The 475300-nt window shown below is 49.4% G+C and overlaps 157 protein-coding genes and 8 non-coding genes across 165 annotated transcripts; 68 read left to right on the top strand and 97 right to left on the bottom strand.

Annotated features, from left to right (window-relative positions):
* Positions 1-1576: 1576 nt before the first annotated feature.
* On the bottom strand, positions 1577-3000 carry Pdw03_6444 (Dynamin; the record flags this gene model as incomplete). The annotated part of the gene is made up of 2 exons (XM_014679995.2): positions 1577-2886; positions 2949-3000. 2 exons carry the CDS (start codon positions 2998-3000, stop codon positions 1577-1579), a joined length of 1362 nt encoding a protein of 453 aa, XP_014535481.2.
* A 1929-nt stretch (positions 3001-4929) lies between these two features.
* Pdw03_6443 (Lysyl-tRNA synthetase) lies at positions 4930-7070 on the top strand (the record flags this gene model as incomplete). Its single annotated transcript, XM_066101353.1, has 5 exons — positions 4930-5151; positions 5217-5950; positions 6003-6527; positions 6675-7000; positions 7060-7070. 5 exons carry the CDS (start codon positions 4930-4932, stop codon positions 7068-7070), a joined length of 1818 nt encoding a protein of 605 aa, XP_065956436.1.
* A 295-nt stretch (positions 7071-7365) lies between these two features.
* On the bottom strand, positions 7366-7677 carry Pdw03_6442 (uncharacterized protein; the record flags this gene model as incomplete). Its single annotated transcript, XM_066101352.1, has 1 exon — positions 7366-7677. One exon carries the CDS (start codon positions 7675-7677, stop codon positions 7366-7368), a length of 312 nt encoding a protein of 103 aa, XP_065956435.1.
* A 648-nt stretch (positions 7678-8325) lies between these two features.
* On the top strand, positions 8326-9654 carry Pdw03_6441 (Nucleic acid-binding, OB-fold; the record flags this gene model as incomplete). The annotated part of the gene is made up of 4 exons (XM_014679997.2): positions 8326-8553; positions 8605-8637; positions 8704-8746; positions 8813-9654. The coding sequence occupies 4 exons, from the start codon at positions 8326-8328 to the stop codon at positions 9652-9654; spliced, it is 1146 nt and encodes a 381-aa protein (XP_014535483.2).
* Positions 9655-10085: 431 nt separating this feature from the next.
* Pdw03_6440 (Cytochrome c oxidase assembly protein cox15) lies at positions 10086-11633 on the bottom strand (the record flags this gene model as incomplete). The annotated part of the gene is made up of 2 exons (XM_014679998.1): positions 10086-11199; positions 11257-11633. The coding sequence occupies 2 exons, from the start codon at positions 11631-11633 to the stop codon at positions 10086-10088; spliced, it is 1491 nt and encodes a 496-aa protein (XP_014535484.1).
* A 327-nt stretch (positions 11634-11960) lies between these two features.
* On the top strand, positions 11961-15667 carry Pdw03_6439 (mRNA capping enzyme-domain-containing protein; the record flags this gene model as incomplete). The annotated part of the gene is made up of 6 exons (XM_014679999.2): positions 11961-12474; positions 12542-12625; positions 12681-13372; positions 13829-15357; positions 15411-15577; positions 15633-15667. The coding sequence occupies 6 exons, from the start codon at positions 11961-11963 to the stop codon at positions 15665-15667; spliced, it is 3021 nt and encodes a 1006-aa protein (XP_014535485.2).
* Positions 15668-16896: 1229 nt separating this feature from the next.
* Pdw03_6438 (Chromosomal organization and DNA repair protein Mms21, putative) lies at positions 16897-18892 on the top strand (the record flags this gene model as incomplete). Its single annotated transcript, XM_014680000.1, has 2 exons — positions 16897-17621; positions 17695-18892. 2 exons carry the CDS (start codon positions 16897-16899, stop codon positions 18890-18892), a joined length of 1923 nt encoding a protein of 640 aa, XP_014535486.1.
* Positions 18893-19567: 675 nt separating this feature from the next.
* On the top strand, positions 19568-21311 carry Pdw03_6437 (Major facilitator superfamily domain, general substrate transporter; the record flags this gene model as incomplete). The annotated part of the gene is made up of 4 exons (XM_014680001.2): positions 19568-19798; positions 19913-20227; positions 20315-20943; positions 21002-21311. 4 exons carry the CDS (start codon positions 19568-19570, stop codon positions 21309-21311), a joined length of 1485 nt encoding a protein of 494 aa, XP_014535487.2.
* A 539-nt stretch (positions 21312-21850) lies between these two features.
* Positions 21851-23277, bottom strand: Pdw03_6436 (Phospholipase C PLC-B; the record flags this gene model as incomplete). Its single annotated transcript, XM_014680002.1, has 3 exons — positions 21851-22558; positions 22640-22666; positions 22717-23277. The coding sequence occupies 3 exons, from the start codon at positions 23275-23277 to the stop codon at positions 21851-21853; spliced, it is 1296 nt and encodes a 431-aa protein (XP_014535488.1).
* Positions 23278-23651: 374 nt separating this feature from the next.
* Positions 23652-24263, bottom strand: Pdw03_6435 (uncharacterized protein; the record flags this gene model as incomplete). Its single annotated transcript, XM_066101351.1, has 5 exons — positions 23652-23704; positions 23771-23856; positions 23928-23959; positions 24042-24071; positions 24192-24263. The coding sequence occupies 5 exons, from the start codon at positions 24261-24263 to the stop codon at positions 23652-23654; spliced, it is 273 nt and encodes a 90-aa protein (XP_065956434.1).
* A 1164-nt stretch (positions 24264-25427) lies between these two features.
* Pdw03_6434 (Mitochondrial dicarboxylate carrier protein, putative) lies at positions 25428-26477 on the bottom strand (the record flags this gene model as incomplete). The annotated part of the gene is made up of 2 exons (XM_014680003.1): positions 25428-25476; positions 25537-26477. 2 exons carry the CDS (start codon positions 26475-26477, stop codon positions 25428-25430), a joined length of 990 nt encoding a protein of 329 aa, XP_014535489.1.
* A 4850-nt stretch (positions 26478-31327) lies between these two features.
* Pdw03_6433 (Phosphoenolpyruvate carboxykinase AcuF) lies at positions 31328-33503 on the bottom strand (the record flags this gene model as incomplete). The annotated part of the gene is made up of 4 exons (XM_014680004.1): positions 31328-32668; positions 33036-33236; positions 33323-33398; positions 33454-33503. 4 exons carry the CDS (start codon positions 33501-33503, stop codon positions 31328-31330), a joined length of 1668 nt encoding a protein of 555 aa, XP_014535490.1.
* Positions 33504-36126: 2623 nt separating this feature from the next.
* On the bottom strand, positions 36127-36236 carry Pdw03_tRNA68. The gene has a single exon. It is a non-coding gene; the product is annotated as a tRNA-Met (tRNA).
* Positions 36237-38482: 2246 nt separating this feature from the next.
* On the top strand, positions 38483-39528 carry Pdw03_6432 (uncharacterized protein; the record flags this gene model as incomplete). The annotated part of the gene is made up of 6 exons (XM_066101350.1): positions 38483-38491; positions 38717-38770; positions 38849-38966; positions 39292-39297; positions 39363-39463; positions 39514-39528. 6 exons carry the CDS (start codon positions 38483-38485, stop codon positions 39526-39528), a joined length of 303 nt encoding a protein of 100 aa, XP_065956433.1.
* Positions 39529-39933: 405 nt separating this feature from the next.
* Positions 39934-40909, bottom strand: Pdw03_6431 (Peroxisomal biogenesis factor 11; the record flags this gene model as incomplete). The annotated part of the gene is made up of 3 exons (XM_066101349.1): positions 39934-40105; positions 40169-40646; positions 40843-40909. The coding sequence occupies 3 exons, from the start codon at positions 40907-40909 to the stop codon at positions 39934-39936; spliced, it is 717 nt and encodes a 238-aa protein (XP_065956432.1).
* Positions 40910-42354: 1445 nt separating this feature from the next.
* Pdw03_6430 (MFS phospholipid transporter (Git1), putative) lies at positions 42355-44264 on the bottom strand (the record flags this gene model as incomplete). Its single annotated transcript, XM_066101348.1, has 8 exons — positions 42355-42364; positions 42437-42546; positions 42600-42870; positions 42929-43085; positions 43152-43239; positions 43309-43327; positions 43378-43976; positions 44091-44264. 8 exons carry the CDS (start codon positions 44262-44264, stop codon positions 42355-42357), a joined length of 1428 nt encoding a protein of 475 aa, XP_065956431.1.
* Positions 44265-45792: 1528 nt separating this feature from the next.
* On the top strand, positions 45793-47402 carry Pdw03_6429 (Winged helix-turn-helix transcription repressor DNA-binding; the record flags this gene model as incomplete). The annotated part of the gene is made up of 3 exons (XM_014680008.2): positions 45793-46257; positions 46327-47153; positions 47210-47402. The coding sequence occupies 3 exons, from the start codon at positions 45793-45795 to the stop codon at positions 47400-47402; spliced, it is 1485 nt and encodes a 494-aa protein (XP_014535494.2).
* Positions 47403-47987: 585 nt separating this feature from the next.
* Pdw03_6428 (1-aminocyclopropane-1-carboxylate synthase) lies at positions 47988-49907 on the top strand (the record flags this gene model as incomplete). The annotated part of the gene is made up of 3 exons (XM_066101347.1): positions 47988-48117; positions 48346-49598; positions 49653-49907. 3 exons carry the CDS (start codon positions 47988-47990, stop codon positions 49905-49907), a joined length of 1638 nt encoding a protein of 545 aa, XP_065956430.1.
* Positions 49908-50502: 595 nt separating this feature from the next.
* Positions 50503-51117, bottom strand: Pdw03_6427 (Endonuclease/exonuclease/phosphatase; the record flags this gene model as incomplete). The annotated part of the gene is made up of 1 exon (XM_014680010.1): positions 50503-51117. One exon carries the CDS (start codon positions 51115-51117, stop codon positions 50503-50505), a length of 615 nt encoding a protein of 204 aa, XP_014535496.1.
* Positions 51118-52902: 1785 nt separating this feature from the next.
* Positions 52903-54232, bottom strand: Pdw03_6426 (uncharacterized protein; the record flags this gene model as incomplete). The annotated part of the gene is made up of 4 exons (XM_066101346.1): positions 52903-53353; positions 53437-53554; positions 53645-54011; positions 54083-54232. The coding sequence occupies 4 exons, from the start codon at positions 54230-54232 to the stop codon at positions 52903-52905; spliced, it is 1086 nt and encodes a 361-aa protein (XP_065956429.1).
* A 2631-nt stretch (positions 54233-56863) lies between these two features.
* Positions 56864-59303, bottom strand: Pdw03_6425 (Copper fist DNA-binding; the record flags this gene model as incomplete). Its single annotated transcript, XM_014680012.2, has 5 exons — positions 56864-58332; positions 58411-58499; positions 58583-58798; positions 58887-59057; positions 59293-59303. The coding sequence occupies 5 exons, from the start codon at positions 59301-59303 to the stop codon at positions 56864-56866; spliced, it is 1956 nt and encodes a 651-aa protein (XP_014535498.2).
* A 2000-nt stretch (positions 59304-61303) lies between these two features.
* On the top strand, positions 61304-63963 carry Pdw03_6424 (Fungal transcriptional regulatory protein, N-terminal; the record flags this gene model as incomplete). The annotated part of the gene is made up of 5 exons (XM_014680013.1): positions 61304-61702; positions 61769-61881; positions 61936-62379; positions 62438-63027; positions 63086-63963. 5 exons carry the CDS (start codon positions 61304-61306, stop codon positions 63961-63963), a joined length of 2424 nt encoding a protein of 807 aa, XP_014535499.1.
* A 1841-nt stretch (positions 63964-65804) lies between these two features.
* Positions 65805-66788, bottom strand: Pdw03_6423 (uncharacterized protein; the record flags this gene model as incomplete). Its single annotated transcript, XM_014680016.2, has 1 exon — positions 65805-66788. One exon carries the CDS (start codon positions 66786-66788, stop codon positions 65805-65807), a length of 984 nt encoding a protein of 327 aa, XP_014535502.2.
* A 448-nt stretch (positions 66789-67236) lies between these two features.
* Positions 67237-67691, top strand: Pdw03_6422 (uncharacterized protein; the record flags this gene model as incomplete). Its single annotated transcript, XM_066101345.1, has 4 exons — positions 67237-67261; positions 67345-67368; positions 67443-67554; positions 67616-67691. 4 exons carry the CDS (start codon positions 67237-67239, stop codon positions 67689-67691), a joined length of 237 nt encoding a protein of 78 aa, XP_065956428.1.
* A 1215-nt stretch (positions 67692-68906) lies between these two features.
* Positions 68907-70493, bottom strand: Pdw03_6421 (uncharacterized protein; the record flags this gene model as incomplete). The annotated part of the gene is made up of 5 exons (XM_066101344.1): positions 68907-69199; positions 69278-69691; positions 69752-70007; positions 70076-70210; positions 70278-70493. 5 exons carry the CDS (start codon positions 70491-70493, stop codon positions 68907-68909), a joined length of 1314 nt encoding a protein of 437 aa, XP_065956427.1.
* Positions 70494-71585: 1092 nt separating this feature from the next.
* Pdw03_6420 (Chromatin remodeling complex subunit (Rsc9), putative) lies at positions 71586-74067 on the top strand (the record flags this gene model as incomplete). Its single annotated transcript, XM_014680020.2, has 4 exons — positions 71586-71619; positions 71677-72015; positions 72075-73918; positions 74050-74067. The coding sequence occupies 4 exons, from the start codon at positions 71586-71588 to the stop codon at positions 74065-74067; spliced, it is 2235 nt and encodes a 744-aa protein (XP_014535506.2).
* A 1014-nt stretch (positions 74068-75081) lies between these two features.
* On the bottom strand, positions 75082-78244 carry Pdw03_6419 (Zn(2)-C6 fungal-type DNA-binding domain; the record flags this gene model as incomplete). The annotated part of the gene is made up of 8 exons (XM_066101343.1): positions 75082-75124; positions 75215-75352; positions 75593-75685; positions 75742-75755; positions 75940-76146; positions 76213-77139; positions 77211-77699; positions 77759-78244. The coding sequence occupies 8 exons, from the start codon at positions 78242-78244 to the stop codon at positions 75082-75084; spliced, it is 2397 nt and encodes a 798-aa protein (XP_065956426.1).
* Positions 78245-80186: 1942 nt separating this feature from the next.
* Pdw03_6418 (Integral membrane protein, putative) lies at positions 80187-81470 on the top strand (the record flags this gene model as incomplete). The annotated part of the gene is made up of 4 exons (XM_014680024.2): positions 80187-80447; positions 80516-80889; positions 80944-81011; positions 81073-81470. The coding sequence occupies 4 exons, from the start codon at positions 80187-80189 to the stop codon at positions 81468-81470; spliced, it is 1101 nt and encodes a 366-aa protein (XP_014535510.2).
* A 786-nt stretch (positions 81471-82256) lies between these two features.
* Positions 82257-84214, bottom strand: Pdw03_6417 (Stromal membrane-associated protein; the record flags this gene model as incomplete). Its single annotated transcript, XM_014680025.2, has 5 exons — positions 82257-83516; positions 83570-83681; positions 83742-83786; positions 83841-84009; positions 84106-84214. The coding sequence occupies 5 exons, from the start codon at positions 84212-84214 to the stop codon at positions 82257-82259; spliced, it is 1695 nt and encodes a 564-aa protein (XP_014535511.2).
* Positions 84215-84587: 373 nt separating this feature from the next.
* Pdw03_6416 (Mss4-like) lies at positions 84588-85311 on the bottom strand (the record flags this gene model as incomplete). Its single annotated transcript, XM_066101342.1, has 2 exons — positions 84588-84967; positions 85041-85311. The coding sequence occupies 2 exons, from the start codon at positions 85309-85311 to the stop codon at positions 84588-84590; spliced, it is 651 nt and encodes a 216-aa protein (XP_065956425.1).
* Positions 85312-85706: 395 nt separating this feature from the next.
* Pdw03_6415 (Smr protein/MutS2 C-terminal) lies at positions 85707-87458 on the bottom strand (the record flags this gene model as incomplete). Its single annotated transcript, XM_014680026.2, has 2 exons — positions 85707-87329; positions 87429-87458. 2 exons carry the CDS (start codon positions 87456-87458, stop codon positions 85707-85709), a joined length of 1653 nt encoding a protein of 550 aa, XP_014535512.2.
* Positions 87459-89532: 2074 nt separating this feature from the next.
* On the bottom strand, positions 89533-90163 carry Pdw03_6414 (phenylacetyl-CoA ligase; the record flags this gene model as incomplete). The annotated part of the gene is made up of 2 exons (XM_066101341.1): positions 89533-89824; positions 90015-90163. The coding sequence occupies 2 exons, from the start codon at positions 90161-90163 to the stop codon at positions 89533-89535; spliced, it is 441 nt and encodes a 146-aa protein (XP_065956424.1).
* Positions 90164-91513: 1350 nt separating this feature from the next.
* On the bottom strand, positions 91514-94356 carry Pdw03_6413 (Telomere silencing protein Zds1, putative; the record flags this gene model as incomplete). The annotated part of the gene is made up of 3 exons (XM_014680028.2): positions 91514-91732; positions 91791-94154; positions 94351-94356. 3 exons carry the CDS (start codon positions 94354-94356, stop codon positions 91514-91516), a joined length of 2589 nt encoding a protein of 862 aa, XP_014535514.2.
* Positions 94357-95763: 1407 nt separating this feature from the next.
* On the bottom strand, positions 95764-97187 carry Pdw03_6412 (Src homology-3 domain; the record flags this gene model as incomplete). Its single annotated transcript, XM_014680029.1, has 4 exons — positions 95764-95785; positions 95838-96898; positions 96959-97062; positions 97145-97187. 4 exons carry the CDS (start codon positions 97185-97187, stop codon positions 95764-95766), a joined length of 1230 nt encoding a protein of 409 aa, XP_014535515.1.
* A 637-nt stretch (positions 97188-97824) lies between these two features.
* Pdw03_6411 (Mitochondrial Rho GTPase 1) lies at positions 97825-99776 on the top strand (the record flags this gene model as incomplete). The annotated part of the gene is made up of 2 exons (XM_014680030.1): positions 97825-97834; positions 97888-99776. The coding sequence occupies 2 exons, from the start codon at positions 97825-97827 to the stop codon at positions 99774-99776; spliced, it is 1899 nt and encodes a 632-aa protein (XP_014535516.1).
* Positions 99777-100299: 523 nt separating this feature from the next.
* Positions 100300-102409, top strand: Pdw03_6410 (EF hand associated, type-1; the record flags this gene model as incomplete). Its single annotated transcript, XM_066101340.1, has 6 exons — positions 100300-100304; positions 100466-100608; positions 100696-101632; positions 101687-102173; positions 102230-102305; positions 102360-102409. The coding sequence occupies 6 exons, from the start codon at positions 100300-100302 to the stop codon at positions 102407-102409; spliced, it is 1698 nt and encodes a 565-aa protein (XP_065956423.1).
* Positions 102410-103124: 715 nt separating this feature from the next.
* On the bottom strand, positions 103125-104525 carry Pdw03_6409 (Cell wall beta-glucan synthesis; the record flags this gene model as incomplete). The annotated part of the gene is made up of 5 exons (XM_066101339.1): positions 103125-103327; positions 103826-104073; positions 104129-104269; positions 104344-104422; positions 104477-104525. The coding sequence occupies 5 exons, from the start codon at positions 104523-104525 to the stop codon at positions 103125-103127; spliced, it is 720 nt and encodes a 239-aa protein (XP_065956422.1).
* A 1725-nt stretch (positions 104526-106250) lies between these two features.
* Positions 106251-107985, bottom strand: Pdw03_6408 (Mannosyl-oligosaccharide alpha-1,2-mannosidase; the record flags this gene model as incomplete). The annotated part of the gene is made up of 3 exons (XM_014680033.1): positions 106251-106811; positions 106879-107253; positions 107311-107985. The coding sequence occupies 3 exons, from the start codon at positions 107983-107985 to the stop codon at positions 106251-106253; spliced, it is 1611 nt and encodes a 536-aa protein (XP_014535519.1).
* Positions 107986-108736: 751 nt separating this feature from the next.
* On the bottom strand, positions 108737-109045 carry Pdw03_6407 (RTA1 like protein; the record flags this gene model as incomplete). Its single annotated transcript, XM_014680034.2, has 1 exon — positions 108737-109045. The coding sequence occupies one exon, from the start codon at positions 109043-109045 to the stop codon at positions 108737-108739; it is 309 nt and encodes a 102-aa protein (XP_014535520.2).
* A 652-nt stretch (positions 109046-109697) lies between these two features.
* Positions 109698-111003, top strand: Pdw03_6406 (Zn(2)-C6 fungal-type DNA-binding domain; the record flags this gene model as incomplete). The annotated part of the gene is made up of 4 exons (XM_014680035.2): positions 109698-109754; positions 109805-110285; positions 110357-110457; positions 110515-111003. The coding sequence occupies 4 exons, from the start codon at positions 109698-109700 to the stop codon at positions 111001-111003; spliced, it is 1128 nt and encodes a 375-aa protein (XP_014535521.2).
* Positions 111004-112642: 1639 nt separating this feature from the next.
* Pdw03_6405 (Ankyrin repeat protein) lies at positions 112643-113764 on the top strand (the record flags this gene model as incomplete). The annotated part of the gene is made up of 1 exon (XM_014680036.2): positions 112643-113764. One exon carries the CDS (start codon positions 112643-112645, stop codon positions 113762-113764), a length of 1122 nt encoding a protein of 373 aa, XP_014535522.2.
* Positions 113765-116286: 2522 nt separating this feature from the next.
* Positions 116287-116938, bottom strand: Pdw03_6404 (Aminoglycoside phosphotransferase; the record flags this gene model as incomplete). Its single annotated transcript, XM_066101338.1, has 2 exons — positions 116287-116718; positions 116774-116938. 2 exons carry the CDS (start codon positions 116936-116938, stop codon positions 116287-116289), a joined length of 597 nt encoding a protein of 198 aa, XP_065956421.1.
* Positions 116939-117876: 938 nt separating this feature from the next.
* Pdw03_6403 (protein transport protein sft1) lies at positions 117877-118380 on the top strand (the record flags this gene model as incomplete). Its single annotated transcript, XM_014680038.1, has 3 exons — positions 117877-117902; positions 117990-118098; positions 118222-118380. 3 exons carry the CDS (start codon positions 117877-117879, stop codon positions 118378-118380), a joined length of 294 nt encoding a protein of 97 aa, XP_014535524.1.
* Positions 118381-123210: 4830 nt separating this feature from the next.
* Pdw03_6402 (HECT-type ubiquitin ligase-interacting protein creD) lies at positions 123211-125228 on the top strand (the record flags this gene model as incomplete). Its single annotated transcript, XM_066101337.1, has 7 exons — positions 123211-123272; positions 123325-123468; positions 123526-123844; positions 123900-124325; positions 124381-124519; positions 124580-125160; positions 125223-125228. The coding sequence occupies 7 exons, from the start codon at positions 123211-123213 to the stop codon at positions 125226-125228; spliced, it is 1677 nt and encodes a 558-aa protein (XP_065956420.1).
* Positions 125229-126655: 1427 nt separating this feature from the next.
* On the top strand, positions 126656-128287 carry Pdw03_6401 (Pleckstrin homology-type; the record flags this gene model as incomplete). Its single annotated transcript, XM_014680040.1, has 3 exons — positions 126656-126781; positions 126846-126971; positions 127028-128287. 3 exons carry the CDS (start codon positions 126656-126658, stop codon positions 128285-128287), a joined length of 1512 nt encoding a protein of 503 aa, XP_014535526.1.
* A 408-nt stretch (positions 128288-128695) lies between these two features.
* On the bottom strand, positions 128696-130526 carry Pdw03_6400 (uncharacterized protein; the record flags this gene model as incomplete). The annotated part of the gene is made up of 4 exons (XM_014680041.2): positions 128696-129320; positions 129379-129811; positions 130425-130429; positions 130489-130526. The coding sequence occupies 4 exons, from the start codon at positions 130524-130526 to the stop codon at positions 128696-128698; spliced, it is 1101 nt and encodes a 366-aa protein (XP_014535527.2).
* Positions 130527-130937: 411 nt separating this feature from the next.
* Pdw03_6399 (Lactoylglutathione lyase) lies at positions 130938-132136 on the top strand (the record flags this gene model as incomplete). The annotated part of the gene is made up of 4 exons (XM_014680042.2): positions 130938-130992; positions 131045-131092; positions 131151-131897; positions 131961-132136. The coding sequence occupies 4 exons, from the start codon at positions 130938-130940 to the stop codon at positions 132134-132136; spliced, it is 1026 nt and encodes a 341-aa protein (XP_014535528.2).
* Positions 132137-132526: 390 nt separating this feature from the next.
* Pdw03_6398 (Fungal specific transcription factor, putative) lies at positions 132527-135750 on the top strand (the record flags this gene model as incomplete). The annotated part of the gene is made up of 8 exons (XM_014680043.1): positions 132527-132613; positions 132686-132768; positions 132852-133844; positions 133897-134105; positions 134164-134296; positions 134344-134568; positions 134616-134771; positions 134829-135750. The coding sequence occupies 8 exons, from the start codon at positions 132527-132529 to the stop codon at positions 135748-135750; spliced, it is 2808 nt and encodes a 935-aa protein (XP_014535529.1).
* Positions 135751-135972: 222 nt separating this feature from the next.
* Pdw03_6397 (Alpha/beta hydrolase fold-3) lies at positions 135973-137593 on the bottom strand (the record flags this gene model as incomplete). Its single annotated transcript, XM_014680044.2, has 2 exons — positions 135973-137362; positions 137418-137593. 2 exons carry the CDS (start codon positions 137591-137593, stop codon positions 135973-135975), a joined length of 1566 nt encoding a protein of 521 aa, XP_014535530.2.
* A 434-nt stretch (positions 137594-138027) lies between these two features.
* On the bottom strand, positions 138028-140738 carry Pdw03_6396 (Calpain-like protein; the record flags this gene model as incomplete). The annotated part of the gene is made up of 6 exons (XM_014680046.1): positions 138028-139023; positions 139076-139267; positions 139317-139422; positions 139476-140001; positions 140055-140241; positions 140307-140738. 6 exons carry the CDS (start codon positions 140736-140738, stop codon positions 138028-138030), a joined length of 2439 nt encoding a protein of 812 aa, XP_014535532.1.
* An 879-nt stretch (positions 140739-141617) lies between these two features.
* Positions 141618-142759, bottom strand: Pdw03_6395 (Cyclin-dependent kinase; the record flags this gene model as incomplete). The annotated part of the gene is made up of 4 exons (XM_014680047.2): positions 141618-141876; positions 141928-142091; positions 142152-142660; positions 142723-142759. The coding sequence occupies 4 exons, from the start codon at positions 142757-142759 to the stop codon at positions 141618-141620; spliced, it is 969 nt and encodes a 322-aa protein (XP_014535533.2).
* A 375-nt stretch (positions 142760-143134) lies between these two features.
* Positions 143135-144287, top strand: Pdw03_6394 (Oxidoreductase, 2OG-Fe(II) oxygenase family; the record flags this gene model as incomplete). The annotated part of the gene is made up of 2 exons (XM_014680048.1): positions 143135-143429; positions 143500-144287. 2 exons carry the CDS (start codon positions 143135-143137, stop codon positions 144285-144287), a joined length of 1083 nt encoding a protein of 360 aa, XP_014535534.1.
* Positions 144288-145541: 1254 nt separating this feature from the next.
* Pdw03_6393 (MFS pantothenate transporter, putative) lies at positions 145542-147107 on the top strand (the record flags this gene model as incomplete). Its single annotated transcript, XM_014680049.2, has 3 exons — positions 145542-145764; positions 145826-146152; positions 146215-147107. The coding sequence occupies 3 exons, from the start codon at positions 145542-145544 to the stop codon at positions 147105-147107; spliced, it is 1443 nt and encodes a 480-aa protein (XP_014535535.2).
* A 1592-nt stretch (positions 147108-148699) lies between these two features.
* Pdw03_6392 (CDR ABC transporter) lies at positions 148700-150476 on the bottom strand (the record flags this gene model as incomplete). Its single annotated transcript, XM_066101336.1, has 2 exons — positions 148700-149852; positions 149908-150476. 2 exons carry the CDS (start codon positions 150474-150476, stop codon positions 148700-148702), a joined length of 1722 nt encoding a protein of 573 aa, XP_065956419.1.
* Positions 150477-151072: 596 nt separating this feature from the next.
* On the bottom strand, positions 151073-156334 carry Pdw03_6391 (CDR ABC transporter; the record flags this gene model as incomplete). Its single annotated transcript, XM_014680051.2, has 15 exons — positions 151073-151207; positions 151273-151317; positions 151409-151862; positions 151917-152206; positions 152267-152518; positions 152568-153129; positions 153179-153256; positions 153307-153973; positions 154029-154076; positions 154131-154255; positions 154305-154403; positions 154456-154578; positions 154634-155537; positions 155584-155755; positions 155807-156334. The coding sequence occupies 15 exons, from the start codon at positions 156332-156334 to the stop codon at positions 151073-151075; spliced, it is 4482 nt and encodes a 1493-aa protein (XP_014535537.2).
* A 1653-nt stretch (positions 156335-157987) lies between these two features.
* On the top strand, positions 157988-158725 carry Pdw03_6390 (uncharacterized protein; the record flags this gene model as incomplete). Its single annotated transcript, XM_014680053.1, has 1 exon — positions 157988-158725. The coding sequence occupies one exon, from the start codon at positions 157988-157990 to the stop codon at positions 158723-158725; it is 738 nt and encodes a 245-aa protein (XP_014535539.1).
* Positions 158726-159101: 376 nt separating this feature from the next.
* Positions 159102-159183, top strand: Pdw03_tRNA93. Its single transcript has one exon. It is a non-coding gene; the product is annotated as a tRNA-Ser (tRNA).
* A 245-nt stretch (positions 159184-159428) lies between these two features.
* On the bottom strand, positions 159429-160094 carry Pdw03_6389 (uncharacterized protein; the record flags this gene model as incomplete). The annotated part of the gene is made up of 3 exons (XM_014680054.2): positions 159429-159608; positions 159691-159877; positions 159949-160094. 3 exons carry the CDS (start codon positions 160092-160094, stop codon positions 159429-159431), a joined length of 513 nt encoding a protein of 170 aa, XP_014535540.2.
* Positions 160095-160695: 601 nt separating this feature from the next.
* Positions 160696-161454, bottom strand: Pdw03_6388 (ThiJ/PfpI family protein; the record flags this gene model as incomplete). The annotated part of the gene is made up of 1 exon (XM_014680055.1): positions 160696-161454. The coding sequence occupies one exon, from the start codon at positions 161452-161454 to the stop codon at positions 160696-160698; it is 759 nt and encodes a 252-aa protein (XP_014535541.1).
* Positions 161455-163318: 1864 nt separating this feature from the next.
* On the bottom strand, positions 163319-165574 carry Pdw03_6387 (ankyrin repeat-containing domain protein; the record flags this gene model as incomplete). Its single annotated transcript, XM_014680056.1, has 1 exon — positions 163319-165574. The coding sequence occupies one exon, from the start codon at positions 165572-165574 to the stop codon at positions 163319-163321; it is 2256 nt and encodes a 751-aa protein (XP_014535542.1).
* A 3778-nt stretch (positions 165575-169352) lies between these two features.
* Pdw03_6386 (DUF1993 domain-containing protein) lies at positions 169353-169721 on the bottom strand (the record flags this gene model as incomplete). Its single annotated transcript, XM_014680057.1, has 1 exon — positions 169353-169721. One exon carries the CDS (start codon positions 169719-169721, stop codon positions 169353-169355), a length of 369 nt encoding a protein of 122 aa, XP_014535543.1.
* A 2975-nt stretch (positions 169722-172696) lies between these two features.
* On the top strand, positions 172697-172820 carry Pdw03_tRNA94. Its single transcript has one exon. It is a non-coding gene; the product is annotated as a tRNA-Thr (tRNA).
* A 963-nt stretch (positions 172821-173783) lies between these two features.
* Positions 173784-174430, bottom strand: Pdw03_6385 (protein kinase; the record flags this gene model as incomplete). Its single annotated transcript, XM_066101335.1, has 5 exons — positions 173784-173825; positions 173874-173902; positions 173952-174020; positions 174084-174196; positions 174258-174430. 5 exons carry the CDS (start codon positions 174428-174430, stop codon positions 173784-173786), a joined length of 426 nt encoding a protein of 141 aa, XP_065956418.1.
* A 547-nt stretch (positions 174431-174977) lies between these two features.
* Pdw03_6384 (uncharacterized protein) lies at positions 174978-175308 on the top strand (the record flags this gene model as incomplete). The annotated part of the gene is made up of 2 exons (XM_066101334.1): positions 174978-175114; positions 175182-175308. 2 exons carry the CDS (start codon positions 174978-174980, stop codon positions 175306-175308), a joined length of 264 nt encoding a protein of 87 aa, XP_065956417.1.
* Positions 175309-177558: 2250 nt separating this feature from the next.
* Pdw03_6383 (reverse transcriptase) lies at positions 177559-179358 on the top strand (the record flags this gene model as incomplete). Its single annotated transcript, XM_014680060.2, has 1 exon — positions 177559-179358. The coding sequence occupies one exon, from the start codon at positions 177559-177561 to the stop codon at positions 179356-179358; it is 1800 nt and encodes a 599-aa protein (XP_014535546.2).
* Positions 179359-179540: 182 nt separating this feature from the next.
* Positions 179541-180158, top strand: Pdw03_6382 (AIG2-like; the record flags this gene model as incomplete). The annotated part of the gene is made up of 1 exon (XM_014680061.1): positions 179541-180158. One exon carries the CDS (start codon positions 179541-179543, stop codon positions 180156-180158), a length of 618 nt encoding a protein of 205 aa, XP_014535547.1.
* A 1257-nt stretch (positions 180159-181415) lies between these two features.
* Pdw03_tRNA95 lies at positions 181416-181487 on the top strand. Its single transcript has one exon. It is a non-coding gene; the product is annotated as a tRNA-Glu (tRNA).
* Positions 181488-181885: 398 nt separating this feature from the next.
* Positions 181886-182449, top strand: Pdw03_6381 (Pre-rRNA processing protein, putative; the record flags this gene model as incomplete). The annotated part of the gene is made up of 1 exon (XM_014680062.1): positions 181886-182449. One exon carries the CDS (start codon positions 181886-181888, stop codon positions 182447-182449), a length of 564 nt encoding a protein of 187 aa, XP_014535548.1.
* Positions 182450-182877: 428 nt separating this feature from the next.
* Positions 182878-185071, bottom strand: Pdw03_6380 (Translation release factor eRF3, putative; the record flags this gene model as incomplete). The annotated part of the gene is made up of 2 exons (XM_014680063.1): positions 182878-182940; positions 183002-185071. 2 exons carry the CDS (start codon positions 185069-185071, stop codon positions 182878-182880), a joined length of 2133 nt encoding a protein of 710 aa, XP_014535549.1.
* Positions 185072-185513: 442 nt separating this feature from the next.
* Pdw03_6379 (RanGTP-binding protein) lies at positions 185514-187604 on the top strand (the record flags this gene model as incomplete). Its single annotated transcript, XM_014680064.2, has 5 exons — positions 185514-185534; positions 185592-185623; positions 185681-185738; positions 185792-185892; positions 185945-187604. The coding sequence occupies 5 exons, from the start codon at positions 185514-185516 to the stop codon at positions 187602-187604; spliced, it is 1872 nt and encodes a 623-aa protein (XP_014535550.2).
* Positions 187605-188224: 620 nt separating this feature from the next.
* Pdw03_6378 (BSD) lies at positions 188225-189493 on the bottom strand (the record flags this gene model as incomplete). Its single annotated transcript, XM_066101333.1, has 3 exons — positions 188225-188508; positions 188572-188725; positions 188786-189493. The coding sequence occupies 3 exons, from the start codon at positions 189491-189493 to the stop codon at positions 188225-188227; spliced, it is 1146 nt and encodes a 381-aa protein (XP_065956416.1).
* Positions 189494-189745: 252 nt separating this feature from the next.
* Pdw03_6377 (DNA repair protein rhp41) lies at positions 189746-191731 on the bottom strand (the record flags this gene model as incomplete). The annotated part of the gene is made up of 3 exons (XM_066101332.1): positions 189746-191512; positions 191575-191596; positions 191664-191731. The coding sequence occupies 3 exons, from the start codon at positions 191729-191731 to the stop codon at positions 189746-189748; spliced, it is 1857 nt and encodes a 618-aa protein (XP_065956415.1).
* A 268-nt stretch (positions 191732-191999) lies between these two features.
* Pdw03_tRNA67 lies at positions 192000-192072 on the bottom strand. Its single transcript has one exon. It is a non-coding gene; the product is annotated as a tRNA-Lys (tRNA).
* A 526-nt stretch (positions 192073-192598) lies between these two features.
* On the bottom strand, positions 192599-195615 carry Pdw03_6376 (DNA repair protein Rad4; the record flags this gene model as incomplete). Its single annotated transcript, XM_066101331.1, has 5 exons — positions 192599-194301; positions 194351-194708; positions 194762-194965; positions 195018-195490; positions 195582-195615. 5 exons carry the CDS (start codon positions 195613-195615, stop codon positions 192599-192601), a joined length of 2772 nt encoding a protein of 923 aa, XP_065956414.1.
* A 4692-nt stretch (positions 195616-200307) lies between these two features.
* Pdw03_6375 (TAM domain methyltransferase) lies at positions 200308-204397 on the top strand (the record flags this gene model as incomplete). Its single annotated transcript, XM_066101330.1, has 9 exons — positions 200308-200325; positions 200406-200422; positions 200506-200585; positions 200647-200808; positions 200871-201475; positions 201659-201709; positions 201777-201795; positions 202135-202401; positions 202458-204397. 9 exons carry the CDS (start codon positions 200308-200310, stop codon positions 204395-204397), a joined length of 3159 nt encoding a protein of 1052 aa, XP_065956413.1.
* A 270-nt stretch (positions 204398-204667) lies between these two features.
* Pdw03_6374 (Proteasome beta subunit, C-terminal) lies at positions 204668-205687 on the bottom strand (the record flags this gene model as incomplete). Its single annotated transcript, XM_066101329.1, has 4 exons — positions 204668-204702; positions 204762-205374; positions 205442-205489; positions 205562-205687. The coding sequence occupies 4 exons, from the start codon at positions 205685-205687 to the stop codon at positions 204668-204670; spliced, it is 822 nt and encodes a 273-aa protein (XP_065956412.1).
* A 551-nt stretch (positions 205688-206238) lies between these two features.
* Positions 206239-211213, top strand: Pdw03_6373 (Nuclear pore complex subunit Nup159, putative; the record flags this gene model as incomplete). The annotated part of the gene is made up of 5 exons (XM_014680071.2): positions 206239-206325; positions 206383-207064; positions 207121-210905; positions 211037-211102; positions 211163-211213. 5 exons carry the CDS (start codon positions 206239-206241, stop codon positions 211211-211213), a joined length of 4671 nt encoding a protein of 1556 aa, XP_014535557.2.
* Positions 211214-213506: 2293 nt separating this feature from the next.
* On the top strand, positions 213507-214296 carry Pdw03_6372 (Isocitrate dehydrogenase kinase/phosphatase; the record flags this gene model as incomplete). The annotated part of the gene is made up of 2 exons (XM_066101328.1): positions 213507-213693; positions 213794-214296. The coding sequence occupies 2 exons, from the start codon at positions 213507-213509 to the stop codon at positions 214294-214296; spliced, it is 690 nt and encodes a 229-aa protein (XP_065956411.1).
* A 392-nt stretch (positions 214297-214688) lies between these two features.
* On the bottom strand, positions 214689-216241 carry Pdw03_6371 (2,3-cyclic-nucleotide 2-phosphodiesterase; the record flags this gene model as incomplete). The annotated part of the gene is made up of 3 exons (XM_066101327.1): positions 214689-214711; positions 214790-215675; positions 215738-216241. 3 exons carry the CDS (start codon positions 216239-216241, stop codon positions 214689-214691), a joined length of 1413 nt encoding a protein of 470 aa, XP_065956410.1.
* An 820-nt stretch (positions 216242-217061) lies between these two features.
* On the top strand, positions 217062-218147 carry Pdw03_6370 (Acetyltransferase (GNAT) family protein; the record flags this gene model as incomplete). The annotated part of the gene is made up of 2 exons (XM_066101326.1): positions 217062-217247; positions 217299-218147. 2 exons carry the CDS (start codon positions 217062-217064, stop codon positions 218145-218147), a joined length of 1035 nt encoding a protein of 344 aa, XP_065956409.1.
* A 243-nt stretch (positions 218148-218390) lies between these two features.
* Pdw03_6369 (RecQ family helicase MusN) lies at positions 218391-223076 on the bottom strand (the record flags this gene model as incomplete). The annotated part of the gene is made up of 6 exons (XM_066101325.1): positions 218391-218959; positions 219012-219090; positions 219145-220817; positions 220879-220894; positions 221098-222689; positions 222758-223076. 6 exons carry the CDS (start codon positions 223074-223076, stop codon positions 218391-218393), a joined length of 4248 nt encoding a protein of 1415 aa, XP_065956408.1.
* A 375-nt stretch (positions 223077-223451) lies between these two features.
* Positions 223452-225590, top strand: Pdw03_6368 (Kelch repeats protein, putative; the record flags this gene model as incomplete). The annotated part of the gene is made up of 3 exons (XM_014680077.1): positions 223452-223896; positions 223956-224101; positions 224157-225590. 3 exons carry the CDS (start codon positions 223452-223454, stop codon positions 225588-225590), a joined length of 2025 nt encoding a protein of 674 aa, XP_014535563.1.
* Positions 225591-225690: 100 nt separating this feature from the next.
* Positions 225691-227172, bottom strand: Pdw03_6367 (Tyrosine decarboxylase, putative; the record flags this gene model as incomplete). The annotated part of the gene is made up of 1 exon (XM_014680078.1): positions 225691-227172. The coding sequence occupies one exon, from the start codon at positions 227170-227172 to the stop codon at positions 225691-225693; it is 1482 nt and encodes a 493-aa protein (XP_014535564.1).
* A 1155-nt stretch (positions 227173-228327) lies between these two features.
* On the top strand, positions 228328-230444 carry Pdw03_6366 (Sucrose/H+ symporter, plant; the record flags this gene model as incomplete). The annotated part of the gene is made up of 7 exons (XM_066101324.1): positions 228328-228488; positions 228546-228679; positions 228819-228942; positions 228999-229205; positions 229258-229614; positions 229665-230032; positions 230110-230444. The coding sequence occupies 7 exons, from the start codon at positions 228328-228330 to the stop codon at positions 230442-230444; spliced, it is 1686 nt and encodes a 561-aa protein (XP_065956407.1).
* A 418-nt stretch (positions 230445-230862) lies between these two features.
* On the top strand, positions 230863-232694 carry Pdw03_6365 (Proline iminopeptidase; the record flags this gene model as incomplete). The annotated part of the gene is made up of 9 exons (XM_014680080.1): positions 230863-230905; positions 230978-231213; positions 231268-231512; positions 231583-231668; positions 231724-231888; positions 231939-231959; positions 232016-232154; positions 232219-232315; positions 232383-232694. 9 exons carry the CDS (start codon positions 230863-230865, stop codon positions 232692-232694), a joined length of 1344 nt encoding a protein of 447 aa, XP_014535566.1.
* Positions 232695-233773: 1079 nt separating this feature from the next.
* On the top strand, positions 233774-235291 carry Pdw03_6364 (Zinc finger, MYND-type; the record flags this gene model as incomplete). Its single annotated transcript, XM_066101323.1, has 5 exons — positions 233774-233881; positions 233941-234202; positions 234258-234831; positions 234884-235011; positions 235254-235291. 5 exons carry the CDS (start codon positions 233774-233776, stop codon positions 235289-235291), a joined length of 1110 nt encoding a protein of 369 aa, XP_065956406.1.
* A 188-nt stretch (positions 235292-235479) lies between these two features.
* Positions 235480-236609, bottom strand: Pdw03_6363 (Methyltransferase small; the record flags this gene model as incomplete). Its single annotated transcript, XM_066101322.1, has 5 exons — positions 235480-235500; positions 235568-235615; positions 235866-236365; positions 236451-236458; positions 236524-236609. 5 exons carry the CDS (start codon positions 236607-236609, stop codon positions 235480-235482), a joined length of 663 nt encoding a protein of 220 aa, XP_065956405.1.
* Positions 236610-236952: 343 nt separating this feature from the next.
* Positions 236953-237511, top strand: Pdw03_6362 (Complex 1 LYR protein; the record flags this gene model as incomplete). The annotated part of the gene is made up of 3 exons (XM_014680084.1): positions 236953-237168; positions 237271-237370; positions 237441-237511. The coding sequence occupies 3 exons, from the start codon at positions 236953-236955 to the stop codon at positions 237509-237511; spliced, it is 387 nt and encodes a 128-aa protein (XP_014535570.1).
* Positions 237512-238216: 705 nt separating this feature from the next.
* Positions 238217-239007, top strand: Pdw03_6361 (GNAT family acetyltransferase, putative; the record flags this gene model as incomplete). The annotated part of the gene is made up of 3 exons (XM_014680085.1): positions 238217-238598; positions 238655-238764; positions 238837-239007. The coding sequence occupies 3 exons, from the start codon at positions 238217-238219 to the stop codon at positions 239005-239007; spliced, it is 663 nt and encodes a 220-aa protein (XP_014535571.1).
* A 569-nt stretch (positions 239008-239576) lies between these two features.
* Pdw03_6360 (Karyogamy protein, KAR9) lies at positions 239577-242720 on the bottom strand (the record flags this gene model as incomplete). The annotated part of the gene is made up of 2 exons (XM_066101321.1): positions 239577-241331; positions 241398-242720. The coding sequence occupies 2 exons, from the start codon at positions 242718-242720 to the stop codon at positions 239577-239579; spliced, it is 3078 nt and encodes a 1025-aa protein (XP_065956404.1).
* Positions 242721-243642: 922 nt separating this feature from the next.
* On the bottom strand, positions 243643-245130 carry Pdw03_6359 (KAR9-domain-containing protein; the record flags this gene model as incomplete). Its single annotated transcript, XM_014680087.1, has 1 exon — positions 243643-245130. The coding sequence occupies one exon, from the start codon at positions 245128-245130 to the stop codon at positions 243643-243645; it is 1488 nt and encodes a 495-aa protein (XP_014535573.1).
* A 754-nt stretch (positions 245131-245884) lies between these two features.
* On the bottom strand, positions 245885-247086 carry Pdw03_6358 (Alternative oxidase; the record flags this gene model as incomplete). Its single annotated transcript, XM_014680088.1, has 3 exons — positions 245885-246422; positions 246486-246776; positions 246830-247086. The coding sequence occupies 3 exons, from the start codon at positions 247084-247086 to the stop codon at positions 245885-245887; spliced, it is 1086 nt and encodes a 361-aa protein (XP_014535574.1).
* Positions 247087-248480: 1394 nt separating this feature from the next.
* On the bottom strand, positions 248481-249104 carry Pdw03_6357 (Acylphosphatase; the record flags this gene model as incomplete). The annotated part of the gene is made up of 5 exons (XM_066101320.1): positions 248481-248660; positions 248721-248790; positions 248866-248878; positions 248953-248983; positions 249090-249104. The coding sequence occupies 5 exons, from the start codon at positions 249102-249104 to the stop codon at positions 248481-248483; spliced, it is 309 nt and encodes a 102-aa protein (XP_065956403.1).
* A 725-nt stretch (positions 249105-249829) lies between these two features.
* On the top strand, positions 249830-251942 carry Pdw03_6356 (Glycerol:H+ symporter (Gup1), putative; the record flags this gene model as incomplete). The annotated part of the gene is made up of 4 exons (XM_014680090.1): positions 249830-250070; positions 250132-250199; positions 250282-250863; positions 250932-251942. The coding sequence occupies 4 exons, from the start codon at positions 249830-249832 to the stop codon at positions 251940-251942; spliced, it is 1902 nt and encodes a 633-aa protein (XP_014535576.1).
* Positions 251943-252172: 230 nt separating this feature from the next.
* Pdw03_6355 (Zinc finger, HIT-type) lies at positions 252173-253033 on the bottom strand (the record flags this gene model as incomplete). Its single annotated transcript, XM_014680091.1, has 1 exon — positions 252173-253033. The coding sequence occupies one exon, from the start codon at positions 253031-253033 to the stop codon at positions 252173-252175; it is 861 nt and encodes a 286-aa protein (XP_014535577.1).
* Positions 253034-253409: 376 nt separating this feature from the next.
* On the bottom strand, positions 253410-253912 carry Pdw03_6354 (zinc finger HIT domain-containing protein 1; the record flags this gene model as incomplete). Its single annotated transcript, XM_014680092.1, has 3 exons — positions 253410-253493; positions 253592-253697; positions 253779-253912. The coding sequence occupies 3 exons, from the start codon at positions 253910-253912 to the stop codon at positions 253410-253412; spliced, it is 324 nt and encodes a 107-aa protein (XP_014535578.1).
* A 253-nt stretch (positions 253913-254165) lies between these two features.
* Pdw03_6353 (Cellular morphogenesis regulator DopA) lies at positions 254166-260056 on the bottom strand (the record flags this gene model as incomplete). The annotated part of the gene is made up of 7 exons (XM_014680093.1): positions 254166-255434; positions 255487-256952; positions 257008-257234; positions 257286-259510; positions 259571-259720; positions 259779-259903; positions 259966-260056. 7 exons carry the CDS (start codon positions 260054-260056, stop codon positions 254166-254168), a joined length of 5553 nt encoding a protein of 1850 aa, XP_014535579.1.
* Positions 260057-260159: 103 nt separating this feature from the next.
* On the top strand, positions 260160-262469 carry Pdw03_6352 (Vacuolar fusion protein MON1; the record flags this gene model as incomplete). The annotated part of the gene is made up of 6 exons (XM_066101319.1): positions 260160-260281; positions 260340-260950; positions 261001-261857; positions 261916-262097; positions 262166-262400; positions 262461-262469. 6 exons carry the CDS (start codon positions 260160-260162, stop codon positions 262467-262469), a joined length of 2016 nt encoding a protein of 671 aa, XP_065956402.1.
* A 173-nt stretch (positions 262470-262642) lies between these two features.
* Pdw03_tRNA66 lies at positions 262643-262795 on the bottom strand. Its single transcript has one exon. It is a non-coding gene; the product is annotated as a tRNA-Thr (tRNA).
* Positions 262796-264018: 1223 nt separating this feature from the next.
* Positions 264019-265445, top strand: Pdw03_6351 (RNA-processing, Lsm domain; the record flags this gene model as incomplete). Its single annotated transcript, XM_014680095.2, has 6 exons — positions 264019-264021; positions 264336-264405; positions 264463-264549; positions 264601-264703; positions 264768-265278; positions 265332-265445. 6 exons carry the CDS (start codon positions 264019-264021, stop codon positions 265443-265445), a joined length of 888 nt encoding a protein of 295 aa, XP_014535581.2.
* Positions 265446-265900: 455 nt separating this feature from the next.
* Pdw03_6350 (Protein synthesis factor, GTP-binding) lies at positions 265901-268717 on the bottom strand (the record flags this gene model as incomplete). Its single annotated transcript, XM_066101318.1, has 9 exons — positions 265901-265941; positions 265994-266001; positions 266175-266896; positions 266948-267073; positions 267122-267392; positions 267449-267593; positions 267682-268173; positions 268232-268253; positions 268322-268717. The coding sequence occupies 9 exons, from the start codon at positions 268715-268717 to the stop codon at positions 265901-265903; spliced, it is 2223 nt and encodes a 740-aa protein (XP_065956401.1).
* Positions 268718-269407: 690 nt separating this feature from the next.
* Positions 269408-271176, bottom strand: Pdw03_6349 (uncharacterized protein; the record flags this gene model as incomplete). Its single annotated transcript, XM_014680097.2, has 9 exons — positions 269408-269738; positions 269797-269856; positions 269931-270005; positions 270063-270285; positions 270338-270417; positions 270486-270697; positions 270765-270830; positions 270993-271055; positions 271132-271176. 9 exons carry the CDS (start codon positions 271174-271176, stop codon positions 269408-269410), a joined length of 1155 nt encoding a protein of 384 aa, XP_014535583.2.
* Positions 271177-273736: 2560 nt separating this feature from the next.
* Pdw03_6348 (Small nuclear ribonucleoprotein SmD1, putative) lies at positions 273737-274327 on the top strand (the record flags this gene model as incomplete). Its single annotated transcript, XM_014680098.1, has 3 exons — positions 273737-273750; positions 273851-273900; positions 274014-274327. 3 exons carry the CDS (start codon positions 273737-273739, stop codon positions 274325-274327), a joined length of 378 nt encoding a protein of 125 aa, XP_014535584.1.
* A 3819-nt stretch (positions 274328-278146) lies between these two features.
* On the bottom strand, positions 278147-278260 carry Pdw03_tRNA65. The gene has a single exon. It is a non-coding gene; the product is annotated as a tRNA-Leu (tRNA).
* Positions 278261-280280: 2020 nt separating this feature from the next.
* Positions 280281-280394, top strand: Pdw03_tRNA96. The gene has a single exon. It is a non-coding gene; the product is annotated as a tRNA-Leu (tRNA).
* Positions 280395-280667: 273 nt separating this feature from the next.
* Positions 280668-282360, top strand: Pdw03_6347 (DRAP deaminase (Rib2), putative; the record flags this gene model as incomplete). The annotated part of the gene is made up of 2 exons (XM_014680099.1): positions 280668-280913; positions 280981-282360. 2 exons carry the CDS (start codon positions 280668-280670, stop codon positions 282358-282360), a joined length of 1626 nt encoding a protein of 541 aa, XP_014535585.1.
* Positions 282361-283240: 880 nt separating this feature from the next.
* Positions 283241-284742, bottom strand: Pdw03_6346 (Fringe-like; the record flags this gene model as incomplete). The annotated part of the gene is made up of 2 exons (XM_014680100.1): positions 283241-283588; positions 283705-284742. The coding sequence occupies 2 exons, from the start codon at positions 284740-284742 to the stop codon at positions 283241-283243; spliced, it is 1386 nt and encodes a 461-aa protein (XP_014535586.1).
* An 867-nt stretch (positions 284743-285609) lies between these two features.
* Pdw03_6345 (Oxidoreductase family, NAD-binding Rossmann fold protein) lies at positions 285610-288019 on the bottom strand (the record flags this gene model as incomplete). Its single annotated transcript, XM_014680101.1, has 9 exons — positions 285610-285718; positions 285802-286048; positions 286321-286360; positions 286415-286522; positions 286775-287253; positions 287320-287603; positions 287671-287849; positions 287913-287938; positions 287989-288019. The coding sequence occupies 9 exons, from the start codon at positions 288017-288019 to the stop codon at positions 285610-285612; spliced, it is 1503 nt and encodes a 500-aa protein (XP_014535587.1).
* Positions 288020-288476: 457 nt separating this feature from the next.
* Pdw03_6344 (GDPGTP exchange factor Sec2p) lies at positions 288477-289453 on the bottom strand (the record flags this gene model as incomplete). Its single annotated transcript, XM_066101317.1, has 2 exons — positions 288477-289111; positions 289264-289453. 2 exons carry the CDS (start codon positions 289451-289453, stop codon positions 288477-288479), a joined length of 825 nt encoding a protein of 274 aa, XP_065956400.1.
* A 1683-nt stretch (positions 289454-291136) lies between these two features.
* Positions 291137-293017, bottom strand: Pdw03_6343 (Translation initiation factor 4B; the record flags this gene model as incomplete). The annotated part of the gene is made up of 7 exons (XM_066101316.1): positions 291137-292152; positions 292212-292502; positions 292560-292640; positions 292699-292710; positions 292769-292813; positions 292872-292925; positions 293014-293017. 7 exons carry the CDS (start codon positions 293015-293017, stop codon positions 291137-291139), a joined length of 1503 nt encoding a protein of 500 aa, XP_065956399.1.
* Positions 293018-294624: 1607 nt separating this feature from the next.
* Pdw03_6342 (NADH-cytochrome B5 reductase) lies at positions 294625-295431 on the top strand (the record flags this gene model as incomplete). The annotated part of the gene is made up of 4 exons (XM_066101315.1): positions 294625-294703; positions 294784-294897; positions 294955-295071; positions 295139-295431. 4 exons carry the CDS (start codon positions 294625-294627, stop codon positions 295429-295431), a joined length of 603 nt encoding a protein of 200 aa, XP_065956398.1.
* Positions 295432-296075: 644 nt separating this feature from the next.
* Pdw03_6341 (UPF0648 protein) lies at positions 296076-304926 on the top strand (the record flags this gene model as incomplete). The annotated part of the gene is made up of 3 exons (XM_014680105.2): positions 296076-304649; positions 304713-304813; positions 304875-304926. 3 exons carry the CDS (start codon positions 296076-296078, stop codon positions 304924-304926), a joined length of 8727 nt encoding a protein of 2908 aa, XP_014535591.2.
* A 1474-nt stretch (positions 304927-306400) lies between these two features.
* On the bottom strand, positions 306401-307828 carry Pdw03_6340 (metal ion binding; the record flags this gene model as incomplete). The annotated part of the gene is made up of 6 exons (XM_014680106.1): positions 306401-306817; positions 306872-307221; positions 307280-307305; positions 307363-307424; positions 307482-307600; positions 307654-307828. 6 exons carry the CDS (start codon positions 307826-307828, stop codon positions 306401-306403), a joined length of 1149 nt encoding a protein of 382 aa, XP_014535592.1.
* Positions 307829-308857: 1029 nt separating this feature from the next.
* On the top strand, positions 308858-314922 carry Pdw03_6339 (TFIIIC transcription initiation factor complex subunits Tfc3, putative; the record flags this gene model as incomplete). Its single annotated transcript, XM_014680107.1, has 4 exons — positions 308858-308921; positions 309213-310318; positions 310373-310817; positions 310886-314922. 4 exons carry the CDS (start codon positions 308858-308860, stop codon positions 314920-314922), a joined length of 5652 nt encoding a protein of 1883 aa, XP_014535593.1.
* A 274-nt stretch (positions 314923-315196) lies between these two features.
* Positions 315197-316147, bottom strand: Pdw03_6338 (Ubiquitin conjugating enzyme (UbcF), putative; the record flags this gene model as incomplete). Its single annotated transcript, XM_014680108.1, has 1 exon — positions 315197-316147. The coding sequence occupies one exon, from the start codon at positions 316145-316147 to the stop codon at positions 315197-315199; it is 951 nt and encodes a 316-aa protein (XP_014535594.1).
* A 363-nt stretch (positions 316148-316510) lies between these two features.
* Pdw03_6337 (Palmitoyltransferase pfa3) lies at positions 316511-318148 on the bottom strand (the record flags this gene model as incomplete). Its single annotated transcript, XM_066101314.1, has 4 exons — positions 316511-317136; positions 317199-317233; positions 317310-317877; positions 317950-318148. 4 exons carry the CDS (start codon positions 318146-318148, stop codon positions 316511-316513), a joined length of 1428 nt encoding a protein of 475 aa, XP_065956397.1.
* A 460-nt stretch (positions 318149-318608) lies between these two features.
* On the bottom strand, positions 318609-320201 carry Pdw03_6336 (Rhomboid family membrane protein; the record flags this gene model as incomplete). The annotated part of the gene is made up of 2 exons (XM_014680110.1): positions 318609-319675; positions 319745-320201. 2 exons carry the CDS (start codon positions 320199-320201, stop codon positions 318609-318611), a joined length of 1524 nt encoding a protein of 507 aa, XP_014535596.1.
* Positions 320202-322076: 1875 nt separating this feature from the next.
* On the top strand, positions 322077-324088 carry Pdw03_6335 (YAP-binding/Alf4/Glomulin; the record flags this gene model as incomplete). The annotated part of the gene is made up of 2 exons (XM_014680111.1): positions 322077-322919; positions 322994-324088. 2 exons carry the CDS (start codon positions 322077-322079, stop codon positions 324086-324088), a joined length of 1938 nt encoding a protein of 645 aa, XP_014535597.1.
* A 794-nt stretch (positions 324089-324882) lies between these two features.
* On the bottom strand, positions 324883-325242 carry Pdw03_6334 (uncharacterized protein; the record flags this gene model as incomplete). Its single annotated transcript, XM_014680112.2, has 3 exons — positions 324883-324896; positions 324953-325138; positions 325215-325242. 3 exons carry the CDS (start codon positions 325240-325242, stop codon positions 324883-324885), a joined length of 228 nt encoding a protein of 75 aa, XP_014535598.2.
* Positions 325243-326180: 938 nt separating this feature from the next.
* Pdw03_6333 (Phospholipase D (PLD), putative) lies at positions 326181-329773 on the bottom strand (the record flags this gene model as incomplete). The annotated part of the gene is made up of 5 exons (XM_014680113.1): positions 326181-326867; positions 326921-328983; positions 329036-329179; positions 329232-329544; positions 329603-329773. 5 exons carry the CDS (start codon positions 329771-329773, stop codon positions 326181-326183), a joined length of 3378 nt encoding a protein of 1125 aa, XP_014535599.1.
* A 610-nt stretch (positions 329774-330383) lies between these two features.
* On the top strand, positions 330384-331726 carry Pdw03_6332 (bZIP transcription factor, bZIP-1; the record flags this gene model as incomplete). The annotated part of the gene is made up of 4 exons (XM_014680114.2): positions 330384-330449; positions 330518-331113; positions 331234-331535; positions 331605-331726. 4 exons carry the CDS (start codon positions 330384-330386, stop codon positions 331724-331726), a joined length of 1086 nt encoding a protein of 361 aa, XP_014535600.2.
* A 225-nt stretch (positions 331727-331951) lies between these two features.
* Positions 331952-334602, bottom strand: Pdw03_6331 (Monooxygenase, FAD-binding; the record flags this gene model as incomplete). Its single annotated transcript, XM_066101313.1, has 5 exons — positions 331952-333478; positions 333540-333910; positions 333964-334062; positions 334120-334235; positions 334301-334602. The coding sequence occupies 5 exons, from the start codon at positions 334600-334602 to the stop codon at positions 331952-331954; spliced, it is 2415 nt and encodes an 804-aa protein (XP_065956396.1).
* Positions 334603-336390: 1788 nt separating this feature from the next.
* On the top strand, positions 336391-336971 carry Pdw03_6330 (Cyanate lyase, C-terminal; the record flags this gene model as incomplete). Its single annotated transcript, XM_014680117.2, has 3 exons — positions 336391-336411; positions 336459-336898; positions 336950-336971. 3 exons carry the CDS (start codon positions 336391-336393, stop codon positions 336969-336971), a joined length of 483 nt encoding a protein of 160 aa, XP_014535603.2.
* A 1368-nt stretch (positions 336972-338339) lies between these two features.
* Pdw03_6329 (Zinc finger, C2H2-like) lies at positions 338340-339904 on the top strand (the record flags this gene model as incomplete). The annotated part of the gene is made up of 3 exons (XM_014680118.2): positions 338340-338588; positions 338663-339378; positions 339445-339904. The coding sequence occupies 3 exons, from the start codon at positions 338340-338342 to the stop codon at positions 339902-339904; spliced, it is 1425 nt and encodes a 474-aa protein (XP_014535604.2).
* A 572-nt stretch (positions 339905-340476) lies between these two features.
* On the bottom strand, positions 340477-340864 carry Pdw03_6328 (uncharacterized protein; the record flags this gene model as incomplete). Its single annotated transcript, XM_066101312.1, has 3 exons — positions 340477-340531; positions 340596-340657; positions 340724-340864. 3 exons carry the CDS (start codon positions 340862-340864, stop codon positions 340477-340479), a joined length of 258 nt encoding a protein of 85 aa, XP_065956395.1.
* A 596-nt stretch (positions 340865-341460) lies between these two features.
* Positions 341461-342117, top strand: Pdw03_6327 (Ankyrin repeats (3 copies) family protein; the record flags this gene model as incomplete). The annotated part of the gene is made up of 1 exon (XM_014680120.1): positions 341461-342117. One exon carries the CDS (start codon positions 341461-341463, stop codon positions 342115-342117), a length of 657 nt encoding a protein of 218 aa, XP_014535606.1.
* Positions 342118-343357: 1240 nt separating this feature from the next.
* On the bottom strand, positions 343358-344440 carry Pdw03_6326 (uncharacterized protein; the record flags this gene model as incomplete). The annotated part of the gene is made up of 5 exons (XM_014680121.1): positions 343358-343414; positions 343609-343653; positions 343711-343752; positions 343811-343945; positions 344015-344440. 5 exons carry the CDS (start codon positions 344438-344440, stop codon positions 343358-343360), a joined length of 705 nt encoding a protein of 234 aa, XP_014535607.1.
* Positions 344441-348338: 3898 nt separating this feature from the next.
* Pdw03_6325 (uncharacterized protein) lies at positions 348339-349337 on the bottom strand (the record flags this gene model as incomplete). Its single annotated transcript, XM_066101311.1, has 3 exons — positions 348339-348808; positions 348967-349135; positions 349221-349337. 3 exons carry the CDS (start codon positions 349335-349337, stop codon positions 348339-348341), a joined length of 756 nt encoding a protein of 251 aa, XP_065956394.1.
* A 404-nt stretch (positions 349338-349741) lies between these two features.
* Positions 349742-353160, bottom strand: Pdw03_6324 (DNA polymerase; the record flags this gene model as incomplete). Its single annotated transcript, XM_014680123.1, has 3 exons — positions 349742-350486; positions 350541-352720; positions 352771-353160. 3 exons carry the CDS (start codon positions 353158-353160, stop codon positions 349742-349744), a joined length of 3315 nt encoding a protein of 1104 aa, XP_014535609.1.
* A 961-nt stretch (positions 353161-354121) lies between these two features.
* On the top strand, positions 354122-356482 carry Pdw03_6323 (Acyl-CoA dehydrogenase/oxidase; the record flags this gene model as incomplete). Its single annotated transcript, XM_014680124.2, has 1 exon — positions 354122-356482. The coding sequence occupies one exon, from the start codon at positions 354122-354124 to the stop codon at positions 356480-356482; it is 2361 nt and encodes a 786-aa protein (XP_014535610.2).
* A 1237-nt stretch (positions 356483-357719) lies between these two features.
* Pdw03_6322 (Six-hairpin glycosidase) lies at positions 357720-358364 on the bottom strand (the record flags this gene model as incomplete). The annotated part of the gene is made up of 1 exon (XM_014680125.1): positions 357720-358364. The coding sequence occupies one exon, from the start codon at positions 358362-358364 to the stop codon at positions 357720-357722; it is 645 nt and encodes a 214-aa protein (XP_014535611.1).
* Positions 358365-359353: 989 nt separating this feature from the next.
* On the bottom strand, positions 359354-361019 carry Pdw03_6321 (Six-hairpin glycosidase; the record flags this gene model as incomplete). The annotated part of the gene is made up of 2 exons (XM_066101310.1): positions 359354-360827; positions 360892-361019. The coding sequence occupies 2 exons, from the start codon at positions 361017-361019 to the stop codon at positions 359354-359356; spliced, it is 1602 nt and encodes a 533-aa protein (XP_065956393.1).
* A 424-nt stretch (positions 361020-361443) lies between these two features.
* Positions 361444-363216, bottom strand: Pdw03_6320 (DNA polymerase subunit Cdc27; the record flags this gene model as incomplete). The annotated part of the gene is made up of 9 exons (XM_066101309.1): positions 361444-361586; positions 361643-361816; positions 361872-362021; positions 362069-362090; positions 362161-362466; positions 362523-362701; positions 362753-362994; positions 363060-363115; positions 363166-363216. 9 exons carry the CDS (start codon positions 363214-363216, stop codon positions 361444-361446), a joined length of 1323 nt encoding a protein of 440 aa, XP_065956392.1.
* A 196-nt stretch (positions 363217-363412) lies between these two features.
* Pdw03_6319 (DNA repair protein (RadR), putative) lies at positions 363413-364747 on the top strand (the record flags this gene model as incomplete). Its single annotated transcript, XM_014680127.1, has 3 exons — positions 363413-363947; positions 363998-364127; positions 364186-364747. 3 exons carry the CDS (start codon positions 363413-363415, stop codon positions 364745-364747), a joined length of 1227 nt encoding a protein of 408 aa, XP_014535613.1.
* Positions 364748-364845: 98 nt separating this feature from the next.
* On the bottom strand, positions 364846-366519 carry Pdw03_6318 (Vacuolar sorting protein SNF7 family protein, putative; the record flags this gene model as incomplete). The annotated part of the gene is made up of 4 exons (XM_014680128.2): positions 364846-365544; positions 365604-366026; positions 366088-366382; positions 366470-366519. 4 exons carry the CDS (start codon positions 366517-366519, stop codon positions 364846-364848), a joined length of 1467 nt encoding a protein of 488 aa, XP_014535614.2.
* A 578-nt stretch (positions 366520-367097) lies between these two features.
* On the top strand, positions 367098-368089 carry Pdw03_6317 (Allantoate permease; the record flags this gene model as incomplete). Its single annotated transcript, XM_066101308.1, has 2 exons — positions 367098-367104; positions 367368-368089. 2 exons carry the CDS (start codon positions 367098-367100, stop codon positions 368087-368089), a joined length of 729 nt encoding a protein of 242 aa, XP_065956391.1.
* A 5264-nt stretch (positions 368090-373353) lies between these two features.
* On the top strand, positions 373354-374593 carry Pdw03_6316 (Retrotransposon polyprotein, putative; the record flags this gene model as incomplete). Its single annotated transcript, XM_066101307.1, has 2 exons — positions 373354-374517; positions 374570-374593. The coding sequence occupies 2 exons, from the start codon at positions 373354-373356 to the stop codon at positions 374591-374593; spliced, it is 1188 nt and encodes a 395-aa protein (XP_065956390.1).
* Positions 374594-381039: 6446 nt separating this feature from the next.
* Pdw03_6315 (Retrotransposon polyprotein, putative) lies at positions 381040-382279 on the bottom strand (the record flags this gene model as incomplete). The annotated part of the gene is made up of 2 exons (XM_066101306.1): positions 381040-381063; positions 381116-382279. The coding sequence occupies 2 exons, from the start codon at positions 382277-382279 to the stop codon at positions 381040-381042; spliced, it is 1188 nt and encodes a 395-aa protein (XP_065956389.1).
* Positions 382280-387027: 4748 nt separating this feature from the next.
* Positions 387028-389310, bottom strand: Pdw03_6314 (TRAPP III complex, Trs85; the record flags this gene model as incomplete). The annotated part of the gene is made up of 2 exons (XM_066101305.1): positions 387028-388190; positions 388239-389310. 2 exons carry the CDS (start codon positions 389308-389310, stop codon positions 387028-387030), a joined length of 2235 nt encoding a protein of 744 aa, XP_065956388.1.
* Positions 389311-389867: 557 nt separating this feature from the next.
* Pdw03_6313 (TRNA nucleotidyltransferase) lies at positions 389868-391656 on the top strand (the record flags this gene model as incomplete). Its single annotated transcript, XM_066101304.1, has 3 exons — positions 389868-390756; positions 390812-391369; positions 391418-391656. The coding sequence occupies 3 exons, from the start codon at positions 389868-389870 to the stop codon at positions 391654-391656; spliced, it is 1686 nt and encodes a 561-aa protein (XP_065956387.1).
* A 112-nt stretch (positions 391657-391768) lies between these two features.
* Pdw03_6312 (Armadillo-type fold) lies at positions 391769-393579 on the top strand (the record flags this gene model as incomplete). Its single annotated transcript, XM_014680134.2, has 3 exons — positions 391769-391921; positions 391970-392165; positions 392216-393579. 3 exons carry the CDS (start codon positions 391769-391771, stop codon positions 393577-393579), a joined length of 1713 nt encoding a protein of 570 aa, XP_014535620.2.
* A 231-nt stretch (positions 393580-393810) lies between these two features.
* On the bottom strand, positions 393811-396837 carry Pdw03_6311 (Polyphosphoinositide phosphatase Fig4; the record flags this gene model as incomplete). Its single annotated transcript, XM_014680135.1, has 1 exon — positions 393811-396837. The coding sequence occupies one exon, from the start codon at positions 396835-396837 to the stop codon at positions 393811-393813; it is 3027 nt and encodes a 1008-aa protein (XP_014535621.1).
* Positions 396838-398340: 1503 nt separating this feature from the next.
* Pdw03_6310 (Peroxin 12) lies at positions 398341-400106 on the bottom strand (the record flags this gene model as incomplete). Its single annotated transcript, XM_014680136.2, has 3 exons — positions 398341-398495; positions 398585-399943; positions 400049-400106. 3 exons carry the CDS (start codon positions 400104-400106, stop codon positions 398341-398343), a joined length of 1572 nt encoding a protein of 523 aa, XP_014535622.2.
* Positions 400107-401005: 899 nt separating this feature from the next.
* Positions 401006-402456, bottom strand: Pdw03_6309 (ATPase synthesis protein 25, mitochondrial; the record flags this gene model as incomplete). Its single annotated transcript, XM_066101303.1, has 2 exons — positions 401006-401030; positions 401093-402456. 2 exons carry the CDS (start codon positions 402454-402456, stop codon positions 401006-401008), a joined length of 1389 nt encoding a protein of 462 aa, XP_065956386.1.
* Positions 402457-402684: 228 nt separating this feature from the next.
* Pdw03_6308 (NMD3) lies at positions 402685-404687 on the top strand (the record flags this gene model as incomplete). The annotated part of the gene is made up of 6 exons (XM_014680138.2): positions 402685-402743; positions 402850-402949; positions 403044-403257; positions 403351-403426; positions 403495-403707; positions 403763-404687. The coding sequence occupies 6 exons, from the start codon at positions 402685-402687 to the stop codon at positions 404685-404687; spliced, it is 1587 nt and encodes a 528-aa protein (XP_014535624.2).
* A 785-nt stretch (positions 404688-405472) lies between these two features.
* On the bottom strand, positions 405473-406541 carry Pdw03_6307 (Nucleotide-binding, alpha-beta plait; the record flags this gene model as incomplete). The annotated part of the gene is made up of 2 exons (XM_014680139.1): positions 405473-405849; positions 405929-406541. The coding sequence occupies 2 exons, from the start codon at positions 406539-406541 to the stop codon at positions 405473-405475; spliced, it is 990 nt and encodes a 329-aa protein (XP_014535625.1).
* Positions 406542-406924: 383 nt separating this feature from the next.
* On the bottom strand, positions 406925-408210 carry Pdw03_6306 (Mitochondrial carrier protein; the record flags this gene model as incomplete). Its single annotated transcript, XM_014680140.1, has 2 exons — positions 406925-407902; positions 407968-408210. 2 exons carry the CDS (start codon positions 408208-408210, stop codon positions 406925-406927), a joined length of 1221 nt encoding a protein of 406 aa, XP_014535626.1.
* A 661-nt stretch (positions 408211-408871) lies between these two features.
* On the bottom strand, positions 408872-412850 carry Pdw03_6305 (WSTF/Acf1/Cbp146; the record flags this gene model as incomplete). Its single annotated transcript, XM_014680141.2, has 10 exons — positions 408872-409955; positions 410007-411586; positions 411641-411657; positions 411713-411815; positions 411868-412011; positions 412072-412137; positions 412237-412320; positions 412569-412584; positions 412637-412721; positions 412805-412850. The coding sequence occupies 10 exons, from the start codon at positions 412848-412850 to the stop codon at positions 408872-408874; spliced, it is 3225 nt and encodes a 1074-aa protein (XP_014535627.2).
* Positions 412851-414120: 1270 nt separating this feature from the next.
* Pdw03_6304 (Glucosyltransferase) lies at positions 414121-416041 on the bottom strand (the record flags this gene model as incomplete). The annotated part of the gene is made up of 6 exons (XM_014680142.1): positions 414121-414648; positions 414698-414837; positions 414900-415393; positions 415456-415649; positions 415714-415792; positions 415965-416041. 6 exons carry the CDS (start codon positions 416039-416041, stop codon positions 414121-414123), a joined length of 1512 nt encoding a protein of 503 aa, XP_014535628.1.
* Positions 416042-416550: 509 nt separating this feature from the next.
* Positions 416551-418186, top strand: Pdw03_6303 (Concanavalin A-like lectin/glucanase, subgroup; the record flags this gene model as incomplete). The annotated part of the gene is made up of 7 exons (XM_014680143.1): positions 416551-416639; positions 416696-416762; positions 416813-416883; positions 416940-417120; positions 417189-417383; positions 417453-417987; positions 418059-418186. The coding sequence occupies 7 exons, from the start codon at positions 416551-416553 to the stop codon at positions 418184-418186; spliced, it is 1266 nt and encodes a 421-aa protein (XP_014535629.1).
* Positions 418187-418718: 532 nt separating this feature from the next.
* Positions 418719-422337, bottom strand: Pdw03_6302 (Zinc finger, PHD-finger; the record flags this gene model as incomplete). Its single annotated transcript, XM_066101302.1, has 4 exons — positions 418719-420072; positions 420131-421582; positions 421637-421685; positions 422280-422337. 4 exons carry the CDS (start codon positions 422335-422337, stop codon positions 418719-418721), a joined length of 2913 nt encoding a protein of 970 aa, XP_065956385.1.
* A 1269-nt stretch (positions 422338-423606) lies between these two features.
* On the bottom strand, positions 423607-425145 carry Pdw03_6301 (Winged helix-turn-helix transcription repressor DNA-binding; the record flags this gene model as incomplete). The annotated part of the gene is made up of 5 exons (XM_014680145.1): positions 423607-423794; positions 423855-424667; positions 424741-424845; positions 424898-424981; positions 425118-425145. 5 exons carry the CDS (start codon positions 425143-425145, stop codon positions 423607-423609), a joined length of 1218 nt encoding a protein of 405 aa, XP_014535631.1.
* A 2282-nt stretch (positions 425146-427427) lies between these two features.
* Pdw03_6300 (SWI-SNF complex subunit (Snf5), putative) lies at positions 427428-430602 on the top strand (the record flags this gene model as incomplete). The annotated part of the gene is made up of 6 exons (XM_066101301.1): positions 427428-427438; positions 427644-427748; positions 427994-428014; positions 428107-430111; positions 430167-430508; positions 430567-430602. The coding sequence occupies 6 exons, from the start codon at positions 427428-427430 to the stop codon at positions 430600-430602; spliced, it is 2520 nt and encodes an 839-aa protein (XP_065956384.1).
* A 1554-nt stretch (positions 430603-432156) lies between these two features.
* On the bottom strand, positions 432157-436707 carry Pdw03_6299 (Sister chromatid cohesion and DNA repair protein (BimD), putative; the record flags this gene model as incomplete). The annotated part of the gene is made up of 2 exons (XM_014680148.1): positions 432157-436296; positions 436372-436707. 2 exons carry the CDS (start codon positions 436705-436707, stop codon positions 432157-432159), a joined length of 4476 nt encoding a protein of 1491 aa, XP_014535634.1.
* Positions 436708-437604: 897 nt separating this feature from the next.
* Pdw03_6298 (MFS multidrug transporter, putative) lies at positions 437605-439243 on the bottom strand (the record flags this gene model as incomplete). Its single annotated transcript, XM_014680149.2, has 2 exons — positions 437605-438502; positions 438582-439243. 2 exons carry the CDS (start codon positions 439241-439243, stop codon positions 437605-437607), a joined length of 1560 nt encoding a protein of 519 aa, XP_014535635.2.
* Positions 439244-440447: 1204 nt separating this feature from the next.
* On the bottom strand, positions 440448-443197 carry Pdw03_6297 (Cdc48p; the record flags this gene model as incomplete). Its single annotated transcript, XM_014680150.1, has 6 exons — positions 440448-441031; positions 441090-442581; positions 442647-442896; positions 442954-443009; positions 443067-443094; positions 443148-443197. 6 exons carry the CDS (start codon positions 443195-443197, stop codon positions 440448-440450), a joined length of 2460 nt encoding a protein of 819 aa, XP_014535636.1.
* An 872-nt stretch (positions 443198-444069) lies between these two features.
* Positions 444070-445068, bottom strand: Pdw03_6296 (Peroxin 11C; the record flags this gene model as incomplete). The annotated part of the gene is made up of 2 exons (XM_014680151.1): positions 444070-444847; positions 444932-445068. The coding sequence occupies 2 exons, from the start codon at positions 445066-445068 to the stop codon at positions 444070-444072; spliced, it is 915 nt and encodes a 304-aa protein (XP_014535637.1).
* A 1005-nt stretch (positions 445069-446073) lies between these two features.
* Pdw03_6295 (uncharacterized protein) lies at positions 446074-447684 on the bottom strand (the record flags this gene model as incomplete). The annotated part of the gene is made up of 1 exon (XM_014680152.1): positions 446074-447684. The coding sequence occupies one exon, from the start codon at positions 447682-447684 to the stop codon at positions 446074-446076; it is 1611 nt and encodes a 536-aa protein (XP_014535638.1).
* Positions 447685-449420: 1736 nt separating this feature from the next.
* Positions 449421-450339, top strand: Pdw03_6294 (Peroxisomal membrane protein A; the record flags this gene model as incomplete). Its single annotated transcript, XM_014680153.1, has 4 exons — positions 449421-449543; positions 449624-449899; positions 449963-450229; positions 450289-450339. The coding sequence occupies 4 exons, from the start codon at positions 449421-449423 to the stop codon at positions 450337-450339; spliced, it is 717 nt and encodes a 238-aa protein (XP_014535639.1).
* A 617-nt stretch (positions 450340-450956) lies between these two features.
* Positions 450957-452377, bottom strand: Pdw03_6293 (Defective-in-cullin neddylation protein; the record flags this gene model as incomplete). Its single annotated transcript, XM_014680154.1, has 5 exons — positions 450957-451389; positions 451483-451657; positions 451714-451787; positions 452139-452182; positions 452294-452377. 5 exons carry the CDS (start codon positions 452375-452377, stop codon positions 450957-450959), a joined length of 810 nt encoding a protein of 269 aa, XP_014535640.1.
* Positions 452378-452925: 548 nt separating this feature from the next.
* On the bottom strand, positions 452926-453810 carry Pdw03_6292 (Nip7p; the record flags this gene model as incomplete). The annotated part of the gene is made up of 7 exons (XM_014680155.1): positions 452926-452949; positions 453006-453032; positions 453087-453269; positions 453321-453347; positions 453410-453472; positions 453524-453736; positions 453793-453810. The coding sequence occupies 7 exons, from the start codon at positions 453808-453810 to the stop codon at positions 452926-452928; spliced, it is 555 nt and encodes a 184-aa protein (XP_014535641.1).
* Positions 453811-454090: 280 nt separating this feature from the next.
* On the top strand, positions 454091-456172 carry Pdw03_6291 (Nucleolar complex-associated protein 3; the record flags this gene model as incomplete). Its single annotated transcript, XM_014680156.1, has 1 exon — positions 454091-456172. One exon carries the CDS (start codon positions 454091-454093, stop codon positions 456170-456172), a length of 2082 nt encoding a protein of 693 aa, XP_014535642.1.
* Positions 456173-456445: 273 nt separating this feature from the next.
* On the bottom strand, positions 456446-458158 carry Pdw03_6290 (uncharacterized protein; the record flags this gene model as incomplete). The annotated part of the gene is made up of 1 exon (XM_014680157.1): positions 456446-458158. One exon carries the CDS (start codon positions 458156-458158, stop codon positions 456446-456448), a length of 1713 nt encoding a protein of 570 aa, XP_014535643.1.
* A 1662-nt stretch (positions 458159-459820) lies between these two features.
* On the bottom strand, positions 459821-466431 carry Pdw03_6289 (uncharacterized protein; the record flags this gene model as incomplete). Its single annotated transcript, XM_066101300.1, has 3 exons — positions 459821-459887; positions 460154-460367; positions 460440-466431. The coding sequence occupies 3 exons, from the start codon at positions 466429-466431 to the stop codon at positions 459821-459823; spliced, it is 6273 nt and encodes a 2090-aa protein (XP_065956383.1).
* A 4480-nt stretch (positions 466432-470911) lies between these two features.
* On the top strand, positions 470912-473470 carry Pdw03_6288 (SutA; the record flags this gene model as incomplete). Its single annotated transcript, XM_066101299.1, has 4 exons — positions 470912-471170; positions 471229-471374; positions 471425-472706; positions 472767-473470. 4 exons carry the CDS (start codon positions 470912-470914, stop codon positions 473468-473470), a joined length of 2391 nt encoding a protein of 796 aa, XP_065956382.1.
* Between the last annotated feature and the right edge of the window lie 1830 nt (positions 473471-475300).

Below are 475300 nucleotides of genomic sequence, written 5' to 3'. Positions count from 1 at the left end.
AGGGCTCGCATCTGCCTGTCCATTGTTCCCATTGCTAGAAGGAGGAATTAACACTCGCACGAAAGATACTTCCTGTCTGGTTGGTTCGTGATTACCAAGTTCGACGAAGGGAGTAAAGCACGTTGTAAAGATAGACCAGCTCGTAACAGGACGGAATTGTCGTTGGTCTTTTTTTAAATCAGGACAAATTTCATGTTTGGTTATTTTTCTCTGATTCTCAATTGTTTTACATTGATTCGGTTGAACCATTTCTCTCGATCACACCACCGCATTCAACACAGCATTCAAATTCAAAGTCTCTCCCCAACTACAGCCATTTCAAGCACGCACTCGGCTCAATCAACATCAGTGCAAGTGGTAAAAGCCCCGAAGACCACAGAGTACGACAAACTCTGAAATTACCAATCCTCTTTGATCTCTGCGAGAGCATTTTGGTCGGAATCTTCCATTTCAACATCCGAATCTCGGACAGAGTCCAGCCATTCTTGGGCTTTGCTGAACTTCTCCCGCTCTTTCAATAACTGAGTACGACGATGCTGACGCTCAGGATCCTCTGCCATGAGATCAAGACAACGGGCACGGCCTAAGCGAACTATTAGCAACAATTTCCAACCTCATAGTGGACACATGGAGTGTGTATCCTAACCGTTGTCACCGAAGATCTCCAGGTCGTCACGAAGAGTATTAACGAGACTTGCACGGCAAGTCCGGAACAACTTCATGTGAGTGGACTGGCACAAGACATCTAGGAAGCGAGAAGATGCAATTTCGTAATAGGCCAACGAGCTCTATGACTGTAATTAGCAAATGTCACAAAATCCCCCCCCCCCTCCTCCCCCGAGAAGGCTTACCGCCATCATCTCAATTTCTTGAGCATTTCTATCAGGACCTAATTGCTTTGGTTGAATCTTCTTGATCTCGTCGGAAATTCTTTCGTCACTCATGTCGTGGCCACGAATTTTTCAACCAGCACGCGGCGCGAGCAATGTGTCGACGAGCTCTTAAAGAGTTTGAAGCCTGTTGCATCAAGACCTGATGTTGACCTTGGGCCCTTGTGAATGGCATTTCTCGCTCGGATTTGCAATAATCCTGAGCAATTTGCAAATGAGCATGGCGGAGCTTGCTCAAGAATTCTTTCAAAATTCTGCTGAGTTCCTGATATAGCCCAGTCTGATGGTACTGCGCAAACTCTTCTTCAAGAGCTTCAATCAACATGCCGAGTACAAGGCTATGTAGCCTTCAGGAAAATCTCCATCAGCTTTCCCCAATGTTCCACGCTTCTTTTGTTCAGATTTTCAATTGCCCGGGGATCGAGCTGGTTTGGTACACCAACTGTATTGGAGCGAATTTTGAGCTATGTAAGCTGTTGCAGACTGATTCTGGTCGACTTCGACCCTTCGAAGTGGGAGGTATTATACACGGTCCTTCTCGGAGTTGCGGGTTCAGATGGAGAAGCAATGCTTGTAGGCGACTTTCGCTTCTTTGGTGTGGACATGTTAACGCCCACGATCTTCATCGCGCAATCGGAATCAACAACTTCAGCCAAGTCTTCGTTGTCCTTTTGCGCAGCAACGTCTTAGATAGGCCGCGTCTTTGCGAGTGCGGTCTGGAGATCCATACCAATTTTGTTCCACTGCTCTTGTAGTGGCCTTCTTTGAGAGGAACCGTGCTCAATACTGGGGGTCCCATCAAACAGTTCATGAATCTTCCGTTCAGGGTCCGAGGTCTTGCCACAAGGAATCCGCTGAACATCCTCAGTAGGAGGATTGGGCAAAGTTTGGAGTTCATCGTCAATATATTTCGACTTTTCATCAATCTGGGCTATGATCGATGGCAAAGATCTTAAGATCTGACGCATCAAAAGGTCAGACAGCGCTGTTTGAAGCTGTCGAGTACCAAAACGTTCCTTGAATACGGCGAGATCTCCTGTCCACAGAGAGGAACCGAAGAACATCTCTTCTTCCATCCTAGCCTGGGCATGACTGACAAGGGGGTCATTGTTGTTCCTAATGACATAATAACCGTGACCGAGCTTGAACTTGCTGCCATCCAAAATCTCATGCCACTGATCAAATGCTTCAACAGAGGGCCGCAGATCTGGCTTAGTCAGGACTCCAAGGGTACGTTCTTTTGCGCCCTTGATATCCCGGACGAGACGAGCAGCACTGGAGTTTGTCGCATCGCCTGTCATTGGCAGTGTGAGGAGGACAACACAATGCTCTTGAAAAACATAATTTTTCACCAGGTTCTCGACTAGGTTTACGAGGTATCGTTCATTATCCTGTTCGATCTGGCTAATCACTCCAGGCAGATCATAAAACGAGAGATTGGGAAGACCCGAGCCGAAGATGTCCAAGCGGACGGCATTCGGAGAAAACTTAACCTGAGGTGCCTGTGCTATGTCGGTGGATTCGGGAACAAAATCATGCGAATCTGTGCTAGGGTTCAAAATTGCTAGCTGGGCGCACCTGATAGCCCTTTCGACTTCCTGTTTATCATACAAGGTGATAAAATGATCATCAACTTGACCACCAAGGGCAATCCATGGCCCTAGTGGCTCTGACTTCTTCGGCATTTTCATCCGCTTCGATGGATCGAAGATGTAGCGGCGTGATAGGTGGATCACGCATTTCCAGTTGTTAGCGCTTTCGGAAAGGTTGATCTCGGAAATCCCCTCTATGAGGGAGCTTTTACCGGTGCTCTGATCACCGACAACACATATCTTGGGAAGCATGATCTTGCTGTCCTCAATTCCCAGATGACTGAGATCTTGAATCTTTTTGACTAGGTTCTTCATGTCCATCGTCAGATTGTCAAGAGAAGAACTGGGAATTGGGTGGGCGGCAGGTAGCCCTTGAGATGTCGGCATTGAAGCAGCTAAGCCAGCTAGAAGAATGAAGATGCTAGTCAGCGAGAAAACCTTCTTAATTGGGGGAGACTGAACTCACAAACTGCTGGACTGGATTCTGACTTCGGAACTCGGTCATACAGGCCTGACATAGTGGAGGATCACGTCTGGAAGATCGGTGGTTAGCCAGAAGAGCGGAATGATAGGAGACAGAAGGTGGTGCCCAGGGTTTCTGACTATCGGAAAAGACAAAATGAGACACACCAAACAGAATAGACAAAGAAGACAGAGGATATGAGGGCGGATTCAAATTCGAGACACGCGTGATTCTCAATACCAAGTTAGCCGAAAGAGTGAAAGCAACTGCAAGTAATGAGGGGTATCGGGGGCGAAATAGACAGCTCAGAGGCAAACGTAGCATACAGAAATAGACTGGGGTTGGTTAATGAAGGAGACGCATGGGATCGAGTTTGAGGGGATGGGTGAATGAAGGAAGATGGCGAAGAACAAAGATTGGCCCTTGAGAATGGCAGCTAGAGAAGGATCAAAGAAGAAAAAGTAAGCAAATTGATTGAGACGGCTCGAAAATGATAAACGACACCATAAAGAAAGGACGTAAGAAGTTCTCGCCTATCCGTAAAAGAAGAGACGGAAGATAGTCGACACCACGTGGTGGCTATCAGGTGCTACTGACAAGAGTGGCCTTGCTTCTGCAGGCGCACATCACTCATCTCCCCGCTCCGGATTTCTACAATTTGAATTTATACAAGTCTGGTGACCGAGTTTGTCGCGAAGTAGCACTGGCTCGTAAGTTGTTTGTTCTCTCCAACTTTGTTCAGATCGAAAATCGCTCAAGGTTCTTCAAGTTATCTTGCTACAATTGCAGGATCTATGAGCTGCGGTCATCTTTAATGGAGGTCAGTAAAATGAGTGGATTGCCTGGTTGCTGAGCTAGCCCTTATATGATAATTCTCACAAACCTGTTCTGTAAAACACCCCACGGGCCAGCGAGTCTGTTATATCGGCAACGTCCTAAGCACTCGGGTTGCTACTTAAGGATCGGTATACTCCCAGGTAGAAGTAACGACTAGCTCTATCAACTCTGGCCACAGTAGTCATCTCAGGTCTTCAACACTATGCATTTCATGCTGTGTCTCTTTATCTTTCACTTTTTCCTTTCGGTACAGCCTTTATCCTCTTTTTCAACTTCGTGAAACTTTGTCTCAAGAGATATAACACCTGGGTATCAGTCATTCACTGTCTCTCACTCCTTGGACCTTTCGTCCTACGTATTTCCAACAAACAGTGAGTCTCATGTGCTGATCCGATAGTGCTAGGGATGTGTGCCCAGCGATTCAACAAGGCAACTCTAAACTAACTAGTGGTTTCGACTGATTGTATCAAGGTACTCTGCCACTTTGCGCCACGGTGCAGTGTACGCTTGGCCATTGAGCAAGCCACACTAATCCAACTTGTTTAACTGATGGCCTAAGAAATCAAATATCAAAACAAATTTCCAGTTTACTGCAATCAGCCACCACAAGGAAAACCACGATAAAGCAGGCCTGTGTTGCTGTTGGTGGTTCGATCATGGATAGCGGCAGCGTACCTAGCAGAAATGCTACAGCGACTACTTTGATTTGTAGCGAGGATGTTCCTATAGTGTTGGTGTTGAAATGTCTGTGGGCGATGATATCTACCTACTTCCGGGCTCACCTATACTGTGACTGGAGGAGCATTTGCAACTATTGGGGAAAGACATCGATGTATAATCCCGTGCCCTAAGCCCTAAATCCTACTTATGCATCCAGGCCCTGTACTCGAGAATGAGAGACGAAGCATATTCCAGGCAGTAGAATAGTTTTTGAATCTAAAAACGGTATTAAAATTTGGTTTTAACAGGCAGTTATCTCAATGCCTTCATGAACGAGTTCTTGGGTTAAATTCAGAGTGAGTCATGAAAGTGGAAGACCCCCGCGAACTGGAGGTCCAATCAGATTCTACGCCGATCCCGCCCAAAAATTCCAGTCCATATCCCACTATCCCACCATCCCACTTTTTGTTCTCTGTAACCAAACGTTATGGCGGATTCCAACCCTGTTCAAGAGGCCACGGCCTCCATTGCTAACCTCCTTCTCGATGATGTCACTGGTGAGAAAGTCTCCAAGTCCGAATTGAAGAGACGTCAGAAGCAGCGTGAGAAGGACGCCAAGAAGAAGGAGAAGGAGGCCGCTGCTCCCCCCAAGCCCAAGGCTGAAAAGAAATCATCCGCCGAGGACGACGAGGCCAATTTGACTCCTAACGTTAGTTCTATTGCTCCTGAGCCAATTCCCCTTTTTCTGCGAAGGTAATTAATGTGTCGTTCCAGCAATACTTCGAGATCCGCAGCAAGAAAATCAACACGCTGCGTCAGACCAAGCAGCCGGAGCCATACCCGCACAAGTTCCATGTCGATACCGACCTCCGTAAATTCCTCAAGGACTATGAGAGTCTCCAGAAAGGCGAACAGAAGCCCGATGTCACCGTTCGCATTGCTGGCCGTATCTACACTAAGCGTACCTCCGGCAACAAGCTGAATTTCTACGATATCCGCGCAGAGGGTGTTAAGGTCCAAGTGATGTGCCAAGCTCAATTTTCGACAGGAAAACCCTTTGAAGAACAGCACGAGCTACTTCGCAGAGGTGATATCGTGGGTATCGTCGGTTTTCCCGGTCGAACCAGCCCTAAGAACCGTGACGACGGTGAACTTTCTATCTTCGCTACTGAGGTCATTCTCCTGTCGCCCTGTTTGCATGCCATTCCTTCCGAACACTATGGCTTCCAGGATAAAGAGCTGCGTTTCCGCCAGCGCTACTTAGATCTCATCATGAATGACCGATCACGTGAAATTTTCCGGACTCGGGCCAAGATTGTCTCCTACATCCGCCAGTACTTCGATAGCCGTGACTTCACCGAGGTTGAAACTCCCATGATGAACGCTATTGCCGGTGGTGCTACTGCTAAGCCCTTTGTAACCCATCACAATGAACACAACATGGACCTTTTCATGCGTGTCGCTCCTGAGCTCTACCTTAAGATGCTTATTGTAGGTGGAATGGAACGGTACGTCAAGTTCTCGAATTTTGCCCTTTGCATACCCACTAATTCACGATAGCGTATACGAGATAGGTAAATCTTTCCGTAATGAGGGAATTGACCTTACTCACAACCCCGAGTTCACCTCCTGCGAGTTTTACCAGGCTTATGCGGATGTGTACGACCTGATGGACCTGACCGAGGACCTCGTTTCCGGTCTGGTTAAGCATGTCACTGGTGGCTATGAGACAGTCTTCCATACTCAGTCTGGCGAAACCTACAACGTGAACTGGAAGGCGCCATGGCGGCGAGTGGAGATGATGCCTGCTCTGGAGGAGGCCTGTGGCGAGAAGTTCCCTGCCGGTGACCAGCTCCACACTCAGGAGACCAACGAATTCCTCAAGCGCATTTTGAAGAAGATGAAGGTGGAGTGCTCTGCTCCTCAGACCAATGCTCGCATGCTTGACAAGCTGGTTGGCGAGTTCATCGAGAACACTTGCATCAACCCCACTTTTATCACTGGTCATCCCCAAATGATGTCGCCATTGGCTAAGAAACACCGCGAGCACGTTGGTCTTTGCGAGCGTTTCGAGGCCTTTGTTTGGTAAGTGCTCATTCAACTTATGGTTGCCCACAACCATCTCTCTTTCCAAATTTGCCCAATTTCAAAAACTGGCCTAAATTTGCTTCCCCCCCCCGAATTGACCAATCAGATTCCTGGAATTCTTTATTAATTTAATTTCACCTACAGCACCAAGGAGATCACAAATGCTTACACCGAGTTGAACGATCCCTTTGACCAGCGTATGCGCTTTGAGGAGCAGGCCAACCAGAAGAGTCAGGGTGATGACGAAGCCCAGATGGTTGATGAGACTTTCTGTCAATCTCTCGAGTACGGTCTGCCCCCGACTGGTGGCTGGGGTATGGGCATTGACCGCTTGGTTATGTTCCTTACCGACAACTACAGCATCAAGGAGGTCATGACCTTCCCCATGATGAAGGACGACAAGACTGCTGCCGACCCCAAGACTGCCGCCGAAGTCGCTGGCATCGAGCCTAGCCCAGAGGAAGGAATTCGTATGTTATTAGTATCAGCAAATCTCCACGAGCCGATATCGCTGACGATGAACATACAGCCCACAAATGAATAAAATGACATGATTGCCCGAGCAGAGAAGATTGATACTCTTGATGTGTGATGCGTCTTGGGGGTTGCACGCAATTCTCTGTTTCTTGATAAAAGCAGCAAATCAAATAGGTTCTCAAGAAATCAAGGCGATGTAGCCAATTTCCAAACGTTGTTTTATGCAGGGATCGCGAAGGCTCTGTATAGGCCTTGATACATGACGAGAGAATTCAAAGCGCTCTTCACGTCGGGTTTGAGACACTGAATTGTAGTAGCGAGAAGGTACGGAAGAAGGTGGCAAGAGTTACCAGTTCACTTAGTGAACGATGGATTCTTGGAGCGCTTTGCCGATGAGAATCTCGAAAAAGTGAGGCTCCCGAGTGTCGAGAGCGCATATGATTACGGTTAGCCACGACACGAAGTTGGATTCGCTGGTAAGGATTGGGAGGAGGCCCGAGAGCTTGAGCTCTGCGATGCTAGAGGCCGAAGTAGTCATTTTGGAGAGGCGTGCGTGAAGTAGTACTGATGAGGGATGACTTTCGTCGAAAGAGAGGTACTGTGGGATCATAGCACGTGGTAAGTGAAAGCTCTGCACATCCAAGTTGACCGTCGAGAAAGAGAGGGGCATGGTTTTGAGACCGTTTGCTATTGTAAAAACTGCGTAGATGACACCGTTGGTAGATGAGTTGCTGAGCCGGTTGGCTCGTCGTAGAGTGGCACTTGGAGTCCATCGACGGCTTCGATGGAGAGGTCGGGGAGGCGCAAAGAGACCGTTCGAATGGAAAGAGCTTCCGAAATCCAGTCCTGTTAGAAGAGACCTAGATCAAGATGTATGTTGAGGGTGAGAAAAGTCCAGACTATGAGTTTGACAGTATATCCAATGCAAGATTCGTTGATACTGAGATCTTGCTGATCTCAGGTATCTCTTCGCCAGAAAGCAGGCCAATGGACCCACGAGTAGGTTGTCCTCACCAGATTAACCAGGGGCTTAGTTTTCGAGGGTTCTGATCTGTTTGCTTGCCCTTAAGTGGCCCTCTCCTCACACCAGCAGGCATCATCCGATCCCAAGAGACTGTGTATATAACAATGCCCAGTACCACTTACATCTGAGACCCTTCATCAACCCCAAGCCTTTTATCTACACATCCATTTTGATTTTCATTTTTGTACCCTCCCCCCCCCCCTTCTCTGTTTTCCGTTAGCTCAAAGTATTTTTGATCTTCAAACATCAAGTACCATCGAGTACAGCTCTTTTGAAATCATGGGTCATCCTACCATGCCTCTCCCTCGCATCCCAGACCTAAGTCTCCCATCTTTTCGAGAGCTCGATGAGTCTGTCGAAGCCAACAGGCGCAACCAACCGAGCTCACATCCTTCTGAAAATGTGTGCGATGGAACAGGTTACAGTTCCTCGTCTTCGCCGCAGAAGATAAATCCCATTCCCAACCCGTACCCACCCTATCCAGCTAATGGATGGCATATCCCACCTGACCCCAGTCAGAATGTTTGTGTCCATCCGTCTCTCACTTGAGATATTGTGCTAAAGTCTAGTCAGGCGTTTCGAGGGCCCGGATTTACCTCCCATGATGTGCGTGCAGAGCAATAGATACACGAGACAGTGAATGCCATTCACAGCTGACTTTCCAGAAAACAGGTCTTTGCCGGGGTGGTTCAACGCAATAGGAATGTGGACAGAGGTATGAAAGAAAGATCAAAAGCCCACCTCTCAGGGTAAAGGCATAGCTTATAAGCCCATCCTTCAGAGAGAAACTGCACCCCTCAACTCCCTCAACGGTTGAAGGAAACATTGCCATTCAAGGTATCCCCAACCCCCACGCTGTCGACTCTTAGCTCCACGCAGTCGACAGTCCGCGAGCCGCTATCTCCAGACACCCCGGTGTCATCAACCCCGGAGAGAAATCCCTCTAACGCGCCTCGAGAAACCCTGATAAATCGAGCCCCGGCAAGAGATCAGGTCCACCGCCAAAGGGTCAACCACGATGCAGTCGCAGCCCACCGAGCCCAGAGAAGGCGAGTCGGCGTCCGCTTCTCAGAGGTGGCAGCCCACACCGCAAAGTGCGATGTATGCAACAAGCGCAACAAGAACGGTATGTCTCGCTGCCAGAACTGCGGCTGGCAAATCTGCCGCAAGTGTCTGACAGACCGAAATGGAGACCGAACTCACGCTTCCTTTGGGGCTACTCATGTCCCCGAGGGTGGTGGCGATATGCCTATGTTGTTGCCAGGTGTCGATGGAAATCAAGACCACCGCTCCTCTGAGTCGATTGCTGAAGTTAGGGCTGCGCAAACCCTGCTGGATCTTGGATCTGTTGGCAACGGAGTCGGAACTACTACCCTCACCCGCGATATGAAAGGCACTGCAGGTGGACAGAAAGTGGTTCCTGCACGTGGCCGAGTCTTGCAGCAGCAGGTAAATGCTTTGTCTACTGGTTCTGATGTGACTTTGTCGGTTGTCGGAGATGCGGAGTGGCCTCAGAATGAGTCTGATATCCCGATTGGTGAAGATGGTCTGCCTGTTGGATACATCATTACACGGCGCAACCCTGCGCGTGCTGCAAGACCGTCTACGAAATTGGCGGAGTAAGTTGGTCTGGATTTACTGGGCAGACAAGAGCAAGAAAATTTCACCGAGAACTGAAAATGAATGCAAAAAAAAAGGCGAAAGAAATGTGCGGAGACAGGGAAGATGAGGACAAAGAAGTATGGAGAGCGAGAACGAAGAAGCGAGAACGAAGAACAAGGGAGGGCAAGGAAAAAAGAAAAAAAAAGAAAAAAAAGAAACCGTTTAGCGTGCTGTTAAAAACCAACTTTGGACTTTTAGTGGATCAACCAATAACTTTCGATTTAGTTCAAATTTTGTTTTTACAATAAGTGCGTAGTTGTGCTAGTTATACAGTAAGACTCGAGCATCGCTAGAATCAACAGATGAATGGAGATGGTATCAAGTGCCAAGGCGATTGATTGACACAATCAACCCTGGCCGACATATTCATACAGTCAAGAGCCAGAGTGGTTTTATACTCTCTTCACAGCGGAGGCAGCAGTGCTAGAAAGCTGCTGGGAGCGAGCCTTCACAGCCATCTGCAACAGCTTGGCTGTCCGCGAGGGATGCCAGATTCTGCTGCCTAAGATCATGACCCAGGTCAGAAGGAACAAGCTGCCAGCCTGGTGGGCGGAGGCAAGTGGAGTAGGAACGAGATAGAGAAGAGTAGTAATGCCGAGTCCGACTTGGCAACAGGCGAATCCGAACACACCGTGGACACCCTTTCTAGCAGGCGCCGGCAGGAAGCGCTTCATGGTGGGCGAGGCACGGGAGTAAGCCATCAAGGCACAGATAGCAGTGAAGGTGGTCATGGCGAGGACGCGGTGGTCAAGCTGAACAAGAGAAGGATTCTCAAGCATGTTGCGCCACCAGAGATCGGAGCGGTCTTCGTGGCGGGAGTAGCGGGCATCGAACAGCTCCTCCTTGGGAGGCGCTAGTCCCTTACCCATCCATGGGAATTCGTTGTAGATAAGTCCAGCATCAAGACCGGCGACGAGACCACCGGAAATGACAGTTGTGAAGACCAAGAGAGCAATACCAGCAACTGAGCGGCGGAACAAGGCCAGCTTCGGGTCTCGCAGCGCATTCAGCTGGTTGATTCCAGCGGCTGGATCGGCCATCAACCGGTGAGATCGCAAAATAGCAAGACCGTTCCACAACATCGAGACGTAGCACACGAAAGCAGCACCCAGGTGAGCTGTCAGACGGTATTGGCTCACTCGCGGGTGACTGCCCGGAGCAAAGAGGTCATCCTTCAAGCCAGATTTAACCATCCACCAGCCAAGGAAACCCTGGAAACCTATAAGACCGGCAATGCCAAAGACACGCAACGCCATGGGCTTGGAAACCTTCTTCCGGGCGACGAAGTAGACTGCAGGCAGCACAAACGAGATTCCGACAAACCGGCCCCAGAGCCGATGAATCCATTCCATATAGTAGATCGACTTGAATTCGGAAAGAGTCATATTCGGGTTAAGCAATTGAAATTCGGGAGAGGCGCGGTACTTTGAAAATTCATCCTCCCAGTGTTCCGCGTTCATTGGGGGGAGGGAGCCGGTAACAGGTCGCCATTCGGTGATACTCAATCTGTGCCAAAATTCGTGCCGTCAGCATTCGAAATTCGCTTTTTGTGAATACACGAACCCTGATTCTGTCAACCGTGTCAGACCACCGAATACTACAATTCCAAAAACACTAGCCGCGCTGCCTAGAAGCCAGTAGGCAACGGCCTTGTCACTAATTTTCGGGAAGCTCGACTTGGCTTTCGTGGCACCCTCTTCGATCGCCTCTACAACGGCTGGCGCGGCATTTGGACGCTTGAGACTTGAGGTGAAGAATCTCTTATTGTTCAGAAGGTTCGATTGAATCTTGCTGGGTTGACGGAACTGAATGGCACCGAACTGGCGGATTGATTTGGCTGCGTAGCCCTGACTTGGGAGGCATTGGGATGTGAAAAAATCCTTGGCCAAACGAGGGGCAACACCCCGCCATAGCGACAGAGAGCTCCCCAGAGAAGCCATGGTTGAGGCAGATGAGTGAAGGAAGAAAGTTAGTCATGTTCGGGAATTGCACGATGTCACGGAATGCGTTGGCCAATCAGCAGTGGAGCATTTGTCGGCGTGGAATGGCACCGTCAACAGTACACAACCGCTGACAGTGTAATTAGATTAGTAATTCACATCTACACTGTTCGATTTAGAACTGACCGTGGCTATCTATGTACGGGCCCAATATAGATGTTGATGCCTCAGGCGGACACACCTCGGGCGTTGTGATCGCCGCCGCTCCAAATCCTCCGCGTTAGATTGATCCGCATCACTTGACTTGCTTCCCAACTCGGCGCCAATATGTCCTACGCTCTAGAATCAAAGAAGCGCAAATTTCACCGTGTCCTTGAATCAATATCCAAGCCTCTTACGCCCGATAGCGCGCCCAAACCAGCCCCTGCGACGCCCACGACGGTGCAAGACCGTATCTCCGCCAACTTATCGATCAAGAAAGTACGCTTGGCCAGTACCGACCGTTCAGATCTCACGGCGGTACGCAAATCAATCCACCAGATATCCCGACCAGCGCACCGAGTAGCCTCCGCAAATTCAAACAACCGCCCAACCTTTGTCCCTTGGGACCGCGAACGTTTTCTCGAGCGGTTAGAAACCTTCCGCCGTGTCGACCGATGGACGTCAAAGCCGTCTCCGATAAATGAAGTACAATGGGCGAAACGTGGGTGGATATGTACGGATGTCATGCGCGTCACCTGCGTGAGTGTATGCGGTGGCGCAGTTGTTGTAAAGCTCCCTGATGAAATCGATGAGCTTGATGGCTTCAACATTGAGAAGGTGGAGGAGCGGAAGGAAGTCCGTGAGTGATTGAACAGATTGCTGGCCCAGCTGAATGGGGAAATAAACGTCAACTTACACACCTGCAGGCGCGAGGCTGGTGGATGAGTATGCGAAAATGCTAAGCAGTGCTCATGGCGAAAACTGTCCCTGGCGAAACAAGAGCTGCGATGGTGAGTCTGAATAAGACACTGCGAAAATTTGATCTTATTACTTACATCGAATTAGCTACTATCCAACATCTCCCTTTGACCAATTGTGATGCTGCACTATCGGGACTTCACGAGCGATACACAAACATCTCGAAAATAGGCGATAAACTACCAGCTGAGGATATTATTCAGACTCCAGAAGGACTTGACATTGATGTGCTTATCAAAGGACTTCCTGAAGAATGGTTCAAAGAGGCCGAGAAAGCTGCTATATCCACCAGCGGAGAGACTCAACCTACAAACATCAACAATCAAGATTCAATAGAAACTTCGAAGGTTGTCAATCGAGCTGCCCTGGCACTATCATTGTTAGGCTGGGATACTGCCTCTGATGGAGCCGCGGGGTTAGTCGGGTGTGGTGCGTGTTTCCGTCGGCTGGGGTTATGGATGTACAAACCCAAAGATGATGGAGATGCTACCGTCTACACTTCCCTGGATGTGGCTGATGAGCATATGGAGTATTGTCCCTGGATCGATAAAGTGGCCCAGAGCGGAACTGGGCGGCCCAACGAGAAGTTGACGGAGCTACGTGCTGGGTGGCAGATCGTTGCGGAGGCCGTAAAGGTCAAACACCGCCGCAGAGTTCGCACTATGGCCTCCACCGATACATTGCGGACGGAGTCAGGCACATCGATAGAGCCTGCAGGCGAAGAAAATGCGGATGCGAAAAAGAAAGCAGACCGCGAGTGGTGGGCAAAAATTCGACGAGTAAGGCAGGTTTTGACGGCCAAGTCGCCTAAACGGAAAGCTGTCTTGCCCCAATGATCTTGCATTCTGATCCTCATTTCTATTCAATATTACATTAACTGGGAGCGCGGGTTCTATGAAGAGCCTCAAAGTGCATTTTTTAGCGGCTGGTGTTTTTCAGATAGCTTCGATTTGTGGTCATTGTGAGACACGACACTTCGCAACGATCATAATCAGGTGTATCTCATCTGCATTTCTACACGCTGTAATCTTAAGAATCCATGAAAAGTTGTAGACAGATCAATGGGAACTAGGGTTGGGTTGGGACACTCTGATTGGCCGAGATCCGGAGCTCATTGGACTTTCTTCGGACCCCCAGCTACCCATTGCTCTGATATAACCCCGATTTCCACAACCCTAGAGGGGATTTTTCTGTGGTTTCTGTGAAATTGAACTGAAATTCTCTATTTCTTCCAGTGTGGTGATCTCCGCATACCCCTTTCGTTCTTTGCTCGACAGATTCTCTCGACCGCTGTTCTCCCGAATCGCTTCTTTGAACGGTCGACAATTCCTACCTACGTCGCCATGGATTATTCCAATGGAGATGGAGCTCATGACAGAGCACCTGGGCGGACTACCCCCCGTTCTCCTTCCCGCACGAATACCACATACCATTCAACGGATCCCGGCAGACACAGGAGCATCGAAGGAGACGGTGCGGCAGACGGATCGAACCAGTTATCAAGCGCGGCGTCCAAGCGTAAGAGACTTCAGGAGAGACATCAAGCCCTCCGAAAACGAGGCCGGACTCCGCCGTCAGTATTCTCACGACGCAACCGCTCCCGCAGCCCAGGCGGCGCGCCACCACGCGAAGACCGACGCTCTCGATCGCCACTACAGCCGCGCCGCTCTCCCTCCCCCGACGCACCACGTCAACGCAAGAGACCTGGTGGCGGGGCGCGGCAGGGAATCTTAGACCGTGAAACACTCCGACGCAAGCAGGAGGAACGTGAACGTGCGGAGCAGGATGAGGCTATACGCAACTCCCAGCAGCGCGGTGTCGCGGACGTGGTTCGACAACACTACAATGCAGTTCCCGAGAGAGGCCGTGAGTGGCGGAAGACAGAGAGCAAGATCAAGGGGCTACGAAGCTTCAACAACTGGGTGAAGAGTACCTTGATTCAGAAGTTCTCTCCTGATGAGACATTTGTCGCACGATTCGAGGATAGCAAGAACTGGGCGGACGATAGCCAAGGACCGCCGCCCCCCGCTGATCAAAAGCTTCTCGTACTGGATCTTGGTTGTGGTAAAGGCGGCGACCTGGGCAAGTGGCAGCTGGCGCCACAGCCGGTCGACCTCTATGTCGGTCTTGACCCTGCCAACATCTCCATCGAGCAGGCGCGGGGCCGGTATGATCAAATGCGCACAGGCCGCGGTCAGCGAGGCCGCCGACCTCCCCAGCCGATTTTCCATGCCGAGTTCTATCCGAAAGACTGCTTTGGTGAGTGGCTGGGCGATGTTGACATCGTCCAGAGAGTTGGCATTGATGCTAATGCCGGCCCGGGTGGGTCTATCATGGCCTCCCGCTATGGCGGTGGTGGCTTTGACGTCGTCACGTCCATGTTTGCCATTCATTACGCCTTTGAGTCCGAGGAGAAGACGCGCCAAATGCTCAGCAATGTCGCTGGCTGTCTGAAGAAAGGCGGTCGTTTCCTTGGCGTTTGCCCCAATTCAGACGTCGTTACCAGCCGTGTATCTACTTTCCACAAGGAGCGTAAGGAGCGCGAGGCTGCCAAACCTGCTGAGCCAGAAGGCCCCGAGGATGGTGAAGTCGAGGAGGATGAACGGGCCCAGTGGGGCAACGATATCTACCGCGTTCAGTTCCCGGGCGCAACCCCTGAGGATGGAATCTTCCGTCCGCCTTTCGGGTGGAAGTACAGTTACTTTCTGAAGGAGGCAGTGGAAGAGGTTCCCGAATACGTTGTTCCATGGGAGGCTTTCCGAGCGTGAGTATCGGCCATTATCACGTTCTGGCAGGCAAAACTAACCTTTTGCCCAGCTTAACCGAGGACTACAATCTAGAACTACAATACCGCAAACCGTTTTTGGATATTTGGGAGGATGAGAAGAATCACCCCGAGCTGGGTCCGCTCAGTGAGCGGATGGGCGTAAGAGACCGCGCGACTGGTGCTTTGAATATGACAGAGGAAGAGAAGGAGGCCGCCAGTGAGTAGTCCCCCTATATATGTATTGTTTTTCTCGACTTCTCACAGATGACTAGGCTTCTACCATGCATACTGCTTCTACAAGGTATAGGCCATCCCGGGTGCTCTGAGTATTCCATTCGTCACGTGTGTAACCTCTTCATGGCTCAGCGCTTATATCTTCAATTTCCACAAAAAAATCAACTTGATTAAAACAACCAGACTTTCTAACAATACCTGAATGACATGAGTCACCATTGCAATCCGCAAATCAATTCCCGTCTACAGAGATAACCATTCCCTTCAATCAAACCCCCAGTTCGCTTTCTCAACAAACGAGCCTACTATGCCCAAATCCCTCTCACTCCTCTCTATGAATCCTGCTGCTGAATCTCTACCACGTTCGTGACCTTCAAAAACATCATAAACCTAACTAATCCCTACGCCTCAATACGCGCCATCTTAGCCGCAAGAAAGTAAGCTTGCGAACCCCCCCCCCAGTCCCCATCGGATTAGGCACGGGCCCAGTAAGATCCTCCACAGCCTCCCCAATTTTCTAAGAAATCGCCACCTCTTACGCTTGAAGGTACATCTACATGTATACGGACGCCAAGCCACCGCATCTTTGACGTGGCAGTTGGATCGGGCGTGATGGTTTTTGCGGCTATCGTCCGATTTGGATGAGTTTCAGTACAAATACGAAATTAGGCAGCCCAACAAAGCAAGAAACCCTTATCGCTCGTTGGTCGTTGAGTATGATTGAGGCGTGCCATTCTGACTTGGTCGTTCCAGGTAGAGTTCACAACGTCGTTCATCGGGCAAGATCGAGGCACATGGCGAGGGTCTTGTAGTCCATGATAAATGAAATTGACGTTCATTTTATTTTCTGATTCTTTTGCACCTTTACTTTGTAGATCCCTTGTGTTCGAGGAAAAAGGAAACTGTGTCATCTAGATCTAGAACATAAAAGCATGGAATGGTGATGATAGGGATGATGTAGCCACATCTTCATCTATTGGGTAACTGGTTGGTCATATAATTTCTAAAAACAGAGGAATACGGATGTAGACGATGCAGAAGAGAACAATTTCAGAGTGCCTCGCAGAGCAATGCTCGTCATGCTTCTAGTTACGAGGCCCACTGATAAGGCTTATCGCTAGTCATGTAACCCTAAACAGGACTAGTGTCATCGCGTCTCGCGCCGGGATTTCGAGATGCGTTTTGATGCTTGGACTTTCTTTGTCAACGGCTTGAGAACCCTGCGTTCGAAGCAAAGCATAAAGCCCCCAAAAATCCGGGTCTTCTTAACCTTCCCACTACCATATTTCACTCCTCACCATCATGTCGGCAACGCCCAGCCGACGGCCTTCAGCGTTATCTCAGCCACAATCAACACAATCACGCAGACGAAACGCCCACACTTCACAATCAGAAGCACCACCCCTGCCAGAATATGAAATCCCCGAAGCTCCTCTCACAGCTGAAAGCCAGCGTCAAATCGCGGCCCTCCTCGCATCACAGCACCTCCGCACCCTCCGCACCCACCTCCAACATGCCGCCGAGAAACTTACACACTCGGGTGGTGAAGTTAACGAGCGCCTAAGCGATGCCAGGACCCGGTATGAGAAAATGAAGGAAGCGCGCCGGCGTCAGGGCGACAAGAATGTCGACGACGACGAGGCCAATGAGGAGTACCAGCGGCTTGCCGAGGAAGAGACCCGAGTCAATGCTATTACTGCGAAGTTGGAGGAGAAGACTCGACTGATTGTCGATTCAGAAATCAAGCTCCAGGGGTTGACGGATGCGATGGGTGAAATCGAAAGGGAGGAGGGCGAGACGGTCGCTGCTGCTTTGGGAGTGAGACAGACCCGTCAACGGCGGGCAAGACAGAGAGCCCGGGGTGGCGATGATGCCGATGGGACTGAGGATCCGACTGATGGTGACTACGAAGACGAGCAGGAGAAGGAGATGCGGGAGCGCAATGCACAGAACCCGCCTAGTCGCAAACTGGTGGATAAGTTGACGAAGGGTGTTCAGAAATGGAATGAGCTTTCTTTGACAGAGAGGTATGAGAACTACTGCTGGTCATACTTGCGACCGTGACACTCGAAGGCACAGAAATTAATGAAGACAATGAAGGTATGCCAGCAATAACTCCTACATCGGCTTCTACCGCATGGTACACGACTCCAAATTCCCCGGCGACGACGTCCCGCCACTGCCTCATTCATCTACATGGTTCGACCACATGGACGCTACGAATACGCGATCAGGGGCCGCTGCACGTACACGCAACCAGAACCGTCGCGCCTCGCCCACCGGTTCCGACGACGACATTGCCATTGAGCGCGAGCGCATCTCCCTCAAATGCCCGTTGACGCTCACACCGTACCAGGATCCCGTGACGAGCACCAAATGTCCGCACAGTTTCGAGCGGGAGGCTATTATGGATATGATCAATCGCAGCCCGACGACTATTGCGCCCCCGGCCTCTCGTCGGGGCCAGCGCCGCGTGCATGTGGTCAAGTGTCCTGTTTGTTCTATTCCGTTGACCGCGGACGATCTGCGGCCAGATCCAGTTCTCCTCCGACGTGTGCGCCGTGCCCAAGAGCTCCAGGAGCGCGAGGAAGAAGATGATCACTTGGAAGGGGATGGGAGAAAGCAGAAGGATCGCAGTACCGGCATTGCCTTGGATAGTGACGTGGAAAGTGATGATGATGCTATGGATGTTGATGGCCCCCCTCCCTCACAGCATATCAAACTGGAGCCGCTTAGTCAGGCTGCTCGGGCCGTTCAATCTGAGGAGTCGAGCGACGATGCGGAGAGTGAAGATGCTGAGGTTGAGGATGTGGAGATTGTGGAGAATGCGGAAGGGGAGAGTGCAGAGGGGGGGAGTGCAGCAGTGGAGACTGACGAAGTGGAGATTGAACAAGAACAGAACGAACAGGTGGAAATTGAAGAACCGCACAACGAACCAGCGGAGAATGAAGTGGAGAATGAAGTGGAGATTGAGGAACCGGACAACGAAGAAGTGGAGACTCGAGTTGAGACTGACGAGCTGCATGAAGAGGTGGAAACCGACGAATCCGGGAACGAAGTCAGTCAAGATGAAGAAATGTACGAGGAAGTGCCCAATGAAAGGCCGAACGAAGAAAGACCCCGTGAAGATGCGGAGAGTGACGCGCAGGATCCAGGTGTGGAGTCTCAGGATATACCACCCGCGGATTTGCAGAGTGAGAAGGGGGAAGATAACAGTGAGGACAGTGAAGACACTGACAGTAGTGATCTTGAACCCAAAGTCGAGAATGAGTCCGAGGAAGAAAGCGAGAGCGATTGAGCATACCTTTCGAGTGTGAAGTTGAAAGTCCATTGAATTGCAAAAGCATCTCTCCCTCCAACATTTGTGATAGATCTACGATCTGCAGATGTCACATGTTTTTATTTCCGAAAAAGACATCTCCCCGCAGTCTCGTGGGGCTTTCTGACTGTTTGGTCTCACCTCTATCGCCTTTTTTTTTTTTTTTTTCTTCTTCTTCTTCTTCTCTTCTGTCTCCTCTGTCTGACTTACCCAGATCCCCTCTACTAGCCCAGTCTAATCATGATGGAGTACATCTTCAAGATTCTCTCCTCAGAAGATACAGTACCATCAGGGTGTAACACTACCATCAAAGCGTTCCCGGCCCCCAATCATCTAGACCCCGCAATTAACGACCCCTGACTGTATCTGCCACCAATTACTGTCTTGTCCAAGTCCACTTTAAACTACTCGTGACTGAATGCAACCCTGCAACACTGATTACTCCGTTTAATCTTGTAATCACAACTCGGTCTATATCTCCAGGAAGTGGTAGTACATTGGTTATGTCAATTTGTTTGCTTTAAAGATCTCATGTCTCCTTGATCTTCTTCTTCCTCTTCCTCCTTCTCCTCCTCCTCCCGATATCTCTTTATTCTTCTCTACATCTTTGATCGTCTATTCGTCTATTCATCTATGACTACCCCTTCATTTAGAATGGATGAACGGAAGACTCCCGATTGTTCTTTCGAACCTGACATACCCCGACCCGCAGGATGGAGGTACAAGTCCAGAAAGATCGGCAACTTCTCAACGAGCTGGTATGCCTCACCACGCATCCAGCTGGGCATGGTCGCCTTTGTCTGCTTCCTCTGTCCAGGCATGTTTAACGCCCTGAGCGGAATGGGCGGTGGTGGAAAATCCGACCCCAGCTTGGCGGACAAAATGGTACGATTTGACGGGACTTTTTTTGGGATTTTCTTTTCGTGTCCCCACTTTTCACATCTACTCCGAACCCCCCGATTTGGTTATCTTGATGGATCCACTCTCTAACAACAACAGAACATCGCTCTGAACAGTACCTTCGCGGTGGTGGGTTTCTTCGCCGGAACTGTCGTCAACCGTGTGGGCGTTCGGATTTCCCTCTCCTTTGGTGGAATCGGGTACTGCATTTACTCCATTAGTCTTCTCGTCTCCGAACATGCATATGTCCCCGGGTTCAACATCTTCGCCGGTGCCTTCCTCGGTGTCTGCGCCGGTCTGCTCTGGGCCGCTCAGGGTACCATCATGATGTCCTACCCGATCGAGCAGCAGAAGGGTCGCTACTTCGCCTGGTTCTGGGGTATCTTCAACGTCGGCGCCTGTATTGGTAGTTTGGTAAGACAAGCTCATCCTCCCCTTATCTAGCCCTGCAGTTCCCATTGGCTACATCATACAGCAGCCACTAACCAATCAATTCCAAAGATCCCCCTGGGCCAAAACATCCATGTCACAGAGAATAAGACCGTCGGCGACGGGACCTACATCGCCTTTATCGTACTCATGTTCGCAGGCGCCTGTCTGGCCCTGTGTCTCTGCGATGCAGACAAAGTCGTCCGTCGCGATGGCTCACGCGTCATCCTGATGAAGCACCCCTCGTGGAAGTCCGAGATCATCGGGTTGTGGGATACAGTTCGCTCGGAACCGTGGATCGTCCTCCTCTTCCCCATGTTCTGGTCCTCCAACTGGTTCTACACATATCAGCAGAACGCCATTAACGGTGCTTACTTCAACACGCGCACTAAGGCGCTGAACGGCTTCCTGTACTGGTTTGCGCAGATCGTGGCCGCTATCATCATGGGTCCGCTGCTTGATACGGAGCGCGTTCGTCGTTCCGTGCGTGCCAAGGCAGCCTTGGTTAGCCTTTTCATCCTCACGGTCGTGATTTGGGGCGGTGGCTACGCTTGGCAGGCAAGGTACACCCGTGCAGATGTGGATCCCAAGACCACGGGTTTCATGGGCTGGGATTGGACTACCAAGGGCTACGTTGGTCCTATGTTCCTCTACTTCTTCTACGGCATGTACGATGCTGCCTGGCAGGGTACTGTCTACTGGTAAGATCTCTTCGCTTTCGTCCACTGCCATCCTTCACTGACATTGTTTTCTTCTCAGGATCATGGGCGCCCTCGGTAACTCCGGTCGCAAGCTCGCCAACTTGGCGGGCTTCTACAAGGGGTTGCAATCCGCCGGCGCAGCCGTTATGTGGTCGTTGGATGAAAAGAAGATACCCTTCATGAACGAGTACGCCTCGAACTTCGGGTTGCTGTGCGGCTCGATCCTGATCGCTGTTCCGGTCGTCTTTTTCAAGATTAAGGACTCTGTTCCTGTGGAGGAGGAACTTCAGGGCACGGGCGAGACGCTTGAGGATGTGCTGCCACCTGGCGCTATTGAGCCCAAGCGTGTTGGTGATGACAACATCTAATCAGAACTAATATGAACTCAACGGGAATTGGAAGGAATGGGGATCTTCGTCTTTTTCGTTTTCGCCAGGGGCGTCTTGTTTCTTTGTGGATCCGTAAATGCGCCTTGAGATTGTCGACTTGCGATCTTATGGTTAATGATTTTGATTTAAAACCTGGCCCCTTGTAGTCCTCCCCCACCTATCTAGCTCCCAGGCTAGTGCACTTTGGGTGTCTATTTTACGAAATCGGGTTTAATGGTGAATAGTCATGATGGCATGTCTGTCTTTTCTCAGTTTGTGCTCCTATTCTACAGGGCCTGCTTTCTGCTTTGCCATTTGGAATGTAAGACATTCATCAAAAACGGAAAGACTCTACCTAGATATGCCTTTATCCCATTCGTACCTAGGGGGTAGGACCCACGGGTATCCTCGATCTTTCAAATTTGTGCGACAGTCAACACGAGAGCTCGTCTTGCTTTAGTGCTCGAAGAAACCATGACTCAAGACGGTTATTAGAAGCGCGAGTCCTGAATTCAGCATGAGGTTGATCCTCGAAGCATTCACAAAGTGAACGACGCAGGATCCGGCAGGGTCGACGGAGCATTCGTGCGAGGCTTAGACCGAATCAGATGCTCAAAGGAAGCCGAATCCCCAACGCGGGGGTTGAACGGCTCGAAATCCCACAGGTAGCCTAGGGTCCGGAGAATCGAAGACGCCGAGTAAGAAACAGTCCGACCCTCGGCATCCGTCCCCTTCTGCTCGATGAATCCCTTGCTAACCCAGGGCGAGATCAAAAGGGTGGGAATCCGGCCACCCAGACGGTTGAATTCATAGGTATACTCTTCCCCGTTGGCGGTCTTTTCCGTGTACGTCAGGTTATCGGGACGAGTTGCCAGCGGGGGCGGGACGTGGTCGTGGAAACCACCCGTCTCATCGAAGGTGAGAATGAAGAGAGATTCCCCCCACTGGGGACTAGCACGGAGAGCCTCGTACACCCTCTTGATGAAGGCCTCGCCGTCGGAGATCAAGCCGCTGTCGTGCATGGAATTCGTGCCGACGCCACAGCACGAGGGGTTGAGGTAGGAGAACTCGGGTAGAGTGCCTTTCGCGGCGTCGGCGTAGAAGTTCGTGATCGGTACGACCTTCTCGGTGTTGCCGGAGGTTTTGGTCCACTCGAACCAGTGGGACTCGGGACCGGTCCCGCCCGCGGGGTCCCAGTAATTGAGCCACGTGTGGTTTGTTTCGCCGAGCTGCTGGAAGATGGACCGCTGGGTGAATGATTAGGAGCCCCCGACGTCGTCACCGAAGGATTGGTCGTTGGCTCCGTGGCCGGCGGAGGTGCCGGATACCAGTGCGACGCGGTTAGGATCGGTGGGCTGTCGAGCGTTTAGTTAGATCCCCGTGCTGGACTTGTCGCTGTGCTTACCCCGGCAAGATCGGAGTGCCAGTGGTTGAAGGTCACGAAGTGGTTGACCAGAGCTGTCAAAACGGGGACCTGGTCTTCGGTGTAGTAGTTCATGACCTCGGTGGCCAGCACAGACTGATTGACAGAGGAACCGTAATTGTGAATCTGTTCGTGGATAAATCCATTGTTATTCGGGACTAGCTTGCCCTCTGCAATCAGTGTGTTATCAGGTGTCCATTCACCGTAGAACTCCATGGTGTTGCCAGTGACAGCATGGCTGGGATCACTGGTGACAGAGTTATAGTCCCTCGGAGCGGTACAATGAAACCCCTGCGAAGGATCGGTTACATTGTATGGGTTGCAATAAGGCCCATTGTTGATAGGGTTTTCCAGACCTTTGATGGTCTGCCCTCCGAGGATGTTGTCAATCGATCGGTTTTCCATGCACAAGACGACAACATTCTTAATTCTGGACTTCAAGTTCTTGATGGAGGAGGCGGAATGAGCCTGTTTTGAATTTGCAGGGATAGCCAAGGCAGCACTGGCAAGGGCCAAAAGGCCGAGAAGGGCGCTGGGGTGCATCTTGTGTCGAATTGCTTAGTTCGGGGGCTGCTTGTTGACCAGAAGATACCGGTGCTTTATAGCTGGCCCTTGAAAAACGATCAGTACTGCGGTTGCAGGATCCGTTCCCCCGTGGGACTCGTGGCATCTCAATCGAACCATCCTTTTTGAGAAACCGCGTTAAGCGAGATGACTCTCTGCGGCATAGTCATCAGTGAGGCCTTGATTGGAAGCAGTAACATCACGAAAACAACAATCCGGGAAGATTATAGTCCTTTGCGAAAGATCTGAAACATCACAGCATAGCTATTGTCTCCAATAACATTTGCACAAGCGGGCACGAGATACTGGACTGGAAGTTGAAAAGGACTTGGGAATTGCGCGGGGGTTCAACGCTACTGGCACTCGGGGAGAAATAGGACGACCTCAATCAAGCAATGCAACCAACCTGCAACCAACCTGCAACCAACCTGCAACCAACCTGCAACCAACCTGCAACCAACCTGCAACCAACCTGCAACCAACCCGGTCTGGATGCATACGGGACATAGTCTCCACTCAGGGACAGATGTTAGAGATCCTGCGTGTGTTGTCATTTCACTAACCGACTCGAGAAATGGCTAAGCTTTCTCTTCGGCCATCCCATCGGATAGCATCCCGTGCTTACTGACAAGTTCATGATTGGATAAAAAATGACTTGGATCTGTTCGCACTTGTGGTAAAAATGGGGTCTAACATGCCTTTGTCGCCATCGTGTGATCTCCCGATGGATGTTGGCAACTTACGACTGCATAATAAACCCCGCTGCGTTTTAGCTACAGAGAGAATCTGCGAGCTGGCTGCTGGAGTACGACAAGAAAACATCGCAGCTATCAATCTGCAAAGTCGCTATGGTGTCCGTGCTGTTCTGACTACGCAATGCAGTGTTAGCCAACCCACCAAAACGCTCTTGGAAAATAGCACGTAGGCCGTCGGCACTCGTATGTCTCCTTGGGTGCTTCCTCCATGTTTGCGGTCAATGAGACCATTTCTTGTTCAGACCTCTCTTTCAGATCCTCACTTCCCTAAACCGCTCGACCCCTCGTGGCTTTTAACAAAGATTGTTGACGCCGGTTGGAGCTGATGATAGTGATGGGAGTGGGATCACTGAGTACCGAAGCGTAGCTCAGGAATCAAGAGATCGAAGCATTCGCACGTGATGCCAAGATGACTAGGATCCACGGTGATCCAACGCCCATTTCTCAAACAAGGTCTTTCTTCTGCCTTCTATTCCTAAGGGAAACATGCTCTTGGTGACAATCACATCTAGAAAGACGAGCCAAAACAACGTCACAAGGCCGTAAATGCGACCAACTGGTCTTATTCTAGTGCATAGGCGGCTTGAACCGGCGTCCAAAGGAGCCAATTTCGGCTGCCGATTTCCCATCAATTAACATGCGGGTGAAGAAAGACACTTATCCATCTTGAAGAATATGAGCCTACATAAATCAAAGAGAGACGAAACTGTTGGACTAGTGATAGGAAAAAGAAGAAGGAGGCAAGTCAGCTATCTTTCCCCTGCGGATCCTACATAACTAGCATATCTAACCCAAGCAGACAGTGTAGGTAAGACCATGACGTAGAGTATGGCAGAGGCCAAGAACAGCAAGACAAGGGGGTATTCGCTTGTCAAAAACACAGCAAAGGCAAAGCACAAGTAGAACAAGAGAGTGAGCAAGAACTTGACAAAGACGATGTGTTGTCATGTTGGCTTTCCGCGGAGACTGATCCCCCGCGTATTCTCTCTGACAGATTTTTCATCTTCTCTTCCACGGGAATGAAATCGAAATTGCCAGTAGGAATGACCCTTCGCCGGTATCAAGTTCTCCGAATGTCCGGGAACAAAGGCCATCATGTGTAACTTGTGGTTGTAGGGACGGTGAGTTTGCACGATCCACACAGACCAGACGGAGCATAAGTTGTCTCAGGGTTGGATTGGCTGTCTTCCTCCGGATGCTGCGCTTCCCAGGGATGTGAAAAATAGCAGATAGCGTCTAGTGGCAGACTTGGTGGCGTGCTGAGAATATTAAATCGTGTAACTGAGCAACGGATCGATGCGATGTCGTGTAGTCGGAGAGCAAGGTAAAAGAATGAATCTCAAAAATTCAGGCTTTCAAACTAGCAAAACACGTTTACTTGGTGAGGAGGTTGAGGTAATCAGCCACGATGAGAGTGACCATTCTATATAGAGTCAGTGGGGAAAAAAGGCGCGGTAAAAAAAAATCGGTAGGGGAAACTAACGCATGAGGAGCGATCCGGACGTAGTAAGTTCCGAAGCCACGGTAGAAGCGCAGCCAGCCCTCTTCCTTGGCGACCTTGCGCGCACAATCCAACAGGCCCTTGTAAGGAACCAAACCAGTCTTGGGGTCCTTCTGTTGTTTCTGAAGACGGGTCTTGATGAAATCGAAAGGCAGAGACAAGAAACTAGCAAAGAAGCCAGCAATGCCAGAAGCAGCGAAAGTCTGATTCTGAGCGGAGAGAGAAGTATGCTGCTTGAGCTGCTGCTTAGCCTCAGCGAAGAAGGTCAATTGACCCATGTTGAGGGCCATGGCACGGACAACCGTGGGCGAAGCACCAGCCCACAGGGCGGCGAGTCCCTCAGTGCGGGTGATACGACCGAGAGCATCAAAGACGGAACGGTAGTTGGCGCGAGCCTCGGGGGCCTTCAGGCCATCCGACTGCATGCGCACGAGGACCAAGTCGGCCGGATTTCCAATCATGGCGGCGATTCCACCGGCAGTCAGTCCTGCCGCAGCACGCTCGGCGAAGGTTACCTTGCGACCTGCGGCTTCAGCGCGGGTATTCAGCTTCTTGATGAACGTCTCAAAGAATCCCAGGCGGGCAGTAGTGTAGACGGCTTGGCGGAGGATTCCTGCGGACAAACCAGTGTAGAGATCGAGGACTTTGCCGGAGGCGATGATGTCGCGAGTGATCCCCAGTGCGGATGGACGAGGACCGGTGCGGGCTCCTTCGCCGGCGAGCTGCAGACGCACTTTAACCATGTCGACAGGTTGAATCACGGCTGTGGCGGTCATACCGGCCAGTCCGCCATTGAAGAAGGGCAGGGCGGCGCGGATGTATGGGTGGTGCAGGAAGTCGGTAGGAGTCTCAATAGCGGTCTTGGTTGCGTTTTGTGCAGAGACAGCAGCAGGGCTGGCACTGTCCTTGATAGTGGATGCCATGGTGAAGTATTGAGATCCTAGTTGCAGGTCAATACAATGCACGGTGTATAAGCGTGGAATGTCCAGAAATACGGAGATGCACTGACAAGAAGACAATCCTTTCAAAAGGTTAGCAGGATCTCCTTGGTGGATTTAGAAGCCACGGGGATGGGGTGTGGACCATGGTACTTACCGATGACGTAGTTACTTTGATAATGGAAGATTCAGTCAACAGAACAGCGGAAGAGGAACAGCGGAAAGCAGAGAGAATATGAGGGGAGACACAAGAAATGTCACCGGACAGAGAGGGTGCGGGGTGTTATATGTAGAGTCAAGCAGTCTGGTACAACTATACACGGTTAACCCGAGGACAATGGGGGCCTGAGCTTGTATAATATACTGAAACATCATCTACACAATCGCGACCTCAGTCCGAATCGGAGATTATTCCCCTATAGCCGACCCTCAACCGATGGCTACCCGGGTTTCCCGCCCAGGTGTATGGAGATGGGGGCACCGGGGAGGCGGGAATAACGCCTGGCTCTTGCCCGGACAGCTATGGAGCGAAAGTCGCCAGAACCAGGCCTCTCCACCAAGGTTTAAGTGTCGGGCCAATGATATCTACATCATTTTGATTATCCATGCACGAACATGGACACGTCTGCACGCTATGGAGCTTGTCAAATTGCGGGGGGATAGCTTAACACTCCTGCATTCCATGAACTTGCGCTTTAAGACATACATATATCTAGGTCGAAAGGGAACATGATTAACCCTCAGCTGTCCCTGATACTATGCAATACAAAACAGACAGCAAACTGCCATTCCCTTGATCCCTCCAGGGCCACAACTACATACACGCGGCAGATATATTTTAGTGCCACGAGCTAAAATTGGGATTCCCCACCAGAGCTAACCCCTTTTGGGATTCCCCACGAGAACTTCTCGGGATCCCGTTCATGTTGAGATACCCGACACCGCATATACAGTATCTCCGGGCATCTCTCGGAACTCAATTACTAACTGCACTGGCTGCTGCAGGTGTCCAGTGCATAGCCTGTTCAAAAACACAGGCCTCGAGCTATTACCAGCACAATGTCCCCGGGGGATCAATGCTACGTTGGGCATCAAATCCCTACAAGCGCACGGATTAGCCGTATATCGGACTGTGATTAAATTGTTGGGGGCCCTGCCACAGTGGCTAGAATTCAATAGACTGGACTAGGATATCCGCGGGGTGAATGAGTCTGAACGGCTATTCCAACTCCGTGATTTTCTTCCGCTTCCCTCGGGCCAAGATCCGAACTTCCTCGGGTGGCATTCCAATCATCAGCCAGGCATCACGTAGCTGACGCTGCGGTGGACCCGCCCTTGCACCATCCCCTGGTTGCTAACCAATCTCATACACTGAGATTCTAACTGATCCCCCTTTCTTGGTGTGGAGCTGCGGCTCGCGCTCGCCGACAGAGCTAGCCTACACACATTCCTCCCGTTCGGGCTTGCTTCTGGCTTCCTTCCGCCGATGACCGGCAATAATGATATCAGGTAAGCTTCTAGGGCGGATCCTCCCCCTGGATCTGGTACTGCATCTGCTTCATGGTATTGGCCATTTGTGACGATTACGGATATAGGTTGTTGAGTTTCAACATCATCTCAAGAGGACCGGGCAAGTCGGTAAGAGCTGGCGGAGGATTGTTCTCCGGACACCATCGTCATTTGGTTGTTCGGGGCTGCGAGCCCCTGAATTGTTGTCCTGAATCTGGCACGGGAACTGACGGATTTGATTGGGATGGGCTTGGGGTTTGAATTGGTAGGGTGAGAAGGCCAGCAAAGTGCCGTGAGACTAGGCTGTGAACAGTGAACACCTAGCAAAGATCTAAAAGATTGGATCTCACTGTTCGGTAATAGTGTATGACCCGCTACGTCCATGTTCGAGTCGTCGTTGCTCTCAGAGTCCGAGGTCCCCCGTATAATCCAAGCCCAGGACTTCACAGTACATCTAAGACGAGATGCACAACTGCACAGCCCAAGCGCATAGCCACGGACCTCTCTAATGCGCACGACCATTTTATTCTCCAATAAAAAAAGAACTCACACCGGCCTCGGAAACCGCCGTCCAAACCAACCCTGATTCTTTCTTGTAAACAACCCCACCTAGTACAATCACGACTCCAACTCAACCAATTGTGAAAGTCCAAGTGCCGAACATCCTCTGAAGTATCTCCCGCGGAATCCACTCCGTGCCTAGCTCGACCCTGAAGAGTTCCCACGTGGACTGTGTCATCCAAACTCAAAGCGCATCATCACTCTCACTTCCCTCCGCGGAAAGGGCTCTCGGCAAGTCGGGAACTCCACCGGTCTTAAGCCTCGATTTGTCCACGGTTCGGCATGGGAGCTCGGGAACGTTTCTTATGTAAGATCTTTCACTGCCGAGTGGTCCACACGACCGAGTGGTCCAGCGCAAAACATGATATGATGGTAAAGATAAATTAAAATTTGGCATGTCAACAACTATGGTCTACAGGGACTTCTTCTTGTAGGCTACGACTTTCTAGATGATCTTTTGTTTCTTTGGGGAGATTGAAGAAGGTTTATAACAACAAGATTCCGACAAGTATATTTCTACCTTTTGCCGGGTAACTTTCAGCGGATTTCGAAAAGATGATCACGTAACCTTCTACTCTTTGAGACTGATCTACGGGGCTCATGAGTGTTACCCATGACGATCGAAAAAAGGAGCTAGATCAATATCATGGCTGGGAGAGATAAATATAGAACATACCACTGTTACACATGCTGTCTCGGTGGTGAAATATGTCATGGCTTTCCGGGATAGGTGATATCACATCGAGGAGCCGAGGACGTTAGGATTGATTTTATTTGCAAGGTCTAGATACCTCCTACCTCCATTTGACCCTGACCTCTGACCTCGTGGCATATTCGAGCAGTTCCTTTCTAGTAGCATCTTTCAAGGGTGAGATGTAGCCTCGAAGTCTACTTCTAATTTCTTCGATAACATCCATCCTCACTCTATCATGCACCCAGATATCAACCTACATAGTACTTGGTCTTCTCCATTGTCGATGAATTCAACTCATAGTGGTAAATTACTGACACGTTGTTAATTACGATTTACATCAAAAATAGCTCTCCATGTCCTTCATGATCAAGCAATTAAATCATGCAAAATCAGATGAGTCGCAACTATTTTAGAGTCCAATCACTGTAGGTACAGAGTGCTCCGAAACAGAAAAGATTCACACTGTCCTTGAGCCTCCTAGCTCTCCACATAATACTTCCAGCGTCGTTCTGTTCACATGTCGTTTCCACGGCCTCCTTGTAGGAAAGAACTTGAGAAAGTTCCGAAGCTAAATCAACCATAAAGTCCCTAGTTTCGTTGTGGAAGTGCACAAATTGAAACATGAACTTCTCATGGGAAGTGGCAACGAAATCGCGTAGCGCTTGGCGGGCAGGATCCATCGGGAATGTGTTCGACCAGCTCGTGACCACCAAGGAGACGCCACATTCTCAAGTCGCATTGTAGCCTCACCCCTGACAGCCAGTCTTGAGGTGCAGGTGATTAAATACACTACGAAGTCATCTGGCATTTCCTACACAGCATATCCTCAGTCTAGTAGCTAGTTAATATCTAGGAATTACCTTCTGTCTCCTGGTACCTGAAGTATGCCCGATCGCGAAAAATTGGTCAAAGCCACAGCTCCCAACCTAAAGATATGTTGTGGGAGTTGAACTTTCATACTCCAGAATCTGTTGGTGAGTAGCACATCTAAATCCTCATCCTCGCAGGTTGGCATAGGTATTTATATTCTCTTCCCTCCGCTGGCACTCTCGATCGAGGTGTCGACTGTGCGGTGGAACTCTGTGTGCCATTGCTCCCAGCGTCGTTCGTCTAAGTAATGTAATCGGTTCGAAACACGATAGATATCCAAAGTCGTCAAATCCTCCCCTTTCAACTACCTCCACAATTGGATCGTCGTTCTTTTCAAAAAGTGGCTCCCCGGGAGCAGGTGGCAGACCTCGCTCTACGCGGAATTTTCAGTGGGGGTTCGTTGTGAATTGCACGGTTGACCACTAAGTGGACTGGGACAGTCTCGATGGGAATTTGAAATTTGCCATTATCTCATGGAATCTCTAGATGATGTGATGGATCATGAGCAAAAATTCAAAAATTTCCACTTGTTTTTGATAGAGGAAATATCAAAGCTTCAATCGCACGACTTACTTGTCTGGTGTTTGGTGTAGATCATCGACTACTGCGGTTTGTAGTCACTCTAGGGTCCACACAGTAGATTTGACATTTGGGGTGCTTCTGTGGGGTTGAGAATTGGAGAGCTCCAAAAACGGAAAGACCATTCTTTCAAAGGAAACACAAAGTCTGTGCGAAGAAGGTTGTGAGAAATGGAAGTCAAGGCCAAAGAAGTGCCAAGGCAGAAGAGATAGGGATGGTCACGGGTCTTCAGATAGTCTAAGAAGCATCTGGGCAGTATTATCAATATCTGCTTCCAATGGCTGTAGTTAATGGAGAAAGTTGCCATGAGGAAGTCAAGTCAGTCTGGAAACTTATGATTGCATTGACTATCAAGTAAGAAACTGCTTCGTTTAAATATTACGACAAAAACTCCAGTCGGCCAGTCAAATTGATGGCAAAAAATTAATGAAAAGCACCCAAATCGGGGGGAGATCAAAGCATATCCATCGCTCGTCCCGATACAAGCGGCAGACGTCGGCGAGAGGATCCAGAGATCATCGCCAAGAAAAAGCAGCACGCCATGCAAATGACTTATTCATCTTGTTTGGGAGAACAAGAAACAAGGAGAAAAAAAGAAATCTTGAACCGTCGCACAAACCCGCTAAACCTGGGGAGCAGCGGCGATGACATCGGGAGTAGCCTCGTCGGAGTACTTCTTGAAGTTTTCGTTGAAGAGGACAGCAAGCTTGGTGACCTCATCCTTGAAGGAAGTGGAGGCGGTCCAGCTCTTCTCGGGGTTGAGGAGCTCGCTGGGGACGCCGGCGCAAGAGGTGGGGACGGGCAGGTTGAAGGTAGCGTAGGTCTCGTACTCGGCCTTGGCGAGCTCGCCGCTGTGGATGGAGTCGAGGATGGCACGGGTGTACTTGAGAGGGCAACGCTTGCCGCCAGTGGTGGCACCAGCACCAACCCAGCCAGTGTTCAGGAGCCAGGCGTTGACCTTGTGCTGCTTCATCTTCTCGGCCAACATGCGGGCGTAGCGCATGGGGTGGAGAGCCAGGAAGGGCTGAGCGAAGCAAGTCGAGAAAGTAGCCTGGGGCTCGGTGATACCGTCCTCAGTACCGGCCATCTTGGAGGTGTAGCCGGAGATGAAGTGGAACATGGTCTGCTCCGGAGTGAGCTTGGAGATAGGGGGCAGGACACCGCGGGCATCACAGGTGAGCAAAATGATGTTGGTGGGGTGGCTGTCAGTCATGCAGGGAATCTTGGCGTTCTCAATGTACTCAATGGGGTAGGCGCAACGGGTGTTCTCGGTAAGGGTGGCGTCGTCGTAGTCCACAACACGGGAGACGGGGTCGAAAACAGTGTTTTCGAGGACGGAACCGAAGCGGATGGCGTTGAAAATATCGGGCTCCTTCTCGGCGGAGAGACCGATGCACTTGGCGTAGCAGCCACCCTCGATGTTGAAGACACCGGTGTCGGTCCAGCAGTGCTCGTCATCACCAATCAGCTTGCGCTTGGGGTCGGCGGACAAGGTGGTCTTGCCAGTACCGGACAGACCGAAGAAGACGGTAACATCACCGCTCTCACCCTCATTGGCAGAGGAGTGAAGAGTCAGGACGTTGTGCTTGACCGGCATCTCATAGTAGAGGACGGTGAAAACGCCCTTCTTCATCTCACCTGCGTACTCGGTACCAAGGATAACCATCTCCTTGTCGGCGAAGTTGATAGCCACGGAGGTAGCGGAGGTCATACCCTCAGTGAAGCGGTTGGCAGGGAAAGAGCCAGCGTTGTAGATGACATAGTCGGGGTGGAAGTGGTCGAGCTCCTCACGCTTGGGGCGGATCAACATGTTGCGCATGAAGAGGGCGTGGTACGCACGAGCGCAGACGACGCGAACGCTGATGCGGTAGCGCTCATCCCAGCCAGCGTAGCCATCGATGACATAGATGCGGTTGCGGGTGTTCAGGTAGTCGACAGCACGCTCACGGTTGATACGCCAGACCTATAAGGAGCTTGTTAGTCACTAGCCCTATGATTGACGTTATGCACGTGATAGTCTCGGGCCAAAGGCAGGGGTTGCGGAGCCTCAACCGAAAGCCGAGGGGCAAAAAAAGGCAAGGAAACGGGCAGATGGAAAGAGCATCAAGATGAGAGGGAATGAGGTATTTTTCGGCAGAGACGGCATTCTAGTGGGTTGCACGAAGTCCTGCGCCGAAAAGCTTGACCTTCCGATGCATATGCAAGGGATCCAAGTGGATCTCACCGGAGCCATCTGCAAGGGTGTATGCCCCAAAATCGACAAAGAAAGATCAAGTAAATCGCGCATAACGAAAAAAAAAAACGAAACAAAGAAAAAACTGACGACTTACATCAAGTGTCATGGGCTTGTTGACGGGTCCCCACCAGATATCGCCTTCTGAGGAAGCTTCTTGTACGATACGCTTGTCGGAGGGGGAACGGCCAGTCTTTGCACCAGAGTATGCGCTCAAAGCACCGCTTGATGTGACAGCAGTACCAGTCTCATAGACAAGAGCATCCTCGTAGAGGGCAGGAACAGAGGGGTTGGCAATCTAAATCATGTTAGGCAATGAAGCAAGACCAAAGGAGGCATCGACATTGTGATCAAATGTCAACGGCAAGAGTGGCAAGTTCTTACAATGGAGACTCGGTCGTAGTCAATGTGAGCAGTCTCGTGAAGCTCCTCCTCAAGCTCGGTGTGACCCTTGCTAGGCCTGAAGGGAAAACAGTCAGAAACGACGAGGTTTAGATAGTGAGGTGGGAACATACTGAACACCGGCAGGGTGCAGCGCAGTGCGATTGACAGATGTGGCCACCATTGTTCTGAGTGAAGTAGAGTGATAGTTGTTGTTTCGTTGCTTTGCGATTTGTTGTTGAGAGAAATCTAAAGCCAGAGGACCAGGAGAATCGGAGCGGTCGAGGGGTATATATTCTTTTCCAGCAGAGGCCATAGTCACAATCGGTCTTGGTATGAAGGAGGTTCTCGTGCACTTTCGGTAGTGTTTCTCCACAGTTCCACGGGTGATGTCGGGGCTGAACGCCGAGCTGAAGTGGACACGCGATTGGTGATGGGAATGGGATGAAGCGCTGTGGGTTGCAAATACCTGGACGCGTAGTCCGACTTGACCCGAATGGTTCAAATTGACACGAACTTGATTCGGAACGAGGGGGCTCTATGACCGAGAAGGCGAAGAGCGGGAATTAAAAGGAGAAGTCTAAAATCAAAAATAGCTTATTGAAAAAAAAAGAAAATTTTCAGTAGTTTACACGCAGAAGTTGTGGAATCCATTTTATAGGTTCTTTTGATGCTCTGCCGGTTGCGGCAAACACCTACTTAGGTTGACTTTACAAATTCGTCAATCACCTCAAAATCAGACTTTGATCTTATGAAATGAGTTACATCTCTCTCAATCTCTCTCAAAATCCAGGATGTCTTTCATGGACAATGGGAATGACGCACAATGACTTCATGAAGTCGATGTAGTTCTAAAAAGGTCATAGTCTGGCCCAGAATCGCGGGGAGCTGACATAAGCTTGTCGATCAACCCCTTGACCCTTTTCAGATCTCTCCTGTTTTTGGCTTGCATCAACCCAAAATGATATCAAATATGTGGTGGGAAAAGAGAATGAAAATCTCCCTTTGAACCCGGATGACAACAGGTTCGGCTGCAAAGTCGGAATGATTTGTTTGGGAGCAGGATACAGGAGCAAATAACGGCGTTTAACCAACCGAGGAAGATGCACATGCATCCATCGATCGCGGCGGCGGGGGCCAATCAGGATCCCTGCATATCCACTTTCTAGGATGGTCGGGTGGGGAGAAGCTATTGCCGCTGGGTCCTAGGCCCTATTTTTACTGGTTTTTGCTGGACAACGATAATCGCTCGTTGTGGTTGTGCAATAGGATCAATGACAGGCTCCGAGTAGGACCTGGGTCTCCATACGACAAGTCCAAGCCCTAGGAAAGAAATCCATGTATATTACGTCCCAACGCCGAAATCTATGGCCTAGACCACGGACTTGGAAGAATGACTCCCAAATAATATCGCAAATGAGCGGTCTACCGTAATTGTATGAGTTTCTAGCGGTCGCTATCGCCGTCGCCTTTCGGGGTGTGCAATTTGCAGGTGTGGCTGTGCGATGCAGTCAACCCCAGATCCTTCTCTCCGTTAGCGGTGGATCCCGAACCGGCTACGGCCTCGGGAACTTGAGGTTTTTTTTTTTTTTTTTCTATTCTTTTTTTCGTCGAATTCCACCCGAAGTCATTCTTCCTGAAACTATCGGTCATTTTTTGCGCGAATTGTTTCAGCTTGCGAAGTGACATCTCTGATTTCACCCTGCTGATCCATCTCGGTTTTTCCTTGCGTGTGACACGGATGCCAGCTGGAACTATAGAGTATGTACGGAGTAACAAATCTGAGGCTTTTTTCTTCACACCCTGGAGCAAGGGCTGGTGGAGAAAGGGGTTTCCCCCTGTCTCCTCCGCAAAACGGAGTTTGTATAGACACAGCTATAATCTCCAATCATTGAACCTATTCACGCATTCCGGGATCTTGCTTTGCCCTTTTTCGTCCACACCCGTCGCATTTTCTTCCTTAGGTCCAATATCCGGATCATATTCACCAACTTGACTAGCACGTAACTAGTAGTTTCTCGGTCCTTGATATCAATCACAGCCAATCATTTCTGAAACCTAGCTTCCTAATTTACCCGTGATGATATGGTCCTTGTCGTTCTATCGAGTTCATCTGTCTAAATAATCTGCCCAACCAGCACCGGCTGTTTGAAAATGGCCTGGGCCGAATTGAAGGGGGGACAAAGATTAACTTATCTCCTATGTTCTCCTAATTTCCCCGAGACTGACTCTAGCGGCTGGCACGTCATTGTTGATGTTATCATTTTATTTCAGATACAAGAAGAAGTTCAACTGGCATATGAGACAAGCCTAGTAAATCATGGTATCTAGTCTCATTTCTAATCCCATGACTTGTGTCACATTGGGCAATACTGCTGTGGCCTCTATATATTTCGGTCGACACGCACTTCTTGGCGTCTTGGCTTTAATCTGGGGAAATGGTCGCGTGGTCTCATCTTAGCTCGAATGGCGGATGCGGGGTATAGTTTATGGAGCTTCCAGTGAAAAGGCACAGAGAATTTAACCCGTGATCTGCCGCGGCGATTTTTATCGAATCCTTTATTTGAAAATCTGAATTTCAATCTAGTCCGCCTTGACTGTGGATTAACAGTTGCCACGTCCTAGTCCGGTTTTCCGAAGCTACTAGCATTGGAAATGGAAACTGTCGGGAATGATGAATTAGAAAGGGAGATACCACTGCATGTACTGGTAGTGTATCATCAAACTCTACAACAGGGTAGATCTGTTGTGGTTGTATGTAGATTCTCACGTCTAGTGAAAAATCTACGGGGCGCCAAAAAAAAAGATGCCCTCGTCCAGGATCGAACTGGAGACCTTCGGATGTCAATCTTGTTACCAAGAATGTCATATGAAAGGATATGAGACCGACGTCATGACCAAACTAGACCACGAAGGCTGTCGACCAAGTTGTCGAATAGACCACTTGAACCGAATATATGTTGATGTGCAAAAAACTGTGTTATAGACAAAACGAAATCACGGGCCACCTCAAATCCCAAATTATTGTTAAAATAAAATTCCCTCGGGTTTTGGAGTTGACCTTCCACTTGCCACTGATTAATAATCCCCTGAATGTTGGAGTCGTCTCCCATCCACCATGACTCGAGCTTTTCCAGAAACAGACGCAAACTCTATTAATCCTGGTCGCATCGCCTTAAGAAATCAGATGTGTAGCTAGGAGCGTATTACTGTGACATTTTGCGGGTTCATGAAATATCCTCTGGTAGTAGCAAATCCCAAGGATTTGTATTGTAATTGATGCAATGTCCGATGAACTCTGTCGCCGCGTCGAGGGACCTATTTCCGTCTGTAAGGATAACTTGCCCTACACATAACATCTTATGAGGAATCTGCTCTCGCAATATGCAAGGGAATAGTCTACGCCATTGTAGCGTTTTCGGTGTCTCTCTAAGTTGCGCAGCAACGCATTGGTCAAAAGGGCGTTAGCAACAACATGGGGCTTTTCGGCATGCTTTTTAGGCGGTCGAGCTGGGGACCCCCCCGGTCTCTGCCCTCGTGATTTTGAAGTACCAGGAAATTGACTTAACTATAGTTTGTATCGACGTTATGATGTAGAGGTTGACTTAAATTAATTAAGTAAAATATATAGCCAAGATGATTGCACAGAAAGACTAGCTGTAGTCTTTCAAGACGATCTCGCTGACCGAGAGGAGTTTCGGACGATGCGCTAAGAGGCTTTGGATGAGCTTCGGATGAGATGGGTCACTAGTGGGTATTAAAAGGTCTGCTCTGGGATAGTATAGATCTTATCAAATCAAGAAATAATATGTGCTTTACTATCCTTCAAACCCGAGGTTGAGGAGCCCGGAGACCGGCTTGCCGAGCCCAAAGTCTAGGTCATAGATGACGGCTGGGAGAGGCTGGGACATTTTGAAGGTGAGTTAGGGGTGGAATGATCTATATTTCCTTTCTGATGAGAAGGAAATTCGAGTTGGGAAACTTATAAAGCGGGCTGGTATCCCCCGTCTCTATCTTGAAACTAGGAATCCGACATACTAGATGCGACTCGGGAACGGAGACTGAAGAGTCCTCACAATGTGAATTTTGGGCCTAGCGGCATCCGGATTATGGCACATACCTTTGCACTGTTGGAATCATTTGGCAGAAGTTGTAGATAGCTTAAATCCAGGAGATTCAAGATGACTGGACGCAGAGAGATCAAGTTATGTTTTGCTCCACATGCCCGAATTGGCCAAACGATTCCTCTCGAGGTCGGATTGTGGCTCTCCAGACAAATTCCGCCTATAGGATGTGTTTCCTTCTGTTAGGCATAGGAAGCCTAAACAAGGTGACCGCATAGTCTCTGATGAGTTCTTCTAGAAGCGGATCGCTGCTGCAAACAACGGTGCTCGCTTCTGAGACTGATCGAGCTTGTAGTATACACATACAGTTTCGTCAAACCCCAATCTGGATTCCACCTTCTGTCCCATTCTTGGGAGGCACGTTTAATGGACAATCCGTGCCATGTCTTTGACCCGCCTGTAGACAACATTTTCTATCGTCTCGGCAAACAAATCTTCAACGCCACTAGTGCTTGCGGTTTTTATATTCGTGGAAGGTAGGGTTATCTGGGTGTGTAATTTCAGAGGTGCTCTCGCTCTATTAGCCAGCACTCTTCGCTTCTGTCAGGAGCTCGTCTATCATTCTCGCAGAGGTAACACAATCATAGGCGAGAGCTCATCGATATCCGACCGAGGATGTCCCAAATGTCCCATCCCTGGAGTTTACGGAAATGGCCAATAATGCATCTGATTCGTTGCTTTTAAATAATCAATAAAAAATCGAACTCAATGTGTCATCGAGATGGGGAACTGTCCCTTTTCCTTGATTACAATGGTCCGTATATCTCGACAAGCTTCGCGGGTTCCACGTCTGCCGTATCAGTCCTTTGAACCAATCGTCGAAAGCGTATAATATCGAGATACAATACACATCATCCTTTGGGTTGCCCGTGAAGAGGGTAGGGTGGGTGGCTGCGAGTCTGATTGTGCTTTCATGGAAGACGGACACTGTTGAGGAGATGAACAGGGAAGACATCTAGATGAGCAAGGCCTGCCTAGATAAAGAGAACACGATGTATATGAGCTGTTTAAGTCGAAAGTGAAGGAGACTCCGAGGGAAATGAAAGAGGTAAGAAATCGACCTTACTGCTGGATCTGTTGGGGAAAGAGCGGTGCAAGAGTAGTTGACCGCCCTTGCGGCCTTGGGTCTTCTTCGACCTCTTTCTTGACCTCTGTTGAGCACATCTCCATCTTTCGCTCATTCTTCACAGGTGCTTGCTATTTTTCCTTGACACCGTGTCCTAGCTCACTCATTTGCCCACATCCCTTCAGAGAATCTATGCGAAATAACTAGCTTTGGATCCGTCGTTATCAGGTGTACCTTGGCCAAGAAGACAGGGCTTTGAGGGTAACTTTTGCCATCGTCGCCGCCGACCATCTACTTGACAAGGGATACAAGTCTAATTCTATTTTGTTGGAAGCTCAGATCGATAACAAGGGGCTGGAGATTCGATACCTCTACCATGAGATTGTTTTCCAGGCGTTTCTCTACGTTTTTTCCATGTTGAATTTGCTCCCATCTTTTTGCATTCTCGAGGGCATAGGTCTCAATTTTTTGATCCACGCGCTATAAATATCTACCACGCAGCTATTTGCTGTTGTTGGATTACCTCACATCACTAGATAATTAGAGCCATGAAACAAATGCACGCATGCAGATTTGACTCCATCTTCAAGATCTCTATTAATTAACTCCTTTTGCCGTGTTAGACTGTGTAACATTCCAGGGCGATCAAATCATAAGTTGTAGCAAAATGACTCTTAGCGGGTCAGGCGGGGTAGAAAAGGCTGCAATTTTTTTGCCCAACGAGGTTTTCTTCACTTCTCCCACATCTCCAAAGATTATTTCGTGAACAATAACCTACTTAGATCAAGGTATGCAGGGGTTGTATCTTTGATATCTATGGTGAGGACCTTGGTGGTTACTAACGCGCTGTCAGATCTATTTTATCTACTATCAATAATGAACGGACACGCTGCCTGCCCCAAGTGCGGTGCCGCCGCTGACGGCGCTGGCAAGAGCTGTGGCGCTTGCGGTGCTGTATGTAGATTCTTCTTTACTTTTGTGCGAGCGAATAATAACCGAATTAGACCTGTCCCGTTTAAGGCATGAAGAGGTATCGGAGTTGGGGGTGTTTGTGGTGTAGTGAGGGCATCAGGATAAACCGAGGCAGGACTTGGGATATCAATCTGTTTATAGCAATGATATGGCGACAACGATGAGAGTGAACTGAACACAAGTCTATCCGAAACCAAGTGCGATTGTTATGTTGTGTTATGTACAAAAAACAAAAGAAACGACGTGAAGACATTTCGCTGGAATGAAAAAAAGGAGAAAAAGAAGACTGTTCACAGGCAAGAAAAAGCCACCAGGATATAGGGTGCGCAATAAGAAGATCTCCTCGTCTCGTTCTTCCCTTTCTCAGGCCACCAGCTAGGCCCGAGACCCCAAAATCATCGAAGTAGAGGGTCACCAACCTCCCGTTGCATTGTGGATCAACTACACACCGCTCAAACAGGTCCGGCGGTTTTGCGCCACTGGGACCAAACACCGATCAAACTGCTGACGGTACCCCCAATACCGACGAGGCCGTCATCGAGGTTAACGATCCCAACGGCAGACAAGGGCGTGGCCAAATCACAAATATCGGAGAGAAGCTGTATCCGAGCAGCAGAGCGCTCCCTGATTAAAACATTAGCATACCAACCATATATCTCATTCGGGTAATAGACAAAGAGCCCGTACTTTTCAATTTTCTTGGCCTCAACAACACCCTCCCCTTCCTTACGGTCAATAGTCTTCTCCTTCTCCCGAAGACGGACAAGAGTATAGACACCCGCCACAGTGCTGAAAATCAGACCCGCTGCCCAGGAGCGGTAAGCGGACTCCTGCACCCGCTTAGCGGAAGACAATTTTCGAATACCAATCACATCGATAATTGTGATGGCGTCGAGAGTCAGGTACCCCGCATAACCGAGCTGGCGACCGATGGCCAGGTAACGCAAGATGGGGTCAACGGGGTTCTTGTTATCGAAAGCGACGGCAGCGGCCTTGAGATGCTCGAGGAATTTGCCGATACGCATTATCTTTCGGGTTGTGCCGAATTGCTTCTTCACCGCATTATACGGGTCGATCGCCGACTGCGGCTTGTTCGTCCGGTATAGGTACCACGCGTAGAACCGGGAGAAATATTGGATTGTGCGGAGGAGCTTATCGCGGCCGACTATAGGTTGCGCGGATGGTTAGCTTGAGTACTCGGGTGGGAGCTCCGATGGGCTTCTCGGTCGGGTTCCCGACGTGTAGGGGGTTTGCTTTGTGGGGGTTTCTGCGGTTGCGATGCCAAATAGAGGGGCCCTTTTTCGTGGACTCATGGGAGTACCAGAATTTTGTTTTTGAGACCATGGGGATGTACCACGTACCAGTTGTCGCGACGAAGCGCAGCCAGTGCGCCAGCGCAGGGTGGTAGATGAGAGTGTTGGCGACCATTGTTTTTATCTGTTGCCAGTGGATATGAAGTAAAATGCACTTCGAACACCTGAAGATGGAGGATGTCAATATTCAAACGTGATAGTTCATAAGGAAAGAGGGAGTCGGTAATTGACCGGCGTCTGGAGCCGGAGGGCCGACCTCGGCTGATCTCGTGTGGGGAAAGATCCAGAGGTCACACTGTAATGGTATTTACTATTATTACAATTTTCATGGTATTTGAGCCCTTGTTCCACTGAAATCCCTTGAAATCCCTTGAAATGCTTAATTTCCATTTCCGCTCTCCACTCGGCTTGTAGATTTTTCACGTGAGTCTGCGTCATCTCCTTCTCCCGACATGACGTCTTCGAAGATTTAATCTCATTTAATTCGCAATCTTTTGCTGGGCGTTGTTATAATCATTTAGTGGGACCTTCCATAGACAATTCATCCATTTCCAATTTGATCCGGGCACACCGTCAGCAGTACCCACAATGAACAGCATCGATGTTGAATCAAACACCCTTGTCAGCCACGACGTAATTATGGTTTATCAGATCCCGCTCTTTGCCAAGCAAATAAATACCTTCTCACGTGCTCTCCCAGATACCGTACTCACAATCCCCCCAGCAGACCTCCTTAATACCAAATAGTCCAGACTAGTTTTGGCCAGACAGTATTTACCCAGCCAGTGTCATTGTTACGAGACCAAATCCAACACTTCTCGGACTACACTGTGTGAATCAATCCGGGAAACATTCACGTGGGGTTCGGCGAGATGTTGAAGGGTGCTTGGTCCGCATCAGCTGAACATATCTCTTTAATAACATTGTGGCTTTGGCAATGGTTGTTGGTAGCATTACTCTCTCACTGGATTGGGAGTGGAAGAGGTTATCCCTTGTTGTTTTGATTTGTTACAACCGTGGTCTGAGAGGCGATAGGCATTCAAGATTGGATGTAGTGTACATGCTTGGGAGTGGATCGTGCAGAAATCATGGATTAGTAAAACGCCGGGACAAGAAGAACGATATCCAGGTGTGCTCATAGGCATTTGAAAAGACAAGAGGGTGCTAAAAACCGGGAGGCAGTCTCTAAGATGACTGAAATTTGCTTGACTAGTCGGGGTCTGGGCCTCCACAAGTACAAAGATTAAGTAATGGACCATTCATATCATTGGAAGGATTGATTAGATGATTTGTGGGAAAGCATTGCAAGTTCCCACTCGAATTAGATTGTTTCTCAAACATGTCAGGAGTTCAGTTTCTGTCCTGCCAAATTAATTACCAGCAGAGCATTTAGGGTATTCCCGCGATCCTCTCATAAATTCATGGGTCATGTCGCAGGGGCAAGGGCAGGGGGTGGGATATCTCAAATCGCAAGGGCCGGGTGGTCGCTGTCTCATCAATTGGATCTCCTCGTTTGTTTTACTGAACGTGCATTGTCGCGTATGGATGGAGTCCGTGGGTTTAGGCAAGGCTGGTAGGAACACAACAGCCCAAATGGGTAAGCAAGGATGTGCCAGGCGCAGTAGGGCTGTGGTCAAATTACTCTTGTTCGCGGGTGTCGCCCTGGCGTTTATGGGTGCCCATGTCCGTGGTATCGTAGCCATTAGCCTCGAGGTAGTTGCGGAATCTGGTATCCTCTAAAGTAATGGTGTCCTAAGAAAAAGTGAGCACGTCAACGGATGTTTCATCGGCAACAACATTCATACCTGGTCAATCTGCGGCATCATGAAGAGGGCCAAGAATGCGGCCAAGATACACAGTGAGCTAGATACGAAAAATGGGTCCTGACCTGCGCGTGTCGGGTTGGGCGCGTTCTTTTGGATGACTGGAATCACGTAGGTGCCAACAAAAGCTCCGATCTTCCCCATGGCGGCGGCATACGAGTAGTACTGACCGCGGATAGCAGTCGCACTAGTCTTGGCGGCGCAGAGACCGATGTTATCGCCGGGTCCCATTTCACCAAGAGCCGAGAAGATTCTGTTGCCACAAAGTTAGCGTTGGCAATCACTATAGACCCCAACAAAATTTAACTTACCCAAAGACGACAACAAAGGCTGCCACATTTTCGGAGGTCGCAAGCCACTTGTAGCATCCAGCCATGATGAATCCGATGACGCCCTGGAGCGCAACACCAAGCGCAAGGGTGTAGCGAGGACCAATCCAATCACTCATGAAGGCACCAAGAGCAGAACCTGGAATGTAGAAAGAATTGACCAGAGTGCTCCAGCCAAAGCTCTTCCACAAGGGAGCATTGTCACCTAGGATGATCTGTAGCCAGGCCGAAGAATAAATACCGAAGCTGTAGGAAGAGAAGTCGTAGAGGAACCAGATAGTCGAAACAACTATCTAAAAATCACAACCAGTCAGTCATTGAGTTCATGCCTGCAAGGGCAACCTGTAGGCAGGGGTTGTTACCAAGCGTTTCCAATAGAATCTAGAACCTGTTAGTTAATGAGTTCGCGAACTGGGACAAATCGTGCTTACTTGATAATCAACCAGATTGGGAACTTGTGCATGCGCTCCCGGGTGAACTCCTCAGGCTCGTTCATCTTCAGTCGGAGATACATAAGACTCAAGGGGGGGATTACTCCCAGCCCCAGAGCCACACGCCAGCAAGCGTGCAGATGCTTCTCGGTGAAGATCAAGACGAGAATCATGGACACTAAAGCAGCAACCACGAAACCGAAATCGATTTGGAAGTTGGTGAACATGATAAACCAGCGATTGCGATGGCCACTCTTGAGCTCTCCGGTATTCTCTGCGGCGCCGACTGACCCAGCAGGGTATTCTCCACCAATTCCAATTCCTAAGAAGAAACGGTAGGCCGTCAAAGCAGCAAGCATGCCCCCCAGGCTGCCGCCAGCTCCATAAGATCCAGCACCGAGGGCTGCAAAGACAAACAGGATAACGGTGGAGATCATCAAAGACCACTTGCGTGACCAGTGATCACTAGTGTATCCGAAGATCAACATACCCACCACAGTGCCCGCGAAAACAATCGAAGAGACATTCTGTTGGGCCGTCGACTTGGTGTATGCATCCCCGTAGATCTGTTTTAGCATGGTACCGACGGGACCAATGATCTAGATCCAAGTGGGTGAGTAAAAGGTTAAAAATAAAAACGTTCACCCAGCTGCACACCCATGGGGAACATTGTGGCTGCCGGGCTGGACACGCAGGGACGAAACACAACATACCTGATTCAAGTAACCGTCAGAAAATAGACCGGCCCCACAGGCAATCGTAGGCCAACTACGTTCCCAGCGACTCTTTTGAATCTCACCAAGAGGCGGTAGCTCGATAGGCTGCTCCTCGAGGGGGCTAGCACCCTTCTCCGACATTTGCTTGGAGTAGGACTGAGGCGCGGCCATTACGATCGTGTTTGGGAATAGCAAGAAGAGCTTTGGCTGTGTTTAATCACGCGGCGAGGTCGAGCCTCTCTGAAGGTCAAGAATGATAGCGAAGTTGGCACGAGACCACTGAGAGATACTGTGTCACCCGATCACAATAACTAGAGTCGTGTCGATCGACTAGAGGGGTCTCTGTAAACCGAAAAGAAAAGAAGGGATTTGAATCGGAGAGAAAAGATGAGTGAGACTCAATTGGGGGGAAACCCGACAATTAAATAAGACTATATTTCAACAGAATTATATTTAAAAGAAAAAAAACCCCCCCCCAAGTGGGAATCACATCACTCTAAGCTGGGGGAGAGGTATCGGGTAGCCTATCACTTGAGTGACAGAGGCCCGTGTTTGGCCAAGTATCGGAATTTGGTGGGACCCCCGGCGCCCCCCCATGCTTGATTATTCTAAGCAATTCTAAGCATTTGGCTTTGAGAATTTCAGCCTAATGCTTTTATGGACCAATGATATCACCATAAGTATCAAGATCCATCTTTTAGCCAATGGTGTACCTGTGTAGATAGGGTCGGTCGGGGTAGGTTTCACTTCTACAACATACAACTTCCAACAGACATTCGGGCTACTCCATTCTCGAGAGATGGGTTGATGTAATCCCAGTGAACACGCGGTGGATCAAACGATATGGAAATCCGTTCGAAGTGTCCAGGGTGTGGATGGTAGAGGAAGCGTATATCCCTATGGGTCTTGCACGTGCGCTGCTAGTTCCCCGTTGAGATTAGGGGCTGTGGAAGCACCTACCTGTTTCCAGAGTAGCCGATGGAAAAGTTTTTGTGGAAAAGTTTTTGAAGGATCAAGTACGGAGGACGGAGGACGGATCAACCGGACTTGGGCTCCAATTTCCTGAAAATGTGCAAGTTTGACACATATGTTGTAACTCTTCTCACATTGGATTCGCTCAAGCCCTATACTAAAAAAAAATTATTGACTTTGAAAGGCATGCCTAGATCGGTTCAGCCCTATGTCTCATGAATATCACCGTTCGGCCCGTAGATCCTTGGGGTTGAGTCTCGTTGTAACTATACCACAGGCCATCGGAATTGATTGACAGAAAGTTTTCTTTTCCGCAAGCCAACAAGTGAAATTCTTAAAATGTCTTCCGTTTGCACCTTGATCCGGCGTCATTACTGTGACATAGAGTAGATAAGCCAAAGGGGTTGCAAATTTGGTTCTTTCTCGAGAGCCATCAAAAAAAGAAAATCTTAAATTTTTTTTTCACAAAACACACAGATATTTTTAAACCCTGTCAATGCGACCGGAATCTCGTGCAGGATGGTATATCTGGACGTTCGAAGGGAGAAGGCTAGAGAAATCTCGGCACGGAGAAACATTCCGCCAGCTGAGCTCGGGCTACGGTGATGCACCTGGCTTGATCTCATTTCCCAGGCATCGCCAGCTCCCATCTTCTTCCTGCTCTAGTACATCGTTTTTTTAGAAGTCGTGTCAGCTCTGTCAGCATATCCAGCTTCCCATCGTCACCATGGGGTCTGATCCGCAGTACATCAAGTTCCCCAACCTCTCTATCGCCCAACATGTCTTCAACCTCTCCAATCCAGCATGCGCGCCAGCCATCCAACAGAGCTCATTGAAGACGCTCCAAGATGTTATCCTGGAGCACAAGATGGCACCTTTCTACCGGCACCTAGCGCATCCCACTGAAGGCATCCTGAACAACTCCGGCGAAGGCGTTACACAGCACCCACAAAATGGAGGGAATTCAACGAAGCCTCTCATCACGTCTAATCTTCTTGCATCTCGCAAAACACCTCTAAAGTTCGATTTCCCTTGGGACGAGAAGCTCTACCAGTCTCTCCTGGAGGATAACAAGAAAGAACTGGAAACCTTCCAGAAAGAGGAAGATGAGGCGGAAGAGGCTGCTGGGGAGACTGAGGTACAAGCTGCGCGCGGAAAGCGAGCTGAGTTCTGGGCCCGTGTGGGAGATAAGGTGAGAATTCATGATCTTTGATTTTGTCAAGCTTCTGAGTTCGCTAGCTGACACCGGTATTTCCAAAAGGACAAAGCTGTCGAATCCCACGAAGCTCTCCTCGAAAAAACAGGATTCCTGGGCACCAAGATTGATCTGGTGATGGCTATGCTCCGCATCGGACTCTTCTTCGGCGACCTTTTGTTTGTGAACAAGACCATTGAACGAGCAGAGACCTTGGTCGAGAGTGGTGGGGACTGGGACCGGAGAAATCGTCTCAAGGCATACAAGGGATTGCATTTGCTCACCATTCGTTCTTATAGCCTTGCCGCTCCTCTCCTTCTCGACAGTCTGTCTACCTTCACAAGCTACGAACTTTGCAGCTATTCTTCCCTGGTGATTTACTCGGTGCTTGCGGGATCCTTGTCCCTCAAGCGTGTGGACTTCAAGGCGAAGGTAGTGGACGCACCAGAGATCAAGGCCATCCTTGGCTCTGCGGAAGACCAACTGGCTGCGCTGAGTGGTGAAATCTCCTCAGGCCCCGGTGCCCGGGATGAGGAGATGCAGGATGCAATGGCATCGTTACCCACGCCCGCGGGTGCCAAGACCGCGGTCAACATCTCGTCTTTTTCAACCGGCTCCGGTGCGCCAGTAGAGGCTGAAGTGCCCGTCGATTTCGCACCACTCGCAAACCTGGTCAACAGTCTCTACAATGGTAACTACCGCTCGTTCTTTGTGGCACTCGCAGCTGTGGAAGACCATTTCCTGACACAAGACCGGTACCTGCATGAGCACCGGGCTTGGTTTGTTCGTGAAATGCGATTGCGTGCCTACCAGCAGCTTCTTCAGAGCTACCGTGTGGTCGGGCTGAGTGGCATGGCCAACGATTTTGGTGTGACGGTAGACTACTTGGACCGGTACGTGCTGTCTGGACCTTGTCGAAAATCAACTCATTCGCTAACCATAACCACAGGGACCTTGCCAAGTTCATTTCAAACAACCGCATTGCGTGCACTATCGACCGTGTCAATGGTATAATCGAGACGAATCGGCCAGATGACAAGAACAAGCAGTATGCGGATGTGGTGAAACATGGCGATTCTCTGATCACCAAGATTCAGAAGTATGGCCAAGCTGTGCGTCTTCGGGGAAGTGAGCGAAGCTAAACTGGTGTATCTACGAACTTGGAGGTATTCTGAGCCTCACAACCACAATCTATGATCAACTATGTATGCCTTGAATGGATAATCTTACTTACCGCGTGTTCCTAACCCCGGGATTTACCCCGTAGTTTGTATGACATGCCACCCATGACATGATCAATGTTTTGACTAAAAGTAGATCTTTCCAAGGTCCCCCCGCACCGGGCACCCCCGGAAAATGGGTCGACATCGGGCAACCGTCTTAAATTTTCCTCGGAAAAAACCCATCGCCGTTCATGTTATCATACATGAACTGTGGTGATCCACAATCCAAGAGATGAATACGCATCATCATCGACCAAATCTCCGCCGTAGCCATATCGCCTGTCTGCATGACTCTGATCTCACAATGTCCTTATCGCAATCGGCTGCCGTTCCGAACCTTGTGGGGGAATGCTGACTCACAGGTTCACCGCCCAATGGTCAAGTCCTATTCGTTTTTCCCCCTTCTTCTCCCGAGTGCAATCGGACAATCACGACAGGGGTTTGCGCCAAAAGGACCTTTTTTTCAAATTGATCAGTCTGATTCTTGATTGACCATTGGCTAGAATGTCCTGGCAATATAAGCTCGTATCCAGCGTGCGGGCCTCTCCGCTTCGGGCGCTGACTAGCCGGCCAAATGGCCTCCTACATCGCCCGGCCGCACGTGGCGCTGCGGGGTGTCTCTCCGCAAGATCAGGTACGTGGGACACCAAGTTACCCCGGCTTACATATCATGGGGGCGCAATTTCTCCGTGTTGGGCATTTCTCTATATAAATATGGTGTGACTACGTGCCTTCACCAAAATCCGCCTTTGCTGGTTGCAATAGCGACTCCACAACCTTAATATACTTGATTCTCCTCCCAGTTTCGGGGATACTAGTCTCATTATTCTGAACCTCACTAATCTCTTTCCGGTTAATCCAGAGCCCATCATGTCTCAAACCACCGTCTCATATACCGCCAAGCGCACCCTATCGGTCGTCCAGACCCGCAAATGTCTAAACATCGACAACATCAACCAGTATGTTAGAGATGCCAAGTACGCCGTGCGTGGTGAATTGGCCGTCAAGGCCGACACATACCGCCAGCGTCTGATTGATGGAGACAAGTCCCTGCCCTTTGATAGCGTCATTTTTGCCAACATCGGTAACCCCCAACAGCTCGATCAGAAGCCCATCACCTTCTTCCGCCAGGTCCTGAGTCTTGTCGAGAACCCCTTGTTATTGGAAAATACCGAGGTCCTCAAGAAGTCATTTGGATACAAGCAGGATGTGATTGACCGCGCCCAGGCTCTTTTGGCCAATGTGCAAAGTGTTGGTGCCTACAGTCACAGCCAGGGTGCACCGGGCATCCGGGACAGCGTCGCCAAGTTCATTGAGAAACGGGATGGCTTCCCTGCCAACCCTCAAGACCTGTTCCTGACCGGCGGTGCCTCGTCGGGTGTGAGCACTATTTTGAACGTCATCTGCAACGATCCCAGTGCCGGTGTCCTCGTCCCCATTCCTCAGTACCCTCTTTACACCGCAAGCTTGACGCTATTGAATGCCCGCTGCGTACCTTACCTCCTCGAGGAGGAGAAGGCCTGGGGTACTAACGTCAGCGCGATCCTCAAGTCCATTGAGGATGCCAAGGCCGCCGGCACCAATGTGCGCGCCATTGTCGTGATCAACCCGGGCAACCCAACCGGTGCCTCTCTGAGCGCTGACGACATCAAGAAGGTCCTTGATGTCGCTGCCGAGGAGAATTTGGTGGTCATCGCTGACGAGGTGTACCAAACCAATGTATTCAAGGGCGAGTTTGTCTCCTTCAAGAAGCGTCTGCGCCAGCTCCAAAAGGAACAACCCGGCAAGTACGATGACGTCGAGCTGGTCTCGTTGCACAGTATCTCCAAGGGTATGGTTGGTGAGTGCGGCCACCGCGGTGGCTACTTCGAGCTTGCTGGCTTCGACCCCCTGGTCCAAGAGCAGATCTACAAGCTCGTCAGCATTGGCCTGTGCCCGCCGGTCGTCGCACAGTGCCTCCTCGAGTGCATGGTCAACCCTCCCATTGAGGGTGACCCAAGCTTCGAGCTCTACCAGAAGGAGTACACTGGTATATCAGAAGGTCTGCACAAGCGTGCCCTCTCCTTGTTCAGCGCCTTCCAGCGCATGGAGGGTGTTGAGCTCCAGGAGCCCCAGGTACGTAATATGGACTCTTCCGAATTGTTGCACATTTACTAATCGTCTCGTCAGGGTGCCATGTACCTCTTCCCTACTATCCACATCCCCGTCAAGGCCGTCGAGGCTGCCAACGCCGAGGGCCGTCCCGCCGACGAGTTCTACTGCTTGGCCCTGCTGGACGCCACGGGTGTCTGCGTCGTACCTGGATCGGGCTTCGGCCAGAAAGAGAACACTTTCCACTTCCGCACAACCTTCCTCGCCCCTGGCACCGACTGGGTTGAGCGCATCGTCAAGTTCCACGCCGAGTTCATGGACAAGTACCGATGAACTTGTACGAAGGTACACAAGGCCATGTAAATGTGAACTGCCCACCCATCGCCGACTGCTCTTCAAGCGATCGGCTACCGCCCTCAAACGTTTTTGGTTCTGGTTCGATTTTCACGTCTATATCAAAATGGGCTATTTGCACACATCTGTGTGTGGCCTATCCAACACACTATTTTGAACATCTGAATTTGGATATGGATCTATAATGGCTTTGCCCTCGATACCTCGCAGACTACTGACTCTACTTGGCTTGCTACTTTCGATTCTCATTTTTGGGTCCTCTTTGCAGGCACTTATTTATGCATCGCATTTTGAATAGTGTTTTACAATTCTTTCGGGTCACATTTACATCTTTCATTCTACTTGGTACAGGTACTGCGTACCTTGAATCTTCCTTTAATAGAAAAAAAGAATTTTCCTTGCTTGATCTCGATTCATTTCTCGTATTTCGTCCTTCTGTTCCTGTTCCTGTCAATGCTTTCGAGTTTTGCTGCGGGTAACGACTGAGAGGAGAGGAAATGGCTAGTGGGTATTGGGGGTTAAAGAGAGACAAATATAAAGGGTCGAGTTCCATCTGCTAGTGATCATGCAAATGTTACTGCTCACCCCCCAAGGGCAAAAGGGCAAAGCAGCCCGTGGTGATCGCTCCAGAGCGTAACTGTAGTCCGAGTCTGCTGGGATTGGGTAACTGACTTTCAATGTCCTGCTCCACTCGCCGAGCCTCAAGCATTTCGATCCCACAAGCTTTCAGACCAAGCAACGCGACTCTGTCCATCCGATTTGGCGGAAACCGCTGCTTCCCATCCGCCCCCATGTAACCCCAGGTTCCTCGGGATGCAGAGCTGCCCAGGGCATCTGTAAGACCATTCGTGTCTACCAGGACAGCATCTTCGTCAAGATTCGGGTTGAAATCACCAGCAACAAGCCCACAGCCTGCACTCTGCAAAAAAGAGGATACAATGGAAAGTTGTTGAGGCCGGTGGGAAGGGTTGATAGCTAGGGAATCCAGATGAACGTTTGCCAGCCGTACTCGTGTCGTAGACGCAGCATCCGTAGACGAGAGAATGAAGAGGTCACAAACGAGTCCATCTCTCTGAAAGCGACTAGGGAAGGCGATCCTCCAGACGGGGCCCAGGGCAAATCTAGTTGGGAGAAGTGTGTCTTTTTTCCAGGACATCATGCTTGTCCTGGCAGGTGCGTTATTGTCCATTGTGAGGATGAGGTTGATCGTGGAGGGTTTTAGTTGGCCTTGAGATTAGTTAAAGCATTCAGCCTCGGGGTGACCCAAAAGTGACGATTGTATCTATGTAGTGACAAGATGTATTGATTAGAGATCATCTTCATTCCAAGGCTCATTAGTCTAGGCACTTGATAGTAGCAATACCTCAATATTCAGGGAGAGGCTCGAGTGGGCACTAGTGATCCCCACACGAGCCTTCTAGGTACTATTGGGCATGTTGAAAAATTTCAATAGGGTGATAGGGATTATCACCCAAAACAGATTCCTGCATACGCTTTATTGGTGAAACAATCCTATCTTGTGACATTCGACATTATAAGTCCCGAAACTGAGCAAGATATTTAAAAAAAAGGACGGTTGGCGATTCATCTGCGGACCCATCACAACCCTAAGAGAAGCGAACCACAGACAACCAGGCAAGCAACGAGTAACTTCAATTTGATGACAAAACCTGATGCACGGAGTAATTCAAATCGACGTATTTAATAACTTTAAGAATATGCAGGGTCGGTAATTCTTTTGCTTGGTAAATGCTTAGTTCAAATAGTGAGCCAAGACTGAACTTGAATCCTTTCACGGAGTGTGGTCTAGGTAATACTATGATCCCAACAAAGATTTTGTCCAAATAGTATGCCCTATCATACACATTACATCTCAATCTGACACGTACTGTGAGACATTTATATATATATATACAAAAGAAGCGGTGAGCATTAAATATAGACAGAAACACAACAATGGACACGAACTTCAACACTGGCTGAGTTCTTGGAATCGATGACCTCAAAAGCAATCTAAATCTATCCCACCAGGTTGATATTGGGGGGGGTTTTTTTTCAAGATTCCAACATCTAAATCTCCGACCCAAGACTCATATACACATGCAAGGCGCATGCACAGATCCACCAACTCAGGTGCAGCATACAGTAGTCATGCCGCAGACCGCATTCTCGAACGAATACCGCACTTACCTCGCGCCCCAAGCAGTGCGTGGTCTTGGCTAATGCTTAGCTACGGGTTGGCGCTGCGACAGGGCGGTTCCATGCTGTTCGGTATTTACCATCTGTATTCTGTATGTATATGCATGCTCGCGTTGGGATACACAGCCAGACGGGTAGGAGTATATATGGAAGTTGAGTACTTGCAAAGTAGCTGGCACAGAGTAGCGTAGAGCTGCCTGGTTCTGGAGCATTGTGATACATCGTGGACCATACGTGTAGATTTCCTTTCTTGTTGGGATTGTTAAGGGAGGACATGAATACTCTTCATGAGACTGCACCTCGCGTATTTTTGATTGCTGCCTTCTTGTCCATGTCGTTTCAAGGTTTGCGCATGTGAAATGAGATTCTTTAAGGGTCGGATGGTTTCTAGTTAAGAGTACTAGTTACCAGTTGTCTGCAGAATCTCTGCAAGAGCCTTGGATAATATATAAAGGCATCCATAACTGGAGCACGGCCTGCCAACCGGGTAAGATACGACGAAGCGGGGCGAATACAAGGTATTGTCTGAAAGTGCTACGCAAAATCCTCACTATAGTCAAAAGGGATTCCAGGGGAGTCTAGACTGTAGGGAAGAAATCTACTGATGCTACTTGTCTGCTATATCTTTTGAACCCCTCTCGGATTGCCATGGACAAGTTACCAATCAATTTCTCGCGTCAGAGAGCTTGATAGCATAATGAATTGGCTATAACGACAATATGCAGATTGCTCTAGAATTCCAGTCTGTTCATGTATACATCTATGGTACACCGTACTAGGGAGTACGGTCTCTGCCATGTCCTTGCTCCCAAGTAATACTGATATCCACCGTCTTTCCAATTCCATCCGGCGCTCCCTCCCTTCCATCCTCGCTGCCATTGGCATTTACAGAAGCCCTAGTCGTCCCCATCTCAATGTCCTCACCACGTGCTCCCGAGAAGATGTTCTGTCTACTCCCAGAGGCCTCGAAATTTGTCATGCGTTGATGGGTGGCTGTTTTCTTCCTGTAAGATGAGGTGAAGGGGAACGTGGTAGACTTGTCGCTGGCGAACATCTGACGCACGGAAGAAACCACCAGCGAACGAAGACAGGGAACCGATGCGGTGATAATGACGAGATAGCATTCGATCATAGCCCAGCAGGTAAGCTTAATTGCGTTGGCGGTACCATCCCAGGTTAAGATCTCTTGGAGATATACAGCCTTCATGATGGCACCGATGGTTGCGCTATACAGGGGTAAAGACGTCCTTGTTAGTAAATTGGGGCTAGACAAGGATGCCATCGCAACTATGCGAGGGAAGGTCCTTACACGACACCCAAGCTCGTGAGAACCATGAGGCTGAACTTGATCATCGGCTTTAACTTGAGATCCCAGAAGATATAGCATGGAAAGACTGCCAGCAGCAAGTCTGCAGAAGAGTTGCAGACTATGAAGAGGTTGATATTGTTAGTTAGAAATCCCGCAAATTGGGGTTTACACAGCTGCAAATGAGGGGTTGGCCATTGGATGGACCTACAGCAGAGGAAGTAACCAAAACGGAGCTGAATATAGTCTTCCGTGCAGTTGGTGGCGTATTTGGGATCCCAAACGCCACGGATGTCGTGGCATTGAGATAATATCAGGATGACCATTACAGAATTGGCCGTTATTTGCAACGCAAACAGTACCCATAGGCTGATCTTGAAGACTTTCCTCGTTGAAAGGACCGGCAAGAGGTAAAGGATGAATGCGACTCGGCCTAGGCAGGTGCTTGTGACACTGCAAACCTCCTCTATGGTATAGTACATGATAGCGGTGGCCTCGTCAACCCCAGGACGACCGGATGCAAAGCCATAGTCAACGACTGCGATTGTGAGGCTTATTGATGCAGCGAGGGCGAAACTCTGTAACAAACAACTTATGGGTTAGAAGAGATAGGACTCACATCACCATTTCCCCTCAATTCAAAACTTGCCAGAGATACAATCATGATAAGATCGTCTAATCCGAAATGACGAAGCCTGGCTTTTGCAAATACCCGGAGCACTACCACGATGATTGCGACGCCCCCAAGCGCCCATATGGCCTCTAAGACTGTCTTCCGATCACCACTGAGAGCAACCATCTTGCATGGATGATAAATCAGTTAGCGTTACATTCCCCCCCCCCCCCCCGGGAAAGTAACGAGATCCGATAGCTGTGAAGTTGCCACGGTCAAGGTAGCAGAGCGAGGAAAAATCCAACCAGGATCTGAGTTACAAACTCGTTATGAAAATTTTTCCGCGTATTGATCCAAAAGTCAGCCAAGTAGGCTCATAACAATCTAGAACAAGCAGTGGTTTTGACCTAGCTGTCTCCTGAAGGAGCATTTCGGTTTGTGCTATGGTTCACGAATGGAATCATAGCTTGAAGCGGAGTACACTCCCTTCCGGTCCGCTTTTAATATGAGACATGGACTTGGACCCCTTCGGGTTGAGCTTCAAAAGGGGCGATTAGTGCCTTGGCGAGCGGACATTAGCATGGTAGAGTCGTGTCTTAGCCAGTAGGGAGGTCTCCGTGACAACGATCTAGAAGATGCCGAACATACCGGCATTTCTCCCTTTGAATAGCAAACCTTCCGTGGGTCCAATTCGAAGTATTCTGTAGTCAGTGCGCAGTCTTCTGGTATTTTTTTTTTTTGTTTATTTTTTCAATTTTTTTTTTCTGTTGTAGGACTCAAATGCTCTGAAGCTTCTTGGTTCCTCTGCCCTTCCCATATAAGATAGGGCTAAAACCAGTTTCCCTATCTCGTCATCTGGGATGGGAATTTTCCACAGTTCCTCATTGAACACTCCCAAATTACCAGATCCTTTTGAGTAGCACATCAGGGAGACCCTCACCATTGCGTCCCGCCTCGTATTCCCTGTCCCGTTCCTGTCAATTCCACAGCGGAGCCAAACTTAAATTTTCGGAGATCATCATCCCACTGGCGTTTCTCCCGCTTATCGATGCCTCATTCAAACTACTGTGGCGATCTCTGCCACGGAACTGGAGTAGAATTCGGTAGAATAGCCTTGGGAATTCTTGGCGCCCAGCTTTTGGCGTAGCGCAGTGCAGAAGCAAATTGGGCTTTAATATGCACCACCATCAGTGAAGTCCTCTTTGAATTTCATTTTGATCAATTTTTGTTTTTAATGTTTTTTCAGCAATTCTTGGCAAGTGCATCAGATCATGATATAGTGTTTGATGTATATTATCACGATCAGGGGATCTGTCATGGGATAAGCTTAGATTAGCGTCAGCTAGTCTCACCGGCAAAGGGGGGGGAACAGCGAGGAATTGCCGAAGAAACACCTTTGATTGGGTCGAGGCTGTTTTAAGATTTTACCTACGGTGGTTTACCCCTAGGGTTCCTCGAATCGCACGAGATTTCGTTACGTCTTTCACAATCTTATGATCTTTTCCCCCAAGAACTCTTCAGACGACCCCTTGCTACCTTGAATTCGTACATTTTAAAGGAAAGTAATGGGAACAAGCAAGGCACACGTGAGCTCTTGGGTAGGGGCAGGAGGCAGTGTACCTCACCGAGAGCTCGGGTACAACCCCCGGGTCTGCCTCCTCCGGTAAACCTCACAGAAGCGCGCGTCCCTCATCTGCCATGTGTTACACGTGACCTGACTTGTCGGTCCATATGCTGGAGTTGTGTCCCTTTCGTAGTCTCTCGAGCTTCTTGGGGGATAGAAGTGTCGGGGAGGAGATCGAGTGCTTGGTAGTTAGAAGGATACCCTGCAGCAGCACACGCTCGACCAACTTGATCGTGCATCAAGGGGTTCTCGTTATACTGGCTCTTGGATGCAAGACCTGGGATTCCAGCTCGCGTGTTCGGGTGGAAAAGCGCTCTGGCCTCGAACGAGTTTATTTTCGCCGTCGGTTCCACAGGTTCTCAGATTCTAACCGGATTTACAGACCTGGTTGAGAATCTCAAACCGCAAGAGGGCAACCTCTGCGAAGAATTCACGAGCCAATCTGCCGATGTACGGCAGGTGTTGGAGCCAACCTGGCCGGCAGATGAGCACTAGTTACTATGACTGGAAGCTTGCAATATCCAGAAGAAGTAGAATAGGAGATATTATCCGATCGGCTTCAGGTGACTGTTTACTAGTATTCTTGATAGAGTACACGTAACATTTTGTTTTGGTATCAAATTACTTGACCTGATGGATAGGAAATCGGTGAGTAGCAAATCATGAGGTTTGGGGCATATCAACTAGGGTTCTGTGCTGCCCTGTGCAAGAAATAAAAGTTAGGGCGTGTGGTGATGGACATTCAAAGACAAATCTCGGGGTAGCGATCCGCACTGTGCAAGCATGGGGGTATCGTTGTTTGGAAGCGAGTGTGCGGAGAAGCAAGAGTCATGGTACATGAAAAAAAAAAACACCGAGCAAAGAAAAGAACTCAGTCTATCCATTAGCGAGAATGCAAAGTAAAAGCAAAAAAAAAAACTAGCGCATGTACGGAAGCCAAAGCAAAGGTACGCCCAGGCACGTGTAGGTGTCCGAATCGTAAAACCCCTCTAGATTGAACGACTATCAAGGAAGGAATCTAGACTGCTAATGGAACAAGGCAAATCAGGCATTTATCATCATCTCTCATCATGGTCATGAAGACGGTGTGGAGGTGGTGGTGTGTTGCCGCAAGAGAGCAAGCCCCAGGACATAAGAAGTATAGGAGGAAGAGAAGATACAAGGATGGAAGAATCGAGCACCACTGTTTCTTACTAGGCCCAGGATGGTTGGAAGAAGTTGTCGTCCATGGGCGGGGTGGAATCAGCATCAAACAAACTGCCAGGCCAGGTAGGAAGGGAGTCAGTCGGTGGCGAGGGAGCGCTGGTGATCGGGACAGACGTCATGGGTTTGTACACTGGAATCTGCGACATGGTGTAGATATCCTGCGCAGGGATCGATTTGGGCTCTATGCTCATCCCGGCTTGCAGCCGGTGCTCGAGCGCAGCGGTGGACTCATTGGTCGATTTGAGGAAGTCATCGATGTTGATCGAGTCTAGGTCATTGGATGACAGAAGACGCATCTGAGGGAGACCGACCAATGAGGATGCAGAGCTGACGCGGAGATGGTCCATGTCCGATGTCTCGCTCACGCTGTGCAGATCATGCATGTCATTGTTGGAATGACCCAACCCTGGAAGAGGTCCAAACTCGTCAGCCTCGGAGATTTCTCCGGATGACGAAGGCGCTGGAAGACCTGAGGGATATCCGGTGAAATCAAAGCTAGCATATGAAGGGGCTTGCGTGCTAGTCGCTGTGGGGACGTCGGAGTATAGAGGAAAACTTGACCAGTCAACTGAGGGAGCACCGATGCCAGCAGACCCCAGGGGCATGTCGGAGTCTGAAGAGGAGAAATAACATTCTTGGAAAGGTTCTTGGAATGCTACGCAGGTGATCGGAGAATTAGTGCTCGTGGTCGGGAAGGAGGCGAAAGAGGAGACGTCAAGCGGAGGAACATTGGGGACAATCCGTTCCAGAGGGAATTTTTCCATGGTTGCAGGGGCAGAAATCGGGTTTGACAGCATGTCATGGGATCGGTCTAATGATGGAGCGGGAGGTGCTGGCGTGACAAAATTGTCGAGATACGAGTGATCGAAAGGAGCAGGGTGGAAATCTTCTTCGGCGCCCGAAACATGCGCGCTGTTCGGAGAACCGTTTTGCGACGTTTGTTGTGATGTAGGAAATTCGGATAGGGTAAGAGGTTCCTTGATGAAGTTGGACTGGCCTGGCGGCAAATGATCCACCGATCGACGGGGTAAGTCGGTTGGGTGGTGGATGGTATGCGATCGCGGGATCGTATAAGGTAATCCACATTTGTGAGCCATATCATTATGCTTGTGAGCGGGTTTATGATGGCCGTCGCGGAAAATCGTGAGCGTCGATTCAGATTTGGTGGACGTAAGAGGAGGTTTCCGTGGAGTTTCAATTGTAAGCGGGGGCGGAGAGAAGGGAAGACCGGTCTCAGGCACAGTATCTAGATGTTCCTTTTTCAGTGCGCAAATGCAGCGCTGGCCATGACAGCAACCACAGCGACCATGGGAAATGCCGGTATGGCAGTCTTCCTTCTTTTTCTTTTCACCACAGTCACACTGGGTGTGGGTTGTCCGAGACTTGCGTAGGCCGCGGCAGTGAGTACATTGAGAGACTGGGCGGCCTTTTTTGTTGATGTGGGTCAATTGGCGGTCTGAGGGGAATTAGCAGACTTGTTCTTTGTTTAAAGAGCGTGAATATTCTTTGTTGGCAGAGTGCAGGGTTAGCATACCATTGTGGTGACAGCTGCTGACTCGGTGACCCCGGACGCAAGCCTCGCAAGCATACTTTTCACCATCGATGAGCATCGCTGCGGTGTTACTGGGAGGTACACATGCGATGATTCGCAAGGGATAGCAAAGAAAATTGAAGTATTGAAATAAAAAGAGATCCGTTGAAGAGACCGAGGTATCAAGCCGTCAAGGCGATTGGCAGCGGATCCTTCGAAGGGTCGGGCCAAGTAGAACAAAATGAACAAAAGGGTATAACCGTATAGTCGAAGGTCCCAATGCGAGGAGTTCGTGGAACGCCGGACTAGCAGAATAAGAAGCCGTTGAGAGCCACCGCACTGGCTTCGATTGGGACAGAACGCAGAAAGAAATCGAAAATTCAAAGGGTATCTAAGGCGCGAGGTAGAGGAGGGGGTTGTGGTCAGGGATCGGAGAGTAAGAGAGATGGAGAGGGGAGAGGGGGACCAAGCCTACGCACCGTTTGGCGCCGGCCGTTAGACAGGACACCAAGTACCGGTAGTGGCGGCCAAGATAAAAAGCGTTCGATGGAAGAAGACGTTGGACACGCAATGACGAAGAAAAAGAGAAGAGGAAGGAGGGCGGGTAGTCGTTAATAATGGGGTATGGAACGAGGATTTTCGTTGCGCCACTGGTCTTTGTGAGTGGCCGTATTGATAGGTATAGGGACAAGTGTGTATTGTACTTTTGGGGGGGTTTACTCCTTTCGCTGCTTTTATTTACTGAATTTGATGTACTGAGTTTACGTGCATTCAAAGCCACTGGCTAGAAGCAAATAACTGTACTATTACCGGTGTAAGATATAGTCAATATGGTTTGACGATAGCCAAAAAAACCCTTGAATTCCTGTGCCTTTTGGACCCCACAGGGAACCCATGTTGCTTAGGGTTTTACCTTTCAACGCACATCGAGAGACATTAGATGTGGTTTTTGCTATGGAGTTGTGATCGACTTATTTTGTCTCCTTCTTCACCCCTCCTTTTCGCCTTTTTAAACTTTGACTTTGGTTAATGCCCATACTGGCAGCCCTAACCATGATGTATAGTATGTATAGTATGTATAGTATGTATAGTATGTATAGTACATGGAACAAAACATGTGGTGGCCAAAGTCGTGGCCACTGCATGGACATTCCCTTGTAAAACATCTGGCAAGTCTAGCCTTCCCATACGAACTCACCCCACTAGCAAAATATGGATCTAGAATCTGGGGACGCACATCCCGACCTTGATACTTCTACGATGCTCCATGTACGGAGTATTCCATATACACTTATCGAAAGATGTTCTTTGTGCTACGACACCCTGGTTGCTGGGGCTGAATCTATTCTGAGAATGTTTCAGGGGGTGTTAGCGCTGGATCTACGGGCATTGGCAAAGAACATTCCATAATCCCTGCAAGACTTCCCAAATGATCCTCAAGTTCAAATTACCTGATGGAGCGATTAATGGTAAGTCCTTGGCGTAGACAGATCGAAATTGAAAAAAAAAAGAAGAAAAAAAAAAGAGTAAGATCAAAAACGAAATCAAAGGGGAAAGCACCCAGTGGAAGGAGTCCACGTAGGTGTGCATCAAATGCTAATAGTCTGTGTTACCAATACATACAAGTACAATACCAAATGCATGCCATTGCGCCAAAGTGGGCCGATGGCGTCAGTGTTCCTGCTTCGAGTGGCCTGCAGAGGGAGAACATAAGGCCCCGATCTACATCTTCTTTACCCGCCAATCGCTATCTTTGCAGTGGATTCTGTAGGATTGCCTTCTTCATGTTGTACGCACGGAGTACTATCTACCTCGATGATCTTGGATTAAATCAAGGAGTCTTCGGCATTCCCATTTACGGCAGTACCAAAGGGGTCACATGCTCCTTCCCATATGTCTATCTGTAGTATCGAGGATGCTTTGGATGAAGTGCTTGCTTGATGCATTTGAGTAAACAGGAGGCTTGTAGGTGATACCTCTGCGTAGATAAGATGTCGGTGGGAGCCAAATCGTCATGAACGTTGGACTGTTCTGGGGTTGGATTGAATTGACATTGCGGTCTACTCCGTTCATTTGAATAGATGTAAACAGTATTGACATAAAAGACTTAAGTGCACGGAGATGTATATATAGTCACACAGGGACTAAAGGTTTGCACTGAAACGGTGAATGCGTAGACTAACAATAGACCAGTCCTACTGCATTCTCACCAGTAACACAATGGGGGAACATCATCTGCGACGAGAGGTCAGGTGATCTCGAGAAGGATATATTACTGGCATGGAAAAACTTTCGAAACGTTCACTGCATAGTTCGATGTCATTCGCCAGCTTGTAAGCATGGCTGATACTCAGTTTAGTAGCGACAAGGACGTTGATTGTTGAGCGCCCTCATACCTATCCCAATATCGATGGTGTAGTAAACCGTTGCATCGGTACTCTCTGTCAGAATTGACACAGCCCAGTCACATCCGTTTAAATTGAGTCACCATGCTTGAATATGGCATGAACACCAAGTCTGTTAAGGGATCCGTGGTGAAAGTCTAAGTGTGCGCTGGTAGTTCATCCGAAGCCGAAGGGGAAATAGTATTAATCCGTTCGACGCAGAAACGAAAGGCCGTCCTCCGTGCGATCATCCAAAAAAGACTCGGGGAAGTAAACAACTGTATATAGATTCAAAATAATATTTAATCCCATTGAATCCTCCGTACAGATGTTGTTGCTCAATGCGGCGCTCTCGGCGCTAGCCCCCTTGAAACCCCCCCCCCCCACGAAATTTTAGATAAAACTTCACCTCTTGCATTTCGCGTCCTGCACCATCTTCCCTCCATCCCCCGGAGGCCCGCTTTGCCCACTACCCATCATTTCTCGTGCAGTTTTCAGTTTAATCTCGTGCAATGAACTCTCGTGAGCAGTCTGACATGCCTCCGGCGCCCTCTTACCCGTCTCCCAACGGGGCGCAGATGGCCCAGGGCGTGCCCTCGTATTATGGTAACCGCCAAATGACCACCGACGAACTACTGTCCGCGGAACTTTCGCGTGATGCCTCTGGTCCAGGTCTTGGCGAAACCAATAACGGTGTTCATCATGGCCAGTCTATGGTGTTGGGTTCCTCCAATGCTGCCGACATGGGTCGAACCTCTTCGGAGGACCAACACCAGCACCAGCACATGCTCCAGTTCCCTCCGAGTCAACAGGTCGGCGTCGACCCCAACCACGACTTGAGCTATGGCGAACAAAGTGCGCGCAAACGGTCGAAGATCTCCAGGGCTTGCGACGAGTGCCGGCGAAAGAAAGTACGGCAATAATTCCCCTCGAATGCGATTGTGGACATCTAAGCTAAGACGCGGTTTCTTTTACAGGTTCGATGCGATGCGAGCTCGGAAACTGGCCTTGAAACGTGCTCCAACTGCAGACGCCTCGGCGTTGTATGCCAGTTTAGTCGCGTCCCGATGAAACGCGGCCCCAGCAAAGGGTGAGAAAAACAAGCGCGCCACTACAAGTATCGCCAGCGCTGACAGAGACAAAGATATATCAAAGAACTCGCCGAGCGACTCCACACCCTGGAGAACCAGATGCAACCAGGGATCGTTCAGCCTGACGTGCCATACCAGTCTATGAACGAGGTGTCTTTACCGAGAGGGTACCAGGATTTCGCATCGCCGGTTGAATCGACCTCGGGAAATCGCAAGAGAACTTACTCGGTCTTTGAAGGTCTCCCTAGTTCTTCGTTTGCACAGCCTTCTTTCAACGTCCGCGTATCGCAAAATGCCTTTGACGCCTCTGAGACAGTGGCAGACCCGTACAATCCAGTCGTTGCCAGCGGTAGCGCACCAAAACCTGGCAATCTGTTCTGGAACCCGACGGGCAATGAGAATGATCTCCCAAACGGCCTTGAGATGTCGGATTTGCCAAAGCATGAAGGTGATGACGACATGTCACCAGTGACTCTGGATGAAGGAGCTCTTGATGCGTGCGTGCAATGTGTAACCCTCGTAATTCTGAGAAAACCGCCTAACATAGGACTGCAGTTATTACCAGAAGATCCACACTCTTCTGCCAATTCTTCCTCATACCAAGGAGCGAACATTGGAGCTTTTGCACCAATGCAACCGCGAGGCACAGGAGATTTTCTGCCATGCGTTATACAGTGTGACTAGAACTGACCTGTCTCGCGTGGCTGGAAATTTCGAGAAGATCAATGGCTTTGAAAATGCTCAGGACCTCCTCCTGTTCCACACCCGCCAGCCTTTAATTGTCCACACGACCCCTGTGAACCTAGTCTGGCTTCAGTCTCTTTTGCTGATGATCATCGATTGTGACACTCGTGGGCCGGATAATTTCGTTATGAAAGATGGTATCCCCAAGGGCACCCTTGTCCAAGCAGCTAACAAGCTCGGATATGATTTGGCCAAGAGCCAAGGCCAGCTGAAGAACAAGCGATCTGTAGATCCCGATGTCGACTCAGATGCCAATCTCATCCGGCGCAACTGGGTGTCTTTGGTCATCTTGGCCCGGTGGTACGCCATCAGTGTGGCAGATGCCACCGTTCTAGGCGGCCATGAGATTGGCGGCCGAGAAGACGAAAGGGTTGTTGGTCAAATCACAACCGGAATCGCCTGTAGGTTTACCCTCTTTGTTTTTCAATTGTGCTGTTTTACTGACTCCTTCCACGACAGCTTACTCAACATTCCTCTCGGAGATGGTCACTTTGGCTAACGTCGACCACAACATTTGCCAGACTAACTCCGGGCTGGGTCGTATCATCGGCGCGAACCTAGTCTCGTCTCTGGAGCGTCTGGCGGAGATGGAGGAAATATTCCGGATCCACGAGCTACCCGAGAACTCTACCACTCGCCCGCTCTATGAGAGTCTCCAAGCACAACTCTACTGGACCGTCCGTTTGCTCATCAAACGCCACGTCTTCGTGTATAGCCCCTACGAGATTATCTTCTGCGCGCAGGAGGTAATTAACGAGATGCACAAGTCAACCATGCAATCCCGTCTCCCGTCTCCCTTTGATTTGCATAGTCTCGCCCTCGCCTCAATGACTCTTCTCGAGGCAACCGTTCTCCCAGAACACGCAAACGAATGCTGGGCTACTCTTGAAAAAGTCGAGGAGATACTCGACCGCCGCTCCAAGCGCGCGGCTGAGGGTTCCGAGTTCGACAACATCTTCAGCACCCCGGAATGGGACGCCAAGATCCGCATCTTCCTTGAGTGGCGTCGTATCAAGTCCCAGGAGAGCCAGCTACAGGAGGCTGAGATTAGCGGTCTTGCCAAATCCCAGCAGCCCGTGATGGGTCCCAATGAGCAGCGTTCTCTCCAGCACCTTGCGGATCTTGCTGTCGGAGCTGAGGGCTCTGTTGGTCAGAATGCGCCGTCTACGCCCCCTCCTGGTCTTTCTAATGAGCAGGGCGAACCGGATCAGAATCTTGCTCCCCAGTTGACACAGTCGAACGGCGGTTCAGGTCGTGTTGTTGTTGATTTTACCATGCTTACTAAGGAGGGCTATCTGAACGTCTTCTCTGGTTTGATCTACCGCCGCACACGTTGAGTCTGCTTCGCAATCAGGCCCCGTCGTCTCCGTTGACCTTTGTCTGAGTACAATAGGCACATCAAAATTGCATTCCCCCCCCCCCCCCCTCCCCCTCTTTTCATTATGTATGTAATATTTGCGTTGGTTGGGCTTCCTTACGGTCAAATTTCTCTCTTGTATATGTTGTAGTTATGCCTTGGTTCGGCAGAGGGGATTTAGCTCTTGAATGAAACGTAGTTTACATCTGACAGACACCTAGTTTGAAATCGCAAGAGATCGCTGGCTCCGGGGAGCATCGTTGGGTAGCATTGAAAGGCCAGGCGTCACCCCCTGGTCTGTAATTTGCCTTCAGATATTTATCACAGCATCACCTAGATGCTCACCATGATTTTAGAAAATGGTATACCTGATAGTAGCATTCTTCAACAGCTTTGGACTGATTGTGTCAGGAAAAGACCCCACATCAAGTCCTCCTCAAGAATCGAACAGAGGAAACGGCCCCCTTACGCCATTATCTCGGTCTTCACTGCCGTGAAGACAAATTCGAGAAATGTCAAGACTACCATGTCTGTCATTCTCTATTTTACCTCTCTAATGATGGCGAAACGATAGATCATAATCGCACACATATCGGCTTTCTCGCCGACTTTCCGGACTATATGGAGATGTCTTCTTTATCCGCTACGGGTCGCAGTACCTAACTCAAGACGGGCAGTGGGCGGACCACGTTCATGATGCCGTCAATTTCCAATCCCGTTGTTGATCCGGGCAATCCTATCTCCGTTGACGCACTTGATCTCTACCATCCCGATAAATGGATCTCCCTATATTCCATCAACGGTGACAGAATCGGGACAGGCGCTGCGGAGGAGTCCGAAAGCTAGCTGTACTTCGGTGGCAACCCGCACAGTGATGGGATATGCGTTTGTAGTGCTTTCAGCACTACAAACATGACGGGAAGACACGAATTCGTTCCTATCATGGTAAATATCTGGTCGTTATGATGGTACCCAATGTTGCTGCATATCTGGACGAAGACTCGATGTCCCCGTTGCATGCCCCATCACACTCTTGGACATAGTTCCGAGCCACATGAGGGTCTTGTTTTGATCCCGAAGGGTCTTCCCAGCATGTTTGCGTTGAATGATGGTCTTTGTCCCCTTTTAAATCAGTGCTCTTACAGGTAGTTGTGTAGAGTTAGAGCGTGTTGAAGACATTGATGATGCGACACCTTTCTAGTACGTCGCGTGATCTTCCCTTTCCGTTGGGTGCATGCAGCGCAGCCTTCGTGTACCTCTGCTAGTCACCACACTTGTAGCAGGGTCTTTTTGTTGTCCTCAGTACTACACATTTCAATCCACTCGAAAAACGGATCACTACAAAAGTCTAGTTTATAGAAGTCTCATGGCTTTTTTTCTGGCATGTGCAACTACCCCCAAAGGCTTCATTATATGTATTTAATGATCTGTGAAACAAAAGATGGACTATAAGATTTGATGCCAAATGCTTTACAATATGGAGCAAGTGGTAAAATTAGTGTATTTCTAAACCAGCAAGTGCTCACCTATTTAACCAGCCCAGCTACCAAAGCAGTACAAAGTGGATCCTACTACTACAGACGCACCGGAACGGAAGATGGTATTTCCAGCTGACATGATCCATTCCTTGATGCTTCTTTCTACTGACCTAATTAACTCACTGTAGAGGGGTAATCTCAAATTAAATGTCAAGCGCTTTATTGAGAATTTCTCTAATTGTCTATGACGTCAGCCTGCAGACCGTGACTGCCGACCTTTGACAAGAACATTGAGCATATAGTTGAAGGCTCCCGCACTTGGAGAAACTGAGCGGTGGCGCAATCAAGTCCAGGTGGTGTCAGACAAGTCATCCCTAGCCCGGTCGCAGTTGGCCTTTCCGGTGTGAGTATAGCAAAGACCTGCCACCCCAGCCCCCCTCATTGCGCCGCATTCCCACATGACTATGGTAAGGTCCCATAACTCCATGATCTCCTGTCCCTGGGGGTAAGTCAGTGCGGCAGCGAGGATGGCCCCCACGTACTCACTCTCAGAGGGTAGGGTTTCAGCCCCTTTGACGTAATCAAGGACAGGGTTGACCAAGACCTCGATAACCGCTCGAGTTTCGGGCAGAGGGTCAGCAGAAAGGACTGATTGGAGCCGTGCCTCGGCGTTGGCGAGGGGACGCTCGCCACGTTCAATTTGAGTGCCGCACGCTCGGAAATGCTCCAACGAGGGCCTCTCGTCCGGTAAGGTGGCGGCGATGGCCGCGCTGATACCGAGATCTGTCCTGCCGAGAAGGGAGATGGGTCTGTGTCGGCAGTTGGAGAGCTGCCACCAATGCGTGACAAGTATGCTTAGGGCTGCCGGGTTATAGGGATCGTTATCCCGACACCAGACAAGAGCACCAATCAAGCGCGAGTAAACTTCTGCGAGTGCTTCCTCTTCCAGAGACCCCCCAGTCAGGGACGGAATGACGTTGCTTACTTCTCCACATGCCACATCTGCTCCTAAATCGATCCAGTCGTGTGCAACGCAGCCAAGGCCGGCGATAGCAGCCATCTTTTCGCCGCCACCCGCATCGTAATAGACGTGACAGAAGACAGCGTCCGCTTGCTTGAAACGGGCAAGCCGGGCGAGATCGTCCCATACAACGACACACGGGCGAGAGGAATCAGAGTAGGCATCCTCGATTTTGGTCTTCTGGCGTATACATCCATAATTGCAGCCCAGGATGATCCGTACATCGGTGATATGCGGGCCAGCGGAGGCGGATACTTCAGCCACAGCAGCTACATCCGAGAAAGCAGAAGCAAATATCTCTGCCATCGCGTCGTTGCTAGTGATTATGGAGTAGTCTAGGACAAAACTGGAGTCCATGAGTGCCCACAAGCCACTGATTGAGCCGCCATAGGTGCCCCGGTTGTAGGTTACGCTCAAGGAAAAAAATGCTGGTGTTGAGCATAGGGCCCTCGCAATTCTGTGATTTGATAACGTCTATGGTGGCCTGGTCGGGCGAAAATGCCACTCCGCTCAGTTTAGGCGGGAGGGGCTTCCGAGCAGAACACCACGAGGGCATTTCGACCCCTCTCACCTCCGCAAATGGAAGGTGCTCCGTCTTTCCAGTCGAGAAAACCTTATCACGGGCTGCCAAAATAACTGCGACGTCGGCTAAAGACCCAATTGCACAATCGACAGTATCTGCAACGCGCGTATTGCGCATCCAAGAGATACTTGAGGCGGCCGCAATAATTCCCCCAGTCTGAGCGGTATCAAGATGACGAGCCAAGTTGACCGTTGTAGTTAGCGTGTCAGTCTCAGGATGGTATTCCTGAGAGAATTTACTTGACCCAGCTTCGACCGGCCTGATGCCGTGAGTCTTGAGTGACCAACAGGGGGCTCCAAGAGGGCAAGCCATAGTAGTTCCTTCTCCGATGAGATGGGTGGTGCCCCAGGTTGAGGCAAGGCTGACGGTGGCATTAGGGTCCTCTGCCGAAGTCTCGCCGGTTCGATCACCCCAGTGGGAGACGACAGGCAGACAATCGAAAGCCGGCGATCGACTGAGACCACCACAGGTAATTAATCCTGGCACAAGGTCAGATAGCGGCTGGTCTGAACTCTTCTTTCTCGAACTCAGGCCAATCTTTCTCGAACAGGACAGGATCTTGTCGAATTTGGCCTGGTACTCGGTCCCTGGCTTACGGCGCGGCATACTCCGAGTATTGGGACTAGTGCCAACCATTTCGTTTTTCGATTTCAAAGGCGAAATTTCGGGGTTGGAGATGAGGTCGGTGATATCCTGGCAGTTCATTCGTTTGTCGAAATGGGACTGTTCACCGGCTCGGGGGTCAATGAGTCCACCACTGAGAGCTAGCCCAGAAAGGGGACTTGTCCGCGCGATATAAGGCATATGTGATTTCACTTGCGAGGATGTATGATCGAGGGGTGTGGTTTCTCTATCGACTGGGAGATCCCAGGGGAAATTGATATCAAACGTACGATGAGCCTTGGAGCCTAACAATAACAAATCGGGGTTGTTGCCTGAATGCCCCTCGATATTTGCGATTCGTCGAAACTCCGTATGGAGCAACCTGCAGTCCAACATACATCTCGGTTGCTGTTGGTCACATCTTCTACTATCTTCTTCTCTAAATCACTTCATCCTATCTCATCATTCTCGTAATTCTAGATAATTGTATTGTGGTTGTTGCAAAATGACTGTCTCGACCATCCGTAGCAGGAAAACCATATAGAACACGAAGGCTCTTGCAACCTCTGCACTTCAGCAAATACCTGGATAGTCTGCAACAGACAGGGGCCAAAGCGTACATTTTTCCCAATCCGGAAAGTAACGCGCATGACACGAAGTTCCCTGTAGACATTGAACATCCTCAAGAGGTAGGGTTGTGATACATCAGCGAACTGCATTCTTCGAGATCTTAGGACTGCAGATTTCGTGTTATGCTGTGTGTCCCCCTGTTGGCACTGGTCTCTGCTTTTGCCAAGCCAAGTTTAGTAAAACTGCGATGATCCCCGTCTCGGCTAGATTGGTATAGAGAAACCCCTTATGTTGTATATCCTAATTCTTACTTGCATCTGTGGCGTGGTTGATGATATCACTATCACATGCACAAGTACTCCGTACAATTTGAGCCATTTACTTCTCACATTGGCATGGCCCCTGAATTATACGAGAGACTTGAGCAGACAAGTGACCAAGTGGCCCTATGCTACGTGATGTTATGTCTATGGCTATGCTAGGTTCCGTGGACATTCAGGTGGAACGTGGGAGGGGTTTTTTTACTCTCCCATAAAAATGTCTGAAAAAGGATCGTCTATACGACACGAGTAACGCAGTGCCGAAGAGCCGAAAATCACCTTGTTGACAGGAGCAAATTAAGATGCAGCATTATGGAGAAAAAGCAAATGGCAGTTCCTCATCTCTCACTACTTTCGGCCGAATGCAAACCGCCTCCATGTTCCATCGACATCCTCACACAGAGCCATGAAACCATCATCGTCGATCAACTCGCACATCCAATTCTCAAGAAAGATGATTCGCTCAGCCACTGGTGAAGATAGATACTGTGCAAGTTGATCTTCTGTCTGGGCTGGAGCTTTATCGCTTGGCTTGCTGGCCGGGTGGTGGTGAGAGTTCGAGTTTATTAGATGATTGTGGGGAGATGTCTGTTCGGCGGGTTCGCAGGTCGGAGGGGTGTTTTGCGAAGCCGAAGGATATTCTGGAAGCAATAATGACTGGCTCGCCTCGGGGAAAGGATTTGGTTGGGATAAGAGTTGGGAATTGGAATCAGACAAACCAGAATTAGTGTTAGGCGTGACCACGAGACGAAGTGGATGAAGTTCTGCATCTTTGACTGGTTCAGTGGGTTGAGGGATTTGCGGCGGAGCTGACTGGGGATTTCTCTGTATTGTTCGAGTCAAGCTTGCAGCGCGATGTCTCCTTGCGGTTAGCTTTGGGAAGGGCAGGTCTCGCTTGGGAGGGAGCATCTGATTTAACTGGTCGACGTCATGGATTCCAGATACAGTGGAAAGCTGAGAGCTTGGTAGCTCGTGTTCTTTGGTTGACGTGTGTGAGAGAGCAGATTCATATAGTGGCTGAGACAAACCAGCCGGGTCCATGCTTTGAGATGGAGGGTGGAAAGCCGGTACAAGGCCCAATCTAGACGTAGGGTGTGAAACGGTGCTCGCAGGAGATGATGCCCTAATTGGTGCTACAAAAATAAAAGTGTGAGATCCCTGCTCGAGGAGTGGTCAGAGACGTCGTTACATACTTGTCCTTCCAGACCCTAACGCTCCTGCGGGGTAAAAGTGGACTCCGTTGTTGCCAAATGGAGTTGCCGCCGTGTTTATAGCCCTAGTAGCAACTGAAGATGGCTGTCCGGACGTCCATGACGAGGCCGAAGGAAATCGTTGTAGGGCTGGAACTGGTATCTTGCCTTCTGTCAATGGACAGTTGATTTCGCCCAGAAGAGTCAAGGCCGCGAAGTATTCACGCTCTGTAGTAAACTTGATCTGAAAACGGCGAATCTGGGGAGCCAGAAGACAGTCATGTTAGGAATCAATGCCCCATGTCATGCAGTGCAGAAGATACACACATGTGTCTCACTATGAGGATACTTGACAGCAAGACAAGGCGACTTTACAACGACAGCAAAGTGTGACCTTGGCGGTGGAATCAGCTGGGCTTGAATCTCTGCCATGCGAATGAAGAACACGAGATCGAGTTGCTCCTAAATCGGTCGATCCAGACGTTTAGCATTCCTGACTGCAAGGCTTAGTGCGTGAGTGGGAGTGTACCAGGATGCTATCACCTCGAACCACTTTCTGAATCATTTTCGATGGCACCGACTCGAGATTGAGGAACTTCTCAAAGATACAAACAAGGTCTACCTTTCCTGGGACATGATTCCAGGTCAGTGGACCGACATGATCAATAGCAGTGGTGGTATGGGAGAACTTGGCGATGGCTAGACGAATGACCTGGGGAGGGGTGGAGGGTTGCAGATGCTGCATCTCATAGACCGATAGCAATCAACAAAATGTAAAAGCTCAGAAGATCTCCATGGATGTAATATAAATGACAAATGAGCGTGGTGGTTATTGGAGTGTTGTTTGTGGGGAAGACAAAGTTGAGAGAACTCTCGGCCCAGCAATCCCACTGCTCATTAGCATAGCTCCCTTTTTCACTGCCATTGAATCACTACATAGTAAGTTGAATCTTATACTTCAAAATTTGAAACTCTCAAACGTCATATCAAGGATCTAATGAGCTATGCGACTGAGTGCTCTTAGGAACACTCTACCTGACCAGTCTATCGGAATTTTCATCTTCCCTAATTAAATCTTTTCAAATTGGAAAATGAGGGTAAGGTCAATATGGACCCGGAGACTGATCATTGTCTCTTCTCTATTGTCCCCATCGTCTGAATGTACAGTTTATTCAGGGTTGTGAATGCCTGGGGCATCAATAATTACCACCTTGGTGTTCCTTTGTCATCAATAGGGAACAACTAATAATCCGACAACGCGCTCTGGAGAAGCGCGGACTTTTGGCTGATCAGTGCCGTTGATCGCAAGCCCAGCTCTAGCCCTCCAGGGCCGCAAGGCATTGACGATTATTTTACTTTTGAAAAAGATCGCTGATTTCGATCGCCTACGCACAAATTTACTACTCCCTTAGAACTGCCGTTGCTGCTGAGCACTTTACACTTTTCACCGTCGCATCCAGTGCTCCAATATTCGAACGCGCGAAACCTGCGACGCAAGTCGTCTCACCCACTGACTCTCGTGGTCACCTCTTTCGGTCTGAATCAAAGTTGTATCGCACTTGCACTCCCACTCTTCAGAAGCCGCATGAAGTCGCGAATTTGACACGCTTACAATCTCTCCTGCTCGACTCGTTTTCAAACAAGGACGTATCGAGGGCATCATCTCTCGAGCCCTCTCTGCAGAGTCTTAGATCTTGAGACCAGAAGATCTTGTCCTCGATTGCCCATCGAGTCCTCGAGGTCAAGTTTGTTGGTCTTCTCCGTTGCAACGACGGAACCATCCCGTACGTCTGAAAAAGTGAACGGCGCAACGCTGTCGCGTTCCTCCAACAGCACCATGTCTGCCTCTACCCCTCGTACCTCGCTGCGACGTAAGACTACCATCTCTCAGCCGACAGGTGTGGTGCCCATACTAACTCCACCCACAGAGGGCTTACGCCATGCTCCGAAAATCAACCAACCCTTCATCCCCGATACAACCCCTGCCCGTCGATCACACATCAATCATGGGTTCACATCACCACAACCGCAAACCAGCCCTCATCATGTAAACGTCAACCCGGCCGCCAATCCCCAAAGTGCGCAGTTCGTGGTCGATAGCTGGGAAGGAAAAGACAATCGACAGGTTCCTATGTCGACAAGGGAAGTTCCGACACCAGGAAACCGACCTGTCATCTTTTCCCATTTGCGTGACCCTTCAAAAATGCCCCGGCAATTGGATTATCACGACCCGTATTTCCCACTTAGATACCTCGAGGTTCCAAGGAGTCGGTCTCCCCTGTATCCCATGAATTGACTAGAAATACTGACAGTCTTGTCTCCTTAGCGGATCACATCTACAAGCGTGCTCACTACGGTTTGCAGTCAGGCATTCCAGACGAAGTCGACTTTGCGCTGTACCACTTGGTACAAATTTCAAATCAACGATGGGATAAATTCAAATTTGAAGGATTTCCCTTGCTCGCGGAAACTTTGATGCAGAAAGCACTTGACATCACACAACTCTGCACGGGGGTGAAGTGGGAATTCCAGTATGATCCTCGAACGCCGATTGACCGCATTAACGTGCTCAATTCGTTACATGGCACCCGGGATATTCTGGACAAAATTAGCAAAATCCCAGTGAACCTTCCGGACGACAGCCTTGAGACCTACGACTTCAATCATCGACTGAGAAACATAAAAGAGGCCACTTTAGTGTTGCGAAACATGGTGCTTTTGAAGGAGAACGCTTTTTATGTGTCGCGTTATGCAAACGGTCTTTTACGGGACTTTTTGATTATCTTGATCAATGCTCCCAATCAACCTCGACTGAACGAAATCAAAAATGATGCACTAGATATCGCCGAAGAGGTCACCAAGTTCTTGCGAACTGACCCTGAGGACCCGTTGTGGATTTCTTTGGTGAATTGCCTTGACTCCCCAGATCGAGCCCACGTCGTGCGGTCCCTGTGGGCCTTGACACACTTCGGCACTGAGCTGGACGATGCGGATGCAAACCGGGCCATGGAAACCCTGACCAGACCGACTCTTCAGCAGATGTACTACCACACGCTTCTCGACCTCGACAAGGATATTCTGAGTGGTGCACTAGACTTTTGGTATCAATACACCCTCAGTCATGATAATATCGAGACATTGATGGATGTCCTCAACTTCCCAATCGTCTTCGTCCCTCGCATGGTCGCACTGCTGACCTATGAAGCACGGCCTACCAAAAAAGAAACTGTTCTTCAGGAAGAAAAAGTCGCCCCTCCACCCACTGATATCCCTCGTGTATCCCCCGAGCTTTTGGAAAAGCTCATGGACCTTTCCGAGCCGGAGCGAAGCTCCCAATGGCTGCGTTGCTGCTTCATTGAGGATTCAGAATGCGAGATTACCCAGATCGCTTTATGGCAAGCCTACCAAAGCCGCTTCGCAGATCCGCGTGTCACAGGAGGGGGCGTTCTTCCCGCTGCAGAGTTCATCAAGAATGTCAGCAATACATTCACAAACGCTCAAGCACAGGTCATCAATGGCCCCGGCACTGCCACCAAATTCATTATCAAGGGCATCCGACCTTTAGAAACGGCCCACACATTCGAGGGCTTCCCTTATTCTTATTGCAGATGGGCGGACAACTCCAAGCCTTCAAAAATGTGTCAGCGTGCATTCACATCTCCGACAGATCTCCGGAATCACGTTTTCGGCGACCACATGAACCTAGAACCCACTGATTCTCTCGGCCAGTACAAGCTTGATCCCGCAGATTCCCCCATCCATACCTGTCAATGGGACAACTGTTCACGATTCCGAGCATCTGGGCCCAGCGCCATTACCTCCATGGTTGCCGGCCACGTTTCGTCGCATTTGCCCGAAGATCGCCCCGTCGACGCACAGCCCACGACCGCCAAGCGCGTGGTTCTCCAAGAGCGAATAGTCCGTAAATGGTACTACATGGATACTCCGATCAACGAAAAGGGCGAACCATTCGGCGTGGCCTACAAAGCTGCCTTGGTGCTGCGCAACATCGCCCGAGGCCTGCCGAATCGGACCACGTCTAAATACGGCGGTCTTCCCTGGAAGAAGGCCTGCTTCACGAGCCAGCGCCCCAAGATCGTTGAAGTCTGGGACCGAAACCGTGCGCTGCGCAAGGAGCTTACCGAGTTAATCATGGTGATCGAGAAAGAGGTAGACTATTAAATTTCCCATTACATGTTCTCCGGTGTCGCCGCTGCCTCTTTTTCTTTTCTCCTGAATCACTATCTCTGTACGATTAATACCCTGATTATTCATGTTCTCACTGTCTTTCTGGTTCCCAGGTCCTCCGTCTTGTCTAAATGTACAATATCCAAGAGCCAGGGCCACATTGGCGGTGTTCTCTTGTTTCTGCTATGTCTTTAATGGCTTGTCGCTTTTGACCTAAGCCCAAGTTCGCCAAAAAAAAAGGCCCCCGAAGAGTGGAGTTGTATTACTACCTAGGTATAGGTATGGGGTGGGTTGATGTCTGATCTTTTTCCGGCGTCTCTTGAGATAGAAACTCGAGATTCATTAGTTAGTATATTGAGGTTCGGGGTTTAATTCACGCTTTCTTGGTTTCACTGTTTGCTTGTTTAACTGAGCATGTCTCTTTAGGACAAACAAACCTAGACACTCTTAGCGTTCGTTTGTGAACTTGTTGAGCACGTGCACTGACAACTCCCCTCATCCCCTCGCCGCAGCAGCAACGTCCTCCAACACTCGCATCGCATCCTCCGCCCTTGCAACGGGTACATAGATATGATCATGGAAATACCCGCTGGCAACATTGGGACTGATACCGTGGTCCTTCAGCCGGTTAGTAATAGCAGCGATCAAGCCGACCGCTTCCAGGCTGAAGTGGATAGTAAGAGAGATCTTCTTGCATGGAAACGTTGCCTCGTCAAAGCCATGTGACGTGGCGAGGGTTTTCTGTCGTCACGATCGGTATGCCCTCTTCTTCTTGCACAATCAGTTGCGGCTGGAGTTTCGAGAGGGGTAGTGAATGGAGGGGGTGATTTGGTTGTGAGGAAGATGTAGGTTGTGGGGTCTAGGCTTGGTCGCATTGTTGCTAAAAGAATTGAAATATCTTTTTCGCCTGGAGGTGCCATTTTGGGAGTTGAGGTGGAAAGACTTGCCTCAGCGAATGATATAAAGAGTCACCTCCGTTCCTTTTGCGGCTCTACTTTCAGCCGAGGTCGTCTCATCTCCCACCACTCTCGATAAGAGATATGTCACCTCGTCATGTCACCTTCGTCATGTGTGCTGACAGAAGTGCCCAAAAATATGAGACGGAGGCATAAGAAATTGTGCAAGGCCCATGTAGACAGCAGCTATTAAACCCCCCGAGTCGGAGCGCGGTGGGAAACGTAACCGTGCCTGTGATAGTTTCGTCAGTCTAAGGAAAGTCTGCAATGGCGATACGCCTTGTGCACAATGCACTCAAAGGGAAAGACAGTGGGTACTTACCAATGGCTTCTCGGTGACGAGCTTCCCTTGCCATCTATATCGCAGGCTTTACCGGAGACCCCAGACTCTGAAAGTTCAGGTGCGAACGATAATATCGGCAAGGTTTCCGAGTCAAGCTGGGAACTTGGCCCTGCAACGCTTAATCCATCTTATTGGAAAGATGATGTCAGATGCCAGATCTTTCCTTCTGGTTGATTAGAAAGACTGGTGGTCAACTGAGTCCAACCAGAATGCAAAACTAAGCCTCTGGTTACTGCTCATTTGCGGGCTTAGTGGCATAGACACTGGATGGTACTTGGTTATTGGCTGTATGACACGTTCTGAACGCGATGTACAGAAATCGTGAACAGGTCAGCTCGAGTTCCTCCGAAAGCTTACTTCCCGCCCAGAGAATGGGAATTTGAAGTATTGAAGTGCTCCATGCTCTCTCGCCGTTCGCGGGCTATCCAGGGAGAATTATTTATGCCGAGTCTGTATTAAATTTGAACATGGGTGCGAGGTAGTACCATCTGAGTTGGGGGACTCACCCACAGCGGTAATTCTTTGTTTAGTCAGATTATATGGAACTCATGTCAAGTGTCTATGTGGTGATGATGACACAAGTGGAGATTAAACTATGTATATCAATGCTGGAAACGGTATTTGGGCATTGCTGTGCCATCTAGGTTGGCCTTTTCTGGATCTCCGATGTATGATTTTCACCGTGGCAAGAAAATGGAATCAACGCTATCGTGAAAATTCTCAATGAAGTTTTCGTAACTCAACCAGGCCGTGTCATCGGAGCCACTTTGCAAGGTCGGGTCACTCAAATCCATCGCATCCCACACATTGGGCCAGGGAACCGGCTCGAAGGAAGTCGGCACTTCTGCGACATGCGAATCCCGCGGTGCATCGAGGGCCTCTCTCAAATCGAGCGAAAAGTCCGTGGGGTCCTGTGGACGTTGGGGATGTTTCGAATGAAGCTCAGAAGAAAGGACGTCGAAGGAAGATGGACACACCGCTTGGTGAGAAAGATCAGCATCAACACCGAGAAGCTCATGTCTCCGCGTTTTTGCCTGGGACATGAGCCTCTCTAAAGGTTTCCAGAGCATCCCGTGCTGAGAGTCTGCGATTATAAGCCGTGAGCGCTGGTAGACGTCGTCAACAACGGTCCAGTACTTTGACATCACCGCGGGATTTTTGCAAACGCAGAGTTCGGCAAGGGCGACAGCCAATGCGTGCCACGGAACCCACATCGAGACGTACCACCGCCAAGACCTGGCGCCTGGGTAGTTGTATGCCTCCTGAGACCACTGCAGATTATCAGCTGCGATTTTGAGGAGGGCGTTCTCTTGGATTTTCGGGGGGATAAAGTTATAGCTTCGTTGTAGCGGCCGGAGAGAGGCTAGTTGCAGCCAGCTGCCCATAACACCCGCTATCTTTTGTGCGTACCACTGGAAGTCCGACAGATCGGGCCTGCAGCCTCTCAGAAGGTCTGATGTCTTTTGTTGGAAATCGTAGACAACTTGCTGTCGCAAACTCATGATAGTCACAGCTGGCTCGATAAGGTCTGAAAATGCAAGGGTTCGGGTCACAGACGTCGCCGCTGCAATAACCAAGGTGTGTGTCATTTCGGTAAATGTGCCATCGGTGTGTTTGGGGATTGGCCCTGGCATATTAAACCATAAGTCCTCGTCGTTGATGTTTGACGGCGGGTTGTAATCGAGCCATGCGGATTGCATCATCGGCTCGGATGCCCTGTCTAGAGAGACTGCTACATCGAGAAGGCCGATCCCTAGCCAGGCTCGTTTGCGCATCTCGTGCTCAAAAGGACGCACCGTGAATGGTGGCTGGGGGATGTGGAGAGATAATGCCTGGCCTACCCGGAGTGCCATGCTCAACATGGTCCAGACTCTTCGGCTTTGGTCTTGAGATCGGGCAGCGAGCTAGAATGGTTTAGATTACTTCCGGAAAGAAGAAGGGGCGCAAAGGGCGAAGAGCTTGTGGTCGTACTTACCAGAGAGAGAACGTAAGCTTGCAGGACAGTTAAATCATTCGTCGTGACAAAGTCTGCACTTGCAAGCGCAAATTCAGTTTCTTTCTGGAATTCTGCGAACACCACTCTTTTTCTCGTGTTGAACATTGCCTGACATTCCACTTCGTCAAGAGTACACACAGCGCAAAGGTAAATGGCCGAAGCTAGGGTGGCTGGCGCTTGGTGATCCTGCTCATAATCAAGATACGGCTTGCCCTCCTTGATATATGCTTGTAGCGACGGTCGATGTAATATTTTGAAGAGAGGATCGACATTACGGAAGAAAATGTCACATAGCCTATGCCGGATTTGGGGTTGCAGATTTAATCTTCTGTTGGCTTGTGGCGAGTTTGATGAGCTTTCAGGGCTTTCAGAGCTCACAAGGGATGCACAAACGCCAGACACTGAATCTTTGACAGCGCGGTCTTCATTGTCTAGACGACCTTCCAGGACACTGCGCAATTCTTGGGTCTGGTAATTATGTCCTGAGTCAAATCGCATCCGCACATTGAAAGTTTTAATAAGCTCACCTGCTGCATGATATCCTCCCAAAATGAACCGCCAACATATGCCGTTGAAGGGCGCGGAAGATGTGGCTGAGCTGCACCTGGCACGTTGTCATTCTGATCCTGCCCAGTATCAGGACTGACGTTGCTAGCCTCTGCTATCGACTGCTGCTGTGTGTACGGAGATGCAGGCGCAGTGACAGTAGAGGCCATCTCTAAGAAATCTCCTCGCTCATTAGCGACTTTTTTCAGAAGTTTCTCAAGTCTCGCTACCCGCTCGGATAGTTCCTTGTCCGAGCCTACTATGCGCTCGGGTTTTCGTGTGCGACCGCGCGGAAGACGTGCGCGTTCCACGGGGACACAAACGAGGCCAAGTCGCTGGCAGCTTGTACAGGGACTTGACTTGTCACATTTCACTTTGCGCTGGCGACATGCTTCGCAGGTGAGGCGGACCCGTGGTGCGGAGGACCGTGAGTGGGTTGTCCCGGCTTGCCCCACGGGATCGGCCATTGCTGGGACCCAACTGCTCTCAAGATGAGATGAATAGACCTAAAGTGGATCGGATACTTCGTATCATTTACACCCTTGTCGTGTGCTTCCTTGTCGAAGATCTCGGTGCTTTGCATGGGAGTTTCTGCACCAACCCCGTGGCGATTTGATCCACATTAGATGTTTCGGGCCAATCAGAGGTTGAATTAGAGCACTCTGTCTTTCCAATCTACGCAATTCAAAGGCATCTGAAAAGAGAACGTGGTTTTAGTTAATCACTATCGTCTTGAGGATCTAGATGTGGGATTTAATAGGGTCTCAAGAGTCTTAAACACCAGACCGTCAAACTGTCGAGATAGATCTTGGACCCACTGATAATCAACTCCTGGCAGATGCCTACATGAGTAAATATACTTGAAACAATTCAGATATAATTGCGTGTGGTGATAGAGATAGAGACCATCTACTCCATGCTATGCATCTTGTCTTTCCAGCTCCAAGAAAAACACCCCAGAATAGACGACGCCCAAAGCCATCAAGTTCACACCTCGATATTACAGATGGGAAGCACTAAGAGTGGCCGACTGAGATCAATGCGGGAACACTGCACAGTCGCCGACCCATGACCCAAAGACTTGTACTCGAAAAGAACTGTGAATGGCACGCCTGCAGCTTTAGGAAGTGCTCCTTAGTGATAGTTATGGATCTTGGGAACTAGATCCACGTTCAGCCTTCTGTTCTTTCGATCTCACCGACAGACGAAGCTTTTGCCGGGATCCTTGGGTTGTGATTAGGGCAGTAAATAGTGAAAGGTTTGAATCATCAACAAGATCCCCGAACTCTCCCCGAAATTGAAGTTTATCGGGCTCTAGGATGGTGCAGGTACCAAATGGGCTGCAGAGGAGAGTGCAGATCGTAGGAGCAATAAGATTGATTGACCCGCCCCGTCTTCCCTTGAAGCAAAGAAACACAAGTCTTTATGGGATCTTGATGGGTGTTAGTTGCCGCTATTGATCTAATCTTTAACCCTGGATCAATCAAGCACGAACAAATAATAAACGAGGGGGAAACTAGATGAATAACTGGTTTGTGAAGATTCTGGTCATAAAAAGTGGCTTGCCTATACACGGTATACACGGTATGCCCCTACTAATGTACTAATGTAATCCGATTCATAAGGGTAAAATGACCTCGGTTTGGTTTGACCAGAATTATTTTCCTTCTAACAAAAACATTCCCCACGTTGTGGGGGGGGGTAAGCGTATCCCGAGGTCTATCTGCAGTGCCATTTCAAACTTCGGCGGGGCAGAGCTTTCTATTATGAATTCATGCTCTTTGACCACGCGAGTATCATGGATCAAGTAACACTTTAGTCGAGTCAGAAGAGAGTGCTTTTACCGAAAAAAGACAGTTCATGCCGACTTTGTACTATCATTTTGAATCCCACACTATGTGCACAACTTATGCACCTTTTCCAACGAACCTACTGTCCCTTCTACTGAACAAGCAAAACTACTAATCATCACAAAGTCCCAGGTTTCGACCGAGTACTCATTGCGATATGAGACTGGAGCCCCCTACTGGGACGAATGTGAATTGATCAAAATTAACTAGCGTAGAAAGTATTGCCCCGTCTCTAGGTAATCTTCAAATCAGGTGGGAGAAGATCTCGTGTTCCTGTTGTCTTTCTAGTGATTTTTTTTTATTTTTTGGTACACAATACTTCACAGACCTATATTCCTCTTTTTGTAGATTTGAATTGAGAAGCGGGCCATCTCCTCGTAACCCCGGGAAACTTCATCTCGAGCATGGAGATAGTGGCGTTCACCTCTGCTATAAGTCAATCGAGGAGCTTTGAGATCTCGTTTTCAATGCATTGGATATCATACTGGTCACAAGAACAAAATCTACACCAAGCTTGATCCGAACTCATTTATATACGTCTCGAGGGCTTCATGACAGGATGACTACTTTATCAACATCCCGCGGCCGTCAGGCCCTCGCTGTCAGCATTGTATTCACGACTATAGCGACATTCATTACTGCCGTCCGTGTATTCACACGAGCGTTTCTCGTCAAGCAGATGGGAGCTGACGACTATGTCATCCTACTCTCTCTGGCCTTCTCATGGATCTTCTTCGGCCTGATGGTAGGAGAAGTCTACCATGGCATGGGCGAGCACTATACCTCTATCCCCGCCCCAATCTTCAAGGCCCAAATGATCGTATGCCTCACCTCAGTAGAGCCTTTCTTCAACGGCAATGCACGTCCACTGACACGATTCTCTTACAGTGTTTCTGGGCTTCAGTTCCCATATACCAAACAAGCCTCATCAGCACAAAGATGTCAATCCTTCTCCAATACAAACGAGTGTTCTCCACATCACGCATGCGTCTGGCATGTTGGATCATGATTAGTGTTCTAGGTCTCTATGGAACCTGGACTATCATTAGCGCTTGGGCAAATTGTGTTCCTCTCGCCAAATTCTGGGATCCAACTATCCCCGGCTTTTGTTTAAACAAGAAAGCCTTGTGGTTTTCCAACTCGGCCATCCACATTCTGACCGATCTTTTCATTCTCGTATACCCAATGCCGGTCCTGAAATCGCTGCAATTACCCCAGAAGCAAAAGTTCGCTCTCATGGCTATCTTCGCGCTAGGCGGATTGTGAGTCCGGATCTATCTGACGACAAAAATCGATCAATCTAACAACCCTTCCAGCGTCTTGATCACAAGTATCCTCCGTCTCAAGTCTCTCCTCGTCATCTCCAACTCAGACGACCCAACCTGTAAGTTATCACAACACCCAATGACCCTTACTCATGAACAGAGTCTAACAAGCGACTCCAGACGATAACGTCGGGGCAGCAACCTGGTCCGCCATCGAGTGTAACGTGGCAATTATCTGCGCCTGTTTACCAGGTACACGCGCCTTTCTCTCCAAGATCCTGCCGCACATCTTCTCCACCCGAAGTAACGGCTACCGCAGCATCACGACTCGACCTTCGCAAAATGGCCGCAATCCCTCCGCAGGCAACGGTAACATGCAGGTCCTTGCCTCTATCGTCGGCGGGCCTGATCACAGCTCGGGCTATATCCACGATCTGGAAGAGCTGTCGCCGTCCGGCTCGTTCAAGAGCTACACTATGAAGACTACAAGGGAAGCCTTTGCGGGCATTAAGGTTACGACAAATGTTACGCAGGAGCGGACCTCGCACTCCAAGATAGCTTTTGTTGATGATGCGTGAAGTACGAAGGAACTGGTGAAGAAGCATAGCTTCTGATCTACAATGTTTTGGGTTGGTTTAACGTGTTCGTTCTTTGGACCTGCTTCTTTTAATTTTGGGCTGTTAGTCTTCTCTCTTCTCTTAGGTACCTGTGGCTTTCATGTGGCGGTCTTTGGCTCATGGTCAGTGATTTTACGCGATGATATACCCAAAATATGGCAGGCTAGGCTTTGTCTCTCAAACGGTTACAATGCTACTACTGTCGAAGATTACAGGATGCCCTAGCTTAAGAATTCGAGGGGTGAGAGTTGGCTAGTGATTCGTTAGACTGCGGATTAGAGGTGGTCGAACCTGTTGTGTGGAACACCCCAAAGCAAAGTTGCATCATTGGACACGGCTGGAATTACGAAACTAATCTCTTCAAACTGGAATCGTTCCTAACCTCAAGGCTACCTACAAAGTCTCTAAACACGAGCTCTAGGGTATTATAAATGCATTATTAAAAACAAGTGTACAGATGCCAGAGCGAACAAAACGAGCTATTCTTTCAGTGTGCATGAGACCCGCCCATCGTACATTTGGAAGCCGCCCACGTTTCAGAGACCAAGGGGTCGTGACAAGGAAGATGCATGAAGAACAAAATAGAAAAGAATCCTAGGCAAGGATCTCGAAAGTGAAGAACATCGGTATGTGCAATGTGCAATGTGCAACGTGAAGTTGTGCTTGCAGACATGCAGATGTCATCATGCAAATCTTAAAGACTCAAGAGATGTGTGAATTATGGACCAGTTGCAAAGAAGATAGAGTCTACTCCCAAACGTTAGAGAAGAGGTCGTCAGATCCACCAAATCCACCAGATTTGGTGCTATTCGTTGTGTTGGAAACTGGGGCAGCGCTAGTCCAACCACCAAAGTCCTCGTCCGCTGCCACTGCGGGTGCGGGCTTAGAAGATGCACTGGGCGCGCCCCAACCGTGGCCCACGTCATTTGGGGTCAATGTGTCAGGGACCTTCATCATGGATGCAGGCGAGAATGCGGCAGGGCCAGGCGATGAAGCCGGATCGGGCGTACTCCATGCGTTCCCACCCCATGGATCAAGGCTTCCAGACATCATGCTGGCTGCTGCTGCGTTTGCAGCGCTGGTGACTGGCGCCTTGAGAGGGGCAGAAGGCTGCATCGGGGGAGCAGAAATATTAAATGCAGATGTCATTTCCTGCTGAGAGGTTGCAGTAGACTTTGGGGGCGAGATCGTTGAGGTGGATGCAGGACGGGGCGAAGAAAACCCGAACAGGTCATTTGACAGGGACGAGGATGGAGGGTTGGGCTTGACAGCCGGGGAAGTAAATCCACCGAATCCGAAATCCTGCCCAGTAGAGGAGACGGACGTCGTTCGGGACTGGGACCTCGGGGCCGATAAGTTCGGTGAGGTGAAGTTATCAAAGAAGCCGCCGCCCGCAGACCCCGATGGCGATGTGATCTTCGGGGCAGCAGGGGTCGATTTGGCGCCACCGAAAGATGAGAGATTGGAGAATGCCGTTGACTTCTCAGCCGGTTTGGGGAGCGGAGGGGAAGTGGTGGTTGGGAAGCTCAGTCCACTGAAGGCGTCCGTCAGACCCCCCATATGAGACGAAGCGGAGGGGGCAGGGGGCGAGGCCATGTCACCGAAGGAGTTGACCCGCTGGTGCTGCACGAGCTGTGTCGGCTGGGGCTTCGAATACAATGATAATATCGATTGTTTGAGGTCTGGCCGAGACATTCCAGCTGGTGCTGCCGGTGTGGATGCTGTGCTAGACGGGCGACTGCCAGTTGAAGGCTGGGTACTACCGAAGAAGTCGAGACCTAACAATGAATCATTGGGCTTGTGAGTCTTGACCGGTGCAGGTTGTGCTTGTCGCGGTGGCGCACGAGGAGGAGGTTCGGTCGTGCTAGGGCGATTTGGGGGAGAGATTTCGTCGCCGAACAGATCAATCGAGGCTTGTTGACGGTGTACCGGGGGCTGATTGGCAGTGGTGACTCTTTTCGAAGCAGAACGTTCAATCTTTGCTTTCTCCTGTACAACAGCAAGAGGCTATCAAGTCAGTGGTTGCTGCGAAATGGCTGGTCAGTCTTCCGATCACTTACCACATCGTCATCGCCGTCATCGCTGTCATCCAGGGCCGAGGGGTCCGGCATCTCACCGTCCATTACCCACCGCTTGCTCTCGTACTTCGTCCGAATGAAGTTCTCGATCTTTCTATTTGCTGACTGTTAGAAACTACGACCCCCCCAGCGATTGCCATTCGAATACACTTACGCATCGGAGGGAACATGGCCGGGTGCCAGTTTCGCTTCCCAGTATCTGTATCCTATCAGTCCATGCTCCAACATAGCCGGTCATTTGGCTAGGACGAACTTGTTGGCTCTGCCATTGCCCCATCTCACAACACTCTGAAGTTGTTCATCGGTCCACGCATCGAGATCCACGGACTTGACTCGGCTGATATGCGTGCCCATACCGCGGTGAATGCCAGAGCACCGAATACAAACAAAGACACCGAGATTCCAGGAAGCCCATCGCGGATCTATTTATAAATCAATTCAGTAAATCAACGCCATCAAATTAGCCTGGGAGATGAAGCCAGCGTGGGCGCCTCTTAAGGGGACCGGGGACCACTTACGCTTGTTCCGTTTACAGTCGGCACATATCTTGTTGTGCTCAAGTTTCAGCAGAGTCTTGATAGTCTGCGAGTTTTTGGCAGCTTGACCTGGAGTAGGGCGTCGAGACATAATAGCAGCAACTCGAGTACTGATGGTGAAAGGGATGGGAATTAATGAAAGCGACCTAATTATTCTTAGGTGGCGGTCGGCACACGTTTGCGGCCTAAGGCTGCGACGTATGTACGGATGGGGGAAACTGCCAGTCACGCAGATTGATGTAAAGCAACATAGGGTTATTGACCAATTACTTTGGAATTTTGAAAAGATAAACTACCTTGTAGAATAACTTTGGTTTTTAATAAGGGATTTTCTTTAAGTTGAAATCTACAAAATGTGGTTGGCCACTCAATCGACGCCTCTCCCTCTCCGTTTCATGCATGTCGGCCTTTCTGCAGCCTTGGTCCCCGCAAAACATATGATGATTGAATGTCATGAAGATACTTCAAGCTTTCGCTTGAGAATCCTTAGCAGCGTTGACATCCTCTGCAAAACGCAGACTGACACTATTCACACAGTGACGCTCGTCTGTGGGAGTCTGATACCCTTCACCCTCGAACACATGGCCGAGGTGACCCCCACAGTTGGTGCATACGATCTCTGTCCGCTTCATGCCAAACGTATTATCGACATGTCTAGTCACAGCACCAGGAATTGAATCAAAGTAGGCCGGCCATCCACAGCCAGATTTGAACTTGTGGTCAGCAGTGTAAAGCGGTGCATCACAACCAGCGCAGTTGTAGACGCCTTTTGATGGGTAGTGGGTATCATATTCACCGGTGCCAGGGCGCTCAGTGCCCTTTTCACGGAGAATTCGGAACTGCTCTGTAGCCATTTTTGTAAGTATAGATTAATCACGTATCGTCTAGGAGTTGAAAAGCCTCCACGGTGTGCAAACCTGGGTTCAAAACAGCCCTCCACTCATCTTCGCTTCTCTGGTTTGGGGGAGACATGGCGTCAGTTGATTGCTCGGGGATACGGTTAGAGCTGAAGAAGGCACCGAAAAACGGAATGGCCGTTGCAGCTCTAAGAGCCTGGGTGCTTGTCTTGGAGTGGGAAGGCTTGCGCGTTGAGGACAAAAATCGGGAGCAAAATGTCGGTGGAAATCGGATAGGGAAGGTTTGTTGTCTGAGGGGCGAAAGAATTTTGCTTGATAGTTGGGATCGCATAGAGACAGAGTGGATAGGAAAATCAGAAAAGAAATTAGGTGACCAGCAACTGAAGCAGAGATGAAAGTGGGGTGAGGCTAATCCAATATAGGCACCACCAGTGAGCTTAGGAGCTTTACGTCATCATGCGGGGAGACACCTTTAGGCCTAGACTGACATCGCTGGCTCCCAAGATTTCTACAGCATGAGGAGGTTTACATACTTCATGAGCTATAGTGTTCTGAAAATGCTTGGGAGGCTTTTTATTTTTTTTTTGAAAAACGTTTGATTTTTCAAAACTGCTGCATGGGAAAACTCCGGCAGTGCAGGGGGTATCAACAGTAAAATCTGGTAAATGAAAAACCATTGAAAGAGATAGAAAAGAAGAAGAAGAGGCAAGAGAAAACAAGACTAAATCAACGGCGATTCACACCAGTTACTAACATGGAGCCCCGATTGAGCTCCACACGCCACCCCTCCTTCAACAACATGTTCCACACGGCGGGTCCAATATGTGACTTGCGGTCGAGGGAATGGTGACCAACGCCACACACAATGTTGAACCCGCCGTGGGAGCTCTGTCCACCGCCGCGAACATACTTCTGATCCCCCAGTCCGTCCCACCACGCCTGGACCCTCTCGCGGGCGATTCTGATTGCGTTGGCGACCGTAACACCATGCAGATCTAGGTCATATTGGGACGACTGGCGGGCCACTAGCCGGTCAGAAGCTGTGGCCAAATGCCGCATTGCAAGCTGACGTTGTTCGTTTCCGACGTCCCGGTAATAGGCAGAGGCGCCGCCGTAGAGGGGGTTGGAGCGTGCGCGGCGGGCGGCCTGGGCGGCCTGGGCAAGGGCAGCTGATCGGGCTGCGAAGTGAGAGTTGGCAGCCGCAGCCGCTTCGTTGAAATCCATGAAATCTGAAGTACTCTCTGTCTGCTGAATTGGTGCCACATTCTCTTCTTCTTCTTCGTTGTCGAGAGCAACCGGAGACGACACGAAACTGATGATATTTGAAACAGAAGTCAGATCAGGGCGGCGGGCCAATGTGTCAGCCAAGTCATCTGCGGCTGGTATTTCATTGTTTGCAATTTGAATCAAGCCACTTAAGGTCATAGGATTTATTTCGGGGTACTTGTGACTGAGCTCCCCTACTTGCGTGACTAGTCTAGGATCGTCTTCAATCTCATGAATGTCCTTAGGTGCATGAGCCTGTGCCAAGACTCTTATTGTTGCACAGAGCGACATTGAATTTTCGTGATAAGTCGACGCAATTTTCTCCCTCTGTAAAGCGGAGGCCCGCGTGGAAAGAAATTCGATGTCCTTCTTTCCTGCCTCCCACCTATTTGTTGTGTTATTCATAGCCTGAGAGACCAGGTCGACACGACGTTGTTTCTGCTTTTTCCTCTTTCGGGAGTTTTTGCCGCCGCCGTTCTGGTTCTCTTTGGCCTGGAAACCATCAATTGACTTGGAGATGGAGGTTTGAACGTCTTTAGCAACCTCTTTGGGGGTTTCTTGGGGAGTATCTCTGGCGATTTGTGTCTCTTCGATGAAAGCAAGATTGAGCAATACATCCATCGAGCGACTGAGATTGTCATGGCAATCTTCGAGGATGCGCTCAGCTTCCAGACGAGGAATAGTCGGGAACATGCTAATCAAGTTCTGTGCCTTGTCAGCAGTCGTCATACCCAGAAAGGTGTATGCAAGCTTAGAGCTTTTGAGCCTTTCAGCTTCCCTGCTGGTGCTAGTAGAGTTGCTATTATCTCGTTCATGATTTTCAAGCGATGGCCAGCTTGTAAAATCCGAGGTTGCATCGTCAGACGATCCGCCAATCAAAGAGCCTGAGACGTCGGAGTTTCGAAGGTTGGTTGTACCTGTGGGATCAAATGGCAAGTTTTCTTGCTCAACGGCGGATGCGTTTAACACGTCCAGAGTTTCGCGCAACTGTTTGACCTGAGTGGGGATCGCCAGGTCAAAGTCTGATACGATCGCAACGAACAAGGCAGGGTCAATTGGTGGACAGTAGGTGCTTTCAAGCTCCTAGGAAACCGCGCATACATCAGAAAAGAGCATGACAAGCAAGTGATGTAGCAACAAGCTATGCCTACACTGTTTGTGAGTCTGAGGGACACGACGTACCTTAAGGAGCTCATCACCACAGTCCCCCATGGCTATGATTATGGATTTGGTTGCAGTTGTATTGGAGATTTCTGTATATTTCCCTGTAAAGGACTGTGAGGTTGGACAAGTGCAAAGGACGTTAGGGGGAATGACAAGGTGAAAATTGGCTTTTTTTTCGTGATGATCTTGATAGCTCTGCGATAAGATAGGGATAGAGATCAATGCAGCACCGGTAATGATGATGGGGGAACCAATCAAAATGCCATAAATGGGTCACGTTACTTGATCACGTGAGTGGGGTAGCCAAGGTATGAAGTGGCACGTGTGCTGAGATAACGTGTTAGGGCGCTGGTTTAAAAATAGTGTAGCTGAGCCTCATTCCAAATCTGATCTGATACTATGACTTAGTTTGCTTTTCTTATGATATAGAGTCCACTGACAAGAATATGAAAACCCAAATTTGCTTATCCTATCTAACCCGCGAGAATCCAAACTTAGATCTATATCCCTACATCTGCTTCCGTAAGCCATGGCAGTGTCTATGGAAGCTAAGGCTTCTGATAATTCATGAGTTTTGATTTGTATGCAGTGTGCGTTCTCCATTGGCTTCTCGGAATTATTTGAGCCGTGGAGCATAAATGATCATCCTCTAACTCCAGATGACTGACTCGGTTACCATCTTGCCGGGGCCCTAGATATGGAGATCTCCCAGAGGCACAACAGAAGAGTGTGTGTTCTATATGCTGTACTTCTTACTTCAGACAGTGGTACTTTTCTGTAAGATTCCAATCAGAAAATAGTTGGCACCATTTATACTGCCTCATGATAGCTGTATGGCTTTCTCATGATTAAGACCCCCGGTGGCTCTACGAGCCAGTGGAGTGCACAAACTCCAGTGCTGTGTAATGATCATTGAGCTGGGCGGTTCCTACCTAATTTTTGAGCCGTTTAAAAGGCACTCAATTGAATGTGCAATCTGCCAATACCCACAGTAACACCTGACCGAGTCGGTTCCTAATTTCATGTCTGTGGAATTTGGCAGTGGTGTTGTGCTTGCAGAGAATGATGTGGTGATATCAATCACTAGATGATCCCTCGTTATCCATCAAATGGCCTTCCGAATTTAGGAATTCGGATTCTTTATCCTAACTTTAATTTTATATACACTATTATGACATAGGCAAAGTGGTCTCAGAGGGTCTATGACCTTAACCAAAAAAATGCAAGGGGCGGTTTCTATCCACTGGATTTTCCCAGCTTCGATCGTGGCGGGGAGAACCTGCAAGCCTATGATAGGTGGGAAACGTATGAGCTTGGACTCGTGGTAGGATGGAACGGGACGGCCAAACCTTAACCTTAATCATGTCCTTGAAGCGTTCAACAACTACTAGATGTTCATCGCTCTGAGGCCTCTAGCACATCTTTCCTACGTTTCCCATAAATAGCCATCATCGATAGCCTTCTGCATGGCCGTAGTATTGCCCATGTAGCCAGGAAACAGTCAAGGGGACTGTAGTTGGATTTCTCCCGCCCGATTGTACTCACGAATGGCATCACTAGTAGAATGGACCAGCCGCAGACGGAACTAGGGAAGAGTGCATCCAGAAGAGCCTGATCAGATGTTGTCAACACTAGTGCAGGACGCCATGATAAGATTCTCGGTCAGGCCTGATTTCCCTTGCGAGAGTCGGTCAGTCAACCGGATCCGAGCGCAAAAACGTGAGACGTAAGGGGCATGGATTACTGTACAACATAGGCCTGTAAAAGCTTCGAGGTGGGGCACAATTGCCCCACTTACGGATGCAGATCCCGAGAGGGAGGGAGCAGCTGCCGTTAATACGGTTCGCACCGAGGAGAGGTTATACTCACCCAGCAAGGTCTGATTCGCCACCATGGCTGCCATAATAGGAGTCACTAAATACAGACGAGTGACGCGGTATTCAGGGACAGCCACAAGCATGCGTAACATGCCGAAATAAGAAAAGACTATCATGCAGTCCCCGCGCAAGAGGATGACATGACTGGTCAAAATCACGCACGAATGACAGAAGGAAGGCGACCCTGTCAATATTTCTGGATCAGCCAGCGGCCTAGCTGTTCAAAGGCGCTCATTTGTATTAGATTAGTAATCGGCCCATAATGCATTCGCCGACGAGAGGAATGCTACCTGCCATCGGCCCTGCACGGGCTGCCATTCTTTTGTCCGAATGGGCTCGAGTAGGGTACCATAGGCGATCAGCTGCTGATCCGAGAGCAAGAACTGCTTGTCGTTGCCTATCTGGGGTAGAGAAGCGTTTCCTAGCAAGTAGACCCCGCTGGACGGGATACCGCATTCGTACGCTAAGCTCAAGACAAAGGGAAGTGAGGTGGGGCAAGTGAATATGGTGCGACAACGGCAGGTCTCCAGATCATGTCTGAAGGGTTTGCTGTTGGTCATTGAAGGGGTGGGCAAGCAGATGTCATCGAAGCGATGGACAGCCTAGCACAGAACCAGGAAATCGACTGTGTTGGGGCTGTAGATCGCGACCACCTTGTCCCACAGAGATTCATCATTGGACCTCCAGCCTTATCACGCGAACAAGAGCACGAATTGGGTAATCAAACCTTTGCTGGAGATAGCCAATGGGGTAAGACTGGCCAATGAGTTCATCCACCGGGGGAGGAGGTGGGCGTGCATCGCCGGCCTTGAGTGGGCGCAAAGCCCCCAAATATGAATGGTATTCGGAATTTCTCCTAGCTGACAGGGCAGCCATGATGGGGCTCAAAAATCATGGCATTTGGCACAGAGGCAGGCGAAGTGGACAAAAAGATGTGAGGTTGTCGCGGCGACCCCAAGTTGGCTACTTGAGAAGATGTCTTGAGCCACCATGACACACGAGGCATTAGTGCGATCGAAGTTGCAGGAACATGACTCGGAGATGCAAGAGGTTTGTGAAGTGTCATATTTTGGTCAACTGAATCTCTAGCTTGGATATACTGCATACTGGGACAAGACTGGGGTCTAGCACTGGGCGGCGCTGCAGTCGCAATGCGAGCCCACATTCGCGAACGTGGTCTTGTTGTGATAATATCACGGGACCATCGCGGGGGAATTGAGGTGCAGTTGCCGGGTGAGCCTGAGATGCTGGACCGATTGCGTGGCGACTATGGTTTCGCCCAGTATGCACAGTTTCGCTGTTGATGGAATTTCCTTTAAGATACCTTTAAGCTATTCATGAGGCGTTCTTAGCAATACCCTATATATAATACTCTAGAACGTTTTTTTTTTTTGAGGGGAAAGTGGGACTATAAGATCATGCACAAGAGATGGGAGCATGGTGAGTAGTGAGGGCCATTTAAAAAAGCGATCGCAAATCTAAACAATGTGGGGCAACGAGCTCTTTTGAGTATCGAGGTCCCGAAGTTAGTAGATCCGCCGAGTTATCACAGTGAGCTTCACTGATATATCACAGAATGGCTCCATGCCCGGACTGAAATTTGCTCGGCCTAACCCTAAGCGCCCCTATGAAAACGATCGAGATGGGAATAGTGGTAGAGTGACCTACATAGGTATGTAGACTTCGAAATTCAAGATGAGGATTGACATAGCATATCAACGAGTCTGTGATTCATTCACTGTTTCCATTCGTGTGGGAATGAAAAAAAAGACATTGAAAAACAGACAAGGTGTAAGATTCGCGGTGTACCAAGTAGGGAGAGAAGAGGAAAAGGAAAACCCCAGACGCTATGCGAAGAGATAAATCAGGGCCTTTGCCCCAACACAACACTCTTTAGTGTGCCGAACATGAAAAAGAAACACGGGAATCAGACAAACAGGAAAGCCCCAACCAATGCCGTATTTCACCTTCCCTGGTGCTAGATGCCAATGAGTGCATAATAATATGAGTCCCCTTTGAGAATTGGGACACGGGGAATTATCAAGAAACATTTGAAAGGATATGGGTAATGCATGAAAACGGCAGAACGTGGCTAGAGTGTACATGTTCTAAGAACATCCTGAACCAACAAAAAGCATGGGTATTTCCGTGCGCTGCTAAAAACGAGGAAGCAGAAGTGAAGGAAGGGAAATAGATATGAAACGAGTGAGGATGCCAGCCCCAGATTTACCACATATCATCGTCATCGTCGTCATCGAGTTGGATGTCGTCGCCAAAGGACGAATGTTCGGGCGGCTGGTGGCCGGGGCCGTAAGCTTGGCCATTTTCGTAGCCCTGCTTGCCGCTCCTCGAATGGCTACCATGGCGATCATGCGGATCGTCATCATAGTCGTACATGGAAGAATCGTCATAGGCACTTTCTCCATAGTGTTGTTGCTCTTGAGACTGTGGGAGACTGTTAGTAATCTTGCTCTCTCTCGGGGCAAGAGGCATCTTTGCTGACCTGTTGGTACCGCTGATATTGCACATACTCAGCTTGCTGATCCCTTGATTTCGATGATCTCTGGGATGATCCAGATGAAGCAACCGACATCTGCGGGTGCATCTGCTGTACCATGGCTAGGTATGAGTACATGAAGTTGCTCAGCAATACTTGAGAATGCAGAGCTCTTCGGGGGTTCGCAAGCTTGATGTGGGCCATCCGGTAAATAGCTCGCTCCTCCAAAATTGAGAAGCGAGACCATGGATAATCAACGTCGGCGCGAAGTACTCGCATTGGGGGATCAGGAGAAAGGTTTCGTGATGAGTGTTTTCGGTGGTGGCCTTCAACACTGTGCTTCTTTCGTCCACCGCCAAAAATCGAAGAGAAAATGCCATCCTTTTCTTTCTTTGAGTCTCCCGATGCCCTCCTGACGCCGTCTTTGCGTCGTTCTTCTTCGAGCTTCGGATCAAGGCGGTCCACAACAAGACCTTCACGTCCCCGCGAAGTGCTCTCATTAGATGATTGTAAAACGTCTAGACGTGTGTTGTCATGGGATTTGTCGACAATCTTTGACTTAATCTTTTTCGAGTCGTTATCCTTGTCCTTCTTCTTGTCTTTTTCTTCGCTGCCCAGCAACCAGTGCCAACTAGACTTGCGACTACCATCGGAGTCCTTTTTGTCTTTTGGTTTCTTGGTCTCAGATTTTCGTTCTTCAGGTTTGCGTTCTTCTGAAATGGTAGGGATGGGTGGAAGACTGTCGGTGCGGTTACTGTTTTTAGGTATCATCTGAGGGTTATTGGCTAAGTCATTGGGTGAGGATTCAGGTTCGTGAGGAGGCTGGCGAGGATTCTTGGGACGTTTTGGTGCCAGGTCATGCGAAGGCGTGGGTTTTGACGACGGTGTAGATGCCGCGGCATGATCTGGTGACACTTTACCCTGCGAAGGCGGACTGGGTACGCGGTTGGGTTCAGTGGTGGGAGGTGTTTCAATTATTGCAGGAATCTTCGGGTCACCTGGGGCTGCATTCGAGGTAGATCGGCCATTCGAGCTGACACGAGAGTGCCATTTCCGTGGATTAATCGTGTCTCCTGAATCGGATTGATCAAAAGTTGCATCCGGTTGCCCACCAGAGGTGGGCAAGCCTTCCTGCTCGGCCTCAGGCTGATCGATGATTGAATCGAAAGTCGAACTCACGGGTGAACTTGGGGAGTAAGCTGGGCCATGAGATGACGGTTTAGGGGAAGGATCAGTCGAAACACCAGTGAGCCCCGAAATTGTAGGATCCTGAGATATAAAAACCGGTTTTCCTGTATCACTCCCTCCGGGTTCAGATGTCCCCCGTCCAATTCGTTTAGAATAGGGCAACTTTTCACCCTTTTTCAAACTACCAGCTTTCTTATATTGTGTCCGCGTTGACCGGCGTAGGCTGTTTCCCAGAGGTGCGGGTGGCAGTATCGGCATGTCCTCGTTTCCTGCGATGTCGATGTTATGCATGCCGTGCACAAGTAGTTCTTTGTCCACCGTGTTCGAATCATCAACCAAGCTCTCCAACTGTTGCAGGTTGGGACTTAACATGCCAGCTCGCCTAGTTGATTGGGAGCGTTGACGTTCCAACCGATCCGCGCCATCTGTATAACCCGATGGACTGTCGATTTGTCTCGATAACATCGATCGTTTGCGATTAAGACCACTCCCCGACCCCTGACGTTCGGAACCCGGAGTCGAATAGTCACTGGATCTGCGCTTGATTTGGTCGGCTTTGCTATCGAGAAACGACTTGAATTCTTTCGGTGCCAGTTCAGGGTGCAGTCGCGCAGGAACCCAAAATAACCGGGAGGCGTCATTTTCGTCGGCCGAGGGCGAGGGTGGTGCGAAGCCTGGGAGGTCAGGGTCACCGGCGGCTGCCACATCCATCGACATGCGCCGAATCGCGGCGAGATTGTTCAATTCCTGAGCGACAGCTGCAGGGTTCGATTCGTAGTCGATATCATTGAGAGGAAAAGAGGACGTTGCAGTGTCCGATGGCAGTCGAGAGCTATCGGCATTACCCGGATCACTTTCCAAGTCAAACGACCGATTTGCAACAAGCGGCGGCCGCTGGTTTCCATGTGTCTGCTTCGCTTGGACGCCTGTCGAGGATGGATGCAGTGGCGAGGACGGAGAAAGAGAGGATTCAGATCCTTCGGCGGCGAGCGGGATGGTTGTTATTGACTCGTTGAGAGAGGAGGTTATATAACTCAAGCGTCTCGGATCATTACGATCGTAGTCGTCGTACATGTGTCCGATGGCTTCCGTCACATGGTGGCTTGGATCACTAATCGATAGATGGGCGGCATGACCTCTCCGCGTCGCGTGTCCGCCTGCCTCGTGGGCACTCGTGGAAGCCTGAATGCGCACAGAATATCATTAGAATCAACAATGCGTCAGTTTAAAGTCGATCTGCTGTTCTCAGGATCCATGGAAAGGGGTCCAATTCCACTGGAATGTGGTGTGTCTGAGGGGTTCGAGGTCGAGGAGGGGAGTTCGACGACAATTCACGCCCACGGGAACCATAGAACAGGAACCGGGAGAATCGACGCACCTGCATGGAAAGCCACTTGTACAGGAACCAAAAGACGTCAAAGACGGAGCCCGAAAGGCAGAAGCTTAAGAGGAGGGGGCAGTGTCAACCACGTTGGACAGCGAGGAGGAACGGGTCATCGAAGCGGGGAAAGAGGAATGAAGACAAAGAGCCGATAGCAGCGTGCTAGACATTCGGATGCTACCGAGTCCAAATGAGCGTCATGGGCCGAGAAGTTTTGAGAGAGAGGAAATAAGAAAGGAATGGAGGATGGGAGTTTAGCGGGCGGAGAGCAGATGAGAGAGTGAGAGTACACAACTTCCGCAGCACCTGACTATCTTGATCTCTTCCAAAAGAAATTCCTTAATATTCAGTGTTTATATCTAGAAGTTCGTTTTTCATCTTGAATTTATGGTCTTTCCAATCTATTAGGTCCTTTAGATCTTTATTCATTTAGAACTGTTGGCTCCACTCACATTATAAACGGGGGGGGAAAATGGTGGACCTACATTGTACACGTTCTCCTTTTCTTTCTTGCCCTTCCTTTTTTTTCGACGTCAATTTTGCTTCAGTGGTACATTCTTTTAGTTCGGATTCTAACATCGCACTCCAAATAAGTAGGTACTACCTACCTTTCAGAACTGACTTGCAACATATTTCTTCGATTCGTGACACCACATCCATGTGTCTCGAGGGCTGAAATGATCACCTCCCTCGTACTCATTACACTCATCCTTGACCGGGGTTGAAAGCAAATTAGAAATGCAAACTACCCATTGCCAAAGCCGCTAGGCATCATCGTTTGTCCAAATAACCCTTTATGGATGGGCTAGATGGGGTCGGACCTGAGATTCCATACGACGCCGTGTTACTTGATTCAACCTTCTCCGGGGACCGAAGAAAATAGTTGGATATGCCATGCAAGTGTTCGTACAAGTCATCAACACAAGAAGGTCCAGCCCAGAATGCAAACGATTTCGACCAGTGAGACCTGAGTACATAGGATTATAATGTTCAATGTTGGAACCATGGTATCAAGCTCAAAATGTGAAGTTGAAAGGCGTATTCAACCTTAGAGACCGAGAAGAGACGCATGAGACATGGGTGGAATAAGAAGCTCTAGGAAATCACAATCAGATGAGATATGCTTTGCATAAAAATCGAAAAGATCCAAGATGACAGTATCTCTGAGCTCCGCCCCACCGAACGAGAAAGAAAAGCATGAGAACGAGAAACTCCACGCTGAAGAATGGCAACAACTTGGACCTGAAAAAAAAAAGAAAAGGACGGAAAAGAGTTTGACGAATCCGTATACGCCAGGATATATGTATGGCAAGGGTTGGGAGGACACATGTTCATCAAGTCTCGGAGAAATGTGCATCAAGGGTTCATCACCGTGTGTGCTACATGGATCAGCATTGGACGCGCGTAAAATTAGGTAGCCTCAACATAGTTGCTACGGATGAATTAGCTGTCAATTGTAGATAGTAGAAGGAGCAAGTTCTTACCTGGGGAAAATGCCCACACGATCACCAATGCGACCAGTCCACCAATCTTCCGCCTTCTCCGTCCGCTTTATTATGGTAACAATTTCACCCTTCTTGAATCCGAGGTCACCTTCCTGATCCGCATCGAATGTGAAAAGCGCAACAGCTTGGTCTGATCGCAATTGGGCTGCACCAGTCTTTTGCTGGAAGACTGGTTTAGGGGCAGTTGGACGGGTAGGTTTGCGATCCGAATAGACATAATCCTCCTCAAATGGCGCAGTGTTTCTTCGGTTGCGCCCATAGCCATCAAATGAATCGCCGGCAGGGGCCCGGGTTGTCGCGGAACGACCAAGCCCTGAGGCAGGCCGATCATATACATCATCAGCCCAATTGTTCGTACGGCGGGGCTTATCACGATAGTCGTAGTCATTTAGGTTGGTGTTAGATCGACCACGCTGGGAACCTTGACCGTAGGCATCGCCCTTGCGTCCCTCCCAGACCACATCATCATGGCTGCTGTCATAAACAGGAATGTCATTGTACATGGAATCGCCATAGGTCCGCGCATTTCCTTGGAATGCACGGGAGTTTAGCACGCGCATCAGAGCATCGGCGGCTGGTGGGGGGCGCACGGTGCCTGTGAGAAGTTGACTCGCGGAGACACGACTGCGGTACAATTTCTCGTTGGCGTCCTTGCGCTCCACCAGCATACTACCTTCAAGACTGACACCGGCAAAAAGACCCTTGGTTTTTGAGTAGGAGAAGACGGCCGCAACGCCCTTCGTACTGGCTGCGCCAGCCGCCTCGGCATTTCTGCCAATCGGTCCAGCAGCGAGTGATACATTACCACCCAGGGTTAGTGTTCCTACTTGAGAGAATGTACGGACAGCAGCAGCATCATTGAGTATGAAGACAAAGTCGGTCAACTCAAATCCAATCTGTCCTCCAATTCCAGCACCTGCAGTCGCTATGGCTGAAGGAGCCGACCAGGACCCATCACCAAGACGAGCGACAACGATACCAGAGCCAAACCGACCGGAGCCAAGGAAACCGGCCTTCAGAACCGTGAGAACAGCGAGACCCTGAAGGAAAAGGTCTGTTAGTCATGGATGTTCCCAACCGCGGCATAATGAGTTTCTTACCTTTGCATTGGCCAAAATCTCTGGGGGAATGACCTTGTCGGGGCCAAATGATTGCTTTGGATCAACGAATGATGTCAATATCTTTGCAGCCTTCTTGCATTCGCCTGTTAAGAGAGAATCCACTGTCAGCCGGATGTACAGCACACGACTGCGGGGAAGTGGGCTTTGGGCATTGATGAAACCTACTGGCCATAGACGCCGGCAGCGGATTGTTAATCCCGAAGCCCATCCTGTCTGGTGACTATCGAGGTAAATGAACGAAAAGTCAACTGGGGAAGTAGAAACGGGGAGAGATGAAGAGCTGTTAGTGTCTCGAGGGTAACGGTTAGTCAGTGTGGATCCCAGCTGATGACGGCAACTCCGGTTCGTGCGAGGCTCAAGAGGTACCTCGCAGAACGAGACTGGATCAATACTAGGTACAGTACATTGTTGGAGATACCTTCAAGAAGTTATATCGACAGTGAACTGAAGATCAAAAATCCTTAATAATTTCTAGACCTTGATATCTCACTTTTTTGAGCAGGACATTTGTGTCGGTGTTTAAAAGTGGCCGAGCGAGACGAGTTTTGCTTGATAAATTGGGAGTTTCTATTAAACGTAATAGAAAAAAGGGAAATCGAGAGAAAAGAGATTTTTAAGCAAAGCAACTATCTCCGGATGCGCATAGAAATTGCATGGACACTGGAAAGAAATTTTGTAGAACGTGTAGTTGCCCTCCAGAGCTAGGCGCCAAGACTGTCCAAGTGTTATCGTATCGCGATTGTCTCATCCAACCTCGGAACCTTGGAACTTGTCCACCCCATACACTTCTTGAGTGCAAGGTCATGCTTGGGTTATGATCATTACGTGACTCGCTAGACGCGAAAATGGCACCAGGTATGTTCAATATCTCACTCCTCGAAACGCCGCTGACAGGCCAATTCACCAAGTCCGCATTTGCGTTTGCGGTGACGAGGGTACTGGCAAGTCCAGTCTCATCACCTCACTCGTCAAGGGTGTGTTTGTTACAAACAAAATACAACCCGTTCTTCCCCAAATCACCATCCCTCCGACTCTTGGGACCCCCGAGAACGTCACCACCACGACCGTCGTCGATACCTCGGCCCTTCCCCAAGAACGGAATAACCTCGCGCGAGAGATACGGAAATGTAACGTGATTCTCCTTGTGTATTCCGATCACTACAGCTATGAACGGGTAGCTCTGTTTTGGCTGCCATACTTTCGCTCGTTGGGTGTCAATGTCCCAGTGGTTTTGTGTGCCAACAAGTCGGACCTGGCGACTGGTCATAGTGAGACGCGAGTGGTTGAGGAAGAGATGCTTCCTTTGATGGCAGAGTTTAAAGAAATTGACTCTTGTATACGTACGAGTGCTCGGGAGCATCGAAATGTCAATGAAGCCTTCTTCGTTTGCCAAAAGGCTGTCACGCACCCAATTGCGCCGTTGTTCGACTCCAAGGAGGCAGCTTTGAAACCTGCTGCGGTAGCAGCCTTACAAAGAATTTTCTATCTCTGCGACAAAGATCGCGATGGATATCTTTCCGATAAGGAGCTGAAAGATTTCCAAGTCCGGTGCTTTTCCAAACCACTGAACGACGCGGATCTCAATCACATCAAGGAAACCATTCAAAAAGCCTATCCGGACTCGGTTACGGAGTCAGGCATTGACTGCCAAGGATTCCTCCATCTGAACAGATTATACTCGGAGAAAGGGCGACATGAAACAGTTTGGATCATCTTGCGAGCGTTCCAGTACACAGATAACCTCTCTCTGCAGGAGAAATTCTTACACCCGAAGTTCGAAGTGCCGCCATTCGCCTCTGCTGAACTCTCACCCGAAGGCTACCGATTCTTTGTGAATCTCTTTCTTCTGTCGGACAAGGACAATGATGGGGGCTTGAATGAGGCTGAACTTGCATCCTTGTTTGCTCCTACCCCGGGCTTGCCTGCATCATGGGCCGACGGCTCGTTCCCATCCTCCACAGTCCGCAATGAGGCAGGGCATGTGACACTACAAGGCTGGCTTGCTCAGTGGAGCATGACTACCTTTTTGTCTCCTAAAACCACCCTCGAATACTTGGCATACCTGGGCTTTGAGCCCTCTGATCAAAACGACCAATCTACTACTGCGGCGCTGAAAGTCACACGGCCACGAAGAAAACGTAGGCGGCCAGGCCGTGTGGGACGAAACGTTGTCCAATGCCATGTTCTAGGGGCTCCTGGATCCGGAAAATCGGCCCTGCTCGATGCACTTCTTTCACGTGGATTCAGCGCCACCTACCACCCTACCATCCAACCACGCACTGCAGTGAACACTGTGGAGCTTCCGGGCGGGAAACAGTGCTACCTGATTTTGGATGAACTAGGTGAGCTGGAACCTGCTTTGCTGGAAAATCAGTCCAAACTGCTGGATCAGTGCGACGTAATCGCCTACGCGTATGATTCCTCGGATCCGGACTCATTTTCCTACATTCCTGCACTGTTGGCAAAATATCCTCATCTGGAGGAGCTCCCCAGTGTATTTGTTGCTCTCAAGGCCGACCTGGATCGGACGACCCAGCGAGCCGAGCACCAACCTCATGAATACACAGCTATGCTGAACATGCCTAGTCCGCCGCTCCACGTGAGTGTTACGTGGAGTTCTATCCAGGAAGTATTTGTTCATATTGCCGAGGCTGCCATGGAGCCAAGCACCGCTTTCCCGCGTAGCGAAGAGGATGTGGAGGGCAAATGGATGTCGTGGGGAATTGCCCTAGGAGCGGTCGTTTGTGCAGGCGCTGCGGCGGTGATGATCTGGCGACGAGTTGGTAGCGGCAACTAGGGTCTCCGTTCATGTTCTATAATAGCATAATGTCCAAAGAAATGTAAACATGATCTAAAATTCTTCCCTCTCAGCCATGACTATCGGTCAAGCGCATAGCCGGCTGCGGAGTTAAGCCGGTCATCCGCCAGGCACGCGGTTTCTTCTCCGCTCGAAAGTTACCCCGGACATCATTAACCCTTGCTGATCCTCCCCCTCTCGTGCTTCGACTTGTACTTTCGACACCTTCAACCTCCGAACCTCGAACCCTGCTATCATTATACACATCTCATCGAGTGCATATATATTTCTGTGATTCTTGGGCTTATTGCGCACCTTGTCTTGCTGTCGCCCCCTGCGCAATTCGTCCATCACTCATTTTCAAAACATATAAGCTTGCAAACATCGATTTACAAGATTGAAAGAGGAAAGCTTGGACAAATTGGATCTCAGAATTGGCAGAGTTTGCGCATTTGCCTTATCTGATCCAAGGTTGCGCCGGTGGTCACACCATATCTCAGGCTTGTGCGAGTGACGTCTAATCATGTTGTGAGCACCCTCTTTCTTTACTCGCCCACATCTTCCAATCCCCTACAGCTTTCAATCTGTAAGCCCGAGGCTTATTTTCTCACCACTACCAACCTAATTTGAGAGAATTGCATTACTCTCAGGTATCAGACAATCACTTCACTTGCTGATACTAGCAGCAGCGTCCTTCCCCCTCCCCCTCCACGCTATACCATCCCTGTCGCCTATGCGGCGGGGGCAGCAAATGGTATGGCCGTCCCTGTTGTGGAAACGAACAATACCATTACCCGCCCGGAACGTGGATGTTCATTGCAAGTTGGTGAGGGTATGAGTGCTTAGCGATCGCTGATATTCCAAATTGTCCCAATTCCTTCAAAATTTCCGAGATAGCTTACCTTTCGTATTACGACAGGAACCTACATCCTCCAGGATGACCTTCTCCTCGCAACACCGCCTCCCCACCCATCTGAAGCTCCTATAATCAACCCGAATCCTCTTGCGACGCTACCCACACCCCCTACCACTGGCGTAAAGCTATCTCTTGTTACCCTCGACCCTCGAAAGAAGCCCCCAACTTTCTTGAAGTCAGCTGTTACGGCTCCCCAATTTGGAGATGGAAACCCCGCGCTTGCGACGCCACCGGTGGCAGCGAAGGACGCATCGAAGCGAAGGAAGCCCAAGAACAACATAATCAAAAGCAGTTCTTCCTTTGTTTCGCGAGTCATCACCCACGAGACATCTGCCAAGCGACTGGGTGACCGTGACTCCAATGGTATCTTTGCCTTTGCGAATATCAACCGAGCCTTCCAGTGGCTCGACCTCAGTTCGCCTACAAAAGAGGAGCATCTTACCAAAGTTCTCTTCACGAAGGCCCACATGCTCTGTCACGATATCAACGAAGTTACCAAGACATCATCACATTTGGACATTGTGATGGGGTCTTCTGCGGGCGATATAATTTGGTATGAGCCCATGTCGCAGAAGTACGCTCGGATCAACAAGAACGGAGTGATCAATAACTCCCCCGTCACCCATATTAAATGGCTGCCTGGGTCTGAGAACCTGTTCACCGCGTCCCACGCCAACGGCGTTCTGGTCGTGTACGACAAGGAGAAAGAGGATGCCCTTTTCACCCCCGAGGTGAACGCCAACTTTGAACAAGAGGTTGGCCGATTACCATTGGAAATCCTCAAGTCTGTGAACTCCAAGAATCAGAAGACCAATCCGGTTTCATTTTGGAAAATGGCAAACCAGAAAATCTCAAGCTTCTCCTTCTCGCCGGATCAAAGGCATCTGGCCGTGGTTCTCGAAGATGGATCGCTGCGGCTCATGGATTACTTGAAAGAGGAGTTCGTTTGCCCTATTTTTAGAGACCAGAATGATTTCCAACTAACGCGATCTAGGGTACTCGATATATTCCGCAGCTACTATGGCGGCCTGATCTGTGTCTGCTGGTCCCCGGATGGCAAATACATCTTAACTGGAGGCCAGGATGATTTACTGACAATATGGTCTTTCCCCGAGCGTAAGGTTGTTGCCAGATGCCAGGGACACAACTCCTGGGTTTCGTCGGTAGCATTCGACCCTTGGCGCTGCGACCAGAAGACATACCGGTTCGGCAGCGTCGGCGACGACTGCCGCCTTCTCCTGTGGGATTTCAGCGTCGGAATGCTCCACCGTCCCCGGGCACATCAATCCTCAACTCGAACTCGATCCAGTGTCGTCGTGCCAAACTCACAAACTGCCAACCGCCACCGTGCAGACAGTGGCGACAACCGTATGCGCTCGAACTCTAATCAAACCGAAAATAAGTTCACCGAAGGCATCGATCAGACAGCGAGTCACCCAGTCGAGCCCCGGTCTCGAGTAGCTCTTCTGCCCCCGATCATGGTAAGCATGGGTCGACATCCAAATTTCCCAGCCTTAAAAAACTAACTGGTCCATAGTCCAAAATTGTCGGCGAAGATCCTATTTGCTGGCTTGGCTTCCAAAAAGATTGCATCTTGACCTCCTCTCTTGAAGGTTTGTGTATGGTGAGGTTGCTCGGTACCGAACAATACTAACCTTCTAACACAGGCCATATTCGCACTTGGGATCGACCCAGTGACAGCGTTGTCAAATCATGATGCTCCATTTGCGGCTCACTGCCCATTTCTCGGTTCAGGATGTCTTGAACCCCCTGCAAAATACCTCATGTAATCGAAGAAGGTTCAACGATCTTGGAAGCCATGGAGGTTACCATTGGGGAGGGGGTTAGTCTTTTAGCGTGGCTTTTTCTCTTCTGACACCTATGATATCTTTTCATGTCTATATTACCCATTTCAATCTATAGATTTTCATTATGTGTAAGGGCTATTCTCCATGTCCTTCTATGAATCAATCGACGGTAAGCCCGATCAACAAAACCACACTCGAGGATCTCAGCTTTCCTACATACTGATGGCCCCTGAACTTCGAGTCCATTTCTTTTCCTCTTTCCCTCCCCCTAATTAGCAACATAATTAAATTCATAGGGAGAAATGACCAACTCGAAAAGGTGATCGACAATCCAATTCCAAAATCTTAAGAAACAAGGCGTAGAATTCTCGCATTTCTCATTAATGTAAAGGGCATTTCATAGGTCCATAGACCAAATCATCAACATCAACATCATCAAGCAAATAAATCATCACTGGTAAGATACCCCCGACTTCCACATTTCTTCCACCAAATAATCGACTTTGTCCAAAGGAACTACCACAGATCCCCCCAAACTATCTCCTCCACTTCATGTATCTAAGCTCCCGGGCATCCAGCTGGCCAGCTGCCTAGAGCCGGATCACCCATCACCGACATCGGGATTTAAAGGACCAGAGCGACCAGACCCAGAAGCAGACCACCAGCAGGGGGCATGACGATGGCAGCAGCGTTCGAGGTGGTAGTGGCCGACTCGGTAGCAGTGGAGGTTGTGGTCGAAGTTGTCTTGCGAGTGGTGGTGGACGTAGTGCTCGAATGGGTTGCGGTGGATAAGCTAGTCGAGGAAATTGTTGAAACCGAGGTCGATCCTGAAGATACAGTTAATCTTTGTCTTCTCAATGTAGTGGGTGAAGAGCAAAATGCTGTCTCGGAAGCTACGCTTTCCGCCTTTTACTAACCAGGGGTAGTGGAAATGGGTGTAGAATGGGATATGGAAGAAAGAGTGCTTGATTTGAAAGTCGAGGTAGGAAGATGTGGGGATTTCGTAGGGGATATGGAAGACGTGGTAATGGAAGAAGAAGTGGTCGGGGTAGCAGAGGTGGATATAGTAGAGGAAGTTGGTGTAGTGAAAGAAGACGCTGAAGGTGTAGATATAGAAGAGACTGAGGAGGAAGTAGAAAGGGTAAGCTTCAAGGTAGATGTCAAGGTAAACGTGTACGAAGTTGAGGATTCTTCCGGAGAGGAAGGAGAGAAAATGGAAGAGGTAGACGCACTTGCGGAAGAACTGGTCATAAAAGAAGATGTTGTAGGGGTAGAAATTGAAGAGGAAGCAGTAGAATAATAGGACGAGGTAGGGGTAGACGCACTGATGGAGGAGTGAGTAGCAGTCGAAGACAGGTAAGATGAAGTAGTCGAGGAAGCAAGAGCCGAAGAGGTTATATCACTAGTCGACGCGAAAGAAATCAAGGCAGACGAAGTTTCAAGCGCAGTACTGGTTTCCTTACCAGAGCTACTAGCACTACTAGCAATTTCACCAGGCTCAGTGACTCGAAATTGCTGAGATTGGGCCAGAATGCCACTGGTCGGAGAGACAAAGTTGATCTGATACCCCTTTCTATATGGACTATTAGGTCAGTGGCTCAAAGACAATGCAATCCAATTGGACCTACCCATCGTCGACATCTGTGAATGTTTTGGCTTTCACAGTGTAGGAGCCCTTGGAAGTGTCTATATCTTCTGCGACAACGGTTGTTGTCGGAGGGTAAACATTTTGATTGACCAGTTCGATGCTAAAGGTCTCTGGGTCCGTTCTGTTGATATTGTCCTTTGAGTTAGCAAATCGCCAGTGCAAGAGGCTGTTGGGCGTCTCGAGTAATTAGCTTACGTGACAGCTTGCCACTTGATGGTCAAGGGCATATCAGGGTCGATCTTCTCCCCCATTCGTGGGGAGGTGACAGTGAGACCTGTTTTAACAGTTATTAGGGTTCTTTGTATGTCCGACAGACAAGTTGCCATACCGGCAGCTGCAGCAGCCAGAACCACCAAAGAAATCACGTGAATCCGCATTTTGATTGGCTAAAGTGATAACCAATATCAAGGGAAGTAAGTAATTTGAGGAAATAGTTGCCAATCTTGGAAGGTCGGGCCACAATATCAAATTCGTGGGGTGGAAGGAAATCAAAGCCAGGGGCAACATAAGATGCGAGCGTGATACTTTTATAGTCTCTATAACAGCCGTAGAAGGTTGTATCTCTCACAGGGTCTTCTCAAATTTCAATGGTACTCTTTTATTTTTTGGGCTGATTTGTTGTGGTGCCTTGATCCATCACCCCCTTGTGCTCCCAAAAGAGAATCGGAGCACAAAACAATCTGGCAAAGACCTCATTTTCTTGTTCCTGTGATGTAAATACACTACTGGGTTGCAGTCAAAGGGATCTAGAGGAGGAACTGCTGATTCTGTAGCTTGCAATTTCAATTTCGGCCAAGATGGGAATCTCTCGTCGATTCCACCCATGATGTACAACATCTTCGATTTTGACCGGCCGCGCGTCATGGTTCCTGTCCGTATTGCAAGGGAAAGGATTTTAAATACCCATGAATAGATTCATTGCAATCATAGTCATTGGTTGGGGGCACGGGACCCTGGGATGGCTGCTGCGGCCCGTTTGGATTCGTTGCCGAATGTCAGGGATTCATGGGTTAAATAGCTCTTTGGGGGCATTTTGATTGCGGATCATGCATTGAAAACTCCTATGGTTATGGGAATATCCTGAAGCTTACAATTTTATATCAAGTCTCCTAACTCAGGTGTCTGATTTTGGCCCTTTGGTGTATCCATGCAGCCACGCCTAGATAGGATGCCGAAAGCTGATTCGATAACTACTTTCTAATCACTGACTTCTATTACACCCGTCAACTGACTAAATGTGGGACAATGGCTCCGAAAGGTCTCAACACACCGGAAGCATTGGGTTTTGTGTACTCTTGGTCGTTGTGAGTGTAGGTAGGACAAAGTCCTGGGAAGAGGTGTTTCAAATATTCAACCTAGTTCCTGGTCCACGGCACGAGAATGAGATGATGGTAAATATCCAACTCCCTTTGTCGTTTAGACAAATTGGTCCAAAGGAAATTTCGCCTTCAGCAAGACTTTGGGGATTCCAAATGGTTGCCTAGGAGGGGGTTCTTGGAGTACACAAGTTGCACGAAGAATGAACACAAGGTCAGAACAGCACTCATTGGACAACTGCCGGGAGAGATTCAAATAGTCCCTTTGGTATCCAGGTTACTTGTCGGGACCGATTCTTGTCTTGACTGTCGTAATCAAAGGTTCTCGATCGGTCTCGAGCATCGGGTTGTGCTTTCCGACACTTCCACGGTCAGGCCACGCTGCGTTTGGCTTCGCGGTGCATCTTGTCTAACCCACTGATGTTAGTAGTCTCTTTTTGGGGTTTCTGGAATTAAAAGTCGTCGTCAGCATTCTACCAAGCCTCAAATATGACGTGGAATGTGCAAGGGAATCTAAATGGAAAGACTGGGGTAGAGTCAAGATAGGTTATTCGTCTAACAAATGAAACGTGAATCAGTAAGATTTCGATTTTAAACAAGGACAGAATGCAGAAACACATCTGCATACAAGAAAAATTAGGACAGAATTTCAAGCACCGTATTGATCACCTGTCACTTTTAGGTAGCACACAATATCCACCACCTAGATACTAGCTCATCCCAGAGCGGGGGACTCTCATGCACGGTAAATGAAACTGGCATCCCCATTTCAACCTAAGGGACACCTTAACGCTGAAGCATGCTGCGACCACCGTCAACGGTGATCCTATTCCGAACTCGAATGTGCGCATATGCCGTTCCGAGCCGAATGACCCCATGGAAAGTAGGCTCATCTTGAGATTCTGAGTCCGTCGATGTAATCTGAGCGCTATCTACAGAGACCGGGTCATCTGGAGTATCTGGCCGACTGGAAGAGGTAACACTTGAGAGTTCCTCATTCTCCTGGTCGCTTTGCTTCACACTGTCTAGCAGGGCTGTTGGACAGAACACCAAAGCCTCGCCAGTCGGCAAACGAACAATCTTTTGAAAGATGGCCGACGAGGCAGTGGTGTTTCGGCCATGCTCTTCAATTCCAGCTCCCGCGATGTGTGACTTGATCGCCGTGAACCAAGCCGGGGACGAGAACCTATGAATAATTGTCACGTTGCAAAGCTCAAGGAGGGACGGCGCTAGAGTTGGCTCCTGCGTTGCTATCATCACTCGCGCGGCCAGATGTCGCTGCTGGCGGACGACAGATAGCAGTGTCTCCGTCAAGTCTGCGGCTTCAGGTGAAGTTGAAGTCATGAACTGCAGTTAAAATGAGGTGTTAGTATCGACCAACGTGAAGGATTCCAGATATCGGAGGTCCGCGAACCTTATGGGCCTCATCGAGAGCAATGATACGACCCGTGTCCTGGCGGTTCTTCAAAAACAAGGAAACCGAGATGTTGAACAGAGCGCACGCATCCTCTTGGCCAACAAACGGGCAGCTCAAATCGATGATGGTCAAAGTGCCGGGGGGGAACTTCCAGGCATCACCAGCATCATTTGGCTTCGATGCATTGGGAATTGCACCAGGCACAGATCCAGGCTCAAAAAATGATTCTAGGACTTCCAAGCGCATATTGAGAGGCATAAGTTGGCCTTTCAAGAACTTTTCCCGCTGCAGAAGAAGCTTGAATGCGGTGTAGTCAAATCCGGATTTGCCCTGGTTAGCGATGGCCATATCCCGAAGAATCTTCATGACAACCTATTTGTGTGGTGTGTTAGTGCATTGTCAGCAATGATGTCAGGTGTGTTGATATACTTCTATGTAGAGAGGCTGCTCAGTTCTGTTGCTAATGCCCATCAGGGTCTTCATCATGGCAATGTTCAGATCCTTCTGGGGCAGATACAGTGGCTGAACCTTCAGCATTTTCGAACCACCTGCCAGTGTTCTATATGCCTTTTTCATAGCAAGGTAATTTGTTGGCGACACGAGAACTCGGACAGGAATTTCGGAAGAACACAGATAGGCCGCCTCGCACAGCTGGGTGCTGGAAAAGGCTGTGAAGTTGTCATAGTGAAGGACAAGTCCAGCCAGAGGTGACGACAATCTACCAGCGGGGGAGGATGCGATCAATGCATTCTCCAACAGGCAGGACAAAGTGTGACTCTTGCCACTTCCTTGACTGCCGCAGATGAACGCAGACCATGGCGCTGAGACGTTGGCGTACACAAGATCCTCTTGTGTCAGTGCGTTGCTGGAAGATCGATTGCGCATACCAAGCAATCCATATTGTGGGTACAATGTTCTGTTGATAGTGTGCTCGGTATCCAGGGTTTCACAAGCGGAGAGTGAGAATAGAGGTGCCGTTATGAGCTCCTCCTCCAAGCGGGTGTTTTCGCTTCTCGATGTTTTGGAAGCATCAGTGTCATATTTGACAAGATTCATGTGCTCCCATACCTCTGATGTGTTCCTACGAAGATGGTGAGATGCCATAGCGTCAAGTCGTCACGCAAGAAAAGTTCTTGCTGGGGGTTCTTTGAGAATTGAGGGGTTATGTAGTAGAAGGGTTTGATGAGAGAGATGATGAGGGTTGGGGAAATTGGAAAGAGGACAGAAATTTATTGGTCGTCATTGGGCAAAGCAGAGCAAACTGCGTTAGGATCAGGTGTTCAGGCATACAATTCAACATCAAACAACTAAGTGGTTTCCTGCCTCTATTTCTCCACGGCCAAGCCTTCGATTTTTCCAGGATTGCAGTATCATGACTCCAAAATGGCTCAACTCTTAAGTAAGCTAGTTTTCCTAAGTAGTATATGGACTCTTTCGTATTCTTCTAAGGGATTGGAAAGTGCTTGTGGTATTAATTAGACACCTCCAGGGCTGATAAAATGGCCACATTCGTTGTTTTGTACGCTTGGTAAAACACGAAACAACACAGATCTCATGTCCAGGTGAGATCTCATGGGTCCACAATTTCTGAACTGCGTCTGCTTCCTGAGTCGACATGGCAATTGAAACGGCCATGTTTCCTACAAGTGCCTCTGGCATTGTTTCAACTAAATCATGCGATGGCCATTGGAAAAGCAATCGAAAAAATAGATCTTGCCACGGTGTCACGAAAGTCATGACTACCCCTTCAAAATTGGCGATGTATCTAAAGACCGGTACCGGGTTATTGCAAAGCTGGAAGGCAGCGAGCATGCACGGTTGCAACGATTCCAACCACGAAGCAATCGACCACTGCTCAGAGAACAAGGCCCGCAGCGATGAAAGTCCCGCTGGCCTTGTGTTCGTCCATTTCGGACCCGGCTGAGGCATTCTTGGCTGCTCCTGCTTCTGTGATTGCATTCATGCCAGCATCGACGTAGATGATGAAGATGAGGACATGGTTGGGTTTGAAGGCAGCGTGCATTGGCAGGTAGTTCATGAGGCTTTCGATGAGATTATATGCAGCGGCTGAGCAAACTGGTAGGCCGATATAGATGATTAAGCTTGCTGGATGGTAGCTCGATATGCAGTGGAGATTCCTGGTTCGTGGTGAATAGGGCTCCATCCCAGCAGATGAAGAAGGTGACGTGCCAGAATCGGTAGCGGCTGAAGATGTTGGAACAAGCTTGATGGGTTCAAACTTTGCATTTCAAACGCTTAGTAGGTTTGGACAAAGATGCGGAAATAGAGACGCACTAAGGAAGGCGGCAAAAAGAGATAGTAAAATGTGCTTTGGATTATACAAGTAGAGGTTTGCCTCAGCATCCGAGTTGTATGAGGTCACAATGAAGTCCAATGGACATGTCGATTTGATCTAAAAAATGCTCAGTGCCTATATGTTCAAATACCCTCTCAGCAGTGTGCCAATCTACACAATTTGTATCGCCGAAGAGGTCATTTTCATTTGAGATCGCACTGTGCTGGTGGTATTGGATTCAGCCCAATTGATGTCCGTGTCATATAGTTGTGAACAGACCAATCAGCGACGCCCAACTCAGCCTCAGAGAGCGGTGCGTTTGACCCGAAACGGTTAGACTACGCAGCCAAACAACCTCAACGTACTCCGTAGTTGCAGCTTGGCCTTGCCCTTTTCCGGTTTGTGACTTGGTAGCCTTCTACAGCGAACTCGGGACTAGATAGGCACGTCCCTGAAATCCTGAAGTGTGCGTTTGGAGAGATTCACACTCCGCTTTCCCCATTCAGGTCTTTACCCCGCCATGCCGGGTGTCCCAACTGGTCGGGCTTGTGACGGCTGTCGTAAGCAGAAGAAAAAGGTACGTGCCAAATGTTATGGCAAAGCATTTTATACTTACAAGTAATCTAGTGCGATGAGAAACAGCCTACTTGTGGACGATGTCTGCGTCTGAAAGTGAGCTGTGTGGGGTCCGGTCAGCAACGATTCAAGTTCAAACAGCATCAATTTCCCCCCAAACCAACTCAAAGCAGCCAAATAACTTTCATCCTGAAATCAAGATTAATAGAAGAAGAAAACGATTTCTTTGCAATGCCACAGGCATTTCCTAGCAATAATATGACATCGTTGACCAATTCGTTTGTCAGCGCCATAAATCGATCCACGGACCTCCGGTACAATATGTGGTGGTCTTTTGGCCTTTTCCTAGAAGATGTTCCCCGACGACTTGGCAGTAATGAAGCCCTTGACCGTGCAGTTGATGCTTTGACCACTGCACACGCAGGCTTCTGCACCCGCCAACCAGTTCCGGCGGCGGCACTAGTTAAGTTTTCACATGCACTCAAGATCCTGGGAGTCTATCTAGATGACCCGATCCAGGCAAGTACTTCAAGTACACTATGTGCCGTGATAATTCTTTTGATATGCCAAACGTTCACGGAAACAGCGGGCAAATGATTTCAGGAGATGCGCAAGGGGCCGCCAGCATTCTGCACGCGCGAAAGAACTTCGGGCCACGCGACGACTTCGAGCGTAAACTGTTCCTCTCATTGCGAGACAGCGTGGTAAATCACGTCACAACTTCTGTTGCTTTCCGAACCTAAGCTGATCACACCCCCCAGTTATTCGAGGGCTTATACAATGATGCCATCGACCTGAGCCCCGAGGAGTGGGATACCTTGGTCAAGAATGAGTTTGATCAAGATCAACCCGAAGGCCAGATTTTGCGATGCCTAGCACGAGCCCCCGGCCTACTTAAACGCGGCAAACGAGCTGTACGCGTTGGCGAAGATTTAACACTTTTGGCATTGGAAGTTCGACCAATATATAAAAAATGCAAATTACTCCTGGGCGAATTGAAAGCGCGGACGGTCGAATTTGAAACAACGGAGCTCGGTACCATGACTGATACTTTTTTGGGTCGGATCTTGCGAGCGCATTATCTCCGCACTTATGGAATTGGTCTCGCAATAACGACAGCTTTCAATTGCATCCTTCAGACACTGGATCCTAGTGACTACATCTGCAGGGTAGAATCAAGATCTCTTGTTAACGATACTCTTGGACATGCCCAGGAGTCCAATCTGTACAGACCTGTTGGGGCAGGATAAGTGATAATGTGTCTGTCGGCAGTATGGGCCATTACTGCTGACCCCCAGCTGCGGTCAATCGTGGAAGTCGCCTTGAATGACTACTATGGTGACCATTTGATCAACGACGATGTGAATATACACCGAGAGCTGGAACGGGCGAGGGAGAAATTGCGGCTCGGATCGAACACTTCGATTGGAGGAACCCCCCCCCCCCCCCCCGGAGAATCTGAGAATATAAAGCTGTGCAATACACCCAAGTTTTATCTCTAACCTTTGTTCTATGGTTACTGGTACTAGAATGAGTTGGCGGCAGTAAAGAATGAGCGCAAAAATATTACAGAACGCCAGTTCAAGTTCAATGGCGTAGGCCGCAATCTGCCCCAAATATCACGAAAAATGCGGGGGTGTCGGGCCCTGCCCCCGGCGTCAGCCGTTGCATGTGCCATTGCTCAAAATCTCGGATTATGGGTCCGAATAGGATTTTATAGGAGTTTTGAGAAAAATGTGGGTTGCACATCTTTGTGTCGCTGCTTTCCTCTATATCAATATCTCGTTCTACACCAAAATGCTCAAATCTGGCCGTGCTATTCCTCAAGTCCGTTCATGCGGCGGCCAAAATCACTTTCCAGGAACGCATGTTAATGAGGTCAGATTACCTTCGCTCACTTGGATCGGGACTATGAGGAGTTAACAGCCTGTTGATTGGATTTTGAAGTCATTGCGTTGGTAAATTGAGCCCCCCAGGCCAGGAATCGTATCTACGAAGGGAAGAACGCCCCAAATAGTCCATAACATTAAGAAAGTAGAAGAAGAAACTGCTAAGACAATCTACTTTCATTCGTTGTATCTCTAGAATTAATAAGCCCTTGGACTAAATGTTAGGTTTTCATTCAAAGCAGATTATAAACGTCGACATGGTTGTTTGCCAAAATCACGACGGTCAATTAAGACGATTGCAAATGGAGACCACAGCACAGCCAAGGCAGCTTCAAGGATGAGAAGGATATAGTCTGAAGCCCTGGGTATCACGAGGCTAGAGCTCTTGTTGTATTTTCAATGGGAATAATAGGTATCAATCACTTATGTAGAACTAGCATACAAGACAACTTGGGCAGTGTTGTAGGATGCATTTCTTTTGTTCAATTGGTCTATTGCTCTATTCACCGTTATCCTCTTGACAGCCATAATGAAAGGAAGTTGATTTTTGGCTAGAATATAGATTCTGGCTAATTCATCCTCGAGAACAATTGAAAAGTGTATGCAAAGTGAGAGAGACGCCTGACAAACAAGGCCACCTGGTTGTCCGAACAATCCTCAATTGCCATTGTCTACCTTCATCTCCTTCCTTACTTTCAAGTATCACTGCTCTATCACTCGGGATTCATCTGCTCAGCTTTCTTCTATCTTCCTGAACCTCAACTGCGTCCATTCTCTCTCATGTCGCGCATTAAATTTCTTTCTCTGCTTTTCGTGATCACTTTTACAAATCGCTACATTCGAAAGCTAGCGAAAGGTCAAGCCATAGCTGCTTAATCTTAACCTCCATCTAACGGTCTTTTTTTATGGTTGCGACTACCTCTCCCTTTCGATCATCTTTCCCCTGAATCTCACATTCTCAGTCCTCAGTACTTTGACATTGGCTCTGGCGGGAGCAAGCATGGCACTTGTTCACCTACCCACAGAGCTCATTCTCATGATTGAGAGTAATCTGAATTCTCAACAAGACCGGAATGCCTTCATTTGCACGAGCCCACATTTTGCCCTCATGTTCGACGACAAACTCTACAAACACAATTCGCCTCACGAACACGCTTACGTTGTCCTCTGGGCAGCTCAACGTGGCCTCGCCGGCACAATTCGCAAGTGCCTGAAGGCCGGTGCCAAGATTCCACGGCGAGATAGATTCAGATCTCATTTGGCCGATCGTGATGCCCCCGAGTCTTTGAAAGTCATTCCACGACACCCAAAATCACACCCCTTGACCGCAGCAGCTGCAATTGGTTCGAATTCTTGCGTTTGTCTTCTCCTTAAACAAGGCGTCAGCCCCAACTTGTTGGACGAACACTACGAAACCCCGATGAGACAAGCTGCGGGAAATGGCCATGTGCACATTGTAAAGCGGTTGCTTTTTCACGATCCATCCCTATTCGAAGGCGCGTTCAAGCTGCGACGACCTCTCAAGCTTGCTGCAGCTCGTGGTCATTTGCCCGTGCTCAAAGTCCTCTTCTCTTTCCTCAAGTATGGCGATCAAAGTCTCACCGTCAAAGATGCTGCACAAATCATCCTGTACGAAGGACTCTGGCACTGCAAGGAAAGTGTCGTCAGATATGCGCTCGAGAAGGGTGCCGACGTTAATGACGATAATTCAGAGTTTTCGTTGCGCTTTGCTCCCGATTTGCGACCAGAGGATTCATCTGAGATGGTATCTCGAAAGAGGCTAATCCAATCCAGCAAAGCCAGAGAGATCATTCGAGGGACCAGCACACCTGGCTGGTCATACGAAGTACCCAATACACTTCATGCTGCCCTCATTGGTGGTGATGCGGATCTAATTCAGTTGATCATTGCCCACGATTTTGAAATTGCTCGGGTTAAGCAAATCATACGAGACGCATGCTTTCGGGCAAATACCGAACTGATCTCCCGGATGACAAAATTCGGGATCACGCTCACCTCTAAGATGTTCCATGAGTTTCTCAACGGTGCAGATCCGCTTTGGAAGAATTTCATGAAGACCAACATTGACAAAATCGAGGAAGAACTTTGTCTCAAGCCTTGACCCGTCTGGTGCATCTGAGATCATCACGGCACATCTTGATCCTGCATTTTCCCCCGATTTCTGTGTTGCTGCTCTCTTTCTGTCTTCTATCTGAAATGTGAAGGACCCTAGTGACAGACTACAAGAAGAAGAATACCCCACAAAGGCATTTGAAGTATGAAACGCATCTGTTGAAAAATTCAAGATCTCATCTATATTTCTACCTCTAAGTAGGTCGCTTAAACCACATTTAGCAAGTACACGGTGAAAACGCAAACTCGATCTTGGCAGGCCTCAAAACTCCCGTAATCTGTTCTTGTAACTATTTACTTTGCATGGATTTATGCGCAGTGATATTGAATTGATAGTCAACATAGTGCTTTGGCCGAGAGATGGCGGTGGCTAAAACCATCCCAATTTTACTACATCTTCCTAGTTTTCATTCAATACCTGGATTGACACAGCCGTCAGATGATACAAGCAGCTTCTTTACTCGGATCCTTAACGGAAATGCCATGAGTGAGAAGGCTGATATATTCCTTCACTAACCTGATTTCATGACCAATTTGAATTCAACAGATGAGGGTATTTTACCTCATGAACAGGGGTGGCAGAGGATACTATAGCCGGGGCCTTCTACTTCAAGTATACAGACCATAATCGCAGCCAATTAGGGCGAGTGTCGAAGTTAATGAGCGCGGAACAAATAGATTGGCGCTATGGCCTGAAATCTCAGCTAGCTTAAGTGAAATTTTGGGTAATTCCGTTCGTGCGTCTGCCAAGGAATTTTTTTGGAAATGTCGTGGATTAATCGACAAGCAGCTTGGCATCGTTGCACAAGACCCGGGGGGCGGGAGTAGATGGGAGGGAAACTCCTCATCCTCAAAATCCTTTCTTTCAATTTCCATTGCAGAAAATATCTGAATATTGGCTGTTACTGTCATGCTGGCAGATTTACTTTGGGATATGTGGAAAAGCGGACGACTGTGGGAGACTGTGGATGGATGTGAGCTGGTGTATATAAAATGTGAGGCGAGGGCCGATTTCCGTAGAGACGCGTGGGCGTGTACTGGATTGATAGGGGACAAGTTCACCACGTAGCAAATAAACAGACATAGATGGGTGCCTTGCCAACGAATTGCACGGCCACGCTAATGCTTAATGCGCCTTGAAGGCTGAAACCTCTCAATCTTCGGTCAATCATGACAGTCCTCGAGAGAAAGATGCACGTCCATACAAGGTCCCCCGCTCCATTGATGCATTATGTCGGAAGCAACCAAGTGTCTCCTCCTTTGGCTCTTGGAATAACTATCGCTGGGCCAGAAGTCCCAGATTTCTCACGTGCTTTAAGCATGAAATCTAGACCTCTAGATCCCTATTGTAGAGAAGTCTTGTGGCCAGTGATGTGCTAGGGGCTCTGCATCGATACTTTTGATAAGCACGGGGCCTCTCCGTTCTCGATTGTAATTGTGATGTATTTTCCCTAATGCCCAGAGCCGGTGAACGCCATTCTGTGCCCGAATTTATTTCACCTGAAAGGGAAACATTACTTCGGATCATTGTTCTAATCATATTACATAAAGGTCCTGGCGGAGGTCTCAAATAATACTCCCACCTACAGGCTATCTACAAGATGGGCGATCGACTCTCTGATTCAAGTTTTGATGGCAAGAAAGAAGAAGCCACAGTTGCCATGAAGATGGACGCCAAAACTCTGAATCAGCTTTCCTCGTCGGGAAAAGCAGCGCAGCAGAATCGGGGTTTAAAAGCTACTATGAATCTCCAATATGCGATAGAGGACTTTGAAAAAAAAAGGAGCAGGGCGAGAAGGCCAAGGAGAAAGAGACGGGCTAGAACGGGTGATGAGTTTGAAAAAATATCTGTACCGAGGTTATTGATCAACGTCGAAATGCCTCTTGCAAAGAGAGATCATATACGTGCTTTGCTCTGACTTTTTGCTCGGTGAAAGTGAACGTATCGAATGTCCAATAGAGCATAGTGATCCGCCAAAATGCCGGTTCGTCATGAGTTTTGGAGAATCTGGGTTGAATGTAGTCATAAAAAATTTGGAACAAGGCTGTGGGACTTGTGAGAGCCAGTGAATACCAGAATGTCCCATTCTCCAGTCCTTTCTTCACTATAGGATGAAGATCAGAAGGCGCTTCAATCAAATTTTGCTTCCTCGGCGAAAGCATCCATAAACTCAGCGTGGAGAACACCAAGTTGATCTAAGCTGATCAGATCAATAGCTTGGTTTACTAGCCAGTGTGGGGAGTGGATCATCTCCAATGGGTGAGAGCAAGCCCTTCAAGGTCCACAAGACACTTAATCTTCCAATCTTTGTCGACAAAAATGTTGGTCTGATTGAGATCGGTTAGAGTTAGAAAAAAAGGGCCACGGAAACGATCTCGATGGAAAAAGCAAGACCAAATGCTTCTCATCACCATTAATGCGGACTTCTGGTAGAATCCATCCTCAATGCTATTGACTGCATTAGGTTGATGACGAAGACGACGGTCATGTAGTGCAAGAAGATCGTGAATTTATGACCCAACACCGAGATAAGTCGAGTCTCTGTGGATGTCCACTGGGATATGTTCCATTTCAAGCTGCTGGATCTCAAGAGAAAGAGGTCGGTTACTCAAGCTTGACTGCCCATTGTCATCTAGAATGAAAGATCCAATCTTCGGCAACGGAGTAGGCATCAGAGTGGGCATAATTCTGGATAGGCCGTGGAAGATGTTCGTCCGCAACTTGGGATCCATACTACCCTCACCCCATATTTCAGAGAGCATTCTGCCTCTTGACGGATTTAGATATTCAATGACCATATAGGGTGTGCCCAGTCTAGCATAGTCTTTGATACGATTCTCGACATAGAAAGAAGGAACCGGGTAGCAAAATACCCACAAAAGCCACCGGCGCAGACGCTGAAAATTTCGTGCGAAGAAAGGGAGATTGTCAAGATATGTGAACTAGGGAGCAAAGTGAGCATATGGCAATGCACAAGAGAGATGATATCCGACTAGCCTCTTTGCCAGCAGTAAATCCGTATCCATACAGATGGGGAATAGGAACACTCGGACATTTTTCTTGCAGCCAGGCATAGGTTCCAACTTCACAACGTATCTTCTCATCTGCATTCCCCGGGCCGGAATCTTCTCCAATCCGATAGGGCAAGGGAAGTCGAGCCATGACCTGTCTTCCGCTATTTCTCTCGAGTTCATCAATATCTACCCGAATGCACACATTGAAGCTTCCATGTATCCATTCGTCTAAGTCAACAATGCTGCATACATCTGCAGTACCTAAGCCAAGATGGCAGGCGACAACGACTTTTATCAACTCTCGGTTGCGGTGCAAATGGGTGAAAAATCGGATTTTCAGTTGAGCTGGTGTAGTATATTAGCGTCTTGCTCCTTCGCAACCGCGTATGTGATCTCGCCACGAAGCAGGCGACGTGGCTTCAATGTGCATTTAATGTGCATTTGAAGTCGTGTTCATGTTCCTGGGACTCCTGAGAATTTCGAAGATCCGATGTGCCCAGTTCATCGTCGGTTATTCTTTCAGGTAAGCCAGCCATTTGAACTCATGGAAACAAAGGACCAGACATTATCCTCTAATTGACGAAAATCCACGGTAGATTTGGGAGATTCAACAAATAGGTGTCCCAGCCCATGTCGCATACACTAAACAGGGGATAAGACGGGCGTTTTCGGGAAATACTTCTCCCGTTCTCCAACGCCACTCCAAAGATTTCCATGCCACCCGTTCCTCTATAAAAGTAGGAGAGTCCCAGTAGGCTTTTAAAAATAGTGTCAGCCGGAAATACCCTTCTCCCGTTCCGTCGATGCCAGTATCTATGTTGTACTATTCCGTAGTTTAGGTCCACTTCGTACTGCTTTGGAAGTCCACAAGCAGGTCGTGCAAAGCAGAAAAGTGTACGGAGGAGATTTCCCCATGAAGATCGACGATCATGTGATCTGCCTCCGGGCTGACGTCGGCACCGATTGCTTATAGCCACTCACCTCCGCCTCAATCATTTCTGTGACAAATCTCTAATCTCTGCGTGCTTTGCATCACTCCTCATAAAAACACGGAAACCCACCGAGCTAAACTTTGAACTATCCAAAATGAGTGACGCCTACGAACGCGAGCAGTACGTTCCCTTTTCTCCATCCTGTCCCGACTGATGCCCCTATGCTAAGAGTTATGTTTCGATTCAAGTGCTGATGCTTTGTAACAGGCAGAATAATGCGCTTCTCAATTCCCTCTCCTCGAAGGTCTCAGCCCTCCGGTCCGTGACGATTGATATTCATGACCATGCGCGAGACCAGGACACTCTCGACCACACGGTATGTCTTGATCATTCTTTCGCTGATCCAACAGTGTGTCAGGACATTTGCTTGTCATTTGAAGATGCTCGTGACTGGCGCCTCAATTGGATTAACGTGCGACTGACAATTCTGCCTTCTTAGAGCGATGTCTTCTCCTCCTTCTCCACAAACCTCAAAGGCAGCGCCACTCGACTCACACGGATGGCGAAACAAGGCGATTCCGTTGCTGTGCTGAAGATTGCGGGCATGTGTATTGCCGCCGGAACCGTCCTCTATATCATTATTGGGTGGATTTTCTGAAGGACCTTTTACATCCTCGCAACCTGCTGCTTCCTAGCGCCCTTTTACCTACGTCCCGCCTCGACATTCGATAGCCTTGCTGGACCGAGACTCGTATCGAACGTTTATGGCTGATCCTGTCATTTAATTCCATGGTGGTGGGTTGTGTTCGTCTGATGGGCCGCATCTGGGCTTCGCTCGGTCTCAGCATGGCAGAACGGCAGAACCCCTTGGTCTGCCGTGTATGATGTGCCTTAAACTTCCCCATCGTTCTCGATATAATCGTTGTTCTGTCTCCAGGCTGTGCCTGTCATCTAGATTGTTGCCCAAGAGCGTCGGCGACACGACTCCAACCACCTCCTTCGATTACCTTCGGTTATCCCTCAAACTCTAAGTTCTCTTGGTTGATGTCTTCATGATTTGCAAATAGGCCCAAGTTGTGTTGATCTGTTCGTTGGACCAACCAGCTCCAGACCTCATTGCGACGTGATATCTTTGCGTATTCCCACTTTCCATGTTAATAATACCGTGGTTACTCGTGAACATAACGAACACTTGGCCACAGGCCCATTGAATCTGTTCAGTGACACTTTAGCATCTACCATCTGCATGATTTCAAGGACACAAACGGATCGGGTGGATCTGTGTTCCAGGTAGTCAACGCCATTCTGTGATACCCGTCGCTTCTTCCCACAGCTTTACCGACATCCCCAAGCGATCCGTTGCCCAAGCATGGCATATTTAGATCAACAGCCGGAATCTCTGTTCCAGCAAACTCTAATCGCCGATCGTGAGTTTAAGCTCAAGCTCGCTAAGGTCGTGGCTAAAAACTCTAACCAAAAACGGAAACTAAGTGGTATAGATACAATGAGAGTTCAATTCAGAAGTTGTTCCTCCAGTTTTTCTTGCCATGAATGCAGATATAGGTGTTGACTGACTGGGGAAACTAATTAAGCATGCTGGCCGCATGTTCTGTTATGTCATGTGCCATTTCTCCCGTCGAATCACAATGCCGCATTCGGCGAACATGCCTTGCAACGCCAACCTACGCTTGGGGTAACCAGTCTCACCAAAAGATTACCAGGTTTACAGAATGCCCACATTTGATCAAGGCTACATACCACATTAGATTCCATTGACTTCATTGCCAGGACCCGACCCAGAGTGTACTGTCACCTGGCGCAGAGGTTCAAGATCGCACCAGCAGAAGCTACAACAACAGCACCTCTCCAGCTGTGAAGTCGTTCCTCAAGATCGGGAGAGGCGGTCCTAAGATGCAAAATTTAAAAAAAATTTGCATTCTTAAATTATGTGTTTGGCAAGTTGCACTTTCACGTATCCGGCCTGCGTAGACGCAACATGTATACTCGTTGCCGAGTGGCAGTGTGATTCTGGCTTCGAAGTCGACTACACTGGACACGGTCAAGTTCCGACAGCCGAGACTACATAATCATGACGGTGTTCAAAGCCTGCGAAGTGGAACAGAGAACAACTTCACGTCGTCTGCTAAATAACTGGGCGTAATCAAAGGTCTCACTGGCTTCGATCAGCCCTTGTGAGCAGCTTTTGTGAGCAGCTGCAACATGGCCGATTATGTAAAATTATGGGACTTTCTCTGTTGTAAGTGGGGGTAGGGGGGGGGGAGGGTTCAAATTCGACCTGCAATTGTAGGAATTTGAAATAAGTCGAAATTTTAAAATTTCAAAAGCATTGAGAGCGAAGTCCGATCTGTATGTGGACGATGAAATCCCTCGCCAGATCTAGATCACGGGAAACCCCGAACCAAAAAGGCCCGAAACAACCTTGGAAGACCCTGACAGGGCAAGCATGTGGACTGATTCCTGCATACAATTGGCCCAATCGAGACCCTCGCATGTGCAAAATTCTTTTTGGTCAATCTTGGCAGTCGATCCACGCGATCTGTTTTAGTGCCCGCTCTATGTAGAGACACTGCAACTGATCGGAGAAAACCTGACAGATCCTAAAGTCAGCAGGGGAACTATCCAAAGAGAAAAAAAAAGGGATTTCGAGCATTGCCGTGCTTAAATTTCCGCATTAATTATTTTGTTACCCCTCCAGTTATGAGGTGTTTTTTTTAATCGTGCTTTTCTGACTGGTTTCTTTCAGGGTTTTTTGAGGTGGGTCAGATCCCTCATGATATCCGGGCCTAACTAACTAGCCATTATCATTGGTATATGTGCATGAAGATGCAAATACCCTCAAGGTGCTTCTTATCTGACAATCTCGAAAAAAAAAAAAAAAACCATTAGCCGAACTGATAAGCTGGGTTAGAGGCGTTTAGTGGTGTTTGGTTATTGGCTGCACTTGCTCGTTGATGTGTGATAACGGAAAATGGCTTGATCAAGTGTACATGTGTGTTTCAAGTGTGTTTTACCTGTAAATTGTACAGTGCGTTGAGCAGTGTAAAATGGCTACCACGAGTAGTTAAAAAGTTGGGAAAAGGACGGATATGAGTCAGTCACGATGACGACATGTCATGAGTAATAACACGATTTCTACTCCGTACTTCGTACATATTACTCCGTATATAACTCACGATTTTTCGTCATCTAAGTGAACATTGCCGCGTAAACAAAGAGTCCCACATTATTGGCTTTTCTTCGGCATGATGCAGTCCGAGTGGGCATGAAGTTCTGGATCTCACCGAGAATTTCTTAGTGGAGAGTCTGCAAAAGCTCACCGTCGATCTGCTTAACGGAGTGGGGTCGAGGATTCTTGAAAAAAAAAAAAAAAAAGTAGATTGTAGCTTTGACCTTGGGCTATTTTGATTTCTACATGGTAGACCTTGACCGCCGTGATGGAGTTCTTCCTAAAGTGGTGACTTGTGGCTTCCCTCTAGACCACGAAATGAGGAATCTAAAGCTGTCCACCAAAAAAGCTGCCCAGGTGTCCAGATGTAAGCTTCCAAGGTTGGTCAAGTTGGATTAAATAATTAGATTAGCGCGGGTTGTACACCAATAGATGGTGTGGCTAAAAAGAGAGAAAAAAAGAGAAACCCAAAAAACAACAAGTTTCAGCCTAAATTTTCACACCGAGCAGCCTGGTATAAGGGGACAAGGCGAATATTAGCACGTCCACTCAGGTATACTCCGTACTAAATCGGCACGCAATCGGGATTCCGATCCGGTGAAGCGGAAATGCCCGAGTTCCATTTGAGGCCTCCCGACTGGGCCCGTGGTCGGCTAGTGCAATCACCGGAAGCAAGCCGAGGGCTGGCATTCATGCAACCAGTACGGAGTATATGTTATTACCCGAAACAAGCCCTCCAAAGTGGACCGAGTCAGGCATAAGGCACCGTAATTAACAGTCTGTGTGTTGTTTGCCCGAGACCTTATCTTTGTTTGGTTTCCCCTTTTCAAGGTTAAGTGAAATGCCTCACAATCTCTCTGACCCGCTTTGCACCTATCACAACGCCACGGGCGTTGACGGGTCTGATAATCAAAAGTGGTTCCCGCTCTTACCGCAATACTCATCAGGGACTTTAGAAAGTGTTGGGTTACTACAGGCGGTTAGATCACGGATCGTTCTGAAAATTCCCGGCGAGATTAAGACGGGCTAAGCTTGCCAAATTGAAGACAAAAGGGAAGATTCCAAACATCACTACGGAGTACGAAGTACAGAGTCTGCATTTGGGATGCTCAGGCACGGCACCCGCAGGAATAAATGGCCCCATTTGAGAGTTGCATTGGTCAGTGTATCTGAGTAATATCGAAGTTCCTACTTCGGAACCCGTGGCGCGAACGGGCGGCACTTAGATAAAAAGATTCAACATGGCCGAAGGTCCAAGCCCAAGGCCTCATTTATTTTTTTTTTAATTATTCAGTGGCGCGATCCCAAGCCTGGTGCAACATGGGAGGTGAGCACTACGGAGTTTATGCGCTGCCACTGGCTAAAGACACGTCTATGGAATCTAGGCTGAGCTTAATGGAGTATAGATCTATTTTATCATGAGAGCGGGGTTGAATTTGAGCTCAAATTTCAGTTTGAAAGATCACAGATTGTATGACCCCAGAGGTATGTTGTATGTACGTTGACGTGGTGCATCCTCAGGGATCTTAAAGAGCATGCGGGACGGGCGATCCCGAGGTATGTACAACATCGCATGGCGTGATGGATAAAATGGGTAAATGACCTCGGTCTTCAGAGTTGAGGGATTTTCCTGTTATGAAAACTTTATTCTGTATACGGATTGACTTGCATTCAATAGTAAAGACCAAATAGTGATCTAAACGTATCTTCAACAGACGCGTACGCCTTGGTTCTGTAGAGGTCTTACATTCATATGACAACGTTGACGTAAAAGACCAGACACTTATTTTGATGTGAAGAACCGGTTAAGACGGTTCTACGGTTCTATTTATAAATTTCTCAAATACCCAAATCCCACTGTTTCTCCTATTCTTATATAGTACTCCGTACTCCTCCGTATTCCGTATATGAATTCTCTTCAACCGATGCCAAGCCAGCCTTCTGACTTGTGAATCCATTTCCAGTTAAGATTGGTCATTTTCATACCATTGCCACTGTACCCCAAAGATATCGAAAAAGAAAGAAAAAGAATAAGGAAAAGGAAAAAGAGAAAAACCGAGAGGAAAAAAAAAAAAAAAAAAAAACCCCCGAATCGCCGGAAACGGCATAACTCCACTGGGGACCCGTGAGTCGGACCAGACTTGCGTATCTGGCTATGTTCCGGTAGATCAGCGATAGAGGAAAAACGGAAAAATTACCGGTACACTTACCAGTGATCTCTTTACTCTTCCTTCTCTTTCCTCTTCATCTTTTTACTACCAAATTTTGACATCTTCACGCATTGCTGCGGGCAAATTTCAAATGGCTCTCAGCTTCTTTAGTAGCAGCGGGAGCGCCAGCAGCGCTAAGTACTTCGACATTAGGTGAGTGCGGGACCTGCAGCTCATGTTGAACGGCATATCTGACTTTATACAGGTTGAATGATGAGTATATCGTATTTCGCGGTGGTGAACATGAGGCCGCCAGTGCGCATCTGCGAGGCACTCTGATCCTCTGTTTGTCGGAGCCGCTTACCATTAAACATATCCGTCTCCAGCTTACGGGCATGTCGCGAGTCTGGTATGTGTCACAGTTTCCAATCTCAAACTTAACATCACCAGCTCATCTTTTCCACAGCTGGCACCTTCCCTCCAGTGCAGCCGCCGGAGGCCGTAAGCCATGGCGTGAACGTGTGTTTTACGAGAAGACTTGGGGGTTCCGAGACCCAGGCAAAGGAAAAACCGAGCTCCTTCCCGCAGGCAACTATGAGTACCCTTTTGATGTGGTACTTGAGGGCTCCATGCCCGAGAGTGTGGAAGGTCTTGCCGATACATGGGTAATGTACCGCTTCAAGGCCGAGATCGGGCGCAAATATGTCAAGGACATTGTTGCGCGCAAACCGCTCAGGATTATTCGAACTCTGGATCCCAGCGCTCTGGAACTCTCACATGCGATGGTAAGTGGTCATGGGCCAAACGGCTTGATGGATCTACAACTGATAAATCTCCTAGTCCGTGGACAACATCTGGCCCAACAAGATTGAATACTCCATTAGCACTCCGACGAAAGCCATCGTCTTCGGAACCGCCATCAATGTTGACTTCAAACTGATCCCGCTTCTCAAGGGTCTTCGAATCGGTCAAATTACATCACAGTTGATCGAAACTCACGACCTTACCCTCAATCCGGAAGACCCCGATTCCATTCGCAACACATACAAGGTTACGAGGACGATTTTGACCGACGAGCATGAATTGGATGAAGACAAAATTGAGATCATCGATGAAGAGGCGGAAGGATACCAATGCACGCGCATCCTAGACATGCCTCAGACATTGACTCGCTGTCTGCAGGATACAGACACCAAAGGGATCAAAGTCCGCCACAAGTTGAAGTTCCGTATTCAGCTGCACAACCCCGATGGTCATATCAGCGAGGTGAGTCATATTAGATCTACTACCGGTTCTCTGTCGGGCTAACGTCTCAATGCAGCTTCGTGCTACGCTTCCGGTTTCAATCTTCATTTCGCCACACCTTACCATCGACGATAACAACAACCTGACTGGACAGACCCCTCAATCCACCCGGATCGCCGTGGATGATTTCGCACACCAGGCGCCCCCCCTTTACGGTGAGCACACGTTTGACCAGCTGTATAGCGAGCTGGATCCCAGCGGATATCGCACACCAGGCCCCGGCAGTGGTCCGGGCTCGCCATTCACCCCTCTCAGTCGCAACATCTCGTCCGAAAACCTTGCCTCTATGAACGCCCTGACCAATACCAATATCTCGGCTTCGGCCTTGCACTATCGTCTCATAAACCTGAACGCAAACCCGCGCAACTATCCCATCAATACCGGTACATCTGCTCCTAACGAGGGGCTGATTGGATCTCAATCCCCGACAGAAGGACACAACATTCACCGCCAATTGGGTGTCCCTAATGACTACTTCGGAGCTGTTTCCGGATCAAACCCACACAGCCGTGGCAGTCCAGAACTCTCTCGTCGGCCATCCGACGAAGTGGAGCCTGAAGTCCTTCCCTCGGGCATGGCAACTCCCTTCCATCCCCAGTACGACGAGGTGGAGACACTCAGCCGGGTTCCTAGCTACTCGACTGCAGTGCGCTGCGCCGTTCGCCCGCGTGATTCCGATCTTCCCGACTACAACGCCGTGATTGCGAGCAGCCTTCCCACGATGCCAGTCCCGCAGTCTCCCCAGCAAGCTTATATCCGCAGCGGCCGTGCAAGCGGGGCTGCAACTCCCTTAGAGGTGGCTAATCGCTCCGGTTATTTCAATTCTCACGGCACCAATGCTGATGACGAGGAACGCAGACTTAGACTTGTGCAAGCTCGTGCCAGAGCATGAGGTGTGGTCATGATCTTTCGATCCCGGCACAATCTCCGGCCTTCAATTTCCACCAAAAGTTCTCCTTCCGCACCGGTGCTGGACACTGAGACCCCCGCGAACCGCCCTAGCCTTCAACCTTTATTCCGCCCTTTTTTTCCCCCATCCTTCTCCCTCTTGCGCTCATGTCCATTTCCACGAACGATGAAGGTCCCTGGCATTTACTACCCTTTTCTAGCCTCAATCTCCGTCAGTCTGGAACTTCTCACGCAGCATTGTTCTCACTCTTTCTACGGTCCACCACCCGCAACCTTCCACCTTTTCATCTTTCTCCTTGCCTCTCTTCAATCATTGTTTTTCCCCTCTGGCGTTCAATTTTAGACAGGGGATATTTTCATAGATGGTCACGGGTGTTTTGATTTTTCCTCCGCTTTTTCTCTCCTCATGAATGGGATCCGATATGAGCTGTATGACATCCAAGTATGCCCATCAGCACGAATCATGCATATGAGCCTTTGTTGCATGTACTTAATTCTGTTTGGTCGATTAGACCACGTTCTTCAATGCTCAACTCATTTGACATCTTCACTGATGACATCATGGCCCAACTAGGAAATCAGCTGTTGATTGAATTAGGTAATCGATGAATTTGCTCCCGGTGGCCTCGGGGGACTCTACTTCATCCGGCATCAGTGGTATTGTTCGTTTTCAATATATGCAACGTTAGGGCCCATTGGCACATGGTTTTTGCTACTCTCGGCTACCATTTCTCCATGGTGTATGCAATTCAAGTTGTCCCTGCGCTCTAACCTGATCAAAGTTGAACCTTGTACATGGTTTGCCCAGTCCTTGACCATAAAGATACCCTACGGCCCCGAATACTGCGATGCGTAGAGCCAAGTGGTTGTTTATACTTACCAGTTTGTCATAAAAGGTTGGAATCAAAGTGAAAATTGGATAGTTATTAAACCACAGCATGTGGTCCAACAAGGATACCAATGGCCTCATCCGATGCGCGAGGGGCACTGTGACCTCATTGGCATTTATCAATCGGTTCAGAATGGACTCTCTCGCCTTGATCACTTTACCAAAAAAACCCTCCCCTTAGAATATCTCACAGTGTCAAAACTGTTAGTTTACCAGCTCTATCGTGCAAGTCTACGCGTCCTCATTTATGGATGTCTGTGTGCTAACTAGTCTGGCCATAGGGTATAGACTAGCGCTCCCCACCATCGGCATTGCCCTTCCACAGCCCCCGATGCTAACAACCCCCCCAATTATTCACTTGAGCCACACCATCGCTCTTCAGCCCCGGCTTTGGCACAAATAACATAATTTCAACTTCAACTGTTGATTACTGGCGCCTGTAATTGGATCCCGTACTCACCGATCGACCTTACCACGCCGTTTCTCTGCGATCATGTCCACCACAGCGGGGCCCGCTGATGTGAAGCTGCCCCAGCGGTCTGGTACCGTGAGCAGCAGCTTCACTCGTCGTACCTCCATGAGTGACGATGAGGTCATCCCTGCCACGGATAGTAGTGAGGTTTGTATCCATGAAATTCTTGAAGAAAAGGAGTGCCTTGAACTAACGGTGTTTTTGTTGACAGACTACCAATCTCCTGCTTGAGCGTCTTCAAGCCTGGAAGCACATGTGCGGATATCTCGAGGAGTACTTCTCTGCTACCGCCAAAGTGCAGAAGTCCCAGTCGAAGGATTTCGAGAAGATCTTGAAGGTGAGTGTGCATTCGTATGGGTCAGGGCCACCGGGATTGACGAATGATGGGAATAGGCCGTGAACGAACCTCTCAAGGAGGGCCACCACTTCAGTTCCAGCGCAGGCGGTGTGGCTGGTATGTTTGAGAGCATCCGCAGCAATACCCAGGGTATGGTTACTATGTACATGGAAGGCGAAAAGAGCTTGAAGACCGCCGTCCTCCCCACCCTCGAGCGTCTCCACAAAGAGATCAAAAATAAATCCAAGGAGCTGAGCGCCGGTGCCAGCAAGGGTGCCAAAGCCGTTGAAAAGGCGCGCGGTCTAACCCAGAAGCATATCGAACTTCTCGGCCAGAACTCTGCCTGCTTCGACGCCTCCGGCAAGATCGAGCAGCACCATGACCCCTATCTCCTCAAGCGTGGCATCAACCACCGTCTGAACAACCAAGTGAACGAAGAGAACAACCACCGCCAGGACGTCCTTGCCGTACAAAACTCCTTCCAGCAGTTCGAAGCACACGTCCTGCAGACCGTGCAAGGCACCATGGATCAATTCCACCAGCACATGGGCGGCCAACTCGAGCGCCAGCGAGCCATGTACGCAGAAATACTCGGTACCGTGCAACGTATCCCACCAGACTTCGAATGGGTTAACTTCTGCGTCCGCAATGACGCAGCCCTCGTCAATCCAGACTCGCCACCACGCTCCTTGTCCAGCATCACCTTCCCGAACATGGAGCACCGCTCCACACAACCGCTCATCGAGGGCTCTCTCGAGCGTCGCTCGCGCGCTGTCATCAAGGGCTACAGCAGTGGCTACTACGTCGTCACCCCAGCACGGTACTTGCACGAGTTCAAGGACAACGACGACTTCCGCCGCGACCCCGCTCCCGAGCTCTCGCTGTACCTGCCAGACTGCGTTGTCGGCGCCATTGACGGCGTGAAGTTCAACGTGAAGGGCAAGGATGTCTCCAGCGGTAAAATCGGCAACGCTTTCCACACAAACACCGAGCTCAGCTTCAAAGCCCACAACTCCAGTGACGCGGAGAAATGGTGGTCCGTTATCAAGGATGCTACCCGTGCTCCGGCGCTGGCTGTTGCTGCGGCCACGTCGCCCGCCGCCATCTCGCCTGCTGACTCTGCTAGTCCCTCCCGCAGCGTGTCCGGCCAGGGCCAGCCGCCCACCTATGCTGAGAATGAGATAGGGAAGGTCCAGGCTACTGCTGCTGCGCCTGTAGCTGCCAGCCCTGCTCCTACTCCAGGAATTAGCCGCACGGCGAGCACAGCTAGCCACTTCCACACCTCGCCCGGTGGCTCCGCTGTGGAGAAGCCGTGAGAGGGGATAAATTTTCTCGTTTTCGTTTAGATATATATATATTTGTAGTTCTTTTGGCTCTTTGGACTTATGTTGCCCCCCCCCCCCCCCCCCCCCCATACTTGAATCATACATGTGCGTCTCTTCCGTTGACAAGGATATAGCGTTCATCGATCCGCTTGGAGAGTGAAGTATGGCTTGTTCAACTTGATTTATACCTCTTAATGGATCTCTTTTCACATCAAAAATGCAAGAATAAAAAGATATCAACGCTAATCAGATTGAAGATCCTTGAACTATCATATGCTCAAAGTTGGTAGAGTTGTGTCGTTGAATCATATCATAGCCTATGCTGGAAGATAACACACGGGTATGGGCTAGCCAGGTAATCCCAGCATAAGAAGTTGCAAACAGTCTCATTTCCCGACATCAGAAATCCTCAGGACTTTCCAAATCATCTAGTTTCTCCCCGAGGAAGCGTCCTAGCGCAGCGCATTTAGATTCCAAGGCGAGCAGGACGGCTGGCGAGGCGGAGAGGTTCAAGCTAGCCAGACGCGCAAGATCGGCACTGCGGTCGATCTCAAATTGGGGATCTCGGCGGCCGTTGTGGGGTGGGTTCGGAGACGCAGGCGCGGCAGCTAGTGTGCGCGAGATATCACCCTGTGAGCCCTCGGATATAGAAGTTCCACTACCAGCATCAATGATGCTGATCTCAGTCGTGAGAGAGTCGGTGTTAGTGGCGCCGTTTGGCTCTGTTGCGTCTAGGCTGGATGGGCCGACGGCGGCGACGAGGAATTTGTCCGCGATTCGAGTTACCACGGCGACGGACTCGTCAAGTTCGAAGACGATCGAGCCTACGTCGCCCAGCGACATCGACTTGGCGGTCACGTAGGATGAGGGGTTACTGGCTGGGTTGACGCCCGTCAGGTTGCCGGTCGAGGCCGTCTTGGCGTAGCATGTGTAGGCGGCGCCGTAGGTTGCGCTGAGGTTGCGTAGCTGGCGGGAGGAGAGGGAGGAGCCGTGGGCGAAAACGGCGCCGTTTGTTGCGAAGACACTATTTGGAGATGCGGGGTCATTACGTGTTTTTTGTGATGAAAACGCAGCGGGCATACATGATCGTTGTGATCTCCGGTGGGGATAGGTTATCTTCCAAGAGATCGCTTAGCGCCTCCGCGTCTAGCATCTTGATATCGGGGAGACCGGGAATCATGTTGTCGGTGTCGGTGTCCTGGCCTACCGAAGGCGTGTGTTCCTCCACCTGGATCTCGGGTTCCTCCTGCAGTGATCTGCAGTCTGTCTCCGCAATGCAATCTTTTGGCGGTGTCCACGAGCAATCTTCCGGGAAGAAGAAGCAGTTGTCGCGATAGTCCTCGTCGTCGTGATCGTATTCGATTGGCTCGTCGGAGTAGTCTAATAGGTTCTGGGCAAACTTTGTCTCGTAACGGGCCCAGTAAGGCAGGAAGATCGGTTCGAAGGGAGGTGGGGTGGTAGGTATGGATAGAGTTGTCGAAGAACAGTCGGATATAGAATCAGAGAAACTAGGAACTGGAGGAGGTTCGCATTCAGCCATCTTCACACCCATGGATATGGACTTGGCACGCCGCGATTGTGACGCAGCGTTTCTTGATTCCCCGCAAAAGGGTCAAATCGACGAACAGAGAGTACGAGGGAAGATAATGATCTCACAACGGGGGCTTAGCCAGGTAGGTGACAGGAAATGAGGGAAACACGCAGCGGTTCAAAACTGTTGACTCAATGCGCATCCAGGCTATCTGGTCCAAATGAAAAGTCACGATAATTCCAATCGCATCCGGTGGTACACAGCAAATCCCAAGAAAACAGCGCTTTATGAGGCCCAGTACGACCAGCAAGTGTCATGAGATGTGTGAGGCGGCTCCGCAATGGGAGCACCCCGATCGAGGGGATGAAGCGTGCACATGAGCAGAGACTTGATTGGGAGAGGAAGAGGGGGGCATATGAAAACGAGAGCTAAGCGCGGCAGTATAACAAAGTCCAAAATAGGAAGTTCAAAATTTAAAGAGACGAGGCGGGATGCGACACGACGCTGGGGCGAGAGTGGAGGCCAATAGGTATGAAAGGGATCAACGGAGAGAGCGGGGGGAAGAGTTTGGAGAACCATGCAAGAAGAATAACGAACCTGATCTATGCACAAATGGGCGGGATAATCTCGAGGGTGTTTGGAGGTTGAGGAGAAAGAGGACTTGGAGATAATCGGCCCGTTGATGTGGAGTTCCTGCATGACGTTTTGACACGCCGCTACATTAGGTGCCTACACAGTGGGATCCGGAGCCTATGTTGTAATCATTATTTTTTTATAGATCCAGATCAGGCAATTCCTACATCTCTACATTCGTATGTTCTACTCTGTTTTGTCTATTATCTCTCGTTTCTAAGATACCGATTCGTGGCCATTCGGCTTCAGATGAACCCTACATACCAGGCACAGGTTAAAAGGATCGTGAGGATAGACTAAAGTATAGACCCCAAATCCCAGCGCTATAAAAGATGCAATATATGCGATCATACTAAATAGTTACATCCCTCCGTGCTCAATAACTCCGTTTCTAAATTAGAGAACTGGATAGCGTCATGTGCCCCACACTATCTCCCGGCTGACAAAACGCTCACTTTTTGCCCCCTCTCATCCTCCATGTTCGCTCGTCTTTCCGCCAGGGTCCTCCAACAAAGACTCTTTCTACCAATCAGTAGGCTTAATTTCAGATTTAGCTGATCGTCCCATTGTTGACAAGTGACCAGGATCCATAGCAACCATGGCTTCCGATACCTCCACCTATAAGCTCAACCGTTCGTGCATACTTCAATCTCTTGCGACACACTCACTAACACAATGGGGACATTCTAGACACGATGATTCGTGTCAAAGATCCGCAGCGATCGGTGGAGTTCTACAAGTTCCTTGGGCTGAGCTTGGTCAATAAGATTGACATGCCTGAATGGAAGTTCTGCAACTACTTCCTGGCGTATAACGGCCCTGCCTCTCTCCAGGGTGTCCGGCACTGGACCGATCGCAATGCCGTTCTGGAATTGACGCATAACTACGGCACTGAGAACGACCCCAACTACAGCGTAGTGAACGGAAACACTGACCCGCACCGTGGCTTCGGTCACATTGCCATCTCGGTTGACAACATCGAAGCCGCCTGCAAGCGGATCGAAGATGCCGGCTATCCCTTCCAGAAGAAACTGACTGACGGTCGCATGCGACACATTGCCTTCGTTAAGGATCCCGATGGATACTGGGTTGAGATCATTCGTCGTGCCGATGAGGATCTCAGCACCACCACCGACCCAGGTAGCTACCGACTGAACCACACCATGCTGCGTGTGAAGGATGCCGAAGCCAGCTTGAAGTTCTACCAGGAATCTCTGGGCATGACTTTGGTCCGCACCATTGAGATGCCAGAGAACAAATTCAACCTGTATTTCTTGGGTTACCCTTCATCCAATCCAGAGATTAAGGAAGGTTGCAGGAATGGAGTGGCGGAGTGGGAAGGTCTGCTAGAGTTGACCTGGAACTACGGCACCGAGAAGCAGGAGGGCCCAGTCTACCACAACGGCAACACTGAGCCCCAAGGTTTCGGTCATATCTGTAAGTGGATGACTTGGATGATTGGACTTCTAATTATTTCCCAAGGTTCCTAATTTGAAATAGGTATCACTGTTGATGACCTCCCGGCTGCGTGCGAACGCTTCGAGTCTCTAAAGGTGAACTTTAAGAAGCGCTTGACTGACGGGCGGATGAACAAGATCGCATTTATTACAGATCCCGATGGATATTGGATTGAGGTGGTGCAGAACGAGGGCATTAAGCGCACTACAGACTGGTAGTAGATAGCAAATACTGTACCTAGCCAAGACATGTACATACTCCGAATTTGAAAATGCAGAGCATCACTTGACCTCAGTCTTGCTTATTCCCCCCATTTCATAGGCCAACGGTGGTGGATCCTCCCCCCGCCCCCAGAAACATTTTGATCTCGGGGCAAGATCTCCCTTTTGCGATTTATAAACTTCATCTTTTTCCCCTTGCGAAAAAGAGGATGATGAGAATGTCGAAAATTGACGGAATTTCGTGAATTCAGCCTTTGATGCGGGATGGATTAATGTGATATCCCCCATTTCCTCTGATTTGGCGGGGATTCGTCGCTCCAGCTCAAGCTATCTCAAGCTTCAACAGTTGGAAGAATCGTCCAAGACGTAGTCTTGAGCCTCTCAACCATGTCTCTCGACCCAGAGAAACCCAAAAAGGCACCCCGCAAACATGTCACCACCGCCTGTGTTCCATGTCGGGAGAGCAAAATCAGGGTAGGTGCTCTGAACTTGGAGGCAAAAAAAGCTAAATGGCTTCAAATCAACTAATGTATCACTTGGTGCCAGTGTGATGGGGCCACTCCGCACTGCCAGAATTGTCAGCGCAAGGGGAAAGAATGCAAATACCAACTTGGAGACGACAAGCGCAAGTAAGTACGACCTTCGTGTCGAAGTGATAAAGCGGCACTCCTAGGCATACATCACTGAATATTCAAACGCTTATATGAATTAGAGTGTCTCTTCGTGCATCGACCGAGTTGTTCTCGGCCCGAATTGACCAACTTTGCTATTTCATCAAGGCGCAGGGGCTAGAGCCACCGATGATGAACCCAGAGGATGAGGCTGGCATGAACAGGGTTTTGGATACCCTCAAGATCCCACGCGGATTCCCTCGAGTCTCGGCAGTGACCGACGAAAAGAGACCACCGAGTGAGCTAGCGGCTTCCAGGATCTCAAGCAAATCCCCGTCCCAAGATCCGCCTGCTGTGAATCCCAAGGGACAAATACCGATCACCAATTTGGATACTTCCGGTGCATCTCCAGCGCATGAAACTGCCTGTAGTGGAAAGGCCCCGTCGCCTGAAGGTTGGAATCCTTTCGGGGCAGTATCAGGTACTTCAGACAATCAAAGCTTCGTCCATTGGGGCTTCACTTTGCCAACAGCCGAAAGTCTGGACACGATTTACGCCAATCTCAACGGAGCGCCAAGAGCCCCTGTAACGCCTAAAATGGTCGTCAATGCAGATTTGAGTCCAGATAGCTACCATCTTGGCCCGGACATGGTCCAACAGCCGGGGGCTTTGCTAGGTCAGCTACCCCATGACGGAGAGAACGATTCGGACAGCGGCGAAGAAGACGAGGCTGAAAATGATGTGATTGAGCAATTATCGAACAGAATTGGTACTTTGAAAATTGCGGGCGATGGCCATCTGCGATTCTTCGGTGCCACGTCCAACCTCAATCTGGTGGACGTGTCTGCCACACAGCAGCGGCAGCGACCAGACGCGCGGACTGTGCGCCACGACGGTCAGGACATTCTGAACCACCTCCGGGTTGGTCAACCTGTTGATCAAGTCCTGGAAGATCATCTTGTAGAGCTATTTTTCACCTGGCAAAACCCCAGTACATACATTGTCGACAAAGGGATGTTCATATCGGCACGAGATAAATGGCGCAACGAATTGGACGATACTCCGTTCTACTCCGAGGTTTTAACGAATGCAATGTGAGCTCGCCCTCGTTTCCGTTGCTGAGGGGTATTTTCTGACTTGTTGTAGGTGTGCGATCGGAAGTGCCTTTGAGGCACGCTATCACCCCACATTCATCACTTTTCCCAAGTCTCTCTCCGAATTCTTCGCAGATCGTGCTAAAGCCCTTCTGGAAATTGAACTGGATTCTCCTTGTGTTGCTACTGTCCAGGCCCTTGTCATTTTGAGCAGCCATGAAGGCGCATCAAATCGGGATGCTCGAGGTTGGCTGTATAGCGGTGAGCACATGTCTTGGAAATAGACATGATCAAGGCTCATTACCTAACCGTGCTGTAGGAATGTCTATGCGGCTCGCTTTCGATCTTGGTTTACACCTAGACATGACGACATACATCAAGAAGGGCGAAATCACCCAGCTTGAGGCTGATGTACGCCGTGCAACCTTTTGGGGAAGCTATGTCGCAGACCAGTGAGTTTTGCACTTTTGACATTGTGAATATCTCTAATAGTATCTAGTTTCTGGGGCTTCTACTTGGGCCGCCCCTTTCGCATGAACGCTGGAGACATAGGTGTTTCAAAGCCTGGCTCAGCTCTTTGTCCCGAAACGGAAGAAAACTGGCATCCATACGGCCATCCAGCTGCTCATGTGCGATATCAAAACGGTTTGCGGAATCCCATGGAGCTTATATGCAGGCAATTCGTCGTTCTCTGGGAGATGATCTCCCCAGTTGGTCATATTCTGTATGTGGCTTTTGCACGTTGTTCAGTCAATGCTAACATGCTTATAGGTATGGATGTTCCGACATCTCTCGACACGACTTGCAAAGGATCACTTATCAAGTGACGGAAGACTTGTTCGCCTGGAAGGCAAATCTTCCTTCCAGCCTTCAAATTGATTTGGACGACGATACATCACCCATATTGCCTCATTTGATGATGCTCCAGTAAGTTTGTATTCAATCCAAAACACGCGCAGAATAAACCCTAAAATTTTCTTGCAGCATGCAATACCATCAAATCATCATATTCTTCCACCGTCCATGGCTCTCCAAGAGCTATATCCAGCCCCGCAGCCCTCGTCAAGGTCCCGGGTATCACCATGCGCGCCGAATGTGCGTGGAGTCAGCCACCGCCGTCGCACGGCTACTCCAACTCTTCGAGAAACACTATACCTTCCGCCGGATGAACAACCAAGTGGTAGCGATCATTTTCAGCGCAGCTCTCATGCTTCTTTTCGTGACAGTATCCAGCTCTCCAATGAGTCCAGGCAAGCAGGATGGCAGCCCCACACACCCTCGCAGCACGGAAATGGTTGCATACCTCAATCTGTGCTTCCGCGCTCTCGATGAACTGGGCCAATCATTTGACAATGCAAAGCGCACCAGAGACTACCTTGTCACCCTCCAGCGACGTTGGCAGGCAAATATGCGCCGATCAGGCTCCGCAACGAAACGCCAGAACAGCAGTGTTAACTTAGCGTCACTGGGCTCGCAGAAGCCATTCATACAGCATCCCCGGGCTAACAATGCTCACGGTGTAGATGGCTCGCGAAAAAAATCCCGCTTGTCTGCTTCTGGGATCCCTCTCAATATGCAATCGGCACCTGTGACGACGAACCAATATTCCCACCTCTCTTACAACACCCTACCTCCTCATCATCAATATCACCAGCAAAGCTCTTATCAACAACAAGCCTCCATTTCAGTCCCAGCTCCTGATTTGCAGCTAAATGATCTAGACTGGATGCCCAACTCAGACATGCCTCTTTTGTCTGAGACTCAAAATGGCAACGCACTGAATGGCATAGGCCAGATTCCTTCTCCTCCCTTTCCCGAGGACCCCAGCATGCTTTCAGATCTTACGGACATTGATGGATGGTGGGCATCGGGAAATTACACTAGGACCTCACTATCAGGTGCCTAGTCGCACTGTTGGTAATTCTTTTTTGTCTGAATGCTCATAGAACTAGAGTCCTCAAAATGTTGCACCATGCTACCTGGAGGGAACAAAACGAACTTCCTAAAACAAAATGATACACATCACTCCAGTCAGAGGAGGGCATTCACATAAATGGACCATTTCTTCCACATGTGTGCCATTCAAGATTGGGACCTATGTGGTTTTCCCATTCCCAATTCCATAATTTTAGTCTACATCCACCATCGTTCCTTCGAAAACGTCCTTGAACCAGTCACCCACTTCCTCTCCCGCATTGACATCAGTTCTCTGAACCTGATACAGAGTAACCCTCCGCTCCCCAAACCCCTTCTCCCGTCCCCAAAAGCAAGCCCTCCGCATAGCAGAGACCATCTCATCAGCCTGTCTAGCAAGCACCGTAGACCCATGACCCAACTCTCTAGTCTTCCTCTTCAGCTCTATTGACGAAGAGAGAGAATCAGAGCCCAATCCAACGTTATCCTCTGTTAAGAACACCCGGACCCAAGGCAAAGCCATCTCCAACCGCCCAATCCCATCTCCAGGCCCAGACCACGTTTTCCCACAAAGCCCGTAATCCAGACCATACGGGGGCCAGCGCGAAAGCGCCTTCCGGCGCCGGGTAACAGTGGCACTTCTATCATCGACGTCATCGCCATCCATATCGGGATGCAAATCATGATCCCAAATCGACCCGTCTGCCGCTGCGTGTTGTTCCCCGGTTGTCATGCTCCGCGCCTTCTCTTTCAGCACGGGGACGGGATACTCCGGTCCCGTGAGATACTGTGGGAACGTGCGCGGCACGTCCCGGCCTGCGGAGCGGAGGAAGAGGATTGGCGAGGCGAAGGAGTCGAAGCAGCGCTCTGGGGTTGGGAAGAACTTTGAGCGCGCTTGGAGGAGGGGGATTAGGTCTGGCGGTGCTGGAGACTTTTTTCGTGGTTGGCGTTTGTGTTTAGATGGTATTGTTGAACATGGAGTCATGCTGCTATCATCACCTGCTCCTTTTTGGTGAGTTGGTGTGACAGTGCTCTCGCGCGTGCAGTACTCATCTAAGCCAGGCCAGTCGCAAACAGGGTCTACGGCGGCGACGCCTTGGATGGATTGCGCTTCTGTTAGAGCTAGCATGAGAGCTAGAGAGCCTCCGACGTGTGTACCGAAGATAGCTAGTCGGGCTGGTCGGAGGTGGGTTTGTATCCAGTCGAATCCGGCCAGTGAATCGTGGACAGGGGTTGGGTATTTGTAAGAGGTGAGTTGGGGATTGCTTGGTCCTAGGATCTGGTCCGAGGACCTCTGCTCTTGCGAGGTCGAGCTTCTATCTGAAGGTGGGGAAACTGGTGTTTGTATCTCCCCGAGGCGGTAGTTGATTGTGACCACCAATGCAGATGCAGTAGATGCTAAGACGTGCTGGAGTGAAAATGCTGAGGGTAAGGTGTTGGTATCGCAAACCCTTTGATGATCAATTTCATCGTATTCCTGTGTCTTAAATGCGCTCGTGCTATTTTCCCCAAACAAGGGTCCAGGTGGAAGATAGAGTATTACATTTGGGCCTTCGGGAGACAGCTCCTGGTGAGACCGACTCAACTGGCTCGGTCGCGTAATCCTGGGGACAAATTTAGCATGTATGGCTAGGACTCAAACGGATTGTTATCTGTAACCTGAGAGAGATAGCTCCATTGTTTCCAACTGGAAGGGAAATTGTCTCATCTGTGCAGTCGGGTGAAACGGTCGAATATTGCGAGCTTCGGAAACACGCGATGGAAATACGGGTAGCTCCTCTGCTGCGATGCAGGAAGAGGGCTATGCCACGGGATGAGCAGTTGGTCTTTCGCATAGCAATATTAGAGCATACCCTTGATGTTTGGCAAAACTTGTCAAGAATCGGGCTGTTGGCCTTGCTAGGTAGTTAACTATCCGAAAGAAGTTTGATGCCTGAATAATCTGGTTGCCATTGTGCAGGCTCGGTCAAAATGATGTACAACACATTTATTTAAAAGAAGTTATCAACAATATAACAATGGCAATTATGATGCCTTCAAGCACTGGTAGGTTTCATCTTCATAAGGTTCATTCCAGTCTGGAGCGTTAAGGAGTATCGTCTCTGCATCCTTCTTCAACTCAATAGCTAAGGGCTGAGCCAGTCATGGACGAATGGCAGTTTCTTATCGCTCTATAATTTCAATTAAACCCAAAATACACTATGACCGTGCAAAAAATAGGAAAAATAGGAAAATGACTGTGTTAAGAGTCCCTCCACCAATGAGTACTTCACTGAGAGGTAGTCGCCGACGCCGCAGGGTCGTCTCGATCCAGAGGAGCTTCAGTGTCATCCTCGGGGATAGGACACACAACCTGCAAGGTCAACATGGGATCCTTAGAATAGACCCGTAGTCCAACCACACACACAGCATTCCAAGGGTCAAGAGGAGGCTCATCACCGCCCATCGATGGAGCGTCATTCTTCAAATCGCCCTCGTCAGGAGGCATATCGAGATCGCTGTCAAATTCGAACCCTTCTAGTAACTCAAGGTCGCTCCGGTCCAGCGCATCTGTATCAATGCGGAAATCTAGACTAGAACGTGGGGAGTCGGCTTCATGTAGCTGGCCACGGCTTGCACGTTCCGCATGCAGGCCCTGGCCGCCGTTGGCGTGGATGGTCGGGACGGAACCGTTGATACGGCAATAACCGCTTTCGCTCGAGATAGTTGTTGCCTCGATGGGAGATTCTTTCACTGGTTTCTCTCCCATAATTTGGCTGGGGACATAATCACGCTTGGGGTTGTGATCGTAGGAGCTGCCGCTAGGAGTGCACCTTGCTTTCATGCGCTCTTGTCGAGCTACTAGCTTCTGATTGCGGATCCAATCCTTCTGCATATTTTTCTTAATCTTGTTGCGAAGCTTTCTCCGCTCGGCTGCCTTGAAACTTTCCTGGGCCTGCTTTTCTTGTTCTGTCTCGCCAACCAGTCCCTTCGCATGCGCGAGGTCGTATGAAAGACCGACTTGAACCAGTTTCTCTCTTCTCGTCGAGGCAAACTGGCAGACAACTTCTTCGGTGGAGTCTGCATCTTCATGGCGGAAGGCTGTTAGTTTCATCAGAACATAATAGCGACCCGGGTCCAGATCGATCTCGGCGTTAACAGATCGGCCCATGAAATGGCTGCTGTGGCTGCGCACGAAATAATCGTGTTCTCCGTCCTTTTGCAGGCGGAACTTGAGCACGAAACTGTACTCGCCGGCTAGTCCTTTGAAATAACGTGCATCAAGCTTTGTTTGTCAGCCGCTGTACAAAATCAAGAGCAAAGGGAGCAAAACAAACCTGGGATAGGACAATGACTACCGGACCACTGGCGGTCACATCCATCATGAATTTAGTGCTGTGATAATCAGCGGACCAGGGAACATTCAAGGTAGTCCATTGCTGGGTAATTGTCCATTCAAGTCCGAAAAGGCGAGTCCGGTCGAAGTGCTGGTATTTCCTGAGGAGGTCTTTATAAGAGATCCAGAAGAACTGAGCTAGGTCAGTGTACTTAATGAAAGCGAAATGAAAAATAACCTACACCATCATTGCCAAATTTATGGCCAAGCTTTCCCATCCAGTCTGGTGTCCACTCTTTGGATCCATCACCCCAGGCACCGTGCCATTCTTTGCGACCCCATGGGTTCCTAGACATTGTGAGCTTTTGCTTCGCCTTTGACTAGCGCATCCATGCACATACCTCAGTCGTACTAGTCGATGTCCGTCAATCTCCCGGGCATCCATGATGGAATAGGAGTGGCCCTCGGCGATGCCCTTTCGATCTCTCGGTGGGCCCTGGTACGAGGGCTCTAACCAGTTTGAAAACAGGCCTGTCCCGCAACCAAACAGGAATTCCTTGTTGACCTTCATGATTTCCTCGGTCCAAAAGCGGTCTTTATTCAGGATATTACTGGATAGGACCTCAGACGTTACACCTCCGGTGAGATCCTCGAGTGCTTCACCAACAAACCCACCCTCGATCGCAGAATAGTCTCCGTGAGCCTTTGCGAAGGCTTTCTCTAGAAGAGGTAGCCAAGTCTCGTTTTCATCGACACACTGCGCGAAGTATAGGGCGCGCGAGTCTGTTTGCCAGACTCGCCGGTACTCTTCCTCCGTGTCATTCCGATTTATGTCGTCCCACAGGGGTCGTTCAACCACAGACTCATCATAGTCAGCAGCGCGGAGATAGAGCTTATCATCTACAATGCACTGCTGCCACTCGCCGTCTGATGATCGAAGTCAGCATGATTCCATATCAAACGGGAGAGCACACGATTACCTCGATAGAAAACAAACCCATAAATCCCAACCTCTTCATTGCGAGCAACACAAATCTTCTGGATCAGCTCCGCCTTATTTCCCATAGTACAAAGCGCAGCCATGAGCCAGCAATCCCCATCATATCCCTGTCGTACATCTGACGCGCTTGGTCCATTGACAAAGAACTGCGGATTCTCAAATATTTCCTAAGTCAAAAACAATCAGCAACCCATAATCCGATCCCTCCAAGGCATGTGAATTTCAAACTAACGGACACTCTCTTAACTCCCTGGGGTCTGAACTCGTTATTGGATTTATCCAATCCATCGAGATAGTGTCTCCGACCACACTTCAGGTCTAGCTCGATATCGAAATGGGGGTCTGTATATTTCTGATTCACGCGCTCGCATTCCTTGACAATACGGTCGACGGACTTTTGGCATTCCTGGCGCGCCTGCTCGTAAGATTTGACGGCCTCGTCGCCCTGGATACAGCCGCTTGGTACGTGCTTGGCCCGCGTGCGTGCATACGGATTGTCCGGCAATACCGTGTACACTTTGCCCGGGTACTTGGTGTTGAACTGTTCCCAGAACTGCTTCACAGATTCCTGGGGTGCTTGACAGCGTGAGCGGGGTGGTCGGCGGCTTGAGCGCGAGGAGCCTGGTCCTGCTATATCATAACCCATTTCGTCGTCGAACTCCATGATTGAGGTCTGGGGTCTCTGGGTTGACGTTCGTTGTTTGCTTGAGGATCTTTTTGTTTCCTTGTTCATGCTGTTTTGTCTCAAGGAGGAAGCGCTGCGGTGGAGATGCATGGGCGGCTATTTCTCTTATAGAGTACTAATCACCTCCAGAAATGGTGACGATCACTGATGAAAATGGAGACGAGACCAGGTATCTCTTCTAAGTAAGAGGTTGGGAATACATTTCCCAATTTTCCCCTCACACGGCCACCCCGAGCCGAGAACATAGCCTCAGCTTTCATTCCCTCGGATTGATTTGCTGGGCTTGGGCCTGTTCTTCATAGAAGCGCTGATCGCAAGGCTGCAGTTGCATTGGACTAGCGGGCGAACGAGCGAATCTGACTACAAAATGGTGCTTTCGGCCCCACCTCAAGTCTCAGCCCCCCCTCCTGAAACGGGCTCAAAACGAATATGCAGGAAATCCGATTTAAGTCTCGACTGAATCAGACACGGCAGTCTCGAGCAAGTCAAGAGGAGAGAAAGCCGCGAGAAAGCAAGGAATGGAAGAACTAAACTCGAATGAGATGCAAAGTTCTGTGGGAGCGAAGTTCAGCTGACATAGGGGCCGATGACGATTGACCTGCATATGGCTCACGGTTGATATTAACCTGAGGCTGAAGAAGCTGAATACAATGGTACCGTAACATCATTTTCCAGATCAGATTACAGGGTAGAAAGGGTATGTACGCCTGTTATTCAAGACTAAAGCACATTCGTATCCAGTAAGCCCGCCCTCCATAACACTCCCCATTGAACGCCGAAAGAGGAGAAAGAAAACATGCCCCGAAATCATTCCCCGGGGTGAATAAGACTACACAGAAAAGGCGTGGAGTCGTCACACTACTGGAAGCTGTTACTTGCACCACGTCCGGAGTAGAAGGCGGTACCGTTGCGGAAGTACGGGTGGAGACAGGCCTGCTTAGCCGATAGTCGGTGTGCAGGGTCAAACTCAAGCAGAGACTCCAAGAGCTGACATCCGGCCTCCTCTAGCCCGGGAACAATTTCAGCATCAGGGCGCTTCCACTTGGGGAAAGTGGATTTGTAATCGGGGAACGAGGTTACGCCGGGCCAGACGTCCTCACCAGGCGTACCAAGGATGCTGCACTTCGTTAATATCAATGAATACAGAACAGAACAGGACCACTCTTACCGGAAGATCTTGAAGATCTCGTCAATTTCAGAGTCACCGGGGAAGAGAGGCTTGCGTGTACACATCTCTGCGAAAATGGCACCCACGGACCACATATCAACCCCCGTAGAGTACTGACGTCCACCCAGCAGAATCTCTGGAGAACGGTACCACAATGTGACAACCTGTGAATCATGTCAGTAAACAGAGAATTCAATCAACGGAATCAAAAAAGCGAAGTATACCTCATGAGTGTAGGTGCGAAGGGGAACACCGAACGCTCTTGCAAGACCGAAATCAGCCAATTTCAAATTGCCTTCGCGGTTGATCAACAGATTTTGGGGCTTCAAGTCACGGTGCAAAATTCGGTGGCTATGGCAGTATCGGATTCCCTCAACAAGCTGGGCCATGAATTTTTTGACAATTGCATCCCCCAGGCCCAGCGTTGTACCCGCCTTGAACCCATCGGGTAAAGGCTTCCCTCGTCCACCGTCGCTGACAGGTAAAGCCTCCATATATTTCTTAAGGTCGAGATCGAGGAATTCAAAAACAAGGTAGAGCTTGTGGCCATCGGCGTGGACAATATTCAGCAGCTGGACAATGTTGGGGTCCTGCATCTCCTTGAGGAGGGAAATCTCGCGAATTGCAGTGCTGGGAACACCCTCATCTTCAGCTTCGAGGCGAATTTTCTTCAGTGCAACGATACGGTTAGGGTGATTGAGTTCACGGGCCTTGTAGACCACACCGTAAGTGCCTACGAGACGTCAACGCGTGAGTTGGGCTGTGGGTGACGACAGTCACGTCGAGAGTACACACCTTCGCCAATTTTCTCAATTTTCTGATAGTTTTCCATGGTAGCCGACATTCGATCCTTTTCTGCTGTAAATGAGATTAACAATTTCAAGACAGAAAGGCCAGAATGAAGATTTGACACAAATTGGAGAGACGTTGCCAAGAAGAATTTGTAGGGGAAGCAAGGAGAGGAGATAGCCACTACTTACATCCTAGGATGTTGATATCCGAGAACAGCAGGAGCAGCACGCTATCTATATTCCACCTGGAGATCGTAAAAAATGTTACTTGTTGAAGAGAAATTGGCGAAAGACAGTATTTCAATAGTGGGGAGAGAAAGACACAAAACAAACAACCCCCGCGCCCATCCTAGGGCGGTGAAGTGCGTGCCTTTCCTTTCTTTATCCAACTTTCTCTCGGACTTCATCTCTTCGCAATGGCCCAAATTAAGGGTCTTAGTGCTTATGATCGCCCTCCTGATCCAGTGAGACTTTGCTATAAGAAATACTCTAGGATTGCCTTGTCCGAAGTTGACAACGATCCGGGGATCCTCGACCTACAACGGATCGATCCTGATCAACTTCCCGATGGAGTGACGATCATGCAGTATATGTCCAGCCAAAATCTACGATTAGCATTTGATGATTTCATTCTTGGAAGCTATGCTGCAACAGAAGAGCATGCTCCTCTGGCTGAGAACATCCCAGTATTCGCTCACAACTCGATTTCCGGTTAGCATTGTATCGCCTCAATTTGGAACTGACCCAGCAGGACAAAGAGCTATGCCTGACCTCCTGACAGGTCTCATGATGATCCCCGCCTTGTTTCCTCCTACTGTACAGATCGAATTGCTCTCTCGCCTCTTTCACCGAGACTTACCCAATCCAGAGCATCGGACAAACCTCCACCTGCACTACGATGTTACGTACCCTGAAAAATCAGAAGAAGACCACTTGCCCAAGTCGTTCTTTGCAGACGAACCCACTCGGTCTTTCCAGCCCAAGGATCCTCAGTTGCACAAGCCTTTGACAGTTCAACATCTCTTGGAGAAAAAGCTGCGCTGGGTGACATTAGGTGGACAGTACGACTGGACTGCCAAAGTGTACCCACCTGGAACACCACCGGAGTTCCCGCCGGATATTGCAAAGGTGCTACGTGCAGCTTTCCCAACCACTTTAGCCCAGGCTGCCATTTTGAACCTTTACTCCGCGGGAGATACCCTGAGCGTGCACCGGGACGTGAGTGAGGAGTGTGACGTAGGCTTGATCAGCGTGAGTTTTGGATGTGATGGATTGTTCTTGGCTAGCCACGATGACGGGAACGGTTGCGAGATTATTCGTCTCCGCTCCGGTGATACGGTTTACATGAACGGTCAATCGCGGTTTGCCTGGCACGGAGTCCCAAAAATCCTGCCCTTGACCTGTCCAAAATGGCTGGCCGACTGGCCATCCTCTGGGGGGTCTGCTCCGGGAATGCCGCCTGGTCCATACGAGATGTGGAAGGGTTGGATGTCTAGCAAACGGGTCAACCTGAACGTTCGACAAATGACGACCACTCAGACTTCTGAAGAGAAAGTAGATCATGTTTGAGGTTGGAAAATCTAGATGTCAGCGATGTCCTCGGATTCTTTCCCTGGCCCAAACGTGGACAACATTCTACCCAGGCCTATCCAAGCACAGAAACGGTCGTGCTGTTTCAATGTGTCCGGTCAAGTTTCACACCCCAATGTTCAAAAATTCCCATGGTTTCTACTCGATCCCTACAGCAAAGGTACCTTTAATACATTGCCATTAGCCGCACAAGACGGTAGTTTTTCTTGGGAGTTACACCCCCTACGCTTTCTAAGTTCTAGCAATGAAGATTTGTATCGGACCGGTCAAAGTTACACCATGACTTTCTAAGGGAGCGCCACCTTCGGTCGTAGGTTCTACAAGGTGGGCCTCACTGGCCCTGGATGTATGCCGCTACAAGACCCTTGCCCACGGTTCATATCTCCAACTGGTGTACATTGTCTAGTAACTGTAAGTAACACCAGTAGGGACATCGATCCCACAAGATCTCCGTAGGCTGAGCCTTGAAGATGACAGACTATCTTTCATGTGCACCGAGTACTGAATCACCAGCATGGGCAAGCAAGGCATTTAGCCTGCTCCATTTCTCATAAATCTGTGTGAAGACGGTAGCCTGATCGTCATAGTTGCAGATGTCGAGTTAGAAAGAGATAACATTTTCCCTCGGCTGTGCTGCACCGGCCTTTCCAGCCTCTTGCTGGATATCCCAACAAGCTACTCGCTAGCCTTCACTTGTTAAGCAAGTGGCAAGCGTCTTTGCTATTCCCGAGGTACCTCCTGCGAGGCTAATCTGTAGTATCTTAAAGGGCTCTTTTGGCGAAAACCAGCGTGTTAGACGTCGACTCATCTCTCGGTGGATTTCTATGACTGTGGTGTCAATTTTTTTTTTGGTTCCTACTATAATTTTATTTTTTAAAATTGTAACAATCATTGGACATTGAATTTAACTTGATTCTTCCAGATCGTGTGCAAGTCTCTAGGATGTAGATGTGATAATAAATTTCTGGGAAGGAAAGATGTTAATCCGCCGAGAACGTAAGAACACTGATCTCCGACCTTCGCATATCAATGCCAATTCTCTCATCTACTGAAGTTTGAAAGCAGTGATCCCGACATTCGGACCTATTTTCTAGAGATCATGAGAAAGAGGGCGTGGAGATAGTGGAGATAGGGAGTATTGTTAAGAGATTTTTTGGGCAGTCTTCAGGACCCATAGGTATCGACCCTCATCAGTTCTGCACAAGCAAAGAGCTGAGCGACGAGAGATCTACAATGTTCATTCTCTCCAAACTTCGAGAGGTTGTTTGGGGTAAGCCCGCAGCCACCGAGGCAGAACGAAAGCTGTTGGTCAAGCTTGACTTGGTTATTCTATCTTTTTGCTGTCTGATGTATTGGGTCAATTATCTTGATCGAATGAACCTGAACAATGCATATGTGAGTGGAATGAAAGATGACTTGCGCTTTCACGGCAACCAATTGAACATTGCCAACACAAGTAAGTAAGCGTGCTGGGCCTGGGATCGAAAATTTCCAACTTTGCGCCTAACCAATGATAGTTTTTTACGGTGGCTACGTTTTGGGACAAATCCCGAACAACATCGCGCTACAAAAGCTCCCTCCGCGCATTTATTTCCCGGCGTGTATGGTATCCTGGGGCTTGCTCACTTTGGGAACTGGGTTGGCGCACCATCCATGGCAGGTCATGGTCATTAGGTTTTTCCAAGCCATCTTTGAGTCGTCTACATTTGTTGGCTGCCAGTATATTCTCGGAAGTTGGTATAAGCCGAACGAGCTCGGCAAAAGAACTGCGATCTTCACTAGCAGTGGTTTGGCTGGAACCATGTTCTCTGGATTTATGCAAGGGGGTATTCACAAGAGTCTTGGTAAGATTTGCCCGCTTCTGCTAGACCCTGACATCTTTGGACTAATTTTTGATGCTCCTCAGATGGTGTTAGGGGTCTTCCTGGTTGGAGGTGGTTATTCATCTTGGACTTCTGCATCACAATTCCAGTGGCCATTTTTGGGTTTCTCGCATTCCCGGATACCCCAACTTCGACAACCGCATGGTGGCTCAGTGCAGAGGAGAGGAAACTTGCTATTGAGCGACTTCCTGAAGTTAAGAAACATCGTGGTGTTCTGGGCTGGAATCTGATATCGCGGATCCTGCGGACGTGGCATTGGGTAGGTTTCATCCTGCTTTGGATATTCGCCAGCAACACCGAAATGTTCTCAAGCAATGCTATCATGAGTCTTTGGCTCTCATCAACAGGGCAATACACCGTGTCACAAGTCAATTACATCCCGACCGGCATAGCGGGCGTAGGAATTCTCACCACCATTTTGCTTGGCTGGTATTCGGACTTCACCAGACGCCCATGGCATGTGGGGGTTTTCTTATCCTGCACTGCCATTCTGTCTGGAGCGATCATGCTGCGACCCCCATCCACTGGAGCTAAGTTCTTCGCATTATTCTTGAATGGTTCCCAGTACGCCGGCCAGACTGTGCTTTTTGCCTGGGCAAATGCGGCCACTGGAGAAGACGACGCGAAGCGCGGAGTAATTCTCGGTGCTATGAATACCTTTGCCACTGCGGTCTATATGTTCTGGTCACTGCTATTTTACAGCACAACTCAGGGCCCAGATTGGAGAGAGGGTAGCATTGCAATGATCTGTATGGGGTTGGCTCTGTTTATCACCACCATTGGAATTTGCTACTTGGAGAAGCGAAACGCCCAGCGGGTGGAAGTCTGTGGTCGCATTCAAACAACTGTCACTATTGGTACCTCCGAGGTGAAAGATAATACCGACACTGAGAGGTCTCAAGACTATAGGAAGTAGGCATGCTCGTGCAGTCTCTACATCGGAGCATTGCAGCCCCATGATAAGAACAGAACAACTGGACCATGGCCTTTTGGCATGGCATTCTACCGATTTATAGTGATTGCTTTCAGAAATAGCCGGTGGCCCGTACTAGTTCGTGCTCCCCTTCAGGGCCGACCAGAATCCGCCAATCTCCTCCCCTGGAGATTAAACACATGGCTTCCCGACCAACACCAATTTTAGCTGCATACTATCGAGATATCGGTTGCCATCGACTCTCATTGACCATTCATAGTCGTGCAAGACCAAGTCCACCTATCTTTTTACCCGCTTTCGGGCTGACCATGCGAACAAACCCTCGGAACTATGCGAACTGCAAACAGCATTCAAAACTTAGACCACGTTGAGAGATACTAAATCTTAAGAATTCAGAACAGCGTAGTTAATACAATCTTTTGGTTAATCTTTGAGGTGCACCCTTCCTAATTAGGACTGTGCGTCTTCGTTGCGCCTGATGTTCTGCCCACTTCGTTAGTTCTCGATGATTGTAGTCCCTATCGCACGTCTATCTTCGCCGTCCACCCCTTACTCTACAATCGTTGCTACAGTTCACAGGGTCCTGAACTCTTTTGTTGGAGAGCACGGCACGCGGTCTGCGTTTCCGCGATATCCACCCCGGTGGGAATAACGCTGTTCCCGGTGAACTACTTGTATGGACCAGTGGGCTATGCACGCTTGGGTGGGAATTACAATGGTGGTAATATCTGGTAGGGAAAAGTATCAAAAAGAAACGGTGGCGCATACTTGCAATATCTTCTCAGTTTGTCTAGATAATCTTGAGCCCCGCAAGCACTTGGTAGGGAGAATGGTATTCAAATGAGAGCATCTGAGATTCCGGCGCTCAAAGTCGCAAAGCGAGAGTGTCAGAAACAGTACGTGAACTACTGGCATAGCACAGCTGAGCGAGGCGCCCTGTTGATGCGCTCTTTTGTCCTTTGGCGCCTTATGCGGCAGTCATTCCCAACGAGGGTGAGTTTGTGGGATATACTGGATTTGTGAATATGCTTGAGTACACGAGTCTTGCGACCCCGGTCTCATTGGCCGATAAGAAAGTTGATTTGCGATCGGCTCACTAGTCTTTGAGGGACTTCGAACACATGCATTCGGATTCTGGGTCTGCCCTTGCCGTCCCTCTCATGGTTCCATGGTGATCGCTGTGCAGATGATCCTGATACCTATGACAGGGCCCCTGTGAGAGTGTAATTGGTGGACAGGAGGCTGCAGGACGAGAAAATCTTGACTCTAGCCCAATATCTGGGCAAAGAGAGAGCAAAAATCCAAGATACCAGACATTATCTAGGGCGTAGTGTTGTTGTATTGTCAACATGACCTCACAACAGAGCACCTAGGAATCAGTTGCGACTTAGATGGAGCTTTGGGACATTCGCATTGGTATTAATGATAGTGCTATTCTCTCTTAATAAGGATAGATCCAGGAGCAGACGGAGCAGACCAAGCCATCTACTATGCCAAGCCAGTGCAAAGTATAGATGATAGCCTCAAGACGCCTTTTCCGGTGCTTTTCTACAAATATTATAATCCAAACCCAGTCAATTCCTGGACGACAAAGACGGAGGCGTTTGTCCCGAGGGTGCGGCAAGGTTGGATAAATGGGGCGTGGAGGACCCCCACGGTTTGCCAGCTGCAGAAGGCTGAGGATGACCAGACTCGGACGAAGGACCAGATGTGTCTTCTGAGCCATTCATGAGACGTTGTCGCTTAGCTGACGGTAGCACGCCCACCTGGGGCATGCCACTGGGTAGGACACCGGTGGGCGGGCTGCGTGAATCTGCAAAGGAGTGGGGTGAAGCGTAGTGGGTAGATGAAGCGGGGGTAGAGGTAGCCACAGCGTCTGGGCTCAAAACCGTGGCAGATTGCAAGGGGCGCAAGCGATTGGGATGAGAGGTAGTGTCTTCGCCTGGGCGTGGAGGTCGGATGTCAGGGCTTGGTTGAGACTGACTTTGGTCTGGATCTCCCAGCGGACTGGGGTTTCCATAACCAACCCCGATCCGACCCATGCCCTTGTCGTGCATAACAACACGTTTCCATTTGGCGACCACGCTGTCATAGTCCCATCGCGTAGAGTTGGCACTGATATGGCTATCCAGTGCGTCTAATTGCCGAGCTACCTCCCGTGGTAGGGGGAGTGTATCTGGGGGAAATAATGCGAACTCGCGAGGCCACTGGCATGAGCCCAGGCGCTCGACCTGTGCACGGAGTTGGTTCGCTTCCTGTTGTACTCGGGCGAGTTGCTCGTCTGAGGACTTGCGCTTCTCCGCCTCCCGTGCAAATGCACGTGTGATCTCCAATTGCCACGTGTCGCGACGGGTCTCGTGGGATAGAGAGTTCCAATGATTGAAGGCCAATTCTAAGTGTCGAAAACTGATATCCTCGTGCTGCTGTGCGCTCCGATATATCATGTTCGGATCCACCCCGCTATTGCTGTGTCTCATGTGAGGCGCAGCGGCCGAGTCTACCGCGAGTTGATCGGCCTGCCATTGTGCGACCTTGGAGCGAAGGGCTTGGCGGACGATGTCGAGGTGCTCTGCGCCGGGGGGCTGCAGGGGAAACGAGGTAGAGGAGGAAAACGGATGTGTCGCAAACAGGCTTGGCGGTGAAGGGAGCAACTGTAGACACATGGAGGGGAAGGTCTGAGCTTGCATGTCGAAGTCGAACGGAGACAGCCGAGGCCGGACACGAGAGCTAATATTTCGTGAGCTGGTGGGTTAGGTTTAACGATTGAAATGAGTCGACAGACCTCGCAGCTTTGATGTTGTCAAGCACCTCGCGCAGTGCGAGCTCCAGCGCTCGCATTGTATCCGGGTTGCTGGAGCTAGCACCTCGACCCGTGTAATCTGGCAGCTGTAGCGACCCTGTCCGAGATTGTGATGGCGCAATTCGAGGTCCATCCGGCACACGATTAGGGTTGGGGATATCGTTGATTACCCCCGTCGCGTGCCAGGTGGGTGTGTTGAACATCATGCGCACCGGAGCCTCACGCGACTTCGATCCCGAGTCTGCGGCTGTAAACGGCTCAGATGTCCTTTTTTTCTGGCTTCGTTCAGGACTACCCTCGGTCTTTCCTGTGGATGTTCGGGCCTGACGCCTGGTGATTCCACTGCGAATTCGTCGGATTTCTTCGACATCGTGGATTCCGTCGGGTTTCTTTTTGAAGAGAAATTGGTCGAGGTGTCGACCCAATGATGAGGATGTAAACGCCTGCTGGCAGTATTGGCATTTCCGATCCTTGGAAGCAAGACTGGCCTTCGATTCGTCACCAGCAGCCGAGCCTTCGGGGGTATCTCTTGGTTCTGTTTCTTCCTTCATGGTTGGGGAAATAAAAAAAGGAGGTAGTTAAAATAGCTAGAAGTATCTTGAGCTTAAGCAGACATAGTATATAATATAATGCCCAGAAGCACCAAGTGGTACAGGTAAAATTCAACGCGCAAGATGAGAGGGAGGTTGAGAAGATGAACGGAAAAATGCCAAGCTTTTGGGCGTGGAGTTGCGCGTTGAGCAGTTTTGCGGGTCAAGGCACATGGAGATTTATCTAGAACGAATTGATCTCTAATGAATTATTTATCGTATGTAACCGTTTCAATGCTACATATGCATGTATTAGGTGGTCTCTGCAATGTAACTAGGCCCCTCAGCTAATTGACTAAGCAAAACCCATGTGACCATGTTCATTTAGTACTTTGAGCAAATCAAGATCAAGGAAATAGTTTAGTTTTTCGGAAAGAACGATGATCTGAGATTCGTTCGAGTATAGGGCCTAAGTATCCTGTACCTCATCAATCAGACATTATGTTGGGTCAATAACACATGCGGAGAGAAGGAGGATACGAGTGAACACTTGGCGCTGGAGAGATTAGCACATAAATACACTCATGCGCAGCATAGAAGACACGATGTAACCACGTTCAAGAATAATTTCCGCTCTTTCTCGTCTTACGCGCACTGAACCAACGCTTGAAGTTGCTCACACCGTGCAAATACAGCCAGGAAAAGACGAAAACAAGAGCAAAGTTGAAGATGATATATCCCCAGAAGATTCCCTAATAGATGTTAGATCAGTCCAACCTCCCAAAATTAGCCAAAGGGTACAAAGCACGATACTCACATAATCTCTCCACTTGTGTGAGTAAAACACATTGAGGCTCTTCGCCTAGAAAGTGTCACAAAGTTCTAGTTAGCCATCCTTCAAGCCTAGGACTCAAGAAATACAGGGAAAGGGATCGTGATTCTGGGCAACTTACATATTGATCACCGGTCGAGTATTGACAGAATGAGCACATTCCATTCCCAACGTCTCGAACATACCCACCGGCTTTTTCGGCATAAGACCCAGCATATTCTTGGCAGTTCATGCCAGCTGGCGTGCTAAAGCGGGCTTCTTCACGCTCAATACAGCGCATGGGGACGTTATGAGTGATGACTCCAACAAATCCCTCAAGTAGATAGTGAAAAGGCGTAAGCCAGTACATCCAGGACTGCCAAAAATGCGGCAACGCGACGTATGGAACAACAACACCGCAAAAAGAAGCGATAAAGGTAAAGAAAGTTGGCACTAGCAGGCTTGCGAAGAGCTCATTGGGTGCAAGCGCGGCTATAAATTGGCCAAGTCCAACATAGTATAGCTCAAAGAGCATTAGCAACATCCAAACATAGCCGGAACTGAACGAGTCGCGCGGGAACCAAGTGCCCCAGTACCTATTGAGTTCCTGTCAGAGTTGAATCATAACCCAATTCTCAAGAAAAACTTACCAGCAGTTAAAGTAAACTGATCCGGCAACAATTGAGTATGGCAGCTCTGGGACAATTGTGCTCGTTACAAAGGCTGCCCAAGAGTAAATCTTGGAATTAGCTTCACGAGATTTATACAAACCTCGGAAATGGAGATACCGCGGTTGGAGTTGCTGGATTAGCGGTGGAGCAATAGTCAATGTCATGAAGACAGAGAAGAGTCGTGATTGCATGTCGATGGAGCTGTTCCCCAGATGCCAGAATGTGAAGGTGTTGAAAAGACCGGTAAAAATGTGGAGCATAAATTTACCCTTAATCGCAGTTAGTCAAGTCATTCAACTTTAGCATTTGAAGCCAAGTAAGTAGCTTACAAGGACGTAGTCTGGGGTTCTCCAGTAAGCCACAAACGCGCGCTTGGTGACTGTGACCACTTGAACAGAGAGAGGCATTGCGTACTCGCGACCGTCTTCAGTCTTCTCGTCACTTTGAGCATTGCAACGGGAAGCAATGATCCCCTCAAGATCCTCAGAAAGCTGCTTGGATTCTGGCGAATTGGTCCACACATCGCCCCAGTCCTGCCCCTTATAATCAGGGTTTCCGGCTCCAATGACTTCCAACATATACTAGAGAGAACATCAGTGGGAACTATATCACCAGTTTCAGATTACACACCTCTGCCGGATTTTCATGCGGTGAGCAACTCCTCCCGCCATTTTTTTCAAAGTAATTAATCAGCGTCTTGGAGTCATTGCCAAGGGGGCCATTATAAACAATGCTTCCACCGCTTTTCAGCAACAATAGTTCATCGAAATTCTCAAACAACACGGCAGAGGGTTGATGGATTGTACAGAGAACGGCCTGACCAGCATCTGCAAGTCGGCGAAGGAAGCGTACAATGTTGAACGCGGCCAGAGAATCGAGGCCGGATGTGGGCTCGTCCAGAAAAAGCAACAGCTCTGGCTTACTTGCCAGCTCCACTGCAATGGTGAGTCGTTTGCGCTGCTCTTGGTTGAGGCCCGATCCCGCAGATCCGACGGTTGCGCCGGCGATGGAGCGCATTTCTAACAAATCAATGATTGTCTCACAATAATCATACTTTTCCTGTAATGGGACTTCTTTTGGTTGACGTAAAAGAGCAGAAAACCGAAGCGATTCCCGTACAGTAGCCGTGGGTTCGTGGATATCCATCTGCTCGGCGAATCCTGTCGCTCTCTGGAAGCTCTTTGGTAGAGGCCTGAAAATGTTAGAGTACAAAGTGAACGAGATCCCTGAAGATTCCTCACCTTCCGTCAACTAAAAAGTGACCAGTGACCACACCAAAATTGATTCGCTGTGCTAGCGCGTTGAGCAAAGTGGTTTTTCTGGTCAGACATTAGCATCAAGGACGGAGTGAACTTGGATGTTATCTTACCCTGCACCAGAAGCGCCCATCAATGCAGTCAGCCGACCAGGCTTGACATACCCTTGAACATTTCGTAGTAGTTGTCTCTGCCCACCCTTATATGGGATGGTGTAGTTGACATCTTGCCATGTAAAAATTGCCGTGTTTTGAGCGATGTCCTGAACCTTGTCGCTGGAGTCACCCGAATCGCTGTCATTTTTGTGTGAGGTCATGCCATTTTTCTCCGCGATTTCCTCATCTTCTCGGGGGGCAGATCGTTTTATGATGTCCTGAACTGCTTTTGGAGCTTCGCTTCTTTTGAACACCGTGACTGAGCTGCCACCCTTATTAGGTCTCTGCAATTCCATTCCAAGCATTGTCAAACAGACGAAAAGGATCAACCATCCAATTATGATGCCAAAATTCCGCCACAGATGAGCTCTGCTGTAAGTGTATGCCGTTTGGATGTACTTGGGGCCATGAACAATCAACTGGTCTGGATCACTGCCTTGAATCGTACAGGCTTGGTGACCAGGCACTGCATTTGGCCCATCAGGCACAATGTAAGGTGGTTCACATTTTATCTGGAGATTATGGAACTCATTGGCCATTAATGCCTCAAATGCATATTGGACGGGGTTTATCCAAATGAGCCACTTTAACCAAGGGTGCATTTTCCACGGAGGAATGAGATATCCTGATTTAGGTTGGCAATTCAATTCGATCAATAGATTCGATTGTACTGAGCTCACCTGTGTATACAACCAAAGCCTGTATGGCGACCCCAGTGAGACGTGTAGCTATGTGGTGTTGTTAGAGACTACTTCTTGAAGGCGAGGGTTTGTTTCACGTACCAACATCCAATGAGGCACATAAAGCCCCAAGAGCACGAAAGAATGAATACATGGTCATCGTCATAATGAATATGAACAGCAAATTTATGAAGAACTGGGAAGGTGTTCGTGCAAGGTTTGCCATGCTAAATAAGTCATCAGCTTGATCAAGATGAAGCATCCAATAACACTCACAAGTATACTACGAGATCAAATAGAACGACTTGTATGAACACAAGAGGCACATCAACCACAACTTGGGCAAGTGCATATGCCGCAGGGCGATAGAACGAGCTACAGAAAATTAGTACCACAATTTCCTTTTTTTCTTCTTTGAATTCCTCACAAGCTTTTGTGTTTCAACAAGATAGGTCGACTTTGAAATGCTGTTGTCAGCTCTGCCATGGCAAGCAATGCATTGAAAAGTAGTATGAAGAACATCACACCACCCCTCGTGAAAACACCATTGCTTGAAACAGTAAGTCATACGGAGTTTCGTCAAATTTGGAGAGGCAAATCCTCACCTTGTATCTGGTAGATTGTAAAACAAGCTGCCAATGATGAGGGCTTGAAAAGTTATCACACTCCATTTTCCAATCAATGATTCTCTATCACCAAACATCACCAGAAATTGACGATGTGTGAGAATCATGACCTGTTTGTAAAATGAGATCGTGAAGTTTTTCCGTTTTGTGGTGCTTCTTGCAGCCTCTCTTTCCTGCCTTTGTGCTTCAATCTCGCTCTCAAAGCTTTCAATGTCCGCCAAATTGCCTTGGTAAGTATCACTATTGCGATATGCAGCTTGGAATTCAGCTGCATTCCGAGGGATTCGGTCATCCCAGCCTTCTTTGACACGTCTGGCATGAGGGTCACTGACCGAAGTCAAAAAGTCGGGGGTTGTCCAACGCGGGGGACATTCAAAGCCGAGTCCTTCGAAGTAGGTTTTCGCATCCTGGCTAGGTCCGAAGAACGAGCATCTTCCGTCATCAATCAGAATCACCTTGTCAAAAAGATCAAACAAATTCTCCGAAGCCTGGTAAAGAGCTACCACCGTTGAAACGTTGGCGGTGTTTGTTAGACTTCGCAAGCTTTGAACATACTCCAGTGCCGTACTAGCGTCCAGGCCCTTGGTAGAGTTGTCCCAGCACTGAGTGCTAGCCTTGGTAACCATAGCCTCAGCAATGGACGTTCTTTTCTTCTCGCCCCCAGAAACTCCACGTATCAATTCGTTGCCAACTCTGGTTCCCAAGGCATGTTCAATCCAGAACAGCTTAGCAATAGCGGACAGGAAGGTCTCCTGATATTCCTTTCGGCTTTCTCCCGGAATCCTTGAGGCTTTACCTGGAGTTCGGGATTTCAGGGCAAAAAGAAGTGTATCTCGCACAGTCAAAGTTGCATAATGAAGATCATCCTCGGGGTTGTACAAGACTGATGGTTTTAGTTCAGAACCATCGTGACAGAGAGAAACACACACCTTCAGACCTATACTGCTTTGCCATCTTCTTCGAATCGGTGCCGCCGTACCGCACATCGCCTTCAATGCTTTCGTAGCCCGCTCGTTGATTACCAAGCACTTTCAAGAAAGTGGAACAGCCAGAGCCAGGGCGGCCTAGAACAAGAAGCATCTCCCCCGGACGAACACAGCCCTTATCTAAGGGTGAGTCAAGCTGACTTCTGGCGATGAGGAATCGACTTACAGTAAAATCATCTAAGATGGTTCGTATCGAGGTTTTTCCCGTCCCAACCCCTTGGCTGCCCCGAGTGAATAGTTGCTTGATCAGCCGCGGCAACCCGAGAAAAATATCCCCGTTGGTGGGTTGGAGAGCAGCACCAAGGCCAACACCCTTCACGGTGAGATTTTTCCAGACAACTCCAATATGACGGGTTTTCTCTTCTTCGGAATTTGCTTTGCGCTCAGAACCGAACATCCGTGAGATCAGTTTCTCTATTTGAGCCCATTCCTCTCCTTTTGGATCATAACCGGAGGCATAGCTGCGTCGGCGAGATGCAGTACGTGCGATATCATCATCATCATCATCCAACTTTGCCCCTGCGGGATATTCCTGGGAGTATGATGGGTTGGTGCGGATTGGCGCGAATTCTTCGGGTACACACGAGTCAACTGGCGAAGATGGACGATCATGAGAAGAAACAGAATTTGCAGGAATTTGTTCTGTGTTTGAAGCAAATGGGGACTCGCATTCCCCAGAGTGGTTGGTCGCCATCTTTGTGATTTTCAGGTTGAGCTGAGATCTTTTGAGATGCAGATACTTAACCTAGATAGTAGTGGTACGAAACAAGGTGACACTAGATGACCATGGGTACATATGCAGCTGGACACCTCGGTTTGGTGACAAGACATCCAACCCAGATCACACCCTATGGATATAATGGATATGAAAGATGTCCAAAATGAAAATTGAACCACATTAAGGAATGTAGGCATTACGTCAAGCATCTTTGCGAAAACGAGATCTCGGGGGCTCGGAACAGGAACGAACCGAATGAACATCCAGACGTGTTCTTATTTGCTCGTTCTCATAGCTGAAGAGGCCTTGAAACGGGTATAACCCTGTCTAGTGAGGTCATCACATCCAGCTCCGTTATCCCGGTTATTTCCTCTCAAGTCTTGAAGTAATCATCTCAACTAGGACCGTCTAATAATTTCGAACAATTAATGACTGGAATTTTTGCATTTAGTCCAGTTGCGGGTTTTCATAGACATGCGATGCAGACAAATCCCCCTGCATTGCAGTTCTGTCACCGATCATGAAGTCATCGATTGTGCATGGATATATTGTATGGTCGATCTAGGGGCCTCTGGTTCTAAACCTGCTATCCCTACCTTTAACATTCTTTTGCTTCTTGCTTTTAAATTATTTTGGGTACAACTGCACTTTCTGATTTGAATCAAATTCAATCGCTTCGGCTCTCTGTTGAACAAAAGGCTTCAATTCAAGTCAAATTCATTCCTTTTTTTCTGGTACGCGTTTCCCTCTTTTTCGTATTCCAGTCCGTCTGGTTTATTCAATCCTAAAGAATTATTTAATGAAGCATTTTCACGCTCTAACACTTAGGCAATGATGTTCAAGTTGATGCACGTTGGAGGTCAGCCGCTTTCGATCAACGAAGGTAAATCTCGACTTTTACTTAGTTTGCAGAGTTGTACACGTCTTCTAGTTTTTTCTAATTTGGGTCAAAGTGGTTGATATCCGGAGACATAGTGAATAGTGCTGTCAGCATTACCTACCGACCTTTTATAGGAACGTGTGATCATCCCCGGAATTTGTTCCCGACAACATTTACCAACTCCTTTGGATACGGCACAAGAAACTCTAGTCAAGCTAGTTTACCAAACAGGTGTGATAAGAGTAATTTTACTATCATGGTCTCGTCATTTGGAAATCCAAGTTGAGAATTTCAGACAAATATTGACTACAGCGATTGACGTTTTATGTAAAGTTGAACAAACTGTTCACAGATGAAATACTCCACAAAAGGTCCAAGTAGTTTTTAAACGAAGTCAATAAAAGATCTCATCAGCTTGCACTCATTGGATAGCTTACAGGGGTTCATTCAGTTGAGCATTAAGGAAGAACGGACCATCGTTCCCTGATCAGAAGTGAGACAGCACGCCATGATTACAACATGCGACTGTCGTTCTTAGCAGTGATAAGGCTCTAGAACCCAACCTGAGAATGGGCAGATGTACTGAACAATTTAGAAGTCAGTTGGACTTCTTCAGCAGTACGCTTTTTGAAACCCTGAGAGCAATGAAGCCCCACCGCACTCACAGATTCCTCCGGAGGATAATGGAGTTTTTCCACTTATCTTTTTCTTCCTCCAAATGTGAAGTCAAAGCCCGCAATAGGTGGGTCATGGAATTTGTGCAGTATTCATTGCCGAGAATTAACGAGCGGTTCAGTGCCAAGCTGCGGTGTATTGCTTCTATCCCACCTCCACTTCAGAGCCTTTGCGCTGGCCAAGGATGTGACCAGGTTGAAACTGATGGTCAAGTTGATGATCCTCCTCAGTATCCCTTTAGCGGTGGTGCCTTTGAAAAGCCAGTTTCGACCCGCAGCCAACTGGAGTCTCGCATCGTGAAACTCTGGAAGAAGGTCTGGCTAGGCCTTTACCAGATCGATGACGACGAGGATCGATACCACGTTGAGCGACTCGAGGCACTTTCCCTTGGAGCTGGCTTAACTCGCACATATCGAGTTGGCGAGCTTCAAGTTCTCAGGCGACATTTTCTCCGCAGCGAGACTAACAACGCTGTTGCTTCGCTGAAGCTTTTCCAGGGTCTGTCTCTTTCGACCCTCCTATCTGTGGTCCATATTTTGGAGGCATATGAAAGCGAAATTGACAACATGAGGCTACTCTATATCATTTTGCGAAGTGGTCAGCTTGCACTGCATGAGACTGCTGACCTTGCTCAAACTGCTGTTGTCAGGGCTGAGTATATGGAAATTGCGGAGCCGATGGAGAAACGTATCAGACAGTACGATATTCGAATGAATGTGGTGAACATGGACATCTGTGATGAGGCAATGGGCTTCTATCGACGACAAAAGGGAGAATATGTTTATTACAAGGCATTCCCAAATGCGTGGTAAGAACAGGAGCTTTTGGATAGGTCTGTGCCCCCGTCCACTGTGACTCCTAGTGGGGAATCTCTGAGTACAATTCGTATTGTTTGGACTAAATCTTAGTTTTATTGCCTTGTTGAATTATAAATTGTGTCCACGAAGACTATCATCGTCCTGCAAGGCAAAAATCTATGATGATAGAGCCCTCTCCGCATGCTCTTGTGAAATGCGGTGCGGATCATTTCCATATTTGATTCCATCGGCGTTAAAGCATCAAGACACCGTTGATGGGGGAGCTCTTTGCCAGAATTTCGGCCTGAGAAATTGGAAATTTCAAGTCCACCCAGTTATCTGCAGCAAATACAAGAAAGTTTATTTTTGTGTCGAAATCTTCATCAAAAAAGGCGGTTTGGCCGAGTGGTCTAAGGCGATTGACTAGAAATCAATTCCGTTCGCGGGCGCATGTTCGAATCATGCAGCCGTCGTTTCATTTTTTTTTCCTTGCATTGATTATTGTCATATTTTTTAAATAGAAATCTCTCAGTCTAATTTTTTCTTTTTGATCCAAAAGGTGGAAAGATTTGTTCAACCAGATCCAGTGTTTTCAAGTATCTTTCATTCCAGGACTCAACAGTTGATTAACATGGCGGGGCATTCCGATATATACTTGTCGTTACAGATCTACCTGATTTGAAAAGAAAAGATAGAAAAAAAAGAATGTTTTCATGGCTCAGACCTGGGGTCGATCCGGCCTAACGGTCCCTTTTACTTTTACGCTGTCTGTTTCACCCTCGCCCTTTTTGCTCTTGCCAGGTTCGTTCACATATGGGTTCATGGCATCCCCATTATCGAGGCCTTCCTGCTTGAGTGAAATGCTTCCAGGTCCATCCGGTGGACCCATGCCTCGAGGCTATATGAAAATTTAGAGATTGTCAAATGACGGTAATGGCCCGAGCCATTTAAAATTCAAAATAAGAGAAGGAAGTACAAACCTCATCCCGATCAGACAATCCTGAGTTAATATTCTGCCCGACGTCTTGATCGCCCTCTGCTCTTTGACTATACTCTGAACTTGCTCCACGTGGTTGGGTAGAAGGCTTTGTGCTAGGCTTCTTTATATCGCTGCTCTGCCATAGGTAGATGGAAATTGGTAGCCCAAGGCCAACTGATACCAGTATCCTATCAAAAGGATTGAAGTGTAAGTCGAATGCGACTAGTGTGTAAAAAAAAGGTTCAAAAGGGAGACTAACCAACGGAGGTTCTTTGCCTGGCTACTCAGTTTTCCGGTGGCAAAACACCTTCGACTGGAGGTCGGCCGAGGCGATGGAAATCTCACAGATGGGCAGATATGCTGTCTCACTGTTGCATGTGGAAATGGACGGTGAATAAAACTCATGTTCAAAGGTTCGATGAAACTCGAAGATAGTGAGTACTGCTATCAGGACAACCAATTCGTGTAATTTAGTAGTGAGAATACAGGAAAGCTAGTGAGATAGAGCTGCGTATTAACACCGAAGGTGTGCTTTCATTGTTACATCATGCGACATCTCGGACTTGTTTCCAAACAATTGTACCAAGCTCACCCTCGCGCTTCCAATGGGACTTGAGAAACCTGATTATGGGCCTAGTCTTAATGATGACGCATCCGGAGAAGTTGCAGGTGTGCATCGTAATAGGTAGCCCTCTAGCAGGCTGATGTTACTTACACCCCAGGATGTCCCCGATAATCGGACCCTTCACTCTTTGCAGCTCGGTGAACTTGGCCCAAACTGTGCATTGAATAAAGATTTATTTATGGTAAGAATTATCACCCAGTGATCCTCCGTCTATTCACGGGAATCAAGCATCTCTATTAGTTTGTGTCTGAATTTACAGCCCGTAATGAAGTTCACGACTGTTAAAGTTGTTCGCCGACTCCTGCAAGCCTGCAAGGAGTAAATGAAGACATTGTAGTTGTTTCGAAATTGGAATCTTATTCAGATTAAAAAAAGAATATACTATACACTGATCATTCTCACAAATCGATCACCAAGGGCGTTTGCCGCCATCGGATTACCCGCAGAGACCAGCTCCCGATGCAGCGTGGTACCTCCAGTCTTTTCACGGACACCCTCAACCATGACTGCACCTTCGTTTCTCAACGTCGACTCTACTTTCTCGACCTGCCCACCCCACAATGTTTCCATAAGATTCTCTTCCATATCGCTCCACGACGTAATTTTGTATCCATTGTAAACAAATGACCCATCTCCCGCCTTCTTCGTACTCAACAGGGCGTAAGGGCCATGACAGATCACTGCTGTAGGCTTGTTCTCCCGATTGAAATAACGCAGGATCCGTCCCAGTTCTGCATTCCCCCCGAGATCTTGAAGCGGCGAATGTCCACCGGGGATGAAAACAGCCGCAAAAGTAGTCAACTCATCGTCACGAATAGTACTGAATGGTCGCGGGCTACGGAACCCGTTCTCGCGCTTCATTCGTTCGATAAGATCCCATTCGCGTTGACGTTCGAAGATATTCCCTGCATTTGCAACAAGTGATTCGCTGCTTGGGTCTGGCGCTGGTTCAAGACCTTTGGGGGAGGCGAATGTGACCTTGTGGCCTGCGTTGAGTATTTTGCGCAATGGCTTTGCGAGCTCTTGTAGGAAAAACCCGGAAGGCTGATCGACAACCTTGCCAGCATCGTGTCCGCTGTTCCGTTTTAGGGAGAAGGAGTGCGCATCGCTGAGGATTATGAGAACTTTCTTAGAATGCATGGCGATGGGATGTAGGATGGATCGGAGACTGAGTCGTCCCAGTTTATCGAAAGTGAAGAATACATTCTTGGTGGTCTTTTCTATTTCGAATTCAAATAGCAGAAGTTGCCCTACAATTACATCGGAATGACGTATCAAATCCTCACATATCGTGGCCACCACTCAGTACACGGTTAGATGACTGGATGAGCGGATGCATCATCAACCGAAGGCATACTGGTCGAGACGTACATAGATGCTTAGAGTAAAGCTAAAAAGTAGCAGTGGCGACATCCAATCCACAGAGACGGGCAAATAAACTATGAGCTCCAACACTCTGCAGTAGGTTGGTCTCATGAAGAATTTCGAAGAAAAGTGCAGTACTTTAAGCCGCAATCTTAATGTCGGAGGCAGATCAGATGCTTTGAATGCCAAATTGAATGTAACTTTTGATGCTCGCGAACCAGAAATTGTTGGTCGACCAACTGTTCGTTGTTTTACCCGTGGTGGCTGGAGGTCTTCATCATTGCCTGATGAAGTCACCAATCGAAAAAAAAAACTGAGGTGTGGTTATGTGCAGGGTGCCAAGATATCTAATGTTTCAAATCCTGCGCTCATGCCCAAAATTATATTACAGTAAACTCTGGCTACGCGGCAGCCTGTGCGGTGATCGCCGCAGGATTCTCGTCCGGGCGACAACCTAACAGTTGGCTGTGCATAAGCCACACGTCGATGTGATTACAACATAGTAGTTAGGTGGACCACCAAATAATCCACACTGTTGTACGGGGTACAACTATGTTTCTTTGTCATGTCTTCTTTTTGGATCGAAACTCTCTTGTTGCCCCTACACTTCAGCTCCTTCAGTCTATTTAGCTGAATGCCCTAAACACCGCCGTTTTGCACCCGAACATTCGGTGTTCTCTGAACTGCTGACGTGTCCATCCTCTCCTATGCAGATTTTCTTTTTCTTGCAGGTATGTTATTTTGATCACAATAGGCCACTTTTCGAAACGGACACGTCACAAATTCTGTTAAGAGATTGTGTTTTAACTACTCCGTACTCCGTAGTCACCATCCTATCATACACGTTGAGACTTGAACCTTAACGGCACTTCTATCAATCTAGATCTTTAAAGCAAAAGAATGCGATTTGTCAAAAAAAAAGCTATCCAAGAATGTATCAAGGGCAGAGGAGAAAGATAGAAAGACAATTGGTTGGGATAAGCGTATTTATGGGTCCCAATTTGCTGGATCTCTGAAAAAATTTTCAAGTTGTGTGGAGAAGAGAAGAAGCAGTTACTCCGTACAAGCAAACTAGGTAGCTCACATGGCTTACTAGGCCCGATCCTAGTAGCTTAATCTCTGGCCAAGGAGGGTTTACAGAAGACTCGATCCTATCAGCTCTTGATAACCAAAAAAAAAGAGCAAATCATTTCTGAGTACTCTAAATATTAATTTATAACATAGATTCACAAATAGAATAATTCTAAAAAAGATAGAATGTCGATTCTAAGAAGTCAAGGCAGCTATAGGGAAAACGAAGGAATTAGAAGCATACAACATAGTGACGAGCTGAAGGAATTTAGCAGAGGCTGTGCGTAAAAGATTTAATAGGGGCCACAGAGTTCTTGAGGAAATTGACAATTCTGGTGGTTAAAATTATTATTTTTTTCATGGGTAAATAAACCGAAATTAAGTATTTAGTGGGGATCACTAAAACCAGGTACGGTGTTTCATTTATACAGGCGCTTGGAACGGTTACTGCGAATAAGAATGGTAATTCAAATAAATTATTGCGACTCTAGGAAATTGCCTTGGAAGGTATACAAAAGAGGGATATCAAAAAAAAACAAAAATAAAAAATAAAAAAGGAAACAAAACATCACTGACGAGCATTCTTCAACAAAACGTCAGCGCCTTCTAGCCAACCAAAAGAGTTAGCCATGTCTAAAACCGTGGTGCCGGTCTCATCTTTCTGAGTAAGATCAACCAATCCACCCTTCTCAATCAAAAGCCGCAACAGCCGAAGATCGCGGTCCTCAATGGCCTGCATGATCGCGTTCCAGTCGCGGTAGCATTTGTTGGGATCGGCGCCTCGCTCAAGAAGCAACTCAATCATGGCAAAATCACCATCGTCGCATCTCCGAATCGCCTTGACGAGTGGCAAATGCTCACCAGGAGCATTGGGGTCGGCACCAGCCTGGTCCAGGAGATAGCGCACAAGAGCACAGTAGTTCTCGCGCAGTGCTGTTGTAAGCGGTGAGAACACACCGCCGTTCTTCCACTCGACATTAGCACCGGCTGCGATGAGTAATTTGACGCTTTCTAGTTGATTTGCTTGAACTGCTTTTTCCACGACACCCTTGTGCGCAGAGAGATCGGTTATTTTGGGGAGAATAAGTCGTAGCATGTTGGGCGATTGAGTTGCCATGTATACGGGCCAGTCTTTGCCGCGTAGGTTGGGGTCGGCTCCATTTGCCAATAACATTTCCAGAATTTCTAACCGGTTCTTCCGAATGGCAGTGGTTATGGCTGTGTGACCATGCTCGTTGCGGTCGTTTGGATTGGCGCCTCCTTGATTCACCAGCCAGAGTAGGGCCTCCGCGTAGTTTTCCTGCACGGCGCACTCCACAATGCCTGGTGGGTCACGGAGATTCGCACCGGCTGTCACCAAGTCTGGAAGGAGATTGATGCGTTTGTGGGTGATGCACTTCCACGCTGGGTACTCAGATGCCATCAAATTAGGGTCGGCTCCGTGATGGAGTAGCAAAGCCAAAATATCTGGGCGGTCATCGCGGATGGCGGTGCAGAGTGATGTGTAGATTCCATCCTTTTTGGAATTTGGGTCCATACCAGCCTGCAACAGGATGCGCACGGCATCGATATTGTTGATACTTGTCGCTTGCTCCATAAGACCGGGGGTCTTTTTGATGTCGGCGCCGCGTGCGAGCAGGATGCGCAGGCAGCCTGGACGGTGGATGGCGGACCAGAGGACGTGCTCGGGTCCTGGAAGGTTTGGATTCGCATCTTTATTTAATAAGGCTGTCACGATAGATGGCTGGTCGCTTTGCACAGCTTCGCATAGCGCTGTCTTGCCGTGGTCGTCTTTGCGATTGGGGTCGCAGCCGGAATTGAGCAAGGTTTCAATGGCTTGCTGCGTTGCCCGCTTGCGAATGGCTTCGATAAGTATCGTTGTGCCATCGCGCGTTTCATCCTTGAGATTGATGCTGTGCGCGAAGATAGACTGCGCTAACTTGGCACTGGCGGCATCGTGATCTGAATAGCTGTCATTGCGGATGCTGATCTCCTCGGCAGAAGTCGTTGAATTTGGTTTGTCCAGTCGGCGCGGCAGTGCTAGGTGGTCGAAATAGGGCATTTTCTCAGCCTCGCGAGGCTGGTAGTCCAGGAAGCCGTTCAAAGACAGGATGGAGGACATGTCATCCGCGATGCTTTGATTATCTGGGCGAATGCTTTGATTAAATCGGGATGCAGTAAATGATTCTTTTGGGGGTCCGGATGGCGTCGAGCGCCTTGAATCATGCGCTTGGCTTTGGGTCGATGCAGATCGCTCAGGCTCGAACGACTTGGCCTTGTTGATGCCCATGACTGAGCGGCCTTTAGAGACGCGATCGAGCGCAGCCGCTAAGCCAGCGTAGCCAATTCCCACAGACTCCTCCGGGTGTGCGTCTCCAAGAGACCAGTGGAAGGCCATGCCACTAATCTGAAGGGTTTCGGTGGTCTTCTTCAACGACTCGTGAATGCGATGGAGCTCATGACTTGGCCGATGCCACCCTCGTTGAATCTTTCCCAGGGTGCCGCGATGTTCATACTGAACAAGCTTCAGAATGATCTTGTCTAGTTGTTGGAAGTCACGATATGTGGAGACAAATTTCTTTTCCACCTCTTCAATTATAACATCAGGTAGGGAGCGATTGGCGGCGGCTAGTTCGGTCACTCCGGCTTCAATGGCCCATAACATGCGACAGGTGTCGAGGAAGGTATGAGAAAGTTCGCGAAATCCGTCAGGGAGATCTTTGGTGGTGCTGAGGTAATTGAGCATGTGCACCGAGATTTGATTGCCTAGTTGCGTGGCTAGAGCTGAGATACTGCAGATGGTTTCCTCTGGCTTGGGCGGCATGATTACGTGAGAGGTTCACCTAGACAGAGAGAAGGAGAAGTATGAAGGATTAGGGAGAGACCGAACAGGGCGGAATGCCCAGATAAAACATGCTGGCAATCTAGCCAACCCGGTGAAACTTGGGGCAAAAACCTCTATAAAGTGGGGCTTGTTTTCCAGACCTTTCGGTAGAAATTGTCGACAATTCTAATCTGGGGTGTAAACCAGGGGTTTGTCTTCATTAGTGTCTGCTGGACCCATGGTTCAACTGGATCATTGTATCTGAATCTGGGCTCGGAATTGCAGGTTCGGTATCAATAGCCTATAATCACCCAAATGTTTGCACTGTTATAGCCTTTGTCCATGCATTTGAGACGGTTCAAACATCAGAGAAGCAGGGAATAAAGGTATTCCATCTCTTCGTAGACACCGAAAAAGAGACTTTGGCTTCCAGTGCGAGAATAGAATGTGGGTCCGGAGATGTGACCACATGCACGTGACTGCTACGGCTGAAGAACATAAATGTGCAAATCGGAAGAACAATACATTCAAACCCACTTGAAATTTCGACAGCTGGCCTGGACACGTGGAATAAATACCATCTTTGGCATCAATTGTATCTTCACATTCCACTCCCATGAAGCCATATCCCACCCACGTAACCCTATTAGGTTTGGCGCGATGCTGCGCCCCGCTTAGCTTCCCAGTGAGTTTCGGAAATTTTGGAAGCCTCGGCAGCAAGATGTTTCACAATTGTTCCCTATATTTTACCATCCCTGGATGGTTTCGAATCCGAGTCTGGATCTTGAATGTAGCTTCGCCGCAGAACTTATGACACATGATTCGCAGTCGCTTTTGAATTTGTTTATTTCACAGGGTATCGCATTATCAAGCTCACTGTTCTCAACAAGCCAGAAATGTGGAGTCGGGTACCCAGTGCACGGAGGTCTTATGTAATATTGAGCCGGGGTACGCACTGAACCTGGCTACGGTGACCTCCGTCAGGCAATATACATGAGAGAGGCTACCACGGGTGGCCCCTTTGATTATATAATATTGGAAATTTCAACAATTGATTTCATCTTTTTAAGTTCAATTTGTGCCCCCCCTTTTAATCGGTCCGTCTAGTCTTCTAAGGCTGTATCGCTTACTAGTTTACAACTGCAATATTAAGTATCCTTATAATACACGAATCTAGATATGTTTTCTTACCACGAGAATCTAACAAATCAAACGTTAAACATCAGATGAAAAAGAACGTTATTATTAGTGTACTTAGTACGGAGTATAGAGTAGTGACACGACCCCCGTTAATTGGATCCCGCGTGGAGTCCACGTGGCTAGATCACGATTCTGAGACACGATGCATTTTGAGTTTCGACAATAGATTAACCGATACCCCACCCATCTCCAGTTAATCATCAAGAACGCATGATGTGTGAAGTGCTAAAATCCTGACGCGCTTCACCTTTCTTAGTCGCACGAAGAAAAAAGTTTGCAGGATTTGGGTCTTATCCGGAGGTCATGATGGGAATCAGCATCTTTTGTTATTGTGCGGCACGTCTTCTGTAATTGCTGGAAACCATGAACCTAATATCCCAGCTTTAATTAGTGGCAAAACTGGTGGCAATGGCTTGGTGTGGCACCTAGCACCTAGCCATTGGAGACTCTCAATTGGATTTAAGGATACCACAGCTGGATCACGGGATCAACATGTAACATGGCTCGTGATTGATAATGTATTGGGATGGTAGTAGAAGTAGTTGTCTATCGACCGTTCTAGAGCTTGGGCCAAATTACTATGGCTAAAAAGGCCAGTACAAGAGACAAGGCTTCTGTCAAGTGATCTGGTAACCACTTGACGGTTAAATATGAAGGTCTGGGCCTTGAGGACCGGATTTCAAAGGACTGTCTATTGTGCATGCAAATTGCTCCAATAGCAATTGAATTCATTGGCACAAATCGGTCACTTGGGGCCGAGAAACAATCAAATGTTTGTAGCCGGTAATTCAAGGAATTAAATACATGCATGAACCATAGATTTTGGCTGGCATCGACAGTTCCTGTGATCGTTTCCCCAAACATCGCACGCTAATCTGCCTCTTCAGGTCCTAATCTATTCAAGCACCGCCCAAACAGACCCCGAGCGCGGCAGTCACGGGCGGCTTATCTGCAGCTGATCCCTAGCCCGAGTCTCTATATTTGCTATCTTGGCATCCTCAAAACTTTGCAGCATTTGACATTTCTTCGTCTCATCCACATCGAATCTACTATCTAAAGCTGAAGGACGTATCTTCCATTACAGATATCGATTTCCGGGCCTAAGTTGAATTTGAATTACTCTGTGTCTGGCTTTTCCTTACCGCATCCCGAAACTATCGGTCAAAATTGCTGGGTTCAAAGTGGTCTAATCTTCTACCAGGATCTCACTATTGCAAAGTTATCACCTAGAGTAGTCGTTGAGTTTCGTGGTTTTGTCAATTTCACGAGGCGAAAAACTTTATAAAGCGCAAAATACATGTAATCCATGCTCTAAGGTTTCGTACACTGTACGTACGGTCTAATTGATCGTAATATTGATGATCACGAAAGCCTATACGATATCTCTATCTTTGTAAAAGTCTATTACCGGCGAAACACTCCACATAATCTAGGACTCTTTTATTGTCTCTACAAAGCTTAAATTACAAGGTAAATTACGAGCTATGTCAATAAGATCCGTGAGATGGAGAGCGATGGCTATACTAGCTCTATGGAACATGGTCCTATTAGTGACCCTAGTTTATTGAAATTTCCTACTAGGGGGATGAAACCTAGTCTATATGAATGAAACAGGTGTAGTCGCCATTGTACGAGAATTTTGAAACGGCCATTCGATTCGGAGAGAGACTATAATACCTCTCTTCTTAACGCCTATTGAAAGAGGGTACTAAAACGCCATATCAAATGTTTTTCTAGTGGAATGCTTCTAGACTTCCACCACAACTTGATTTTACATAGTGATTTCCGGCCTCAGAGTGTGAAAGATAAATTTATGGCCCCTATCATAGACCAGGAGAGAAATAGTCAGCATCCGGGGTACTAGAATTCGTTAAGGCTCTACTTATAGAGCTAGTAGAGTGATTGAACGGACTACATAATGTAGATCCTCTAACCGTTCCACGCTAGATTATTCATACGCTCCTTTCTCATGGAGAAGCTATTGATTCAGCTAGCCGGTATTCTAGGCTGGTCTAGATTCTATTTAGCTCATTAATATACGGGAATCTGGGCATACGGCAATTTATGGTATAGAATAGCAGATAAATTTGACTATAACCAAAATGACCCTTGAAGACGAGAAACATTGAAGAATTCTGCTGGAGTATGGTAAGTAGGGACCTTCAGTCCATGAACAAGAAATTGTGCATTCCATAGTAATAGAGTTAATACCCATTCCAGGCATAAAAAAAATTCACGTCTCAGTGTGCGAAGATATCAAATATAGACTTCGAACGAGTGACTTATTGATTGACTCTTCTTTAACAACGATCGTAAGGGTTGAGCTTATCATTTTCTATATCTGTGCACAACGCACTCTCCACAATTTGAGGTTTCAATAAAAGAGAATCATCGGCGATTGTGTCAAAGAACCAGGTCTCAGCTATGTTTTCGTTCAAACCTTTTAACCGAAAAAAACATATCATACCGAAACAGCAGATATACTTTTGTGAATGCACTCTGGAACCATTTTTCTCGAACTCCCTATACAGGCAGCTTTATTTATTCTATGTAATCATATGCGGCTAAATCGATTTGATTAGGCCACAAATTCTTCCAGATAATCCAACTTCCCTATCTGCACCCCTTTCACTCTCAGAATTTCATACACCGTCACCACAAGAAAGTAGAGATTCGGGATGGCAAATCGCACTGAATAATCCTCTAGCGTAAAATCGAACTTGATGGTTCCAATCAGAGCTTTGAAGGCTTGTCCTTCTTTGATAACGATCCTAGCTAGATCGACCTTATCAAGCTCAGCGAATGTCTTGTCAAGGCGCTTGCAAAGGTCTTTGTGTCTCCCGTCAGGCTCTTGCTGTGTTGAGGTTTCGACAAAAGCTGCGCGGGCGAGGGCCTTAGAGACGATGTTTGTTGCCGTCACAACAACTTGGAACGAGAGAGGCTTCATATCCTCGACAAGGCGGGCATTGAGAAGTTCATCGAGAGGGATTGTTTTCTCTTAGGCGTATCCGTCGGCCTTTTAAGGAGGGAGAATAAGGGTTTGAGACCCCTGGTAAAAGTGGCGATAGTGTAAGTGTAGAATGCGGAGGCCTTTTTGATTTTTGCTTGAACTCCGATAAATGGCAGAGCTCGAGTGAATTCGGTGGAGTTCTTGACGGTCAACTACGATATCTTATAGAAGGAAATAGATGAGGGCTTATAGACAATATCTCCCCAATAAAAGAACTCCTCACTTTCACGCCCGCTAGGATCTCTGATTTGTAATTACAAATTGACCTCTTGCCTTACCTGGCCATGCGCTGCAGGGAGGAAGATCAGATCTAGCAAAAATCTTCATGGTTCCTAAGCTAGATCGGGATCTATCCATTGGATTTCGGGGTAGGGCAACATAGCTCGGAGTTCCAACTCAATTGTCATGTTCTATTCTCATGTGGTCAGAGGCAACGACTGTGTACTAGATCGGCCAAATTTATTCACAGCTCGTAACTTTGGAACTATAAGAGGCATATAGATTTCTAATTTAGAGTTCTCATCATCAGAATTACCACAATCTCTCTCGGCGTCATCTATACCTGCGAAGGCCCAAGTCGTACGACCATCCCAGATCAACCAAGTCACACTCTGTCAAAGTCTGACACCGAGTAACCACCAAAACGATGTCAGCAACTATATCCAATTACGAGCTCATCAGAATTGCAATTGCAAAATTTGCGGTTACATTTGATACGAATGCCTTCCCAGAGCTTCGAAGTTCGTTTACAAAGGATTGTGTCGTTGACCAGACCGGGTCACTTGGCCTCATGAATAGTATCGATACAATTATTGAGAGACTACAGAGTACTATCGGTCATATCGCCACCTTCCATGGATTAAGCACACAAGTTATACGGCTCACGGGTAAGAACACGACCGAGGCTACAACCTAATGCTCTGCAAACAATTACGTAGGCGACAAGTCGTTCTTTGTCGACTGTAACTATTTCGCTAAACTCATCAAAGTGAGTGAGGAAAGCACTGCAGAGCGGTTGACCAACTATCGCTTGACCACGATGATGAGTGTTCCACGAGGCATTGTCTCCATTCTGAACATGTAATCCATCAGGAGTAGCGGCCTGATTTGTCTTCGGGATTACAATCCCAGTACTAGTCTAGCAAGTGCCCGTAGATAGTTTTTCTCTCTCTCCACGCATTCAGCGATTTCCCAGTTACATCTACAACTTCCTTTTTTTAGCCTGTACACCATTTCTATCAATGGTCTTAGAAGAATGGGTTCACACCTTGAAGGCGTGAGAAAACTCCGACTTTCATGAGCGAAGCATGCATCTGTTCATGTAAGGTTCTTCTTTGGGGCCCGTGGCTGACATTAATAAACATCACACGTCGATAGTGAAACTATTAGTCTTCTCCGGCTTCTGTCTACCAGCTTATAGAGCGGAATTGTAGGAGAAAAATTGGACGAATGGAGTCACGTTGCAATCAGGAATTATGTGACTGTCCATTCCCAAATAATTGTGTACCGATTATGTTGACGTATTTTTTCTTTTACTTGTGGACTTAATATACAACTGTAGACTAGAAAATTCAAAAATCAATTAAAGGAAATCCTATTCGAATTGATCGGGTAGAAAACCATTCTACACAATAAGTTGACCCCGAGTCCTAGCGCCCCGGTACACGAGTCATGAGCTACAAAGTGGGAGTGAATAGTACCTATGTGATCACTTTCTTGTTAAATATGGAATTTGCAGGTCAGAGAGTGTTTTTTTGTTGTGCCATCCCATATATACTTATTTGCTGGCAGACTGAGATTTTTATGATGATTTTTCCAGGTAAAAAAAACCCCGGGATTTGCTAATTTGAATAGATCCTGATTCTTCATTCTTCTCTTAGCACCAGTAAGCAAAATAAGGATTAGGCTGTGTAAGTGCAAGTCTCAGGGGTCTTGGCGCTGACGGGAAAGTGTCGTTGGTCCTAATTAGCTGGATTAACTTATTGCTATTGGGGTCCTATAAAGGGTTTGAAGCACAGTAATAACTCACCAAGCAGTAGAAGAGGGGGCAGTCTCAAGAGCCTCACTGCTGGCTCCTGGAAGTAAAGTAGAATGACAAGTTTCAGGTGTCGCCCTCGATAGTGTGCTTGAGGGAAAAGTCACCAATGCTGCAAGGGTAGACTCGGGACCCAGCGGCAGGAGCAGCGAAGGCGGCACCAGCGCGAGAGATAGAGGGAGAGAGAGCAGGTTTAACGAAATGAAGTCTCTATTTTGATGCATTGTTATGATGCTTTGTGTCAAAAAAGACGAAGCTGGGTTTTAGTGTTTGGAATTGTTGATCCTTGGGCTAAAGTCAATAGCTATAACATGATGAAATACAGATAGTAAGGCCTTTATACCTTGGACATCCGAAATAACTCATGTCGATGTGATTAGTACGCTTTGCGAAAAAATAGAAGTGTCCCAGCCAGGTTCAGCTCACTCGGTCGATCTTCTGCATTGGATAGCCAGGAAGGGAGTAAGATGATGACACACGGCGCACCGTTTCTCACCCGTTCTTGATGACAATTTCTTAGCAACTCCTAGCATAACTTCTTTATGGATTACATATACATAGCTTGGAATGCCGGGGTAGTAATCTACATGAGCCTGTATTATATCGAATCAGCCGCTTGTGCATAGAGCTTACAGAATACTTGGCGCGCTAATTTTTCCACTCTACGACGCCTGGTTTCATAAACAGAATTGTCCCTCCTAGGACTGGCAGGAATCTACATTGTTATAATGGACTGCGCTAAACCAAAAAAAAAAGCCAGACAGAACAGCAATAATGACAAGGCACAAGTATTTTGGCCAACAACTTAAAAAAAAAAGTACCACGATTCCATGATTTCCTTCATAGATCGCTTTTGCAGAAATTCATCTACCAGATCGCCTCTGTGGCGCAATTGGTTAGCGCATACGACTTGTACGTACCAAAGGAACCCCGTTTTAAGAGTCAAAACTAACAGCCAACAGCTAATCGTAAGGCTGCGGTTTCGACTACCGCCAGAGGTTTTCTTTTTTTTTTTCTTTTTTCTTTTTTTTCTTCTGAGGCATTCTAGGTTTGATAAAAACTACCCAGGTAGCAAGCACTACTATAACAAAGGGAACAACCCGCATCCTGACACTACGTAGCTCCTACCCCTAAAAGTTGACTGTCTGAAAATGTCTGAACCAGCCCCCGCGGCCGCTTTACCCGTCCCCGCTCGTTATCTCCAAGACTCGTTAAAAGGAGTCAGCCTGGCCTAAGCCGCGACCAGGCCTTGCAACCGCGCGTTATCCGTTTATCCGCCGCCGCTATGAACGGCCTCTCCGTTGAAGAGGAGACCCGCCGTTCTGATCTGATGATACTACCTGTTACACTGTACCGAAAAGAAGAAGATTTTCCGAGCTATGCTATGCTAGATTCTGGAGCTGAAGGGAAGAGATTCGTCGACCAAGAATGGGCTCGAGAGAATAGTCTTACCCTTATACCACTGACGAAACCTATCCAACTGGAAGGATTCGATGGACAAGAAGCTGAGTGTGGGCCGATCACCCACTATATCCAAATGCACATCCGCATCAGCGATCACCGAGAGAAGAAAGCCTGTTTCCTGGCCACCCAGTTGGCACACTACCCGATCGTGTTAGGCCTTCCGTGGCTGAAAGTACACGACCCCTATGTCCGTTTCGCTGAACACAGCATCGAATTTAACAGCGACTACTGCCGAAGGAACTGCAACATACCCTTGCTGAGCGCGAAGATCCAGGATAGAGGGGTATGCAGTGTTTCAGGGGGAGCAGTGTGTAAGAATGACTCTCCGAAGTCGATTATTTTGACATCCTGAGCCAGGTTCCAAGAGTGATTCCCGTACAAGGCAGGTTTCACAATAAATTCGGGCACGCCGGCTTCTAGGCATTTCCCATCGCGTTTTTGGATATAGCCAACTTCTGGTTTTCCTAGCATCTCAATAAACCTTTCTTCTGTCAAATCGTCTATGTAAGGCATAGCGAAGGCCAAATTGCGGGTATGTAGATCTATACTAGGTGAGCACTGTCCAAAGTATTTCTAAGAAAGTAATTTACCTCCATGGCCAATCTTTCGTTGGTGCAAACTATCGAGTCCGATCAAACATTGCTTTGCAATGGTTTTAGCGAGCTTACCAGGAAGTCTCCCATCTGGAAAGTTTGCATCAATTATGTCTGGAACGTTGGGGCCTAGAAGCTCATAAACTAGGCATTTGTGAGATCCATTTGGGCCCTTTAGATCGAAGTTATCGAGCATATGCACCGTACGTTTCGGACGAGGATGATGAGATGCAAGCACTTTCAAAGTTTGGAGCTCTCGCGTGTCCCCATTATATTCAGTTTCTGCAACAGAAATTTTGACAGCAACATACGTCCGTTCCCTAATAACAAGCAGCTTTTCAGTTAGCTAGAACTACCGCGAGTCACACCAGCTTGTATAACCTCTGATCTCTTGCCGCCCAAACTGTCGAGTAGCCTCCCCACCCTAGTTTATGTAACACCTTATACCTTCCAGCTTTCAAGCATTCCCCCAAAGTGACTGGGTGGTAACCGCCTTGTCGATAGCGATGAAGTGGCTCGGCGTCAATGGTAGAAATATAGAGGTGCTGGTCCATCTGGACCCTGTTTGGATGGGTAGACAATGTCCTGGAGGTAATGCGAAGCGGTGAGATGCTCCTCAAGGGGATAGTACGGGTCAATATTATGCAATGGATAGCCATTAGATAATACCGCAGCTTTCCGTGCGCATTGTGTTGGGCATTGTGGTTAATCAGTCCAGATTATGTGATCGGATGTCCTACGCGCCCGGGAAAATGATGATGTGGCAACAACCTGCATACAACAGCCAATAACATGGTCTAAAAAAAGCCCAGTAACTTCCCGGCGGCAAATGATTGGTCGCTGGTACACGACCAAAATATTTATCGGGCGCTTATGCATCCTCACAAGATCACACCACTGATTGGAGCACAATGTCAGATCTAAAAAAACCTCATGCAACATGGCTGTCCAAATGCAGAGTTACACAATCCCAAGAAGAACATATAAATGAACATCCTGCTTGTCTCCTAAGCTGTGTCTACGTCTAGAAAAATAACTACTCGTTGCTATTCTCTTGAAACTACGCTTATCTACACGAAACTTGGAGCCCACTAGTTGACTATGTCTCCTATTCCTCGGCATGCTGTCAAGCTCACACAGAGAATCCGCAGTCCTACTATGCGTAATCTCACCCTGAGCCTCATCGAAGAGGCTACTCAGAAGCCTGATCTAGCCCACTTCACTATCGCCATCCTCAAGTAAGCCCACTCTATATAAATTATGTGCAACAGAAGTTGCTATCTTCCAAAAATCTTACCACTGCAGGAATCCATCGCACACAAGCCATACCGATCTCACTCCGCGTGCTACAGCTTTGTTTGCAACGGAGGAACATTTCAAAAACAACAAGGCTCAAACAGCTCATATCTACCACGATGAACAGGGACAGTAAGATAGGTGCTGCCTCAATTCTCTCCTGATGACAATACACCGCCAAAATGCCAATTTACTCCTGGTACTGTAGCTCAACTATACGCGATTCCTGGAAGTCTTTCGTTGAAGGCACGTCCTGATGGAAGCAGCCAGAAGATATAATGCGAGATCACGTGGCCATATTCAGAATACCTCATGTCCGAGCGGGAACTAACCCCGGACCGACGATGGACCCACCTACGGGAGGGCCCGAACCCCCTCCCACAAACACCCAAGAAACCCCCACCAGCTTCTCGGTGGAAGATTTCCAGCCCAGAGTCAACATCGGATCCCCCGAATCGCCTACCGAAAGCCGTAAGCGAACACGGAGCGGTGATGCGTTTGCACCATCGGAAAACTCGGGTCGAGTCACCACCAAGGAAGTGTGGAAACTCATCGGAACCCTGAAAGACATTATCCGCCATCAAACTGCGGTCATCGAATCCACTCAGAACGAGCTACAGGAGATTAAACACAATCAAAATGTCCTGCAAGAACAGAACGAGAAGCTCCATGAGGAAGTGAAAGCGTTACGAGCACAGGTTGAAAGCGCCCCTGCAGTAACCGCGACTAGGACTTGGGCAGCAGTCGCAGCCGCTGGCGATAATGCCACACCCTCGCTGAGCCACCAGAAACCCGAGAAAGAGCAAAACTGCGTCCGAATCAGCACCCAGAGAGCCTTTGTAGACCCAAGAGATAATGACAACAACGACGGAAACGTTTTTGGGCGATATCTCCCCACAGATACCGTCAACACCCACATCCGCACTGCACTGCAGAGCGACGCTGCAACACAAGACGCCCAAGTGGTAGGAATTGGCACCACCAAAACCGGCTATCTCATCCGATTCAAGAACGTGGAGTCGGCTCAGGTGGCTCGCAACAACACTGAGTGGCTACATGAATTGGGCAACAGCACGAAGCTGGTTAAACCACGGTTCGGCATTGTAGTGCACCGCACTCCAACCAACGAATTCGACTTGGAAACTGGTACCGCCCAAGCAGCGGAAAAAATCATCCATGAGAACGACCTGGCAGAACACGGTTTCCACATCGAAGAACTGGCCTGGATGAAATCGAAAGACAAGGCCCTAGGGAAATTCGCATCGCTAGGAATCTGGTTTGACTCCGTAGAAGGAGCAGAACATATGCTCCGCAGCGGTTTCGTTAGTCAACACTACATCCCTCAGGTAGAGCGATGCGAGATCAAGAAAAAGAGATGTTTCCGGTGTCAACGGTTTGGACACCTGGCATGGTCATGCAAGGAAACCCCGCGGTGCGGACACTGTGCAGGTCAACACGAGCGGCAGCGCTGCCCACCAGGAATCAGGGCCCGCTGCCTCGACTGTGGGGGTGAGCACGCTACCGGAGATCGACGATGTCTAACCCCCGCGACCTCTCACCCCAACCGATGTTAGAGAGCAACCTACGCATCCTTCAGTTGAATATCATGAAATCAGGACCAAGAATGGAAGCACTCATCAATGACCACCAAAGCCAAGACCTGGATATCCTTCTGATCCAGGAGCCATCGATCACAACCTACCGCACACATGTCAACCATAGCGCCTGGCGACTTTATCGACCCACTACACAGACCGACGCAGTTCGGTTTCGCAGCCTCATCTACGTGAACAGACGGATCTCCACCTCCTCACACCGTCAAATTCCCTGCAACCACCCAGATGTCGTAGCCATCAAGACCTGGACGACCGCTTCTCAAACTCTTTTCTTTTCTGTCTACATACCTCCAGTACCGCTCTTTACGGCCGATGACGAGTCAGCAATGCCGGCGCTCACCGCAATAGCAAACACCATCACAGCCGCCGTACAGAACGAGCAACGCTCTACAAGCGTCATCATCACGGGCGACTTCAACCGACATCATCCGATGTGGGGTGGCAATCATATCCCCCCCAGATTTCTTGAAGATGCCAGCGATCTGATCACCTTCTTCCAAACTTACAATCTCTCCAGTTGCCTCCCTCGGGGAACGGTGACTTACTGGGCTCTAAATAATCCAGGACAGAACTCGACCATCGACCAGACAGTGACAGACAACCCAGGCTTGCTCGTCAAATGTCATTTGTATCACGAGAACTACGGATCAGACCACCGTGCCACCTACTCGGAATGGAGCCTACAACCTCAGAGCAAGCCAAGCACAAAAACCAGGAAGGCGTACGAGCGCGCGGACTGGGCGAGAATCGGCGAAGAAGTCGTCTGACAGATGAACCCATGGAAGCAGATCAAGACCCGGCCAACACTCGACCGGGTAGTGGAGACCCTTTTAGCGGCCACGGCCCAGGCGGTCGACCGCTTCACACCCGACACACGCCCCACGCCATACTCTAAGCGATGGTTCACGCCAGATCTCAAAATCCAACAAGTCGAAGTCAACCAACTGCGTAGGAGGTGGCAGGCAAACTGCGCCGAGTTGGGAAGAGAGCACGCTCACACCACGGCTGCCTTTGAAGCTATGCAGCAAAAACGACGAGCGTGGACGAGGACCATCGAGAAAGCCAACTCCTCGCACTGGAAGCAGTTTCTAGACGAAGCTGGTGAAGGGAAGCTCTGGAAGGCCGCGACATACATGAAGCCCCGAGAGACATGGGGTTGTGTCCCAACATTGCGAGTGGGCTCGGATGAATGCACCCAAAATGAAGACAAAGCGAGGGCATTCATGGATGCGTTCTTCCCCGCCATGAACAAACCCGAAGTCCGCCCACCCATCGCATCGGAGACGGAACTTCAGTGGCATCCGATTACTGAAGTGGAGATCGAGCGATCACTGAAAGCAGCTAAAGGGAATACTGCACCCGGGGAAGATCACTTACCGATGCTGGTCTGGAAGAAGCTTTGGAAGCATCTAAAGGCCATTATTGTGAGCATCTTCGCAGTGTGTATAGAGCTAGGACACCACCCGAGACAGTGGAGGAGCGCAAAAATCATCGTCTTACGGAAACCAGGCAAGCCGGATTACTCGGCCCCTGGTGCTTATCGCCCAATCTCACTTTTGAACACACTTGGCAAACTCCTGGAGGCAGTGATGGCCCGACGGTTGTCCTTTCTGGCGGAGAAACACGGCCTACTGCCAAACAGCCAGTTTGGCGGACGGCCGGGTAGGACCACCGAGCAAGCCCTACTAGTGCTGTCCAGTGCGATCGACAAAGCCTGGTACAAGCACAAGGTGGTGACCCTAATTGCCTTCGACCTTAAAGGTGCCTTCAATGGAGTCAATAAGACAAGCCTGGATGCGTCGCTCCAGACAAGACGGATCCCGCTGGTGGCCAGAAAATGGATTGCAAGCTTCATGAGCGACCGGCACGCCAACATTGGGTTTGACGACTTCCGCACTGAGACTGCTCCGCTGGTGAACGCTGGGCTAGCTCAAGGATCACCACTTTCCCCCATTTTGTTTGCATTCTTCAACGCCGACCTAGTCGACCAGCCCGTCGACTCCCAGGGAGGTGCGTCGGCATTCATTGACGACTACTTCCGATGGAGAGTGGGGGGTTCAGTTCAAGAAAATTTGTCCAAGATACAGTCTGAAGATGTCCCTCGTATCGAAGAGTGGGCGCGGCGAACTGGATCCTGCTTTGCAGCGGAGAAGACCGAGCTTATCCACCTCACCCGAAAGAAGGGAGAGCACAGAGAAGGACAAATCATCTTCGATGGGACCGACGTCAAGCCATCGCCTACAGCAAAATTACTGGGGGTGGTGTTCGACCAGCAACTTCGCTGGAAGGAGCATGTCCAGCAGGTTATCAAGCGCGCCACCAAAACGGCAATCGCCTTAAGTGGACTACGACTCTTGCGCCCTGAGCAGATGCGACAGCTCTACCAGGCATGTGTCGCGCCTATAGTGGACTACGCATCGACGGTCTGGCATGACCCGCTTAGAGACAAAGTTCACATCCGACACTTGAACACAGTTCAGAGAAACGTGCTGATCAGAATCCTGTCGGCGTTCAGGACGGTAGCAACCGCGACCCTAGAGTGGGGACATTTGGGTGTGCACTACTGCTAGCGCGTGCGCGTAATGGGCCCAGAACCCGCAGTGATTATATAACACTAGGTTGTTACAATGGCCCATTGGAACTTCGCTCTCAGACCTACACTCAATACATAAACCTTTCTTTCTTGTGTGCCACTTATACCCTTCTATTTCTCTATTTGGGCTTTTATAATTGTTTCCACTCAACTCCGATCATGTCGGATAGTGCAAGAGAGCAGATAAGTCTCAACAGTCCCCCTCCACCACCACCACCACCACCACCCGAAATTCCTGGCTCGAAAATCTCCAGTTACGTCTTGAAACTCAGAACCGCTCCTTCGGATTACTTTTTTCAAGCACCAAACCCACCCAAGTACGTGGACTTGTTCGACGCGCCTACTGGGCCCTATTTCTTCTATGGCACGTTGACCGACCCGTCCATGATTCGTGAAATTTTGGGGCTGGAAACTGAGCCGGAACTGCGCCCAGCACGCCTATCGGGCTATAAGTGCAAGTTGTGGGGGCAATACCCTGCACTGCTGGATGCTCCAGACTCCGTGGTCGAGGGCGCAGTGTATCATGTTCAAACGGTTGAACATGGGGAGAGGCTTGCGGCATATGAAACAAAAAATTACAAAGTCGGCCCTTGTCGCATTCGCTATAGTGATGGAAAGGAGCCTGCGGACAATGTCGGATATACATTCAAGTTCAAGGGGGATCGGACTGATTTGAGCGATGGAATATTCGATCTCAGGGTCTGGTTGGAAAGAATGGGAAGACTTGCTGCGGTAAAAAAACTCGATGCCAAGAATAGCATATTGCAGGATACATAGTACACAAAAGTCTTTTGAGATGGCAAGATTGCCCCTGTAGAACAGCTACTCACCTGTGGAGCTTTTAGGCACTTTAAATGAGACTGTAGTTAGTCTATTTTCGTTTATAATAGTTATGCTTCAAACACAATCTAGATAAGTCGCAGATCCGCAGATCCGTTTGGGGCTTATCATTCGCTGGCAGCTCAGCAGAGAAACCGAAATCACTCCGCGACCGATGCGCCCAGCCAGCGGCGGCGACTAATCTGCTTAGGCGGAATCCTTCGTCCAAGACTCGACCTCAGATGGCAAGAGCTCCGGCAGGATCACATTCTAACGAGGCTTGCCTGCCAATCGTCTTCATATCCGATGCACAGACCAGGGGAATACCGCACAAATTATTGGTCTGCTCATCCACACGCCCCCTCCATTTCCAGCCCGCATGATCTGTTCCTTGTCCTTCTGTCTCTTTCTCTATTTTATCTGATTTTCGTGAAGCCAGCGAGGATTTCGGTCACAAGGCACCTTGATGATACGAGTCAGGACAGCATGGATCTCCGGAACCGGCCGCAATGTTGACTAGTTTATATCGAGGGAATGGATGTTAGCGCGCAGAACAACGGCATCTCTCACGGCTTTATAGACCCGAAAGCCATTTTGCGGTCATTGTAAAATAGAATTAAAAAAAAACCGTCTCAGTGTTAGTCGTATAAACCTGCGCTGATTAAGTACCGGCTAACACGAGTCGTCACAGAGTCAATCTGATCTCAGTCATCTTCGGTTCCGAAACGCAGCTAGCGCCCTCAGCCAAGGTTGAGAAGACTCTGGCGCAGCAAGTCTGCCCCGCTGCACGGGGACGAGTGTCCTGAAATAGTAGGGGAAAAGCGCCCGCATGCGCAAAGGCCAACGATAGAACAGATTCATTGCTGCGGACCAGAGAAAAAGGCGTCATCTCGAACGCAGTGATCGGAGTTTAAGGGAAAACAGGGCAGGACGAGGGAGGACGGCGTGGGTTGCCATCACGGGATCGCAGGAAAGTCGACGAGTCACACGGGAAAGGGGTGGCGGAGCTCAGGAGCTCGGTGATCCGGATCAATAGCAGAAATGCCTCACCTGCGAGGTGAAGAGAGAAGAAAGGCGAAAAAGAAAATCTGAGCTGTAGGATAGGAAGGGAGAAGCAGGGATCTATATACAACCACGCACGGGCACGCACAGCGACCGATGACGCTAAACCTAAGGGGTCAAGGCTAAACCTAAGAGGGTAACTCATTGTCCCTCTCCGATATGGTGTAGTGGCTAACATCGCCGTCTCTCACACGGCAGCCGGGGGTTCGATTCCCCCTATCGGAGTTTTCTTTTTTTGCCGCATTCATTGCAAATGAAAATGTACCCAATGATTCGGTTAGCCCTAGAGGGCGGGGACCTTGGAAATAGCGGCCGACCTTGGAGGAGTCATCACCTGACCTCATCATATCTGATCAGGATCTTTTTTTGTCATTTTAAAAAAATTTCAAGACACATAACATAGTGTTAAGATATCTCAATTGCAATACAGTACACCAATCGCACAGAGGCTCAAAGGAAGACGACATTGAGGTATTCCATCATTACCATCCAAACCAAACTTGCCCACTCCATCAGCAACTGTCTTTCCCTCCACCCAGACCGCGGGGTACTATCAGTCTTCCCAAAAAAAGAATCGCAAATCAACCTCAGAATCAACAACCATATAAACCTAGCCCTCCAAAATGGCGACAATTTTAACAGCTCAACCGGCCACAGATGCTGCCTCTTACCTTGACCTCGCCATCACCCTCACAATCAACAACTGGCCGGCCCTCTCACTAGCCGTGCAGTCAAACTGGGGCGGTCCCAACTCAAGCGAGAAGCGGGACTGGCTTTGCGGCGCTATCTCCGATATGCTGGCTGACCGACCCGAGACCGACGCCGAGGACCTGGAGGAAGTGCTCATTCAGGTGATGAGTGACGAATTTGAAGTGGCGGTGGACGACGAGAGCGCTGCGGACGTTGCGGACATGATCATGGAGCTGAAGGCGCAGACGGATCGCGGCGAGTTCGGCACTATCCAACAGATGTTGGAGAAATTCCAGAAGAAAAGCCAAAATCGCTCTGCTGCGGCCCAGTTCCAGAAGGTTGAGGTTGCGGATGAGGATCAGGAGACGGATGGTGAGAGTGAAGAAGGGGATGTTGAGATGGGTGAAGCGCCTAGGTTGGTGCGGGCTCCAAGAGAGAGGGCTGAGCCCGAGATTGATGATGACGGGTTTACAAAGGTTGTTGGAAAGAAAAGGTAGATGTGGACTTTCGTCGAATATGTTTGTTTTATTTCCGTTTAGCCTTGGTGACAATAGGACCCCTACGATAGGTATCCTTTTCTAGTTACATAGTTGCATTTTCACCAACGATTGATCTTTTATCAGATCTGGCTTGCGTGGGCTAGCCCCTATGTGGTTGGAGATAACCTAAGAATTCATAGACGGTTCAACCGCTTGGATTCATAGATGGAGCAAAGTCTATGGAAGAAAGAATGTGGAAAAAGAGACGTTTCATCATCGTCAGTTGTGGACTGTCTGTGGTATCATTACGCGACCTCTGTCCACCCCCACCGCCCTGTTCAGAGTTTTTCGCAAGCATATCTTTGGCGTTGGAGTCACTTTTCAATAGCGGTTTATCGCACTTTTGAGAGGGTGAACATTCAGGTAGCCTTGGTGGCCAAAGCACTTCACTGGGCCTCGGTCTCGGAAGTGATGAGCTTGGTAATCATACCAATGGCAATGGTTTGACCCTACAATCCTCTTGTTAGCCATGAGAGAAAAATAAATGGGAAGAGGGTGAAAAAAACATACCTGGTCACGCAGGGTGAAACGACCTAATTGGTTGTACTCTTCGTAAGTCTCGACACAGACCGCACCAGCGGTGCTAGTAACCTCGAGACGGGCAATAATGGTCTGGCCCTTACTGGCGAACTGGGGAGGGCGCTTGCTCTTGCGGCCGGTGCCGGGCTCGAGCTTGTGAAGAAGAGCGGCGAAAGTAACTTCCTCAACAGCGGAGTGGACGTGCAGGACACAGTTGAAACCGGCTGTCAGAATGTTCTTCAGATCCAAGATACGAATCTTAGCCTCGAAAGCAGATACACAGTGAACGGGGCGCTTAGGCGAGCAGAGCACGAAACCAGGGAAGAAGTCTTCTTCCTCAATGCCACGGATACGCAGGCGAACTTGGTCACCAACCTTGGCGGTCGAAATCTCTTCTTCTGTTTCACCGTACATAGCAGAGATTTGAATCTCCTCGCGGTTAGGCATCATGAGATAGGTACCACTCTTCTTAATGATACCGGACTCAATGCGACCCTCTGCCATGGTACCCATGTCACGGTACTTGGCACTGATCGGCATCATGAACGGCGCGTTGACCTTACGCTCGGGGAGCTCGAATGCAGTCAGGAATTCGAGCAGCGACGGACCGTCGTACCAATCGCACAATTCTTTGGGGACTCGGTCTTTGATACCGATGGTACGCTGGGCAGAGATAGGCATGCAGAAAATGTCCGACTTCTTATACCCCAGGGCTTCCAAGAATTTGATGACTTTGACGGTGCATTCTTCGAAACGGGCCTTGTCCCACTCGACAGTAGGGTCATCCATCTTATTCACCGCTATGATAAGTTTGGAAACGCCAGTGTTTCTTGCAAGTAACGCGTGTTCGCGGGTCTGGCCACCCTTCTCGAATCCAGTCTCGTACTCACCCTTACGGGCAGAGATCACCAAACAACCGAGATCAGCCTGAGACGCACCACCAATCATATGAGGAACATAGGACTTGTGACCAGGCGCATCCAAGATCGAGAATTGACGCTCGATATCACCCTCCGGGTGCGGGATGGTGACCTTGAAGAAAGCACGGCCAACCTCGACTGTCTTACCCTTGGAGCGTTCCTCCTGGGTCAGATCAAGAGCCCACGAGAGGTACCAGGTCTCTCGACCAGCTTCCTTGGCCTCCTTCTTGTATTTGTCCAGTGTACGCTCGTCGACCATGCCGGTGGCATGCAAGAGAGAACCTCCCAGGGTGGACTTGCCAGCGTCGACGTGGCCGATGAAGACAACGTTAACGTGCTCTCTGCGCTCACCGTAGATTTCCTTTAGAGTTGCGTCATCAACATCAGCTAGCTGAGACTTTGCGACGGCATTGGCATCGCGAGCTTGCTTGGCCATCTCACCGCGGGCTGGGCTAGAGCGGTCAGATGATGGCGTGGGAGAAGATTTGCCAGCGACAGCGGCCTTATCTGTCTTGTCAAGGCCCTTGGTGGCCGCCACCTTTGAGCCTGCCTCAGCAGCTGCGGCGCCCTTGGTATCACCATTGGCCTCCTTGGGGGTAGTGTCAACAGGCTTGGCTGCCGGCGTAGGAGTGCCGATCGAAAGGACCTTGGTCTTGGGGGCAGCGCTGGAGGAGGGGGCACCGATGGACAGAACCTTGGCCTTGGGCGCAGCATTTGATGCAGTCTTGGGAGCAGACTGAGCCGGTGCTGCAGCCTGGGGTTGCTGCTGTGCTGCTACAGGCGCATTATGGCGAGGCTGCTGGGTATAACCACCGTATTGCTGCTGTTGCTGTCCATTGTTGTACTGGTTGAAGCCACCAGGCTGTTGGGCATAGGCGTTGTACTGGCCGTAGGCTTGATGCTGCTGGTAGCCACCGTAGGCCTGTTGTTGGCCGTACTGAGAATATCCCTGCTGGGGGTAACCAGCATACTGTTGGTACTGTTGTCCGGGGACGAAGGAAGAGGCTCCAGGTGTGAAAGAGGCGGCGCCAGGTTGGAATGAGGGTGCTTGGGCCTGAGGGCGAGATTGTGCGTTCAGATTAACGCCCTCAGCCTGGCGGGAGAGCTCATCCTCCCAGGATTCAGGTGTTTGGTTTGACATCGTGAAATAAGATTCAAGGTCAAATTATCACGAAAATGCTAAACCAAGACGGATTTGGACAAGTATAGGTTGGGTCAATAAGAGGGGGCCCCAGTGCCTTTTGATTTTGCACAGGTGTATGACTAAGACCCCGCGATTATTTTTTTTCACGTGATATTATACTGAATGGGTTTCTTCCATTGTGCGTGACAAGAAGGAGTTCTAGGAAACTAATCTGTTTGCTTATGCTTCTGGCTTTTTCAATCGTCTAACCTTACTGCACTATCTCTTTTCAAATATTAAAGGCACAAGTGTCTGGGAGTTGGGCTGACCGTTGAGCTTTCATTCTCTTATCGATAAGCACCCCTCCATGCAGTTTGTTGCTCAGGGGCCTTTTATATCGCCTGTCAATAAGATTTGCCCAAGAAATTTTAAAGGCCGTTGGCCTTTAAAGTGAACCAAAATGGATACTTTTCTAACTGGGGTTTGTATTGTATATCATTGGTCAAGGACTAGCAGCTAATTCGTGGATTGCACACAGCTCACCCGGCAGGCTATGAATTATGCCATTCGGTATGCTTCAAAATAATTGAGGAACGACACCCTTCAATGCTAACAGCTGTTATTCAGCTCGGGGATTGCAATAACTGCCAGTTATGCAATGCGCCAGTCATCGCGCTTGCTCAGAGTAAGTATTCTTTTCGGCTGCGGAAAGAAGTCAGTGCTGATTAGTTCCCCCAGAATGTCAAGAGCGAGGACCGAGATGAGCTGATCTCCTTGCAACAACGCCTGGAGAGCAAGATACAAGTTATCGCCCCCGCTATTGACATGATTGAGTTGATGTAAATCACCCGATAGTGAGTGGGATTGTCAGAAAGCTAACAATTGGTCTAGCGCTGCTCGAGGAAACACGTCCTTGGAATCTGCTGTCGACCTCACGAAGTCTCTGAGATGGGAAATTCAAGCCCTGGGACAGCGGCTGGGAAAAGCCGCAGCATCTGAAGAACTGAGACGCAAAGGAGCAAGATCGTCCAAAGATCAGACGAACGGCGAGAAAGAAATCAAGCTTATTATCAAAGATATCAAGAAGCTTTTGGCTCGGATTGAAGACGCAGTGCCACTGATGAACCTGGCCATCACCACCTCAGGGGCCAAGTTATCCACTAACTTGCCCGCGACGGTATCACCATCCCGGCTCCTCCAAGCAAGCACGTTTCTCACGGCAGGTGATACACAATATTCAATGTCCCCATCTCAGGCAGTGCAAGTAGGGCCGACGTTTACTTTATCGATGTACATGCTATTTGCCAGCCACCTGCGACCCCAGGATGAGGAATCTGTCCGCGAGGCTACATGGAAGGAGGTCATGCATAAGGCACGTTTGAAGCTACGTCGCGTTCCCATAGCCTCATTGCAGGATCCAGACGAACGCCTACGAAAGAATCTTCCAGGACCAGCTGGGTCCGATGAATACGCTTATCAAGTCCTGATCATTGAAGACTTGGATGATAGCCGACTCCATACAATCGACGAGAATGATCCGCAGCCCCAAAACTATGAAGGCGTTTCCACGGCAGGGATAAGGGAGATTCTTCCTATTCATCAAATTTCAAAAATTTTTTACGCAGACACCGGGAGGATCCTCAACATCAGCACAGAGGGCGAAACAAACAATCCGGTGCTGCTGTTGAAACGGGACTTGAATGCTCTCCCGCCACGACGCATGATGGAACGCGACGAGGTAGAGGAGGACTTCCCTCAAACAGAACCTGAGGAGGAACCAGAGGACGAGGAGCAAGCTCAACTCGACGCACAGCTGAAAGGAGGCGAAAATCCAGATAAAAACAGCTTCAATTATCTGCATGAAGACTCCATACCCGAAGAATGGCGTCTGCCTCCTGGACTGGACCCAGAATGGATTGCATTTGAAGTCTACAACGAAGATGAAACCTCCGATAGCGAGTCCGAAGCCGAAAACCCCGACTCATCCACTGACGAACCCTCAATCGACCCAAATATTATGGCCAGGCTGTCACTGAATGAGAAGAGTCTTTCATCACACTCCCCGTCTCCATCAAATCTGTCATTCTCATCTGCCACTGCCACAAGAACAGTCTTCAACCCTCACTTTGAGAATATCCGCACCTCCCTTTCCCTCCTCGAAACTCTCCTCCGCCTAACATCCCTCCAGCAATTCCAGCAACAATCTCACCTCTCCATCAGCGATGAGCTCCTCAACTTCTTCCTGGAAGAATCCTCCACCACTGGCGCTGGTGGTGACGAACAGCACCGCCAGCGGCTGCGCTCCGAGGCCCGTCGTCGCGTTGGCTGGGACCCCTACAATGAAAGCCCGGTCAAACACCGCGGTGAGGACTACCAGTACGGCTGGGAGTCCGGTACCGATCCCCACCAATATGCTGGCGATCCTTACTCGCCTAGTGGCCGGTCGCAGGGCTTCCATCTTCGTTCCAGGGAGAGCACACCGGAGACCCCGGTGCGCAAAAGCTCGTCGAATTTCCGTCCAAGTAGTCACCGTGGTGTGAGGCCTGTGTAGGCTGAGTCGCTCCTTTCAAAAAGATATGGGTAGGTCTCTAAACGATGGAGATATAGGCTCTGGCACTACAGATTGGATGGGAAATGAATGGGAAATCCATAGACTATGATGCTTGTACATGTATTATGATCATGATTATGAGATAGCAAGCGCATTGCAAGGTTGATATTTTTTATCATGCCCTTGGGACGAATTCTCCGTTGGATGTTAGATTGTTCTGGCGAAAGCCAACATCTGTAGCGGCCATTAAATATCGGCTACTAGTATACGTGAGAGCTTAGATGGTCAGAGCCCCAAAGTAAGATGCTATGTAGATAAAAGGAATGACTATTCAGATATCAACCACATAGACAGATAAAATCGCTCACTGAAAGCAAGTTGCAGGAAACGAAGCCGGGAATTAAAGGAGAGGGAGAAAAAAAAGCCTGAAACGCCAAAGACAAGAGACCCAATATTCCTAAACTCCAACCAAAGCAGATTTCCAGGAGGCAACTGACCGTGTTTAAGCTGGCGCACGCAGTAGTGTAAGACCACAATCTCGGGGGTATATGGTATAGACAAGCGCCCTCGTAACCAACTAAGATCCTCTTGCCGATGTGTCCTTGTAATGGAATAAGGAATTACTCCCAATCTTCGTCGCTCTCATCCGCCTTCGCAGCGGAGGAGACCTTTTCCTTGGGACTACCAGGTGTGCGGCTAGCAGTGCCGCTCACAACATCGTAGCTAGATTCGCTGTCGGCTTGGGAATGCTGGTCGTGTGAACGGCGAGGCTCGGCTTTCTCTGTTTCTTTGGTGGGAGCGAGGGTCTGAGCACCGGAGCGGACCTGTGGAGTAGAGGGAGACTGAGACTCAGAGTCAGAGTCGTCATCCCAGCCGACTTCTTCTTCGTCCTCAGCGGAGGCACCTATAGAGTAGAAGTGGTTAGAGCTGAAAATCAAAGATCACCAGATTGATGGACTCAACATACCCTTCAAAAGCTCCTTGCGCTTCTTCTCCTCGGTCTCCACGACGAGACGCAGGAAGTAGTAACGAGTCCAGAAGTCGACGTATTCAACCTGCTCCGGCACGAGCTTTTCCATGGCCGAACGGAGCTCGGGGTACTTCTCCAAATCGGCGGCGATCTCACCCGTCTTGGTCTCAACATTGAACTCCTTTTTGAAAGAAGGCCACTCATCACTGACCGGGTCCTTGGTGAAGCTTTCCAAGTTTGAATGAATAACATGCAGTTGTGCCTCGAACCGTGTGGCATGAATGACCCGCTTTCCCTCGGCATCCTTGCTCTCGAAAAGAAGCTTGCCGGACTCGTCGGTATCCGGGGGCAAAATGCTAACGGCCTCACGCAGCTTCTGGCTGATATTCATTCCGAATCGCAGGATCGCTTCATCAGCTGCTTCCTCTGCCTTCTCGATCTCCTTCAGCCGCCGAGCGGCTTCCGCCTTCAACCGGGTAATAAAGCTTTCTCCTCCACTGGCGCCAGCGCCTCCGAGTTCCCTCTTGTCGCTAAGTTGTCCTACTTCTGCGGCAGCCTTAGGTGTGACAGTCTCGTCAATTTGTCTCTCGCCACTGCTTGTCAAAGCAGCAGTGCTGAGAGACAGCCCCTTTGTCCGGTCGGCGAGTGTGTCCCTCAGATCTGAAAATCCTTTCACAGCTTCCTCACTAGCAGCTGCATACTCCTGGCGAGCACCCTCGTAGTATGATTCTCCCTGCTTGCGTACATTGTTCCATAGTCCTCCGATTCGGGAGCCCCAGGGACTGGCTGAGAATGCGCGGAAGGTCTCTTGTAGCTCATCGTTGAGGTTGGCGCTGGACTCCTGCGGATTGGAGTCGGAAGGGGCTCCCTCCTTGTTGGAAAAAGCCTCCTCCTGGATGTGATCGTAAGCGATATCCATGATTGGGAAGTTGCAAAAGGGAAAAGAGGGTCAAAGACTTGGACGCACAAGGTTGCAGTACCTCCGCGTTCGTCCACGGCCCGACCGCCCCGCTTGCGACGATCTTCAAACCCACCTATATCATATATACACATTGGTCATCTATTCAAGGTGATAACTATATTCATAGTAACCTCCATTTAATAGTGTTTTGTCATTTCTTGTATGTTCATAAATCATGGTGTCTCTTGAATAATGACGTCCAAAACAATGTCATGCTTCAGGTAAGCTATAAGGCTCTCCTACACTATCCTGACTCCCGTTCCAAAAATTCGGAAGCGGAACGCTCTCCATGACGCTCGATGTAAGAAGCTGGCTCCGAGAGAGGACCCGACCCTTCCATTGAGGATCTCGATCTACCGCCTGCGAGGACTCAACTTGTACCACTGAGCCAGGAACTCGAGGTCGCTGGAACGAACCGTCGCCCGACTCTATTCCACATACTCGTTCCTGGATGGGCGATGACTCGGGGACCATTTCAGTAGACTCTTTGTCGCCTTCCTGGCTCTTTGTCTGGGTTTGCGAGAATGGCCCCCGTACTTGTTTTTGAAAGTAAGGCCTCCAGGCACCCAAATTTGTGTACTGGCTACTGCCTTCGTGGGGGAAAAGCTCAGACATCTTCTGCGTATTCAGCGTTGGTATTGGCTCGTGCGGGAATTGTGTAGCTGCGTGCATTCGTTGGTAGCAAATTGAGGCATCAGACATTGGACCTTCGGATGGAGGTGCATCATCTAATCCAGGGCTCGATTGCACAGCTGGCAGAGGAAGTTCTTGGGAATCATCCTTGGGTGACTCTGGGCTGTGTTGGGTCACCTGTGAGCTGTCCGGCGGACCAAATGCTCGACGGTTTTTCTTTAGAGATGGCGTCACGGAACGTCTATCAAGGTTGTCCTCGGAGTCTCCGTATTCTGAGTCCGCATCCGTTTCGTAGACGACTGTCCTCTCCCTCTTGGTGGTTTCATTTCTCGAGTTCCCATTTGCTTCGATGGGGAGCTTCTGGGAAATTGACTCTGTTGCAGGTGCAGATGAGGTGAATTCCTCAGTAGTGGTTAGATCGGAATGGATCAAATTTTTATAGCTGCTTAGAGAATCGAGTGTTGTTGGTCGTGGTAAGGATTCACCTCCAGGGACTTGTGAATTTTCGGCCACTCGCCGAGCTTCCAGGAATTCTTCTTTAATCGGTTGCAAGGGGTGATCCGTGAGGTTTAACAGTTTCCATTTTGAAGGAGAGCGAGTAGCACTGCGAAATTGAGACGAGGTTATGATGGCGAGGCCAGGGCTTTCGGGTGTCTGTGAAGAAGGAATCTCGCGCGTCCCATACTTCCGCGGTGTAACAGGGATTGTAGATGCATGCTCTCCTTCAACTCGACTTCCGGTATTTGATTCTTGCGCTTCTTTTGGTTGAGATATAGGTTCCCCGGTTGAGAGATCCAGCTCTTCTTCAAAAGCTCTGCGCTTTCGTTTGGCAGGAGTCGCACGCTTCATAGGCTGTGGTTGGTTCACTTTGCGCGCATGTTCTGTCTTTTCATATTGTATGTTTTTCTTCTGCGGTATCGGTTGGATATATCCCATGTTCACGTCGTCGTCATCATCATCGATGGTAATGTAACGTCGTACAAAGTCCATCTGAGTTAAAGTCTTATCCCGCTTTCCAACTGACTTCTCCAAAAATTTTCGACCGCCCTTAAGACGAACACTTGCTCTCGGTGTCTCGCTCTTTCGTGCTCCGTGACTTCGGTTTGCATCTTGACTGACGATTCCAGAGCTCCTCCGCTTCTGCGGGCGTTGATTCGAATCGCGCTCTCGTTCACTCATCTTGAATTTCGAGACACATTCTGACCGAACTGGTGGGACGGGTAGATAATCTGAATCTTTGTCAGACCCGTCATCTACATTTGGCCGCTGATGTGTTTCTTGGGTATCGTCGTGACGCTTGTGTTCGTCAATGTAGCCAAGCTGGTCATCATTCGAAGGTGTGGGCTGTGTCACGAAATCAATTTGCGTGAGAGTGGATTGAACTCGTGGCAACGATGTTCGCTTACGAGTGCTTGCTGATGTCGATAACTGTGGTGATCGGTTCCGTGCGCTGATGGTTTTCGTGGCAGTTGATAGAAGATCTGGTGGACTAGACCTTCTCGGGTTGCGGGGCTGATTTCGAGGGGTCTCTGGCAGCTTTCGAGACTCGTGCGGTTCTTTCATCGCAATGACGATGGTTCAAGGCTTGAAGCATCGGACAGGGGCCTACTGATTAAAGGTATGACGTTAGGGGAGAGATGCCTCAGGCCGTTCGCGTCGACGCGTCGCTAATATCGACGTGGTCCGTGCGTTGTGGTTTCGACCTCCATTCACAACAGTCCAAAGATGACAAAACAAACAGCATCATGTATTTTTTTTTCCACTCTGGACTGAGTAGAAAAGTAAAAAGAAAACGGGAAAAAAAAGAAATCTCAGGTTTGGTTTTAGGAATAGCCGAACGCGGGGGTCGAACCCGCAGCCTTAAGATTAAGAGTCTTACGCTCTACCGATTGAGCTAGCCCGGCTGGGCTGTTGGAAGTTGTTCCACTTAATGCCGAATAATCCAATGAAGATTGTCTTCCCTGCAGCTCACACGAGAGCGACATTACATTCCTGTGGTTCACCTCCAAAATCTCAGTTAATGCAAATTATAACTTCATATGGCAAAACGATAGTCTATATGGAGTTATGCTAAGCGTTCAACTCCATATGTGATATCCAGCCTCCCCAGGGAGTTAACACGCTGTTTACGACAATGTGGAATTAGTTGTATATTTCTGGCTTGACACTATGTAATTCCCAACCCGACGGTGATGTAGCCTTTCGATTTCCCTGAAATTGACATGAGGCTTCCAGAATACCTGTCAGTAGCCATCGACTGACAACTTAAACCAAAGGACAGCGTGTCTGTTAACACCTGGAGATATAAGGTTATAAAATATAGTCCTACCACGTGTTTCAAGATGGACCGCTCGCCTGTGGAAAATGGACAATTTTCTTTTCACCTTGCATCTACATACAGGTAACATATAATGGTCTGGTTGTCAAAAATTAGTCCTCATCAGACATCAGCCACTCGGGAATAGCATCCTCATCTTCAGGGTCCTCAGAAAGCAAAGATCCCTTCTCGATCTCGCTGTCAGAATTAGAACTGGGCACTGGTGACGGTGGCCGGGAGACATTAACCACACTTGCTGATTTGGATCCACCATATGTCGATAGATCTATGGCGGTAGGAGCCTTGTCGGATGATCCTGCGAGAACCTGGGGTACGGATATCGAGTTTGAGCTGTGGTTTGGTACAACTACCAGTGAGTAGCGAGGCGTTTTTGATGCTTTGTTCCTGGCAATACTCTTGGGAATCGATGCCCGGGTTATGGTCAATGGCGCAGGCCTTTGAGGTTCCACCGGGTCTGGGGCTAGAGGATTATCGGGCAGGAACCCCCCTCCAAGAGTATGAACCTCTTGGAAGGGCGGTTCTATTTCATTTTCCACGTATTCGTCGGGAAAATGCTGATCATGCACCACTCTCCCCTTTCCAAGAGCTTCCAGAAACGGGCCAACAGCTGGTTGGTCTGGTTCAGGGAAGAAACCACCACCAGCATCTTCAACATCCATTTCATCCTCGATGTCCTCGACCTGTTCTTCGTCATCGCCAGCATATTCCTTGACCCTCTCTGCAATCCTAAGCTTTATCAAAAACAGCCGCCAGAACCTCAGAGCCTCCGCAGCTCTTGCTTCCAGTGCAGCATGCCGCCTCTCATCCTCGAGACCCCTCATAACTTCCTCAAGCGCCTCTTGGTACTCAATAGCAATAACAACCCCCCCGAGTATAGCCGTGCCTCGACGGCCTCTAAATTCAAACCCAGTGACTGCGTCGGCATAGTCAATGCCAAGGATTCGAGCTGCTCGAACTGCCTCCGGCCGCTTGATGTGAACTCCGCCAGGCGGAACCATGCTGGGCACATAGACATCGAGATTTCCATATGTGTTCTTCGGGATTCTTCCCTGAACCACCGGTGGTGGAACGTAGATTTCTGTCTGGAACTCGGCGTATAGTGTAGTCTCCTGGGGCTCATTTTCATCTTCATCATCACTCAAGCCCCCGCCCTTGTTTCGACTTGCAGAAACACGCTTAAGAGGCTGCTCGCCAACTCTAACATCCCGCCCAAGGCGATACCATTTATCGGAGCTTCGCACAATATGCAGGTCAGATCGACGATAAACGGGTTCTGATGTCTCACTCCGTGCTGTGCTTTTCCCCAACCCCACGTGTCCAATGATTCGCTTGGGGTAAATCACTTCATTGCGACGGACATGACGCTCAAGCGCATAGACAGGATGGTCCTTAAAGTCCTGGATATTGCGTGGCATGGGCTCAGCTGCTGATTTGGATGTTAATTCACTAATTTCTGCCTCATCACGATCCTCGAAGAAGGGTTTTTCATAGGCCTTTAGAGCCCTATCCCACCATTCCTCGCCATTCCGTGTGGACTCCACGCGCAGTTTCCGCGTCTTTGCATTAAAGGCTTTAACATAGCGACGAGTGAGGTCTCTCGCGGATGCGTCATCCTCGAATCCAACCACATAGTTCATCACATTTAAAGAGTCACTCGCAGGCGGTTCAAATTTCGAAGGTTTTGCAAGGGATTTTGTTACGATAGGGTCAATTGAAACCCATTTATGTGCAGCTTCGTTGAACGCTTCCACCCAAAACACTGGAAATGATGAGTCTCGCAATATCGGAACCGGGCCTATGGATGTTAGTTAAGCGTACACTAACAATCACTAAATGTCACATACCCGAGTGGAATTTTGGTTGAGGGGGGCGAGAGGGGGCGAATTTAGGCTGTCCAATCCGTCGAGGCCTTGGAGCTGCAGGTGATTTTTCGCTCTTGCTGCGTTCATCTGTTGAGGATCCAGGATCGTCTGAGGATATCACAATATGTTGATGCTTTGGTTTAGACGGCGTTATGTCTTTCACAGTGCCAGACAATGGCAGCGGTTGTAATGAGCAAACAAGTCTCGCCTCTACGGCTACAGACCGTAAAAGGGCACAGAATAGCTGAGCCCCGAAGTCCCGGGAACCTTGCATTGTCTTAGCTTGGGTACGGAAATCCCCTTTGGACAAAAAGACTTCGGCATTTGGCATGATTGACTCCTACACACCCGTGTCAGCGAATAATTATCGATAGAAAAAACAGCGAATAATACCAATTTCTGCTTTAATTGCGATTCATCTTCCGCCCAATGAGCCCGTTTCATTCCTGGTTTGGTGACCTGAAATCTGCGTGTGAAAGTATCTGCAGCCTGGTTGAGACCATCCATAAACGTGGTGGATCTGCTATAATGCGGTTTATCCTCATCTGGATGCAGAAGAGCGATTACTTTCCTAGAGAGTGTCTTCTTCAGGAATTCCTATGATATTGTTAAACCCCCAATCGATGTACCCAAGCAGGCCAATTCTCACCTGTAAACCCTCGTCATTGCACCACATGTTGCGTAACTGAACGTGGCCAAGGAGGCAAAGAAGATGACATTTATGCACATCAAGTCTAGCTTTTCTCTCAGCTCCATTTAAGGGCTTCCTTCTTTGGCCTGCTCTTTTGTGCTTCTCGGGTTCTTGCTCTAGTGTGATCTGGAGCATCTCATTGTCGCCTTCAGACGCCAAGCGTCTATTCAACAGGGACAGGGGCGGTTGCTGCAATTCAACATCTTCCCAGTCAACATCTGATTCTTCCGATGTCGATGAATCATAAACAGTTTGCACTGATTGGGTGCTATGTTTGTTTGCTTCTGTGTCCTGATCTGTTTGTTCCGAGGCCCCTAGCCCCACGGGGATAGCTTTCATATCTCCGGCCTTGCGTCTCTTAATTGGTCTGTTCAAAGCAAATTGCTCGGGATCTTTAGCTTCAGCCTCCTCCAACAGTTCTTGATAGACATCTGGAGTATGGTCATCTGTCTGTCTCTGGCGTTTAGGTTGACGGGAGGGCGTCGCCCGGCTCCTTGCGGAGTGAGGTGGTGTTTGTCGCACCATTTAAAACCAATGGTTTGAAATGTAGAGTCATGTAGCAAATTTCCAGGTTTTTGGTCCGATGATGTTCAACGCGTCGCGCGTCAGCACTCAAAGTGGCGTTCAGTACCCCGCCCTGCAATGAGACAAAACATCAAGGAATACAAAATGTAAAATGTTCAATGTTACTTCGAAACGATATTCTCAGAAGGAAAAAATGTCCTCGCTCAAGCCATGTTGATGCATTGCACTTCGGGTACTTTCAAATCACAAGGTGCGTCATATCGGACTTTGATTAATCCGTACCGACACCAATATAACCTGATTAGGAAGCAAGCTGTCTGCGTGTTGTCCTGTATCAACAGGTTTAAATCGTTTACTCGTTGATGCCTTGTTTTTCCAGATACTGACTGTGATTGTTTAACTTATTGATGCCTCACTTGGATTTAATGTAATATGAAAAAAATACGCGAACGCTAATGTACACACCCAATCGAGGATATTCTCTATCGTCCTCTTTCGACCGCGACTCGGCCAAAACATTTCCTTTCCTGATCAAAATAAGCTTAAGCACCGGAAAAAGACAAGCGAAGGATAGTACTATATCCAAAGAAGATGATGGTTTACCTTTGTATATAGTTGGACAGTGAGTCCTAATGGACCAAGGATATATCAAAACGGGAGCGCAACTGTACGAGCTTTCTGATAATAAGTTGTCTTCCAAAGTAGTACATGTCGAGCAGGTAAGATGTATATAGGAAATCCAGGACGCTAATCAAAAGCGACTCGTATAACTAAACTGTCATCTACCACACTGCGTCTAGCACACATCCCAGCCGTTCTTTGTTTCTCCCTCGCAGAGTTCCATGAGCTCCAAGGAGGGATACATTTTAGGCAATAAAACCCACACCAGGAGAGATAACTCGCCTGCCAATTGATCAGTTAGGTTGTCCCAAAGAGTTGACAAGGGCCCTTCTAGAGGGAGGTCTGCAACACAGAAAACTTTCTGAATGAGACCGGGCTAAAAAAAAGGTAGGTTAACAATGACAATGCTAGCGTCGACATTTTGACACTAACTCCTCATTGTTGAAGTGTTGAAGGGATGATTCCCCTCTCCAGACCTACTCTAGACGTGCATGATCTACATTTCGCTTGCATCTGTCAGTTGCGTGGTGCTCACACCTTTTTGTCCTGAGCCATGCCGATTGGTCGTGTGTTTTACCTCCACCCAGGCTCGGCCGTATCCGAATTTTAGCAAAGGCCTTGCAATTCCAATTCCAAAGATTTTTTAACTTTTGTTAAGCGATAGATCCATCTAAAATTTCCTCTCACTTCCAATGTACAACATACATTGTAAAGAGTTGGGAACGTGTTGAAGTTTTCGCCGAGGCTGTGAATTGAACTTTGTGGATCTCTAGCCGATCATTTCTGTGAATATTCACCCGCCCCTACATGCACAGTAGGGTTAATGGTTAATTTGTTGGACCTTGGCTATAAATTTAGAGGACATGACAAGGGGGGGTTTTATTTCTTCTCTTTTTTTGCTCTTTTAGTTCCGTTTTTGTATTGCCGTGCGTCCCTAGTGCAATCCCTAAGCTGCTGGAAAGGTCGCCCCGTGAAGTGAGAATCCTTGCGGATAGACAGTTTTATCTTACCCCCGATAAAATCTAGTGGCATTCTTTGTGGGAAATAAGTATCAGTAAAAATTGCTCAAGTGGTCTACCCTTTCGCCAGTAGGTAGTAATTTTGTATACATGACACGTATTATCAATAACTACGTTTAGCGAAAGCCCCGAGACGATGGGCCGACATGCATGTTGTCAAGGAGAATAGGCTGCATGTCTTACTTTGCTCTGAAATACTTCCAATAGAGTTTCAATATTTTAGAACTAGATGAGTTGTCAACAATGGAGCCAGGCACGTACTTGTAGGCGCATGTAGCTGTTATGCTGCCTGTGGGAGCAAGGTGCAGCTAAGGGGTGATTCTCGCTGGACACATTTTCTTAGCACACCTGTCACTTGCTTTTCTGCTTCCTAGAGTTCAACACGGATTATCCAGCTGGAGTGTCCAATACACTGCTCTACAGACTAGGTACTAGATACATGCAGAGTAGCCCAGAAAATTGAGTAAAGCGAGTATATGTTCTCTCCTCTTGGACTCGGATCTGATAGGCCATCCTCTTTTTTAACGCAGTCTTGAAATCTTGTGCAGCATGTGTCTCGACTTGGGCGTATGTATTCGGAGTTGTTCGGTTGAGAATATTTAACAGACCCAGCAGTTTCCAATACCCTATCTATCTCTCCACATCAAAGAAAGCACGGTACATCCTCCGTACAAGTCCCACATGTAGTGGATACTCCTGGATACCAGTGACCAAAGCAAGGAACTCAAAAGAGATAAAACGCCAAGGGCTGTCTCCACTAGCGAGGTGCTCCGCTGCGGAATGACGACTTCGTAGTTCATTGATTATGGTTCGACGGACGCCAAACCACGCATCTACTGTGGCACTATTGTGTCACGAGACATCCCCAATTCAACGCCAAAAAACCGGGTCGATATACCTTGGTGATTAGGGAAGAAATGCCGACTGAAAAGCTCATTAAGGAAGGTTTGTACATAGCTCCCGTCTTGAAAATCGGCGCTGGGGCCGGCGTTACCGACACGTTGGAACCCGAACAACTTTCCCAGTCGTCGGGACCGGTGAATTTCAATTCCAACAAACTCCCGGGTTGTTCCTTTTGGATGGGAACCCGGCTCCATGGCAGGGATATTATTATTTTTGGGACGGCTGCAGGGATCCTACACTTGGGATTCTATCTGCAAGGTCACCGTGTTTTGTATTTTTCCCGTCTTTCTGTCGTATACAATAAAAACAATTAACCGCTTATTGACTCGTGGGTACTCCGAGTACAGAACATTGGTTCCATTTGAATCGTAAGTTTTTGTTAAAGTTCACCTGGGCACTTTAGTCATTTCCATCTAGAGCATATGTCACACGTTATAATCACACCTTTGTCTGATCGATATTCGCACGAGAGCAATGAAGGAAGATTCCTAGGACCAGAAATTCGGGATAGAAACTTCAACAAGTACTCTTAAGCCTATACTCCCTGTACGGACATTAGAAAATAAAACCAAATCTTTTTTCTAGAAATTAGTTGACCCGGAGTGACGGAGACTAGTGTGCATGTTCCGTGATGCACTTCTAGATCCCACGTGCCCCTCCTTTTGGAGCAGTTTGGGGAAAAAGAAAGCCCAGGCTTTAAGCGCCCCGACGCTTTGTTTCTGATGGGTCACTTTCTTCCCACCGCCAGACCTAAATACGGTAGGGGTCCGAGTTGCCACAAGAAGAAAAAGAATAACAGAGGAAACTTTCGTTTCTAGACACGTAAATCTTCTAGAATCATTCCGACACACTTTGATCTTCCCGACCTCGGGAGTCCGTGCAACGACTAATAAGCCTTGGCGTAAATTGAGAAATGTACGGGTGATTGTTATTGAAGGAATTTCCTGTCGAGGAAAATCCCAACCACTCCACATCTCTATGGGGCCGAGAGTGCCCCAGTCTAGAACCCATTAATATCACAACTTTCCGTTAGGTTTTGTGGATTTTGATTCGAAGTCAATATTCAATGTGTTCATCTACGAAAAGAATAATCGCCTCGGGGCATGACGGCGTTCCAATCTCACTATCTCTAGGGGAGCCCTGCAAGATTCCGCATAGGTGTCCTTGGAACTCATTTCTGATCGGCCGAATCTAAATGGCAAATCCCAGCAGAAAGGTTGAAGGCGGCCCGTGGCTGGGCGGGTTGCATGTTCCCAGCTAGATGGAATCGACCTCCATTGGTTCATCGAGCCCAACCAGCCAGGAGCCTTCGATCGCGAGGATCGAGATTCATGCCCTGGATAAATGCCAGACTAAATTTTGAAATGGATACATAATATGTACCATCCAGGGTCCCACGTCAGGGAACAGGAGGATCACTGGGAGATCACCGGAAAATGAGTCCTCGGTTTTCACCACACCAACATTCCGATTTTGAATGTAGTGAGTCTGCCGATTAAGATTGAATTTAAGATTTTTGTACGTAGTCTTTGAGGAGAAAAAAAAGGAGAGAGAAGAGAAACGACAATATGTTACTGGTAATAAAAAGAATTGAAGTAAGAAACCGTCAAAGTACACATTAATTCCGTCCAATCAATTTCAATAAAAACCCAAGAAACTTTTTCCCCAGCAAAAACAGGGACACTACGGAGTACATGGGCAAGTCCTATTTCGGGTTATTTTTTTTTTTTAAAAAAAAATTCACGCCTGAAGCGCCTGGGCATATTGGTGCTCTTTAATGTGCTTTTTTACTCTACTTTACCAATTTACCCAGCTTTTTTACACGGAATCGAGCTCCACTTACCGGTGTTTGCTTTTGCTTTTGCTCTTTGCCTTTCAAACATTTCAAATGTCGATCCTACACGCTGAATTATAGTTGTCGGGATTGTCCTCCCGCCCTGCCAGATTATACCTTAACCCAAGTAGTCGGGCTCTTCTTTCCCCCATCCTTCTCTTTCAAAAATGTCTGGATTCGTGTCCGTCTGACTCTTTCTTTGGTATTCATTGTGGGACGTGGATTGGGGCATCGCGAGATCAATTCCTGATTCTAACTCATGAAGAAATAGCCCACTTACCGTCCATTTCGCAGAGCACCTAGATACCTGCTACTATTGAATTCGCTGGATAAGAATAAGATGACCATGGGTACTAGACGCCTGGTAAGTTTGTTTTCTGTGTCAATATTGATATTCTGGTGACTATTTGACTATAAATTTCTTGCTAACGCTGAAACATACAGGCACTTCATGCTGACTGGTAATACTACCTCCATTGGCCCCTCCTCACCTCTTAATTCTTTACCAAACCAATGACTGGCGTGACTGACTATACAACAACAGTGACACACAGTCGTTGACTGCCAGTGTAACAGATTATCCTGTCGAGAATGGAAGAACGTATCATAGGTACCACGAGGGAGGTAGGCATACAATTCCGGCTCTGTCGGATCTCGCACAGCATTTGCTAATTTCAATATTTAGCTTATGTGTATCCCAATGATGAACAGGAAATAGATCGCCTAGACATGCAACATCACATGTTTAAAATGGCAATGGACGGAAAGCTATTCCAGGTTCCCCTCCAAGACCCAAAGCATATTCTTGACATTGGCACTGGCTCGGGAATATGGCCAATAGAAATGGGTATGATCACCCGTCCCAGCTCTGAGGTCCTTGTCTCACCATCTTCAATTGTCTCCATGCAGCGGCGTTGTTTCCAAACACCGAAATTATAGGGACAGATCTATCCCCAGTGCAGCCAACAGAAGTTCCTCCAAATGTCCATTTTTTAATTGATGATGCCACTGTAGAAGAGTGGCTATGGAACAAGAACTATTTTGATTTCATTCATACCGGGCACATGACTGGGGCTATGCCGTCATTCAAACGTGTACTACGGCAGGCATTCAAACATCTCATACCGGGAGCCTACATGGAATGTCACGAGCTTGACCCAAAGCCGAAATGCGACGATGGAACTATGCCCCCTGAAAACCCTGACGGAGGATACAGCGCATACGCCATGCATGATTGGGTAGATCTTAATGTACGCTCGAGTCGTGATTCAGACCCACCAAGACAATTCAGAATCGCCCACCGGATTGCACAATGGATGGAAGAAATAGGATTCATTGACATTGAACAACGACTCTCCAAAATCCCCATAAATACCTGGCCCGAGGATGAGAAGCTGAGGACAATCGGTGCTTGGAGTGAGAACAATTGGCTTGATGCTTTGTCCGGGTGGTCATATAAGCCCTTTCTTGCCCTCGGCTGGTCAAAACCCGAAATCGAGGTCTTCCTCGTCGATGTGAGGAAGAGTATACAGGATCGGAGTGTCCATGCTTATATGGACTTTTATGTGGTGACAGGGCGGAAACCCCTTCCAAGTGAAAGTAAACCTGCTCCATAAGTTCTCATCTCCCCGCTTTCTCGTCATGATTGTCTTGCGTTTTATCACACCGTTCCATAATGTCATCTCTGAGATGATTAGCATGTGCTACCATTGGTAGGCAAAAGTTTACATGCATTGCATTGGCGTTGTGTACGTGATTTCTATTTCTTTCTTTTTATCCTCTACATCAACAAATTATTAATACCTACACATATAGTTAGTTATGCGAACGTTTGGTATATAACGTGCCTGGCGTGGCTTCGAACAACAAAACGAATCATCATATGACATAAAGCGTGAAACATAGAAATAAATTAAATGAACCAAAAAAGTACCACAACCCAAATTTAATACATACAAACACAGAGGTGACAATGGAAGTCCAAATACTGGCCTGTTGACTCGCCGTGGAGCCTGGAGCGATGGAGAAATTAGTCATCGCGCCAAGAATCGGAAAGCGAAAGTTGATTCCGAGCACTTGCGCCACGCCTAAGACAGCAATCGGCCTGCACATGCCATAGCCAATCCCATGTCTTTCGGCAGACATGCCTATCGGCATGCTCTAAAGCCACCAGCTACTGCGACACTTGACCATCCCTGGATCAGCGATGACCTACTCGCAGCCACGTTTCGTCACTTTGCCAACGGTCAACGGCGCCATGGGAGCTGTGTTCCCGGACCACTGGAAGCACGACGGCGCCTAGCAAAGCGAAGAAATACTGTCCTAGCAAGCATAGGGGGAGGTCCGGCTGAAGATATCGCGTGTCTGTTTGGCCGCAATGGGAGGGAACACATAAAATGGTCCGACCATCCGTGGCAGAGAGCGCCATTCGAAACCCAGAGTATGTGTGACAAGGCACGCCAAATCTTTCGAGAATCTGCTAATTGTTCTTCGAAGGCTTCGCTGATCATTCTTTGTGTCCTCCTGAAGTAGGGTTTTCTTTCTACAACCAGAACCCGGAGGCTGGACCCGAACACAGTGAAGTTCATACTACTCATGCTCCTCCTTCCTTCCTCTCCAAGGCGAACCAAGTCACACGTGAGAAAATTCTAGAGGAGTTCTTGGATGGAAACAATTGGGGTATTGAAGATGCAAGGGACTTCACTCGTCGGTTGAGAATTGACCTCCACCGGGAACCGCGATACAGCCGGCAGATATTCGAGCGGTTACTTGCTCGTTCAGACCCAGATCTCATAGAAGCAATTGCGTTCTTGGACGACCCATTCCTGAATACCCGGGGATCGGGAAATTACGCTGCTGCTGTCGAAGTCTTTGTTCGAAGAAAAACAAAACGCGGCAAACGAACCGCTGTTTTGAATGCGATTAATCGGGCATTGGAGCTGGGGTTGATTTCAACTGATGAGATCTGTCTGATCATTACCGCTTTACCGAACATTCTCGTCGAACGAAACAAGACTCTGGGATCATGGGACCACAAGGCTTTGTTGAAGCACTACCGGGCAATGTGGAAAGCTATTGGGTGCTGTCACATTCTCGGATATCACGATCTGGATAAAAGCATTCTTGACGCTTGGCTTGGAGAGCTCCTGCGCCTCCGCAGCTTTCGTTTTGCAGAGGAACTCATCATCGAAACCCATAATGCAGATAGTCGCAGCCAGTGGCCTTCCACCTTGGTTCAAGCCTGGCTAGAAACTATGGAAGCCGATTTGGAGACAAGCTTGCCGTTTCCCGATAAAATCTTCAGCCAGCTTGATGTTGACAGTGCGGCGGACTGTGTCATTCGTGTAACAGAGGCATTGGCATCGTCTTCAGCAGACAGGGTCTCCAGAAACCAATTGCTTGAAAGATGGCGGGATTGCCTCTCAAATGCGGAAGTCATTTCGACCGTTGCAAAGTCGCAGGTTTGGTTCGATTTTCCTCTCCCGTGCGTTCAAACACAGATCAAGCATGCCCCTCTAAGCCATTCGACTCAACGCCAAATCATTTTGCGACTCTGGCTTCTACGAACGCTTGGTCGATCGACTGGGCCCATGTACAACCAGAAGGCAAGAGTAACAGATCGACCGATTTACTCGCTGCTTAATCTCTACGAAACGGTGATCCAATATACCAGTGGAGCTTTCTTTCCGGACTTCATGCGGGAAATCCATGGCCTCGATCTTCCATACAACAGCCTTCTGCTCTTAGCCGTCAACAAAAAGGGCAAAACTTCCATTACCAAAACAACCCGCAAAACACTTGAACAACTGGAAACCTCCAAGCTCTCCCTAGCAGAAGTGTGGACAAACCCATCCATATACAAGGGAATACGAAGACTTTTCCACACCACATTCGACCAAATGTTTCATCGCATGAACCTCACCAGCCCAGACACAGTTGAACAAATCTTGAACGTTGTTCGATCAGGGGACTCAAAGAACATCTGGCCCATCCTCAGACTTCTGAACAACAACACCCCTTTCAAGATCAGCCTCCACAAAGCCTGGCAGCCCATTCCACACCCCAATGAGAAAGTCCTTGTGCGATACCACCCGGGCTTGCGGACCAGCCAATGCCCCGATCCCCATGCTGCGGTCGACCTCATAAACCAGCTGGCTGTTGCTCTGTCCTGCTGCAAGCACTTGACTCCGTGCCAGTCTTTCCATATGGTTCACTGGCTTTACGGGTATCTTCGCAGACACGGCGGGCCCGTGGATCCGGAGTTCGTGCGGGCCATGTATCATGCTGGTGTTGTCCGGTACCGTCGTGACGGTCGCCGTATATCACCCACTCAGTATGAGTATATCCTTTGGATCGTTGGCAAATTTGAAAGTTCCGAGGTTATTGAAGAGCTCACTGCCCTGCCTCAGATTGGTGAGACGAGGCTTGACCGGTAGTAGATGTGGTTCGTGAATCAAGTTTTACACAAAATTTCTAAGAAATAGAGCGACACGATACCCTGCTTCAATATTACCTTGCCCAGAGGGTGCTGAGATGAGCATATAATCTACATGAGACATACAGAGTTCTTGGAAACACCGATTTCCTGTCCTGGCCATACCTGCTCAAAACCTTGTGGCACATCTCCACGAACAAGTATGTCCGCGATCTTGTCTGAAGTAAGATCGTACGAAAACGTAGCGAGACAGAAGAAACCCATGCGTGCATTAAATCAATCCAAGAAGACCACTGGCCAGTGCATCTCCAAGAGAATCTAAGTATCAACTTCCATGCTGTCTCCAGTAGCAAGGTTATCATTACCCGACAGAGTTTCGATCGTGACATATTTCTTCATATCTTCCTTGCTGATAACCCTCTGGTCCAAATAAGCAGTAGTACCACGGGGGAAGCGGTAGTTGCGCTCCTTCTGCGGACGCTCGTTGGGCTTCATGTAGTTGCGGAGCAACTGGGTGGGCTGGTCCTTCTCGATCACACACACGTCGACATTGCTACCAGAGCCCAGATCGTTAAAGATACCAGCCTTGATTGCCTCCGCGCAGATATCGATGGCGCCCTGTCGGTCCAGGTTTGGTTGCCAGGTCGACTCAAACACAGACATCGCAGCCAGAGATCCGGATCCCATCGTCACATACGGCAGCTTGTCCGTCGATCCGTGTGCGTGCACAGTGTACAGTCCCGTGCCGGTCGGGTCCACGCCTGCAACAACAAGGTACGCTCCGATGTGGCCCTGGTACCGGAAGAGGTGCTGCTTGAGCATTGTCATACAGGTGATCACACGGGGGTCGCGACCCGTTGATAGCGAGTGAAGTTCGACGTTGGAGCTGATGAGTGCTGTGGTGAATTCGGTATCGGCGGCGGTACCGGCTCCAGCACACCAGATCTTCGGTGAGATGTAGTGAAGCTTCTCGCAGTTCTAGAGACAAAGAATGTCAAATACCTTCTAGCAGAAAAATGCACATAATCTGATCAGTGTGTTTTACCTTGTCTGCTACTATGGGACCGCTGGTAGCTCGGGTATCTGCTGCAATCTGTATTGGTGGTTCGAGTCAGCTCCTAGGTCACGGCTCATATAAATCTCCTCGCATCGCTGGGTACCGTACCACAACACCCTTATCGTAGATACAGCCCACAATTGTTGTACCGGTACTTGTGGCCTTGGGAAGGGGAACACCCCTAGCGTGAAGCGCCGCATTGCGGTTGTAGTTTGTGAAGTCGAAGCCCGGCATCGTGAAAACGCTGGTGTTCGCGACCAGCTAAACTAAAAATCGAGATAGAAAGCAGGTGTAGGAAGACAACAGAGCGATTTTCGAAGGTGGGGGGAGATCTAGAAGGATGGATGGACGAATGAGGTAGCAAGCTGGAGATGGAAGTGAAGAGGAAGTGAGCTGTTTGGAGTGACGAAGCTCCCGCAGCCTAAATTGGCGCCTTAATTACCAGGCAGAAACAAGGTGTTTTTGCCCGGGCATTATTTTCGAATTCAATACTCTCTCTATGTAGTCTTTCTTGACTTCTCTCTCTTCAACATTTTGCGCGTCGGCGATACCCGTTTCTTCAATTTTTTCCCGTTGCTTGTCTTCTAATTCTTGGGAAGCCGCGCAGCCTCAAAGATTTTCGCGCATATTCTTGACCTCTTCTCCCAGAGCCCTCAGTCACTCCATCGACACATCGCTCTTCACACCTCCAAACTCACCTTTACCTAATGCTCTCAGATATAGCTCTCCTCTAAGCGAAAGCACACGTTCTCCTTTTGGGAATTTTAATTCTGAAAAGCTCAGGAATGGCTTTCAACTTCGGTGCGTCCAACCCCGCTGGGGAAAGCACCTCTGCGGAGCTTGGTTCAGAGCTTCCCGATGTCTTTACCGATGTATGTCTAAGCCACCACAACTCTCACTCAGCATGAGCCTCTCTAACGTATGTGTAGGAAGTCGGTTTCAAAGGCGTCTCCGGGGACGCAAATATCCGCTTCCTCCCAACTGCATGGCCCGACAACGCGCTTCCTGCTCCTACTTCCTCACTTCTGGCTGTCGCACACATCAAAGGCCTCGTTGTTGGCGCTGGCCCAGATACGCTGGTAATCAGTACAACAGATGTCGTCAGAAAGTCCATCGAGGCGCCGGCTGGAGAAGATATGGAGAAAACGAAGCCATTCAAACCCATCGCCACAATTCCCCTTCCTTCTCGTCCCACTCATGTGGCATTCACACCGGGCGAAGACGGGTTGATCCTCGCCACGGAGAATGGCCCTGGGATCTCGGTTTTTGATACAAACGCTCTCACACAAGGAAATGCGCAGCCAGCCATTTCAATTCCTACAAATGGCGTGTCGCTGCGAGCATTGGCACCAAACCCTGACCCTTCCTCGACACTTGTCGCGCTGGTAACCATGAACGGCGATCTTCTTATCGCTGATCTTAAGGCTGGGAGCCTACTTCCTGGACCGAATGGCCCAGTTCTCAAGGATGGTGTCAGCTGTGCTTCGTGGAGCAACAAAGGAAAGCAGCTTATTGCTGGATTGGCTGATGGCACTGGATACCAGATGACTCCAGATGGAACGAAAAAGGCTGAAGTTCCTCGGCCGTCCGATTTGGAGGGAGATTGCCACAGTAAGTTTCAAATAATTGTCTGAGCCAACGATGTACTTTTACTTACGATTGTACAGTCTCATCCATCGCATGGCTTGAAAACGATGTTTTCTTCGTCACGTACACACCAAATGTTTCGGAGGACGATATGGGAATGAACCCACCTTCTTCATACTATATCATAACCCGTCGCAAGCAGGCACCGTTCCTCATCCAGAAATTGCCAGAAGTCTGCTCTACTATGGGCTTTATGCTGAAGCGTGGCCCCGCATACCAATTTATCACCAGAATTAGAGAATACAAGCCTCACTTGAGAGATGTCTTGATCGTGGCGTCAACTGCGTCTACTGATCTCGGACTTATCACGCGATCCGACCAACCTCTGGCGAATGATGATCGAACAAAATCTCATGTTGGTCAGTTCATGACCACAGAAGTAAGCGACGACACCAAACGTGCCAGTGTGCCGTTGAAAGACTCTGGAGATGAGACATCAGTCATTGGCCTAGCACAAAACCTGTCAGCTACGGAAAATGTTGTTGCGCCCCTTCCGGGTTCTGATATCTTGGAGAGCTCGACGCCCCTTCCCGGGGTGCTTCTTTTGAATAATGATGGTATTCTTTCGTCTTGGTGGTTCGTTTACGCTGATTCCATTCGCCAAAACATCCCGTACTCGGGGTTGATTTCGTCTGATCAGGCAATGCAAGCTCACTCTCAGCCACAGGCAGTAGCTTCAACCCCGGCCCCAACCTCTGCACAGAAAACTACGCTTTGCCAGCCATCGTTTGGATCTCTACAGTCATTTGGCCAGTCAGCTTTCAGCAACTCTGCGGGAGCTTCTCCCTTTGGTAGCCCATCGGCCCCAGGAGCTTCGACTATGGGCGCGACTGGGCTTGGGAAACAAAGTGCTCCAGCATTTAGCAGTCTCTCCCAGCTTGGTGGAAGCACTTCCCCCTTTGGAAAGACGTCGTCCCCGGCCCCTGCTCACGCTTTTGGGACCCCCTCTCAGCCTGGCGTATCATTCGGCACCCTCGGTACCCCTGCACAGCCAAAGTTCGGGCAGTCTGGCTTTGGTACTAAGGGACCTGGCTTTGGACAGTCTAGCTCCCCGGCAAACCCATTCGGGGCCAAATTTGCAGCATCCGGTGGTGGTTTCAGCCCCTTCTCCGGTGGAGATGGCTTCAGTAGCTTTGCAACCGTGAAGGCGGGCGAGTCACCATTTGCGGTAACGCAATCGAAAGGGTCGCCATTCGCAAACGCTTCTGCTGGTCAAAGTGCTTTCGCCAACAGCTCTGCTTCGCCCTTTGGATCCAAGCCTCAAGTCCCGACTTCGTTCCCACCTCCAGCGTCCAGCAAGGTCAAGAATCCCTTTGGCGCCGCGCAAGGTGGCTTTGAACTCAAGTCTACCTTCAAGGGCGATGGTTCGGCTGCCAATGATTTGCCAAAAGCAAACAAAACTTCTTCCGGATCGCTCTCATTTGGTGGCTCCTTCGACGAGATGGTTTCAACGCCCCGCAAGGGAAGCTCGTCGCCGAGTGAATCAATGGATGACGCTGAAGAGATCGAACCTGTGAATAAGGAGACTTTTTCAATTTTCGGCGGGGCAAGCAAGCCTGCTTCACAGACTCCCACATCCATGTTCAGTTCAAAGACGCAGTTCTCAAAGGCAATGACTCCGGCCGAAAACCCGAAGCCAGCATTCTCGATGTTTGGCACTACTGCTGACCAAAAGCGCGTGACCAGCTCATTGTCAGCACTATCTGATAAGACAGAGACGCCCAAGAAGACTTGGTCTAACACATCGAGCATCAATGTGGAGACGCCATTGCCACCAGATCCTATCACCCCGGCTAGTTATGCGGCTGAGGATGCCCCGCTTCCTCCTGATTTCACCAAGGCGAAGAAGTCTTCACCGAAAGCTGATGATGACGCCCCTCTACCGCCTGATTTCCTTTCAAAGAAGAAGATTGCACCTAAGACGGACGACGCCCCTCTTCCCCCCGATTTCCTCACCAAAAAGCCTGTTCCGAAGACGGACGACGCTCCTCTTCCCCCCGACTTCCTCACTCGGAAGCAGTCTGCACCCAAGATTGACGACGCTCCCCTTCCTCCAGACTTCCTAACAAAGCCCAGAAAGTCCGAGGCTGCGGTTGTCCCCGAGGACGCACCTCTCCCGCCCAACTTTACCGCAAAGCCAAAGACTAAATTCTTCGAGGAGGCAACTCCAATCCCCGATGAATCTGACGAATCTGGCATCTCCGATGGAGATTCCGAGGCCGCAGATGAGTCGGATTTTAGTGACAGCGGCGAAGAAATCACACACGATGAAGCAATAATCTCCAAATCCAAGCAATCGACCCACAGCTCGTTTGGCGCTGTTTCTGAGCAAAGCTCCACCAGAGGTTTCTTTAGCAGCCCTGCTCGTAATGCAGATGATCAAGCCCGTCTTCCCCGGCAGCTATTCGGGGAGATTCCCAAGCAGCCACTGCTTCCTCCACCGGGCCCCATTGCCCAAAGTAATCGTGAACCCTACCGGTCACCGAGTCCGGTTCGGGCCGCGCCGAAAAAGAACGTGCTATTCTCTGAGAAATCACATGGCCGTAAAGGGTCTACAGGCGCGTTACACTCGCGCAAGGCATCCCTTACCCAAATTGCCCAGCGTGATGGCCATCTGAGAAAGGCTAGCGATGTTGCTCGCGAGGAGCAAGAGAAGCAAGCACGCGCACATGCAGCAGCTCAGCTTCAAGAAGATGATGTTCTATCTTTGTCTGATGATGATGAGGACGATAGACTCCGTGATGAACTGGCTCAGCCTGTCGAGCCTGTTGATACCCTGGATCCATTCTTGCCCCACCAAAACTACATGTGCGAGACTGCAAAGCCAGGTATCGCCGGCCAGGTCGAACGGCTCTATCGTGACATTAACTCCATGGTAGATACATTGGGAATAAACGCTAGGTCAATGGTGGGATTCCTTCTGCACCAACAGCCCAAGAAACCCTGCGATATCGATGAGTGGGTAATGGTTCTCAACAGCGACCAACCTGCTGAAATTCTCGACACGAATATGACCTTTAAGGATATCGAGAGATTTGAAGAGCTGATTGCTTCAATCGCGCAATCACTGAACAACCAGCGGGTACAAGGAGTGGATGAAAAACTCGACGCATGCCGCGACCTGCTCACAAAGCAGGTCGTCACCCTGCGAAGCCAGTTTGCAAGCATCCGCAAGACTCTTGACGCACACACCGACGTCGGCACTATTCTCGAAGCTCCCCTTTCTGCCGAGCAAGGTGCACTCCAGCAAGATGTACGCACCACATTCACAAATATCCAGGTCAAGATAACCGCCCTTGAACAGGCAGTCTCCCTCCTGCGTGCCAAAATCGCCGACGTTTCGCAGGCAAATGGCACAGGCAGGAACAGACCAACCGTCGAGGCTGTTACCAAGACCATTGCTACAATGATGAGCATGGCCGAGGGAAAGAGCACAGACATCGATGTTCTCGAGGCACAGATGCGCAAGCTCGGGGTGGACATTGCTCCCACAGGACCCCCAAGCCGCGAAGCCTCCCCCTTCTCTACCCCTCACAAGAACACTGCTGGCCGTATTCCCATGACTCCTGGGTCGCGAGGCTCGATTGACGGTAGCGCCTATCACACTCCTGATTCCGTTTCGCGCGGTCTCAACTTCCGGGCTAGCATCAATGGCTCCGTGAGACAGAGCCGTCTCCGCAACGTGGAGGGGGCTGGCGAGCCTGCCCTCCCACAAGAAGATATCGTCCAATACAAGGCCAGGAAGTTGCGTCGCCAACACTTGAAAGCAAACTTGAAGAAGGCCTTGGAGGACAAGCAGGCGAAGGTGCTCGATGTGCAAGCTCCAAATCCCCTAGCGACATGAAAACTCCAGACAAACGTCATATAGTTAACTCTATATGGTATCATGAATGCTGTCGGCCTAACCAAATGTCGGATTTTTTCCATGATTACTAGTCCCAGCAATTGATCCACACTGCGTCAGAAACTTTGCCTCATTCAAATGCCTTCAACACGCACCAGGTATATCACAATTCAATCTACATCAACCTTGACCAGACTGTATTGACTGACAAAAAATAGCTTTATGCCCAGATTAAGCTACCTCCTAGTATGGGGGCGACGAAATTTTGACACGGTTTTTCTTGGTATGCAATGTCACTGGAAGCAATATCCTTGCTTTCTTCCTGTCTGATCTCCTGGCACTTGAATTCGATATGGTACTTCATGGTGCAATTGTGCAAAGCACATCGCCAATCAAAATCGCTGGTGGTCCGGTGTTACAGCCTCTGATAGTTGTTGATACGTAGATGGTCACATCTGCCTTTATGACACTTACCTCGTGATTTGAGGAGATTGCCACTGTGAAACCAGATAGCTCAGGAGATGCATGCCTCCCAGGGGATGCTGTGCGTAATCATTCATTTTTTTGCAACTGCGCCTGAAAAAGCCAATCTGTATTTTTGCGCAAAGAAAGGCTGCATTCGTGATCTTCCTGTCTGAGTTCTTTTAATTTTTTTTTAATTTTTTTTCGCTTGCCTAGCAAATGACTACCTCTCATTTGCCTTTCTGTAAGAGTTAACCCCCTGGCGCTTCACAAAGAATGGAATTCGGTCAATGATATAGTCGGGACAAAAGTAGCAGAAGGGAGAATGCACATCTTGACGCATCAAGATAGAATGAGACTGGTTTCAAGGGTTGTTCATCAAAGACCAACTACAAAAAGCCATTGTAACAATGAATGGCACAACTCCTTTGTCCTAGCCTACGACGCAGAACCTATAGAAAAGGCCGATGCCCTCGAGTTTTTCTCCATTTAAACACCACTAGCTCGGAGATCCTACAAATAACTTCCCAACGACACCCACTTCCTTCACATCTATACTATTTATTAGCCAGAGAAATGGTGGGACACGCGAGTTATATGTGTCCTTTCATGGTGGGCTCCGAGCATCTGGTGGACCCCCAAGATGATGTGGCTCTTTGGATTACAGTAGATTTTCCCGAAGCAACGAGGTTTACCCATAGTGACGAACAGCTGATGGAGTTTGTGGTTCAGCAGGTTCAAACCCACAATATCAATATTTCCGCTCACGCCCAGCATTACCTGCGACACTGGTGTATCTCGCTACCAGTTGTCGGAGTGCCTAGGGATGAGGAACACAATGATGCAGTCATGGCTCAGGCTAAGGCTCTGGCGCTCTGGTGGCTCAAAGCAATTCGTGCACAGAGGGTCCATCTTGACCGGAGTGTGATTTTCCCTTGATCTGATGAGAAAACAGTTATATCATGGCAATCATAGAGGGAATATCGAATCGTTGATAGTTCGCAAGTATTGGATTAAGGTGAGAGGTATGAGGCGTGCAATCGACGGGGTTATACCAGAGTATTTGATAGATGAGTAGAGCAGCTACGTTGAAAATAAGGAAAAATGAACCAGACTCTCATGGAAAGGCATCCAGTTTCACAAGTGGCAAGTAGCACCTAAACCGTAAGTCCCGATTTCTGGGATGAATACCGAATGCCACAGTCTATCATTTAAGTGGTTCGATGACGTTGAACCGCCACCAAAAGTCATGAAATGCCATTTTGTTTTGAAAGGCAACCGAATCTACAATTCGACAGGAGCACTGTAGCAGATACATTAACCAAAAAGCACGAAATGCCCAAGGATCTAGTGTATCAAAGAAGGAGAGATCAGATATCACAAAGAACACAATCTGCATCCCTTTACCCTAAATCATGTTGTGAGAACAAAGTCGTAATCCGCATTATATCAAACGTGTCGAGCATATTCCCGCTGAAGGCGCATAGCCGACTCTCAAGACAAGGGGTTGATTTCACCGATGAGCCAGATTCACCCGGAAGACATGCTCAAGCGAGGAAGCAGCGATATGGGAGCCGTTTGATTTGGAAGCTCACCAGTTTCCGTAACCAACGGTAAGAGAAATAATGGATGACAGGAGCCATTATTTCGGTTTCGGACAAGATAAGCTGCCGCAAGATCAAGATTGCAAGAGCTCTGCAGGTAATTGTACCAGCACCAGGACACACATGAGTTACCAGAACATCACCCATCTCCTTAGCTCATTTGTGTAGGGTGTAGGATATAGCGTGAAAATGTAGCCAAGAAGAACAAGTCGAGTTCCTTTTTCTCTCGGAACAGAGTGGATAAACCAGTAAATTAGAATGTATGGTTGATGCCAAAGAGGAGACAAAAAAAAAGTCGGAGATAGAAGAGAAGTGGAGAGAAGATCCAACGACTATGGCTTTACTGGGGAAGGTCGTCAGAACACAAAATAGGAAGGAAGGTGCCAGTGCTCCGTTTCCGTTTCCTATTTGGGATTCTAAGGGTGACATCATAACCTCGTCAGCCACTCGATATTTTGATTTCTCTTCCCACATAAGAGGAACAAACCAACCCAATATGTCTCAAACCGTTAGTCAGATCATCTTCTTCCGCGTCAAATCCTCCGTCAAGCCTGAAGACCCGGTCAGCGAAGAAGGCGAGGCTTTACTGAAGATCTTCCGGACAACCCAACAGCAAAGCGGTCATAAGCACTCATCCTGGGGACGCACAGTCGAAGACAAAGATACCATCGTCTGGGTGATAGGTGAGTTCAGCAACCCACTGAAACATCCAACTACGATCAACTTCAGATACATCCAACCCCCCTACGAACCTACGACCTATGGGTCTAATCAAACCAACAGACTGGACCGACCCTCGTAGCACAATAAATATCCACCTCCTCGAACCATTCCTGGCCCCAGAAAATCCCCAGCCACCGTCATCGCTCCACGTCACATTCAGCCCACCACTCTCTTGCACAGAAACCCTAACCAAAAATCCCGTGACTGAGCTGTGCACGCTGTCATTCCCAAGCGACCTCGACGTGCTAGCAACAAGGCAGATCAACGCGGATTTGATCAGCTTCCGCACCACACTGGTCGAGCAGCTACCGCAGTCAGCGGGGCCACGGTCGTGGTCGATGGGACATGTCGACCGGCCGAGTAAGCTAACGCACGAGAAGAGCCCGAGTGGGCAAGCTTTTGCGCACGTCCTCGCCGTTGGCTGGGAAAATGGAGAGGCACATCTCAAGGCCAAGGAGACAGAGAAGTTTGTTCAGGGTATTGCGCCTCTGAGGGAGAAGATGCTGCCGCCTATTCCTGGGTTGGAGATTAAACATATTAGTTTTCAAAAGATTGAGGGTTAGGGACACGAAGGCAAGAGGAACAAGAGCGGAAAGGAGGGAGAGAAATGAACGCAGAAGAGCGAGGTGCCATGTATTAGTGTTGGGGGCGCTTGAATGGTAATTTGAGCGGTGTTGCGCGGATCATAGGATATGGCGGTGGTAATTAGAGCAGGTATTGGAAAGGGAAACGGGCTACTTGATTCAAGGGATAATTGTGGGAATTGTTATTAGAAAGGCAGAAAATCAAATCACACGCCTTGGAATAAGATACAACAAGAAAAAAAAAGGAAAAAGGAATAACACCCAGAGAAAATCGAAGGCAAAGAAAAAGAGACTTCATTAACCACCGTAGACTTTTGGGCATAACCCTGCAATAAGACTCTTGTAGCAAGTGTGGGTTGCGCTGCTCAGGCTTAGATTCGGTGTTTTTCACTCTCTGTCCAATCCATTAGAACCTGGGCACCAAACGTTTTTCCTGGAAGACTTGGGAAATCTGGGAAAGGGGGGGACCAACCAAGTCGGGAATAGAGCATGTACAGAGCCATCTGGTTGCACTCCGCGGTACCAGTGATGGTGACCAAGCGCTCATTGCTGCTCTCCTGGGGCTCGTTGATCTTGATCACACTGCCGCTGAGGTGACGTATCTCGTTAATTTTAGCACCACCCTTGCCGATGATGGCGCCAACCATATCGTTGGGGATGTAGATCTGCTGAGTCAGTGGCTGACCGGGCATGGAAGCGCCTACAGGAGCGGGGGCTGTTGGGGGTCCACGGCCAGGAGTTGGCTGCTGGGGACCCCCGACGAACGGGGCGGGTTGGTGGGGGCCTGCGCCGCCGTAAGGAGCCTGGGGAGCGGCAGGGAAGTGCATTGGGGTCTGGGGAACAGGGGCAGGAGCTGGCTGGCCGTGCAAGTAGGGAACACCGTATGCACCACCACCGGCACGGTTGGGGTGAGGGTGGTGACGCTTGAAAGTCTCGGGGTGGCCGTATTGGCCGCCGGCGGGCTGAGGAACGTATGGGACGACCTGCATGCCACCGGGGACAGCACCGGCAGGACCACCGCTGCGAGTGGCATATGCCGAAGCCGCGGGACCGCCGTAACGTTCAGACAGCTGCTCGACCAACGTGACTGCGACATAGTAGGTAGCAATGTGGACGGCATCTGCAACACCGAGAATGACAAGAGAGCGCTCCGTGGACAGGGGGAGGCAAGCATCCGAGGCGTTCAGGCGGGCGCCGGAAGCCTCCTGAATCTCACGAATGCGGCTGCCACCCTTGCCGATGATGGAGCCAATTAGAATGTGAGGAATTAGCAAACGCAGAGGGTACGTCTTGGATTGTGCGGTGGATGCAGCCTCCAGAGGTTCATTGTTCAGGGTACGGATAATTAAACCAAAAGCCTGATGGTTGTCATTAGCGATCGAATATTCGTAACCAACATATTGAATCGAAAAGAACCTACCTTGGCAGCAGCATCCTGAGGACCGCTAACGGTCAGGATACGCTCCACTGCACCTCGAGAATAATCACTGACAGTGCACTTGGCACCAGACAGACGACGAATCTGGGACACGTTCTCACCTCCCTTTCCAATCACGGTGGCTGCCTCTGGGCTAGAGATCACCGCACGAATATGAACCCAGCTCGACTCGTCTTGGGGGGGTTGATCAGAGCCTGTTCGGTCGGCCTGGGAAGCTGTCGATTGGATGGGTTGGGTGTCGACAGGGAGACCCTTGCCATTGGGCGCATCGGGGACCACGGTATCGCCCTGGGTATCCTTGGCACCCTCAACAGTAGGAACCTGGCTACTGGATACATCTGTTTCCGCTTCGGCATCGGCATCGCTCTTGACTACTTTGTCCAGCGCCGGGCGCTTGGCCTCAGGCTGGTCATTGGGGCCGGACGGGGACGAAGGATCCTCAAGAGGACGCTTGGTCGACTGAAGGTTGGATGGAGAAGCCGACATCTTGGATAGTCTGTGCTGCTGTTTGTGTTCACTTACAAGTGAAAGCGGAAGATGTCAAGAATGGAATCTGCGTTCTTCTTTTTATGATCGTTTTTATGTACACCAGAATTTCCCACGAAAGGTGCTGGTGCTGGCGATCGGAAGGGGAAATTGGTGCTTTGAAAAAAAGATTGGAGAGGCTGTGAAGGAAGGGTGTTTCTGAGGGAGTGCCGATGTAAGACGAAGGAAGTGCAAGTTCAAATGTGAGAGGGCTTTGCAGTCACAGCCGGGGAAGCTTCACGGGGTCTGCCGAGATGCTCAAAATGAATGAGGAAGCGGAAAGGGTGGAGATGGGATCCTTGAGTGAACGCGACGGGAAATTTGAAATGAGGAAAGTAAGATATCAAGCGCCAGAAACCGTTGCCTGCTGTGCCACACTGTAGCCTCCGATAACGTCTGAATCTGAGGTCAAGGGTGTGGACTAAACTCGCAATCGACAAGATAATAGCTGTTTCTGACAAGAACGTAGTAGATTTTCGAGAAAAGGCGGGGATAAGGGGATTTATGAAGACGATGAAACGAACTCCCGGTGAGTAAGGAGAAGAGGTTCAGTTGACGATGAGGGAGGGAAGTCGAGGGTGAAGCTTGGTCACATGATGTCGACGCGAATGTTGCATGGGCGTGATGCATCTCGTCTCGCGTCTAAGATTTTGATTGCCTCTAAGGCTTCGGTCAAACATTTTACACCAAGTCTAAATGGCAATCGAGTTCTAATTAAAAGTCTTTTTTGTTACATCTAGAAGGAGATATTTGCATCTCGCGTCACTCCGCCGAAATAAGCATGGATATCACCGACCAAACAGTGCAGAAGATCCGGAAATTCGCAGAGAAACGCCAAGAAGCAGAGTACGAGTCTGCAAAAGAACCTCTTAGTGGAACTGCATTGCACGTGTACACGCGGCGTTTGGATGCAACCCTGCAAGGGCTTCAAGAGCAAGTCAAACGTCAGCAAGATGAACTGAACAAGGCATGTTACGAGGTTCTCATAATAGAATGCCTTGCCTGACATACGTTACAGCTACGGGAGCTCCATTCCCTTGATTTAATAGAAACGGGCACCGCTTCCTGGGCCCGCATCTCCCAAGCCCGACGGGCCAAGAATGCATACGACTCGCTTCTCAAGTCCGATGATAAGCTCCCAGCGACAGACTCAGTGTTGCCATCACTTCTAGCCATAGAAGAAACTGCACGACTCGTTCAAGAAACTAAGGTCTCTGTCATTATGACCACCGAACAGCTGTCCGTCGATCGCGAACGTCTACGAGTTGAAGAGGCCAATCTACGCGACTCTCAATCAATCGCAAGCGGACTACGAGAGCGGATTCAGAGAATCCATAATGCGAACACGAGAAAGAAAGAGCAGACTCCGTCCCAAGTAGCACGCGAGCAGCTCTCCCTGCAGAATAAGCAAATTAAAGAACTGGACCGCACGTCCGCGAGCCTCAAGGTCTCGTTGGATAACTTCATCGATGAGACACTTGCTCCAATGCTTGCGGCTGAGGATCTGGGTGGCCCGACTGTGGGCGATACTTTTGAGGTGTCAGATGCTACGCTGAAGGCGGGTTATACGGCGCACGGCAAGCCCAAGAAGCAGAAAGAGCCGGCAGAAACGGAGGATGCATCACAGCAGCGGATTGACAAGTTCATGAAACGCAACGCGGACGAGGCTTCCACAAACAAGAGAGAGACCGCTGCGAAGGAGATGCATGGCCTTCTCGATGCTATGTTGGAGGCTGACTCCTACATTGATTTGGAGCGCGACTCGGCGTCTTCAAGGTTCCTCGTTAGAGCCAAGGTCGCGCAATTTCACCCTCGAGATGCACGGCGACTTCGACTGATAGATTTTGGTCGCTCACTAGCGAATTAAATGTGGAGAGCTTCCACGATTGAGTGGAAAAAAGTTGTTGTTGACTCTTTAATGTGTATCTTCTTATTTTTGGTCCTCTGTAAACAAGTCAAATACTACCTACCTAATCCCGCACCCGTGGAATACCTCCGAATGATTCCGTACAAATCGCGAGAAGAAAAAACACCTAGACATGCTTGTGCGTACGCCAAATCAATCATATAACATCGTCACAAAAGGCTGGGAAAGAACAATAAAAGAACCTCAAATGGGCATCATTCCAATCATAGATTTAGATGCTTTGGCACGCGCATTCTTTCGCGAGGCAGATGATTGGCTTGTGGCACGGTCGGCCGGTTTGGCCTTTCCTGTTCGTGCGCCGACGCCTTTTCCCTTCCAACCGCCAGTGGAGCCATACTTCCGACGTGATGGTCGTTTCCCACTGGCAGGTTGCCGCTTGCGACCTTTGGAGCCCGAAGGCGCAGTGTTGGATTCCCAGTCGTCACCAGAATCATACCCCGGAGATGCTGCCGGAGGGAAGTAGCGGCTTGTGATATTTTCAGCTGCATTGCTGGGTGCGGGCGAGACAGGATTGTCGAGATTGAAGGTGGAAGCCTCGTCCATAAACAAGTCCTCGTCACTATACTCATCGCTGCTGCTGAGATTGATGACATTATGATGGTTGGGATCCGGAACAACGCCGCTGGTCTCTGCTTCCTGTGTCATTTCCAGATAGCGCCGCTTTGCATTGTCAACCAGTCCCAGGATTTGCCGGCCGTAGCGCTTAACCTTATCTTGGTCGATGCCAGGGATCGCGGAAAGCTCAGCAAGATCTACTTCGTTGTCAGCCTGGTGTTCCAGTTTCATCGAATAGTGCCTATTTACTTGAGGGGAAGGATATGCCCATATCACGTAGCACCTGATCAGAGAACGGTTGGCATCGAAGGCCCTTCTTAACGACAAGCTGTTACAACCGTCAGTTTCTTGATGGCGTACCACAAGTGTGGCGATTACTCACGTCTTGAAGCATGATTTTGGCATGCTCTTGGAAATCCTCCACAACTACACGATGCATTTGATTAAGTCGATCCAACTTCTGATCGCTGGTGATTGGAGGGCCCATCTCGTATGTGTTTGCGCGGCGAGATTTGCCGGTAATTCGAATGGGCTCAAAGCCATCACTATCCTCATCGACCGAGGTACGTGCGGCTGGAGCACTGGTATATTGATAACGGTCAAGGCGGCGGTCTTGGGCAGCTTGCACTGGAGAAGAGACCATGGTGGACTGAGGATCACTGCCTGAATTGCCAGACTTTTTCTTCTGAACGGCACCCGCGGGTTTGCTCTTGGCTTTAGCCTTGCTATTCGGCGAGGCGCGAACTTGTAGTTTCATTTTTCGCTGGCCACTCTCATACTCTGCTGCGCGACGGCCGAGAATGAGGTACTGAACAGCAAAATCACTTTTATTGATCACGTTGTCTTCAGCCAACGCGTCTTCACCCAGCAGCCGGTAAAATAGACGTTCGGCTGCTCCACGGTCGAGATTAGATCCCTTGCCATACCCCGGCATCTTGCGATGCTCTGGAGCTTTAGGCCGTTTGCAGTCTCCACGGAGTATGTCACAACAGTAGAGCACAGTCACCTTCTCCTTTGTGTTCTGGAATTGTCGCACAATCTTGATGGCCCAAGATGCCTCTTCAGTAAAGTCATGGAGCTCAAACACCAAACCGGACTTGCAGTTATCACAAGTATTGTTGCAGTCCTCCTGGCGGAAGTATTCCGCAAAATAGGCGAGGACTTGCACTCGTCTGCAATCGCTGCGGTTTTCACAGAATTGAACAACATTTCGCAACATCTGCTTCTGGCGACCTTTTTGCTGACCATTGCCATCTCCTGCATCAATCATCCGCTTCAAGGTTGCTGTGTCTTTGTAGCCGAAGTAAAGATAGCAGCCAGAACGCTTGCCATCTCGACCAGCACGACCGGTTTCTTGATAATACCCCTCAAGACTCTTTGGGATACTGTGGTGCATGACAAATCGCACATCGGCTTTGTCGATTCCCATTCCGAATGCAATGGTGGCAACAATGATATGTACTCGACCCATCTGCCAGTTCCTCTGAGCTTCTGTTTTTGCAGTTGCTGACATACCTGCATGATAAGCCTGTGCCTTGAGGCGGTACTTTGTCCGTAGATCCTCTGCAGTCTTCTCGCACGTCTTTCGCGAGAGGCAGTAGATAATTCCGCACTGATTGCGGTATGAGCTTGAAATGGTTTCCGCCATGCTGGCCAAAACTTCATCGTTCTTTCCCTTCGACCGTACCTCGTAGGTGAGATTAGGACGATTGAAACTCTGCAAGAACACTTCACAATCAGTGATTTTGAGATTGTGCATCACATCAACCTTGACATTTTCAGTGGCGGTGGCTGTCAAGGCCATGACTGGTACACCAGGGAACCTGGCTCGAACCTCTCCTAGTTCTTTGTAGTCAGGCCGGAAGTCGTGTCCCCATTGACTAACACAGTGGGCCTCGTCGATGACGAGGCGTGCTAGTCTGTTTCTTCCATGAAGCTTCTCAAGGGCTCTGATTAAGGCTTGGCTTTTGCTGAGCATCTCAGGGGTGATGTACAGGACCTCCATCCCCTCGCCACCTGCATTTGTAAGCTGGCTCATGATCCAGGACTTTTCCTCTGGGTTGGTGTCACCGTTAATCATAAATGCCTTTACTTTCAATTTTTGCAGGTGTGATACCTGATCCTCCATAAGACTTAGCAATGGAGATATCACGATCGTCACTCCCGTGGTGCTTCCGCCCGTTACCACAGAAGGTAATTGATAGCATAGCGACTTTCCTCCTCCAGTAGGCATGAGGATGAAAGTATCCTTGCCAGCAAGTGTTGCATCAATAGCTTCAAGCTGATTGGGTCGGAACCCGCGGAGGTGGAATCGATCTTTCAACACTTTCCTTACTTCTTGAGACCATGGATGGTTAGACCAGAAGGCACTATGACCGGGTGACTTCTTCGGGACAGGGGCCTTCGAAATGTTACCAGACGTCTCTGCGAAAACTTGGCGGTTTTGGCTGGCTTGCTCGCGAACGGGCATCTGATGAGCACCATCGAAGCCCTCTGCCGCCTCCAAAATCTCATCGTCACTGACATTCCAGTCGAACTCATCGAGATCCATCGAATCCAACGGCGGGGAGCCCATATTCCGAGCAAAAGAGGCTTCATAGTCATCCGGCAGATGTGTCTCTTTGGCTTCTCTGGGGCTTGTGGGGGGCAACCGCTGTTGGCCACGGGACTCTGTGTTTAAGTCGGCACGCGAAGAAGAGAATAGAGGGGGCGTCCGCGTGACTGCGTGGCCTTCGAAGGTGGGCCGAGAATTTTTCAGGTGAGGAGGGTCGGATGGACAATCGTGTGCCAACTCGAGGATTTTGGCTTTAGATAGAAGCCGAAAGATTTCTGTTTCGGTTTGTTCTAACTCAGCCTCAACTGCCCGACTCCGTGCAAGCTCTTTTGGCATGGTTGTTGGGTCTAGACCTTGTGAGATCACACGTATCAGGTTTTGCTTCAGGTCTTGTTTGCGAGAAATACTGCCCTTGTGCCTGTTTTGATGCTTTTGCAACAATTCAATTGCCTCAATTTGGGCGACAAGAGTCTTGTTCTCAGCGATCAATTCCGGGACTGGCTGACCCTCCATGGCCTGTTGATAAACAATCTCAGAATTCTTTTGTAGAGTAGATCTCAATTTTGAAATTGCATGCCCGAAGGCAATTTTCCCGAGCGCCAAAAACTTCAGAAGATCGGGATCCTTTTCCTGTGGATTGGACGGCTTCGACCAAGGGGTCGACGGGATAGGGTCTTTGGCAACTGCCCTTTTTTTTGGCTGAGTCGATGGTTGCGCATTTGGATGCGGTGCTTTGGGCGTACATTCCAATCGCGAAATCTTGGTCTCGATCTTTTCCTCATCCGCCACCGGACTCGTCTCGGGGAGTATTGGGTACAACCTCTCCTCGGCATCCAAGATCATCTTATCGGCGGCGTCTTCATTATCAGCCCAATCGTCAAAGAGATCGTCGTCATCGTCTGAATCCGCAATCACTCGTTTCCTGTGGCTCAGTTGGGCAACGGGTGAATGGTATTCAGGTCTCTTTGCGGCGCTTTGGAGATTTCTTTGAGTTCTTTGAGTTGTCTGATGCGGGATCATGGGCTGTTCCGACACAATGCTTCTGGGGGCGGGGGGTAGAGCCGCTTTCGAGGGAGTTCGCACTTTCGTCGCATGTTTCGATGGGGAAAGAAGGTCGGATGTATACTCGTCACTCTTGCGCTTCTTGCCGCGTTTCTCACGAGTTCCGCATGGGGTGCTTTCTTCTGCCCATGACCCGCGCGGCTCAACAGCCGGAATGGTATCCGAGGATAGTCTAGAAATATCAAGATCGCCCGTCAAATCAATTGATTCAATGTCATTAGGTGCAGGTGAATGGAAACTGTCTGATCGCAATGGAGTCGACTTTTGCCGGGAAAGTTTGAATGATGATAATAGTGGTTCTCGGATGGACTCTGTTCATCGTGCAGGTTGTGTCAGTGTATTAGTTTCAAATTAAAATTTGTCTGATTCGGTCAAATACCTCGAGCTATGCTTGACTGTTTTGGCGAAGCCCGTCTCTTCGCAGTTGACGGAGTACTTGTGGGGACCGTGTCATGTCGGCTTAGCATTCGAGGCTTATTCGCCGATTGGGGTAGTAATCTAGCCATTGATTCATCCGTCTCATTCTCCACGTCTTCAATGATACCATCGAGGGCCGCGAATTCGTCGGTGGGGGAAATCGATTGGTGTGATACGTAATTGTTGCGTTCAGGCAAGCTGGTTTGTGCCAGAGGGAGGTGGGGAGGTTTCCCTTGGGTTATCAGCCATTTGAGATGAGTCGCTAAGTTATTTTTCGTCATGGGGGCCTGTTGCTGTCATGGCCGTCGATCGTGATGTTTGGAGCGATGGGCAGGCACAATCGCGAAATCGATAGACGCGTCGGCACGTGAGCGGTCAAACAAAATTGATCTATCCCAGGCAAGTACGTTCAACTTAGAATTGCTCGGTAAAATTGGACTAAGAACATCAAGTTTGTATAGGAATCATCAATTTAATTTTATTTTATTATATTTACTGATCCTATATGTCAGCAAAACCCCAGTGGTGCAAGCAACACACATAGAGACGTGGAGCTGATCTGGAGGGGGGCAATCCAGTGTGGGGAAGGGCATAATTTCTGCCCCACGAAAAGAAGATAGCGAAAATTCACCTTCTGTATCCAACATTGAGCCAAAATGGCCAAAAAGAATAAGAAGTCCGCCGAGCACAAGGATCGTGTAGCGGCGAAGCAGTCAAAGAAGTCTGCGCAGAAAGAAAAGAAATCCAAAGCCAAGGGCAAGGACGCAGACAGCGATGCTGAAGACGCAGATTTAGATGCCATTTTGGCCCAGTACGCCGAAGAACAGGCCAAATTCTTGAAGGTCACCGAGGTTCATTCCGAGCCGCCGGTCCCGCGCTCGTCTTCAACCGTGCTAGCATCTCCATCGAATCGAAATGAGCTGTTGCTTTTCGGTGGAGAGTACTTTGACGGGACGCATGCCACTTTCTTCAATAACCTTTTCGTCTATTTGATTGATCGCGGCGAATGGAGGGAGGTGACTAGTCCCAACAGTCCTCTTCCTCGAAGTGGTCATGCATGGTGTCGGGGAGGAAACTCTGGGGGCATTTATATGTTTGGAGGTAATCTTGTCCTGCTAGATAAATCGCAAATTCTTTGTGTGGAGACTTACTATTAGCAGGAGAGTTCTCGTCGCCGAAGCAAGGCACTTTCTACCACTACAACGATTTTTGGCACTTAGACACAGCTACAAGAGAATGGTCCCGTCTCGAGGTCAAAGGCAAAGGTCCTCCTGCTAGAAGTGGTCACCGTATGACCTATTTCAAGGTATGTGTTTCGATTTCACCATCTGTCTTTTGAATCATAGCTCATATCGAGACAGAACTACATCATCCTCTTTGGTGGATTCCAAGACACCTCTCAACAGACTAAGTACCTGCAGGACCTGTGGATCTATGATTGCAATCAGTATACCTGGTCCAACCCCACGTTGACCATTGCGTCTCAAAAGCCCGATCCTCGCTCGTCGTTCTCCCTGTTACCGCACGAAACCGGTGCTGTTCTTTACGGAGGTTACTCTCGAGTGAAGGCAGCTGCGGGTGGTGGTAAGCAAGGCAAAGGCGGTGGTCCTCAGAAGATGGCTCTCCGGCCCATGGTGCACCAGGATACTTGGTTCTTGAGGATCACACCCCCTGCAGCTGAGGCCCCATCATCAACAGCACCCACAGTCCGATGGGAGCGACGAAAGAAGCCAGCTAATACGCCCAATCCGCCTCGTGTTGGCACTACCATGGCATATCACAAAGGCCGAGGAATTATGTTTGGTGGTGTCCATGACGTGGAACTAACTGAGGAGGGCATTGACAGCGAGTTCTTCGACACTCTCTTTGCTTGGACCACTGACAGGAACCGTTTCTTCCCTTTGAGTCTGCGACGTCCCCGCGCGCCTGGTAAAAAACAGCAGGCAAATCAAAACGCAAAGTCTAAAAATAGGGGCAAGGCGGACGAGGAAGAGCTCTTGGCAAATCTTAAAGCCCTCGAAGCTAAAGTTGGAATTCGGGACAATGACGACGATGATATAGAAACAAGCACGCCCCAACCAGAGGAGCCTGTGGAACCTGCAAAGCCCTCAGTTGTGCGCTTCGAAATGCCCCACCGGCGATTCAACGCCCAGCTGGCAGTGCAAGATGATACCTTATTCATCTTTGGTGGCACGTTTGAAAAGGGTGACCGAGAATTCACTTTTGACGATATGTATTCAATCGATCTAGTGAAACTAGACGGCGTCAAAGAGATATTCTATAGGGAGCCCGAGAATTGGAACCTCTTGAACGAAGCCGAAGACAGTGATGAGGATATGGATGACGAAGATGACGACGACGAATTGGATGAAGACGATGAGGCTGACACCGAAGCGATGTCTCTTGATGCTCCTTCGCCTGCCCCAACAGATGTAGCGGTGCCATCTATTGCGAAGGACATGGAACAACTCGAAGTTGAGGAGCCAGAAGAGCAAAATGTCAATGACAGCCGACCTTTGCCTCGGCCGTTCGAGAGCTTGCGAGAGTTCTTCAGCCGCACTTCTGAAGAATGGCAGAATATCATGATGGAAGTTGTCAAGGAGAGGGAACAGTCCGGTGAGAAGTCAATCAAGGAACTGCGCAAGGCAGCTTTCTCTATGGCCGAAGAAAAGTGGTGGGATAGCCGAGAGGAGATCATGGCTCTGGAAGATGAGCAAGAAGCCGCGGGCATTGGAGAGGTTGTTAGCATGTCGGACCGTACTGAGAACGTGGGAGGAGCTGGTCGTCGCCGCTGATACCCTCTATATATTTGCACAAAAAAATATCAAAGTGTTGAATGCTCAATTGTTTGAGATTCTAAATCTGCCTTATTAATGTTCACATGATGTTATTGCCTTAGCCCTGGGCAACCTTTGCCAACACGTCAGTTACCAGCACAAAGTCTCGCTCCACGTCGACTCGCCAATTCGAGATTGCAATACGGCAAGCAGGGGCTCCATCCCAGCTGGTACCCGAGACGAACATTCGCGAACTCTCATTGATCTTGCTTCCTAGCTCGCGGTTCAAGACCTCATCATTTGCACGAAACAAAACAGTCATAAATGTCCGATCGAGCAGTTCCGATTTGGACAATGCTTCTGGCAAGGCCGTGTACCCAGGATGCTCGAAGACCCATCCGTAGATTTTCCGGGCAAGCCTTATCTGACGCTCCAGCATTTCTTGATATCCAGATTTGCCATATGACAACAGCGATGCATAGACCGGCAACGCTCTGAATCGACGAGAATTTTCAATTCCGATGTTTAAAGGCGATGGGATGGAAGGACCCTCGGAGTTTCCAGCAGCTAGATAGGCAGCATTCGCATTTTGGAATACGTGCGATGCCACATTCGGGTGTCGAGTAAAGAAAAAGCCACAGTCGTAGGGAACGTTGAGAAGCTTGTGGCCGTCACCGGTAATCGAGTCGACCAGATCTATTCCTTCGCAGCCCTGCTTAATAGTTGAAAACTCCGGGCTATCACCAAGCACACGAGCAAAGATTCCAAATGCTCCATCGGCATGCATCCAGGCTCCGTACTTGTCGCATAGCTGGCGTATTTCTCTCAAATCCGCACCACTTGTTGCAAAACGACCGGTATTAACCTCTCCACAAGATAATACAACGATGCTGACCTTGTCTGTTCTCGCAAGTTCTTTTTGGAGCTTATCAATATCAAATCGGAGCGGGTCGTCGGCTCGGCAGATGTTGTGTACGTTGGAACGACCGATGCCTAGCACACCAGCAGCCTTCACGAGGGACGAGTGTGGCAGCGTGGATAACACTTGAACCCCAGAAAATTCCAGTGCATTCAATACCTCGAACAAGCCCTCTTCACCAACACTCTGAAGATGACAGCCCTTTCTTTGCGCCGCCTTCTGCAAAATAAACTCGCGCCCACATGCTAGGCCGAGGATGTTGCTCCCCGTGGCACCGGTAGTGAAAGTTCCATTATGCCAGATAGACCGATCTAGTTGGAAGAGGTCTAGAAGGAGACCGAGTGCGTTGTACTCCACATCGGTGACAATCGAGTGATTTGGGAGATGCACCTGGACGTTCTGGTCGTAAGCAGACACAACGTTGTCCGCGAAGAGCGCTGCCGGGGTAGTTCCGCCAGTGATGAAGCCATAGTAGTTAGCACTTAAGCTTGCTCCGTTGAATGCCGGGACAATATCATCGACAATGTGTTGCTGGACAGATTCGAGACTGGATCCTGTGTCCGGAAGTGCCAAGGGAAGAGAAGCCCTAGCTCGGACCAGGCTCTCAGTGCTAGGGAGAATGCTTGAGTCCCACCGTCCCTGAGTAGCCTTCCAAATGTCTTGATGGAATTGGTTCTGCATGGCTGAATTGTGTGTCTTGGGGGAAATCAGGCAGTCGTGCCAATTTATATCAACGCCGGGATCTCGGGGCTTGGAAAGTTAATGAGGCTCCCTCCAAGGTTCAGCTGCACCTTCAAAGAAAAGTCCTGGGTTCCTTCTAATCTAACATATAACGCAGGCGGGTCTAAATGTATGTCTTTGGATGACATCTCCAGAGAGAACGTTGAAAGCCTGGAGGGCGGGATGAGTGGGGCAAAGTTGGGGCCCGATGTTCCAACAGTTTCTGGTGACCTTGCATCCTTTGAAAGTCTTGGAAAAGATAGATGATATCGGAGCTGGGATGCCTAAAATCCGCAGGAATCCCCATTCATGGATAGAGTGGTGACTCTTGCTTGGCTGCCTTAGGTGCCGACCGAGTCAACTTGCCTCTGCCTCGGCACGGAGTACTGTCGAGGTAATCTCCAGTGCTGGTTTTGCACAGATTTTCCATCTTCCGCATGACCCCCGGTATCGCGTTGGATGTTAACTGCGCCTAATCAAACCGTACAAGTTCGGGGAGAAGGTACCGAGCAGAGAATTTATCTTGACTTCGTCTACTTGTTGCTCAGTCAACTACAAGCTCACTTTACTCTCCGAATTTACCTTGGCAATGCACAAGTTCTCCTTACTTGACCACATTGAAACACCTTATCTATGTTTTATGTCATGCTTGAATATTCCAGGGGTGCATAGCTAGCCCCGAGCAAGGAGACTCTGTCTCCTACAATGAGAACAAAACGCGTGAGACCAGTGCCTGGGATTGAGACCTTCGCTCTATTTCAATTTCAGACCAAGTCGCAGCCAGGAAGACGGAAAATTATCCACAGAACTTGACAAAGCAGTCACAAATATTACAAATTCAGTCGTGCATGTCTCAAACCAAATGTGTGCCAAGCCACATCCAATTGAGCGTATCTAAGTTCAATGATCGACGCAGATCACCCTTCTTCTGCTTGTAAATATTCCACATTCTGTCATCGCGCGTCTCCTGCGTTCCACATGAAGCCCCTGGGGTGAAGATACGCGGGGCTTGGTCCTACATCGACCGTGGTCACGTTCAAAACTTTCCTGCAACAATGGCTGCCACTTCAGTCTTCACCTACTCCGGAAGCACTCATCGTTGAGAGGGCGACAGCCATGTCTAGTCACATCAAGTTCGCAGAGGCGACCTTCGAAAAAGCTAGCAAAGACCGCATTAGGGGGCTCGGCCAGGAAAATGGGTCGGCACAGAGAGCGTCTTCTCCAGGAAGTGAAATTGTTTACCCGACAGGATGGAGGCTGATGTTTACCGCCACGGGGTATGTGCTTTGTCAAGTGTGATCAGGCTTTGGATGACGAATATTGACGATCGACAGACTCTTGATTGGATTCTTTCTATCTAATTTGGACGTCACAATTGTAAGCTCGGCTCTCACGGGCATCACCGATGATCTGGAAGGCTTCGAGAAGAGAAGCTGGATAATTACTGGATATCTGGCCACTTACACAGGTATGGTTCAAAAAAATGCAATTTAACTGTGACTCACTTTTTTTTTTTTTTAATTGGTTTCTCCCAACCCATATATCTATCTTGACATAGCTTCCCACGGTCTCTGTCTCTCTCATTGCTGATGTCGCATTACTCCCAGGGTCTATGGCAATATGGACGAAAGTGAGCGATATAGTCGGCAGGAAACAAACCACAATCGCTGCCCTTGTAATTCTCCTCGCATTTTCTATCGGGTGTGGGTTTGCTCAGACAGTTAACCAGCTGTAGGTCCAATGTAGCTCTGCCCCCTTATATGTTCAAAGGCTAACTACTGAGGCAGCATAACATTCCGAGCACTCCAAGGAATTGGGGGTGCTGGTACATACGCCTTGACAATCCTATGTGTCTACGAGATAGCTCCTAAAACGAAGCTTCCCATTTACAGCAGTCTCATGTCATTTTGTCTTGTTTTTGCATCTTTGATAGGCCCGATCATTGGGGGTGCTCTTGCAGAAGACTCGACGTGGCGATGGACTTTTTTCGTCAAGTATGTGAATGCTCAGCATCTGTGTCGAAAGACATGCTAACAAACTCACTAGTGCACCGTTGTGCGTCATTGCGATGGTTGTCATCATCGTTGCGATGCCCAAGCACTTCGGTCTTGATCAGCACACTCCTTCATTTCGAACACGAGCCTCCTATCGCTCATTTGCTAATCTCGATATACTGGGATCACTTTTGATGATGGCTGGCTCATTTTTGATAGTCGCCGTCTTGAACGAAACCAATCTGGCATTCTCATGGTCCTCGAGGGACGCAATTGCGCTCCTCGTGCTCACGGGCGTTTCCTGGATTGCTTTCTTTGCTTGGGAATGGCATATCTCAGGCATCCCGGGTAAAGACCCCATATTTCCCAAGCGTTGGCTTTTCGATCGTCCGTGGCTGGGAATACTTCTGTGAGTTCGTTTGACGTTACGATATGACTTCTTCTGATGACCACTTTTAGTTCTTCTTTTGTCATTGGCGCACCATACAACGTCGTTCTAGTATATGTTCCCCAGCAAGCCCAGCTTCTGTTGGACAAAACGCCCTTGGATGCCGGTATCTATTTGATTGGGTATTCCGCTATTGCGGCTTTTGCAGCGGCTGTTGTCAACATCGCCAGCTCTAGGGGACGTATCCCGTTTATTTATACTCTGTTCGTGGGCTGCACAGTTCACACTGTCGGAATTGGGCTTCTTTCAACCATTGCCACTTCTAGAGGCTTTCACGCAGCCGATATTGGCTACCTAGTCATTGCTGGGACAGGAATGGGTCTGACAATGGGCATCCTCGTGCTATCGACGCCATACATAGTCGAAGATAGAGACCTGGGTATGTGCTCTCCCAAGATTTCTTGAAATTTAGGTGATTGATGCGTTGACTAATTGGCCCGTCGTATTTCGTTACAGCAATTGCCACTGGTACTGTAGTCCAGATTCGCTTCCTTGGCGGTGCCATTGGTCTTGCCATTGCATCTAATATACTGAATGGCCGTCTAGCGAAGCGTTTGCGCGGTGTCATGACGTCGCATGAACTGCACCTCTTTCTTGAGAATGTGAGATTGAAAAACACTCTTTCTCCCGAAATCCAGGAGGAGGTGAAAAGTGTTCTAGCTAGTAGTTTCAATACGCAGCTGCTTGTCATGGTCGGATTTGCGGCTGCTCAGCTACCGGCGACTCTACTACTGCTAAAGGCAGGCCGGCAGCTTGCAGCCCATAAATACTCGGGGAAGAACTCAGGGTGATAACTCGTTTTGTCTTTTCACTTTTGGGAATGATTCTTTGTTTGGAACAGAATGCCAGATTTGTAAAAATGCTTTTCAGCTCCATGTTTACTCTGCCCTAGGTCAATTTGCTACATTGTATCCGTCTCAGGACATCCTATGGTCCAAACCAAGCACATCGAAATTTTGATGAGGATAGAGAGAGCATACCGTCCAGCACAAACGTAACAATAGGCGTAGCCATACACCTGGTAGTGTAGCTAATTTTAAGGCCTTCCTATTCATCCATACAACTGGGATCGATGAAAAAAACCATAACTCTCTTTATACTGGGAGTGATTGCAGGTGAACAGTGGACAAAAAAATTTGGTGCGGTTCTCCGCAAAGTGGCTTGTTACCAACGCGCTATCTGTTTTTAGTCCACATCAACATCGCAATCATGGCCGCAAAACTGATTGATCGACGATTCCATAACGTTTCAGGTCTGTAATGTCTTATTAATCGTCACTTATTAGCCCACTGGGTTCGAAACTGATCAATTTGACCTTATCTAGGCAAATTTCGGGTTTCCGAGCTGTTCTTCGATGTCCCTGTAGACTACAGCAAGCCTGCCGGGGACAAGCTGAGGCTTTTTGCACGGAGTATTAGTCGCTTGAACAAACCAATTGAGCCTGCCAAAGAAGAGGGCAAGCTTCCTTGGTTGGTCTATCTGCAAGGTGGCCCTGGCTTTGGATGTGGTGCCCCGCAGTCGTACCCCTGGGTCGAATTCATGCTCAACAAGGGATATCAAGTGTGTCAAGCCTTTTGCTTATTGACTATAGATCGATGCTCATTCATTCTCTAGGTGCTTTTTCTGGACCAACGAGGCACTGGCCTCAGTTCGACTCTCACAGCGGGGACCCTTGCCCGCCAGGGTGATGCAATCAAGCAGGCCGAGTATCTGAAGAATTTCCGTGCAGACAGCATTGTCCGTGATTGTGAAGCCATTCGCGATGTCTTGACGCAGGATTATCCGCCTGACCAGCGCCGGTGGAGTATCCTTGGACAAAGTTTCGGTGGTTTCTGTGCCGTGACTTATCTATCAAAGTTGTAAGTTCTGAAAGACATTGATTTCCAGGTCTGGAGGCTGAACAACCCGCTAATTTTCCCTAACTTTCAGCCCTGAAGGCTTAAGAGAAGCTTTTCTTACCGGTGGCCTTCCCCCTCTTACCAACGGACCGGATCCTGTCTATGCGAAGACCTATGGTGTGCTCCCCTGATCACTTGGAGTGATTTATTCGTAATGTTAACACAAAAACAGAGAAGGTCAAGGAGCGAAATGAGGCATACTACCAGAAGTTCCCCGAGGACGTGGATCGTGTCAAGAATATCATGCAATACCTGACCCAAAACAAGGTTGCCTTGCCATCCGGAGTGCTCACTCCTTCTCGCTTCCAGCAGCTGGGCATTATGTTCGGCTTCCATGGTAAGAGCCTTGACTCTGACAATAACTCTATCGAAGCTAACACAATCTAGGTGGTTTCGATAGTCTGCACGGTAAATTTTGCCTTTTCCCGTGAAGGTTGCAATCAAGAATACTAACCCGAGACTAGATATCGTCCTCAGAGTCTCTAACGATTTAGAGATGTTCGGATTCCTTACCCTGCCGACTCTTTCGGTGATTGACAATAATGGCGGCATGGACAAAAACATCATTTATGCCATTCTGCATGAATCAATCTACTGCCAAGGGTAAGGAGAAGCTTTCGGTGCCGTTCACTCTCAATGACATATCTGTGTCTAACAGTGAATATAGAAAGCCGTCACTCTGGGCTGCAGACAGGCTGCGCGCTAGCAACCCGCAATTCCAGATCAACGACTCGCTGCCTGAGATTTATTTCACCGGCGAGATGGTAAATAGCCCAACTCAGTCTAGAAAGGTGTAAACAGAAAGATCTAACACTAAATCTTACCTTCTAGGTCTACAAGGATATGTTTGAGTCCTATTCGGAGCTCGCCAAGCTCAAGGAAGCTGCTGAAATCCTGGCTACGACAGATGAATGGCCGGCCCTGTACGACGAGGCTCAACTAGCCAAGAACAAGGTGCCAGTCTATGCTGCAACTTACATCGATGATATGTATGTTCACTTTGATCTGGCCGCAGCCACTGCTGCCAAGATCAAGAGCTCCAAGCAGTTTATCACCAACACCATGTACCACGATGCGCTGCGCAGCAAGTCTGGTGAGGTCATGCGCCAGCTCTTTAACTTGAGGGAGGATACATTAGATTGATCCACATGTGCGATGTTTCATTTGATACATAGTATGGATTTTCTAGCAACACGATGAACTTGGAGCATCTGACAGTACATTCTACGGCAGTCTTTTGGAGTGTAGAGGTAAGCTTAGTCTTTCTAAATAGGTCAAAGATTGATAATAATCATAATGTCATTTCGGTATTTGATGTCTTGAAAGGTTGTTTTTTATTTCTCGTTCCTTATCCAACTACTATACTTCTAACACGAATAAGAATGCTAGGCCACTTGTGCGGCTTTGTGATGTCTTTTCAGATGAATGTAAAAAAAGCGGAAAAAAAAAGACCACACTTTATGTCAGAGGCTTGTCTATGTATTAGGTACTATCAACACGTTCTCATAGAGAAACATCCAGCGCGCCTTACCTATCACTCCTACCATGAAGCTGTTCAACGCTGGACCCAGAAAACTAAGGAGCAATCAAAAAGAGAGCCTCAAGAGGGCCTCGCGAGGCCAACTATGGGTTTCAAAAGCCTGTCAAACCCTGAAAAGATGGGAACAGGCAGCAGAGGCAAAGATACAATCTAACTAAATCCTGCACGCCAGTCAGTTGCATGGACAACACAGCGTCCATGAGGGGAGATGCGTATGATCTTTGGCATTTCAATCATCTCTAGAGAAAGATTTGTTCCTGCAGCAAGCTGATCGTTGTCTTAAACGAAGTGATCAGTTTAATCTTGTTGTCCATACTCGGTTGAAGGTACAAACCACCGTGTGAGAGGTGCCTTGAGCCGATGGTTGCATTTAAATAGGCACAGAAGCAAATTAGAGATCCTGTGTAGTTTTAAGGGCGATGTTTTGATGTGATGATCTCCCTGGCGGTGACCATGCCACCAATTTAGACAGGACAGTGGTTGAGCATTATTTAGGGCAATCCACGATGTGTCGAACCCATTCCGTGCTGAGACTTTTCTGGTTCTTTCTTTCGCTTATCTTTCTTCCTCCGTCGTCTGTCTGGCTTGTTCCTTCGTTCATCCTTCTTGAGCTGCTTCCGCATCTCATTCCTCAATTGTGGTCTTCAAGTTCCTTCAGCCTTGCTGACGTCCCTGCTTCATCATGTCAAGCTTTGGGAAGTTTCTCAATCCCGCATTCTGTGCGAATAACCAAAACTTGCCATGTCCCAATCAGGCCAACAGTGCATGTGGCCGCTGCTACCTAGTTGTGGTAAGTCTCCAATTGATCTCTTCAAATCCCCGCATCGTGTCCTAACCAAGTCAACGCAGTACTGCTGCAAAGACTGCCAAAAAGAACACTGGCCCACGCACAAAGAGGATTGTAACAACGCTCTAGCGAGGGAGACATGGAAGCCAGACTGGCACACCGAAGATCGAAATCCAACTTTCTTCGAAAACCGAGACCCTTCTGATCTGGATTCAAATGCTGGCAAAATATCGTGGTGGGGAAGCATGCCGGCATTGGATTTGCTGAAACTGGATGCAAATGAAGGCCAGGATGCATCCCCCAACATGCGTGTTCTTCTCATATGTAAGAGACAGTCCGCTCTCTAACATGTTCTTTCAACTGACACAGCTCGTAATAGCATCACATGATATTCGAAACATCGTTGAAACAATCGCTCGTTTGCCAGATACGTATTCGGGCCAGTGTGAGATGGTGATGAGTGGCATCCAACCCGGGATGTTCGAACAGAATATCATTCTTCTTTTGACAGCTTTCCATTTCCCGCCAGAAGACGCCGCTCCTATCATAATTCACTTATGGTATTCAGCTTTGATACCCTTGTCGATTCTCTCAGCGCTTCGAATAAAGCTCCTGCCGCTGATTGAAGAAGTCTGCTCCGAAGCTGTACGGAAACGTCGCCGTCGGATTTTTAAACGGGTCTTGAAAAAGAACAAAGCATCCTTACATTTAGCGCTTCTGAGGGATGAGTGGGAGCGTCTTCGAACTTCTCTTCAGTGTCCTGAACGGTTTTCCCCTACCGAGGCTACCCGCAGTCGACAAAGCGTCACGTTGGCAAACAAGAAAGTAGATGAACTCCATAGGGGTTTGTACGCCCAGCCTCGGCATTGGCGTCTTGCCACGATGAAGTTCCGCCGCGATGGAATATTGTTGCCGTTCGGGTGTTCACGCAAAGAATTTGATACTCCTAACCCGTAGGTTCTTCCAGCCCCTCGTTGAAATCCCCAGTCCACTGATTACAACTAGGGCGATTTTCTGTGCTGGTCGTTCTTGGCCTATGCCAGACTCTGCAGATCCACGCATCAGCTGGAACCTCCTGGAGGTTTGCACTGGACCGTTTACAGCGAATTATCCTGCGAAAAATGATCTGTACGGTAGGCTATTCATCTACCTCCGAGAGACTCTCTTGGGTTTCTGCCGTCAACTTTCGAAGCAGGAGGTTAAAATTCGAGTTCTGTCTATCGACCCACTGAGTCTACCGGGATATCTCAAACGGCAACCCGGAGATCCAGGGTTCGATAGAATTGAGTTAATCTCATCATCTGAGCCTCTCCCCTCCCCTACTTTCTACTTTCGAGTTCAAGTGTGTTTTGAAGACAATGCTAATTCGACATAGACCTACATCACTGCAGAAAAAGACGTGCTTGGGATTGACGCCACCCTCGCCATATTTAGCCCGCTGCTGAAGCCGAAGATTCTAAACCCAAAGGCCATGCTTCTTGTCCTCTTTGTCTGTGATATTGAGGACATGTGGAGTAGGGACACACTGGACCAGGACGTCGCCCGTGCAACAAAATACCTCTCTGAACCCGAGACAACTGATGACAATGACGCCGACCTAATTAGAAATAGGAGAGCAAGCTCTTTTTTCAGCAACGTCAGCAAATCGTTCGATTTATACAAAAAGTCCACAGGGTTTGGCACACTCACAAGAAAATATGGGTTGAAGATGAGAGGCAACAACACAATTGTGGCCCACTGGCCAATGCGACCTGGAAAGAACGCACCTCAAGAGGTATTTGATATCCTGGAGGCATCCGGCGCCTCTGGCTATGAGCGGTACGTCGAGTGGGAATGGGCATGATACCTTGCAAATGCCTGTGAACTACCCAGCATTCAGCTAGCAGGTGTGCATGTATCTAATTTCTTGTCCGTCGATTCACAAATAGTATCATCATTGTTCAACTATGTGTTCATCAAGCGAGCTATCCTCTCTCCATATCCTTACAATAACCAATTTCTCCCACCCAGCCTGCATCCCACTCGACCCCGCCGTCTCAACCTGCCAACCACCCCATCCACGGATGCGATCCATGACCTGCTCGGGCCGATTCTGTTTGCAGAGCAAGACGTACGCCACGCCACGCACCGACAGCACACCGGGAATAGCATCAAGCAGCCTATCCGTGGTTTCCATACCGTCCGCTCCACCCGCATACGTCAAGGACAAAAAGTAGGAGTCATTATCGAACTTGGCAGAGCGAGACATGGCCTCTGAAACAGCAGGATCATTTTCCGCCGCAGAAGGCAGACGCGGTAGATCCTCAGTCGGGACATAAGGTGGATTGAAGAGGAGAACATCCACACTGCCGGGGCGAAGAGGTGCACACAGATCGGCTGTCAATGAAGCGATGTGAACCGATCGAGGAGATGGCTGTTGCTCTGCCTGGATGGCTGTCATAGCGGTCTTCCGTGTTGCGATGCAAGCATTGCGGTTCACATCAGTGCCTAGTGTGAGAAGATCGCGTCGGCCAAAGATATGTTGAGACTGTGCAGCTGTGAAAGCTAGCACAACGCCAGAACCTGTACCTACTTCGACGACTAGTGGTGATGTCTGGTTCTTTGGGAATCGTTCAGAGAGCCATTTTGATTCCGATGCTGATGACAATGTATCTAGAAAGAGATATGAGTCCTCCGATGGCTCGTAGATGGTGTCAAAAGACACATGTGAAGTATCTGGCGTGGGAAGCATGGAGTATATGTTTCAAGCGTTGCTTCTCGGAAATTCAAGGTTTATCGACTCTGTTTTGGAGACAGTGGGGTTATCTCGAGATTGTATGTTGAATGCGCGACTTTTCGGTTTGAGTCGACCACCAAATTCAGGAAAAAATCAAGCTCCAATCCAAATGCAATATCCAATGGGAAGCAATATCAAAAAGATCCGCAACTGGCAGAGAAGGGAAATCCAGAATCTTCAATGCCGAGACATCCCGACCCGTTGATTCGCGCGTTCTCCTCGCCGCCTTTGCCTCGAAAATCCCCGGAAATTATGTCATTTCCCCATCTTCCCTTCCCTAAAACCACAAAGATCCAACATGCGCATCGCTCAGCGTTTACTCATGGCCACGCCGGCCTCAATCGGCTCAAAGTCCAGCCTCAGCGAGGCTCTTGCTCTCCTGCCGCCGCTACAGCTTTACCGGCGTATTCTACGCGTCCATCGCAAACTCGATCCCGAGATGCGCGTCTTGGGCGATTCTTACGTGAAGAATGAGTTCCGTGCGCATCGGGGTGTGGAGAATCCGTTGCATATTGTATGTTGATTCTTGTCCTTGGTGTGGTTATCCCATATCGAAGAGAAGTGGAAGAGAAGAGGAAAGCCTTCTAGATGCAGTCGCTAACACGAGCAATGATAGATCGGGTTCTTGACTGAGTGGCAGCTATATGCGCAGAAGTTGGAGGGTGATCAGTGGGCAGGAGATAAGCTGGACCAGGCCAAGTTGGATAAGATGAGTGGTATGTTCTTGAGTGCTGGTTGAACTCTGGCTCGGGTGATCAAATTGCTAAACGTTGGGTTTCATTGCAGATCAGCAACTTGGACAACTACTCGAGCTTATGCAGGCCCTGAAGAAGGAGGGAGAAGGAGAGAGTCAATGAGTTCTCGATTGATCGTATTGGACCGAGGCTGACGCCATCACCCCGAGAGTTGGTGATGTGAACCTTCAAAATGAGGTCTCGGCTGCCAAATCAGTCTAAAATGACCCTCGAATGCAGAGCATTTTGGTCTCAAGACAGTCAGAAGTGCTTGGGAGGCTCCCGCCGGGAGATGCAGGCATCTCCCATCCTCCCACCAGCCCATATGTACATACTAGGTGTAGGAATAGAAGAGACGAAGTTTTTACTTGGTTTAACACAGTTAACGATTCAGGTCCGCGCCCAATTCATGCACTGTTATGGAGTGCGGTCTTTCCATGACCATGCCTGGGAACATTGTGAAGTGCGGAGCAACTCAGACACCTATGTTTCGCATGTCCGGGGCCATGGACGAGAACATTTCCACGCACCAAAAGCAATTCAGCCCTAGATCTATTTATCATGTGATAGCACATAACAGAGGAACAATCAATGACAAGCCAACTGTGTACTTTAGCTTCAGTGGAGAACGCCCTACCAATGACAAGCTGACTCATATAAAATCGGCTGCCGATGCCGAAATGGAGATGGAGAAGAGGACATATCAATCGTCAAATTCCCTTTTAACCACTCTCCAATTTTTCCTAGTGACATTTTTTATCACACTTCATCCATATCCTCATTCTTCTATCAACCTACAAATCTCCAAAAACCCCTCTTCCATCCACCATGCCCTCCATTCTGGAAGACCCCTCGACCCGCAATCCCCCACCAAGAGCACACACAGATGCAGCGCCGACCCTAACAGCAAGGAAAATCACCCTGCCCAAGTTCTCCTCGGCGCCAATGACACTTTATCCCATCACAGGCGGACCTCAAACTGTCCCCAAGGACCTGATCAGATTCCTACACGAGGAATTCACCACGGAGATTCTCCGCGGCGGGACATACCCGATGGAGCAGCCGATGGCACTGGACCAATTCGCAGATTATTGGTTCGGGACGTTTGCGGCTTTGGCGATATTGGACGACGAGGGTGAGGGTTTAAGGGAGGGGAGGGATTGGGAGAGGGTTTGTTTGGGCACCTTTTATATCAAGCCTAATTATCCCGGTATGGGGCTTCAAACCAACCTCCATGGGCAGCAGAAACCACACTAACTCAGATAGGCCGCTGCTCCCACATCTGCAATGCAGGCTTTCTCGCTACCACCTCTGCACGTGGCAAGGGCGTTGGACAGGCTATGGGCGAAACGTATCTGGAATATGCACCGAGACTAGTACGATCCTTCGCACTTGGCAGCCGTTGCCTCTATCGGGTATAGGACACGCGTGACTAACTCCTTTGATAGGGATACACATATTCAGTCTTCAACTTGGTCTTCGCCAATAACCCGGCCTCTATCCGCATATGGGAGAAGCTAGGGTTTAGCGTTATTGGACGGGTTCCCAAAGCCGCGCGGTTGGCGAATAGCGAGGACTTGGTGGATGCATTGATATTCGGACGTGAGCTGGGAAATTAAAATGACATGTCTCAGTTATAGTTTGAGACATCCATCTATGTTTCATATAAGGATCGCCGTTTGGAGTATATAGGATCATGTTGTTCCGAATGACATACGGCCAAGAACATATGACATGTGGCAATAATTTGCCTGAAAATGAGTCATCTCATTTACAGGACCAAAGCATGACTACATGAAACTCCCTACTCCATACAAGGAGCAAAATCCACATGGAGAAGAAACGGATGGTAATCAAAGAGACTCAAAAGAGAAAACAACTGGGAAATGAAATGACCCCCACGCTAAGACCATACCATGCAAACAATAGGGATATCACGCAAAACATGACTTGTCAAGATGATGGCTCCGCTTCACACTGACTAAAAACCGATTTGGAAACCGAGATCGAACCGATGGGGAAGAGGGGAAAATGAACAAGTGAAAAACAAACAAACAAACAAACCGAACAGGGTCGTAGAAATGTAGAAGTCGAGGGATAAGGAGGATAGAGTGAGAGAGAGGTAGAGAAGGTGATGAGGGCCATAGGCGACATAGGAGGGCGAAGGAAACGGTGCAAACTATACAACTTAGTTGTGGCGCCACCGTGGACGCGAATCCACCGGCTTTGCCTGCTCCTTCTCCGTTCGCTTAGGAAGCGGGAGTAGACTGGCTCGCCGGCCGCTAGAATGGCCTAGCGATGTACCTGGCCGTGAGGATTTTCTTGGGCTCTCCATCCCACCTGGGGCTCCTGACACACTGCGACTGAAAGTTGTGGACGGGCCCGCAAAGCTCTGCCGACTGCGAGGTGTGCTTGACATCCCTGCTGGTCGATGGAGCCCGCTGTACGGAGGTGGGTCGAGGAGCGAGGACCGCGATGGTGTGGGAGATAGCATGTTCCGATGGGGACTCCGAGAACCAAAGCGGCTCGAGACGCGACTGGCTGATCGAAAACCGCCGGAAATCGGAGATGCAGATGTCTCTCGTCGGAGAGAATTGGAGAAGGACATTGTAGATGATGGCCGGGATGTGCGGGCGACTGGTGCGGAGGACTTCCGCAAGCTCGAGTTGTAAAGGTCATTCAAGTTCGTACTGGCGTTCCAGCGCGGGCGATTAGAAATTGTAGATGGCGGCGCTGGGGTACGAGAACGAGCAGGGGTCGGTGTGAAAAAGCTTGAGGACCTGTGGGATGGGGTTGGAGACACCAAGCCCGTGGGTTGGGGAATGGAGGACTTTCGACCGGTGTGAGTCGCTGTAGCCTGCGGCAAGCTAGAATAACGACGGTTTGGGGGCATAGTCGAGCGGGCTGTGGAACTGCTGACTGAACTGTCGCGACGGCCGGAGTTGCCCATGGGGGTTGAGGCGCGCTTGCATCCGTTGCCGGCCATGACGACGGACGACGCAGGCGAGCTTCCTGGGGTCTCGATGGCACTGCCTGTGGCTGGACTGTCCACTGTGAGGATGCTGGAGATCGAGTCGCGTAGCTGGTGGCCCTTGGTAATGTGCAGGTCTTCGAGTGATGTATCCATTACCTTGGTGCTGGCCTTGAGGGCATCCGTTCGGGATGTCATGTCAGATAGCAGACGAAGAATCTCCCCGTTGACAGTCAATCGGTCGTTAATACCCTTTTGAATGATGGAGACCACACGCTCAATAGCAGGAACATAATGCATTTTCTTCGCCTCGTAGTTTTCAATGAGCTTGGTTAGAGATGAAGGGTTGTGCACCTGCATGCCAGTTTCCAGACCGTCTTGAAGCTTTCCGATGCTACGTTCAACCGATAGAAACATCTTTTGTGCCTGAGCTCCGGCATTGCGGAAAACCAGGATCCACTTGTCTTCTGCCAACTCTTTCAGGAGAGCTTCAGCATCGGTCTCAAGAACTTTGTAGCTCTTCTCCAACTGATTTCGCCGGTCCTCAATCTCCTCACATGCGCTCGGGAAAATGTTTTCAGCACGTCCTTGGAACATTGATAGTCGCATGGGCAAAAACTCCAAGGATGCCTTCAAGGGCTGCATACGAGCAAAGATAGCCATGAGGTTAGAGTGACTGGTGTCATCCTGCGGTGTTTTGATAACGGGGGTGCCAGATGTCGAGGTCAAGAGAGGCCCAATACTCAGACGGTTTTGCGTATGTCCACGGGCCTTCGCAGGAGACTCTTCCACGATCGTCTCCAGCTCATTGATGTCAAGGCCACCGCTGGTATCGCTCGTGTCCATTAACGCCTGATGTCGCTTTTCTTCCATCTCAAATATCAGCCCGCTCAAGTTGTCAATTTCCACACCCACATCGCCCAACACGTTCGACCAAAGCTCTTCCCACTCCATTGCCAATTCAACCTGTTCCTTAATGCCTTTCAGCTTTGTCTTGATCTGAGTCCAGTTTTGCAGAATGCTTTCCATCTGGCTCACAATAGTCTTTAAGTTGTCCACGTCCACGGTGGCGATGTCGTCTCGAAGTTGGACATTCTCAATAGCCCTAACGTACACATTGACCAGGCACTCGAACCGCGTGATGGCTTTATCGACTTCGTCTAGCCCTTCCCGGCCACCAGCCGCAGCCCATTCCACGTCGTCTTCAGAATCTAAGCCGTTCAGCACATCTGAGGCCTTCTTGATCCAGATTTGAATTTGCTCTGCAGCGCCGTTCAAGGCCCGCACTGCAGACAACGCCGTGGCAATGTTTTCAATGCTGGCCTCGAGCGAGGCTGGTTGTGGGAGAGGAATGGAGGTCAGCTGCGAGAGCTGGTTACTGAAGGATGCACGGGAGAAAGAGTAAATTGAGTCTGCGCGCTGCAAACCCATTGGGTTGAAATATGATTGCGAGTTGGAATTGGATGAAGAGCGCGAGCGCACGGCGTCGGCGGGAGGTGAGTCTTTAGGAGGTGGTTTCAGAGTCGACTGCTCTTCAGCGGACTGCTCTTCAGTGGACCGCTCTTCAGTGGACCGTTCCTCTCTCCGTGCGGTATCGTCGACATATTTTTCGAAGTCGGTCCGGGCATCTTGAGTATTATTGGCGGGTTGGAGGTTGGGCATGGGGGCTGCGCGCAACTGCGCAAGAACCGGCTCTGCAACAGACATGGACGTGGGTGGGCTGATCTGTTCCATGGGCTGGGCGGTCTCCGGAACCACAATGGTGGGCGGAGTGGGCAGTTCAGGACCGTCCACAACTGCTTCGGATGACTCCAGGCCTTTTCTTTGCACGTCTACGATCTCTCGGGGGGTATCTTGCTGGGGTAGCTTGACCCGTTTCAATGTGCCCCGCTTGTACTCTTTGGTTTGTCTGGGTGATATGTTCATTCGATTCCACGCCTGGCCTTTCCTCTTTACCTTGATCGAAAGGTCTTGGTGAAGATTGTCAAGCTCCTTTAGGTGCTCTTCGGGGATCCGACCGACTGCATTGGCATTCCGGTTCTGCGCTGCGGATCTATTACTGCCGTCCAGCAGCTTGACGCGAGCCGCGAGGGCGGGAGAGAGTCGGCGGAGGATCGATGTTCGGCCAGCGCCGGTCGGCTCAGCAGGGACAGATTCTTCTTCGTTGTTGTTGTTGCTGCTCCCCAAGCTCCACAGGGATGATTTGGACTTTAGGCGTCGGGAAACGGAGGCGCCGGAGTCATTTGGAGACACAGATAGCGCGGGGGTGAGCGACGGCGGCGATGTTGATGTTGTGGACGTGTCGGGGGAAGGCGTCGCGAGGTTGGTCGCAAGAGTTGAACTGTCGGCTGTGGCATGCATGGAGACAGACCCTGGGGGAGGGGGGGGGGATTAAAATAATCAAAGGACCAAAGGATATGGTTCAGACAGGGATACAAGGAATGTTTCGTCTTGTTCGGCACTCGGGAACAGGGATTGCCGTTCTCGCAGATTAGTGGCTTTTTTTGGCTGTTCAAGGGTCGGAGAAAAATGCTGCTACATGACCCAGAAACAATTGAGATTCTAAATGCAGAGTCTCATGAACTTGAGGGGGTTATCGGGCAGCAAGTGTTGAAACAGATGAAAAGAGGGATACAGTGGCCAGTATGGGCCGGTTTACTTTGCAGAATGGGGTACCTCCAACGTCATACTGCTAACTATGGGGACCGATGTACCTCTGGTATGTAATTCAAGGGGATCAGATGAAATCTTTTTCACATTTTGGATTGATTTCTTTTTTTGGCTTCATTTGGTTTCAGTTGACTTTTGCTGTTTCTACAATTCTCCGTCGGTGTGTATGTATATCAACCCAACTCCTGAACGGTTCTCTAACAATGATTACAACTGTATCCTGCACATCCAGCACAAAAAAAACTATTGCCGAAGGGAGCTAGTCCCTTCGCTGTACATTTGGATCAGCAACCGTATCGCCTAACGCGGACTGAACAACACAGCAGTAAGACACCAGGGGATGAATGTTCAAGGCTTCAGCCGGATGATGCATGTATGCGTCTATAGAATGAAACAAGAATGAAATGCATGATAAATACAATTCTCAAAGAGACCGGCAATCAAGAATCAAAAAATTACTAAAAATTAGATAGAGGCGGGCAGAATAGTCGGCGACAATTCAGGGGTATCGTATCAAGTGCCCAGAAGGATATTAAAAGGAATATAAAAAAAAAAGAAGGAAATCGAGATGCAAACATGAACTTCCAACACTTCAATGCTTCAAACGTTGTCCTCAAATCAAGCCAGCACTCGGCGGTCGCCCAGGGTTAGCCGCCTGCCAATCGCGCACCAGCTCTTCCCGAACGGTTTTGCACCAAGCCAGCAGTGCAGTATCGAATTTCTCCCAAGCTGGAGGGCCACTATTTTGTACAACCCCCGTAACATCAACATCCAGCCGGAGTTCCCATCGGAGTTGGGCAGCTTTTAACCAGAACTGAAGATTCTCAGTCTGCCGATATGGCTTGGCAATGTCGAGGTGGTAAGCCGTGATCTCACCGAATGGGCGTTTTGACCTCTTGATCGCAAGGTTGTGTAACTGAACCAGGGCACGTCCGTCCCGGAACCGATCAAGAAACGCCGTGGGAAGGGAGTCACTGGCAGCCTCCTCAACCGGTTCCCAAGTCGGCAAGGAGTCACCACCAGGCAACAAACTGCGCAGGAAGGACTCCTCGCGTAAGCGCTCTCGGCCTCTCCAATCACCGGTAGCCCAGTCCCAGTTCTGCCGCTCTTGGGCTTCAAGGTCTTCTAGCTCTTTCTCGCGGGCTATCATGGCTCGCGCAGACACGAACCACCCCTGAATCCGTCCACGTTCCTCATCTCGTAGACCGCTGGCAAAATGCCGTGCAGCCCATCGTTTCAGAACTTCCAGAACATCTAACAGTTCCGAGCGGATCTCCCGTTCACTCTTTATTGATGCTAAGCGCTCTGGGTTCTCGTGGGTGGTGTAGTAGATCTTGGCTGCGCGGATTGCATTGGTAACATCATCCAGGATGCACATGCCTTGCGCTTCCTCCTTATTCATCGGGACCACCACCTGCCGGGTTTGAAGGTCGTCGGTTGTCTCGGGGACATCATCCGGAGAAAGACTAGCCCGGATGATGGGGCGAGGAGGAGGCTCTGCGCCATTTTTAATTGCCTCGATATTAGTCTCCGCCTTGTCCAGCGCGGCTGTAAGTTGTCGGCGCAAGAACATCAGATCTGGCGGAGGGGGGATGTGGTGCGTTTTGACGCTGTAGGTGCTGACTGTAGGCGGCAGCATTACCTCTGGGTCCTCGTCCTCGCATTCACCCTCCACCAGGGCCTCATCCACGTGTCGTTGATTGGGGGTGATTAGGACTTGGGGCACGTTATTCTTGTTCTTCATGTCCTTTTTCCACTCGCGGCTTCTCCCGGTCTTTCCATCCAGTAAGCCCGTTCGGGCAAAGTAGTATTGTAGGTGGGCGATACTGCCAAGACTCATGACACTATCGCGGTGGCGGGCTGATTCTGCGAACTCGGCACCAAATGCACGGGTATATCCATGGCGAGAGGATGTTACTGACACGGATGATCTGGCATCAGCGGAGGTGCTGGAGGAGGTGGAGCGGGAGGACCCGGAGGAAAATGTGCGGCCTGGAGAGGAATACGAGGAGATAGCTGCTGTTGCTGGAATAGATGGTGACGGCGAGGAGGCCCGGAAGGGTGCCACCTTAAAATCCATGGACCGTCGGGGCGTGTCCATCTTGTTTGAAGTTGAAATTTTCGGTGTGTGCCGTTTCACCGGGCCAAAATTTGTATCTGGGTTGCGTGAAGATCAATCACCACGTTCACAGTGATAAGGATTCTGCAGGAGAGTGATATGACATTAACTGTGAGGTGTGGGTGATCCACAGACGAGAAACGGCTTTTATGTACAAAGTGAATAGATTCATGAAAGGACAAATTTAATGGGACCTGCAGAACCGACGGGTGAGAAACTGCTTTTAGGGGGGGGGGGTGTGGGCTTCGACTAACCGGGGACTAAAAGGGGAAGCGGGTCAACTGCCCACATGGAAGTTGAAAGAGATGAGTGTTCCATTTCCCCCCGAAATAGACCAATAAGGCCCGTGAGGCCCCTATTTTTTGCGATTTTCAATTGGAAGATGAAGCTATACGGAGTTGACACAACTTCTGTATACTTCCAGGGCCTCGAACCTGGTCCACGGTGTTCCTGACTTGCCTGGTTGGGTTTAGCTTGTGCCCCACATTCCACGGTATGATGGTTGTCTGACAGCCGTGGAACGTTGGAACCTTCCTTGGAAGAGTGGCAAATCGTAATTCGAATGTAATTTGCATGTAAATCGTAATTTGCAAGTAAAAAGTAAATCTTATGTACATGAGTCTAGTTACAACTTCAATGTTGCAAAAGAGAAGAGATGATATGCAACAACCAGTAACCCTTTGTTACCCCATTTTTCACCCGTGAAAAAAAAAAATTTTTTTTCGTTGTGAATACCTCAAGGATTTACCTTTCCCCATTCAATGGTAAATATTTCTTTGCGATCCCAACCCTCTGGCTTCAGGTTATCAATGCCCTTCGTCGGGTGGCTTATACTCGGATCGATGTACTCAATCTGATAGGGATTGGGGTCGTGAGTTTGCTTGAGGTTGGCGAGGGTGTGATTAACCTCGCGGTGCTTGGCTTCGTCGGCGCGGACAAACAACAGCAGATCCCTCATTTGGCGCTGCCCCTCTGGCATTTGCCAGTACTTGATCGCAATCTCGGGTGCATCGAGATCCTTCCACTCCGGGAGCTTGCCGGTCTCTAATTCCTCAATTGCACGGCTGTAGGTAATGACAGCCTCCTCCTCAAGGTATCCGACAAATCTGTGGCAGATACGTGGGGAGATCAGGTATGCCAGGAAGAATCCATTGAAGAAGACACCCTGTGCCCCGATAACCATCAACCGCATGAACCAGCCTGGCTCGGCCAGTTTCAGGAAGGTAAGGAGGTGCATGCGTTCGTTGAACGCTTCTTCAAGCAGGGTTTCAATCCTAGATCCAAGGACGTGGGTTAGCATTGAAGGTGACGATTTCGGCTTGTGCAAGTGACTTTACCATCCATTATCCCGCTTCATCTTGCGAAGACTACGGAGATGTCGCAGCATGCCGCCCACCATCCCGGGAACACCGGCCACACTTTCCAAGAAGATAAACCGATTGAGCCATTTGTGCTCGGTCATTTGGAAGATACCCGAGAGTTCCTGGCCCGGCTTGGGATGCCTGTATCCTGTCGCCGTGTCCATGCCCCATCGGAACATCCGTACAGTTCCTAGGGCAACCCAGTCGGCCCAATTTGAAGCTTGTCTGTGGGCGACGCGAATTTTTCGCATTTGCGATTCGGTGTACCTGGCATACAGTCAAATTTTGGCTGAGATCGAGGGGCTTTGAAGAGAACGTACACTGGATGCACCCATGCCGTTTGCACCTCTTTGACATTTGGAGTCTTTGGTGGTGGGAAATAGTCTGTGATCTGGTTCTGGGGTGTTGACGAAATAAGGCGTTTGGATATAAGGCTGAATGTCGATGTGCGCTTGCTCTCGCCGAATGCAGGAGTGATAGTTGTTGCTGCAATGCCCGAGTAAGTTCGGACCGCAAGGTGCAGGTACTGCGGCTTTGCTGCAGCCCGCCAGGGAGCTCTCGCTGATCGAGTATTCATGGTGTAGCCTACGAGAGTGAATTAAGGAGTGGTCACGATTGAAGGTGATAAAGATATTAAAGATGTTGACGGGATTGAAGGTGATAAAGATGATGAGGTCAAGAAGAATCTGAAAGTAATTTAGAAGTTTAGATGAAGTGTTGGCTGTAATTGTCGAGAGATGGTGACTCCCATATTTAAGGCTTTCCAATCCACGCCATCCTTTGGACCCGACTAAGACCAGGGACAGTTGACAAGAAGAAAAAAAAGCCGTCGAAGAAAAAGCCCCGGAAAAGATTTGGTTGAACTCTTGGAGATTGAAATTGATGACATTCCGTATACTTCATTTCCCAGGCACCTAGATGACTTCCATCAACCTTTCATAAGATCGCCGACCCCTCAAGATCATATCACTATTGTGTTGCTGGAACAAGAAGCGACTACACCAGCCTTCCCATTATCATTGTACAATATTCACCTGTTCTACATCCCCAACACAACTCTTGCCTCCCAAAACGGTCAAGCCCTTGCTGGCAGGTGATTTCGGGAGGAACCGGGAACTTCTGACTCAGCCTGTCGCCGTTTGTATTGAATCCCGAGAAATCTTCTCAACAGAGTCAGGTTGAGGTCGTTTTCCTGCTCTCGGGATCTTTGAATATCTCTATTTCTATCTCGGTGAGCAGCTTGGTAATCCGAAAAAGAAGATTTGTCCGTTTCCTGCCGATCAAGGCACATCGCAATTGCGTACCTTACGCTTATTCTCGGCAAGATCTATAATTTCAGATTGATGTATATACAAAGAGCCTATCAAGTGTCAGTGCCCGTGAATATCTGCCAGCCGTAGAAAAATCTTTGTCATACTCCTTTACTGTGTTTGGTATCCATCGGTTACCTATCCTCTGTCTACCTATACTCTCTTTCAAGGTAAGAACCGAGAAAAAGACATGGGGCTGAAAGCTGATAGCTCGGATGTTTCTCCTCTATCATCAACTCTCCTCTCTGCATCGCTAATCCATGAATCTCTCTCACTTCCATCTTTCTTCACCTTCCATAATTTTACTTTTCATTGTTGTCCCAATGCTTTGCGTGATTCTGGCGCCGTTGGTCCTTGCTACAGTAGCCAAACTACTCAACTCCAGCTGTCTGATATGGCAGGACATCTGTTTTCAGGAACCATGGTGCCACATGGTCGAAAGTCTGAGTGCCCTCCAGGGCTGGCTGGCAGTGACTTGTGAATTAGAATATTGGCCGAGGTATTTCACACATTACTCTCTATGCAGCTAGGGAATAATCCCGCTCTACGGTGAATCACAAAGGACGAAGCTTTCTTGGCGCAATGAGGTAGAAGAATCTGGCTTGCGATGACCTCGACTTGGGTTCTGATTGACTGAGATCGAGCGAAAAGAAGTCAACTCCTAGTTCCCCGGCTTAAACATGGACTCTGCTGTTCGCATCACGGCAAACCCTTCCTCGTCATCCCGCACATCCAGGTTGCACTTCTCCAGCTTCACTACATGAGCCATGGAAGGACCTTTGTCGATGCATTGAAGGAACTTCTGCACTTTTTCGTTACTTCCCTGGGCCTCGCCTTCGACCTGATAAGATCCAAAGATCCAGTAAGCGCCACGTCTGAAGACACGACAGAGATCACTCACCCTTCCGCAAGTAGTATTCCTGACCCAGCCCTTGAGCTCACCAACCTTGGCACATTTTTGGGTGAAGTCTCTGTAGTGCGCGACAGGTAGGCCCTGGTTAATCGACAATGATGTCATCTGTTGAGAAGGGGGAGATGTTTCCTACCGGAAGCCGACACCTAGGAGTTTATATCAGTGACAGAGTGAATGGTAGTAGTTGAAGATTCTGAACGCGTCATGAGGTTTTACCCACCTTGAACGGTGCCATGGACTTTGAACGCAACCTGGAGCAGATAGAATATCAGCAGAGAACTTGTGGTTGTTGCCGAGCTATGGGTTGGTGATATGCATAGCAAAAAGACTGAACAGGATATACAGCAAAGAACCTACTCGTATGTTTGACATTGGGTATGAAAAATGGTGTTTTCGTTGAAGAGTTGGAAGAGGTAGAGTTGAAGTGTACACAAGGCTGATGTCAAGCCCCGAACACACTGCGGGTGCAACAAAACGGTTTACAATCCTTCTTTTTGAGAGAGAGGCAAGGTTCGAAAGATGCACCCTCAATTTAGATCGATTGTTATTCTATAGCTCTTCTCTACTTGATGTTTCAAGTCGATTTTGAAGACATGCATGTCATTTGTAAATCTCGTGGACTCAATTCCTCATCACCTACACGGTATTGCTTGGGGGCTAGCCCCCCCCCCCCCCCCCCCCCCCCCCGGAAATGTGATGCTCACCCTCAAGGGTCCCCATTAATATCGTTTAAGCAAGATTTAGTACTCAATATCGAAAACGGGATCTCCGTTTATTAGCTAGGAGAGGGAGAAGTGAGCCTTGCCAGGTTGGCTGTACCCAATGTGAGATGGGCGAGTGCTGATTGGGCCTAATCATCTACAACCTTGCAAGGGTACGGAGTAGACCATTCTTCATTAATTTTGAGGTCAAATGAAATTTTTTTTCTTAATTTGGGTTTAATCTTGTAAACTAAATAGTTCCGTGTCGAGATAGGGCACACATCTGTATGTAGATGTGGCCACGCGGTCCCTTGGCCCCTGAATACAACATGGAATCTCAACGGTCTGCCAACTTCAACTTCTCCAAACCTGCGCCGGACATGCCAGCGTTATAAAATGCCCTCCATTCTCGCCTGGCTTCGGCGGGTCTACTCGCTAGACACCCTTGACACTCGCTTTACCTCCTCCGCAACCCCTGCCCACACCAACACGCGACCTTCCGCCAAAGATGCCCGCAATGCAACCGCTCAGGGCGCGTCATCTTCACTTTGGCGCACCCCGGAATTTTTGGTTTACTACTTGTTCTTTATTATCCTTGTCCCTTTGATGTTCAAGACGATCATCAATGTCTCAAAAGGTGAGTACAAACCAGAGAAAAACCTGGAACTTGAAACTCTGACTCGAGATCAACGTCACAGAAAGCCACCCAACCTACTCCACATACTCTCACCTTTTATCACCCGGTTGGATCCCTGGCCGTCAGGTCGTAAGTGCGAAAACACGCAGCGTTCACCTATCCACGGCCATGAGGCCAGTTCCGACTGACATGATTGCTCCTATGCCCTCAGGACAACTCCGATGCGCAATATGAAAGCTTTCGCAACAATATTCCTGCCCTCCTACTCCTCCTAATCGCCCATCCGTTGGCTCGCCGTGTTTATCGGTTGTACATGAACCGCGCGAACGTTGAAACAAAGCGATCGAGCCATTCCGTGATCGGTGCGGGCGAGGCGCAACTTGAACAGCGAATGCGCTTCGACTTTTGGTTTGGACTGATCTTCATTATAGGGCTTCATGGAGTGTCCGCCTTGAAAGTGTTGTTGATTCTACTTTTCAACTTCCGAATCGGCAAGGATGTTCCTCGTGCCTACGTGCCTGCCGCTACATGGATCTTCAACATCGGCATCTTGTTTGCCAACGAACTCAGCGGCGGTTACTCCCTTGAGCGAATTGCGAAGGCGTTCGCTTCAGGCTCTGGGGCCTCAGAAGATGGCGCCGACGTGCTAGTCCAATGGGGTCAGACTCTAGATAGTCTAGGGGGACTGATGCCGCGATGGGAGGTCCTTTTCAAGGTCGCGGTGTTGCGCCTCATCAGTTTCAACATGGACAAATATTGGAGTATAGACTACCTTGCGGCAAGCCCGATTGAAGTAAGCCTTTCCATGTTCGATGAGCCACTCATCCCCACATGGCAATCAGACTGACCGAGTTCCACAAGAAGAAGCAACTAGATCCTACGACCCTATCCGATCGTGACCGGGTCAGAATCCCCGCAGAACCAACCGCTTTTACATTCCGCAACTACATCGCCTATATGCTCTACTCACCGTTGTATCTGGCTGGTCCGATCTTGACATTCAATGACTACGTATCCCAACAGCGATACACTGCGGCGTCAGTCACTCGAGCTCGCATCACGATGTACGCCGTTCGTTTTGGACTCACTCTGCTCTGCATGGAGCTTATTCTTCACTACATTTATGCGGTAGCAATCTCCAAAGCTAACCCAGACTGGTCCGCCTTCACTCCGGGGCAACTGAGTATGCTCGCCTTCTTCAACTTGCACATAATCTGGCTGAAACTCCTCATCCCCTGGCGATTCTTCCGTCTCTGGGCCCTCATAGACGGGATTGACCCACCAGAGAACATGGTCCGCTGCATGTCCAACAACTACTCTGCTTTGGCCTTTTGGCGTGGCTGGCACCGTTCATACAACCGCTGGATCGTCCGCTACATCTACATCCCACTGGGCGGTGGTGGTGGACGGCGGCCCCCCGGAGCACCCAAACCAGTCTCACCCCCCCGGTCCATCTTCGTGGGCAAGTTCCTACAAATCCGCAACTTCCTGCTAGTCTTCACCTTCGTCGCCTTGTGGCACGATATCAACCTCCGCTTGCTCATGTGGGGTTGGCTCATTACTCTCTTCGTTCTACCAGAAGTCTTGGGCGGCATGCTTTTCCCAGCCCACCGCTGGCGCTCGCATCCCACTGCGTACCGTGTTTTGTGTGGCGTTGGCTCTGTTGGAAACGTCCTCATGATGATTATCGCAAACTTGGTCGGCTTTGCATTGGGTTTAGATGGATTAAAGGATCTGCTTGCCAACCTAACAGGCTCCTACTCTGGGCTAGCGTACATGATTTCCTGTTGCGTGGTACTTTTTGTCGGCGTACAGGTTATGTTTGAGGTGCGCGAAGACGAGCTTCGCGCAGGCATCAACCTGAAATGTTGAGCCGTTCTCCATTTTTTCACCTCTATAAACCGCAGAGTTTACAGCACTGAATTCGTCTAAAAGAGCTCTTGGCTGTAAGGAACAATGTACACATCTTTAATTTGAGATGTCACATGAACATTTGTATTGATGATTGTACAGTTTTTGGTATCAATTCATAAAAGTCATCAGTAGAACAAGGCCAGACCAAGCTTCTTAGGAGTACACATACACTAGCACACACCAATCCCCTAGAAGAAAGCACCACACCTCGAATCCTCATGAACCTTGTAGCAATCCAAGCCACAAGTCCTCAAATGACAACTCTTGCACCGAATCTTCCCCCAGTATCCACACATGCAACAAAAGTGCCGTCCCGGCCGCCCCGACGCCAGCGGTTTCGCCCGCGACGCATGGTAAGAAAGCGGCGGCTCCGCCAGCAGCCTCTGCATAAGCCGATCAGAAGGCACAGGCGGCGCATACGAGCGCAGCAAGGGATCATTATCATATTCCGACTTGATAAGTTTCGGCTTCCGCAGCGGCTCATCATCAACATCCGTTTCCGCATCCGTAGTCTCCTGCGCAGGCGTCGACGCACCAGTCGGCGTACCCGCCATAGCCGCCGACGGACGTTTGATGCCTGCCGTGCTGGCCGGTGTCGCGCTGCGGCGCGCAGCAGCCTTGCCTCCCTTGGCCGCAACGAGGTTCGCGCCTCCTGCGCCCTGCATACCTGCTATACCCCCGCTGCCAGATGCTATTGCCGCTTCTTCGTCGTCGAGGTGGTTCCGGAAGGTCTTTTGGGATTGGAGGATGCGGCGGACGTTCGAGGTGGTCTTTGCTCTTGTGCCGCGTGCGCCGGCTTCGCGGGCTTGTTTCACTGGTGCGGGGATGGTGACGTCGCGCTGGTTCTCGCGGTCTAGTTCGGCAATGTGGCGGGCGATTGCGTTCGCTTGTCGTGAGGAAATATCGCCGCCTTTGCCGGCGTCGCGGATGCCGCGTTTGCGGCCTAGGGTTGGGGCCATCGCTTGGGTGGGGTCGAAGCCCCGGGCTGGGGCGTAGGACCAGCCTGGTGTGGCTGTTGATGTGTCGGAGACGAGTTCGACGCGGAACATTTTGAAGTTGCAGGTTGCGTGGTGTTTTGGTGATGATGCGGAAGTGGATGATGGCCTCGGGGAGTTTGTTGGAGATCATAGAATGTTTGTCTTGTTTGCAGCGAATCGGGGGTGTAGAGAGCACTATGTACATTGTATAGAGCTGAAAAGTTTAGTTGGTGAACTATTTGGGAAAAGAAAGGCTGAAATTCCAAAAAAGCTGGAACTAATTTCATGCAAAAAAAACAAAACAAAAAACTAATAGCCATGCCCTGGCCATCAGAGAGTGAGGATGAGCATCATGTCCAGGGTTGACAAGCTTCACGCACAGAAAACAAATGCACCCAACACCTCAAAGCCATAATAAATACACAGATGAAACATCCTGAAAAGCCACTTATTTCTTTTTGTTCAGCTGATCAACTCTGGACTCCAGTTCTGTAATATACGACTGGAGCTTAATGGTAGCCTTTTGAAGTGCCTGTGAAGGGGACAAATAGTTCAGCAAAGGTCAAAATCCGAAGAAGAAATAGGGAGTTTCCTCTTCGAGACTCGGTATTTGAGAAGCTATCAACATACCGAAATGTCATCAGACAACATCTCATTGGCCAGTCGGTACTCAGATAGGATGTAATAGTACACCGACGCGCCGGCGGCAACAGATCCAGTCAAGAACCCAAAGACACTATCGGATGTTAGCAAGAGTACCTAGAAACTCGTGGCCACTTGACATTGAGTGTCATCGAAATAGGGGGATTCCTCGTACCCTCCGCGGAAAGCTCCCACGGGCTTGCTTGATGGTAGCGGCATGGCGGACTCCCAGTGGGCACGGGAGGATGAGAAGGACCGGATGCCGAGGCGTCCGCGCAAAGGGAGAAAGATCCTTGTGCCAATAGGCATATTGACAATTTAATTTCAAAATTTAGAGGGGAGATTTAGGGATTGTTTGGTGGAAGACGGTGGCAAAGGAAGTTCGTTGGAAGTGACGTTGATGAAATGCGGAGGCCCGGGCGGCTCGGAACTTGGAGACCTGAGGCCTTTTATGTATAAAGGGAGAATAAAAGGGAGACTACAGCCATACAGAAAGATCCTTGGAATCGCTTGAATGTAACATCTAGTAAGAATGCTAAAAGTACATAATTTATCGCGTCTCTTAATTGGCCATTGTACTCTCGTTGAAGAGATCCGCCAACAGGTCGTCTCGGCACACTGTCAAATCTACGCTGCCCATGCCGTACGTACTCTCAAACACATAGATACTCAACCGAGCGAAGAATGGTCGTAGGACCCGCTCAACTATATCATCCTTGGCTGTCTCTCGGATCCAGTCTGAGATGAGCCATGGCCGCTTAAGACCACTGTGGGTCTGGGCCTCGTTGGTCTCTGTGGGGATAGTGGGTGAGCCTGCACCGCGTGGACCAAAAGTCTGAGAAATTTCATCTGCCAGAGCAATGGGCTCCCAGCGGTCAGGCGGATAGACCGCATCAATCGTGTCGGTTACGAAAAGCCATTCAAGGAGCTGGAAGTCGTCTGGGGTGAGGACAAGCAGTACGTCGAGCAGCTTGCATGCTTGAAGCAGCGAATAAGAGTTGTAGACTTCCGGCTGGGAGCCTTGGGGTACTGCAGAGATGGCTTCTTGCAGTTCTGTGTTGATCAGGGGCCAGAATGGCGCCATGGCAGAGGCAGAAGACTTGAGCGCGACTGCTCGAAGAACCATGAACACTTCCGCTCGAGTGGCAGAAGATGGCGACGAGGCGCTAGTTGCCGCAAGAAGATCTTCCAGTTTCTGAAGCAATGCTGGCAATTCACCAACAAAGTAATCATCACTAGCGGAAAGCAGGAGTAGCGCGATTCGCCGGAGGTTGAGCTGCGCTTTGCGATCAGCTTCTAACCGAGCTGCAGAGGCTCCTACGCCGAACATAATGCCCGCTGAGCTTGGTGGTGGAAGGCGGACAAGAAATTCGGATAGCCTTTCCTTGTCGGCGAGAACCCACTGGCGCAGCAGGTCTATCCAACTGTCCTTCACCAATTCCAAATGCAATCCAAAGAATCGGGCATCATGGAATGCGTCGGATATGTCCTTCTTCCACAGTTTCGCCGCAGCTGGTACTTTAGCCATTTGCTGTAGAAGAACCATGACATTACGGTTGAGATTGTTAGGGAACAGACGTGACCGAATGAGAGGGCCAACCACATTAGTCGAGACACTGGTAATGGCGGTATTGATCCGATCTGAATCACCTAGTGTCGTGATGAACGACGGCATAGAAACCGCTAGAATGCTCAGCATATCATCGGGTCCAGTATGAGTGACCGAGGTACGATCATGATCCACCGAAGATCTTGCCATAGGCCCAGTGTCATGACTGAGGCCCAGGGGCTTGCTGGTAAAGACCGCAGTAAGGAGTCGTAGAAGGACATCCTGCGGTAGAATTGTTAGTGACAATGATAAATCCAGCAGTGAATACACATACTCCAAGTTCCTTTCGCATACGGCGGTCTTCACCGAAGGTTGTATTCTCCAATTTCACCCCTAAAATAGCCGCGAATTCAATCAGACGTGGAAGAATCTGCCGGTGCGGGAATGGGTTGCTAAGAACATCGCGCAAGAAAGTTGTGCAGTCTGTCCAAATCTCGTCAAGGACATCGTCGTCCAGTGAGCGGGCATAAGTAACCAAAAAGCTAGCAAGCTCGGACTCAGAAAGATTGGATGTCAACGAAGACTTCCGGCTAGGATCCAGGGCACTAGGATTAGTGCGAGTGTAGATCGCATTGAAAATGGCAGGAATTGTGATTTTTGGGCTTGACCCATCGAGTGTATGAAGGAGATTAAAAATTAGTGACGCTATCTCCTTGTCAGCCTTGGTCCACATTTCCACCAAGGTTTCAAGGCACTCAAGTGCCTCTGCGGTGAAAAAGTGCTCTAAGATCCGCCGTGAGCGGTTTCTCATCCGCAAAGAGGTGTACTGAAATGAGGCTAGAGATTCGCAATCGGGGAGAGAGTTGCTGTGATCTCCTGCACCCCACGCCCAGATAGAGAAGCACAAACGAACGGCATCTTGGAAACAGAGAAGAACAGTCAAGCGGTCGTTGGCGGTATTTGGGCGACCTTGTCCGCCTTCCGAATTGAATACCCCGGACACCATGTTTCCGAAGAAGCCCTGGGCTTGGTCAGGGGTCTTGACTGTTGGAACATTGGATTCTTCCACAATGAGACGTTCGTGGGCATTTGCGATGCAGGTCTCGAGACCAGTCAGAAGGGCAATGGTGACATGCTCAGAACGGTCCTGCGGCCAATCCTCTGTTTGCTGGAAAGACAGCTGAAGTCTACCATATGATGCTCGGATTTCCCTGCATAAACATTCCACGAGCATCAATAGGATCTGGAATATGGAGCCTGAGTAAAGAGGGAGCACCTCACATAGCAAGACTATCCACTTGTCCACAATTCCTCGGGATTTAGTCGAGCTAATGCCCTTTATAAGACAATCAAGAAGCCGCTCTGGCGGCTGCGGTAGCTGCGTTAGCAGTTGTCTCAGGTCCCCCTTTTCACTGGTGAACGACAAGATCGAAGGACTGGTCAGCCTATCTTGGGAGGCAGCTCGTAAATGTTTCGGCCGAGGTGGCGGTGGTGGTAGATACACTTGCGCAAATCGCACCTTCAATGCAGCAAGGAGTGTGTCGATCAGTGCACCCTGAACCGCGATACTACCTCCCTCAGAGGATACAAGAAGGCGCTCGACCAAAAAATCATCAATGCCAGACTCCACTAGTTCCTCCGCTCTGGGTCCAAGAAGAAGTTGCCGCATGAGCTGGAGTGCGTCCTTGTGTAGTCGTTCTCCATCTAGACTAACTTCCATAGGAGCTGGGGATAGTGCGCTGGCGATTCGAAGAGTTGCATCAAACATGGCGGAATGGAGGCTTTTGAAGTCTGCAGTTTCTATTCAAGGATCCATATCAGCAACAATTTTTTCGTGGGAAAACAAATCACCTACCTTCGGGTTTGGACGTTTCAAGGCGCTTCTCGTTGCCCAGCACATGTGTAAGAAGTGCGATCCATCCATTGTGCGAGAGCGCGGATATTATGTTTGAGGCTGTCTGTAACAGATAGTCACACTCCTTATAGTCATCCGGGGAAATTGAATATATTTCTTTATTCTTCTCGCCGATTTCATCAGGTTCAGAAAGCTCATCAAGATTCGAGATGACAACATGGAAAACCCTGGTAAAATATTAGATGTAGATAATAGTTTGGGATGAGGAGCCGACTTACTTGTGGATAGATGGTAAGTCTTGCAGCCATAGTTGAACGCTCTGCGAACTGTCACTTGACTCTTGGGAGAGAAGATCGAGGACAATGAAAAGAGGGCGCTCGAGCATAGAGCATTGATAAGAGAACAGGGTCCCTCCAACCTCAAGCACTTGCTTTGGCGGCTGCTCGTGTGTGTTATGATGACTGTGGTTCCACAAGACATAGAATCGCTCAGCTTGTTGCTCTGACGAAAGGTGGCGGGATGCTGCATTTGACACATTGACCATTAAAGCTGCCAAAGACGCCTCGACGAGGTGATCAATCCAAGAGACCGAGTGCAGGAGCCATAAGCAGCGGACGGCTTCCACGTGAAACTTTGGACTAAGGGGTGATAGGTACCACCAAAGCTGGTTGACAAGAGGGGCAATTAGATCACAAGCATCCTCATAGCTGATATAGAACCCAGGAGTCTGGATGAAAAACAGGCTCGTCACTGTCGAAGCAATAGTCGATATGACACAGAAGGAGGCGGTTGTTGGCTTGTCCTTCCCTAAGCATAGTCGCCGAGAGAGCGCTCCATACAGTCTTCGGTCTCGTAGAACGCGGGACTTTGGAAGCTTCTTCAGCAAAGTCACAAGAATATCGAGTGGTTCATGAATAGATGAGTTCCCATCGCGGCTTTCTAGAGCGGCGATAGCTAGTTCATGAGCTTCTCGAATGATCATTTCGCCAAGATTCTTAGGGGTATAGGGAAGAGGCGGAAGCTCCAGACTAGTTCTGCTCTGTTCATAGAAACTGTGGACGGTTTTCAAAATATCCGTACCACGGCCCTTTGTGTCGTTGCCAGCAGTCTTTTCAGAGCCTGTTTTTTTGAAGAACGCCCGCTCTGTGAGTAAAGCAGTCAACGGTTTGAGGACTTTGTTCAATGCGGAGGTCACAGCCTGTTTGCTGGCAGTGTTCTTCTTGGATGAAATATCTCTCAGCTTCACAAGCACAGACAATGCCAGCAGAGGCACATGAATCTGAACCATGTCTTCCTCACGCACATTGAAATTCTCAATGATAAATTGTGCAAGATCCAAGTCACGCAAAACCCGGTCGCCATCAACATCTGCGTCAAAAGACCGATAATCAACCAGACCCATAAGCTCGGAGAATATCACACCACTTTCAACGCCATCAAAGAAGGCGCTTGCACTGCGGAAAACCTCTTCAAAGTGGCTCTCGGGGGCTGTGGATTCAAATGCCTGAACACTGCGTATAGTGGGCAAGAAAACTGCAGGGACAATGTATCCACCAATTTCCCAGCGATCCATTAGCGATAAAGCTATGCGAAATGGCTTGGTTCTATCGGAAGGAATGCATGGCGCCTGTTTGATCATGTCCAGTAGACCAGTGACCAATGGCTGTAAGCCTACCCGGCTGAAGTATTGTGATTGTGTGAGTTCCTTTCCATCAACAGAGACAGATCGAGTGGTTTCCGATGAGAATTTTCGATCATCCATTGAAGAGCTATCGTTTGGAGAGTCTGGTCCTAAGAACCAAGCCCAGAGTCGGCGGTTCAAGCTCATGTCTCGCCGAATGACCACCCCAACAGCTGCAATTACCAAGGTTCGAAGATCACTACCCGCAATTTTATTTTGCAAAATCGGAGAGCTAAGTGGAAGGTGGGTGACAAGAAGATCGAGGAAGTTACGTTGAACAAGGAGCTGGTCGTCAGATAAGCCTGATGCAACACATCGAATCAAGAGGCCAGGCTCCGGTAAAATAACAGAGTCTGCTGCGGCCAGTATCTCTGGTGGTATATTCTGCGGATCGTTCTCACCAGCCGTGCTCAGTCGACGATCTGCGATACCTAGCTTCGGGAGGTAGCGGTTCAAGTAGGCGAGGACGCCAAGACGTCGACTGGGGTTCGTGATAGATGCGAGAAAGAGGCATTGCCAGAAATACTGCCCAGATGCCCCAGCCTCAGACGTCCTTTGAGTTTCAAGTTGTCTAGCGGCATCTCGCAGTTTATTAATTGTGCGTAGCGTTAGCTCAAAATCATCACTCGTCTCCTCTTCAAGACCAGGAAGTAGGGCTAAGATGATTGCTTTCAAGGCGGGACGGATAGCCCATGGTTCCAGATCAACGATATATCCCTCTATCAAAGATAGAAACAAGGGGCGGACAGTAAGAGATGCGAAAGTCAACGTTGGCGCAAGGCCAGGGAGATACAAAGGCAGGTCGTGCGATAATCCCTCGAGCTAGTTGTAAATAGATGCATCAGCACGCACATTGCTAGCCTTTCAGGTGGCCACCCATACCTTGATCAATCCAAAGATGTATGCGTAGACTTCGAGGGTCTTTTGGTGCACGCCTGATGGCAACGATGGGTTCAAGCACTGGGCGAGTCGCTTTGACACTAACACTTTGTGAGGGACGACAGGTTGATCGGGAGGGTGGGTTTGGAGTGCCTAAAGATTTAAAATCAGCAATTCTGGAGGGCAGCGAAACTAATTCGGGCGAGCTCACTTTTAACAGCCGACCGAGAAATGAGATATAGTCAGCCCATTCTTGGAGAGCGTTGTCGAAGAGCGAAAGCGCTCGTTCAACACTAGACGCATATCGGCGATAGTTCTTGTCTTTTTTCAGAGAACCTAAAACCATCAGATACAATCGGACACAGTCCTCTCGTACAATTCTTAGGGTGGGCACAAACCTTCTCTGCCTTGTAGACGGGTGCGCGTCAAGGAGCTCTCGGAGCTTGCGGGGGAGTTCGACCTCGGAAAGGCACTGGGATCAAGGCTCATGATGCCAACGACGAACGTAAATTTGGGTTGAAAGCTTTGAACTACCCTCCGTCATATTTAGGACATCAAAGATGACCCTGTCGGAAATGGAGTTGGCGGTTGAATGTTGGCCAGAAGCCACGCAGCGCAGGCGGCCACGTTCAATTGTTTTGTTCCGCCTTGGGGTAGCTCCGACTCGCCGTCAACGTCCAGCAACTGTCAAATCGACAATCACCACTCAACAAGGTATCCATATATTTGCAATGAACTATGAGCATTAAATGAGCTGAAGACCCGCGACGAGTGACCGCGTCAAAAAGCGCATGCCTGCAGCGGGGATGAATACACAGGGAGACCCAAATACCGATGGCGAACAGCCTGTCGAAACCTCCAAGCAACCGTATCTTTCTAGCTCTACAACCCCAGATCACGATGAGAACAGTGACAGCTCAGAGGGAGAGCGGCCACCTTTACCCCCGCGACCAAATAAATTGAGTCTATTGAACGATGAAACGGGCCCCCGGGCAGCTCTGCAGGCAGAGGCAACGACGGCTATCTCAAGAACCGATACCGAGACACAATTACTGGAAGCTGTCGACAGCCCATACTCTGCCCTGGCTGTTCGCAGTCTGACCCGGGGTCCAAAGGCCAGGGCGAGCCTCAGCCAATTGGCGAGCCCGCGGGGTAGCGAAGCTGGTGACTCCGCTAGCATTAGAAGCTCAATCCCAAATGGTGATTTCGGGGATGTTGAAGCGCTTTTCGTGGATTTTGCTGCCACAGTGCCTGTTAGTCAAAGACAAGGTGCTACCGGTCTACTTGACTTCCCTGAATTTGCGGCCGACGATATAGATGATGATGGAATTCAAAGCGAGTTTGAAGCAGTTGGTGAACTCAACGAGGAAGGTGATAACGAAGGTTAGTGTCAATTATTTTTTTCCTTGTTCCAAACTAATGACGCATAACAGAACTGCTACTCCAGCGGTGGAAAGCAAAGCGCAAGCACTATGTGATCCTATCTGCCGCCGGTAAGCCGATTTGGACAAGGCATGGCGACAGCGGCCTAATATCTGGCTATGTCGGGGTTATTCAAACCATTATTTCATTTTATGAAGAAGCAAATGATCATCTACGAGGTTTCTCTGCTGGTGACACTAGGTTTGTTGTATTGACACGGGGATCTTTACACCTTGTTGCAATCAGCCGTATGATGGAGAGTGACAATCAGCTTCGGCTTCAACTGGAAGCATTGTATATGCAGATCTTATCTACATTAACACTACCGTCTTTGACTCATCTCTTCTCTGTGCGGCCTTCTACTGATCTATCACGGCCCTTGCAGGGTTCGGAGTCCCTTCTATCATCTCTGGCAGACAGTTTCACGCGAGGGTCTCCATCGACGTTGTTATCGGCTTTGGAGTGTCTAAAAATCCGCAAAAAACACCGACAAGCCATCAACAATGCACTTCTTAAAACTAAAGCTAGCACTCTTCTATATGGTTTGCTTGTGGCCGGTGGACGACTCGTCAGTGTTGTCCGACCGAAGAAGCACTCCTTACATCCAGGCGATCTACAGCTCTTATTCAACATGATTTTCGAAGCCGACGGAGTTAAAGCTGGCGGTGGAGAATGTTGGATTCCCGTCTGCTTGCCTGGCTTCAACAGCAGCGGCTATCTCTACATGTATGTGAGCTTTCTCGACATTCGTGGCGAGATCGAACATAGTGCAGAGATCACCAAAGACGAGTCTGTTGCCATCGTTCTTATCAGTCCCGACAAAGAGGCTTTCTTTGAGATGCAAGGAATGCGTGATGCTCTTTTGGAGGTGGGATTGAACAATTCTGCTCGATTGAATATAGTATGTGGTACTAACGAGGCAATAGCAAATGGAAAAAAACGGCAGTCTGAAGGAGATCAAAACGGCAATTGACAATGGCCGACCCGCAACTACTGATATAGTTCCTGGGACTGTCCTCCATCATTTCCTTTACAAATCGCGCGCCAACGTACAATTCACCATGTCATCGTATGCCCCTGAGTTCTCCTCTGTGACGCGGCGACGAAGGTGAGCAATACCCCCCTCCGCTATTTGGGAATGCTTGTAATAAGAAATGATTCTGATTGTGCCTGTAGATTGATGTCGATGTACAACAACTTGCACGCGAGCATCCACGCCAAGAATACCCACGTCAAAGTCCATCACTGTGTTTCACGGTCAGCCACTTCATTTGGATGGGTAACCCCTGTGTTCGAATTCTATTGTATCGCTGAGCCAAACACTAATCGAAATGCACTTGCCCAAAGCGCTAGCAAGATAGCTCAGTGGGTGCAACGTGAAGAAGAGAGGTTATTCATTATTGGCGGCGCGGTACGTACTTTTTATCTCTGTGGTTATTCTACCAAAAGAGGCCAAACTGATCTTATCAAGGTTTTCTAATGTCTTCCGATCTTTTCGCACTCAGGCAACGAAGAAAGTTCTCTGTATATACCATCTCGTGATTTATTATACCCCAATGCTACGTCCACCCCAACCCCACCTACTCGTTTCAACGAATCTTAGCCTACCTCTCTCCCATAGGATGGGAAAGAAAAAGGGAAAAAAAAAGATGATGGTGACAGTGGGGTTCGAACCCACGCCTCTTTCGAGACCTGAAGTCTCACTAGTTAAAGTGACTTAAGTCTGTCTACGATTAGTATAAATTCCAAAACGTGCACGAAGATGCTAACTAACCAGGCGCCTTAGACCCACTCGGCCATATCACCGCATATTCAAATATTCTGAAGGAGATTTAATTAGTTCCAAAATGGGGAGGAAAAGGCACGATTTGCTATATGCTGTATTGAGTGGTTTTTGCACTGTTTACACTATTTGCGCTGCGGAGTTTGCTCTGTAAGCCTTGTCTTTTAGCAGAAATCTAAGGGTCCGGCAAAGAAAGTCTTGGACTCAGAGGCCATCTGGCAACTCGCTAAACAGCACGGGGCGCGACTGGACGCCGCCCGTCCGGCAGGAGTTGAGCGGAGCGATCATCTCGGACGCTCCTTCCTCAAGAGGGGGAGCTAGCTGAGTCAGCGGAACCCCGCTCTCCGAAGAAGTATAAGACAACGAAGCTTCCGCACCATCAGGAGGAACGCTCTCGGAGGAACGCTCTCGGAAGAAAGGACCGTCGCCATCGGATCATCTTCGGCTCCAAGAAGAAATCGACAATTGCTCAGGAAAAGACTCTGACGACGTCAGCATGTCTACCTCGTTTCGAGTCAAGGCCGTCTAGGGTCTCCAGGATGGGTTTGAGGATCCTGTGGATTTCTTTGACGATATCAAGACTGCAGTTGAAAGGGAATACAACCGGGAGTCCGCAGCACTGAAGGCTGCCGGAAGGCTGGTAGAAGCGAATGGGATGGAAGCTCATGCAGCCGAAGAAAAGGCTCTTTAAGACAAAAAGAATCGGGATTGTCGCTTATTATTCCGTTGGGCACCTTTCTTGTTTTTCTGATCTTCGAACTTGTTTTGGACTTTTACTTGGTTTCGTTGATTTCAGCCTGGACTGGCTTGTAAAACACGCATCCAATGTGCACAGTTGAAACTCTCTCGTTCGGTGGTTTTTCTGAACCAATTTTTTTATTGTGGTAATATGTACTTGAGAGATGTTCTTCTGTTCTCATGAAATTTATGAAATTTCTAATTTCCAAAGGCAGTACATATCTTTGATTGGAGTCAGCTTTCAAGGTTATCGCTCCTTCTATTGACCTATTTTGTACATGCGCTACTTTCTTGCCGATATACAATTGGGGCATGGTGATCCTTTTATGCGACTAGCTTTTCTTCCGGGGCTTGCATCTAAAAAAGAAGTAGATCGATGTTATTTGTGTAGTAACTATGATTCTTTCCGTGGACTAGAGGGGTAATGTCCACCCATCTGAGAGACATCAGCAACCCATTTTGACAATGCATGGATATGCACCGGGATTTGATCCAACCAGTACTACATATGGTTCATCCTTCCAATCCCGTGCCATGAAATCGTTTGCTTCCACTCCCTATTGATGATAGAAATATTCGAGGATGTCGCGATCCATGTTGTTTTAGATTGATTGTTGCCTGAGGCGACGATGAAGTAATCGAATGTTAGCACTAAACCCAAAAGGGCATTCGTGCAACGTCGACCCTGCCATCTAATCGCAAGCCCTCAAGCCCATTGTTCTCTCATAAATTCCTGGTTTGGGTGTGGTGCTTGTTTTCTGTTCTCTTCCTTTGGGGTTGTGCCAATTTGTCTGCTCCACCTGAGCCACGCTCATTTGTCAACAGAGGAGTCGATTTACAGCGCCGTCCAGCCCACCCTTGACCAACAAGACGGGGTGCAATAGCTCCTCACAGGGCAAGCCGACTTCAAATTGTGCCGATCTACTTCCAATGTCCTGACCCCGTCGTATAGGACTTGACTACTGCGCTACCAACAGTCAACGGGATTCTCTGTCGTCTGGAGGGGATCATCATACCCTGGTCGCCGAGCAGCTCTCACGTGGAGGCTAGAGCTATAGGTCTATGGCGGAGAACAAGCGCCAGGTTTCAGTAAAGGCCTCTGCGCAGAAACAATCTGGTAACGCAGTAGGCCCCGGGATGGCGACACCCACAGTGCCCCTGGAGGCCGCACTGAGCGGGGCGATCGGTGCCCGGTGAGTCTTATCTGCCAGCGATGGTGTATACAAAGTCGCAGAATGCTGACATTTCCCGGTCTAGCGTTCGTATCACGACCGCGCAGCCTATTCAATCCACTTTCGAAGGTACACTCTTCACAGCATGCCCAATCACCAACCTCGTGGCCATCAACACGGCCCCCGCACCCAACTCCGGCGACGCCAAACAGGCGCAGAACGGCGACTACCGCGTGATCCCCATCTCGCGCATTCAAAACTTCCAGCTCCTTGCCCTTGCCCCACCCTCGAACTCCAGCTCGTCCTCGTTCACAGACGCACATCCCACAATCCAGGCACTCGATACCCGTGCGCTCAGGGCTCGCGAGGCAAAGGCTATCGGCGAGGCGCTTGACCGTGAAGCGCGTCGTGGTAAGGGCGTTACTACACAGGCCCAGGATCTATTTGATGCTTTCAGCCGCACTATGCCCGCGCGATGGAACGGCCACAACATAATCGTCGCCGATGCTGTGACAATTGCTCCTCCTTACCGCGTTGATGATTGTCGTTCGATCGTGGAAGGTGATACGGCTGCTCTTGCGCGAGTGCGCAAGGTGGTAAGTTGTTTAATCATCCATGCCAACAAAACGGAGCTAACTTCTGGAACTAGCTCGAGATGGAGCGAAAGAAGATTGAGCTTCGCAATGCCAGCGCCACCATCGGCTCGACTAGCACCTTCTCTCGCATCCCGAATCTTCCTAATGACCAGCGTAAAGGTGGATAATGTGCCTGATCTCGCAAATTCCGGAAACGCAGTCCTCCGATGAAGTTGTGGATAGGTCTGACGTCAGTCTGAGCGTCTTGGTGGCGCTTGATCAACAAGGTTGATGGAAATTACCCAAGCGAAAAAAACACGTTATTGCAATGGGATAAAGAGAATTCGAAAGCGGATCCGACGGGACACTGCGCGTTCTTGACCGCTTGTGTTTGGGGGGGGGGGGGGGGGGGGGGGGGGGGGGGGGGAGATGGCCTGCCTTATGAAGAAACTATACGCCGAGGACGAGCTTTCCGCGGGCTCTGTTTGCCATCAAGTTGGACCGTTTGTGTTGTTACCAACCGATTTGCCTTGTATCTTGCTTTGGGCGGGTCGGTGCGCTCAAGTCGAGAATACGAGACAATCCAAAGTAACTCTGTCAACTGCTACGACAAAAATTTCTTAGGACAATGACATTGCACCCTTCATCTATTGAGATTTCCGTAGATATGTCCTACTTTGACAGCTAGTGAGGACTCAGTATATTGACAAAAGTGAGGGGGAAAAAACAAACCCACCATGAACACTGAAAGCAGACACCAAGATGGCTAGTGCTGAGCCGAACGGCTCAAAAAGACGCCCAAAAATAGTTGAAAAGAAGCGTGCCATCAATTGCCGTTAAAGATTGGCCAGACTTCAGACTAGCTCTCTACAATCGGAACTCTCCCAGGGACAACCTCGCAGACAGTCCCCACAAACCCTTCTAACCCTGACATGAACGCTGCCCCAGAAACAGAGCTAGAGCCAGGTGTAGATGCTGCCGTAGCCCCGGGTTGGGACACAACAGACGCTGCAGAGACACCAGGCATAACGAGAACCTGAGACCCAAGTTCCACCCATTCAACAGACGATACCAGTGCAAAAGTAATCTTGACGTTCTCTTTCAGGGCTTCTGCAGAAGAAGCAGCCCCGGTAATGGATGTAGAGGAAACGCCAGACACTACTTTGCTGATATCCGTGGTCGAGGAACGGCGGCGAACAACATCACCTGCGCCATCTACGGTATTATTTGTTGTTGGGTTGCCGTTTGATTTTTCACTGGGAGAATGAGAATCGCCGTCAAAGCTGAAGAGTTCAGGTTCCAATGGAGAAGGTGGCTCGGAAGATAGTTGCTCGCTAGTCCCAATCAACGCCATGCAAATGACACGGACAGCAGCTCGAATGTTGGCGATGTATGCAGTAGCGTTACCGCCAAGCAAGAGTGGAGGAGAATTTGGAGCCGAAAATTCGGTAGATCGGAAGGTGGCGGTGAATCCTGTGTGGAATGGTAGCGCTAATAACGAGGAGCCAGGCGAAAGGCCAGTCAAGCAGGAGAGTGGGGCGTGGAAGTTTGAAAGAATCATGCCCTTGCGAATTCGACTGAAACGCGGTAGACGACCATCATCTGAAGCCCCGATGGGTTCGATTCCGATAGTTCCAACCTGGTCTCTAATTAGACGGCGGACAGGAAGTCGCAGGTCTCTTACACTGACAACGCGGATACGCTGCCATCTTGCTTGAAAATCTTTGCCGGGCAGTGAGCTCTGCGAGAAAGATGCCGGGCAATCACTCGGCGGGCCGGGCCCACCACAGGATAGTGACCCTCCCGGGGGTTGGGGCTCATTGCTTTGGTCAGTTGGTACGTCCACTAAAATGGGGCCAATTACCATTTCGTCGCCGATGGAAACATTCCCGCGACGGACTAAGCCGCAGAGAACCATACCGCGGTTTTCTTGGCCGCCTTTCTCCGAGTCCAGTGAATAGACTTTGGAGGGAGGGATTGCAAACACTTCATCCACGTCAAAGATATTGGCGGAGTTATGAGAGGGCATTGGCAGCCCTTTAGGGACGTGAAGATTTCTCTGAGATGGTCGTGTGGGAATTGGAAGAGATCGAAGGAAAGCATGAAGTTTTCCAATGCCAGAGCCATCCACAGCACTGGTAAGCATGATAGGTACGGTGTGTGCCCATTTCCCATCAGCTGCCGTACACACTTTCTGTACTTGGTTGCTGTCCAGCATGCTGACTTGCTGAAGGTCGAGTGGTTTGTCACCCGCAGGCGATGCAGGTAGCATCGCCGGTTGTTGGCCGGCTGTTTTAAGCGCAGATAGAACTCTTCCAAGATTGTCCCGTAGTCCGCTGCGGGACGCAACGTCCAATTTGGTAATGACAATCAACACAGGAACCTCTAACTTCAGGCACAGTTCTAGATATGACAAGCACGTACCGATTTCTGATTGTTCAGTACCTGCCTGTTCGCTGGGTGTCTCGGTGCCACAATTAGCTGGAATGCAAAGTATCACATAATGTGGAGCCCAGCTGACAAGTCCTCGCAGGGTAGATTTCAAATATCGAATAGAGCCGGGTAGATCGGACACAAAAGCCAAGCGACCTCCATTCGAAGCGGCATGGATATCATCCCAGCCGGCAACATTACCGGAAGCGTAGTTCATTACGGTTGGTGGCCTCTCGTCTGTGTACCCTATCAGTTCTTGGGCAACTGAACTGGTGATGCCCGATGTGATTTCGTGCCGATGCTTGAGCAGACTTAACCTGCTTTTGCCTCTTCCATTGTCAAGCGCAGACGAAGTCAATGTGCCCAGCAAAGAAGTTTTCCCTGCAGTGCTTGGACCTGCAAGAGAAATGCGAATCTGCTCTGTGTGGGAGTAATCCTCGTCCAAGGCCGACGTGTTGCCAAATCCTGGGTGTGCGGCGGCCTCTGTATCATTCTTAGATTTGATCGGAGAGATATTGTAAAAGTCCAGATCGGGACTAACCAGAGCCTCCGCGACCCAGAGACTTTCAGTGTTTTTGGTTTCGTTAGCATTTTTTGATGGCAAAAATTCGGCCCATTCACAATTCCCAACCACAACTCGGCGAAGGATCTCAACCTTACACCCAAGACTGGCAGCCATAGCCTGTAGATTTGTCATACTCTCATCCAGCTCGTCTTGCGTGAGGCCTACGAAGGTGCCATCATCGCTGACGCCAATCTCATACAAGGCACCTTGACTCTCTTCAAGGCCGGGAAGCAAGCGGGCAGGTTTAGAGGGCACACCCAACTCTAGGGCTGCCTCGGGAAGAACAGGCACCACGAGGTTAGAGGTAGTTGATGAGTGAAAAGGCGAGGATTGTTGCAAACGCCACAATAGCTGGGTAGTCAACCCTTGTAGTCGTTGATGGCGGCTCTGGCTAGATTTGGTTTGCATGGGTCTTGGGGCTGGTTCCAAACTCGAAGAAACAGAGGTCGACATGCTTGGCATGGTGCGGTAATGGTGATGGTGATGGTACGAACCAGCTATCACATGCCCTGTTGACATTGAGAGATAGGGGCGCCTGGGTCGAAGCAGAAGGTGCAGTTTGTACTCAGTGGGACCCTCTTGGGGTTCTGGTTCCAATTTGGATATTCCATAATTGGCTAACAAATCAGGGTCGACGCGTAGTGGAGTGGTGCTGGGACGCGTGCGGATGGCTAAACCCCGATTACCCGATGCACTGATTTGGGGAGTTGATGCTCCCGACGTTGACCACGGGGATGACACCCGAGGTGGGTCTGGATCATATGTGAAGATGGATGCCATGGGCACTGTTACAATTTAAACGGATAACAAGGGTATTGGTAAGAGGCACGAATACGGAGATAGATAGAGCAGTTCTGGGAAGACTTGAGAAACATAAGGCATTCTTGCAATATAATTGAATTGATTTGTGATGCAGAGTGCAGCTTAACTGACTCACAAATGGCACGGGCCGAATCATCACGTGGCCCCTATTTATCCGATGCCAAGAAATTGTATGCGCGAGAAATTCTATCAAGACATCAAGCCTTTTTTCTCAGAGGATTCTTTGGCTCCCCCAAATACACATACACATGTATAACAAACCGATCCAGTCCCATCAATGCCGAGCCCCTTTGCTTTAACGCCGAAATCAAAATTGAGTGTGTGCGCCATCTAATCAGCGGATGATTCTCTGCCTGGGCTTTTACACTTGCCCTGCGCAACATGGATATTGCGTGCTGTTGTACGTGTAAATGCCGCGCCACATATGGGGCATTCAGCCTTGGCCACCACTCCTGACTTTTCTCGCTGGTGACGGAGGAGATTGCTGAATGTTGAGAACTCACGACCATTGCAGCCATGGTCCCAGCATTGCGGTCGCGGGCGCAAGTTGAGTGCTCGGACTGAATGTTCGGGATCTGAAGCAGCGCCTGATTTAGGCGATGAGTAAATAGGATCGGCAGCCATCGATGGTGGCTGAGAGCTGATCGAGGAAGGGTGTGGTCTAGTTTTGGTTTCCGGTTAGTATGCTGTACTCTTTCGGGCTCATTGATTCAACTCACGGAATAGCTGATGTGTCAGGGAAGTAGTAGGAAGGTTGGTTTATTATATAAGGGGGAGGACTATCACTGGATGTTAGCAACTATATCACTGGAAATTTTTTTTCCCAACACTTCGAGCGGTAATTTCCACATACGACGTAATGAGAGGCTGCTCTGACTGAGGAGTGCCCGAAGCCGATTGAGAGTGGTAGGAGCGACTGATGGGCGGACTGGATAGGATGTGTCAGTCTCTCAAGGCCATGTAATCAATCGGTTTTCAATGTTACCTTCTAGGCTGACTGTGACGAGAAGGATTGCCAGGTCCTGCAAAATAAGACGCTGGTAACTGATGTTCTTGCTGTTGATATCCATGCAACGGTCCATTTGGGTGACCGGGATAACCCATCGAATAGCTCGATGAAGGATACGACGGATGAGAAGATAGAAATGGTGGGCTCATCTGTGCTGGTGGTTGCGAAGGCTGATAAGGTCGGTTTGTCCAGGCATATTCTGAAAGCGTCAGTTAAATTCTCTTAGAACCATGTCTGGATAAGTTTCGTACGGTGGTTATTGTGCTGCATTGGGCCAGCGAAATATTTGTCTGATACTACCGACATGGGGTATGATGAGATGCCAAGGCCGCTGTTGAGGGGAAGCCCTAGTCAGCACAGAACCTAGGTCGTATCTTATAGCGATTTAGCTTGACATACCGTGAATCTTCCAATGCAATTTCTTCTTTAATGGGATTTGGGTCCTCGATAGAAGACTGCGCTGTTGACTTGATTGGTGGATAGTTCGAGCCGGGCAAAGAGTGAGGCTGACTGGTGCTGGTATTCGTTGTTGAGTGATGCGAGGGAAGTGACAGCGCAAATGCTCGTGATTGAGAGCAACCTTGCACGGCAGCAATAGAGCTTTGTATGTGCTGAATGGGCCAGTGAGAGTCTGATCCAGGGTGAACGCTTGATGAAAAGTTGGGAGTTCCCACTGACTGGACTAGTGGAGACGAAAGCCCAGTGTTGGATTGCGAGTCTGAGACCGGCAGATTTATATGATTCCTGCGGGAAGAAAATGGTTCCTGTGAGCCAGATCCTCCGGGAAACATTAGGAACTATATAGGTCTCAGACCTGTAAGATTGCAAGCACTGTGGTAGGGGGTAGGAGGGGCCAAGGTTGAGTATAAGGGGAAAAGCGGCACTAGTAAAAGGAAGTCAACATACAGTTTGGTATTCCGATCTGAGTATTCCCTCACTATGGCAAATCAAAGGCTTTTGTTTTGAGTGCTTAAATTGGAGACACAGAACGGGCACGGTGAAGTATTTAAAAGCCCATATCCAGCAGCGGGCGTTTACTAGTGACCCCCGCAATCGTTTTATGATCTAAAATATCCCGGTTGGGTAGCATTACTGGCCCACAAGTTCAGAAACCAACACCAACTTCTAGATTTCTTGTGCGCCACTGGCGTGCATCGATCAGTGCCGGGTCTACTAAAACCTACTCTTGCGCCTACTACCCGCTTGTTCACTGTCTAAATTACATCTATGATAGCGAGTAGTTGGGTTTCGGCTCCATAAGAAGCTCAGCTAGAAAAAAAAAGGAAAACGAAAAAGAAAAAAAAAGAAAAAAGAAAGAAAGAAAAGAAATCTCAGGATCTTCATATGAGGTGGGTCGATGGGAACTATCACGAGCAGAGTTGGACTTTCGACCCCCACAAATAACGGGTAAAACAGAGGATTAGTGGGAAAAAAAAAAGATTCGGGACTGATTGCGACTGGGGCTATATTCTGTACAGTAATGATCCTCCTAAGGGGAGATGACAATCTTGGCCTGGGCATTGAATTCTAGCCCCCATTATAGTAAATGGGGGCGGATTGGGGGCCACGCTCTCTGTAGTCTAGCGCGTGGCTAGAAACTCCGAAACTCCCTTATGTAAATCGAAAATGAAATGTAAAATTGGAAATACGAAAAAAAAACTGCTCAATAACTCGGTTGAAGTCGTGAATTCCACCATCCCCGGCCCGATGCTTGTCCCCCTATCACTTCTTGGCCCCCACATAGGCGCCGTTGGAAAAACAAAAAGAGTTTACATTACGAACCATACCTTTCTAGGAGAAATCATATCCATAGTTATATTGAGGGACTAAATGCAGTAATTTGGTCTTGATTTTTTTTTGATTTTTTTTAAAAAAAGGGAAAGAATTCAAAAAGTGTAAAATGTTCCCACATAAGTAAATGATCCCTAGTAATAATTAAATACCCTAAATAAATGCTACGAGTCAGGCCCCAGTTCATCCCGTTCTAGTAGGGATCATATGTAGTAATGCCTGGCTCCCGAATTTAGTTCCCAAGTACTCCGTACTTCCACTGAACTGATCTTTTAGGTCTTAGATCGACGAATAAGCGAGAATGCTGGGGGTCGTGGTAGTTGTAGGCAACCATGTATTAAAATGGCAAAACTGTAAGCAATAGTGGAGCTTGTCATAGAGAAACGGAGAGAATACAGCCAAGACCAAAAATTTAATTTGTTAGGGTCATATTATGGTCTACTTTAATTTAGCGCCCTAGGATTTGTCACCCGAAGCTAAATATTTCCAGGCGTGGGTGTCCAAAATCCAATCGCCCCTACAACATAGGCTCAGGCACGGTCATGATCGGCTCACTCCACAGGGGATCCGCAGCTGTATCACTTTGATTCAAGACATGTGCGGTTTCGACTCCGTACTAATGCACGGTTGATCATTGCCTCGTGGCCGATGACGGAGTACGGAGAACGGAGTAGGAAATAAGGCCATCTTCCGAACCCTTTTTTTAAAGTTGGGATATACGACGATCTTCAGTTTCTTGGGTCTGGGACTAACTCTGTTATATGTGATGACAAACCTGACCAGGGCTGGCCCTGTCAACCCCTTAACTGCTGCCCTAGTTTTCACTGAGTCGGTTTCATTTGCTGCATCCTTCGGGGTCTGGAAGCTATTTGCATTTGTAACGTCTCAGCTTACTTTTACACAGTTGTACTATTCAATACGCCTTGCTTATATATTTCGGTAATATGTAGATTAGAGATGTCGGATTGAGTCTGTGCTATTGAAAGACATAATTGGCCATTCCTCTCTCGTTCTGCTAGCATAGATTGCAAGTCTGCCGAAATGCTGTTGATCAGTTGGTCAACAAGAAAGAATTGATTTGAAATCAAACATGCACCGAGCCTTGGCGCTTCATTTAGGTTGTGAGTTCCTAGGATTTGTTGTTTATAACAAAGTTGACAAAAGGCGAAGTAATAGGGACAGTCAGGGCTGCAGGCATACTTCACTGTACATATCACTGCGCCAAAAGTCAGGTCCATAACTAAGGTAAATTGGGTAAGAGTTGAACATAGCATTCATGTTGATCCTGCATCGATTCTATGAGATACCATACAATGTGGGCACACTACTCACCTACACATCAATTGTGAGTGCATGAAAGCCATTGAAGCTCATTTAAATCACCAGGTACGAGAAACTAGTTACAGCACTTGCTTGGATGGATCAATGCTCGGGTTAACTTTGCTTAAGTAGCCTAGGAACGCGATTTTTTCTCGCCACTCAGACTAATGGAAGATTGGGTTGAGCATGCCACAAACGATCAGAACTAGTTCCGTTGAAAGTTATGCGGGGGTGTCTACTGTTGCAGCATTTTCTCTCTCTCTCTCTCTCTCTCTCTCTTTTGATAAACGTATGTATCATGAAATTGCCCTATTGTAGAGAAAGTTGAAAGCGCGGAGAGTGAACCTCGCAACTTCAAGGCTATGTGAAGTGCAGATCACGTGACCAAGCTCACCTGATCAGTTCTTCTCTGATTCTGTGGTCCAACAGCATCATCAAAATCAACACGTTTTTTGTCCCCCAAATTTTTAGCTCCCTGCTGGTGTCTTGACAGTTTATTGAATTGAGACCGTCCTCAGCTTGCAGCTTACTGATCCACCATGAAACTCGTCCGGTATGTGACCACCTTCATTGTGCGCGGCAATCACCAGCTCCGCTTGACGCATCAAGCACCCATCAAACCCACTCCTGCTGACATGTTATGATCCTTCTAGCTTTTTGATGAAATGCGCCAACGAAACGGTGACCGTTGAGCTGAAGAATGGTGAGAACCCCCCGCGCACTCCCCGCAATCCCCAACCCAACCTCCCCCAAAAATTGCCCACCCCCCGAAATAGGCGAAAGAACTGCGTTCTCTAACTTGGGACCCTCATCTAGGCACAATTCTTCACGGCACTATTGTGTCCGTGTCTCCTCAGATGAACACCTCTCTCCGGGCTGTCAAGATGACCCCCAAGGGCCGTGACACCATCTCTCTCGACACTATCAACATCCGCGGTTCCACGATTCGCTATTATATCCTTCCCGACAGCCTTCCCCTTGATACCCTCCTCGTCGATGACGCACCCAAGCCCAAGAACAAGGCGCGTAAGGAGACAGACCGTGGTCGCGGTGGTGGCCGTGGTGGACCACGAGGCCGTGGAGGACGCGGAGGTCCCCCCCGTGGTCGTGGTCGCGGACGCGGATTCTAGATTTTCTGTTTTTTTCTGAGAGAACAACCGGCGTTTGTTTCTGTCTTCGAAATTCGGTTTGATTTTGCATCATATGGGATACAATCTGTTGTTCCTTTTTTTCTACTACCTAGGCCAGTGGTCCCGATTTGGATGGTGGGTGACATGCTGAAAAAAAAAAAAAAATCTTTAAGCAATTTTACCGGGGAACGTTTCCCCCACTCTGAATTTGCGCTCTTCAATATCATGTGCTCAGAGATTTAGGCTTTGGCAGAAAAGTAGCTGATCGAGAGCGATCAAAGTACGGAGTACGGAGACCAGCTGAAAGAAGAATACAGGTACCCAGTTGACGGGAATCTTACTAGTATGACCTCCGTCAACTGGAACCTGGAAGGATACCTACGATATGGCAGTGATTAGATCCACCTTCTTTAATTTCGCCTCCGAAAGCATGATTCCGGCTCATGTGAGACAATCACTGGATGCCAAGGGAGGCTTAGAAAGGAATCAGCATGACTTACGGAGTTAGTTCCTCCGTAGGTCACGGTAATATCGAAACAGATATTGAAGAAACACCGTAATTAATGAACACGTATCTCATTCAATCGCACAGGCTCAAAGCTAGTGTTGGAATGTCTTGGAATTCTTAGTGTGTTCTAGCGTCTTCCCTTTTTCCACTGCACTCTTCCTGGACTTGGTCTCAGACACCGCATCCAAGATTGGCGATCTAGGCTGAGACATGCAATTAAAAGAGCACCTGAGATATCCTCCGTACATTCTCCGCACTATTTGGCTTCTGAGTTTTCGCCTTGAAACATCCATATTGACCTGCTCTAAAGATTTCCCTCACTTCGACCCCCGTATCCCAATATCGCTGGTCAAATTAGAAGTAAGATTACGCCAAGGGGGCCACTACTTGCCCAAATAGGTAGGTAGTTAGGCCACGTGGTGTATTGTAGCCGCTTGTGATCGCTGGTCTCCGCTCTAGTGATCTGCATCTGCTCCTTAACGTTCGTTTAAGACATGAAAAAAAGCCTATCTCGGTGGAACCAGAGACGCTGCAAGCGGTGGGGTTGTTTAAGAATAATCTAAGACGTGATCGTCTATTCAATACCCAAATCCAATGCGACAAAATTGTTATACCACGCAGTCGGTAATCTACGGTTCTTCCGCTCTTTCCTCTCTTTCCGCGCTGGATCATCGGAGCAGATTAGTGATCCCGAGACTATTTCTAAGATGTCTCTTAGGGTGTTTTTGGTATTTTTTTTAAAAAAAAATACTGGGACAAGGTCCCGAACTATTTGGATCAATAAGGCTGTCACCGTAGTCCTGTTCTAGCTAGAGGGACCAGAGTCTGTTGATCCAGCACTTTAGACCAAACACTCCCGGTAGACTGTTTTTGGTTAAATCTCAAGTTCAATTCTGCCAAGGGTTTTAAAGTGGTTTGTGGCTGGTAAGGACCTCCTAGTTCAGGGGGTTCCCGTGTGTGAATCGTCCCGTGTGTATAGATGTTTAGGTTTTGATTTCCACAATCCTTGGAGAAAAGGACCTGGGATTTGGAAAATTACAAAATTGGGCCAAGTTTTCAGATTTGAGTGCGAAGGAAGAACTGCAAATTACTGCTGACGTAAATGCCGTTTTTTTTTTTTTTTTTTTTTTTTTTGGATACCATTCGGAGACAAGGACATTGCACGGGAGTCACATAACTATACATATGGAGTTCCGGAGTAAATTTCTAAGCATCGGCCTATTAGTTAGTTCTGGCCTGAATTTTTCACTTTTTTTTTTTTGGGTGATTGGGCGAGCCAGCTAGCGTGTCAGACGATATGATATCCTAAGCTTTCGAGTTTCGGTTTGAAATTCAAGACTCCGTATCTATAATTCACAATTGTCTTCCCATGATCTTCATTAGTGTATAACACTATGCTAACCCACCGATAGTATGACACCGCCGATCTCATTGTGACATCCACCCCTATACGTGTACATTGAAGTGGATAACATGAGCGTTCTTTACGGAGCACTCGTTCAACGTCTCCGGCTCGGTCCCAGTTTGTCTTACTGATGTGGGGACTGGAAAAGGGGATTCCGATCGTCGATCAGTTCTCGATCTGTAGATCTGCCCACGCTCTGGGGAATTTGTACCCTATGAGAAGGGATCTATGGTCTACTGGTAACAGAGACATTGAAACCATTGGGATAGACATGGAAGGAAGCGAAATCATCTTGCTATGGGATCAGATGATCTATGTGACAGCTGCCCACGTGGGCACGTGGGGACTCATTACTGACTTGTGGGGACTGTGGAGTCTTTCACTGATTGTCAAAGTTTGCAAGTTGTTTATTCTTGAATGAAGTCAGTGGAGACTTGGTCCGATAGGGGACCAATTACAGCGTTGATGGCGTAGATGCAATTCCACCGAAATTGTACACAACTATGGAGTACGGAGTAATAGGATGATTTAGCATTGGAGAGGTAAAACTAGGTCCGCATTAGGAGAATGGTTTGCCGACCCACATCGATGGCTTTATCTTACAGAGTATGGGCCTGAGATTGGGAGAATCTGCTAAGAACAGAGTGAGAATTATGTGATTTCGCCACCAAATATCGTGGGTGTAAAAAAAATAATGCATTTCCCTTGTAGGCTCGACACTGGACATCGATGAGGTTTATGCAACCCAATTAATACCACCATGTTTCATCCGTCTCGCAGATTTGACAACCTTGGAGGCTTCTTATCGTTCTTCTTGGGGAACTGATTTGCATTGTGTAAATATCGAGCCCAGACTGAAAAAACTCAACGCATAAAAAAAAATGGCAGACCTGATCTAGTGCTGTAGCTTACGTGTCACTTTTTTCTACCCAGAGGCGACTAAGCTGTGCCTAGTTTCTAGGCTATCATTAAGTACATTTCAAACTTGAACTCCAATACCCCAAACTTACAGGATCATCCGATGCATGCAAATCCACCAATCGTGCACTTAGCCCTTCTAACCGGACTGGTTCTTTCTGTTTTGAACTTGCCCTTCAAATGAGATCCGTCTCAAAGACAGAATTGGACTCTAGCTCATAACTTGCGTGACGCGACGCAATGTTCTGAGCTTCAGCGAGCTCGCATAGTTCCTTCCCCCCATCCTTCCCTTGGCTTTTTCGTCCTCGAAGAATCCAAACTCCAATCCCTAGAATAGCCGAGATAACTCCCAGTGTAGCGCCAACGCCTGTGCCTACTATAGCCGTCTCATCTGACTCTTACATCGTTGTCGTTTTGTTGTCGGTTAAAGGTACCCAGACCCATATCTCTATCTTCAATTTCGAGATGCTCATCACTCAAATAAACTGGGTTTGTGTTAGAGAGAAGCGATGGCATGAGAATACTTGATGCATGCAAATGCAGGTGGTCAGACCGACCTCTCTCTGTCCCATCTAGCTATTGTAAATCTAGTACTACACTCTAAATTACTTTTGTGTGTACGTTAAACATCTAGGTGATAGAAAGTGTGGTGTAATTTTTCCGGTTTTTTAGCGCACTCTACTCTCACCAAGAGCTCAATAGCTATCAGTACATGGTACTTCTCTATATCTCATATAGGGCTACCCTTTTCTCTATTTCTCTATTTTATTAGTGTTTCAAGTCCTATGGGACCATTCCTCTAGGACCAGATGATGGGGGTTCTCTACCGTCTGGGATCACACCTTTGTTTTTGAGCCATGGCAATTTCTATTGTTTAGTACAAAGCTTTACCTTGTCCTTTAAAAAAAAAAAGGTCATAGTACGTCTCAGCTGTGGATGTCTCAATAATGATCTGATTGGGGGGCAATGATGAGGCCAAAAAAAGAAGTGCAACCTGTGGGATTCGAACCCACGCCTCTTTCGAGACCAGAAGACTCACTGAAACAGTGAAAGAGGCAACTCTCTTGAGTCTGGCGCCTTAGACCAACTCGGCCAAAGTTGCAGTTTTTGATGTGGGTTCATGGGGTTTATAATCCTCAATGACAGCACAGTTTGATCGATTTGGAAATGAATCTGCACAAGACCAGAATATTTAGCCGCTGATGCGGACTTACGACGTCTTTTAGTTTAGATAACAGGTTTTTCTATGCAATCATTCCAAGAATCGTCGGACGGCCTTCTTATCTCTTTTTACATATATGTGTGATTGCGGTACTTGTTCATCAAAACTGTCCTCATCATCATGATGGCTTTGTTGGCTGAAGTGTAATTTAGACATGGCTGACAGCGCCCATGAAATAGCCCATTTCTTGCAGAACAATTGGACTTCTTTCATCGTCTTTAAAGTTGACCGTTGGGGTCCAGCGTCTCCGCTGTGGATGCCTCAACGTCTATCTGATTAGGAAAATTGCCAGCAGAACAGTCCTCTCCTTCGGGTCCAGTGGGGGACTTTGTCGTCACCCATGGCTCTATCGTCGCCGAGGACTTCACAGGAGTGATCGTCCTTTCCATTGACGTCGGACTCCCTCTCTGGTTCCCATTCATCATCGTAGCCTTTTTTAGGGCCCTTTTCACTCTTTTTGAAAGGATTCTCCATGCTTCTGCCGCTTGTGGTAGGAGCTGGAACCTTTAGGATGTTGGCTTGGCTCTTTGTAAAGAAACCGTTGAGGACGGACTCTTTCTTCTCTTCTGCCCCTTGAGGGTATTATATATTGGATTCATTCTTCTTGACTGCCTGGTTAGGGGCGTTAGCTGTTTGATCGACTCGCTCAAAAGGTAGGGAAGCCTGTCGGTTCTGGCCGTTCTCACTGACGGCCCAGGGCTTCGCCCATTTATTCGACCCCTGTATCCGGATCCGTGTCTTTGGCTGAAACTTTACCGACTGGGTTTTCCAAATCGAACTGGTCACTCGGATATTTGTCTTCTCTTGTGACCAGTGCCTTCGATGGTAGTGCTGAAGCTATTGGAGCCCCTTTTTAATACTTTAAATTAGGATTATGGTAGAACTGAATGTGTATCCTCTGGGGATGTACGACCATCTTTGTTCGTGATAAAGTATGACATGCCTTATTGCATCATCAGGTCTATGCTAGATTTCTGGAAAGGGTAATCTATAGATGAATAGATTAATGCGTTTATTGGTTCAATTTACATCAAGGGACGGAAACATCATGTATAGGAGATGATCGGATAAGTAAGTCTCGAATACCTACGTTCAGACACTGCGGTAAAATTCTGATGTGGCATGGGATCAGGATTGATAGGCAAATGAGTTACTTGGCGACTAGGAGTTTTGAATACTTGGTTCTCTAATTAAACCTCAGATTTAGTTCGAAGGATATAAGAGAAGGGGTGGGAAAGACCTCGGAAGCAATCACGAGTCACTATTCAAATGTGAATGTTTCACAGAATCCCTTCATCTCACTGTGGTCTCTAATTACACGATTAATGGGAGCAGGCTTCTATGCCTTGTGATCCTGGGCTACATAAAACAGATCTCGGGATGGCTATGGTCGACGGCACTGTCAAAAGATCACTACGTCGAGGTGCATAGTGAATATACGAAGTGCTTGTGAACGCTAGGCTCTACGCTCTGCAACTTGATAGAATTTTTTGAGATGAGGATATTTAGATGATCCTTGCCATCGTTTATAGGGAATGCTATACGTATCAAATTAATTTTTTTTTACTTGTGTGAAGGAACGTCAGACAAAAGAAAATCATACAAGGAGTGGAAGGCTTGAACTTTCCCGCAACAACACTCTCAAGGATTATCCCGATAGTCGTCAGTTGTTCGTTGTTGGGATATCTCTACGATGCCTGGCAAAGGTAGATTCTGAATAGATGTGTACAGGTAAAAGAGGGTGGAAAATACAAGGGGGTTCAAAGGAAGGAGCTCCATCTGTTTCATGCCGGTCAAGATCTCTCGATCATACTTTGCAAGTCTCTTCTCCAGTTACGCTTGAGCGTCAGGTTGAGACTCCTTAAGGAGTATAAATCCCCCGGACTTCTCATCCAATATTGCAACTTTGGCCGAGTTGGTCTAAGGCGCCAGACTCAAGAGAATTGCCTCTTTCACTGTTTCAGTGAGTCTTCTGGTCTCGAAAGAGGCGTGGGTTCGAATCCCACAGGTTGCATTTCTTTTTTGGAGGTGCCCTTTGCCATCTAAGTATTCTGATTGGTTGTGATCCTTCAAGTTGTGGGGCGCAGAGGGGGTCTGGACAATCAAGTTTGTTCATGTGGGGTCGTTGATTCTTAATTTTGATATTTCTTTCTTTTATTTTTTTTTTAAATTCTTCAAGTCTCTCTCTCTCTCTCTTCAAGTCTCTGTCACCTTTGTCGCCTATCTGGCTCCCTCACCTCGTCTAACGGCCTATTTGCTTCGGCAAGGCAAGCTCAAGCTGCCCACCATGGCCCTTGTGAACATCGATCAAGTCACCCCCTCCAAACCAGTTGAAAAGACCCCCGAAAAGACTCCCGATGTACTTGTGACCCCTTGCGATCCATGGCCTGCGCCATACTATCTGGAAGGTGGTTTCCGTCGTGTCACACCATACCATTACACTTATAACACCAACTGCAAGGAGCGATGGCGGGGTCGCCAGGTGGTCGAGGTTTTCACTTCCGAGTTTCGCGATCGGAAGCCAGAATACTATGTATGTCAAAGGCGTGGGAGAATATGGATCTCCAGATATAGGAGAATGGTAAACTGACAATCATCAGAGGAAAGCCCTAGAGGATGGCCTTGTACACGTCAACGGCGTGACAGCCCGCCCCGAAACGATACTTAAAAACGGCCAGGTCATCTCGCACACCCTCCACCGCCATGAACCGCCCGTTACAAGCCTTCCTATTGGAATCATTTTCGAAGATGATGACCTGATTGTCATCGATAAGCCTGCTGGCGTGCCAGTGCACGCCGCAGGTCGATACTACTTCAACACAGTCGTCGAAATCCTGCGCTCCGAGCGCAGCTCCGAATGGCTACCTCGTCCGTGCAATCGACTTGACCGATTGACATCTGGAATCATGTTTATTGGAAAACACGCCAAGGCTGCCGACAAAATGGCCGCTGCGCTGAAGGCCCGGTCCGTACAAAAGGAGTATGTGGCACGCGTGAAGGGCAAGTTCCCAGACGGCGTGGTTGTCTGCGACCAGCCAATCATGCAGGTCAGCCCGAAGCTGGGTCTCAACCGTGTGCGTGCCACCGGCAAAGAAGCGACAACCAAGTTCCGTCGCTTGGCTTACTACCCTCCTGAGGTAGCCAAGGAGACCGACTCAGCTAGCGGCGACGAGCGTCCCGCTACCCCAGCTGCCGAACTCGCCAATGAGTCCGAGGGCTACAGTATCGTGCACTGTTTCCCGCTGACAGGCCGTACCCATCAAATCCGTGTCCACCTCCAGTTCTTGGGCCACCCGATCTCCAACGACCCCATCTACTCCAACCGCCGTGTGTTCGGGCCTGACCTTGGCAAAGCCGAGGTGACCGCAGAGCGCGACGAAGAGATCGTTGCGCGGTTGTCTCTCATGGGTAAGACCGAGATCCCCGACACGGTCTCGTATCGCACACACCTGACCGCGGCGCCGAATGTCCCGCCGAACACCGACCCGTTGCTTGTCAACGAGATCATGCACCGCGAGCAGATGGCTGCAGCTGAGGACTATGCGAAGCGCAAGGGCGAGCGTCTGTCCGGCGACCTCTGTGAAACCTGCGGCACAGAGCTGTACTCGGACCCGGGTCCCCATGAGCTGGGTATCTTCTTGCATGCTGTTGCGTACGCTGACCGAGATGGGGATTGGGGTTATCGTAGCCCCATGCCGCACTGGGGGCTGCCTCCTGCGGGCATGGAGGGTCCCCGCGAGTGTCCGGACTGGGTTCCTGCTGCTGAAGGCGAGGAGATTGTCTTTGGTAATGGAACTATTCCGGCTGGCTTGGGTGATGATGATCTTGCTGCAGATGCAACGACTGGCTCGGTGCTTCTGGAAGGTGTTGGTCTCGTTAATATCTCCGAGGCTGCGAGAATGAACGAGTCTCGGATGAACGGGTCTGGGATGAACGAGTCTCCTCAAGAAGCTACGGAGGCAGACGCGCCTACGAACTAATGATGTTGTCTTTTAGGGGTTCCTTTTTTTTTTTTTTTTTTTTTTTTTTGAAAATACCTTCTACTTACCTCACATTTCTCGGACTGTCTTTGTCTTTGTCTTGATGATACCACTCTGCTGACTTGCCATGAAAAGTTCGCGAGCATAGCGTCTTGGTCTTGGTCTTGGTCTTCCATGACATTTCGATACATTGATTTAATGGTCTTCATCCTAGCATATAGATTTGCTGCGTTTAGAAGCCTTATTAGAGATATGTACAATCCTACAAAATTCGTTTGTTCGTATGACATACTACCTGTAGATCTGGGGTCTAGAAATGTTTCTCTGTCCGAGGGCCGACATCATAGGCAAGACCCTCGTCTGTTTACTTTGAACTTGATGTCTTTTCCTATAGATCCTGTAGACACGATCGAAATTTGGTAAGTCCCCGGCCATTTCATTCTATATACAATTATCAAGCGAAGACCGACTCATTCTTCCCCTCTTTCAATTGGTCTCACCTTTGCGTCAAAACGCCGCGGGCAAAAGAACAAGACCATGCTAACCCCTAATCGGAAGGGCTCGGAGGCACAATTCCTACAAAGAGCAGCCAGATTCATAAGAGATGTTTGGTAACTCTTGCCTGAATTGTTCTCTAAACAGCGTGAAGCTGGACATGACGAGTCCCGAGATCTCATTAAACACCATCCATCCCCAACAAACATCCCATTCGTTACAATTATTTGCCTGTGTCACTTTTCAGCCAACGCGATAAAAGGCCGCTATCCTTTTAACCTTGATACAAAACTGAAGACCAAAATATAATGCTCAACGCTCAACGCCCAGAAATGCATCCCAACGGTAAAACGGACGCAATAATGAAACCCGCGAGTCTAAAACCCTAGCTGGTCACCCACAACGCCTTCTCACACTCCTCCATCTGCTCTACCGCAGCATCAACCCGCCACAGCATCGTCCCTGACTGTGTGCCGGGCTGGGGCTTTCCGCGCAGCACCGCATTAGACGTCGTACAGCGCGAGTCGGCTGTCAGGCGGTATTGGATGCACTCTGGGTCTGTGGCGCAGTAGTCCGCGCAGGCGGAAAACGAAGTAGGCGTTTCTGGACCCTTGTTATCTTCAATATCGTCGCCTGCGCTTGCCAAGTTGTCCCAGTTGTCTAGGTGGTCTGTGAGTGTTGGGCGGATGAGGTGGCGGAAGATATCACTGTATGTGAGGACGCCTGAATTTGTCTAGGGTTCGTCAGTGGCATATTCAAATATTCCACGAGGATGAGCATGCTGATATCCCACTATGGATAGCCCCCCCCAAAAAAGGCGAAAATCCAATCAAAAGGAGAGTAACTCACCCCTGCAAACCACTGCTGCTCGAACTCCCAAAACCGATCCACATCCGCCGGCGTCATGTGGTGAAAAGTAAAAGGCGCAAAACACCAAGGCGTCTTGCCAAAACCCTCATGCAACATGTCCTGCTCCCAAACCGACTCCGTGGTAACATGCGGCCAGGACCAAGTCAATTCAATCCCAGTTGCGGCAAGCGCCCTCCCAAGCACACAATCCCCCGCCCATTCCTGATCCGTGATATCATCCCACTCCTCAATATGCAATTGATGAAAATCCGCAACAGCATGAATCGCCGCATGTGAAAGTACAAACCCAGACCCACCATGCGCAAATACCGTAGGCCCAATCTGCATCTGGTTCCCCAGATACAGTCTTTCCTCGTGGTTGAAATGCGCCAGCCACCCGAGCAGATTCGGCCAGATTGGATACGTGTCTGCTTCCAGGAACACGAACCACTTGGCGTCTGGCTTCGCGCGTCGCGCGGCATGGACCATCGGAAGGAATTTCCACTTGTCCAATTTCCAGCCCGGGTTGTCGCTCATGCCCGATGGGCCGTTGACAACTTTCGTGTGGTCTTCGGAGGTCAGAGCTGTGTGGCCGCCTGTACGGGCGCGGTTGTATAGGGCGAAGTCTTCGTTGGTTTGTTTGAGGGTGTCGGAGACGTTGAGGAAGACGTCTTGTGTGCGTGTACCAGCTATCTCTTCTTCGAAGTCCGAGACGACTATCTTGTGTGGCACGCAGCGGAGGGTCGTTCTTAAGTGCACGGGGACTTTGCCTTGTGCTTCGGTGATGCCTGTTTTGACGACTACCAGGACAGAGTCCATTTCTGTATCCGTTGGACAGTATGATGGTACATGGTTGGTTTCCGTTTTTGCCTCGGTCTCGTTGTGTACATCAATCGTTAGCCCGATTGCCGGTTCGATCACGTCCCGCGTGATCTTGGAGCTGAAGTCGGCGTGGATAAATTGGAGTATTAAAAGGAGTAGAATCGCTGGGCCCAGAATCAGTACCCAGCGACTATATCGGTGTGGGAGAGAGGGCATTTTCGGATATTGGGCTTGTAGGAATCTAGAGATAGGGATGAAGAGAATCCAAGAAAGGGGTTTGATGGATATGGAAGGATCTATCGGTCTCCATATCCAGATGGAGACCTACCATAACACATTGACGATGAGGGAATCCTTAGGAGGGGGGGGTTCTCCAAGTTCTTTAAGTGACAGGCGCGTGGGGGGCTGATGCAAATTCAAGGCTCGTGCACATCCTAGATGACATTCAAACCAGAGCTATTGTGGCACCATGATTCTCGAGGATTTATCAGACGTGGAGAACTGAACTGGATAAAAGATGTTTGCCTTCACATTGTCAGATTCTACCCTGATCCTGTGCTCCTATGTTGTGCTTCTGGTCTCGGAACTCCAGTGTTTTTTTTTTTTGGGCGAGTGGAGTACGTCACCACTAGAAGTGGGTCCGATGATCTGAAACGAGTGATATTGATCAACGGAAGGTATGTTAAGGGGCGTTTCAAGTTGGATAGGGATATATCCGGTAGGGGATGAGAATAGAAGGGAAAGGTGTCGAGGTTCACTTGTTTTCGGGTTACAAGAGTTTGGTTACGTACATCCCTTGAACTACACTGGAGATATACAACTATGTGTACAAGACCAAATTAGAAGGTGCACCTCACGCGAAATGACTTGGAGTGAACCAAAGGGATTTTTGTAATTTTTATTGTCATTTCAGAGAACAGGTCTCTCGCTTCACAGCGCCCGGCACTATGACAAGGCCCGAGCCGGACATGCCAAGCACAATCCTTAAATTTCGTAATCGCCAGAGAGATAGTATCGCCGTACAAAAACCCCGACCTCGTGCACCAATCCCAACTGAAAGGAAACAAACTAGGTTTATTCCATTTATGCCTCGGTGGTGACACGGCCCTTGGGGTTAGTGACCTTAACACCGAGAGCCTTGGCCTTCTCGATAATCTCGACACGCTTGCGGGAAGAAACGGCGTGGCCGATCCTGTAGAACTGGTTAGCGAAAGAAACGCATGGAGAGCAATCTTGAAAGAGCAATCAAGATTGCTCTGGTGGCGCAGAACGTACTCAGCAGCGAAGGTGCGGTTGTGCATGAGGAGGAGCTCGACGTCCTTGGTGTTGTGGACGAGGAAAGCCTTGTGGCCGGAGGGCATCATGTGGCGGGTCTTCTTGTTGGAACCGTAACCGATGGAGGGCATGGCAATCTGGCCCTTGAAGCGGCGACGAACGCAGTTGTCAATACCCTTGGGCTTGCGCCACGAGGCGCCAACGCGCATGAACCGGTCAGACTGGTGACGGTTGAAGCGGTTCGTGCCTAGTTGTCGATGTCAGTCCTCCGATCGTACATGTTAAAAGTTCGTGCTCCTTTTCAGCCTCAGCAGCCCTGCGGGTAATGTCGCCCTTCGATTCCGATACATCTGTTGGATATAATTTTTTCAAATTTTTCCGCAGCAATTCCCCAACGTTTTTCTCTTCGTTTGGTACATTTTGCTGAACTTTCTTTGTTTCATTTGGTCGACGATCGAAGGGCGAGAGCATCCAGGGCACGGGCACGAAAAGGGATGGAACAGATAATCGGGAACATACGCTTCTTCACGATAGGGATGTGCTGCTTAGCGGCGACCATCTGGATTCAAAAATTAGTGAATGAATCGACCATATTGCGCATTTGGTGACTGACCTTGTCGGTATTGCTGGGTCTCGCCGGGCGTTCGAGAGTTGTCGGGTCGGAGTTCAATCTCGAAAACTTCTCTCTCAGGTTCTCCCGCAGCAGAGTGGGAGACCCACACTAGTGCGCTTTGGGCGAACTAAGCGAAAGAAGACCACTTATGTCAGCCTAGGGCTGCAGCAGCCCTAGCCCTACTACTCCTCTTTGGGTAATATCTGGAGATGCTCTATACAACGGTAGTTCGTGGTCTCTCCGATTTCTTCATGCTGCCCGTTCATACTAGTACTTCAATATGTCTTGGTATTTTATGAATTTGGTTCTAGAATGATTTTGTTTTCTATCTAGCATTTAAATCTGCAAAAGTAACTGAACCTTCTCGCCATCTTTCTCGCCACTCCGCAACATCTGCTCCAAGATCTCAAGATCCGCCAATGCCTCCTCAGCAGACTGTCTGATGTCAGGCTTTCCACTCACAATTGAGTTTGCAAACTCCGCCACCTCTGGCACAACGCCCCGGCCATCAAACTCAACATGGTGCTTTTCTCCATTTATTGTTACATCATCGAAGTTCAAGGTAACAAGTCCTTTCTCACAAGCAACCTCGAACACATGATCGTTAAATGATGATCCCCACGATAACGAGATAATGCCTGTAGCACCAGATTCAGTCTTGGTAACTGCATCCACGGTATCAACCGGTGGCAGGAATGATTGCTGCAACTGCGACTGCGCCGACAGAGTGCTAAGACGCTCCGTGGGGCCTAGAATCAGTCGCAGCGCAGCAATCATGTGTACACCACCGTCCAAAAGGAATCCGCCTTGGTAATTAGGAGTCTTGCGCCAGGCGGTGTCTAGTTCCAATATAGTTAGTTTCCGTACTCTCTTCTTTGTAGGGCCTCAACCAGGACTGAACGTACGGAAGTACTTGTTGTTCTCATCCATCAGGCTATGAACGTTCACCCGAAAGTTTTGGACCCTGCCAAGCTTTTGGACTTGCTCTGCCGCGAAGAGGTATTTCGTGAGAAAACGGAAATTCTCGGCGACAGCCCAGAAGACCTTCCTGGTATCAATAGTACTCTTGTACCATTTCAAAAGTTCCTGGGCAGTGGCAACATCCTTAGCGATGGGCTTCTCGGATAAGACATGCTTCCCAGCGTGTAGTGCTTTCCGAATAAACTCCGGCTGAACCAAAATGGGAAGGCTGTTAGGGTGGAGAGTAAGTTCCTTTGCTGTTTTCGAGTGGAACCTAGAGAAATTGGGGTCCGTACGCAATGATCACGGCACCGATATCTGAACGAGCCAGTAGTTGGGCATAGGACTTGTCAGATCCTGAGTCTTCGGAGTAGAGATCGACTTCAGATATGCCGCTAGCAAGGTCCTGGGCTGACTTCAGGGACCGAGAATAGATGGCCTTGAGCTGGAAGTTTGAGGCAGCTTGGACGGCGGGCTGGATGACTAGTTAGTAAAGTGGATTATGTAGAAGACAGCACTATTGGAGGGTTCGTCATACTAGGTGCTGCTCTTTCGCAAAAATGCCTGTTGATGTTAGCCAATGCGCATATTCAGTGTGCAGGAGATGTATGTACCACTGCCGATGATAGCCACGCCGATAGACATCGTTGGATGTATGGAGTGAAAAAAAGAAAAAACAAATTTTTTATCCAAAACTGTCAAATGTTCCTTTTCCAGTGCTTCTGGTTCTATTAACGGAAGTTCAACAGCGGAGTACGTTGTCAAAGCCACTCGGAACTGCGGGGAAGTCCAACCTCGACGCACGTCATTTGTTAGGGTCATTCTTGTCAGTGTAGTTTGGGACTTGTCTTATATTTACTCTCTACGAAGAATCACAGAAACTTCATGATAGATCAAATACAATTGCTCTGTAGAATCCCTCACATTGTGTTGGCAAAAACAACCAAAATACAAAGGCCAATCTGAACTGTACACTCCACAATACCCTGATCCAAATGCGAACATCAGGGAATCCAGACCCCAAATTCTATTGAGACGCCCAATCATCTCCATCATCAAATAATCCAATCGTACCAGTCGTAATAGTAAGGAAACCCACATGTCAACCAAAGGCCTCAGATCCAACAGTCGAAGCATCTTTATGATTAACCAAAGCCCTCAACCGTTCTACACGCGCCACAGCCTTCTCCAACCTCTCCAACCGACTGTGCTTCTCTATATCCCTCTGTTCCAGCACAGCAACTCTCTCCTCCAGCTTCGCGCGAGCCTTCCGCTCCTCCGCAACCATCTCATTCGCCTGGCTAAAAAGCTGCATCGTCAATTCCTCTAGTTCAGTACTTGCTTGCGAAAGCTGCGACTCGGCTGCATTGCGCAATCTCTGTTCGCGCGTAAGCGCATCCTGCAGCTCGGTAGTGTGCTCGATGTTCGCGGGGGACATGCGTGTGAGGGGTGTTGGGAGCGCCGTCGGGGTACTTGGGAGAACGGTACCGGGGGGTGTTGCGGGTGTTGCACTGCTGCGTCGGTAGGGGAGGAGGGAGGCTAGGTTTGTGAAGCGGCTGTGGTATGTTTGTGATTGGGATTGAGATTTTGAGGATGTTGGGCGCTGTGGTGAGGAATGGTCGGTTTGAGAAGGGGGTCTCCCCAATGAAGAGCTGCCTTGTGGGGTGTGGTATGGTCCTTGGGATTGGGAGGAGCGTAGATGTCGGATTTCGTCTTCGTACTCGCCAAGTTTGGCAGCTGTTTGCGATGCGGTGAGCGAAGAGTTTCTTCTTTTCAAGGGTTGGATGGGAAGAAGAAAGAAAACTCTTGACTTCTCTGTAAATACACGATCTCATTGCTATACTTATGTATGGTAGTCTGCAGAGAGAGAAAGTCCTGGAAAGGCTTACCTGTAGCGGAAGCACGCACTGTCAACACTTGCACCTGTCCCTCCAACTCATGGATTCTATCGTGGGCGCCAGAGCCATCTTGGGGAAATCCTTCACCCCAACACATGGGGCATTGTTTTTCTGATATAACGACACCCTTCATGGCCGGTGCGACAAGCGTGGTAGTGAGGGAGGTTGTGGTGGTCGACATGACAGCATGGGGCTTACCCCGGGATTGTCAGGGTTTAATTTAAAATGAATTAGGCGTACGGAGTACTAAGATTGCAACGATGATCTGACGGGATTTTAAGAGCATTTGAAGAACTTCAGTACTAAGGAAATAAATTCAAAAAGGGAAAAAGAAATTTCAAAGGCTGAAAGTCATAATCCCTGGCCCTTGGAAGGGGTTTCAATTAATTCCATACCGGCCACTTTATTTCTTGGCCAATTGTATCTCCTTGGTTCCTGAATGATCTCATCAAATAGTATGAATGGTAGATATGGAGTGAAATGGAGTGAAATGGATCCTGAACTAGGAATGAAAACAACCATTTGAAAAAGAGTACAGTTACCTAAATACTAAACTTCGGACATCTCATATCTCACAGTTATCCTCGATGATGTTGTTTTATCGACCTCGTTCGGACCCTTTGAGCCTAGTGGATCCTATTTATATACCCTTGCCTGATCCAATAGTCTACTACCTAGCTACCTCAAATCTGAACTATTTTTTTTTCTGTCTTGAATCTTGATGCTATTGCAGCTAAAATTAGATCTGTGCATACAAGTCAGCTACTTCGTATCAGCGAGTATTTACCATGAGAAAAGATCCAACCTCCCCTATTTCTTCAAGGGAAACTGATCGTCCACGTTCTGATGCACTAGTGTTTTGGAACCCTTGTCAGGGATGTAAAAGACGGTGCAGTCAGGGAAGTACATTACTGTGTGGTACAAACATACATGTATTCTGGCAGTATGTCTTTAGCCTCCCACGGTCTACAAAATCTACATTATACCCTGAACATTCTACAAACCTCAAAACTGTCAGTGAAGGCGGGCATTTCATTCTATGCTAAGCGGAAATTCAACTCAAAGGTTAGTACGGAGAAATGGAGCAAGGACCATCGAGACAACTCTGCCATGCAAGGATCCCCAAGAATTGAATTAGAAACAGTCACAGAAGGAAGAGCAAAGAACAGAAACTGATTTCGTCAACGTTATGCTCATGAGAGGGGGTACTCGTAATGACTATTCTCGTTGCGTTATCTTGTTCGCATGACCGAGAACGGAGAAAGGAGAGCTTCAAAGACTCCAACTCCCCACGTCCCAACGGCAGACAGTAACGAGAAAGAAACGGGACCACCCGTGGTCAATCGAACGGAAGAGAGGAGAAGTTTGAGAGAACAAGAAAATCGAGGAAAAAGACGGGGGGGAAATAAAATGGAACATGTAGTATTCATTTCGCATCGGCTGTAATGGTCATGGGCAGATCACTTTGAGTCACGCATGGGAATAATAGCTAGATAGCGAACAAGACATAAGAATGAAACTTTTCGGACTGCCAGATCATCGAAGCGAGGACTAGGTGTAGATCGAAAAATCTAGCCCACGGAAAAGGGAAAGAGATCATGAAACCAAAGGGCAAAAGAGGGGTGGAAAGGAGAATAAAGCTCAATCAGAAAAAGCAATCTACGTCCGGCACTGAGAAGTGGCGGAAGCAGGTGGTGGTTATGAGCGCCAAACCTATCCTGGTGCACCACTCAAGGTAACTCGACCGAGCAGCGCACCAAGACCGGGAATGAACCTCGTCCAGAATTAACCCACCTGCGTACCGGTAATTCCAAGGCTCAGGGCAAAAAAAAGAAACGGCCGTTGCTTCGGGGTATCGATACGTTTATGCGAATCCACGACCAGTCTGTCCACGGCGGTTGTTGCGCTTGTTCACACTGACCGTGCTCCAACCCTCGTCGTCACCGCCAGCACCAGCCTCGGGGGCCGGAGCTCTCCAGCCGTTTGCAGACGGCTTCTTGGCTTCGACGGGAGCGGCAGCTGCCGTCTCCTCGGTCTCCTTGCCAGCAGTCAACTCGCCATCCTCACCGGCCCGTTGGAGGATCTCGAAGTTGCCACCACCCTTGGGGGTCTCAAGGACATCCTTGCCGTTGTGGTCCACGGCAGGGGCTGACTCCTTAAGCTGCTTTTGCTTCTCGGCGAACTTTTCAGCCTTCTCGGCCTTGGCCTTCTCGGCAGCCTCCTGCTTTTGGCGGATGGCAAGCTGGCGTCTCTCCTCGACCTGACGCTCGCGGGTAGCGGTGTCAATAGGGCGAGCGGCACCGAAGGGGCTGGCCTTGGAGTCGCTGCTGGCTGAGGTGGGAGTGGGGTTCTCTGAAACAGTGCGCTTCGTCAAGTTCAGTTTGGGGCGGCTAGCAGGAACGGCAGGGGTGGCAGAGGGGGAGACGGGGCTGATGGGCTCCTTGGGAGTTTCGTCGGGGCGCATTCTGGCGCGCCACTGGTTGTCCATATCGGCAGCAGTAGGTGTAGGCTCCGGGCGAACGTGCTCGGGGCGGGGAGGGCGCGAGCCCTCATCCTGAGTACGACCCTCACCCCATGCGGCCTCGTTTCTACGGAAGCTTGAACTAGGTCCGTCGTTGCTGTGCTCTCGGCCACCCTCGCGGGGCGGGCCACCGGCAGAGGGTGAAAGAGGCCCCTTGCGCTCCCAGTTGTTGAAGTCACGGGGCTTTCCATCGGACTCAAAGTTGCTGCGGCGGCCACCGCGGTCACTGCCCGCATCGGAGCCGGCATCTATGCCACGTCCGAAGTTGGAGCGCTCAGGCACACGGCGTTGAGGAAGTTCGGGGAGGGGGCCACGTCGGGACCAGTCAAGATCCTTGCCTTCCAGGCGAGACTCCTTGGCTAATGTAACCTATTAGTCGAGATCTTTCCAAGAAAACCACCAACCTTTCGATACTTACGAGGCTCCGCAACACTGGTACGGATAGAACGTCCCTGGAAAGACGAGCCAGATAGATCCAGAGCCTTCTGTAGACCCTCGACGGTCTCGAACTCGACATATCCGAAACCCTTAGGGGCTTTTGTCAACTTGTCTTCCACGAGACGAACGTTCGTCACGCCACATCCGGCGAAAAACTCAGAGATATCGGCGTCAGTTGATTCGAAGGAGAGGTTGCCAACGTGGCAAGTGTACGGGGGCTGAGTGGGGAGGTCAAGAGGCTCCCGAACGGCATATCCACCACGCTCGCGCTCTAATCATTCAATCTGTCAGAACCTGTTCTGTATATCTGGCGCGGGAGGTATCATACCAAAGCCGCCAGAGCCAGAGCCAGAGCCGAATGCCGAATCACCTGCGGGGCGACGGCTAAAGGTGGATGTCAAAGGCTGGGCTGTCCATATTGTTAGCAAGGGTTCGAATTAACGATAAGCATGTTGAGTGTCGGGCACACCACATACTGGCTATAAAATTGGTTAGCACAGTTTCGCAATTTCCTAGCGGGGGCGGTCTGCGACTTACAAGGAAGAGGCATATCCTCCATCTCATCGGCCCAAGAGCCAAGGCCTAAAGTCGTCAGTAATCACCTCATCTCATCCAAATTTTTATTTTTCCGGTAACTTACTTTCATCCGCCAAGAAGGTGCTCACAGACATCTTCTGGGCTTTTACTTTGGGAGCTAACATTGAAACATGTCAGCAAATCAGCCCATGCAAGTTTTCGCGGGAGGGCGATGCCCTGGGGAAAATGTAAGGTCTGGAACGAACCCATGATTGCGGTTTGAGGTTGGGGGAAACGCGCCGGGATTTGTGCGCGCTTCTCGGATGGTAGGATTGGAAAGAAGGAAAATTCAAAGAATTAGAGAGACCTGGTGAGAAGACCAAGAATCAAATTTCGAGTTAAGTGTGTTAGGTTCAATATCTGCAAACCCACAGTGGAAAAGTTGGTAGAGGGGAAGTCGGCTGCGGCATGGATGTGGACGGGTTACTAAAATTTTAGTGATGACGCTAGCCCAATCAGAGCCGCGAGATCGGTCTATACCTGAATACGATTTATCTTCGAATCCCTTTGTATTTCACTCGGGCTTGGCAAAGTATGTGGATTTAATAGGTTACTCATGCTGTTGTTTGCTTCTAAGGAGAAAAAATGTGAGACGTTCCAAGTTTGTACATCATCTATGGACAATAGTGGACTTCTTCAGACTCGGCAAAAAATATATATCAAACATCTACCCCCAAACCAGTCCAAAGTACACCCCTACATCCCTATTGCAGCTTGATTGGCTAGCATTCTGTCATCCCACAGGGAATCGGGTTGCAGTAGCCTCAATAACCTGTCAGAATCAGTGGCATCAACAAGTCCAACCTTCAAAGATCGTTCAGCTCTTAGTTCGACATGATATAATTATCCTGGAGCCTCTCGGATGAACTTGCATACACATTACTATATGCATGTTAGGTGTTGGTGTTAATATTTTTGGGAAGGGGGTCTTTTTACACATGTCAAGATACGAGAACTGCATGAGAACCTCTACATCAACCGTAGGGATTATTATCTAGCCCTTTTGACAACGTATGTAGCCATGGTTGCCATAATTATTGGATTGTAAACAGAATGCCATTCTTGTCAAGTCACAATAAATCAAGGAGAACGAGTGTTAGTGGCACTGTGGTTTTATCACTGATTACTTGGATTAAAGCGTTGATCAGAGGCTACTCTGGTTAGACTGCGAAGACATGGATAGAGATATTGTATTATTGAAGATCGTACGACCAGGCGTAGATGTCCATCATATGCTTCGTTGGCCTGACTTCTAAATTTTTGTACAACAAGATGGAATGACATTGCATAGCTGGCTTGAACAGAGATCCGAGCCGTGACACCGGTTGAGTCTTTTGGCGTAGTAATAGGCTGTTCCTAGATATTATACCCCGTGTCAAAGTGGAGGGTTGGCGTTTGAGCCACTAGGAAAAGGCAAGAACAGTCCCAAGGAGAAATAAAGATCGTGGGGCTGCCGGTCTTGAAGATGATCATTTGCTGGACATGTGCAATGCGGGGGTACATCTTTGGATCTTGACTCTCTTCATCCACCACTTCTCTCCAACATCGTTAATCAAATTCAGTTGCTGAATTGCGAGAACTTAAAAAAAAACAAGCTACTTGGATTCTATTTTCTATTCCACAATCTGAACCAGCTTGCTTTTGCCCTAATTCGTCTATCTAAGCTGAGTGATGCCATTACATAACCCAGGAACCATGGACAGGGCACGTGACTAGAGTCTTTCTGACTTGGTTTGCTGCTGTGACGAGTGCTTCGATTATTGTACCTTACCCTTCTATGACCTTCGAACTCATGAATCTCTCTACCTGAACAAAAGATGGGCGACCAACCAAAATATGTGCAAGACTTCCAGTCCAGCGCCCTCCTGTCTGCAGCCAAAGTCGGAGCCCTCAGCGGTTAGTATCTGTCCTTCACAAGATTGTTTGAAGATAGATATAAGGAGTCCCTGAATGTGAAGTGCTGATTTTTCAACCAGGAACTGCTGGCCTGATCTATGGAGGAGCCGCCGGAGTTATCCGATCTCCCAATCCCATGATTCATTCATTGTCATGTGGCATCCACTGGTTTGCATGCGGCTCAGCCTTTTGGTGTATGTGGAGACACCCTATGTTTATTTTGCTGATGTCTAACCTTAAACTGGAGACAGGGCTACGGAGTAACATCATTAAACATCATTACCAAGATAAAGCCTCCCTGAAGGAGCGCATCTACACGAGTGCTCTATGCGGTGGCATTGCCGGCGGAAGTGTGACGAAGTTGATGGGTATTGTATCCCGCACCCAAAGCACGGATGGTAAGATTGTGGCATCATGTCTGACCAAATTATACAGGAGGCCGGCTGGTTCCGGGGGCTATCATTTTCTCAATACTCGGCTACTGTGGCCAGAGCGTCTTCAACCGAGTGGACGCGTGGCAACTGGAAAATGCCCATAAGACATCGAAACCTCTGATGCAGCGAATGGCTGAATCTAAATGGATCCCACTCCGTTCACTCTCCGATCAAGAATACAGGGATATGTTGAGTGAAAAGCTGCTGAGTATCGATGCTGAAATTGCCCTTCTTGACGACAAGATTGAGGAACTTGAGAAGTCTCGACCAGTCCCTGCTTCAAGCTTAAACTAATTCTGGAAAGCGGGACACATGGAATCAAGGGAAATGTAAATTATTGTACAAAATGAGGGGGAAAGGAGACAAAGAGAGAGAGAGAGAGTCGAGAATAATGATGATACACTATAAAGCCAAGCAGGGCCACCGGGGCTGATAGAATGATCTCCCCTGAACCTTGGGAATGTCTTGGCTCGCGTGTCGATCAACCAGAACATATGAACAACTACATAGAAACACCGTAAAAATATTAGATGGGCAGATAGAATGTTCGACACTGTAATTAATTATGAATAATAACAAAAGGTCTGCGATTAATAAGGAGCCGATTTTAGGAGAAATAGCTAGCGTTCCGCTTTTTTGGCCAGTTCCCCCCGACCTGCCAAGTAGCCCACCTTTCTCATTCTCCCTTACCCTTTAATCCTCCCCCGGCATGATTCGCCTACATTCATTTTGTTAAGTCAGCCTGAAGTGCCCATCCTACTGAGACTTTGATGGATAAAGTTGCTGCTGTTCTGGAGTCTGGAAGTACTGATTCCAATCAGACGGGATAGTAGAGACTAGGGGATCCAATTAACAGTACTATTGAAACCCGCCATACCCTCAATGTGCGAGTCGAAACTGCCTGTCTGAGATCAGTCCCCCGTTGATCTCAAACCGCGATGACCCTCTTCAACCCGACCTCGATTCTCGTGGGATTCCTCCTCCTCTACCTCTCGTCCTTCTTCATCTTCGCTATCGTCCGCATCGCCACAGGAATCTCCATTCAACGGATTGGTTACTTTTCGCTGCGCCGAATCGCATATACCCCGAAGGAAGGAATACACATTGAAATCCGCGGCCTCGGATTGTTGTTACACCCCCCGTCATTTGCCCAGCCAACATGGGTCAGCATTCGGTTGACAGAACTGAAGGTCACCGTGGACCCGACAACTCTGGGGCAAGGAAAGCGCGAAGCCCACCGCGGTATATCGGAGAACCTTGGTCCTCCTAAACCATCCGAAGACCGTGCTGCGCCCGAAGTTGGCGGAAGAAGCAAAACATGGAGGACATTAACACGAATCAAGGAACGTGTCAAGCTGCTACACCGGCAGATTAATTGGTTAGCTCTCGTTGATCTGACTGCTATTGGCACAACCGTCCACTTTGTCAACGCCGGCCAGATCCAGGTTGGATCACTTTCCCTTTCGGTCGACACGCGGAGTAAGATGGTGGAACGGGGCAACCTATTTCGTCGCAAGAAGGACACGTCGCGCGACCAACGCCCAGCCGAGTGGATGATGAATGCCCAGAATGTTTTACTCAATGTCGACGGCCGGGAGCCAATCGAGATATTGGATAATGTGGGCATGAACCTTCATGGACTTCTGCACAAAGATTTGGACGGACTCAGAGACGCCTCGGTGGCCCTGAAAATTGGACGAATGCACATTCCATACGATGATGTCTATACGATATTACAGCGCATCAAGCCGGTAAAGAAATCCGCACAAGGGCCAGCGACTACTGAGACCGATGATGAGATGTCATTTGCCGATTTTGTGGACGAACTCGAAAAGCCTGGAAGCAGAGACGATTCCATTGTGCAGGCTGTGGCGGACTCAAAAGAGTTTGCAAGCTCATTGCTTCGTGGTATACAGGAGATCCAGGTTGCTCTGAGCTTCTTCCGTGTCTCAAAGGGTATCCAGTCTCTGTCTGCCGGGCAAAAACCAGAATATTTGAATGTGGTCTCGCATGAGCTTGGAATTGATCTTTATCGGATGGACCCAAAGAGCCCAGAGCACCGCATGTATTTCCAGCGGACTGACGTTGCCCACCAGGCTCTTCTTGCTGCTATCTCTCTTTCAGTCAGCTTGGATGACGAATCGGGCGAGACTGATAACGTTATATATGTCCCTATGGCTACGACCACTATCAAAACCACACTGCCCTCGAAGACGGTGAGCGCTTTTGACGACGAGAACGCCGAAGAGCGAAATACAAATGTCCTGTTCGCAAATTTGCTCGTCACATCACCCTCTGTTGATCTCCAACCGCAACATGTCTCGAGGCTGCTGAAATTGGTACAAAGCCGAGCCTCTTCTCCTCGGGCAAAGAAGCAAGATAACCATCGATTGATTTCTCGATTACTCCCGAAGGCAAGCATCAAGCTATCTATTCATGAACCTGTGGTCCGGTTTATTCTCCCAATCGAGGAAGAGTCTGACCCTCCCGATGATTACAACCTCCTTATTGCCTCGGTCTCCTCCATTGCGCTCGATATAGAATCCTCTCATTCATCCGAAGGCGGTGCCCACTATTCCTTATCGTCAATTTACCGGGTCGCCTCCCACAAATTCTATTACCAGACTCCAGCAGGCAATAAGCACAATTTGCTCACAAACGAGAATCTGGAGCTGAAGGTCCATCTGAATGCCACCCCAGAGCTATGTGTAGTCGCATCAGGAAGCCTTAACGAGTGTTCAGTTCACATGATTGACGCGGATGTAAACCGTGGAATCCGCGAAGTCGTGCAGCAATTTATCACGCAGATGAAATCACAGAAGCGGATGACGATACCTGCAAAAGATCAAAAGGTGAGCGTGCTGAGACGAGTGCCCCCATGGCTTCTCCAATTTCAGTTTGAAGCCACAGGGTTTAGCGTGGAAGTCGCTGGTGTGGACAGTATCGTCTCTGACATATCTCGTGGTGTCTCTCTGCAACTACAATCGTGGACGGCGGAATACAAAGCTCAGAAAACGGAGAGGAATGTCGGAAGCATCGCTAGACGACGCACTCCCAGCCATTCCACCATTGGCGATGAATCGCCCTTTCGATTTCCCCCAACCTCGCCTCCTAAGGCTGTTCACATTCAACGCGGCGCTTCAGATGGTCGGCGACTGGCTTTCCACGCGCGTGGTTTCGATGGCTTTGTCATTGAATCAGAAGATTATCTGGAACCCGAGCCATTCTTCTCTATGCCTCGATTCGAGATTGCGCTGAGCACACACAGCGATCGCCTTGGACCGGTCTTTCATGTCACCTCCATGTTCAAGGGCATATACCTTCAATACTCACTGTACCGGTTCTACTGCCTTGGTGTTGCCGTTTCTGTGATCCAAGATGTGCTCACACCTTTGCCGCAAAAGCACTCGCAGTCTACTGAGAGCACAGTCAGAGCGCCTGCAAGCATATCGCTACCGCCGCCTCCAGCATACAAGTGGTCTTCAAGGAAGGAGCTGGTCACCTACGACATAAAGGCAACGGTTGTGCAACTCAAGGCGAACTTGCCGAACGACCCTCAACTAATGATTCAGATATACGGAATTGCTGGTGCTTCTCAACGTCTTTCCACCCCTTATGTTAAAGCCAGTCTTGTTCGCTTCCATGCAGAGGCACCTAAGCTCAAGGGTGTTTGGGCAAGAATCGGCAGTATGAACAATGTCAGGCTGGATTTCCGAAAAATGAAGATGAAACATGGAAACACCTTGGTTGAAGAAAAATCGATTGATATCTGGACAGACTTCATCCGAATTGGTGTACCTCATCATATGGTGATGCACTGCATTTTTGATAACCTTATCAACACTTCCAAGGCTTTCCAACAGCTGCATCATCGCTTCGTGGAGGGCTGCAAAGAATTTTGCTCTAAGAGAGAACCAGAGGGCCCGAAGAAGGTGCCCAGGATATCTCTTCGCAGTAAAGCGTTGCTCTTTGAGTTGGAGGATGATGGTTTTGAGTGGAAACTGGGCTGCATCTATCGAGTTGGCCTGGTTGAACAGACCCAGCGATTGGCCCGGGAAGACGCCTTTCATCTGAAATCTCACAAAATCAAGGAATCTGACCAGCGGCCCGCCACATCCCGATCGCAAGCCAAATCGAGCCATCGGAGGATGCGTAGTGAGCGAACTAGCCAAGAAACAAGGCGAAGCAGGAGTGCTGATGAGCGGCCGAGATCTAGCTCCCAGGAGCGTGGCAGAGGTCGGAAATACCGGTATGATACCGAGGGCGCGACCTGTCTCTCATCAGAGCAAAAAATCTCTGTGGATACTGCTTGGGGCCGACTTCAACAGTACAATGCTCAAGTCTGGAAAGAGAAGATCGATGCAGCTCTCATGTTTCAGGGCACGTCTATCAAAGAAGTTCGAAATCTCTTCTCTGGTGCAGATGAACCTCCTCCGGATGTGAAGGAGACCGAAACCATTCTTGCTATTCCGAACAGACCAGGCCTGCTGTCGGCTTTGATTAGTGATGTCAATCTTGTCATCGACAAGCCCTCATTCGCTATCAACGAGTTCCCCAGTTACTTGAACCGGATCGGAAAGGGAATGCCCATGTCTATGCAATACGGTCTGCTTGTCCCAATGAGCTTTAACCTGGAAATGGGTGAAGCACGCGTCAACTTGCGGGACTACCCTCTAGATCTGTTGCACGTGCCAGGCCTGCGCCCAGGGCAGTCTCCAAGACTTCCCAGTTGGTCTTTGCGGACAAACTTCGTCATTGCAGAAGAATGGCGTGACCATGAATCCGCAAGACAGGTCCCAGTGGAACTCGTTCCTGCATCTGAAGGTTCCGACGGGTCTTCCCGCGATGCGTTTGAAATTTACGTATGGCGTTCTGTTACACCAGTTAAGACCTACTCAGACCCTGTCGTCGAGATCAACACAAGTCTACCGACTAGCATTTCATGGGGTGTCTCCTATCAGCCTGTCATTCAAGATATGATGAAGATCATTGAGGGTTTCACCAAGTCTGAAATTGATCCCTCGGAGCCGGTGGGCTTCTGGGACAAGATCCGACTCAGCTTTCACTCCCGGATCAAGGTTCTCTGGAAGGAAGATGGTGATGTACATCTGCGACTTAAGGGTTCTCGTGATCCATATGTGGTGACCGGCTTTGGAAGCGGTTTTGTCATGTGCTGGCGTAGAGATGTCCAATTGGATGTTCACACCAGTGACAATCCTATGGAATTTATCACTGTTACCAGTGGCGAGTACGTGCTTGCTATTCCCGACTACAGCGCCGAAGCACGTTGGGCAAACGAGGCGACCACAGAGGAACTGGACAACAGTTCTGCATCCAGCGAGCAGAAGAACGCTGCCCACTTCAAGAAGGTTATCATGAAGCTCTCTGGCGATGTCAAATGGTCAGCAGGTCTCGTCTTCGAGCGGGATGTTGAGAATGATGCAAGATCATTTTCCTCCAAACCCCATTATGAGGTCGTTCTTAAGAACCCCGAATTCGTCGAACCATTACAACGTTCTCATTATGATGCTTATCGTGGCTTCCGGAGTGATCACATCCATCTTTCTGTCTCGATTATTGCACCGCATAATAGAGATTGGGCTTCGGACAATGTTCAACCATCTTCGAGCTACAACACTATTCATCTCTCACCGCGATTCTTCACCCACTTCTTCAATTGGTGGTCTCTTTTCTCGGGCGTGATGTCGCTTCCTGTCCGTCAAGGACCGCTCTGGCCAGGAGTCACAAAAGCGAGCAAGAAGTTCAATCGTCACTTGGCAACTGTCAAATACCAGATTCTTCTCGCACCCCTGTTTGTGGCCCACATATACAAACACAAGGACCGCGAAGATTACGCAGAGAGATTTGTTACGGCCACGGGTCTGAAGGTTCGTCTTGACTGCTTGAAACTTGATATTCATCAACGTCGCGAGCAGATCCAAATACATGCCGGGGGCCGTTCGAAACAGACTGCGACAAGTGCAATGCGTATGAACCAGGCCGAAATTGATATGCAATCTGCAGACTTCCGCGCCGTGTCCGCTAGCATCGAGGGAACCACGCCGGAAGATGTTGAGCGCAACAAAGACGACATAATTTCTTCCTTCCAGCAGCCTGTTCCGTCAGTTGACTTGTCTCGGTTTACTATCCCTGATCACAACCTGGACTGGGTTGACATGGATGATTTCGTGGAGCCGGACTGGATCCTTCCACAGGAGTCGAACCCTCGTACCCAGATTTTGCCTTTGGCCTTTACCCCGCGCTTCACCTACATCCGCAACACAGATCATGGCGATGTTGGGCCGGATGAGACGGGCTATAGTACGTTTGGAAACGAACCGACTCACGAGTGCGTCATGTCCGAAACCAATGATCCTCGTCGTGTTCAGATTGAGTTGGTCAAAGACCGTCTTGCAATCGTCGAGGCCCAAGTCCGCAACTATGAACGCACAATTGGGGAAATGGAACTCAAGCTCATGAAAGACGTGGACAACAATGCAGACCTGAAAGCTGAGCATGAGTTATTCCTTCGCCAGTCAGAGTCTCTGGCGAGACGACGCAAATTCTTGACCACAACCCTCAATCGTCTTGAGAGAAACACCACACGCGACGAGCGGACGCCATATGGCGACACACTTGGCAAACACGTTGCACCCAGCACTGCTTCTTTCCGAACAGGACGAACTGGTCAGTATGCTGAATCCACAATTGATGGCCGTTCTTTAGGCCTGGATGGACTTTACTCGTCGGGCAACGATGAGTTCTCCAGTGATTTCGACAACCGTTTCATGATCCACAATGTGCAGCTCAAATGGAACAATTCGCTTCGCAACATCATCTTGCGGTACAGCCACCAAGTGAGCCAGCGACGTGGATTTATTTACTACATGTCTCGCCGAGCTGTCAAATTCATCCTTGATATTGTCGAGGAACAGGACAAGAACGAGCGCAAGCAGCCTAAAATGCCCAAGACGCAAACTCGAAGCTCGAACAACGATGAGGATGAGGAGGAAGAAGAGGAGGAGGAGGTTGGACAACGCATTGAACAGTTGCTGAATGATGCTAAGCGCTACGTGAATGTCGAAGAGGACGAGCCATCGGAAATCAAACCTCAATCGGAATCGAACCCCCAATCGTCTTCGAATTCGGACAATTCGAGTGAGAACATCGTGCCAGAATTCACCCCCCAGAACAGTTATCACTTGCGCCTCATTGCGCCCCAAATCCAGCTTCTCAGTGAAAAGAACAAGAAGTCAGTCTTGCTTGTTGCCGCTAAAGGTATGGAGCTCAAGGTTGTGTCAATCATGGACAAAGCGCGTGTTTCGGACGATGTCAGTGGATTGGTACAGCGCCGTTTCTCCCTCGAAATGGACGGTGCCCAGTTCTTCGTTGCAACACAGAAGAAACTGATGGCAAACTTGCAATTCTATGCCGGAAATAAGTACGGAAATGCGCCCGGATCAGCGTGGCCTCCGTGGTTGACTTTAGAAGCTATGTTCGATTTTGAGATGAATCCGTTTGGATTCTCTCGTATTGTGCAAAAGACTTCTGCCACCTTGCGGTACGACAAGTTCAATAACCTCCGCCTTAAGTATAACGAAGAGGTTGTAAAGGGTCAGCAAGGGCCTCATCCTGATGAACAAGAAGACCGCATAGACTCGATCAGTGTGGACTTCCCTCATTTCCGCGCGATTTGTGATTCTGCAGAGTATTATTCCATGTACATCATTGTCCTGGATCTCATGCTCTACAGCGAACCACTCGAGAAAGTCCGAAATGAGCGCCTGGAGAGGATCATGCTCACTTCCGACTTCAGTGACCTTCGCGGCGCTCCGGAAATGGTGTTCAAGCTCCAAGCACGCATTCGCCAGTTGGAGGAAATCAAAGAGTACTTCCAGATCAATGCTAAGTTCCTGGATAAACAGGGCTGGGAGGATCGGCTGGCTCTTGAACGCGACTTGTCTCAATGTGAGGATGAGCTTTTCTTCATGATGAAGGCAATCACAACTTCCCAACGGCGAATGGAACCAAGTTCATCCAGGGCATCTGGTGTCCATGGCTTACTACGTTGGAGCATATCGGCGAGTGAGGTCGTCTGGCACCTGATGAAGGAGACTTCTGAGCCCCTAATTGAGTTCCAGCTGCGCAACGCTTCATACGAACGGACAGATAATACCGATGGCTCAAACCACAATCTGGTATCTGTAGAGCGATTATTCGGGTTGAACTTACTTCCAGACGCTATTTACCCCCAAATCATCGCACCTTACCTCGACGGTGCACGCACCCTGGATGACTTCATGTTGCGCGTCAAATGGCACATGTTGGAGGCCGTTGCCGGTATCCCCGTGCTTGATAACTTCGAAGTTTCAATGTTCCCTCTTAAAGTTCAGCTCGAACGCGAACTAGGCCAGAAAGTCTTCGAATATATTTTCCCCAACGTGGGCTCCAGCGCCTTCGAGGCTGGTGGTTTCTCGCCTTCCATGATCAAGAACGTGCAGACGCTTCAGGGCTCGGATGAGGAAGACGATTACGAAGGCTTAAACGGTTCGCCAAGGACACGCTCAACGAGCATCGATGGCGATAGCTCGTCCGTGGACAGTGTCGCCATCCCCAAGGGACCGGGCTCCATCGAACTGCGGCTCCAGCCTACACTCTCGCTTTCAGATGAGACTAAGTCGCGTCATCGCGGTGGCCATCTGAAGGGTCTTGTGATGACACCTATCCATCAGGACAGCAACAGACTAGGTGTATCAGAGACTGCGCTCAAAACGGGTCGCCCAGCTACGACTGGTGGTCTCAGCAAAATGAAGTCCGTTGATAGTCTGCGTATGTTGACCAAACAGCCCACCGAAAGATCCCTATCTAGCCACAGTGCCAGCGAAGACAGTCGCAAGAAGTTCGGAATGAGTAAAGCGTCCAACAAGGGCGGCAAATCCAAAGAGCCAACCGACGACCTGTCCCAAATGATCTCTCGCGCCTCCAACTTCATGACCCTTGCACGTGTCAAGGTGAATGATGTGGTTCTCTGCGTGAGCTACAAGGGCAAAGGAGAACACAACTTGGAGGATATCCATGATTTCGTTTTCCGCCTACCAGTTCTTGAGTACAGCAACAAGACATGGTCGAACCTGGATCTTGCCCTCCGACTCAAGAAGGACGTGATTAAAGCCCTAATCTCGCACGCGCCTGCTATACTTGGCAACAAGTTCTCCCATCACCGACCCTCGAGACAGCAGAAGAAGCGTTTCCGTGAGCTTGCAAGCTCGTCTCAAATCCTGCCAAGTACATCCAACATGACCAACCCGAGCAGTAGCCAAGCCCAGAGCCTGGCCAGCTACGACTCTAACAGTGATTACTCGGAATCACCCTCACGCAAATCTATACAATCGAATGCCTCGCCATTGGCTAGGACCACCTCGTTGAATTCAGACCACGGCACACATTGCTCAGATCCTACCATTCATGATGCACGGTCCGCCAGTGAGGTGGATGTGGATTCTCGCTGGGAGGTTCGTTGTTCTCTCATCTCACCGTGTCATTGTAAATATCAAATGCTAAATCAGAATATTTAGGCATCACGTCGATTCGTCAATGCCCCTCCAGCTGAAAGGCCGCGGACCTCTGGTAACATCATGACTACGATTCGATCCGACAAGAACGATCAGGATGACAGGTATGGAACCCATTCCCGAGTCACTTCTCACCACGGCAAAGAAACCGACTGACTCGTGCAGCCAAGCAAGATCAATTCGCAGCTTCGGGCGGAAGTTGACATTCCGAAAATGATTGCGTTGCTTCATCTTCCCTGCACTATATCCCCATTTTCTTTTTCATTCCGTTCTTCTTTTGCTTAATACCTCTACGCCCTTTTGAAAATCACTGCGATCCTTTGTACACCATCACCTTATTCCCACCAGGCCCCTCGTGTCTCCTTGATACCCTCTACCTGCATCGGGCTGTACATAGTCGTTTCGCGTTCTCAACTTTTTTTTCGGTGTGTCGATGGCAGGGAGAAATTTCGTGGTTTTGATCACCCAGGCCGTCTGAGGACACTGGCATAGAGCGAGATGGGTCTTTTTGTTTCTCTTATAATCTTTTTTCATCATCATTCCTTTGGCCCTGATATCTTGTTTCCTGCTGGGACAGGTGGCTATTGATCTTCTTTATACATGTACATACCGATGGCTTCCACTTGCCCACGATATAGACCAAGGCAGATATTTAAGTATTCTCCCAGTACACACCATCGTTACATACTCAGCTAAATACCTTTCCACCCATGAACACGCAGATGCAAAGGAAATCAAACCCCCCCAACGTCGTAGGCCAAATCTCATCTCTGAAGTTCTCCACTGATTAGCAACCTTAGGATTAAAGACGTGCCATGGGAGAGAAAGGAGGGGGGGGGAATTGAAAAAAAAAATCGGGTGTAACAGCAATAGCATGCTCTCCTGTGGGGCAATGCTTATTGATTTTTGAAGTTTTCCTATTCACTCTATCCTCATCTCACGGAGAATCCGGACTATGTTTATTACCCCAGCTACGCTAGGTGACACCACGAACAGAGCTATCAGTCCCCGTAGGCTCAAGAGCAAGTACAGTGGCCTTGCTGTCCCTTTTGCTAAGGATACACCGAGGAAGGTAAAGCGACTGCTGCAAGCCCATAACCCAATAACGGCCCAAATTGACTCCATTGCCCCAAACCATGCCTTTCGTTCAAACAGGCAGCTGGAGGAATGTCAAGATCTTTGTTAATTTCTCGTGGGGTTCTTTCTGGCATCGAGACAGACTCGACGTGAGATTGAGTTTGAATCCAGAAGAGACTGATCGGAGCGGGATTTGTAGACATGGCCGATGTGCTGGAAGTGTCTCCGAGAGATCTCTTGTTATTTTGCGCGGGCATTGGCTCCTAGTTTATTCTTTTGCGTTGGGTTCACGATTTGGAGAGTCTTGACCGGATCTTTCTACTTTGCAGGACACTGCTAACCCAGTGTTGGATTGGACTAAGCAATCTACCGGATAAACAGTGTCGTGTCATTGCTCGAAGTCTAGATGAAACAAAATGACAATCTCAATGCTCCCTAGAAAACCAACATAGGCTATCTATATACATTGATACTAGTTTGTGCAGCAGAAAAAAAAAAGAAAAGAAAGAAGATCAAAGTCTATAAAAGCCCTCCCCCCCCCCCCCCCCCCCGCCCTGCATTTTCATGTGCAACTAAAAAAGAGCAAATAGGAACAAGTTCATCAGTCATACGTATTACACGGATAGTTTCTCCGCAGATTGTTGGGCATTTGGACTGCCAATAGTTGCTCCATCATATGTTCCATCGTCAACGTGAGAACCCTCCCGAGGGGTACTACCGGAGGCATCATTAGAGACATCATGAGCTCCATCGGAGACTCCGTTTGGGGCATGATCGGGTACTTTTTCAGGGGGGCCGGATGATGTTGAGGGGGGGGACTGATTACCACGAGTCCAGGGCCAAATATTAGCCTGAACGGAGGCAAAACGGGTACGGGCAGTGGGCGCGCTGATGTCGTCAACCCAGCGGATGCCGCCTTGTCCCCGGTTTTCTGCCCACGCCTTCTTCTCGCGACGTAGATCACTCTGGACCCAGGGGATTGTGATCAAGGTCCAAATAATAGCCCAGGCAAACGGAAGGGCCCAGCCCAACTGCAGACAAGATTAGTCGGACTGTAATTTGAGCATGAGGTGATTCCCGCTTACCGTGAATGCAACATTTTCCTGAACTGTGAAGACAATTGCCGTGATGGCGGCGGCGCAAATAATAGATCCTCCACTCCAGAAGCAGTTCATTTCGAAGAGCATACGGCGGAAATAAGGACTCGATAGGTATCGAGTTCGGAGAGCATATCGATAAATCTGTCCACCACCACCATCGACCGCTACCACGTCCTCAATAAGCGCGTACAATGCAGTCGGCATAACGGAGCCTTTGGGCGTGGAAGAAATTCGGAATGGAGCCTTAAAGCCCATCATACGAAAGATGTCGAGGGAAAGGTAGACGATGCCGAAATAGAACATGACGGTGGGTAGGACCATGGCGATGAGGCGCACTGTTCGAGCGGTCAGTTTGAGGCGATTGCGTACGATGTTAGAATGGGCTGGTCTAACCGTATGGTTCTTCAGGTACCGACCCACTGCGAACTTGTTAGTTCATTGTTCACCCCGCTTCCACGATTTAGTGCGAGACTCACACAACTAATTCGATGGCCAGAATCAACCACACAATTGTGAAGTTGATTTGAAAGAAATCCAGCTACCGACAGATCTCAGTTCATCGTCCATTGCTTAATCCTAGGTCCAAATCACCTACCCATGATACGCGAGAGTTGAGGGGTCGGGCGCGCGAGTTTTTGCGGAATAGATTATAGAGGCGATAAAAGTATTCGAAGACCGAGACTCCTCCAAGTGACGCGGTGACAATTGAGAAGACTGCATGGATTAGCAACTGAACGAGGGTGTTTGTTCCATCACGCAAGACGTACCCAAGTTGGGTGAAAGATCGGTGAGATACCAAAGACACCAATACAGAATCAGCGGTTGAGCCAAGGTATCAATCACAAATATAGTCCAGAAGAAGGCGATCGACTTCTTCCTTGTGCGCAACGAGTAAGGGAGCGGAGGAGGCTCGGAGGGTGTTGGGACGGTTCCTTCTTCCATCGGTGTGGCGATATTGGCTCACCGTAGGTGATAGGGTTCGGGGAGAGAGACGCGAGAATAGGGTTTGATAAAGAAATGATAGGTTACTAGGACATGGCGCTAATGGGTTGATAAATCCGAATGGATTTCCAGAGAGAAGGAATCCAAGAACATGAAGTAAAGAGGCGAATGTGTACGGAGTTTGAACGGAATTTTTGCCCGGAAACAACGGAGCCAGGTACTTCCGTTGCCATACAAATTTGGCTGGGAAGGGATGTACCTGCCGGAAGGCCTTTTGATGTCATTCAAAACACAAAGCCTTGGCTTGGATCAAACCACCTTGGGCAGATTTATGTCTTACTTATACTTGGGATTCCTGTATTCCCTATATTCTCGTGGATTGATAATTTTGTTGTCATTTGTCTCTTGTACAAACCAGGAGTGGTTAAAATAGTCCATCTACATGTGGCATATAGCATTTCATACAAAAAAGAGACTGGGACTATGTATGTGGTGAACATGTCGGACATTTATACGGTGGATAAATCAGAACCAAGTAAGCAGACCCAAAAATTTGTATGGAAACAAGGCATCGAGAAAATCGATTGGACCTCGGGAGTTTATGCTTGTTCATAAATGTACCTGTGTAGGTACGTCATCTGTACGGAGTACACTCACCCCTTTCATAAATTACATTGATTACAGAGAGGGTCTGTAATTTTGGTACAAAAAGGGAAGGGTCACTTGATACATACAATCTTGAGCATTCAAAAGATTTGTCTCACCTTTCTCTATGAATGAGGTAGATAGTTAGTTAGTAAACTAGTTAGTTACCTGAATCACTTAAAATGCCTTACAAACAAGGCATCAATGGCGATTGAGCAAGATAAGGTCATGTGACGCGACAACCGCCTTGCAAAAATTGGAAGCTCGGCGTTCGAGTCCCCTCTCTCAGAAAATTTCTATCCTGCTTTAATTCTGCCACACCCATCACCTTTCTTTTAATCTTTTAACTCCCCTCTTTCTATCCAGAAAAAAAGCTATGTAGCCATGCCTGGTGTACAACATCTTATCGACTTTGTGCTGAACGAAGTCGCGCTCTGCGGCAATCAAGGTGTGTATAGTCTCTTCACTAGGACCCACTTTTCCTCACCCCAGAGACGCATGCCATATTGCAGTGGACGTTCCAACGTCACCAAAATGATGTGCGAAGTTCCCCCCACAGTCTAAGGGATATATCGAAGTACCACTACATTTCCCCTATCAAAACTTGCTCGGGACAGCGTTGAGTCTACGTTCTTGTGGCGCGAACCCAATGTCGATCTACATCGTCCATCTCAAATCCTGATTGGACGCTTTGATTCTTTCAAATACTTTGACAAACGGAATGCTAACAGACATCAAGGCGCAACGTTATCCGATCTACTGCAAGCCATTGATGACTTCCATACTCAAACTCAGGATGTGACCGAAATCAAGCAAAATGTTGACCACCGATTCAAAGCCAAAGTCTGGTCCTGGATCACGACTAACCCCGAGGTGTCCATTGGCCAGCACAATGAATGGAATCATCTCACCTTGAATGAAGCCGAGAAGCTTGACTCGCGAAAAAAGAAGAGCGATGATCCTGAAGTCAACCAAATCGGGGATCAGAACCTTGATTTACCGCCGCTTCGAATCTATGTCTCAGAAGAGAGAGCCTGGCTTGCTATCACTGGCCATCCACCAGATGAGTCCAAGGTACTGCCTCTTGAATTTGCTTTGCTTTCAGTGATTGCTTCACGCAAGTCAAAGGGTATTGTGCAGCCGGACCTGGTGAAGCTTAGTGGCCAGGACAAACGGTCTGTTCCGAAGCGTACCGATGCTTTGCAGAGAAAGGGCTACATCGACAAGCGACCTGTGCAAACAAAAACGGCCCGAACCAGTCTCTGCACACTGCAGCGATTCTACCGGCACGCCACCGGTGATCAAGCAAAGGAAGAACCGCAATTGAAGAATATGATTGATTTCGACAGCTTCAACACCAGTTTGTTCGACATTCTCCGAGAACACCAATTGATTGCACGCAACGATTTGAAAAGGCTCTTGGGCTTTGATGACCATTGGCGTTGGAAAGTCTTGTCCCGTGCCCTCCGCAAGTGGGAGCGGATAGGTGTGGTCCAACGTGTGAGAGCCGAATCACAATACGAAAGAATGCATCCTTGTGTGAAGCTTTTACGGGATCCCACGGAGCAAGATCTGGCTCTTTTTCATGAATTTAACTTTGATATCTTAAACAAGCATGGGGTGCGAGCCAAAGGAAACAAACTTACCCCGGGCCAAAACCAATATATGGAACTGGACGACCCAAGCAAAAGATCGCCTAGTCCGGAGGACGGAAGAATGGACATGATCAAAGAGCAAATTGGAGATTCCGCACGCATCGTACCTTCATGGACTCCAGATCGTAACCTCAATAACCAAATCTTTGACGTCATTGAAAGAACAGGCACAACAGGCATCACGAACCAGGTAAGCGCCTCACTCACAAAGTGAAGCTTTTCTCAGCTAACAGAAACAATCCAGACCCTCAACTGGACTTGCTTTGGGTCCTTTTACAAGAGATCTGCTGAAAGCATGGTACATCGCTTGGTTGATTTATGGCAAGTGGCCCAGCCACTTCATCTCCGCCATTACGCCATCGTTCGTGATATGGCAATGAAAAAGACCATCATGTTCTATGTCCACTATTCGGCAAACAACTTTGCCAAGCTTGTTGAAGCTGGCCAGGCATCATGGGAGGCCGTTGAGATTCCAGCCAAGAAAGCTAAATCCCTAAAAATCGTGGCACCTTCTTTTGGTGTTCTTCCTGAGCTTGATGAGTATGGATTCCTCATGAAAGCATTCCCAAAGAACATGTTGAAAGACCCAAATTCCACTCTCCTCGATGGGATCATGGCTGTCAAACCACCCAACTATCTTCTTTCTTCGAGTGATCCGTTCGTTGTTGAACTTCCAAATGGCCAACATGGTATGATAGCCCCCTGATTTCCTTTACTTGCATAAGAAAATAATCGTGAGTCTAACACTAAGCCGCAGTGATCCGTACACGTGCCGACAAACTCCCGCCTGGCTCTAAGCAGCAGTATGAGCCCCGTTTCCGACCGAAAGGAAGACCGAAAGGCAGATTGAACCGCGCGACTCTGGAAAAGCGTGCCAGAGAATCCAAAACCAGAGAAACCAAAGCCAAAGAAGCCGCAGTCACAGAATCTGAAGCTAGCGTATCTGAACCCAGACAATCTCAAGCCATGGAATCTCAAATCGAAACCAAGCAGGAGCCTAGCCAAGGTCATGTCTGGGAATACGTTGAGGAATTCCCGCGAGCCAAGAGAGCCAAGATTAAGCATGACAACCTGAAGGGATTATCAAAACAAGAGAAATTTGAAGCACTTGGTATGGATGAGAGTTGGACTGAATATAAGGCTCTTGTCATGGACAAGCCTGCTCCTGGTGTGTACGTGACTCCCCACGGCCGAAGAAGACCAGCTGGCAAAGCCCGGGGTCGCCCGAGACAGAGTCGAATTGCGATCTTCAAATCACCCAATTTGGTGTCAATGCCTTGGTTTGTCAAGGATAAAGATGACTCAAGTGATGATGACAAGGTCTGGGATGCTACTGCAAGCACTCGAGCATCTGAGAGCGTTGCCCCCGAATCTGCACATCCAGTTATCAACTCCGAAGGGCCTGCCATGACCCCCACCCCGACAACTTTGAGAGGGGTCAAGAGAATTCTACCTGACCAGCCAGAGGACTTACCTACACCATCACCGAGCTTCAAAGCCAACGAAATGAAAAGAGGGAGGCCTCCCAAACGATCTCGTCTTCAAAAGGCCCAGGATGGAAGCATAGAGGGACTCTTGAAAGATGCCGATGAGATACCGCCCGAGGACGTAATTCCAGTACCCCAAGAGCGCTCAATCAAAGCGATGACACCACGCCATCGTGACAAGAGTGCTAGCGTTCATCTACTCGAAGACGATAAAGCTGGAACTCCATTAAAGCGACTCCGCGTAACATCCTCTGATTGCACCAGCAACGACCCCACGACTCTACAATCCCCGACACCCCGTCCATCCGATGTTCTGACACCACGATCTGGCTCCGTGGGCCCCCAGAAATTCAATTTCAGCGCCCATGGCACCAAGCATGCAAAAAAGCAACGTGTTCGGAACAGAATAAACATCAGATCCTTGCGCGTTCCAGAAGACGGAGAATCGGGATCCCCTAAACCTTCGATCGGGAGAGGCGGATCTATCAGTGTCCTTCGGAGAAAGCTCATCATGGAAATCATGGAAAAGGCAGATGGTGTATACCCCGCGGGCACTGCAATGTGGTATCCTTTTGTCACTGCATGGATGAAGTTTCATCCCAATGAAAAACCAGACATGCGAACTATCAATACTGCATGCAAGCAATTGATTGATGCCGGCCAGCTTCGGCAGCTGACTTTCAGCGGCCGAGACACGAGACAGGTGATGGTGACAAGGACATTATTGCTGAAGCCTGAGGTTTCACCAGACGATCCATTGGTGAAAGAGATGCAGAGCAAGGTTCTGGCTGCTGATTTCCACGAGTCGCGGCCCTTTTTTGCGGCCAATGTCGAGGTGGATCCTAATTTGACAAGAAATAGTGGTCGACCACACGGTGCACCTCCCCGCGCGCAGAGATTCTCCTTCCCCGTTGAAGAAGGAGCTCATGTTCACTTGCAACAAAAGCCCATTTCCATTGTGAACCTAGAGGCAAGAAGAAGGAGACAGGCCCAGGCGAATTTCATCAAACGCCTGGAAGCCCAGGCCAAGGCAGCTAAGGCTGCTGAAGAAGAGGATGAACTGCCTGATTTGCCAGGAGTTCAGCGACTCATGACACTTGCACGCCCCCCTGAATTGGACCTTGATGCTCATCCGCACACGTCGATTATTCGTCCATATGTTCGAACAGGTACACGTGGTCCTGGCAAGCACCCAAAGTCTATCATACATCCCAAGCAAATGATTAAACCAATTTCCGCCATTGGAGCGTATGCCATGTTAATGAGCCCGACGCAACAATTTGATTCCGCTACTGGCACTTTCTCCACAGGGTCGTGCTCCAAACGCAGAAGGGGGAGACCAATGGGAGCAAGACCGCCGGTTTCGAACATTGATGAATCTGTCGATGAGTTGTCTAGACTGGCCCATGACGAACCAGACTTGCCGGAAATGCCCAAAGCTGTCAAAAACAAGGTATTACTTTCGAGATTCAATCAAAAGACCAAAAGGATCCTCAAATGGGAGCTTCACAATCCTATTGTCTTTGAATCAAAAATTGGAGGCCAGCAGTTTATCAGGCAGACCATTCAGGATGGTTTTAAGCCAGCGCCAATCACTGGCGATATTCGTTTTGATATGGATATGCCCCCTTCCCCCCTGAAACAGCTTCAAGTGGAACAGGAATTGCCAGCACGGCGTAGCGATGTCCGTCGCCAGCGTCCGTCTCTACCTCAGCCTCCTCCGACACCTACTCCGAATGATGAAACATCAAAACGGACACCAAAACCAAGAAGGACACGGGCTCCTCGAGTCCCGCGTGCTCCTGTTACGGACCGTCGTCTGGCAAAACTTGATGATACTGCAACAGCCGACAAAGAAACGCAGTCCACGGCCCCTAAACGCATTCGCCGACAGCGATTCGTGCGCCCCATTTCTGAAGATCTTAAACAAAAGCTGGTGGTTGCTCTTGTCGTCGTTCGTGTGCTTGCAGGCGGGGCAGAATCAAGAGTGATCGATTGGGCTCTTCTGACGAAAGCTTTCCCAGATCAAGACTCATCTTTTATCGAAGCGCGAGCACGTCAAATACTCAACAAGAATCGCTTGCAGATTACGAAGATGCATCGTGATTTCCAAGAGTGCTTCCTTGAGGCTTATGAAAAGGACGAAGTCCCGCGTATTGACTATTCCGATTTGGACGGCTATGACTGGCCTGCTCTGGTTGAGTGGGCAAGCACTAGGCTCAATGTTTCCCCATCTGAACAGGCTCCGGACCTTCCAGCAACTCGGGAGCAATTCAACAGTGTTTTCGAACTACGTGAAGATGCGCTTACGGCAGGCGACGAACTATACCAGGCTGTGCACGGTGTCACTATCAACCACAAACGCAACTTGATGGCGCGCAATCCATTCGCTGTACCCGTAGATGATGAAACACGCACCCAGCCAGCTTCACGGAAGGCTGCTGCGGCACAACTTGAGGCCGCGAAGACATGGGTTCGGGCCAATATCGTTACCGCGGAAGAGACCTATCGACCCAATGAGTCGAGTGATATCCTGCAGCGCTTTGGCGATCGACTTATCACCACTGCAACGCAGACGCTAATCAACGAACGTGTCATCAGCTCAACAACCCGTGGCCGCGTCACTCCTGGTCGCAATTACGATATCTCAGAGTATTTCCTGCAGACACTGAGTCGCAAACGTGCCGTCGAAAGCATCCAGCTGCGTCGTGCCGCTCGTTTCAAGACAAATATGCTAGATCTCCAATTCCGGACTACTGGTTCGTCCGACGTCGACTACACCGCGGAAGATGGCGATATCCTCGCACTGATCAATCTCTACGCTTCAGGTGCTATTCAAATGCGGCCTCGCGATGCCCCCCGCGCCAAGTTCGGTCTCACTGATGGCGGATATGAAACTCGGCAGATGGACAAGAAACGCTTCCGTTTCCCCATCGAGATAACTCCCACCGCAGCCTACAGCTACGGTAACCCCGTCCATGGCAAAGCTGCAGCCACGATCCTTCCACCAGCGCCTTCATCATCAGACACGAAAATGCCACCTAGAAACCCCCTTTGGTACGACATCAACGGAGAGTTTGTACGCAGTCTCTGGGATCTGGTGGTTGGCCCTGTCCTCGGCTGCCTGGTGATGCGACCCGGTCTCAAGGCCGGTAGCATTTCTAACATGATCAAGCCCACCATGGGTACATGGGAAACTGTGTTGATGCTGCACTGGCTGGAGGAAGTTGGTATTGTCAAGTCATATGGCGAGGGAGAGATGGCTTGCTGGAGATTGCAGGAGTCTTGGTGGATGATTCTATCTTGATTGCCTGTCCTTGACCGAAATACTGATTTCTGAGGAAACTCCAATGCATAATTATGTATGAATATAGTCCCCAACCAGACTTCTCAAGAAAAGTCAAGAAAAATCAAAAATGAACAACGGGATGATTCAGTTCAATGATGATGTGTACTTGATTGCAAAACTATCTAGAGGTATTTCATGGACTAACTCCTGTATTATGATCTCAAACGCCCGCATAGCCGCCACAAGAAAGAAAATGCTCAACGTTAACACCAAACGTTAACACCAAAGTCCTCTACAGATCGTCGACGTTCGCCACTCGGCGCAATATCAACAAGACAAGAGCAATGAGCACCCCAATAATAGCCCGGTCCAGCCAGACACCTTCAGACGGAGATTCTGTCGAATCCTTTTGGGAGGAGCTTGTCCGCGGAGGTATAACAGCAGCAGCCGGTGCTGGTATAGGAGATAGCGATGCCTGTGCCTGTGCCTGTGCCTGTACTTGTCCCGCGGGCACCGGTGCAGGCGCAGAAGGAGTCGGAACAGATTCCGCAGCCTGAGTACGCTCTACAGCATCCTCCCCTCGAGCCTGGTCCTCATTACCAACAGGAACAGCATTTCGACTTGAAGCCGCAGCCGGAGCATCAGTCTCAGCACCAGCCTCAACCGTCTCCCGTTGGCCCTCGACACCAGCACCAACACACCCATCCAAAGCAGCAACCTCACCCTCAACCTCAACCCCGCGCTCCCGACAAACCCCCCACAACTCCCTCATAGCCTCTAAATTCCCAACCCCACACTCACGACAAGACCAGCCAAGTGAGAGCCGTGCAAACTCTCTCCGCAGCTCGTCACTCCCCTCCATGCCACCAACCTGGCCCTGACTCTCCGACCCAAAGATCTCAGAGCGGATGCCCAGCAGCGCGGTGCGCACGCCCCAAGCCGGCTGCCATGTCTCTTCGTGGTGGCCGGAGATGCTGAGACAGATTTCGCGGTTGACCTCGAAGCGGCCGGAGGGCGTGAGGAAGCGGAAGGATGGCGGACGGAGTGGGTATGTGGCTGGGAAGGTGATTCGGCCGTGGTAGAGGCCTTGGGCGTAGGGGGAGGGGGAGGGGGGCCCGGCTAGGGTGAAGTGCCAGTCATGGAGGTTTGTGTCGCTAATTGGAGCGGCTGTGAAGTATGGGCTTGGGTTTTTGTGCAGGTCGGTGCTTTCTTTGAGGAGGCGGCGGGTTGAGGGGGAGGACATTTTGGGGTTCGCTCCGTGCGTAAGATTGGAATAGGAGTTGGGGATGTTCTGGGGTCGGCTTGGACCTCGGGACTATTGGAGGAAGAAGAGGGGCGATTAGATTAAAGAGGACAGTTGTCCCGGGTTTGCGGGGAAGATGGTATTGGGCAGTGAGAATGTGGCAATGTTCTTGATATACTTGGAGTAGTTGAGTATTGATGGAAGTACAACAATAGGGATCCTGTCCGAGTGGTCAAAAAGCCTTGGCATATCCATACCAAGGCTGTGGATTCGCTTCATAGATGCCATTAATAACTTTCACAATGATACAAATACAACGCCTTCGACATGCTACATAGAATGGCTACACACGATCAGTTAGTTTTAGTCCCAGTCCCGCCATTCATCAGCGTTACGACGCGTAGCCTGCTGGCGGCTAGCGCCCGAATCTAACAACCCATCCCCTTCCACGTCATCCCCATAATCACTATCACCAGGCCTCGGCCGCGGCGACCGGGGTGCGAGAGTCTGCATTGACACAGAGGTCGGAGGCCGATCAGGCGAGCTACTACGGTTCGGCACCGGTTGCGGATGTGCAGCACCCTCCCTCCAACTATTACTGTTGTCCAAATTGCGCTGGTACAACTCGCGGTAGTACTGCTGCTCCGCGGTGGATTCTTGTTCTCGACGCCGTCGCATGCGTTCACGCGCTTCTAGGAATTTAGCACTGGGCTCCCAGTGCCAACCGTCGCCGGTGGTGTTGCAAATGGGTACAGCCCAAAGCAACGGTTGGTCCCCGAAAAGGTGGAGCAGGTTACGCCGCCACCCAAGGTCAAACGCGCTGGGCATTTTTTCGTTGTCTTCGTCATTTTGGTACTCCTCGTACCGCGAGTGCTCGCGCTGTCGCTCCATTTCGGCGTATGACCGGGTCAACGCTTGCTGTGCTGGCGTGAGGCCGTTGCCTGGACGCCCTGATGGGCGCGGCGCAGGGTACATGTGCTCTTCGCCTTCTTCAGCTCGGGTAACTCCCGGGATTGCGTTAGCGTGGGCATCGATGATCCGATTCCCATACCCTTGCAGTCGGGTGGATATGCGTTCCTCGCCCGGCTCCCCCCAGTAATTATCGTCAGGAGCCTGCTCATTCCGCTTTCTGTCTAGTGCTTTGCGCAGAGGCGACACATACCGGGTCTTTTCCAAACATTCAATGGTGGTGGTGCCCCGCATAGCGAGACTGATATGCCAGGCTGTGAATCCGCCCAGCACCAGTCCGATGATACCGCTCAGGATAGCCAGAAGAACTACATTGACCGGGAGCATGGTATCCATGTACTGGGTATCGTTCAGGATCTCGGTCCAGACCCAGACGGCCGCAATCCCAAAATCAACCCAACAGAAGATCGAGGTGTAGATCAAAAACAGCAGGAATGCCTTGTAATTATGCAGTCCAATACAGGTTGCCAGCCAGGGACAATGGTGGTCCATCTTGAGGACGCATCGTTTGCATGTCGAGCAGTGGTGTGCGCGGTCAGGTTTTGGACACTGGCATTTTTTGCAGTACCGTGATTCACCGGTCGAGGTAACAGTGTATGATGTGAACTCCGGGTACTCGGAGGGAGGAAGGGCGCTGTACTCATGACGGTCAGCCCCACGAGAGGTAGAGAGCGGCGACCCCGGATCGGTGAAGACGGCGACGGTATATGAGAAGTTGAGGATGGCGTAGAGGGAAAATGCGAGGATAGAGCTCGGGGTACCTGCCGACACACGTTAGTACACCCGGACATGTAGGCCCGTTTGAGTTCGAGTCCGGGCGCTATCCTGCATACCAATCCAGTCACTTCGTGAGGGCTTGATGCCGATGCTGACAGCAACGTATACCGCCCAGGTGGTGATACCGTAGACGAAGGCGAGTGGAAAGCAGCTTGCTGCTGCACAGCAGTATCGTTCGCAGCGGAGGGCCCAGGCTCGAGGGCGTCGTTTGGGCCACGAGGGCGAGGTCGGAGGTGACGAGGCCAAGGTGGCCATGACTGATCGTTTATGACACAGGGAAAAGAAGGTTGTACATGGAGGATTTTGAGAGGATCGATTTCATTATAGACAAAGCATTGGAAAATCGTAAGACAAGTCTCGGGACAGTGTTACCTACATTATGCGACGAGACGCTTATCAGGTGAGAAGTACGGTACGGTAAATCGGGTACGGTAATTTTGACATGCTCCGCCACAACCAGCCACAAAAGGTACACGACAGCATCATGACGAAATGTATTCTATTTCAGGAGAACGGTTTCAGGAACAGGGAAATCATCAAGTTGTAGGACACTACAACATACGGAGCACACAGTCTTCTAGACCCAATTTGGCATAGATGTGGGAGATATAAATTCCATTTACAGTCAGAATGCTAATAGATTTATCCAAGCTCTACTCTTAACAGATGCGATGCGGATAATCCTTGAACTTGGACTGAAAAGAAGAAAGCCCAATCAAGGCAAGTTGTTCTGATTACACCAGCCATTGACGGGCATGCAACTCAACCGGTAGCACCAGGAGCAGTCCGAGGAGGGGTATTTATAAAAATTGACGATCAACATAATGAAACCAACGAGGACAGCAACCAGGGCACCGGCACGGACCACCCACCACAGCCACCAAAGAGGCTTGCGGCCCTTGAAGAAATAGAGCGGGCCTTTCGTAGAGCCGGGCGTTTCTGTCGAGTTGGAGGTGAGGCCTCGCTTGCCCTTGAAGAAATCCGTCACGGAGGTGGTCTTTTGCTCGGGGCCAACTTGGCCAGCCCCGCCGCTCATAGCAACATAAGGCTGTCGTGCCAGACCAATCCGTTCACGAAGAGCGTTAGGTGATCGCATAATCGTCAAGCCAATGGCGAGACCCATGATGAAGCCACCAATATGGGAGAAGTTGTCCAATCCTGGCAGAAGACCAAGAACAAAGGAGACGCCCACACCGAGGAGCATGATGATCAGCTCAACCCACGGAGATTCGCGCTGGGGCCAGTCATAAAGCAGATCAAGAAGGAAAAGTGCAAGGATACCGAATAGGGCGCCCGAGCAGCCATCACTGGGATTGAGCTGCGCGGCATAGTTTCCGCCCAATACGAACCCAAAGATACCACTGGCAAAGTAGGTTACAGTATAGCGCCACATGCCAACCATACGCTCCATGTCAGCGCCCATGGTCACCTGAACCCACAGGTTGAATCCGATGTGGATGAATCCTCCGTGCATGAAGATGGGGATGATGAATCTGTACCACTGGTTGGGAGACGGCTGATCATCCGTCGACCCTCCAATGTGGGGGTTGGGGACACCGCTAAAGCCACACACATCGGATAATGTACACCCCGTTCCAGTCACCATCGTCGATGTGGCATTCGGACAGAGCCACGGAATAGTGTGATTGGCATCCTGGATCCCCTTGATGTTCTTCATGCACGGGTTATAGCGTGCTCCCATGTATATTTGAACGTACGGCGAGGGCCCGATCATCGGATTGAAGGTGGGCTTCGTCTCAATGACTGACCCTGTCATCTGGGCTGGAGCAGAAGGAATTCATCAGTAAATCCGAAATGCTGGAATAGTACCGAGGCAGGAACAGAACTCACCATTCTTAACCAGTTCGAGAATAAATACGATAATCTGTGCTAGTGTCAAGATGTATGTCACCCAGGCAATCTTCTTGCTGAAAAATCCCTTCTTCTTTCGGACACCACGTTGTTGGCTTTCCTCAAGGCCCCCTGGTGATAGAGGGTACTGTGTTTGTTGGCGCATCCAATCTGGATTGTTTCCATACTGGGCATTGGTCTTTAAAGGTATATTTTCTGCGTAATTGTCGCCTTCCGTTGACCGTCCGGCTGTCTGGTATTGTTCATTGTCCGATGCAAATGATTGTTGACTTTCACGGCCGTTATAAGGGGCTGAAGGATTGCCGTGGTTGTAGCTGTGACTTGCGTAGCCAAATCCAGGAACTGTGTGTGGCGCTTGATCTGTCTTCGGGGGTACAGTATGGTCGTAGCCGGGGGGTTGTGGGATATTTGTGTGATAGTATTCGTTGGAGGCCATGGTGCCTGGGGTGAGTCGTTGTTTTAGTTTCGGGGGCAAGAAGGCGAGTCCATGAGTCTGTCAAAAGTGAGAGATCTTAAAAGTTGAGGCGAAAATTGAACAAAGAGCAACCAAGAGGTGCAAGAAAGGCGAAGCAGCCAGGCAGTCACATTATTCGCGAAGTTATTTGGGGCGGATCTACGCAATCCCAGCGATGCCAGCCACGCGGCTGGGGCTTTTCCGTTCCGCGCCTAGCAGTGGAACCCTGAGTACCGAGTGGCTGATGAAGGGGCTATAAATTACTCCGTACTCTCTGTACCTTCATATCTCACTATGTTATATGTATTATTTCCATAAATAGGACCTTTTGTGTGTGAAGGTCATTTCAACAAGTTTCGGGTTGCACCGGGTATCATCGGCTTTCATTAGGTGTGTTTGAGTCGCAAGTTTCCGTCTTGTGATATTCGGTCAACCACACTATGCCTAAATTGTTGAGGTAGAGCTGTTTAGTTGCTCGTCGATTAGTCTCAGTCAAGGCAGTAAAAGGATGCGTGGAAAAATCAGTCAGGTCAAAGGCGAAGACCTTTCTGCTGGCCAAAGGCCCTAACAAGCCACAAGGATTTCTATTATACAATGTGCTGACAATCATGTGCACCGACGACGACGGGCTATCTTTCGCTAGCAAGAGCTTTTGCATATTTTAAATCTGATGTTTACTATGTGTAATCAAGTTTGTGGTCATGGAAGGTTGATGGACAGACTAGTTGTCCGTAGGTCAGTTAACCAAGTCACCATTTCAGAGTCCCAGAGTCCCTAAGTCAAATTCGAACTGCTGATTTAGAGTCGACTGTTATTTCAAAATAACATGCTGCGCCGAGGGTTTAGTTGTAGAACAGGAGCGTATACTAGTGGGGACTGGGATGGTTGTGATAGGGCCTGAGATATTGGTTGATGGCACAGCACTGCTAGATCTCGTAGCGATGGTTGATATTCTGACGAGCGAAGTAGATAAGCTTATCAAAGGCTGAATACCAATAGTCGAGGAGTTGTTTGGGCAATTGTTCCGAGAGAGACATTGATTTCTCCCTAACTTCACCATGCGAGCTCGTTGGCCAGAAGGCGAGTAGAATGAAAAGGAGAGTTATTGTGAGCGGAATGCATAAACAAGCTGATGGGCTGGCTGGGACGAAAATCAAAGATACAATACCAGGATATCGTGGATCGCCGCTGGGGATTTATCCAACTGCTATCCTATCTGTCTCGAGGAACGATATTGTTAGTGCTGACTTGGGATAATACTCCAGGATGAGAATGCCATCCTTGTTAGCTTTACTTTAGCCCTTAACAAGCGCTGCACTCGTAAGTTTGACCTAGTTCTAGTTGCACAATTATCAAAACATTTTGACCTATGGAGTGCGGGAGACAGTACCTTGCGTGAGATCTGAAAACAATGATGAACAAAAGGGGGGATCGATTTAAGGTGTTGCTAAAGCCCCCCCTATGAGTGCTCCTATATGCCTTTAAGTACTTAGTTACCGACTACACCCTTGTTAGGAGAGATCTAGCCATGTCCGAGAAGCCCCTGAAAGGGATTAGTGTATCCATATCCATACTTACGTGGGGTCGTGGATAGAGCTCTGATGACCAAAAAAAAACGCTCCCAAATTTCCTCTCACTTTGGAACAAACAACCGATATAGATTAAAGTCTCAGGATTTACAACAGCGATAAAGACCAATGTGTTCAAACTAATAGCGCAATCCCAATTGTCCCAGAGGTATAGTTCGGAGATGTGATCGGCCCGTGTTTCTTCCATGGTTCGGGAGTCTGCCGCTGATGTCATCGCCATGTTTCATCTTCCCCGCGCCTGCAGCATCAAATTGTCAACACCATCACCATGGAGGACCCTCTTATTCAAGCACTGCCTCCTGCTACGGACTATCTAACTTATCTCACTCTGTTAGAGTATCAATTAACCCCAGAACGTCTGCCGCTTTTGCACACTCTCCTGCAAGATGAGAAGCTCACAACGAATATCGGCTGGGACTTGGTCAAGCTACTTCTGCCCATGCTACCAGCATCCACAGAATGTCTCCAGGATGTGGCTCGACTAGGAAATCCCCGGGAAGTGATCTTGCGCGTCTCTGAGTCTCTAATGCAACTTCAGCCGGATGATGAGAACGAAGATGAGAAGGCTGATCAGGGACTGCCCCTGCACATCCTACAATTCAATTGCCTTCTCGGTATGCTCTCGGTACTTCACACACGAATCCGGACGAAAGTACCGAGTCGTTTTATTGCAACCTCCCTTCAAGCAGCACTGGAAGCGTATACCACAATGTCGACCAATGAGACCACTCTGGCTTTCCTTGAGTTCTTCCGCGAAGTGTCTCCATCCAAGCGGCCGGCACCACCTCCTAGAGCTGCTAGCGAGTCGAGCGTGCTGAGGGTTGCCGCTGCCTCAGCTCCAGACCCCGAAGCCGAGGTATCCTCGCACTCTCCGTCTACTGAAAACGAATCGCTCCTTGTTCGGAAATTCATACAATTCGGCTTGCTTGAACTGCTGAAGTCTTATCTTCTGAGTTTCTCTGGTCCAATGGATCCAGGGATGTCGTGGACCATTCGAATGCAGGAGCACCTCCATCCGGATCTGCGGCTACCCGCCGCCCAATCACAGACTCAGGCATACGGATCGACCAAAGAGCTCAAGGAGCGCGATATGATAATGGGAAAACTTATGGTAAGTGAAACCAAATTATGTATAGTACCATGTCAATATCCGAGGATGATGATACTGATTTTGCTTTTACTCAGGCTTTATCACGAGACGTTGGAATTGATAACGAGGAACTCCTGTCAATCGCATCCAGATCCCCCACAGATCAAGCCGCTCAACTCGACTTCGATGACCCGCCGACAAATCCCGATCAGATTCCGCTCGAACGCCATGGCTCACTCCTACTACTAGCGGCTCGGGCTGCTGGCACAACCCTCTTTGCCTCCGGGCAACCGCCCCGTCAGGTATCTATCTTCCCTGAGCTGGCTCAGATATTTAACAATTTTGTTGGTGGCCACACCAATCTCGACGAAGTGGCTTTTGGCCAACCGCATGCCCTTCTCGACTCCTTGTTGGCTCTGACCGTCTATGCTTCGCAACACCCCATCGAAACACCGTCAAGCGATATTGAATTTAAGGATTTCGTTTTCATCTTGACTGCCTGCACAGCGCGCCAAACCCACGGCATCGTTCGCCAAATCCCGGCCGCAATTGTACAGAGCCATCCATCTCCCGAGATGCGGTTTAAGCTCATACACAAGGTCTTGGAAGATGACCGTCTTGCCTCGGCGCGGGATAGCGTTATCGCATGGCTGAGGCATGAACTTCTCCGCAGCCCTACCCAATCTTGCGACAATATATTCCAGGATCCGCTCTACTTCTGGGCTCTATTCCCAGCTCTTTTCAAATCGGTCACTGCCGCCAACTCAGCATCTGATCTCGTTGCGAGCTGGTCTCGTCTGACTCAGACTCAAGGTCCACCGCTTCATTCTGCATTGAACCTGTACTACTTGCTTCTTTCCTCGCCATCGCTACGCGACAGGCTTCATCTCGAGAAGACCTTCAAGTTCTTCCGCGGCCATGTTCTGAACCCTCTCCGCCAAGTTTTCCGGAGATTCGAGGATGATCTGATCACCAAAGGAGGCGAGGGTGTCATCGAAGGTGCGGTTGGAGAGGAAATGTGCCAGATTGGCAACGCACGATCGGTGGGACTCATCGGTCTTACTCTAGATCAAATTGAGGAGACAGCCAGTGATGTGTTTGGTTCTGATGATGCGGATCTGGGTGAATTTTCTGAGGCTGAAGAGGCGAAGGCGAGTGAGATTCGGAAGAAGATTGATATCTGGAAATAAGCACAGATCCAGGTTACTTGTACCGAATTTGAGTAGATCTGAAGCTTTTGTGAATGGAATTTCATAGGATTGTGCTTACATCTGCGCTATAATGTATCTCATTATAGTAGAGTTCGTAGCTTTCTGTGACTGGCAATTTTTGGACCAACAAGGAACTACTTTCAGAGTAGGCAGGTAGCCCACGATTCACCTTTTGTTTTGGGTATATGGACCTACAAGAAATGTCGAAAAAACCAATTTTCTTTGAGGCAATGATCCATTCCTATCAACTACCGTGACCAATTCAATTCTAAATAGGAAATAAAAGCCTTGTCTACCCAAACCACCCACCAGACAAGAAACCAGAGGAACCCGCACCACATTGAAAAGGAAAAACAACCCATCGATTTTTGAAGCATGTTATGGAAATCCCGCGAATGTAGCTGAAGGAACAGAAAACAGGTCCCTTTCTAAGAGACTGTGGTCACCCGGATCGTCCACGAAGGGTTCGAAAGAGACAAATCAGAATCGGCAGTCGAGAAGACCGTCGAAGGAAATTGAACTGTACTCGTCGAAAAAAAGAATGGACTGGACAGACAGACTCGTAAGGAGTCTTCACAAAAGCAAAAGCAACGCTGAGAGGTCATGTTTCGAGGGATTGATTTTTTTGATCGAAAAGTTGAAAGCGTTCTCAAGGGGCCGCGGTGAAGATCAAGAAGTTAATGCATTTCAGTGTCGACCATGGCGACCAACGAGACAGGTCAAGCCATGGTGGTTAATAGGATGTTGGCATGGGGGGCGCTCATGGAGAGCGTTTAGAAGTCAGAAGCTTATCCAAGATATATTAGTATATCAGTCGTTACCTGGAGAGTAGACACTACTCACGGTTCATGACGACACAGCCACCACCGGGAGACTTCATGACAACGCAGCCACCGCCGGGAGACCGCTTCATGATGTCGCAGCCGGCTCCGGGGGTTCGAGTGACGGCGCAGCCGTTGGGAATAGGAGATTTCATGACGACACAGCCACCGCCGGGGGACTTCATGACGACGCAGCCGCCACCGGGAGCTATAAGAGATGAAATGTCAGTATATGGATGTATAGGAGAGGCGATGACACATGGTGTGCTTTGGAGGCCACTCACATTGCTTCTGGACCTGAGCGCGAGACATTTCGAAGATTGAGAAGAACTTAAAAAGCGGAAGCTTGGAAAGATTGGAAGATTGTTTGGAATGATCGAATTGTGAGCGGGTGGTGGAGAAAAAAAAATTGAAGCTGGGTCTGCCAGCTGATATTTATGTTCGACGAAGGACTGTTCTTCGGACTGTAAAGTGATCGAGATCCCACCTAGGAAGTGCAAGTCATTGCAGATATCCCATTGACTTGCTGACTTCGATGCATTGGGCATTGATGAAGGCATAGATTCAGTCCAGAATGCAGGGGATTGGGCTTGCAGTGGATGTCCACTGCGGAGCTGTTTGATATTGTTCTCGAGTTCATGAATGTAGGCGTCGTTGCCTCGGGAAGTTTCTCTTTGTTTTAGTAAACAGCCAGCGCATTCATGGAGTAGCTTTGATACTGACCGTATCACATATCCTCCGAGGCCGATTTGGCTAGGCCGGGGTTGTCTTTCATGAAGGAACGCTACAGAGATGGCCGAGGGCTCCTGTATCGGGCACGTGCAGTTAGCACATTCATAAGTCTTTCATGGTGATAAGAACAATATTAAGCTGGGGTCTCAAAGTATGAAAGAACACTTCGGAATATGTGGTTGGTTTCACCCAATAGGGATTGCGTCGCGAACAAAGGAAGCTCAGATTGACCAATTACCACAATCACATTCCGCCTACGATTGTTCTTCAGGAACAATATCATCTCGGGCCTTGGCATCAAAAAATTCAGATCATTTGGTTGATTGCATGATGTTGAGTATCGGTGTCGGTTTCATTTGGGGACGTGAAAGAAAGCGGTGCTTCCCGAATAGCATCGCTACCATAAGAAGTTAGACTTCGCGTAGGGACAACAGTTTAGCTAATAGAAATGCTTGAATACAAGAATGAACGAGATGATCGAAGATAACAATCCCAACTTGGCAAATGCAGTCTCCCCCTTAGGTATAGAGTGTCTCCGTCAACTCATTTAGAGTCAATCCTTCCTTCGCGACATCTTCCTCAATCAAGAACATCAAAGGCATCTCAACCAGAGTACCCTTGACTTGGCTAAGCAGCTCTTTGACCTGCCTGGCCCCCTCTGCACCAGGCGCAAAGTCATCGCTCACAACGTGTCCCCATTGGAATCGTGCTGGACTTGCCGATCCTTCCAGGCCCTCAGCTTCCTTTTCGTTCTTGTGGAAATAGTACTCATAGAACTCTTTGTACTCAGCCCAGTTGCGGATGGTGTCATCCGGAACCGCGTGGAATACCTTCCGGAAGACCTCGGTGTTTGTGCGCGCCCGCGAGTTCCAAAGACTCTGAGTAGTGTCGGAAAGCGGATCGGCAACAACCTTGCTCTCAGGGCAGTCGAAGTCGAAGTGGTTGGGAACTCCCACGGGCTCAAAGTTTGCATCCGGTCGTTGATAGTCTTGCGGGGGTAAAAGACCCAGGTGCTTCCGGAACAATTGGCGGCGAAGTGACGAAGCAAAGTGACTGGCAGTCCATGGCTTACCATCCATGCTGGATGCCACAGGCGTAAAGTCTTCGATAATGACTGCGATCTCAGAGTCATGGTCACCCAGTTGAGAACGGTCGTTCAGGTTTGCGGATCCGCATACAACTACACGATCGTCGGCGATCATCACCTAATGTGTTTGTTAGAGGTTTGAAGAATCACCGAGTTTCAGGGGAAACGGACCTTGGAGTGGACGTAAAGCTCTTCGCTCACAAACGCATCAATTTCGGCATCGGGGTGGCCGTCCCACGGCACGTTCCGAATGTCCTCTCCGCCAAGCACATAGCACTCGCTCACACTGTCCCACCGACCCGAGGAAGCATGACCGCCTTGTACCTGTTGTGCAGCCTGCTGGTACTGCTCCAACGGTGCGCTAGTATCAAAAGCACTACTAGTAGCGCTTGGGGCATTTCCACCAGGGCCCGCAGTGTTCAAATCGTGCTGTCTGCGGGCATCCTCGTAGTTGACACCGCTTTGCTGTTCAGCTGCAGCCACCATACTACCGTTGTTAATCCGATCATAATTGCGAAGGTTGTAGAACCGGATGTACTCCGTAGGGTTGAATCCCTCCTTAGCAATCAGCTCCATGATACTGTGACCTCCGCGGCTGATGGAGTTGTATTGGAACTCCATAATCGCGCGTGTTCCGAGAGTCTTCTCATCTCCCAAATCACCGGCAAAGCACGGCACAGATGGAAGAACCACAACAATCTTATATTTCTGACCAGCACGGGCAGCACGCAAAATCCTCTCCACAATGGCGGCGCCAATCTGGTTTTTCACTGGATGCTGTGAATCACCGGTCGCAGTGATAAAGAACTGGTTTTCGATATAGACAAAGTGCTCACTGTTTCGAATGATGGCGCAATATGCGTTGGCAACTGAATGCTCAAGCTGGCTGCCGTTGCTCCATTTCGCACAACTGCGCACAATCTGGCATGACATGTTGCCTCGGCCTTGCGAGGCGGAAGGGCGGCCATATGTAGCGAGTCGATCCTGGTAGTGGTGAATTTGTCCAGCGAGCTGACCACGGAGAGAGTTGCCATATTGGGTCAGGTCCTCTCGGAGACGATCGGGCACCAAAGAACCTCGATCCCGATCACCTCCATGCTGGTGGTCATCAATTCCACGGGTGTTGTAGTGTGATGTTTCCTGGCCGGGTGGAGGTGGGAAATAGGGCGTCTGCTCCTGTTGCTGGCCCTGTTGGTAGTGCTGATACGAGGTGTTGGCATTGAACTGCGCTGGAGGGGGTCCAGGCGGAGGAGGAGGGAATGAGTTCCCAGTGTAGCTATACTGGCTAGGATCATAACTCGGGGGCTGAGCAGACTGAGATTGATGACCTAGATGGCTTTGGCTGGGCGGTGGGGGATAGGTCGAAGCATCCTCAGAGTTGTACGAGGTAGGCGGGTTCTGTTGCTGATACTGCTGATACTGCTGATACTGCTGAGGTTGAGACTGTGGCTGCGATGGACTCGATGACGTCTGACCTGGCGGCGGCGGGTAGGTAGGCGATGTAACTTCACTAGGCTTATGCTGCCAGGATGGCGCAGGGGGCTGACCATGTGGGTTTGCCTGACCCGAGGAGTTCGAGTTGGGCTGTGGAGAACCGGCCTGTTGTTGGCCAGTCGAGGGGCCAGTCGAGGAAGCGGGCGTTCCATGGAGTGCCAGTCTTGCGTATCTAGTTTCATTCCGAACCTTGTATTTCAAATCGTAGATGAAGTTCCATCGCTCCACAAAGTGACGCCGCAAATCTTCTACGGCTGCACCGTGCAAGCTCACGGAGATATCAGACCATCCCATGCGAGACATGGTCTTTCGATCTAGCTCGTTATTCTCCCAGTGAGCGACATCTTGGAAATCAAGGACGCGAGAATTGTTGTAGTCCTGGCCAGGGTATACGTTTTGACTGACATCCGAGGGATGTAGATCCGAGATTCCATGTTGGTTGGTATCCCAGCGGCCGAAGCACAAATCCAAGCCACCCATGAATGCAATCCGACCATCGACCAAGCAAAGCTTCTCGTGATGAGCCCAATACAGAATGACATCGTCGTTCATTCCGTACAGTCCCTTCAGTGTGTCCTTTGACATCTTACTCAAACTTGCCGAATCGAGGGAAATGTTCTTGAAGGTCGACTCGATATCAGCTACCAGCTCTTGGCGGTCAGGCATGTGGTCAGGGTGACGAAAGACAGCAATATTAGGGTGCAAACTCTCTAGGGCTTCCTTGGTATGAGAAGAAGACACTGGAACAAACCGTTAGTTGAATTTCAACATTTCAAGGGATCATAGACATACGAGTGAGCGCTTGCGGAACCTCCTTATAAACGATCACGTTGACGCGCACGCCCCGCTGGGCTGCAGCTTGCAGCATGCGGTCCAATCGGTATTGTTCATTTTTCGCCGGTGGCCTTCTCAAATAAAGTTCGGGAGATAACCACCCTACGTCAAGTTAGCCGCATGCAATGGAAATCCGGGGAAGATTGAAACTCACAGTTTAGAATCCAAATTGACTCTCGGGCATTTTCCAGAGCTCGCGAGACAGCCCAGAAATAGCTACAACCATCCACATGCCACTTGACATCATTGTGTTCCCGGGTAGGAGCGAAGCTACCAAATCGATGCTCTGTGCTAGGCTTGCTGAGACCGTACTCGGCGTACGCCTGTGGGTCGAGGGCGGTACCGATCTTCTGCGCAAATTCGGAACCCAACTCGGTCACTGTGCTTTGAAGTTTCCCCAAGAAGCCGGAAAGTTTGTCTTCTTTAGGGGTTTGATGCTGTCCACTTGTGTTTTGGTTCTGATCATGCTGTTTAAAAAAAAAAGCCGGTCAGTGAATGTTGAGAATGAAGGAGGATGAAACCTACACCTTGATAACCACCTGAGTTATCTGTCTGATTCGCCTGGCCAGATCCATGGCTTGTGTAGGTATCGCGGAGCTTCTTGAAGGTATCGCCTAGACCGCGGGATCCGTCTCCGGACCCAGGCTCCGTGCCTTGGTAGTAACCACCATAAGCCAGATCATTCTGGTTAGACATGCTGACTGTCAAAGCAGGCAGATTAAATTGAACGTTGAAAAGGCACAACAAAAAAGAAACGAAAGACAAATTCAAGAAACAAGGATGCCTGCAGAGCGGGGTGCGACTGTTTTTAAATCCGAAGGCCCCCGCTACCCTAGCCACGATGGGAACGGAGTGAACGTGGCGGTGTAGCTGTACTCCGTAAGACACAGTTGTCTTTCCCAATTTTGGTTATTCTTAGACTATTGGATCTAATAGCATAGGTGAGACAACGTTATGTTTTCCTACGTGGCAGTGGCCGGAGTACAGCAGATATCAAAATGAAATTTCTCGGATATTCGAGTCACTAATACGGAGTAGTGGGGGAAATATCATAAGACAGGTTGATATATAATACAGTCCTAAGGGAATAAGACGAATATTAAAACCTTGACTCGATCTCCAAATTGAAGGAAAGCAAGGTCAAAAGAGACCGTGAAGCCATTCCATCACCAATTCCCAGTTCATGTCGAAACAAGTCAAACACACCTCGCTCGGAAGTACGGGCTTGGCATGTCGACATGTGGACTCCGGGAACCTTCTGACAACTCCCGAGGTCGAATAGTGCACCTCAGTGAATTGTGCCGAAATGTCCACAGCCCAATTAAAAAAGAGCATTCTTGGGCGACCCCGAAAATCAGCCGATGCAAAAGCCGTGAGTAACGCCTTTCTACAAAAGATTAAAAAAAAAAGATAGTACCTCAATCTCACCCACTGGCATAGATGCGACGCGCCCAGGTCCGCGAGGCGCAACAGGCATATCGCTCTCGCCAAAAGTCCCAGCTCTCTTCACTAAAAGCTCGCGTAGAGCAACTGGAAGATGCGTTTTATCACCTGAGCCAGACCATGCATGCATTCGATGACCAAATGCTCCAGAATGGGTCGCAGTGGTCTCAACCTGACCTTTTTCGGACAGTTCAGTTGCTACGGGATGATATAGTGTCCCACTTCAAGCGGGCCGACATTCAGTTCCAAGAGCCTCCAAAGAAGCAAATGTCAGAATCATCACCGGCTGTCGTTGAGCAATTACACGCACAGGTCGCCTCCGAGGTACCAAGGGGCAGATTAAAAGATCATACTTTAGAGTCGGACTTCTGGAAATTGTTTTTGGGCTCGTCCGCTGGCATGATTCCATCGACTAACACCCAGACCCTGTATAACCGATCGAAGGACTTGGTTCCCATTCCTATGACACTACCTATCGCTGATACACACACGATTCAATACGCAACCACACCCTTCACCCAACGGCTTTTCCGCGCTTGTGCTGAAAGTGGGCATCGATTTCTGTCGAATGAGATATATAAAGATGAAGACATGTGAGAGTTTGGACTACTGCTACAAAAAATGCCGCGAGCAGAGATCCGAGAATATTTCGCACGTGTCATCAAAATGGAACCTTGTAATCCAATCATCGATGCTCGATTCCCATATGTTAGCCTCGGTGGCGCAGGAACACACTTCGTACAACCTTCCATTGACGAATTTTCAGACAGCTTCGCGCTATTCCGAACAACGAACGGCGTGTCTCATCTTCCTGCAGACGAAGACTGGTTTGATGTACATGATGTTGAGAGATACCTGCTCAACCAGGGCATTCATCTAGGCGATTCTTCTTCACCCGCCCTTACGATATCTCGTCCATCCAGTTCAGCCGTCAGGCATTTGGACTTAGAGCCCCCCCTAGGCGAGTTACCTGACAGCATGATGATGGTCATCGACGACTACAAATTGATCAACAGTATGCTTACACTATTATTTGCTACTATTTTCGGCGTCAAAAGTAAAAGATAAAAGCTAACTTAGCCAGGATTGAGCCAGCTTCCAGTCTCTCTGGGTTGTGTGGCGGGCTTTCGCCGGTCTGACATCGAGAGGGTAGTATCCCATAATGCTCGGTGGATCTCAGTTGGAGTTACTGGCTCTCCAGAATGACCTAGTGTCAATATCTGTCTTTCAACCTGGAACATCATAATACCCTATCCCTCGTTATAAACATACACACACATAATATACCGATGTATCAGACCCAATCTCGTTCGGAACAATTTGCCCCACCCTTGTATCGCCGGCAAGACTTGGGAGTTTGCTGCGACCTCTCTGAGTTGATCATTTGGCCCTGTAAGACCGAAATGGCACCATCAAGTACTACCGGCTGAGCTAAAAACCCGGACCATGCCGGTGGAAAGATGTCCGACTCATAACCTCCTCCCGCCAGTACCACACAGCTGCCACAGTCGCACCCGGTCCAATCGCGAAGGAACCCAGAATCAAACTAGCCAGGGCCACCTGCCAGGAGACATTAGAAACCCCAATACGGTATAAATCCCACACGCTAGCTAGGCACCACAGGAGAGTTGCCGTTGTCGCAAGCAGGAAGTCATTCTGGAAAAATATGAAGACACCGTTTGCAATTTTTGCCACCTGTGGAAAGGCCTCGGATGGGATGCATGCCTTGGTGATGAATTTGGTTCCCAAGGCAGCCCAACTTAGCAGCAAGGCCACATGGAAACAAGCAGATATCCCACCGGCCACAGCGAAGAGGGTTTGCAAGTATGGGATATCACGGTTAGATTTGGTCTGCGCCGCGGCACCATCATTCTTGGCCGGTGAGCTCGAACCGGTCGATTTGAAGACACAGGAGAACATCCGAGTCAAGATAACCACATACACCGGAGCCGGCTGCCACAGCGCAATAAAGACTTGCCGCATATTCAGGGCATCGGCCAATGGTAAAAATAGCATGATTGTGGGCACAACGAATCCCAGCATCAGTGCAGGCAGTACCGCCCGAGCGGTGGACTCAGGAAGCGAGCGGGTACTTGGGGAAAAGTACGCTATCCCAGAGGAAATATAAGTGCTTGATGAAACATAGAGCGGTGCGATCAGCCCAAATCCATGCAACTGATACAGAACAGCCCACAGACTCGGAGTACCGAGAAGGGTCCATTTGTTTCTTGGCCGGAACCCTTCAACCGTCCAGATGGCGAAAATTGGCATCGTCCAAGCCAGGAAGTACAGAAATTGCAAGGGCTGCTCCGGTGTAGAGAAGTCGGAGACTGCAGGCAGGAACATCGTAACGAGGACCTTTAGAACAAGGTCAACGGGTCCGACCCCCGTGTACACCCGGCGCAGGGGAGCTTCAGCTCCTTCTGGGAACACCACCGACTGGCTCTGGATTGCCTGGTCGACCAACGCCATTGTTCCATTTGTAATGATTGCTGTCGATAATTGGCGATAGCCTAACCAGGCCAAGCAGAAGTACGCAGCGTACAACACGATGCTCACTACACCTCGGGATGACGGTGTTCTGAAACGCTCGTCGAAATAGGCGATTTCTCGAGGCCTGTGTGGCAGTGGAAGCATGTCCAAAGACACCGCGGGAGAATATGCATCGATCCATTTGCTGAGGAAAACGGATTTCGGGATCCGTGGCATCACGCATTTTCCCACGAACTTCAAGAATGGCGTTTCCTGACACTCCAGACGTTGCCGGGCATGGGATGCTTTGACCAACTCCCACGCACGTCTTTCACGCTGCCGCTGAACGCCCTCAAAGATGTTGGAAATGTCTGCCAATGACAGCGTGCTTGACTTGCAGTTTTGGAGTGCCGCGACGAGATGGTTCGTCAAGGATGCGGCGGTTTCCATTGCATTGTTGCCTCCTTGGCCTGTCAAGGGCTCAAACTGTTGTACGGAAACCTTTGTCAGTCTTCGCATGATTTTCGTCTCAGGCTAGTAGTCTCACCTTGTGACTGGCGTCGCCAATAGTTATAGTTCTCTGGAAATACCATCTTTTATAGACGTATTCTGGAAGACTAGTGTACACCGAGGCGATTTTGCTGTTGTAAAGAGCGGAAAATTGCAGCGTAGGAGTGATCTGGTCATGAAAATGTTCCTTTACGACCGCCTCCTCCTCCTCCTTGGTAAATCGAGGGATCTCCTCACCATAGTACGTCTTTCCCATATTCCGCACAAGAAACCAGTAGGTGAGATCTCCGGGTCCGCTGGGAACAAGATATGAGTAATGCTCATTGAGCACCGAGCTCAGTGTGCCTTTCTCGATTCCCTTCACGCCTTTGGAAATGCCGAAGATGCACGCGTAGGTTGCAGGCAGTGCTTTCACGGGGGTTAGCTGATAGTTCTCAGGTGTTGAGGGTTGGTTTTCATACCAGATTTCTCGGTGGGATCAATCCACGTGGGATCTATCTTTTCGGCCGCTTTCCACATTTCTTGACGAACTTTGGAGTGAATTCCATCTGCTCCGACCACTATACTCCCGGTATAAGTTTGACCAGTCGTTGTGGTAACTGTGACACTCGAAGTACCATTCTCAACACTCTGCACCCGCTGAGAGGTGAGAACTTTGGCCTTATTCTGGATCTTTTCAAAGAGGACCTCTATCAACATGCGCCGATCGAGGAAGACGACAGGATAACCATGACTGTAGATTTAGTTAGTTGATTTTGTTGATGCTATGCCGGCATATAAAGTTGGATGACGACAAACCTTCCCATTAAAGTCTCCTTGAAGTTATTGAATGTCCAGAATGGTTGTCCTTGCGAATCACGGAAATGAAATGTGTCCATAGGGTATTCTGCCATCTTTAGAACTGACTCATAGCAACCGAGCTGGTCAAGAATGCGGAATCCGTTGGGCAAAACGCCAAAACTAGCCCCGACTTGAGGTGCAATGCTGCCGTATGCTTCTAGGATGACGAAATCGATGCCATTTCTTTCTAACATCAAGGCTAGTGATAGCCCCGCAACGCTGCCACCCACTATGACAACTTTAAACGACTTGAGGTCCATGATCTTGTTGTGAATGTGGATTGACTGAGCAGAGAGATTTGAAAATGAAAGATGTGTTGATTGATGTGCTAGGCTGTCGTTTATATGTCCTGGCAACCGTAGCCCGGGAGTCCTCTCCAATAGTAATAACAGCAAACTGCGCCTCTCAAACATCTACTAAAGTACCTAAATCGGAGGAAAACAACACCGTGATGATTGATCAACCGGTGAACCGGATGAATTCTTTGAATGATCAATAATCAGACCAATAGGAGCTTATCGGAACGATCTTAAGCCACGGGTAGACCCACTATTTCAAATTCTCCGATGATTCTATTGGATGCAGATAGTATACGATCTACATCTCTGCAACAATATAGTAAAGAACCATCATATCACTCGACTGTACACATGTCAGTGCCCAATGGGGCTGGGTCAAATGGCTATCTTACTTTTCATCAACCACTCGGTGCTGGGAGTCAGAACAAGCTCTAGTGTATAGAGCAATGCATATTACAGACTACGTACGTTGATTGAAATCTATGCTTGACATAGGTATCCTAGGCGACTTTGAAAGTTTACCCAAATTGCCAACCGGTCTAGACAATACATCCAGTTTTGGTGCCAAGGTTATAAGCGTAGGTATAGCTGCATGTACATACAGTTCCATGCATTGCGTAGTCAGCATAATGCATGTAGTGCTCAATCATACCAATAATGCCAACAGCAGTCTTCAGCCGTCAAAGCACGCCAAGCAAGTTTTGTAGGCCGATCCTGGCACTACTATTGAAATGGGTAGGTCTCCGGTGATTGGAGTGTTGAATAGAGGAACCTAGTCCGAGTGAATGCCTAGTCATTTAAGTTTTCAAGGTCGCTTTGAACATGAGAGAAGACTAACCTATTGGTCACTATTTGAATTCGCGAAATGAAAAAAAAGGCTGTTCTGTCCTCTTCAAGAACCGATTTCCTTCGAACCCCTCACCGGATCCGGCTAATAGAAAGGACAGCGGTGCAAGAAACTCTCAGTCGCCTAACAATACTTTCGCGGGGGAACTTTTGGTATACCGCTCAAGACGATCTGATGTAGATAAATAGGGTGCTTCAATATCCATCCCTGGCAAATTTCATTACGATGTGTGGATTTTTTACTGTCTGTGTTGGATTTAGTCTCGTTATGTGATAGACAAACCAAATGCTCACTGTACTGTCATGGAGCAGTGGTATAGAACTAGATGCGATAAATGGCTGCTAGGTAGGATAATGCAATATACGGTGGTTTTCCTACCGCGTGCAATCTCTAGTGCGCCTACTGGTGGGAGGCTTATGAAATGATCTGTTGTTGACTTCATTTCCACCGTGAAGGATAGTTGATAAACTTTGACCGTCATAGGTTAATCTTATAATACAGTCTTATTTGTGTATAAGTGAGAAGCGGTGATTCGCCTGTAACTCTTCTTCTTTCATGCGCTCTTTGTCTTAACACTAGCTGACCAAAAGGGTTCTGTAACGTACTAGCGTAATCTAAGGGACTTGCTCTGAGTCCGCGGATATTGTGAGTAGCAGATTCGGGTGATTTACAAGATGGTGGGGTGCAGGGGAACTTCCAGAGATCAGTCATGTTGTGCCGAAAACCCTAGAATCCATGCATCATAAACATTGCATCAGAACCTGGTTCCCCGCAGTACGTCTGTTCCAAAGTACCTCTAATCTTCCACAGCCGAACCTCAACCAACACTCAACCATTGTCGCAAGATATCACTCCTTCCCCAATCAAGTTCCCCAATTAAAGATCATTCATCCCAGTCCATCATGTCTCTCGCAACCCTGGATGTGAGAATGCCTGTTGTCGATCCGCAACCCCGCTGACCTCATTTCAGACTACATTGCATCCCAACCTCCCCGCTGTATCCACAACACTCTTCAGAGCTAAGGCAGCTCGTCAGCTGACATTTGAGAAGATTGGGGAACATCTTGGTCGCAATGAAGTAGCTGCAGCTGCCATATTCTACGGCCAGGCTAAAGCGTCACCTGAAGACATTGAAAAGCTGGCCGATCTGCTTCTCATCCCCCAGCAACCGTTGGAGGAGCAACTCAACGGCTTCCCCGACCGCGGTCGCTCCGTCGAAATGCCGCCAAAGGAGCCCCTTATCTACCGACTGTATGAGATTGTGCAGAACTATGGCTATGCGTACAAGGCGGTTCTCAATGAGAAGTTTGGGGATGGGATTATGAGTGCCATCTCCTTTTCGACAAACGTTGAGAAGGAGACTGATGAGGATGGTAATAACTGGGCTGTCATCACTCTTCGTGGTAAATGGTAAAAGTATTTCTACTATTCTTGCTGAATAATGATCTAACGGAGAAGCAGGTTGCCTTTCTCTCGATTCTAAGCATAAGGATATTGCGAGAACAGAGCCGAGCTATCGTACTAAGAGGGACTTTATGGTATCATTCTTCGTGTCTCATCAACAAGCCTAGTGCCTTCAAGAGTGACCTTGCCGTTTCCGATCTGAGAGAAGTATAGGATAGTAGAAAGAAAAAAGCGTCATTCCCAGCATCCGACCAAAGCGGGAATTTCGATCGGATTTCTGGGTACTGCAAAGTTCAAAGACAGATTGGATCGTCGAAACTTGTGTGGAGAGCAATCGAGGTGGACCTTTATTTGACCGAAACAGCAGTTGTGTTAGCTCAAGCACGATGGCCCTACACGGGTGAAGGGCATTAAGAGAAGAAAGACGAAAGGGAAGGAATAAGAGGGAAGCCTCACTTAACATCCCTCAACATCCACATCCCAAAAAAAAAAGTCCCCATTAATCTAGACCGTTCCTAGACCTCAGGAGGGTATGGACAGAGTCTGGTCTCTCGATGTACATGGTCCTCTCCTCCGGCCATTCCCCTATACACCTCTACCCACCGTACTAACTACGGCCTCCCCCCTAAGTAACGGGGGACTATACCCTTCCGCGGGGGGTTTGCCTAGCGTAGTGCCTCGGGAGAGCTTCAGCATATAGGAGTCCGACCGACAGTGGGGAGCAAGTAAAACCCGTTGCGACATCCTGGTGTGGGATGCCCCGGCCATAATACCGCTGGGCCACTGGGGGGGGCTGGTTGAAAGAGTAGTTCTTATCTTCTTCAAATAGGAGTAAAACTTAATGGCCAAGTCACTCAGGATTCTTGGATCTTTGATTTTTCTGTCTTCCTGGGAATCAATGAGTGTCATTTTAACAACACAGTATCTAAATCTATGTGGCTATCTGGGTATTAATTTTGAGGTCCTTCCAAGTACCTCAAAGTGGTGGTTGGGGGGCCACTTTGCACCTAGGGTACCTGCATCTCAAGTCAAAAATGAGGCTATTCAGACCCCCATTTTGGGAAGGAACGAGGACGATGAGAGTCAGCGGAAATCTCAAAAGTCCTGGGATCGAGTCCCGGCCTCATCAAACCAAAGTGATTTACTACTTTTTCGGGATTTCTAGATTCCTCTGATCAATCACCCAATATCGAACCATGGCCTCTTCCTATCTTGACAGACCCAGCCACGGCCAATGGTTATCAAAGAGAAAGCAATCACTTGGTTTGCCTTGAACGCTTTGAGAAGTTGCCGTAAGCTTTTCTACTCTCCCCCTCTCATTGTTTTTCTGATTTCATCGTTCTGTTATTCCTTTCCTTCTCCAACTTTCTTGATATCCCACATCACATCCATCCTTCGCTGATACACGGCACTTCGTCGCCTTGAGAGCCTATTAAGGCGCTTTGTGATGGCTCAAGAGCTGGAGGGGGTACTTTGTACCTTCAAGGGCTGCAGACTGAGCTTTGAGTCCGTCAGCGAGATGCAACACCACAAGGCCAATGCGGACAGACATTCTTACTGCATGAAATGTGACCTCGATTTCCAGTCTCAGCAGACACTCCATCTACACAAGATTATGAGTGACCGTCACTTTGCTTGCCCCGAATGCTGTCTCGAGCTCCGCAGCGAGGCTGGTTTGGAGGTTCACATGAGAAACGTGAGTCTTCTACCATTCTCTGTAGTGACATCCGTACAAATAGGAAACAGTACTAACAGAATCATCATGTTCAGAATCATCGCGAACATCACGAAATTGCCTGCAAGGGGTGTGGTTGCAAGTACAAGTCCGCCTCGGCAGTCATGAAACATATTGAAGACAAGGCGTGCCCTATTCTTGCCCTGCCAGAGAAAGCTCGCGAGGGCGCCAACTATGAACTTCACAGCACAACAAGTGTTTTGACGATGGGCAAAGATTCTCCTGGACCACAGTCTCCTCCCTCTGAAAGCTCCAGCGAGGACCTGGATACAGATGGTGGCGTTCTGCTGAATCTCTCTATTCCCCGTATGGAAGGAAAGCGTCCTGCTCATGATACGGGGGTTGCAACCCACCCTCATGACAAATGGCTCGAACTGGGCGCTCCAACGACCCCAGCCAAAGGAAAAGCGGGAAGTAGCTCCACTGAATCGCCCGGAGGTGTCCTCCTCGATGATAATTTTGGTCCCTCAATCCGCTACGATGATCCTTTCCCGTCTGCCCACGGAGCCATTAAGCAGTCAAGCGGGGCAGTTCCCTCTGGATCCAATCCAGTTGCCCAAGGAGAAGGCCCTTCTCGCTATGTGGCTCCCACTCGTTGCCGAGCCATGGCTCACCGCAAGATCCAAGGCGTGGACCCGGAGAAGTTCTGGAATCCCGAAAAAAGTCGCTACTACTGCAACTGCGGTTCGTCTTTCTTGTATGCTACCACCTTTGAGTATCACTTGACGATGGAGGATGAAGCAATCAATGAGTGAGTATCTTCGTTTTCTGTTCGTTTTTCTTGCAACGAGATTCTCGCTAACCATCTAATTTGTAGTTGCCCTCGATGCTTCAAACGATTCAGGACCCTCGCCGCGCTCGTTGCCCATATGGAGGCTCGATATTCCAAGTGTGCTTTCCGTGTCACCACTGGCCAAATTGAACAGGACCTCAGTGAAGTTACTCGAGGCTTTGCTGATATCCCGCGGATGATTGGCGAGGAACTGGAGTCCGGAGAGATGGGGTTCGATGTGAGTAGCCAGCCTGAGCATAATGCTCCTGGGTCTTCGGATGAAGATGTCCCGTCGTTGAGTGCGGGTGATATTTCTTCAACCCCGGAGGCCCTCTCTTCTAATGGAGATGACGACTCTTCCAACGCAGAGGCTATGTCGTCCAATGAAGTGCCCGTGTCTTCCAATACAGCGTCTGGTGCTTCAAACGTGGAATCCCTAGTGGATGATTTGGAAAGACTAGTCTGTTCCGATGCGCCTAACAGGGATGACGAGGAAGAACTTTGAGTCTGAGGTTTGAGGATTGTGCCTGGAGATGAGCTTGAGGGGTGAGCTTCAAGATTATCTATCGAGGTTCTGCGGATTGAAAGAAAGTCACATCATGGAAAAATATTCAGGAAATCTCTTCACTTCACGTAGTTTCATAGCACAAATCATTTTTTGATTCATACACTGTCCAAAGGAGAAAGCGGTATGACTCTTCTCATCAGACCCGTACAGCTTGCAAGAGGCGGCTCTAAGAATCCACAATCGACCAAAAAGAGATTGAATTTCAAATTGCCCAGCTCGAAAATGAATTTTGGTATCTCAAGCTGGGTCTGGACTCCATTTGCAAGAAAAGGTTCTGGCAAGTAGCCCAGAATGAGAGTCATAATCACTGAAGAGATATCTCAAAGCATAGAAAAAAAGAACAATAACGTCCCGAGCCCGGCTAATTCCCACTTCTCGACATCCCCCAACCCAAGCACTCGAAGCCCCTATCATCGGACGTAACAAACACGCAGACCCATCAAGCACCAGGCACAGTATCGAGGATATCGAGAGGATCAAGCCGATAGCGTGTTCGAGCCACCACGCAATTAGCAGCAATGCTCACAGCACTCACAGCACTCGAAGCAGAGAAGACCGGCACAACTGGATGACTATCAGTTTGGGGGGGGGGGGGGGGTTCGGTTGTGACGTGGAGCATTTGACTCACAGGCCACAGCAGATATCACCAGTGCCGCCACCACGCAGCTTCACTATGTTCTCCTGGGCGTTCTGGGAGGATGTTAGCTTGGGGGTTGAGCGCGTTTGTTAGGGGGAGATTAGTCTTGTATGGCGTACCGGCTGCTTGATCGCCCGGCGGTCGGTGGAGGGGGCCTTGGGGCTAGTTGGCTGGTGGTTCTCGATGCCACTCGGGGCATCCGAGGTAGGGGTTTGAAAGGACTCGTTGGAGAACCGAGTGAAGAGACCGTTGGCAAACATCGTGATTGTGGGATTTTGGAGATGTAGTCAGATGGGGGAGTGAATATGGAGAGGTCGAAGAGGGTCAAAGGGGGAAAGTAAGCCCTGGAGGGTATAGAGTTGGATTTGGTAATTGTATAACATCGACCTGAACACTGACAGGCTGGGATTGTCCACTGTGCCAATTACCTCTTAAGCTGAAGTTAGATTCTTGTTTCCTACTGTACGATATTAGATCGTTACTGCTCTATCCATTTGAGAAGAATGCTCAAGTGATTTTAAACAGTGGCTACACATCTTGTCTAGAGGTCTTGGTGAATCCCAAGCGCAGTAGTGTACGGTATCTAGTTGAGATGGTTTTTTGATATCTGTTTTTTTTTTCCCCCTGTGTTGTAAGAAGCAAGGAGTAGTTTCATGGCACCCGAATTCCCATCTATTGATCTGCTCATTTTTTTTAAAAAAAAAAAACCGAAACCGAAACCCAAGATCAAGTAAACTGGTGTGTAAATGAACAAACTACATCAACCCGACCCTGCCAAGTATCCGCCAAGCCCAACCCTGCAACCATAAATTTCCCTCCAAACCTCTTGCCAAATCCCAAATCCACAAGAAAAGCCATGGCAACCCCCTCACCCCCAGACCTGAACGCAACCCGCGAAGCAGACTACAAACGCTTCAAGAACTATGCCGCCTACACATTCCTCATCGGCGCACCGATCCTAATCGCCCTCCCACCACGCAAACTCGACCCTCTCACCGTCCTCGTCCTCTGCTCGTTCGGCGCATCCGCAAACCACATCGTCCACGACCGTACAGGCCGCAGCATCGTCGACCGAATTGACGCGCGCATTTCCCGCATGCAGGGGTCCTTCTCTTCTCTGCCGAGCGAGCGCGCGCAGGAGATCCAAGAACGACTCCGGGCAGCGCGCGATGCGCAGCTCCGCCAGGCTGAGCAGGAACGGCTGAAGGCGCAAATCCTGTCGCTTTCGGATAAGCAGCGCAGGGCGCCGGATCCGGGGCTGAAGGAGGAGATTGAGAAGCTCAAGGCGAGACAGGCGCAGGAGGAGGGTGTGATGCAGCGGGTTTGGATGGGCGGGGAGTCTGAAGGGTGGAAGGAGAGGAGGTTGAGGGAGGAGCAGAAGGCGCTTAGTGAAGGGAAGGGATATGGGGATTTGATCCAGGAGCATATATGGGATGTTTGGACTTGGGGTGGGAAGGATGGGAAGACTGGTGAGGCGGTTACGGATGAGACTGTGGCGGAGAAGAAGGATTGATTCCCTTGATGCTGATGCGGTCTCTGTTTGGTTGTTTTGTACAGCGTCTCTGCCTCTCGATCTCCCCTGGATGTATTATGTTTTTTTTTGTTTTGCTTTGCATTGGGAATAGGTGTTGGGTTGTATTTTTGAATTCCACCTGCCAGGAATCCATCCGGCTGTTTGTCTTGGAAAGGCTGTAACCACTATGTCTATTTATGCTGCATTCATTCGAACAACCTGAAATTGTCTATCTGCATGTAAAGATTCCATTGCATATCTCCAGGGCTTGATGTCAAAGGATCGTCTTTTAGTTTAGATCAGTCTACGGTGTCTTCAGGCCTACAGAAAATGAAATTCAAGCGTAGAGTAATTATTCTCCGTTTCTAGATACATCCAAATTGTTCTCAAAACCAAAAAAAAAGACTCTCCACGACCATGGCATCGCGAGAGACTGCTTGATCGAGGACGGTACATGACAAATCTCTCCCGTGATATCCCATCTGGAAAGTCGTGAGACTCTCAACGACCATGGCATCGCGCGAGACTCACAAGCGAACCAAATCCAGCACATGCAAATTGTCTCATATCCAATATCAAACCCAAGCATGTCACTCCCAGAAAATCAATCAAATATCCAAGATATGCAAAAACGCCCAAAACAGATGTCAATAAAAGGCAAGACCCCCATTCGGCCGCGGGATGAAAATGAGTGGATGGCGTTTTTTTTTTTTTCTGTTCATGCTGATGTTGATGCCAATGCCGATGCCGATGTTGTCTGTCTTCACCCCGACGGGGCCATGGGAAAACCCGGCAAGCTCCAATTGGGTGCTCGGTAAAAACCATGGCCAGGACTGCAACTCTAAGTCCAGGTTCCTTTGTTTGATTCCTCCATTGCACATGTACCAGTTTGCATTCTTCTTCACCACCGAGTTTCTTCCCGGTCTTGAATCTCCTCCCAGTGGACGGGGCATGAGCCACACCGTCGACACCAGGACCAGATGACGTTTGTGTGGTGTGTCTTTTGTCGATGGAGTCTTAGTCTTTTGCACCCTGCTCTTGGTGGGTTGTCACCCGTCATTGACGGTTCGGGCCCGATCGAGGAACCCAGAGGTCTTGGGGCGGGTCCAGAGGTCCTTGGTGGATGGTGACCGATGTGGACATGTGTGTGACTCTGTTGAGGACGACAAGTCGATGAGAGTTGTTGTGTTTGTCGTAAGATGACTAGATCAGGGTTGGCTAGGCCGCTGTCTGGTGGAGCTCAGCTGGGGACGTAGCTAGGGTCCAATTCACTAGCTAGCTTGAGCATGGTCTCGGCCTGTTATGGTGTTAGAGAAAGTAGCTACACGCATCATTTCCTCGCAACTTTGGAGAACCGAGGATCTTGGGATGGAAAAGTGGAGGGTGGAAAGATGGGGGACGGAAGGCAGGGTAATGGAAAGCGAGATGTGGAGCAGCAGGTTGTTGGAAAGCAACCGGATGATACTGAAAACAGGAAAGTGGGAGACTAACAATTTCTTTGACTGCAAGAGCACCCATGGTGAAGGCTTCGATCCTCTGCAAAGAAGTCAGTGCATGTTGTAGGCAATTTGCCGCTTCCCAGAGATCACTCACTGGATCGGGGAGAGGTGGTGCGTCTGGCATCTCGATGTCATTCTAAATTCAAAGTTAGCAATTGATCTTGTACAGAATGGATGGGGACGTGTCAACTTACGGGCTCATCGGTTGGTGCCTCCGCCATCTGAACGTCGCTATTGGCAGACACAGGCTGGCTGTACTTGTTCTGGTTCTGGTGATTGTTGTGGTTTTTGTTGGACTGACGTCTCCAATTGCCATTTCGAGCCTGACTCTATAATTGATGGTTAGTATCGAATCATCAATGCATGAATGGGAGAATGGACAGGAGGGGAGTACTTACAGTATTGGCCGGTACAGGACGAGAGAAGTTCGGGTTGTAGTTCTTCCCCTTGTAGTTGGGGTTGAAGTTCTGGCCCCTGTAATTGGGATTGCCGTTGTGGTTCGCATTGCCCATGCCATGGTCGGTAGGGCTCACATTGCCAATGTCATTTTGATGATTGTCCCACTGGTTGTTGTGATTGCGATTGCCATTCCCATTACCATTGCGAGGGCTCCATTGGTTGTTGCCATTGCCATTGCCATTGCCATTGGCGTGATAATTGTTGTTGGCACGGTTATTTCGACCACCTCCATTGCCCTGATGTTGTCTGGTTCCTTTGGGCACGAAACTTGCGTTGCCGTTGCGGTTGTTTCGGCCCCCTCCATTCTCTTGGTATGACCTGGGCCCATTGGGCGCCAGCGATGGATTCTCGTTGTAGTAATACATCTTTTTGGGATTCTGTATACCAAAGCTATGATGGGCGTTTGGAATACTGCAGCCTGTTTCTCTGGAAAGGCTTTGTGCAAGCGAGATCATTCGTTTGAATTTCCAAAAGCCGGATTTGAACTTCCAAGATGCTCAGCGAACCTCTGTTTTTGGCTTGTTTTTTTTTTCCCCCTTGGCTGGGCTTGTTTCTTCTCGACCCGTTTACCAGTTTGGTTTTTTTTAACCTTTTGTGGTTTGTTTTGGGGAGGAATGTCTATGTCTATTGGGTTTTGCCTTCAGCTGGGATACTTCACCTCAAGAGGCCGGTGACTCTCTCCAAGTCTGACAATTAAAGACAACACCGTGACCCTGGCAACTTGTGACAAAGTTGACTGGGGGATTGAATGAAGTGGAACGTCGATCTTCTTCTTTGGAGGTAGGAGGACCGAGTCTGTGATGAGTACAGATGGCAAGGGTGGTCGAAAGATTGTTTGTCGATGGCCGTCGATGGCCGTCGATGACCACGTTTCTCCGTCGGATGGAGGAATGTATATCCAAGAAGGAAGGGTATAGACCTCAAGGAGAGGATTGGAGGCACTTGCGAGGCAAATGCCGAATGTTGTAATGTGATTTCTGACGATTCTGATGTTTCGATGACCCCGACGTGAGGTGAAGAAGGAAAAAAAAAAAGCTGAGTCGAAGGTGGTCGCAGGAGGTTTATAACACCGAGCTGGAGGCCCGCTACTAAACTAATCTAGGAACTATGCTGGCTTCGCTCGCGGAGAGAATATATTGGATTCCTTGGATTCCTTGGATTCGTAGCAACTAATGTCTCAATAAAGGCAAGTCGCTATTTCATCGTACTGAGTCCCATTCTATATGGGGGACAGGCCGTTCTATATCAAGCCTAAAGGGGAATCGGACTGAGGGACTGAGAAGGAAAAGCAAACAATGGGCCATTGTTAGCTAGGAAGGAGGGAACAAAGACATGGTAGTTCTCTCAACTTTGGCTCGACCATTTTGGATAGAGGTCTTTGAGCACTTTCATCAGAGATCCGGAGCTCAACGTGGAATCGGCCTGTCGAACTTGGTGCCGAGGGCACATGGACATCAAATAGAAATTGATGCACGCCAGTCTCTTGCCTCGTCCGTGGAACTCAAGCAACGGAAAAAGCTATGGAGCGTCTTGTGATTTTTTTTTTTGAACGTAAGTTCTTCTGCGATTGGACCGCAAGAGAAATAAATTATGTAGCAATCGAGGTGCTAGCAACATTTTGTCGGAGCACGGGCACGCGTCGAATCAAAGACAAAGACCTCGACTCTGATTTGACCCAACTGGAAAAAGGGGTTGGGCATTGATTCATGCAGATAATGGGTTTCTTCCGACGCACAAGACCTTGGGGGGGGGGTTGACAACTAGGCCTAATATGGAACATAATGTCATTGTGACCATCTATCTTCGATGTTCAAACCCCATTAAATCCCTTTGTAGTTATATGGTCTTCACAGTAAGTTCCATGGCCAGTTAAACTATTAGAAAGAGAGTACTATTTTGGAGCTATGAACTTGCCCTCGGGAGAGCTCCAAGCACGTCTATAGCTTAGACCCTTTCCAACACCAACACACCAACACACCAACACACCAACACAGAGGCTGTGATCTCATATCTGCCAAGCTCTTGCTCCAACACAGTTTCCGAAACTCGACGCTAAAATCGGGCCTACTAGCGAGCTATACCCGATCTGGAACCGGCCTTGTGCTTCCAGTGACGTTTGATTAGCAGCTGGCCACAGGGTCAACTCAACATCATGGGTTATACTTGGCCCTAAGCCATCTATGGTGATGGACCTCATTGCTATGCAACTTCTCAGAGTCTCGTAGAATTCTACCCTTGGGATGGCCCGTAAGTACAAATCTTTGGAAGCAATTGTGGGATATTGGGATCAACGAGATGGAGTACGACAAGATCGTTTCGAACCCGCAGGCCACCCGCTACGTGGTCAACTTAATGCACCAAACAGGTCTTCTCCAGCAATTCCGACACGCTAGAATCGAGGACGACGACGAACCGGTAGGCCTCACGGCAATGGATCTAGGTGTGGAAGACGATGGGTATTAGACAGTGACGAGTTTCTCGCGTCACAGCTTCGTTCTCGTCATTGTCTAATACCCATCGTCTTCCACACCTAGATCCATTGCCGTGAGGCCTACCGGTTCGTCGTCGTCCTCGATTCTAGCGTGTCGGAATTGCTGGAGAAGACCTGTTTGGTGCATTAAGTTGACCACGTAGCGGGTGGCCTGCGGGTTCGAAACGATCTTGTCGTACTCCATCTCGTTGATCCCAATATCCCACAATTGCTTCCAAAGCTTTGTACGCGGAATAGTATACCGGGGACACTGCATCAGGATATGTTTTGGCGTCTGCGAGCCCTCGTCGCATAGACACCGGTCTGTCTCAGCGGCCTTGATTTTGAACAAGAAATGTCGAAGCCCGATCCGCATTGTACGCATCTGAATCAGAATGGCACATTGCGGCTTCGACAGCCCTTCGTATAGTCGAAGTGTCTTCTGGTTCGGCACTTGCACTAAGCGCTTTGTCGGCGCGGAAGTTGTCTCCCGCTCCCACTGCCGCTCCCACCGCTCTCTAACTCGTTGGCGTACTGCTCTCTTGGCTGCTGCGGCGAGGCGGATTGTCGGGTACGAAACAGTTTAATGCCGTCAGAATCTCCCAGTTTAACAATAATTTGACGGTCCTGGAGGAGATCAGAGGGCGTTGCGGGGTTAGTCGACGCGGAACCGTGAGTCGACAGGAAGTGTGTCGGCGGCGGCGCGCTCTTGATCGCATCGACGTACGATCGGATCCGATTCGATCCAGCTGCGATTGGATTTGATGAAGCAATTCTCGCCGCGTGAATGTCTTGCTTGATCTGGCTGGTCTCCTGGCGCAGCTGTTCAAATTGCTGCCTCCATTCCTGGCCGATGGGGTTCTTGATGAGGTCGGCAGTGAGCTCCTGAATGCCTTTCAGGTAGTCCAAAACCTGCCTCGGGACTTTAACGGAGTTGTTACCGCTGATATGATTGCAGCTGGCGCACGTCGTAGTTTGCATCTAATATGCGCTCGTTGGTATTTCGTGCAGAGTTTTCGCGGCCCCCTGAAAGGAGCGGCCACGCGCTCCCCGGTAGCACCATGCTCGGACCAATATATGATTGGTATCACGAGATGCAGCCGGAAGTTACAATTAACTTGCAGTTAAAATGGAGGCTGTAGCCCAAGGCGTTGTGGTGCAATTTCAAAAATTAGGTTCGCGCAAAGATGTGTGTTTTTGGGTGTGGGTTGAACGGGTTACGGGAATGGGCTGATTCTGCACTCCTCACTTCGGCATCATCTGTATACTCTGGGAGCGATCCCGCTCGGCGTTGGGTCTCGAGTTCTTGCTTCGGTTGGAAAAGCGCCTGCATAGTCATACGCAACTAGTTAGACTGTAACAGGTTAATTGAACTTTGATTGATTGATTGACATCTGTTTGCTCACGCTCTCCTCTCACTCGACAGTTCTTCGAGGTTTCGATCACAGCCATTCCTTTGGTTTATGCCTCTACTCATACCAACCTCGTACCTTATTTTTCCGACTATCGTGAGAAGAGGCTACTTATAGGGGGTTGTGATTCGATGGACAGAAACCATACCTGGACAGCGATCAATAGGACAGACATCAGGAACTATAACCGAGGAGGTATAATTTCGAAGAAGAGCTTCAGGAAGGGCTGTCAGCAGTATCGCCCAACACAAGTATTATTGCCTCTTCCCCGAGTGTTGAGAATCTGCTAGTAGACGAACCGCAAACTCGATAGAAGCACACAGAAACCGAGTAACGGACCAGCATTGCTCAAGATCTCTTGCAAAGCATTCCGTATTTTGTTTAGGGCGATGTGCGTCGTTTCTTGTTCGGAGAACCCGCGTCATTGTCCGCCAAATCACTAGATCTCTGATACGCAGTTCCCAGCCTAAACCGTTTTCTCCGAGGCCTGGATGTAATAGGCGATTCACCTTCATCTGAGGCGAGACTATCGCGCTTGCGTTTATCCGCTTTGGGGTTTTCTTTTTTCAAACGTTGCTCCTCCTTGATTTTCAGTCGTCGCTGGACTTCTGCGGAGATATCTTCTGTTCCAAGTGAAAACGACACAAATTCTCCATCTTGCTCGGTGCTTGGCTGGAAGGAGGAGTCACGGTATCGTTTGGGAGCTCGCGTCTCGTCCGTAGCCCCAGGACGGTCTGTGTCGGTGTCCCTCGAGATTCTGCGTCTTTTCTTGCGGGTATTGGCCTCTGTGTCAGTCGATTGTGTGGGGTTGGAAGAGTTAGAGGAACTGGAGGTTGAGGGTGTTGCGGTTTCTGAAGACTATCATGTCAATTCCGGTTTTCATTTGCTTGGTGAAAGGGCGGGGTAGGGTTGCTTTCTTGTTTCCGGGGGGAGGAGTTCGGTGGAACCTACTGCTCATCTACACAAGAAACAGTCAGTGATGAGATTTGAGAAAGGAAATTGAACAGACTACTCACCATGTGTTTTCTAGCTATCTTCAGCTGGTTCATCGCCAACACTGTTTTGTTCACCATTGACGAGACGGTTTGGAAGCCATTGACCTCCGGAGCAATCTGCTCCTTCACCATGCTAAGCATTTCGAGATGGGAGCAGAGAACGGCCTCGTGACGGGAGAAAATCTGGTCGCAAAGAAAAAGCTGGTCAGTTACAGCTCCCATCAAAATGTCCATATTTCGGGTTGCGTCTAGCGCCACAAAAGCATACCTCCGACCATGGGACTGATATATCATTTGCATTGGGTTGGGCATTTGGATTAGTATGGGCATCGCCAACTTCATCCTCCACTGTGGGATTCATGGTGGGTTTGGACTTGGAAGTCATGGTGAAATTGAAGATCGGCAGCTACTCCGCGCCAAGAGTTCGGCTTCGCAGATGACGCGCTTCCGGGCTTTAAACATACGACAGAGAACAAAAAGTAGAGAGAAATTCTTGGAGATTGACTAGAAATCCGTTGTTCAACCTGATTATTTCAGTCCGATGATTTCTTGTTCCTGTTATCGATCGTGTTTCCACTCGGCCTACAGTCTCATTGGATCTGGCAAAAGATGGCCAAAAAAAAGAAAAAAAAAAGAAAAAACGAGCCGCTGCTTGTTATAATTTCAATCTCATTGCACATTGTTTTCAAGCTCCAACGCCACTGATGCTAAAGGCCTAACAGTGCCACTCAAAAAGCCAGCTATTCAAGAACAAAAAAGGAAAGTCATACAATAGAGAGCTACCTCTCATTACCAAGCACCAGCGTCAAAGTCGAATCGGGACAGGTCTTTCTGTGAATCTTCCACATCTTTCTTTGCTTTCATGCGCATGTAGAAAATCGGACAATCACGGGAGGAGCAGATGACCTCACAGTGAAGACTACCTTGGCATCGCTGGCACTGAGTCCACAGGCGCCCGAATCGGACCTCTAGATCAGAGACCTTGGTGAGGGTTTTCGTGTAAAGCTCACCGAGGCGAGGGCGACAGTTCGAGCAGACGGCACCCTCCATTTCGTCCTTGCTGGAAAGGGGCTTCTTGCAGCCCATGCAAGTCTGTGTTTTCTTGGCGAACTTCATCAGCCCGCCGAGGTTCGACGCCGCTTTGGTGATAGACCGGGTATGCTCGCCAGTGAGCAACTGGCCTGCCTTCTTCTCACCCAAGATGGGTTCGAAAATACGGTTAAGTGGGTTTGTAAGCTGGTTGTCAAGGTAGTACTTGGTGTCAATGGGAATGTTGTTCTCCAGAACGAAGATGGGATCTTCAGCTCGTTCATAGCCCTTGGAATCACTGGAACCCTTGATCATGACGTAGGCTACCCGATCACCAAGTGTTGGTGCAGAACCTGCGTCACGCTTGTGCATGCGCTCAGCAAGTTCGACATGTGCTTGTTTGCCTGCGTAGTCCTCTTTACGCTTAGATAACGCTTTCGTGATGACTAGTTTCGACATGTCGATCTTGTTTTGAAGCAGATCCGAAATGGTGGCTTTGACGTAGCTAGAGATTATGTTAGTCTCTTGATAGGCTGGGTTGAAGGATAAATTGACTTACTCTTGCGCACCATCAAGATCTCGGTCGATCAGGATTTTGTTTAGCACGGTTTCAATGACATTTTGAACCATCAGGCAGTTGTCACGCCGGACTGTCTCAATCCCTTTCGTATCCATCTTGTCATGTTTGTCGGGGTTTGTCCAGTACAGGCCAGCGTATCGTTTCTTGTTGATCAAGAGATAAGGGAAGTATACTTTCTCGAATTCAAGCTTGATGGGCGCAATGAACTTTGAAGAAACAAAGTCTGCTGCTTCTTGGCCAAGCCGCATCGCTTCTGCGAGTTCGGTGACGCCAAATTTGACCATGACGGAATCAGTATCGCCGTAGATGACTTCAGCATCATGCGAGTAACCGTTGGCGATCGTGTAGCGAGCTTCTACCTCTTGTTTTGTCTTCTCAATCATCTGACGGCCATAACTCGTCGTACTACTGGCAATGGGAAGACAAGGTAGTTTACCCACTGTGGCACCCGTCAGACCGTAGACACTGTTTGCGCTGATCTTCAAAGCGAGTTGACGACCGTTCAGCACTGCCTTTTTGAAGGAGTCGGTCTCAGTAGCCAACTCCCTCTTCGCGCGCTTTCTTGCCGACAGCAGCTCTTCCAGAATCTGGGATAAAAGGCCTTTGCGAACTTTGGTCGTGCAAAACATGTCTCCATTTGGAGTGACGATGTAATCGTCATCCTTCTTCAGGTTCAACTTCTCAACACTGCTCTTGTTAAGCAAGGTCGTGTAGCATAGGTTGTGAGCTTGAATGATTGATGGATACAGTGATGCGAAATCGAGGGTTGCAACAGGCACTCCATAGTAACCTCGCTTCGGCTCGATGACAGTAGCACCTTCATAATCCTGCTCATCCTGGGGCTTAGAATTGGGAATAACGAGTTGCTGCTCTCGGGCTTTCCGGAACAGTTGACTGATGAACTTGACTTGTTGTCCTCGAGACAAGAGGAAATTAAACGGCACCCCCGTGACTCTTGCCATTTCTGTGTAGTTAACCAGGCACATCAACTTGTCCATTAATCGTTGCGGTAGATATGCATCTTTCAGACAGTACACTGCGAGTCGTCGTCTCGAATCCGGGGTACCGTTGAACAGCTCAGTAATCATCGTGTGGTGAACGTCTTCCTTTTGCTCCTTCAAAAACTCGTAGGATACGGAATTGAGAGTGTAACTTCTCAACTGGTGATCTCTCTGAACCAATTGGAGAAGATCAAGTTGAATTCTACCGTTTGTGTTCGTGGCTTTCGTGTCTCGATTGCCCATTTGCTTACTCGAAAAATTTGCATCCTTCGCCTCTGTTTTGAAACCTTTCAGTCTAGTCCAATAGGGGAACCCTGTGCATTTCAAGTGCTTGGCGCGATCGAGTAGGTAAGGGAAATCGAAGTTAGCAATATTGTATCCGATAATAACGTCAGGGTCGACTTTTTCCACAAAATCGCGCCAGGCGTTGAGCATCTTCTCTTCCTTTTCAAATTCCAGAATTTGGGTATTGACAATCAGACTGCAGGTATCGAGTACAAAGACGTTTCTGATGAATGGTTTTGTCTCTCCGTATCGAGTAACAACGTTGGCGATCTGGATCACTGGGTCCATGTTGGGCTCCGGGAAGATACCTTTCCGTCCTGCACACTCAATATCAAAGGAGAGAACGCGAAGAGGTGCCATTTTAGCCCATTCCCCATTTGGTGGATGGGCTACCATGTTGGTGTAGTCCACACAAGCTTCGATTTGGCAGTTGGACAGTCGTTGACTCTGTCCAAGAAGACGATATTTACCAGCCATTGCCTCGACCCAAGCCATTCCAGCCAGCCCGGTGTCGATCATAAATCTTAGAAGGTATTGAATGTTGTCAAATGTGAGGATTCCATCTGCACCGCTCCACATGCCCTTGTAGTTCATGCTTCCACTCCCAGTCTCTAACGCACTTCGCAATCGAGCAGCCAATTTTGGCTCAGTAACCGTGATCTTTATATAATAGCTCTTTTGATTTCCTTGGAATCCATAGATGTTCTCGCGCATTGTGAGCTGCACGGAGGAGATTGCGGTAAAGCTCTGGCCTAGCTTTTGCTCTAGGAAATGTTTGTAAGGGTCGCAATCCGCTTTGGTGAAGCTTACAGGAGCGGCGATGTAAAGGTAATGTTCAAAACCAGTGACATGGAGGCAGACCGATTGTCCGGCCTATTAAGGTTGTTAGATACGAAAAGCCAGCGAATGGCAAGGACATTTACCTCGGTGACACCGAAAAGCCGAATGGCCGGCTTTCCCATGAGCATTGCTTCTTCCGCATCAATCTGTTGAAAACAGATGGTTTCCTTGGTTTCATCAAATTCGCCAAGCGGAGGGCGCTCCCATTGCTGGTCCTTCTCTGAGTTATTCTCCTTCAAGTCGCCGATATCCTGCGTCAACTTTTCGAGCACCTCCTCTTCGAATTGACTCTTCTGCGGTTGAGTCGAGCCAATCTTTCGCCGAGCAATCTGTGAGGATGGCGTAAACTGCACAGAATGTTCGTTGTCGAGTCTCCGCTTTTTGATGGCACTCGCAGATTTCAAGATACCGTTGGAATTATTAGCCGCGTCGCCTAGCACCCGCTTCTGGGGAGGGAAAATAGCTTCCGGCATGACGGCGACTCCGAAGCTGAGGTTCACAGAGTCACAGTCCGAGTTCGTGGTGGAAACGATATGGAATGAGGGTGAACTCGTAAAATTGAGAATGTGCTGAGCGGGCAACTCCTAGTGAGAGTCGCGCCGTCGCGCTTTCGACGTGACGTTTACGCGTGAGAGTCACGTGCGATAAGATAAGTTAAATTGAAACCAAATTCGGGGGTCTGATTGGTCACAAGGTCGAGGCCACATTTAGCTCTGGGTTTTTTCTTTTCGTGGCTTCGCATGTCAGGTAGCAGCCTTGCATTTTAATTTAAATAAAGGGTGTATATGTGAATAGTAACATTGGGTAAATAGGCATGATCTTTTACCATAACTGCACCTTTGAGGCCCGCCAAGTCCACGGGTTCGACAACGGATAACTCGCCTCCCTGGGCTTGGCATCGAATGACTCTATCTCAAGGCCAAGTGTTTGTCTACTTCTTCATTGCATATGTTTACGGAATTTCCTGAACGAATGGTTTGATCTTCTATCCTCAGAAACCTTCGAATCTTCCGCCAAGATCCGTATACCATACGCCCTTTCCAGAGACGTTCTAGTAGAACCCGATGGAAGCTTGAGATAATCATCGCCCCGCTAGGCTTCTGTGACATGTTTACATCTTTTTGATCTCAATTCCAACGTGGCATCTCCGTCCAAGGGGTATCTGGCCCCTATTCACTTTACTCCTTTTTCGGTTTTGCATCATTGCCCTTGATTAAAGGGCTCTCTTATTTATACTGCGGGGCAACAATCAGCCCAAGGCTCCGCAAGACAGCGCGGTTTATATCGACTTTTGGCCGCGAGTTTCTTTCCCATCTTCTTCTTCTTCTTCTCTTCAAATTTGACTTTGTATTTCGCCTTTAATCGCCAATGGCGCTGACACAGCACTAATTCAAGTCGTCATTGGAAGTGCTATTGGAATGAAAGTGAATCAATATGTCGATGTTCCGATCAGCAGCAGAAATATCATCGGACTCAGATTCTGACTCAGGTTCAGAGGCAAGTCAAATTCAGGAACGTGGTTCATCTACTCCTCGACATCCTCCAGAGAATCAATCCCGCGGCTCGAAGAAGGACCAAACCAAGCAAGTTCCGAAAGACTCGGGTTCTGCAGATGCAGACTCTTCGATCTCCTTCGGCGATAGATCAACATTACCACAAGATCTGGCAGGTGTAAATGCTGATCAACATGCGACTGTGATGACAGCCGCCCTCTTGGAATTTTACTGTCAGAGTCGAGCAGCAGATATTCTCAATGCCCAACGCGGCTCTAATAAACCGTTCAGTCGACACAGCCCTGAGGCTCAGTATCTTGGCAAGAAACTCTACAAATTCAAATCTCAGTTCCTGTCGACTCACGGTATCTTGGCCGATGGCATTGACAAAGAGGAAATGGGGCCAAGTAGGCAGAATTATCGGGATAACCTCGACTTGCTTAGTATATCTGCCCTCGAGGAGATGAATTTCCATGAACCTGGTGCACGATTTTCGAAAATTAGCTCCGGCGAGGACCGCGCCTTAATTACAAAGCCTTCTACAAGGAGACCCAGCGTTGAAGATGTGGAAAGTCCTACTCTGTTCCGGCGGAACACCGAACCAGCTTCATCATTTAGGAAACAGCTACCTCCTTCTAAAAAGGTGGATTTCCTTCCAACCGTTCCCAATGAGCCAATGAACTTCCCCAACCCTTCAATACCTTTGTTTGGCAGTTCGCCTGTAGGGGTTCCTCTTTTCCATTCTCCAACAGCCCCGCCATACAACCAGCTGTCAAGATATTCCGTCGAATTCCAGGAACTCAAGATCTTGGGCCGCGGGTCCTTCGGCGAAGTGTACCACGTTACAAACCATATCGATGGACAAGACTATGCCGTTAAGAAAATTCCTCTCAGCCAAAGGCGACTTGAGCAACTGCAATTTGGAGGTCAAAATCAGCTCGAGGTTATCATGAAGGAAATTCGAACGCTTGCCCGCCTTGAGCATCCAAATATTGTTCGATACTATGGGGCATGGGTCGAGCAGGCTCATCACTCTCACCCGCCTTCAGCCGAATACCACCCTTCTCACGCAGCTTTTGAAAACTCGCAAAACAATTTGTCATCTCCAGATAGCCCAAACGAATCGAGCATGGGGATTGTCTTCGGATATTCAGAAAATTCAAAGCTCGAGTCCGAGTCAAGTTCTCTGCCTGAAGATCATAGCTTTACCGAGAGCGTTCATCGCTGGGATAGCCACGGGACAGCCTCGTCCAATCAGTCCAAGAAAAGCTCCCGAAAGGGATTGCATGAGGAAGATGATGAAATTGAATCCATTCCCCGTACCTTCCATGGGAACACTTCTGTTGGACAAACATCTACTTTCGGAGAAACCGACGACATCTTTACTGATGGTTTGAGCCAAGATCAGTCTAAGCTTCAAGTTCAACCCCGTTACCGGCCCGGTCAGCAACCCCCCGCGGTTATTCTTCACATCCAAATGTCACTCCATCCTATTTCACTCGGCGCATACCTAAACCCTCAAGCCGCTCCGAAGTACGATGAACTTTCACTCGCCAGACGCCACTGCTTCCACTTACTGCCCTCGCTGAATCTCGTGATGGACATTGTTTCGGGTGTAGAGTACCTGCACTCAAAAGGAATCGTGCATCGTGACTTGAAGCCTGCAAATATCTTCCTTTCTGCACCAGATAGCAGCACAACAGGCACATGCAATACTTGCAGCTCCAGTGAAGCTTCTCCCACCCAGTTCTGCTGTCCTCGCATTGGAGATTTTGGTCTCGTGGCCGACATTTCTCACATCAACAAGCCTTCTCAGGGCACTGTGACACCATATCGAGAGGGGCCAAAAATACAGCGGGTAGTTGGAACCGAGTTCTATCGTCCTCCAGCCAATCTGTCTGCGTCTCCAAGCGACCCGAGCTCATCAGTGGATTACTTTGACGAATACAAGATCGACGAAAAGCTCGATGTTTACGCGCTTGGCGTCATTCTTTTCGAGACTATCTATCGTTTAAATACGAAGATGGAGAGACAATTTGTCTTGAGTGATCTGACTCGCGGGTCAGGCCAGGATCCAGCTGAGCGCACCATTTTCCCTGCGGACTTCGCCGCCAAGATCGATCATGGCTCGACTGTGCTGGACAATGGAACATCAGTTGCGGATTATCTCATGACATGTATCAAAAGAATGTTGGAACCCAAATCGAAGAAGCGGTGGAACTGCCAGGATGTCAAGGAGCATTTGTGGGCGATGAAGAAAGCCGTTTGCCGATTCGAGGAAACGCAGGGCACGCAGACATGAGTGCCCTAAACAAAGACAAGGACCAATCAACTCGGACTCTAATACCATATACCCAAAAAATAACGACAGAAATGCAAAACTCCCCTCCATCAAACACAAAAAGCAGACCAGCACTTCAGCCTCGGACAAGTGGCTCTCCTCACACTCTTCTCAGTTGACCGAGCTTGGTCTTCTCTGCATCAAATAGCCTTGTACTTCCAATCATGAAATAGTCCATGAAATAGTCCAATACACCTATATACTTATGTAGCTATCGATTCATTTCCCCGCAACACTAACTACAACATCAGATTGGCCGACAATCTCTTCCCTGCAACAGCCCCATACAGCGAGCCCCTAATCCCGCAACTAGACATCCGCAATCGGAACAAGACAGACCTGCACCGCAACCTTCACGCCACCATGTACGAATACATGACATCTCCTCCTGCACCACAGAGTTGGAAGAAGCAGACAAAGTTCCCGAGATTGTACGCTGGCGACATCGCAAGCTGGGCTACAGAATCGATCATGCCCATACGACCGAAGGGGACCCAGCGGACCTCTTTCTGCCTGGAAATGTGCCGCGCGAGAACTGGGATACGTGGTGCTCGCCGATTGCATTGGACGGGCTCACGCACTTTGGGAATGTCATGTAAATTGGGAGCTTGCTGGTAGCAATTTGATAGGATTTCTGCAGCCTTCCCTTTTGAGGGTAAGGAACCAATTGCCAACAGGCGAGAACTAGGTTATCATCAAGTCCTGATTGCGAAAATGTTCATGGAACAGCTTATGAGTATCCTCGAACTTACCAAAGATTGTTCTTCTGACAACGTCTATGTTAGAGGTATGACTCTGTCTTGCTCAAATTCATGCCAATCAGGGCTCTGTCAAAGAGTGTTCGAGAAGCACAGTAGATTATGAAAGGTGTAGGTTATACAAAGCTGGGAAAGACGTCGGGTTAGAATTGAGCAGATTAGTCGTGATGCGCGGGGTCATTCAGTCAGCGGCAGAAGTGAAGTGATTGTGGCGGGATTGACACCGAGGGAGAAGATAAAGGTGGTTCGCACTCGGTGAAAGACGCTTGAGAAGAGACGGTCGATAGTCGGACGGAAAGTTGGGTTCTGCATTAGTTTATGGATGTTGAACGTAGTTGATCTCAATTACTAGGGAGGATTATTTATCAGTACAACAAGAATAGTCCGCAGTGTTGGTGGCCTTTGATCGTCTTTTGGTTGGTCTTTTAAGACAGTGGAAGCTATCTCGGAGAAACCTGGCTGCCATACTGATAATTCCCCTTGTCATCCTCCCCCTCTCCATAACTAAACCCACGACCTAGTTGATCCACAAGACCAATTCGCATCGAGAAACCAGGCATGAAGGTGTAGTCAGCGACGCTGGCATTCCCTTCTAGAGCAAGTAGATCGTGCAATGCACCAACGTGGCAACCCCAAACAAACAAAAACACATCTTTCCATGCAGTTGCAGACACCAGAGCACCTGTGCCACCCCTACCATCCGCGCCCGCCTCCTGTGCTCGAAGCGGACCTCCGTTAGCCTCAAAGATCTCCTTCACCTGTCTACCCCACTGCTGCTGTGTCGGCATTGAGACTAGCGTCTTGCAGGCGGGCGGCAGAAGACTCGTCTGGACCAGTATTAACACTACGTAAGAGGGAAGAAGGAGGAATAATTGGTCAAATAGCATGCACCCAGCTACCAGGATATCAGATGCCACAAGGTACGACATTTCCACCATCGTGACTTCCTCGTCCGAAGGGGCGAGGTCGCTATTGAATAGAGCTGGCGCATATATCATCACCGCATCGGCCACGGCATAGACCAAAGTGGGAATTACTAGGGCTTTCCACCGTTGGTAGTCATAGAGTTTAGATACGAGGTGCATCTGGTTGCGCGAAAGGACAATGTGCGCGGTCCAGAAGAAATGGTACTCGGCTAGTAGGACTGATGCAATGGTATATGCGACTGGACTGGGGAAAAAAAAATGCTCGATATTTCTACCACCCAGGAGTGCAATATCCAGTAGAAGCAGGCAACACCGATGCCATTGAAGAGAAAATGGACGCCGCCTTTGTGGTAGAGGACAGCAGTGGTTTGGAGTAGGTGGCGACTGGAGGGAGGCTTCTTGTTCCCGAGGTCAGAGCCTTTGGCTTGCTTCTCCACGGTCTCAAGGATTAAGATGGACATCAAGACATGGCCAACAACATATCGGATCCGAGGGCCGTTAGCCGCCGCGGGGGAGATAGGGGATCTTTTGTTCTTCGCTTACTAGGTTGTCAAGAAATAAGCCCTAGAGCAATCGGTACTAAAATTAGAATAACATTGGGTTGGACAGGTTTTTCTTGAAAAAAATCCATGAGCTCGTGCAAGTATTGGACCATCTCCAGTGGAATGGATGAAGGTATTGAAGAGTTTGTAAAAGAGGTATAACAAAAAAGGGTGGAGTGGATCCCATCATGTGTTCATTGTATAGCGGACAGTTGACGTTCGCTTTCCGATGGAGTACCAGTCTGATCCTCTGTGGAGTTAATTTGGAATTTGCTGGCAAACTGACTCAGCCCTGAAGTCAGGTGGCTTTTTGTCGACTTTTAAAGTGGGTCCCTTCCAAGGTTAGGACTTTCGGAACGGCCCGTTTGGGTACCTGGGACATGCCGCAACGTTATCTAACCCATCTTGAGGTTCAAGCTAGACAAGGTGGTTGGAAAAAAGTGCCGAACTTCTAATGAATGAATTGACAAAAAAAAATTACCACATTCGAAAAATCATGCAAGGAATGGAGATAATGATACAAGGACGAAGAGGTTTAATATTGACGGGTATTCTCAGGAAACGCCAAAGAAGCCCAATCACCAAGCAGGCATTTTGTCAACCTTCTTAGACAGTATAAGGTTTCGCATTGATACCGAAGATCAAATGAGGCCTCTCAGCAGCAATCTGAAGAACAGTTTGCGCAAAGACCGAGTTCGCCCACGCAAACCACGGACGGGTGTATTCTTTGATGTTGTTCACATTGATAGATTCATGGACAAGCCCGAGCAGACTAGCGTTACGAACGAGGTTGAGATTTCCAATAATCTCAGCGTCATTGTCAGAGGTCATGGCTTGGACAAGTAGAGACATGGGCCAGGCGTTCTCAAGACCGATGTGTGGGCCACCAATGCCGTGGAACTGCGGACCTACCAGGTAGTACGGATTCGTGGCCTTGTCCGTGATCATTTTTCGTGTGTTCTGATAGACGGGGTCTGATTTGTCTAGAAATCCGAGGTAGGGCAACGAGAGTAGTGATGGGATGTTAGCATCATCCATGAGAATTCGTGACCCGTACCCATCGACTTCAAAGGCGTAAACATCTCCATATTTGGTGTGTTGAACAATACCGTGATCGCGAACTGCCTGAGCTAGTTTGGTGCCGCGTTCCTGCAGATCTGCAACGAGACTTGCAGGCCCACCGGCGGCCTTGATGACTTTCGCTGTCTTTTGGAGCTGCACGGACATCATAGCGTTGGGTGGAATGAAGAAGCCTAGGATCGTAGCATCATCACTAGGCCGGAAGGCACTGCGAATTAGACCGGTCTCGCTGTTTAGCGGGTTGCCAACACCAGCTAGGTTAAGGGTCTCAGTGCCAATGGTGGTTTCTCGCTGGAACGTGTACTGATTTTGAACGAAGTGGCCCTGCGAATTGAATGTGGGCTGGGACTCCGCATCAATAGTTTTCAGGACAGTTTGCAGCGCTTTGTACCATCGTTCGGTTAAGAACTCGGTGGAACCAGTGTTCTCATAGAACTCAGTGCCTAGCTGTAGGAAATGGGCCAGAGAGTCAAGTTCATATTTGCACTCAAATACAAAAGACTCATCATAGGCAGGATGCACAGTATCCTTTTGACTGCTGGCTTCTGGCTTGATGCCGCTGAGAGCCGGTGGCTGGAAAGCATTGCAATAGGGCGACTGGATAACGAACTCGGACTGGGTGTTGATGGCGCCTAGGATGAGCGAGTAAAGGCTCTTATCCTTCGCAGCCAGTTTCTGGTAGTTTGTGATCTGGTTGGTTGAGTCACGCAGCCATTCGGCGTTGATGTCACCCGTTACGACGAAGGTCTGCGCGCCGGTCCATTGCGCGCCGTCCCGCCTCGCATTGGTGCCTGATGTTGTTGATCCGTTCGTATGCCACCGAATCGTAGTATCGAGGGTATTCGGGAATGCATTTCGAAAGAGCTGAGCCAGGTCTTTATCGACTAAACGCGAAGTGATGTCGTCAATGACCTTCTCCACGGCGGGTGATGAGAATGTCCGACATGGTTCCGCAGGTCGCTGAAAGGGAAGGTTCAAGGGACCACCACTATAGGGAGTGCTGTGTCATTAAGGCCTCGATTAGAATATATTTGGCACATCTCTATGAGACTGTAGACACTCACTGAGGTGTTGATGCATAGGAGGTGTAGTCTGGGCAGGCACGTCGCAAGATGGCTGGGTCGTCTCTATTTGGGAGAGCGCCAGTCTGAAGGCCCAGCAAAGCGACTGTAAGCACGGCAGAAAGGACCATAGTGCAAGTATCAGGTCGGCGAAAAGTGAGCGATAGACTTGTACTGCTATAGGGAAAAGACCGGGGTAAAAAAGAGGGAATGGATATCGATCCCAACTAGACAGGGTCACATTCCACTACGCGCTAATCTCTCCGTGCTATTGACAAGGATCTTTTGAGCTACACGGCCCTGTTTAGAAACTCCAGGGCAATTCCCTATAACATAGGAATCTGAAGTCCTCCGTACACCGGGTGACATCGGTCACGACACAATCACACTCTTCCCCACAGCAAATGTGGATCAGATCGACATCGCGGAATTCCCTTTTGGGGTTGATGCATTTGACATAGAATGTGTTGGATGTGCATGTGCATGGTGCTTTGGTGTTAAATGTCTATGCTTCGAAAAATTCATTGGACATCTCAATAACTCAATAATACCACCTCATTTCTTCCCAAAGAAAGACATGATATTTCCCTGCCCCGCTGCTTTACCAGCCTTCGCCTTGGAAACATTAACCGCGGGCTTCTTCTTAGGCACCGGCTCATCCTCAGAGAAAGACTCCCATGTCGCTTCTTCCCGGGTGACTACAAAAAATTAGAACATCTCACCAGACAAAGGAACCTGGGCGGTAAGCACGAACCTATGTACCCTTCTTCGTCCTTGACCGTCTTCTTCTTCATGACTTGCCGCTTGCCTCGCCGCCGTCCACCTTGCACAGTCACTTCTTCTTTAAGTTCAGTTGGCTTAGATGGTGGCGGTTGTTCAACAGGTGTGGGCTCCCGTGGCTCCTCATCGGCATCGGGCATTTCTTCGTCTGGATTCAGGTCAGTTGGTTGTTTTCAGGTTGGTGGTTGAGGAACACGGTATACCGTCAGCCTCATCATCATCGTCGTCGTCCATCATCTTCTTGAGCCTTTCCTCGCGCTCCTTCCTGTTTTCGCGGTTTGCTACTGCTGTTTTATCGGTGCTATCAGGGAACAAATCTTCTGCCTCTTCTTCAGATGCATCATCGAGGACAACTAGATCAGGTTAGCTAATGGTTTCTAGCCAAGTAGGATTAACTAACTATCTTCTGCACTCGGTGCAGCCTGTAGTCAAAGTTAGTGAAACAAATTACGTAATATGATAGCGATTTACAGCACAGGAGATTGAACGAACCGGTTCTGCGGGAGCTGATGCTTTTGACTTTGGCTTTGCCTTGGCGAAAGAGCTGAAAAGATTGCCTTTCTGCTTGGCCGGCACTACTTTACCCGAAGGCTTCGAGGATGCCTGGGAGTTGGCAGCAGAGGATGTCTCAGACTTCGGTTCATCGGACTTGGTAGCTTCCGTCTTTGCTGGTGATGCTTCCTTTTGTAGCGGCCGTTTAGCAGGCACTGTCGACGCAATCGAAGGCTTCGATGCCTTTGCAGCCGGTGCCTTCACAGTTGGAGCAGCGGGGGGCGGTGGACGCGCGCCAGTTCTCCGCTGGAACATAGAAACATTAGATAGCGACGAACTTGTTCAAGTAATGCATGGCCTACCTTGACGTTCCGACTTTGGATCATGCCCCATTGCTTCCCGCACTCCAATGGATCGTCCTGCCCGTGTGTACTTGCAATCTCCCGATTGGCATCGACCAACACATTCAGATCCGGCAGAGCTGCAGACTCAAGACTGTAGACATGGATTGTAGATATCGATTGGAATGTTGATTTTGCATCTGCCCGACTCATTCAGTAATCGGTCCATCACCAACATTGAATCTACGGACCTTCCAGGTCTTCCTCGCGTGCCAACACAATGGAGGTAGTCCGAATCGAGTCCGAGGATGCATCCTGGTTCGGTATTGAGCTGGGTAAGTAGGGACTACTTTGCATCATCTCATCTTCATCGTCCGCATGGTCGTTCGTACTGGCCGGCTCGGGCGCTTTCTGGATACCGGAGATGACGTAGGTTGCGTGGACGGTCTGTGGCTTCTTCGCGTTCTCGTTGCGGTGGAATTCAAAAAGGATACTTTGCAACGGATCGTCAGCGTCAATTCCACATCCGAATTCTGCTGCTGCGAACACAGAGCTTACTGTTTGGCTCGGTCGGCGTGCACTTTGAGCGCGCGGCTCAATAAGCGATATGTGACCTAATACTAGTAAGCTCCGGCTTGTCAGAAGGGCATAGCGGAAATCATACAGGGCGCCGCTCATTGAGAATATTCTCAGCCAGATACAATTTCGAGTCCATGGTTGCTGCCGAAGTGCAAGTTGCTCCGACGCGTGCTCAACCACTTAACGCGTATCAGTCAGCGGGTCTTGGCATTTGCGGTCTCCTGCTCAGGCGGCTCTCCACTCACACTCTCTTTGTTAGCTATTGCCGGGCGACTTTGGTTGGGATTTCCACAGAAAAAGGCTCAAAAGCTCAGCATCTAGGCCTCGATTCAATGGATCAGTCGTTCGAGCTCGCCGACTCCACCGATTGGTTGGAAACGCCACTTTCATTACTCGCGCCGTTCGAATCCTCACTACGATGTCAAGTCTGCAAAGACTTCTTTGATAACCCCGTTATAACGTCCTGCAGTCACACATTTTGCTCGTTGTGTATTCGCCGTTGCCTCAGCGCCGAAGGCAAATGTCCGGCTTGTCGGAGCTCCGACCAGGAGCTCAAACTTCGTCGTAATTGGGCAGTGCAGGAACTCGTCGACGCGTTCAAATTGGCACGACCTGGTGTACTCGACCTTGCAAGAAGAGAAAAAACTCGCCTTGCTAGTGGGCAAGAAAAAATAGAGAAACCGGCCCGAAAGAAGCGGAAGGTCGATCAGGTGGAAGAGGAGCAGCTACAGGTCCCAGAAACAAGTTCGCCAGGCCGACGAACTCGCTCTCAAAGATCCATAAACAGCTCGGCAGAAGAGCAGACTGTTCCTCAGATCGTACCCGAGGTCATTGATGATAGTCAGGACGATGAAGAATATATGCCCGGTATGACACTTTCATCACACGGATACCAGACCATTCTAATCGATTCACAGAAGATGGGTTGGTTGCTTGCCCAATATGCCATCGAAAAATGAAGGAAGAGGCAGTGTTTCCGCACCTGAATATACACCAACAGGAAGAAGAGGCACCCAAGAAGACCCCTACAAAGCCAGCGTCTTTCGGGTATGTTAATTCAATTGCATAGATTTAGAACATGGCGCTAATTGGACAACAATTACAGCTCATTAAAAGACGCATCCCAAAAAGGCCTTACCCTCCCCAGCAAACAGCCCGAGCGGCTTCCGGCCATAAACTACTCCATATTAAAGGATAACGCATTGCGGAAGAAGCTCCGTGATCTTGGAATACCGGACTGGGGACAAAAACAGTTGTTGCAGAGACGTCACACGGAATGGATGAACTTGTGGAATGCAAATTGCGACTCCAAACACCCCAAGTCTAAGCGGATGTTGCTCCAAGAACTGGAAATTTGGGAACGCACACAGGGTGGTCATGCGACGGCGCCGTCGCCATTCACCACTTCCAGTAATGTGATGCGCAAGGACTTCGATGCCAAGGAGTGGTCAAATAACCACGATGAAGATTTCAAGCGTTTGATCGCGAATGCGCGGAAAAAAAGTGAGGCCCAGGCACGTTCAACCATCCCTGTAGAAACTTCATCTCCGTCTGGGAATAGGCAACCACAACCCAAGCCCCAGGGTGCTGGATTACCAGTGAATGGTGGAGGCGTTGAGTTTGGCCCAGATACCGATGCCAATCATGTCATCGACCTATCCGGGTGATCTCAAAACAAACCACATTGAACTCGAATTGAGAGTCACCCAGAAGAGCAAATTCTCCTTTCGCTAATACAAATTCCTCTTCCACATTTTGGACAGTCTCAGTTTGCTTGCATCGGGCGGTCTTCGACAGACATGTTGGAGAGCCTGTCAACAATGCTATCTGTGAGCGCCGAGTTCGCATCTTCGGCTGCACGTGCTCGGCGGGAGGCCTCATCAGAGGCTTGCTTGACACTGTCCAGTTCGGCAAGCCTGTTCTTGGTGACTTCTGCCTCCTCCCTCTCTCTCGCCTCTCTGTCGCTCTGCTCCATCTCCGCAAGCTCATCATCAATCTCTCCCTCGTCAATGACCGGGCCGGCCTCGTTCATGATGCTTCCGACCTCATCTACCTTGCTCATCTCCTCCCGCAATTCCTCAACAATGTCCTCAACTCTCTCCGCACCGCCGATCTGAGTATGAAGACTACGAAGCACACCAGCACTCGCTTGTAAGACCTGCACCATATCCACCTGGCCGGCAGCTTGCTCGATCTTGGAATAAACCTCCTCGAGCTGCATTAGGGTGTTAAATCTCTGCTGGAGGTTGTGTTCAGCCATCTTCTTGGAACGCACAGCGGACAGCGCTGATATGCGGTTCTTATTTGCCAAGGCCGTCTTTGCAGACGCTGTCAGCTCAGCGATCTTTCCTTCCAGGCTTGTGACCTGTTTCGATATTGTCGACACCAACGTCTTGATGGATGCAATGGTTGTGTCCTGTTTGGTGATCTCCGGCGATTCATCTGCCGATTTGAACTTGATTGTCTAGCGATCAATCGGTCAGTATCAGGGTATTCTGGTCATCCTTATATAGTCCAACTAACCTTGCCGTCATACGCAATAGCACTGCTATCGCGTGATAAATAAAGCAACAAGACATCAAAATCTGCATCTGATAATTCCGTAGCATCATTTAGTATGGCCGCGAACTCTTCAACAAAGCTTTCCTTGGAGTAAATAAGGTCAAGCTTGGATGAGTTGCCGCCTGTGGCTCTCTTAACTGCTAGGTCTGCTGCTTCCCGTAGGTTCTCTACCAAGACCAGCTCCTGCACTTGCAGCTTCGGTGCCGAATCGCTCTCAGAACCTACGACAAAGCCTTTGAGTTGCCGCACTCCCCAGCCCATAACATTCCAAGGACTCAGAACCCCTGGATCAATAAGCTTCCACAGGCTTTTCTTTTGCAAAAGCCCAGCAGTGGTCTTGTAAACTGGCAATGGGATCATTAAATTGTTGCGCACTGCCTCATCCTAGAACACCCATTGGTTAGCTCGACAGTTCTGCCATCCAAAAGGTAGATAATAGACCCACAAATACAGTGCCTAGAGCTACGGGTCTCCCCCACTCTGGACTCTCTAAATCCCGGAGCAGCGACTCATCCGTTCGCAGAATCAGGTGGTCTGTCTTCTTTCGTTTCGCAGGCGATGTTCCGCTCTTAGCTGATATAGTCGAGCCGGAACGCACCCGCACACCACGTGAGGAGGTATAGCCGTACTTTGCGGCTCGGTTGAGTGCTTGTTCCCATGCGGCGACGTTAACAAAGTAGCCATCGGGGTTTGTCTTCTTCTGAGGGGTAAAATCGGAGTATAGGGAAGGTAAACGGTTTCTGAGAATATAAAACTGAAGGTTAGCATGATATTCTTCCTCTATTTCGGTGGGCTTTACGGCTCCTCTTTGAGACTTGGTCCTTTACCTTCGGAATGCTTCCTCGTTAGTGAGAATATAATTCAGCAGGTCGCTCATCATGCAAGGGTATGTTGAGGAGGAATGATTTGTCTCGCTCTAGGCAAACAATCCGTCAAGTTGTTGTGCTTTCCGGGTGGACTTCGCAGACATGGTTGTCTACAGCTTTATCATTATCCCCACGTGACGCGTCCGAACGTTTGATGTAATCCCGAAGACAAATCAGGCCGCTAATGTATTCGGCAAGCGAGTGGCGCACCCTAACTAGTGTATTAATTTCAAATGTAAATACATCAACCAAAACTCCATTAAATTAAATATAGTAAAATCATCTATCTAGCTAGGGATCTAGAAAACAACTCTTTTTACCCATATTTAATTTTTGTTCTATCTCGCCAACTATGTCACGGTGTGAACCGTAATGCTTAGTAAAAGGAATATCACGGCACGTGATCTCCGACCTGTTTATCTTGAACTTCAGTTCTAGATCCTGTTGTAGCTCTTCGAGCTACGTCTTGTATATTAGCCTGCCCCTGCCTGTGCCTGTACCTGTCAATGAGAATCTGATCTGTTACGACCTGTCCCTGCCAGTCATCTCCTATCATACCGTCCTGCCAGCCCGCACCCTGACAACCGTGATGCTTAGTTAGAGGAAGATCACGGCACGTGATCTCCGACCTGTTTATCTTGAACTTCAGTTCTAGATCCTGTTGTAGCTCTTCGAGCTACGTCTTGTATATTAGCCTGCCCCTGCCTGTGCCTGTACCTGTCAATGAGAATCTGATCTGTTACGACCTGTCCCTGCCAGTCATCTCCTATCATACCGTCCTGCCAGCCCGCACCCTGACACTACGTAGCTCCTACCCCTAGGAGTTGACTGTCTGAAAATGTCTGAACCGCCCCGAAAGCCCCCGAACTGAACTCTGGTAGACCCGGTCCTGAGCAGACCGCTACCACTGAAGATCCGCCTGCTACCACTGAAGAACCGCCTGCTACCACTGAAGAACCGCCTGCTACCGCTGAAGAACCGCCTGCTACCGCTGAAGAACCGCCTGCTACCGCTGAAGAACCGCCTGCTACCGCTGAAGAACCGCCTGCTACCACTGAAGAACCGCCTGCTACCACTGAAGAACCGCCTGCTACCACTGAAGAACCGCCTGCTACCGCTGAAGAACCGCCTGCTACCACTGAAGAACCGCCTGCTACCGCTGAAGAACCGCCTGCTACCACTGAAGAACCGCCTGCTACCGCTGAAGAACCGCCTGCTACCACTGAAGAACCGCCTGCTACCGCTGAAGAACCGCCTGCTACCACTGAAGAACCGCCTGCTACCGCTGAAGAACCGCCTGCTACCACTGAAGAACCGCCTGCTACCACTGAAGAACCGCCTGCTACCGCTGAAGAACCGCCTGCTACCACTGAAGAACCGCCTGCTACCGCTGAAGAACCGCCTGCTACCTGTAAAGTCCCGTCCGAGGAACCTGCCTGCACGACCAACTGGTCTCGAGAAACGAGACATTGCAGCCGTATCGCTAGCTGCGTGTGCTGCGTATGCAAGAAAGAAATACAGCATGTTCGCAATTACAACCGCGGACATCGAGACTGCACTGAACCCCAAGACCGACACTGAACCTGACCCCGTGTCTGCACTGCCTGAAGAGTTTAGAGACTTCGCCGAAGTGTTCTCACCCAAGGAAGCCGAGCGCTTGCCACCCCACCGATCATACGACCACAAGATGGTCTTACAAGAGGACAAACCCTTACCTTTTGGGCCCCTCTATCCCATGTCCCGAAATGAGCTCGAGGTCCTGAAAGACTGGATCGAAGATAACCTGAGGAAAGGGTTCATTCGGCCCAGCTCCTCGCCCGCTGCCTCGCCTGTTCTGTTCGTGAAGAAACCCGGCGGAGGTCTCCGCTTCTGCGTGGATTACCGTGCACTGAACGCAATCACTGTTAAGGACCGTTACCCGTTGCCGCTGACCAAGGAAACCCTGAATAACCTGAAAGGGATGAAGTTCTTTACGAAGATTGATATCATCTCCGCCTTCAACAATCTGCGAATTGCGAAGGGACAAGAATACCTGACTGCCTTCCGTACGAGATTAGGACTGTTCGAATCATTGGTGATGCCATTTGGTTTAACTGGAGCCCCCGCATCCTTCCAACGATTTATCAACGACACGTTACGAGAGTACCTGGACTGTTTCTGTACTGCTTACCTGGACGATATCCTGATTTACAGCCGCACGCGTGCGGAACACATAGAACATGTACGAAAAGTCCTCCAGCGCCTCCGAGAGGCAGGCCTGTTCGCAAAACTATCGAAATGCGAATTCTGTGTGTCCGAGACGAAGTTCCTTGGTATTATCATCGGTGAAGATGGTATCCGTATGGACCCCGACAAGATCGAAACGATCGTGAACTGGAAAACACCGACCTGTCTGACTGATGTGCAAGCCTTTATTGGTTTCGGCAACTTCTACCGCCGCTTTATCAGAGACTTCTTGAAAGTCATCGCCCCGCTCGTGAGACTCACGAAGAAAGACGTCCGTTTCGAATGGACACCTGTCTGCCAGCTGAGCTTCGAAGCCTTGAAGAAGGCGTTTACATCTGCCCCGGTTCTGAAAGCGTTTGACTGGTCCAAGGAGATAGTCCTGGAAACAGACGCGTCTGATTTTGTCTCTGCCGGTGTACTGTCTCAGTACGATGACGCTGGAATACTGCACCCTATCGCATTTTTCTCGAAAAAACACTCCGCCGCCGAGTGTAACTATGAGATATACGATAAAGAACTGCTAGCCATAATCCGCTGCTTCGAAGAGTGGCGTCCCGAACTGGAGGGCACACCCTCGCCCGTGAAGGTCATAACTGACCACCGCAATCTGGAATATTTCACGACAACGAAACTCCTGAACCGCCGCCAAGCCCGATGGTCTGAATTCCTGTCCCGGTTTAACTTCAAGATCACGTACCGTCCCGGAAAACAAGGTGCAAAGCCCGACGCCCTGACCAGGAGGTCAGAGGATATCCCTAAAGAGGGGGATGAGCGCTTAGCGCATCAGAGCCAGACTGTTCTGAAGAAAGAAAACCTACAGATAAACGTCACAACACGACAGAGAAACGGAGTCACTACAACCACTCCACCTGAACTGCCAGACCTGCCCGAACCACCATCTACGATCAAGGATTTACTGCTGGAAGCCTACAACCAAGATAAAGTAGTACAATCTATCCTGGAAGCGTTAGACAAGAACGCTAGCCGTCACCCTGAGATTACACTTGCCGACTGCGAACGAAGAGGCAACTACCTCTACTACCGGAACCGCTTGTACGTCCCTGACAACGATGAACTGAAAGCTGAAATACTGCGCCTGTGTCATGACAAGCCCACCGTGGGACACCCTGGCCGGTCGAAGACCTATGAACTGCTGTCCAGAGAATACTACTGGCCTAGAGTATACCAGTACGTGAGCGACTGGACCAAGAACTGCCATACCTGCCGCCGTATCACCCCCGCCCGAGAAGTCCGTCAAGGGATCCTGAGACAACTGCCCGTACCTGAGAGAGCCTGGCAAGATATCAGCATGGACTTCATCACGCACCTGCCCCTGAGCTACGGTTACGACGCCATCCTAGTCGTGGTAGACCGTCTGACCAAGATGAAGCACTTCATACACTGCAAGGGAACCTGCAACGCTGAAGAAGTCGCCCGCCTGTACACCCGTCATGTCTGGAAACTGCACGGCCTGCCGAATACCGTTGTATCTGACCGAGGACCCCAGTTCGTGGCCCAATTCTGGAAACACCTGACAAAGCGCCTGCGAATCACCAACCTGCTGTCAACCGCTTATCACCCGGAAACTGATGGCCAGACTGAACGCGCGAACGCCGTACTGGAACAATACCTCCGAGCGTATGTGTCCTACTTACAGGATGACTGGTCTGAATGGCTCCCGCTGGCCGAATTCACTGCAAACTCTCATTACTCCGAGAGCACCCGAGTTTCTCCGTTCTACGCGAACTATGGGTTCCACCCCCGCATCGGGTTCGAACCATCCCAGCCTGCCAGTCACCCTGCGACCCGAGACGCGGAAAAGTTCGCTACACGAATGCAAGAACTGACTGAGTACGTCCGCGCCGAGATACTGTCCGCACAAGCCCGATACGAAGAACAAACGAACCGTCACCGCGCCCCTGCCCGCCGATACCGTCCTGGACAACTGGTCTGGCTGAACGCCAGGAATATCCGAACCCTCCGCCCGCAGAAGAAACTGGACTGGAAGAACCTAGGCCCCTTTAAGGTCCTAGAAGCTATAAGTGCACACGCTTACAAGCTCGAACTGCCTGCTAGTATGAAGATCCACCCTGTGTTTAACGTCAGCCTGCTACAGCCTGCCGCCACGAACCCGGTAAATGGACAAGTTACTGAACCCGCACCGCCTGTCGAAGTCGAAGGACTGGAAGAATGGGAAGTTGAAGACATCTTAGATTCCCGCTGGGAACGACGAGGCCGAGGAGGCCCGCGTCTGAAGTACACCGTCAAATGGATTGGTTACGACGAACCCACTGAAGAGCCTGTTGAATACCTGGACCACGCCCGCGAAACCATACGGAACTTCCACCGAAGATACCCGCACAAGCCTCGCCTCGACGGAGCTCGGCTCTAAGGGAGGGGGTACTGTCACGGTGTGAACCGTAATGCTTAGTAAAAGGAAGATCACGGCACGTGATCTCCGACCTGTTTATCTTGAACTTCAGTTCTAGATCCTGTTGTAGCTCTTCGAGCTACGTCTTGTATATTAGCCTGCCCCTGCCTGTGCCTGTACCTGTCAATGAGAATCTGATCTGTTACGACCTGTCCCTGCCAGTCATCTCCTATCATACCGTCCTGCCAGCCCGCACCCTGACACCTAAGTCCTTTTGATGGTATCAGGAACGATGCCAGGTAGAGCGCCGAGCAGATCTATACCGCAGTATTGGTCTGTTCGTTGGTGTTGTCAAGTGATAATATAGTAAGTGAGTCAACAAGGTCGTAAGGTAAACACAAGTAACAATGTATGATTGAAGACGAAGAACTAAACTAAGTACATGAGGGAGTGTCCTTATATATCCTTCGCTTCCTGGGGTCGCCAGTGCTCCTGGGGTATATCCTACACCCTGTCAGGGTGCGGGCTGGCAGGACGGTATGATAGGAGATGACTGGCAGGGACAGGTCGTAACAGATCAGATTCCCATTGACAGGTACAGGCACAGGCAGGGGCAGGCTAATATACAAGACGTAGCTCGAAGAGCTACAACAGGATCTAGAATTGAAGTTCAAGATAAACAGGTCGGAGATCACGTGCCGTGATCTTCCTCTTACTAAGCATCACGGTTCGCACCGTGACACACCCCGGGTGTTACGGACCTACCCGTCACCAATCAGTGGTGACCCACCGGGTACACAGATGGGCCACCGAGAGCCAATCAAGCAACCACGTGATCACAGGAGGAGTATATCCCTGCACGGGGTAGGATATACTCAGAGGGGTCGATCTACCCCGGGGTGTAGGATATACCCCAGGAGCACTGGCGACCCCAGGAAGCGAAGGATATATAAGGACACTCCCTCATGTACTTAGTTTAGTTCTTCGTCTTCAATCCTACATTGTTACTTGTGTTTACCTTTGGAACCACGTTGACTCGTTAACTATATTATCACTTGACAACACCTACGAGCAGACCAATACTGCGGTATAGATCTACTCGGCGCTCTACCTGGCATCGTTCCTCGATACCCTCAAAAGGATTTAGGCTGGAATAAGACTGTGCGCAGCAACAGCTCGGTTGAGAGGCAGATCGTTGACGTTGGAGGATCAGCACAGGCAAGTATAATCAGGAAAGCTTCTAACATAACTGTGACCAGTTACGCAGTGCGTAACACATTGAAGACCGTCTCGAATATAGTTTCGAGTCAACAAACCCGACAACAGGTCTCACGTTACCGGAGGAAAGAAAACCGGCAAGGAGCCCGTCAAGGCTTCCCAGGCCGAGGAAGACTCCGATGCAGAACTCGAGAGAACGCTAGTGGAGGAGAGGAGCAAGATCACCATACTCGAACGGAAGATCCAGGAGCTGACCGCCAAGCTCAACGAACTGGGATCCGGAGCAAAAAGCAAGTTTGGTGAAGTTGACGATTACCTCGCTCAGTTCAAAGAGCAGGTCATCGCCTCCGCTCCCGCCAACGCCATCAAGGCACCGACATTGCCCAAGGCTGAGTACTTCGAAGGAACCCGAACCAAGTTGCGGGGATTCCTCACTCAGATGGACATGCACCTCGACGTGAACAAAATCAAGCTACCTAGCGAAGCCAGCAAGGTGATTTTTGTGTCAACCTACTTGCGAGGCCAAGCTTGGAACTGGCTCGAACCCCACATCAGAGACTACTACGAAAAGTCGTCGGAAGAATGGTCAGCAACGACCACCGAAATCTTCGAAAATTACGGCAATTTCCGAAGACATCTGGAACGAACATTCGGAGATATCGACGCCACCAGAACAGCTGAGCGGAAGTTGCAGAAGATCTGACAACAGACCAGCGCGTCGGTATACGCCTCTGAATTCCAGCAAATCATCTCTTACTTGGATCTGCCCGATCGAGCGTACATCCCGTACTTCGAAGCAGGGCTCAAGTCGGAAGTGAAGGACGAATTGGCAAGGATCGACAGACCCGATAACTTGGACCAGCTCATCGCCATTGCGGTCAAGATCGACAACCGCATCAACGAGCGGCGATACGAGCGAAAGGAGATGGATCAGTGGAAAAGAGGAAAAACCCACGGATTGAACAGATTCGGGCACGGGCGCCGCGAGAACAGGGCACCCAGAGACCCCGACCCATATGGCCCAAAGCCAATGGAATTGGACGCCACTCAAGAAGAGCAAAAGGAGCGTCGACAAAAGAATCTCTGCTTTACCTGCGGGAAACCGGGGCACCGGGCATTTGAATGCAAGCAGAAGAAACCGTTCGAGAAACGGCAGCACATGCGGGCAACGCGGGAAGAGCTACGCGCGACCCGAGAAGTCCGAAGCGACTACCCAGGCACAGAAGCCCTGGAAGATCTCTTGGCAAGATGGGGAACCCTGAGCCCAGAAGAGACATTGGCGGGCAACCTGTGTACTGAAGGGTTAGCCGACGAGCCAGAATTCGAGTATCCGGAAATAGACTGGGATACGGTGGAGAGTCAGGGGGGGACACAGTATGTCCCGCAGGCATTGCAAAGCCAAGACCCCGTAGGACTTCGGATCGGAGAAAACACAGAAGGGTGGTCGGAAGGAGCGCACGGACCGGGGACCGCGGTCTCAAAACCAGGCTCGTCGCAGAACCACCAACCCCTCAAGACGATCGGTGTGGGGCCAACCAGGGCGCAGGAGCCAAACCCCAACACCACCAACGACCTAAGAACGCCAGGCGTGCCAAAGAAAACAGGTCGAGAAACCCACCACAGATGCCGTGCGATCCCAGGAAAGGGACACGAAGACTCAGAAGAGCAAGAGAACCCTGGGTACCATGACCGAGGTCATGAAGAGGCCGGAGCGCCTGAAGGTCCTTCCCGAGGAGGAAGTCGGACCGATAGATTGGAGCAGCATCTCCTCGGAATTATGGAGAAAGGCGACGACCCAATAGGATGCCGTGCGATCCCAGGAAAGGGACACGAAGACTCAGAAGAGAAAGAGAACCCTGGGTACCATGACCGAGGTCATGAAGAGGCTGAAGCGCCTGAAGGTCCTTCCCAAGGAGGAAGTCGGACCGATAGATTGGAGCAGCATCTCCTCGGAATTATGGAGAAAGGCGACGACCCAATAGGATGCCCATGCGAGAAACCCACTTGCGCGTGCAAAGGATACGCACGACACCCGGAACACGGCAAGATGGCCAGTGTTATGTGCTACGACGAAACGTGCACCACCCATGAATCCGCAAAATTGGATCATGGCATCGATCCCAGACCACTGCGGTGGATGAGCAAGCCAGAATGGAGGCTTGAGTACCAAGGAGTATGGTACAACGGGCGTCAGGTATGTGACCACAATGGTCAACCCGCAACGCATCTAGCAGCCACCACGACAGGGAGACATGTCAAGTTGTATGTGACCTTACCTCAAGGAAGAGCTTGGACTCTCATTGACTCAGGGGCTACGAACAACTTCATGAATCCAAGGTTCCAAAAAGACAAGAAGATATGGACCAAACCCCTGCCGCGTGTGATTCCCATTGCAGGACTCAACGGAGAAGTGCTCTCCGGAGGAGTCAGTGAAGAAACCGCCACACTACCCATGTCTGTCCATAGACACCCAGAATTGATTAAGTTCAACGTTCTGGAAACGGGAGACTACGACATTGTGCTAGGCATTCCATGGCTTAGGAAGCACAACCCGAGTATTGATTGGCAATCGGGAGAGATTACCTTCAACAGATGCGAGTGCATGGAGCGGTACGACAGCTACGAAACGCGTCGGAGAAAGGCCGCCCAACGGAGCAACCAGCCTCCCAAGAGAAGAAAGAACGAAATATTAACGGAACCATTTCCGGAACAAATTCACAACATGACGGAAGAAGAATTGAAGGAATACATAACCGTCAAACATGAGAAGCTGTACGCAACCAGCGACGAACCACGAATTCCAGAAGAATACCGTGAGTTCACGGATGTGTTCACGGCACCAGCCGAAGGAGTGTTACCAAAGCACGGGACATTTGACCACGAGATCAACACAATGGAGGGGACCGAACCTACTTTCAAACCCATCTACCAGCTGTCACAGAAGGAGTCAGAAACACTCAAGGAATACATCAGCGAAAACCTAAAGAAAGGGTACATCCGGGCCTCGAAATCATCGGCCGGATACCCAATCATCTTCGTACCAAAGAAAGATGGGAGTCTTCGACTTTGTGTGGACTACCGACATCTGAATTCGATTACCATCAAAGATCGGCACCCACTTCCTTTGATCCACGAAATGCAAGACAGACTTGGAAGAGCGAAATATTACTCCAAGTACGACATTACCAATGCGTATCACCGCATCAGAATCAAGACAGGACACGAATGGAAAACAGCATTCCGCACGAAGTACGGACACTTCGAATACTTGGTTATGCCTTTCGGCCTCACCAACGCACCAGCAACATTCCAACGCTTCATCATCAAAGCAATTGAAGAATATCTGGATCTCTTCGTGATAGTGTACCTAGACGACATTTTGGTCTTTTCAGAGACCTTGGAAGAGCACATTGAACACAACAAACTTGTGCTGCAAAAGATGAGAGAAGCTGAGGTTACTCTCAAACTGAAGAAGTGCGAATTCCATGTGCAGGAAACCACTTTCCTGGGATATCGCATCAGCCCCAACGGACTGGGGATGGAAGAAGAGAAAGTCAAGAGCATCATGGAGTGGCCTACGCCCAAAAGCATGAAAGAAGTACAACGATTTCTCGGTCTAGCCAACTACTACCGGAAAATCATCGACGGGTACGCGGGAGTCGCGACGGGACTCTACCGGCTCACGAAAAAGGACCAGAAGTTTGAATGGGACGAAGCAGCCGAAGACTCGTTTCGAAAACTCAAGACACTCTTCAGCAAAGGAACAATCGTGGCAACATTCGACTACGATAAACCAATCATCATGGAAACTGACGCATCAGACTACGCTCTAGGAGCACGGTTGACGCAACCAGGACAAGACGGGAAGTACCGACCAGTCGCATTTTGGTCGAGAAAGATAATCCCCGCAGAACTCAACTACGATGTGCACGACAAGGAACTCTTGGCTATAGTGTCAGCATTCCAAGTCTGGAGAGAATATCTAGAAGGAGCAAAGCACACCGTGACGGTCAAGTCAGACCATAAGAACCTCACATTCTTCACCACAACGAAGGTTCTTACACGACGACAAGCGCGATGGGCTGAGACCCTTGCACAATACGATTTCAGAATCGAACACTGCAAAGGGACAGAGAACAGCCAAGCCGACGCTTTGAGCAGACGACCAGACTATGAACTCGGCACCAAATCAGCAGAACCGGCTGTATTGAGACAAAACTCAGATGGTACCATTTCATACAACAAACAAATCCTGGCCGCAACAATGGAGGTCGTAGACGACGACTTCTTACAAAAAATCCGAGATGCATTGGAAGGAGACGCAATCAACGAGCTCGCCACAGAAGGAAGCAAGCTCATCAGTGACGACACTGGACTACTCCACATGCACGGATTGATATATGTCCCAAGCAAATTGAGAAATGAGGTCATACGACGACACCACGACGACCTCTCACACGGACATATGGGGGTAGAAAAGACCATCGAACACATTACGCGAAACTACTATTTTCCGAACATGTATCGAAAGGTCCGATTCTACATCAAAACATGCGACACGTGCCAGAGAAACAAGCCTGCACGGCACTCGCCATACGGAGAATTACAACTATCGGAGACACCAACGAATCCATGGGAATGGATCACGATGGACTTCATCACGAAGTTACCAGTCTCAGAAGGACAACACGACATGATCATGGTTATAGTCGATAGGCTCACAAAATACGCCTACATGATCCCGACTACGGAAACCATTGATGCCAATCAGATGGCAAACATCGTGCTAAGGCATGTGGTTGCAAACCACGGATTGCCAAGCAAGATCACATCGGACAGAGACAAGCTGTTCACATCGAACATGTGGCAGTCGTTTGCGGATCAAATGGGGATTGAGCTTAGACTCTCTACCGCCTACCATCCACAAACCAATGGACAAACGGAAAGAGTGAACCAAACACTGAAGCAGTACCTGAGGCACTACGTGAATTACCAGCAAGACAACTGGGCAGGACTGTTGCCGACAGCACAACTGGCATACAACAACGCGGTACACTCTACAACCAACGAAACACCATTCTTCGCGAACAATGGGTACCACCCAGTGACGTTCGGAGAACCAATTGGCAAGGCAGCTATGGCAGAATCAGCAAGGCTGAAGGCCACGGAGCTACGGAAGTTGCATGCGCAACTATCCAGGGACATTGATTTTGTCAACCTACGCATGAAGGAATACTACGACAAACACCATCAGGTAGGACCTGATCTGAAGGAGGGGGAAAGGGTTTACCTGTTGCGCCGCAACATCAAAACCAAGCGACCAAGCAACAAGCTGGATCATCTACGACTAGGACCATTCAAAGTGGAAGAAAAAATGGGACCAGTCAATTGTCGCTTAAAGCTACCCGGTGGGGCACCTCGTTAGAAATGGGCATACTGAGAAAACATTGAAAAAGAAAAAGAAAGACATCACCTACCTGAGGGGAGACCGCAGCTTTATGAGTCTCGGGGACGAAACTCCTAGGAAGAGGGGGGATGATGTTACGGACCTACCCGTCACCAATCAGTGGTGCCCCACCGGGTAGCTTTAAGCGACAATTGACTGGTCCCATTTTTTCTTCCACTTTGAATGGTCCTAGTCGTAGATGATCCAGCTTGTTGCTTGGTCGCTTGGTTTTGATGTTGCGGCGCAACAGGTAAACCCTTTCCCCCTCCTTCAGATCAGGTCCTACCTGATGGTGTTTGTCGTAGTATTCCTTCATGCGTAGGTTGACAAAATCAATGTCCCTGGATAGTTGCGCATGCAACTTCCGTAGCTCCGTGGCCTTCAGCCTTGCTGATTCTGCCATAGCTGCCTTGCCAATTGGTTCTCCGAACGTCACTGGGTGGTACCCATTGTTCGCGAAGAATGGTGTTTCGTTGGTTGTAGAGTGTACCGCGTTGTTGTATGCCAGTTGTGCTGTCGGCAACAGTCCTGCCCAGTTGTCTTGCTGGTAATTCACGTAGTGCCTCAGGTACTGCTTCAGTGTTTGGTTCACTCTTTCCGTTTGTCCATTGGTTTGTGGATGGTAGGCGGTAGAGAGTCTAAGCTCAATCCCCATTTGATCCGCAAACGACTGCCACATGTTCGATGTGAACAGCTTGTCTCTGTCCGATGTGATCTTGCTTGGCAATCCGTGGTTTGCAACCACATGCCTTAGCACGATGTTTGCCATCTGATTGGCATCAATGGTTTCCGTAGTCGGGATCATGTAGGCGTATTTTGTGAGCCTATCGACTATAACCATGATCATGTCGTGTTGTCCTTCTGAGACTGGTAACTTCGTGATGAAGTCCATCGTGATCCATTCCCATGGATTCGTTGGTGTCTCCGATAGTTGTAATTCTCCGTATGGCGAGTGCCGTGCAGGCTTGTTTCTCTGGCACGTGTCGCATGTTTTGATGTAGAATCGGACCTTTCGATACATGTTCGGAAAATAGTAGTTTCGCGTAATGTGTTCGATGGTCTTTTCTACCCCCATATGTCCGTGTGAGAGGTCGTCGTGGTGTCGTCGTATGACCTCATTTCTCAATTTGCTTGGGACATATATCAATCCGTGCATGTGGAGTAGTCCAGTGTCGTCACTGATGAGCTTGCTTCCTTCTGTGGCGAGCTCGTTGATTGCGTCTCCTTCCAATGCATCTCGGATTTTTTGTAAGAAGTCGTCGTCTACGACCTCCATTGTTGCGGCCAGGATTTGTTTGTTGTATGAAATGGTACCATCTGAGTTTTGTCTCAATACAGCCGGTTCTGCTGATTTGGTGCCGAGTTCATAGTCTGGTCGTCTGCTCAAAGCGTCGGCTTGGCTGTTCTCTGTCCCTTTGCAGTGTTCGATTCTGAAATCGTATTGTGCAAGGGTCTCAGCCCATCGCGCTTGTCGTCGTGTAAGAACCTTCGTTGTGGTGAAGAATGTGAGGTTCTTATGGTCTGACTTGACCGTCACGGTGTGCTTTGCTCCTTCTAGATATTCTCTCCAGACTTGGAATGCTGACACTATAGCCAAGAGTTCCTTGTCGTGCACATCGTAGTTGAGTTCTGCGGGGATTATCTTTCTCGACCAAAATGCGACTGGTCGGTACTTCCCGTCTTGTCCTGGTTGCGTCAACCGTGCTCCTAGAGCGTAGTCTGATGCGTCAGTTTCCATGATGATTGGTTTATCGTAGTCGAATGTTGCCACGATTGTTCCTTTGCTGAAGAGTGTCTTGAGTTTTCGAAACGAGTCTTCGGCTGCTTCGTCCCATTCAAACTTCTGGTCCTTTTTCGTGAGCCGGTAGAGTCCCGTCGCGACTCCCGCGTACCCGTCGATGATTTTCCGGTAGTAGTTGGCTAGACCGAGAAATCGTTGTACTTCTTTCATGCTTTTGGGCGTAGGCCACTCCATGATGCTCTTGACTTTCTCTTCTTCCATCCCCAGTCCGTTGGGGCTGATGCGATATCCCAGGAAAGTGGTTTCCTGCACATGGAATTCGCACTTCTTCAGTTTGAGAGTAACCTCAGCTTCTCTCATCTTTTGCAGCACAAGTTTGTTGTGTTCAATGTGCTCTTCCAAGGTCTCTGAAAAGACCAAAATGTCGTCTAGGTACACTATCACGAAGAGATCCAGATATTCTTCAATTGCTTTGATGATGAAGCGTTGGAATGTTGCTGGTGCGTTGGTGAGGCCGAAAGGCATAACCAAGTATTCGAAGTGTCCGTACTTCGTGCGGAATGCTGTTTTCCATTCGTGTCCTGTCTTGATTCTGATGCGGTGATACGCATTGGTAATGTCGTACTTGGAGTAATATTTCGCTCTTCCAAGTCTGTCTTGCATTTCGTGGATCAAAGGAAGTGGGTGCCGATCTTTGATGGTAATCGAATTCAGATGTCGGTAGTCCACACAAAGTCGAAGACTCCCATCTTTCTTTGGTACGAAGATGATTGGGTATCCGGCCGATGATTTCGAGGCCCGGATGTACCCTTTCTTTAGGTTTTCGCTGATGTATTCCTTGAGTGTTTCTGACTCCTTCTGTGACAGCTGGTAGATGGGTTTGAAAGTAGGTTCGGTCCCCTCCATTGTGTTGATCTCGTGGTCAAATGTCCCGTGCTTTGGTAACACTCCTTCGGCTGGTGCCGTGAACACATCCGTGAACTCACGGTATTCTTCTGGAATTCGTGGTTCGTCGCTGGTTGCGTACAGCTTCTCATGTTTGACGGTTATGTATTCCTTCAATTCTTCTTCCGTCATGTTGTGAATTTGTTCCGGAAATGGTTCCGTTAATATTTCGTTCTTTCTTCTCTTGGGAGGCTGGTTGCTCCGTTGGGCGGCCTTTCTCCGACGCGTTTCGTAGCTGTCGTACCGCTCCATGCACTCGCATCTGTTGAAGGTAATCTCTCCCGATTGCCAATCAATACTCGGGTTGTGCTTCCTAAGCCATGGAATGCCTAGCACAATGTCGTAGTCTCCCGTTTCCAGAACGTTGAACTTAATCAATTCTGGGTGTCTATGGACAGACATGGGTAGTGTGGCGGTTTCTTCACTGACTCCTCCGGAGAGCACTTCTCCGTTGAGTCCTGCAATGGGAATCACACGCGGCAGGGGTTTGGTCCATATCTTCTTGTCTTTTTGGAACCTTGGATTCATGAAGTTGTTCGTAGCCCCTGAGTCAATGAGAGTCCAAGCTCTTCCTTGAGGTAAGGTCACATACAACTTGACATGTCTCCCTGTCGTGGTGGCTGCTAGATGCGTTGCGGGTTGACCATTGTGGTCACATACCTGACGCCCGTTGTACCATACTCCTTGGTACTCAAGCCTCCATTCTGGCTTGCTCATCCACCGCAGTGGTCTGGGATCGATGCCATGATCCAATTTTGCGGATTCATGGGTGGTGCACGTTTCGTCGTAGCACATAACACTGGCCATCTTGCCGTGTTCCGGGTGTCGTGCGTATCCTTTGCACGCGCAAGTGGGTTTCTCGCATGGGCATCCTATTGGGTCGTCGCCTTTCTCCATAATTCCGAGGAGATGCTGCTCCAATCTATCGGTCCGACTTCCTCCTTGGGAAGGACCTTCAGGCGCTTCAGCCTCTTCATGACCTCGGTCATGGTACCCAGGGTTCTCTTTCTCTTCTGAGTCTTCGTGTCCCTTTCCTGGGATCGCACGGCATCCTATTGGGTCGTCGCCTTTCTCCATAATTCCGAGGAGATGCTGCTCCAATCTATCGGTCCGACTTCCTCCTCGGGAAGGACCTTCAGGCGCTCCGGCCTCTTCATGACCTCGGTCATGGTACCCAGGGTTCTCTTGCTCTTCTGAGTCTTCGTGTCCCTTTCCTGGGATCGCACGGCATCTGTGGTGGGTTTCTCGACCTGTTTTCTTTGGCACGCCTGGCGTTCTTAGGTCGTTGGTGGTGTTGGGGTTTGGCTCCTGCGCCCTGGTTGGCCCCACACCGATCGTCTTGAGGGGTTGGTGGTTCTGCGACGAGCCTGGTTTTGAGACCGCGGTCCCCGGTCCGTGCGCTCCTTCCGACCACCCTTCTGTGTTTTCTCCGATCCGAAGTCCTACGGGGTCTTGGCTTTGCAATGCCTGCGGGACATACTGTGTCCCCCCCTGACTCTCCACCGTATCCCAGTCTATTTCCGGATACTCGAATTCTGGCTCGTCGGCTAACCCTTCAGTACACAGGTTGCCCGCCAATGTCTCTTCTGGGCTCAGGGTTCCCCATCTTGCCAAGAGATCTTCCAGGGCTTCTGTGCCTGGGTAGTCGCTTCGGACTTCTCGGGTCGCGCGTAGCTCTTCCCGCGTTGCCCGCATGTGCTGCCGTTTCTCGAACGGTTTCTTCTGCTTGCATTCAAATGCCCGGTGCCCCGGTTTCCCGCAGGTAAAGCAGAGATTCTTTTGTCGACGCTCCTTTTGCTCTTCTTGAGTGGCGTCCAATTCCATTGGCTTTGGGCCATATGGGTCGGGGTCTCTGGGTGCCCTGTTCTCGCGGCGCCCGTGCCCGAATCTGTTCAATCCGTGGGTTTTTCCTCTTTTCCACTGATCCATCTCCTTTCGCTCGTATCGCCGCTCGTTGATGCGGTTGTCGATCTTGACCGCAATGGCGATGAGCTGGTCCAAGTTATCGGGTCTGTCGATCCTTGCCAATTCGTCCTTCACTTCCGACTTGAGCCCTGCTTCGAAGTACGGGATGTACGCTCGATCGGGCAGATCCAAGTAAGAGATGATTTGCTGGAATTCAGAGGCGTATACCGACGCGCTGGTCTGTTGTCAGATCTTCTGCAACTTCCGCTCAGCTGTTCTGGTGGCGTCGATATCTCCGAATGTTCGTTCCAGATGTCTTCGGAAATTGCCGTAATTTTCGAAGATTTCGGTGGTCGTTGCTGACCATTCTTCCGACGACTTTTCGTAGTAGTCTCTGATGTGGGGTTCGAGCCAGTTCCAAGCTTGGCCTCGCAAGTAGGTTGACACAAAAATCACCTTGCTGGCTTCGCTAGGTAGCTTGATTTTGTTCACGTCGAGGTGCATGTCCATCTGAGTGAGGAATCCCCGCAACTTGGTTCGGGTTCCTTCGAAGTACTCAGCCTTGGGCAATGTCGGTGCCTTGATGGCGTTGGCGGGAGCGGAGGCGATGACCTGCTCTTTGAACTGAGCGAGGTAATCGTCAACTTCACCAAACTTGCTTTTTGCTCCGGATCCCAGTTCGTTGAGCTTGGCGGTCAGCTCCTGGATCTTCCGTTCGAGTATGGTGATCTTGCTCCTCTCCTCCACTAGCGTTCTCTCGAGTTCTGCATCGGAGTCTTCCTCGGCCTGGGAAGCCTTGACGGGCTCCTTGCCGGTTTTCTTTCCTCCGGTAACGTGAGACCTGTTGTCGGGTTTGTTGACTCGAAACTATATTCGAGACGGTCTTCAATGTGTTACGCACTGCGTAACTGGTCACAGTTATGTTAGAAGCTTTCCTGATTATACTTGCCTGTGCTGATCCTCCAACGTCAACGATCTGCCTCTCAACCGAGCTGTTGCTGCGCACAGTCTTATTCCAGCCTAAATCCTTTTGAGGGTATCGAGGAACGATGCCAGGTAGAGCGCCGAGTAGATCTATACCGCAGTATTGGTCTGCTCGTAGGTGTTGTCAAGTGATAATATAGTTAACGAGTCAACGTGGTTCCAAAGGTAAACACAAGTAACAATGTAGGATTGAAGACGAAGAACTAAACTAAGTACATGAGGGAGTGTCCTTATATATCCTTCGTTTCCTACTCCCTGGGTGACTCCCCTGGAGTCACTGCTGGAGTCACGAGCACGTGATGTCCTTGTTGTCCCAAAGGGTGTTGCTGATGTATCGAGGTACATACACACCAAACTTAAGTCCAACTCAGGGTGGATCATGCTCTTGCTCAGTGAGCATAATCGGGACTTCCTTTTCCTTCGATACCTGGGAACGCCAGTGTATACAGTGTTGCACGTGATCTGCTGACAGATAGATCTATTGGCTCTTGGTGGCCCATCTGTGTACCCGGTGGGGCACCACTGATTGGTGACGGGTAGGTCCGTAACAGCAGTGCGTAACAAATATATTTAAGTCAGTGGTATATGTCGAGATGTGTGGTGCCACCCTGAGATAGGTACAAATGCCTCAATGGTGCCACCCTGAGACAGAAAAACTACATGTGATGTTTAGTCAGCCTTTTCCGCACAGATTGTTTAGAAAGGCGCGAACCTTGTCATTCTTTAGAGAAAATTCAGAGTATTTTTTCATACCATTTCAGTGTTCTACAATCTCTTTCAGTATATCCTACTATTTATTATAAGTAAAAAACTACTTATAGATTCTACTTTATCTCTCACTCTGGGATATTTCTTATAGGTAGATCGAAAGAGAATTAGTAAAATTCTTATTTTATAAGCTTATATCACTAAATTCTATTAATCAAATCACTAAAAGACTTATTATATTATTCTAGGAATTTAAATCCGTCGATTGTAACTCAAGATAACCGTGCCAAGCGCCCAACCACCCATCCTGGGTAGTTGGGCGCTTGGCACGGTTAGGCGTTTAGCCATATTCCTACAACGTATAGGCGTGCCTACGGGTATACCTATAGACAAAGACACCTACAGCTAATCAGCTTATAATAGATAGTGGGTCTACACTTAATTTATGATCCATCAGATCTATATAAAAGCACCCCTTTTACTAGCAACCCCCGTTTCACACGATCGTAAGATACCTATTGTAAGTTCAGATCACTCACTCTCCCTTAGTCCTTACATTATCCCTTACATTACATTTCCTATATCCCAACCTAGTGCCTATACCGTAGGGCCTTCTTCACTTCCTCCGAGCTCCCAACAAGTCATTGTACATGTAATCAAATTACTTAAAAATACAGAGAAAAAATGCACAAACAATACATGTCACGAGGTCAAGAAATTCTGCTTACTAAAAAGGCCCACGGGCGCCCACCAAGGCCCGTGGGCAGTGCCCACCCGCCCGTCCATGGGCGATGTCGCAGTCTAGTCTGTTATGACGCGCTGCCCCAAGACAGTCCTTCGAAATATTCTTCATTTTTCATCGTCAAGTGCCTCCCGATTTTCTGCTTTATTATCACGTCCGCTGCCCATTTTCCGTCCTTGGAAGCCTAAGGCTTAACTCGTGCGACCGAGTGCCGTCTCTTACTCAACAAAAATGTCTCGTGATGAAGGAAATGTGCGCGGCTATCATTTTGAATAAAACTGGATTGACGGCGCGGAGTCACTAGAGAATTGTTGCCCAGGGGGTTATCATCCTATTATGATAGGGGATGTGCTTCGCGGGCGATACCGCATTGTTGACAAGCTAGGTTTCGGAGGTTATTCAACTGTTTGGCTTGCCCTGGATACTTATCTGCACCGTTATGTTGCTGTTAAAAAGTTAGCATAGCAGATTTATCTCTGCATGAAACCAACATTCTCCGAGCTCTCGCAAGCCCAGGATATGATTCTATCCCCACCCCAGTAGATGAGTTTGAGCTCAATGGGCCCAATGGAACACATAGAAGCGTCTTTCAGTCGTCTTCTCCCTCTCGAAGTTACGAGGGCGCCATCAGGTGGCCTCACACTGGCTATTGCTTACATTCATTCACGGGGCTACATTCATGGAGATGAGTGATGATGGTGATTGAGTTTATTAGTGTCCCTGTTTGTACTTAATCGCTAATCTTCATGGGTCTTCTTATCAAACATCCATCTCCGCAACATCCTACTTTAACTGCCATCCGATTTCGATCACCTTTCAGTTGAGCAGTTATATGAAGAGTATGGCGAGCCTGAGACGGTCTCTATTACACTACGTGATGGGAAGCAACTTCTACCAAATGTCCCAACAAAGGCAGTGATACCACTTTATCTTGGGAAAGATGCAGAAGAGTTTTTACTGTCTAACACGCACGTCCTTAGTGACTTGGGCGAGGCATTTGCCCCAGACCTGGAAAGTCGCCGCGGTAAAGACTGTCACATACCATTAGCAATGCGACCTCCAGAAGCCCGATTTAAACCAGAGGCGCCTCTCTCATATTCAGCAGATATCTGGAGCTTGGCCACGGCAATCTAGGAGATTCTTGGCATCCAGGCGATTTTCAGCACAGAATTTGCCTCTGCAGATGAACTAATATCACAACAAATCGATGTACTGGGTCCCTTACCCTCAAGCTGGTGGATGCACTGGCGGGAGCGGAGCCAATTTTTTTTTTGGCAATGACGGGCACCCAAAAGAGGGTCGCTATGTCTGGTCTGGAATTGAATTGGCTTTTGAGGAATGTGTACAGAAGTATCGACGAAAGCGTGGATGTGAGTTTGACAGGGAGGAAGCAACTGCCATTATTGATTTGATGCGTCGAATGTTGGCATTCAGGCCTGAAGAACGGCCAACAGTCAAGGAGGTCTTACAGTCGGAATGGATGGTTAAATGGGCATTACCTGACTTAAAGCGGAGTTCGCAGACGAAGTAAAGATAGACATCTATAATCAATTCACCTTTCCTTGCTGGCTACATCACGTATTTCACAAGCGAGCCGCCAAATCTACAAGTTGAATATAAATGCTTTCATCTCCACCACAACTCTATTAAGTTAATTTTCGTAAACTCTCTCTGGGCATCTATTAATTTTATGCCCTAGGTTTTTTACACCCACTATATAGTTGTGGGGGCCCGTACAACTGGTTGTGAAGCCGACGAAGGGCTACTCCGTATAATAGAATGCTAACAAGTCAGGCTAGCACCTGTCAACCGGCAAGAAATGGTAGTGGAGTGGAAATTATAGTTTTCTTTATACATCGACTAATTCTTTCCCATAAGAAGTCATCTATGGGATTCGATCCTTTGTGGATACTACCCCCAGAATATAAGTGTAATAATATTGGCTTCTGTTATGCTTCTATAGCCTATGGCAACATGGATGATGCTATCCTTACCCTTGGGTGTATGAAAGGATTTCCTACAGAAGGAATTCCAACAACACAAGGCATCAAGTGGAGCCTTAGGTTGCAAAGGAAGGATATCCTTTATAGCTATATGTATTTCACCGGTACTATCTAAGGGATCCTCGGGAGAAGACAGCGCGTATTCATAAGAGGCCTAGATTTCGATTTGAATAGGCTTGTATTCTATGGTTTTGTGCATGCTATGATAAGGTATCAAGGCCATAATGAGGCTAAGCTCGTTCAAAGTCATCACTGTGCGGGCTCTTAGGGTCCAGAGGCCCCTGCGTCATGTTGAAGGCTCCGGCATCCAGCTGCACAGGAGGCCCAATCAAAGACCGGCGATGGTGGCGCATGTCAAGCTTCTCGCTAGTCTCTTCAGTGCCCAGGGGGTCATCAGTAGCCGGTTCGTCTCCGGCATCGAATCCCCTCGCTTCAAGATATTCGACCCTGACAGCATGGCGCAGATTATCAATGAAGCTCTGCATCTCAGGCATTGGGAATACCCCATCAGCCTGCAGCACGTCAGCATACAGACGCTCGGCTTCCTCCAGACAGGATGAAGCTAGGGTTGGTTGGCCAGCTTTGAGCCATTGGTCGGCAGCAAGGATGCTCCACATGCCAGCTTTTCGGCGGCGTCCGCCCCAATTTACTGCTCCGACTGGTGTCTTTGAGGCATAGCAAGCTGCTACCCTTTCAGTGTATAATATGTGACCCACTGAGCCCACAAGACCAAAGTCCATGACCCGCATGGCCCATTTGGCTGCGCTCTCTGTGGCTGACCCGCCACGACATTTGAGAAGTTCAACCGCTAGAGATAAACAGCGAAGTGCGTGCGGCGCATCTGAACAACGTGTGAGATAGGAGTAGCAAGCAGTCTCGAACATTTGGTCGACGCTCTCAAGCTTGATTTTGGTTGATGTGGCCATTGGATTTAGAAGCATGCTAACAGCGCACATTTCGTGGGCACCAGCATGATACTTCCAGGCCTTGTCGTTACCGTAATCCGATCGAATCATGTCATATGTGGATGCGGCTAGCTTCCAGTCGCGGAGCATGAACGCATAGTCCGCCATCTTCCGCAAGATAGCCTCCGGAGTGTCTGGACTGTAAGAATGTTTTATGTAATCGTAGTTCCCGCTGTTACCACCCGATGAGCCTCCAATGCTTGAACGCGAGCTTGAACCAAAGCCAGCCCATCGCCGAGACATCGACATAAATCTGCCACTAATACCACGCCTCCGAGATGCAACTTGGTCGTTCCACACAGCTACTTTATTTTCCATAAATGGAATGACCGACTGAACCACGAGTTCTCGGATAAATGCCCCAATCGCAGTAGCATCGGAGTCGAAGAGATATGGTGTGCCATCAGTGCCGAGGTCAACCAAAGCTTCTAGCGGGAAGTTAGCTTATGTCTGAGTACACAACAGCGAAAACTTGCCTGCTTCGCCTGCTCCCGACAGATGTTCTGACGGAGAAAGCCATTCGCACCGAGGAACTTGCAAACTATCATCATCTGTCACCACACACTGGCTGCTCCGAAGTCTTAAAAGATGACAGTGTAGCCCAAAATGCCGCTTCATCTGATCGTAAAGCCTGATAGATTCAGCGATATCGTCTCGTTCTTCGTCATGAACTAAAACGTAATACCGAAGATACTCCTGGTTGATCCAGTCGGGTAGCTGTTTGTCCCCAGTGATACCATCGGCATAGAGCTGCCTGAGTGTCTCCAAGGGAGCTGCGTTGCGCGAACTGATGGCTATAACATTGGCTACTGGGTGGCCAAATGTCTCGTGGGGGGCTGTAGGTGCCGAACATAGCAGTTGCTGCAAAAACGACTTGCCTAATGGGGTCGTAGCAGGGAATCTCAAAGAATCCTTTGTCCGTACCGATGCACCAAGCATGCCATCTGAAGAGTTTAAATGCTTGGTCAACACTTCTTCCATCTGCACCAGAGGCCCAGAGTCTCGACTAGCCGGAGCCCTGCCGATCCCTTTGAATTCGGCAAAGCGCACTCCGTAGTCCTCCCAGGCACGACTTGAGCCTATACTGTCCCGGATTACCACCTTCCCGGTAACTGTTTCTCCAAAGGGCCGAATCAACTCCCAAAACCCCCCCTTGAACCCCTTGCTCCTCACCAAATCATCAGTGTCCTCGGAGGCATAGACTGCAATCACGGGTGAGAAGGACCGGACAATTGAAGATCTTATTTCTTCCGAGCCATCAGACCTTCCATCAAATCGAGAACCGATTGACGACCTCGCTAACTGTGGAGTGGAAGATCTCCCATAGCGCGAGTGCGATGAGTCAGGTCGTCTTGGTAAGTCGGCGATCGTGCCTGAAAGAGGGGTCGGAAATGAGACTGATTGGGATTCTGCCAGTTCAGCATCTAAAGTTTGAGTGGTATCATGCTCCCCGGGGTATCGTGATGGTGATGTTGATGCGACTCGCGCAACGCCGGGGGAGAAGGACGGCGGAGGTTTGACCAGAGCAGCATCTCCGGGCAATGTCATGGGCGGACACCTGCTGCTTTGTGCAGATTTAAAGCTTTTTTTGTTGATCGACAGGCCCCATCGACTAGTAGATGAGGTCGCACGAGGTGTGATAGAGCAAGTGGGATGCGGCTTCACGGAGGTGTTGTTGGGAGAAAGCCAAGTCAACCGATTCGGGCTGATAAGCACTGACACGGGCGACAACAAAAATAGGGCAACAGTAGCCGTGAACTGGTTGAGCACTATAACCTTTTAAAGAGGTTGAGGGTCGCTCTGTCAGTTTCAAACGCAATACAAAGTCCTCGTGTAGAGGCTGATTGTCGATCTCGAAGTGGTGATGCAAACCACGTGAGGGCCATGCTTATCGACAATCAAACTGACTCACTTTCTCAGAGCATTTGACCTGGCTATGTTCAATGAAGTTGTACCCTTTCGTGTGTTTATTTAAGGCTTCTGGTCTCTCTTCATTCAAAGCTCCACTTGCCCGCACTCTAGCGAGAAGAGCTGGTCAGATACGCTCGTTTCAACAACATCTCCCCCTCCGAACCTACCCTGCATCTGTACCTTGTCGCACTTCCATGCGCAACCCCGAATTGGAACCGGACTTCTCAGAACGAGCCAGCAAAAGGCGACGCCTTTCTTCCCCGACGCAGGAAGGCTCATATGCAACCATGAGCCCCGCCATGCCTACTATCGAGCTCACTCCGCTTGAGAGCACCCTACGAACCCTACTTCTCGATGTCGCACAATACATCACCGAGCAGCAAACCACCAAGGAAGGTATTGCTGTGAATGATCACTCCGAGACTGTCTTGCGCTTCACAGGTGGGTGGGTCAGGGACAAGCTGCTCGGAATAGGGAGCCATGATGTCGACGTGGGCATCAGCAACATGACGGGATATCAGTTTGGTATGGCCCTGAAGGACTATCTGGATATTCCAGAGAATCTTGAAAAATACAAAAAAGGTCCGAATGGGGAAATGCACGACGCCATTGTGAGCCTTCACAAGATCGAGGCCAACCCAGAAAAGTCAAAGCACCTCGAGACCGTCACAACCAAGATCTTCGGCCTGGATATTGATTTGGTCAATCTGCGCAAGGAAACATACACAGATGACAGTCGAAATCCTCAGATGGAGTTCGGTACCGCTGTCGAAGACGCTCTGAGACGCGATGCAACTATCAATGCGCTTTTCTACAATCTTAATGAGTCACGGCTCGAGGATCTCACTGAGAGAGGATTGGACGACATGAAGAAAAACACTATTCGATGCCCGATGGAACCATACCAAACTTTCAAAGATGACCCACTGCGTGTGCTTCGATTGATCCGCTTCGCGAGTAGACTGGGGTACCGAATTGAGCCCGAAACTGAAGCTGCTATGCAGATTGAAGATATTCGTGAGGCATTGAAGCTCAAAATCAGTAAAGAGCGAGTGGGAGCCGAGCTGGAAAAGATGTTGCGTGGTGAGTGATTGCGCTTGTCCGGTACTTTGCATTTCTGACAAGACATTTATCCCAGGCTCCGACCCTCGCGGTGCATTGCAGTTCATTGATCGTCTCCAACTGTTTCCCACTATATTCGCTAATCATCAGGACGACGTCAAGGCTGATACATCGACATGGCCCCTTGCCTACAATACTTTGGCACGATTGCTGCATCCAGAGGCTGGTGACAGCGAAGAACTTCGGACAGTTACTAAGCGCCTTCGTGAAATCTTATTCCGCGACGAAACTACCATATACTATGCCTGGATGATTGCAACCTTCGCTCCTTGGACTTCGATCCCTGGCCGTGCCGGGAAAGGAACCAAACCTGTGCCCCCGCGAGCAGTTGAGGTTGGCAGGGACAGCCTTCGCAGTGATAACAAGACCCTCAATGCGCTCCGCGCTGCTGCTCTGCATTACAAGGACACAATTGCGATCAAGACATGTCTTCTCGCCAACGAATTGAGTGGAACACCGGCGGAAATTCGACAACGCATTGGGTTGCAAATGCGGTCGTGGAATAAGGACTGGAAGCTTTGTATTCTCCTGGCCATCCTGCAAGAAAACATGGCGCTCCGTGACTTTGCAGAAGGTAAAACCCATCCCTTGATGATAATCTCCCCATTCTTACGATTTGTAGTGGCCCGTGAATACGACCAGTTCCTTGCGTATATTGTAGAAAACGATCTGGAGGGTGTTTGTGATCTCAAGCCCATTGTAAATGGCGACGAAATTATGAAAAGTCTGGGGGCCAAAAAGGGACCTTGGATGTCCAAGGCAGTTAACATGGCTCTGGAATGGCAACTTCTTCATCCTGATAGCACCGACAAGGAAAAGGTGCTGGAAGAGATTGCGGGTCGACGAGCAGAATTGATGTGACGTCCCAGATGAAGATCCCGATGACAAATGAAAACCACATTCGCGGACTTAAAACTACTTCACTCCGACTGTTTACAACTTCTTTTCTATTTTTCTTGTAAATATCTCCGCAATGGATAAACTGCGTAAGGAAGCCCGCGAGGCTCTTGAGCAGAACCCTGGCAAAATGCCAATCACTTTCTTCCCCGCCGTTGCAGCGTCTAAATGTGATTTGAGTCAATTATGGCAAGACGTTGCTACTTACGATCACTCGACACATTTGAATGTATGTTTATGTCAATTCAGCCAAGGCAGATGAACTGATTTTTTTCAGATTTGCGAGAGCCTCGTCACTGTAACCAGTTATATTGACTACTGGGATGGGATGCTGCCAAATGACCAAGGCCCGCGGCCATTGAAACCAGCTGAGGCTAAAGCCGTAAACAATTTATTCGACTGGGCCAGTGCTGCTGCACTACCTTCGTCGGATTTCGCAGTTGGTTTTGATGAGACTGCCGAGATTTCAGACGGCAAGTGCTCTTACAGACATGTAAAAGCTTTTACTAACTGTGCTACACAGAAATGATCAAAGCCCAGAACGAGAGTCGATTTAGATCTGAGCTCGCTCTGGAGCTGATTCTAGTTTTAAATAAACCCTTGGCAGGACTGCCAAATGGCCAACTAGACAATGCAGCGGATGTCCTTCTCGCGGGGGCATGTTTTGCCAACAAGCAAACCCCATGGGCCACAGCAGACAGCTACAATGCGGCATCGATGCTCATGAACGTGTGGGTTCAGAACACTCGTCACAGTGATACATTCTGGCCTGTCATCGACTTCATCCTCAGGGAAAGAATTAGGCCTCTTTTTGCAAAGACCAAGAATCCCGCCATCACCAGTGCCGGCCGCAAGAACTTCCACCCTCGAACTCTACCTCGCTTCGGCGCAAGCGATCTAGACACATCGGCCAAACCTTGGAAGACCACCGATGTATATGTCGCAGCTGTGCTGTCATGGATGCTCTCTCAATACCAACCCGAGGACAAGACACATTTCGAAGCGCACTTCCAGCTTTTTGTGCCTACTATTCTAGCAATGGTTGATGACAACAATCTCCCGTTCAAAACTGAAGGATGTGTCCTACTCACTCAACTACTGCGACCGATCCAAGAAAGTGGCTCGGACATCCTCCAACGAACCAACCTCACCTCCGTCTTCGAAGACGCCGTCACCCCTTGTCTTCTTTCCCTGCCATCCATCACACCCGAGGATAGATCCCTCGAGCTACTAGGAGCAGCATACCCGGCCCTCCTCTCCACCCTCAAAACCGCCTACCAAGGCCCCACTCAATCCGAAAAGAATAAAAAGGCCTACACCACCAGCCTGGCCAAAATCCTCCGATCAAACCTCATCTCCTCATTCCACCACGTCAGCTCCAGCACTCCAGCCTCTGGCTCAACAGCCTCCTTCCCACATCCCCGCCTCTCCACCTTCCTCCTAGAAAAGATTACAGTCATTGTCGCCGAGCTGGGAATCCATGCCACAAAGTACCTCCAAGAACTCATCCCAATCCTCTATAGCACACTATCAAACCCCTTCGGAACAGCATACCCTCCACTGCTGCTTGCCGCAGCAGTAGCTACACAAGCGGTGATCAAGAGCGCACACCCACGGATCTGGCGCTGGCGCGGTGAAATCCTAAGCGGGCTGAGTTCGTGCTGGCTTCATGCTGCCGATGACAGCGGGGATTCCGTGGCTGAACTAGCCAAGCTGAAGTGCGAGTTGCAGCAGACGCTTCAGATTTTGAAGCTTGTTTTGCTGAATCCGATTGCTATTGCGGCCGATGTCCCAGAGCCGGAACAGGTGCAGGTGAAGGAAAATGTGGAGAAAGAGTTCCAGGAGCTTGTTGATGCGGATGCAGAGCTTAAGGGTCTTTTTATTTGAGCGTTGTGGGCATTGTGTTGTGTGTCTGGGAGGGGCGGGCTTGTTTAAAAACAAGTTGCAAGAAGTATGAGAAGCTTAGTTGGAGATATCTGTATGGTGGATTCAAATCAAAACTTACTCTCGGGACGATCTATAGAACCCTAAATCAAGTAAAATTACATGCAATGAGGGTATCATTTTGCTGGGCTAAACGCTGAAACAAAAAGAAAATGGGGTTTCAAGTTCGTAGCATCATGGATCAACTCGCTGCTTGAAAAGGCTCTTCCCGCGCAACCATTGACGGTACCGTTTGTACCTCTTCTTCTCATAATCCTCGCCCACGACAGTAAGACCATCCTCAGAGACATCCAGGAACTCAGCATAAGCAAGCATGTTTATCCCAGCCCTTGCTTCCAACGCAGATTCCTCGACATTGCACTTGTTCGCGTACTCCAGGAGATCGAGATTATAGCCATGGTCTTGCAACGACGACGCAGTCATTTCATCTTCAGATGTGACGACAAGCGGAACCTTAAGCGGGTGGTTGATGTACCGCTCGTATTCTTCTGCCTCGGCACTGGTGACAGAGGGGCTCAGCGAGTCACTGACTAGCTGGCCAAGGGTCCATTGAGCAATTTCCGCTTTGCTGGGGGTGGATTGGGCGTTGGGGGGATTGATTGGTGGGATGCGAGATAAATCAAGGATTTTGAAAGCGGGCTCTTTGATGATGCCCGTAAGAGGGGGTTGTTTCTCAGATGAGGGTGGTTGGTGAGCCCATGTGTGTGGGGATTCGGGCAGCGTTGTCGTGCTTGATGAGGCGCGACTGCGGCTGATGGATGGCTCCTGGATTTTGACGGTGCGCTGTGGTATGCGTTCGCGTTGGATTTGCTCTTGGGGGATGCGAGGCACAAAGGGACTGAGATCGGGGACTGGGTGTCCTGGGCGAACTGGGGGTAGGTATCGGGACGTGGAGTTCATTTTCAAGGAAAAGACTTTGGAGAGGGAAGAGAGAGCAAGTGGTCGGTAGTATTCCAGCCAGAAGTCATCAAAATGTGACAGTGATGCTCTAGGATGGAATGGGAGGGGTGGGAATTCCCTGGACTCTAAATATTCTGGTGTGTACCAGGTGATATAGCTGGGTTTCTTTCTGTCAAGGTGGGATTTGGGATCGGTGTGGTGGAGATAGTAATCCGATGGAAGATCCCAGAGCATTGGAATGCCTTGTGCAAAGGCATAGTTTCCAAGAAAGAGGTTATACGCCTCTTGGCGCTGGGCATCAAGGAAAGAGTTGTTGTAATACCGCTTGAAGCTTTCCACCATGTCACGAGATTGGCTGCTCCATTGATTGATCTTGCGGTAGGTAGCCATGGTGTTCACCAAATGCGATCCGCCGTACTGAATAGCGATAGTGTCTCCATGGTCATGCCACATGTTCGTGAACAGATTGACAGCGTCAGTATCATATTCTACAGTTGTGTCATCTATGACACCAAGAGCATGGAGCTGATAGCCAAGTGCCCTCTTGCCAATGACAAACTGTGCAGCATTTGTTCGGTCAAGGCAATCAATGCAGTTGGTCCTTGCGATGCCGTTCTGAAGCTGCAAGCCGGATTCTGCGTCATCTCCATTCTTGAAAAAACCTGTTTGGGGAATGATGCTGCCTGCAATACCTTCTAATGTCTCAATAACATCCTGATCCCGGCTTTTTGCAGCACGGCTCATGTCCCACGCCTCGTAGATGAGCTTTTTGTCTTCAGGAAGAAATTGATTCAAATAAGTCACAGCGTTTGTGAACTCTTTGAGTAGTTTTGACTCTCTTGGGGTTCGTTCGCGAGATTTCACCAAGTTCAGAACATAGACCGGAGCGCCATATCTTCGAAATAGATCATCGAAATGTAATGCCGCAGCCGAGTAGAATGGATCCACGAGATTAAGCTCAATATCCGGTTTTGGTGATACTCCCGTGTTTTCTTGAGTCCAATGAAGAGGAATGCTCCCACGATGTTGAACATAGGAAGTATAGTGAGGGTTGGCATGAAGTCTTGGGCCAGCAGAGTGGAATGATGTTGTTATTTGTTCGCATACAATCTGTTCGGTCTCCACATCGTTGGCCACGTATCCCAGGTCGTTCGCGCCTCGCTTGAGGAAGCGCGCCCCAGCAAAGAATCGGGATCGACGCGCAATGATTGTGATGTAGACCACTCTTCCATAGACACTCATCTTTGACTGATCCACGTATCCATGAATGATAGGTAGACACCACTCGTACGGATTCTTGAGGGTCTCGGCAGCCGGGGAAAGGAGATGATGGTTCCAAATGAACATGGACTGGTAATCATTTGACGACGGTTGTGGATGGCCATCCTGATGAGCCTTGCGATCCCGGCAGATATTGTGCTGAAGTGTGCGAGTAATGTCGTAGGAGTAGCTGAAATAGAAAGAGCGCGACAGGTCCAGATTATTCAAAATTGCAATATATCGTGCCTCCTCCGAATGCTTCTCAGTTTTCAAATGCGAAGGTTCCGAGGTGGTCAATGGGATCAATTCAGTTTCGTCGATCTGATACACATTGTGACCACCCAGCATGGCAACCTGGCTCCTCTTGGTAACGAGTAGCATGTAGTGCACACTCGTGAATCGGATGAAACCAAGCAATGCCCATGCACTGCACTTCTGGTTCAACCCGCCAGAGCTCTTGTTGCCGTCGTCGATTGCATCCAGCAACTGAACCATCTCTCGTTTGTTGTACACCATGTCATCTTCGGTAATACCCAACTCGCCGGAATCTGAAGTCCGATCAATTTTCAGAATCCGAAAACGAGTCTCGGCAAGATTTATCCCAACGATATAGAATCTAGTCGCGGTTTCGTACAGCGTATATTTGTGCATGCGGTTGATCCCTTCATCCTCCGAATCTGAAGCTGATTGGTGTTTCTGTGCAAACTTCGGCGAAGCCTCTCGCTCAAAGGAGGTTGCAACCTGTGGCTCCTCATCTTCCCCATCCCCTTCCTCTTCCTCCTCAATCCGAGCTCCCGATGGATTGTACGGCAACGGGAATTCCGCCATGACCGAGGCACCATCAATCATTCCAGTATCATCAGTGCGCTCTTTTTGTGAAGACAATCTCAGGCTTGTCGTTTTGGTAGTTGGTCCCCCTGTGCTTTCTTGTTTCGCCAAATTCGGATCTGAAGGGCCGGATGGAATCGGGGGATGCTCATCATGGAAAGGTGTGTCCTGGGACACTATTCCAATGAGAGACACATCATCAAAGCTCTCCATAGCTCAAGAGGCTTAAATCGACAGAAAATGAAGCTGGAAAGGCTGCATATTCAGATGGTTTCGGGTCAAAAGGCGATATTTGAAGTTCAAAGAGGGAGGTCCCCACACATGACGTCGTAGTAAATAGCGGCCAATTGATCATTCAGGCCTTTGAGAACTAGGTACGGAGTAGTTAGATCGGTTTGGTTTTATTTGTCTCGTTCCTTGCCCATAACTGTGGATAAGCCCCACCAGCTCTAAAGAAACAGTTTTCAACAAATCTAACCCCATATTGTACCCTTCATGTGGTCTTATACTGTACGATCCCTGCAGAGGCAGATTAGTCCACTGCAGGTACCTCGAATGGCGAATCACCTATGGTAATTTATGTCTAAGCGATGTTCTTGAGTCTGGCAAAGCTCCTTCTGCCACGACCATGCCCCATTGACATAGTTCTCGGTGCGAAAAGAGAAACATTCGTCACACCGCTACGGCAAAGCCATCTCACAGCTAACTCTGATTCGGGATGTTCAAAGTACGTTGTAATGACAGAAATCGATGGGTACAATAAAGCATGGTATCAATGAATATACATCATTCTCTAAGATAAAAACCTGCTCTATATCAAATGCAGATTAAGCTAACTGAACATTAGATGCAATTGAGATACTCCGTACAACATACAACATACAGCGCGCCGTTATGCGCGGACCGAGTATTTTCCGGGGTTATATGTCCTGTTTTCAACGTATTGTAACGTGGTATTCGACATACAACTATCCATTTAACACAGCTTAGATGGGTTAAAGACAGATTCCATGAATTGCAAATTACCGTTATATGTCTCTTTTCTTTTAAGCTTCTAAACGTGCAATTGATTCCGTTTATCGTTTCGCAGCTTGTACCTTTGCCTCGTCTTGCTCTCACTGTCCTATCGCCAAGTCCTTGAGGAACTAGTAGCCTGCTGATGGGAAACTAATCCAATTCAGTGGCTCTCCTCTCCAGGATGTTGTCACCAAGAATAGCATCAACGCCCAGCAGTGGTGAGGTACGATAGAAGTACGGAGTACAACAAAGTCTGCAATTCAACTGTAGGCGGTGAGTTGACCTGTTAACCTTTGAGAAATGGATCAGAATCGAAAAGGGTTCTTTGCAAATGTCCGATACGCTGGGACTTGAAACATCCAATCCAAAACTTCTGAAGTTTCTCGCCAAAAGGTGCCAACGTTCATCTGTCCTCAACGGATAAGGATGACACGCAAGATGTTAAGATTGTAGAGCAAGGCGCGTAGTCTTGGAACCGGCACCTAGCAGAAATAGAGTACCAAAAAGCTGCACCAAATCAGAGGACCGAAAGTCGAAAACTTCTGTGAACGCTTATATACAGTACTTGAAGGTTCATTGAAAAGAGGATGTCCCCGGTCCCCACATAGCATCGCTGCGGTAGGTAGTGGTCGACCCGTCATAAGAGGTTTTGTGAACATAGGGGATTGGGGGTGGAGGCCTTTTCGGGATATACCTTATTTAGAAGCCGTAGACGGTGTTCCAAATGGGGCTGAGAGGGCGGGGAACAAGAGTTCTCTTATTGCGTCGTAGCAAAGTTGCACCCTCTTTCAGACTCCAATCGAAAGCAGTGGTGAACAATGTGTGCTTAGCAATTAACGTATAGAAAATGGGGACTATGTAAGGCCAAATCAAACCAATACCCTCCTCAATCCCTCAGTGCCCCCAAGCACTCTCCTCCCTGTGACAGGACACCTCCCCTTACCACTCTCCCATTTGCCAGATCGTTTGCGGGCACCTGTTTCAGCGTCGCCTCCGCTAGGACTTTGCTTTGCCTCTTCATCATCGCCTATGATCTCTTCTTCCCAAGGTGCGCCAGCACCCTCGCCGGTCATGAAGTCCAGTTGGCGCTGGTGCTCACCGTTCAACCAGTGGAAGATGCACACATAACAGAACACGTACCCCGTCTGGCAAGCGGTCGGGTTAACGAGCGCACCCATACAGACAGGGCAAGTATTTGCACTAGAGGGGTCAGCTGGGGGCAAAGACACTGTGTAGATAGGGAGATAAGAGGTCGCGGAGATGGGGGATTGATGGCGACGGGGAGGCTTAAGTGCTGGTTTAAGATCACCAACAACGCTCTTGATCTCCTGCTCGGCCTGCCTCTTGGCCTTTTCTTTCTCGTCTTGGATTGACAAATTCCGTCGTTCCGCGGGAGAAGTCAAGCCCGCCACAACGGGGGCGGGCAGATCTAAAACCTCAGTTGCCTTGCGGGCGAGCTGACGAGAGAAGTCACTTGCATGCCACCATTCTAGGAATTTCAGGGCGAAGATCGAGGCGGGAAGGAAGTAGCGCAGCGAACTCAGAAGCTGAGTTTGGAAATTCTGGGGACTAAGAAGACCCAGAAGACCCCCGCCGGGTCGCCGGGATCGCCCGGTACCGGGACCGAGCTTGGGATCTAGCACTGCGGCGATGGCGCGATGGTCTGCGGTGCCAAGGCGGCGGATGCGCGTGCCGATAAGCCACAGAAACGGGGAGGAATACTTCGTGTTGTCGAAGAGGTAGGCGAGGTTGAACGCCAGGACGGAAAAATAGTATGCCGCATTCACAGATGGGTATACATTGCGCAGGAACCACTTGTAGTAGAAGAAGATGCGCTGGCGCAGCGACGGGTTGGCCGGCAGGTCGTCGCTGGGATTATATCGTGGGCCGCCACTGGTGACCAGGGATGCATGTGGCGCGGCATGGATATCGTATCCTTCGTCTAACTTGCGTTTTAAGTAAGGAATGCCGACCATGGCGAACAAGTTCTTCCAGATGTCCCTCGAGTGTAGCTTAAGGGCCTCGCGCACGGGGCCTGCGGCGCCGACCTGGGCGCGCGGGATCTCGCCATTCTTGGTGCGGAGAACGCGCTCACGTTTCAGGGAATAGAAGTTTTCTGTAAAGGAGCCGCCGAATGTTCGCAGGTAATATCGTTCGACTATTAATGAAAGGAGGGCGTAGACTTCGTCGTAGGAGTTGAGGATCCGGAGGAGGTAGCGCGGATGGCGATGTGTTGCGACTGCGAGAAGATAACGCAAAGATGGAGGAAGAAGATCCGAGAGCTGTTGCTCGGCGAGAAGTTCTGTTGTCGAGGGTCATCTCCACGTTAGCGATTCCAGTCTCATATATGGGGGGGTTATCCGCATCTGGGGTCTCTATCAACGCGGGGAAGCATTAATTGACTTACCGAAGAGCGATGGCTTGTGCTCGTCGAACTCCTGTTGAAGACTAGGAAGGTACTCCATTGTCAGAAGTACCAGTCATCCTTATCAGGGTGGCGTTGAAGGTGTTTGAAGAGGGATGGAGAGGAAGAGTTGCCGGAACCAGTCATCATATGCCGAGGCTCAGAGCTGACAACGTCACTCCGGGCACCTGATATATCCATGCCCTTCCTACCGTACTATCGTCAGAGATCTGATCACCACTACTTGAATATTCAACATTAAGATACGCATGTAATATTGTACACTGGAGAGTTTATGCTAGATTGTTTTACAAGTTGATCTCTTGTCGTTAAATTTTCCCGAACATGTGCTTCCTGGCATTCAGTCCAGAGCGGAATATAGAAACTTGGAGACACTCCTTCATCTCGGTTGTGGAGTGTCGGGTCTGCCACTAAAATACACTGCATGATGGCTGTTACGATCGGGCCCTGTAGCACAATGGCAAGGGACTCTCGATTCATCAATGCCACCCCCGTTGACAGACACTTGCACGCTCGCACTTCCTCGCCCAGTTCGGCATGCAACTTGAACAGCCGTACGTAATCCTCTTGTGTGCAGTTAGTACCTTTCAAGGGAAGCTGGCGCCACAGTCGCCAGAATCCGTCATTATCCCCACATTGAAAAGTGTCAACATAAGCTGACGCGCATCTACTGCGTCAAATGGAACCTTGGCCGCCGCGAGTATCTTGGACAGTCGAGACAAGATTCGTTTCTGAGACTCAGTCCGTTGAACCGCAGACAAACTTGGAAAACTCTCTTCCGGATGCAGTTCGTCTAGGCTCGAAGGTGCTGGATTTGGTACACAGACTGCTTGATAGAGCATATAGAAAATTTTCATGTTCAAAATCGGCACACCACGCACGCTCAAACGATCCAGCACTAACAAAGCAAGCTCCATGCCAGCCTCTGAAGAGCAAATCTCAGACTGCTCGGTGATAACGCCCACTGTTCTCGGTGTTAGAAGCGCAGAAACAATATCGAATCCAAGGTCATCGGGAAGGTCATACCCGTCGCGAAGAAAATTCGAGAATGTGCCAAAAAGGGCGTTCTTGGTGTAAGCTGGGTGTTGGCGAGATACAGCTATGGAAAACAATTGCAATCGAAAAGTGGCTTTCTCCTGTGCAGAAAACCGTGCGGCGTAATTGGTATAGAAAAGTCGCAGAAAAAGAGTGGACTGGCGATCATTTGGGCCGCTCCCAAGCTCATTTCGTGCACTATCGGCCGGAAGTTCAGCGAGAATCTGAAGCAAAGATGTCGGTGTCAATTGTAATGTAACTGCAGCTGCGCTGCCTGGAAGTGTAGAAGACGAAGTTCTTATGCCAGGGAAACTAGCATTTAAACCAGACTCGGTAGAGTTCATGGCAGGTAGTGCGAGCCTACGCATGGTATGAAAGCCTCTCCTTTGGCCAGGAATGGAGCCAAATCCATCTGACATGGATCTGGGGGGCGCAGCACCAGTCTCGGATAAATCCTCTATGCTCTCCCGAATATTCTTGCGTCCTTCACGAGCCAAAGTAGCCTCCCAGAGGCCATCAAGGTCGACATCAGCCCGTTTCTCCTCGGTGAAGATCTGGACAACCACACTAGTCCCAAGGTCAAGATTACCGAATCCCTCAATTCCAACATCGCTCAACTGAGTCGTAGTAGCGCCTTTATCCACCGTACCCGCATTTACACAAATCCATCCTGTGGTAATTCCATCATCCTTTTCGTCGATCATTGCGCCTGCTGCACTCGCGGCTCGCGCTCGTTTGGCTTTACGGCGCAGTTTTATTTTCAACTCGTTGCGACCAAGTAAGCCGTCAGCGTAGGGAGACAATTTGTATTGACTTCTCAACCAGCGACAGAGACGATCCGCAGACACGTTCAAATGTTTTACACTGCGAGCAGTTCCGATGATCATGATGACATTAGCACCGAGAGCTGCAGGGATTTCGAGGCCGCGTAGGTCAAAAAGCTTGAGACCATCCAAGCCCAAATCCTTATATGCATACTCTAGCAGTGTCGGGAGCATCTCTGGCGAGTCGTCTGGGATCTGGGGAAGATGGGCTTCGGTCATCGAGCGCTCTTTATTGACGGGCGCCTCTTCCTGCAGATACCAGGGGATATGCTGTGATGAGGCTAGCGTATTGGATTTCGACTGCGCTAGTGGCTCTTCTGGTGCAGAAAGATGAATATCAAGCTGGTTCGAAGTTGGAGGGCGATCAGACCGCAGCAAAGTTACAGCGGAGAAAGCTCTAGGGTTGGAGATTGAACGGGAGGAAAGTGGAAAGGACCGTGGCATTGGGATGCCAGAGACAGAAACAAAGGACCGCAGCACCTCATGCCGACAAGTCTGGCAGGTAGCCCCTCTTAAGAGAGCCCTGCTCATGGTGATGGTTATGTTGGAAAAAGAAATGTGGATCTTGAATTGTTCCAACAGACAAGTTCCAAGCATGATTTGCTTCGATATCAGATAACGGAGGCAAACACTGCAAACAGCTGAGTCATCAGAAAAAAAAGATTCGGGTGGGGGACGATTATCACAAATCCAAGGCGTTGGAAACTCTTTTAGTATTTTTTCAGTGTTTGGCTCTTTTTCCTGGGTCTACTCATCAGTATGTCGATGGATCTTGATGAACCCGTCTATTTCGCGCAGCAGGAGAAAGTCGCAGCCACGTGAGTTCTTATCGCAACTTTTTTTTCTACACATCCAACCCCGCTGGGGCAATCTTCCATACTCGCTATACTGCAACCCTAGGTGCTAACTACTTAACTCAATCAGAATTCTCTGCTGCAACTGTGGCGCTGCTATCGATGGAACACTATCAGCTGGAGCCCTATGCTCGGACTGCATTCGTCTTACTGTCGATGTGGCCGGAGGTGTATGTATAACTCCATTTGTGGGCTTTGTCAAAAGAAGCTTTCCTAAATGTCCATAATTTGTTCCAGCTGACATGAACTCTTTCTGGCTTATAGGTGCAAAGAGAAGCCGTGATTCACTGCTGTAGGGATTGTGAACGGTGGCTACAGCCCCCCAACAGCTGGGTCGTCGCAGCTCTCGAGTCGAAGGAACTACTCGCCATTTGTCTACGCAAGCTCCGTGGCCTAAACAAAGTCCGAATCATCGATGCTAGCTTTATTTGGACGGAACCCCATAGCAAGCGACTGCGTTTGAAAATCACTATACAAAGTTAGTTCAAACCCCTACCGATGAAGGTCGCCGCAAGCATTCGGCAATTCAATACATCATCCGGCCGTGAGATAGAAGCTAACAACCCACAAGCGGAGGCCTTCCAAGGCACTATTGTACAACAGCAATTTGAGGTTGAATATGTTATTGCCAATCAGCAGTGTTCTGGGTATGTCAAAGTCCTCCCCAACCAATTGGCCTGAATCCAAGTGGGAAAATAGATACTAATAGCCCTAGATGTGCCAAGAGCTATACGCATCACTCATGGGAAGCATCAGTGCAAGTCCGGCAGAAGGTCCCTCACAAGCGGACATTTTTGTACCTGGAACAGCTTATTCTCAAGCACAATGCCCACAGGGATACTGTCAATATCAAGGAAGTACACGAGGGCCTTGATTTCTTCTTTTCAAAGAGGAATGAAGCCGAACGCATGCTTTCATTCTTAGAAAAGTTGGTGTCTCCCTTCCATCTACCAATAGGTGCAAGTTCACTGACAGCAATCCAGAAATATTCCGGTTAGATGCAAAAAATCCCACGAGCTGATCTCAATGGATATACACACAAGCGTTGCGAACTACAAGTTCAATTTTAGCGTTGAGATCATCCCTATCTGCAAGGACGATCTGGTTGCTTTACCGATTAAGCTGGCCCGCTCGTTGTCTGACATAAGCCCGCTCGCTATCTGTAACCGGGTAGGCACGTCTATCAATCTTTTGGACCCTTGCACCCTGCGGACAACCGATCTTCCTACTAGCACTTACTGGCGCCAGCCATTCCCGAATCTTGCGGATACCACCGAGCTGAGGGAATTTATCGTCTTAGACATTGAATCCACCGGCCACTCTAATGGTCGGTACCTCCTATCTGAGGCCACAGTTGCTCGTGCTTCGGATCTAGGATCCAACGATATCACCTATTTCACACGGACTCACCTCGGTGGTGTTCTACACGTGGGTGATTCTGTTCTCGGGTACCATTTGTCAGGAACCCAGTTCAACAATGATCAATTCGAAGCAATTGAGAACAGCAACCAGTACAGCTCAACAATTCCGGATGTGGTCCTTATCAAGAAGCACTATGTCCGCAGCAAGAAGTCCAAGGCCCGCAGCTGGCGTTTGAAGCGCATGGCTCGCGAGCACGAAGAGGAGGCGACTGCCGCTGTGGTCAACGTTCCCACAAGCAAGCGCCAGGAGCAGGAGCAGGCTAGGATGGAACAAGATTACGAAATGTTCTTGCGTGACGTTGAAGAAGATCAGGAACTGCGTCAAACCCTCGATCTGTACAAAAACCGCCAGTACCAGGTCAGGGCAGACCAGATGGATGAGGATGGTGATGATGACATGGACGAGGATGGACAAGCCTTGCCGAAAATCAACATGGATGAGCTGCTTGATGACTTTGATGAGTTGAACATGGAGGACAACGAGTAGCAATCCGAATGTTACCATTGATGATCATGGCACCGGTTGGCGTTTGTGTTTCTGGGTTTTCAATCAAAAAGTTCATGGTTTCAAACGATACGTGCAACGTACAGCATGGAGATGCCAAATTCTTATTCTAGGATGGAATGGATCAATTGCTTCAGATGAAAATGAATCACAACCAGAGCACGAAGCTGATTGGGATTCTGAAGATGAATGGGGAGTAGATTATAGGAGTACTGTAAATGTAAGTGGTAGTCTTGGGGACTGTGTCGGAGTTACCGTAGCCCGTCATTCTATCCTCAGCCAGTTTCACGACAATAAGAATTGATTAACATCTGATCATTGTTATGTCCTGAAAAAGAACCAATATTAAGAGTGAACAAGATGAAAGAGGCAAGTATTACCTGCTTGGGGCAGACTGGGGGCAGCCTCAGAACAAGTCGCCCTAGGACGACTGGTATCAAATAACTGACTCCTGCCATGTTCCAAGTCTCTCGAGTAACTTGGAAACTGCGATGGGACCAACATTTTCAAACCAAATTGTCCTGTGGACATCAAGTCTGCAATATTAACTCTTGTTTCCTTCATGAGACAACTACACAGAGAAATGGCGTTTCCTCTGGTCTTGTAGATCTCAGATGTTCATGTGGCAGTACCTTCCTCCATTCTCATATGGACAGGGCTCTTTTTCCTCTTGAAGTACACGTAAACATTAAGTAGGTCAAATGGATGAGATGGACAGACCAGAGACCATAAAAGCCAATGAAAAACAAGAAGAATGAGATCCTAACTTAGAAGATCTTCCCAAGTACCCGCTTTGCATCATCAGCCATAACACCATCCTTCGACCCCTTAACAACCTCATTCTGCTGGAAATGGAACCGCCTTCTCGTAGATTGCGCAGCCTTGAGCTGCGGCAGTTCCTTATCCCCATCGCCAGCCGCCTCCAACCTCCTCCTCATCTTCTCCTCATTCTTTTTCGCCATACCGTCAGCAATACGACCACTCTCAACACCCGCAATGAACATTTTAGCTTCCTTGGCTTCGCGAGCATCGGCAATCTTCCTCTTGCTTTCCCTTTCGGATCTCTCTCGTTGTACAGATTGCATGAGATCCTCCCAGGAGTATCGTGAGAGATATTTGATGTTCCACACATCATCGTGATACCCTTTGGATCATAGCACTTGTCAGCTTTTATTGTGAAATAGCAGGGATTCATTCAAGGGCGAAAAGGCCGGCAGACTCACAGCTTGACTTCAAACCACCAACAATTGTCGCATTCAATGTCTCCGCGCAGATCTTGGCCGTCTTTTTGGACTCAAACTCGATCCATCCTTCCGTGTAGAGCTTTCTCTTATTCGAGCGGCTGCGCTGACCGGCTGCAGAGGGGAGAAGAGGCGCTAGGAAAATCTTCGTGATACCTCCGAACCCTCTCTTCTCAAGCATTGCTTTCAGGGCGAAAGGTTTAAGGTATGGCGGGAGAGAAGAAAAGTAAATGACACCCGAACGGGGTTTCTTGGGTGCTTTGCCGGTGGCTAGTTTCGACAGCTTAGCGAGCTTGCCCTTTGCTTTGAGCGACTTGGCTGATTTGGTGCTGGGTTTTGTTGAATCTTCTAGACTTGCGCCGCCGTTTTCATCCTCGCTGTCTTTGTCTTTGTGTTCGAGGTTTTTTTTGTCATCATCCTCCTCTTCGTCAGACTGCTGCGAGAAATCTTGCGTGGTTGTCGTCCGCCGCCGCTTCACGGCCCGTCCTTTGCTCTCCACCGCATTGGCTTCGGAGTCGTAGCCACGGTCACTGCCGCTGGCCTCATCATCACTGGCCGCAATGTCTAGGAAGTCGTTGTGTTTGCGGGTCGTCATTTTGTGGAATCCGAGTGGTGTTGATAGACTTGGTCGTGGGTGGCGGAAGTCTGCAACTTTTTTAATGCGGGTGGTCTGTGCCCTCGGAGTCAAGCGGTTCCAATTTAGATCTACTGATCAGCCACACATCAGCCACATATAAAAGGCAAAGAGTTATCAGATGTAGGATACCGAACAGCATGAAAGGGTTTGAAAAACAATTTTAAGTAAATCGATAAGGAAAATTCTTTGAAATCTTTATACTGGCATGTCTCTTTAGAAGCCAGTCGAGCTCTATATGCTAAAAACAACCATCCCAAGGTATCCACGAACGCCACAGAGAACCAACATCAAGAGCCTTCATGGTATATTCAAGCAAAAAAAAACATTAACATGTCACAAGTCTAACTGATACCAAGTGATCCCTTGGCTCGCTCATAAACGTAGAAGCTCACTGCAACCATGGGAACGACCTTGACGTATCCAATGGTCAGTCCAACCCAGAAGCCTCTGAACCCTCTCTCAAGCCAGATTGTGCGCGCCGTTTCGGCGATTCCAAGTCGGCGTCCGTCACCGACTGCACCACCAACTTGCATGCGCCGACGTAGGACCTCCACTGGATATGATGAAGTCTGCGAAACTAGACCGGCCACAGCACCGGATAAAAGCTCGGATGTGGTATTTAGCTGTGGTCTTTTGGGTCGATCCGCGGGATTTTCCAACTCCGTTGTTCGTCTGAGAGTATAGCGCGCCACACTTGGGTGGCGGAACAAATCACCCACTGTGTCATGGGTGAGGAAAGACATCCCGGCGTACGGAAGCATTCCGAGGATAGTCGGGGAGAAGCCACGGTAGAAATTGGCAATTCCGGTGCGCGGTAGAACTTTCGAAACGGCAGATGAAGCACTTTCGGCAACAGCAACGGAAGAAGACTCGGCTGCCGCGGCAGAGTGGGTTGATGGGAGTTGAACACGCTCGTTGTAGATTTGCCGCCACACGTCCACTAAGCCTAAGCGGTGCGATTGTCGGGTTTCGAACGCCATGCGCACGCGCATTAACTCCAATGGATATGTGAAACATACAGAGGTAACACCGGCTAAACTGCCGGAGACCAAGCGGCGGAACGGGGTTTCATGTTCGCTGGAAGGAATGAGAACTGCGCGAATCTGCTCGTATGCAAGGAACTTTATAGCGGCGTATGGGAAAATTCGAAGGAGGGTTACGGAGTGGCCCTTGTACAGGCCTTGGAAACCTTCAGTACGCTTGATATCTCGAATCGCTGCTGCCAGGCCAGTCCAGCTGCCCGTGTATTTGGCGAATTGAGGATTTGACGCCTGGAAGAGGATCTTCACGCGATCGAGGGGCGCTACCACAGTCTTGGCCTATAATGACAGGCGCAGTAATCAGTACAAAGCTCACAATTGACCTACGACCCATGCAAACTTACCGCACACCCAGCCAGTCCTCCCGCAATTCCACTCCTTATCACATAATCCAAGCTACGCTTTTGAATCTTTTTATCGCCACTCTCTGTTTTGTCCATGGCGGCGGTCATATTTGATATTTTTGGTTTCGTAGCGCCGACAGGCGACAATCCCGGCTGTGCGGTCTCGCTCATCAGAGCGGACTGCGGAGTGGAGTATGAGGATTTGTTGAGGTCATAGGCATGGTCCTTGGGACCAGTCGACATGGGATAGGAAGAGGAAAAGAAAGACGCGGTAGTGAGAGAGCAACCGAGGCCCAAGGAGGGGGAGAATATCCGGGGTCGTCCTCGTGATCAGTTTCGGCGATAATCAGCCAGAGTTCTCGGGGAGCCGGATGATCTTCGGGACGCTTCAACTGTGCATACAGATGTCTGAGAGTTGATCGGATAGCACAACAAGCTTAAACAACATATGCAAGAATGATATGATAATGCAATGGCCCAAGATGAAAACGTTCTGGGGGTGTTTCCACTGACGTATTTGCGAAGTTTGGATAGTCCAGACATTGTTGTTACGAACATTCAGACGTGCCGATACCACTAGCCCTCCGCGAATAACCGGCGGAATACGGTACCAATACGGCCCGCAATGTCAGCGAGTCCCGAGTAGCCGGTTTGTCATCGTACTCTTCATCCACTAGGACTTGTAGCCGATATCCTGCAGTCTTAAATGTAGCTGGTTTTATTTGATTAAGAGGAATACTCGTTCTATGTTGTTGCATTGCTTCTAAGCTATTTAACTTTTCCCCAAAAAGAAATGCTAGTGAAAAGAGATGAACTCCCCGTGTCCATGCAGCTCGAAATGTATACGAAGTACAAAGAATATCGTGGTCGCGTGAGATTGAAAAATGAATGCCTTTTGAAGACATCAAACCTTGCGCTGAGCGCGTGTTCGGGTCAAGGGTTTAGCCTGCTTAGTCTGTTTGGCTGCCTTGGTCACTCTGGTGTCCTCCGAAACGCGCTTGCGCTTGGCTGGCCGGCAAGGATCAACATGAAGATGCCCATGCTCGGACAACGCGGTCGTGTTTTTCCAACGCAGGCAGCGAGGGCCACTCTCATTCACATCCAGATAGGTCTTAGTCCGGGTGGTCACGCGTTTGGCTGGGATGTCTTCCGACTCGGCTCTTTGAGGCGTCTCGGCTAGGTACGCCTTGCGATTATTCATGTACTTGGCGATGTACTCCTGCTGGATGAGCAGCTCCTTAAGCAACTTAGACTCCCGGTTGCCGCGCGAGTCCAGCCACTCCATGAGTTGCTCAATCGCCTCGGGGTCTTCATAGTAGCCCCATTCACGAGCATTTGACACGTGGGTTGGCCCTTCTTCGTGCTTCTTGCGCTCTGCGGGCGTGGTTTGGAAATGCTTCTGGTATTGCTTCCGCTGTTCGTCGGTCACATCAATGAAGCCAGCGTGCTCCATTTCATCCGGGCCTTGCACCCACAGGCGACCATTGGCGTAGTGTGCCTCGGCCATTGAGCTGTCCGGCATACCTTCGTAGGGCATCGCATTACGCTCAAACCACCAGTATCGATTGCAGAAGCGATCAAGTCCAAGGCATCGGGACCGAGAGCAGTCTGTTTCGCGAAGGCTGTTCTCCACGGTCTCGATCTGCTCCTGGAGCTTCTCGATCTGGGCCTTCTGCTCGTCGATCTTCTTCAAAACTCGCTGGTATTGCTTGGACCCCTTAGGCTGCTTCGCTAATATCTCCTTTCGCTCCTTGTCCAATTCTTGCTTCCGTTTACGCTCGAGTGCCCGATCAATCCCTCCACGTAACGAGCGTGGTCGAGGGATATCCTCGTCTTCAGTATCACCGACTAATTCAGAGTCTCCTTCAAGCAATCGAGAATCATCAAAGCCGTCCAGGTCCGGGATCGGCGTAGGTGACTTTCCAGTCTTTTCAGGTTCAGGCTGAATGGCCTTACGCTCCTGGTGCAGCTGGCGAAGCTCGATGAGGCTGAAAGATGATGTTAGCGGTTGAGATGACAATAGTCAAGGATTGACCTACCCTGCTTTGCGTGCCTTCTGATACTCAATTTTTTCCTTGCGCAACTCTGTCATCTGATTGCTGCACTCTTCTAGATAGTTTCGGATGGCCTTGGTCTCTAAACTCAACATACAAATCATCTGGAGGACCTTGGTACGCAAATTGATATCGAGTGTTTGATACTGCTCCTGCACGGTGTATTGTGTAGGCTCACGATCGAGAGGCGCCAGATGCTTGAGAATAGTGTTGCAGATTTGCTCCGAGCGAGGACGGATAGATAGCTGGTGTAGAAGTCCAACTATAACCAACTGCCATCCACCGTTGCGGAACTCACGTTTGCGGAGACGATCAATCCATCCATTTTTCTCAAACATCTCACCGGCGCGATGAATTTGTGTCTCCTCAGGTTCATCTTCATTAATCTGCGCTTTAATGATGACTGCCTCTTCCTTGGCTAGGCTTCCTCTGGTGGTCATTCTACCTGGTTTCGGCTGCGGCTCTGGAGACTCTTCCTCGGCTTCTTCCTCTTCCTCTTCTTCTGATTCATCAGAATCATCAGCAGGGAATTCTGGGAGTGATATCTGAACAGCACCATCACCATTCGACGAATTGACGAGTTTTTTAAGAACGGCGCAATGCACTTCAACGAAAAGTTCACAATCCACTTCGGTTGATGAGAACCGCATAGCTTGAATAAAATCGTCGAACGTGAAAGAATCCAGTTCAAATACTTCGCAGTAGACATTGAGTGTGTCCCATGTCTCCAGGAGCAATCCCACTGTTTCCGGCTCTAGATCATCGGGCAGAAGGTTATCTGCACCGTCGTCTTCAGACTCACCTACCATCATAAACTTCAGGGTTGGTCGGTGTTGCTTTTCAGAATTAGGAGCAAGGTCCAGATCTTCAATAGGATACTTGATCGGTGGTGGGGATGGTGCTCTCGGCTCATTCTTGATGACCACTGCTGGGGGTCCAGCAAGCTTCCTGTCGCCAACCAGTGGCGGTTTGGAAGGGCGCAAGGGGTTGGAAGGCAGAAGGAATGATGGGTTACCATTCAGGGATCGCTGATACTCTTGGTACTGCGCCTCTCTCGATTTTGCCATGTCATGTGCAGACAATTTCGACTTCTGCCCCTTGACTGCGGGTTTCAGCTCGGGCAGCTGCTGAGAAGAAAAGAAACCAAAGAAGCCGTCCTGGTCTGCTTTCTTCATAGCCTTCTTCTCTGCCACCTTCGTACCATACTGCAGATGCTTAGGTACCTCAATCGGAATCTTGTATGTCTCTGCGACAGATGGCTTGACCAACCAGGGGGCACCTGTCCACGACTCTCTAGTGACGTTGTTTTTGATGAACCCACGTAGCATCAGTTTAGTGAATGCCTTCCGGTCGCGTGTGATATGGTCCTGGTCCAGCAGGGCCTCTTCATTTTGTCGATCTAGGATCTTGACCAGATACCTGGCGAAAGCAGGTGTTTTGATCGTGCCATCGGCATATAACTGCTCTGCAAAGTTTGCCTTGTCTCTGATGGTACCATGAAGCCGACTACTATCCTCAAGCAAGATGAGAACGGCTTCGCCCGGGTAGAAGTCTGATTTGAACTCCTAGATTTGTTAGTTCAATTTCCATTAAATGAATAAATGACAGGATTGTCTCACTTCATAGATCTCATCCACTAAGAAAGAGTTCAGTTAGCTTGGTTCGGACTAGCAAAGTCAGGAGTAACCTACCCAGGCTGTCCACCCTCGAAACTATAGAGAACTGAATTCTGCGCAGAATAGGTTCTCTCAGCGCATCCGGGAAACTGTTGTTGACTTCACGCGATTCCTCCGTCTATTCAAGGCTTAGCAAATGTCCATGACTCGGTGTCCAAGTTATACTATACCTCACTGCGGAGCGCCTCAAAGAAGGTCAAGCCTGAATGGCCGGTGATCTCGCAGATGAATCGGCGTTGTTTATAGAAGTCCATCCGCTGAAGGTAAGGCTCGTAGCTGGTGAAGACCTCGTTGGTCTCCGGGATAACCCAGACCTGGAAGAAAGAAAGAGCGTAAGTAGATAAATCTACAGTATATGTAATAAAAGTACATACCTCAGAGCTATCATCTTCAATGACAGTTTGTGGGAGGTATTGGACTGGTTTGCGTTTGAATAACACCTATACATGCAATTTTTGTAAGCCTCTTTGTCCCCGTAACATCCACCACCTTCTTCTTGGCACCTCTGCAACCACTCCATCGGACAAGGTGTTGCATACCATAATGCTTTCAATATTACGTGTGGACGCGCCAGTCGGCCAAGAGATACCGTGTACAGAATCGAGAATCAAGCATGAACGGGACTAAATTAAACGCGATCTTAGTTAGCGAGTGAAGCTTGATGTGTGAGGGTCAGGGCCGCATCAGACACGCAATCGGCGGAGGTAACGGGAGTACCGATGTTGATTGCAGATATTTCAGTTGTTATGGTGCACTGTTATGTAGAAGATGGGCGGTTGTAGGTGGGGAGAAATTGTCGTGATCAGGCCTGGTCGCAGACCAACACACGAACAGTAGAATAGCGATGCTTCGGGAATTCATGCGGACTTACCGGAGTAGAACGCGTCCTGTATCAAGTTGAGAACCTAGCAATTCTGGAATAATGAACTGCTAAAATACCAAGGGGAAGGGAAGCTGTGAATATTTGGAGGTGTAGGAAGCAAGAAAGAAGAAAGGTAGACAAAAAGGACGGAGCGGTAGATCACTGCAGGACCGCGAATCAGCGGTGGAAGCTGATTGGTGGAGAGGAGGAGCAAGCGGGAGCCAAAGCCCAGCAGAAAAACGCACCTGGGCTTTCCTCGGGACCCTCGACTCTCCCTCCTCCCCTTGTCATCTCCGACTATCAATTCCTTCTTCCTTTCTTTCCCAACTCTACCCGTATTTACCCTCATTCGACTCGTCCGATTCAGGAGATTTAATCTATGTTCTTCTTATTTCAAATTTATATGACATTTCTATTCTTCAACGCAGTTATCAATTCACAGTTTCTATTCTCGGACACTACCCGGCCTAGGATCGGAGCAACCAATTCGAACTACCGGGACCATGATAACCACCAGCTTTGTTTGTATTTTTAGCATGAAACACCAACCTTTCACAACATTCTCTTTTGGCCTTAAATGCTCAATTGTTTTTTATTCATAACCCTACAGTCATGTACCTAGGTAGTCATGTCTCATGCTTGAAAAATGACAAAACCTATTTTGAGAATGACTGTTTTCCATAAAAGCGTCGTTTTATCTATGAGCTTTTTATGCACATCCTAGATTCTACACCGGCTGGCAACTACACATCACCCTTATGACTCTAAAACAAGCAGCTAAGGCGGGCATATAGATTTGATACACCGGCTTCAGCCACGGTGTCACAAGCGCATTGGCCACCTAGATATCTCTTGTTGTATGAGTGGTGATCTAGATCTACACTTTCTGAAGCTAGTGAGCCTATCTTTAGTATATCATCGCACCTTCTTGTTGTGATGGTTTGGTTACCGCTCGGCTAAGCATGAACATGCCACCAACGCGGTATGTGTGAAGAGTGAAGCCACCATTCAAGATTACATATTGCATGCTTTGCTAACTTTGGAAATGAGCTGCTTCTCATTTTTCTTGTTGGAGCAGCCCTTAAACAACTTACTAATCAGTTGTGAGAAAGGGAGAACGTCTCGACCAAAATGTGCACCACAAAGAGAACCAGCAGATATATATATGCGTTCTAAACATGTATTTTCACAAATTATCAAGAACTCAGGCCAAAATTGGGACCGATGAGATGAAAAAAGTACATACACAGAAAGTACATACACAGACATTGCCAACATAATCATAGAATGGTAGAATAGAAAACAGACCATGTTTCTATCTGACCTGCATTTGGCTGCAGGCCAACCATGGATGAAGGAAAACTAACCAGATTAGGTCTAGTGGAAAAATAGACTCCGTGATCCGTGGGTCTGATCCACGTGGAAACAAACAGTGCAAACACTACAAAGCACATCTACAGACGCTGCGCAAGTGAACACCAAAGTCACCCCAATCTCATTAAGGTTGCGTTTAATGACAGCTAAATTTATGAAATCATTGATTAGTGGTACTTTGCTTGATTTATGCTGTAAAATAAACCACCATAAATCCAATCCAGCTTCCAACAACTCCGAGGGCACAATAACTGCTCATGAACATCAATGGCAGGAACTCTAGCCGGTCCCATCCGAAAATCAATTGGTGACCCAGGGAGCAGTATATAATGAGAGGAATAGATATGGTCAAGTAAAGCAGCGAAAGCCGGTCGAATATGAAGATTCGGGGCCGCTCAGGGACAGGTGCGACTCGGTCGAAGACAAAGAGGAATAGCACCAGCCACAGAACTGTATAAATAGTTTTGAGGGGGAACTCGCCAGCTGTGAATAGCAGTGGGAAGAGCGAGACATGCCCCGCAACTGCCAGAGGTCGGAATGCGCTGAAGTAGCGACGGTCCTTGAGGGCGATAAGACTGAATGGGATGATGATGAGGAGAATGGCTTTCTCGTGCACATGCCAGCCGAAGAGGAACGATGCATAGCCGCAGAGGGTGATCGCACCGACAAAAGTATCCCAACAGCCTGGCTTGAACCAGACCTTGACGAGAGGAACCTAGACGATTGTCAGAGAAGGCCAAAGACACAAAACGAGGAACACATACCACTTGGAACAAGAATGTCAATATGAAGGTATGTTCTTTCGTAACCTCCGGGAGAACTGCAAAAGAAGTGTCTCCTACCAGTCCTCGTGTGACGCTGTTCAGAGCATCAGTGTTCACGGGAAGCCCCAACCGTGGAGCAACTGCAGAAACTATCAGATAAGCTCATATCTCATCCACACCGAGAGAGGAAGAGAATGCTTACGGGAAATCAATGCTCGATCAGCGAAGGAGTACATCGCCCAGATATTTGGCGCCCAGTACGCGTGACATAGCCCTCTCGAAAATGGAAACAGCCGGTCTTTGAGCTGCAGCAATTGTCCCCATTTGGCAAATGGCCCAAAGGCAATTGCAAAAATGCCCACCACGCAGAATCCAAGTTTGAAAATATTACCGAATTGGGGCCGGAAAACCGATTTGAGACTAAGGCAGTAGGTGCGCAGCAGATAGACGAAGTAGGCGAGAGCGAGGTAAAGATATATGTGCTTCATGCATAGCAGCACCGCGAAGAGAATACCGCTATAGAGAAGCGTCGATTGTTTGCGGGCCAGGACAATTGATAAAATCAGAATTCCATACATGAAGCCATTGTATTGGAAGTGGATATGATCAATGATGAGGAGACCGGGAGAAAGTAGGATAGAAAGACTGGCCACATGTGCAGCTTGCTTGTTCGGCAAAGGAACGGACTTGACGAATCTACCAAGAGCAGTTAGAATCTCATTGCATTACCCCCAAAAACCCAAGATCGGGTGCCATACCGACTAAGCGCGTAGACAAGAACCAGCTCCGTCAAAATCACAGTTGCTCTTTGAAAGTAGACAGTCTGCCAGGAGTCATATCCAAGGTTCTTCACGACTAACATAGCAGAGTCTGCATATACAGCAGCCTGCGACATAAGCCATTCGAAGGCTGCAAAGAACGGTGGGTAGTCGAGCGTCCATTCCGAGGTTTTCTGAACCAGCTCAAGTCAACACCCACCATACTTGTCCAAGCATCACGCTTCCGACCGAACATACCTCATAGTACCATTCTTGGATGGGGAGAGAATGGGTGATAGCGAGCCAATTGCGATGGACCTCAAAATCGGTCGATTTGCTGCAGCACAAAAAAAAGCATGTTAGAAAAGCTCATTTGGTAACCCCAATATCCTGTTCAGGATCACTTAGAAAGCGATTTGTAGCTCTTATTTTGCAGATTTGAAGTCTTCGATATCTTTCCATCTGCCTCCTCGACCTTTTTTTGCTGCGGTGATAGGAGCGGAACTTACTATGCGGGGAAGAGCAATACTTTGAAGGCAGCTGCAACGATGGCACATTGCGCCAATGAAGGGTAAGATTCAGCCATTGGAGCCTCTGCGCATGATGGTGCAGCGAGATTGAAAGCCAAGAAGACACAAGACGCGAGAATGCGCAAATCAACGGAGGGACTAGTTTCCTCTTGTTATTTTCTATGACACGTGACCAGATGCGGAGATCGGAGGTCAACCAGAAGCGAAACATCGGGGCAGAAGGACAGATAGTCAATACAACAAATTAAACGCCCGAAAGGGAAACACTCTCCGTATGGACTTCACAGACGTCGGAATACGCCATACAATTCTCAATAGTGTACAGCTTCATCACTTCATCGATTTCTCACCATCGGCTGCTGTTGTTGCCAAGGAGGCTCGTCTCTGCGTTATTGCTATTGTTGTCGGTTGGGTCACCACTAGTGTCGTCTCCAGCATTTGCAATCGGAAGTGTGATCGTGACTCAATCCATAGCAAGCGTTGATAGCTGCTGCGCAAGACTTCCGCAAAACTTCCGCAAATTTCACATCAACATCAAGCTCCCCCAACTGTCAAACCATACAGCATGATGAGAACATTAGCTTCCCTGGCATTGCTTGCCGTAGGAGCGACAGCCCAGGTTATTGAAAGCTCGAGCTTTGGCGCTGGTCAAACGTCAGTCTACTGCCCGTTCTTAATCTTCGAAGGATAGTTATCTGACCTCAGACTAGGTTATCACCAAACCGAAACTCTATCCCCGGTTGGGCAATTGGAGGAGAGGGCCATGAACCGCAAGTTGTGAGTCAGCCCATCGAAACCGTGGCCGAACTGATCTAACAGCTATCTAGCTATCAAACAAGGTCATCTTAACGCCACCGTACCCTGGAAACACACGGGGGTCAGCTTGGGCACAAAGTCCGTAAGTAATAGCCTCCCAACCATGATATCGGACACCAAATGATAACATGGGTATAGTGTTTCTCAGTCGGAATGGTCAGCAGAGTTCCAGTTCCGAGCAAGCGGACCAGAACGAGCGGGTGGAATCTTGCAGTTATGGTATACCAAGGACGGCGAGTCCCGTATTGGTACCTCCAGCATCTATACTGTCGGCCAGTTCGACGGCTTGGCTCTGGTGATTGATACGCATGGTGGAAGAGTGTGTATTGACCCTGTCGCGTATGGTCGCCGCGTATTGATTATTACTACTACTAACCTTTTCCATAGGGCGGCAGTGTCCGTGGATTCCTGAATGACGGTACTATCGACTACAAAAGCCACAACAGCCCAGATACCTTAGCCTTTGGCCACTGCGACTACTCTTACCGTAACCTAGGCCGTCCATCCATTGTCAAGCTTAAGCACACCAGCTCCATCTTTGAAGTCACCATTGACGACAAGCTTTGCTTCTCAACCAACAAGGTATGTACACAGTGTATTGCGGCAAAATAGTGCGGCAGCCATATTAAAATCATGTACTAACATGAGCAGGTTGCCCTGCCTGCTGGAAACACCTTTGGCATTACAGCAGCCACTCCTGAAAATCCAGACTCATTCGAGGTCTTCAAGTTCATCCTCGAGTCCGCCACAAGCCAAGGCTCAACAATCCCCTCCAACCAAGACAGCACCCCCCAGCAGCCAGCTCGCAACCAAGACCCTGATCAACCCGCTCAACCTATCAAGCCCGCCACAGAAGTCACGATGAACGGCTTGGCTGCCCAGATCGCCGACCTCAGCGGTCGCATTCAGCTCTCTGGAAAGGCCACCAATACTATCCTCCAGGAGCTGAAGAATCAAGCCCTGAAGGCCGATCAGCGCCACGAAGAGCTTATTCAGAAGTCCCTCGCCCAGGACCGCCAGCTCGCCCAGTTTGATACCCGGCTCACGCGCGTTGAGCAGCTGCTCCAGGCTGTCCAGACCGAGATCAAGAACAAGGACTACAATGGACGCTTCAACCAGCTCCACGAAACGCTGCGCTCCTCCCACCTTAGCCTGAGTGAGAACCTGCAGGGTCACCTGCTTAGTGGTAAGTCCCCTTGCTTTGTTCGGATGACTCATTCGTTCATAAGGCTAATTGCTTTTTTTCTCATCTTATAGTCATTACTGCCTCTAGCCCGCGCATGGGATTCTTCATCTTCTTGCTGATCGTGTCCCAGGTGGTTCTCGTGATTTTCTACGTCATTTACAAGCGTCGCCGGGCCAACATGCCCAAGAAATTCCTTTGAGCGTCTTCATTCTGTCTCTCTCTTCCTCCTACCCTCTGTCGCATTTTAACCTGTGTCGTCTTAAGTAACTGTGTGATGGGGATGGGGTGTACATTCATAATATTCACAAGTGTGCTTTGTCTGATGGCAAGCCATTGGGATTTGCATCTTCTTCCGATGAAGTTTTGTAGAGTACGAACAAATTTATAGCGGTCATGAAAAAACTCTGAGAGTAATTGTATCTAGAAGTAAGAGAAAAGTGAGAGAGAAAATATTCATTTGGCCTTTGGCCCATGCTATCGTACACATTCTCCGAGCTACCCGGCCACGCGCAATTTTTTTTGAAAAACAAGAAAAAGCAAAACAAGATAGAAACAACATTGAGAAAAAAAAAACAGAGGCGTGGCCGGGCAGCTCAGAGAAACAGATTCGAGAAAATTGACGATCGCCATCCCGGCGATCGTGAAAATGGGAAAAAAAAATTTCAAATCCACAATTCAAAACGCCGGGTCCTTAATGCGCGCATTGAATTCAACAGAGCAGGGTTGCTCTCTCACTTGGACTTGGTGTATTGGCGCTTCTGCGCCGGTTCTCCCGCGGATCCCTGATCATCGGTGCGGGATCGCTTGTTCCGATTGAACACAGGGATCCGCGGGAGAAGCTCGGAGTCCGAGTGGTGGGATTCCTCGGCATCGGAGGATGCCTTGGGAGGGTGAGTGGTGTCGGGAGGAGGAGAGGTGGCAGCATGAGAAGAGCCCAAGGTGGACTCCTCATCGATGCGGGACAAGGTCTTCTGAGCAATGGGCGAGGCAGGCCCAGCAGCTTCGGCGATGTGACCTTCGCCGACAGCAAGAGGAGGCTGGCTGGAAGCCATGCTGAGGAGGGCAGCAGCAGCGTCAAATTCTTCAGTGGAAACAGGAGCGCCGGCAATCATGTTGCTAACAGCGTAAGAAACATTCTGGGTAAAATCCGCGGGAAGACCGTTCTGTGTGATGTTGTTGGTGATCCCGGCGGTTTCAGCACGGTTGAGGTACTCATTGGTGAGTTGCTTGGTCAAGTCCAAGCACTTTCGCTCGACAATTCGGGCATACTCAATTTCACGTTCGTGGTGATCATCTTTGACAGCAGTGATAAAGTTCAATACGACATCACCTCCAAGGAAACGGGCTCTCTTCTCTCTCCAGTCATCGTCAAACAGACTTTGATTTGGATCGTCAGGAAGCATGATGTCACAATCAATGTACGCCATGTTCTTGGTTCGGCGAACACGGCGCGTACGCTCGTTGCTGCCATTAATCTCCTTGGTGGCAATCATATCGTCAGGAGTGACATGGTTGGGACACATCCACCCGACCTTGGGGTTAGGGGGATGTGCGCGGGGAGGATCAAGACAATCCAGATGGAAGCGGCAGGGACAGTAGTCGCAAGTAATAATGGGACGTGTGCCTTGGGATGTAAAACCACACTTGGAGCAACGGATACAGTCTCCCTTGTTGTCATATTCTCGGAGAAGCATGGGATTCGCGTAAATGGTAGGGCCGTCCTGCTTGGGTGCTTTAGTCAGCCGCGGTAGGTGGGGCGCGGCCTTGTAGTAGCGTTGATGCTTCAAATTCCGGGCATAGTCGTCATCAAACACAATTCCTTCATCCACTCCCTGGAAATGTTCCTTGATATCCTGAGGAAGTTGGAACTCCGTCTTCTTGTAGTGGTTGGAGTGTGCGATCAAGGTTGAGAAACTGTTGCGGATGGAGCACTTGGGGCAATGCCACTCTCCCTGCGGAGGATTCTTGGGGTCCAAGGGAGGATCCAAGCATTCAAAATGGTACGAGTTGATGCATGTGTCGCAGCAGAGTAAATCACCACCTTTTCCACATTGGTGGCAATCGTCGCTGTTCTCGGGGGGTTCACTGTGAGGTGTCATGTTAGCACGTAGACCTGGTCATGTCATGCCAAGAAATCACATACATAGAATTCGGCATTTGGCGTGGTTCGTGGCCACCAGACCAATCGTTAAATCGAACCGAGTAAGCAGAATTTGAGAGCGAAGAAAGACTCGAGACTGTGGTGTCCACAGAGAGCGACCGTGCACGCTGTGGGATCTCAGGGCCCTTGACCTTTTCTTTCTGGCGTCGCGAGGCGGGCTTGCCAGTTTTGCGACCTACAAGTGAGGCAGATGGTGAATAGACAGATGGAGCCTCGGGCTCCGGACCCTTGACAACAGGTAGATCGAGGATGGAACCTGGTGCAGGAAGGGAACGCGAACGATTGAGCTCGTCGATATCCCCCTCAATACCCGTGTCAATATTATCCATGTTGTAGGGATGTTGAATGGCGTCTGGTGGGCCAATAAGAGTTCGAATTGCACTGTAACGGACTCTGGCTTCCGAGTAGGACTCCGTTTGAAGACGAGCACGCACAGCTCGCATCTTTTCATCGTGATCAGTATCCATTTCCCACTTGCGCTTACGTTTGTAAGCATTCTCATTGACTCGGCATGGCTTCTTGGGTCTCTTGAGCGGAGCAGTATTCGATTTGCCGCTTAGGAAGTTTTCCTCCACACGAGGACCACTCGTGTCGCGATAAATGTCAGAGACCTTGAAACTGGGCTCTGCGTTAACAGAATTGGTAGGTGGCAGGCTTGATTCACTGCAGGAGGGAACATCGGCTGCATTGGCTGTAGCGCGAAGGTATTTCTGATACCACTTGAGGGCATCTGGCATAGAATTGTTGAGGACAGATTGGAGTGCAAGACGCAGTTGTTCGTCTGCTCCATCTCCGTTGGTGATGTTGGCGACCAAAGAGAGTTGAAATTCATCGTCCACGGCATTGGACCAGAAGTAAAGAAGGGCCACGGCAGACCCCTCGCTGCCGTTCTCGGTTGCGTGAATTATGGCGTACTTCATGACGACCCGGAGTTTGGCAACATCATATTTGTCGGAGGGGCGCAAAGGAAGAGACATCAGCATGGCGACGTACTTGTTGGTGTCGTCCGCGCTCGGGAGGGTAGGAGTGGGCGCATCGGCCGGGGTGGTAATGGCGTGAATTGCCTCATCAGCTAGGGTTTGGACCCCACTGGAGATTGAGCCAAATGCCTCTGATTCAACGGTCTCAGCATGACTCTTATCGGCTGCCAGGTACTCGACCCCGCTAACGGGGGAAAGGCGCTCAGCTTCGTCGCGCGGGACATTGGTCGGCACGGTCGCGACGCGGTGGGCCCGTTCAGACGGGGGAGCCACGCCAGCAGCTCGGTACTCCACGCTCGATGGGTATTCCCCGATCGGTCTCATTGTCCGATACTGGGTGGTGGGCTTCGAAGGGCCCGGGGGCTTCTTCTGAAGCTTCCGTCGTTGCGCGGGTTTGAAAGAGCCCTGACGGCGTTCGGACTGAGTGGACCCCGTAGGGGCAGGCGGAAGGGGTCTGGTAGGGTTAGTGCCACGCGCTCCATGCCCTAACTTCTTGGGGTCAACGTACTGTGCAGCAGCTGCATCTTGCTTCTCCTTGGCTGCCTTATTGGCTTCGGCTATGTGAAAAAGTCAGTGTTTGTTCCGATCTCGAGAGTGAGTGAGAAAAAAGTGTGGGGTTAATCTCTCAGTTTCATCTGAAAGACGCAACATCTCGTTCTCCCCATCCCAGAAGTGATCATTGACCAGATCTGTGAGATATACAGAGCAGGTGTATTTGTATAAAATTAAGCAAAAGAGAGTCGTTGTTTAAATGACATAAGTGACTGGATTTGTGCGAGAAGGGGGAGGTGAGTGTGGTGTCTCATCCACCGCACGACTCAGTGAACCAAATGACACAGCACGTCCCATCTCAGAGGTGACTGGGCCAAAGACAAGGCAATTCATGACAGGAGAGAAATGTCATTGAAATGCTAGTTGTCTTTGCTTGAGAAATATGCAGGTCAAGAGGCTGATGAGGTGTTGCAACTCAGTCACAACAGGAGCAGGGACATGGGAGACGATCCTGGGGGATGGGGCAGTGACAACATAATATACAGGAGTATGACATAGGATCATCTTTCATCTTAAGCCGAGAGACCGCGATATCCGCGTCACAGACGTGACTGGATGCCAGGGGAGGAGACTGGGGTAGACAGAGGATCGTCACTTACTCTTCTTGTTGAGAAGACGCTTTGAGACGCGACGCACAGTAGCACGCACGGTATCCATTTTTAACGATGAAAGTAACGCAATGGATGAAACGTAGGGAAGAAGAGAGAAGAAAGGAACAAGAAGATGAGAGGTGTGGGGGGTAATGAAATACTATGCGAGAATGGGGGCCTTCCCTTTTGGGACGGGGCTATTGTTCTCCATGAAGAGTGCAAACGGGCACAATAGAATCGACAGTCATCCAGGTGACATGTCACGTATTGACCTCGACACCCCGTGCTACCAGGGTGTCTCCTTTGAGCATGAATACAGTGAACAGGAGTTTTAATACTGATCGATTTATCTATTGCCTCGTTGGAAATCTGAGTCTGCATGTGTATAAAACTTCAATGGCTGCTCAAACCTAGCTCTATTGGACATAGCCTGGCTGTGTAGACAATCCTCCAGGCACCCATGCAAGTAGACAGACTTTATACTGACCACAGCAGACGAATATGAATTGAGCATTGTCCGCAATTCTCAAGGCGAGATGGCTGTAGAATAAGAATTTATCTTCAAATATCCCCAAAGCCGTAGCTCCATTGTGTCTTTGGGAACTCAGCAGTCTACATGAATAGGAAGGAGATCCTGGCTGTGTTGCTGCACCAATGCTCTACATAGACCAGTTCCCTATGATTGTTGGCCAATACATTAACACCACCTATAAAGCTTAGGACAGTGTTCTATCATTGTATACTCTAAAAGAAACCCACGGAAGACACATTTACAGACGTTTGAATCTCTATCGCCTTCATGTCGAGCTGTCGACGATGGACTACACACATATCTAGTTTTGATCTTGTTCCCAAGGAACAAGCTGCCTTGAGCAAAAAGCAGATTAGAATATGACATAGAAAAGAGCACAAAGAAGTAGTAGAGAACTACAATGACTACTGTCTCATGACAACATCTCCATGTAGATTTACAATATACATGAGTACAGACTGGCAACGTCTTGATTTGGTCCATGGAGTCTGCTCCAATTGCTACATACAAGACAGGCAGGTCTCCAGGGAAAAGCACAAGAAGATCTCCCAGCGTCAAGCTCGTGGATAACGTATATACCGAGATTTCCAAAAAAGGGTTGGCATTGCCAGCCCTGTCGCATGTTATTGGGAAGATCAAGTGTTTCTCTTTTGTTTTTGGATAGATTTCGTATGACCTGCAGTGAGGCTCGTCATTGGATATCTGTTTTGCATTCAGATTGGACAAATAGTCCTACACTATATCAAAGTGTATTGCATGTAAATGATGGCCAGTAGAAGTTTTTGTTAGAGCATTGACTCATATTTACTCTTCACCGGCGGTGGTCTTGGTCTTCTTCTTGCTCTTGTTCTTCTTGTTGCCAGTAGAGCGGGCAAGGGGCTGCTCGAGGATCTTGAGGATCTCCTCATCTTCAAGCTTCTTGTCAGACTTGATCTGCTCGACATCGACGGGCTTGGCAGCAGCGAGCTTGGTAAGACCGTTCTTGGTGATGGCTGTGAGTGGGTTTAGCTTATGGGTCCAAATCATCTCTATGCATGTTCAACGGTACTTACCAATGGTAGTCAGCAGACGAGAGACGGGGGAACCGTCAGTCTCACCAGCGGGCTCGTACTGGCGCAGGACACCGCCACGGACACACTCAACAACACCGACCTTGGCGGCCTTCTCGTCATCAAGCTGGCGCAAGCTGAAGGGGAAAGTGCCGAACTTCTTGACAACCTCAGACAGAGTCTGGCGGGAGCTGGGACGCTTCAGGCCGTAAGTGGTGGTAGTACGGCGGTGGAGGGTAGCACGGTGGTCGAGGTTCTTGACCTTGCCGGATCCGAGACTGAGGCCAACCTCAACACCCCAAACTTCACCGACCTCGGGAACACCATCACCACGGACACCGTTGCCGGGGGAGAGAATGATCTTCTTCTCGCCCTCAATCTCGTTGCGGCCGAACATCCAACTGGTGGTGTTCTCAACGACAGTGCAGTCGTAGGTCTTGGCAATCTTCTCAAGCAGAGAAGACATGTAGGCCTGAGTAGGGGCCTTCTGGGCCGCGGCCTTCTTCTTCTCCTCATCGGTACCCTGAGTCAAAAGACCCTGGGGAATCATGAGGCGGAGAAGGACCTCGTTGGCGTAGTGGGTTGCGAGAATGAGATCAGCCTCACGGCCGGTAACAACCTCCTTGGGGGAGTCCTTCTTGGGAACGACCACCATGTCGCAAACGATGGTTCCGAATCCATCGATCTGAGCACCAAGCTGGACCTTGACGAGCTCGCCGGCCTTCAGAGTGATCTCGGCCTCGGCGGCGTCGGACACCAGAGGAGTATAGGGAGTCACATAGGAACTAGGGGAGACAGTAGTTGGGTGAGAGATACCTTGATTTACATATAACAGTCAGTTCATGTGGTTTTCCTGCCATTAACGGGCTGGAAAGGAGGGTGGACCAACCCTTGGTAATCTTCTTGCCCTTGTAGACCTTGGCAACTTCCTCGTCGAGAAGCTTGTCACCCTTCTGACAGATCTCGACAATCTTCTCTCCCTCCACGCAAAGAGCTACGTAGGTGTTAGATGAAATGAGACAGTGGGATATTCTTGCGAAACATACCGGCAACAGCCTCAAGGACGTTGTGAGAAATTTGCGCAGCGGTCTTGTACTTGGTCAAGGTATCGGGGTTGTTAAGGGTGTAGTCTAGAAAGAATCGTATGGTTAGTTATGGTCTATGAACCGAACATATTTTTAGTGTTGTGGTGAGTGCCAGCGAGCTCATGGCCCATATTGGGCTCAGTGCCCACAAACGTCAGAGCTTTCCATGAAGTTTACATACCAACCTCGGGTGCTTTGTCTTCCGCCATTGTGAAATGAATTGAGCTCGTGAAGCTTTAAGAAACAAGTAAATGCAAGTGGTCCTGAAAAAAAGTGTTCGGATTGTAAATCCGTGTGAAGCTAGAGGAGAGGAATGGACCGAGATCGAGTCGTGTGCAGAGCGTCGAGAGGGCGTTTAGCGTTGGTGGGGTTGGGTAGTGGATGCCTGATGTTTCAGGCCAGACACCTAGGGCTTTGCCGAAGACGTCATGGCAATCTCTCCCTTGACTTCATACTGACCTCCGCCGTTGATTCGAGTCGAGGAAACATGTTATCTCTAGTATATCTAGCTATATCTAGTGTTTAATTTGTCATCTAGACTGCAAACTTCTACTCTAATACCCCGGATTCCGTCACAGCCCAGGATCGCTCAAACCTCCAGTATACTCCAATCCCCGGTGTTTCCCCTCTTCTACATCCCTGGGAGGTATATCGATGTAACCGGGCATTTTATCCCATAAAAATTCCGATTCCTGCCATCCGAGGGACAGCAACAAATATGGCATGAAGCATAGAAATATTCGACAAGTTCGATCCCTGCATGTCAAACAAGCTCAAATTATAAGCTTTCGCTTATTAAGAGACTCGATGATGTGAATCCAGCCTATATCGGGGGGGATAGCAGAGGTTTGTTTCTCAGATCCAGACCGCCAACTATAGAATACCCGAAAAGCACTCGCACAATTCCTACATAGAACGACTTGCACTAGGTAAAAATACCCGTAACATAGCTATATCGGCACATCGGATATATGTAACCTGTAACTAGGATTTTCACTGAAGGTGGGCCATATTAATGTGGCTTGCCTCAGGCATGAAGGTGACCTGTCGCAGCATCCCCTCACTCGTAAACCTCCATGGATGTACCTACACTATTGTTGGTAGTTTGATCCGCTAGTTTTTTTGTATATAACACTGTGAGTTATACAAAAATTCCCATCCGGAGTTTGACACACAATATCCGGTGTGCAACCTCATCCCCTTTCAAAGGTGAAAATCCTTGGACTGAACGCAAAACATTGCTGTTGAAAGAATATCAACACGAGAGTCGTCATTATATAGAAAAATTCATCTGCATACAAGAATTTCTGAACAATCAACTTAGTGGTATTCTGGCTGGATTGAATTAGGGTGCAGAGCCAGAAGCACCAGAATGGGAGTACATCGGCGTTGGTAGAGATGATGGCCACGAGGCTGGGGGACACTCTCCTATCATCTACACACCATTAGCCTAGGAGTTCTTACACTGGGAGACAGTGTGGCTATCCAAGACACCGGAAACACCATCCAAGAGCTGGCATACAACCTCCATCCACATTGCCCTAATTGGTGTCTTCACTAATTGGTGTCTTCACTAATTGAGGTAGTCGGCACACAGTTCTTGCCATGAACATCCATCTTGAGGACCAGGAATCCCAGTCTCATTTCAAGGCTGCACATTTAGTCACCGGGAAAATTTCCGAATAGTAGCCAGAACAAAATCACCAAGCTCATCTCGGGCGCTTTCTTGACCGGCGATTTCAACAGCGAAGAGAACCAGGAAGCTTACTAAGAGTTGATGGAAGGTTTCCTTGATGCATATAAGAAAGTTGACAGCTCGAGGTGATACGGTCGCCATATTACTTGGACTGGATTTAGGTGCGAGGGGTGAGCCAGCCTCGTGTATAGACAGACTATGTTCGGGTGAGACCTGCCGGGACTCACAACCACAAGTTGGCAGTCATTGGCTATACAGTGCTAGGGAATCAGTTCGATGATGGTTTTTTGTGCTCGGATCACTGTGCTGTAATTTGTGGACTTGACACACCAAGATCGATCAGGTCTTAATATAGTACAACGTTAGACTATGATGTCGAAACCAAGGGTACTACAATACGTGGTTGAAAACAGGGTGGAATATCCGGAAAATCTACGGACCGCGATGCTGTGGCCCACACAAATTGTGTGTCATGTTTAGTCAGCGTTGTCCGCATAAATTGGAAAAAGAGCGGATTTTGTCAGTTTAGTTAGTTAGAGAACTCACGAGTATTTTTCATGCCCCATCTATTGGTAGTTCTACACAGTGTTGAAACCATAGATCTCTGTCAAATAAACATGCCTAGAGACGGGATACCCGTGGAGGTTACATTATGTAAAGCACACGTGGGTCACATGACATTATGTAAAATTGGTAAACGGGGTCATAGGTTGGCCTGGAGCCCATAGTTGAGCATTGGGAATAATCTCAGAATGTCTTAAACGTAGACTTGTTAACTGAAGCTATAAATCCTTCATGGTTGTTGTGTTAGTTAGATTGAATGGCGAGTTTCTTTGCTTTACGATCTTCGACGGGTGCGGACACTTGTAACGGATACTCTCCCTCCTTCTCCTTTGCCTCTTTCACCATCATCGGCTTAAAAAAAACACAACTGCCAACTCTCCCAGTCTAAAACAATTTTCTAGGGAGAATAACGTCGGTTGGGATCATCGCAATCGATTGACGAAAAAGGTCAGCTGACTTGGCCCCAACCGATCCGGAGCGGATTCTGCGCTGGAACTCCCGACTGGTCCATTCAAGGAACATCGGCAAGAGCTCTCTCCCCCTTCGGCCCTGGTATGTTCGATATTCCTTCCCATTTGGTTTTCGTTTCCATAATTTCCATATGCTGCCCCCATTCAATCTGTTCCACCCCCTTCATTGGTGACTTGTGGCGTGTTCGGGGCATGCGCCCGTTGCGACACGTCCATCCATCACGCTTATCTCCCTAGGTAACATTGGATGCACGATCGCGATGGTGATGAATAGTATAATCTACTATCTGAAAACACCTGCTAATCATTCTTTGATCGCATGAACAGGTTCCATCCCATAATGCTACGGTAACTGATCCGAACATATCCCTGTCGCGTTGAGAGCCACTCCGAGCTTCGAAGACTATACGAGTGGCGTCAGACGTTTGTTTCGCATTCAGTAGACCATCCAAAATGCCATCCCCTGAAGTGACGGGTGGCTCGCTGCCCTCAGAGCAATCATTTGGGGACCTCCAACCAGGTGCTCAGAACAGCTCTGGCGCGTCGGACACGGGGGACCAAGGACCAGACAGTATCGACCTTGGGACAAGCCGATCAACAAATGGGCACACGCCAGATCTAATTGCAGAGGGAAAGCAAAGCGCAAAGGCTATGCTAGCTACTTCCGGGATGCCAGCCTCCTCGGAACCAGGCAGTGGGAGTTTCAATGGCACCCCCCATTCAAATGGTACGCATGGTTTCGCAAGAAAAAGATCTCGTGATGGATCGGCTGTCCAATCCACAGAGGTCTCCGGTGCCATGGCAGCGCGCGCCCGCGAAACGCCACTGGATAAGATTCTCCTGGAGCAATACGTTGATCGCGAATTTCAGCACTCGGCCGCAGCTGCTTGGCAAAATCCGAGTCAGGAATTGCAGAAGACTAAGAGAGCGGAACGGGACTTTTATTTAACAGTACGACGCGAAAATCAATTGAACCCTGCTGCATTGTACGGTGTGGGCTATGAGGGATTTGGAAACCCTCGCACCGACCTTCGCAATCAACACCCTCAACTTCTCTACCCAACTCATCGACGCCGGCCCGGAAATAGGAAGACGCGTGAGCTACGCATTTCACGACGTGACGCGAAGACGCAAAACGAACAGATGGAGGATTTGGTCCCTATCCGCTTGGACATTGATTGGGAAAAAGTCAAGATCCGCGATACTTTCACGTGGAACCTTCACGATCGTGTTGTGTCTCCGGACTTGTTTGCGGAAAAGCTGGTTGAAGACATGGGTCTCGCGGTAGAGAGCTCAGTCCCTTTGACGAGAATGATCTCCCAGAGCATCCAGGAGCAGGTGATCGACTATTACCCGCATCTTCACATACACGAAGACCCTCTTGATCCTCAACTACCCTATACCGCATACAAAAACGACGAGATGCGCATTTCGATCAAGCTCAACATTACCATCGGTCAACATACCCTGATCGACCAGTTCGAGTGGGATATCAATGATCCTAACAATTCTCCCGAAGAATTCGCATTATGCATGACAGATGACTTGTCCCTCTCTGGTGAATTCACTACCGCCATCGCCCATTCAATCCGGGAACAGTCCCAACTCTTCACCAAATCCCTGTACATTGTCGCTCACCCATTCGACGGTCGTCCAATCGAGGACCCCGATCTTCACACATCATTCCTCCCCACCCCTGTGGCTTCTGCCTTCCGACCATACCAATCCGCAAAAGAACATACGCCATATCTTTATGAGTTGAATGAGGCAGATCTTGAACGTACCGAAATCTCAATATCTCGAGAGCAACGTCGGCAGAAACGGTCAATTAACCGTCGTGGTGGCCCTGCTTTGCCAGATCTCAAGGACCGTCAACGCACAATTCGTACCATGATAGTTTCATCTGTGATACCCAACTCGGTGGGCTCCATGGATGAAAGCAATGTGATCAAGCGTACCGGTTCCGGCCGTCGTCGTGGCATGCCCGGAAACCGGGGCGATGATGATTCGGACGAGTTTGATAGCGATGACTCCTCTGTTGGCTCTCCTGCGATTGGGCCTAACCTCGCACAAGGCACTGCTCGTACTAGAGGCATGAGAGGCGCGGCATCTGCAGCCCATGCGGCGCTTCGCGCTAGCCTTGGACAATCTGCAACCCCCGAACCGGTGTACCACGAGCCCCGAGTCTCGGCCCGGAGACAGCAATACCGAGAAGAAAGCGTGGATGACTCTGAGAAGTTGATAGTGAGATTCAAGATTTCGCGTGACAAGCTAGTGGATCTGAGGAACGGAAGGCGCATTGTCTCCGCCCAATCCAGCGCAGGACAAGCACCACGCACGATGGCACCTCCGTCCGATAAACAGTCTCGACTTCACCCTCCCCCACGACCCCAACAAACCGGTGCTGTTGATGCACCGAACCCTCCGCAGCCTGGTGTTTCTGGCGTGAGTAGATTTAAACCCCAGTTTTTGGCCCATGGCTGACCCTGTGTCTATGCAGCCCCCACCACCCAACTGGCTGGCAGCCGGTCTCAGCAAGTTGAAACAATCTCACCCCAACGATTCCTTCGAAGGTGTGATGCGTTACTCCGCCGTCGATACTGAAACCCTGGCCCCCGTGGCAAACCCCAACAACCTCCAAGCTGGCCAAATCATCAAATACCAATACCTCCCCCGTATTCGTTGCCACGACTGCCCAGGGAAGCTGTACACCCCCGGCCCGGGCATGACAGTGGACAACTTTGAAGTTCATCTCCGCAACCGGCAGCATAAGGAGCGGGTCGAGGAGCGCCTCACGAAGTCTGGTGGCAGTGGGGCCAACCCCGACGGCGGAAGTGCGAGGGTAAGTCCAGCTCTCGGGACTGCCACAATCCCTGGAACACATGCCTCTACCTCTTCAGCCAGTGGGTCTTAGCCAGAGTCTATCTCGTTCATGAAGTGATGACAACGGCGTCCTGTGTGATTACTTCCACTTTCTCTCTCAGATCGCTTATATTCTCTTACACATTTGATCAATTCAATACATCTACTTCTTCTCCATGCTTACAAATTCTCTCCCATTCCACTTCCGCCAGTCTTGCATATGGTTTGGTTTCTTAGCCCGGAAGCGATCTATCTTTGTCCTTTCTGTTGGCGCTCAATGTTTCTCCGGGGTGTTTGTGTTCTTTCTTGCTTGGCTGGATCATGTGTAATAATAGTTTGAGAGACCGTTTGAGCTTTGGTAAATATTTCCTTTTTTTTTTGTGAAATGACCCCGTAGGATTGCCCAGAATCACTTGTTAGTATTCGTCGGGCCTCTTTCTGGCATGTTGTTTTAGAGGCGGTGTCCACTCCCACCTACAAGGAGGAACAAAAGGAAGCTGTTCCACCGAACAGAGGAGGAAAGCAGCCATGTTGCCGAACTTACTGGCCTCAGACATCATGTGGCATATCCCCTGTCATCTTCGTCGGGGTTTTCCAGGCCATCAAGACCATTCATCCTCTCTTCTGAAGGGTGCGCCACAAAATCGTTATGCATGGCACTTGGTTGCTATATAGGATCAGCAGGAACAATATGCTGCTCTATAATGCAGTCGGAATTGACTCCTCCCGACATTTTTTCAGCCGTGATGTTCTCCTCTGGTGGGCACGCTAGGAGATTCAGGGGTATGCCACTTGGTCGCGGTCCTCTTGGATGCAACTTGGGCGAACGCTGAGTTGGGCTATTCAGTTCCAACAAGATGACTCTTGGACAAGGGTGTCAACAGATAGACATCTCATTGGCACTGTTGAAATGCTCACTAGAGCTGGGAATGCCACTATTCTTGCCATGTTTGAGGAAATCTGGACCACTTTGGGAACCGGTATAGATTTATATGTGAGTAGTACAAAAGACTACACTACTACGGCCTCTTGGGTAACCTATGCATTTCCTGGGCACAGTTTCATGGTCCGACACACTCGAAAGAATGTTCTAACCAGGCACTTCGAAGTACGAAAAAAAAAACAAATGTTTTTGAAGCAAAGTTCAATTCATTTACAGATGAGAAGCATATATCTGACGGGAATACGCAAAGAGACAGACGTTCGTGAGAAATCGGGCACAAGCCCGATGCTAACTTTAAGAGAAAAAAAAAAGGCAGATGGGGTATACATCTCGGACCATTATGGACTGCAAGGAAACAGAGCATATGAGGACGAAATGGTGAAACCATAATGAAAACAACATGGGAATCAGGATATGAATATGAATATGAATATGAATATGAATATGAATATGAATATGAATATGAATATCGACGGGAACGATTTGCGCAGTAATTGCACAACTTAATTGGATCTGAGAACAGCAACAAGATCGATACTAGACGTCTATGTCCCGGAGACCTTGGCTGGGGAGTCATAGAAATACGACCATTGAAAGCACATGTCTTGGATGAAATGAAAAACATGACCCGTGTGTCATAGCTGGATGGGACCATGTTTTGTCCCATGTAGCCCCGGAGAGGTTCTTATCCACGACGGGAAGAGCGTCGCGAAGGCAAGCTGGCTGCCTCAGGCTTCTTTGCCCCTGGCTTCTTAGCATCGCCCTTTGCAGCAGTGGACCTTCCGCCTCGCTTTTTTGCAGGAGGCGGCGTGGGTTCTTTCTCACTGGCCTCGGCCTTATCTTCCTCAGAAAGTTCGGGACCTTCATCGGTTTCATGGATTTCTTTGTTCTCGCTTTCCTCTGCGTCATCTTCGCCGTCGTCTTTTTCATTGGGTTCATCCCACTCGGCCATCTCCATGTCCGCATAATCGCTATCATTGTCGATATAGCTGACTTCTGGCTTCGCGGTGCCTCGGACGCTACGTCTGCGAGATGAAGCGGGCGTGGTGCCTTCAGCGCCTCCGTCGGAAGACCAGCCGTCGTCGTTCTTTGATTTCCGTTTCGACTTGGCTGCTGCACTGACCGAAGATGTAGACTTGCGGGCGGGACGAGAAGACTTTTCCTTGCGTGCCTTTTTCGCCACAGAGGTTTTGCCGTTCGTATCAAGAGAGGGTTTTCGCTTTTTGGTCGATCCGCCCTGCGAAGCGTGGGCGGAGTTACTCTTAGGCTTCATTGCAATTCGGACGATGCGATCTAGCAAATCATCTAGTTCATCTGGAAGGAAGTTCTTGTCGGCGACGTCTTGGGCTTCGCGGTGACTGCTCATGGAGGTGAAGAGGGAGCTAGGGACGCCCATTTTTCCAGGGTAGGTTTGCAAGATGTTGGTTGCGCCGACCGCACCGCCAAACTTGTGTTGTTGGGAGTAGATTTCAGCGAACCGGCGAATGGTTGCTTGCGCCAAATCAGATAGTGTGTGGAGGCGGGTGGAGATCTCGTCTGATTTGGTGATTCCATCGCGGAATTGTTTGACGCGCTGTCCGACGTGGAAAATCAATGACATGTTGTGTTCATTGGCAACTGCGGAGAGGTAGAAAAGAATATATTGAGAGAAGTCGGTCAAGTCACCGAGTTTTGTTGCCTCATCCAGATCCTCAGACGGGTAGTCAGGGTGGTAGGCGAGCAAAGACAGGAGACGTGAAAAGATCAATTCCATTACCATGGTCTGTTCCGTCCGTTTCCCACTGGCTTGCGCCTGTTGGGCGAAGTATGCCGCTCGGGACCGTAGCCATGTAAGCGTGCTCTCTTTCAGACTATGAACAGGTTCGAAAGCAAGCAAACATGGGACGATGTACCATCGATGGCTCAGATGTGACTTTTGCACGAGTTTCTTCTTCAGGTGGTTAATGAAACCACCCCGCACCTGCACAAGTGGATCCTGGGCAACTAGAGCGACTGCGTTGAAATCAGACGGCGTCAACAAACCGTCGCAGATAGTGCTAGAAGCACACAGCTTGAGCAAGGACTTGGCAGCGAGGAGGCGAAGGCGCGATTTTTGGCCTGCAGGGGTGTCTTTCTTCTTTGAGATTTCGCCTTCACCGACCACCAATTTATTCAGAGTTTCGTAAACAGGCTTTGCGTGGGCACGGAAGTCATCTTCATTGTCTGCTCCATCCTTAGCGTGAAGGCGGTTGACAATGATTTTTAATGCCCATTCTTTAGCTTTAGTCTCATCATCAATTGTCTCCGACCAGTTGTATTCAGAGTCTGGTTCGGGTGTGCGGTTGGTGAGGAGGATTTGTTTGATGGCAATGGAAATGATAGCATCGCTTTCCTCGTCTGCTTCTCTCGGTGCAAGGAGGTTCAACTGCGACAGAGCAGCCAGGCGAGTGAGGAACCGATCAGATCCGTACGTCCAGTTCTCAACACACTTATGCACCAGATCCTTCGCATACATCTCTCTTCGATCAGCCGTCGCCATAAGAATTGAGACTGCATGTTTTGCAGAATGCGGCGATGAACTGTAAAGCGCATAGTTGGCCAGAGCCTGGAGGAACTTGCGCTCTTTGGGGAGTTTAGCCGGAAGCTTTTTAGCGAAACCAGCACAAGCCTTCAAAATGTCTTCAGCACTACTATCAGCGGCCGAGGAAGCCTTGGGAGCTTGAGCCTCGAGATCTTTACACATTTCTTGGACCTGTGCCTCTAGGACTTCGGGATTTTGAGATGAAATTTGCTTCAACATCTCCTGTGCAGCGTTGGCCAATCCATTCTCGTCTGTTCGGGACAAACTCATGATCGCCGGGATGTGGCTCCGGTTGAAGATCATGGACCCACAGCGATACACAAGAGGAGTTAAGGTTTCCAGTAGGGGAGAGTTGTTTGCACTCTGGACCCGCCGCTGGAGTTCTTTCATGGCCTTGACAACAGTGCGATAATCACTCACAGCAGCCATGGCGAAGCGAACCAGCTGGTAGCACCGCCGGTCATGCACCTTGGCGAACTTCCACAAGTCTGCCGATGCGCGCGAGGCGTCTGGGAAAGTTTTAGATAATGATTCAATGATCTTGGACAATTGTGTCTTAATCTGTTCCTCGTCCTTGTCGACAACACCACCATTGTACTTCTCACAGGCCTCTAGGTAAAGTGTCACTGCCGATCTCATCGACAACTGACGAGCCAACATAACGAAGAAGACTCGCCTGGCCTTTTCATCCAGCCCTCGGAGCAGGGTAAGAATCCGGCGGACGCGTATCTTGTCAACATCCGTCTCTTGCTCGGGTTCAGACGCCTGGCTACCCTTCTGCTTTTGTGATTGGTTCGAGTTGCCCCGAGAAAGTTTCGTTTTGATAGGGGGATAAGAAAGTGGCAAAAGCGTCTCAAACAAGACGCGATCGATCAGAACATGAATTTCTTGATCATTGGTATAGAAGGCATCAAATATCTTAGATGGCGCATCTTTGAGGAGGGACACGACAGGCTCCGTGTTTTGCTCGATGTCACCAGCAGCCACTGCCCACATGCGAGCCAAAATCTTCATAGCGTGTTCACGCACATGCGGTTTGCGATCCTTCACTCGCTCGGCAAGAATTGCAAGAACCGAGTCTGGTGATGAGCAACCACCATCCATGCTTAGCTTATGGACGATTTGGGAAAGCCCAAATTGCCCAACAGTATCAACTGCAGCAACGCGAACCTTCTCATCCACGTCACGAAGCATCGAGGCCAGATTTCTGACAAGACTATGTTCTTCGCTTTCGTGTAGGCCAGAGCCTCCAGCTGACGTTGAAAGAATCCGTCCCACAACAGTGACCCAGGCAGCACGGACTGATGGTGTCTTGTCGAGACGACGGCTCAAGAAGGCTTCATAGGCCGAGCTGTGGACCTGAGAGAAAGGCTTGGGGGACACGGGAGTCAACAAAACATTGGGCTGGGGAATGGTCTTGTCATAATCCAGTAGTGATACTGGCGGGTAGGTTGTCGGGTCCATGGGAGGAGGAGGTGGGGGACCTGCAACACCGATTCCGGCCGCAAGGTCTCCGATAGTCTGGGTCGCCAATAAACGTAGAGCCACTGATTCTGCAGAGAGCTCTGCTTCAATCTGCGGAATAACATTCTGCAGGACCTCGGGACAAGCGCGCCAAAGCTCCCGGATCAGCCGGTGTGCCTTGCTCAATTCCTTGATATCTTCTCCCTCCTCATCGGAATCGTCGAGATTGGGTTTTCGGGCATGCCTAGAGCCGTTCGTTTGGCCAGCTGGCACAGATGCATCGATGATAACGTTATTGAAGTACTGGCTGATGTGACTAGTCATACGATCCGGGCAGGCCTGACAAATAGCCTTGGCCATGTTATAGGCGGCCGGATAGTCTTTCAGTAGAAGAGTGTCCTGCTTGGCGTCAAGCGGCGCATCTGGTCGCTTTCCCTTCCTGTTGGGATTGTCCAACACTCGTGGGTCGACTCGGAGGAATTGGGCGACGATAATGTCCACTACTTCGGGGGCCAAGACGAGCGATTCATCGATCACGGTGACGAGTACTCGGGTCATATCAAACTCAACATTTTTAGCCACCTCTTCACCGGTGGATGCTTTCGAAGAACCCGACACGATGTCGAAGCAGCCCATGAATAACGGGACAATTAGCGAGTCCGGATGATCAAGATCGACCATCAGAACCACACTCTTCACCTCCGCGAGAGATCCTAGGACGTAGATATGCTGGGCGTTGTAGGCGTTGGACGGGTCAGCCAAAGCGGGGATAATCGAGGACACAATACATGTGAATATATCCTAATTAGTCTCAGTCAGCAAATTCTTGGATCGCATATATAGAAGAAAGATTCTGGGTCTTTTCAATTGCCGCACCTTCAATTGATTGCGCGTAAAAGGCGCGTCTGGTGCGCATAGTCGCAACACATCAACGATGCAGCACGTAGCCCATGCTCTGACACCCTTATCCTTGTGGGCAAGCAAGTTCCCATTAGCAAGTTCCTGAGACACCTTCCGTAGTGATTCCTTATCAATTTCCTCTTGGTCGAGTTTGCGAAGTTCCTGCGCGAGAGTCTGGAGACGGTCGAGGAGATCCGCAATGGGGATCGCGGAGCGCCCCACGCGCCAAGAGAGCGGCTGGTTGAAGGATAGACTGCAAAGCCCCGAGTCTTCCTCCACCTCGGAAGGACCTGGGCGAGAGCGCGAAGGCATCGTGGATGGTCGCAGTTCTCACATGGACTGTGGAGGTGGAGAGTTTCGACTTGGGAGTTTGGGTGGAGGTTGACCGCCCAGGACGCGTCGCACGGGACCGCGTCTTGCCCTACAAAGTTGGTGCTACAGGTATTAGACGGTACATTATGAGATCATTTGTTTACTTGAAAATCTTGGATCTACAATTTTGATGTGATATCCATGTTCATATTCTTTTCCTTTGGGGATTAGATTGCACTTGTTGGTGTTAAATAGCCCTTCTCTCAGAGAAGCGAAGTCCCGAGCTTCTACATGGGTACTTTGTGCAACAACAGACTTTAGGCAGTTTCTATACGTGACTGTGAATAGTTTAGGGGAAACACTTTTGGTTGAAGAGTATCTCGAAAGGATGGCAAAATAAAATGTTTGGTTACAACATCAGTAGATACCATGTCTACGTCCTTTTCGGCTCATTATGGTGCAGTTTTCATGCGATAATAGTTTGAGCATTCTGTCTAGCCCTGGGGTTATAGAGAAAAGGCCATTTCGCAAATATTCTGCCATCTCTCTACGAAATTGAAGAAGGCGGGCAAAAAAATCTATGATCCAAAGACATCTAAAAAGACATTCAAAAAAGATTAACCTGAAAGAAGTCACAAAGCCGCAAACGCGGCCGGCCATTCTTGTAAATTGTTGGCTGATATATAGAGTCCAAATTTTAGTGATATTAACAAATATGGATTGAACAATGCCGTGGGTATACATAAGCCCTTGTCATAAAACAACGGAGTAGGCCTGCTGCATCAAAAGTGATATGACTTCACACATCTGCGATTATTAAAATGCAAGGAAAAAGCAAACCCCCAACACGATATATGTATTTAGCGCCTGAAAACAAGAGACAGGTACATCAACCATCTAGAACTTAGGACTGAACTTGCTCATAGCCCGAATTCTGGAGCCATAGAAAAAGAACAAGATGGGAATGGGGACCATAGCCAACGTAATAAAACCCAGTACACTAGATGCCCAAGCTACACCTAGACCCCGGTACATTTGCGTGGCGAAGAGCGGGAACGCACCACCCATAGTTGAGCGAACGAGAGTGTTGGCCGCGATGGCGGAGTTGGCGAACATCATGTACACATCGATAATGTAGTTGAGACCCTGCATGAAGATAACCAGGATACCCAGACCGATTGGTACGCCGGCAATAACCTGCGGCACCCAGGAGATGTGTGGGCTGGATGTCCAGCCGAACCAGAACAGGCCGATCGGTAGTAGCACAGAGGCGACTATCATTGGCACGAGGCGCTCTTCGGGGACGACCCTGCCATGCTTTGCAAGTTTGCGGGCGAAACGAGTTTTCGTAGTGTATATGATGAGAGAGGCACCAAGGATGACGCCGATGAGGATGCCGATGAATGGAAGAGCGGCCACGCCTTCGTGGGACCAACCGCGAATTTCACCAAAAGAATAGGGATAGGCCTCAAAGAACAGGTAGAGGATTCCGTAAACTAGGGCGAGATAGAGAGTCATGGCGAGGAGGATCGGCTCTTGCACGAGCATCTGGAAGGGTCGGAAGATGTACTTGGTAACGATATCTGACATTGTGGGCTTGTGCAGATCTAAGAAGGCATGGAGATCCGGGTTGTTGGTTTCAGTCCGCAGACGGGCAGCTCTCTTTTGCAAGATGACTGGGCCGTAGGTCTCGGGAATGACGAAGAAAGCAATTATACCGAAGAAGGAGGATGCGATTAAGGTGATCCATGCGGTCCAACGCCAGCCAAGGTGTGAATCTGTGATAAACCCACCGCTGAAGAGTGTTAGTTTCTGGCTAGTGCTTTGAGGAAAGTCTTGCCTCGGGATTTGGCCAATGCAATTCGAGTACTCACACAATTGGGCCAAGAACAGGTCCCATGAAAGTGGATACGCTGAAGAGAGCGATAGCCACTGCGCGGTCCACGGGGTTCCAGATATCAGCCAGGGCACCGCCAACAACAGCCAAAGGAGAGCAGCCAAAGATGCCCAATATGAAGCGGCAGATGAGAATAGTCTCGAGATTTGTGGCGACAGCCACGGGGATCTGGAAGATAGCGAAGATGGCGTAGCCTGAGAACAATGGGATGCGACGACCGTATAGCTCACTCAGCGGTGCCCAACACAGCGGACCTAGAGCGAAACCGAAAACAACCAGACTGGTGCCAAGAACCATCACTTCAGTCGATACATTGAACTCCTTCGCAGTCACCAGGGTCGCAGTCGAAAAGACACTGGATGCAAAGGTGATCCATACGGTCATGGTGGACATGGTCAGTGTTATGACCCATTTGCGTAGATTAGTATAGTTCTGGGGGTGTTCAGGGTCATCTACGCCATCCCAGTCGACAAGGTTTGGATCTGTGCTGGCATTATCGGGCTTTTTTGTGGCGTCGGCCGCTTTCTCGACATCTGTTTCGCTTTTGTTGTGAACAGTAGTGACACCCTCCTCGATGGAACTTTGTTCCATGCTGAGGCGAGGGGTGGTTGTATTTGAGTCAAACTGTTGAGGACTCATGATTACTCAAAAATACCTATGTGCATAGGTAGACGAAAGTGCAAGACTGCCCAAGTGTGATGTGAGAGAGAAAACAACGCTGGGAAAGAACCGCTCAAGACGGGACCAAACGATCGCGGCCGTAGTATAAGGAATATGACAAATGTCCCGGGAATGAGCTCGGAGAAAGAAGGTCAAAGATTTGTGCTCTGCAGAAAAAAAAAAGGGTCGTGGATACTAAGCTCATTCGATATGTAATACACATCGGCCGTTCGCTCCTCCACTAAGTCCGCAGTTGCTAATCCCCGAGATCATCCCCTGAGAGCTGAACTATACGAGTACGTTATCCTACCTGCATGTCAGCCCAATAAGAGCCTTTTATTTAATGGCATAAATATGCCAGATCATCTTGTAATGAATCTTTATTCCACGCAGATCAAAACCATGCATATATGGCATGTACGGAGCACGTCCCGAGGTCCATGCCACCATGTGAACGTCCATGTGGCGATATTAACGCTAAATTAAAACCAACGACTGGAAAAAGAAAGGTTAGAGTCCACTCCAATAGACCAGTCAAAGCACGCAAAAGCACGGAATAGCTACTCCGTAGTTGTGTAATATTCGCTCTCGGCTTCAGCTAAGCACCGAGAAAAGTGGGGATCCCACCTCAGGGCCGAAACCTGAAGTGGTGATGAGTCAGAAAACATCTCAGATTAAACTGTCCGAGCTTTTCAATTCATATCCAAGGGTTTCCAGGCTATCGTCCTTCTTTATAAGCACGGAGTAGTATACAAAGAAACATATACACCAGTTCTTACTCCTACGTGCAACCGGGTATTGTTGTTGTCACTGACCAAATACAAGGACAAGAGATGAAACATCTTCTCCGTAGAGGATACCCAATCGTGATTTGCAGAACTGGGCAGTCATGAAAAGAAAATGCCATTTGTACATTAAATGCGCACTCACAATACGATAAACCCCAAAAGAACACTGATGAACGTTAGAGATTTCTCCACCTGTATTGGCAATTATGGCACATTGTATGTGGGCAAAAACAGGAATAAAGAATCGAAAAGAAAACCCCATGAAAGCCCAGCAATCAGGCCCGCACCTCCACCCACGCGAAACGATCTATTCATAAGCGAATTCGGGCGCAGAAATACGGGCAAGGCTGAACTAAGGAAAAACAAGTCATATCACCTCCAAGCAAAAGATGCATTTAATCATAGAGGCTGTCGTCATTGCCGGCTTCGCCAAAGGTATCGTTCTCCTGGACTTCACCTGCAGATGGGAAGCGGAAGAAGCTACCGCCTCCGGTGTTCTTCAGGCTCTGGGCAAAGGCCTCGTAGCGGCGGATCTCAACATCGCTGACGGATCGGCGGGCGGACTTCATGGCCTCCTCGAAGTGAGCGCGAGTAAGCTCAGGCACGGGGTCCTCCACTTCCTCCTCATCACCCATAGTGATGTCCTCGCCGGCAGCCTCGCGCTCCTTTTGACGGTCGATGTCAGCGGAGATGGCCTGCTTGATGGCAAGCTTGACGGCACGCTGTGTCACGAAGCCGAGATCGGCACCGGAGAAGCCGTGAGTCTTGCTGGCAATGAAAGCAATGTCGACATCGCCGGCGACAGGGGTCTTGCGAAGCTGGGCCTTGAGGATACCCTCACGAGACTCCTGGTCAGGCAGGGGAACGTAGACCAGGGTGTCAAGACGACCAGGACGGACCAGAGCGGCATCGAGCTGCTCGGGGCGGTTGGTGGCACCAATAACGAAGACGTTCTTCTTGGAAGTCATACCATCCATCTCTGTTGGGGCATTAGTGAATACTCAGAGCCAAAAAAAAGGAGAACAGCGGAAACTGACCAGTAAGAAGTTGGTTGACAACACGGTCGGAGGCACCACCGGCGTCACCAACGGAACCACCACGAGACTTGGCGATGGAGTCCAGTTCGTCAAGGAAGACGACACAAGGAGCAGCAGCACGAGCCTTGTCGAAGATGTCACGGATATTGCTCTCAGACTCACCGAACCACATGCTCAGAAGCTCAGGGCCCTTGACGGAGATGAAGTTGGCAGCACACTCGTTGGCAACAGCCTTGGCCAACATGGTCTTACCAGTACCAGGAGGACCATAGAATAGCACACCGCGAGAAGGTGAGAGACCGAACTTCTGGAACATCTCGGGGTGGTCCACGGGGTATTGGACGCTCTCGACAAGCTCGCGCTTGACCTCTTCGAGGCCACCAATATCGTCCCAGCGAACGTTGGGAACTTCGACCACAGCAACCTCGCGGAGAGCCGAGGGGTTGGAGACACCCAAGGCAAAGCGGAAGTTCTCCATGGTGACACCGAGAGCCTCAAGGACCTCGGCATCGATGGTGTCCTCATCGAGATCAATGAGATCCATCTTCTCACGAATCTGCTGCATAGCAGCCTCAGAGCAGAGGGAAGCAAGATCAGAACCGACGTAACCGTGGGTCTCAGCGGCAATGGTCTCCAGATCGACATCCTCGCCAAGCTTCATGTTCTTGGTGTGGATCTGCATGATCTCAAGACGGCCAGTTGGGTCGGGAATGCCAATATCGACCTCACGATCGAAACGGCCGAACCGACGAAGAGCAGGATCAATCGAATTAGGACGGTTGGTAGCAGCCATGACCACAACGTTGGAACGGGCCTTCATACCGTCCATAAGGGTGAGCAGCTGGGAAACTACACGGCGCTCGACCTCACCGTTGGTCTTCTCACGCTTGGGGGCAATGGAATCGATCTCATCAATAAAAATGATAGCGGGGGAGTTCTTTTCGGCCTCCTCGAAGGCCTTGCGGAGATTCGATTCGGATTCACCAGCCATCTTGGACATGATCTCGGGACCGTTGATCAGGAAGAAGAAAGCACCAGTCTCGTTGGCAACAGCACGGGCCATCAGAGTCTTACCGGTACCGGGAGGACCGTACATCAGGATACCACGGGGCGGCTTAATACCAATGGACTTGAAGAGCTGAGGATGACGGAGAGGCAACTCGACCAATTCACGGATCTGAGCCATCTGCTTGCGGCATCCACCAATATCATCGTAGCCAACCTCGTTGAGGTTGCCCTCCTCATCTTCTCGTTGGATGGGCTCACCCTCGCAGTGAATAATTGTGTCCTGGGCTACAATGCCGTATTCGGGAGGGTCGACCTCCACAACCTTAAATTCGATTTGTCTCATGCCACCTCGTACTGTGAACAAGTCACCCTGTCGGACTGGTCGGTAGGCCTCGCGGAAGTAGGGAGCAAGGTAGACGTCGAAGAGAGAGCCGGTCAGGCCCTCAATGGTATCAGCGATGGGGAGCACAGCGATACGCTTGGCCTAGATCACGGAGATAGGATTAGCCAGAAGACCAGAGTAGAATGATGTGGAACTGCCCCACTTACATATTTGATATCGGGGCAAGGGTGCACAGTGATCATATCGCCGTGTTTGACCCGAAGGTTATGACGCACAACACGGTTGATGCGGGCGCTTCCATCATCAAGATCGTCATCGGCCAGGACGATCAGCACAGTGTCCTTGCGTTTCTTGCCCTTCACTAGAACTGTATCACCACGGAAGAGCTGGAGAGTCTCCATGGTGTTGTTCGAGAGGGCAATCACCGAGTTATCATCGTTTACGGCATCAGTCACTCTGCACGAAAACGGTCAACTTCTTGCTCCCAACAGATATCTCTTATCAGCTACTCACATCAAGGAGTTGGGCTTCTTCTTCTTCTTCAAGATAGCGGTGGAGGTATCAAGCTCCTGCATTTTTCGTCAGTTCCGAGGCTTTTGTAAGCTATCCCGTAGCATAATCCTTACCTCCTTCTTCTCAGCGCCCGAGGCGTCCCTGGGGACCGGTTAGCACACTCTATAACCAAGGAAATTTTTAATCAAACGTACTGCAGATGGACCCTCTTCTTATCGTGCGTGTGATCTGGCTCAGAAGACATGATGGCCGTAAATGAGGTCGTGACGTTGATGGAAGTAGGCTTGAGTGAACAAAGGTGTCCAGTGCCCAAAAACAGGCGGAGCGAGACACGGATTCAAATGGCAGCGAGAAATGAAAACAGAAAATGGAAAGAACCTATAGATCAGAATCAAAGAGCGAACCTGACTACGGGTTAAGTGGAGATAGAGGTAGGTAACGGGAGCGATGATGTTGAGCTTCCTACCTCTGCTCCTAGACTGATGATGATGACCTAAGCCCTGCGCTTATGTCATCGCGGTGTCCGCCACAACGAAGCGCATGGAACTCAGTCGATTGAAAGCCTTTGTGCCTGAGGCAAAACTGGTAATAGCTACTGTAAATATGGTTACCAGGGTCCTCCAACTCAGCCGAGAGGACCTTGAAATAATTCAATTGCATCTCCGGAGTACAGCAATTCTAAAAGGCAATTATGTAAAAACGCCATGGCGCACTTTTTTCGAATTTGGAGAAATATCCACTCCAGGTGGCTGGAATTAGACATGATGAAGTCCATGCTTGACACCACAGAAGCATTATCGGACAATGTCGAATTTCCCAAATTCTTGGATGGAGACCCATCTGGCCTCCAAGGATTTAAATGATAGAGAAATGTCATGCTTTTAAAGGGAAACGAAATCTTTGGCAAAGCTTGAACCAAAAAACCCCTCATCCAACACTGCTATGCGATTATCAAGGCCGGACTATATTCTGAAAAGATAGTGTAAACCTAGAAAATGCAAAGCCGATAGTCAACCATGTGCACTGTCAACACCAGGCATATATGCAATTAAAAAGGAGATTTGTACAAATAAGAAAAGAAGAGAAAAGTCCGATGATTACCACATGCTCGAGTCTCTATGCTTTAACACTTGCGGTTCCAGCCCAGCAGTCATGGAGACTCCAAGCCCCGGCGCAGAAGCTGATTAGTCCGGTCAGGCTATCGGGAATACCGATGCCTTTCTCGACACACCAGTGCAGACACAAGGGAGCCCAGATGAAGTTATTTACCATGCTTTTTCGCCAAGCCCGAATCTCCAAACGCAGTGCCTCGCTATCTTGAGCCTTGGTCTCTTTAGTCTCGACCGTGCCGGCAGCCGCTCGCTGTGCAGCTAACCGCTGTCTGCGCATCACACTCTGGCGCCAGAGCACGAAAAATTCGAAGAAGATGTGCCCAAACCATCCACGAGTACTCCAAATTTCCCACTTGGCAACGCCTCCATATTTGTTCACGAAGCGCTTCGAGACGACTCCCTTAGAAGCAAGGTAGCCCACGTTCTCGAGAAGCTGGTAGATCACGTTTGAGATGACCTGCAGCACGGTCAGGGCGTGGAGGATGGGGTCAGCTGGCGGCGATTTGAGGGTTTCAACTCCCCAGATCCACAAAGGAAGCAGCCCAAATAGGCGCAAGTTGTATCTCGTCTCTGATGCGAGGGAGGAAAGGGCCGCGAATTTTGATTTTGACGACGCGGGAGTGACGTTATTGGTGGGTACACGACCCTTCAGTCGTGCTAGTATACGCAGTCTTGTTTGCAATGCTATCCAGGGCGCTGACGCAGTGAGGTGGTGGAGCATGGAGGCGACATAGTCGACAGTCGCTAGTACTCGCTCTTGTCCGTTTGCCTCCGAAAGTAGTCTAAGGGAGCGGTCAGCAATATTAAAGATCTGTGTTGGGTGCCGAGCTCTCGCCCTAGCATATCAAAATCGAAAGGGGCCTTACAGATCCAACCGGCGGATTGTCACATCGGTTGTTGTCAAGACGGCCAGCAGTTGTCGATTTGCGCATGAGCTCCAGGCGGGTGTTTTCCCCGCCTGGACATCTGTCGCCTCGCCTGGAGGGTGTTCAGGGTCGGACATCGTGTATGATGAACATGAGAAAGAGAGAAATAAAATGTACTTGAGGCAGGGTGGAATCGCACTCGTGGAACCGAGGCTCGGAACTTGAGGAAGTTCAATCTTATCTCCGAGGTGTAATCCCCCAGCATTTTAGTCATCGCCTAACCTGCTAACTATACTTTGACTGCATTCACATGCTATATCTCCTTATTTTCTTACAGTTATCTTGATAGTTTATAAGATAGTATATAATTATCTACATAGGTAAGTCGCGCAAACGGAGTTACACCCTCTAGCCCCGGAAATGGTTTCTCTACTTGGTTTTGCTCATCTGGGCTCACGGAATGCCCAATTCAACATCATTTACATAGATTAGATCTTTCTAGTGAGTCTTAAGTTTACTTGGAATCATGCTTGGAAATTCTTCATTTTGGGGGAAATCCCCGATTTTCACATGTGGAATCTGAGTTCCACCCCCCTTCATCCTCCTCTCACATGCCGCTCACCCCCCCGTCCACCCCCCGCTCACCCGCCGCACATCTCCACCTCTTCCTCATCTTCCGCCTCACCTCACCTCCATCTCTTCCTCGCCCCGGCTTCATCTCCCCCTCACACGATGAATGTAGCAAGGCAAGTGAAATATATAAACTGCGGGCGGCCCCGCTCCTCAGCCCACTTAGCGATTGTACTCAGGGTACAGCAGGCGGGGATTTACCTGCTGACCCCCGGTGTGCTCAGCTTCATTGTCTGGGGGAGTGATAATGATACGGGGCGCAAGGGTTGAGAGTTCCTCATCAGGCTCCGTTTGCGGGCTGGCGGTTCTGGTGAGGCAGATAACGGAAGGTAGGCAGACACCTCCGGAGTCATCGGAGTCCTCAGATCTCGTTGAAGCGTGACCTTCCTCAACGTGACTCCTGGATCGGTGCCGCCACCTCTCGTTGCCCACGCCACCAACCCCTGGATAGCACCTCAGCCCTGTATCATTATCATCGCCGCCCGCATCCTCGCTTGCAGATCCGCCACCATTTAAACCAGTCTCAGAAGAACAGGATGCCGGTGCACCGCGTCATCGTTAGCACCGTCGAAGCCACGGCCGGCAGCCTCGTAATGACGGGTAATTGAGACGTTCCCTGCCATGATTCGATCCACTTCCAAGCAGAACGCATCAAGTTCTTGCTCTGGTTCAGGCCGCAGGGTCACAATGTTCTCCTCCTCAAGTGCTCGCTGAACTTCCTCAGCCCACCGTGCCACCCTGAGATTCGTTTGCTTCATTTCTTCCTCGCTGTCGTAGCTTGCCGCGGACTGTGAATGTCCGATTGAACGAGAAGGTTCTCGGAGAGCGGAAATGACGTTATAGATTCGGTCTTGTGGGGGCACGGAGCTGGACGCATGAGCTTGTGCTTGTGGAGCTGGATGTGGAGAGCTGCCGTTTTCTTCGATATCGCAATTGTGAAACGCAGTATTAACGGCTCCGAGTATCTCGTTCATGGAAAGTGGATCGGTGGCAGAGCTCCCATCTCGTCGAAACGTGTTGCCGCGTCGCTCTTCAGAACTTGGGTCACTCGGTGGGCGGATGGGACCCCAGAGCTCTGCCCACGGATCGCTGACAACGCTGGAGGTTCGCAAAAGTCTTCTGCCTCGAGGTTCTTCGGGATGGTCTCTGGATGGCTGGCTGCCGCCCCAAACCTCAGAAAGCGCATCGCTGAAATTGCTTCCAGCTAGCTGAAGCGATCTGCCGCGTCGTACTTGAGAACTCTGGTCGCTGGGTGGGTCATTATCGGAATTTTCGGTGACCCGAAGTTCATCGTTGTTATCATGTCTGGCCGTGTAGTATGGGATGTTACTCTGGTGAGAGTTGACAGAGCTGGCTGCACGGTTTTGCATGTGAAGACTTGGACTTGAAAGGCTGTGGCCTTCGATATTGTCATTTTGCAACAGGGAAGCTTCGGGCATGACCGATCCATGTGCAAGCTGAGGAACAGATGGCAACTGCAACAGGTCGAACGTGAGCAATCCATATGCGTGCTGGGAATTGAAGTCTTCGACATTCTGTTGGCTGTTGCTGGCCTGGCGAGCGGCGAGCAGATCGTCAAGCCGTCTGAGCATCGAATAACGATCTTCGACATCCTGCTGGTTGTTCCTGGCCTGGCGAGCGGTGAGTAAATTGTCAAATCCTCTGAGGATCGAATCATGATCTTCAAAACTTGGTTGAATGTTCCTCGTCTGGTGGCTTGGAAGCGCATTGTCTTGTCGTCTGAACATCCGTCGGTGACGGTATCTACCGATTTGGCGACTGGTGAATTCACGAAGCCGCTGGCGTAACCCAAGTCTACCGTGGCGACCGGTAAATCCGACATTTTGCCGAACAAGATCAAGGCCACCATGGCGACTGGCAAACTCATGATTATTGTGATGGCGCAATCGAAAATGTCGTCGAATGCTTCCAACAAAACCTGTGCTCTCATCAGGGGCTATGTTGACTGCAGATTCATCGCTCTCGGTGGTGATGCATGATGGCGCTATTGTTAGACTACCACTGGACACGTTGTATTCCTCGGTGAGGGTTCGTCGATCTTGCAGCTCGGCCTCGAAACCAGAAGGCTCTGGCGACTCCATGTTGGAGTGGTGTGAAGGCATGATTGGTGTGGCGTCGGGATGTCTCGTCCCTGACAGATATGAGATTTTTGCGAATGAGAACGAAGATGTGGAAGGTAATGTCTCACCGTGTTGCCAGAAGGACTACACACCGGGGAAGAGAAAGGCTTGGTACTTCCGCCACTGACTGCGAAGTACGTTGCTATGCTTGAATGTGAAGAGTGTCACGCCGGTGTGCCGCCAAAAGCTTGCACACTAGAAAAAGACTTGATACTTTGGCCGGTGGCGGGAGAGTTACAGATGTGATGAAACTGAGAATGAAGAAGGTATTGCGTTGAATCAATGGCAGAGAACAGATGAAATCCGATGAAAAGAGCAGGGAGAGGATGGTTCGGAATCTGAAATGGTTCCTCTAGGGGGGCTACCGTTTGCTGATATCGTCGCTGACTCGTCGTCGCCGGGGACAACAAGCTCAAGGCTGTGCCCGGCGACTACCCCGGGCGACGACCATGACCATGACCCTGACAACGGTCGCGATACACCCCAGATGGCCGGGTCCCCCGCGGTCATTTGAAGCTTCCGACGAGACTATTTCTCTCGCTAAGCATTTTACTCAACAAGTACAGAGTGCAACTGTGTCGACGGAGGGGTTTCATCTTCACGGCTCGTTCTGTCTGAAATTGGAATCACCGATCCTGTGCGTGCTCCGGCCCGGTTGCTGCTCGCCGGCCTATCTATACATTTGACTGAATTGTGGGACGAGACACAAGCTATTACAAGCTTGAGTGGCACAAGGGCTTGCTTTAATGCCTGTTAACTATGCAGGAACACGGTGATTATCCTTTAATGCTTTGCCCCCAGAGCCCTTTTGACTGAAAGAACATGGACTCGTGGCCTGGATGTTAGATTCTAGGACTAGCACCTCGTAGATTTAGAGAAATTGAAGACAAAATCGGCAAGAGATAGTTGGCGGGCAACTTCCACGCATACATAATAAGTATAGTTAGAAGATAGTGCTGTTGTACCCCATACTAACTAGTTAGCTATACGATATGTACACTACAAAGGATCTGAACCGAAAAGTCCCACACTTCTACATTCTGTAGGCAATACACTTTTGAGTAACAAATCAAACAAGTTATTCCAAAAATCCGAGCAAAGAGACAATTCGCAGGTAGTTGTGGAGACATGGCAAGCTCAGGGCTTCATTGTCAGTGGACAATGAAGCCCTGAGCTTGCCAGGTCAAAAAATGACAAATGGTAAAACTTCCAAGATCAATGAGATCTACTTGAAAAGCATGATGTATAAAAGTGTATACCAAATTAAAAATAACTTGAAAGCCGTCAAAGCCCCGGATTCAACCAAAAGCCGTCGGGGTTTCCGATGTGCTCCGCCAATGGGTCTCGGGGATCCATCTGCCGATTGTTCGCATAGCCGTCTCCATTTCCTGAATACAATCTTCCAACATTCTTTGATCGGAGATATATTCAATTGACGTGGGAAGAGATTTTGTGTGAGTTATAAGCCTCGGCTGTCCTTCCATCCTATTCCTATCCCAGCCACACTCGGGCCAACATAAACAAACAAGAACACCCTGGGTTTCACCCCCCATCATCTTCTCAACTTCTCCACTTGGCACCTTATCATCAGGTACTCCGTACATCTTTATCCTATTCAAACTATTGACTTCAACTAGGAGCGTGTCTAATCTGAAGACCCTTCTTGATCCATATCCCTCCTGAATCCTGCCCTTCCCCAACCCCCTCTGATCGTCATTATGTCCGTCAAGTTCGAAGAGGAGACCGTCCGCACCGTCACAGGTGACGGCAAGACTGAAGACCTCATGCACCTTGTCGGTGAACGATTGACCGGTGGAAACACAGCCGCTGGATATCTTCAGGTATGCAGCGAACCGACCCCCTCCCCCCCTTCTCCAATAAGTTCGAACCGATGCTGATCTGGGGAATGGATCGTCAATAGGCCTACCTCCTCCAGCTCCAGGAGAACCCTCTGCGCACGAAGATGCTCACCTCCGGTGTGCTCTCCGGTCTGCAGGAATTGCTGGCTTCGTGGATTGCCCACGATGTCGGCAAGCACGGCCACTACTTCAGCTCGCGCATCCCTAAGATGTCGCTGTACGGAATGTTTATTAGCGCCCCCCTCGGCCACGTTCTCATTGGCATCTTGCAGAAACTCTTTAACGGTCGCACAAGTCTCAAGGCCAAGATTCTCCAGATCCTCATTAGCAATCTGATTGTACGTTGTCGTCGCTGCGATCACATGACCTGAGCTTTGCCTAATATACTCCCGTTTCCCCAGGTTGCCCCCATCCAAAACAGCGTCTACCTGACCTCCATGGCTATTATCGCCGGTGCGCGGACCATCCACCAGGTTCGCGCTACCGTTAGGGCTGGCTTCATGCCTGTCATGAAGGTCAGCTGGATTACCTCGCCCTTGTGCTTGGCCTTCGCTCAGAAGTTCCTCCCCGAGCACGCCTGGGTACCCTTCTTCAATGTTGTTGGATTCATCATTGGAACCTACGTCAACACCCACACCAAGAAGAAGCGTCTGGAGGCTCTCCGGAAGGTAGGATCTAATTGTTCTTAAAATGCTTCAATTGTGACTTATTGCTAATGACTCGACAGCGTTATGACCAGCGTCGCGACCCCAGCTACGAGAAGCGCGACTTCCCTTAAATGGGTCCAGTCCGCAACTGACTGCATACAAAACCGGAAGACATATTGAAGACCTATGTGTACCGTCTCTTTTGGCTTGTTTGCAGTCACCGAACTACCTTTTTCCCCTTTGTTTATAATTCTCCGGTATTGATCTAAATCCATGGACACACCCCCTGTGCATCCTCACTGCCGCAGATATCTCCCCACTGATGTTTTCACTCAATCTTACGACGAATGGCTTTTGTATTTCTGGTTTATTTCATTTCCACCCCTTGAAGATTGTTACTTATATAATTTTTTTTCTCTATTTGAGCTAGTCGCGCTGTTGCTTTGCCCCTGCCCATCTACACTTCTCTAACTGTGAAAGTCGGAATAGATAGAACCGAGCGAAATGTAACGACCCTTGACATTACTTGGGACACAACGTGGCCGTTGTTGATTTGATCTTATGTACGAAAGATCCGAGACATAGGAAGGGTGTCAGTGGATATCATAGTGGATAAGGCACAAGTGAGCATGGATTGTGAAAAGTAAATTACCGGTCATGACACACACAACTTATGCCCCAACCCACCTGGAAACGAGAAGAAACAAGTCACTCATATCCGACATCCACGAATAAACCAGAGGTCACCTTACTCAACCTCCATCTCCGACCCCTTCCCCCTCTTAGCCTGCACCCAAGCAACGAAGTCATCCAGCGCACCAGGCCAAGCACCATCAGGACTCCACCAGCTCATTTCCTCATCCTCGAGACTCTTGCGCATAAACACCTCAACCTGCTCCCACAGATCCTTATTAACGGGCTTTTTCCCACGCTCTTCAAGGAACTCAATCCACCAGTCCAGCCACGGCGTCGTTGCCGTGTTCCATGCCACACCGCCGTGGTCAGTCGTGAAGAAGAGACGCCACTGCTCGGTGGCGATTTCGAATTGCAGGTTGCGTTGTCCTTGCATCCGTGAGAGCGGGAATGCGTATCTGTAGACTCGTCGGAAGGTCTGTGGTTCTCGGGGGATTCGCTCCCGGAGGAGCTTGGCGTGCGCTTGCATTTTTGGCATGGTGTCACAGCTTGTGGATTGTTAGATTGGATGGATGTGATATTGAGGGTATTTGGAGTCTGGGTTGAAGGGGGGTGTCTTTCAGAGTCGGTGGTGCACTTACAGAGCTCTTAGCCATCCTTCCATCCATCCTTCGCGGGTGAACTCGCCCATCGATGGTGATTGGAGAAGCTCGGCGATGGCTAGGCAGGTTACTTCGTCGAGCTCGACTTTCAAATCGCCAAGGAAATCTATTGCTCGGGTGATACCGATGGTATCTGGGCTGTCGACTGGGTCATCTATGGAGGTGTGAGCATTTTAGGCATTAAATCATCAGTCAAGGGTGCGCAAGTACCTCGGTAGCTTTCGAAGATCTTTGTGAGTTCTGAGGTTATAACTGCGGAGGTGCCAGCCGCAGCGGCGAAGAAACTATTTCAGAGACAAGGTCAGCTTTGGGATGTTTCAGGTGTAGACTATGTATGATGTCGCTTGATCGTGACGGCTGGGTATGGGGTCATGGGGTTAGGGAATGGCAAGCACTTCTTCTTCGTCTTCTTCACTCGAGGCATTTGGGACGATGAATGATGTGATGAGAGATCAAGAGATTCTCCAAGTGAGACTTGGGTAAGCCTTGCAAAGAGAAGAGCAGATGTTGAAGCTTTGATACCCTAGCTATCTGCTGGCATCTTGCATATCCAAATAGGGGTTGGGTTGGAGACAAATCAAAAAGAGTTCAAAGGGACACAGAAGTTCGGTACATGTGTGATGACAAGCACTTACGCATCAAGCGCTGGAGGTAAACTCCAACCACATGCTTTAAGGAACTATATCAGAAAGTTAATCCTTTGATCCACGTGACCGGACAGAAGCGTCTTAAGATATTCAAACGGACCACATAGGGGAGAACAGGCCAGGAGAGCATGCATGTCACTTACTTTAATAGCAACGGACTCTTTTGTCCGTGTACAGCCGACAAACTCAGCGATTTGATGTTTCTGGCTGGTTGTGTAGGGTGGCATGGCGGGGGTTGGCAGTATTTGTGCCCGCTACATGCAGGAGAAATGCAACAAGTGGTGGAAACACGCGGGGGGAATTGAAAGCGCGTGTTGTGTATTGATAGTGTGAGAGAAATTCTGTTTGGATTGGAAGTTATAAGAAACACCAAGGCTACGAGGTCTGTAGTGAGTTATCGTCCCGCGCCTTTCCAAAGATTGGATGGACCTCGGGATCTGATATGCTGACTCATCAAGTTTATCAACAAGTCTCAACATCAACTACAACCTATAGGCGGCTATGTGTCCATAGATAGACTTGGCATGGCTATTGATTTTCTATATATTGAATTTGAATCGATGTGTATTTAGAGTGTATATTTTCATATAGCAACCATTACAGAGAAGTTGTTGGTCAACATTTGCCATCAATTCATCACATTAGAAGCAGTGAGCACAGGATTCGATGGTAAAATGCGTAGTCAACTTTTGTAAGATCAGATAGATCAGGTAAAACTCCCAAACGCCTTTTGCGAGGTGCAAACATGTAAGATTCGGTCTCATGTTGAATTTGCTTAGGTTGTGAACAACGTATCCTCCTAATGTGAATGTTAGCAATTTGGTCCTCGAAAATTTGAAGATAGATCCAACCCACCTCTCTGAGGTACTCTCCCGCGTCGGCCTATTCGGTTCGGTTAGCCAACGTAAGTAACCATCAGAGCCAAACTGTACATACCTGACGATGGACCGCGATACTGGTAGGATCCAATTTTGCGATCTGCGCGGATGACCGTGCTGTAACTCCGAACCCCAGGGCAGTGTCATTCTGATCATAAATTACAACGCCAGCGTTTTCGGGGCAATCTTCTGAAAAGCGAGCCACGTGGGCTTTTAGAACTGAGCCGCCATAGAGTAGAGGCTAAAATATTGTGAGCAAAGCAGATCATGTCGGAAGGTTGAATAAGCTTACCATCACTCCATTTGCTTTGATCCAGACCTGTGATAGAGATCTAGGGTTAGCATGATGCGTTGTTGCATTGCTAAACTTGTACCACGTACCTTGTACCGGGCGTGTTGCGCCAGAAGATCCAGAGCTGTCAAGTTGATGCGGAACTTGCCCGTCTGCCATAATATTAGCATCGTTGACCAGAATAACAGTAGAGAGACTCGGACCTTAGTAAATTTGCCGACCATAGTGCCCATGCTGAGCAGTTCGTCGCGAGGAAAAGAAACACTCAGATTGGCGATCTCCTTGTTCACGTAGTAGACCCGGGATCCTTGCAAGCGGAAAACACTCATAGTTCCATCTTCGGCCGGGGTGATAAGAGAATTGAGACTGCGGCCAGTATAGGAAGCTAGCTTTGTGAAGAGCGTCCGTGTTTCTTCCTAAAAGAGGCATGAGTTAGTCAAAGTAATTGATGGTGATTGCAAGATGCACATACTTCTGTGAGGGATCTCATCTTTTCGAATATGAAGCTGAAGATTTAGCAAAGAGGTTGAGTAGCAGCAAGCTTGTATTGTCGGGAAGTGAGGAACAAGAAAAAAACTAAAAGTCGGGCAATATCTCACCGCCAAGAAACGGACCTGAAATTCATAGCGATGAAACGGACATTAAGAGCCAATCAGAGCAATGATTGTCTTTCCGCCTAGAATTTTCGGGACCGCCTTTTCATTCTAAAGATCATTTTTTACTATTCTCCGCAAATTTCACCGTCAATCTCCCAAATCTTCAATTGCAAAATGGCGCGTGGCCCAGAGGTGAAGCGGAGGCGATTGAGTCCCCCAGCGGATGTCGAAGACTCCTCATCGCGCTCTAAAGCCGACCAAGAGTGGGACGTTGAGCAAGATTACGAACGCCGCCCACGCAAAACTACCAAGAAAGCCGGCGAGAACGCACGATTGCCAATCAAAACTTCCGAAGGCTTTGTCCAGGCCGAAGTACAGCCTGAAGATCAGGGTGAGGAAACCGACAGCTTCTTGGGTACCGATGATGATGATGATGATGATGAGGAGGAGGATGGCTCCGAGGGCGAGGAGGACGGAGAAGAATCTGAGGAAGAAGCTCCCAAAATTCCTGTGAAGGTTCAAATCTTGCAGGCAAAAGAAGAGCTAGCGAAGATGGCAACCCTGATTAACGAGGATCCCGAGGAGCACATCTCTCTGTTCAAAACAATGGCCGAGATGGTGTCGAAGAAATCCACACCTGTTACAGTTAAGAAACTGGCTCTGGCCTCACAGGCGGCTGTCTACAAGGATGTCATTCCCGGATACCGCATTCGCCCGTTGAGCGAAGAGGACCAGACTGGCAGAGTATCAAAAGAAGTGCGCAAGCTCCGAGATTTCGAACAGTCCCTTGTGTCAGGATATCGAGCCTATGTCCAGAAGCTTGCTATGCTCGTCAAGCCGGCCAAAGCAGATGGCCCCACAGACCCTGGACTGAGGAGCTTCGCGATTTCGATGGCCTGTACTATGCTCTTGGCCGTGCCACACTTCAACTTCCGCAGCGAGCTTCTGAAGATCTTGGTCAACCGCCTGGCACGGAGACAGCTTGATGCCGACTATGTGAAGTGCCGCGAAACCCTGGAGGAGGTTTTTGCAAAAGATGACGATGGAACTGTTTCCCTCGAAGCTGTCCGTCTCCTCGCAAAGATGTTGAAGGCCAGAGATTTCCACATTCATCCCAGTATCCTGGACACATTCCTCCATCTTCGTTTGCTCGGCGAGTTCCACCTGAAGGCATCTCGAGACCGAGTGGACCGGGAAGAAGAAGAAGCTCCCAAGGGAAAGAAGCAAAAGCAAAAGCGCGAATTCCGCACCAAGCGAGAGCGCAAGGTTCAAAAGGAGAGGAAGGAAGTTGAGAAGGACATGCGACAAGCAGATGCAGTGGTATCGCACGAACAAAGAGACAAGAACCAAGCCGAAACATTAAAGCTTGTGTTCGGACTCTATTTCCGCATTCTCAAGCTCCGCATTCCCGCCCTGATGGGTCCTGTGCTTGAGGGTCTGGCTAAATACGCCCACCTTATTAACCAGGACTTCTTCGGTGATTTGCTCGAGGCCCTGAAAGACCTAATCAACCACGCAGAGCGCGAGGAGATGGGCGTTGAAGGCGACCAGGAAGTCGTCAATGAGGAAGACGAAGACGAAGACAATGTCACAATTGCCGAAAGCGCAGCCCGGGACGCTCGCCGAAGGACGCTACTCTGCACCGTGACTGCCTTCGCCCTTCTAGAAGGCCAAGAAGTCAGTAAAGCAGCCGCAGGTCTCCACCTCGACCTGAACTTCTTCATCAAGCACCTTTACCGATCCCTCTACTCCCTTTCCATGAACCCAGACGTCGAGTATAACCCCGAAACGGCCCTCCGCCTCCCCGACCCCAACTCCTCCGCAGAAGGCAAACAACTCTCCGAGTCCCGCTCCAAGAACAAGGTCAACTTCCAGACACCCATGGTCCTCCTCCTCCGCTGCTTACAGCCAACCCTGCTATCCCGCGCACACGGCAACCCACCCCCAAGCCGACTTGCCAGTTTCTCCAAGCGTCTCATGACGACTTCCCTCCAGTTGCCGGAGAAATCTGCTCTTGCAACGCTTACGCTGATGAACCAAGTCGCGAAATATCATGGTCGTCGTATCTCTTCGCTCTGGCACACGGAGGAGCGCAAGGGTGATGGTGTATTCAATGCTTTTGCTGCTGATGTTGAAGCTACCAATGTCTTTGCTGGTACGGTGTGGGAGGGTGAGCTGTTGCGTCTGCATTACTGTCCACAGGTGCGAGAGTCGGCGGTCGAGATTGAAAAGATGATGATTTCCTCTTCCAAGTAAATACTGTTTTGAATAATTTTACATGCACATTCATCTACAATCTACTCTTGGGAAGTTGTAATCAAACATTCTCATTGACATGCTAATATACAACAACAAAATCTTACAAACCTGGCCCCAAGTCCTCCGAATCCAACAAAGATGTGAGCATACGTACTTTTTTTGGTTTTTTTTTTCTGGTGTGCTTTTTTTTGTGAGAATTTTTGTTGTTAACTTTTTTTTCTGTAATATTCTTTTTTGTAGTTGTATCATTTGAGACTTGAACCGGCGCGTTTACTTGCGCGCCTCGTCCTCGCGAGTCTCAACTTGGGACACGGGGCCCGAAGGCTCCCCAGTCCGAAGTACAGCGGCCGCAGGGATGCCCTCGGCGTTTCGCCCGTTGAATTGTGCTCTAAAGAGCGGGTGAATATTGGCGAGGGGGATGGGTACATCCCGGGCAGCATCAAAGGGGACGCGAATCCCGTGGGGAAGGGCGGGTACAGGGGGAACCGTCTCTTCCTCGGTGACGGAGGTCTCCTGTGCAACAGTAGAGCCAGAGGATACGTTGGAGGACTTCCTCAAACTCATCTTCTTGGATCGACGAGGAATAGAACTCGGCTTCACAGTGGAAGACCCTGGTGGAGTGATTGTAGCTGATCCACTGGCTGATGCTGGCGGAGTCGCTGACGCTGAAAGAGTGGTCTTTGCTGGGACAGTGGTAGTTGCTGAAGCAGGGCTCTTTGCTGGAACAGGGGTAGTTACTGGAGTAGCGGCCTGTGTTGGCGGAATTGCTGCAGACTGAGAGGAAACGGTTCTCAAAGTACCAGTAGGTGGAACGGTGTCGCGTATAGGGAAAGGGGTGGGAGGAAGAATCTTTTCCACCTCATCAGAAACGTTAAGACCGTGCTCGTGTTGCAAGACTCTGAGTGCAACTTGAATGCGAATCAACATTTGTCTCAAGAAGAGAATCTGCGCTGCTTGCTCGACGGTTGTATCTCCGATGTCTTGAATATCTTCGTCGATCTCTGTGTTTTTGCGACGCTGGTAGGCCACGAATGGCTCTTCGGTGTTGTCATAAATTCCAGTGAGACACATGTCAACTTTGGCACTCAGGTCATTGAAAGATGAGGTGAGTCCATTAATTTCGAGTCGCATTTCGTGAATCTGCTCCTTGATCTCCTCAACCTGCTCCTTAGCTTCAGTCGCGTCAAGCTTTGCTTTGGTAAGCTCGAAGGCCCCGTCGGACTGGCGCTGAAGTTGGGCATCCATTTGGTCCTGGATGTAGTCCCGGGTCATGGTGACAAAGTCCTCAACTTTCTGTTCGACTTTCTCAATGTTGTCGATCTTCTTTGCCAGTTGCTTGAAGTCGGTCTCGTATTTGTACTGAATAGATCGGACAGCCTCAGGAAGATCCTTAAGGGTCAGGCTGGAACGATGAGCAGAAGGACTAACACCGGTAGAACTGGCACCGGTAGCGCGGTCCATGGGGCTGACGCTGGGATGGTATATGCCATCATTTCTGAAGATGGATTTACGAGGGCTGGGTGTGTGAGGGCCGTATCTACTGGAGGGAGACACGGGGAGTGGTTTGTTGTTACCCTCCGGGACATTGGGACTGTCAGTCATCTTGGGCGGAGATGGCGGGGCAGAAGAAGAGCGAGGTTTGAGTTCGCTGATAGTGATGTTGCCAGGTCGATTCTTCAGGATGGAGGCGGGAATAGGAGGAACAGGGGGGATGGAAGAAGAACGAAAGGAAGAACGAAAGGAAGAACGAAGGAAAGAGCGAGGAGCGTGGGAAGGGGGGCGCACAGTGACTTTGGTCAAACGTTGGGAGAACGCGTTACGCTTGTCATGTGAAGGACCGGACAGGTCCAACGACTCCGCACTACTGTCTGCAACACTCGTCGAAGGCAAACCAACCTTAGGGTTGGTCGACTTGGCAGGCACAGGCACTGGGACTGCAGTGACAGTCACGTCAGAACGAGGAGATGCCAGTGGGTTGCACATTTCGGGCTCTTCAAAGTGCACGCGCTGGGAGAGGGTGCTGCGACGAGAACGAGACGAGTTCGCAGAGGAGGATGGTGTCTCAGGCCGGCCAGTACGGCCGCGGGGACCTTCCGAATCGGTATCTATAAGAATATCCAGTGTCAGCGATCCTTCCCAACCCTTGTTGCCTTAAATGAACTTGAAGTGAAAGCCATCAATTGACTACATGAGATCAAAGTGATAGGCGTTTCTCATGGTTTTGAGCACATCATTCTCTATTCTTTCTTTCGAAGCATATCCTGTGGGTCAAAGAACAGCTCTTTGCCCGCAGGACCTGCTTCCATAGAAAGGACAGTCATAGAAAGGGTTTGCCTGCATAGAGCCAAGCAGATCTGATTCCAAAGAACCAACTCCAAAGCCACCGAAAGGCCTGATTCAAAAGAATCATGCCTAGTTCTACAGCAAGGAACCCGATTTCCAGGAGCCAAGCTGAGGTCCGATTCCGCAGACAGAATGGCTCAAGCTCATAGAGAAGAGACCTGACCCCAGGAGCCAGGCTCAATCCCTAGGAGAAGAGACAACTCCGAAGAAAAGGAGACCTGATCCTCAAGAGCCAGGCTCAATCCTAGGAGGAGAGACAACTCTGAAGAAAAGGCCCAGTCCTATGGATGAACGCGGTCGAAATGAGGCCCTAGTCTGTCAAAACAGACACCACAAGAGATGAAAGGTAATTAATTCTTGACGAACAAAGGAATTCTACTAACCTTGACTCTTTCTTGCCATGTCTTCTGATGTTTTTCAAAGAAAAAGATGGGAAATGCGATGGTTGAGAGAAAAACAGGAAGAAGAAAGAAGGACGCGTGTGGCAATAACAAGACGAAGAACAAGTCAAAGATTCAGGGTCAATGGAACTGAGCACGTGCTCAACGATTCATGGTGACAACCATGATCAATCGCCCTAATGGCAACCACGAATGCCTAGACAAGCCCATGATTGAATTCCCAATATCGAAGGAACGACCCACTTGGGCGCCTCATAGCCTTGAGCTTCTGCGTTTGCACTCTCGTTGTCATTCATTGGATGGACTAGAAGACCAACCCACGCCAGGAAAGAAGTGCAAACGCAAAGGTGAATCAAATCCATTCCTGAAAATGTTGGAAAGAGGAATGGATGGCAATGGATTTATATACAAATATTAGCCACAGTTCAACAGTCAAAGAACAAAGCAAGTCCAGCTCATAGAATCAAACACATATTCAAGGAAAGCAAAGGTTACAAGGAAACAGACACAAAGAACGTTATGAGTAGAAGGAATTCATTAAATTCATGTCATTAAGTATACTGGATACATGGCAAGTCAGACAGATCCATCAAGAGCGGCCGGCCATGCCAATGCCAACATGGAATAGAAGAAAACAAAGGGAAACCATTAACCATAAAAGTAATCAAATGCAAGACGCAATGGAATTCGTAAATAGGAAACAGAGCCGGATAATACAGGGGAATAAAATCGGAGTGGGCTGGTCTGCAAAAAAGAGGTTATAGTTCGCGTCTCACGCACTTTCGTAATTGCCACGGACACATGTGCTCAGAGTTCCCAGGGTTTTCGAAGGCACGTGACCGACCCTTGGCTGTTTCCGCGGTCGCCACAAGTCCCTAGATCGACGCTCATTTGTCTGTGCTCAAGCATATGAACCCCAGAGAACCGCCAGGAAAGGTATGGCCAAAATCGCAGTCCAAAACAAATTGCTGATCGATAAGTCAGTTCATTCGTTTGAAGGCAGATTCTGCATCACGACCACAATAGTCTTCAATAGAAGTGTAGCACGAAGGGAAAAAAAACAACAGTTGGCTAGAACATAAAGCACAGAAAAACACAAGACGGAGTTTAATTTGGGGCCTTTCCACGACGGAAAGGTGAAAATACAACCCCAAAGAAATTCACAAAGACAGTGCGCAGGATTGCTTTGAGCCAGCTGTCAGGTGCACCATTTAGAGAAACAGCAGTCACTGACCGATTCTGGCTCGATGGACGAGTATCCTCATCACCCTTGGGTTTAAGAGTGTTGTCGGCAGCAGGCTTGGCGCCAGAAACATTTGCAGCGGGTTCGGTGGTAGGCTGGGACTCGGGGGTACTCTCAACTGTAACTTGCTGTGTAGCCGTGGATAGCTTGTCGGTAGACGGTTGGTTGAGTTTGCTGAGGAGGGCTTCGCGGTCACCAGCTAGAGCTGCAAGAGCGGGATCAGTTTCGAAGGAAATAGCGGATTGCTGGTTTGAAAGATAGAACGGTGTTGGCTTACCGTCTGTGGGCTGGGCATCTGCTGCGGAAACTTGGGGCTGGGCCTCAGCCTTGGTAATGGGTTTCTTGTCTGCATCGGTAGTGTGGATATCTTTCTGATCTTTCGAGGTTTCTGGTTTAGTCTCGGATTCATTGTGAGCAAGAGCGGCCACGCCGACACCGGCAAAGGCGGCAGCGGCAATGCCAGCAGCAATAATTTCAGCGCTGATGCTAGTATCCTTGATAGGAGCTTCGTCAGAAGCGGGAGCAGCGATCTCTTCCTGCTTAATTTCAACATCAGTGGTGGAGGGCTGGATAAGCTCCTTCACATTGGGTGTCTCGGCCACGACCTCAAGTTCCTTTGCGCTGGCAATAGGCTCAGGAATAGCCACAACTTCGGCCTCGACGATTTCCACCTTGGCATCCTCCTGTGCGGATTCTTCGACAACTTCAGCAACAACTGGCGCTTCTGCAACGACGGCGGGCTGCTCGATGGCATCTTCCTCGACCGTGATTGTCTCGGGCTCGAGCTCCTTGGTAGAAGATTCCTCCACTGGAGCCGCCTCCGGTGTTTGCTCCGCTGGGGCGGCTTCAATGAGCTCTTCAGCCTTGACAGGCTCTATGACGATCTGTTCCTCCACAACTGTTGCCTCAACAACTTCAGTAGCTTGGACGGTGGGCTCGACAGTAGCGGGCTCCTTCAAATCCTCAGCCTTATCGGTCGCTTGTACGTCAGTGGCAGGTTCTTCGACAACGGGTACTACCTCAGAACTCTGTTCGAAAACAGGCTCAGCAGTGGACTCAGCTGCATTTTCGACAACAGCAACTGGCTCATCGATGATGTTTTCCTTGACAGCGGAAGTTTCAGCAACAGCAGGCTCAGCAAGAACAGCCTCAACCTCAGCTACAGGCTCAGGGGTGGCAGGAACTTCAACGGCATCTGCAACAGTGACTGGCTCATCCACGAGCTTCTCTTCAGCGGCAGCAAGCTCTGGGTCCTGAGAGACAGGCTCTTCGACAGCGACAGCAGTCTCGGTCTGCTCAGCAACAACTGGTTCAGCAACGGCTTCAACCTTGGGTTGCTTCTCCTCGACCTTCTCGGCCTTGTCCGCAGTAATATCAACAAAGGCAAGAGCCTCGGCAGAAACCTTGATAGGCTCCTCAGCGACAATTTCCTTCGTAGCCTCTTCAACAGAAGTCTCTGTTGCAACGGGAACATCTTCAACAACCGGCTCCGGAGCAGAGGTCTCAGCAATGGGCTCTTCGGTGATCTGCTCAGCCACTTCCTCGGCCTTCGTAGCCTCTTGCTGATCAATGGCGACTTCCTTGGCAGTCTCAGCGGGGATAGCTTCCTCCACTGATTCTTGCACAGACTCAGTAGGAGCGGTGTTTTCCTCGACGACAGCGGCGGCGGCCTCAGAAACAGCGGCAGTCTCAACAACAGCTTCAGCAGCCTCTGGGACAGCGTGGGACTCAGTAGTCAAGTCCTCGGTAATTTCAGCCACAGGCTCCTCCACGACTGGTTCCTCTGCCGTGGCCTTTTCGGTGGTCTCTTGGACAGACTCGACCTCAACAGACTTCTGGGCCTTCTCATCTGTGGCCTCCTCGGCGATAACGTCAGTATGCCCTTCAGTTGCTCCAGCAGCGGGCTCAATAGTGGTAAGCTCCACCTCAACAGCCTCCTTGGCAGCATCGACTGTCTGCTCTGAAACCGGCTCAGCAAACTCAATCTCCTTGGCTGGCTTAGCAGCCAATTCTTCAGTGGCAGTCTGCTCAACAGGAGCCTCCTCGACCACCTCCTTGGTGGGCTCAGAGATGACTTCCTCCTTGGCCTCGGAAACGTCGACAGTCGACTTCACAGCAGTGGCTTCTGTAGCAGTTTCAGGAATCAGGGTGGTGTCGGTGCTGTTCTCGGCCTCTGCCTCAACAGCGGGTTCCTCAACCACCTTCTCGGTCACTGGCTCCTCAGCAAGCTTGGACTCTTCAACGGCTGCTTCAGTGGTGAGGGCCTCCTGGGTAGTTTCAGGAACAGCCTCGACAGTCTTTGATTCCTCCACAACAGAAGATTCTTCGATGACAGGCTTTGCGACGGATTCAGGAGCAGCCTCGATAAGCTTTTCTTCGGCGGCAAGCTCAGCAACCTCCTCAACCTTGGATTCTTCCACTGCAGCTTCAGCGGCGGGAGTCTCCTCGATAGCGGGTTCAGCGACGGTTTCGGCAGCGGCCTCGATGGGCTTCGACTCTTCCGTGGCGGATTCAGCGATCGGTGTTTCCTCGGTGACAAGCTCGGCAACATCCTCAACATTGGATTCCTCGGCTGCGGGTGTCTCCTGGACGGCTTCGGGAGCAGCCTCGACAGGCTTTGACTCTTCCACGGCAGCTGCCGCGGCGGGGGCTTCTTCGACGATAGACTCTGCGATGGTTTCAGGAGCGGCGTCGACAGCCTTTTCCTCAGTAGCAGGCTTCTCCTCGGCAGTGGGTTCAGCAAACTCGGCAACCTTGGATTCCTCGACTGCAGCTTCGACGGCTAGTGTCTCCTGAGCGATTTCAGGAATAGCCTCCTCAGTTTTGGACTCCTCCACTGCGGGAGTCTCTTCGGCAGGCTCTGCGACAGCTTCAGGAGCGGTCTCGACAAGCTTTTCTTCGGCGGCAAGCCCAGCAACCTCCTCAACCTTGGATTCTTCGACTGCAGCTTCGACGGCTAGTGTCTCCTGAGCGATTTCAGGAATAGCCTCCTCAGTTTTGGACTCCTCCACTGCGGGAATCTCTTCGGCAGGCTCAGCAATCTCCTCGGTCTTGGATTTTTCCATAGCGGGAGTCTCTTCTGCTGGCTCTGCGACAGCCCCAGGAGCAACCTCGACAACCTTTTCTTCAGCAGCAGGCTCAGCAACCTCCTCGGTTTTAGATGCTTCCGCAACCGGAGTCTCCTCAACAGCAGGCTCAGCGGCAGTTTCAGAAACGACCTCAACAGATTTAGATTCTTCCACGGCGGCTTCAGCAATGGAAGTCTCCTCGCTGCCAATCTCGGCAACGGCCTCGGTAGCATTTTCCTCGGTGGCGTTTTCTGTGGCAGGCTTCGACTCTTCGACGGCAAGAGTCTCCTGGGTGAGTTCAGGTACAGCATTCTCGGTCTTGGACTCTTCCACGACGGGAGTCTCTTCGGCAGGCTCTGCGACAGCTTCAGGGGCGGTCTCGACAAGCTTTTCTTCGGCGGCAAGCTCAACAACCTCCTCAGCCTTTGATTCTTCCACAGCCAGAGTCTCCTGTGAGATTTCAGAAACAGCGTTCTCAGATTTGGACTCTTCGACAGGCTCTGCGACAGCTTCAGGAGCGGTCTCGACAAGCTTTTCTTCGGCGGCAAGCCCAGCAACCTCCTCAACCTTGGACTCTTCCACGACGGGAATCTCTTCGGCAGGCTCTGCGACAGCTTCAGGAGCGGTCTCGACAAGCTTTTCTTCGGCGGCAAGCCCAGCAACCTCCTCAACCTTGGATTCTTCCACAGCCAGAGTCTCCTGTGAGATTTCAGAAACAGCGTCCTCAGATTTGGACTCTTCGACAAGCTCTGCGACAGCTTCAGGAGCGGTCTCGACAAGCTTTTCTTCGGCGGCAAGCCCAGCAACCTCCTCAACCTTGGATTCCTCGACTGCAGCTTCGACGGCTAGTGTCTCCTGAGCGATTTCAGGAATAGCCTCCTCAGTTTTGGACTCCTCCACTGCGGGAGTCTCTTCGGCAGGCTCTGCGACAGCTTCAGGAGCGGTCTCGACAAGCTTTTCTTCGGCGGCAAGCCCAGCAACCTCCTCAACCTTGGATTCTTCGACTGCAGCTTCGACGGCTGGTGTCTCCTGAGCGGTTTCAGGAATAGCCTCCTCAGTTTTGGACTCCTCCACTGCGGGAGTCTCTTCTACTGGCTCTGCGACAGCCCCGGGAGCAACCTCGACAACCTTTTCTTCAATTGCAGGCTTTCCCTCGGTGATTGACTCAGCAACCACGGTCTTAGATTCCTCCACGACGGGAGTCTCTTTAACCAGCTCTGCGACCGCCACACGGGCAGCCTCTTCTTCGGTGGTAGGCTCAGCAACCTCAATCTTAGGTTCCTCGACGGCGGGGGTCTCCTGGGCGATTTCACGAACAGCCTCCTCGGCCTTGAATTCTGCGACCACCTCGGGGATGGTCTCGGCGGTCTTTTCTTCGGTGACGGCTTCAGTGATGGGCTCGGTAACCTCTTCAACGGCCTTGGACTCTTCAATGGCAAGCGTCTCCTGGGCGATTTCAGGAACAGCCTCTTCAGCCTTGAATTCTACCGCAGCTGGAGTATCTTCGATGATGGACTCTGCGGCAGTCTCGGTGGTCCGTTCTTCCGTGGCGGCTTCAGTGGTGGGCTCGGCAACTTCCTCAACGGCCTTGGGCTCTTCGATTGTGGCGGTCTCCTGGGCGATTTCAGGAACAGCCTCCTCGGTCCTCGATTCTGCGACGACCTCGGGGGTAGTCTCGGCGGTCTTTTCTACGGGGGCAGCTTCAGTGGTGGGCTCAACAACCTCCTCAGCAACCTTGGATTCTTCCACGGCAGTTTCAGCAGCGGGAGTCTCTTCCTGGGCAGCTTCAGTGGTTTCAAGAACAACTTCGATAGACTTTTCTTCCACCGCAGTTTCTTCCACCGCAGTTTCAAGACCAGCCTCGACGCTGCTCGACTCTTCCGTTGCGGGCTCAGCGATATCCTCCACGGCCTTGGATTCTTCTACGGCAGCTTCAGTGGTTTCAGGAACGACCTCGGTGGTCGTTTCTTCCCCAGCAGTTTCAGCAGCGGGAGTCTCTTCCTGGGCAGCTTCAGTGGTTTCAAGAACAACTTCGATAGACTTTTCTTCCACCGCAGTTTCTTCCACCGCAGTTTCAAGAACAGCCTCGACGCTGCTCGACTCTTCCGTTGCGGGCTCAGCGATATCCTCCACGGCCTTGGATTCTTCTACGGCAGCTTCAGTGGTTTCAAGAACAACTTCGGTAGACTTTTCTTCGACGACAGGGTTCTCTTCGGCGATAAGCTCAGCACCCTCGTCGACAATCGTTATTTCTTCCCGGGCGGGGGTCTCTTCAATGATCGGCTCGGCGGCGACTTCAGGAACGGCCTCGACAATCTCAGGCTCTTCTGTGGTAGGCTTAATGACCTCTTCCACGGCCTTGGCTTCTTCGACGGCAGACTCTGCGACAATTTCCGGAACGGACTCAGCCTTTGACTCTTCTGTGACGGGTTCGGCGACCTTCTTGGCAGCCTCGGGGATCGTTTCAACCGCAGGCGTCTCCTCAGCCACTGCCTCGGTAGCGGGTTCGGCCTTCTTGAGAGCTTCGACTGATGCTGATTCCTCTACTGCAGGCTCTGCGACAGTCTCCGGAACAACCTCTACAGTCTTCGATTCTTCTGTGGTGGGCTCGGCAACGGGCTCGGCAACCTCGGGTTCTGCAGTGGTCAATTCAGGTGCAGGCTTCTCCTCGGCTACTTCAGCTACTGGCTCTTCCGTAGCTTCAGCGGCAGGCGTTTCCTCCACCACTGGCGCCTCGGTGGCATCGACAGCGTTCTCAGCAGGCTTGGGTTCATCCGTTGATTCGATTGCAATCTTTTCCTCAACCACGGGTTCGGCAACTGGCTCGGCCTCGTTGGAAGCATCGGCTGGCGCTGATTGCTCTACCGCAGGCTCTGCAGTTTGGGTCTCGGGGACTGCGGCTGGAGTCTCTGGAATTTGTTTGGCAGCAAGGGAGCTAATGCTATTCTGTTTCTTTTGCAGCCTCTTCCTCGCCTTCTTGGCCTTCTTCCTTTCCGCGGCGGTCATTGGGACCTCGGGTTGGGTTGAGTCTTTGGAATGTTGTGTGGAGTCGGACTCAGCCAGAGAAGCGATCGATTCGCTCAGATCTGCTTGAGTTGCGCCTGCAGTGGATGCTCCATCTATGGATGAAATAGGCTCAACTGGTGCATCTGTGGACAGCGCATTGCTTTCCGGGATAAGGGGCTCTTGCACGCTGGCCATGGTTTAGTTCGTTTCAAATTCGTAATGTCGTAAAATGATGATCAGAGGGTATTAGGGAGCTGGGGGGGGTTTTTTTCACAATTTGACCAGCAAAGATTTAACGCTAGATTTAATCGTGTACAGAAAACACAAGCTCACAGAGCAATAGGGTAGTGAATTGTGATGGAGGAGGGGAAAAGGGAAAAAAAAAAAAAAATCTCACTGTACAAAAAAAAAACCCTACGGCACAGCTCAGAGAGTGGGGAAACAGTTGGCATAGTGACCATATACATTACACCTTTCCTCTTTGATCTTTTCGCCTTTTACCTGGAGCATCTTCCCAGCTTGACGCCCAATGGCTGTTCGTTCTTTTTTGGTTTCTTTTATCCGGATCTCCACTTTCAATATGCGGTGAAGCTGCATCGCCGAGGTTTGTTGTTGGGGCTTTTTTTTTATGGCTTCTTGTTCTCTAAATCGTGTGCAACCGTACGATATGTACATTGTTCTATGCCTTTTCCCCTCTTCTGGTTACACCAGAATTCAACTCTGTCAGTTAACAGAAAAAGAAATTGGGCGCTAAAAAAGCGCCGACCCAATTGATAAAACGGGCGCCAATGGGCCGCAAGGTTCTTAACCCACCTGTCATATGGTTTTTGAGTGATTATTGATACAGCGCAGTGATCTCCCAAAAAAAAAAGAAAAGGTTGTAAGTGATGGTGGAGGTTCACTTTTCAATAGTGTGCCCATTCATAGATTGGCTGATGTTTCGGCTTTTTTTTTTTTTCTTTTCTAGAGTGCCCATATATGCGGAACATCACGGAGCTCCAAGGTTATTTCTACCAGTTCTACTCCGTACTATTCAGGCATCAGGAATCAATAAATCACAAGGAAAGCTCGTGCCTCACACTAGTAGCTCTCGTGCATCCCGTGCTGCGTGCGACCTCCTTAAGCTTGGACCCTCCTACAGAAGCCGCACTTCCGGCTCAAAGGCCCATTATATCTGCATCAAGGATTTCCTGCAGTTTACACCAGGCAGGAATACTGGAATTCTGTACATCCATTCTCACCGACGGCGAGCAGGTACAACTGATATAAACCCTAGACGGTGTGTGGTCGGCTTCCCGGTCCCGGAGCGGAATCCGCGGGATAACCGGGGCAAATTAGGCAATTTTGAGGGAAGTAAAAATAGCAGAGACTGAAAAACTTATTCCGTATGTGGTCATCTCATGACTTCTCCTGACTAGTATCCCGGAGTACGGAGGAGGGAGGAGCCAGGTACGGAAATTCTCGGATCAACTAGCTCAATCTAGCTCAAAGGAACCGAATGGCTCTCGAGATTGAGCTAGAATTGGGCAGGATCGATCAGGATGATGATGGACATGGGCCAGGTGGTGGCTTAGCGCACCATGCTAGTGCTTGGCTTTTTCTGTGCTCAATGCTCTGGGGCTCTCTTCTGCAATGGAGCAATTGGATGGATTTAAATTGCGTATTAATCATCCTCCTTTACTTAATTTTAACATCTCGCAAATCACTGTTCTCCGTACGGAGGGGAAAGTTACAAGGGTTCGGGGTGGGGACAGTGCTGACATGTGAGTTTGCCTTGCTTCCAAGAGCCCTACACTTACTATCACATACTCCGTGCACTTGATGTCTCCGTGTTCGCCAATCTCAACCTAGCAAGTCATCCCCAGTGTCCAAGCTCACACCATAGGGACTTGAATTTGGGCTTTCTCGTGATGGTTCCGTTGTTACGTGTGTATTATGTAATCACTTCCGATCTTGGCAGGTACCCATGTGCCCACCTGGGCAGGTGCGATGTAGCGAGAAATTCAAGATTGATCTTCTCTTGGCGACATGATGATTCTTCGACAGTGTACGACAGTGTACGACAGTGTAAAGAAAGATGAATCGGTACTATTGTTCATCAATTCGATAGATATCTAGTTATCTGGCCATACTACGAATAACTCCATGACCCAAACCCAGTCTTGAAACCCCTGGCCACCAATAATGCCTGGGATAATCAGAGATTTTAAACAAAAAAAAACTCCAGATGTCTTCTCTCCTCCCCCACCCTATCATATCAAATACGGCCGTGTTTCTCTGTGGTTGGGGTATGTTCCTAGGACCTATGCAAAGTAGGCCAAGAAATCTCTCCCGGTAAACGATAGCCGCACCTTATGTCTGGGATTCCCCTTAACATCACGAAGAGCCTTCAAACCAAACATCAAAAACAGATTCAAAACTTCACAGAGACTTGGAGTATGGCCTGTGGAAACTTGCTAGATTTTGGAAAGTGCGGGTTTGGAGCTTGCTGACTCGTCGGGGTATCATTGGAAAGGGACCCGGAAAAATTAGAAAAAAAAAAAAGTCATCGCCCGGAGGCGATCCGGCAACTTGAGATCAAACGGCACTCAAGCTGAGGATGGACGGGGATCTATGTGGCAGTGCGCCAATGTCGCCAGCGACAACCGCTAGGCCAGATGTCCGCCCATCCACTCATTCATACTATCCAGTGCCCTGTCTCATACGAAATGTGCAGCGCAAATCAGACATCTGGTGGACCCTCCAATATAACCCTTCTCTGTAAAACTGGTCAACCAGTCTTGATTCTTGTACTGCGTTTGTCATGGACCTTTTGGTCCATCGGTTGTTTGACATCAGCTGTACAACCAGCCGGAGCCCAGTGCCTTGAAAGAGGACGATCTGATTAGACATTTGTCTCAAGATGGCAAAGTACCCTCAATTTGATTGTATCTGAGCGCGCGTTCCATTTGCACCTTGGTATTATGCAATGGGCACAACTAGCGGTTAGTCGAGATTATGGCATGCTTCTGAGAGTGGTTGGCCAGATTTCTTCTGATGGCTTACACATACGCTAGGCGATCGAGAACTCAGGGGAGCTCCCACTTAAAGCACATTGCATGGTCGTTATAATAGACTATCACACAAGTCTCGGTCGTGATTTGAAGTTATCTCGGCTTTCATCTTGATTCAAATGAGCCCATTTCAATTGAGTGATTCGCTGTAGCTCTTGATGAACCAATTCTCACAGAGCCAGGTTGCTTTTGGCGGTCTGTGATCTGCAAGATGACATGGCGGCATCGGACCTGGCAGGGTAGGTATTCCCAAAGTCGCCTTGTGACCTACCCTATGTAGAGTGGTTCCTTACTTACGGGTACAAGAGAACGCTGGCCGATGAGTCGCATCGATCCGTGGTGAGGATCTCAAGATCCCCAAAGTATCAGTCGTGGTAGGATAGAGTCAACAGTGAAGTGTCTCTGGAGGCTTGAGGGTTAAATGGCCGCTTAAAACTCCATCGATCTTGCTGCACAAGCCGCCCATGTTGCCTATCCTACCAGCAACAAGATCTTTGATCCATCCTTTGATATCCCAGGCAACAATGAAATGTCGTTGTGCTCCGTACTGTCAAAGTCAAGTTTCGTTTGAGTTGGCTCGTGTTGAAATTTTTCATTCCTCCTATCTTCCTCCCTAGGTAAATCATCAATAGATACCTCAGGTAAAAGAGGGCCTTTATATGTTCATTAGTGATCAAGGGACAAGCTAAAAGGCACTTGAATTAAACTAAAGAGGTTACAGGTTTGCCCCTTGACAAGAATCTTCGGCTGCAGGCTTTGTATAGTTCATTTGTTTAGTCCTTTCTTTTTGGGATAGATCATGTGTCCCCTTCTCAGGTTCAGAGGGATACAAAATGAGGGGGGATGTCTCCTTTCGGGAGATCACCCTTGGCGATGAAGATCTCCTTTCAATTCAAGCACAAGATGAGCGGAGATTTAAGTGACACGTGGCGCTAAAACCCATATTGGAGCTGACCAGAACAGGAAATCCACTCTGAGAATTTCTGTGGGGGGTAACTCAGGCACCCGGTCTCCACTCGAATAGGTTCACAGGTCCAAAGTAGCTGATAGGGGTCACACTTCCCCTGACAGTGGAAGAGTCTCCAGGTGATACAGAGCAGAAAGGGGTTGGATTGCGTGTTCCACAAACCAAAAGCCCCACAATGAACTTGGGGATGAATTCCAGGCAGCAGAGTTAATCGGATATATTGTCCCTGTAAGTACGGGGTAGACGATAATCCGATTTCCCTGCCTACATGGATGTTCGAAGTTGAAGCAGATCAGCCCTATCCGTGGTGGGTCCTGTCAGCCCTAGGAAAGGTACATCAAGACATTATTTCTCTTACAAGAAGAGTAACCGCTCGACAGATGACCCCTCTGACGTGAGAATGACCTGTCCAGACCTATGGTGATTGGTCAGAGTCAATCATTTTGGTCAATCAACACTAAAATCACGACATAGCCGGTACCGAAGTATATGGATCAGCTCCGTGGTACGGGCCTCATGGGTGCAATATGGCTTGTCTTGCTGGCCATTCCCTTTTTCTTCTTTTTTCTTCAGCTTCTCTTCTCTCTAGCGATCTGGAGAGCCGCCGGTCGTGACCCTCCAGACTACGAGGAACCGAAAAAGACCCGACGCAACAATGGCGAAGCCTATCTTGACTCGAGTCGGCCACGCTTTCGCAAAGCTTTTACGAGTTGATTTAGGTCCAACCCCTCCCCCAGTGAGAGGTGAGGCTAGAACGTATGGCTATTACGAGCACGAACCCACCGTGGGTGACTGGTTTCGAGGCCATACGCCCACTGTTCCGCACGCTCGTCGGTACATCTGGGGCCTCGTCCCTTTCCTCCATTGGATCGGATATTACAACGTGCAATGGCTGATTGGGGATCTTGTGGCAGGTGAGAACCCCCCCTCCCCCGTAAAATAAGATGAACAGAGACTAACCTCGCTGGGCAGGAATCACTGTTGGCGCCGTGGTCATTCCACAGGGGATGGCATACGCTGAACTAGCCAAGCTGCCGCCAGAGTACGGTCTGTACTCGTCATTCATGGGGGTCTTGATCTATTGGTTCTTTGCAACATCCAAGGATATCACCATAGGCGTAAGAACAATTCCTCCATTTCTTTTGGGAGAAAAACTAACCTCTCTCAGCCAGTGGCGGTCATGTCTACCCTCATGGGCTCAATCATCATCAGGGTTCAAGCAGTTCACCCTGAAATACCTCCACCGGTCCTTGCTTCCGCTCTGGCAATCATCTGCGGTGCGATCGTTTTGTTCCTCGGATTGCTTCGTCTGGGCTTTATTGTCGATTTCATCCCTCTTCCTGCTATCTCTGCTTTCATGACCGGGTCCGCGATCAATGTTTGTGCTGGCCAAGTGAAGACGGTTCTCGGGGAGAAAACGCATTTCTCGACGCGTGGGGCAACCTACAACATCATCATTGATACACTGAAGCATCTTCCTTCCGCTCGGATGGATGCTGCTATGGGCCTCACGGCTTTGGCAATGCTCTATGGCATACGGTCTGCTTGCAACTATGGAACGAGGAAGAAGCCCCACAAGGCCAAGCTGTTCTTCTTTCTGTCCACACTGCGCACTGCCTTCGTCGTTCTTTTCTACACCATGATCAGCGCTGCGGTCAACCTCCATCGACGCAATCACCCTGCCTTCAAGCTACTTGGTCATGTTCCCCGGGGATTCAAGGCCGCAGGAGTCCCCAAGATAGATGTGCCCATGATCAAGGCATTTCTTAGTGAACTCCCTGCCGCTGTCATGGTTCTGCTGATTGAGCACATCGCTATCTCGAAGTCATTCGGTCGGGTCAACAACTATACGATCGAACCATCGCAGGAGTTTATTGCAATTGGCATATCAAACTTACTAGGTCCATTCTTGGGTGCATACCCAGCTACAGGCTCATTCTCGCGAACTGCCATTAAAGCAAAGTGTGGCGTCCGCACTCCCCTTGCAGGTGTGATCACGGCCGCTGTTGTCCTTCTTGCCATATATGCGCTGCCCGCACTGTTCTTCTTCATTCCCAAATCGTCCTTGTCGGCCGTGATCATACACGCAGTGGGTGATCTCGTTACACCGCCCCGTATCACGTATCAATTCTGGCGTGTGTCTCCAATTGACGCACTCATATTCTTCATGGGTGTTATTGTGATCGTATTCTCAACCATCGAGACTGGAATCTACTGCACAATCGGCGTTTCCCTGGCAGTACTCCTCTTCCGACTCGCCAAAGCCCGAGGCCAATTTCTCGGCTACGTCCAGGTCCATTCAGTCGTGGGTGACCATATCCTCAACTCGCCCCAGGAGGACCCCAATACCGAATTCGACGATGATTCCGAGAGATCCCGAAGAATCTACCTCCCAACCGAGCATGAAGGTGGCACAAACCCCCGAGTCAAGATCCACCAGCCAGCCCCAGGTATCTTCATCTACAGAGTCTCCGAAGGGTTCAACTACCCCAATGCAAACCACTACACAGACCACATCGTCAGTCACATCTTCAAAGAAACCCGACGCACAAACCAACACGCATGGGAAACAACAGGCGACAGACCCTGGAATGACCCGGGTCCAACCCGCGCCGAACGCAAACCCCTCATGGCAGAGGAAGCTCTCACGTCTCCACTCCCAACTCTCCGTGCCATAATCCTCGATTTCGCCGCAGTCAACAATGTAGACGTTACATCTGTGCAGAACCTCATCGATGTCCGCAACCAGCTAGACCGCTGGGCGTCCCCAGAGAGCGTGCAGTGGCACTTCGCGAACGTCCACAACAGATGGACGAAGCGTGCCCTCGCAGCCGCTGGGTTCGGGTTCCCTGTCGTCTCGGATGGATCAGGTCCTCGATGGCAGAGATCGATCTTCAACGTGGCTGAGATCTTGGATGGCAGTCTACCCGGCCCAGTAGCTCAGTCTCCGGTCAAAGAGTCGGAGGGCTGGTCGAAGGATCTAGAGGCTGGCTTGAAGTTACAGGAGAGGAGTGCTTCCTTGTCGGTCATGGGTGTCTCTGAGGATGATATTCAGGTTTTGCAGGCCGATCAGAGGGATGCAAAGGTAAACCCCCATCGTGGCCGCAGCCGATCCGGTGTCGGTACTGGTATGGCTGCCGTCGATGGAATTAATCGCCCTTTCTTCCATGTGGATCTGACTAGTGCTCTGAAGAGTGCTATGGCTGATTTGTAGGGGATGCATGTGTCGGTGTGACAATCGTCCCTGGTGAGGTATCTCGCTGGATTGCTGGTTTACTTTCTTCCTTTCCCACTACTTGCTCGCTGTGTTTAACCAGCTTTTAACTCTTAATAGGGATAATCGTCATTTTAGCGGACTCTGGATCAAATTAACAAGACTGAGTAGGCCTTGATTCTTCATCAATTCAATAAAGATAGACTGTCGCTAGTGTAGCCCCGAGATATCTTTTATGGAGGTCTTTTCGACGTCTTGTCAGATATTCTTTTTTAGATGTCTGGTCTGTGTGGAAATTTCCCCCCTTAATGGTGTTGTAGGTGGAATATAGGCGGGAAAGGGACTTTCTATGTATAACCAAGGATTTGATCCCAAGCTAAAACCTCGAATGAGCAAAATTGGCGGCCCTTTTGGAATACAACAGATGTCTTTCCCGATGTCCTCTCTACCATAGCTTCTTTAGAGCCAGATAGCTATATAATTCATCGCAACTCTGCTCAGAAATCACTTGAGGCCACAAGACTGGCGGTGTCCGATCTCGATTGCGTAGATCGAAGACTAGGCCTAATTGCGTATAGCTGGTGGATGTTGACGGTCCCTATCTGTGTTAGTGGCCGAGAAGCGTCACCAGACCACGTGAACGGCCTCCCAAGACCCCATTCAATACCTACATTCACAGAATGAAGGCAGGTCACATTTTAAATATGCCATGGACAAAAACTTGACGCTGTGAATGATGCATATTCCCAGTGCCGATTTAGTTGTCAATTAACCAGGCCGAGGTCTGGCAAATTATCCACCTTGGTATCATACCTCAGATGTGTGAACATATGTCCCTGCGCTCAGTCAATGCCCTCAGATGCGCCAGTTCATGGTTTCGAAAAAAAAAATTTAAAACCCTTCCCAGAGAATGGACGCGGCATACTCAGAATACCCCTGGCCATCCGATGTATCCGTTAAGTAACAGCTCACGCATCCCTCAACACGAACGCTACAAGGTGCTCGATACTCGATATATCACCACGGCCAATCTACAACCAGAGCGCTTCCTACTGCACCACCTTGCTATGCACCTGAATCCTTGCTATCCACCGCCTCAAGATGGGGGCGTGGACCTGTGACAGTGGGAAACATCGACGCCTACGATGCACGCAAGAACCGTTTACACAGTGCGCGCAGGCCTCTGGCTCCGATTAGGATGGGGACGCTGAAGCTTGATGGCTGGGCAGTTGACAGATAATGTACCATGTATCTTTGATGCGGCGCACCAGTTTTAGGTGGTTGTTTCTGCGAGCTGGATCGAGGGTGAAACGGGTTTTACTTGTGGTGCTGCACTGCCTGGTGCGTCTGCCCGCTTCGGCTGTGGTGCAGGGCTGGGGGTATCAGACAGCGTTGATCGAGGGACGTTTGCGGTCCGTGCTAGTGTTCGTGCTTTCCGGCGGATCCGGCAGGGCGTCGAAGGGGTGCGCTTTGTTGCGATAGATGTTGTTCCTGGCGGAATTTATGCCGCGGTTCATGGCATTTCTCGTTGTGGAGGCGTTAGATCGTGGAGAACATGTTTCATGGGCGATTTCGGTAGCGGGCTTTGAATGCGTGGGGGCGGATTCTTTGAAGGGAGAACGTCTGTGAGATTAGGTATGCGCTGTCCAGCGCATTAGCTGCGACGAGTAGCGCCGGCGCTAGACTCGTGATTGCATTTGTTTGTGCCGAGGGCATGAGTGCGGTTCAAGGAAAGAGTTGCAGGTTGTCACAATCGGGGGGACCACAGTCAGTCTTATATTTTGAATTGAGAGAGTGGATATTTCAGAAAGGAACTAAGCTATGGATACT

The sequence above is a fragment of the Penicillium digitatum genome, chromosome 2 (genome assembly GCF_016767815.1).
Source record: "Penicillium digitatum chromosome 2, complete sequence".
NCBI classification, from domain to species: domain Eukaryota; kingdom Fungi; phylum Ascomycota; class Eurotiomycetes; order Eurotiales; family Aspergillaceae; genus Penicillium; species Penicillium digitatum.
The sequence above is the reverse complement of the archived record's forward strand: the minus strand, read 5'-3'. Positions and strand labels throughout refer to the sequence as shown.